This window comes from Haliotis cracherodii, unplaced genomic scaffold (assembly GCF_022045235.1).
Source record: "Haliotis cracherodii isolate W230 unplaced genomic scaffold, xgHalCrac1.p SCAF_6, whole genome shotgun sequence".
NCBI lineage: Eukaryota > Metazoa > Mollusca > Gastropoda > Lepetellida > Haliotidae > Haliotis > Haliotis cracherodii.
This window is the reverse complement of record NW_027266319.1, coordinates 13,401,235-13,891,673: the sequence shown is the minus strand read 5'-3', so window position 1 is coordinate 13,891,673 and position 490,439 is coordinate 13,401,235. Positions and strand designations below refer to the sequence as shown.

Sequence of the window (490,439 nt, the reverse complement as noted above, 5' to 3'; positions counted from 1 at the left end):
TAACATCAACACCAGAGAATAACCAGTCTCAATTATGCAATGAAACAGATTTTATTGGGTTTAAATCGCAAAATAGAGGTTAAGCAAAACCTGGTTAATCTGAACATTACTATGAGTGAAATCATTCAGATTCACCTATGACCAGATTAATGAACCATTATTATGGAGTTATGTTGTTTATACAAAGGTTTTGTTTGTTTGTAGTTTAGTGCCACAATATTCTAGCTATATTCATGCTATATAGGTCTGTAAATTATCAAGCCTTGACCAGACAATCATTTGTTTTTGTTTGTTTGTTTGTTGTTTAATGCCGCACTCAGCAATATTCCAGCTATATGATAGCGGTCTGTAAAATAATCGCGTCTGGGCCAGACAATCCAGAGATTGACATCATGAGCATCGATCCACGCAATTGGGATCGATGACATGTATCAACCAAGTCAGAGAGCCCAACCACCCGATCCCGTTAGTCGCCTTTTACGACAAGCATATTCGTTTTTTACAGCAAGTATGGGTTGCTGAAGACCTATTCTACCACTGAATCTTCACAGGTCTCAAGTGATTGCCAGATGAGTATCGATCTACGCAGTTGGGACACAATAAGTTTGTGAGTTTGTCAGTGAGTTTGACATATGTAGCCATCCCAACAGTTACCATCTGGAAAGCTGGATTTCCACACAAACAGTTTTTAGGTGTGTAAAACCACACTCAGGTATATTCAAGCTATATGATTTCCTGGCCTGTAAATAACCAAGTCTGTTCCAGACAAACAAGTGATTGATATTATGAGCAATGTCCCATGCTGTCTGGGTACTCTGACACGCAATCAACCAAGTCACAGATTCTGACCACCTGTTCCATGACTCACCGAGCCTGACCACCTGTTCCGTGACTCACCGAGCCTGACCACCTGTTCCAATGAGTCACCTCGAAAACAAGCAATGGCTGCCAGGAATCTATTCTAACCTGGTATACCCACACGATTCCACACAAACAGTTTCACAGTACATGGGACATCCCCTTCTCCAAACAGAAGATCTTGTTGAAAGATACAACAATATATTAATGTACTGTAACACAACTCTCAAGTTTGAACCGATCACACAGCCAATACTCTCTTATTGAAAAAAATCTGAATTGATCTGTTTCCTACAAAATGCATCACAGTTCCTGACAACGGATCAAGCTGCATGTGAAGTATTCCATGTCACGTCTAAACGGTGATTGAGCCACACATAATAACATGAATATATTGGTCACCACCTCTGAATGGGTCCGACGCCAGCTGCACGGCTTGCGACACACCCTGTTGAATAAAATGCATTCAACAGTAGCATTGAGGGCATTAAGCAGACAAAATATTAAGCAATCACTTACACATTGGTCATGAAGCCCTTGAAGTTTTCAGCTCTTGTATGTTGTAGCTTAATTCTAGAATTCTACATCTTTTGTTTTTAATATTATGAATTACAAGGACTCTTTGACTACACAAGCATGCAACTTGTTCCCCATGGCTTCTCACAATATATGGGGGCATGAGCGGCCCAGTCATCTAAGGCGCCACAATTTGCTTTGCAGAGATGCATCACATGTGCAGGCGAGAAACTTATATGTTCGCGAGTTCAAATCATGGTTCAGTGACTATGTTTCTAGGTTTGTCAGCACCATACCCATGCTCGTGGGTTTCACCGAAGTGGTTAACGTCTGAGACCTGCATCACTTCTGGCTTTCCTCCCACATTAAGCGGATACGCCGTGATATAACAGGAATACTGTTCAAAGTGGTGTTGAACTCAACCCACTCACTCACTCACAATATACACAGAGAGTGAGTGAGTGAGCTTTTGAACAGCATATCAATCATTTAACACTAGCAGGGTGCTGACAAAGTAAGTTAATCTAAGATTCAAACCCTTGGTCATAAGGATTCTGGCATACTCGAATGAAGCACCTGTCACCCATGCCTCCCCATCTATGGATCTATAACAGTGATGAATTGGCATTGAATTAAAAGTTTCAAGGATGGATCCAGGAATTTAATAAAATGGCAGGATAATACTTTTTAAGTGTCCCCAACCTGACCCATCACCACCATCCCTGACCCGTGAAGATACAGACTCGAATAGGTCTTCAGCAACCCATGCCTGCTGGAAAGGGCGACTATGCTTGTGGTAAGAGGCAACTAGTGGGATCAGGTGGTCAAGCTCGCTGACTTGGTTGATGCATGTCATCGATTCCCAATTGCATGGATCAATGCTCATGATATCAGTCACTGGATTATCTGGTCCAGACTCGATTATTTACAGACCGCCGTCATATAGCTGGAATATTGCTGAGTGCAGCATAAAACAACAAACAAACAAACAAACAAACCCATCATCCCTAATTCTCAACCCCTCCCTTCCACCACAGTACCCCACCTCTACCTACAACCCCATGATATTGCTGGAGTAATGCTAAAGATGATGTAAAACCCTACTTTCATGAAGAAAAAAGGGTGGTGATTTATTACTTTTGGTGGAACATTCACTGACTGGTGTACATGCAGTTTTCATAAGCGTCCCCTGTGAGTTAGGGTAGTGGTGAAGCAGAAATAAGTCAGTTCAATACTAACATATTCATGGCCTGTGTAGCTTGACACATTCCAACCATAATACAATGTTTGATGTGAGGCAACCTAAGTGTTTTAACAAACTTTACAGACAACGCCAGAGGCAAGGTCTCCCTAAACTCAGTTTGACCAAAGTCATACCATCTGGAATTGGGCAAATGTCAGTGACGTCCACGTGTCGTATAAATGTCCATTTGCCTCAACCAATCAGAGCCATTGAAACACCCTCATGGGTCTAATTTCTTTCCCGGAGCTTGTACAGTCGACAGACTAGCCTCTCGAGGAGAGTAAAAGCCACAAGAAGGGTGAAAATGTGATTAGAATTTAGGCCTGAATCACACTGAAGAGGACACATGGTCCTCTAACAAGATATTTGCTATAATTGATTGTGACCAATCGGCTTTGTAAAGACCACTGGGATGATTGGTCAAAGATAGTCACACAGTCTGAATGCACGACATCTTCAAGTAATGTCACAGCAATAGTTTTTCATTCGCATTCAGCAAGGCCAATTATTGGCACTAACATTTGAGATGGTACTAGCCAGGGAATAATTGTGACAGTAATGTCTCTCTGGACTATTTTTTCAACTTCATATGGAAATATTGACCTACTCTAGGGTCGGACAACAACATTAATAGACTACCTTTTTTAACAAAGGAAATAAGATGTCGTCAATTTAACCGAACAGACTAAATAATGGGAATGTTCCAGTGATACTATTGACTGATCATTTCATTTAGAGGAAGACACAAATGATGCTAATGTGTGAGTGAGCAGGTTAGAGATTAAATCGCGGTTGAATATTGTTCCCATGTGGAGAAAAACCTGGGTTTTGGCAAGACGCTTTTACTATTTGGCATAGTGAATTGAAGTGAAGTGAAATTGTGTTTAACCTTCGTCTAAGATTATTGCACATTGTGTCTGTGTCTGCTTGTACTAGTCCGGACTGATGCCGATTTATAGTGCTAGCCCACTGAGATACCATGCCGCAGTCTAACATGAATACCCTACTCAGACACAGTATACTAACTCCGAGCCGACCAGTCCTTGCTTTAACCCCTTAAGGCCGAGCGCCAGACAGGGTAACAACAAGTACCATCTTTTAAAGTCTTTTGGTATGACACAGCAGGGGATCGGACCCCGGACCTTCCACTCTCTGGGCGGACGCTCTACATCTAGGCCACGGAGGCGGTCCCATTTGGCATAACTGCATGTCAAACCACATGATGGCCAATCACAAAGTGACAAAATAAAACCCGCCTTCATAAAAGTGATAGATATTTTTCAGGTCAACATGTAAGAAAATATTTTGTTTATCAATTATATTTTGGGTACTATGCAATAACCCATCATGTTTAGATCTGAAACCTTGGAGCAATTAAAAACCATGAAAGGTGGAATAAAAAATAACTGAATATTTTTAGTAATGTATTCTGTGACTATACACAGAATGGGCGATATGGGACATGCATGTAAAAAACATCCATATCTCCACAAATGTTGCATGTGAGGCTATAACATGCATGCAGTTTTCATGACAGGTCATACGGATATCAAATTCACCCCTTTTTGAGGGGACGTGGTCTACTCCATTCTGGTGATAGGTTAATTACATTGAAGAAAATAAAGGAATTGATGGTGATGATCGAGCGTTTTTGATGGTAATGAGAACAACGATAATGAGAGGTAATTAACATAATCGACAATAAAGATAATAAGGACAACACTTTATACAGCAAGATTTATTGACAGTTTGATCAATCTGAAATAATACAAATGCATCTCTGATTATATTAAACTTTCATTTCACATTACCCCCAGTGCCTTACAACCACTTCGAAGATTGTCAGTCACATTTTCTGAATCATTTATCCAAAGTAAACTCTGGCGCTAGGGGTATCACAAACCAATATTCTCCTCCCTGAAACTCGACTGCTGTCAACGCAAGACGCCACATGTCAGTAACACATGGACAATCTGGCTGCTCTCTCGGGCCTCTTCATATGCCTAGTTCAATATCTGGCATCAATTACATACTCTATTACACATACATAGTTCTGTATCTTCCATCAATTACAAAATCTGTCGCACATATTGTTAAATATCTTTTATCAATTACATATCTAAGGCTTATCTATTTCAATATCTTGCATCAATTGCAGAGTCTATTTCAGATACTTATATAGATGTTATCACACGAGTGTGTTTGGGGATGGTAAATATCCTGTATCAGGAATAAACATTGTATTTTGTGAGCCTTGGCTAGCTAAATACAAAGTGTTTATTCCTAATACAGTATATTTACCATCCCCAAACACACTCGCGTGATAACCTCTTTCTCATATAATGTCATTCTTCAATTCTGTGCTCGAAGATCTCTTTCCATCCAATTGTTTTTACTTGCGTTTTGCAGCAATCCATCGGTCTGTCCGCTAGAGTAACTGCCCTTTATCAAAGGGTAGCTCTAACAGTAGTCTATGACACATCACGACCAGTCAGACGATGTTGACAATCGGCCTGTCCTGTCAACGTTACTAAGTCCAGTCAGTTGTACACACAGTGACAAAAGGAAACAAGATAACATATTTCGACCAAATCCAACTGTTTTAATTTGTGGGAAAGGTTCCAAGATGCAGAGGTCTACAAGCACAGATATGGAAAGTGATCAAGCTTGGCTAGTGCTCTCGCAAAATTGTTTTACAACTTATATCACCAAAGTTTCCAAAACTTGTAAAATGCCTCAGCTATGTTACCGTTAGACACTGATTTTGGTATCTTAGCCTATTCTTTTGATAATGATAGCAATTATCTCTGTAGTTTATCCAGATTCCTGATGGTTAATTCTGACTCAGTTGCCGAATGACAAAGGCGGCGTCAGGTTTGTTTGTAAACACTGAAAGTAGTCCCTATTTGACCTTTGATATTTGGATTTCTATCCGCATATGACCCCAACAGATATTGTTTTTATCCTTTGGCTTTACCCTACCCATTATATGATAAATACATGTATATATTTCAGTATCTTGCATCAGTTAAATAATCCATCTCATACATATTTTTACACAAACTAATTTAAAGTTATTTCAATATCTTCCATCAATTACATAATCTATTTTTTGTATCTATTTCAATATCTTGCATCAATTACATCATCTACCGGAAAGTCAACGTAAAGCCACTGCAACCATGCATATTCCATCTTATCTCATGTATTTTGAAATGACCACAGGGTGCCAGTAGTTTTATTCCAACCAAAATCTGTGTTTCAAGTCCTCTTAATGCAGACATATTCAAATTATTCTGCATATAGATTAAATCAACATTCAAAAGGATAAAAAGGCGAGTGAAAAACTAAAATTGGTTTGGCCCACTGGAAGGGACAATGATCCTTAGTTTTCCATGGGAGTCCTGTTCATTTCAAATGAATGTGTAATGTCTTCAGGTGGTGATATTGATCCCCACTGATTAATTCACATGCTAAAAGTGACGAGGCATCTCAGAAAATGGGTTTAATCAAGGGAAAGTTTTGAAAACGGTCTCGGAAATAAAGATCAGATTATCTAGGAATCCTACAAGCTGTCAATCATTAGAATCAGCTTGAGTTGAAGTATTCTCCACAACAATAATGACCCATTTCCTTTTTGATATTGTCATACAAAAAGGCACACATGATTTAATCTTTTGTCTTTAAAGATGGTGAATTCTGATCAATAACATCAAAAGACAGCATCCATTAGGGTCCATGTGTCATCAACTGCAAGAGTTGAGCCATGGAATCACTGGCATTTATTATTTGAAAAATACACTGTAGCTCACCATGCTATGTGAGTGGATGAGTGAGTGAGTGAGTGAGTGAGTGAGTGAGTGAGTGAGTGGCTGGATAGGTGGGCATTTGGGTGGGTGAGTGAGAGTGAGTGAGTCAGTGAGTGCAAGCGACAGATTTACACCACTAATAACAATATTCCAGCAATATTATGGTTGGGAACACTTCAGGATCTACAGCGTGGTGAGTAGTTACTTTAACCACAAGGCTACTCCATCGCCCCCATGCCACTTGAAAGTTGTATCAATGTGCTTTTAGAAAGCAATTTATGACTTAATTTTTTTTTAATCAAATATCTAGTTTTATTCACATATACTACTAAATATATGTCATTGATCACCCTATTCTTTCAAATGACAATAGTTAATCTGTCATACCATGTCAGATTAACTATGGTAATATGAAAGAATTGGGTGATGCTTAACATTTCTTAGCAGTATATAATTGATCATGACGACAGTAACACACATTTTATGTTGAATACTCTATACATTATGGTTGCAGATTTTAACAATAATACAGTGTGTGTTTATTAATGCCACGCTCACTTTCAGAGGACCAGACTGGCAGAATAACACTTAAAAAAATATATAATAAAACATATTGACTTCGAGAGTTTTAACATTCCAAAATGCAAGAACCTACACATGAACGTATGGCATTGTTATTATGCTGTATTGGTTGTGAAATGGTTGATGTAGTGGTTTTAAAAAAATGAAAAAAGTGGGGTGACTACAAGATGGAAAACAAGAGTCATCAGAAAGAAGACATATCCCTCTTGCAGCTGTCTGTAAAGTAACCACTACTAAATGTGCAATTCTGTATGTAATGAGTCGAGAGTTGAATGTTCTTGAAGGAGCTTACATTGTTTACCCACTAGAGATCCACCATGGTCGCATCCCTATGAAATGGGAAGTAAAACAAGTGTGTTTCTGTGGATTTTTTTTATGCAAACAAATGACATATTACAAGAAACAAATACTAAACAAGTGTAAAGTCAACAAAGTAATCTATATCCCCCACCCACTTTAACACGTTATGGTCCCAAAACAGGTAACTGACCCAACATTTCTATATATTAAAACTTAAATCAAACTTGTTGCCATGGAAACGTAAAAAATAAAGATTTATGAAATTCCTAAATAGCAAAAGGCACAAGTTCAGCATGAGTCTGATAGACATGCAAAGTTTTGTTAAAAAGTTTTGAATGGGTTTTGAGTTATGCTTCGGAAATGAACTCTACCCTATAGAACCTATGTCCAACTTGTTGCCATGGAAACGTAAAAAAAATATATATAAATAAAATTCCTAAATAGCAAAAGGCACCAGATCAGCATGTGCCTGGTAGACATGCAAAGTTTTGTTAGAAAGTATTTAACATTTTTTGAGTTACTCTCCGGAAATGAACACCACCCTTATAGAACCTAAGTCCAACTTGTTGCCATGGAAACATAAAAAATAAAAATTAATAAAATTCCTAAATAGCAAAAGGCACCAGTTCAGTATGTGCCTGGTAGACAGGCAAAGTTTTGTAAGGAAGTATTTAACGTTTTTTGAGTTACACTCCGGAAATGAACACCACCCTTGTAAAACTTAAGTCCAACTTGTTGCCATGGAAACATAAAAAATAAAAATTTCTTAAATTCCTAAATAGCAAAAGGCACAACTTCAGTATGTGACTGATAGATTTGCCAAGTTTCAATCAAATACACTGAATTGTTTTCGAGTTCTGCCCTGGAAAAGGAAATGATTACGGACGGACGGACGGATGGACGGACGGACGGACAGAGTGGCTGGCTGGCTGATCGCTGTATCCCCAAACATTATATGCCAGGGAAAAATTGCTTCAGTTGCATGGCAATATGGGATACTACTTGTATGACACCAATCACACACTCAGGTCCCACACTCAGAATATCCCTTGTAAGCGATTTCCCCGTGTGCCTCTATTGTAGTGTAGAAAATTTGAACTACAGTTAACAAATTCCTCTCTTCTTTTTCCATTTGGACACTGAGCTTGCAAAAAAACATCAAGGGCTGTAACTGTGCATGCTCAAATTCTAAAAACAAGTAGCAAGAGAAGTAACTCACGAAAAAAATAATTAATGTGACCAATTTTTGAACAGTCTTGAAAAGCATCTCACAGATAAGCGTGCAAAGTTTCTTTCATGTAATGTGGGTAGTTTCTGAGAAAACATTTCCCAATTGCAGCCACCATGCACAAAGTTGAAAAGCATGGAGCAAGGGCCATAACTCTGTAAAAAAAAATAATTACCAGCACCAATTTTCAAACTCAGTCTAGACAAGAATCTCTAAGATAAGCAAGTAAACTTTCATTCAAGTAACATCAGTAGTTTCTGAGAAAACTTGACCCCATTGCAGACACAATGCACAAAGTTGAAAAGCATGGAGCAAGGGCCATAACTCTGTGAAAACATAATTTACAGAACCAATTTCCAACTCATTTAAGATCATGACCAGTAATATCAGTGTGTAAAATTTCATTTCTCTAACTTAAATAGTTTTGGGGGAAATTTGTCCCAGTAGACAACCTTAAGCCTAATGATTATTGTAAGACATTGTCCGTCTATCAGGGTTGTTTGTACGATTAGAGTTGTAAGATCACTTTCTGAAAGTGCCCCCAGGTGAGCTCTCAAGCCGATTATGTCTTGTTCTTGTGACCACCTGGGAAATTATGTATTCATAACCAGGCTTAATATCTAATCAGACAGTCCACTCAATGAAATTAACTTTTGCAATCAAGCATTTTAGCATCACTACACAAGAGAGAACTAGAAACATATATGGAATCTTTGGGGTTCCTATCTATTGAGCCTTTCATCTGCATCAGCTGTAAGACTAATGTTTGGCCACACTAGTTACATTTCATGGATTAAATGTATTTGGTAACCAATTAGCTTTGGTAGAAATAAAAACAAAATAAGTTTGTGTCGCTCAATTGATTTTGGATTTTATTTTAGAGTTGATTACGTAGGCTGGTTTTACAAAAAATAATCAAATGCTAATGCTGTATAAATGTGCAGATATGATCAGTAACTGTATAGGCCTTATATTCTGTCAAGGAAGATTTTGTCATTTTCATAAGGCACTTTCAGTGACTAGAGGTAAAACAAATTGCAATGTTAGTTTTTTATGCTTGGTGTCTCATTGGTATATTTTTTTAATAAATAAAAGTTAGACCAGTTTAACAAATATTTTTATTTTTATATTATTTTTATTTTATTTCTCAGTGTGACTTCAGTCCGTTGAACCCATAAATATTTTAAGTGTTGGCTTAGTTCATAAGTGAAATGTCTCACTGATATATAAACTTTCAACATTTTCAGTTCAATACTGCATGGCTTGTATATATTCCATTTTTTATATCAGGCTTCGATAAATAACAGACAAGTTTAAGTAAAAAACACTCATATTTTAATTTTTGTGTGTAAATATTCAATTCTAGTGACCTCAAATAACGAATTCAATTCATGACGGGATACATTTCGTTTCATCGAATACGCAAGTGGATCATGACAGCCCTAGTTTATACCCAACTATTATCTTTTGAACCATTTTAAAATAGCATAGAGATCATACAGGCATTTTCAGAAATGATTTTCACAATCCCCACATATTGATTACCATGATACCATGACAACACTGGTCAACTGGTCCTAGTCTATTAAAATTTCTCATGGACAAGAGGAACTAATAAAAAGGTGACTCCAACAACCTAGTGTCATTTTGCGGACACTGTCGATTTAATCTGATTGGATATGGAAATTTAATTTGATGCAAATTCTGAAGCTCAATCAGAAACCTTAACAACCTGGAGTGGTCTTTAATTTTCCTTTTATATTTATCATCAATTAACTCTTTTGACCACAAAAGGACCAGTAGATTTTGACATATGCTGGTCCTTAGGATCACAGGCAAATTCTGGGAGGTAAAAAAACTGAAAACTATGTTTATGATAAACATGCTTATAACGAAATGACGGATATAACGAACTGTTTTTTTAGTCCAGGGCGTTTGCTGTATATTTTATCATATAAAGTTGATGGATATAATACACACGCTTATAACAAAATAATTGATACAGCGAACTCACTTTGTGGTACTGTGTGTAGTCTGTCAACAAAATGTTTATGTTTATAATGAACTGGTATTCTCTGAGCTGTTCTACCAAAATATCTGCGGCCATGCACAGCTGTTCAAGTGGCAATAAAAGTCAAAGGGAAGTGATTAACTGGATTAGTGGTGACACTCCTGAATTTACACCCTCACTTAACAATAGCAGACAGTGACGAGGCTATAGTCTTTCAAGTGGATATATTCTGTCTTTAAAAATGTGACTTCTAGAGTGGGGATAAAATTACGGCAGACACTCTTCGCAAGCAGAAGGTTTTTGTGTCTGTATGGCAATAAAGCTGTATGAAAAATATATTTGTTACATGTATTTACTCGTGTTATGTCTTTTATGTCATTTTTGAGATGAAAAAAACATTGTAAAATTACAGCGTACACTTTTGTCATTTATCAAGTAACATGATGTGGTCACGTGAATTGATCCAAGATGTCTGACAGTCAAAATGCTTATAATGAACTATGGTTTTAAAAATATAAAATTAGTCGTACCTTTGAGTTTGTTATAACTATAGTTTACTGCACCTCCCGCTGAGGAGGTGAAATGGGGTTAAATGTCCAAGATTATTGCACTTATATAGCGACATGCATGCACGTGTGTGTGTGTGTGTGTGTTTGTGTGTGGCTGTTTGTACTAGTCTGAACTGATGCCAATTTATAATGTGAACACACTGAGATACCATGCCGAAGTTTAACTTGAATAGTACTGACTCCGAGCCAGTCCTTGTTTTAGCCCCTTAATGCCGAGCGCCAGACAGGGTAACAACAAGTACCATCTCTTAACATCTTTTGTTATGACGTGACCGGGGATTGAACCCCGAACCTTCCGCTCTCCAGGCGGACACTCTACCACTAGACCACGGAGGCGGTCTACTGCACCTGTGACATATCTGAGCTGTACTGTAATAAATGTCAGCATAAGAGCTTCACTTGACACTGCTACCGTAATAGGTATAATTTAACTTATCCTATAATGGATAGTGTCATCGATGTGATAAACCCAAGCTATAAGCTTGGTATCATGATCCAATAAATATGCAAATGAGGTCACCTAGCAGGAACTACTTTTAATCTCCATACATTGATTCAATGTCTGCTTTCTCAATAAACTACATTCCCAATAAGTTTAGGTTGGGGTCTGCTGATTATGGTGAGGTGAGGTAAAATTGGGTTTAACGTCGCGTCCAAGATTATTGCACTTATATAGCGACGTGCATGCACATGTGTCTGTGTGCGTGTGTGGCTGCTTGTACTAGACCGGACTGATGCCGATCTATAGTGCTAGCCCACTGAGATACCATGCCGCAGTCTAACATGAATACCCCACTCAGACACAATATACTGACTCCAACTCAACCAGTCCTTGCTTTATCCCCTTAATGCCGGGCGCCAGACAGGGTAACAACAAGTACCATCTTTAAACGTCTTTTGGTATGACGCGGCTGGGGATCGAACCCCGTACCTTCCATTCTCCAGACGGACGCTCTAACACTAGACCACAGAGGCGGTACTTCTGATTATGGGATTATGTATGACAAACATGACTACAAATCACTTAGCACTAAAAACACTGTCTTCACAGTACCAAAAATTTACTTCACTGAGTGAAATTACATCTTAAACTTCCGATTATTTTAAGAATGACATTACATGATAGAGAGATTATTACCCTTGTGTAATTAAATATTAGGAAAAGAATATGTATTCTGCTCACCAAAAACTTGCATAATACAATTTTTATTCCTAATCTATGATACAGATACACACTCTGCTAATAATCTCTATGTATGGGAGGCATGGGCGGATACAGCTTTTTTGAAAAGGGGGGGTGCACAATTAAGATCTATTTATTGTCTTTGGTGGTAATTTATACAGAAATAAAGATTTTTTTCGAAATAAAAAGGGGGGTGCGCACCCCCGCACCCCCCTCTGTATCCGCCCATTGGAGGTAATAGTCTTAGCTCTAGAGCTGCCTTGGAGAACTAGGCCCTGGGAGGAAAAATTTCTTGATTCTTGTATTGCACTGACAACACAAGAATGTGTTTCAACGAACACATTGGTAACGAACTCTCCTCAAGAATTAACTTATCCAATAATCGGGCCATCTCTTATGTGTCCTTGACGCGATCGCCTTGCTTGTAACAAAAGAGGAATATGTAGGGTCATAGCGGGAGTAAACCCTTGAAACACCGCACTTACCATAAGTACATGCATTCTGTTTCCTGTTTGTTAGTTGTTTAACGCCGCACTCAGCAATATTCCAGCTATATGACAACGGTCTGTAAATAATCGAGTCTGGACCAGACAATCCAGTGATTGACATCATGACATCATGAGCATCAATCCACGCAATTGGGATATAATGACATGCATCGACCAAGTCAGCGAGCCTGACCACCTGGTCCCGTTAGTCGCCTTTTACGACAAGCATAGTCGCCTTCAATGGCAAGCATGGGTATCTAAAGACCTATTCTACCCCGGACCTTCACTCGTCTGACATGCATTCAGAGCCTGTTCCACAAAGTGATTTCAACACTTACAGTCTCAGAAATTTGTCTTATTTTATAAGTCCTCAGAGTTTGTAACAAGACCTGCTTGAAAAAGACGCAAACATTTACTATGTTTATGTTTTCCGTCAGTTTTATTCAGTGCCAATTTGTAGCAAAATTGAAGCAACGAGAACTGGTTCAGAATTGAAGTAAGACGAGTTCTACGGATGAACAACTTCTTTATTACAATTAGTGCGACGTTTCGGTGTAGATCCTAACACCTTTATCAAGCAAGTGATGATCATCCATAGAACTCGTCTTACTTCATCACAACAACTTCTAAATGCCACTCAAAGAAGTTGGATCAGAATTGCAACCCTTAACATCTACTCGTCTACTCTAACTACCATCATTGGACGTTTACTTGTCCTCATCACAATAATGGCTTATGGATCTGCCGACATGAAAAATAGCAAAATGAAAATAAATTTCAATTGACTATTCTGATAATTTCTAATCCTGCGGACTCTCGTAGTGTACAAAATATTTTTTTTAGTTAACATGAAATATCTCTGCAATTAGTTTGTGTTGAAGAGAGGATTCATTGTGAAATACGAAATTCAAAGCAAAGTGTTCACCGCAAAGTTTGAAGTGACATAGACTGGTAAGAGTTACGACATATCGGTTGAGCAGTCATTTAGTCGCGAAAATTGCAACATTCATATGCTTCCTGAGTGTAGTCAAGCGGCATGAATTCAGGAAATTCAGGAAATTCAGAAACTTAATTTGTTAAAACTTAATTTCGACCACTGACATGTTCATGTGAAGTCAATTCTTTTCTTGACCACCGAGATCATAAGAAAAAAACAAAATTCCGTAAATCAACCTTAAAAAATTAATCGCCTAATCACATAAGTAATTCTCCAATGTTGGGTAAAATCGGTATGACACACATGTGAGTGCAATCATTTCTTTATTATCCATTATTTGAAATCCTTTTGAACTCCCCTTTAGAAAAATGCACTGATCGTTGACCGCCGTCTTAGACAACTACCACACCTGTCTAATGACGTCAACGATCTTCAGCTATGACCTCATCTCTAGTGTGATGTCATTCTGATCTTACGTCACAATGTGAATCAAGACATTAACAAGGCCATCCTGAATGACGCAAACAATATAATGGTGTGGGTGAAGTGATATTTGCACTAGTGCACATACAATTTTTATAAACTTAGTTATTTCTAACCCTATGGACGAAAAATATATGAATGTGTTTTACATACTGGCACTGTATAGTCGAAATGAATTACGAACAATCAACATCTGTGATTCTTCCCACCATGTCTATCACAAGCCCAAAAAAGTGATTATTAATTGTTTCTTAACAGGTTTATCTGGGACAGATCAACAACTTATCTAAAATATCTGTCATGTATTCGGCCCTATTTCATAATATATTTCACTTGCCCCGTTAACCAAATTGACAGAAATTAAGGTCCATATACATGGTGGAAGGGACATAACTCTGTCATACAAGAAAGGTTTCAAAGACTTAATATTAGATTGTGGGTAAGACTGGTTCTCTTCCTAGGCCACTGATTGAAAGTCATCCAAATGTCCAAAAGATTGTTTTTCATATTTGGTAATGATATAGAACAATGTCCAAACAAAAGTTGCTAATAGCATGAAAATATCCTATTTCCCAATGTCTCCAGCAAAATCACTGTGTGATAACAAACAGTCTCATCATCAGTGAGTTTTGAAATAAAAATTCTACAGTAATTTATGTTATCGAATGTTTGTTTGTTTGTTTTAAATTCTTTTTTGAAATATCACTTCGGGGCCATCTCTTACGTATCCTTGACACGATCGCCTTGCTTGTAACAAATGTGGGGACATAGCGGGAGTAAACCCTTGAAACACCACACTTACCATAAGTACATGCAATCTGTTTCCTGTTTCTGTTTGTTAGCTATTTAATGCCGCACTCAGCAATATTCCAGCTGTATGACGGCGGTCTGTAAATAATCGAGTCTGGACCAGACAATCCAAAGAGCAAGCGATCTACCAAATTGGGATACGATGACATGCATCAACCAAGCCAGCAAGCTTGACAATCTGATCCTGTCAGAATGTCCTACAGACTGTCCAGATTTCAAGAATCTGCCTTTGATGTTCATCAACATTTTGAAGAACCTCCCACGACAGTGGTGTTAAATCAGCAAAGACTTATAAACATATTGTAAGTATGCATTTAAAGTTGATTTCGTCAGGTTAAAGAGCAACAGTTTTTTGGCATGAAAATTCTGTGAAATGAATCCACCCTGCAACCTCACATATCATGTTCAGTATTGTAACACATTGTTTTCCGAGTGAGCCACCTTAGCAAAGCGATGAAAGGGTGTTTAGTCTAACATGTCGTGACTTCAGTTGTCTGCATGCTGCACATGGTCATTCTCTTGCATGCTGGCATCAAATTCATGCTATACAACGACTGCTGTATTAAGTGATTGACAACATCTGAAGGTTGAAATGGTTCATCAGTGTACAACCACCACATTAAACTCAATATAAAGTCAGCTCGTTAGTCTGATTTGTTTGTTTGTTGTTTAACGCCACACACAGCAATATTCCAGCGGTCTGTAAACAATCGAGCCTGGATGGGACATGACCTGAGCATCGATCCATGCCATTGGGATACAATGACATGCATCACCAAGTCAGCGTGCCTGACCATCCGATTCCGTTAGTCGCCTCTTACGACAAGTATAGTCGTCTTTTACGGTAAACATGGGTTGCTGAAGACCTATTCTAACCAGGATCTTCAGGGATTTAGTAGTCAGTCTGATCATGTATTGGTGTTGCTTTAACATAAAATCATCATAAAGTCTATTTTTAACAATGTGAAATGGGAATTTTTCGAGCCTCAAAAACATCCACATGCATGCTCAAAGAATACATACAAAACTAAATGGGAAATATACACATACAGTACAGCTGTGATGACTGGTGATCGTGGTTTGCTCTGAACTCTGATTGTGGTTCGACATACAGTCACTGTTTAAACCCATGCCATGATTTGCTGTGCAGAGTTGCGTCCCTTGGGCATGCCAGAAACCAATGGTTGTGGGTTCGAATCCCGGCTCGCCCCGATTATGTTTCTAGGTTTGTCAGCACCATACCCGTGCTCGTGGGTTTCACCAAAGTGGTAAATGTCTGAGACCTGCATCATTTCGGGCTTTCCTCCCACATTAAGCTGACATGCCGTGATATAACTGGAATACTGTTAAAAGCGACAATAAGCCCAACTCACTCACTCACTCACTCACTCACTCATTAATTAGCAGTCACATGATCCTCTCACATGCTCATTGATCAGCAGTCACGTGATCTTGCAATGTGTTTACAAATTGTGTTAGGCGAATTCAGGTGGTGTTGTGACTGCAGTATTTAGTAGCATCGTAAGTTGGTGTTTGAAAGTAGTAGGGCTGGGACGGGTAACTCGGGTACTCGGGTCGGGTGGATACTGAGGAGGACCCGGGTACCCACAGGAATACCCGGACCCGTGGTTAGTCATGGGATATATTGTTTAATGACAAAAAGTATCTAAAACTCTATGTTTAAACTACAAGTCACTTATGTGTGCAGTTCTTCCTGAGTACTACGCCCATTCCTCCTGACTTTTAAATGTTTGAATAAAAATATAACTTCAGTTAACTTCAGTGTACACACCAGATCGTTTCTAAACACATTTTACCAGAGCTACGGTCAAACTTTTCCAAATCGGACAGTTTGTACCTACCTCTTGAGACCTACAGCGGGTATCCGGGTAAGGTCAGGTAATACTGGGGTGGGTACCTGGATAGTAAGTTTGGACTCGTCCCAGCCCTAGAAAGTATTAGTATGGGTAGTAACATGGCTGAACAATCTAGTAGAGATGCTTTCTGTTGTCTGATGACTAGTTTAAAACAGTAATACGTTGGATGCGTTGAACTCTGTCCAGAGCTCCAGATAAGCTGCGTATCTGCGTAAAATACGCGTCAGAAATGCAGAAATACGCTGTAAAATAACATCCAAGTGTATCAATAATGCAACGAACATTACAGATACGCTACAAAAATAAAACGTGTGCGTATCATCAAAATATTGTGAAGTAACCCTGCATATTTGATTAGCAAATCAGCAACTTATTTTGAAATTATAGATGGGCATTCCGTCAACCTTGCCAAACTCCACGATGACAGTTACATCATGATCATTTGCCATCACACTTTCTCTTGGAAGTGTCGTGGTATGTTTGAGCTCTCTAACCCACACGACACCAGTTTGCAGGGACTAGATGAACAGTGTTTTTAAATATTTAACTTAAATACCCACATGTGTAAAAACTAGTGGGTAACAGAAATTTGAACACCCAGATAGAATTACAGATACCCAATGATTTTGAAATGCATGGGTAAAATACCCACAACACCAAAAGCTTATCTGGAGCTCTGTCCAGCAAAGTCAAACTGGTTCCAAGGAATTCAAGACAACATGGTACAACTGTACTTGTCATCTAATGTTGGTCTTGACATCAACATGTATACATGAAGTTTAGCACACATAGTGGAGATCCAGGATTGGTACCTGTACTCACACTATTGGACCCCCCGCTGCCACCCCGACCCCAGATGTGGTTAGCTATGTTACACACCGGGTCATGTAGTGTTCATGTCACAACTTTAAGCTGCCTTTGACAATGTCTACATGTATACATGTATATCAAATCAAGTCTCTAACATATTTCAAAATATTCTTTCTTATTACTACTATGAGTAATGAATGGCATAACAGACTTGTAACAGTTAGTGAGTATGGATTACGCCGCTTTTAGCAATATTCCAGCAATATCACGGCAGGGGACACCAGAAATGGGCTTCACACATTGTACCCTTGTCGGGAATCAAACCCGGGTCTTTGGCGTGACGACCGAACGCTTTAACCTCTAGGCTACACCACCGCCCCCAGACTTGTAACAAAGGATCACAGATTACCTGTTCCTTGTGAATGAAAAATCCCTCACCATGCATGAAACTAAACAAATTCACTGATTCACAAATTTACATCAATTTATAAGATTCTCACCTGCAGAACTCTAAAAGCACATGGTTCTCCCTCAAAACTACTGCACAGGGTCAATGAGCTCCACACCTTTACTGCATTGCTGGAACAGTCAAAGGGAAATAACTCTGAGCACACAAGGCGAGCTGCATATGACATGTGGTAAAAGCTGACCAATATCAATGCGGGTCATGCTTAACATCCATCACTGAACATGCGTGTTGTGTTTCTATTATCTATGGCCCACCTTTTCTTATTTTCACAAGTTTCACAAGTTTCGAGAAGGAGAGGTGAGGTGAAATTGGGTTTAAGATTGCGTCCAAGATTATTGCACTTATATAGTGACGTATATGAATGTGTGTGTGTGGCTGCTTGTACTAGTCTGGACTGATGCCGATTTATAGTACTAGCTCACTGAGATACCATACTGCAGTTTAACATGAATACCCCACTCAGACACAGTATACTGACTCTGAGCCGACCAGTCCGTATTTTAGCCCCTTGATGCCGAGCACCAGACAGGGTAACAACAGCCATCTTTTAACGTCTTTTGGTATGACGCAGCCAGGGATTGAACCCCGGACCTGAAGGTCTACCACTAGACCATGGCGGCAGTCTCAAGTTTCGAGGAAGAACAAGAGAAAGGTACACAGATATGAACATATGGGAATGATTAATGACGTTTGTGTGAGTTTGACATTTTGAAAAGTATACTGAGGGGGAAATTGTTGTTATTAACAAATATTTTTGATGTCAACTTTTGATATTATTTATATTCTCTTCTGATATTTGTTTTCATAACTCACCTGTGGGTCACTCTGAGAATTGCTGAACAATCTTTGGGTGAATACTTCAACACATCTGAGGTCAGGCTACAGCCGACCTGCAAAATATACACAAACACATGAACTGCCCTCGGGGACAACACTCCACTGTGTGGAGTTGCATCTCTTAGCTGTGTCAGGATCTGCTGGCAGTTGGTTCAATCCAATATTCCTCAATATACAACCCTTTATCTATTTGCAACACATCTGTGCCAGTGGCTTTTATCGTAGCAACATATGAGAACTGTGAATTTGGACTTCTTTTCACCTGAAGATGAGACACCATGCTACAGCTGAAGTGGTGTTCAACGCCGCGTAACGCCGTGTAACGCCGCGATATAACTGGAATACTGTTAAAAGCGGCGTTCAACCCAACTCACTCACTCACTCAACGCCATGTAAAACCCAAATTATTCAAGTGGGTTCAACAGTGTCACATTTCTCCAGTTTAGCCTCATCATATTATATATCCCATGTCTCCTTTCTCCGGGGATATCAAGCCAAAGAAGCCAACTCTTAATCAGCATATCCATGTGAGAATAACAATAAAATCTCCAATAATAAAACATATTTCGAACATATCTGATATTCAGAAATAAAACTTTACCATTCGTTTCATGGTTATTTACTGAAAAGAGTGACAGTGAGATTGTGCTCCTTCACTTTTCATAGATTTTAGATTTTTTTATAAGACTTTCTAAAAATGAATTTTGTAATGTGTTTGAAATGATATTTTACTGCAAAAACTACATGAAAGACATTTTTGTATTTCAGTGAGTTGTAGTTATGCAGGAAATATCCAGTATGCCATGGTAGCTGAAACATTAACTCTATCTTTACCTCTCCGTAGACTTCCCTGACCATGCTACTGATGAGAGCCTTAAATTGTGACTCTCCCACATCTCGAGGCTGTCCGTCTTCAAATTCTCTAAAATTTGAGATCAAAACATTAAAAGAAAATGATTATGAAAGTATTTTGAATAACAGGAATCCAACAATTTTATACAAAATAATGCCTTTATGATTTTAATAATGTCTTTGCAAACTGTCAAAACCCCTCTATCTATATAAATGACATAAAAGCACCAGAAATAAAATATGGTCACAAGTATGCATCCTACTTGTCATATTTCAATGAGAAAATCAATTCAACTGGGAATAGTTCATTATTGTAATCAGATCTGAGAATTCTTCAGGTTTAATTTCATACTGAACACAACCACTGCCATGCACCACCAAACAAAGTTGTCATAGTTATGTGTGTACACAGAAGCACCTCACAGAGATATTTTGTTTTCTACTAGTACCTTAACATATGTATCACCCACTGTTTTCAACATGTTCAAGACCTCATATCGACATAGGTTCCTGGCTATTTTTGCATTGTGTCCTCTGTGTGATACATATAGAACTGACGTCACTAACAGAATCGGGTGGTCAGACTCGCTTAAGTAGACTTTTAGTTGTTAAAAGTAGTTATTCACTGCGGTTTTACTAGTATATGTATTGTGGTACTACATGTATTCTCACTACGTTTGTTAATATAAGTTTATTTACCAGGATTGTAGTCTGAATAGAGAGCAAGCTGACACTGGTATTGCGAATCAATGGTCCAGCCCAAGAAAGGAGAGTTACGGTGAGTTGCTACAGAGTTAATCACCCTTGCTAACCTTAAAAAGCAACTATGCTTGTCATAAGATGTGGGATCAGGTGGTCGGGCTCGCTGACTCTGTTGATGCATGTCATCGTATCCCAACTGCGTGGATCGATGATCATGATTTCAATCACTTGATTGTCTGGTCCAGAGTCTATTATTTACAGACAGCATTATAGCTGTAATATTGCTGAGTGCAGCATAAACAACAAACAAACAAACATATATGCCTGTCATATAAAAATTTATCTATTTTGTGAGCCCCCTTTAGATTAATACTAGGTTTGTACAGTTCAGGATATGAAAGTGGCTTATTAAGGGAGTTGAACCCAGATAAAATTAAAATAATTGATCGTCCCTGTCTTCATTTTTAATCAATGCTGATGTCATGTCACAGTACTACAATCCATGCTCAGGTACATGAATCGTGTTTCTTTCTGAAATTTATTTTGTAACAAGGCTTATAAAATTCATGTGGAGAACAGTTAGCAAGTTTTTACATCAAGGACTGACACTGTACAACATGTACAAATAAATCCATAAACATGATTAATTCTCTCATCCCTATATTTTCCTTTTCACTATCAGCATGATTATCTGAGTAAATTCAAATTCTGGAACCATGGGAACTGTTTATTGTTTTCATCTTTCAAGGCTATTTTTACTGCACCTTTAGAACTGAATGCCATAACTCCTTGTGAGAACAATGTCATGAAGACTAGAAACAGATGTTAACTTGCAACTCACAGATTGTTAGCCTGATTAAGCTACATCGACACTGTCATTTGTTTGTTTGTTCTTTAACGCTGTACTCAGCAATATTCTAGCCATATGACGGCAGCCTGAAAAATAATTGAGCCTGGACCAGACAATCCAGTGATTGTCATCATGATAGAATGACATGCATCAACCAAGTCAGCGAGCCTGACCCCCCGATCCCGTTAGTCGCCTCTTACGACAAACATAGTCGCCTTTTATAGCAAGCATGGGTTGCTGAAGACCGGGGGTGCGTTGCAAAGCGCCAATCGCTTGCAAGCGATGTACAGCGATTCGCCTTACAACAGTGCGCTAACTTTCAGCCGCTTGCAAGCGAAACAATCGCTGGCTGAGGTCGCTTCGTTCTCAAACCAAAATGGCGGCTTACTTTGACAGCGGAACAAGAATTTCTTGACTGGATCAAAGAGGAAATCAGCAAAGGCAGCGAAGACACCATCATCCTCAGCCTGCTCTACATATTCAAAGTATTCATAAATTCCATCAGCTCGTCATCGAGTTTCTTCTATTACGTTCTTCATTACGTCAAGGCAACCAAGCGCTAGTTGCGCCGCCATTTTGGAAGAGTGGGCAAGCGCTTCGAACTGTTGCAGACACCAGGATGAGCGATTAATTTACTTTCTCTGAGCGATTCGTGGCTTGCAACGCGCCCCTATTCTTCCCCGGATCTTCACGGGTCTCCACACTGTTATACTGAGAGCACATTTACCTAGGACACTTAGAGAGTAGTCATGGAGTAGTAAACAAATATTGAAAACTCTCAACACTAAGTTTTTTTCAATGATATAGTGTAGAGATGATAGACCGCAGTCAGGAGCTCATTCACACTGGGTGACCCCAGTTGCTTGACTGACGTCACGAGTGTATCTTGCAACACATTTTGCAAATTATATCATTGGGTACTGTCACATGTTTGTGGTGCGGAATTCTAAAGTTTGTCTGAGATAACACCTACAGTTTGACTTTAATGTATTGGAATGGCAGCGGCCCCTTGCTGACAACCCGTTGGTACTGAGCATCTTTCTCTCCTGTTGCCTCTGTCATGACAGCCGTTTCCTGTACATGACATCAAAATAGTTCTTATTATCCTTTGACAGAATTAATTGGTTGAATGTGTCAATAAGATAATTGATGGAATAATATTATCCAACAAGCACAGAGGAAGTATGAATTATCTGCCTTTCACGAGGGACTAGGTAAATTTATTCGTGAGCAACATAATTCATTTTAGATATGGAGTATGCTATTCTATATATTACAAATGTTTAGAAAGAAGAAGTATTTGAAACGTCAATAACCTGCAGTGAAAAACATTCACTGAAGCCAACCTATTGTTCATTTGACGTAATACATTTGTTCAACGTAACAATGAATGACGGCATAGTCTATTGTTCTCATTATCTGACCTCCTCATGTTTCACTTGACCAATCAGCCTTGAGTCGCTGACATGCACGTGCTAACACGTGATTGTAAACAAACCGGTCTCGACTACCATTTAGTGTTATTTTCAGTAAAATTGATAAACTCTTTAACAGGTTCAAAACTTCGTCAGTACACTCATTCACAGATTGAAATACTTAAATAACACAGCCCCACCAACTGTCAAACGGTACAAATGCAGGTTGAGCACCCGTTGTTACATATCATGCACGGTGATGGGCGCTGACATTTTCCCTCTTCCGATGACGTAGTACACATTGAAGTGTAGTAACTCCTGTGACTAAATATACGTACCGCTAACAAGAAGCGCCACTGACAGCGAAACAATAAGCTTACAGTTACTGCAATACAGTGCGTACTACGAAATCACGAGAATATATCTTAAAATGAATCTGAATTCTAAACACAATTGATGTGACACACGAAAGTATGAAAACGTTTGTTGGTTTATAGAGAATAAAAATGAATCTGAAATCTGACTTGGTATTAAATCCTCTGCATGCCTGTAATAAACAGTGTCTCTATTTACTTTGAAGTTTATCATTTTCTAGATAGTTTGCAATCTGCTGGAAGGGTGTGTCATGACAAAATGACACACTTCTACTTTTTCAAATTAGAAAATGATATAAATTTGTACGTTATTTAAAAAAAAATGTTAATTGTTCCAATCTCACTCTTACAATGTTGGCGACAACTCATTTTAATAATATGAAGTGGGGTGTCTCACCTGGGCTTGAAATATTAGAGACAACTCATTAAAGGAAATGGCGCGTGTAAACTCGAGCTACACATCAGACACCAAGTCTTTATAATAGAAGATGGCGTGATTTAACTGGAGCTAAACAACGTTAGAGACCAAATCATTATAACAGGAGACGGGAGTCTCAAATTGATACCAACTTATTTCAATAACAGGAAGTGGCGCGTCGCACCTGGAGCTGAAACATTAGAGACAACGCATTAAAGGAAGTGGCGCGTCTAAACTGGAGATATATATTATTAAATGAAGTTGCGCGTTTTGACTAGAGCCGTAACATTAAAAGACCAACTCATTATAATAGTAGGCTGCGTGTCTGAATATAGAGTCTTAATTTTGTTCTCGCAATAATTCTTTGGTATTGATACGCAGATCGTCATAAACCTCTACACCCTTAATTCCTGGAACCAGTATGCACAAGGCAGGTCCACAAATCGAAATATTTGCACTGACTACTGTGCTAAATTGATAGTCAATTCGCAATAGCTTATCTGGCCTTTTATAACTGTAGCTTATAGAACTATTCAGTATCTACCAAAGTAGTTAAGTACTGCGGTATAGAACCCCCTCAGGATTATGGAACCACTCAGGATTATGGAACCAAGATGGCGGCACATCCTCTGTGACGTCACTTCCGGTCACGTGACCTGCGCAGTGCATGATGGGACTCTGCGCGTGCGCCTCCAAGATGGCGTCGCTTCCGTTTCCGGTGGCGTGCGCCTCCAAGAGGGCGTCGCTTCCGTGTCCGGTGGCGTGCGCCTCCAAGAGGGCGTCGCTTCCGTGTCCGGAGTCGCGCGCCTCCAAGAGGGGCGTCGCTTCCGTGTCCGGAGGCGCGCGCCTCCACGAGGGTGGCGCTTCCGTGTCCGGTGGCGCGCGCCTCCAGGGGGTGGCGGTGTTGGAGGGAGGGAGGGAGGGAGGGAGGGAGGGTGGTGGTGGTGAAGGGAGGGAGGGAGGAAAGGAGGAGGAGGAGGAGACGGGTTCATGGTGTGGGTGGGTGGGTGGGAGGGTCGTCAAAGCAAAGGAGGAAAGTTGTCTTTCGGGAGAGATGGGTGGCCCTGAAAAGGGCCGTTGGAAAACAAACTGGAAACTGGAAACTGGAAACGACAGGAAACGTCAGGAACACTGGAACACTGGAACACTGGAAAAACTGCAAACGATGGGACACTGGTAAAAAACAGTGGGGTAGCATGACCCCATGCGTTAGTCACTTTGTTCAGATGATCTCTCTTCTTCATCCTCTACTTCCATCTCATCCTCGGACTGAAGGTGTCGTCGGCGCTTTGAAGCGTGCTTTCTTGAGAGGCTTCTGGCCCGTTTTCTTTTCTCTACAAGAGGTGTGATGTCCGCCCGGAGTTGTGCGAGGCATTCTTTTAGGTCGAGGACATCGACGTGCACGTCTTCGATGAGATGAACCACTTGTGTCACGGGTGTCACGGGTGCCACGGGTGTCACGGGTGTCGACGTGGACGGTGTTGCTGACGTTTTCTTTCGACTGGGTTCTGGGCAATCTGCAGCGAAATGACCCAGGGCTTGACAGTTGTAACAGTGGTCCAGGCGATGGGAAGTCTTCTTTCGACTGGGTTCTGGGCAATCTGCAGCGAAATGACCCATGGCTTCACAGTTGTAACAGGGACCCAGGTTCCGATTCTCCTGCTTCTCTTGACTGTTCATCTTCGGACAGACATAGTGACGGTGACCTTGAGTGCCACACTCGAGGCATGTCACTTCAGGGCAGTACAGGTAACTGTGACTGTCGGTCTGGCACTTCATACAATTGTATCGAGGTGGCATGATGGGTTTCACAGAATGTAGTGTGTGAGTGGCTTCGCTCTTGTTTGGTTTTTTATAGGAGAGTCACTGACACCCTGCTTCCTGATTGGTTCCCCAGGCCGCGCCGCCGATTGGTTCGTTCCGGTGCCTGGTCTGCACCTCGGTCTTCAAAAACGGACCGACCCCTGTGTTTCTTTTCCATAGGAAATGGATTTTACCATGGGAGAGAAAGCACAACCCCGGTTCGACCAATCAGAGCCCCGCATGACCCGAGCGCGGTCTCTGATTGGTCGACAACCCAGGCTTCGGATTGGTCCAATTTCGATCCGGTTTTTTTTTATCGGGGTGTGCATTTCGATCCTGTTTTGTTTTTCTTCATCCTACAGACCACAGAACACGACTATGAGTTTTTAAAAAAAATTTAATCCCCTCGCTCACATGAACCAACACCGCAAAACAAAAAGTCACAGGATGAGGGGGGACCGTCCCTGTGACTTTTGTGAACACTGGGGGTATGAACGTCTGTACACTTTGAAAAAAGAAACGTTGTCACTTGGGGTGAACAAGACACTCGACTCTTCTCTTCCGTGCTTCTTGGGACACCAAACGTCTGTATTTTTCGTTCACTTCTCCATCAGGACAAAACACACACAAGTATTCGCAGGGCACTTTGGCGTGCTTCAGATGTTCTTTCCAGGGTTGGTCTGTGGCTTCCCATTGGCGGAGTGCCACACCGCAGCAATAACAGGTCACACAATCACCTTGTCCTGGATAGAAATAGCCAGCCATGGCCATGTCATACGGGGTCTGGGTCATCTGTTGAGGCCACGTTTTAAAAGATCTCAGACGTTCTTGAAATGAATCATAGTGAGGATGAGAAGGATGACACAGGGTGTAAGAAGGAAAAGGTCCCTCCAGAATGTCACTGAGTCGCCACGTGTCGTCCCTAAAGAGGGAACGTTTTCTCGCTTCTTGTTCTCTCGCCTTTTCAGACACCCACTCGGAATCGGTGACGACATCTCGGGAGGATGACATGGCATTCATAGAACGTCTTTGCTCCATGATGACGGTGACTTCACTGAAAGAAGGTCTGAGGGTTCGCCTGCTTTTATGAAACTCTCCACCCTACTCCCTTCCACGGAAGGTCATGACCTTAGCTTCCACCTCCTTCACCTCATCACGTGACGTCATCCTGTGTTTGGGTTGACGGACACACGGCATGATTCGTGACACGATCCATGACATGACATGGTACACGGGGAGGGGGTGTGGGGATCGATGCGTACTGGAATGACCGACACCAGGCAGCTGATCTTTCAAGCATGGCCTTTCTCTTTTATCTATTTTTTATTTTAATTTTACACTTGGGTGTGCACTGACATGACAGATGCACAGACAGACAGACGGACAGACAACGTCAACGACATCTCAACTCAACCTCTACCCTCGGTTCGGCACTCTATTGGAGTTGAGATCAATCAAGACACAAAGAGTCAGTTCAATCAATCACTGTTTAATCATGAAAAAAAAACCAATCACAACCAGATACAATGGAAATACGAAAAGTCAATGGAGGAGGGAGTGCTTTGCATGTCCCTACAACAACCACAACCACAACAACAATAACGCGACAACGTTTTCCTCTTCCATCTTCAAGCCCATAAGAGGTGGTCCTCCCTCAACCCTGTGAGAGGTCCATCCGTTCAACACGTACAGTCTATGGTCTCCCTGAAACAGACATGACACATCACTTGATCACGGTTGCAGCTTACGTGTTGACAAGTTCTTCGAGTGAAGAGGAGGATCACCATAAGATGTGATCCTCAGCAGATGTGATAGGCATGTCATCATGTGTCATTATGCGGTCATAGGTCAACATACTACAAGTACAGTCTATGAGCTCCAGACCACAGGTATGACACATCACTTGCCCGCTGTTGCAACTGATGTATCTTAACATGTTGTTGTGTCGGCAAATACGACATCCGCGTTGTAGGGGAGTGAGTTGAGCTTCTCCATAAGGATCCAGGCCAACGTCGTTGTCATCTTCATTATCATCGCAAACCAGGGGCGTACCTGAGGAGTAGACATGAACATCTTCCGGGGATGTTGGTGACCAAGAAGCCTCAAGCAGGGGGAGCGTGTCCAGATCCATGGAAGGGAGAGTGGCCAGCTTGAGCGCTTCATGATCCTCACGGTCACCCGTCGCCATCGTCACAGCAGGGGCATTCGGTGAATAGGTGGGCTCCCGAGGGGTTTGTTCCCACCACTGTTCTAGCACGCCCTGGACTGAACTGACATCAGGGGTCCTGTCAATCATAGGACAGAGTCCATTTATCATAGGAATAGGTCATGAATATGAATCACATCAAGAATGACTGAGACAAAGAAGAGCAAGGGTACTTACAGCTGTTCTTGAGGAGAGATCTTCAGAGATAATTTCTTCCGTGATCGTCTTTTTGCAGGCGTTGCAGGTTTCAAAAAGGATGTCCCCATCGTTTCGATGTCTGTAGTCGCTGCAGCCGTTGTTGCTGTTGCTGCTGTGGTGGTGGTGGTGGTGGTGGTGGTGGGTGTTGCTGCTGCTGTGGGGACCACAACGACTGTGGGCTTGCTTGTCTTTTTCTTCTGGATCTTCTTTATCGTCTTCTTCGATGTGCCTTTCTCGGGTTCAGTCAGCTTCCTCATCTTTGAACGTATCTGTTCGCACATCAGGTTGTCGCCCTTCGCACGTAACTTGGCGTACGCGTCGTCGGTCTTCATCTTTAAACACAGCAAGTCGTACACTTCACCCCACAGTTCAGCAGTCATGTCACCGTTCCCATCTCCACTGCTTCCTTGGCCACTCATGTCGCTTCGTGTCTTGTCATTCAATCGTTTCGACATGATGTTGTCCGGATGTTCTGTTCGTTGTTGTTTCTTTCCAAGTCTTCACGGAGGTGTGTCAACACTTGATGGTACTCTCTCCAAACACGTGTTTCTTCCAGATAAAACGCCAACAACCAACACAACGTGAGGAACATCAATCAGAGGGGGGCGATGTGGTTGCTTGGTCCGTTCAGTGAAAAGTGATGACCGGAGAGCATCGGGCGTATTAAAAGCCACGGAGGTCCTGCTTTCTGATTGGTCCGTTCCGGTGTCTGGTCTGAGTCTCCATTTTTCCAAACTGGACCGACCCTTGTGTTTCTTTTCCATAGGGTTAGGCTTGTAGCGTGAGAGAGAAAGCACAACCTCGGTTCGACCAATCAGAGCCCACCATGGCTCGAGCACGGTCTCTGATTGGTCGACAACCCTGGCTTCGGATTGGTCCGATTTCGATCCGTTTTTTTTTTTTTTTCTGTAAGGGGTTCATGTCGATTCAGTTTCGATCCCCTTGTCATGCAAAAAAATTATAGAAAGTCGTCTCTGTACCCAAAGGGGCGCGTGTCTACAGGTAGGCCTGTGGTTTCGTCGTAGACGACACGTCGCTTGTCGTACACGGTACGATAGTCTTTTCGGGTGGGACGGGTCACGAGTGCGTTTTCGTGCCGAGGTCCTTTTCGAATGATCTGATGAGGGTAATCCAAACTGATTTTCTCTTCCTCCTCTTTCCCAGACCGTTGTCCCAGTATCAGTCCTTTCATGGTGTCAAAGTTGAGATGGCGTTGGTTTCGGTAATTCAAAGTGAACCCTCGCACTTTGCAGGTCGTGCGCGTTCCATCGGGTCTGGGGTTCATTAACTCATAGCCATAGTTTTTGGGACCTCCTGACACAAACGTCTTGATGGTGTTTCCGTCCAGTTCATCCGTAAACTCACCCAACGAATGACCCAGCTCTGGATTCGCGTCGTGGGGTCGATGAATGTAAATGACGCTGTCCGTGTCAAAGTACAAGACCCTGCGGCCCACCAGGGCAAGGGTCTCGTACAGCTTGAGACGTGCTTGGGCGGTGACCCAAGCAGCGATGGCGACATTGAAATGAGAATGAGGGGTTTGGAATTCTTTCCGCTGGGTATAGGTCGCATCCACCATGTGTTCGTTGACAACGGTCACATCCTCGATGGTATTGCGGTCATCCCTCCACAAGGCAAAGTACTGTGCAGGATCGTTCATATAGACGTTCTGACTGTAGTCTACCCGTTGCCCAAACTTGCCCCAGAGCGAATTCAGTTGCATCTTGGCAATCGTGCGGCGTCCTGGATTTTTTTCGATGCGGTCCTTGTCCAACCGAATGCCTTCTTTGTCGTAGATCTCCTGGATGTAAGCGTCGTGATCCGTACATCCTTCGGGGTATCCGCTGGCTTCGAGCTTCTCCTTGAAATGTCGATCGATGTAAGTGTCAAAGAGTCCCACTTGCTGGGTGTCGGGGTCATGCTGTGCAAAGGTGTCAAAATGCCAAACGTCGTAGATCTGAAGCACCCGGTAGTCATACTTCTTCACGGCTTCCTGGAGTTCTACGGTGGCGTACGTCCCCACCCATGACCTCTCTTCGTCCGTGTGCTCGCAGGGGGAGTCTGACCGGGTATCGGCACACGTACGGCACAAAGGACAGAGCAGTTTGCCGCCCGATCTGTAAGGCAGTAGCGGATGGTAGAGTCGTTTCGGGGGTAGGACACGGCATTGGATCAGGCCTTTCAGTTCAAACAACGTGTCCACAGGGGGTTGATGGAGAAGGGTCGGGTGTCCCGTGGGAAACGCTCCGGTCTTACAAATGTAGGGATAAAGGGAACAAATATCGATGTACTTGATGGTTTCACCTTCTTGGGCTTCGTAGCATAATCGCGTGGCATTGGTGCGTCCTCCATAGAAGGCGTCGCGAGGGTTGAGCGGCCCGGGGACGTGACGACAGTGGGGTCCCTGCAAGAAAGCACGTAGAGCGGAGTCCTCCCGTTGCATTTTCGTAAATTCGTGCTCCCACAGGGCGACGACCCGTTTCACCTCAGGGTGTTGACTCAAGAGACTCAAGCGGTAGTGGGTGTCGGTGTAACGGGCTCCCAACGACGTGCCCAGGACGGGATGCGGTTCTCCACGTCGGGTCTTGTGACAGGTCTTGCACCCATGCCAGAAACAGCCCAGGAATTCGTAGACGGTGCCTGTCGCTGGATCGTACCCATCCACGCTGTACCGATGTTGGCCCTCTCCACAGGTGAACTCTTTTTCACCGCCATTCCTGGCGTGCTGGAGGTGCAGATGGGGGTCCCTTTCCATCAGAGAGTGGAGCCAGTGCATACAGGCCTGGGAATAGTTTCTCTTGGGTTGGTAGCCTTGAGGTGGAAGAATGGCGATGGTATTGGGTTTCAGGTCGTGTTTTCGGAAGGATTTCATGGTGAACGCAGCAGCTGTCATCACTTCCACAAAGGGATCCATGCCCACCGAGTGGATGGCGTTCTGTCGGAAGTCGGCGCATCCCCGTCTCAAAATGTCCACATCGCTCTGGCAGTAAGCTAAAAGTTCTTCTTGTAAGTCGAACAAGGCTCCTTCTTGCACTTTTTGGGTATGCCACTGGAGGAAGGCTGAGCGTTCCGCGGGAGACATGCCATCGGGATCGTACGTGACGGCTGGTGGATAGGGACCTCTGTAGGTCTGGTTGACTCTCGTATTGAAAAAGTGTGGAAAGTACCCTTTCTTCATTTCTTTCAACCCAAAGCTCTTGGGAAAGGCTTTCAGGGGGTAAGGGATGAAATTTAAGCTGTCTTCGAAACACAGCCGTCCCAGGGTCATCTGTAAAATTTGTTGGCCATGTCGAATCTTGGTGGGGAGCGTCACCAGGAGGGGGGACAGGCCCTTCAGGATTAAGTGTAAATCATAGGATCGTGCATTGTGGGCCATCACATAAATGCGATCCTCCTTCGGGACTGTATGGCAGGAGGTGTTCTTGTTCTTTGGCTTCTTTGTTTTCTCCACTTCCATGACCTCTTCCACCTCCTCCACCTCTTCCGTCTCCTCCGCCTCCTGCTGGGGTGATGCATGCCGTTGACGTTTGGCAGCGTCCTTTCTTGAGGGGGTGCCATCCCGTTTTCTTTTTTTCCCCAGGGGGGCTGTTGTCCCCTTGCGTGTGCTGCCCTCCTCTTCCTCCGGGTTGGGCTTCTTCTTGGGTATTTCACACAACGTGGTCAACCACACACACACATCATGTCACGTGGTGGGCCCTCGAAACACGATCTCACGGCTGGGACCATACCCTTCTTCTCTCCATGGGCAGTGTTCGCACAAGTTCTTACTCACTTCACTGATGCATCGTCCACATCCTAGTTGCACCACGCACAAATTTGGAATGTGTTCCCCCGTGTCTTGCATGCATTCAAAATCGTAGAAGACGTATTGGACGTCGTCTCGTACGTGATGTTGTTCCTCTTCCCCCTCCTTCTCCGTTTCCTCTCCCCCCTCCCCCTCCTCCTCCCCCTCCTCGTTTTCTTCACGGAGAGGCGTCATGTAACAGCGATGGTCTGGGGTCATGGGTTCTCGGCACACCAAGCAGGGATGGTCTTCGTCGAAGCACTCGTGGTGAACCATGGGGGTCTCCAAGACGCGGACCAGCTGAAAACAGTTCGGGCACCTGTGAATCGATTGACAGGCGCTGGGTTTTCCCTCTGACGGTGACTGGAGATGTCGGGTGTAACACGTTGGATTGGGGAACCAACCTTGACATGTCAAGCAAGGGATCCCGAGCTCTTCCTGGGGTCCGCAATAGCTAGAGTAGAAGCAGCGGTGACAGCGGTATTCCTTGGTGCAGGGATGTTTTTCGGGATGGTCGTAACGTTTGTCGCAGCGTTCGCAGTAATGGTCAGACCCGTAAAAAGCGGACATGGAAGTGATGACATCGTAGTGCTGATCATGATGGTATAAATGCAGCACCCTGGCGTGAGGTGGAGCCTCATCACACTTGTACAACAGTCTCTGACCCACCTCTTGACTGTAGACTTTCAGTTGATAATGCAGGAGGGTCAAGGCCCGTCCCACGCGTGCGAGGTCGTCCAGCCCCCGACAGGGACCTTCAGGCAGGCCAAGGCGTCGAAACAAGGCCCGTGCCCGTAGGCCTTGAACGTCGACGCGATTCGTTCTCGTCAGTCTCACTAACTGGGCTTTCCATGCTGGGGTCAGAGGGTGAGGCTTGTGGGCATAATGCTGTGCCACCACCAGGGCCCGTGCCAAACAGGATTGATCTTCGTTCTTGATCCGTACGATGCACCTTTTGCGTGTTAAAAAAGCTTCGAGTCCAATCACGTTTTTCACCCGGGGAGCACCACTGCCCGATCCTAACCTGTCGGGATCTGCGACGTGTACTAAAGTCACATCCATGGTGGCATCGATGTTCAGGTCTTTGTTGGACTGTTGGACTTTTTCCACGGCCTGCAAAATATCTGGCCCATGGAGATCTTCAAAACGTCGAAAGGGAATCCGTATGGGGGTGTTCAAAGCGGGATGATCGATACCTAGACCAATACGATCTCCCTTCTGACCTGACATCTGTTCATAAAAGTCATCGATCACCCTGTCAAATAAAGCTGGCAGTTCCAGGGGGACGCGTTCCGGTGGTACGGTGTCCAAGTAGTCTGGGTTGAAAGTCAAACGATAGGTCTGATTAGCAGTTCTTAACCGTCTGGAGCGGGTGGTATCTTTCCTCTCCAAACGATAGGGCGTACTTTGGTTGCTCGTCATGATAGCGATGTGTGTCTGATGAACGTCTGTACTCTAAGAGGGTCTGAACGTCTGATGGATGGACAACTCTTCCCCAAAACAGGATCGAAATCGGACCAATCCGAAGCCTGGATTGTCGACCAATCAGAAGACAGCCTCGACCAATCAGAACACAGCACCCGACCCGAGTTGTGCTTTCTCTCCCATGGTAAAATCCATTTCCTATGGAAAAGAAACACAGGGGTCGGGTCGTTTTGGAAAACCGAGGTGCAGGCCAGGCCCCGAAACGAACCAATCGGTGCGTTGCGTTTTGGACCAACCAGGAAGCTACCCATTTCGATCCGGTTCTTCCCCCATAAAACAAGAGTGGATTCGAATGGGTTAGTGTCACTTGTAAAATTGATGTGATAAAATCAAGAATGGCTGAAACAAAGAAGAGTGGTACGACGACGACGACGACGCGTGGCGAAGATGTGGGAATGGAGGGTACAGATACTCGTGGATGTTGGAGTAAGAGTCATGCCGAGGAGGCGGTGTCACTGCTCAGTCAAACGCCATCGCACTATTATCTGCGCTTTGAAAGAAGGCTCGCTTCGTTTGAGACGTGGCCCACGCAAATGTATCAGACTGCTGAAGAGATGGCTCATGCGGGCTTTGTCTACACTCAGGGTGCCGATGGTGTGTGCTGTTTCCAATGTGGTGTGCGGCTGAGACAATGGGCACCCCACGACAATCCTTGGGCGGCACATCACAAGTGGTCCCCAGACTGCGATTACCTCAAGCTAACCGGGCTGGTGAAACACCAGAAGCAACTACAACTACACTATCTCTGCGAAGAGAAACAGAGGTACACGAATGACGTAGCAGAGCCGGCTGCCTAGGAGGACGACGTTTCCCGTGTCCTGCGTTCCCGTTCAAGTTCCCGTTCAAGTTCCTGTTCATACGGCCCTTTTCAGGGCCACCCATCTCACCCAAAAGACAACTTTCTACCTTTGCTTTGCCAACCCCAACCCCAATTTGAAAACACACACACACACACACACACACACACACAGGGCACGACGTTTGCATGGCAACACACAAAGTACATGACGTTCACATCGTGACACGAAGTCCATGACGTGTGCAAACTTAACGTCACGTAGGTGTATCGATCTTTCTCTATTCATCTCAATACGACACTACTCAATACACACACACACACAGGACACCACGTTTTGCCTGACATTCCGATTGGCATGGGAGTGACACACACGTACATCACGTAGGCATTCCCACGTTCATGTCTACCGATGAAGGTCCACCTTCCTTTAGCATTCAGACGACCGTCTACCTCAAAAAAATACCAAGGCTACCCAAGAAGAAAAAAAACCGGATCGAAATCGGACCAATCCGAAGCCTGGGTTATCGACCAATCAGAAGCGGCGCTCGGGCCATGGCGGGCTCTGATTGGCCGAACCGGGGTTGTGCTTTCTCTCCCATGGTAAAATCCATTTCCTATGGAAAAGAAACACAGGGGTCGGTCCGTTTTGGAAAACCGAGGTGCTGACCAGGCCCCGGAACGAACCAATCGGAGCTGCGGCCTGGCGAACCAACCAGGAGGGAGGATGTCAGTACCTCTCCTATAAAACAACAGTGGATTCGAGTGGGTCAGTGTCACTTGTAAAATTGATTTAAAAAGAAAGCATCATCATGAGCAACAGCAACAACAACAGCAACAACATCAAGTCTGAAAACTGGGATTTAGAAATCGCCACAGTGAAACAACCTGTGCCCCTGTGGAAAGAAGCATCACCACCACCACCATGGTCTCCAGCATGGCAATGCGACAGATGCCAAGGGGGCCTGCCTGTGTACGCCCTTGGTACAAGGGCACGGGATGGGACTTTCGAATGTGTGTACTGCGGCACTGTGCTGAAGGACACCTACGTGCGTCGGTTAACGCACACCGGTAGGTGTCCTGTCAGACGTCAAATGAAAGTCCACCCGTGCCTTTGCACGTTGGCGTGCACATGCATGTAAACATCAAAACGGCCCTTTTCAGGGCCACCCATCTCTCCCGAAAGACAACTTTCCTCCTTTGCTTTGACGATCCTCCCACCCACCCACCCACCCACACCATGAACCCGTCTCCTCCTCCTTTCCTTCCTCCCTCCCTCCCTCCCTTCACCACCACCACCACCCTCCCTCCCTCCCTCCCTCCCTCCCTCCACCACCGCCACCCCCTGGAGGCGCGCGCCACCGGACACGGAAGCGCCACCCCTCGTGGAGGCGCGCGCCTCCGGACACGGAAGCGACGCCCGTCTTGGAGGCGCGCGACTCCGGACACGGAAGCGACGCCCCTCTTGGAGGCGCACGCCACCGGACACGGAAGCCACGCCCTCTTGGAGGCGCACGCCACCGGACACGGAAGCGACGCCATCTTGGAGGCGCACGCGCAGAGTCCCATCATGCACTGCGCAGGTCACGTGACCGGAAGTGACGTCACAGAGGATGTGCCGCCATCTTGGTTCCATAATCCTGAGTGGTTCCATAATCCTGAGGCGGTTCCACACCCCAGTACACAACTACTTACCAATACATGATGAACAAACGAGAGCAGACTTCGAGACGACCTCAGCTGACACTACAACTGCCTTTCTACGGTAACTGGGGTATCATTGGGTGTGGACAGCACCCGCAACTCATTCTTACACTTCACCATGAATGCGGAAGGTTATACTTTCCCCGCTACTCGGAACATTCTGACCAGCAAAATACACCCCTATATCTACTGATCACATTCTTCACAGGGAAAGTCCAGCATGTCATAGCTTTCTCAGAATGGAGCCCACGTGACCACGGACAGTTGTAATGTGTAACCCATGTCCAGGCACCTTGGTCGTCTAAAACCTGCATATATGGTCGGACATGTTTAAAGTCCATCAACGTGACCGTGACTATCGAAACTATATCGAGTTGAGGTAGTGCCGTGTTTCAACCATAATATTGATAACTATTTTGTCTAGATGATAAATCTGCATAGTCTCAACAGGAGATAAAACATGAAAAGACCCATTCATTATAAAAACAAGGGATGCATCTTAACTTGGAGCTAAAAACATTAGAGACCAATTCCTTATAAGAGCAAGTGACGAGTCTAAACAGGAGCTGAAACATTAGATACAACTAATTATATGAAGTGGCGCATCTCAACTGGAGCTAAGCATCAAAATACGTTATAACAGCAAGTGACGCGTCTCAAAACGGAGCTAAAACACGAGAGACCAACTCATTCAAATGAGAGGCACGTCTCAACTGGAGCTTAAACTTTAGAGACAGTTCATTATAATAGGAAATGGTGCGTCAAAACTGGAGCTGAAGATGAGAGACAAGATCATGATATTCGATGATGGATTGTTTCAACTGGAGCCACACCATTACAAACCAAATTCTTTATAATACGAAATGGCCCATCGTAACTGGAGCTGAAACATTAGAGACAACTCATTATAATATGAAGTGCTGAAATCTCAACTAGGAGCCAAAACGTTGGAGACCAACTCATTAAAATGGCAAGTGGCAGGTGTCAACTGAAACTAAAACATTACAAGACCAATTCATTATATGACCAAGTGGTGCGTCTCAACTTGGCGCTAAAGCATGAGAGACCAACTCATTATCATAAGAAGTGACACGTCTCCAATGGACTTGTAACACTAAGAAACCAATTCTTTATAAGAGCGAGTGGTTCGTCTCAACTTGGAGCTGAAACATTAGACCAATTCATTATAAAAGGAAATGGTGTGTTATAAGAGTAAGTGGTGTGTCAGCTTGGTGGCGACATGACTGACAGAGGTCGTCTTCACTGATGAAAGCCGGTTCTGTCATGATGGAAGGGTGTACTGCTAACAGGTTCAGTAGCAGAACCATGAGTGATGTCATTTGCTTGTGACGTCATGGTAACAATATTTGGATGATAATGATTTGAAATTCTATGAACCCCGATAGGTTTGCCCTTGTAGGTAATAAACATTGTGGGGTTTTGAATTATGTTTCGATAATGTAAATTATGTCTAAAAACACAAATAATCATTTTTAAAATTGATATTTGCCTGAAAAGGTAAATTACAAAAAATTGTAGAAAAAAACCATATGAACATTATTAATATTAAAACGCTGAATTTATATCACTGCAGTTATACTTTTGAGTAGGAGTACGCGGTAATGGTAGATGCCTCTGAGAAGAAAGCTACGTGAGGTCAGAATGACGTAACACTAGACACTATTATTGGTTTCACGTATTGGCTATCACTCAAACCTGCTATTAAGCGTTTTTTGGTTATCACAGAGTACTTACATTTTACTCGACCCGTGAAGATCCGGGGTAGAATAGGTCTTCAGCAACCAATGCTTGCAAAAAAGGCGACTAGACTTGTCGTAAGGGGCGAACTAGAGGGATCGGGTGGTCGGGTTCGCTGACTTGGTTGATGCATGTGATCGTATTCCCATTGCCTGGATCGATGCTCATGATGTCAATCACTGGATTGTCTGGTTTAGACTCGATTATTTACAGACCGCCGTCATATAGCTAGAATATTGCTAAGTGCAGCGTTAAACAAACAAAGAAACATTTTACACCGGGCCTGGCGTTCTTTGTCAGTGCTCGCCATGTCATGACATGTCACTGTCATGACGTCACATATGTCTGAATGAGGTCACATTATTTTCAAGTGGCTTAAAGTGAATACACAAAGGCAACGATAACAAACAAATCTTGAAGAAGCAATATTTACTTGTAAAATTAGTTTTTTATTAGTGAGTAATTGCATTGAAAGAGTGCGCCGAATTTGATTAGTACCGTATTTAAGGCCAAGTCAAAGAAAACATGGTGTGTCTTGATTTGTTTTACACATAAAACAATATGGCAACGGTTCCAACCATGCTATCTAGGTACCCAATTATAGGAATTTTAACTTGAGTATCCGAATATGTTTACATCTGTATGGGGGCGGTCGGGTAGCCAAGTGGTTAAAGCGTTCGCCCGTCACGCCAAAGACCCGGGTTTGATTCCCGACATGGGTACAATGTGTGAAGCCCATTTCTGATGTCCCCCGCCGTGATATTGCTGGAATATTGCTAAAAGCGGCGTAAAATCAAACTCACTCACATCTGTATGGAATCATAGAATGTACAATGTCGCGACAACGTGTTATAATAACATAATATTATCACACGATGTCCAGCCAATCAGATAGCTGGATTTTATTACGAGTAATGATAATGGTTACATGTGTTAGAACCTTGTCTGTGGGACAGGGGAAAAATGTGCCATCCATGTAAGGTACCATCTTCCCGAGGCAAGGAAGTTAACTGACTGGACTTCTATAGTCGGTTAACTCCCTTGCCTCGGGAAGATGGTAAGGTTTCAGTGGACTGGAAAGCACACTGAGTTCACATCTTGCAGTCTGGGGATGTCGTGGCTCCAGTGTATATAGAAGGCACTTTCAAACCTTGGAAAGGCAGGGCACGATGCTGCCAGATTTTGGATCATATCTAACGATTTCATTGTTTTAGGAGGGTGGCGAACTCTGAATGCTGCACTGGGTGCCATGAAATGTTCATCTAGTGCGTGTATATCAGTTAGTGAGTGAGTTTAATTTCAAAGTCACATCGGCAATATTGCAGCTATATCGTGATTTTTCGTCCTTTTGTCTTGCAAAAAGTGACAAATCGATAAAATATTTAGCCCTAAGGCTATAAGCACGCATGGTAATGCAATCTATATGGAAATGCCAATCTTTATCATATGTTCCAGCTGTGTGCACTGATATGATTCAAGAGTTCATCGGATGTCCTATATAAAATGGACGTCCAACAAACGTGTGTTAGCTCTTCCTTTCAAAGAAGGAAATATCATTTTTTGAACCATCAGAAAAGTACCCGATCACAAACAAAACCACGAGAATTCCAATCTGATATAAACATGGTTGTAATGACAGCCATACTGAATTTGTAATTTACATCAGCAAACAAGCACAACCAAACCCTGTTATCTATAAATCTTGAAATAGGAAATTCACCATTCACAAATGATGGGTACCTGTGAAATCCAGAAAACATTCCTGGAAATACTTTCACTCTGGCAACAATCGTATAAATGACGTCAACAGTGTACATACGTTCATACAAATCTTTACACATTTACCCCTTCCAAAGGCAAGGGAGTTAACTGACTATAAAACTCCAGTTTCCATTGGACTTATATAATCAGTTATAACTCCTTTGCCTCGGGAAGATGCACATTTATTACTGTGACATTTTTGCATTACCGCCACAAAAGCACATATAGCTGAAGCGGCCCATGGCTCTTCGGGCTAGAATAGGTCCCCAGCAACCCACGCTGGATGTAAGAGGCGATCGAATGGATCAGGTGGTCAGGCTCGCTTCTTGCATGTCTTCAAAACACCAACGGCATGGATCGTTGCTCATAACAGCGATCACTGCATTGTCAAGTCTCAGCGGAAGGTTTACATCACCTAACATACTGTAAGTGGTGTGAGTGAGTTACATTTAACGCCGCTTTTAACAATATCCCAGTTATATCACGGCGTGTCAGTTTAATGTGGGAGGAAAGCCCGAGGTGATGCAGGTCTCAGACGTTTACCACTTCGGTGAAACCCACGAGCACGGGTATCGTGCTGACAAAACTAGAAACATAATCGGGGCGAACCGGGATTCGTACCCACAATCATAGGTTTCTGAAACCAACGAGCACGGGTATGTTGTTGACAAACCTAGAAACATAATCGGGGCGAACCGGGATTCGAACCTACGACCATACACCTGGAATATTGCTAAGCGCGGTGTTGAACAACCAACAAGCAAACAAAGAAATTGATGTATATAGCTAACAATGCTGTTATCTGGTGTATTGCTCAATAAGAGGGGCGGTCGGGTAGCCTTGTGGTAAGAGCGGGTTCGCCAAATACCAGGGTTCGATACCCGACATGGGTACAATGTGTAAAGCCCATTTCTAGTGTCCCCGCCGTGTTGTTGCAGGAATATTGCTAAAAGCGGCGTAACCCCATCCTCACTCACTCACTCAATAAAGATTTAACGATTAAAGACAGTTACTTATGGTACTACATTTGGTTTTCAAGAGGGGAGGTGGTTTATATCTCGATTCTAGTATGATTAATACCCTGGACGAAATATTGATATACACTCACTAGATGAACATTTCATGGCACCCAGCGTACTGTTCTGCAGCAGAGTATAATATTGTTCGAATTATCATCAGTGCGTGAGTGAGTTTGGGTTTCTATCGCGTTTAACCATATTGTTACAGAATGAAAGGTAGTCCAAAATGCTTAAGCTTAAAATTTAGATCATTTTAAACTTAAAAGATCTAAAAAATCTTTAAACCTTTCATTTGAAAAACAACGAAATTTGAAATACAATACATACAATTTATCATTTGGAGGATAATCGCAACTAACAAATATAATTAATGTTATTGTATCAGAAATTTAAACAGCGATTGTTTGGCTCCAGCATCCATGCATAAGCGGTACATTTAAATGTCCAATGAAACCTCGAGCTCAAGGTTCACAGATATATTGAACATAGCTCATAAACAATTTACGTAAAGGGGTGATATGATAATAGTAAAAGAACTTATTTTCAGAGTAAAATAGTCAGTGATAATATGCGGTATCTGGTATCGGACCAACATGCAAGAAGACTCCTCAAAGCCTCATACGGTTTTGTATCGAATACAAGTATAACATCAGGATATACTTTCACTGTGAATCTCTGAATCGTTACTGACAAAGCGGCGTTAAACACTATTTGTTTGTTATGTTTGTTTGCTGTTTAACGCCGCACTCAGCAAAATTCCAGCTATATGACGGCGGTCTGTAAATAATCGAGTATAGACCAGACAATCCAGGGATTGACATCATGAGCATCGATCCACGCATTTGGGATACGATGACATGCATCAACCAAGTCAGCCAGCCTGACCACCCGATCCGAATAGTCGCCTCTTATGACAAGCGTGGTCGCCTTTTACGGCAGGCATGGGTTGCTGAAGACCTATTCTACACTAAATTAATTCACTTTCACTTTGAACGTTACAGTTGTAGAATTTGTGAATATCTTATATGTATGTACACCGACAGGTAGTTTAATTACATATCCCAGCACTTACCTTATCATTTGTTCAACGTTCCGTTTCAACTAAAATTACGGCCGAGCAAAAAATCACGTTGGTAATGGTTTCTTCGTTTCTTCATACGCAATCATTGTCATAATGCTCATCGCATACGGAAATTTAAAAAGCAGCGTTCACCGTTGCGCGTACATACTACAAACATAAGAAAATCGGAGACTAAGCTCAATCTAATATCGAACTGAAATGAATTCTAAAATGCTTGTTGGAATTAATTTGACATGCACTGGTGCATTTGAAAAAATTAGTCACGTCTGCTTCCATCCGTTGAGTCTGGATTACGCGCACCAAAAACTCGTGCAGCGGAAGTGTGTCCCGATTGGCTGACCATGACACGTGACAACTCACGTGACAACTCTGGCGAACACCGGCGTGAAATATACAACACGTCCGACCTGATTTGACATTTGTTTATATAAATAATCTTAACCGACGAAGCCATGGCGTTGAAGTGGTCAAACGGGGTTAAAGCTTTTACTTATCGATTCATGTCGATTCACCACACGGGTACCGCGTATGTGAAGCCTATTTTTGACGCAACTCTCCCTTACATGTCTTAGTTTTTGTTAGTTTCAAATTTCGCACATGAATTTTAAACAAATGAAATGTATCGCTAATTGCTGTGGGAGCCAAACCAATAATTTGTAAGTTGGACACATTCTCTGTTTAAATTTCTAATACAATAACATTAATTATATTTGTTATTTGCAATTATCCTCCAAATGATAAATTGTATGTATTGTATTTCAAATTTCGTTGATTTACAAATGAAATGTTTAAAGATATTCAGATCTTTTAACTATGAAATGATCTAAGTTTAAGCATTTACCTTTCATTCTGTAACAAAATAGTTAAACGCGATAGAAACCCAAACTCACTCACGCACTGGTGATAATTCGAACAATATTACACAGGTTGTTATCGCTAAATAGGCAATGACCCATTGAAAACGTACGTTGAAACAGCACACCATTTATTATTCATATATAATTTGAAATTTATACGATATACGGCTTCTCCAGAGAGGTAGGTCACGTGATCGCGAACCTGAAGTTCATAAGTGTATGAACGACACAATTCGATGTTTAAACGTATTTCACGAGACTTTATTCTTGAAATGATGTAAACACTGACGGACTACTTCCACATTCCTGGGGAAACCCAAGGGAAATCCCCAGCGCTACACACAGAATAGTTGTTTCTTATCATTTGGAACCTTTAATCTTCGACTCAGTAGACATTGAGAAAGATCAGAGGGGTTTGAATGCATTTTCGTTCACGAATATCCTCGCTACGACCCATCCCAGTGAACGAAAAAATACATTCACATCCAAACTATTGTAGTATCGACTCGATCCGTGTCTTACCAATTACGACTGCACTAAAGATTTTCGATAGCATGGCTCTGCCCGAACTTCCTGGGCAACTAAAATAAAAAATATCTTTGTCCAGGTTGGCTTTGCCTGCGCATTTTTATGCAAGATGTTGGGAATGTTTATCTTTTTATATCTCAGTTTGAGCAACGTGTATCCGATTACAACATCCAATGATGGCATTCATCGATATTCATCAAATCCAAAGTTTATGACATATTCAACCTATAAATCAGTTTTACAGACCGAAGATAGATAGATAGATTGTCTTTATTTCTTCCAGTACTGAAGATACATTATATAAGATACATTGTAGATACATGAATTAGATTAAAACTAAACAAAGTAGTTACATGTCATAGTGAAGGGGGTATGAGCAAGTGTTGCCACTTGTTAACATAATGAGAGACTAGTAACATAGTTTCGCCCCATATCTCAAGCTCAGGGTCTTTCATGCAATCAGGCAGTCCGCCTAAGAGGAAAGACATGATAACAGTATCATCATTCGACCAAAGGTCAACAAAGGAATTCGCATCTGTGATATCAAAGATATTTCCGAACATTTCATTTCTTTCTTGCATATTTACAGTACATGACATAAAAATGTGTTTGACGATGTCATGAGACACTCTCGTGATTCAATCTTAGAGCATCCCATTTTGACCATATTAGACAGAACATAAAACTTTGAAGGATATCGTAAAGAAAGTTGCCAAACCCTGTGTTGACCTTCTGACCTGATACCAGTATATCTTAACAGGTCCTGTCGGTCGCACATTTGTTTCAAAAGCCTTACTGAATCTACATTTCTTACCTTTTCATTCACAAGACTAGTCCATTTACATTTACTGGAAACATTACAATTAGCTATGTAATCATAGAAAAGATCGTATTTATGTACAAGACGCAGCATGTTAAAACGGGGAGATTTATATCTTACGAAAGTCGACTACACTACTGAAACACGCGCAATGGCATCGATCCAGAATGTCGCTTGTTTAGATATTGTCTTCGATTAAATATTAGTCTAGTGGATAATGAATATCATTTTGCACATGCCCTGCTTTTAATGATTTAAGATCTCGATACATTGATCCTAAATACTTTGTAAATCCGTCACTGGAATCCTTTCTTCGCCTGATGTCTTCTATTCATAAACCTACTATTGTACAGTTATCAAAATTCAATGTAGACCGCCTCCGTGGTCTAAAGGTAGAGCGTACGCCCGGAGAGCGGAAGGTCCGGGTTTCGATCCCCGACCGCGTCATACCAAAAGACATTAAAGGATGGTACTTGTTGTTACCCTGTCTGGCGCTTGGCATAAAGGGGCTAAAACAAGGACTGGTCGGCTCAGAGTCAGTATACTGTGTCTGAGTGGGGTATTCATGTTAAACTGCGGCATGGTATCTCAGTGAGCTAGCACTATAAATCGGCATCAGTCCGGACTAGTACAAGCAGCCACTCACACACATACAAGTGCAATAATTTTGGACGCGACGTTCAACCCCATTTCACCTCACCACATATTGAATGCAATGAAATTGAATCAGTCACTTTATCAGTATTCGTATTCCTGTAATGTTATGCTCAATGGGCTTGTGGCCTCTAACTTGAAATAAAGGTGTTGAACCGTGTCCTGGCATACAGATACAATCTACAGCAATCTATAAATTTACCTTAGTATTTAGTTCGTATAATAGGTCTTCAGCAACCCATGCTTGCCGTAAAAGGCGACTATACTTGTCGTGAGAGGCGACTAACGGGATCGAGTGGTCAGGCTCGCTAACTTGGTTGATGCATGTCATCGTATCCCAATTGTGGGGATTGATGGTCATGATATCAATCACTGGCTTGTCTGGTCCAGACTCAATTATTTACAAACCGCGGTCATATAGCTGTTATATTGCTGAGTGAGGCGTTAAACAACCAACAAACATAGTATTTAGTTAACACATCTTTACAATCACCTTTCAATTATTGGCCAATTGATCAATGATGACCACCACTAACTTCGGAAATCTTTCCCGTTACGTTTATCGTGTCAGCCATTTGACGTCTTGGTGTAAATAACTTGTAGTACGACCCGCTGTCGTTGTGACTGACTTACTGAGGTAGTTCTTAACAGACTCAAGATAATCGTACTTCCTTCGACCAGCGGGTGGCCCAGTCGTCTAAGGCGCCGCGATTCGCTGTGCAGAGTTGCGTCCCTTGGGCATGCCAGAAACCTATGATTGTGGGTTCAATCCCGGTTCGCCCCGATTATGTTTCTAGGTTTGTCAGCACCATACCCGTGCTCGTGGGTTTCACCGAAGTGGTAAACGTCTGAGACCCGCATAACTTCGGGCTTTCCTCCCACATTAAAATGGCACGCCGCGATATAAGTGGAATACTGTTAAAAGCGGCGTTAAATCCAACTCACTCACTCCTTCGATCAGAGCCCATAAACCAAGGGCTTGGCATGTGGTCTCTGCTTCGACCTTTGATCTCGTATAGTACCGTCATTTCAGGTCGACTAAAGACTAAACAAACGTGTGTTCAAAACCCATAGAAATGTGTAGGAGCTGTCTGTTTTGCACACTAAAACTATTGACTGGGTCGAGGACAGGTCGACAATGTATTCAGAAAACAACGCGTAAGCAGCACCCTGCTACACCCTGCTAGTTTGTTTGTTTGTTGATTAACGCCGCATCAGCAATATTTCAGCTGTATAACGGCGGTCCGTAAATAATCGAGTCTGGACCTGACAATCCAGTCATTTACATCACGAGCATCGACCTACGCAATTGGTATTTGGTTTGGTTTGTTGTTTAACGCCGCACTCAGCAATACTACAGCTCTGTGACGACGGTCTGTAAATAATCGAGTCTGAAGCAGACAATCCAGGGATTGACATCATGAGCATCGATCCACGCAATTGGGATACGATGACATGCATCAACCAAGTCAGCGAGCCTGACCACCCGATCCTGTTAGTTGCCTACTTACGACAAGTATATTCGCCTTTCACAGCAAGCATTGGTTGCTGGAAACCTTTTCTACCCCGGATCTTCACAGGTCCTTTGCAATTGGGACAAGATGACATGCATCAACCATGTCAGCGAGCCTGACCACCCGATCCTGTTAGTCGCCTCTAAGGGCTAGCATGGTTGCTGAAGACCAATTCTCCACCCGGATCTTCACGGGTTACATCCCGCTAGTGGTTGGTTGGTTGGTTGGTTGGTCTGTTGTTTAACGCCGCACTCAGCAATATTCCAGCTATATGACAGCGGTCTGTAAATAATCGAGTCTGGACCAGACAATCCAGTGATAAATATCATGAACATCGATCCACGCAATTGGGATCAATGACATGCATCAACCAAGTCAGCGAGCCTGACTACCCGATCCCGTTAGTCGCCTTTTACGACAAGCACAGTCATCTTTTACGGCAAGCATGGGTTGCTGAAGACCTATTCTACCCTGGAAACTTCACGGGTCCATCCCGCTAGTGACACATATGACATCATACTATGTACTTATGCCCGATCGTCGGCCAAGAGAATCTTGCCCTAATGAACTTCCAATGAATTAACAGATATGATCAGAGGTCGTTAAGTACGCACAATAAATAACCATTACAGTCATAAGTTTGAGTTGCTTGTTGGTGGCCATTTTTCCATGGGTCCATTTTCTCTTTTACCCTTGCTTTTGTACAAATACTCATGAAAATATTCAACGCCCGATGGTATATAACGACACTGTGCGTTATTATCCAATGTACCCTTTTCTGATAACGTACCTGTATGTCGTCACAGATCTTTATTTACTGACCGAATACACCTGAACTCTACTTCATATATATATCACCGCCGTCATATAGCTGGAATATTGCTGAGTGCGGCGTTTAACTACAAACCAACCAATCATATATATCACTAATATTATCAGTGAATAATGCATTTCGTCCCGGTTATTGTATTGTCTGCGGTTAGCTTGTGCAATATGTGACACACGTGGGTACCATATGGACAGACGCAAATCAACAATTCAACGATGTGTTTTCAGAATGATGTTTATTAAAGGTTTAAAAAATGCCCAATAAAATGGACCCAAGGGATTAAAAATATATTCATTTGAATTCCCTTAGAAAAATATCAATTACCTAATGTGAATGATAACGTGAGTCAAAACTCAATGAAAACAAAATAGCTGGAGTCCTGTACAATCATAGAAGCCATTGCATCGGGTCAGTTAAGGTAATTATGAACTACTAAATGGATATGCACACTGTGCATATTGATCTAACACAGTAATCGACAAACAGTATTGCTGGTATTGCCAAGCTCCACCATATTCTTGATATTTCAACAGCTGTTTCAAAAATGATATGTATATTGTTCCTTCCTGTCAATATGATATTTCTGTCACAACGCTGCGAATAACACATATTAGATGGCATTGACATTTTAAAACGTTTCTTGTGACTATTTGGCGAATATTTTGACACAAGTTATTAGAGTTATCTGCCGTTATTTGTATACAGAGGGCGCGTTTTCCAATATGGCAGCTTCCTTACGAGAGTAAATCTGGAAGACGTGTAACATTTGCATTTTGATGTCACAACTATTATTAGTGGCAGTAGGATAGCACGCTGCCCAGCAATTTTATCGAATTGATTTTAAGTGTCTGTGTGGGAAAATACCTGTGACAATTAATGGTTGTTTGGGAAAAAAAGTGTTTCCATAATTGACAGCTTGACAAACTACGCCTTCCTGTGTTGTCTGCTAGAGAACGTGTGACCGGTGTTTTGGAAGTTCAACAAGTTGTTACACCTCGTGGAGATAAATATTCTGTCTGTAACTACATGTGAGGCTAAGTTACCTTACCGCTGTCATAAAGCAATTTGATAAGTTGGATCAATATGGCAAGTCGAGCAAAAAGCGACCCAGCAGTGGCCAAAAAATTGCTGGAAAATCTGCAGAATGACTTACGAACTTTGTCTTCAGAGAGTAAGAGGAGACACCCGGAGGTGAAAGAGGTACGCTATTAAAAACATCATGTGGGAAAGCGTGCAACTGCTCTTAATCAGTAACCAGACAAAATGACTTTTCAGTATGGCAAATGGTGCTTCTCAGCATGGCTAACCTAAACATGAAAATGTCCTTGGTGTGATTTTACAGTCAGTTCGCCACCCAATCGTATAATAAAAACTACATATCACTCAGGAAAAATATTAAGAATTGCAAAATAATTATTTACGCATCTCGCTTTGATCCTTATCATGCTTATGGTTAGTTGTGTTAGGGCAGGTTACCCCCGACTCTATCCTCTGAATTGTTGAATTTAGGGCTGGGATGGGTAACACAGGTACCCGGGTCGGGTGGGTACTGAGTAGGACCCGGGTACCCACAGGACTACCCGGACCCGTGGTTAGTCATGTGATATATTGTTTAATGACCAAAATTATCTAGAACTCTATGGTTTCGCTACTGTTTTTCATATGGTTGAATAAAGATATAACTTAATTCAACTTCAGTGTATAAATGACCAGATTGTTTAATACATGTATCTTAATACGTTTTGCCAGGGCTATGCTAAAAATGTTCCCATTCAGACATTTTGAGACATCTCCTGAGACCTACAGTGGGTACCCGGGTAGGGTCGGGTAATAGGGGGGTGGGTACCCGGGTAGTAAATTTGGACTCGCCCCAGCCCTAGTTGAATTACGCCCAGATCAACAGTGCTATTTCACACAATTTGTAATGTTGCTGTATAATTGTTTAGAGTCCACTGACATGAGTCCATGAGTTACATAGAACCCTACTGAAGATTGTCCTTTAGACATGCTAGAAATGTACTAGTAGTGCTCCAGAGTCAGGTTCCAACTTTTCAGACCATATCTAGATGTGTCAGTAATTAATGTAAAACTGAGACACTGTTTCTGTGCAGAGTGATCATTAACTGCTGTTTTGGTAAAACTTAAAGAAGCTGTGTCTCACTTATTCAGGGAACCTACTGTTTCTCAGTTACTGATTATCATATAGATAATTGGGTATTAGTTGAGTGAATACTTGTACCCAGTAGTTTGTAATGGATGGAATAAAATGAATTGTAAATCATCATTTCTAGTGATGTTTTATCATAAATTTCATGTTTTCATTGACCAAATTTGGAAACGGCAAAACAAGAACACAAACTCCTATTGCCACCATGACCATAACACAAGAGGGGCAGTCGAGTAGCCTAGTGGTTAAAGCGTTCGCTCGTCACGCCGAAGACCCGGGTTCGATTCCCGACATGGGTACAATGTGTGAAGCCCATTTCTGGTGTCCCCCGCCGTGATATTGCTGGAATATTCCTAAAAGCGGCGTAAAACCATACTCACTCATAACACAAGATGTGCAGTAACGCAGTGTGCATGTAAAGAGAAGTACCTGCACTCTCTATTGGATCACATTTTTTTTAAATATTGTAGCATTTCACTGCCAGGGTCGTGTGAGATGCAGAATATTTAAGGATTTGTTTACAATAGAAATGAAAATATATATAACGTGCAGCAGACCTTATGATGATGCGGGTGGTGCCTAAGAACCAAGACTATTGTATTTTTAGCCTTGTTGACTAATTGTGTAATTAAAAATACTTCAAAGTAAGGTGATATATGACACATGTTGGGAGCGAATGATCCTTTTGATTTTTCAAAAAGACTTTATCATCTTCTTTTTAGAAGATCGATTAAACATGTCAACAAAATAAGTTTATTTATGTTTCCGAAAATTTGTAACACATATGACTAGAAAAAAGATCTTGTCATCCATCAACTTCTAAGTAATGCCTCTCAAACAAGAAAAAAGATACTATCAAAATGTCTAATCCAACATGTGATAATGGTACATAAAATGTTTTGCATCACAGTACCAGGGTTGAGATATATATCCTGATTGTGCTGTACTTTTTGTCCAGTTATCGTTTATTTTCCCATCTGTATGAGAAATGGTAAACTCACTTAATTTGTTTCAACAAAATATTATTACTATTAAGCTTGACCGTTTTTAAGAGGTTTCTTTGAATATGAGACTTGAACCAACCTGAAAGTTTCTCCTTCTTGTCCCAGATGTATTTGTGTATGTATGGTCTCATACTGTAATATTTCCTTTTCAAATTTCAGGCTGCTGAAACCATTCAGTTGAAGTTAAGGACGATTGTATCCAAGAATGAAAACCTAATTACAGGTTGGTAATTTCACTATATTTCAGCTTTGATGTTAGGGATGCCACAATTCATTGATGCATCTTGAATTATTTCCACCTGATGCAACTACATGTATTTATATTTAAATTCTGTGTTGATTTGCCGAAAACTAAATATTTTTCAAAGTTTTGCAAGATTCTCTTTTACCTGTCATTCCAAAAAAAAATGCTAGATCTGATTGTATAAAGCTATTACAACGAGCCTGTACTGAACCATCATGCAAAAATCACACTAACTAGTTGATGGGCACAACTTAATGTTTGTTTGGGGGGCACTGGTGGCCCAGTCGTCTAAGGCGCCGCGATTTGCTGTGCAGAGTTGCGTCCCTTGGGCATGCCAGAAACCTATTATTGTGGGTTCAATCCTGGTTCGCCCCGATTATGTTTCTAGGTTTGTCAGCACCATACCCGTGCTCGTGGGTTTCACCGAAGTGGTAAACGTCTGAGACCCGCATCACTTCGGGCTTTCCTCCCACATTAAGCTGACACGCCACGATATAAGTGGAATACTGTTAAAAGCGGCGTTAAACCCAACTCACTCACTGATGTTTGCTTGTTGTTTAACACTGCACTCAGCAATATTCCAGCTATTTGAAGGCGGCCTGTAAATAATCGAGTCTAGACCAGCCAATTCAGTGATTGATATAATGAGCATCGAAGCCACGAATTGGGATACAATGACGCATCAACAAAGCCAGCGACCTGACCACCCGATCCCGTTAGTTGCCTCTTATGACAAGCATAGTCGCCTTTTACGGCAAGCATGGGTTGCCGAAGACCTACTGAACCCCGGATCTTCACTGGTCCACAACTTAATGAAACATGTCACACAAACAGTGCAGATAAAGTAACATGACTTTGATAAATGTTTAGTGTTTTTCTCCAGTTGCACAACAGGTTTGCCAACATCCTGGTATTGTCTGTATCATGCCACAAACATAAATTTATTGAACGCCACTAAAAACTACAGACCAACCTGTCTACCCTATTTTTGGATGAACTGAATTAGGAAATGCACATAATCTTTCAGTTTCATATCAAGTGGTTTCATGCACTTGAAAACCCTGATGTTGGTTTTAGGAATTGTTTAAAGTGTGAAGGTTGATCGTCAGTTTGAACAACGTTGAAAAACCAATTGATCATTGATCAAACATGCATGATAATAAAAAAATCATTCATTGAGAGCAATGAACCTTAACATCTGACATAAAAACGATAAATAGAAAAGAAAAACTCTTAAATGGTCATTCGCTTGACTTTGCAACACAAACACGTCTAGTAGGAAACAGTCACATTCCGCCATCTTTTTGCTTGAATGTTGCTGAGTGTGGTGTTAAACAACAAAGAAAGAAAGAAACAAACAAACTAGAAAACAGAAGCAACAAGCCATGAAACGTTTGGCTTTTATGATTTTTAACATGTCAGACTCAATTTAATTCACTACAGGAAAGACCCGTGAAGATCCGGGGTAGAATAAGTCTTCAGAAATCCATGCTTATCGTAAGATGCAACTAACGGGATCAGTTTGTATGCTCGCTGATTAGGTTGATGCATGTAATCGCATCCCAATTGCATGGATCGATGCTCATGATGTCAATCACTGAATTGTCTGGTCCCGACTCGATTATTTACAGACCGCCGTCATATAGCTGTAATATTGTTGAGTGTGGTGTTAAACAACAAACAAACAAACAAACACTATAGTAAACTAATGTGGTTTGAAAATAATTGATTACAAATATCGTGTAGATCCCTTGGTTGGAAACCATTAAATCATTGATGAAATCAATTAATTGGAACCAAACACTCTCTGACATTTAACCAATTGACCATGTTGTTTCAGTTGTTAATATTGTTATATTTTAGGCCTGATTCCAGCAAGTTCAGACATTGTGCATCCGTTTGTCCTGGGCTGTGAGACGAAGAGCCCCAAGCTGGTGCACCAGGGTCTGGTTGCCGTGCAGCGACTTATATCTCATGAGGCCATATCTACAGTAAGTGGAGCATTGGCATCAATAATTCAGTTTAAGTATGCAGCCTTAGGAAGTCGATCTAAAGACTAGTCCAGAGGTACACAGCTTCTCGAGGCAAGCATGTCCACTAGCCTACATCAAAGCCTAGTTTCTACCCTTGCCAAATCAAGGCCACTTTTCTTGGCTCGACCCTGGCGCCACTTCGCATAAATCGTTGTGCCCCTTGTAATGAAAATGCTATATCCAATCAGATTGTTGTTCTTTTTTCGAATATCTTCACATATATGGTGATAATGAAAACATTCACGATTTCATCCCTGACACAAAAACAAAGGCAAACATTGGCAGGTTTAAAGATGAAGAAGACGTATTCGTGTCATCAAAGACAAGCAGTGGTAAATCAATTTCATACGACGGTGCACCAGTCATGGATTTTGATTTTGTGAAACGTTCTCTGATTGGACTATCGATGTATGTGATAGTCCAATCATATTTTGCACAGGAAAGTGGGCTTTGATAAAAAGGCTAGTGGACGCTCTCAGGAAGATGCGAGGAACAGTGTAAACCTTATCTCACAGGTCTTCAGGGTGGTCGGGTAGCCTAGTGGTTAAAGCGTTCGCTCGTCACGCCGTAGACCCGGGTTCGATTCCCGACATGGGTACAATGTGTGAAGCCCATATCTGGTGTCCCCCGCCGTGATATTGCTGGAATATTGCTACAAGCGGCGTAAAACTATACTCACTCACTCACTCACTCACTCACTCACTCACTCACTCACTCACAGGTCTTCAGAGTTTGTAGTTAATACTGCTAAAGGAGACAAACGTGTTTACTACGTTTACATTAGCTGTCAGTTTTATTCTGTTTCAATGTGTAGCAAAATTTAACCATTTAGAACTGGTTCAGAATTATAGCCCTCAAATGCTACTAGTCAATGAGGACCACCATCATTGGAATTTTACTTGTCCTCACTGTGTTTTTAATTTGGAGGTTTTGAACGTACATTTGATACCTGCAAATTGCATTCAGAATCGAACACAATGGCGCAAGGTTTCAAATTTGAAAGATTTACAGGTTTCAAATTAATCTTTGAATGACGTTCAGAAGTGATACACATAAGAGAGAGAATTTATGGATTCAACTTCTTTATTATGAGAAACATGTTTCAGAGTATATGCGACCCGTTAAGATCGGGGATAGAACAGGTCTTCAGCAACCCATGCTTGCTGTAAAAGGCGACTATGCTTGTTGTAAGAGTCAACTGGCGGGATCGGGTGGTCAGGCTCGCTGACTTGGTTGATGCATGACATCATATCTCAATTGTGTGGATCTATGCTCATGATGTCAATCACTGGATTGTCTGGTGGTTATTTACAGACCGCCGTCATATAACTGGAATATTGCTGAGTGCGGCGTTAAACAACAAACAAACAAACAAACAAACTAACAGATTATATGCTTACTCCTTCATCACCTGATGAAACGTTGTGTTCCTCGTAATAAAGAAGTTGAATCCGTAAATTCTGTCTCTTATCAAAGTAAAGTTCGAACCTCTACCTGAAAACATACTGTCTATCTCCATTTTAACATGAAAAATCACAAAACAAACACGATTTATCTGGTTATAGTGGAATGATAATTGATGTGGTATTGGTTAAACCGATATTTACTGAAGGTTGAAAAGGGGAACACAGGGATCAGTGAAGATTGGTTTTTGCCTTTATATGCCTAACCCATAATTTTCACCTTAATACTTGAACCTCAATAATGGGGTAGACATGACGTAGTACATGATGGAGAAGCATCAAAAGTAAAGCTGTGTTGATGTTGCTGAATTATTTTCAGTGCTGTAGCCAGCCGTGGGACTCCCCCCTAGATTTTTTATAAAAAACATTTTTCCTTGTGTAAGTTAACTTGAATAAGAAATGAATAATCATATTTGCCCCCCCTGTCAAAAAAAGTTAACTACGGCCTTGATATTAATTACTTGTATTTGTTCATATTGCCACACTTGCAGTAAATATTGTACGAACCACAACATGCTATTAGTAAAGGTGTGAGGTATTGCCGGCATATTGAAGTACATTCATTCCACGATACGTATCACAATATCATTTTTTTCCCCAAGATGGCTGCGTATTTATTGAATGGGTAAACATTATGTTGTACTAGCATCTTGTTTTGTTCCATTTATGAACTTCAGTTTATACCTTAATGTATCAGATTGCTTCTGAATTCAAAATTTAGAATTATCCAATATATCATGATATGTATGGCAATACAGCCTTGTGCATTGCAAAATATCATGATACTCTTATACCTCCAATACCCATCCCCAGCTATTAGCAATGTTAATGAAGTAAGATCAGCATTTGAAATTGCAAACTGTGGCAGGTTTGCATAAGAAGTACGTCTGCATAATTATTTACTTTTGCGGTAGTGCGGTCACAAGCAAAGTCATGGTCTAACATTTGCTATGATACTGAAGGCAGACCAGACCAATCAGAATGCAGAATTCTAAAGGTACTTGTTATTAAGAATGTCCGTTGTTTAACCGTGTAGGCTGCAGCAGACAGAATCATCACCATGCTGTGGATGTTGATGGAGGGAGGGCTGGAGGAACTGAAGCTACTGCAGACCGCCATCTTGTTGATCACTACCAACTCTGTGGTTCAGCATGATGCACTGGCTAAGGTAGGTCGTCCAGAGATTGCATCCTCAGTCTGTGTCAGTAATTGGACTGCCTCCAGTGGATAGAACATCTGGAAAACGGAAACTTGATGTTTCGATCACCAGCTACCTCCTACCAAAAGTCATCAAATGATGGTACTTGTTGTTAACCTGCCTGACATTGGGCGTTAAGAAGATAAAACAAGGTCTGTTTGGAGTCAGTATCCTGTGTCTGAGTGGGGTGTTCATGTTAAACCCTGGCATGGAATCTCAGTGGGCTAACAATATGAAACCAGCTTTAGTCCAGACTAGTACAAGCAGACACAAACACACAAGTGCATGCACGGGGGGCATGGGTGGCCCAGTTGTCTAAGGCGCCGTGATTCCCTGTGCAGAGTTGCGTCCCTTGGGCACGTTGAAAACCTATGATTGTGGGTTCGAATCCAATTTCGCCCCGATTATGTTTCTAGGTTCGTCAACACTATACCCATGCTCGTGGGTTTCACCGAAGTGGTAAATGTCTGAGACCTGCATCACTTCAGGCTTTCCTCCCACATTAAGCTGACACGCCGGGATATAACTGGAATACTGTTAAAAGCGGCGTTACACCCAACTCACTCACTCTCTCCAGTGCATGTACATTGCTGTTTTAGTGCAATAATCTTTTTTACCTTGAAAGGACATAAAACCTCATTTCACCTCATCTCACTGTGCTCAAATTAGTTTGTAAAATCAACAATTACTTTTATAAGATTGATGAATATAATTGTTCTTATTTTCAACTTACTGCATACTGCGTGAAATGGGGACAAGTTTCCTCAGAAACTATACTAAAGTTATTTGAATCAAAGTTAGCATGCCTATATAGGAGATACTTGTCAAGACTGAGTTCGAATATTGGTCCTGACAATTATTTGTTTACAGAGTTATGGCCCTTGCTCCATCTTTTTTAACTTTGTGCGTACTGTGTGAAATGGGGACAAGTTTTCTCAGAAACTACTGAAGTTACTTGAATGAAAGTTAGCATACCTATCTAGGAGGTTTTCTAAAAAAAACTACTGAAATTAGCTTATCTAACAAATACTTATCAAGACTAATTATTTTTTTCCAGCGAAGGAGGGGCCTTTTGTGTTTATGAATTCCACATTTAATCATTTTTTCTGATGACATAAAGCGGCCCAAGTACCAATCTCTTCTTTAGGCTGTAAAGTCTTTTTTTATAGTTTATATTCACTACTTTATGAACCAACAAAATTCTAATGTGCCCCATGGCGGGGATAGTGATAACTCTGTTTTCTTGTCTTAAAGTTCACTGATGGAAATAGGTCAATCGTTTAATGTGTACAACTGATAATTGTTTCCTTACAATCAACATCACATCCTCATGTTTCTGTATTCACACACGATTCTCATGACGTCAATCACTGGATTTTCTGGTCAAGACTCGATAATTTACAGACCGCAGTCATATAGAGTCAAGTCCTGTTAATCCGACATTGTTGGTTGCATATGATTATGTCATATTAACGAGTATGTCGGATAAACAAAATTAGGTATTATCAACGTTCGTGATCGAAAATTGGACAACTACACGATAGATAAAGATTCAAACATGTTGTAACAAAAAAAGGAAAAAGGAAATATTCATATTGTTGTGTTACATTGTTCGGAGAATATGTTTTCTAATCATGCAACCTCTAAAGTTTAACACAAAAGGCAAAGTTTATCTCTGCAGCCGTTTAAATATGCAGCTACTCGCTGACTCCTCTCGCATCAAAACACAGGGCTGTGTACTCGCGGGCAGATGACCACGGAGTACGCTGATCGCCGTGTCGGATTAACCAGACTGATTAATGAGTGATTTCAGCAAATCGTTGCAAATTAGGTGTGTCGGAGTCGGAGTATGAGACTGTCGGATTAACAGGTCTAAACAGTACTGATTTAATCGGTTCCCATCATTTGTGTCGGATAAAGCCGATTGTCGGATTAAAGAGTGTCGGATAAACGAGACTTGACTGTAGCTGGAATATTGTTAAACAACACCAACAGTGTTAAACAACAAACAAACGAACAAACAAATCATGGCATGATCTGACCATGTTTCCTGTTTCCTTGCTAGGCCCTTGTCTTGTGTTTCCGGCTGCATTTCACCAAGGACAGCACCACCATCAACACAGCAGCTGCCACCATCAAGCAGCTGGTCAGCATCGTCTTTGACAGAGTTGTTGCTGAGGACAGGATACAAACAAATGGTAAGCAAGAAAGTTCAGGATGATTTGTCATAACAAATATCCTGATATAATTTTGTTCAAACACATTTCAAGGACAGCTTGCTACGTTTATAACGAATATGCATATAACGAACTAACAGTTATAACAAATGTTTTTTATGGTCCTGGCCATTTGCTATGTATATGCAGTATATATGCTTATAACAAACTACGGTTATAACAAACTAAAATTAGTGATCCCTTTGACTTCATTTTAACTGTAGTTTACTGTTTATCTTCTTAATAGAAATATGCTTTATAGATAAAGGGAATATTAGATACAAGACTCAGTCTCTAAATTTCAATTTGACTGTCATTGGCCATCTTGACACTGGAAAAGATAACTAATTTTGACGATAATTGCCCTTGTGCTATAAATTTACAAAAGATACACACATATTCAAATGCTGTATTTAAGTTTTCATTTTCAGAATCGATTTTGATATCAAATAAGATTTTGAACATTAGAAACATGTAATAGTTTTAATATAAGTGCGTAGAAGCCATTTTGCAAAGAGTTTAAATGTTAAGAGCTTGCAGAGAAATTTTTCATTATTGAAAGCAGGTCGTATACATTTATGACCAATCTGTTGCAGAGCCACTAGAACCAATAAATACTGACGAGCTGAAGGCAGGCAGCAGAACACCTCCCAGGTCACTCAGACCTTGTGCTGGGGACGCATATCTCTTATTCCAGGTTGGATATAAATGAGTCACTAAATAATAGGGGTTCCGTATGGTCCAGCGAACATGTGGTTGTTGTTAGCGACCAGTCTGTGTTTAACTCATTCATTCCTGACCAACTCGTGTTATTCCAGGACAAGCCGAATAGCAACTCGTGCCCCTTTCGTGGCCATTTTTGTGACCGGGTTCCGTCTTAGCGCAAACGGGCATACCTAAAACAATTGTCAACTCGTTGCGTAATGGTTCACATATATTTACCCATATATTACATATAATTCAGGTGCAATATAAAGCACATTTGGACATGTGGAATTATACAGTATGATTGAACACATTTAACTGTGTCTTGGGTATATTTTTAGATGCAAGACATATGTAAAATCAAAAATTATTTCTGAGGGTTTCTTTGACGAAGAACTTGAAATCTGATTGGTTTGTCATATTTTTCGCACATAACATTCATCGATAGGGGGACGAGTCTTCTTGCAGGTTACGGAAAGGGGCGAGTGGTGACAAATGTAACTCATTTTGTGGTGGCACCTGGTCCTCTGTACAGTGCACAGGTCACAAATCAGGGGAAGTTACCAGGGATGAGAATCTTCCACGGATCCGTGGATCTGCTAATTTCCTCCAATTTTAGTGACAACAAATTTGTTAAAATCTGATGGCTTTCCCAATAAACACACCCAAATAATGGACCATGCTCCATTGCAAAGATGTTTCAGCTGAAAAGGAAAACATCAAATCTCATCCCTGAGTTACGTAACCGCGGAGAGTAGGTGGATGGTGCCATATTTGGCAGCTTGACTCCTGAGTTTCTAGGACTTCGGTCCTGCCCCACACTGAAGCACATGTAGCACAAATAATGTCTCCTTAGGCATTTGACTTTGTTCAAAATATACCTCTGTTCACCCAGCTGTAAATGGGTACCAGGTAGGATTAGATTGTATTGTGACTGTAAACCTTCTAGCGCCTCACAGGTAGCTTGGTTTGTCTACTCCCCAGGGAGCTGAGAATGAAACTTGAGAGCACACTGATCCGTGGACTGGGGTAATAATGATGTGGCACTTTGAGCATGCTCTGTGTGGTGGGGAAATATAGTGCATAGCCTTGCTATTATTATGCCATCAGGTATTATTAGTTTTCGTGATCAGCGGTAATACCAGCCCAAGTATATCAGGTAGTGTTATTGTGAAACTTAGTAAAAATGACTAATTATTACTTATTAGAATCAAAGCAGGAATTGATACATGGGTAGGTGTATCAGTATCAACGGATGTCATCACTGAATCATGATGCCACTTCTAAATGTCATCCTAACATGCTGAATAGATAAATCACTTAATAATATTTTGTCAAAAGGAATAAAACACAGAAAAAACTGTCATTATAGTTATGAACACACAATGCCGTTTAGAAAGTGGTCAACATGGTCAAATGTAACAAATTTTATAATTTGGGATAACATTTTCTTTGTAAAGTACAGGTCCTTGAATTTTTTTTGGTCTCATCCGGGATTCGAACCCACACTGCCAGAGTGAGGCACCTAATCGCCAGCACACAAAGTCAGCGGTCTTACCCACTCAGCCACCAAGGCTTCAACAAAATCTGTTGCAGTGTGGGTTCGAATCCCGGATGGGAGCTAACCCAAAAAAGTACTAGGATCTGTACTTTACAAAGAAAGTGTTATTCAAAATATAACATTTGTTACAGTCCTTATAGTCCTTATAGTGCAACACATCAGTTTTACATCAAATACACACAAGTTTTCTTCTACTCAAGTCTCAGCCTCTAAAGCACAGGCGCCTAACGAGTCTCCCTGCTGTAATGAAGCCCGTGAATCAGTCCGGCGCTTACGGAGTAGTGACATCGGTACACAGGGTGTTCAGAGTCCTTTAATGTATGCTTCAGCGACTCTGCGCAAGTGCATGAGAAAGCAGGGTTCTGTATTTGGATTTGTCTGACTGTTAGGCTTAAAAAAATAAAAGAATTAGTTCTCAGGTAATAGTAGGAAAATATAGTGCGTGTGGGCAGTATTTTGGGGGATGGGGGGTTGTAAATAATCAGTTGTAAACAAACAACCTAGGAAAAGGCCCCCCTATATAAATGTATTCCATGATGAGTAAAATACTGGAATACTGTATTTGACTAGCGTTGGACTTGGAATATTTAAAGATTTTTGTGGGGTTTTTTAAAAATAGAAATGGCCAACTTTATGATGATGTGGGCGGTGCCCGAGAAACAAGACTATTATGTTTTTTTGCCTTATATGTGACTAAAAGATATAAATGTACGGATTTCTAACTTATTCTTATATGTTTGCTCAGGACCTTTGTCAGCTGGTGAATGCTGACCAGCCCTATTGGCTGATGGGCATGACGGAGATGACGCGCACATTTGGCCTGGAGCTCTTAGAGTCTGTTCTCACCAGCTACACATCAGTATTCTCAAAGGTACTGTGTTCACACAGCAGGGAGGATTGGCAAATTTTCTAACGAAAAAAGTCTTGACTTTGAAGATCTGACATGATTCCTCGTAACTTTTGCTTGTAAGATGCATCTTACTGGAGCAGGAGGTCGAGCCGGGTGAGCCGGTTAATTCTGTGTTATCATACCCTTATGGTGTGGGATGTTGCTAATAACATCATCTTACTTGTGAAGATACAGGGTAGAATAGGTCTTCAGCAACCCATAATTGCCATAAAAGGTGACTTTGCTTGTTGCAAGAGGCGACTAATGGGATCGGGTGTTCAGGCTCGGCGACTTGGTTGATGCATGTCATCTTATCCCAAATGCATAGATCGATGTCATGATGTCAATCACTGTATTGTCCAGTCCAGACTCGATTATTTACTCGAATATTACTGTTAAATAAAAATAAAACAAAAAATAACATCTATCCGGGGCACAGGTGGCCCAGTTGTCTAGAAAACACAATTCACTCTGCGTCAGTTGGCATGCCAGAAACCTTGGATCATGGGGAGGAATCCCTGGTCACCCCGGTTATGCTTCTTGGTCACAGCAGTGTTAAAATCAACTCACTCTCTCATTTATTTACATGCTGCTTATACTGAACACTTCTGAGTGTGACATTAAAAAACAAACATAGAAAGATTGAGAATATATTTGTTATTTTCGAAATTCAGGAAAAAAAGTCTAAAGTTCAGAAGGAAGTATGTTTTATGTTCTATTAGAGTCATCAAATATTAACTTGCACATGTAACATGTTACAGTTGACCCGTGAAGATCCAGTGTAGAATAGGTCTTCAGCAACCCATGCTTGCCGTAATAGGCAACTAACAGGATAGAGTGGTCAGACTAGCTGATTTAGTTGATGCATGTGATTGTATCCCAATTGCATGAATCGATGCTCATGATGTCAATCACTGGACTGTCTGGTCCAGACTCGATTATTTACAGACCACCGTCATATAGCTGGAATATTGCTGAGTGCGGCATTAAACAAAAAATAAAACAAACAAAGCATGTTGGCCTGCATCATCACTCTTCATGTGTTGACTGATTCTACTCTCTGTTTGCCAGCACCCGGAGTTCAGCTTCATGTTGAAGGAGAAGGTGTGCCCTCTAGTGATCAAACTGTTCTCCCCGAGTCTCAAATATCGCCAGGGCCTCCCGCCAGCCCCCTCACCTGCACCTGTAGAAAAACCATTCTTCCCCATTGTCATGAGGCTTCTCAGGATTGTGTCAATACTCATCAGGGGATACTATCAGTTACTGGTGAGTTGTACTACTACCTCTGTCATACGGCTACTATCAGTTACTGGTGCGTTGTACTACTACCTCTGTCATACGGCTACTATAAGTTACTGGTGAGTTGTACTACTACCTCTGTCATACGGCTACTATCAGTTACTGGTGCGTTGTACTACTACCTCTGTCATACGGCTACTATCATTTACTGGTGAGTTGTACTACTACCTCTGTCATACGGCTACTATCATTTACTGGTGAGTTGTACAACTACCTCTGTCATACGGCTACTACCTGTTACTGGTGAGTTGTACTACTATCTCTGTCATACGACTACTATCAGTTACTGGTGCGTTGTACTACTACCTCTGTCATATTGCTACTACCTGTTACTGGTGAGTTGTACTACTATCTCTGTCATATGGCTACTACCTGTTACTGGTGAGCTGTACTAATACCTCTGTCATACGGCTACTACCTGTTACTGGTGAGTTGTACTACTACCTCCGTCATACGGCTACTATCAGTTACTGGTGAGTTGTACTACTATCTCTGTCATATGGCTACTACCTGTTACTGGTGAGTTGTACTACTACCTCTGTCATACGGCTACTACCTGTTACTGGTGAGTTGTACTACTACCTCCGTCATACGGCTACTATCAGTTACTGGTGAGCTGTACTAATACCTCTGTCATACGGCTACTATCATTTACTGGTGAGTTGTACAACTACCTCTGTCATACGGCTACTACCTGTTACTGGTGAGTTGTACTACTATCTCTGTCATACGACTACTATCAGTTACTGGTGCGTTGTACTACTACCTCTGTCATATTGCTACTACCTGTTACTGGTGAGTTGTACTACTATCTCTGTCATACGACTACTATCAGTTACTGGTGCGTTGTACTACTACCTCTGTCATATTGCTACTACCTGTTACTGGTGAGTTGTACTACTATCTCTGTCATATGGCTACTACCTGTTACTGGTGAGCTGTACTAATACCTCTGTCATACGGCTACTATCATTTACTGGTGAGTTGTACAACTACCTCTGTCATACGGCTACTACCTGTTACTGGTGAGTTGTACTACTATCTCTGTCATACGACTACTATCAGTTACTGGTGAGTTGTACTACTATCTCTGTCATATGGCTACTACCTGTTACTGGTGAGTTGTACTACTACCTCTGTCATATTGCTACTACCTGTTACTGGTGAGTTGTACTACTATCTCTATCATATGGCTACTACCTGTTACTGGTGAGTTGTACTACTATCTCTGTCATATGGCTACTACCTGTTACTGGTGAGTTGTACTACTACCTCTGTCATACAGCTACTATCAGTTACTGGTGAGCTGTACTAATACCTCTGTCATACGGGTACTACCTGTTACTGGTGAGTTGTACTACTACCTCCGTCATACGATTACTATCAGTTACTGGTGAGTTGTACTACTACCTCCGTCATACGGCTACTATCAGTTACTGGTGAGCTGTACTAATACCTCTGTCATACGGCTACTACCTGTTACTGGTGAGTTGTACTACTGCCTCTGTCATAAGGCTACTACCTGTTACTGGTGAGTTGTACTACTACCTCCGTCATACGATTACTATCAGTTACTGGTGAGTTGTACTACTATCTCCATCATACGGTTACTATCAGTTACTGGTGAGTTGTACTACTACCTCTGTCATACGGCTACTATCAGTTACTGGTGAGTTGTACTACTACCTCTGTCATACGGCTACTATCAGTTACTGGTGAGTTGTGCTACTACCTCTGTCATACGGCTACTATCAGTTACTGGTGAGTTGTTCAAGTAGCTGTGTCATGAGGCTAATATCGGTTACTAGCTGTGTCAAAAGGCTACTAGCTGTTAATAATGAGTTGTACTACTAGCTGTGTCACGAGGCTTCTATCTGTTAATGGTGAGTTGTACTACTAGCTGTGTCACGAGGCTACTATCCGTTAATGTAAAGTTGTACTACTAGCTGTGTCATGAGGCTACTATCCGCTAATGATTAGTTGTACTACAACCTGTGTCATGAGGCTACTATCTGCTAATGGTGAGTTGTACTACTAGTTGTGTCATGAGGCTACTATCGGTTACTAGCTGTGTCAAAAGGCTACTATCCGATAATGATTAGTTGTACTACTAGCTGAGTCACAAGGCTACTATCCGCTAATGATTAGTTGTACTACTAGCTGTGTCACGAGGCTACTATCCGTTAATGATTAGTTGTACTACTAGCTGTGTCATGAGGCTACTATCGGCTAATGATTAGTTGTACTACTAGCTGTGTCATGAGGCTACTATCCGTTAATGATTAGTTGTACTACTAGCTGTGTCACGAGGCTACAATCCGCTAATGTAAAGTTGTACTACTAGCTGTGTCATGAGGCTACTATCCAGTAATGGTGAGTTGTACTAGCTGTGTCATGAGGCTACTATCGGTTACTAGCTGTGTCAAAAGGCTACTATCCGCTAATGATTAGTTGTACTACTAGCTGAGTCACAAGGCTACAATCCGCTAATGTAAAGTTGTACTACTAGCTGTGTCATAATGCTACTATCCAGTAATGGTGAGTTGTAGTAGCTGTGTCATGAGGCTACTATCCAGTGATGGTGAGTTTTACTACAAGCTGTGTCATGAGGCTACTATCCAGTAATGGTGAGTTGTACTAGCTGTGCCATGAGGCTACTATCAAGTAATGGTGAGTTGTACTAGCTGTGTCATGAGGCTACTATCCAGTAATGGTGAGTTGTACTAGCTGTGTCATGAGGCTACTATCCAGTAATGGTGAGTTGTACTAGCTGTGTAATGAGGCTACTATCCAGTAATTGTGAGTTGTACTAGCTGTGTAATGAGGCTACTATCCAGTAATGGTGAGTTGTACTAGCTGTGTAATGAGGCTACTATCGTGTAATGGTGAGTTGTACTACTAGCTGAGTCATAAAGCTTCCTACTTTTTGATTCTGGTGAGTTATGCTTTGTCATAATTGTCCATGTGTTGTCATTGTTATACTATCAGGTTCAATGTTTCTCTTCTCGTCCAGGTGACAGAGTGTGAGATTTTCCTGTCGCTTCTCGTGAAGTTCCTGGAACCAGAGAAACCAATATGGCAGCGCAGCCTTGCTCTGGAGGTGCTACACAAGCTCTGTACACAACATGTTCTCATCAAGTAAGTCACCAAGCCCCAAGGGTAATAGGTACAAATGAGTGAGAATGGTTTTACGCCGCTTTTAGCAATATTCCAGCAATTTCACGGCGGGGGACACCAGAAATGGGTATACCCATATTGTAGCCATGTGGGGAATCGAACCTGAGTCTTCGGCGTGACGATCAAACACTTTAACAACTAGGCTACCCCACTGCCCCTGTAATAGGAACTAGGTAAGGGTGTCATCTGACACATTAATATTGTTCAGCCACATATAGTCACAGGAATGTTGTCACTCAGATATTTTTTCAGGGTATAGGGGAGATAACTCATACAAGATTATCTCCCAATGAAGTTGTTGCGTTTGTGGTAGTTTTAACATAAATACACAAATACTGATGCCATTCAATCACTCCAAAAGTTGTATATTGAGGACTAAGTTTTTAATGTGAAGAGTACACGATATACAGCTTTTCCAATGGATGAGAGGTCGGTCACCTTCACTCTATGAAGGTTTATACTCCAATGGACTCACACAAAGTGAAAGTCAATTCTTAATTATATTTTTAATTACAAAGAAAGTGAGGTATAAGTTTAGATGGAATTTATCAGTTTGAGTCTTGTTAATTTCTTTTGCAGATGTTTTTGTGAATCTTATGACATGAAACCACATTCCACAAAGATTTTCCGAGACATCGTCAATGCTGTGGGGGCCTTCATTCAGTCCCAGTTCATGAGCAGTCCGGGTGGCCCTGCAGCCCAGAGCAGTAAGTCAGTCTCTCACTAACACATCATTACGGGAAGGGGCTTTTCCTGAGACATTGACCCTGTCTCACTCCCATGTGAGACGGAGCTCCCAGCATGAGCCCCCAGTACCTCATAAGGACCGAAATATGTTATCAGCTGTGACCTGTTTTATTACTGGAATATTACTCGAATATGACTGGAATATTACTAGAATATTGCTGGAATATCACTGGAATATAAATGGAATATCAAGGTTCACTCCAGGTATTTTGGGCCCTTTATCTCAAAATTTCAAACATTCTAGAGGTACACTTTCCCATACAGCACAGTGTTAAAATGCCCCATTGACTTTGAAAATGTGGGCCTTTTTTCAAATTTAGGGGCTAAAAGCACAAAGCCCCACCCTAGAATTATCCCTGGAATATAAATGGAATTTTGCTGGAATATTGCTGGAATATTACTGGAATATCACTGGAATATTGCTGGAATATCACTGAAATATTATTGGAATACAGCTGACTGCAGTATAAAATGGCCTTCACTCACTCTGTTCAATCATTCACTCACTCAGATTTTTCTGTGTTCAGTTTGAAGTGTAAAGTGGCATCACTGAGGATCCAGTGTTTGAATCCCATATTTGCCCTGATTATTGCATCATACCCATGGGTTTTACCAAAATAGTAAACGTCTAAGACCTGCATTGCTGAGGGCTTTCCCCCTTCATCAAGCTTAAAGGGGAAGTGTACACGCAAAAATCACTTTCTTTCTTTTTCTAAACAAAACGCAATTTTAGAATTAGTTAGTATCTGTGTTTGAAAATATACACTCATTTTTTTCACAGTGAAAGTAGGAAGCTCACAATAGTGTGAAAGTGATATGCCGTTATGAGGCCTTCGTTTTACGAGCGAAATAGGCCTGAGTTATCCCCCTTAGATTATGACGTAATTGGTGCCAATTCAACTGGTTCACTGTCTATTCTCAACGCAAAAGATATCAAGGACCAGTTTGCGGTAAAACAATATGGTCTACGACACACTCCGGCGCAGGGTGACTCAGCATAACACAATTCTGGCTGGCATCTGAGATGCTAGAATCACAAAACTGTACCTACACCACGTGAAGCGGCTCTAACAAAGCATGATGACGTCATAATGTTTATCAATTGGCACCAATGACGTCATATTGCAAGGGGCATAAGCCATGGTGTTTTTTTATGGAAATAGAACACTTGCTAAATGTGAAAAATATAAATCGTTTTAGTGCAAAAAATATGTTTATTAAATATGATGTTTTTATATTTTTGTCTATGACACTTCTATGTGAACACTTTTAATGTGGAAAAAGTACAAGAAAAAATGGTTCATTTCCGTGTGAACTTGCCCTTTAAATGATAAGATACACAAGTATCTGAAATACTATTCAACATGGTTTTAACCAACTACCTCACTATGTATAAATGGCATCTGGTCTATTTTGAAACAGTTTTAGCAATTACTTGGAAAGCTCTGTCTTTCAATATAAACTTTTGTTCCTCCAGGTAACAAAGTGCCTGACACCCAGGGGACCCCCCCTGCCCTCGTGGCGGGGCTGCCTGTAGGGGGAGGGGTCAGCCCCCAGCCGGCCTTCATGTACAGGGGAGTATGGATTCCTCTGGTGGTCTCTATCCCATCTGTGCAGTCAAAACCTGTGTAGTGAGTTACTTCTTGATTATTGTAGACATTGCAGAGTTGTGTCCCTTGGGTACGCCAGAAACCTATGATTGTTGCGTCAGAGCATATGCTTACTCCTTCATCAGGTGAAAATAATAAGATAACAAAAGGTGGAAACTGACAACTAACAGATAATTGCCGCTGACAGGTGATTAGCAAAAGACAATGGAAGCCAACACTTAACAGTAATTAGCGCTGAGGGTTATGGACAACTGTTGGCCTCCCTTGTCAGTTTCCACCTTTTGTTATCTTTTGTTGTCCTTACATGTACATTATTTACTACATATATATGCTCTCTGCCTCATGGCATTCATTCACCCAATGAAGGAGTAAGCATATAAATACATAACAATAATAAATCCATTGGTCACTGGCACTTGAACATAGGATAAAGCTTATAAGGTTTTCATGGGAATAGGAACAAAATGTCCCGTTGCGTCCCTTGGGTGCGCCAGAAACCTATGATTGTTGGTTGGAATCCCGGTTCGCCCTGATTATGTTTCTAGGTTTGTCAGCACCATACTCGTGCTCGTGGGTTTCACTGAAGTGGTAAACGTCTAAAACCTGTCTCACTTCGGGCTTTCCGCCCACATTAAGTTGACACGCCGTGATATAACTGGAATACTGTTAAAGCGGTGTTAAACCCAACTCACTCGCTCACTGTTGTAGACATTGTAGTTCCAGGGGTCCAATCAAACATGTTATGTAAGAGGTGACTAATGGGATCAGGTGGTCAGGCTCGCTGACTTGGTTGATTCATGCCTTCGTATCCCAATTGCGTGGATCGATGCTCATGATGTCAATCACTGGATTGTCTGGTCCAGACTCGATTATTTACAGACCACCGTCATATAGCTGGAATATTGCTGAGTGCAGTGTTTAACAACAAACAAAACAAACAAAATCAAACAAAATCAAACATGTTAATGCCATAGCACCCAATGGCATTTCCAGGTTTGAATTGGTCCCCAGCAACCTAGAGTCGTCGTCAATGAGGATTGTAAATGTGTAGTGATACTTATCTTATTTATTTTTAGAGTAAGGAGTGTAAATAGTTGAGTACTTCACTATTTGTTTATGTTAAAGTATGGGAGTTTGATAAACTTAGTGCCACACTTAGCATATTATATAGTAGACTGTTATATAGTAGTGACATTCTTTCATTATGGGACTTAGTTAACAGTAGTTGACATGGCATTCATTCTTCTGCAGCCTTCTTGATCTTCCCAACACACCTTATGTCTGCCTAAAAGTTGTAACACTTTGTACACTGTAGTTCCGTAGGTTTGACTGAAACATTAATTTCCGATCTTCTGCATCCTTCTTGATCTTCCCAACACACCTTATGTCTGCCTAAAAGTTGTAACACTTTGTACACTGTAGTTCCGTAGGTTTGACTGAAACTGCAATTTCCGATCTTTTGCATCCTTCTTGATCTTGCCAACACACCTTATGTCTGCCTATAAGTTGTAACACTTTGTACACTGTATCAATCTCAATAAAATCAGATCTTAGTTCTTGCTATCGCTAAACAAAGATCTGAGGAAATCCTATTATGGGTCACGTCAGAACAACCCTTCATCCAACCAATCAGAGCCTCTCTTACCAAGATGATGAAAGTGACAGTCGGAATGTGTTTCCTAATCATGCAACCTCAAATATTTAACAGTGGGTTTAATGATTATATCCATACAATCAAGGCCATCTCTGAGCCATTCCAGAATGTTCTTTTGATCAGTTTTAAAATTTTTACTCAAGAATACGTCAAAATATGTTTCGATGACTAGTTTGAAACTAGTGTCGTAAAGCTCGAGAAAGCTGCCTTCTGACTGACTAATGTCTATTTCTTGTCTATCATTTCATTGGTCAGTCAAAGTTCACGACAGGTCGTTCTGACTTGACCCGTAATAGGATGTCCTCATCTTTGTTTAGCGGTAGTGGGAACTAAGATCTGATTTTAATGAGATTGGACACTGTAGTTCCGTAGGTTTGACTGAAACCATATTTTCCAATGTTCCGCAGCCTGGAGATGTTGGACAAGATAGATCCTCCGGTTATACCCGATGGGTATGGAGTGTCTCTGGCCTTCTACTGCCTGCTGTCCGTAGTGAAGAGCGTCAAGCTCCTCATTGAAGGGGAAGGCGACGAATCCACCAAGGACGTTGACAAACCTCACAGTCCGAAACCTGCAGTCAAGGCGCCAGAAAAAAGTAATAGCCCTTGTACAGATTATTATGATTGAAGATGGTCCATGGGTTGAACAAATGTTCAGGACCCGGATGGGCTATTGGCGTGTCATTAAACCTCCATGAACTAATGTGCCATTAAATTAGGCTGTGTCAAACGTTAAATAACACCATTCGCACAGGCCATTGATTGAATGGAGGTTTGGGCGTACCATTAACCTGTTATTAAACATGATGGATTAAACATGCATGATACTATGCATTAATATGGTGATAAAATGCAATGTGTTTTGCATTTTTACCTTTAAAATATATGCCTTTAAGTTCATCACAAAGTGAACTTTCAGAAGAGGTGCATTTGGCTTTTATGACTTACCAAATTTACTACGCATGCCGGTGGGCAGATGACAGAAGGTAGGAAATGGCTTGGTTGCTGAAACAGAATTGTTGGAATTATAGGTGAATACCGTCATTTATTGACATGTACTATGTATGGTATATTACATTTAAGTTATCATCAGTAACTTATAGTTCAATGTTATTGTACAACCCATTTGGATGATGGAGGGCCAAGAGGGTGTTACGTTGAATTGATGGATTAGGTTACATAGCAGAGGGTGTTACATGGAATTGATGGTTTATGTTACAGCTGAGGTGTTACATTGAAAAACTATGGCTTGTGTTACAGTTTAGAGGGTGCAACATGGAATTGATGGTTTATGTTACAGCTGAGAAGGTGTTAGTTGAATTGATGGTTTATGTTACATATCAGTGGGTGTTACATTGTATTGATGGTTTATGTTAAAGCTGAAGTGTTACATTGAAAATCGATGGCTTGTGTTACAGTAGAAAGGGGGTTACATTGAATGGATGGTTTATGTCACAACAGAAAGTGTGTTACCTAGAATTGATGGTTTATGTTACAGCAGAGAGTGTTACCTAGAATTGATGGTTTATGTTACAGCAGAGAGTGTTACATAGAATTGATGGTTTATGTTACAGCGAGAGTGTTACATAGAATCGATGGTTTATGTTACAGCAGAGAATGTGTTACATAGAATTGATGGTTTATTTTACAGCGGAGAGTGTTACATAGAATTGATGGTTTATGTTACAGTTAGAGTGTTACCTAGAATTGATGGTTAATGTTACAGCAGAGAGTGTTACATAGAATTGATGGTTTATGTTACAGCGAGAGTGTTACATAGAATTGATGGTTTATGTTACAGCAGAGAATGTGTTACATAGAATTGATGGTTTATGTTACAGCAGAGAGTGTTACATAGAATTAATGGTTTATGTTACAGCAGAGAGTGTTACATAGAATTGATGGTTTATGTTACAGCGAGAGTGTTACATAGAATTGATGGTTTATGTTACAGCAGAGAATGTGTTACATAGAATTGATGGTTTATGTTACAGCAGAGAGTGTTACATAGAATTAATGGTTTATGTTACAGCAGAGAGTGTAACATAGAATTGATGGTTTATGTTACAGCAGAGAGTGTAACATAGAATTGATGGTTTATGTTACAGTAGAAAGGGGGTTACATTGAATGGATGGTTTATGTCACAACAGAGAGTGTTACATAGAATTGATGGTTTATGTTACAGCGGAATGTGTTACATAGAATTGATGGTTTATGTTACAGCAGAGAGTGTTACATAGAATTGATGGTTTATGTTACAGCGGAGAGTGTTACATAGAATTGATGGTTTATGTTACAGCAGAGAGTGTTACATAGAATTGATGGTTTATGTTACAGCGGAGACTGAGCGGGTGTTACATGAGGAACTGATCAACTCCTCATGGTGTGGGATGCTGGCTGCACTGTCTCTCCTCCTTGATGCTAGGTATGTCAATCAGTAATGCTGACAGTTTATCAGGAACGATGTACTAAATATATGCTTTCCGATCATGAATTATTACAGTTGAGAAGGAGGCTTATTGTGAGTTCTTATGGATTTGTGGCTACACTGTGTGCAGAGGTGGGGGGTAGAGCATTGTGGTTAAAGTATTGGCTTGTGACTCAGAAGACCTGGTTTCATTCCCCACAGCAATACAATATGTGTCAAGCCCATTTCTGGTGTCCAGCCATGATATGACTGGTATATTATAACACTAAAAGCGGCTTAAAACCATGCTCGCTCACTCACTCACTCACTCACTCACTCACTCACTCACTCACTCACTCACTCACCTTAGTATTTTGTCTTGGAAACGCTGATGATACAGGAATTATTGATATAAGATGTCATATTCTAATAAGCTTTGCTTTCATGTCCAAACACGAGTTCCCCCGATGCCTATGTGCCACTAATGGCTGTGCAGAGTAGTGTCCCTTGGGCATGCCAGAACCATACTGTGGGTTGAACCCTGTTTCGCCCTGATTATTTTTCTAGGTTTGTCGGGGGCACGGGTGGCCCAGTCGTCTAAGGCGCCGCAATTCGCTGTGCAGAGTTGCGCCCCTTGGGCACGCCAGAAACCTATGATTGTGGGTTCAAATCCCGATTCGCCCCGATTATGTCTCTAGGTTTGTCAGCAACATACCCCTGCTCGTTGGTTTCACCGAAGTGGTAAACGTCTGAGACCTTCATCACATCAGCTTTCCAGCAACTGACATGCCGTGTTATAATCAGTTTTGTTCTTCCTCCTTTTCCAGTACTGATGAAAGTGCCACCGAGGCAGTCCTCAACTCCCAGCAGGCGTACGCCAGTCTGTGTGGCCATCTCGGCATGAACACCCCGAGGGACGCGTTCATCACGGCGCTGTGTAAAGCTTCCCTGCCCCCCCACTACACGCTCACCATCCTACACTCGGGTGCTTCAAGTCCTAAAGGTGAGCACAGTCAATGTTAATACAGTGGTCCCTCGCTACAAAGCTAACAATGGGGTCCACATAATTGGTGGGCGTTATAGACGACTTTCATTGTGAAAGTAGTCAACTTACATGAAAATAGGTCCCCAGCAATACATGCTAGGCATAAGATGTGACTTTACTGGATGAGGTGGTCAGACGTGGTCTCTTGCATGTTATCTCTTAGTATCAATCACTGGATTGTCAGAGCCCCATACCACAATCTTAGTACCAAGGTGATCAAAAGTCAAAAGATTTTAACCTTACACCTTTGTTTTTTTCTCGAAAAAAATTAACCAACGTTTAAAAAACGGAAGTTGGTCTGACCCTACCTTAACTCACTATATGTATTTATTCAATGTATTTAGTTTAATAAAAGTTTTTTATTCTATCTTATGTATTTGTTTTGTTTTCTATTAGTTTGAAACTAGTATTTCTAATCCTATATAATTGTTTCATGAATAAACTGTTTTAGGACACAATTCAGTCAATGTAATCCTTCAGTTGAAGTTAATACAAAAAAGCAGTCACATGGTAGGTGAATACTTCAAATGCAAAAATAACAGAAATGGAGGATATTTGTAGTTTCTCGCCAATAACATGTTTGTTTGTTTGTTGTTTAACGCTTACCTTTACAATATTCCAGTTGTTAGACAGTATGTAAATAATCAAGCCTGACCAGACAATCCAGTGATTGTCATCCAGGGATTGAATTGTCTGGTCCAGACTCGTTTATTTACAGCCCATCGTCATATAGCTGGAATACTGCTGAGAGTGGCATTAACAAACAAACAAATTCGCAAGGTTTCAGCATTGTATTTAGTGACGTGCATGGAAGTAAGACATTATGTGAGTGAGTGAGTGAGTGAGTGAGTGAGTGAGTGGGTGAGTGGGTGAGCGATGGATGGGTGGGTGGGTGGGTCTGTGGCTGATTGGGTTTTTGGATGGATGGATAGATGAATGGATGGGTGGATGGATCGATGGATGGATGGATGGATGATGGATGGGTGGGTGGGTGGGTCTGTGGCTGATTAGGTTTTTGGATGGATGGATAGATGAATGGTTGGATGGATGGATCAATGGGTGGATGGATAGATGGATGGATGGATCGATGGGTGGGTGGGTGGGTGGATGGATAGATGGATGGTTGGATGGATGGATCGATGGGTGGGTGGATGGATGGATGGTGGATGGATGGATGGGTGGGTGGGTGGGTCTGTGGCTGATTGGGTTTTTGGATGGATGGATAGATGAATGGATGGATGGATCGATGGATGGATGGGTGGGTGGATGGATAGATTGGTGGGTGGATGGATAGATTGGTGGGTGGATGGATAGATGAATGGATGGGTGGATGGATGGATGGATGGATGGATGGATGGATGGATGGATGATGGGTGGGTGGGTGGGTGGGTCTGTGGCTGATTGGGTTTTTGGATGGATGGGTGGGTGGATGGATGGATCGATGGGTGGGTGGGTGGGTTGGTGGATGGATGGATGGACAGAACTAGGCATGAATATCAAGGTGTCCTTGGCATAACCCTGATGGTAAGTGTTGAATACTAAGAGATCCCTAATACAGCAGCAAACCAGAAGGACCTCAGGACCATCTATAATTGCCAACACTGCAACATAAAAACTAAGTGATGCATGAAACAGGTAGGTTTTGAATGACTTGACTGCTAAATGAATGAGCAATGTCTCCCCCATATATGAGCATAAAATATGACGGTATGTGTTATCTATTTCAGCACCAACATTTGGTCGTACTCCAAGTCAGGAGGCTCAGGTTGGTGGGATGGAAGCCATTGAGAGGAGTCAAGTCGTGGCTGTCGGGTCTCCCCTGCCCACAGCCTCGCTCCCGGTCGGGGCTCATCAGGGACCGGTCATGGTAAGCTTGAGGTGTGGGAATCCCGGTTAGAATAGGTCCCCGGCAACCAGGTCAGACAAGGTTAATAAATCAGGTGGTCAGACTCAGTGACTTTGTAGATAGCATGGTACCACGATGAGATGGATCAGTGCTCATAATATCAATCACTGATTTGTCTGATCCAGACTTGAATGTTTCCAGGAAACGATCACGTGGCTGCTATGTCTCTAAGTGCAGTGGTAAACAGTGAATGGACATGGTATGCTTGCAATGATCTTTGTTCATGTTTTCAGTCACTGCCTGGTCCGTATTTGATTTGTTTACAAGCCTGAAACTTAAATCAACATTCACTCACTTGTTGGAATGTACTGACCCATGGTTTGTGTTCCAGCTGACCGCGAAGAACATCCAGTGTATGAGGGCTCTACTGAGTGTGGCCCACTGTCATGGAGGGATCCTGGGCACCGCCTGGCACCTGGTGCTTACAACGCTACAGGTGAGGCACTAACACTCATCGTTAAGTGAGTGAGTGAGTATGGTTTTACGCCGCTTTTAGCAATATTCCAGCAATATCACGGCGGGGGACACCAGAAATGGGCTTCACACATTGTACCCATGTCGGGGATCGAACCCGGGACTTCGGCGTGATGAGCGAACGCTTTAACCACCAGGCTACCCAAACGTCCCCCATCGTTAAGAAATACTAACGGGGTCGGGTGGTCAGGCTCACTGACTTGGTTGATGCATGTCATCATATCCAAATTGCGTGGATCACTGCTCATAATGCCAATCACTGGATTGTCTGGTCCAGAATCAATTATTTACAGACTGTGTCATATAGCGGGAATATTGTTGAGTGCGACACTAAACAACAAGCAAACGTTAGGAAATACAGTCTTATAATCAGAAGAGAGCATTATATATTTTCAGATTTTTTGTGTTATGGAGTATTTGAAGACTTGAAATTTCATTTGGACTTGACAGCATTATCTGGAGGTTTCAAATATTAACATTTCAGGGGTGTTAGATGGAGATTTCAAATGTAAAACCTTATTTGGCACTGAGTTTGACAGAGGTGTCAGATATGAGATTTCATTTGGAACTGATGGTTTCGCCACCACCACCGTGTGGCGACCAGATGGAGCTGTTGATCAGGCTCAGAAACTTGTTTGACTGTGTCTTACCTATAGTATGTTGTTCACTATATCTTTTCCAGGGCCCCGTTCCACAAAGCGATCGTAGCGCTAAGTTGATCGTAACTCCCATACTTTAACATAGACTTACGACAGACTTAGCGCTAAGATCGCTTTGTGGAAAGGGGCCCAGGATTGTATGGTCCCAGCTTTGATTATTCACAGGCCGCAGTCATACAGCTGAAATACTGCTGGAAGTTAAACAACAAACGAATAAAAAATCTCACACCATAACCCACCTCTGTTGTGTCCCCAGCACCTGGTGTGGATCCTGGGTCTGAAGCCGTCGTCTAACGGCAGCTTGAAGGCGGGGCAGCAGATCAGTGACTCCTCCACTAGCGTCATAACAACTGCCGTCATGGCCGACCTGCCGGTTCTCTCTGCCATGTTGTCACGACTCTTCGAAAGTTCACAGTAAGTGTCCATTCATTTTGTTATAACAAGTGAAACATGTTTTTCCAGAAATCCATGTCCATGCTTGAGTGAGTGAGTGAGTGAGTTGGGTTTAATGCCACTTTTAACAGTATTCCAGTTATATCACGGCGTGTCAGCTTAATGTGGGAGGAAAGCCCGAAGTGATGCAGGTCTCAGACGTTTACCATTTCGGTGAAACCCACGAGCACGGGTATGGTGCTGACTAACCTAGAAACATAATCGGGGCAAACCGGGATTCGAACCCACAATCATAGGTTTCTGGCGCACCCAAGGGACGCAACGGGACATTTTGTTCCTATTCCCATAAAACCCTATAAGCTTTATCCTATGTTCAAGAGCCAGTGACCAATGGATTTATTATTGTTATGTATTTATATGCTTACTCCTTCATCGGGTGAATGAATGCCATGAGGCAGAGAGCGTATATATGTAGTAAATAATGTACATGTAAGGACAACAAAAGATAACAAAAGGTGAAAACTAACAAGGGAGGCCAACAGTTGTCCATAACCATCAGCGCTAATTACTGTTAAGTGTTGGCTTCCATTGTCTTTTGCTAATCACCTGTCAGCGGCAATTATCTGTTAGTTGTCAGTTTCCACCTTTTGTTATCTTATTATTTTCACCTGATGAAGGAGTAAGCATATGCTCCGAAACGTTGTTTCCTCATAATAAAGAGGGGTCACGGGTGGCCCAGTCGTCTAAGGCGCCGCGATTCGCTGTGCAGAGTTGCGTCCCTTGGGCACGCCAGAAACCTATGATTGTGGGTTCGAATCCAGGTTCGCCCCAATTATGTTTCTAGGTTTGTCAGCACCATACCCGTGCTCGTTGGTTTCACCGAAGTGGTAAACGTCTGAGACCTGCATCACTTCGGGCTTTCCTCCCACATTAAGCTGACACGCCGTGATATAACTGGAATACTGTTAAAAGCGGCGTTAAAGCCAACTCACTCACTCACTCATAATAAAGAAGTTGACATCCATAAATTCTCTTCCTTTTGTGTATCACTTCTAAATGCCATTCAAAGACTTCACAATATTGATATTTTAAATGTTATTTTTCTCTCTGAAAAGCTTTAAGAACTTTGATGTAACAACAAAAATCTCTGACGTGTCATTATTGTCATTTTTCTCCTGCAGATACCTGGACGATGTGGCCCTCCACCATCTGATTGATGCTCTGTGCAAGTTATCTACCGAGTCCATGGACCTGGCTTATTCCAACAAGGTATGTAGAGTTATCTCCCTTACACCACGCCTGCATTGCTGCATGTACATGGCATGGTCGGGTCAGTGATGATTCCTGTGTTGTTTAGTCCCACTGTCTGTGGTGTAATGGCTCATGAATGGCCTTGGAATGATATGTATGTGCTGTGTTATCAATCGTGGGGTTAGACATTTAGTCCGGTGATGTGGATGAGGAAAATACTGCATGGTTTCAGTAAACTGATTTTGTATCGTTTGGTCTCAAGTACATCTACATATACATAGTTAGGTGTGGAAAATACAACACAATATCCTGTTTTGCTGCGGCAGAGCGGGGTGTCATGATACGCAGATGATATCCTTACCATGTCAGCCTGGTTACAAGGTTATCCTCTGTCCCCCCCCATCATCTGCCCCTCCCTACTGATGTCCCCCGATCATCTGCCCCTCCCTACTGATGCCCCCTCCATCATCTGCCCCTCCCTACTGATGTCCCCCCCATCATCTGCCCCTCCCTACTGATGTCCCCTCCATCATCTGCACCTCCCTACTGATGCCCCCTCCATCATCTGCCCCTCCCTACTGATGTCCTCCCATCATCTGTCCCTCCCTACTGATGTCCCCCGATCATCTGCCCCTCCCTACTGATGCCCCCTCCATCATCTGCCCCTCCCTACTGATGTCCCCCCCATCATCTGCCCCTCCCTACTGATGTCCCCTCCATCATCTGCACCTCCCTACTGATGCCCCCTCCATCATCTGCCCCTCCCTACTGATGTCCCCCGATCATCTGCCCTGCCCTACTGCCCATAATCTGCCCCTCCCTACTGCTGCCCCTCCCTACTGCTGCCCCCTTCATCATCTGCCCCTCCCTCCTGATGTCCCCTTCATCATCTGCCCTGCCCTACTGATGTCCCTCCATCATCTGCCCTTCCCTACTGATGTCCTTCCATCATCTGCCCTGCCCTACTGATGTCCCCCGATCATCTGCCCCTCCCTATTGATGTCCCCTGATCATCTGCCCCTCCCTACTGATGCCCCCTCCATCATCTGCCCTGCCCTACTGATGCCCCCTCCATCATCTGCCCCTCCCTACTGATGTCCCCTGATCGTCTGCCCCTCCCTACTGATGCCCCCTCCATCATCTGCCCTGCCCTACTCATGCCCCCTCCATCATCTGCCCCTCCCTACTGATGTCCCATCCATCATCTGCCCCTCCCTACTGATGTCCCCCCCATCATCTGCCCTGCCCTACTGATGCCCCCTCCATCATCTGCCCTGCCCTACTGATGCCCCCTCCATCATCTGCCCCTCCCTCCTGATGTCCCCTTCATCATCTGCCCTGCCCTACTGATGTCCCTCCATCATCTGCCCCTCCCTACTGAAGTCCCCTCCATCATCTGCCCCCCCCTCCTGATGTCCCCTCCATCATCTGCCCTGCCCTACTCATGCCCCCTCCATCATCTGCCCCTCCCTCCTGATGTCCCCTTCATCATCTGCCCTGCCCTACTGATGTCCCTCCATCATCTGCCCCTCCCTACTGATGTCCCCTCCATCATCTGCCCCTCCCTACTGATGTCCCCTGATCATCTGCACCTCCCTACTGATGTCCCTCCATCATCTGCCCTGCCCTACTCATGCCCCCTCCCATCATCTGCCCCTCCCGACTGATGTCCCCCCATCATCTGCACCTCCCTACTGATGTCCCTCCATCATCTGCCCTGCCCTACTCATGCCCCCTCCATCATCTGCCCCTCCCTCCTGATGTCCCCTCCATCATTTGCCCTGCCCTACTCATGCCCCCCCCCATCATCTGCACCTCCCTACTGATGTCCCCCCATCATCTGCACCTCCCTACTGATGTCCCCTCCATCATCTGCCCCTCCCTACTGATGTCCCCTCCATCATCTGCCCCTCCCTACTGATGTCCCCCCATCATCTGCCCCTCCCTCCTGATGTCCCCTTCATCATCTGCCCTGCCCTACTGATGTCCCTCCATCATCTGCCCCTCCCTACTGATGTCCTTCCATCATCTGCCCTGCCCTACTGATGTCCCCCGATCATCTGCCCCTCCCTATTGATGTCCCCTGATCATCTGCCCCTCCCTACTGATGCCCCCTCCATCATCTGCCCCTCCCTACTGATGCCCCCTCCATCATCTGCCCCTCCCTACTGATGTCCCCCCATCATCTGCCCCTCCCTACTGATGCCCCCTCCATCATCTGCCCCTCCCTCCTGATGTCCCCTTCATCATCTGCCCTGCCCTACTGATGTCCCTCCATCATCTGCCCCTCCCTACTGATGTCCCCTCCATCATCTGCCCCCCCCCTCCTGATGTCCCCTCCATCATCTGCCCTGCCCTACTCATGCCCCCTCCATCATCTGCCCCTCCCTCCTGATGTCCCCCCATCATCTGCCCTGCCCTACTCATGCCCCCTCCATCATCTGCCCTGCCCTACTCATGCCCCCTCCATCATCTGCCCCTCCCTCCTGATGTCCCCCCATCATCTGCCCTGCCCTACTCATGCCCCCTCCATCATCTGCCCTGCCCTACTCATGCCCCCTCCATCATCTGCCTCTCCCCACTGATGTCCCTCCATCAGCTGCCCCTCCCTACTGATGTCCCCCCATCATCTGCACCTCCCTACTGATGTCCCTCCATCATCTGCCCTGCCCTACTCATGCCCCCTCCATCATCTGCCCCTCCCTACTGATGTCCCCTCTATCATCTGCCCCTCCCTACTGATGTCCCTCCATCATCTGCCCTGCCCTACTCATGTCCCCTCCATCATCTGCCCCTCCCTACTCATGCCCCCTCCATCATCTGCCCCTCCCTACTGATGTACCTCCATCATCTGCCCCTCCCTACTGATGTCCCTCCATCATCTGCCCCTCCCTACTGATGTCCCCTCCATCATCTGCCCCTCCCTACTGATGTCCCCCCATCATCTGCACCTCCCTACTGATGTCCCCCCATCATCTGCACCTCCCTACTGATGTCCCCTCCATCATCTGCCCCTCCCTACTGATGTCCCCTCCATCATCTGCCCCTCCCTACTGATGTCCCCCCATCATCTGCCCCTCCCTCCTGATGTCCCCTTCATCATCTGCCCTGCCCTACTGATGTCCCTCCATCATCTGCCCCTCCCTACTGATGTCCTTCCATCATCTGCCCTGCCCTACTGATGTCCCCCGATCATCTGCCCCTCCCTATTGATGTCCCCTGATCATCTGCCCCTCCCTACTGATGCCCCCTCCATCATCTGCCCTACTGATGCCCCCTCCATCATCTGCCCCTCCCTACTGATGTCCCCTGATCATCTGCCCCTCCCTACTGATGCCCCCTCCATCATCTGCCCTGCCCTACTCATGCCCCCTCCATCATCTGCCCCTCCCTACTGATGTCCCCTCCATCATCTGCCCCTCCCTACTGATGTCCCCCCCATCATCTGCCCTGCCCTACTGATGCCCCCTCCATCATCTGCCCTGCCCTACTGATGCCCCCTCCATCATCTGCCCCTCCCTCCTGATGTCCCCTTCATCATCTGCCCTGCCCTACTGATGTCCCTCCATCATCTGCCCCTCCCTACTGATATCCCTCCATCATCTGCCCTGCCCTACTGATGTCCTTCCATCATCTGCCCCTTCCTACTGATGTCCCCTCCATCATCTGCCCCTCCCTACTGATGCCCCCTCCATCATCTGCCCCTGCCCTACTGATGCCCCCTCCATCATCTGCCCCTCCCTCCTGATGTCCCCTTCATCATTTGCCCTGCCCTACTGATGTCCCTCCATCATCTGCCCCTCCCTACTGATATCCCTCCATCATCTGCCCTGCCCTACTGATGTCCTTCCATCATCTGCCCCTTCCTACTGATGTCCCCTCCATCATCTGCCCCTCCCTACTGATGCCCCCTCCATCATCTGCCCCTCCCTACTGATGTCCCCTCCATCATCTGCCCCTCCCTACTGATGCCCCCTCCATCATCTGCCCCTCCCTCCTGATGTCCCCTTCATCATCTGCCCTGCCCTACTGATGTCCCTCCATCATCTGCCCCTCCCTACTGATGTCCCCTCCATCATCTGCCCCTCCCTACTGATGTCCCCTCCATCATCTGCACCTCCCTACTGATGTCCCTCCATCATCTGCCCTGCCCTACTCATGCCCCCTCCCATCATCTGCCCCTCCCGACTGATGTCCCCCCATCATCTGCACCTCCCTACTGATGTCCCTCCATCATCTGCCCTGCCCTACTCATGCCCCCTCCATCATCTGCCCCTCCCTCCTGATGTCCCCTCCATCATCTGCCCTGCCCTACTCATGCCCCCTCCATCATCTGCCCCTCCCTACTGATGTCCCCCCCATCATCTGCCCTGCCCTACTCATGCCCCCTCCATCATCTGCCCTGCCCTACTCATGCCCCCTCCATCATCTGCCCCTCCCTACTGATGTCCCTCCATCATCTGCCCCTCCCTACTGATGTCCCCCCATCATCTGCACCTCCCTACTGATGTCCCTCCATCATCTGCCCTGCCCTACTGATGCCCCCTCCATCATCTGCCCCTCCCTACTGATGTCCCCTCCATCATCTGCCCCTCCCTACTGATGTCCCTCCATCATCTGCCCTGCCCTACTCATGTCCCCTCCATCATCTGCCCCTCCCTACTCATGCCCCCTCCATCATCTGCCCTGCCCTACTCATGCCCCCTCCATCATCTGCCCCTCCCTACTGATGTCCCCTCCATCATCTGCCCCTCCCTACTGATGTCCCCCCCATCATCTGCCCTGCCCTACTGATGCCCCCTCCATCATCTGCCCTGCCCTACTGATGTCCCTCCATCATCTGCCCCTCCCTACTGATGTCCCCTCCATCATCTGCCCCTCCCTACTGATGTCCCCTCCATCATCTGCCCCTCCCTCCTGATGTCCCCTTCATCATCTGCCCTGCCCTACTGATGTCCCTCCATCATCTGCCCCTCCCTACTGATGTCCCTCCATCATCTGCCCTGCCCTAATGATGTCCTTCCATCATCTGCCCCTTCCTACTGATGTCCCCTCCATCATCTGCCCCTCCCTACTGATGCCCCCTCCATCATCTGCCCCTCCCTACTGATGTCCCCCCATCATCTGCCCCTCCCTACTGATGCCCCCTCCATCATCTGCCCCTCCCTCCTGATGTCCCCTTCATCATCTGCCCTGCCCTACTGATGTCCCTCCATCATCTGCCCCTCCCTACTGATGTCCCCTCCATCATCTGCCCCCCCCCCTCCTGATGTCCCCTCCATCATCTGCCCTGCCCTACTCATGCCCCCTCCATCATCTGCCCCTCCCTACTGATGTCCCCCCATCATCTGCCCTGCCCTACTCATGCCCCCTCCATCATCTGCCCTGCCCTACTCATGCCCCCTCCATCATCTGCCTCTCCCTACTGATGTCCCTCCATCATCTGCCCCTCCCTACTGATGTCCCCCCATCATCTGCACCTCCCTACTGATGTCCCTCCATCATCTGCCCTGCCCTACTCATGCCCCCTCCATCATCTGCCCCTCCCTACTGATGTCCCCCCATCATCTGCCCCTCCCTCCTGATGTCCCCCCATCATCTGCACCTCCCTACTGATGTCCCCCCATCATCTGCCCCTCCCTACTGATGTCCCCCCATCATCTGCACCTCCCTACTGATGTCCCCCCATCATCTGCACCTCCCTACTGATGTTCCCCCATCATCTGCACCTCCCTACTGATGTCCCCCCATCATCTGCCCCTCCCTACTGATGTCCCCCCATCATCTGCACCTCCCTACTGATGTCCCCCCATCATCTGCCCCTCCCTACTGATGTCCCCCCATCATCTGCACCTCCCTACTGATGTCCCCTCCATCATCTGCCCCTCCCTACTGATGTCCCCCCATCATCTGCACCTCCCTACTGATGTCCCCCCATCATCTGCACCTCCCTCCTGATGTCCCCTCCATCATCTGCCCCTCCCTACTGATGTCCCCTCCATCATCTGCCCCTCCCTACTGATGTCCCCCGATCATCTGCCCCTCCCTACAAATGTCCCCTCCCATGATCTGCCCCTCCCTACTGATGTCCCCTCCATCATCTGCCCCTCCCTACTGATGTCCCCTCCATCATCTGCCCCTGCCTACTGATGTCCCTCCATTATCTGCCCCTCCCTACTGATGCCCCCTCCATCATCTGCCCTCCCAACTAATGTCCCCTCCAATGATCTGCCCTGCCCTACTGCCCATCATCTGCCCCTCCCATCATTTATCCCAAATTTCTAACACCATAATTAATTTCAACAGCCTTAACATTAAATTGAACAGCTCTCTACCCCTTGCGTATGCCCTGAATTACACAGCCCAGCTGGAGGGGAAGGGAGAACACAAACATTGCATATACATGTAGTGGAATGTTGACCTGGGTAAGCCATTCCCCATGTGTCTTGTCATGCAGAAGGGAGGTAGAGAGACTAATTACTGTTACTCACATCCTGTTTCGATCCCTCTACATCGAGGTAAAGAGTCGGGGCTTGACAGGACATCCGGGTCTTCCAACATGGAAATTACACGAGTATCATAATAATTAGGTTTGGATGGTCATGACGGCCGCTGACCTATATTTAGTTTTAGGACTTCTTGAAAAAAAGATCTCGCAAGATTGTGAGAGGCAATTAAAAAAAGTAAGCCAGCAATGTTGTACCAGGTTTATAACATTGTAAATGTCTTGCTATGAATGGGGACGGATTTATAGGTTGTGTATTTTGTCGAGAGTACTATCAGTTCAAACTTACTGGGACTTCCTGTATTTAAGCCTTGGACCTAATTATGGAAAATAATGCTTTCTCATTTAAGATGTGTTATCAAGAATTTAGTCCAGGGCTTATGCTTTCTTACCTAAATAGGGGATGCCCTTTGCTGAAAAAAATCAGAAACTTTTAATTTTTGTAAATGAGAAAATATAAAACATGAATTTTAACTTTAAACAGGAAGTAACTTCATGGTATCCAAACCTTGAACTCTCGTGTAGTGCATTGCCATGTATTAACTTTCAAAGGGAGTAAGTTATTAATTTAAGGAAGTTCACTCCAAAATAAATATCTGAATTTGAGCACATAGGTCTAACTACAGAATTATTTATTCATATTCATTTCCTTGAGCGTAAATAACATTGTTGGTAATACTTCATTCATTTCTATTCCATTGATTTATATAATTATCAAACCTTAAAGTTGGTTTAATACTGTATTATCAATTTAGGGATTATAGCCCCAATAGTCATCCTTATAAGATTATATTTGTTAGTTTTAATAACTTGAGACCAATCCGAGGTCTAGGCAGTCAGGTGACTTTGCGCGACTGTGTTTAGTACAGTGTAAAGCGTATGCACATTGCCACCACGAACTAAAAGAGTGAGTGAGTGAGTATGGTTTTATGCCGCCTTTAGCAATATTCCAGCAATATCACGGCATTGGACACCAGAAATGGGCTTCACACATTGTACCCATGTCGGGAATCGAACCCGGATCTTCAGCGTGAGGAGTGACCGCTTTAACCACTAGGCAACTCAACCTCTCTGAACTGAAAGAAAAGCGCTGCAGATGTACTTTAAGCATGATATACCAAGGTCACAGCTTACTGAAGGTGCAAGGGAGATGTGTGAAAAGTTAATCGGGATTTAAGAGAGTCAATAACATGATAAAATGGGCCTTCGTCCTGTTTTCTCCGTCTGTAATACAGATGTTAGCTTTTGATGGTAAATTTAGTCCAGTATTGACAGAGATCTGGATTAATCTGAGTCTGGTTTATACAGATTCCAATGTAGACTCTTTTGAACAATTTATGGGGATTTCAATTCTGCCTCCATTACTTGCAGAGCTCTGTGTTGGATTTTTAATAATTCACACAATATGTTAACTAAATTTAACCAAGAAATGTTAGGGTAGCTTAGTGGTTAAAGGCCTGGCTCACCTGGTCAGTAACATAGGGTTCAATTCCCAGTCTTCGATTCCTGATAATTTCACAATGTTAGAGGTGTAAAATAATACTCACACTCACTCCCATCACCCCAGTTTCTGTAGAATCTGAAAAAGCTTGAAAAGTCATTTTAATTTTCATATTTCTTGAACATTTATTTGCATGCTTTTCGAATAAACCATTTAAGGATTGAAGTTGTATTTGTTGACGTTCATCAGCTGATGAAGACAGTGCCTCACGTGAACAAATTCCGTGATGTGCGAAGCCTGAATCCATGTCAACAGTTTTCCCTAATGATTTTTAATGTTATTTTTAGACACTGAGGAATTCCTGTAAAGTAGTTCTGTATGTCTCCGCTCGGTTGACAACGTAATCATGTGACATACTGACGTTCATCAGGAAATGAACGACAGCTTGGTAGTGTTCATCTAGGCGAGGTCACCCGCCACTGTCAATATGGTGATTTGAAGCATATACCACAGATGATGTGTTTCACGGAAGTGGCCAAAGATATGGACCTACTCTTCAAGCGTTCTTCCCACATGAAACCACTGCGCCGTGATGTAACTGAAATATTATTAAAAGCAGTGTTAAGCCCAATTCACTCACTACAGACCTCTGCCATACGACAGCAATATGGCTGATTGCAGCTTGAAATACCATTCACTCAACTCACTTGATCACCAGTGAGACCTTAGGTAGCAGGGCTTTGTCCTACTGGTATGCTGATTCGCCAAGCAAAGTTTGTAAACTTTTTTTTCTTTTTTTTTGTTCACCACTGATAACGTGGGTGCCACCATTTTGTTTGAAGCAAATGCAGGTGATAAGAGAGGTAGAATCTGATTGGTCAATAGGAGGGACATAGAAGGGACATAACTCATAATAGCAATAAAGTAGCATGATTGATTCTAAAGTATTTATGTCAACAGTCTAGGGTTTAATTTTCCTGACGCATATCAGACTAAGTATATAATCTCAATACCAAGCTAGGTATGTTAATTGTAATGCTTATATTCATGATTGAATCAACAAGTGAAATCATTTGGCTTTATGAAGATGTCCCTTGGAGGCCGCTAACCAGAGTCCTGCCTCAAAGGTTCACTGGGGTCGACCAAAGTATGACGGAAATAAGTTGACATGCGCTAACATTGGTCAACCAAGGTTAACTTTGGTTACGTCTTTGTCAGTATGGGTTTACCTTTGAAATTGAACGCATGCAGTGATTGCATGCATGATATAGTACCCATCGACACCGATCCTGCTGAATTGACTGTCCATGACTTGGTGATTCACGGGCCACAGTGACGTCTGTGGTCTAGTGGACAGAGTGGTCTAGTGGACAGAGTGGTCTAGTGGATAGAGCAGTGGTTTGACCCCGGTCTCATCAGAACAAAACATGCTAAAAGATCATTGTTGTTTCCTTGCCTGGCTATGCATTATGGGGATAAAACAATGACTGGTTGGCGGTATGATGTGTCAGAATGAGGTGACCATGTTTTACAGTGGCATGGTATCTCAGTGGGCAAGCACTATGAAACCTTGGTTAGTACAAGAATATACACACATCCAACCCCCCATCCCCACCACCCCAACACACACACCACCACCACCACACACACACACACACACCATCACTATAAAAGTGCGACCCATGAAGATCACTGTTAGAACAAGTCTTCAGTAACCCATGTTTGACGTAAAAAGCGACTATGCTTGTCATAAGAGGCGACTAACAGGATCGGGTGGTCAGGCTCGCATGTCATCGTATCCCAGCTGCGTGGATCAATGCTCATGATGTCAATCACTGAATTGTCTGGTCCAGGCTCAATTATTTACAGACCGCCTTCATATAGCGGGAATATTCCTGAATGCGGTGTTAAACAACAAACAAACTATAAAAGTGCAATCCCATTTCACCTCACCTACAGGTCACAGAGATGTAGATGAAATATTCCTGACTGCCATATATAGCAGCACAAACATTAAACTCAAGAGAAAGATTTGCCGAAGTGGGGCAACAATCCAATGACAAGTCATGTGAATACAACAGATTTATGTAATGGGCTACAAGTTTGTAGCTCAAATTCAAGTTAACAAATGTTTTTGTATTCTGACCTTTGAAATGTTTACCTGCCATGTTTAATGACTGAAATTGATGGATTGATTTCTTTGTATTTCTAGGGAGTCTATTACTGGGAGGCAGTAGGTGTTTGGTTTTGTCCTCCGTTAAATCACTGTCGCTTCAGTAACTTTACCACCAGTGTTGCATGTGTGCTATGTATTTTTCGAATGCCATAGTTGTGTTGTGAACCCTATCTGTGCTATTACTTTTGCCAAGAAGAAAAATTAATCAGATATTTTTTAGTTTCGAAAGAAACTATCTGACAGGCAAACATGTGTTATGGGCTGATGATGTGATGACGTTTTATGACGTCGACAAGTCAAATGTTGTTATTCTTGTCCATTGTTTATTTCAGCCAAATAATATTTCTTTGTTTTGGGCGGTATGGTTAAAGCAATTGCTCGTCACTTTGGAGGCCCGGGTGCAAAATCAGAACTTATTTGATAATAATGCAGAACGTGGAAACTTACTACTGTACAAAATGTTTCCACCCCATGGGGACTCCGGGTTAGAATTGCTCCCCAGGAACCTATGCTTGTTCTAAGAGGCAATTTAATGGATCAGGTGGTCAGACTCAATGACTTGGTCGATGGTGTGTCATCATACCCCAGGGGAGGTCGGGTAGCCTAGTGGTTACAGCGTTCGCTCGTCACGCCAAAGACCCAGGTTCCATTCCCGACATGGGTACAATGTGTGAAGCCAAATTTCTGGTGTCCCCCGCTGTGGTATTGCTAGAATATTGCTAAAAGTGGCGTAAAACCATATTCACTCACTCACTCACTCACTCACTCATCATACCCCAGTGGTGTGGATAGTTGCTCACAATATCAATCACTGGATTATCTTGTCCAACCTCGATTCTTTGCAAGCTGCCGTCATAGAGCTGAAATATTGCTGAATGCAGAATTAAACAACAAACGAAAAACGACCTAAAGTTTCCAGATTTTCATCTTTGGCATTGCACTTCGCCGTGTTTCTCAATCTCAGGTTTGCCGAGTCCTAGGTTCGAATCCCAGATTCACCCTTCTGTTCGAAATTAAGGGGTCTTCATGTTAAAAAGGAAATATTGACCTGGCCCTAGATTCATATACATAGGTGCAAACCTCAAGACCCCTGGACTCCCCTTAATACCGAACACTGCCCATGTTCAAGGGTTTCACCAGTGATGTATGTCTAAGACCTGGCTTCTGGCTTTCCTTCCACATAAAGCTGACACACCATGATAAAACTAACAGCAATGCTGTTCAAAACAGTGTTAAACTCACACGTTTCCATTGTTTGTCAGGATTTATCACATTGCAGATTAGATATATCCTGACAAACACTTTCAAATCCTACATGAACTACCAATGTTTCCGGCCCGTGAAGACCCGGGGTAGAATAGGTCTTCAGCAACCCATGCTCTCCGTAAAAGGTGGCTATGCTTGTCGTAAGAGGCAACTAACGGGATCGGGTGGTCAGGCTCTCTGACTTGGTTGATGCATGTCATCGATCCCAATTGCATGGATTGATGCTCATGATATCAATCACTGGATTGTCTGGTCCAGACTTGATTATTTACAGACCTCCATCATATAGCTGGAATATTGCTGTGTGCAGCGTTAAACAACAAACCAACCAACAACGTTGAAAATAAGTATGAAAATACAAAGTAATTTAAAACCTTTGTAACAGCAAAATTTGGCTTTCTTGCTGGTTGTAATTATCACTGCATTTCTTGGAATGTACATGGAAAACAACAGTGCTTTTATTGTTGTTGCATTTGAAAGCTTTATTGGTCTGTTTGAAAGGCTTTCATTCACTGTATTGTTGTCATGAACAGTTTGCATTGCACATTGTGGCCTGTAGAGAGTTTGCCATTGGAATTGTTGTCCTGTTCTAACTGAATCCTAATTCATGCCATCTTTCTTTATCAACAAAACGTGGACAACAAAAATGACTTGACCTCATTTCCACAATGGCCTGGGGGCACAGGTGGCCCAGCTGTCTAAGGCACAGTGATTCGCTATGCAGTCGCATCCCTTGGGCACGCCAGAAACCTATGATTGTGGGTTCGAATCCCGGTTCGCCCTGATTATGTTTCTAGGTTTGTCAGCACCATACCAGTGCTCGTGGGTTTCACCGAAGTGGTAAACATCTGAGACCTGCATCACTTCGGTCTTTCCTCCCACATTAAGCTGACATGTTGTGATATAACTGGAATACTGTTAAAAGCGGCATTAAACCCAACTCACTCACTCCACAATGGCCAGGTGGAAGAACAGGTCCACTGATGTCAGGACAGATGTTTTTTTCAGGAACATTCGGTATCATCACTGTTTATAGGTGATTCCGAAACACATGCTCATGATATTGTTGGAGTCGTACAATGGACTCTGCTTTCAGTGGAGATTTCTCATGATAATAGAAATGTGTTTTGTTGTTTTTATTTATTGGGTGGTTAGAATGTGTGATCTCCCTGATTGTTTATCATTACTCTTTATAGAATCTGGCTGTCTGATTGGCCCATTGTCGTCATAATGTTTAATGTGATGTCACTTGCTTGTCACGCCACAATTATGTTGTTTGCATTTCAAATTGATGGTCTCAACATTGATATAATATAACAAATATTTCACCCAAAGTGAACTAGTGAACTAGTCTGTCTCACAGTCCCTGAACCATATTATTTTGCCTTCTGCAAAGGCTCTTGTTGTAAGGTTCTAGCCCTTACTGAAGCAAGTCTAGATTTTACACAGGGTTTAAGTGTGGCTCCTTTTCAATTAACATTTTCAAGCTGCTTGTTTCTATTAAAATTAGGGGGCACGGGTGTCCCAGTCGTCTAAGGCGCCGCGATTCGCTGTGCAGAATTGCCTCCCTTGGGCACGCCAGAAACCTATGATTGTGTGTTCGATTCCCGGTTCGCCCCGATTATGTTTCTAGGTTTGTCAGCACCATACCCGTGCTCGTAGGTTTCACCGAAAGTGGTAAACGTCTGAGACCTGCATCACTTCGGGCTTTCCTTCGACATTAAGCTGACACGCTGTGATATAACTGGAATACTGTTAAAAGTGGCGTTAAACCTAACCCACTCACTCACTCACTCACTCACTTTCAAAATTATATATTTCCAGAGACTATGCTACTGGTTAACCTAGGATAAATTTGTTACTTGTGTCAGCGAATGTCTGGAGTTTTTCAAGCTGAATGTTTGTGTACACGCCTTCACCTTTACTTGTGTGGTGTACATGCACATTCGTTTTTCTGCAATGATTCGATGTCAGGTTGTAAGTTGACCCTACTGTATATACTGTCAGGAAATGTAGATTATTTACAGAAAAAAACAAATCAATATAAGACAAAGGTTACCTTATTTTTGTAACTCTAAAATAACAGATGAGGACAACTGACAAACTGTTAGTTTATCAGAGAAATAAATGTTTGTAAACACAATATTTTTTCTGATCAAGTTTCAAAGAGCCGTCTATATGATGACCCTGTCTATAAAGTGACCCCGTCTATAAGAAAAAGCCTTCAAAATTGAAAAAAAACGTGTTTGTCTTCCACAGATAAAAATTACATGTTATCCCTTCAGCGAATACAAGATTGCTCAATACAAATTTGAGATAAAACATCACAAGATGTTTAAGTGGTATTTCCTGTTCACTTGGCATTGTTTTAAATGCAGAGATTAAGATTACCGTGTGTATTGTCTTGGAAACTAAGCCAGAAACAGCAATCAGCTGTATACACATTTTCTCCCAATCTACCGGTGATTTGTTTAAAAATTACCTAATAATATCATCTTAAAGAATTTAAACACATTGATCGGAAGATTTTTTTCTGAAACTATTAGTTTATGAAGAATGATTTACTCCAATATCATGTTATTTTAGTTGCAGCTTTACTGTTTATGTTTGAAATAAATTAATAACTATAAGCGTAGCATTTTGGTTCAGCTGATCGCTTTTGCTGGATGTTTTTTTACATTGGGAACAGTTTGACTGGCCTTCCTCGACCATCAGCTGAGGGTTGGCCAATGTCGCCTTCAGGGGATATCACGGTTCGACCTGAAGACGTGTCCCGTCAAGTTCTCCCTTCACCCACACCGGCTCACGGACCCATGAAGATTCCGGGGTAGAATAGGTCTTCAGCAACCTATGCTTGCCGTAAAAGGCGACTATGCTTGTCGTAAAAGGCGACTAACGGGATCGGGTGGTCAGGCTCGCTGACTTGGTTGATGCATGTCATCGATCTCAATTGCGCGAATCGATGCTCATGATATCAATCACTGGATTATCTGGTCCAGACTCGATTATTTACAGACCGCTGTCATATAGCTGGAATGTTGCTGAGTGTGGCGTTAAACAACAAAAAAATAAACACACCGGCTCACGTCCCAAATGATACCTGGTATCTCAATGTACCGGCCCATATTCACATTGTTTCTGTCGCACGTGTTTGTACGATCATTCGGCTACATTGTCAAGTCATACCTTCAAGACGCCTTCCTGCATGTACCCATCCATCAGGTACTCTTCCATTACCTCTAATTTCTTTTCCAAGGTCTTCATTACCAGCTCACATTGACCAGGACGTCCTTAACAAACATTTTGACTTCACACAGAGATTACTTCATCAACTTGGATGGCTTGTTGACACAGAGAAATCGGAGACCACTTGTCAACTGCAGTTCATTGGAGCTGTCTTTGATACCAACCTGGGCAAGATGTAAGTCCCTCCGGACAGATGCTTGAAGATACAACGCTTCTTGCTATGGCACACACTCCTACGACCGTGGATGCAGCTTCTTGGCCTTTTGACGTCCGCCAAGCTAGAGGTGCCAACTACAACATTGTCCGCTTCAGTGTTCCCTGAAGCCCTATCTTCATCTACAGGACAAAAACTGCTGGATCCTCATTCCCATCCTGCTGTCACTGCACCATCATCTGGAGTGGTGGCTGTCAAAGGCAAACGTCTGCAACAGGGTCTCTTTGAAGCCATTTGTCCCGACTCAACATCTGTTTGTGGATGCATGGGCCATGGGTTGAGGAGCTCACCTTCAGAATCTTCAGGTAGCAGGGTGCTGGTCCACAGTCAATTAACCCTCCACATCAGCATCCTCGAGTTCAAGGAGGTCATTCTGGCAGTTTCTCATTGGGCTGCAGTTCTCCGGACATCGCATCTCATGATCCAGTCAGACAACATCTCAATAGTTTAATATGTCAACAGGATGTGCTCTTCACCAAGTCATCTCTGGCAATGGAATTCTTATAGCTGGAATTTAAGTCTGAGGAAGACACATTCTGGAGATCAACAACGTTATAGCGCACTCCTTGTTTCATCCTAATCGACCATCCGCAACAGAGTGGTGTCTACATCTATTGATTTTCAATAGAATTTGCCGCCTTTAAACTTGCAGAGATGTCAATCTCTTTCCCACTCTACTCAGTTTCCCAGGTTTGTCTCCCCCATCCCTGATCTGTAGGCTTGGGAGCACAATGCTCTGGCCATTTCGTGGGCGAATCTCAATGCCTACGCATTTCCCCCGACAAGCCTTCTACCCTTGGTATTTCACCTCACCTAACACTGCTTCACCGCAACAAGTTGCTGAACACCTCCGGTCTACCAGTAAGCTCAACGGCTCTGCTTTAGCAAAGTATCTGTTTATGCAGTCATTGCTACCACGACTGGCATGAAGATTCTACAGTTGCAGAACTCCAGGCCCTCATCCACTCTTACAAACTTGCTGATTAATCGTCTAGATTTTGTGCACCTACCTGGGACCTTAAGGTCATTCTCCGCCACTTGACATCGGCTAACTTTGAGCCGTTGAACGAAAAGGTTTTAAAACACGTCACCCTGAAGACTGTCTTCCTCCTGGCTTTAGCAACAGCTGCTAGGGTCTGCGAGAGTTCGTTTTGAAAGGCGTTGTCATGGCAAGGTTCATCACTGGGATTCACAAAGAATCAGCTTCCAGGTCAACCAGACAGATTGTTCTCGTTGTGCCCAGTCAGAGCTCTCCGCATCTGCCTTCCAGCTTCATCTACACTTTGCTGATCATGGAAGAGGCTTTTCATTCCAATTCAGAGTTCTCCCATACCATGGACTCCTTCTGGTTACAATCTTCCGCGCCTCCACAGAAGATTTGACGGTGTCACAAACACATACCTGCTCACCTCAGCTTTGAGTATGTGATGTCTCAGTACTGGTTTGATAATCCACATGTTGTGGAATGTTCCCTCTTCTCGGTCAATCCCTAAGGTGTGATTACTAGATACGACAAAGCATGAAAAGAGATGCCAAGCTGATCCTTAGAACTAATTGCCTGGAGACTCCTTCCGAATTGGTTATCAGTCTTGGTGGAATAGTATCCCTACTTCAAAGCTATGTGGTCATTCTTGAAACAGTGTCTGGTGCAAAAGTCACACGATGAATGTTATACCCGATTTCCTGACGTTGTGTCCTAGTAGTGTTAATGGGTCTTCACACTTGTATAGTCTTTCAGACACAATCATGCCAATTTTGTGATTGAAGCATGCTGAGCACTAGCTTCCTCATGTATACCTCACAGTTGTAGTTTTGTTTGTTTGGTTGTTGTTTAACACCGCACTCAGCAATATTCCAGCTATATGACAACGGTCTGTAAATAATCGAGTCTGGACCAGACAATCGAGTCATTGACATCATGAACATCGATCCATGCATTTGGATACGATGACATGCATCAACCAAGTCAGCAACCCGACCAGCTGATCCCGTTAGTCACCTCTTACCACAAGGCCTTTTGTGGCAAGCATGGGTTGCTGAAAACCTATTCTACCCCGGGTCTTCACAGGTCCACAGTTGAATGACACTATAGACTAGAGAATCTGTGACCCACTGTCCAACTGTGGGATAAATGATAGGATAAGTTTAAATATTTGTATTTTTTTTTATTTAATTGTATATTTATATACTTATCCCTTCTCACACGTTATATGTCCGTCCGACCATTCCCACATCACAGTTACACTAGCCTATCAGCTCTGAGAAAGAAAATGGTGTCAGGTGATCAAACCGCTTACGGTGCTCGGGATTGTAGTGCATGACCCTTTTTTGCTGGGGTGGTGACTGTTGATGCGAGAAATGTTCGAGCGAAATGGATTTTACAGGCTGGAAACTTTGTTTTAGGATGTTTCTACACAAGAATCGAAAGAAGGAAGAAGTGTGAGATAGGATAAGTGTACAATTTAATGTAAAAATCAATTTCATAGAATTCCAGTCTGAATCCAAGACTGATATGGCAGCCATTTTAAAATGTTATTTTATGATTGCCAAATAACTATTATGGAATTTTTTTTGTTTGAACTGTTTTTTCACTATTGTTGATCTTTCCCTTCCTTGTCAATTTTGTAAGTACCAGGCCACTTATTACAGCAAAGACCGGGGTTTGATTCCCTACATGGGTACAATGTGTAAAGCCCATTTCTGTCCCCCGCCGTGATATTGCTGGAATATTGCTAAAAGCGGCGTAAAACCATACTCACTCACTCATTCAGTCACTCACTCACTCACTCACTCACTGTGTTAAAGAATCCAGATGAAAGAGTATTATGCTCCTGCAGATGGTACCGTGGTACCCAGAATTAATTGCTTTTGGCGACGGTTTCTTTCAGTACAGGTGATTATATTGTATTGAAACATGTCCATGGATCAGATTCGATCAAATGGAAGAACTTTTGTCATGTTAGAAGGTGACATTGAAGCTTTTCAGTATGACATTTACTTCAAACAGTTGACATTTTCTTTGAACAGTTGACAATTACTTTTAGTCCATATCTTTGCACTCTTATCTTAACCTATCAGATCTTAAGCCATTTTGAATTTGTGAAGTGACTTTTATTTTTATTGTCAAATTCAAAGGACGTAATCGTGATCAAAAAAGTTCAGTATCACGCCTTAAATTATTCTTATGCTGACCTTTTAAAATTGATAGAAATTTATTGATATTCCCTTTTGAATAACATCTTCCTTTTGTATCTCACGTTTTAACATTGTAGGTCATATGGAAAAGGTTGTTGTGTAAGCAAGTTTTTGTTCCCACTTTGATTTGTTCTGATGAAAGAACAAATGTTGTGACAGTAAGGTCAAAAAGTAATGAAAAATGTTCCAGGTATAAGACTTAAGAGAAGAGTTCGCTTGGAGCAACAAAATAGGTTGTAGTTATGAGAACAATTGTAATCAGCCCACAAACCAGTAAGGTAACACTGGTTATAAAAGAGGGGAGATGGGTGGCCCAATCATCTAAGGTGCCATGATTCGCTGTGCAGATTTGTGTCCCTTGGGAATGCCAGAACCCCATGACTGTGGGTTTGAATCCCGGTTCACCCCGATTATGTTTCTAGGTTTGTCAGCACCATACCCATGCTCTGGGGTTTCACCAAAGTGATAAACGTCTGAGACCTGCATCACTTTGGGCTTTCCTCCCACATTAAGCTGACACACTGTGATATAACTGGAATACTGTTAAAAGCGGCGTTAAACCCAACTCACTCACTCACTGTTTATAAAATTATGAAGAAATATAGAGGATTTATTATTATAAAATAATATGTCACAGGCGTAAATATTTTCAATTTAGATTTACAAAAATCCGCTCCTCATAGGAAGTCTGTGACTTTAGCCACTAGTCCAAAGCCTTAGTCAAATAGAATTCTGTTGGTCAAGTAGAATTCTGTTGGTCAAGTAAGTCCCGCTGATCCACATAATAACACTAAAATCTATTAAATATGTTGCTATGAGCCAAGCTGGGGAAAGTAGATGCTGTAGGTTTGTGAAAAATTACTTGAATTGTGATGGCCTTCCCTAACTATGTGGATCATTTGTGTAAGACGTGTCTGTATAGGATGTATATACATGTCAGATTTACAAGCACAATCAAATATTATACATTCAACAAACTCGTAAGACTTGCAAGGACAATCAAATCTTAAACACTAAACATTCATGTTAGAGATGCAAGAACAGTTAAATATGAATATTAATCATACACCGCCTCCGTGGTCTAGTTGCAGAGCATCCGCCCGGAGAGCGGAAGGTCCAGGGTTCGATCGCCGACCGCGTCATACCAAAAGACGTTAAAAGATGGTACTTGTTGTTACCCTGTCTGGTGCTCGGCATTAAGGGGCTAAAACAAGGACTGGTCGGCTCGGAGTCAGTATACTGTGTCTGGGTGGGGTATTCATGTTTAACTGCGGCATGGTATCTCAGTGGGCTACCACTATAAATCGGCATCAGTCCGGACTAGTACAAGCAGCCACACAAACACACACACATACATGTACGTCGCTATATAAGTGCAATAATCTTGGACACGACGTTAAACCCCATTTCACCTATTAATCATACATTCTAGACTTTCAAGGACAGTCAAATCTGAAAGATTCAACAAACATATCAAATTTGCTTGGACAATCAAATATTAAACACTAAACATATATGTAGTCTAGTGGATAGATCATCTGCCCGGAGAGAGGACGGTCCGGGGTTCGAGACCTGCTTCACAACAAAAGACATAAAAAGATGGTACTTGTTGTTACCCTGCCTGATGCATTAAGGGGATAAAACCAGGACTGGTCAGCTCAGAGTCACTATACCGTGTCTGAATTAGGTATCTTCTTAACCCGGGGCATGGTATCTCAGTGGCCTAGCTCTATAGAACTGGCATAAATCTTAACTAGTACAAGCAGTCACACATTGACATAAACACACATGTGCATGCAAATTGCTATCAAAGTGCATTAATCTTGCAATAAACACCATTTCACCTTACCTCATATATGGACAGTCAAATATGAAATATTCAAGATGCATGTAGGCTCGCTGACCTGGTTGGTGCATGTCATTGTATCCCAATTGTGTGGATCTATGCTCATGATGTCGATCACTGGATTGTCTAGTCCAGACTCGATTATTTACAGACTGCTGTCATATAGCTTGAATATTGTTGAGAGTGGCATTAAACAACAAACAAACAAACAAACTAACTTGCAAGGATGATCAAATATGAAATATTGAACATGCATGTTAAACTTGCAAGGACGAGCAAATATTCAACATGCTTGTTAAGCTTGCAAAGATGATCAAATATGAAATATTGAACATACATGTTAAACTTGCAAGGACGATCAAATATTCAACATGCTTGTTAAACTTGCAAGGACGAGCAAATATTCAACATGCTTGTTAAGCTTGCAAGGATGATCAAATATGAAATATTCAACACACATGTTAAACTAGCAAGGACGATCAAATATTCAACATGCTTGTTAAGCTTGCAAGGATGATCAAATATTCAACATGCTTGTTAAGCTTGCAAGGATGATCAAATATGAAATATTCAACACACATGTTAAACTTGCAAGGACGATCAAATATTCAACATGCTTGTTAAGCTTGCAAAGATGATCAAATATGAAATATTGAACATACATGTTAAACTTGCAAGGACGAGCAAATATTCAACTTGTTGTTAAGCTTGCAAAGATGATCAAATATGAAATATTGAACATACATGTTAAACTTGCAAGGACGATCAAATATTCAACATGCTTGTTAAACTTGCAAGGATGATCAAATATTCAACATGCTTGTAAAGCTTGCAAGGATGATCAAATATGAAATATTCAACACACATGTTAAACTAGCAAGGACGATCAAATATTCAACATGCTTGTTAAGCTTGCAAGGATGATCAAATATTCAACATGCTTGTTAAGCTTGCAAGGATGATCAAATATGAAATATTCAACACACATGTTAAACTTGCAAGGACGATCAAATATTCAACATGCTTGTTAAGCTTGCAAGGATGATCAAATATGAAATATTCAACACACATGTTAAACTTGCAAGGACGATCAAATATTCAACATGCTTGTTAAGCTTGCAAAGATGATCAAATATGAAATATTGAACATACATGTTAAACTTGCAAGGACGATCAAATATTCAACATGCTTGTTAAACTTGCAAGGATGATCAAATATTCAACATGCTTGTTAAGCTTGCAAGGATGATCAAATATGAAATATTCAACACACATGTTAAACTTGCAAGGACGATCAAATATTCAACATGCTTGTTAAGCTTGCAAGGATGATCAAATATTCAACATGCTTGTTAAGCTTGCAAGGATGATCAAATATGAAATATTCAACACACATGTTAAACTTGCAAGGACGATCAAATATTCAACATGCTTGTTAAGCTTGCAAAGATGATCAAATATGAAATATTGAACATACATGTTAAACTTGCAAGGACGAGCAAATATTCAACATGCTTGTTAAGCTTGCAAAGATGATCAAATATGAAATATTGAACATACATGTTAAACTTGCAAGGACGATCAAATATTCAACATGCTTGTTAAACTTGCAAGGATGATCAAATATTCAACATGCTTGTTAAGCTTGCAAGGATGATCAAATATGAAATATTCAACACACATGTTAAACTAGCAAGGACGATCAAATATTCAACATGCGTGTTAAGCTTGCAAGGATGATCAAATATTCAACACGCTTGTTTAGCTTGCAAGGATGATCAAATATGAAATATTCAACACACATGTTAAACTTGCAAGGACGATCAAATATTCAACATGCTTGTTAAGCTTGCAAAGATGATCAAATATGAAATATTGAACATACATGTTAAACTTGCAAGGACGAGCAAATATTCAACATGCTTGTTAAGCTTGCAAAGATGATCAAATATGAAATATTGAACATACATGTTAAACTTGCAAGGACGATCAAATATTCAACATGCTTGTTAAACTTGCAAGGATGATCAAATATTCAACATGCTTGTTAAGCTTGCAAGGATGATCAAATATGAAATATTCAACACACATGTTAAACTTGCAAGGACGATCAAATATTCAACATGCTTGTTAAGCTTGCAAAGATGATCAAATATGAAATATTGAACATACATGTTAAACTTGCAAGGACGAGCAAATATTCAACATGCTTGTTAAGCTTGCAAAGATGATCAAATATGAAATATTGAACATACATGTTAAACTTGCTAGGACGATCAAATATTCAACATGCTTGTTAAACTTGCAAGGATGATCAAATATTCAACATGCTTGTTAAGCTTGCAAGGATGATCAAATATGAAATATTCAACACACTTGTTAAACTAGCAAGGACGATCAAATATTCAACATGCTTGTTAAGCTTGCAAGGATGATCAAATATTCAACATGCTTGTTAAACTTGCAAGGATGATCAAATATGAAATATTCAACACACATGTTAAACTAGCAAGGACGATCAAATATTCAACATGCTTGTTAAACTTGCAAGGATGATCAAATATGAGACTTTCAACATCCACAGTATAAGGCCAATCAATGATACGAGAAAACATGCAAGGAAGAAGAAACATTCACTGTTAACATGCAAGGTTAAGAGAATTTATTTTTTTAATTGGAAGTTTACACGATTTTTTCCAATGGATGAGAGGTCCCTCACATGACCACGAAATTGTCGTTCATAAGTGTATGAACAACACAATTTGATGTTCCTCCGTTTTTCACGATACTATGTTCTTGACATGACGTAAACGCTGATAGACTACTTCCACATTCCTGGGGGAACCCATGGGAATTCAGACGCATTCTTTCTGATCATTTAGACACCTTTAAATCAGCATTTCAGTATGCATTGAGAAAGGTCAGAAAGTTTGACTACATGATTGTTCGCGAATATCCTCTCTGCGACCCAACCCAATGAACAAAACGAAGAAATGCACATCCAAACTATTGTAGTCTCGACTTGATCCAATTTAGTCAATGATGACTAAAACATATAACCGCCACAGATTCATTAAAACAACCTCCGAAATCTCTCCCATCACGTTTATCGTGTCGGCCATTTTGACATCTTGTACTTGATGTGAATGTATTATAATGCACCGTCACTGTGACTTACTTACTGAGGTAGTTCTGAACAGAGCTTTTTCATCTAATGAGGATATTATTTGAGTACATTTGTTTATAGAAACTACAAAAGTTGTCCCTGTTGAGCATGTTGAGCATACGTAAGCTTAGGTCACTTCTTGTTTTGAGGGGCGGTCCGGTAGCCTAGTGGTTAAAGTGTTCGCTCGTCACGCCGAAGACCCGGGTTTGAATCCCGACATGGGTACAATGTGTGAAGCCCATTTCTGGTGTCCCCTGCCGTGATATTGCTGGAATATTGCTAAAAGTGGCGTAAAACCAAACTCACTCACTTACTGACTTACTCACTCTTGTTTTGAGGAACTATTTTATTCCGCGATACAGGTGGTTGCTGTATGGCTGTCAGGGTAAACATGAAGTCACACGTACTAAATATAACTGTGTATAGATCAAGGTCGACATCCTTTGAGGTAAAAATAGTGATATAAAAAATTATAAGAATTGACTTTCATTTTGTGTTAGGTCATTGGAGTATGAACCTTCATAGAGTGAGGGCCAAACATGAACGTGCTTCTGCACGCTACGAAGGTTCATACTCCAATGAACTCAAACAAAGTGAAAGTCAATTCTTAGTAAACTTTTGTTGAGTTTGTAAACATAAAAACTGTTTCCTTGAAAACTATTTATGGTTCAAAGTAATCAGGTAGTAACACAATGTCTCAAACATAATGGACATTTCTAAAATATGGAGATGCCATCTTTAAATGCGGTGTCTTCATTAAAGACAAAACTTATATCAGATAATGAATATAAACCATATGGATTCATTTTGAGATATGAAACAATGTTACAACGTTACACTCCTAATTCATAACCCCACCATCTTCCATCTTGATTTATGCCATCTCTTAATCTCCGCTGAAGTCTCATTAGCTGATGTCAGAGTAAGACCACATACATAACGCACCAGTCTACCAAGACAAATGGGGTAGAAAGCCATATATGAGTCGTAAAGACTCTACTGTGCCTACTAACAGTGAATTGTCAATTTCTAGCATTGACTGCACTGTGGATTCAGTGATCACAATCTCCCCAAATCAGCCAGACAGCTGGTAATAAAGGCCCTCCAGACTAGCTGTTGGTTGTAAAATCTACTGCAAAGTCTGATTGATGGTCTTTTCACTGGTTGATAGGACCAACAAAGGGTACCATTGTTCCAGAGGCATTTTTCTTGGCAAGTTTTTATGTGAGGCTTGTTATTTGGGAGGTGCGTTAAATCATCTGAAATGTTCCGTGGTCATTTTCTCTCTGTTCACATACATCTGCATGTGAATGGGCACTGTGGTCTGATTCATTGGCCAGCTGAGTTGGTCATAGTAATGGCTGCCAAAGGTATTTGATCAGAGTTGCATGAAAAATTAGGAATTAAAGGTTACGTTTAGGAATTTTATGTAACGTGGGGCCATTCAAAGAGCAGAATTGGCGGTATACTAAAGATGTTCTTTGTGGGTGTATCAGTCTGCTGAGCTTATAATGATATATGGTGGTAGAATTTGTGAAATTATTGGATTCTGGGATAAGTACAGTATTTAGGGTGAGGAATTGAGATGTATTTCTTCATTATCTGCTTTGTGGTTGGGTGTTTATGATCATTATCAAATACATGTGGTTAGTCTTCTGTTGAAATCTTCCAGTTAGGTTCAAGGTGACTGATCTTTGACAGGCTGATTTGGATGAATCATATTCGGGTATTGCTCAGTAAATTGGATTGTACGATGCTTTGTTTGTCTGACCACCTGATCCTTTAAGTCGATCCTTAAGACTGGCGTAGGTTGCTGGGGACCTATTCTAAACTGGCATCCCCATCAGAGAAATTGTCTGGAAATATACCTTTCGACTTTTGACACATGAACACATGCTGATGATATAATTGGGATCGTTCAATGGACTCTTATGATTATGGTAAATCTTTTAGTCGCTTTTATTGTAATTCTAAATATATATTTATCTGTAGATGTCTCGTCAGTCCCATTTGTCCACTACATGAACTACCAATGTTTCCGGCCCGTGAAGAGCTGGGGTAGAATAGGTCTTCAGCAACCCATGCTTGCTGTAAAAGGCGACTATGCTTGTTGTAAGAGGCATCTAATGGGATCGGGTGGTCAGGCTCGCTGACTTGGTTGATGCATGTCATCGATCCCAATTACATGGATCGATGCTCATGATATTAATCACTGGATTGTCTGGTCCAGACTCAATTATTTACAGACCGCTGTCATATAGCTGGAATATTAGAGTGCAGCTTTAAGCAACAATCCAACCAACAAACCAACAAACCAACAAACCAATGTTTCCAGCTGAGGACAATTTCATTCCCTACAATGAAAATTCCCTTTAATGAAAGTCAAGTAAACTTATGTTGTGGTGCATCGTCCATTGCCCACTGCTTGTCCGTTGTACAATTTATGTTTTGGACATCTCCTTTGAAACCACAAAATGTATATGGAGCAGAAAATTCGCATAAATGAGCCCATGTAAGTTGTCTCTAGAATGTGTTCACAGAATTTTGATCTGGTTCTAAACATGTCTATCCTATGCTGCTCTATTGCAGACAATTGTGTCCCTTTGATCGAAAATGTTTTGATGGACACCAAGGTATGAATTCGTTTCTTGTGAAATGACTCATTTAAGAAATGTTCCGACAAAACACAAACTTAAAACTGTATTGTGAGACCTTAGGTAGTGCATGCTATCTGGTACCCAGTTACTGATGGATGGACACATCCACTTGTAACACATCAAGAATGTAACCATGTAACCATGGCAACAGTGACACGCAATTTTATAAGAAATGTGGTCATGGTTGTTTCAAGTTAAGTCTAATAATCGTTAAATCTGATTATGAGATAGGTGGAATTATTGAAATTAAATATAGTTATCTTCACCTCCAAGCTATTTCAGTGACCCAGATCCATCAATTTCTAAGACTTCTAAGTCAAGTTTCCAGTACTGGTTCCCAAGATAATGTTCTGGATATTTTTGCCCTTGTTAACCAGAATGTTTTTGCTTCTCTGAAGTGATGTTTTTTAAAGATATTTTTTAACAAATTCAGACAAGAAATGTAGTCACAAAACTATTTCAATTCATTTTAATGTCAATTGAATGATGTCTCTCCAGACAGTGCTTTTTAGGGGAGGAGCGCTAATTTTCTTTCAGCTGGGAAATAAATAGATTAATGTATCAAATGATTTTTTATTTTGTCTCATGGTAATGATTGTTTCACTGTTGGGATATAAAACTTTCTTTTAAATTCTGTTTTCAGTTTTAGAATCACCAATTTTGTTACAGTATCTGTTATCTGTGGGGGATACCATTGTTATCCAGCACTGTAACTTGGTTGGAATCTGATTCAAGTAAAGAAGTGACAGGTACAAGTATGTCTTGTCAGCCTTGCCCCCCCCCCCCCCCCCTCGAACTTTAAGATGATAAAAAAAGATCCTGTACTTTACGATTTATATTTTAATCTAGTTGCAAAATATTCCACTATCAAATTGTTTTAAGGGATAAAAGGTCTGGCCTTGTCAAACAAATCATTTACTTCCTGCGAAGACAAAGCTTTCATAGTCTCGGGGTGGCACAAAATAACATTCACTCACTCACTAAACTGCAATAAGCTTACTTGGACCCATTGACATTTCTGAATCCTTGACATATTTGTCAGAAAATTACAGTTCCAGCATCAATTTCCAAAGTTAGGCCCATTTGTGCACCACTTATTTTCAGTGACCTACCTATTGTTGAGAAAAGTAATCTAGGGTTATTTGCGTAATGTAAACATCCTTCTTGCTTCAATCATCTGGAATAGAGAGCTCAGTGATGTCATACCAGAACTTAATGGCCATCATATCACATCCATGACTTAAATCTGCAGCTAATAACATGAATAAGTTGCAATTTATGATGAAGTTGGATGAAAAAGTGAAGCGAATTAGGAGCTAGAAATAGTACCACTGTTGATGTTTTTTGTCTCGGCTAGCATGGCGATTGGAGGTTGTAGGTTATGTGACCGGTAGAAAGAGGATATGGTTTGATCTTATTTTCTTGTGACCCCAGAAACCTTACAGTTGTAGTGGAAAAAGTATGCTGAGGCAGAATTAGAAAGCTAAGTCAATAATTTTAATCAGTCCGTATCAAACATGCAACCTATTTATTCTGCTGAAATTGTCTGAAATTTGGGATGTAAACATCTATTTTGAGACTTATAGTGAATGGGTATGGTTTCAAATATTTGGCACTTTTGGCTTTATTATGTTTCTGGAAAATTTGGAATTGTGCAAAAGTAGAATACAAGGTGAAACTTGTTTCTATCAAAAGCTAGCAGTCATCTAAGGCGCAGCAATTCGCTGTTCAATTGCGTCCCCTGACAAGTCAGTAACTTATGAATTCGGGTTTGAATCCCAGATGTGCCCCGAATATGTTTCTAGGTTTGTCAGCGCCCATCTTCCCTAGGCAAGTGAGTTAACTGACTATAAAAGTCTAGACTGGTATCATGGAGTTACACTTTGGCTGGGCTAACGAGTCTTTACATAGTCCAATCAAAATCGCGCACAAAAATCGAAATCCTGTTCGTAAAGTTTCATGCAGATTTCGGTCGACTGCAGGATTTGCAAAGCATGTGCACCGCTAACTCGTTGTCAACAGATATTTTCTAAATCTTTTCATGTTTTTAATCAAGGTGCTCACGTGATTTGATGCACTTCGCGATGTAAGAATCGTTATATCACAATATAGATCTTGATTATCGATCAGATTGTCTTGCAAGTGATACGAGAGGTTGAATCTGATTGGTCAATAGGAGAGGCATAGAAAGGACATAACTCGTAATAGCCACTTTTGGCGCTTCGATTGAGTCCAGGAATTCCAGCCTAGTTCGGCAAGGGTGGAAACTGGACTTTTAAAGTTAGTTAACTCTCTTGCCTCGGGAAGATGGTCAGCGCCATACCCGTGCTAATTATTTTCACTAAAGTTGTTAATATCTGAGACCTGCATCACATTGGGCTTCCCTCGCACATTAAGCTGACATGCCGTGATATAACTGGAATACTGTTAAACGCTGCATTACACCCAATAAACTCGCTCCATAATTTGCGCTTAGTTAACTGATGTCAATATTTCTATTTATTTTGTACGCTTGTAGAATTGGGTTACAATGATGTGGAATTAATTTAGTTGTAGATTTGATGTCAATTTGTCTGTGGTTAGTGATGCGACATCAATGAATGTATTCTTTGATATTTATTTTTTATCTTTTGTTCTTTGTGTATTCTTCAAACATTTACTACAGAAACATTTTGGTTTTAAATGTCAAGTCCAATCTTTTGCCTTGTCATTTATTGAACTAGTAATTTGACATTTGTAAGGAAAATGTGATTATTCTCCTTTGAGTTTTCCAAGTCAAAAGACCTACTTGCCAGTGCCAGGTTTCAAACTGGGATGTTAAATCATAGATTTACTTGTTGGACCTTGAACCAGAAATTAGTTTTCATCAGGGGTTCGGAAAATTTAAAATCCCAATCAGACATTTGCATTTAGGCCACGCTCCCTTCAAATAGCGTATTTTAGTACGACTTTTCACACACATTACAATTTGTTACATTCAGTGTTCCCACGTTTTTATGCGCTTCAATATAGCGCTAACTCGGTTATAAGTAAGGATAAGAATTTATGGATGAACAGCTTCTTTATTACAATTAAGAGCGATGTTTCTGTGTAGGATCTAAACACTGTTATGAAGCATGTGATGACGGTGTTAGAAAGATGTTAATAAAGAAGTTGTTCATCCATAATCCATAAGTTCTTATCCTTATTTCGCCCTCTAACTTCTAAATGCCTATCAAAGAAGTAAGTCGGTTATAGCACGTGATAAAGCATGGCTCCCAAAATTTACTTACACTTTTAATAAATTCAAGTTTTCCAATGACACAATATTTTCCCCATTCTCAGAAAATATTATCAGCTGATCACCGCGATCACGTACCACCGGAAATACCAGTCAATAATCCGAAATGAAGTACGCAATTTAATCCTTTTATTATAATATCTGGTAATAAAAAATTTGTTCATTGTTTATCTGGTCTAATGTTTGCAATATATTTTGTTATTCATATTCAAAATTTCATTCAATAATTATAATAATGTTTACAATAATTTCGGCAAAATCGTATGCGAAGTGATCTGTAGATCGCACAACTCACCCTTATTTACAGATATCATGGTCAGATTATCGCCATTGATGCCTGGAAACAAACTTTAGTTGCAACAGCATGGATACACATATCATAAATGCCGTACCATGACTTGCTCAAAGTCATATTTGAGGCAGTTTGGCTATTAATACATGTAGCGCGGGAAGTCCCTACGGTTACTGGTCAAAATCGTTCCATACGTCAAAAAAATATCCTCCATACCATCTGTACGAAAGTGCTACGCTTGGTGGAAGCTGCAACTAAAATAACAGGATAATGGAATATATTATTTCTGATAAAATAATAATTTCAGATACAATTTCTTCCCACAATTGCATCAAAATTCTTTGAAGTTGTATCACTGGGTACGTTTTATCTGAATCACCGGTAGATTGGGAGGAAACGTGTGCACAGCTGATTGCTATTTCTGGCTTTGTTTACGAGAAAATACACACGGTAATCTTAATCTCTGCATATAAAACAATGCCTTGGAGAGCAGGAAATACAATTTAAATGGTAAATCATCATGTCTAGTGATGTTTTATATCAAATTTCATACTTTTATTGACCAGGTTTCTTATTCCTGCTTATTCACCTGAATTCACTGAAGGGATAAGATAACGCTCATCAATTATTTGGACCCCATTTTTTTTTTTAAATGTCCGGACAGAAAAATTTAAATGTCCTGTAAGCAATATTTCATACCGGACATATGAGATTCCCAATCAGACATGTTTGGTGCATATGACCGTTTCCGGACCACTGGTTTTCATGCACTACAGGGGCGGTCGGGTAGCCTAGTGGTTAAAGCGTTCGCTCGTCACGCCGAAGACCCGGGTTCGATTCCTGACGTGGGTACAATGTGTGAAGCCCATTTCTGGTGTCCCCCGCAGTGATATTGCTGGAATATTGCTAAAAGCGGTGTAAAACCATACTCACTCACTCACTCACACACTCATGCACTACAACATTTCTTGACGACCTTCTTACTATGAGTTAATGAGTAAGTTGGGTTCAACACCGTTTTTAACAGTATTCCAGTTATATCGTGGCATGTCAGCTTAATGTGGGAGGAAAGCCGGAAGTGATGCAGGTCTGGTGCAACAAGATGGACTTAGGTTTTTTTGCTATTGAGAAATTTTAGAAATATTTATTTTTTACGTTTCCATGGCAACAAGATGGACTTAGGTTCCAAACTCATCTTTTTTTTACAATTTCCATGACAAGTTCCACCTCGGTTAAAAAAGGTTAGGGTTTGTTTAGATTTCATAATGTCATAAATTCTGCAACAAGGGCGGGGGGGATATAGCCACGTTAGTGGCAAACTCTTGTTTTTGTCTCATTCTTGACAATGGTTTCATTGTTTGCGAATTCCGCATAGCGATGAGACATTTTAACACAATGTTGGAAAATATTTGACATCCATAGTCCTTGACGTCACAAACGGTTTTATGTGACATCTTTTCATCAACAGATTGATGTAACTAATGTCTCCACTTGAGATCAGAAGACACCCACATTTCTTTGCATGTTCGTGCACAATATTCATATCATAATTAATATGCAATGGTAATAGGTTGACCTGCAGGAGAGACCATTGCAATTGCAATACAGCAAGGGAATTGTATTAAGATAGAGTTTTTACTTACATGATACAATACACTGAAAAAAGTTAAGCTTGGTACATATTTTCATGTAAAATATGCATTTCTTGAAATCATGTCCTCTATTATTTTCTGACATAACTTATTTCTTTTTGTTTGCAAGGTGACATAGACATATTGAAATGGAGGACCTAATGGCATGTTTTGTAGGTGTTCCATGTCAGTGGCTTTTTGATAAATGACATGACTTCTTTCTTACAAGCATCTGGAGAAGCAACTACTCAGATTTGTTAGTCTGTTGTTTAACACCGCACTCAGCAATATACCCGCTATATTATGGCGGGCTTTAAATAATTAAGTCTTGACCAGCCAATCCAGTGGTTGACATCATGAGCATCAATCCACTCACTTTGGATACGATGACATGAATCAACCAAGTCAGCGAGCCTGACCACCGGATCTGTTAGTCGCCTCTTACGGCAAGCATGGTTTGCTGAAGACCTATTCTACCCCAGATCTTCACAGGTCCATAATAATAATGAGCTAGATTTGTAGCCCTAAAATTAGCCCAAACAATCCAGTGATTGACGTTATGAGCATCAATCTATTCAACCCTGGATCTTCACGGGTCCCAACTTCTCAGAATGTATTAGTGGTATCTTATTGATGTGGTGGCATGTGGTCCAGTGAACATCGCACAGGTTACAAATTAGACGAAGTTAAGCAGCGATGAAGCTTCAGAGTAGATGGTTTGGCCAGTTTCTAGGTGTTAGTACTGACCCACATTGAAGCACATGTTACATGAAATGTCTCCTAAGGCAAGTGATTTTGTTTGAAATAGGCCTATGAATGAATGATATAGCAGTGAATGGGTCCCCGGAAGGATGAAATTGTGATGTGACTGTTAATTCCCTTGGGACACTAGACCAATAAATTCCCATTCAGATTACAGTAGAACACGGATATAACGAACACGGATATAGGAAACAAACGGAATGTTGTAAATGGATATCAATTGAATGATCACTGCTAATACAAATCAATGCTGCAGTTACGTGTGTATTGTGTTTTGTCTTATCCAAGATGGCGGACGTTTCCGAGCGAAAACGTGTATAACGAACTGATTTCTCTGGTCCCTAGTAGTTCGTTATATCCGTGTTCTACTGTACAATGCTTAAGCATGAGGATGTTCACACCTGAAGTAGCCATAAAATCATCCGCAATTCCCCAAGGTGCTGCTAACAGTGGGAGCCTCATCATCAGCATGTACTGAAAGACTCATTCTTTTACTAGAAGCCAAATGTTTCATGCTATATGCAGTGTTCAAAATTAAGCTTGAACGTCAAAGGCCATTGTTATAATTCTAACCTTAAGAGGTAAATATATGGGGGTTCCTAGATTCAATACTATTGCACCAAACCTCATGGAACACTGTGAGGACTCTCCTTAATTGTGAACACTGTATATGTTTGAAAATTCAGAATGGATAACCATAATTTGTATTACGAGTTCCCATGGTGATTCTGGTTTAGATCCTATGCTGGTGGTAGGAGGAGGCTGAATGGATTTGGGTGTCAGACTCATGACGTAGTTGGTTGATCTGAAGGGGGACCGCCTCCGTGGTCTAGTGGTATTGTGTCCAACCAGAGAGCGGAAGGTCTGGGGTTCGATCCCTGGCCCTAACTTACCAAAAGAAGTTAAAAGATGGTACTTGTTGTTACCCTGTCTGGCACTCGGCATCAAGAGGCTAAAACAAGGACTGGTCGGCTTGGTGTCGGTATACTGTGTCTGAGTGGGGTATTCATGTTAAACAGCAGCATGGTATCTCAGTGAGCTAGCACTATAAATCGGCATCAGTCCGGACTAGTACAAGCAGCCACACAAACACACACACGTACATGTACATCGCTATATAAGTGCAATAATCTTGAGACGTGACGTTAAACCCCATTTCACCTCACCTGACCAGAAGGTGTGAATCTTCGCTCACAATTTTAATAACTGGATTGTCTGGTCCAGACTTGGTTATTGACAGACCCGCCATCATATAGCTAGAATATTTCCGAGTGCAGCTTCAAACAACAAACAAGAACGATATATCGAGTCCTACTTTTGGGAAACACTGGGTTTTTGGAGAATTTTGTATGATTTTGTGCTGAGTTTAATGTGCGATAAAATAGGTCTCCCAAATTACATGCTTGTCTATTGCATGGTGACACTTAGCCCTTAAAGAACTCAGAGCTTTGATGGCCCTGTAGAATAAGGCACTTCATTTGGTTTTGCAGAATTGTCCCCCTTAGCCGTGTTAGGATCCAGTGGTTCGAATTTCAAATTAAGAGTGGTTCTGTCTGCTTGGAAAATAATGTTGTCTTTCATCAAGCTCATCTTAACAATTGGTGCTGATTTAAAAAAAAATTATAGTCTGAAATTGTATTTGAGTGTTTGCCTTTTGGGGAATTAGCAGTGAAAAGGTTTTGACTTTTTACATACAGACCTGCATAGGAATTTATGGTTTAAACAGCTTCTCTCTCAGAACATTTCAGGATGGGATCTTGGCTATGGGGATGGTGAAGGATGAGGAGTGATGGGGGTTCTTTCTGGCCAACTTGAAATGTCAGAACTTAATGTAACTAACATAAAATTGATGTTAGGTACGAGTGAAAAAGGCTGATATTGTGAGCAAGCATGTGATCAAACATCTTCAAGTTATACCAGTTTGGATCAAAGACTTGTTCGTGTACAAATGTTAGAAAAATAAAATGCTTCTTTTTGACTTGAATCATCCTTCCCTCTTTAATTTTATTCTTTTAAGAGTCCAAGATAAGCAACTATCGAAAAGATGTAGTCATATAATCCTACATATGGACCCATCTATAACTTGCATAAAGATTTCTATTTCTTAAATAACGGCAATTCCCATGAGTCAAAAAGAGATGAAAGTCGTTGGCGAACACTTTGTTGATATGGGTACCAGCCCCCAATCCACAAAGCAAACTTATGCTATGACAATCCCAACTCCATACTTTAAAATAGATGACTTACAATAATTGTAGTGCTAATAACACTATGTGGAACAAAGTATAAGCCTAGGACTTATTATGGTTGTTAATATACCGTATATCGCTGTGTATAAGGCGAGTTTTTCGTACCTAAAATGAGGGGGCTCAGAAGGGGGGTCGTCTTATACACGGAGTCGAAGATCTCACATTTTTTTCCACTGGCGATGTCAACCGGCGTCCGATAGCCAGCCCAGCATTTGACAATAAAACTTCGCATTGCGTCCTAAATAACTGTTCAAATAACTATTTCCATACATAAACATGATTTGTATCTCTTTTCCTTGAATAAAGTTTAATAATTTCTGCAAATAAAGTTGAAATGACCCTCTCCTCGATGCAGATTGTCAAACCAGCTGACACGTTAAAACAATCAACATCCGTGAGTAGAGAGCCGGAAGTACCGGTAAGCATTTGCATATTGCACATGTGACCTAACATGTGATAACCGGTGAAGCTGAAATCAATTCCCGCTGTTTTTACAGTTGTATTAACAAGTGTTGGAGACGGTGTGTACAAGTGATTGTGGAATAGACACGCTGAATGTGAAGCAAACATAAGCCTAGTTAGTTACAACATAGTTAATTGGCGATTAAATTACTCACCATTGTCTCTTATATGTTATTACTTCATAAATGAATTTTATTTTACGGGCACCAATTTGGTGTCGTACCGTGTTACACACGCGACCTATCATTGTAGAAAAAAAACAACGCAAGATAAACATATTTTTATTGCATATATAAGGTTTGTGTGCGCACTTGTGATGTGTGTGAAATACGCATCAGTCGGAAAGCGCACATTAAATCTCCAAAGTAACTAACTAACTAATTTGTGATGTCCCTGTGCGAAATACGCTACAGTCGCCAAGAGCGCGTTAAATCTTCTACCGGTATATCAGTCAGACTTGTGATGTGTTTCATTCCAGGTCGCCTTATACACGGAGTTTAGGATTTTGGGTTGATTTTTAAGGCGTGTACAGGGGGGTCGTCTTATATGTGGGGTCGCCTTATACACAGCGATATACGGTAGTAGTGTCAGTGTACCCTGAGGTTGTTGTTAGAGTCCTGTAGCTTGATATAGCTGTCAAATGACACTCATTAATCAAGTAGATCGTAATATACCTTTGAAACCACTTTGTTTTCAGGTGTTATAGATGCTGCGTAGCACCGATGTACTCGTTAATACCTTAAAAAGGAGAAAATGAAAGAAATGTACATGTTTGTCTCTCATTTGAAACAGGACTTTAACCATTCAAGTCTGCCTGCCCTGAGCCAGTCACATCTTATACCATGTGTTGACAATAACAGTCCCAAGCTGTTATCCAACTTGTTCAAATCATCTCTAAAATTCTATTCTTTTCTCTCCCTACCACAACAAAAACCATTTCCCAATATCAACTCCGTATGGATCTTTTGCATCTTGCATCCTTTGAAGAACAAATTACTGTGGCTGCCACGGTAATTAAGCATCCCTGGAAGGCATTCTTTACACTCGACAGCAGGAATACAATGAGCCATCATTACTTATTAAACTTCCATGCTTCTTTTTCTTTTTCTGATGTTTGGTCGGCTTTTATCTCACGCTGACCATTGACGCTCTGGTTGATAATCAAATTGTGCCTCAGACCTGCGAGTGACCAGCTAAATGTAATCAAACGTGATAATATCTTTGATTTGCTTTATGCCAGTGTGTTCTGTTCCTATCTTGGGCAAATAAGCCTTAAGCCAGGACACATTGTAACTCAAGGGAGCACTGCTAGTGCCGTGGTGGCAGGCCCAACATATGTAGGCATTTATTAGCTCACACAAATTTAATTTGGTGATAAGATGAAAAGAGAACTGGACAAAAGTATTTGGTACAAATGTAGAGATGTAGGCAGTTAGTTGCATACAAAGTTTTGCAAATTCCATCACTCGTAGCTTTTCTTTGGGATGTTTTGACAGGAGATGGTTCATTAGCTTTTGATCAAGAGTCTTTTGAAATGTGCACGTTCTGCCTCAAAGTTCGGGATGAACCTTTTTAGTTCTTTGTCGTTTCTTGATTTGAAATGACAGTCTGGGTTGAAACGTTCTTAATCATAAGCAGGCTTGCATCGTATTTGACAGCTTATTAGGGGCTGTTTTATTCAATTTGTGACTGTTTACGATTCTTGATATATTTAGATTAATGATATATTAAGATTATACAGATTGGCTTTCTGGTTCATCTCAGTCTGGTTTTGAGTAGAGAGACATTCCTTTGGTGAAAAAAGTATCAGAACTTGTGAATGAATTTATTTAAGAATTGACTTTCACTTTGTGTGAGTTCATTGGAGTATGAACCTTCATAGCGTGAGGGCCAAGCTGTATGAACATCATGAAAAACATATCAACGTCAAAATGTATCATTCATACACTTATGAATGTCAGTTTTGCAGTCATGTGACCAACCTCTTGTCCAATGTAAAAGCTATAATTCGTGTAAACTTCATCTAAAAAATATTTTGTTTTATCAATCGGGATTTGAGGCTGAAGAGCATTTCCGGTATCACATGATTGAAAAAGAAAAATTACATGTGGATTGGTCAGGCGCAAGGGATGCTCAGTGTTGCACTAACTTAACTGTCAGGAGTATGTTGAGCAGCCCAGTTGATATGGTTTTTGCTCATCATGGGTTTGATTCTCACATGGTGGGATGAGTGAGTTTTGTTATATGCTGCTTTCAGTAAAATCCGAGGGTGACGACTTGATGTTTGAGAAAACCTGTGAAGATCCGGGTTAGAATAGGTCTTCAGCAACCCATGCTTGTCTCCTCCCGTGAAGATCCGGGTTAGAATAGGTCTTCAGCAACCCATGCTTGTCTCCTCCCGTGAAGATCTGGGTTAGAATAGGTCTTCAGCAACCCATGCTTGTCTCCTCCCGTGAAGATCTGGGTTAGAATAGGTCTTCAGCACCCCATGCTTGTCTCCTCCTGTGAAGATCCGGGTTAGAATAGGTCTTCAGCAACCCATGCTTGTCTCCTCCCGTGAAGATCCGGGTTAGAATAGGTCTTCAGCACCCCATGCTTGTCGTAAGAGCCGACTAACAGTGTTTGGTGGTCAGGCTCAGTGACTTGGTTGATGCATGTCATCTCATATCCAGGTGCAAAGATTGATGCTCCTTGAATATTTACAGACCACCATCATATAGCTGGAATATTGCCAACTGTGGCGTTAAACAAACAAAATGGTGTATGAGAAAAGACAGAAGTTATGTAGGTTTTAGACAAATACCACTTTGGTGAAACCCACAAGCATGGGTGTGGTGCTGACAAACCTAGAAACATAATCACGGTGGATCTGGGATTCAAATTCAGAATCATAGGTTCCTGGTATGCCTAAGGGATGTAACCCTGCACAATGAATCGAAGAGCTTTAGACTACTGGGCTCCAGGTGTCCCCTTATGATATGGGACTTCCTTAATATCTTCAATATTTTGAAATTTTGAAAGTCACATCCTATCTTTTAAAGCTTAGCCTTCTGAAGGCCTTACAATGAATGTGACACTTCTTATAAGTTAAAAAAAATTGTTGGTTATTATCCCCCGCCCAACAAAGTTGGCGGGGTATATAGAAACGGGCTCCGTCCGTCCGTCCGTCCGTCCGTCACGTTCCCGGAGCATAACTCAGAAACCATTCAATATTTTTTCATGAAACTTTGCAGGTCTGTCAAGTACATGCTGAACTGATGCCTTTTGCTATTTAGAAATTTTAGAATTTTTTTATGTTTCCATGGCAACAAGATGGACTTAGGTTCTGTGAGGGTTGGGTTCGTTTCCAGAGCATAACTCATAAACCGTTCAATATTTTTTCATGGATCTTTGCAGGTTTGTCAGGTACATGCTGAACTGGTGCCTTTTGCTATTGAGAAATTTTAGAAATTTGTATTTTTTACGTTTCCATGGCAACAAGATGGACTTAGGTTCCACCTCAGTTAGGGTTAAAAAGTTAGGGTTTGTTTAGATTTAATTACGTCATAAATTCTGCAACAGGGGCGGGGGATATAGCCACATTAGTGGCCAACTCTTGTTGAACATGTTTGGCAGAAAAGTCTCGAGTGCTGCCCATGGCTTACGTGCACTTAACAGAATGGGTTTGGTAAAATGTATGCAATTGGCAGGGCAGCTCTAATTTTGGAAAGTGATGAACTTGACAGATTTGAGTGTAGGTGTCTTTCTACTGATGAAACAGGCACTTATTTAGGCCTGCGCTGGGAAAATGTTCCTTTGACAATTACCCAAACACATGGCTAAAAGAGTTAATAATCATGTACAATGTTAATGGTATACCTTGTTCATTACCGCTTCTATTTAAGTTGCCATTATGAAGGCATTTCCCCGGCACCGTGACCCCTTATGTTAACAAAATACAAGTTTATGACAGATATACCCACTGCAACATTCTGTGCTGAAAAGTACATGCACCACGAAGTACGTTCACCGAGATCTAGGCGCCAGACTTTGGCTTGTGTTTGTGATCATGATGTCTTAATTGTCGACATGCAGTTTGTTGGCATTCGGCTTGCTGTAAGTAGCATTGGCACAGCATGCTGCTGCTGATGTGTTAACCAGCATCCCCAGTTGATGCTACAGAAGTCGTGTTCTCAAAGACTCCTGGGAATGCAGAAACAAACTATGAGATGACCGATTAGGAGCTGATGGTTACAATGTGTGACCTGTCTTATTGTGTGTCATTGTGCCCTAATGGCATGTTGCTCATGCTATCAACCACTGGTTGGCCTGGATTATTGTACAGTGGTAAATACCATTTACTCACTCATCCGTAGAGATCTGGTGTAGAACCGGTCTTCAGCAACCCGTGCTTGCCATAAAAGGCAAGTTTGCTTGCTGCAAGAGGCAACTAACGGGTGGTCGGGCTCGCTGACTTGGTTGATGCATGTCATTGTATCCCAATTGTGCGGATCAATGCTCATGACATCAATCACTGGATTGTCTGGTCCAGACTCGATTATTTCAGACCGCCATCATATAGCAGGATTATTGCTCAGTGCTAAGTTAAAAAACCAAAAAAAAAACCGCTCACTCATCATATTACCAAGTGTCAGCTGGCTGACCATGAGGTTACTGTTTCTCAACTTTATTATTTTCCATGACATAACAGGAATATGCTACCTCAGGCATAAAACCACATTCACTCACTTTTCAATTTAACTTTCGTATTACCTAGTTTCTGCTTCCCGACTCAGTCACGGGCTCACATCATTGCTGACTGTGGTGTAAAGCAACATTTCCAAATAGGTTGAAAAACGTCTTGTGTTGTAAAGGTTTTCCATCTTCCCGAGGCAAAGGAGTTAACTGACTGTAAAAATCTAGTTTCCACCCTTGCTGAACTAGGCTGGAATTTTGTGGCTCGATCGTAGTGCCACCAGTGGCTTTTATGAGTTATGTCCCTTCTATGTCCCTTCCTTTTTTTACCGATAAGATTCCACCCCTCGTATCACTGGCATTTGTTTCCAACGAAATAGTGGCGCTCAATCAAGACGATGTGATCGATAATCAAGATCTTTGTTGCAAGAAAACAGATCATACCTCCCAAAGTACATTAAATCACTTGAGCACCTTGATTAAAAACATGAAAAGATTTGGAAATATCTGTCAATTGGACTACGCATATTGGACTCCATAGTCCAGCCAAAATATAGCTCCATAATTCAAGACTAGTTCGGCAAGGGTGTAAACTAGATTTTTATAGTCAGTTAACTCCCTTGCCTGGGGAAGATGGAGTTTCTTCAGTTTGGATCTCGTGGGCACAGATCTGGTATTGCATGAAGTCGTCCAACACTTGTCTGTTTTGTTAGTGTGATGCCTCATTGTAGAAGTGTGTGCCACACTATGTTCAAACAGGGAAATAAACATTCAGTATTTAACAGTTAAAGGTTGTTCACCTATGAAAAGCCCATTAAATTATTTTCTAATGTAATCTTTGAATGTTTATCATATGGGTTAACTGGAATGTGTTTTGTAACCCATGGAGGACCCCTTTAAAGCCTTCTAGATGTGATGATAGGTAACTGTTTCAGGATGCATCTCGACCTGGTTTGAATCTTTGAATGTTTATCACATGGGTTAACTGGAATGTGTTTTGTAACCCATGGAAGACCCCTTTAAAGCCTTCTAGATGTGATGATAGGTAACTGTTTCAGGATGCAGTTTGTGTCAAAACTTGAGCCTGGTTTTAGAAAATGACTGTTTATTGCTACTTGTTACCCCAGTGTCAATCAAGCAGCTCTCTCTGACACACTTGTGTTGCTGTGCTGATGATGTGAAGTCATCTGGCGTTGTACTGCCCTCCGACATTCCAAGAGAACCAGTCACAACGGGGGAAACATACCATTCGTCAAGCGAGAACATACACTTCCACCAGCATTTGCTCATGTGTTCTCACAATGACCACTCAGGGAGCAGCAAAGAGGTCTTCATCACTTGAACCTCCATCTCATTTGCTGCCTGTGTTTCTGCTTGTCTTTTTAAGGCTTATGGAGAAATGGTGTTCCTCAAGTGCTCAAAAAATCATCTTTCCCTTTTGGACCAGAGCGCACCCACTGCACTTGATATCTTCCACCTGTGGAATTTCATCCTGGGGAAAACAGTATTGATATGATGGAAGTCTTGAAAGTGACCTTAACTTGTTAAAAGCCTTGTGTTACTTACAAATGGCAGACAGAATGCTAAACAGTTAACCCATCTCCTGAAGTATATTTTCCTAGACATGTGAACCAGCGTCCCAGGTTGTAGGGTATTTTCATTCGTGTTCAGGTGCTTTCTGATAGGGTGGGTGAAGAATTTTCTTCAGCGCATTAAATTTTGCTTCTTAGAAGTTGAGAGTTTTGTTGGGTTTGATGGATGGTTACTTCGTTTGTTTCTTCTTCTGTTGCATAAATATCATTTAATTTTTTAAGGTTTTCATGTCAGCTGAGTTTGTAAGAGGCAGCTCAGCTAAGGTTTGTTTTAGCTTGTATGGATGACCAAAGGTTAAGACCTACTCCTGGATGTGACCTGTCTGGACTTGTAGGGCAAAAACCACAGGTTGGGACCTGCTCTTGTAGGAATGATCACCAGGACACACCCACTCTCAGGTGTGACCTATCTGTACAGGTGACGATCTGGGAGGACCTACTTTCAGGTGTGACCTATGTGTACAGGTGACATCAAGGAAGATCTACTTTCAGGTGTGACCTATCTGTACAGGTGACATCAAGGAAGACCTACTCTCAGGTGTGACCTATCTCTACAGGTGATATCAAGGAAGACCTACTCTCAGGTGTGACCTATCTGTACAGGTGACATCAAGGAAGACCTACTCTCAGGTGTGACCTATCTGTACAGGTGACATCAAGGAAGACCTACTTTCAGGTGTGACCTATCTGTACAGGTGACATCATGGAAGACCTACTTTCAGGTGTGACCTATCTGTACAGGTGAGCACCAGGACACTCCCACTCTCAGGTGTGACCTATCTGTACAGATGATCATCTGGGAAGACCTACTCTAAGGTGTGACCTATCTGTACAGGTGACATCAAGGAAGACCTACTTTCAGGTGTGACCTATCTGTACAGGTGACATCAAGGAAGACCTACTTTCAGGTGTGACCTATCTGTACAGGTGAGCACCAGGACACACCCACTCTCAGGTGTGACCTATCTGTACAGATGATCATCTGGGAAGACCTACTCTAAGGTGTGACCTATCTGTACAGATGACATCAAGGAAGACCTACTCTCAGGTGTGACCTATCTGTACAGGTGAGCACCAGGAAACACCCACTCTAAGGTCTGACCTATCTGTACAGATGATCATCTGGGAAGACCTACTCGAAGGTGTGACCTATCTGTACAGGTGACATCAAGGAAGACCTACTTTCAGGTGTGACCTATCTGTACAGGTGACCATCAGGTGTGACCTGTCTACTTGTAAGATAATGACATTTATCATACCTCCATGTCAGAATGATGATATCTGATTGGTTCACATGATCTTAATAAAATACTGTGTAACCCGCCTTTGAGGGTAAGAAGTTCCTGAGCAGGGGAATAAATCTCTTATACCCCAGTTCCAAGCAAAAATCCACACTCTTTTTCAGAATCAATTAATACATGTCTGGCTCGTGTTATAAAACCTAACGCACGACCCATAAAACCCCATGTACCCATAGTGATCCTGCTTCCTTTATATCTGAGAAACTTCGAATTTTGCCTTTTAGATTACCTGTGATGTGATCTGTACATGTTATATAAATTTTATGGAAAGTACTTACTCCCCTATTGACATTCAATGGCCTTGTGTCCTGCTTATCTGCCTTATCAAGGAACTGATTAGGTAGTGTTTCAACCACTGGTGTATCTCCTCCTAGTCTAGATGTTCTTGCACGCTGATGAGAACAAGCGCTGAAACTGAACTGAAACAGCTGCTGCCTGTAATGTTGATATCTTAAACAGCCAAGAAATAATGGTTTGTTTGTTGTTTAATGCCTCACTCAGCAATATTCCAGCTATATGTTAATAACCAAGTCTGTACCAGACAATCCAATGATGGATATCGTGAGCATCGATCCACGTAATTGGGATCGATAACATGCATCAACCAAGTCAGCAAGCCTGACCACCTTATCCCGTTAGTTGCCTCTTACGACAAGCATAGTCCCCTTTTACGACAAGAATGGGTTGCTGATGACAAATTCTTCCCCGGATCTTCACGGGTCCAAGAAATAATGATATGTCTAGGGATGACTTTATGAAATGACTCAATCAGCATCAAATTTGAGTGATTTGGAATTCCATGTAAAAGATTATCTCTGTTATGACAACATATCAAGTGTGATTGGCTCACCTTTGAAGATAGAGACAATGCTTCATGAATTTTAAACATTTGTAAAGTTAATTTAATTCAGTTTGACAGCTTTGTTTTACAGAAGTCTGAGCCTTCTGCTTTTGAAAATGTATAATATAAGGAATTACCCATGCATCTATGAATATATTTTGTCCTATTTCATAATTTCCTAAAGATTTATGGTAAAACTTTGATTAATTTCTCTTCCAATGTATCTGATTTTGACCACTATGAAACTTTCCATTGCAAATGAAATCTAGATTTTGAATTAACTCTCAGTCCTTTGCTTTGTGTAATATCGTGAATTTCTTTCAGTTTTATGTTAAGCCAGGAACCTGAGGCCTCATTGTTAATTGTTTTTTTCAGGGAGCCACTTTGCTCCTAAAGTGTTTTTTTAAGGAGCAATATAGTATTTTAAGGAGCCAAGAAAATATGTTGGGAGCCAACTGTACAATTGGTAAATGAAATGAAGTCATGCTTCACCAAACACAACACAAACGTTTGCTGACACAAAATCAATTCTATTGATAAACTCCTATCAACTTGTGGTGCTACTCTGTATTTCCGATAAAGTAGTTATGAAGTAAGATTTTGTTCGTGTCAAACACTGGAGTGGTAATCAATTACGAGACGAATGACTTTCTAGATTAGGTAAGTTAATTAACAGTGAACTACAAGTTGATGGCTTTAATCAAACGTCTCACGGTGACAAGAAATGTTATGAGAGTATTTCACTGATCATTAGAAAGACTATTAATCAATCAGGAATAAAATTTCAAACCAAACGTACTTGCGATCTTGAAGTTCACTTAAAACTCAGTTCAGTAGTACCAGCAGTGAAACAAGTTTAAGTGAGCAGACATTCAGAACTAGCAGATGATTATTCACTTATGTTCTCGGCAAAACCATCGTTTCCGCTTCGAGTCATGGTTTCACAGACTATCCGTTATTGAGGTGGCCAATCTGATTCTTTATCCTAACCCCTGTGCCGCTTTGTTGTTGTTTTAAGCTTAGCAAATTTGGAAAAAAACTTTCCCTGTTTCGGATGATCGGCCGTCATGTTTTATTAACCTTTCCGGAAGCAGTGATTAATAACCTATAAGCGCTTCCTTCGATCAATGTGTGGACCCCGTTTTACTGGATGAGTTCGTGGTGCCAATGCTGGTGCCAATGCTGGTGCCAATGCTGGTGCTGTGTTGCCCACTGAAGACGGTCCCGGCGATGACGTGGTGTCAGAATGGGTCATCGGTGTGGCCTGTGACAGTGGAGGTGTCTGCTCGTCAATTTGTCGACGCCTGGTGACCACACGAATGTGTCACTGGTGTGTCCCCATGGTCTGTGGAGCAGTTTCCACAGCAACATCAAGGCGATCTTGAAGATGCTGTTGCACAATCTGACGATCCGGACATCGGGTGGTGATCCTTGGTCTTCCACTACATGGTCGGTCATCTGTAGTGTTGGTGGTCTGGTACCGTTGCTGGAGCCTGTATTTGGTCCTTACGTGGACTTGAAATACATTGGCTACTTGCTGGGAGGTTTTTCGAGCTTGCAATTTCAATTTGCACGGAACTCACATGCATCTTGTTACCATGGCCGTTGCCGTAATGCGTTTGGGCGATCGGTTTTTTTGTCATCTGCTTTGTTTTTTGTCATCAAGTTTCATTTTTCTGGACAAGGTAATGTTAAATTTTAGAAAAAAATGTTGAAAAAACTTTCCCTGCATTGGCTGATCGGCTGTCATGTTTTATTAACCTTTCCGAAAGATCAGTACAGCACATGCCCAAACATAAACTTCCTACAGCTGTGTGAACACTTAACACTACTAGCGCAGTGATTAATAACCTATAAGCGCTTCCTTCGATCAATGTGTGGAGCCCGTTTTACCAGACGAGTTTGTTTACCGATATAGATTTTTTGTACTGTTGCTTCCATCACATTGTCAATTTTATCACCAAACCTATTTTAGTCGCAAAACTCAAGTTACGACCAGGCTCAAGCTGGTGACTGACATGAAAAAAATGATCGCAAAATACGAAAATGGATTACAATGGTGACCAAATTAGGTGCAAATTTAAGGGCTGCTTAAGGGGATAAAACAAGGACTGGCTGACTTTGAGACAGATACACATGCACGCTCGCAAGCACACTCATGATAATATGTCTAAAAAGTGCAATAATCTTGAACATGACCTTAAACTCCATTTTACCTCACCCAACCACCTACTGTTTTGATTATTAATGTTAATTTAATATTATTGTTTGTGCAGCGATATCATGTCTAGCCTTCATCATATTATTCTACCCAATTTTCACATATAGCATTCAGGGACACGGGTGGCCAAGTCGTGTAAGGCGCTGCGATTCGCTGTGCAGAGTTGCGTCCCTTGGGCACGCCAGAAACCTATGATTGTGGGTTCGAATCCCGGTTCGCCCTGACTATGTTTCTAGGTTTGTCAGCACCATACCCATGCTCGTGGGTTTCACCGAAGTGGTAAACATCTGAGACCTGCATCACTTCAGACTTTCCTCCCACATGAAGCTGACATGGCGTGATAAAACTGGAACACTGTTAAAAGCGGCGTTAAACCCAACTCACTCACACTCACTCACATATAGCATTCATGTATATTTTATTCTATTCCTTGTCACGTATACCTCACACGTTTCAATTATCAAGAATTCATTTTTAAATTTCTAATCCATATCTACTTCATCATTTTCTACCTCATCTTGCACCATAATATTTATTTTTCTTCTCGTTACCTATCTCCTCCTAAAACTTTAAATTCCCTCCATCGACCTGATCATTCGTAATTTGTATCTTATCCAGCTTCCTGTTTTAACCATTCAGTTTCGTATTTTCCTTCCCATAAATTCCTACTCAATAACGTGTGTCTTTTAACATTACCATTTTTCTTGTACATCTAAATAAGGCTATTTCCTTAGTGTTTTATTAGCAATAATTTCTATTATTGTAAATATCATTTCCCAGCATCCTTTTTGTTTACATAACTGGCACATGGGCAGTTAATCCTCCCTGTAACCCTTACTGTTTATGCGTTGTCGCCATTTCAAAGCCAGTCAGCCCTCATTTTCCAAATATTGATAAATTTGTATTTTATCATGCTACTTGTTCTGTGGTAGTTGCCCAAATACCAAACTGGTTCTCACTGGACAAATGGTAGCATAATCACACGGAATACTGTGTGGAAATTTTAGAAAATGTGAGTGAAAAAGTCCACAGCATTTGATTACCATATTCATCGTAATAAGCACCCCGCTCTAATAAGCGCCCATGGCGATATTTGCTAATTTATTGGCAAGTGAACAATCCCAATTAGCACCCTTTCCAATTGATCAATGTACACGAGACTTATTTGTTCGTGTATAATAAGCACTCGTGCGTTATATGCACCCTTAAATATGGGCAATTAAATTCTCGAAAATATATCTATCGTGTATAATACACACAGATTCTTCTTTTATATAATTTCAGGCTGTCAGCATAAACCACAAAATTTACAATCTTTCAACTCTGTTTTTTTTCTCACCAAAATTATATTCTAATAAGAGCCCCCTATTTCTAATTTTGAGAGCGCCCTGGGAGCTTATTACGTCGAATACGGTAATACAGTTTCACCTGTGTTGGAAGTTAACAAAGTCGTATGTTAGATAAAGAAATGCCTAAAGAAAGAATTACCAAAACTACTTAGAAATGGCCCTTGAAATAAACAAAACAATGAGAAAGAATTGGGATGTGACAGGCATGTTGAATCTTTTAACACTTAGGTTAGAGTTAAACCTCATTCGGTTACCATGACCTGCCCTGGTGAAATGGGACATGTCTTTGTGGCTGAGATCAGGTGATGTACAATGGGGTTTAACGGGTCGATGAATAGTGACATTGATTGATTGGTTGGAGTGGATTTCACATTAATGAGGGGCGTGTGGGTAGCCTAGTGGTTAAAACGTTAATCGTCACGCCGAAGACCCGGGTTCGATTCCCGACATGGGTACAAGGTGTGAAGCCCATTTCTGATGTCCCCTGCCGTGATATTGCGGGAATGCTAAAAGCGGTGTAAAACCATACTCACTCACTCACATTAATGAAGGCATGATATCTTGTGTTGTTCATCAAAACTCCATCTTCTGTCTGGCTTTCTAAGCAAGGCTTTATTCAGACAGCAAATAGCCACAGGTTTCTGGAATTGTTGGTGCCAGTTCATTGATATATACGAAAGGCAGAATTTTTCGAAGATTTCATCATTTGTGGACCAATTCTGTTTCAATGAAACACACAAGTTAAATAACTGTTTATCAATGGCTTCTGGGCCCACTTGCACAAAGCGATCTTAGCGCTTAGATGATCGTAACTCCCATACTTCAGCATAGGCTTACAACAGTCTTAGCGCTAAGATCGCTTTGTGCAAGTGGACCCTTGTCTGATATGAGAGGATTTTCTTTCTTTGTTTGTGTGTTGTTTACTGCTGCTCTCAGCAATATTCTAGCTGTATGATGGCGACCTGTACCAAATCCAGTGATTGATATCATGAGTGATGATCCACATCGTCTGGTACCATGACACCCGATCCATTCAGTCATCTCTTACAACCAGTGTAGATTACTGGGTGTCAGGTCCAACACAGAATATTACTGGAATAATAATTTCTTTCTCAGCTCCCTAGGGAGTGTACAAACCAAGCTGCCTATGACACCCTAAAAGGTTAAGTCACGTAACCATCTCATCCTACCGGGTACCCATTCACTGCTTGGTGAACAGAGGCACATTTCGAACATAGTCACTTGCCTAAGGAGACACCACATGTGGTACATGTGCTTCAGTGTGGGGCAGGACTGAAGCCTTAGAAACTCTCAGGAGTCAAGCTGCCGAAACATGGCATATTGCTGAGTCTGTCACTGAATAGCAAACAAACTTAAAACATTTTTAAAACAGTCCCGATACTCTGTACAGTTCGAGTTGTGCAGTGAAAAAAATACTTAAAAAAACACAGACCTCCAGATATGCTGCATATTTGTGTAAAATAAGCAAAAAAATCATCTTTACCCACTTTATTTTGAGTTGCTTGCATACATATATGCCTGACAAATTTCTAAACACTATAGTATGACAACACTGCCTAATTAGCTAGTATAGCCTTTTCAGCTTGCGTACCTGTATTTGTGAACAGATCTTTATTTACTGAAGGAAGGCAGCATTAATGCACGTATCAGAATTTGAAGCAGAAATATTTTTTAATTGTTATCAGGTTATTATTGATTTAAGAATGCCCAATGTATTGACCCTGTGGAGTAATACTCAGAGAAAGGTATCAATACCCAATGTTCATGATAGTGTGTGAGTCATTTCCGTGGGTAATAATAATAATAATAATAATAATAATCTATAAAACCTATAATAATTAACTATTAGGGCTAAAACAGTAAGTTATAATTACTATTGGGGCACAGGTGGCCCAGTCATCTAAGGCGCCACAGTTCGCTGTGCATTCACTCTTAGTAATTATTAACTATAGTTTAGTTGGGGGAAAAGTACTAATAAGCTTTAAAACACATACTGTTTGGATTTAAAGAGAAGAATAACAATTCACTCAATGCAGTAATTATGGTAACAAAATCTATGCTGTACACATTTAACAGAAAAAAGTCGAACCAATCCTTTTACAAATTCAAAAAGAAATACTTCGATATTATGAAATTACAAAATGTATTGCATATTCAAATTGTTATTATGCAAGTTTCCCTGCCTTCTGGTCTTCTCTACATGTATTTTTTAGAAACTCTGTATAACTGAAAAATGATCTGTCCATGCTACAAACATGCCAATAATGTCACAATAAATCCATGCACACTCTATGTATGATATTGAAATATATAATATGATGGAAAATGAAAAAGATAATTAAAAATGAATAAATAAATAAAACCTATAATGATTAACCATAAGGACTATAACAATAAGCTATAATTATTATAGGGGTCACAGGTGGCCCAGTCATCTAAGGCGCGGCAGTTCGCTATGCATTCACTCATAGTAATCATTGACCGCCTCCGTGGTCTAGTGGTAGAGCATCCGCCCGGAGAGCGGAAGGTCTGGGGTTCGATCCCCGACCGCGTCATACCAAAAGATGTTAAAAGATGGTACTTGTTGTTACCCTGTCTGGCGCTTGGTATTAAGGGGCTAAAACAAGGACTGGTCGGCTCAGAGTCAGTATGCTGTGTCTGAGTGGGGTATTCATCTTAAACTGCGGCATGGTATCTCAGTGAGCTAGCACTATAAATCGGCATCAGTCTGGACTAGTACAAGCAGCCACACATACACGTACATGCACATCGCTATATAAGTGCAATAATCTTGCGACGCGACGTTAAACCCCATTTCACCTCACATAGTAATCATTATTAACTATAGTTTAGTTTGGGGGAAAATACTAATAAGCTATATATAGGTTAGTTGGTCATTTCCTCGATAATGATGTCTCCATTCTATTAATTTCGAGTCCAGTTTAAATGACACACAAGGCTAAAATAGACACTCCGAATTATGTTCATGATTAATGAAACAAACTACTGCAGTAGCATCATCAGTTGAGTTTTTAATTCCATTTTTTGTTTAATGTCAAATGTGTCCAAAAGGTTGATAGTATAGACTTTTTCGGGAAGCATTTTTCTAATTTCTAATTTAAGTTTTTCATGACGTAATATTCTTCAGTGATTGATGTAGAGCAGTTCAAACATTCAGAGAAAGTTTCATCTTTTGTCCCGAACTTGTCCATGGTTAGATTTTATATGGAAATTTGAAAAGGCTGCATTTTCCCTCATTGTGGACATTCTTCAGTAATTGATCATCTTATTACCACAAACATGAAAGAAAGAAAAAATACCAATCGTAAATCATATGGACATGTCCAGATAATTTTAATGACAATATTTCATAATTTCTAACCAAAATGCCCAATCGCGTCTTCTTGTCACTGAATCCTGTGGGATCAGGAAGGTGAAAAAAAGGCAAAGATGAAAATTTGTATGGATGATGTAGATGATTGATGGGACTAACCCAAGAGAACATTGAATACAATAAACTGTAAACAGGAACTGATTCCACATCCGACCTGGAACCATTAATTTCACGAAAAATAAGGAAAAATTCAAAATGAATCTCGTGGACGCCCAAGGACCTAAGTTAATGTAGAACTTCTTCTAAAGGGGTATTCAGTCGGTGGGCTTTCTTTACAGGTTGAGAACGTATCACTTTTACACAGTGAAGGAAGTGGGAAAATGAAGAATGGGGTGTTTTGTTCCTTGGAAGCTAGAAAGAAGAAGTTTGGCTCCAATTTTCTTCAAATTTAACCAAAAATAAATGGAAAAGGAAGTAGGCGGCATAATCTGAATAAATCTCAAAATTAGTTTGAAGGAGTATTAATGTCGGAAGGAGATTTTACAGTCTAGTTTAAAAATGTTAATTGGTATTTTGATATATTCAAGTTTGTGGAATGAATATTTTGTGGTGAACAAGTTTGAAATGCAAGTAGCTATTTGAAATAATTTGATTTAACAGTAATTTGGCCCACATTTTGATTTATGAAAACTAAATGTTTAACCCTCTGTGCCTTTGTAATTAAATACCATATTCTCATGTCATAAGGAACAAGATATAGATGTTTACATTGAACAATATTGCAATTTACCAGTAAGAGCTTCCTATAGTTTGTGTTTTGACATGTGTCTGTTTATAATTAATAATTGTATATAATTAATGTGTATTGTTGTAGTATTTGCAAGTTTTAATCCCCCAAGTGGGGAGGCAGGGTAGCCAAGTTGTTAAAGCATTCGCTCATGACGCTGAACACCTGAGTTTGATCCCCACATAGGTGCAATGTGTGAAGCCCATTTCTGGTGTCCCTGCTGTGATATTGCTCGAATATTGCTAAAGCGGCGTAAAAACATACTCACTCACTCACTATGCACCCAGTTTGAAAACACACACAAACGTCGTGATAAAAGTGCAACAATCTTGAACTCGGCGTTAAACTCCTTTTCAACTCACTTCACCTCTGGTCTAAGATCAATGATTTATCCTTGTTACATCGTAAAACTACATTCACTCATCACCTCAGTGTTGATCAAGAAATAATATCTACCTTTGTACTCTTAAGCTTTAGAATCCAGAAACACAGACACATGAGTCTTTCAGCAAACAGATAATTGTTTAAGAACTGGATGAACTTACTAACCCACTTTTTCGATCTTATCACTTGTGTCAAAATGCTTCAAATTTCTGACGCTTAATTACTTGAAACTTACCCAAGGCAAGTACGAAAAAACAAGATGATTAGCGCGTTTAAATTTGGGAGGTACCATCAAGAGAAAACATCCATCTCTCAACTGATGGTTTTTAAGGTATATTTGTACTGGAAAACCAATAACTGGCATTGACCTAGCTCCCCAGTGAGTCTGACATACATTGTTTCATGTTGTGTGCCTGTGGGAGTCCCTCACTCCCCAGCAATAGGAGACGGCACGAGATAGGTTTTCCAGTATCTGTACATGTTAACTTTATTTCATGGATGCATGCAACACTTCATGTGTCTGTAGTAGCGGAAATAATGATGGATTGCCGAAGGGGTTAATTGGAAGATGATAAACGACATCTGAATTGGTTTTTTTAGCCATTGGTCCATTTTTTTTATGTAAGATCGTTTATAACGCAGCCTCTTGTACCCTGGCTCGTGTTGGTGATGTCATGTATCATTTCAATATCTCATTTCATGTTCCAGGTTTTGCCATTTGTTGACAGAAAAGCAAAGAGTGACTTAGTAATTGATATTATTTGGAAAATAATTTGGGCTCTATTGGATTTTTTCTTTTTATTCATCGGTTCAATGGAACTTTTTCTCTACATGTTTTCTTTCATATGTGTACATGTATTTCTTGGCAAAATATTTTTTTCTTTTTTTTTCTATTCTTTTCTCTCCTAAATCTTTAAGTTGGATATAATATATCTAATGAGTTAGTTACTAATTACAGATTAAAAGATATATATGATCCTAGAAACATGTCTGGAGAGACTCATGTGACAGCCTTCGTTTAAAGTATTCATTTATCAAACTTGCTGTCATCTTTATTTGCATTTGGAGGTTACTGGGTATGAAATAATGTTGATATCCAATATGTGCAGATTTAGTGAATGAAAGGATATTTTGGTATAAATTTTAAATGTCAGTGCAGTTTAATATTTCAGAAGTAAGGAAGAGGATATATGGATGTCAACTTCTTTATAATAATACAAGTCATAATAAAGAAGTCGACATATATATATTCTCTTCCTTATGTGTATCACTTCTAAAGGCCTTTCAAAGACCTGATTTCAGAAGTATTTTTTTGTTTTTGTCTCATTCCAATTTTGATTTATTTTGGCTTCTCTTTGGCTTTGTGGTGTAGCCACTAGTAGTGTATTGAGTTATGTTGGGGAAAGGTTCTAAGCATTACAGCTTGTTGTGTAGTTGTGTGTTCCCTCAGTCTGACAGAAACATATGAACATGGGTTAGAATTCCACTTCACCCTGATCACGTTTCTAGGTTTGTCAGCATCATATCCGTGCTTGTGGGTTTCACTAAATTGGTAAAAGTCTGACTCCTTAGAAGATTCAGGGTACAATAGGTCTTCAGCAACCTATGTTTGCGTAAGAGGCAACTATGCTTGTCGTAAGAGGCGACTAACAGGATCAGGTGGTCAGACTTGGTTGATGCATGTCATCGTATGCCAGTTGTATGGATCAATGCTCATGATGTCAATCACTGGATTTCTGGTCCAGACTCGATTATTTACAGACCGCCGTCATATAGCTGGAATATTGCTGAGTGCGGCGTTAAACAACAAAGAAAGAAAACGTTTTTGTCTCTGGGCTCTCCTCTTACTTCAAGCTGACACGCTGTAATAGAACTGAAATACTGTTCAAAGCAGTGTTAAACCCAACTCAAGATCACTGACTCACTCAACATTGTGTTATGCCTATTTGCATCAAGTATTGTGATGCTGATGTTGTTTTGTATGTTTCTCATGATCCTTACATCTCAGGATGCAGCTGTGAAGTTAATTTTGACAAAAATGAACATGAATTGTCAATGAGTGTGAAAGTGTTGTTTTATTGTTTGTCAGTGTTACTATAACAAGGAAACCAGAATGCATAAATAAGGAAAATTGAGATCATATTAAGTCCTGTTCTAATTTATGAATTTTCAAAAGTCAACTTCTGTTGCCATGGTAATGAAAAAAATAAGAATATCATATGTGTATTATGTGTTTGTAAAGAAATGCCTAGATGTCATGATTGAAGTGTTATGCTCATCGGTTTGTGTATTTAACACAGTCATTTGAAATTACCAACTAGTGTTTAGCTTTTAGCTCACCTGACTGAAAGTCAAGTGAGCTGATGTCATGGCCTGTGTCTATGCCATCCGTCGTAAACATCTCCATTAAAACCATTGGACCAATGAAACATCTTGTTCTTACCAATGTCGCCCCAAATTTTTGGGGAAGAGGTTCAAATTTGAATCATGCCTGCCATGGCAGCCATGTTGACAAACCTAGTTACTGCCCGTTCGACACCACTCGTCCCTTTTTCGTAACCTGCAAGAAGACTCGTCCCCCTATCGATGAATGTTATGTGTGAAAATATGCCAAGCAAATCAGGAAGCGTGTATGACTTCGGTCAAAGAACACCTCAAGGAATAATTTTTCATTTTACACCTGTCTTGCTTCTAACATATACCCTTAGATACATTTTCAATTATGCTGTGTAAATACTTTAAGTCTCCATGTGTTTAAATAGCATCTGGAGAATATATGATGTGGGGGAAATCTACGTGAATTATTACGCAAGGAGTTGACAATTCTTTTAACTATGCCCATTTGCGCTTAAACGAAACCCAGTCGCAAATATGGCCACGAGAGGGTCACAAGTCGCTATGTGGCTTATCCCGGAATAACACGAGTTGGTCACGAATAATTTACTGCCATATTATATGGCCATTTTTTTTCAAAATGTCATGAAATTCGGTACATGTGAATAGTGGGGCTTAACATATATGTTCCGTTTTCTGCGATATTTTCAAATTTGATTTGACCTTTGACCACACTGAGAGCTGAAGCATCTTCACACAGCCATTTTATGTTAGAATTTGATGAAATTGTACATCATCTCCCTAGAAACCACTTGACCAATAAAGCTGAAATTTCACAGCCATGTTCCCATCAATGATGACACACTAATTTGTTCATGACTTTCAAATCAGATTGTTATTATGGTGCACTTTTGTTTTTCAAGGGGGCACAGGTGGCCCAGTCGCGATTCGCTGTGCAAACTTGCGTCCCTTGGGCATGCCAGAAACTTATGATTGTGGGTTCGAATCCCGGTTCGCCCCGATTATGTTTCTAGGTTTGTCAGCACCATTCCCGTGCTCGTGGGTTTCACCAAAGTGGTAAGCGTCTAAGACCTGCATCACTTCGGGCTTTCCTCCCACATTAAGCTGACACTCCATGATATGACTGGAATAATGTTAAAAGCGGCGTTAAACCCAACTCACTCACTCACTCTGTTTTTCCATGTTGGTGTTTATTCAGCTACTTGTTATTTCCAGGAGCCTTCCCTGTTTGCTGTTGCCAAGCTTCTGGAGACGGGTCTGGTGAACCTGTCGCGTGTCGAAGTGTTGTGGAGACCGGTCACAGCACACCTGCTGGAGGTATGTGGCATTAAGTTGAATAATAATCTCGATTTTCCTCTCCAGATGCCTGTTGCCATGGAGAGTTGATGGCTTTAATTGTTTTCGTTTCTGTCAGTTTTTAGGTATTGATAAGGATGTTGTGATCGAGTGACATGACTAGAAGACTTTTTTGTTTGTATGATCTCTCACGTTTCTTTGTAGTTTTATGTTCACTTATGACACAAACTCGAACACAGTTACAAAGACACATCAGCTTTCTGACCAGCCTGAAACCCATTTTGTTGAAACCATGAGTTCATCATGTTTCAATGGTGTTGTTGAAACAATCGGTTTGGGCTGATGTCTCAGAAGTTGAAGCATGTCACACTTATGAAAAATACAACAAAACATGGATGCACTTCAACACAACATGGATGGACCTCAAAGACCTCAACACAACACGGTAGGACCTCGGAGACCTCAACACAACATGGTTGGGCCTCGGAGACCTCAACACAACATGGGTAGACCTCAAAGACCTCAACACAACATTGGTGGACAACAAAGACCTCAACACAACATGGGTGGACCTCAAAACAACATGGATTTGACCTCAACACAATAGATGTTACCTCAGCACAACATGGATTTGATCTCAACACAATAGATGTGACCTCAGCACAATATGGCCATTACCCAAGCAGAAAATGGATGTGACTGAATTCAACATCGATGCCCATGATGGCCAAGCGTTGGCTGTCTGATGGTGCCTGTCTTCTACAATGTCCCACAAAGGTACGCTTTTACACATCTGATTCATGACGATCCGTAAATGTGATTGTTCAATCCACGTTTCATACTTTGTACTTGTTTCCTACTTCTTACATCAACATCTTAACATCAACATCAGTAAAATGCATCCATGTGAAATATTTTATTTCTGCTTTTAGATATGAAAAGGTGTTAGTGCTTTATGGGACCTGTGAAGATCCGGGGTAGAATAGGTCCTCAGCAACACATGCCTGCCGTGAGAGGCGACTATGCTTGCCGTAAGAGGCAACTAATGGAATCGGGTGGTCAGGCTTGCTGATTGGTTGATGCATGTCATGGTATCCTAATTGCGTAGATGAGCATGCTATCAATCACTGTATTGTCTGGTCCACACACGATTATTTGCAGACCGCTGTCATATAGCTGGAATATTGTTGAGTGCGGCGTTAAACAACAAACTAGGCAAACAAAGCTTTATGGAGCAAAACAACATTCACTCCCACAAATTTCAGATGATCAAGATTCTCAAATTTCTTTGTTACCAGATGTAAACTCAAATGGACATGGGTATTGTTATTATGATGCGATTCTGTTTTTTCAGTGTCGGTGTTTATTCAAATTCTCTTTGTTATTTCCAGAAGCTTCCCTGATTGCTGATGCCAAGTTCTGGAGACAGAGGACTTGTTGCAGGATGAAAGCGATACCAGCCCAGCTGTGTTTGAGGTATGTGGATTTAAGTTAAAGATGATTCCATTAATAACTAGATTATATTGGACCAATTTTATATCTTGTTTTATACATTCTTTTATTGACCATGATGCTGGATGCAAATAGAAAAAAAACATTTTTTCTTCTTTTTATTTATATTTTGACAAAATAACGATCTCTTTACATTTCTTGCTTTTTTTACAAGGACAGACATCTAACATTTTTTCTTCTTTTTATTTATATTTTGACAAAACAACGATCTCTTTACGTTTCTTGCTTTTTTTCAAGGACAAACATCTAACATTTTTTCTTCTTTTTATTTATATTTTGACAAAACAACAATCTCTTTACATTTCTTGCTTTTTTTACAAGGACAAACATCTGAGGCTCATGACACGGAGACAGTTTTCAAGGTTTCTGTTGTGTAATCCCCTATTTCCAACGAGACGGCTATTCCTGTCTCGTATGTCCTCCTCCATCACCTCCGAGTTAGATTTACACAATCTAATCAAAAATCACTATTTTTATATCATAATAGATATCCTGTTCTTGTGAATGGATCTCCTATGCATATTAGCAGAGTCTATATCATAAATATATTTCTCAGTTGTTCTGATTTGAAAATAATCCCTGCAAAGAATCTTTTGTCCAGAAAACAAATTTGATTTGTGGACTACTACCTTGATTGTCTTTTCTTTGTCAACAAATGTAGGGGTCTTTACGAGACAGTGAATGGAGGCAATGAATGGCGATGTATTCATTCTTGTGCATCAGGATTACTGTGGTTCTAGGAAGTGATAGATTTTCCCGGTTCTCATCACAGGTTGTCCAGAAATTTGGGACGTATGGATTTGGGGTGATCATTCTTATTGTGAAATACAGACAGAACAAATATCATGTCGAAAGAAAGGTTTGAGATTAGAACTGAAATGTTGACTTGTAAGAGACATGGGAATGAGAGCTGGATGATGGAAAATGTCTAGATTCTGATGATATACTTCATCAGTGCTTCTTAGCTCACCTGGACCATTGTGCCTCAGGCTTAATTTGGCTTTGTCCTTTTGTCCCTCTTCCATCATATTGTGTTTTACTCTGTTCGTTAATTTGTCTTCTTCTGTAAAAGGGGCGGTGGGGTAGCCAGGTAGTTTGCTTGTCACGCTGAAGACCCGGGTTCAATTCCTCATATGGCAGAATGTGTGAAGCCCATTTCTGGTGTCCCCCGCCGTGATATTACTGTAATATTGCGGCATCAAACAATACTCACTCATTCACTCTTATGTAAAATGGTTTAAGCAATAAGCTGAAAAATTGGGAGGATGTCAAGAGGCATAATTTAACTATGGTATTAAAATAAAACAAATAATGTTATTATTTTATAGGATTGCAAGGCATTACTGCTGTACTTGTTTATTGCAATATGAGTTTCAAATGATAGATCTTGCAATATTTTTTCTTTGTTCTCTTATATTGGGTAAAAATACAGAAAAAGTTTCATTATTATTTTAATCATTTAACCTAAAATCTACACTGAAATTCATTCACAAATGATGTGTTCCTTTGTAATTGATTGACGAAACGCGGAAGAGATATTTCTCTCACGTTGTTATCTTCCCTGTAAACATTCAATATGGTGGCACCTGACCATGTTGACTTGGACAAAGGATACGTATTGCAATATGTTTTCTGGTCCGGTAAATTGGGTAAAAATAATATATAACACATTTTGTCATTATTTGTATCATATTTGCCTAAAATTTACGCACAAATTCATTCACAAATGATGTGTCCCTTCATTATTGATTGACAAAATGATGGAAGCATGGAAATGATGTTTTTCTCACATTATTATCCCTGTATCCATGACTACAAAATGGAGGCGACTGACCATGATGACTTTGACACTGATATTTATTTCAGTATGTCGAAAATAGGATCTGCATGTACTGTCAGTATTGATCTCTGTCAAACACTTTAGCTCCCAATATATCACAATACAGATACCTGATTCCCAATACATTGCAGTACAAATATTTTGCCACTACACAACGCTATTATTTCATGACAATTGATATCCTGAATCGTCACAGCATAATAGAATAAAAGAAGTTGTCATCCATATATTTTCTTGTCTTTACTGTTACTTACCAACTTCTAAAAATGCCAATCAAACAGGGGTGGTTGGGTAGCCTAGTGGTTAAAGCGTTCGATCGTCACACCGAAGACCCGGGTTCGATTCCTGACATGGGTACAATGTGTGAAGCCCATTTCTGGTGTCCCCCGCCATGATATTGCTGGAACATTGCTAAAAGCGGCGTAAAACCATACTCACTCACTCACTCACCAAACAGTTTAGCTGTTCTAGTACTATAGATACTGATCAGTACAATAATCATGATATATCAAGCATGAATTGTTTGATAGGCATTACTTAGAAGTTGGTGGATGAAAGGTAGATTTGTGGATAACAACTTCTTTAATTACTGTAAAGGTGACGTTGTAAAGATCCTTAGACCGTTGTCAAGTATCTACACCGAAACGTCACCTTTACAGTAACTAAAGAAGTTGGTGTCCATAAATTGTGTCTACTTATATTAAACATGGTGGTAATAACTTCTTTAACATACCAAGTATATTTACCAAGCTGATGGGTAACAGCTCAATAGTTCTCTATGACAACTAAAGTTTAAACAAATCAAAGTTTTCGAAAAGATGTGAGCTCCAGAGATCTTAGATCAGTTTCCCTCGGGATGTTTTCTGTCTTCACACTGATTAGAAATGCCAGAGACATGCACTCCCACGCTCTTCTTTGAGATCTGATATTCTGTAATATCGTTGTATCCAGGAACAAAATACTTGATTCCATCAAATTACGAACCTGCTTCATCTCGTATCTAAGCTTATATGTATTGATATTGTTGCATGATCAGAAATATTTTTAACACCAAAGGGATAACTGTGAATTTCAACAAACCTGTGCTACATAACCCCTTATTGAAGAATGCCAGTAGCATCATCCGATCAGGAGGTGCACAGATCAGGAACTCTTACTTTAGGCAAGTATCTTGCTTGAGGGACCCCAGTTTGTATCAGCATTGATATACTCTTAATCTGCTCCATTCAATATTGGAGTCATATCAACTCAACATGGTGCCTCGTGGGGACTGGCTGCTGGCGTCAGGTCCAAACAAGAGGAAGTTTTATGGGTAATAGTGTCTGCAGACGACACGGTCTGACAGGCTTGTCTCGGAGGTGTTTTTTCATTGTGTGTCTGTCAGTCTGCTGCTATTTTGGCACCCTCTAAGACGCATGGGTTCCCTGAAGTTTGGTTCAATGTCTGTGGCCTCGTTCCTTGGAGTTCTGTTCAAGTTTCGATGTACATGGTTCTTTGCATTCACTGGGCATGTCGCCATCTACTTTCATGCTCATACTTTAGCAGATAAGGCATTTAACGGAAATAACTTACCATATTTCCTCTATCAGATGCGGCTGTTAATTCATGCAAGTGTCTTCTGTTTAATGCAGGCACAGAGGCAACTCACTACCAACCAATTACCAAATTCTACGGTCATGCAATGGGTAAATTTTCAGGGAAGGGTCATTATGAATCACCAACACATCACAGTTATAGTAGCTCGGCATCTAATAAACTTGCTATACAGATCAGTCTAGGGGTGAACTGGTGCCTTTTGATGATTTGGGAATTTTTTTTGATAATTTTTTTATATTTTTCATAACAAGTTGGCCTTCTACTGGAAACAAGGGACTTGCTCGTTTCCTGAGCAGAACTCCAAAACCGTTGAATATTTCTTGGTGAAACTTGCTATACAGATCAGTCTAGTGGTGAACTGGTGCCTTTTGATGATTTGGGATTTTGAAAAATACTGAACAGCAATATTGTTTTCTTCACTGAACTGAGCGTATTCTATGGCAAGGAACCAAAAGTGTGGTACTGGTAGCTAAATTCCATTCCCGAGTTGCACCAGAGTTGGGGGGATATGTCAACTCGTGATGATTCTTGTTTCACACTGTTCTGGATTTGTTGATGATTAATTACCATAACCTCTTTTTTCTGTAACATTGGACATTGGAGAGAGTGAGTGAATTTGGTCTAACGCTGCTTTTAACAGCATTCCAGTTATATCACGGCGTGCCAGCTTAATGTGGGAGGAAAGCCCAAAGTGATGCAGGTCTCAGACGTTTACCACTTTCGGTGAAACCCATGAGCACGGGTATGGTGCTAACAAACCTAGAAACATAATTGGGGCGAACCGGGATTCGAACCCACAATCATAGGTTTCTGGCGTGCCCAAGGGATGCAACTCTGCACATCGAAATCGCGACGACTCTGCCACCCGTGCCCCCAGTTGTGTAAAGCGTGGAGAATATTATTCAAAATAGTCACGGTTACCCACAAAACCCAGCCATGGCGTTGGTTTCAGTGTCTATGGTTACATATGACTCAAACTACAATGTATGGTACAGTCAGTGTAAAATCAGTCAATGTGAAAAACGACTGACTTTTCACTCAGGCAATTTAAAACACCAAAATATTTAACAATTATTTGTCCATTTACTTTATTATGATAACAAATTCCCAAATGAAAAAAAATTATGATCATCACCCAGTGACAAAAATGATAGGATTAAATGAAAACGAAAATCAATGTATGTTTTTTTAATTTTAGTTCTAATCCAAAAATGATTTGTCTTTTGTTATGTTTTTAATATTTTTGTACTTTTTATAACTTTTAGTCAGTCTAAGGGAATTTATTTTGTAAAATGACTGAAATATTTTGCATTTTGTAAATTGCCCAAGTGAAAGTTTCATTTTCATTTTTCTCATTGATTGATTTCACTCATTGACTGTGTAAGAGTACCTTTGTGTCAGTACTTGAGTGCATAGTTTACAGCTTGAGATACTGAATGTCTTTTTTCTGTCACACGAAACATGCTGTCGTCAATTTAACATCTGTCTTATTTTTGGCTGGGATTGAAACCAGATGTCTTGATTGACTTTTAAATGCCATGGTCACCGTTGGAATTGTGAAACATGTAACTTGAGATGTGTGTTTTTTCTTTGCTGAATTGGCAAGTTCCATGGAACGTTTGATCATGTTAAAATTATGATTAAAGCCTTTTTTGCAAAGTTCATAGGCATTTTACTGTGAACAGGTGTTTCGTCTGAACTTTACCAACTCCATTTATTGGTACATGAATGGTCTGTGCTTGATTATTTATTTAATAAAATTTTGATCCTTTATGATATCTGATCCGTGAAGACCCGGGGTAGAATAGATCTTCAACAACCCATGCTTGCCGTAAAAGGCGACTATGCTTGTTGTAACGGGATTGGGTGGTCAGGCTCGCTGACTTGGTTGATGCATGTCATCGATCCCAATTGTGTGGATCAATACTCATGATGTTGATCTCTCGATAGTCTGGTCCAGTCTTGATTTATTTCATCAAATCTCAATTGTGTGGATCGATGATCATGATGTCAATCTCTGGACTGTCTGGTCCAGATTCGATTATTTACAGAACGCCATCATATAGCTGGAATATTGCTGAGTGCAGTGTTAAACAACAAACAAGGTCTTTCTGTTTGTTCGTGAGACCTCAATGTGGACATTTTCTCTCAGACATCACCATTTTGAATGTATCATCAAGGGATGAGTGTGCTGATCGAATGCCAAAGCCATCAATAAAACGTACATTTTATATTTTCTTGATGTGTATGTTAGTTTGGGTCTTTAAGGTCAATTTTAGACATTGTGTTCTTGACCGGTATTGTTGTTCTCTCTCTAACACCAGATTGAATTCATGATGTCTACATCTGAGGGGAAGAGACACAATTTACACTCTCTAAAGAAAGTTCTGAGATTTGAAACTTACATCTTGTGATGATAATGCAGTTAAAAATTCACAAGACATTTTGCCAGGAAATTAACAGCTTAACTAGTCATGTATCTGACAAAGGAATAATGAGAAATAACTAATAATAGAAATGTAACGATAAATTTACTTTTGGCAGTAAATTTAGAAAGTTTGGGTTTTGGCCATTTGGCACTTCCAGCAGGTGTGATTCAAGTGATTTAAAACTTGCCTTTTTCTTCTACTCACTTAACTTTCGTGGTGTATTAAGGATTAAACTAACTACCCACAGACTCGAAATCATACATAGCACTGATTACAATGTCTGGACATAGCTTTGAAACAGCCATGTAGCAAACAGGAAGTTGTGGGGATTCTGGGTAAGAATATTTCACCATCAACCAATGCTTGTCATGTGACCCAACTAAACCGAGGAGCAAGAGAAACTATTCCTCTCAGTTGATGATTTTGTCATATGTATGATTGCCAGTCAAAAATATCTTAAGTTGGCGATATTATGTCCAAAAAATAAACTTTACTTACACTTAGTCAGCACTCCAAAGACTATTTCTTCATGGTTATATTTTGAAACATGATTTGGTTTTAAAAAATTAAGATTAAAAAGAAAAATTTGCATATTATACAACTTCTGATGGGTATCTTATCTTTGAAAATGAATAATTTGTTTTTTTGCATAAATTTACAATTCAAACATGGTAGGGGTCTTGTGTTTGCGAATTCTTTTCTCACCCAGTCTTCTTTAAACTAATCTATTTTTACACTCTATTACCTGCTGCAGGAAGGAGTGAAGGTTAAATAGACAAAATCAAATTTAACAACAGCTCTTTCAATTTCCAGTTACATAAAGTTGGTTGGTTGGTTGGTTTATTGTTTAACGCCGCACTCAGCAATATTCCAGCTGTATGACGGCGGTCTGTAAATAATCGAGTCTGGACCAGACAATCCAGTGATTAATATCATGATCATCGATCCACACAATTGGGATCAATGACATGCATCAACCAAGTCAGCGAGCCTGAGGGTTGATCCCGTTTGTCGCCTTTTACAACAAGCATAGTTGCCTTTTACGGCAAGCATGGGTTGCTGAAGACCAATTCTACCCCGGAATCTTCACGGGTCAGATCGGATGATCTACCCATATTGTCAGTCATTGGGTTATCTGGTCCAGACACGATTTATGTACATTCCTCCATCATATTAACTGGAGGGGCGGTAGGGTAGCCTAGTGGTTAAAGCGTTCCCTCGTCACGCCGAAGACTCGGGTTCGATTCCCGACATGGGTACAATGTGTGAAGCCCATTTCTGGTGTCCCCCGCTGTGATATTGCTGGAATATTGCTAAAAGCGGCGTAAAACCATACTCACTCACTCACTCACTCACTCATATTAACTGGAATATTACAGCCTCAAACACCAAACAAAAAAACTAACAGTGTTCATGTTTGTTTTTCTTACTGATGATTAAAATTGGTGTAAGAATTAGGTATAAAGATTTCAAAAACTATTTCAGCCAAGATGCCTCAAACACCAAACAAACAAACAAACAAACAGGGCTCATGTTTGTTTTTCTTAATGATGATTAAAATTGGTGTACCTTTTGATCAATCACCAGCTAAACTGAAAATAGTCAGTCGATATCCAATATTATGTTACAAATCAAGAACACCTGATGCAAGCATTAGGGCTATTTAGGATTCAGTCTGATCTTCACGAAGGGTTTGGTGTATCTACTTACTGGATTTGTGATTTGTAGCTCACCTGAACTTTTTGTGGCGTGGTCTGTTGTCCATCTGTGCATCAATCTGTCTGGCATGAAGTTGTTTCAGCATCACTTCTGAAGCTGCAAACCCTCAGAGGTAAGATTAAAGGGGTTTAGTATCGTGTTCAAGATTATTGCACTTAAATAGTGTGTGTCTGTTTGTACTAGTCTGGACTCATACCGGTTTGATAATGTTAACCTACTGAGATATCATGTCACAGTTGAACATGGATACATGTATACCCCAGAGTGAGTGAGTTGGGTTTAAGACCGCTTTTAACAGTATTCCAGTTATATCACGGCGTATCAGCTTAATGTGGGAGGAAAGCCAGAAGTGATGCAGGTCTCAGACGTTTACCACTTCGTCGAAACCCACGAGTAGGGTATGGTGCTGACAAACCTAGAAACATAATCGGGGTGAACCTGGACTCGAATCCACAATCATAGGTTTCTGGCGTGCCCAAGGGACGCAACTCTGCACAGCGAATCGTGGCGCCTTAGACGACTGGGCCACCCGTGCCCATGTATACCCCAGAGGCAATACACACTCACTCACTCACCCACTCAGCAGGAACGACTCGGTTGTTTCTTTTAATGCCGATGCCACAAGATCTCCGAGGAGATTCTGGCTTCAAATTGGTCCCCAGCAACCTATGCTTGTCAGGGTTGGAACTAAACTCAAAAAGTTCACAAGATCAGGGAAAGTTAAAATGCCCTTGTTAAGTTAAGACAGTGGGTTGGTTGGTTGGTTTGTTGTCTAACGCCACACTCAACAATATTCCAGCTGTATGATGGCGGTCTGTAAATAATCTGGACCAGACAATCCAGTGACTAATATCATGAGCATCTGGCTGGAATATTGCAGCGTCAAGTAACAAACAAACAAAATCAACAAATGTGAGAACTATCTGTAGGAGCTGAGAGAACGATCTTATATCTGTGAGAAGTATCTGATACCTGTGTGAAATATTCCTGCTGAGTTTCTGTCACAGGAGGGGCGGTAGGGTAGCCTGGTGGTTAATGCGTTCGCTCATCACGCCGAAGACCCAGGTTCAATTCCCGACATGGGTACAATGTGTGAAGCCCATTTCTGGTGTCCCCCGCCGTGATATTGCTGGAATATTGCTAAGAGTGGCGTAAAACCTCACTCACTCACTCAACCACTCACTCAACCATTCACTCAACCACTCACTCAACCACTCACTCAACCACTCACTCAACCACTCACTCAACCACTCACTCAACCATTCACTCAACCACTCAACCACTCACTCAACCACTCACTCAACCACTCACTCAACCACTCAACCACTCACTCAACCACTCACTCAACCACTCACTCAACCACTCACTCAACCACTCACTCAACCACTCACTCAACCATTCACTCAACCACTCACTCAACCACTCACTCAACCATTCACTCAACCACTCAACCACTCACTCAACCACTCACTCAACCATTCACTCAACCACTCACTCAACCACTCACTCAACCACTCACTCAACCACTCACTCAACCACTCACTCAACCACTCACTCAACCACTCACTCAACCACTCACTCAACCACTCACTCAACCACTCACTCAACCATTCACTCAACCACTCAACCACTCACTCAACCACTCACTCAACCATTCACTCAACCATTCACTCAACCATTCACTCAACCACTCACTCAATCACTCACTCAACCACTCACTCAACCACTCACTCAACCACTCACTCAACCATTCACTCAACCACTCAACCACTCACTCAACCACTCACTCAACCACTCAACCACTCACTCATGTATGCAAGAATCTGATTGTTTTTCACATCGTGCCCATTCCAGTTTGATGAAGGTGAGCTTCAGAACCTAAGTTTTCCCAGTTCTGTGAAGGAGATTTGATAGGATTTGAGGGATCAAAGCTGGCCTTGCTATCAAGGGATAGACAGGTGCATTAATAATCCACACAAACAGGTCTCCATTATTTCTTCTTCTTTTCTGTTGCATCTTCTTGATAACTTAATTGATATGAAGTCAAGAATTCCAACTGAAGACATTCATCATGTTCTCTTTTCACAGAAAATAAAATGGTTGCAGAATGCACGCTGCTGTGCAGCTATGGTAAATTGGTGCCAGTTGTCCGCGCAGTCATGAAATTCTAGTAGTCCAGCGCCATTTAAGGGAAAATACCTCAGTCATGACGCCAAGTGTCTTAGGCAGCTTAGAAATCAGAACATGTTCCCAAGGCAATGATAGACTTGATAATGACAGTTGTAGGACAGTGCAAGTTGTTTGTCTGAAATGTCTTGTGTGCATTATAGATCTTCACAATAGCAATCATATCAGAATTATTACACCTTGCCTGAATTGATGTATATCCTAATACCGCTTCTTCCCTGTTATCACCAAAAGTTGATTTGGATGAAATTCTGTTATAATTTCCTGGTGATATCACGAAAATTAGCATGTGGAGCAGTCAGAAAATATGTAACCCGTATCCATAGTGTCTTATGGCCTGCCTTTGGATTGTTGAAATACAAACATTTCTTTATGGCTGTCACATTATGGCCGTTAGTCTCATGTAATTATTATCTGTGTCCAATTGTTCCCAGTTGGGAAGATGAAATAGTACCTATATAGAAATAATATTCTAGGACACAGAGCCAAGATTCTTGGCTCTGATCTGTCCATGTTGATCAGTGCAGAAAGAAACAAAATCAGTTGCTGTTTAATTTGTTAGTTGAAATAAGGGAATTCGGATATTCATCAACCAAAGAAACAAATATCTGTGAGAAGTATCTTTGATAACTGTGAGAAGTATCTGTTATATCTGTGAGAAGTATCTGTGATATCTGTGAGAAGTATCTGTGATATCTGTGAGAAGTATCTGTGATATCTGTGAGAAGTATCTGTGATATCTTTAAGAAGTATCTGTGATATCTGTGAGAAGAATCTGTGATATCTGTGAGAAGTATCTGTGATATCTTTAAGAAGTATCTGTGATAACTGCAAGAAGTATCTGTGATATCTGTGAGAAGTATCTGTGATATCTGTGAGAAGTATATGTGATATCTGTGAGAAGTATCTGTGACATCTGTGAGAAGTATCTGTGATATCTTCAAGAAGTATCTGTGATAACTGCAAGAAGTATATGTGATATCTGTGAGAAGTATCTGTGATATCTGTGAGAAGTATCTGTGACATCTGTGAGAAGTATCTGTGATATCTGTGAGAAGTATCTGTGACATCTGTGAGAAGTATCTGTGATATCTGTGAGAAGTATCTGTGACATCTGTGAGAAGTATCTGTGATATCTGTGAGAAGTATCTGTGACATCTGTGACATCTGTGAGAAGTATCTGTGATATCTGTGAGAAGTATCTGTGACATCTGTGAGAAGTATTTGTGATATCTTCAAGAAGTATCTGTGATATCTGTGAGAAATGTATCTGTGATAACTGTGAGAAGTATCTGTGATATCTGTGAGAAGTATCTGTGACATCTGTGAGAAGTATATGTGATATCTGTGAGAAGTATCTGTGACATCTGTGAGAAGTATCTGTGATATCTTCAAGAAGTATCTGTGATAACTGCAAGAAGTATATGTGATATCTGTGAGAAGTATCTGTGATATCTGTGAGAAGTATCTGTGACATCTGTGAGAAGTATCTGTGATATCTGTGAGAAGTATCTGTGACATCTGTGAGAAGTATCTGTGATATCTGTGAGAAGTATCTGTGACATCTGTGAGAAGTATCTGTGATATCTGTGAGAAGTATCTGTGACATCTGTGAGAAGTATCTGTGACATCTGTGAGAAGTATCTGTGACATCTGTGAGAAGTATCTGTGATAACTGTGAGAAGTATCTGTGACATCTGTGAGAAGTATCTGTGATAACTGTGAGAAGTATCTGTGATATCTGTGAGAAGTATCTGTGATATCTGTGAGAAGTATCTGTGACATCTGTGAGAAGTATCTGTGATATCTGTGAGAAGTATCTGTGATATCTGTGAGAAGTATCTGTGATATCTGTGAAAGTATCTGTGAGAAGTTTCTGTGATATCTGTGAGAAGTATCTGTGATAGCTGTGAGAAGTATCTGTGAAATCTGTGAGAAGTATCTATGATATCTGTGAGAAGTATACTCGGAGACAAAAGTTATTGTGACACGGAATTGTTTCATTGGTAATCTATTGATAGAGATAGAGTTTGTTAAAATGGTCGAAGAAATGCAACCAAGGGGTTGTTCACATTGCAAGAAATTTGGAAGCAGTATGACATTTTCATGTAAAATGGCCAGCAATGTTCACTTTAAAAGGCAAACAACCAGAGGCTTATCATTTCCACTCAATGCAGGCTTAAGAAGTGCAGAAGTCAGAAAAAAGCCTCTATTCATCGTCCTCGAACAATTGCCACGCCTTTTGGATAATGACAGATGGAAAGCCTTAGGTATGCTTCAGTACGCTTCAGTGTCTGGTAAAGGCGACTATGCTTGCCGTAAAAGGCGACTATGCTTGTCATAAGAGGCGACTAACGGGATCGGGTGGTCAGGCTCGCTGACTTGGTTGATGCATGTCATCGTATCCCAATTGCGTGGATCGATGCTCATGAGTTCAATCACTGGATTGTCTGGTCCGGACACGAATATTTACAGACTGACGTCATATAGCTGGAATATTGCTGAGTGCTGCGTTTAACAACAACCAAACAAACAAACGAAGCAGTGTCTGGTACCTTTGCAGAGAACTAACTGACATCTGTGAGAAGTATGTGGGATACCTGTTCGAAATATTCTTGATATTTCCTGAAGTCATCAGGACACGTACACCTGCATTAATCAAAGAGTAAACGTCATGATCCAGACTTATTCGATATTTTTGTTGTTGTGACGTAAAATAAACAACACTGGTTACTGGTTCAAGCAGCACCATCGATGTTTATCTTGTGTTCAGCAGCAAGTAATCAAAAACCTTGGCACTGATTCATTATCTTACAGGTATTAAATTACGAAAGAAATCAGCAATGTTGTCCAAACTTAGACTATGGAGTCAGTAATTTGTAATGTTTTTCGGAGAATGTGAGAACAGTGAGATATCAACAAAGCACAGTTTGCGATAAGGCTTTGATGACAGTGATGAGAGTGATGACACTGATTTATGTACATGTGATTAGGATCCCTGGGTTTGCTCGGTAGTTGTTTATTCAAAGTTACAACATTCAAGGCCTCAGTAAAGCTTTCAAAAAGGTTTTATGGTAGGTAAATGTGTGGAGGACAACATTCAAGGCCTCAGTAAATGTGCTCCCAAGTATGATGTGCTCCCAAGTATAGTGTGCTCCCAAGTATAATGTGCTCCCAAGTATAATGTGCTCCCAAGTATAATGTGCTCCCAAGTATAGTGTGCACCCAAGTATAATGTGCTCCCAAGTATAATGTGCTCCCAAGTATAATGTGCTCCCAAGTATAATGTGCTCCCAAGTATAATGTGCTCCCAAGTATAGTGTGCTCCCAAGTATAATGTGCTCCCAAGTATAATGTGCTCCCAAGTATAATGTGCACCCAAGTATAATGTGCACCCAAGTATAATGTGCACCCAAGTATAGCGTGCTCCCAAGTATAATGTGCTCCCAAGTATAATGTGCTCCCAAGTATAATGTGCTCCCAAGTATAATGTGCACCCAAGTATAATGTGCACCCAAGTATAATGTGCACCCAAGTATAATGTGCTCCCAAGTATAGTGTGCACCCAAGTATAATGTGCACCCAAGTATAGTGTGCACCCAAGTATAATGTGCACCCAAGTATAATGTGCTCCCAAGTATAGTGTGCACCCAAGAGTATAATGTGCACCCAAGTATAATGTGCTCCCAAGTATAGTGTGCACCCAAGTATAATGTGCACCCAAGTATAGTGTGCACCCAAGTATAATGTGCACCCAAGTATAATGTGCTCCCAAGTATAGTGTGCACCCAAGTATAATGTGCACCCAAGTATAGTGTGCACCCAAGTATAGTGTACACCCATGTATAATGTGCTAGGGGATTCAGTATTTTGGAAAAAATAAATTCGAATATTATGCGCAGAAAAAATTACACCTACCCTTTCAGAGAATTCCGGTAAATGAACGGTTGATGATAAACTTGGTCAGTACAAACTTGAAATTAGCGATAAAGAAAACCCAAGACATGTTGATTTACCGTTTAAATTGTATTTTAATTGTATTTTAATTGTATTTTCTGCCAGGCATTGTTTTACATCCAGGGGGTAAGATTACCTTGTGTATTTTCATGTAAACTAAGCCGGAAACAACAATCAGCTGTACACACGTTTTCTTGGAATCTACCGGTGATTCGGTGAACTGATATAACTTTATAGGATTTTTAATGCAAGGATCGGCAAAAATTGTATCTGAAACTATTTTTTTTATCAGGAATAACATATTCCAATATCTTGTTACTTTAGTTGCAGCTTTTACTAAATATGTTTAGAATAATTATAACCCTAAGCGAGGGTTTTGAGGTCGAGGTGAAATCAGTGAGACTTTGACCAAGTTTGGTTTATGGGTAGTTTGTTAGGAAATAGAGGTGAAATTCGATAGCTTGCATCATTAGTTAATTTTATATACATCAACTCAGATATCTCATGTCCTTTCCAGATTCGCCTTTCGTGTGGGTTTCCAAACACCAGCTTTGACATCTCTTAAAGGAGTTTATATACTGATCTTGTTTGATAGCCAGCTGAATTAGTCTATGTTAATGAGGTGAATTGTGATCATTTTGGACAGTTCAGTGGTTTCCTGTACAAGAGGAAATGTATACAGTCCCATGAAGTACACCACATTACTCCATCACCTACTAATACTTGTGGATGCATTGCAGTGTTGTCGCTATTTAAAACCAACAAATCGGGGCGGTCGGGTAGCCTAGTGGTTTAAGCGTTCGCTCATCACGCCGAAGACCTGGGTTCGATTCCCGACATTGGTACAATGTGTGAAGCCCATTTCTGGTGTCCCCTGCCCTGATATTGCTGGAATATTGCTAAAAGCGGTGTAAAACCATACTCCCTCACTCACTCACTATAACCAACAAATCGAGGTGCAGTCTGGTTTCAGCGAGTGTTCTGACCAATGAGCACTCAGAAATCATTGCACAAACAGGAGTCTCCCTGTCTCCATACACTCTACACTCTGCTCCAGTATCGGGCAACGGTCTGGTTCAAACCATATTCATGCTCGGAATGACTTCCGTCAATCCTACATGTCCCCATTCTGTTACTTGACTTATAACAGACCCATGTCACCACTACACCACCTATCAGATGTACAGTAAACTATGGTGGTAACCAACTCAAAGGGACCTCGCATTTTTTATCCTCATAACCGTAGTTCATTATAACCGTGTTTACTGAATGTATGAACGGTGATTGACGAACATAATCTATTGACAAACATGTGGAGTATTTACGATGAAAGGTGTGAGGTCACAAATGTTTCATTCAACAATTTTTTTATTAATCAGTTACTTTACATTTTGTAAAAAAAAGGGGAAATTTGTGCAGTGACAACAAAACAATTGAGTACGATCAAATGTTTATTATATACAATACTTGGCATAAGAATCGGGGGCTGACTCGGTGTTGGAAAGGTAACTTACGCTGCGGGTAAGTAGTATAAAAAGGCAGCCCTGCGGGTTGCATAAGTAAATTTGAAATATATATGAAAATGATTTAGAACCCTGTGGGTAGATCTAAAAAGATCAAATGAAAATATGTAGAAAGGCTGATACCCTGCGGGTATGAGTGAAAATGAAAATACTTTGGGGGCCGCAAGCCATATAATGATAGTTTACAGAATGATTGACTTGCAAAGCCCAAAACGAGGTAAAAAAACGAGAGCCCCCTTTACGATGGAAGGTGTGAGGTCACAAATGTTTCATTCAACAAAGATTTTATTAATCAGTTACTTTAAGTTTTGTAAAAAAAAAGAGGAAATTTATTGTGAACCAACGTCATCATTTTGTCACTTAAACCAATATATATCTGGGGTCGGCGGGTGTGAGTTACTTCTGTGGAAATAACTTTTTTATTTACATTTCACTCAACAGTAAACATGATAAGAAACATATAAATGAAAAAGGCATTTTAATCAAGCCCCAAACCACTTTAACTTTGAACTTTTTTTCGAAAGTTTGAAATAGGGTTTCAGATAATCAATGATTCCAGTGTATTCTGTTTTTTGTGAACCAGTAATCACATATAGAGGATGTATTTCTACCTTGGGAATTCAGTAGTCTTTGCAGTAGATAGAGCACTGTACTCCAGTCTTGAGCTTGTAGCTGTGGTGATTGGATATTCAGCTGTGGTGATTGGTCCTCCAGATGTGGTGATTGGTCCTTCGACTGTGGTGGCTGGTCCTCCAGCTGTAGTGATTGGTCCTTTAGCTGTGGTGATTGGTCCTTTAGCTGTGGTGATTGGTCCTCTATCTGTGGTGATTGGTCCTCTAGCTGTGGTGATTGGTCCTTCCACTCATTTAGCGACATGCAGTATATTATAACTGCGACCTTTTATGTCGTGGATATTTAGTTATACCAAGGTTCCGTCCCTCCGTCCGTCTGAAAACTTTGTCCGCGCAATTTCTCTTAAACTATTCGATGGATTCATCTCAAACTTAGTACATATAATCTGTGTCATATGGAGGGGTGCAGTCAAAAGTTTTGATTATTTTTCCATCGTTTTATGAATTTTTCAAACCCTAACCCTATCCATTATTCAATATTGAAACTACTGGCATGTTCTTTACATACATGATAGAGAAGTTTCTGTTTAGTCTTACAGTTAAAGATGACCGTGAAGATCCGGGGTAGAATAGGTCTTCAGATGCTTGTCGTAAAAGGTGACCATGTCGTAAGAGGTGACTAACAGGATCGGGTGGTCAGGCTCTCTGACCTGGTTGGTACATGTCATCCATCCCAATTGCATGGATCGATGCTCATGATATTAAGCACTGTACTGTCTGTCCGTAAAAGGCGACTATGCTTGTTGTAACGGGATTGGGTGGTCAGGCTCGCTGACTTGGTTGATGCATGTCATCCATCCCAACTGCGTGGATCGATGCTCATGATATTAAGCACTGTATTGTCTGTCCAGACTTGATTATTTACAGACCGCCGTCATATTGCTGGAATATTGCTGAGTGCGGCGTTAAACAACAAACATGATAGTGAAGTATCTGTTTAAGTCTTACTCACACTCACAGATGAACAACAGTTTGAAAGATTAAGAAAGTTTGAAGTGAGAATTTCTATTGACCTAAATACACATTAAACCACATGAAACATCCCAGGTCTGTCTCAACTTGTTCGTAGTGTACACACAGGCTAAAAGTAGATGGGAGGATAAGAATATCCAAGAAGCAGAATCATTTGTATTAGGATCAGCTACATCAGAAGAACACTTTAAAGCCATATTGACCCTCAATAGAAGAAATTAAGGTTTCAACATAACCATTTAATGGTATTAACACTGGGATGTATTGACCCTTATATGCTAACAAAAGGAATTCAGCAGGTTCCAAATCCACGACACTGATCACGATTCAGTTTGCATGTACATGTCGCTTCAATTGGAAATAAAAATCATTTTCACCTCAAGGAGCCTCTGTAAATGTTCCTGTCATGTAGGTGAAAGACATCGCGAGAAGGTCATCAATTTCACAGGCCTCTCATCCCTCTGTGTCACTTCTTTCATGTCTTTTACCTTTGAGATATAAAGACAGGGGTAATTAAACTTTAAAGATGGATGAAGCTAGATGACTATTTTAGTTGTGTATGATTGCGTTTTTCAGTCGTGTCTGCACGAAAAGCAAACACCTGTTTTCATTTTCATTTTTCACCGAGCCTGTTTTGATACGAAAATGAAAAGGGAAGATTATTGAGTTTGTTCCCTATCTTCCATATTCCCGTAATCAATGCCATCTGATTTCTGACTACAGTCGTGAAATTGGTTTCGATGGATTTTGTTGTGTTCTTTCCGAGATCTTGTCTCTGTAATTGATTCAGGAGTCATCTTTGGCATTTCTTTTCGCTAGAATGAGGTATGTTTCGGATTTGAGAAATTGAGAGAGATTCCTCTTTGGACTGAAACCAATTCATAATCTTTCAATTACTGGTAAAGAGAATCAGAATAAAGCTGTGATAGATTTTTGTGTATATCTAGGCATCACTGCAAGGAAGTAAATTGGAAAAGCAAGATGTTTGTATTTTAGATCAAGGATATGTATGTTTGCAAATCTACACATTATCAATAGAACAAAACAGTGTGTTGGAAATATCTGCTTGAAATTTGCACAGCACTGTAGATTTTTTTGAGGATTTTTTTGCATGAAATTTTTAACACATTGAGTCAAAATGGTTGGCATTTCGGCTGCTTTAAATTGTATTTTTCAGTTACATTACTGTATGTGGGCTTAATTGTGAGGAAAGCCGGTAGTGATGCAGGTCTCAGATATTTATCACTTTGATGAAACTCGGCACGAGTATGGTGAATTTAATCACCAACCAGGGATCATAATCTGAGAAAATCTTGGAGGGTTTGTGTCTATGATATGGAATCCTGGCATGCCTAAGGGATGCCACTCTACAAACAAAGGCAGCTTAGACAGTACGCCCATCCATTCATATTTGTGTGTCCTTGGCAGAGTTTATCTTCTTTGCTCCATTAACCATTAATAATTTGTTTAACAACTGGTTATACATGTACTGAAATGAATGATTGAGTGAGTAACTTGGGTTTAACGCTGCTTTTAACAGAATTCCAGTTATATCACGGCGTGTCAGTTAGCTTAATGTGGGAGGAAAGCCCGAAGTGATGCAGGTCTCAGACGTTTTACCACATCGGTGAAACCCACGAGCACGGGTATGGTGCTGACAAACCTAGAAACATAATCGGGGCAAACTGGGATTCGAACCCACAAGGGACGCAATTCTGCACTGCGAATCGCGGCGCCTTAGACGACTGGGCCATCTGTGCCCCGACCCTCTACTGAAATTAATACTTGAAGTCCTCAGTTAGCTCCTTTTCCAAATATATAAATCGATGTCCACTGCTTCTTAAGTCGAATGTAAATCTGTTTATTAAAAACTGACTGTCTCATGACACTGTGAATAAGAATAAAACAAAGAAACAAGAATATATTTTTTTGTTAATTTTGTCCTGGATATTTTTGGAATCAATTAACTGGTCAGTAAGTGGTTTGGGGGATGTCACCACTTCTCTTTTCTTTGTAAATTGCTTCCACAGTTGGAAATTACTTAATTTTTTAACTGCCGCTTCTGTAAGTAGAGCAATGATTCTTACTGTACATGTTTTAGAGGATTAGTCCAGCAAAAAGTCTTCAAAAAGGTTTTAAAAAATATGATGTTATCAATTGTTTGCTTTTTACTTTATTTCTGGTGAGATGAAGGTTTTCTATGTCCTTTTGATTCTTGCCATCTCTGCACGTATTGGAGTAGATTTATTTCAGTCATTTCGTTTCTGAAAGGTGCAGAACATTGGTATGAGTGGGCCCACCGATAGACTCATCATCAATGTTTTTAGTATGGTCGACTGCCTCCGTGGTCTAGTGGTAGAGCGTCCGCCTGGAGAGCGGAAGGTCCGGGGTTCAATCCCCGGCTGCGTCATACCAAAAGACGTTAAATGATTGTACTTGTTGTTACCCTCTCTGGTGCTCGGCATTAAGGGGCTAGTCAAGAACTGGTCGGCTTGGAGTCAGTATACTGTGTCTGAGTGGGGTATTCATGTTAAACTACGGCATGGTATCTCAGTGTGCTAGCACTATAAATCGGCATCAGTGCGGACTAGTACAAGCAGCCACACACACACGTACATGCATGTCACTATATAAGTGCAATAATCTTGGACGCGACATTAAACCCTATTTTGCAGACCATTGTGACGTCACTGGTTACCAGACATCACAATCAAATGACATCACTAATGGCTCTGCTACTGAAGCTGTTTGCAGTACTTTTTACACTGAAGACACTGCTAATTACTGTCTACGAATTGAAAAAGTTGAAAGAATGATGTTGTATGATAAATAATATCTCACCCGAGTGTCTTTTGATATCAAATATATCAACACTTGTTGATAAAAGTGGCAAAAGTCCTAGGCAAGCCTCGGAATTTTTCCACTTTTATCAGCTCGTGTTGATATGTTTGATATCAAAAGACACTCGGGTGAGATTCTCTATTTAACGCCGCTTTTAACAGTATTCCAGTTATATCACGGCGTGTCAGCTTAATGTGGGAAGAAAACTAGAAGTGATGCAGGTGTCAGACGTTTACCACTTCGATGAAACCCACGAGCTCGGGTATGGTGCTGACAAACCTAGAAACATAATTTTGGCGAACTGGGATTTGAACCCACAATCATAGGTTTCTTTAATTTAATTTTAATTTCTTTCAATTCATTTTCATTCATTTCAATTCAATTTATTTTTCTGATGGTGTGGGTCATTGGTCATAAATCCAATCACTAGTTTGCATTTAACAGGCTCAGTTAAATGCAGTCCGACATCATATAGCTTGAATATTGTTGAGTGCTGCATTAATTTAAGGACAGATCCAATGCACTTGGTTGATGTACGTCAACGATCCCAATTGCGTGGATCGATGCTCATGATATCAATCACTGGATTGTCTGGTCCAGATTATTTACACAGACCGCTGTCATAGAGCTGGAATATTGCTGAGTGCGGTTTAATCAACAAACAAACAAACAGAGTTTTGATGAAATAAGAATTGATTTAATTGACACGTTTAACTATGCTGGTCCTCTGCCAAACTGATTAAAGCTCACCTTAATATTTAAAATGATAGAAAAGGAAAATGCTATCTGTGTTTTGATGTTCACTGTTAGGCTCACAGAGAGTCATTGAAATGTTATACTACATAATACACTTCTCTTCTCTCTAAAATTAAACAACTAATTTTCCTGATGCTGATTTCATATGTGGAATAGAGCTAGCTAGAGCCAGTTTGAGCTGGCTAGACTTGCTTTTGTATATATGTATAGATTGTTAGTTTTCCATAAAATAAATATTTTCTACAGTCATAGTGCAGGACTGATTGGCAATATAACTGGACTATTCCTAAATTACCTCCCTTTGTAAACAAAAATCAGATCATCACCTTCACACATCACACTTTCAAGAATAGTCAACAAAAATAATTTCTAGCAGTTTGTATTTAGAAGTCTTTAAACAAGATTAATTCTTGTTAAATAGATTAAGTTTTTAAAGTGTCTTTATAGAAACAGCAAGAAATTATTTTTGTTATCATTCTAGAAATACATTGTATATATAAAAATACAAAATGAAATTATCAGGCTTGACATAATGACACTATGACCCCCAAAAGGCTGGCCCAGTAATTAATCTAAAGTGCTTCAATTTGCCGTGCAGAGTTGTGTCCCTTAGGTGTGCCTTCTGACAATGATCTATTATCAAAGCCGTGTTAAACACTACACACTCTTTCAAAATGTGAGCTTTAGGAACATAAATATACTATCATCATTAAAGCATTTGGTGTTCTTTATGCAAACGGAATGCATAGTGGTATGCGAGACAACAGTTGGCTGTGTTGAGTTGTCTCCCTTAGCCCTTATTATTGTGGATTCAAAACCCATACATCCCAATTTTCATCAGGCTTCCCTCCCACATTAAGCCAACAAGATATGACTTAAATACTGTTCAACACTATTATAAACCCAACTCACTCACTCACTCACTCACTCACTCACTCTTTGATTTGAAAAAACTCTGAACACAATTCAAACGAAGACAAAAGCATATACAAAGGCTGAATAAAAACTAAATATGTGTGCAAAGCTTTCTCAGGATAAACTCAGAGATTACTTATGTAGTGAACAATGTTTCATCTACGCTTCTCAGTTGTGTTTGTTTTTTAGTATAACCATAAGTTACAAAAGCATCGATATCTTGAGTAACAAGTTTATCATTGACCCATGAAGATCCGGGTTAGAACAGGTCTTCAGCAACCCATTCTTGTCGTAAGACGCAACCAATTGAATTGGGAGGTAACTGACTTGGTTGATCCATGTCATTGTATCCCAATTGTGTGAATGGATGCTCATGATGTCAATCACTGGATTATCTGGTCCAGACTTGATTATTTACAGACTGTCCTCATATAGCTGGAATAATGCCGAGTGTTTCGTTTAACAACAAACAAACAAACAAACAGTTTACTACGTTGTAACTGGTATCAAATCTATTTCAGTAAAGGGGGCACGGGTGGCCCAGTCGTCTTAGGCGCCGCGATTCGCTGTGCAGAGATGCGTCCCTTAGGCACACCAGAAACCTATGGTTGTGGGTTCGAATCCCGGTTCACCCTGATTATGTTTCTAGGTTTGTCAGCACCATACCCGTGCTTGTGGGTTTCACCGAAGTGGTAGACCTGCATCACTTCGGGCTTTCCTCCCACATTAAGCTGACACGCCGCGATATAACTGGAATAATGTTAAAATCGGCGTTAAACCCAACTCACTCACTCACTATTTTAGTAAAGGTTGAAAAATACTACCCCACTTTTGATAGAGATATTTTGTATCTTTCCATGATACACTGGTTCTCAAAATACATCAAGTGTATATTAAAATGGAATGACATACAGTAAAAAACGGTTATAACAAACTCAAATGGACCACTAATTTTAGTTCGTTATAACTGTAGTTCATTATAAACATTATATAACTGTATCTGATTATCCTTGTCTAAGGTTGAGTAGTATATACTACTTACTATTTTGGTGTGATTTATTTTTCTTTGCAACAGATGGAAGACGAGTGAGGTTATCTTATTAGGATAAAAAGGTGAAAGTCAAGCCCTTCTGTTCTCACAACTCTTCCATTTTATCTTGATCAAGTAGTGTGAGAATCCTCTATTAGACTGTCTTAGAGCTGCGCCAAATTCTCCAGTTCCATGGACAGCGTATCAGCGTATAATGTGAACATCTCTTGCAAATGCCACTTTTTCACTTTCCACTTAAGGCCCATTAACCCCCGGCCCAGGTGTCTGTGTAATTCCCGATGTACGTGCAGCTGAGGCAGTAGTGACGTGTCAGGTCGGAGGACATCATCAGGATGTAATTGAACTACTGTTGACCCAAATGAAGAATGCCCATTTAATCAAAGCCTTTAGATGAGTCGGAGTATGTTTTAGTCAGTATCTGTGTCGGTATCGGTATCGGTGTCGGAGAAAAGGTTTGAGACAATGGGGTTCGAGATAATGAGGTTTGACTTTAGGTTGTGTACTCCTCGGGAAGTTGAGAATGAAAACTTGATATCACACCGATCCATTGACCGGGGTACTTGCTTTGCGCGAGCACGAGTCTGTAGTTATGCTATATAACAAGCTATATTGGTATATCCATTGCGGAGATGAGTTGTGATTATCCCACCCCATACTGATCATAATGGGACAAATGTGGATCTGATGGTTACAATGGCCGACTTGACTGGATTGGTGTAGAAAACAACAGCCTCTCACTTCACTGTCTCTTCTTTCATAAATTTGTTCAACTATTAGTCAGTTTTGTATTGAAAAAGTTGCAGGTTTGAGGGTACACTCATGGCAGTTACAACGTCAATAAATGTCTCTGTGACGATCTGGGTTAAAATTGGTTGTCGTCGGAGGGACTGATGGGACCATGTGGTCAGACTCGCTGTTTATGCATGTCATCTTATCCAAACTGCATAGATCGATGCTCATTGTATCAGTCACTGGTATGCCCCAAATGAACTTATAATAATAGGCTTGAATTCCGGTTTGTCCTGATTATGTGTCAATGTTTGTCAACACCATACCCATGGTCATGGGTTTCATCAATGGGAAACTTCTTAGACCTGCATCACTTAAGGCTTTCCTCCCACATCAAGCTGACATGGCATGATATAACTTGGAATACCGGTTCAAGCGGTGTTACACCCGACTCACTCACTCACTCACTCACTCACTCACTCACTCACTCACATTAAGACCTGCATCACTTCAGACATTCCTCCCACATCACTATTGACACGGCACGATGTAACTGTAATACTGTTCAAAGCGGTGCTGACACCAACTCACTTTCACTCCCTCACTATCACTTCCAACTTTACTTCCACATCAAGCTGGCAACTGAAATACTGTTCAAAGTGGCTTGAAACAAAATTCTCACTCACTCACTCACTCACTCACTCACTCACTATGACCTGCATCACTTTAAACTTTACTTCCAAATCAAGCTGACAACTGAAATACTGATCAAAGTGGCTTTAGACCTCACTCACTCACTCACTCACTCACTCACTCACTTCAGACATTCCTCCCACATCAATATGACACGGCACGATGTAACTGGAATACTGTTCGAAGCGGTGCTGACACCAACTCACTTTCACTCCCTCACTATCACTTCCAACTTTACTTCCACATCAAGCTGACAACTGAAATACTGTTCAAAGTGGCTTTAGACCTCACTCACTCACTCACTCACTCACTCACTCACTTACTCACTTAATCAATCACTCATGAGAAGTATATTCCTTCTGAGAATCCAAACACAACAAGAAGTCATGGTGGTTAATGTAATTTGAAATGAGGTTTCGAAACTTAAAGCATTTTTCTCCTAGATTCCTATAATACGTTTTAAAATTGAGTTTACATGTACACAGCTTTGGGAGCCATTAATAGTCTGCTGTTTTGGGCTTTGGGAGCCATAAATAGCAGCAGGTTGGCAGAATAGTGAAAACTCGGAAGTTGGAAAGTTAAACTAAAATATAACCCATTTTCAGTTTAAGTCTTAGGAGACACATTATTTCATTATTCATACTCAGTAAAATAACGGAATTGTGCAGTACATACATCAGATGTGTAATGCCAATTGAAAAGAACCAGGCTGCCATATGCATTCAGGAAACATTTAATAGCCCTATTAACGTATGCTGACAGTTGAAGGATTGCAGTGTTAACACCATCTGCCTTTACTGTGTTAAACATCTAGAGCATCTTATTACATAGTCGGGATAACATGTGAAAACCTTTTAGGCTGAAATATGAAAAGTAGGGGTTGTGTATGTTCAGGGAGAAAGGATGTGACGGAGTGACGATCAGTTGTGGCTCTGGAATGCTTGGCTTAATTTTCGTTTGTCTCACTTTACATTTTATGGGTATACTTCCCGGAGACAAGGTCCGTGTGTAGGGACCCTGTGAAGATTCGGGGTAGAATAGATCTTCAGCAACCCATGCTTGCCGTAACAGGCGACTATGCTTGTCGTAAAGGGCAACTAACGGGATCGGGTTGTCTGGCTCGCTGACTTGGTTGAAGCATGTCATCGATCCCAATTGCCTGGATCTATGCTTATGATATCAATCATTGCATTTCTGGTCCAGACTCGATTACTTACAGACCACCGTCATATAGCTGGAATATTGCTGGTGCAGCTTTAAACAACAACCAACCAACCAATCTATGAAGTGTATTTGGGAAGACAGGGCCATCATCATCCGTCACATAGTTATCTGACTTTTTGTTTTGCGATACGCAGCGAACCAAGATTAATAATGGCGGAGCGGAGACATAGACGAGCCAGAAGTCAGCGCAATCGGGTTAATGTTCTCGACTCCGCACAGCCTGAAGAAAATCCGGATAGCCTCGAACCCCGCGCCATTGCTGCCAGTGCCAGCCGTACTACAGGGACAATCAGCAGTCAACCGTATCTGACCGTGGCCCAGCTACGCAAACAACTGGCAGAGCGAGGCGTGAGGGTTCCAAATAATTGGCCTAGGAAAAGCTTGTTGCAGCTGTTCCAAGAAAACCAACAACAACGGCCAGCAGCAGCGACGGTGACCTCGTCGGACAGCTACGACCCGAGTGCCATTTTGTCTCCGGCGGCCACACGGCCGGGGGTGGTCGAAGCCAGCATACAGCACAGGAACCCAGATGCCCTCGTTAGCGGGACCACGCTACCTTACAGCGTTGTTTCGGACTTCAGGGACGATGTTACCAATTCCGTGTCACCTGTTAGTGTTGCCAGTCTACAACGCGAACTTGCAGAGCTGAAACACATGATAGCCAACATGACCAGCCATAACGCAGTGACCACCGAGTACGCAGCTACAAGCCTACCGGATCAACTCAGCCATGATGTGCCGTCAGACTCGTTGCCCCACATCCACACAGTCGCGCCGGCGCTCAAGAAGAAGATTAAAGACGGCAAGTACTGTAACCTGGCCTTGCTATTGATACCTAATCAAGACACGCTAGACGCTAGAATGGCCGAGTACGATGGCAATGTGTATCATTTAAAGGAGGATGCTAGGCTAAATCGCACTCTTACACTAGCAGAATTTATACAGGCCTTTGGCATTTACAAGGACATTCTGTGTGACATCAATAACGCCAAACGGAAACAATTGGATGGACACGAGCAAACTGTCATCGAACTGGCTACGTTGTATGGGGGCTCTGCGCACTACGACTACCACAAGTTATTTGCTGCCAGAGTGGCGTCCTACGCAGAACAAGGTTGCAGCATTCGCTGGGATATGAGGGACACACGTCTGTACGGGCTGTGTTCTTCGGGGCGCCGTTCCAGATCGTGTGCAATTTGCCACAGCATCACCCATGGTACAGACTTGTGTCCTGAGCGACGTACTGATACAGTTAGGCCTACCCCGTTCTCGGACCGAAGTGGCAGCTCCGACAGGATGGGGGCGACGGACAAAAACGACACCAGGGGACGACCTAGAGTTAGGTCAAACGGAAGGGAGGTCTGCAATAATTTCAATCACCAGGGCTGTGTGAGAGTGAACTGTGCATACCTTCATGTATGTCTCAATTGTCATGCCCCAAACCACGGACAGGCAACTTGCGCCAAGGCTCCCAAATCGAGACGGGACAACCAAGTTTGACTAACTTTCCCGGATATAACCGGAGAAGAGGACGCAGGCACCTTAACAGTACAACTCACTCCCATCAACGTTCAGGCTATACAGGCAGAACTCGCCTCTCATCCCCATCCTCCATTTGCTACATATCTCGTCAACGGCTTGCAACATGGATTCGACCCCTTAATGTCGGAGGTTCCACAGTCAACAACGGAATGTAACAACAATCGTAGTGCTACATTGGATCCCATAGTTGTGACTAAGGCAGTGCAAACAGAAGTTGTTAAAGGATACGTTATCGGACCTTTCCAGCGGGCTCCATACCCTGTGTACAGAATTAACCCCTTAGGAGTTGCCACGGGCAAGTACTCGGGCAAGAAGAGGCTAATCCTTGATCTGTCAGCCCCTCATAACTTGGAACACACCGCAAGTATCAATGATCTCATTAGTAAAGAATCTGCTTCACTCTCGTATGTGACCATAGACTATGCTATTTCGGTTATTAAGCAACTGGGACATGGTGCACAAATGTGTAAGGTGGACATTACCGACGCATTCAAACAGATTCCGCTGCACCCCAGGTACTGGCCGTTCTTTGGTTTCCGATGGGACGATAGGTACTACTTCTACACTAGATTGGCGTTCGGGTGCAGATCCAGTCCAAAGATTTTCGATACCCTATCACAAGCAGTTTGCTGGATATTGCAATACAACTACGGCGTTAAAAACATTCTGCATCTGTTAGATGATTTCCTGACTATTGATCCTCCCGGTTATGAAGCTAGCACAACGATGGATGCCATCTTAACCTTGTTCGACAAACTACAAATTCCACTCGCTGTTCACAAGACTGAAGGACCGGTAACTTGTTTAGAATACCTGGGCATTATCTTGGACTCAGTCTCGATGACGGCGCGGTTGCCAGAGAACAAGTTGACAAGGATAGCGGATATGTTAACATCATTTTCTACTCGGACGAAGTGTACGAAGAGAGATTTGCTGTCTTTGTTAGGGCATTTAAACTATGCTTGTCGAGTGGTGGTACCAGGCAGATCATTCCTATCTTACCTGATTCGACTGTCGACCACTGTGGTCAAGTTGCATCATCATATCAGAATATCTAAGCAATGTCGGATAGAGATGCACATGTGGAGAAAATTTCTGAACCAGTGGAATGGCATCTCGTTTTTCCATGACGACCATATCACATCAGCTCCGGATCTCAATCTGTATACGGATGCAGCGGGAAGTGTAGGACACGGGGGATATTTTGATGGGGCATGGTTCGCCCAGGCGTGGCCTAAGGACGTTATAAACAGTCAAGACTCAGCACAATCAATTGCTTGGTTGGAACTTTATCCTATTGTGGTGTCGGCCATTCTCTGGGGACGACATTGGACACGGAAGAGAGTACTGTTTCATTGTGACAATATAGCTACTGTGGGTATTATCAAAAAGGGTAGATCAAAATGTATGGACATTATGGCTCTGATGCGGACCCTTACATGGCAAGCAGCTGTAAATAACTTTATTGTGTTAGCTGAACATGTTCCAGGCGTACAAAATAACATTGCTGATGCACTTTCCCGTTTGCAGTTCAGGAAATTCCGAGCCCTGGCGCCCCACGCAGACCTCCATCCAACGCCTTGCCCACCCAGCTCACAAGTGATGTGGACCTGAATCGTCACCTGGACACCCTGTGGTCAGCTGCGATCAGTCGACAAACAAGAACAGCATATTCTACAGGATTTCAGTGCTACCTAAAGTTCATGTTAAAGTTCAGTTTGTTCACCACACTGGGTGCCAGCAGCGGCCTGCCACCAGTTAACGACGCCTACCTGCAGTACTTTCTTGCACATTGTTTCGGCTTCCTCAAACTCTCACATGACACCGTGAAGACCTATCTGGCGGGAATCAGATTTACGTACCTACAAGCGGGCATCAGGACACTGTTTGACGATGTCTCCACCGGCGCCCTAAATCGGATTCAAACTCTACTCAGAGGATACAAACGGGCCCACACACCAGAGCGGAGGAAGAGACTCCCCATCACTTACCATGTGCTACGTAACATCATCAAGCGGCTCAGGGATGGCGTGTTCGGTCCTTTCAACGATTTGGTAATGGAATGTATGTGTCTTGCAGCGTTCTTCGGATTCTTGAGATGCGGTGAACTCACATGTTCAGCCAACTTTGATGCCAGTAGGAACATAACTATGAGCGACATTAGTTTTGTACACCATAAAAGAACATGCGTTATAACCTTAAAAGTGTCTAAGACTGATCCCTTCCGACTAGGCGTTCGCATTGCCTTATTCGCTACTGACACTATGACATGTCCCTACTCGGCCTTGTCAAAACTGTATTCCATTAGAACGCAGTGCAGGGCTGCATACCAGGATCCGCTGTTCGTCAGTCGGGACTATCTACCAATATCCAGGACTGTGTTTTTGTCATGGTTAGATAGGGTCCTCACGTTGACTGGCTACAACTCCGCCGACTACTCCGGGCACTCATTCCGGATAGGAGCAGCTACCACGGCGGCCACCGTGCACATCGAGGATCACCTCATTAAGACTATGGGCAGGTGGACGTCGGACTGTTACGCCAAGTATATCAGAACGTCCGACTCCACCTTAGGGCAAGCCCACAAGGCTATGTGTCACCATCACTAAGTACCATATTCATGTTATTTACCTATATTAATTCTTTGGGGGCTCTCGGTTGCTAACCTCGTTTGGGCGTCATAAGCCACTCCATACTCAGAGCATGGAAGGCTTGTGGCCCCCAAAGAACTTACGCTATTTCGGTACTGTCCGGTCAGCACGACCAGTACTAGCTTAACTCTAGGGATCGTCCGGGTCATCGGACCCCAGGACCGGCATATCCCTCTCACAGCTACACAGTCCGGGTCCATAATACCCCAGGACATTGTTATCTTACCCGGGTCTCCACGACCCCAGGGTGTCAACCCGGGTCACTTCGACCCCAGGGTCTCTTAGGCAACCGAGGCAGCCCCCATGTTGTGCCAAATGTTTATGTAAATATCTGTATATAATAAAACTTCCTGCTATGTAATACATTTCATGTGGTTTGTGGCACAAATTTGAAATGAGGTTTCGAAACTTAAAGCATTTTTCTCCTAGATTCCTATAATACGTTTTAAAATTGAGTTTACATGTACACAGCTTTGGGAGCCATTAATAGTCTGCTGTTTTGGGCTTTGGGAGCCATAAATAGCAGCAGGTTGGCAGAATAGTGAAAACTCGGAAGTTGGAAAGTTAAACTAAAATATAACCCATTTTCAGTTTAAGTCTTAGGAGACACATTATTTCATTATTCATACTCAGTAAAATAACGGAATTGTGCAGTACATACATCAGATGTGTAATGCCAATTGAAAAGAACCAGGCTGCCATATGCATTCAGGAAACATTTAATAGCCCTATTAACGTATGCTGACAGTTGAAGGATTGCAGTGTTAACACCATCTGCCTTTACTGTGTTAAACATCTAGAGCATCTTATTACATAGTCGGGATAACATGTGAAAACCTTTTAGGCTGAAATATGAAAAGTAGGGGTTGTGTATGTTCAGGGAGAAAGGATGTGACGGAGTGACGATCAGTTGTGGCTCTGGAATGCTTGGCTTAATTTTCGTTTGTCTCACTTTACATTTTATGGGTATACTTCCCGGAGACAAGGTCCGTGTGTAGGGACCCTGTGAAGATTCGGGGTAGAATAGATCTTCAGCAACCCATGCTTGCCGTAACAGGCGACTATGCTTGTCGTAAAGGGCAACTAACGGGATCGGGTTGTCTGGCTCGCTGACTTGGTTGAAGCATGTCATCGATCCCAATTGCCTGGATCTATGCTTATGATATCAATCATTGCATTTCTGGTCCAGACTCGATTACTTACAGACCACCGTCATATAGCTGGAATATTGCTGGTGCAGCTTTAAACAACAACCAACCAACCAATCTATGAAGTGTATTTGGGAAGACAGGGCCATCATCATCCGTCACATAGTTATCTGACTTTTTGCAGTAGTTCTGTTGATAAGCTCACTGCTACAGCTTGTTGTCTTTACCTGACTGACTGGCCCAACAACTCAAGTGATGCTAGCAGGCTGTTAACATTGGTACCATAGGCTCAGTACTTAAAAGCAGGGCTCCAGTTTCATAGTTAAGATACATCCTGTGTGTTCCATAACTGGAATGCTTATTTGGGTGATTCAGGTAATTATCTCCACCTCATCAAGGCTCTGGGTTTGCATGTTGGAATGTGCAGGTTCTGTTGTTTGTTTACATAGAAGCTCTTGATCCTCCTGGAGTTGTTTATGGACTGGTTTTGTAGTGTTGATTCATGTGAGTGTGTTGATGACATTTTCTTTGTAGAATTCAGCATAGGGGTGTCGCATTCAAGTTACCTGGCAAGAGACTACTGGTTAATGTCTTGAAGGGATGATTATCAGCTCAGTGATCCTGACTTTGTGAAGATGGTGTGTTGCAGTAAAATGTGCTTGGACATAAATACATGACTTTTTTTTTATGGATTGCAGCTTCTTTTATTCTTTGTCACAATGAGGGGCGAGGTTTAAGCGTTCACTCGTCACGCAGAACACTCGGGTTCGATTCCCGAGTGTGGGTACAATGTGTGAAGCCCATTTCTGGTGTCCCCTGCCGTGATATTGCTGGAATATTGTTAAAAGCGGCGTAAAACCATACTCACTCACTCACTCACTGACTTTGTCACAATGTTTCAGAGCTACTTCTTGTTCCTTCATCAGGTGAATCCTGAGAAAGTGATAGAGTTAATATATATATGTATATAGAATGGTATGTCTACATAACACAGGGTGGGATTAACGTGCAAGGTATATACAGTTCTTAATATGAACTTTCTGACATTTCGACTTAGACTTTGCTGATAGTAGTTTGTTCTTCAATTAGTAAGATATTTTCTTACAGTGGATGGATCTTCAAATTTCAATCCCTGTGTCTTTTGATGTTTGTATCCTTTTTTTGTTTTTTAAATTCTTGTAATATATACTTGTGACATTAAGATTGTAAGAATGAAATTATATGATGTTTCTCTACTCTTGCAGGTTTAAAGTAATGCTATTGTATGAAAGAAATATTGAATGTTATGCAAAGCATTTTTGCTTACTTGTGCCAGAGTGTACGTCTCTCTCCTCCACATAGTTCTCCTCCACATGGTACTCCTCAACATGGTTCTCCTCATAGACGTCCACCACATGGTTCTCCTCATAGTCCTCCACATAGTTCTCCCCCACATGGTACTCCTCAACATGGCTCTCCTCATAGACGTCCACCACATGGTTCTCCTCATAGTCCTCCACATAGTTCTCCTCGTGATTCTCCTCATAGTCCTCCACATAGTTCTCCTCCAAACGGTTCTCATAGTCCTCCACATAGTTCTCCTCCAAACGGTTCTCATAGTCCTCCACATAGTTCTCCTCCTCATGGTTCTCCTCATAGTCCTCAACATAGTCCACCACATAGTTCTCCTCATGGTCCTCCACATAGTTCTCCTCATAGTTCTCATAGTCCTCCACATAGTTCTCCTCCTCATGGTTCTCCTCATAGTCCTCCACATAGTTCTCATGGTTCTCACTGTCCACCACATGGTTCTCCTCATAGTCCTCCATATTGTTCTCCTCCACATGGTTCTCCTCATAGTCCACCACATAGTTCTCCTCGTGGTTCTCCTCATAGTCCTCCATATAGTTCTCCTCCACATGGTTCTCCTCATATTCCTCCACATAGTTCTCCTTGTGGTTCTCCTCATAGTCCTCCACATAGTTCTCCTCAACATGGTTCTCCTCTTAGTCCACCACATAGTTCTCCTCCTCGTGGTTCTCCTCATAGTCCACCACATAGTTCTCCTTGTGGTTCTCATAGTCCTCCACATAGTTCTCCTCCTCATAGTCCTCGACATAATTCTCTCCTCATGGTTCTCCTCATTGTCCACCACATGGTTCTCCTCACTGTCCACAACATTGTTCTCCTCATTGTCCTCCACATAGTTCTCCTCCACATGGTTCTCCTCATAGTCATCCACATAGTTCTCATGGTTCTCCTCATAGTCCTCCACATAGTTCTCCTCCACATGGTTCTCCTCATAGTCATCCACATAGTTCTCATAGTTCTCATTGTCCTCCACATAGTTCTCCTCCTCATGGTTCTCCTCATAGTCCTCCTCCACATGGTTCTCATAGTCGTCCTCCTTATGGTTCCCCTCCTCATGGTTCTCCTCATTGTCCTCCACATAGTTCTCCTCCTCATGGTTCTCCTCATAGTCCTCCACATAGTTCTCCTCCTCATGGTTCTCCTCATGGTTCTCCTCAGTTCTCCTCATGGTTCTCCTCATTGTCTACCACATAGTTCTCCTCATAGTCCTCCACATTGTTCTCCTCATGGTTCTCCTCCTAGTCCTCCACATAGTTCTCCTCATGGTTCTCATAGTCCTCCACATAGTTCTCCTCATGGTTCTCCTCATTGTCCACCACATAGTTCTCCTCATAGTCCTCCACATAGTTCTCCTCATGGTTCTCCTCATAGTCCTCCACATAGTTCTCCTCATGGTTCTCCTCTTAGTCCTCCACATAGTTCTCATGGTTCTCCTCATAGTCCTCCACATAGTTCTCATAGTTCTCCTCATTGTCCTCCACATAGTTCTCCTCCTCATGGTTCTCCTCATAGTCCTCCTCCACATGGTTCTCATAGTCGTCCTTATGGTTCCCCTCCTCATGGTTCTCCTCATTGTCCTCCACATAGTTCTCCTCCTCATGGTTCTCCTCATAGTCCTCCACATAGTTCTCCTCCTCATGGTTCTCCTCATAGTCCTCCACATAGTTCTCCTCATGGTTCTCCTCATGGTCCTCCACATAGTTCTCATGGTTCTCCTCATTGTCCTCCACATAGTTCTCCTCCTTACGGTTCTCATAGTCCTCCTCCACATGGTTCTCATAGTCGTCCTCCTTATGGTTCCCCTCCTCATGGTTCTCCTCATTGTCCACCACATAGTCCCCCCCCACATAGTCCTCCACATAGTTCTCCTCTTTATGGTTCTCCTCATAGTCCTCCTCCTCATGGTCCCCCATCTCAGTCCTCCTTATTGTTCTCATAGTTCTCCATGTCCTTCTCTACATAGACCTCCATATTTGAAGAGTAAATAACTGGTTTGATTTGAAAGGTATGAATAACTTTCAGTTTACTCAGCCATTGCGAAGTCTGTGTTGTTGCTGATGTGCTTGGACTTTTTGACAGTGGTTGAAATCTGAAACTTGGAAACATCGTATAATTCTCTTGATGAGTGGAGCTTTTTTTAGAAAAAAAGGGTAAAGAAAACAAAGACCTCATGAGGCAAGTTAATGCCGATTAACTTAAGGAAACATCTTTTAAAAATTAGGAAGTCTTTCAGTGTCAGTTCTGTGCAATGACTCACCAATCATTGAGACACATGGTGAGAACAGACAGAAGAGAGTCTCTTCTTTTGTAGGGAAAGTGTTTTGCCATATTTGACAATTCCTTGGGTTAAAGACCACCCTGTGGAAATCTTTATCTTGGAATATTCGTTGTTGAAGTATGCTCCCCATCTCAGACAAACAGAGACAGAAGGTAGTGTCTGCCACATTGTGTCTTAAAAATGCCAAATGCTTTTTAAAGTAAACACTGCACAGATATGTAAACATGTTTTTATTCTAATATCAACATCCTTCACTTTCATGACTGGTTACCAAACTTTGTATGTTGTGAAATGTATGTGGTCATAAACAGAAGTTTATTAAAAAAATGAGAAATTGTTTTGTTTTTTATTTTAATTAAACTCCAAAGTAATAAGAATATGTGATGCTGTGATTTCCTGTTTTTGCTTTTTAAATTTCTGTTTAACCCATTTATCGATATATGATTTTGCAATATGGTGCCATGTGTTGTTATTTCTTCCCATCTTTACAACTTCGGTGTAAGCATGATCAGATCAATTATACGTGTATCTAGATAGTTTTTGCCAGGGCTGTGGTAAAACAATTCCCACTTGGACATTCTGTACCCAACTCTTGAGACCTACAGCGGGTACCTGGATAGGTTAGGGTAATAGGGTTGCCAGGGCTGTGGTAAAACAATTCCCACTTGGACATTCTGTACCCAACTCTTGAGACCTACAGCGGGTACCTGGATAGGTAAGGGGAATAGGGTTGCCAGGGCTGTGGTAAAACAATTCCCACTTGGACATTCTGTACCCAACTCTTGAGATCTATAGCGGGTACCTGGATAGGTTAGGGTAATAGGGTTGCCAGGGCTGTGGTAAAACAATTCCCACTTGGACATTCTGTACCCAACTCTTGAGACCTACAGCGGGTACCTGGATAGGTGAGGGTAATAGGGGGTCAGGAACCCCTGGTAGTTAATTTGAACTATCCCCAGCCCTAGATGAAATGCATCATCCAAGTAAGGAGCCTGACCACCCAACGCCCTCAGTTGCCTTTATACAACAAGCATGGGTTACTGAAGACCAATTCTGTCCAAGATCTTCCACTGAACCATAACATATAGTGGTGGTTTTAATACAGTGCATGAGTAATTTAAACAAGATATAAGTATATTGCATTTAGATATTTTAGAAAACACTTTAGTAAGACTGCCTGGGTTTTGTTTTCACTAGATGAGTGCAATAATTTTGATTGTGACGTTGAACTCACCATGGTCTTGTGAGTCTTGTGTATTTGGAATGTAGTGACGAATGTAATGTGTATGTGATTAAGCTGCCTGTCTGCTAGCTTTATTCCATGGCTCCATCATTATTCTTGGATGTTTGTAGCCTTTATCAATCGTTACTGAGAAACTCATTATGTCTGTCATACTACACCCTATACCCTCACACACCACACACCATACCCCATACCCCACACACCACACACCACACACCATATTCCACACACCACACACAATACACCATACACCACACACAATACACCATACACCACACACCACACACCATACCCCACACACCATACCCCACACACCATACCCCACACACCACACACAATACACCACACACCATACACCACACACCATACCCCAAACACCACACACCACACACCATACCCCACACACCACACACCATACCCCACACACCATACACCATACTCCACACACCACACACCATACCCCACACACCACACACCATACCCCACACACCATACACCATACTCCACACACCACACACAATACCCCACACACCATACACCATACCCCACACACAACACACCACACACCATACCCCACACACCATACCCCACACACCACACACCACACACCATACCCCACACACCACACACCATACCCCACACACCACACACCATACCCCACACACCACACACCATACCCCACACACCACACACCACACACCACACACCACAAACCATACACCACACACCATACACCACACACCATACCCCACACACCACACACAACACACCACACACCACAAACCATACACCACACACCACACACCACACACCATACCCCACACACCACACACCACACACCATACACCACACACCATACCCCACACACCACACATCACACACCATACACCACACACCATACCCCACACACCACACACCATCCCCCACACACCACACACCATACCCCACACACCATACACCACACACCATACCCCACACACCACACACCATACCCCACACACCATACACCACACACCATACACCACACACCATACACCACACACCACACACCACACACCATACCCCACACACCATACCCAAAACACCACACACCATACACCATACACCACACACCACACACCATACACCATACACCATACACCACACACCATACACCACACACCATACACCACACACAATACACCATACCCCACACACCACACACCATACACCACACACCATACCCCAAACACCACACACCACACGCCATACCCCACACACCACACACCATACCCCACACACCATACACCATACTCCACACACCACACACCATAACCCACACACCACACACCATACCCCACACACCATACACCATACTCCACACACCACACACAATACCCCACACACCATACACCATACACCATACACCACACACCACACACCACACACCATACCCCACACACCATACACCATACCCCACACACCACACACCATACCCCACACACCACACACCACACACCACACCCAATACCCCACACACCATACACCATACCCCACACACCACACACCATACCCCACACACCATACCCCACACACCACACACCACACACCATACACCACACACCACACACCATACACCATACACCACACACCATACCCCACACACCACACACCACACACCATACACCACACACCATACCCCACACACCACACACCATGCACCACACACCACACACCATACCCCACACACCATACCCCATACCCCACACACCACACACCATACACCACACACCATACCCCACACACCACACACAGTACACCACACACCATACACCATACACCACACACCATACCCCACACACCACACACCACACACCATACACCACACACCATACACCACACACCACACACCACACACAATACACCATACCCCACACACCACACACCATACACCACACACCATACCCCAAACACCACACACCACACACCATACCCCACACACCACACACCATACCCCACACACCATACACCATACTCCACACACCACACACCATACCCCACACACCACACACCATACCCCACACACCATACACCATACTCCACACACCACACACAATACCCCACACACCATACACCATACCCCACACACAACACACCACACACCATACCCCACACACCATACCCCACACACCACACACCACACACCATACCCCACACACCACACACCATACCCCACACACCACACACCATACCCCACACACCACACACCATACACCACACACCACACACCACACACAATACACCCCACACCACACACCACACACAATACACACCACACCACACACCACACACCACACTCCACATGCGCACACCTGACACTCAACACCTGACGCCCAACCTCCATGAGTAGTCCTTACATTTACTGGATTAGAAGCAGATGAGTGATATATTTCAGTCTATTTGTCCTTGACGATGTCAAGTTTCGTAACAAGAAAAGTTTGCAGGGTAAGGTGACACCTGGTTGTCTGGTATTTGGAAGCAAGATGATCTATACAAGAAAAAAACTTGTTCCATCAGATAGACACCTGAATAACAGATGTCAAAAGGTGGGAGTTCTTTATGCCAAATATGTTATCTGTAATTTGAGTCTGGACCAGACAATCCAGAAATCATGAGCATCGATCCACGCGATTTGGATCGATGACATGCATCAACCAAGTCAGCGAGCCTGATCCGTTAGTCGCCTCTTGCCACGAGCAATGTCGCCTTTTATGGCAAGCATGGGTTGCTGAGGACCTTTTCTACCTTCACAGGTCCTACGTCATAAGAGATTTATTTTAAGTGAGTGTGAGTGAGTATGGATTTACGCCGCTTTTAGCAATATTCCAGCAATATCACAATGGGGGACACCGGAAATGGGCTTCACACATTGTACCCATGTCGGGAATCGAACCCGGGTCTTCGGCATGACGAGCGAGCGCTTTAACAACCAGGCTACCCCACTGCCCCTTATGTAATTTGAACATGGCTTGTAACATGATAATCCTGGAGAAGTCACCTAGCCAATGTTGCTTCAGATCACCAGCAGTGTATTTTTATTGTTCTTTTTGTAAATTTTGTTATCACATCGGATTGCTTATATGTCAGTACCAAACAAATTCTTTTTTCTATTTGTAAAAACTTGATGTGAGAAACAATATCTCTTGGACAATTATCTTAAAGTACATGAAAATGTTGTTTGTTCAAAGACTAGTATTACACATATAATAGTGGCAGACACCTGTGCTAGACGATTATGAAACACTGGACTACAAATAACCACGGCTGAAGCATATCCAGTGCTCTGATTGGTGAATGGTAGTTCAGAGGAGGAAGTTGATGATGCTGCAGCCTCTGTTGGAGAGACACTAGAATCTTGTGTGTGGCACCTGCAAGTCAAAGTACATGCCTCTTATGACACATGGACCGACACTTTGCTCTTGTCATTTTGATGGCAGATAGTCTGTTAGAGTTTAACTTCAGACAAGGTGAAAACAAAAACCTCTAAGAAATGCCAATTACCTATTACAGTGTTCTGCCGAGAATAATTTATTGATTGGTGCATAATATTTTCGCTCAGTGGGACATCGGGCGCATTCATGTAGATGGGTTTATTTTTTAAATTATGGGAGTCCTGTTTGTCTCAAAACTATTTTACATCACTCTGCCAGCTGCTTCAATTATTGAATGTAAACTTCCTCCTTGGCGCTGCCTTTATCATCCCACTTTACTATCAGTCTGTCATAAGCTGGGGGGCACAGCTGGCCCAGTCGTCTAAGGCGCCACGATTCGCTGTGCAGAGTTGCGTCCCTTGGGCACGCCAGAAACCTATGATTGTGGGTTCGAATCCCGGTTCGCCCCAATTATGTTTCTAGGTTTGTCAGCACCATACCCGTGCTCGTGGGTTTCACCGAAGTGGTAAACGTCTGAGACCTGCATCACTTCGGGCTTTCCTCCCACATTAAGCTGACACGCCGTGATATAACTGGAATAATGTTAAAAGAGGCGTTAAACCCAACTCACTCACTCACTCACTGTCATAAGAGGCGACTATGCTTGTCGTAAGAGGAGACTATGCTTGTCGTAATAGGAGACTATGCTTGTCGTAAGAGGAGACTATGCTTGTCGTAAGAGGCGACTAAAAGGGTCGGGTGGTCAGGCTCGCTGACTTGGTTGATGCATGTCATCGATCCCAATTGCTTGGATCGATGCTCATGATGTCAATCACTAGATTGTCTGGTCCAGACTCGATTATTTACAGACTGCCGTCATATAGCTGGAATATTGCTGAGTAAAGAGTTAAACAACAAACCAAACAAACAACCTTGAAGAGACATGCTAACGGCAGTGATCACAAACAAGCTTGCTGCTGTAATACATTATAGTACATCTGACAAAGATGCCATGTGAAACATCCGGGGTATTGCTGACGTTATTTGGGGACGGTGATTCTGCATCAATGACCTGCATATTGGGTTGTAAGTTTTATAGGATCTCTCAGAGTGTGGACCCATGCGGTTTGAAAATGACCCCATGTATTTATGCTGAAGTGGTCCCTGTCCACTCTTGTTCAGAACCCTGCTTGATTTCTTTTAGCCAGAAAAGGTTTTTGTCTTGCTTTAAGGTTGAGCCCACCCTAATGCTTGCAGAAGTAACATATAAGATATACTGTTTAAAAATGCTCATTTTTACCCCTTTGGAAGAAGCAATAGTTTTTGGAAGGGGTATGGAAATATGAAATTGTGAACTTGTCCCTGGACAAATCCCTGGAATTGAAATCACTTGTCTGCTTATTGAGCTGAAATGGATTTTTTTCAAAGAATCGTTTTTCTGCCCTTTCTTTACTCAGGCCCTGAAAGAAAATCTTTCCTAAGGTTTCTTGGTTGACTTGTGGAAGACATTTCCAAATTTAATGTCATCAGTGACATAATGATGTCCGATGCAGGACCCTATTTTATCCCACTTACCGAGGCAAGCGTGTCCACTAGCCTATTTCAAAGCCTAGTTTCTACCCTTGCCACGTCAAGGCCACTTTTCCCGGCCCGACTCTGGCGCCACCTTGCGTAGATCACGAGTTGTGCCCCTTGTAATGAAAATGCAATATCCAATCAGATTGCTGTTCTTGTCTCACATAGCTTCACAAAGATGGTGACTACCATAAGTGAGGATCTAGTTGATAAGATAATGAAAACATTCGTGATTTTATCCCTGACACAAAAACATAGGCAATCGTTTCGGGGTTTAATAGATAAAAAAGACATATTCCTGTCAACAAGGACAGGCAGTGGTAAATCACTTTCATACGAAGGTGCACCAGCCGTGGATGTTGATTTTGTGAAACATTCTCTGATTGGACTATCGATATGTGCGAAAGTCCAATCATATTTAGCACAGGGAGGGGCTTGGTGTGTCAAAGGTGGAAACAAGACTTTGTTAAAAAAGCTATTGGTGCTCTTGCCTCAGGAAGATGTATTTTATTGTGCACTCTATGTTCCCATATTTCTCCAGGTGAACAATTGACTTGCCTTTGCATGTGTTTGTGACCAGTGCCACCAGTGATGCAGCATGCACACACTTTTTTGTGAACACCTTGTACCATCACTATCTGATAGTGATTAATGAACACTTGCTTGTGATTTTGGAATCTTACAAGGTACTCGCGGATATTTCTTATAATTGTGGAAAGTGTTTAATCGCTTTTATTACACCAAGTCAAAACCTGGACGAAGACCTCTGTAAGAGGTTTTCGTGTATTTGGTAAAAATATTTTGCTCAGTTGTGTATGTATTTAGTTCACCTTTAAATGAAAATGACAACTTTGAATGCATAATTCTGATTACCACAAAAATTTCTGCAATAAGATAATACCAAGGTGACGATGAGTTGTTGGTTTTTGTGAAATGTAATATATTTCTTGCGCCAGAACTTTCCTGCTAGTAGGCAGGTTTTTTTCTTTGGAATAAAAGGAAGATAGATGGGTTTTATCTGAAGTGAAGTGTCGTGTTGGTTTTTGTTCCGAAAAAAATATAATGGTTTCACGTTTTTGGGTTCGAAGCAGTTAAATACTTTGTCATTGATCAATTCAACACAGAACCTTTCTTTAGATAAAACGTAGTGGTCCTGTCCACATCTAGAACTGTAATCCATTTTTTCTTTATAACTAACAACTGATAATTATAACGATGTATTGAAATGTCAATAGGTTTTCCCCTTTACATTTTCCAGACCTGGATCTGAATCATTCTTTAATCTGTCTGACCTTATATTTCGTTCTTTACAAGAATCCCATTTGGTACTTTTCTATAATAGATGTCCTTGGAAATTATTTGTTATTGTTTGTTTAATGCCACACTCAGCAATACCCCATCTATATGTAAATGGTCAATTCTGGACCATGCAGACAAGGGGCAGTCACGTAGCCTAGTGGTTAAAGCGTTCGCTCGTCACGCCGAAGAACCGGGTTCAATTCCCGACATGGGTTCAATGTGTGAAACCCATTTCTGTGTCCCCTGCTGTGATATTGCTGGAATATTGCTAAAAGCAGCGTAAAACCATACTCATTCACTCACTCCAAATTAATCTCTTATGACGTAGGACCTGTGTAGGTAGAGAAGGTCCTCAGCAACCCCTGCTTGCCATAAAAGGCGACTTTGCTTGTGGCAAGAGGCGACGAACGGGTCAGGCTCGCTGACTTGGTTGATGCATGTCATCGATCCCAATTGCGTGGATCGATGCTCATGATTTCAATCACTGGATTGTCTGGTCCAGACTTGATTATTTGGAGACCGCTGTCATATAGCTGGAATATTGCTAAGTGCGGCATCAAACAACAAATAAACAAACAAATCTAAAATGTAAGCTAAAACCAAAAGGTCATGTACAAATTATTCTCATTATAAAAATCTAAAATTTCCCATAGAGCACCAGTTCACCAATTAATTATTGTCTAATACTTTTCATGTCAAAACATCAGACAGATATATATTGCTTTTAGTCTGGGCAATGAATGGCTTTATCCCCCAGCAATAACCTAGGGAGATAAAAACAAAAATAACCATCAAAATATTTGTTTGAACAAGCTATATTTATGTATTTTATTCATACAGATCAAATTAAATAGAATACATTATATGAATTTGTCCATTTGTAAGATGAAAATATTTTTATTCAAAATGAACTTAAAAATATCACAGACTTCTTAATAAACAACGCAAAATATGCAAAATATGTCCCACCAGCGAGTGTAAAACTATCTAGAAGAATTTCCCACAGCAAGGGCGGTTGAAATCTTTGAAAATTGGGAAGGGAATATGGTTTCCTCCATAGATAATTGAATCTTTAGTCTGCATTACATAAAAACTTGATGACATCAGACTACTCAGAACAATAATAGGAAAACAGTTCAGTAAACAATCATAGGTATCCATATTGAATATGTTTCGAAAACTACTTTATTCAATTCATTCTAAAGAATAGAAGACTCAATTAGTACAGAGACATAAAAGGCGACTTTGCTTGTGGCAAGAGGCGACTAACGGGTCAGGCTCGCTGACTTGGTTAATGCATGTCATCGATCCCAATTGCGTGGATCGATGCTTATGATGTCAATCACTGGATTGTCTGGTCCAGACTTGATTATTTACAGACCGCTGTCATATAGCTGGAATATTGCTGAGTGCGGCGTTAAACAACAAACAAACAAACTTATGACATAGAGAGAACATAGCCTTCCGTCTTTAAATACAAGTACACATTGATGTAAAGAAACCGGATATCTTGCACTGAAAGCTGTATTAGCATCATTTTTTCCCCACTAACCATCCCAAACATCTCTATGCCAAACTCATTTTAAAAATATTTGGCTACACAAACCTATTGTTGACTGACGAAAGGACTATAAAACTACAAACCATAAATGTGTGGTCTCAAAAATGAAGTAAAAAATTATATTCCTGTTAGACAATTAAAGGTTTAATGATGTTATTCAGCAGAGTGCAAGTCATTTAGACATGCCATGTGATTGTCTTTTATTCAGAACAAACAATAATTTTGTTTTTCTGTTTTTCATTTGGTACTGATATTTAGTTCTATGACTAATATTGTCTGGATTTTATTTGAAGAGTTATCTTTCCTTTCCAAAACAATGCTGCAATGGTTGCTATCAGTCTTCTGTGTGTTGAATTGGCCCATTACTACATGTATCGTTATGAAAGAATAGTAAACTACGGTTATAACGAACTCAAAGGGACCACTAATTTTAGTTTGTAATAACCGTAGTTCGTTATAAGCATATATACAGCATATATACATCAAATGGCCGGGACTAAAAATAAGTTCGCTATATCCGTCAGTTCGTTATAAGCGTGTTCGTTATAAACCTAGTCTACTGTAATATGGTTTTGAATCATATCAAAACTTTTGATATGATGTTAAACATGACCACCACGTACAACATCCATATTTTGAACCTATTAATGGCTATTACATAGCCGTCTTTTTTATTCGTTTTGTTGTGATATGTTGAATATTTTGAATTTTGAATCGACCTCTGTACTGCATAACAACACAATACACTGAAAGGCAAAAAGACGAGCGCCATGTGCATTATTTGATAAAGTTTAAAGATGTTTTGATTGTGAAAATGCATTTTGGTGACCTGCAATCTGTAAATAATCGAGTCTGGACCAGGCAATCCCGTGATTAATATCATGCGCATCGATCTACACAATTGGGATAGATGACATGCATCAACCAAGTCAACGAGTCTGACCACCCGATCCCGTTAGTCACCTCTTACGACAAGCATTGTCGCCTTTTACGACAAGCATGGGTTGTTGAAGACCTATTCTACCCCGGAATATGCTACTATGTAATATGCTGAACGAGATGATGAGCATGGATCTTCTCAATTAGGATACAATGTCATGCATCTACCAAGTCAGCAAGTCTGACCACCTGATACCATTGGTTTGCCTCTTAGGGCAAGCATGGATTGCTGAAGACGAGTTCTACCCCGGATCTTCAGGGGGTCCCCTGCAGCTAAAACCTCAGAAGAGCAGCACTTGTTCTTTTCAAGCAATCATGATATTCTAGAATATAGGGCCTGACGTTTGACACCATTCAGCCTCTCACTTAGACTAATGCAGTCTTTGAAAATGTACGATTTTTGACAGAAACAACTCAATTTATTTTGAAGAGGCTGGGATGGGATTTTGAGATGAGATTCACCATTGAATGTGTGGAAAATATAGACTTGTTTCATTTGGAGCTATAGCATTGCATTAAGGGCTGGGCAGGAGGGATAAAAGCATGGTTCAGGGACTGTGAAACAGCTACCAAATGTTGGGTGTTAAATGTTCCGACTGGTCGAACTGATCAGGATTGAACCATGAGGCCTTTAATGAGAGGTAGCATGTCAGCACCATTCCCGTGATGGCAGGTCCAGCATGGGGCTATTTCAGGCACTCCATGCCTAACATTTGACTAATGCTTTTTAAAGAGGCTGAAATGGCTGACATTTGGGCACTGAATGTCCGCAATGAAGGGCTCAGATACGTAATTTGAGCGAGGGATTGATAGCCTGTCAATACCTAGATATCCTATGGTTACTAGCTTATAACAATGAAATTTGAATTAGCTGCTTGCCAAGGGGATTTGGGGTCTTCGTTTGGCACCATGATGTCTGTTTGCAGAGTCTGTGGCAATTGCTTTCTGGGAATCCCATTCTCAGACAATGCCGTCCAAGTCATTGTAATTATCGTACTATGCATAATAATGCTAATTAAGCAATAAGGAGATTTTGACAGGCAGTGACCGAGTTCCCTTGTTGCAGTGGACAGTATAGACTTGATGTGGCTTTTCAAAATATTGGGCCTGTTTAACAGGATTATATTTTATGCAAATTATGTGATCGGCGAGTGCTTTAGGGCCAGGGCGTTCTTACCCTTTCCGGAATCACCAGGGCCCACTTGCACAAAGTGATATTAGCGCTAAGATGATCGTAACTCCCATACTCTAGCATGGCTTAAGATAGTCTTAGCGCTAAGATTGTTCTGTGCAAGTGGGCCCTGGTGTCATCACTGGAACCCCTCTTTCTGTACAAAATATTTAGGAATAATTTTTATTTGTGCTATGATAGGCCCAGTGATAGCAGTGATAGCAGTGTGTCTGTCTCTAAGTATAAAAAGTGGAAAATTCTGTTTTCTATCATTCCCGACAGATCTCGGTAAGTCTCTGATCCGGGATAATAGTGCCTCTAGAGCCATGAGCAGTCTTACCGTAATTCCTCTATTAGACGCCCGGGCTTCTATTTATTTTGGACAAGCCTTTCACCCGGCGTTTATTGGAGGCCCGGCTTCTATTAATACCTCCAATACCAATGACTTCTGTAAATATAAAAACCTCTTACCGAACTTTCAAATGTTAAGTCAAAGCCACCCACTTGTGACATATCGGATCGAGGACCGTTTTCCGACACACGTAGAGCTACTGGAAGAGAAAGGGAATCCTCAATATGTAATTTAAGGTTCCAAAATGGGATAATTAATTGTATCAATTGATCAACCCGGCTTCTATTAGAGGCCTGCGTCTATTAGAGGAAATACGGTATTCTTATACTGTCTGATTGTACTGCATTCTTTATTGATTGTATGGTACCGTAACTATAAAGTTTAGTGTTATGTGAAAAATGACCTAGATCATCTCTCTAAATTACCATCAATCTGCGTATTCATTAAAATGAATAATTAGATAAGTTGCCACCTGACAATTACTATCAAAGTACATTAATGTTAACCATTGATAGATGATTTTGAATCATTCATTCTATCTGTCCTCAGGGCAGGGGATATGGATGACTTTGTCTTCTCATTATGAGCTTTTTGGTGAAATGTGTTCAGTAATCAGTTTGTATTTATATATCTTTTATATCCCATATACAAATATACACACTGAAAAAAGCTGGGATGCAAAAAAAACAACCTTCATCCGTCCCTTTAGGCCTAAGTTGTGTCCCCTGGACACGCCAGTAACCTATGGTTGTGGGTTCGAATCCCGGTTCGCCCCGATTATGTTTCTAGGTTTGTCAGCACCATACCCGTGCTCGTGGGTTTCACCGAAGTGGTAAACGTCTAAGACCTGCATCACTTCAGGCTTTCCTCCCACTTTAAGCTGACATGCCCTGATATGACTCGAATGATGTTAAAAGCGGCGTTAAACCCAACTCACTCACTCACCCTTTAGGCTGACCCATTTTCCAATTTGTAACAAGTTTACTGTAGGCATAACTTGTTTTGTTTTGTTCCTCTTATCTCCCAAAATCCATGTGATACACACAAAAAAACACACTTAAAGATTTAAACCAGACACTTTATTAATGCACAGAATGGCTTAAAAAACAGCATTTCAGGTCTACATTTTTAAAAATTTCTGGGACGGGGAGGGGGTGTTGGACGTGCACCCAAACCCCACTAGGTAGCCTAGCACCTAAGGCACTCGCGGCTAACGCGTCCAAGGACCCCCTTATTGTGGTGACCAATGCAAACACTGGTAACGTCATGCTGACCAGGAAGGGAATAACAATTGAGTTGTATGTATTTATATATTAGGCAAAACTGTAAAACAATAAGACAGTTTATAATTGTATGGCTTGGCAGAAAATAGACAAATATGGCCTGTTGTTGTGCTTGTACTAATTGAGTCTTCTATTCTTTAGAATGACTTGAATAAAGTAGTTTTCGAAACATATTCAATATGGATACCTATGATTGTTAACTGAATTGTTTTCCTATTATTGTCCTGAGTAGTCTGATGTCATCAAGTTTTTATGTAACGCAGACAAAAGATTCAATTATCTATGGAGGAAACCATATTCCCTTCCCAATTTTCAAAGATTTCAACCGCCCTTGCTGTGGGAAATTCTTCTAGATAGTTTTACACTGATGGGACATATTTTGCATATTTTGCGTTGTTTATTAAGAAGTCTGTGATATTTTTAAGTTCATTTTAAATAATAATATTTTCATCTTACAAATGGACAAATTCATATAATGTATTCTATTTAATTTGATCTGTATGAATAAAATACATATATATAGCTTGTTCAAACAAATATTTTGACGGTTATTTTTGTTTTTATCTCCCTAGGTAATTGCTGGGGGATAAAGCCATTCATTGCCCAGACTAAAAGCAATATATATCTGTCTGATGTTTTGACATGAAAAGTATTAGACAATAATTAATTGGTGAACTGGTGCTCTATGGAAAATTTTTAGATTTTTATAATAATCAAATCTGGACCAGACAATCCAGTGATTGACATCATGAGCATCGATTCACCCAATTGGGATATGATGACAGGTATAAACTAAGTGAGTGATCCTGACCACCCGATCCTTTTTACGACAAGCATAGTCAGTCACCTTTTGCAGCAAGCATGGGTTGTTGAAGACCATTTCTACCCCGGATCTTTACAGGTCTATATCAGTATGCATTTATAGAGTTAAGGGGGCACGGGTGGCCCAGTCGTCTAAGGCTCCGTGATTCGCTGTGCAGAGTTGCTGTCCCTTGGGCACGCCAGACACCTATGATTGTGGGTTCGAATCCCGGTTCGCCCCGATTATGTTTCTAGGTTTGTCAGCACCATACCCGTGCTCGTGGGTTTCACCGAAGTGGTCAACGTCTGAGACCTGCATAACTTGGGGCTTTCCTCCCACATTAAGCTGACACGCCTTGATATGACTGGAATACTGTTAAAAGCGGCGTTAAACCCGTGCCCCCCCTCTGGGATGAGTGTGCACATGGTGTTAGAATGCACTCTGTTTGGGTACGAAAGAGACTGGAAGCTATCGTGGGATAATGCTAGGAAAGGATATACAGTCAAGTCTGTTAATCCGACACTAGTTAATCTGACAATCGCTTTATCCGACACGAATGAAGGGAACCGATTAAATCAGTGCTATTTAGACTGTTAATCCAACAGTCTCGCACTCCGATTCCGGCCCCCCCTATATGCAACAAATTACCAAAATCACGCATTAATCAGTCTCGTTAATCCAACACAGTGATCAGCATACTCCCGGGGTATCTGGCCATGAGTACACAGCCTGTGTTTTGATGTGAGACGAGTGAGTTAGTAGCTGCATATTACAAAGCTGCAGAGATAAACTTTGCTTAACAATAAACAATTAATGCTTCAAATAAAGAAAACAGGATTAATCACATGCTTAGATTATCTCGATCTTATTAAAATCAGATACAAGTTCTGCGCGTACACATCTATATTTGGATGCGAGACAAGTTGGCAGGTACCTGCACATTGACATTGACAGAGATAAACTTGCTTAACAATAAACAATTAATGCTTTAAATAAACAAAACTCATTAAAATCACTACCACTGAAGACACCCCATTACAGGTCACATCAGAATGACCTTTTTGCAATCTTTGACCGACCTATGCATAGTTAGAAAAAATATTTGATAACAATGTAACTTAACAGTATAAATATTTCACTTTTTATTACGTGTTTGTATCATTATCTATCGTGTAGTTGCCCGATTTTCGATCACAAAAGTTAATACTAATTACGGGTAGTTTTGTTAATCTGACATTATCATTAATCTGACATTATCATATGTAGCAACCATTAATCAAGATAATCGAGCCTTAGTAAACAAGATGGCAACCCCATGGTGATTCTGGGTTGGAATTGAACCCCGGCAAGCTATGATTTGTTTGTTGTTTAACGCTGCACTCAGCAATATTCCAGCTATTGACGGCAGCCTGTAAATAATCGAGTCTGTACTAGACAATCCAGTGATTGACATCATGAGAATTGATCCACACAATTGGGATACGATGACATGGATTAACCAAGTCAGCGAGCCTGACCACCCGATACCGATAGTTGCCTATCACAACAAGCAAAGTAGCCTTTTTTGACAAGTATGGGTTGCTGAAGACCTTTGGAACAAATGGTCAAGATTGGTGATGTTTGTTTGTGATATTAGTCACTGGTTTGTCTGGTCCAGAATCGATAATTTACAGACCACCATGATATAGTTGGAATATTGCTGAGTGTGGTATTAAACAACAAACAAAATTTGATCTGTTTCATGTTTTCCTAATGTCAGGCGAACTTCTGTGCCTCTTAGATCTCTCCATTTTAAACGTGTCCTTGTAGAATTGGAGCAAGGCTATGAAGTTAATGATCCTATCAGGAGATTTGGTCTCTTTCAAGCTGGCTAAATAGTAACAATGTCATTTATCCCCTCAGGACCTACCAATTTGATCCCTTCTCAGACAATGCAGTAAACAGGATTAACCTCACATCTCATTGTGCTTTCACTTGGGGCATTAATCAGGTCAAATGGATGTTTGCTTTTAGTAGATATTTGTTGTGCTTGTTACCAATTAACTAATGTTTTTTTTTAGGATCTGGCGTTCACCCTGTTCATGTATTATAGATGCAGGCTTACAATTGTTCGAACACATTTAGCTTACCTCTATCAGCAATATTCCAGATACTGTATTTTCTTGAGAAAAGTGCGCACCCCCCTCTAGCGGATTCAGTATTTTTGAAAAAGAATTTTTTTAATATTATGCGCAGAAAAAATTTCCACCGTACCCCTTCAGCGAATACCAGTAAACAAACGGGTGGTAAGAAACTCAGTACAAATTTAAAATTTGAGATAAAAAATCACCATAATGTTGATTTACCATTCAAATTGTATTTTTTGTTTTGCGAGGCATTGTTTTACATCCAGGAATTAAGATTACCTTGTGTATTTTCTTGTAAACTAAGCCGGAAACAGCAATCAGGTGTACACACGTTTTCTTGAAATCTACTGGTGATTCGGTTGAAACTTACTCAATGATATAACTTCAAAGGATTTGAAAAATTGTATCTGAAACTATTTTTTTATCAGGAATAATATATTCCAATATCTTGTTATTTAAGTTGGAGATTTTACTAAATATATTTAAAATAATAATAAGCTTAAGCGAAGCAGCTGATCGCTATTGCCTGTTATTTTTTTTTCACATGGAACAATTTGACAAATCAACGTTGATGCTCCCGCGCATGTGATCGCGAGAACAACATATTGACATAGAATCGTCAAACTACAACAAAAATGACATTTAATAAGTCAAAGTATGGCATTTATGATATATGTATCCATTCTCTGTCAACTAAAAGTTTGTTTCAAGGCGTCAATAGCGGTAATCTGACCGTGGTTGCTGTTAATAACGGTGAGTTGTGCAATCTTCCAATGGCTTCACACATGATTTCGCCGAAATTAATTAAAAAACAATATTAAAAGGAATTTTGAATAAAATGAATGAAATAAGTTACAAACATAAGTCCAGATATACAAAGAAGACATTTTATAGCCAGACTGTGTAATTACATGATTAATTTGCGTACTTCAGTATGGATTTGTTGACATGGTATTTCCTGTGTAATGTGAACACGGTAATGTCTTTCTGTTGGGGGAAAAAACACCAAAACTCTTCGTGGCGTGTATAATGCGCACCCCTTTCTACACAGCTGTGTTTTTTTGGGAAAAAATTGCACTATGCTCAAGAAAATATTGTATGTATCGGCGGATAATAAAAATCAAGTCTTGACTAGGCAATCCAGTGATTGACATCATGAGCATTGATCTATTCATTTGGGATAGGATGACATGCATAAATGAAGTCAGCAGACCAATGCTATTTGTCACCACTTTCTTCTCCTTTGACATTGGCAGACCGGGGGAGCTGAACTTTGGTATAGATGTCTCTCCTAACGATACCATCATATTTTGCCCCAGTTAAGATTTTACTGTTAGTTTTTAGTACTTTAGCAGCATATCAACGTTTGTTCAGTGTCTTTCTTTGTTTTAAATGATGTTGACTACATATCCTTGACATACAGTGATTTTTGTACAAGAGTGAATGAGTGAGTGAGTGAGTTGGGTTTAACGCCGCTTTTAACAGTGTATCAGCTATATCACGGCGTGTCAGCTTAATGTGGGAGGAAAGCCCTGAGTGATGCAGGTCTCAGACGTATACCACTTTGGTGAAACCCATGAGCACGGGTATGGTGCTGACAAACCTAGAAACAATCAGGGCGAACCAGGATTCGAACCCACAACCATAGGTTTCTGGCATGTTCAAGGGACGCAACTCTGCACAGCTAATCGTTGCGACATGGGATCGGATGGTCAGGCTTGCTGATGTGGTTGATGCATGTCATCAAATGTCAATTGTGTGGATCGATGATCATGATGTCAATCACTGGACTGGACCCGATTATTTACAGACCGCCATCATATAGCTGGAATATTGCTGAGTGCAGCGTTAAACAACAAACAAACAACTACAGAAGTTAATCTAAAGTTTGGCTTGCTTGACTTGGCTTGCTTGATGACGGTACAAGCATCTGTATCGAAACATCCCACTAAAAGCATAAAGAAGTTAGCTCCAGCTGCAGCAAACAGAGATGGATGTGCTCCTCTCGGTTTGAGGATAGGTATAGCTGGCAGCTCGTTAGCTGGCAGATTCCAGAGGCACGAGGTTGGTATCCTTATTGGCCCAATAAAACTAAATGAATGTGATGTAATAAGTGAGTCAAATGCGGTTGGTTGTCAGGTGCTTGCCGATGAAAGCTTTGTGTTCAGAGCGGTGTGCATTCAGTAACAAACTTCTGAGCCAACTTGCACAAAGCGATCTTAGGGCTAAGATGATCTTAACTCCCATGCTTTAACATAGGGTCACAATAGTCTTAGCGCTAAGATCGTTTTGTGCAAGTGGGCCCAGGACGGTTTCTGTTTAATTAATCAACTTAATTTAATTTGATGCTAATTAAAAGTGAGTTTGAAGCTTAATGCTTTTGTCAGCTCACTCACGGAGAAACATTTATGTATCTTTCACATGATTCACACTTACATTGCAAGAGAATTTGTTCAGCTATTCATTTTGATAACAAAGTTCACTGTCGTTTGAGAGAGTCTAAAGCATTCTGGGAAGTTTTGTGATACCATTTTCTTTTTTCAGTGTTTGTTTGTTTGTTTGTTGTTTTACGCCGCACTCAGCAATATTCCAGCTATATGACAGCGGTCTGTAAATAATCGAGTCTGGACGTGGTTGATGCTTGTCATCGTATTCTGATTGCGTGGATCGATGCTCTTGATGTCAATCACTGGATTGTCTGGCCCAGACTCAATTATTTACAGTCCGCCGTCATATAGCTGGAATATTGCTGAGTGCGGCATTAAACAACAAACAAACAAACAAAAACTGTCATAGCATGACTGATTAGCTTAAGTAATATTAAACAATAAGGTGTTGTCCAAGTTCCTTTGAGTCTTATATATGAATAAATATATACAATTTGTAACTTATAATACTATGTTTTTTGAAAAAAGAAATAGATTAATCTTTTCAACACATACACACCTCTATCACCTCATACTCATCCACTTGCCTCCCTGACACCTGAAAACATGACTGAGAATGAATAATTAATCCTTACTGACTATTACCATGACAGTATTTTTGTAGGAAAAAGAGCAAAAGAACAAAGAATAAAAACCTTTGATCAATTCAGGAGTCAAGTCTCAGTACGGAAGCTCTTCAAGTCTGGTATTGTTCAATCCTATATATACAGACACCAGAACGTTTAATCAGGCTTAAATGGACCAAAATGGTGGATTTTAACTCTCTGAATTCTGCACTTAACAATAGTTTTGAATATTCATAGCACTATTACATTGTTTGACCTTGCTCACAGGGAATGTTGGGCACATTGGGGCAGATAGAGGCCGGTATTTAATTCTAGGACTATAGATAGCAGACTGAGGATAAAATATTTATAGTAGGCGTCAGTGCTGTTCATTAAGTGACCAGAGAGACCTGTGTTTGATCTTACTCAGCTGATGTGTGGTGGAAACACCTCGTGCCAATAGTCTTTATCTTGTGGGGGGGGGGGGGTGCACAGGTTGTCTGTGGCCCAGTCGTCTAAGGCGCTGCGATTCGCTGTACGGATTTGCGTCCCTTGGGCACGCCAGACACCTATGATTGTGTGTTCGAATCTCGGTTGCCCCAATTATGTTTCTAGGTTTGTCAGCACCATACCCGTGCTCATGTGTTTCACCGAAGTGGTAAACGTCGGAGACATGCATCACTTCAGGCTTTCCTCCCACATTAAGCTGACACGCCGCGATATAGCTTGAATACTGTTAAAAGCGGCAAAACCCAACTCACTCACTCGCTCACTCATGCCAAAGTGCCCAGAACAACTCAATTTGATTTTTGTTGCTATTTTGCCAAATACGTCATGTAGTACAAAAAACTGAATATGCATTTTCAAAGTGTGTCAGTATTTAATAAAATGCAACACAAATAGTATTTCAGTTACCTTTGCTTGTGAGGTACTTCTGACATTCCACCAGTCATCAACAGGGACATTTTATACTGGTTCCGTTTTCCTGATTAAAGTGGGACAAGATTTCCCTGGTTACAAAGTGTATGATATACAGCAATTTAAAGTAAAAAATAATAATTTTGGAGTAAGTTTTCAATGGATTTCATGTTTTTGATTGATATACAATAATTCCCTGGAGGAAAGTTCATGATTCAATTTAATGTCCCCCGGAAAAATATACCCATTTTCAGCCTGTGGGTATTAAAATATTCATTGCTTTACTGAATATTAGTTTTCCAGTGCAACGTTTTCCATGTGATTGATGAGAAATGTTATATTTTGAAGTAATAAATTTTCAAAAGTATTAATTCTTTTTAATCTGTAATTCACTTGCAAATTGCAAGAAAGTTCTGGAAACGTATTCAACTCCCCAGAAACCCATCTTTATCAGCAGCCGTGAAATAATATGTGAAGTAATGAACTTAGATATATCACTGTGCTAAGATGTGCAAAAGTAGTCCCCCTGTTTATCATCTGTGTAGTCCCCCTGTTTATCATCTGTGTAGTCCCCCTGTTTATCATCTGTGTAGTCCCCCTGTTTATCATCTGTGTGGTCCCCCTGTTTATCATCTGTGTAGTCCCCCTGTTTATCATCTATGTATTCCCCCTGTTTATCATCTGTGTAGTCCCCCTGCTTATCATCTGTGTGGTCCCACTGTTTATCATCTGTGTGGTTCCCCTGTTAATCATCTATGTATTCCCCCTGTTAATCATCTGTGTGGTTCCCCTGTTAATCATCTGTGTGGTCCCCCTGTTTATCATCTGTGTAGTCCCCCTGTTTATCATCTGTGTAGTCCCCCTGTTTATCATCTGTGTGGTCCCCCTGTTTATCATCTGTGTGGTCCCCCTGTTAATCATCTGTGTAGTCCCCCTGTTTATCATCTGTGTAGTCCCCCTGTTTATCATCTGTGTGGTCCCCCTGTTTATCATCTGTGTAGTCCCCCTGTTTATCATCTGTGTAGTCCCCCTGTTTATCATCTGTGTAGTCCCCCTGTTTATCATCTGTGTGGTCCCCCTGTTTATCATCTGTGTGATCCCCCTGTTAATCATCTGTGTAGTCCCCCTGTTAATCGTCTGTGTGGTCCCCCTGTTAATCATCTGTGTAGTCCCCCTGTTAATCATCTGTGTGGTCCCCCTGTTAATCATCTGTGTAGTCCCCCTGTTTATCATCTGTGTAGTCCCCCTGTTTATCACCTGTGTGGTCCCCCTGTTAATCATCTGTGTAGTCCCCCTGTTAATCACCTGTGTAGTCCAACTGTTTATCATCTGTGTAGTCCAACTGTTTATCATCTGTGTGGTCCTACTGTTTATCATCTGTGTAGTCCCCCTGTTAATCATCTGTGTGGTCCCCCTGTTAATCATCTGTGTGGTCCTACTGTTAATCATCTGTGTGGTCCCCCTGTTTATCATCTGTGTAGTCCCCCTGTTAATCATCTGTGTGGTCCCCCTGTTAATCATCTGTGTGGTCCTACTTTTAATCATCTGTGTGGTCCCCTGTTAATCATCTGTGTAGTCCGCCTGTTTATCATCTGTGTAGTCCCCTTGTTAATCATCTGTGTAGTCCCCCTGTTTATCACCTGTGTGGTCCCCCTGTTAATCATCTGTGTGGTCCCCCTGTTTATCATCTGTGTGGTCCCCCTGTTTATCATCTGTGTAGTCCCCCTGTTAATCATCTGTGTAGTCCCCCTGTTTATCATCTGTGTAGTCCGCCTGTTTATCATCTGTGTAGTCCCCCTGTTTATCATCTGTGTAGTCCGCCTGTTTATCATCTGTGTAGTCCCCCTGTTAATCATCTGTGTGGTCCCCCTGTTTATCATCTGTGTAGTCCCCCTGTTTATCATCTGTGTAGTCCCCCTGTTTATCATCTGTGTAGTCCCCCTGTTTATCATCTGTGTAGTCCCCCTGTTTATCATCTGTGTAGTCCCCCTGTTAATCATCTGTGTGGTCCCGGGCGGTCGGGTAGCCTAGTGGTTAAAGCGTTCGCTCGTCACGCCGAAGACCCGGGTTCGATTCCCGACATGGGTACATTGTGTGAAGCCCATTTCTGGTGTCCCCCGCCGTGATATTGCTGGAATATTGCTAAAAGCGGCGTAAAACCATACTCACTCACTCACTCACTCACTGTGTGGTCCCCCTGTTAATCATCTGTGTAGTCCCCCTGTTAATCATCTGTGTGGTCCCCCTGTTTATCATCTGTGTGATCCCCCTGTTAATCATCTGTGTAGTCCCCCTGTTAATCATCTGTGTAGTCCCCCTGTTAATCATCTGTGTAGTCCCCCTGTTTATCATCTGTGTGGTCCCATTGTAGTTCCCCCATGGTTCCTAAGGAAGGTTCACCGATCTCTTTGCACAGTGAAATGTTTAGAACCAGTTGTACCAAGGGTCTTTACACATCATTTACTCACCACTGAATATGAAAAAAAACTTCCTCAGTAGTCATATACTGTAAAGGACATGGTGGCCGGTCTGAGGCACTGCAGTTGGCTGTGCAGTGTTGCATACCTCCGGTGTAATATATCAGAACATATACTCCCATTAGCATACTCGTTAGGGTGAAACATATTTGGCACAATTTAGCTGTGGGTGGTTGTTTGGATACTCCTCTGTGAATTCTCTTGTTAACTTGAAAGTACCATGATCAAAAGGGGTATCATGAGACCCACATATAACAGCTTTCCATAGCAGGATATTGTTACTGGCAGGAGCATCTCTCACACCAGCTGGGGGTCCTCTTGTAATCTTTTGAAATAACACATTTGTCATCTTCTGGCTGGAGTGGACATGTCAGTGCTGACACGCTGTGATATAAACTGACTGACTGACTGACTGACTGACTGACTCACTGACTCACTTACTCACTCACCCACCCACCCACCCACCCACCCACTCACTCACTCACTCACTCACTCACTCACTCACTCACTCACTCACTCACCCACCCACTCACTCACTCACTCACTCACTCACTCACTCACCCACTCACTCCATTGTACCCTGATTCAATGGGTCACAGGTCACATTGTACCCTGATTCAATGGATCACTGGTCACATTGTACCCTGATTCAGTGGATCACTGGTCACATTGTACCCTGATTCAGTGGATCACTGGTCACATTGTACCCTGATTCAATGGGTCACTGGTCACATTGTGGCCTGATTCAGTTGATCACTGGTCACATTGTACCCTGATTCAGTGGATCACTGGTCACATTGTACCCTGATTCAGTGGATCACTGGTCACATTGTACCCTGATTCAGTGGATCACTGGTCACATTGTACCCTGATTCAGTGGATCACAGGTCACATTGTACCCTGATTCAATGGCTCACAGGTCACATTGTACCCTGATTCAATGGCTCACAGGTCACATTGTACCCTGATTCAATGGCTCACAGGTCACATTGTACCCTGATTCAGTGGATCACTGGTCACATTGTACCCTGATTCAGTGGATCACTGGTCACATTGTACCCTGATTCAGTGGGTCACTGGTCACATTGTACCCTGATTCAGTGGATCACTGGTCACATTGTACCCTGATTCAGTGGATCACTGGTCACATTGTACCCTGATTCAGTGGATCACTGGTCACATTGTACCCTGATTCAATGGGTCACTGGTCACATTGTACCCTGATTCAGTGGATCACTGGTCACATTGTACCCTGATTCAGTGGATCACTGGTCACATTGTACCCTGATTCAGTGGATCACTGGTCACATTGTACCCTGATTCAGTGGATCACAGGTCACATTGTACCCTGATTCAATGGCTCACAGGTCACATTGTACCCTGATTCAATGGCTCACAGGTCACATTGTACCCTGATTCAATGGCTCACAGGTCACATTGTACCCTGATTCAGTGGATCACTGGTCACATTGTACCCTGATTCAATGGCTCACAGGTCACATTGTACCCTGATTCAGTGGATCACTGGTGCGGGAGTTTCATTAGAAATTAAATGTGCTTGTTATAACTTATGCTGGTTGTAAGACTCAATGGATTGAATGGTCAGATTCGGTGACTTGGTAAATTGCATGTCATCATACTGTAACAGCATGGATCGTTGTTCGGTCACTGTATTGTCTGGTTCAGACTTGATTATTTTCAGGCCGCTGCAGGGATTTTGAAACACAAAAAATGTATATAGGCTATATTGGACCCAAGAAATATAATAAGTCAATGGCAAAAGTCTCTAAGTAAAAAAAACAAAACACAAAATTCTGCTTGTGCCATGTGCTCACAATTCAACAAGATTAGCGGATGAACCCTAAGAAATAACAACACTTATCGTGATTGGATAAATATATACATCCTGGCCAATGAATGTTGCGATAAGAAAAGTGCTTGACTAAGTCACTATAGCTCCTAACAGCATTTCCCCATTACAGAAAGTATGAACCAAAGACTTTCACTGCTCGGAATTTCAGTTCCAATTTTGATGGCTGTGCATTGTTTTATTAAATTCATGCTTCGTGTTGGCCTTTCTTTACTATTTATGTTTTAGTGATATCATGAAATGTCTGATGCCTTGCTGAGCATTTCAATTGGTCAAAACTCTACTACTTAAACAAACCATCTGTCAAACGAAAATTTGACCAGTGACCAACAGCTATTTGAAACTCTGTATCATATGCAGGGTATTGCTGAATGTTGCATTCAACAACAGGCACACAAGAGTCTAAACAGCAGTGTTTCTTCCATGATGGACTGACTGTGGAATATGTTCTCGGGGAAGGTTTTTATCACTAGTTCATGTGTTCTTTCTCTTCAATTCCTCAGCATTTCATTTCCTACAGGTCCATTTTTTTACAAAAAAAACTAAAAATGTAATTCTAAAATGTAGCACTTTTCTTGTCAGATGCTGTTAGGCAGAAGGTGCAATATCTGATATACCATTTCAGTGTCTTTCAATGTTCGTAAAAAATGAAGCAGGCTCACCCAAACGGATTGTGAAATCCTCAAGGAGTCTAAAAAATGAATTTTGAAACCAGGAATAAGTTCCAATTTTTTGACGGCACAAAAACTGCCCAGCGTTCAAGTACATGTAATTAGTTCAAGAATTTATCTCATCCATTTTTGTCTCCAACGTGATGAATAAGTGGTGCTCGAATATACTTACCAATTGAGTTTGGGTGGGCGGAGTAAGGATATAAAAATGCTCAAGCGCTTTTTAGTCTTTGTTCTCGTGGGTGACTCTAAGTGTTAAGGCAGACCTTTAAGCAAATAGCGTGCGATCCATCCTATTCTAATGAAGTACAAAAAAGCCACTTACACGTGCTAGGTAGAGAGGCTGATGAGGCTAATTTCATGTAGAAGAATTTCACTTGTCCTTATTTCAGCTGTGATCAATCACCGACTATCTTGGTAATGGATGAGCAGGTTGAGTCAGGGGCAGCCAATTCATCTACAGGCAGTGGAAATTGATAGGGAGATTTTACTGCTGCCTCGGCCATTCAGTGTCCGTGCTGAATATGTCCTAGGGCTCAGGACTTTTACATACACGGAGAGCCTGGAAGATTAAATTGGTGTTTGAGTTTTTGAGGAGAATTACTTTGGGGATATTACTGGCAGTTCTGAAGGTTGAAAAAAAGGATTTGTGTGTTAACTCATGAATGACACACAGGTGTATGAATTAGGTAGGCATTGGTAGGCATTGGAACATGTCGGGATGTGTTGGTTGGTATTGGTAGGAATTTTAACATGTCTGGTGGTGTTGGTGGTAGTTATTAATCAGATGTTTGTAGTGTTGGGTAGTTCTGGGGATGTTTGGTGGTGGGGTAGGCGATGGTAGGCATTGGAACATGTCAGGATGTGTTGGTTGGTATTGGTAGGAATTTTAACATGTCTGGTGAGGTTGGTGGTAGTAGTTATTAATCAGTTGTTTGTAGTGTTGGGTGGCTCTGGTGATGTTTGGTGGTGGGGTAGGCGTTGGTAGGCATTTGAACATGTCGGGATGTGTTGGTTGGTATTGGTAGGAATTTTAACATGTCTGGTGAGGGTGGTGGTAGTAGTTATTAATCAGATGTTTGTAGTGTTGGGTAGTTCTGGGGATGTTTGGTGGTGGGGTAGGCATTGGTAGGCATTGGAACATGTCGGGATGTGTTGGTTGGTATTGGTAGGAATTTTAACATGTCTGGTGGTGGTGGTAGTTATTAACCAGTTGTTTGTTGTGTTGGATGGTTCTGGTGATGTTTGGTAGTGTTGGTAGGTATTGGTAGGTATGTATTACTGGTATTGGTAGTGTTGGGAACAAGGTCTTTAGTAGGTGTTTGATGCTGTTGGTTGAAAATTTAGCCAGTGACAACGACAATTGATTTATGAAAATCTGGATCAGACGGAGGTGTAGAGTTAATTTGGGTCCACCGTCTAAGGCTCCCATTTCTGCTACCTTGCAGGTGGTTTCTTCCGATAGTTTACTGCACAGACATATGTTTCTCCAGGAAAACAGACAAGGTGATCAGTTTTTCCATTGAGTTATGCCCAAACCATTACCTACATAGATAAGACCTCCGTGGTCAGTGGATAGAATGTCTGCCCGGAGAGCGGAATGTTGGTGGTTTGATACTTCTTTGAGAGGCTCTTAGAAGTTGGAGCATAAAGGAAGGATAAGATATGTGGATGAACAACTTCTTTAAAACGATTAGGAGCGACGTTTCGGTGTAGTTCTAACACCGTTATCAAGCAATTGGTGTGTAGAGTATGGTTGACAAGTATATGTACTGGTAGGAGGCAATGTTTATACAGTTGAGGAGATGTAGTTTCGCAGCCTCAAGCCTGTATTTATGCTTGTCAACCATACTCTGTACATCACTTGTTTGATAACGGTGTCAGAACCTACACTGAAACATCAATCCTGACTGTAATAAAGAAGTTGTTCACACATGTACAGTCAAGTCTTGTTAATATGACAATCAGCTTTATCTGACACAAATGTTGGGAACCGATTAAATCTGTGCTATTTAGACCTGTTAATCCAACAGTCTCGCACTCCGACTCACATCTAATTTGCAATGAATTACCGAAATGACTCATAATGCAGTCTTGTTAATGAAACACACTGATCAGCGTACTCCGTGGTCATCTGCCCTCGAGTACACAGACTCTTCTTTTTATAGCTGCATATTACAACGGCTACAGAGATAAACTTGCTTAACAATAAACAATTAATGCTTTAAACAAACAAAACAGGATTAAATAATCACATGCTTAGATTACAGTGTTCCCTCGTTATTGCTCCCTTCAATATAGCGCGGTAATGCATGGCTCCCAAAATTTAGTAACATTTTCAATTAACTCAAGTTTTTCAATGACACGATGTTTTCCCCCATCTAAGAAAACATTATCAGCTGATCACTACGATCACGTAACACCGGAAATACCAGTCAACAAATCCGAACTGAAGTACACAATTTGATCCTATTATAATACTATCTGGCAATAAAAAAAATTGTTCATTGTTTATCTGGACTAATGTTTGCAATGTATTTTGTTAATTATATTCAAAATTTAATTCAATAATTATAATAATGTTTACAATAATTTCGGCGAAATCGTATGCAAAATGATCGGTAGATCGCACGACTCACCATTATTAACAGCAACCACGGTCAGATTATTGCTATTGACCCCTTGAAACGAACCTCAGTTGCAAGAGAATGGTTACACATATCATAAATGCCATACATATCTTAAATACAATTTCTTCCGATCAAATTTCTTTAAAGTGGTATCACTGGGTACGTTTTAACTGAATCACCGGTAGATTGGGAGGAAACGTGTGCACAGCTGATTGCTATTTCCGGCTTAGTTTACGAGAAAATACACACTGTGAAGATCTGGGGTAGAATAGGTCTTCAGCAACCCATTCTTGCCGTAAAAGGCATCTATGCTTGTTGTAAGAGGCAACTAACAGGATCGGGTGGTCAGGCTCGCTGACTTGGTTGATGCATGTCATTGTATCCCAATTGTGTTAATCGATGCTCATGATGTCAATCACTGGATTGTCTGGTCCAGGCTCAATTATTTACAGACCGCCTGGAATATTGCTGAGTGCGGCTTTAAACAACAAATAAAGAAAGAAAGAATTATAAGAATTATGATATTACTAACTGCGAAAAGTAAATGTGTGAATCACATAATATTACTTACTTTATGCCAAATAATAAAACTGTTTGAAGTACCAGATGTTTAGTATATTCACGGAAACATGCTTTGTTCTCATCATAAGAGGTTTAACCCCATTTTACCTCAATTACCCAGATAAATTAATTCTGCACCCATTGCCTGCTGCTCATATAATAAAACATGTTCAGGAGCCAAGAAATGTCTACATGAAATGGAAAAACGTCATTTTACAAATAAGTGGAATTCTGAACCTCACAGATGTTGGCTTTGTGTAAATAAATCTTTGATTATACAAAGGAGCAGCTGGGTTACAGCAAGATCCTTTTAGTTTCATTTCTAGGCAGGTGCTGAAATGTCATCATTTTTTATGTTTTCACAGTGTTGGCCCCATGAAGATCTGGTTAGAATAGGTCTCCACAACCCTTGCTTGTGAGATAGGTCTTCAGCAACCCATTCTTGCCGTGAAAGGCGTCTTTGCTTGTCGTAAGAGGCAACTAACGGGATCGGGTGGTCAGGCTCGCTGACTTGGTCGATGCATGTCATCGTATCCCAAGTGTGTAGATCAGTGCTTGTGATGTCAATCACTGGATTGTCCGGTCCAGACTTGATTATTTACAGACAGCTGGAAAATTGAGTGCGGCGTTAAGCAACTAACAAACAAACAATTCATAGTGTTCAAAATGAAATGAATCTTTGAGGTTTAGTATTTGAAGCATGAAGCCGGGTGGCCCAGTCGTCAAAGGCGTAGCGATTCGCTGTGCAGAGTTGCATCCCTTGGGCACACCAGAAACCTATGATTGTGGGTTCGAATCCCAGTTCGCCCCGATTATGTTTCTAGGTTTGTCAGCACCATACCCGTGCTCGTGGGTTTCACCGAAGTGGTAAATGTCTGAGACCTGCATCACTTCGGGCTTTCCTCCCACATTAAGCTGACACGCCGTGATATAACTGGAATACTGTTAAAAGCGACGTTAAACCCAACTCACTCACTAAAGGATGGTCCTGTTGTAGATGTTTGCTAAAGTGAAAAAATAGATTGATTAAAATATGAATATTTTGAACCTGAGTTTTTTCTTTTTACTTTTCTTTTTAAGCAAATCAAACAGCTGTGATACTTTGCCTCCTGCATATTGACATATAAACAAGGAAATGTCTAAAACAAGAGAATAATTCTGCCAATAAAGATAAATAGAATGATAAAATAGAGAAACAACCAACACTATGACAGTATCTGTTCATGTAATGTCTCCCACATACGCAAAATTGACCACCAGCTTACCACATTGATCAGAAAGTGTGTCATAAAATAAATCCTCATATCCAAACCACTTTTGGTTAAAGACTGACATAGAATTAAATTCCGATCAGCAGGGATTATGGAAGGTAGTGTCAGAATTTAAGACCAACTAAACTCTTCGTGATGCCTTTCAGGATAAGATTCAATGAATGGTATGAAAATAACATGTTTTGCGTCTCATGCTCAAAGTTGTTTGATCAGTGTTACAACGTTCAAGGCCATGCTCAAAGTTGTTTGATCAGTGTTACAACGTTCAAGGCCATGCTCAAAGTTGTTTGATCAGTGTTACAACGTTCAAGGCCTAAGCTAAGATTTCATCAAGTTTTGTGGTAGACATGTGGAGGACATTTCAAAGTTTGACGCATCAGTGACAAAAATGATGTCCGATGTAATTCCCTATTTTGACTTTTGCAATATGTTCCCACGTTTTTTCAGGTGAAAAATTGCCTTGCCTTTGCATGTGTTTGTGATGGGTGCTACCAGCGGGGCAGGATATTGTCACCTTTTTGCAAACACCTGGTATCATCACTTGATGATAGTGATTCATAAAGACATGCTGATGGTATAGCAGGAATCGTACAATGTACACTGCTTTTAGCTTTTTCCCGATTTTTAGCGACTGGAAATGGGTTTTGTCGCTTTTACTTATAGTAATTTCCCTTGAAAAAAATGACCCTATAATATAATGTGTGTTTTGACTGATGAAGTACTCATCTGTGTTTCAGACTGTCACCCTTCTGCAGGAGTACCAGGATTCAGTCATTCAGGATTCAGTAATTCAGGATTCAGTCCCCCAGATGCCGGCAATGACACGAGACTGAGCCAGGTCGGTAACTGTAAATTCCATGACAAGCTTTTGATTTTTTTGTGTGTTTGGATGGTTATAAAATAATTATTGTAATAGGTTTGTTTAGCTTTGAGGAATAACTGCTAATGTGAAGACGCTCTTGGGAAATCTGACATCCAGGAAGTGTCGGGGAATATTACGTAATTGACACCTGTAAATTGACAACTGTAAATTGGCAATCTTGAGAGGGAGTCAGGAGACATTTAAGAAATTATCAATGTATTTGGCCCCACTGCTGAGAGAAGTCAGTCAGTGTCAGCATCACAGGTGTCACTTCGTGTCAAGGCCAAGTGGAATTGTTTCTTATTGGGCGAACCTCTGATATGACAGCTAAAATTCAGTCCCTCAGGTTCTCCAACTGAAATTCCTGATTTCATTGGAAGTGGTTTGTCTTTTTTGCTGAAATGGTGTTTGATTGGTCTTGAAGATGGGCTTCGTGAGCTTCTTTGAGATTTTTACAATTTCAAGAATTCAAATTGAAATTTAGTTAGTCAGATTCTTCAATATTGGTGTTTGGTGTCATTATGGTTATATTTATTCATGTTTTAAATTCCCGTTAGAGATCTTTAAAAAATTGAAGGATTTATTTCCAGGAAATAATTGGTCCCCAGGACACATACTAGTCATAAGTGAGTGAGTGAGTGAGTGAGTGAGTGAGTATGGTTTTGCCCCGCTTTTAGCAGTATTCCAGCAATATCACGGCGGGGGACACCAGATATGGGCCTCACACATTGTACCCAAGTCGGGAATCGAACCCGGGTTTGGGCATTATCAGCGAACACTTTAACCACCAGGCTACTCAGAAATCTTCACTGACATGAAGGAATAAATGTCTGTTATTTATTATTAGTTCATAAATCTAGGAGTCTTGTTAAGTTTCTATAAAGATATGAAACAGAAAAACTAATATTGTGCAGATCGAGGAGAAAATATGCTTTCAATTATATATTACTTTTTATATAGATATTGAGATATTTTAGGTTGTTATTGTTTGTTGTTTAATGCCGCACTCAGCAATATTGAGTCTACCGTGTATGTCCGCATATAATATATTTCGATTCTGTAAAAAGGGGTCGGCTTATCCATGGGATACACTTTCATGATAGTAATTTTCAGATCGTGATCTGTTTTGACTGGTTTGTTAAATCTTTATTAGAAATTATGCTGACTTTTTCAATATAATTTCAAAGTTTTTCATTTTAAGTTATTGAATATCTGCAAGTACCGATACAGTCTTGCAGTCCGAGTTCACGGTGTGTCGTTGCCTTCTACTTCCTGGTTTGGCTTATCTACGGGTCGTATCATATTCTTTCAAATTTCCATGGTCAAGTTAATACCTCGGCTTATCTACAGGGTCGGCTTATCTGCGGTCATGTACGGTACCTGACAGCGACCTGTAAATAATCATGAGCATTGATCCATGCCATCAGAGTACAATGACATTCTTTCAACTAAGTCAATGATCCATTACATCATCTCTGATGACCAAGGGCGTTCGGGTAGCCTAGTGGTTAAAGCGTTCGCTCGTCACGCCGAAGACCCAGGTTCGATTCCCGACATGGGTACAATGTGTGAAGCCCATTTCTGGTGTCCCCTGCCGTGATATTGCTTGAATATTGCTAAAAGCGGCGTAAAACTCACTCACTCACTCACTCACTCACTCACTCACTCACTCACTCACTCACTCACTCACTCACTCACTCACCCACTCACCCACTCACTCACTCACTCACTCAGATGACCAGCACATGTTCCTGGAGACATACCCAAACCTGGACTCCCCACACGGCTTCAAGCTTCATACACATATTTCAAGTTATGGGTTCGTTTGTCGTGAAATGACAGGACAATCAGTATCAACAGTTGATCAGTAGATCATCAGTAAGTTCCGTTCACAATGTAATAACAACCACTTCAAGAAACATTAGGTCAACAAAGTACCAAGGGAATATGTTGGCTTTGATGGAGGCAAAATCCATAGAATGTCTTCACAGAGACTTTGCCTGACAAGAACACATGGTGATCTGTTCATCCAATCTCTGTGTTCTGAGCTGTGTCAATGTTTGCCTATGTCTAAACAAGCTGAACAACTGGATCCAAGCAAGGTTGACTGATTTGTGCTTTAGGGAGGAAGATAAATGCTGCTCCCGTGACCCCAGACGCCCACTTTCCACAGTCCTCTTGTTGATCATGTTGTGCATTCAAGCAACCCTCTAGGTGGATTCTGGCTCAGGATAGGTCCCCTGCTCTCTCTTTTCTTTTGAGGCAACCGACTGGATTGTAAGAGGTAACCAACAGGATCGTAAGAGGCAACTTAGGGGATCGTATGAGGCAACTTACGGGATCATATGAGGCAATCAACGAGATCGTAAGAGGTGACTAACGGGATTGTGAGAGGTAACCAACAGGATCGTAAGAGGCGACTAACAGGATCATATGAGGCACTCAACGGGATTGCAAGAGGCGACTAACGGGATTGTATGAGGCAACCAGCAGGATCATTAGAGGCGACTAACGGGATCGTATGAGGTATGCAACAGGATCATAAGAGGCGACTAACAGGATTTATGAGGCAACCAACATGATCATAAGAGGCGACTAACGGGATTTATGAGGCAACCAACAGAATCATTAGAGGCGACTAACGGGATTTATGAGGCAACCAACAGGATCATAAGAGGCGACTAACGGGATTTATGAGGCAACCAACAGGATCATTAGAGGCGATTAACGGGATCATAAGAGGCAATCAACAGGATCATAAGAAGCAATCAACAGGATTTATGAGGCAACCAACAGAATCATTAGAGGCGACTAACGGGATCATATGAGGCAACCAACAGGATCATGAGAGGCGACTAACGGGATTGTAAGAGGCAACTAACAGGATCAGGTGGTCAGGCTCGCTGACTTTGTTGATGTATGTCATCGTACACGATTATGTGTTTTGTTTGTCACAAAGTCAAACACTGGATTGTCTGGTCCAGACTCGATTATTTAGAGGGTGCCATCACATAGCTGGAATATTGCTGAGTGTGGCATTAAGCAACAAACAAAACAAATGGTCAAGCAAACAGCATCCATAACTTTAGTTTAACAATTTGGTTTTCCAATTGCATCTGGGGCGGTCGGGTAGCCTAGTGGTTAAAGCGTTCACTCGTCACGCCAAAGACCTGGGTTCGATTCCCGACATGGGTACAATGTGTGAAGCCCATTTCTGGTGTCCCCTGCCGTGATATTGCTGGAATATTGCTAAAAGCGGCGTAAAATCAAACACACTCACTCCAATTGCATCTAAACTACCTTAAAAAGTAATAACATATTAAATTCTGTGGAACATATCTGTCTCAATTGTCAATGTTCAGACACTAGATGTCAGCTTCTTTTCTGTTTTCAAATAGTCATATTTAGGTTTGGAGTTGGCATAACTAGTTTTGGCTTGAGTGTGTTTTGTAATTCAGATGGTTTTACCAATATTGACATAAATGGGTCTTTAAGTTGGAATTGAATAACCAAAAAGAAACATTGGAATTTGCTTACTCTTTTAGTGCAGCACAGCTGATATACAATACAGCTGTTGTTTACTCAACACATACATTGTTGACTCATTCTCAGCCCATCAAATAGTTTTAGTGACTAAAAGTTGGCAAATAGCAGAGACATTTCTGTGTTTTTGAACAGACGTTTTTTTTCTTTGGTAGACCTGTATTTGTGACTCAATAAACATGCAGGCAAGATAAGCAGGCATACTGCTTTAAGATCTTGCCAGAATTTGAGTGATGGCAGAAAACAGAGTAATGCTTATTGTGAATGAAAGTGTGAACATGTTATCTTATAACTGTATAAACCTTTCATCATGACCTTCTGTTACTACTTCATCACTCAGGATGCTGGAGGTCTTTATCCTTGATGATCCCTGCTTTGATGGGAGAGCTTTAATTTGTTTTTCTATTCAAAGAGCATGAAGAATTTGATGTATTATCATGCTCTCTACCTTTAAGAAAAAGACCGCCTCTTCTTTGTGGTGTAGAAGGTATTCATTGCAAGTGAAATGCTCAGAAGACATTGATGGTCTTACTTAACAACTGGAATATTCATCTATTACTTACGATCTTCTAAGGAGAACCAATTACCAACTGTAATGTTACTGGTCATATGCGCTCAATGAACAGGTCGTATGTATCGGCTTCGGGATGCATTTGGATGAAGCAAGTCTGGTGTATCGTTTGTGTTCATTGTACGACTTCGTGTTTCTGAAGTGCAGTGGGGCGGTTGGGTAGCCTAGTGGTTAAAGCGTTCGCTCGCCATCCGAAGACTCGAGTTCGATTCCCGACATGGGTACAATGTGTGAAGCCCATTTCTGGTGTACCCCGCGGTGATATTGCTGGAATATTGCTAAAATGGCATAGCATCAAACATACTCACTCCAATTGCATCTAAACTACCATAAATAGTAATAACTTATTAAATTCTATGGGACATAATTTCTGTCTCCTTTGTCAATGTTCAGACACAAGGTGTCAGCTTCTTTTCTTTTTTCAAATAGTAAATATTTAGGTTTGGAGTTGGCATAACTAGTTTTGGCTTGAGTGTGTTTTGTAATTCAGATGGTTTTACCAATATTGACATAAATGGGTCTTTAAGTCACTCACTCACTGACTCACTGTGAAGTGGAGTTACACAATGTTAATAATCAACTAATAGCAATATGAAGTGAAGTAATCGATAATCATAGATTAAAAGTGAAATTGTCCAACAATTTGGTGTTTTATGTTAAATGACAAGTGAGGTAGAACTACATTTTACTTCTCTTGCAGCCCCAGTCATCTTAGGCACGGCAGTTTGAAGGTGCTGAGATGTGCAGAGTTGAATGATTTAGGCAAACCAGAAACCCTGTGACCGTGGGTTCAAATCCCAGATTTGATCTGATTATGTTTCTAGGTTTGTCAGCACCAGTTCATGGCTGTCACCAAAGTTGTAAACATTTGACACCTGCATCACTTCGGGTTTTCCTCCTTTTCCTTAAGCTGACATGCTGTGATATAACTCACTCACTCACTCACTCACTCACTCACTCACTCACTCACTCACTCACTCACTCACTCACTCACTCACTCACTCACTCACTTGGTCTAGTGGTAGAGCGTCCGCCTGGAGAGCAGAAGGTCCGGGGTTCGATCCCAGACCGCGTCATACCAAAAGATGTTAAAAGATGGTACTTCTTGTTACTCTGTCTGGCGCTCGGCATTAAGGGGCTAAAACAAGGACTCAGTCAGTGTACTGTGTCTGAGTGGGGTATTCACTCACTCATCTCTCACTCGTTTCTCACCCACTCACTCACTCACTCACTCGTCTCTCACTCACTCACTCACTCACTCAACCAAACGCCACCCTACCAAACTCACCCACTCCCTCACTCATGCACACACACACACGCAGGCAGGCACACACGCACGCACGCACGCACGCACGCACAGAAGGTTGTTTCTAGTTATTACATTTTTGTCATTTTTTCTTTTGAGCAACACTGATTTATATGCCGCAAAAACTGCTGATCATGAATTTTCAACTTCAGTTTCCGTCTGCCTTGGAGGTATTAATGTTGATTGTCACGAGACCTGAGACACAGTATCCTTACCACCGACACTGCATGTGTGTTCTGTCTGGGACCATGTGCTGCTGGTATGCTGAACATGTTATTATTAGACAGTCATCAAAGGATGATTAATCATTTAAAGACTTTAAATTAGATAACGCGATAGCCAACAAGATCACAGGTGTTCTGTAGCATGTGCTCATGGATTATAAAGCGTGGGAGTGAAGGTCACTGTTGCATTGGGTTGTGAAGTATCGGATAGGGAGACAGTGTTACAGTTAATTAGCTCACCTGACTAAGTAATTTTCTTTTATTATGGACTGGTTGTCTGTCGTCCTTTGATGTTGACAGACAACAAAAATCATTTTCTTACAAGCCGGTGGACCAATAAAGCCATGATGACACATAAATTTATAAGAGGTTGGAATTTGAATTTGAAATATGGCTGCCATAGCAGCCATTGAAGATAATCTAATTTCTGATTATACAGACAAATATACATTCGCTTATTGGATTATTAATATACAATATTTTTAGGGTCAAAAGTCTTCTTTTTCTTTCTTTGTAATGTCAGAGTTTTATTTGAAGGTCATGTAAACCAACTAAAGATAGATTTATAATGCCATATGTAGAAGATATTTAGACATCATCAGTGGTAGAAACTGTTGTTTGCGGTATCGGCTGTCTTGGAAGAAATTTTGGTAGGCCATGTGTCCAGGTGAGCTACTAAGTCGTCACACTGTTTTTGTTATGAAATCAGAAAATTAATTGGTGATTGAGTGAACTGATATGCACTTTGAATAATTCACCTTTAAAACAACAGGACAAAGATTTTGCTGTGTTGTGTGGTGACAAGCAGATTTACCATTAGTGTACACTACTGGACACTTTTTTGTTGAAAAAGAACCCCAATTAATTTGTTCTGGAAAATAGGTATGGAAAATGATGTTGCCTCAGGTTTTAAAAAATGGTGTTATTAATAGTGGACAGGATGGATGTCGTGGAAGAAAAAAACATGTTGTGAAGAAAACAAGCTCTTTGGCTCCTAAAAATAATTGCATGTGTTGAAGCAGTGCACTAAAAACATATTCTGTTTCGAACAAAAATCCTACTTTAAATGAGTCACTATTTTAGCCATCATCACAAGGGAAGACTTAAAATAAGCATCAAAAGGTCTGGTATAATTGCTTTCATCAGTTTCTCAAGCACTTCATGGACTTCATGAACTTCAGTTTACGTTTCAAGAGTACAAGTGCATTTGAGGGCTGCTGAAATATCAAAATAATCTTGAAATCATACCCATAACCTTATCAACCACAGCTGAATCTTCAGCAGCAGAAGGAACTCTCAGGAAGATTGGTATGATATGATTGGAAAATAATAAACCATCAACATCAAACCATCTGATCTTTCCCCTAGAGGGAAACAACAGCAGGAATAGGATCGTTTCTTTCATTTTCATTTCATCAGGGTCCTGATCGAGGGTGTCACAAGCTGGTAGTCAGTCAAATTTGGGGCCTTTAGTTGGGTTTTTGGGATCAGTAAATACCACATGCGAATCATGGACAAGCTGTTAAGTAACATCTTAAACGCGAAATCATTCAATTGTGGATCATTCTGTTTGTAGGGAAACATGTGAACAGCCAAGTTCTGCTTTCGTTGTGTTACGTCAGTTTGTGTTTTGCAAACGCCAAATGCTGACTGGTTTTGTTAGATCATTAGATCTAGTTAATAACAACTTTTAAATTTTAGCATAGTTATGTTAAACAAGTTTTAATTTACTCTAAACAGATCTTTTTTGACACTTTACATTTATCATTTACCATAAAAATAGTGATCATTTTTTGTTTACGACAGTTTTTGTTGTTGTTTTACACAAAACAGAAGCACCCCATCAGGACCCTCTTACATCAATGGATGATGTTGTCCGATCACGACTAAGACTGTCAGACCAGGTCTGGGGTGACATTGGTTATTTACACAGCAGCGAAGACTTTAATTCACTGGGGTGCACTAATAGTGAAATCAAGCACAGCATAACCTTGTGTTAGGAGTCCTTGTTTGACGTTTCATATTGTTTTAGAGGCTGACTTTAGTGCCCGCAATGGGGTTTGGGAAGCAGAATGTTTATCGGGACAAGTACTTCGCAGCAGGAGAAAAGTGTTTTGTAAACAGGGTGATATTTTAAGTGATACTCAAACCCTGCAATAGGAGGATGTTAGCTAACATAGGATCATTTCACACAGCTAGAAGCTTGAAATTAAGCTTTTTTTCCTTGCTAATGTATCTTAGCGATCAATAAGCTATCGCTTCGAACCTATTTTTCAACAAGTATAGGGACGCTTTGACTGCGGTAGAAAGCCCTGGTGTTTTGGTTGATGTTGGAGAGGTGTTGGCGTAAGTGGTGCACTCTCCGTGAAGTTTGGTATTTGTGCTGATATCATATGAAGCACTAAAGCGTGAAAGTGCCATAAGCACTGGGGACTTGTTTCTGCAAGTTGTCGAGTCTGTTTGTAGGGACTGTAGTGTGTTATCAAGGACAGAAATATGTGTGTAGGGATTTGGTGTGGTATGAGTAAGTACAGGTTCCTGCAAGTCGTCGAGTCTGTTTGTAGGGACTGTGTGTTATCTAGGACAGAAATATGTGTGTAGGGATTTGGTGTGGTATGAGTAAGTTCAGGTTCCTGCAAGTTGTCGAGTCTGTTTGTAGGGAGTGTGTGTTATCTAGGACAGAAATATGTGTGTAGGGATTTGGTATGGTATGAGTAAGTACGGGTTCCTGCAAGTTGTCAAGTCTGTTTGTAGGGAGTATGTGTTATCTAGGACAGAAATATGTGTGTAGGGATTTGGTATGGTATGAGTAAATACAGGTTTCTGCAAGTTGTCGAGTCTATTTGTTTGGATAGTGTTGTCAAGGATGGAAATATGTGTGTAGGGATTTATGGCTTGATTTATGTATATAAAATATTCACAAGTGCCACCTATTATTGAAAAATGCAATCTAATATTGATGTCAACATCTATTTATGTAACAAATTGTGTCTGACTACCTCTTAACCGCTCACACAAAATCATTCTTTGAACACACTCAATACCTCGAAAGTTTAATTACCATACTACATCACTAATCCCTATAATTACATGTAATTTGTCATGCTTTCTTTGGGTGACATCATCAAACTGAGGGTACTTCAAGATTATGTGCCATGTTCCTGTTATGTTTTGTGGCAGAAGTAGATCTTTCAACTTTGATAGATTTATGGGACCAGGGAGCAACGTGGTTTTGTTTGGTGCAACTTGGTTTTATTTGGTGCAACTTGGTTTTATTTGGTGCAACTTGGTTTTATTTGGTGCAACTTGGTCGTGTTTGGTGCAACTTGGTTTATTTGGTGCAACTTGGTTTTGTTTGGTGCAACTTGGTTTTGTTTGGTGCAACTTGGTTTTGTTTGGTGCAAGTTGGTTTTGTTTGGTGCAAGTTGGTTTTATTTGGTGCAACTTGGTTTTGTTTGGTGCAACTTGGTTTTATTTGGTGCAACTTGGTTTTTTTTGGTGCAAGTTGGTTTTATTTGGTGCAACTTGGTTTTGTTTGGTGCAACTTGGTTTACTTGGTGCAACTTGGTTTTGTTTGGTGCAACTTGGTTGTCATGTCAACATGTACCTGGTGCAAGTTAAATCAAGTTCCTCAAATCGAGCCTGGGTTTTAGGCCAAGATAACCAAATTATTAGGACATTTTTATATGTGCTGTGTAGTGTAAACAACCTCGTCCATAAAACATAGGTTTGATACCTCTGGATTCTTTGCCTGTCGGACCGTTCTTACCTCTGCTCGTAGGATTCATTAAAACGGTAAGCATTAATGACTTTTATCACTTTGGGTGTTCCTCCTGCAGAAAGCTGACATGCTGTGGGATAACTGAAATATGTTTTACAGTGATAGTAAATGCAACCATCTTATCGCATGTCTCTTGGATATATTATCCTGGATGCCACCTATTGAGACACACACTCATGCATATTGAGTTGGTTGGTTGGTTGGTTGGTTGGTTGGTTGGTTGGTTGTTTTATGCCGCACTCAGCAATATTCCAGCTATATGACGGTGGTCTGTAAATAATCAAGTCTGGACCAGACAATCCAGTGATTAATATCATGAGCATTGATCCACACAATTAGAATCGATGACATGCATCAAGTCAGCGAGCCTGACCACCCGATCCTGTTAGTAGCCTCTTACAACAAACATAGTCACCTTTTACGGCAAGCATGGGTTGCTGAAGAACTATTCTACCCCAGAATCTTCACGGGTTCATACATATTGAGAATGGATTCAAATAAGTGATATTGTCCTGGGGGGGATGGTAAAAAGTATGACGGTTTGAGTCGTTAAAACTAAACAAAATTGTTGATTGCGTGTTATATACAACAGACATCTGACATTTGAGTTTATTTCTTACAAAAATATTTTTAAAAGCCTGAAGTTTCTATTTTTATCAAATGTCAGATCTAACATAAATAATCTAACAATGAAATCCTCATAGGAGTCTGTGCAGTAATATGGCATTGTCACTGCATCTGTAAAACAAATTGGAAGCATACGATCACCCTGGGACTGCCAATGATCATGCCTCAGATTAGATGTTATTATTGAGAGTCCCTTGGTCTTGAAATACACAGTAGATAGACCCAGGGACATTCCTGCATTGTACCTGTGAGGTACATGGTCCTGTGTACAGTGCACAGGTCGCAATGAGGCCAAGTTCAGCATCATCAGTCACAGAGAGAAGGTGGATGAGTGCTGGTTTTGAGATGGGTGCTGTATCCCACAGCTTGATTCCTGAGAGTTTCTAGGGCTCCGGTCCTGCCCAAACTGAAACATAGTTTACAAATGTTGTACCCTTAGGAAAGCGACTTTGTTCGAAATATGCCTCTTTTCACCAAGCAGTGTATGGGTACCCGGTAGTATGAGAATGGTCATATGACCTAAGACCTTTTGGCTCCTCATACGGCAGCTGAGCTAAGAGCTAAGGGTGCAGTTTTAGTACACACTGAACCACTGACAGAGGATATAATAACTTGTACCATGAGCATTCACTTGATGAATAGAATGGGGGGTTATGAATTATATGATGTCGTACAATTTGTACCACATTCTACGTGGGAATGGAGAGAAAGGAAGGTGAGCGGGAGTGATCCTGTTACCAGAAGATACAATTTTGGCCACCTTTCGTGTTACAAGTTAATTTTCAGATATTCCTGGTGATTTAGGACTAAATGCTATTGTAAACCTTACTTTGTACCATCACTGTAAGATACCAGAGCCTACGGTCCCAGTATTGTGACCAGACTATTGCGTGGCAGTGGTTGTGTTTCAAAACCGCTTTCAATTTCCAATAATAATGTATTTAAGAGGAATCTCAGCACACATGTGCTAATTGACATGCCACAATGTCTCACATAGACATTTGACAAGTCAAACACGTGTAACTAATAAACAAAATGGCCGCTCTTCACAGAGCACTCTGGGTCCATTTATACAATTCACATCATGAATGCGACACACAGACCTTCGACAATGCTCGCCGACCGCGTGGAAAAGAAAACAAATGGTCACTCTTCACAGGGAGCTTGTCAAACCATTTATACAATTCACACCATAAATGTGACAAATACACCTGATTTCTCTCACCAGTGGGACCCGTGAAGATCTGGGGTAGAACAGGTCTTCAGCAACCCAAGTTGTAAGAGGCGACTAACGGGATCAGATGGTCAGGCTCACTGACTTGGTTGTTGCACATCATCGTATCCCAACTGCGTGGATTGATTCTCATGATATCAATCACTGGATTGTCTGGTCCAGACTCGATTATTTACAGAGCGCCGCCATATAACTGGAATATCACCGAATGCTGCATTAAACAACAAACCAACCAACCAATGTCATCGGTGGCTGTGTGTCCAAGTACCTGCAACTCAATGAGCTGTGTACGTAGTTATCAAACGTAGTGCCATCAATGAGTCACAAGCATTTACAGCCCGGGTGAGCAACCACGCGGGCTCAGAATTTGCCACACACAAAGTTACCAATATCTCTTCCCTCCCCTGACAAAGGGAGAAAAGTAGTGAGACCGACTTACACCATAATAACCTTACTGTTAAATATGCCTGGTGTGTTAAATCGTGTGTGACCTCATGCCAAAAACTTCTGAGCATGACTGTCATAACCAAAGTGCTCTACAACTTATATCATCGCCAAGGGAGGCAACTCCAAATCATCCGGAAACTACTGTCCGTTTGCTGCAATATCGTACCAATGAAATGCAACAACTTCTGAACAACTTCTGAGCATGACTGTCATAACCAAAGTGCTCTACAACTTATATCGTCGCCAAGGGAAGCAACTCCAAATCAGCCGGAAACTACTGTCCGTTTGCTGCAATATCGTACCAATGAAATGCAACAACTTCTGAGCAACTTCTGAGCATGACAGTCATAACCCAAGTGCTCTACAACTTATATCGTCGCCAAGGGAGGCAACTCCAAATCATCCGGAAACTACTGTCCGTTTGCTGCAATATCGTACCAATGAAATGCAACAACTTCTGAGCAACTTCTGAGCATGACAGTCATAACCCAAGTGCTCTACAACTTATATCGTCGCCAAGGGAGGCAACTCCAAATCATCCGGAAACTACTGTCCGTTTGCTGCAATATCGGACCAATGAAATGCAACAATTCATTTTAAATGGCATGAAAGTTGTTTATTTGTCCATACCAACTCGTCATTATAATTTCAGATATTGTCATGAAGTAGAGAAAATGTTGTTCAACAAACTCTCTTGTAATTGTTGGTGTTTTAATGCCTGTTGTTACAAGGGGGTCTGCACTATAAACATAACAGCCGAAGGGCATCGTGAAACACAGGCGTAGTCTCAAAACTTCTATTGCATTTCATCGGAACGATATTGCAGCAAACAGACTCTAAATGTGTGCAGCAACACGTTCCTAAACCAAATCAGCAACCACCTTTCTGCCCCCTTGGGAAGAGACTGGGCTGAATGAAGGACCAAGGTTGTAGTACGGCCAAGCCTCACCACTCGGATTTCATTACCCTTTCTCAAACTGAAAACAAAAACAGTCAGATGAGATTGACGACAGTTTCTAAGAAGCAATGATCTTAAAATCAGTGCATTTGACATTGCAGAACAACACAGTTGCATTTAATGGAAAATGTTAGCAACAAAATTAGCTCCAAACACCACCTCAGTTAGGTGAAGTGAGGTGAGGTGAAATGGGTTTAACGTTGCGTCCAAGATTATTGCATGTACATGATCGTGTGCGTGCGTGTGTGCATGCGTGCGTGCCTTCTGTCCGTCCGTCCGTCCATCCATCTGTCTGTCTGTCTATCTGCTTGCACTACTCCCGACAGATGCCAATTTATAGTGCTAGCACACTGAGATACCATGCCACAGTTTAACATGAATAACTCACTCAGACGCAGTATACTGACTCCAAGCCGACCAGTCCTTGTAACAACAAGTTATCATCTTTTAAAATCTTTTGGTATGACGCGGTCGGGGATCAAACGCCGGACCTTTTCCTCTTCGGGCGGACGCTTTACCACTAGACCACTGAGGCCGTTCACCCCAGTTATTGTTTACCAAGAACAAACAGTGTATTCCAGACTGCAATATACAATTGATGAGCTCTTTGCAAAAGATGTTCCAGATAAGTGGAGATGCTCTATTGATGATAGTTTTATCCTTTGCCTTTCAACTTTCAAGAAGATACAGTCTTTCCATGAAATTCTAAGTTCACAACACCCATCAATAAAATTCAGCATGGAAACTGACAAAACAAGAAATTGCGTTTTCAAATACGAGGGTTAACAATGTCGGTACTTCAATTAGGACAGACATGTTTTTCAAGTCTACAGACACTCATCAGTATCTACAGTTTCAATCTTCTCATCCTCGCCACGAAAAGATTCTCTGTTGTAGGGGCAGGAAGAATATTGCATTGTGTCAGAAACAGAAACATGTGTCTCACGACTGGCAGAACTAACATCCTACTTCAATCTTCAAGGCTAGATAATAATAGATGCCGTTAATAAATCGAAAGGAATACCAAGGCCAGATTTGATGAAAACTATTCTGTTAGTGATTTCCTATCACTCTAGAATTAGCCACCTAATGCCTGTTGTGCACTCCAGTGCTAGAGCAGAAAGATGAAAGGTTGTTTTAAAAAGTTTAAATGTATTCAAAGCACAAGACAGCCAAACGACCTGAAAAAGTTGTTGTGTCCATCAAATAATGATTCTGTTCAGCTAGAAAGAACTGTTACCAGGCCTGGGGTACCATGTTGCGGAGCATGTCCTTTCATGATTGAAAACTGTAAGTTTCTGTTCCAAAATAGAAAAATATTTAAGGTTAAAAGCAGTTTGACTTGCTGCAGCATGATCTTTATTGGATGTGCCGGATGTGGTGCCAAATACATTGGCGAAGCTGGAATGGACACTGTTACTGTCTAGCGCACAGAGCACTTATGCACAGTGAATGCTGCGCTATACAAATGCATAAATTATTATTATCATCATCATCATCATCATCATTATTATTACTGTATATGAACAACAGAAAAGAGCTCGGAAAGTACAGTGCTTCAAAATGGGTGGACACAAACGTATCGGAATACCCATGCCCACTGCAAAAAAGTTAAGAAGGAAATGTTTTAAGATTTTAATTTTTTGGGTATGTCGTTGGTATGTCTACATTATGGGATAAAAGGACTGGTCGGCTTGGAGTCACTGTACTGAGTCTGGGGGTATCCATCTTAAACTGCGGTGTGGTATCTCCTTGGGCTAGTACTGTAAAACCTGCATTTACAAGCAGCTACGTTCACAAACATGTGCATGCACATCACTGTATTAGTGCTATGATCTTGAACATGGCGTTGTGGCGGTTGGGTAGCTTAGTGGTTAAAGCATTCCCTCGTCACGCCGAAGACCCGGGTTCGATTCCCGACATGGGTACAATGTGTGAAGCCCATTTCTGGTGTCCCCTGCTGTGATATTGCTTGAATATTGCTAAAAGCTGCGTAAAACCATACTCACTCACTCCCCCCACTTGAACATGGCTTTAAACCATATTTCACCTCACCTCTAAAATGACTTGTAACTTCACTCATATTGTATTTTTATGTCCTAGCCGATGTGGAAGCACTTAAATTTAATTTATTTTATAAGCTGCCTTAATTTTTTGCAATCATTTAAAACCATTAATCTCAAATTGATAGGTCGAAATGTTTGCTTGGTGAGGTTTGATGATGTCTGTTAGGATATTAGGATTTCATTGGACTCTTATTGGAATGAATTTCATAAACAAAAATTGATGCATTAAATTTCTGTTGAAATAAAACTGTTTGCCTTAATTCCATTAATGGCTACAAGAAAGCTTTTGAACCAAATGAGTAACCAGTATCAACTCAGGCTGGGATCTCAGATATTGAATTCAGCCGTGGAAATCCTGACTTAATAATTCCAAGCAGGTTAACAATAGCATAGTTGATTCCTCAAGGGAACAAGTTGGCATGTCTGTTATACTCTGATTGTCTTGAATCGTGGCTACATCACTCTCACCAGAATCATGAATTGCCCTACATGGTGTATTCTTACGTTCATCATAAGGTGTTTTTCCTTTCATAATGATGACAGATTTAGGTATGTTTCATAACCTGGGCTTATTGGTGTTGTTTGTTTGTTTGCTTGCTGTTTAACGCTGCACTCAGCAATATTCCAGCTATATGACGGCGGTCTGTAAATATTCAAGTCTGGACCAGACAATTCAGTCATTCATATCATGAGCATCGACCCATGCAGTAGGGATCGATGACATGCATCAACCAAGTCAGCGACCTGACCATCCGATCACGTTAGTTGCGTCCTATGACAAGCTCTTCTTTTCGCTGGCATAGCTATTAGATCGATCTGTCAACGATACCCCGTGAAGCGGTTGTGCGGTATGATTGAAGGAAGAGAGAAAAGCGGAAAGTGATGTCACCATGAGATACGTGACTTCCGAGGACTTGCTTGTGCAATGATGCAACAGGAAGTAGGTAAAATTGTAAACATAAGATGATATACCTGCAATAAAAATGTTTAGTCGCTAGTACTAAATGTAAATATTGCCGAGTGTGGCGATAAACAACAATCAAACAAACAGTTACATTGGACATGAGTAAAGAACATAATTTTTACAGTCTAGCCAACTTTTATCCTGTAAGGTTGTTCCAGTCCAACATGATTTTCACTTTTTTTCGAAAGATAATTAAGAAGAAAAAGTTGGTATCTGGGGGTTATGCCATTTTTTATCCACTGTTAAAATTTGATATATCTACGCGACATAGAAACGGTTATAGACTTTAAATGATGAACTTTGGAACAGAGAATTACTTTGATGTCGGTGTTTTGGAAATTAGATGAGACAGGTAAGAAAAACAGGCGGGATGGACATTTTAATCCCATAACTGTCACATTAAGACTTATCCTAATCAATCTTACTGTGTTACTTTCCGGACTTGGTTCCACTTAACTGAACAAGAATTCAATTTCAAATTGCTGTTTTTGTTTTAACAACTTGAAAAGACGCATCGAAACCGTGATAACATTTTCCATGTTTTTTTCCCTCATTTCACACATTGTGATTATTTTTTTGAGAGTTCAACTGCACTTGTTGGAAAGTTTTGTAAAGTTGTCCGCTATTGATGACATACGTTGGTATTCTTTCTTTGACTCTTCCACAGCCACACAGCACTGAGGAAGTTTTCTGCTTCTTAATGTTGAGATGGGGAGTGAGAGGTTGGTTTACTCTGCTTTGAACAATACGTCAGTTCTATCACAGTGTGTCAGCTTGATGCAGGTGTGACACGCGTAGTGCTGAGAAACCAAGAAACATCATCGGGGTGTACTGGGATTCAAACCCACGATCGTAGGATTCTGGCATGTCTAAAATTCATAACATTTTATATCAGACATTGGAGTCCACTATTGCACTCCATGAGTTTATAGCAATGATAAACAGCACATGATTTTCATATGGATTGATTCATGGATTACAGTTTCTATTCATTGGAAATACACATGAAAGTAAAATCTAATCTCATCATCAAAGCAGTCGGGGTTACGGCCTAGATCGAACATCATATCGTCGCCAAAAACATTTGATTTCAAACTACCATATTTCCTCTATTCAGAAGATGCTAGCCGCCTTTTAAGTTTGCGAGAGCCGTTGACCTGGCATGTATCAGAGACCTGGCTTGTATTAGAGACCCAGCGTGTTATAGAGGAAACATCAATACTTTTTACAGTTCCTATGGGTGATTGATCAGCAGCCATTTTTTAATGAACTGATATATAGGCTATGGATGTATACTTGCGGACATTTTTCGTGTGAAAAGGCTTAATATATATAAAAGGGGTTTCGGTAGCAAAAAGGAAATCTCTTTTTAACCAATCAAAATCAAGCATTCTTCAATGTCATGGTAGAATGTAAAGTGAACTAACCTATTTCACTCTACAAATCTTCATTATTCTAACAGTACTCTTCAGACTGCATCTAACCAGTTCATGGTACAATGGAGGATTAACCATAGCTGTGCACAGACCGTGCCTTAATTGGCTGGTTATGGTTTTATTTCCCGCCGAAGCAAAAAAGAGCTTCATTGGCATTTCCCACTTTGCGTTGATTGATTGAAACTTTTTGATTTTTTGTTTTGTTTGTTATTAAACCTGCACTCAGCAATATTCCAGCTTTATTATGGTGGTCTGTAAGTAATCGAATCTGAACCAGACAATCCAGTGATTGACATCATGAGCATCGATCCACGCACTTGGGATACAATGACATGCATCAACCAAGTCAGCGAGCCTGACCACCCGATTCTGTTAGTCGCCTCCTATGACAAGCATACCAGGAGTCGCCTTTAACAACCAGTAAGAAACCATGTAAGAATTTGGAAAAGACAGAAGTCTGACGAGGGAAAGATTTCTACATGATAGTATAAAGTGGCCGTCCCAGGAAAACACAGTTTTGTCGGACTAGATAGGATGTCGGTTCGGACAGATGTTGGATTTGTCAGTCTACTGTCCTAAGATATTTATGTAGACATTCGGAGTTTCAGTTTTGTGTGTGTTATGGGATTCCCAGTTGAAACATGAAGGTTAACCGAACTAAGGGAGGTAACTCCAAACGACAAACTGTCAAGGTCACTACCAAAGCTGGATATTTTACAAGTGCTGGGTCTTCAGCAACCCCTGCTTGCCGTATGAGGCGACTAACGGGATCGGGTGGTCAGGCTCGCTGACTTGGTTGATGCATGTCATTGATCCCAATTGCATGGATCGATGCTGATGATATCAATCACTGGATTGTCTGGTCCAGACTGGATTATTTACAGACTGTCGTCATATAGCTGGAATATTGCTGAGTGCGGCGTTAAACAACAAACCAAATTATACACTGCCACGAGGAAATCAGGCTACACATGGATATCTGAGAGACAGAATATATCTGTTATATCCCGCTTCAAAGCAAAAAGCTGCACAATGTAAGTCATGTGACATAGCAAGCTAACTTCAGTTCAGTCAAACAGGTGTTTGCTATCAATGTTGAATTTGTTTGAATTCTTTTACAAGGTCATATTAAAACTTGTCGGTAAGATAACTTTGTTGCAACAGGATCACTCGGGGTACATGGGGTTTTATGCGTCCCTCATTAGATTTTTAAACCACTCGCCTCTGGCTTGTGGTATAAAACCTAACATGGGACACATAAAACCACACGTACCCCGAGTGATCCTGCTACAACTTATAGAAATTGTCAAATATGATATTTGGCATCTCGATATGAAATCTTCAGGGTGATGTTCTGCAGAGGGTTGGTTGGTTGGTTTGTTGTTTAACGCCGCACTCGGCAATATTCTAGCTATATGATGGTGGTCTGTAAATAATCGAGTCTGGACCAGACAATCCAGTGATTGATATCATGAGCATCCGATCCGTTAGTCGCCTTTTAGGACAAGCATAGTCGCCTTTTACGGCAAGCATGGGTTGCTGAAGACCTATTCTACCCTAGAATCTTTACGGGGCTTCTGCAGAGGGTCCACAGGTATGGCATAAGACTGGCTGAAGCTTTTCCATCATACATACTGTACATATAACGTTAAAAATGAGAAGATTAAGCCGAGGTAACATTCGGGAAGGATCTGACAGTATCCCTTATTCTGTCCCTTGTGAATAAATACTCAAAGTTATAATATTTGCAAGTTTTGGGTATGATATGTATGATGTATATTACCCATATTGTTTTTTTTTGAGAAAGTTTGAAAACATTTAGGTTTCCTGATCACAAGTTGAGACATGAGCTCAGTCACTCTGGCGTTTTTGTTTTAACGATGACACATTACATCTTGTCAGTATATATCGATCTTCTCTCAGTTTTATTTCCCTCTTAAAAGGGCTTTTTAAGTTTAAAAACTTAAGTGAATTGAACAAATGAATATGAGAACTTGAATGACCCTTGCACACTCTTCCTGAATTGCTGCCTGGACGTACCACCATTTTTTCCATTCGGTTAAATAATGAGTTATTGACTGAAGTCTACAATATTGAATTCACAATGCCAGCTTAAAAATGTGCAGATGTTATTTTTTTAGTACTCCCAGTATTACTGGAAATGCTCAAAAAATGAGTTCGGAACATGAAATATGGATTAAAAGCCCTTGCTGAATTGTTTTCTCTTGCAGCAAGACTCTATAAAGATATCATAGTTGGCCTAGGAAGACTCGGCAGAAGTATATTGAGCTTCAGTTATGCTTAGTGAAATGGCTTGTTCCTATTCAAAATGTCTCCTTATTAGTTTCAATCTGCAAAGAGTATCCCAAATGGGTCTTATTGTTGTGTAAATAACAATCCAACAATGTTTTGTCATCATGTGGGGAATAACTCTGTCTGCAGCTCTTGTCGATTAACGTGAAGGTATTGTTTTCGGATGGTTCTTTTATATGCTAATTCCCTGAAGAATGGTTTTACATAGTCCTGTCAGACATTGTATTGAATTACGTACCAGTGGTTTTACTGGGATAATGTTCTCTAATAGTTTGTTGTCAGGGAATCAGACAATATGTTTGTTGATGGAGATCGAGACTCGTTACCATTAGCTCACCTTGTGAACACAGTTATAGTTTCACCGGATTATTATCCTTGGTTTAAGATTAGAAAAGATAAGGTAAGACTTTATTATCCCAAAGGAAATTCATTTTGCACAGTTGATAAGCTCTAAGATATGGCAAAAAAAGAAGAAATACATGTCCATGAAATTATGCATATAAGAAAAAAAGGCACTTACTAATATAACAACGATTAAAAGCATGTAGAAAATTAAACACTAGTAAAATGAACACTATCACAGTGACGACAAGGAATGGTATTTTAAAGTATGTGTATTTATATCACAACAAGAGTAAACTTTAATAAAAGGGATAATTACAGGATAAGACTTGTGTACAGCAAACTGTTAAAAAGTATGAAACAGGTTATCATTGAAAAGACTAATACTGGCTGGTATGAATAATTTCCGAGCCCTGTTGAATCATTTCCGAGCCCTGTTGAATGATTTCCGAGCCTGTTGAATGATTTCCAAGACCTGTTGAATGATTTCTGAGCGCTGTTGAATGATTTCTGAGCCCTGTTGAATGATTTCCGAGCCCTGTTGAATTATTTCCGAGCCTGTTGAATGATTTCTGAGCCGCGTTGAATGATTTCCGAGCCCTGTTGAATGATTTCTGAGCCGCGTTGAATGATTTCCGAGCCCTGTTTGTTTTCAGCACCAACATGCGCAGTTGGAAGCCAGAAGGTAGAAACCGATATTTGGAATGCTGTTATTTACTATCTTACGTGCACTTTTGACAATTTGCTGCTCATAGATTTTCGCGGGGCAGTCGGGTAGCCTAGTGGTTGAAGCGTTCGCTCGTCACGCCGAAGACCCGGGTTCGATTCCAGACATGGGTACAATGTGTGAAGCCCATTTCTGGTGTCCCCTGCTGTGATATTGCTGGAATATTGCTAAAAGCGGTGTAAAACCATACTTACTCACTCACTCATAGGTTTTCGCCAATGTGTTAAAATTGGGTACTGAGATTTTGCTTCTGTATTTAAAATTGTATGTGTTTTAGATATATTTTGAACAGACAGGCTCCCATATCAGCAGTTAACATTAACAACTAAAATGCTTTGAATAAATGAGAGAGAGAATATTGTATTGTCAAGTTTAAAATACCCCAGTGGCCAAAAGAAATGCAGTACATTGTACATGCTCTCTGTTAGCATTCCAAGTGAGTTTTGAATCAATAATGTACCAAGATACTTATATTGTTCAACCAAATCAATATTTTTGATATCAATAACACCAGGCAGAACTTCAGTCTTCTGAAATCTATTAAATCATTTCATTTGTCTTTTTAACATCTAGAGTAAGAAAATTAATCTTGCACCATTGGACAGATTTAAAATTTGGGAGCAATAATCAATTTCAGATTTCTTTATGAATCTGGCCAGCACTGCGTCATCGGCAACTTAACGGTTAAGTTATTGTTAAATGTACTGATACAGTCATTTTGTGTATAAAATTAATAAAACAGGAGAAAGCACACAACCTTGGGGCACACCTATAGATCACAGATGATTTCATATCATTTACTGTCACAAACTATGGTCTGTTTGCAAGAAAAGATTCTATCCATTTAATAATTATTGAATGAACAGACATGTTAGATTATTTTTGCATATGCAGATAAAGCTGCGTGGTATAAAAAGCAGAGGAGAAGTCAACAAATGATGATGTTGTACAAATGAATTGTTTGATCGGCATTATTTAGAAGTTGACGGATGACAAAACAGGCAAGGTTTATGGATAACCACTTCTTTATTTTATTGTAAAGGCAACATTTCGGTTTAGATCCTTATACTGTTGGCAAGCAGGGCTGACAATCTGTACCAAAACGTTTTGGTAGTTAAAGAAGTTGTTATCCATAAATTGTGCCTACTTTGTCGTTATAATGAATTGGAAGATCTTTATATATATTGTTTAACAGTGTTAGATGGCATCCTCTTCTCCTCTCCCAAACTAAAACGGGTTAAATAAATGAACTGTCTGTCTAAAAAGTTCCAGGCATTTCATAGGTATATATGGATGTTACAGCAACAGGTCTGTGATCATTATTAACAGACGGATTTAGAATTTTTGGAACAGGGATAACATTAGATGTCCTAACAGCGGTAGAAACTAACAGTTTTTGTCCACTAGTCCTTATAATGATAACATATAGCAAAACCCTTAAAAAGGACAAATTTCTACTAGTCCTTATGATACCTTTACCATTGGGCAGTTTGGCAAGGACTATAGGACTAGTGCCAATTTCCAATGCTGCCTAAGTAAAGGAGTAACATTAGTATTGATAGAAGTTTGGAATATCTTTTTGAAAATATGACAGAGTTGATCACGACATTCCTTCAACACTATACTGCATAGATTATCAGGACCTGTAGCTTTGCGGACATCTATTTTAGAAAATGATTGTGGCATCACAGGTAGTTACTTCTAGCGTTTCACAATCCGATAAAGCATTTCTGAACATATCTCTTTCTTTACTGAAGTCTGTAGTGTCAAAGCGAGTGTAGAACGTATTCAAGTCACTGGCAAACTGCAAGTTATCTACAAAACTTATTTCTGCTCGTTTCTTATCCGTCCCAATTATTGTCCTAACGCCCTTCCAAGCCCGCCTAATATCACAATCAGCAAACTGTCTTTCTATTTTTTTACTTGTATTGAAGTTTACATGCTCATGTCATGTCCATGCTCATTTGGTGTCATGAAAGTGGTAAGGGTATTCAGCCTGTTCAGTCTGTGTAATATTTGGAAATTCCTTGTATTTTGGTGCCAATATGAGCATTAACTTCATAATGGCACGGTTTAAATATGTTCCTGGTGCCTGGGGGACACACTTAAAAATGTTATTTTTTGGCAACAGCACCATGTGGCAGTGTCTAAAACCACATGATAAAGGATGAACATGATGATGCTCAGTGGACAGAGATGTACAAAATAGTTGTGGGTACTCGGAAAGGAAACAAGGTATCATCTGTCACTCAATGAAAAGGAATGGGACAAACTTTTAAAATTGCTGCTTATTTACTAGTTTTGGTGACCCGTGAAGATCCGGGATAGAACAGGTCTTCAGCAACCCATGCTTGCCGTAAAAGGCGACTGACGGGATCGGGTGGTCAGGCTCGCTGACTTGGTTGATGCATGTCATTGTCCCCCGCCGCGCGAAAGCGCGAAGCGGTGGATATAGTATTCACGACCGTCCGTAGGTCCCACCTGTTTGTTGCCACGATATCTCAAGAAGTAAACACTGGATTGTCTTCATATTTGGAAATATGGTGTATATACAGACTCCGCAGACACCAGTCGGTTTTGGTGACCTTGACCCCATTTTCAAGGTCACAGCCGGCAAATCTGCCTTTGGAGTTGGAAAACGGTGTTGCCGCGATATCTCAAGAACTAATCGCTGGATTGTCTTCATATTTGGAACTATGGTGTATATACAGACACCGCAGACATCAGTCGGTTTTGGTGACCTTGACCCCATTTTCAAGGTCACAGCCGGCAAATCTGCCTTTGGAGTTGGAAAACGGTGTTGCCGCGATATCTCAAGAACTAATCGCTGGATTGTCTTCATATTTGGTACTATGGTGTATATACAGGCGGGGGACATTTCGTCGCTTTGTGACAAATACTTGTTGATCCCAATTGTGTGGATCAGTGCTCATGATGTCAATCACTGGATTGTCTGGTCCAGACTAGATTATTTACAGACAGTCGTCATATAGCTGGAATATTGCTGAGTGAAGCGTTAAACAACAAAAAAAACAACTTTTAGTGGTACATGTGTTTACCAATCTACTGGAGCTTTTCATTGGAAAATAAATGTGTGTGTGTGCTGCAATCTGATTGGTTGAAAAATGTTAAATGGGATAGGATCCTGGACATGTTTCCAACTTTTCACTGCATGAGATTATTTTCTACATATCACAACTGGTATAAGTCTGCTTTAGTTGGCAGCAAGTAGAACTCCTTTGTCCTTTAGAACTCCTTCTCTTATTTGCACCTGTGGGGCAGTCGGGTAGCCAAGTGGTTAAAGCGTTTGCTCGGTACGCCGAAGACCCAGGTTCGATTTCCAACTTGGGTACAATGTATGAAGCCCATTTCTGGTGTCCCCCAACGTGATGTTGCTGGAATATTGCTAAAAGCGGCGTAAAACCTCACTCAATCACTCACTTTTTGCACCCGTAATGCGATGTCCTCAGATCTTTTTTTAGTGGTAACGAGAACCAATATCTGATTGTGTCCCTTTGGCAGGACAGGATCTTATGATCATAGGTTCGTATCGACATTCGCCTGGAATAGGTTCATTGGTTTGTTAGCACCATACACAGGCTCCTTGATTTCACCAAAGTGCAAAATGTCCAAGACCTGCATCAGTTCGACTTCCTCTCACATTAAGCTGACAAGCAGTGATATAACTGAAACTTTTCAAAGCAGCGTTCTAACCTAGTGTCATTTATGAAGTGCGTCGAGCCATAGACAATTACTATGCACTCCTCAATCATTATATATACCCCTATCAGTTACTTATTGAAGTCTATTCCCTTGTCTCAAGGTTTGACAATAGGCTCAAATTGGCTCCAGAAGTTTGACAACTGATGATTTTTTCTTATCTTTTAACTGTATGTCTGTACTTGACTTTGTCATTAAACCAAAACTTTCCAGAGTTGAAAAGGAAAAGAATGAGCTGTCAGTCATGAAGACACTTTAATTAACTTTAGTAACAAATTTTCTTTAACTTTCAACTTTGGTAATTCAAGTATGGGAAAAGGCCCTCCTTTCATGTGACATTGTCTTACATATGATGTTCAAAGTATGTGTACCCATGATAGAGCCAACTGCTGAATCTTTATTTCCCAAAAGGCTGATTTATATTTTTTCCTTTTTTTTAGACATAGTTTTCAATGAACTTTTAGGAAAAAAATTATTTAAAATGAATACTTCTTCGTTACCCCAATGTTAAAACATATCGATTCATATATTTCTGATATTGAAATGCACATTTAAATTTCCAGTTATTCTAGGCATTGATTGTCTTCAACTTTCGCAACACTCATTTATTCACATTTCGATCCGGGGGGTCGGGTAGCCTAGTGGTTAAAGCGTTCGCTTGTCACGCCGAAGACCCGGGTTCGATTCCCGACATGGGTACATTGTGTGAAGCCGATTTCTGGTGTCCCCCGCCGTGATATTGCTGGGATATTGCTAAAAGCGGCGTAAAACCATACTCACTCCTTCACTCACTCACATTTCGTTTTCGTTTGTGCTAGAAATGTAGCCAAACAAAGAAAAACAAACTGAAGTAATTTTAATTTGTAATATCGTTATTAAATGTTGAAGCACTTTGGCAGAAAACTGATTTTTATTTAAATATTCATACACAGATGCTATTTTGCAAAATGAATGTGGGAAGGTGAGGATGACTTTGGGATGAGGCTGCACAGACATTTCTTCTGACATAACAAATATTACAGAAAAGTTACAAACAAAATTATTTCCCGAAATGTTCCGACAATCACCGAAGAGAAACACATGCTGCTGACATTATTGTTTTGGATACTCGTGTACTTGGGCAGTCACCACTATTGGCCACAAGAGCCGAGCTCCATCTTCCAACTTTCGCATTCATGTGCATGATCATTATTGAACATTCTACCATAAATTTGGAATTACTTGGTCTGATTGATCAATCAGAGGTTATCAAATCACAATAAACTCCCCCTGATTGAAACAGCCGGTTTGATGGACGCATCACCACGGATGCTAATATTTCAAATTGTTCTTTTTTGGTCTTTATAGTCAGGCATTTTTAAGTAATTGTATGTGCAATTATAGGTTATTAAATGCCAAGTTACAGTTACTTCAATATTATAAAGTTTTGTGGCGCTACATTTTGTTCAGAAACCACGATAATAATCTACAAGAATGTATTTCAAGCTTTGGCGCTTTTCTATGTACGTCTATGAGTCATCTTTTGACCCGTGAAGGTCTGGGGTAGAATAGTAAGCCATGCTTGCTGTAAAAGGCGACTGTGCTTGTTGTAAGAGGAGACTAACGGGATCGGGAGGTCTGGCTAGCTGACTTGGTTGATGCATGTCATCGATCCCAATTGCATGGCTTGATACTCATGATATCAATCACTGGATTGTCTGGTCCAGACTTGATTATTTACAGATCGCTGTCATATAGCTGGAATATTGCTGAGTGCGGTGTTAAACAACCAACCAACCAACCAACCAACCACAATGACTGATGTGACATCATAATAGTGACATGCAGTGGAGAATAAAACCTTACAAGGCTTGCTGAGCTTTCTCTAGGGGTGCCCACTTCATGTTAGCTTACGAAGTTGCTATGCTGCATGCTTTCAATGCCTGTCATGTTCAAGTGAAGTAATTGGCGGTTGGCCATGGGTAGCCTAGTTGTTAAAGTGTTCGCTCGTTATGCCGAAGACCCGGGTTCGATTCCCGACATGGGTACAATGTGTGAAGCCCATTTCTGGTGTCCTCTGCCGTGATATTGCTGGAATATGGTTAAACCATACTGACTCAAGTGAAGTATTACTGTGCAAACAGAGCATATATGTGGCTATATTTTGTTTGAAAGGTGTTTGTCTGTTTCCGTAATTAAGATTGACGGCGCACTCAAAACTTTGGACGCAACCCATGCAGCATCACTCAGTGTATTTCCTGACACCAAAGAGTTGCTTTTTTATTTCTTCATGGTAGAATGGAGATAAACATTCTGTGTTTGCCATGTAGAGCTAGGTTGCCTTCAGATTTAACTGCGCTAAATTTAATATTTCAAACCTGTGTCTGCGGTAAAATCTTATGAAAAAGACATTATCAGCCATTTGATGAAGTGGGCCGGATACGTGACGAAGATCCATGCCTTCTTTGAGCGTGGGTCAAGGTCAGGTGGGTCAAGGTCAAGTACAACCAGTTAATGCAAAGGTAAAGGTGGTTACAACTTCATGTGCACACATGCAGCTTTGATCATTGTGATATTTTTTTGGATTTTTTGTTTGTTTCTTGTTTAATGGTGGACTCAGCAATATTCCAGTTATAAGCCGGCTGTCTTTAAATAAATGAGTCTGGACCAGGCAATCCAGTGGTTAATATCATGAGCATCGATCCCCCAATTGGGATACAATGACATGCATCAACCAAGTTAGTGAGTCTGACCACCCGATACCGTTAGTTGCCTCTTACGACAAGCATAGTCGCCTTTTACGGCAAGCATGGGTTGCTGAAGACCTATTTTACCCCGGATCTTCATGGGTCTGCTAATTATGATGTGTAATGTAAACATTAATGTAATGTTCATTGTATTGTTCATTATTTTCATTCTTATAGTCATCTATGAACCCATTCTTGTAAATGGAAACTAGACCCTCGTGGCAATCTCGGACATGCAACACTACTTCCTCGTGACAGGATGCTTTCAGCTTTTGCTCTAAAAAATAGACAGGAATGTGTATCTGTCGTAATCATTCAGATACCATTGCACATATCGGTCTCTGGTAATTTAGAAAACAATAAAAGGGTAACGCTATTTTTCAGGGCATTATCATTTGCAGAAGCCCGAGGTCTTCCATTAACTGCACGATGAAGGAGGGCTGTTGAAAAAACCGAGGGCTTCTGCAAATGATAATGTCCTGAAAAATAGCGTTACCGTTATTGTAGCTAAAATGGATAGAATTTGTAATCAAATAAAAATAAACAATATCGGTTTTGAAACATTTACTGTAATCAACATGAATGCCACTGACCCACTTTTACAAATATGGAAACATCATAGAACAAACCAGATGACGTCACTATTGAACGTGACGTCACCTTTCCTATCCTATGACGTCACCCAACAATGGGCGTGATAATGGCCCATCGTCAAGCCATATGAGGAGGGCATTATCAAGTTACAGTGGCCCGCTCATTTCTGATAACATGCGGGCAGTTTAATGATAATTCTATCCATTTTAGCTATAATATTTTTATAACACACTTCAAATAATAATACTTAATAGTCCAAAGTATGACTTCAAAATATTTTCACTCCTTTTTTAAGGCCCCAGTGGCCAAGGTGGTAGTGAGTTGAGAATCATTAGCAAAATGTCATGCGAGGTGTGAGGATTATAATCCCAGCAGTTGGAACCATTTTTAGAACAGTTAATGAGAAGGGGTTACATAAAATATTACATCTCAGGGATTTTATGTAACATCTTCGGGATGTTATATATGACCTCTGGAATTTCAAAAGATGTCTTGGGAATTTCATGTTCGGGTGATCTCTATGAAGAATTACCCGTTCGGAGAAGAAAGGCACGTCGCTGAAGGTTTACAAACATCATGTACAATATTAATAATCTGCTTGAGACGTGTTGACAAAACAGGAGCATGCAAGAATGCCTGTGGATTGTCCTATTTCTGGATGAAGAATGCACTACAGGCGATGCCATGGGGTTCTGACTGTGATGAATCTTTCTTTGTCTTTATCAATCATTAATTTTTTTCGGCAACAATAGAGGCTGCCTTCAGCCTGTCTGGGGAAAGATCTTCACACAGAACGGAATGGTATCAGAGTAAAACATTTCATTTTATTGAGATCAGTTTTACTAGGAAGATTTTTATTTATTTCATTACTGACAAACTAAAGATGCAGATTTATGTGTTAACTCAATATACAGACTCACTTAGATCGTGACCCGTGAAGATCCGGTTAGAATAGGTCTTCAGCAACCCATGCTTGCCGTAAAAGGCGACTGTGCTTGTCGTAAGAAGAGACTAAGGGGATCGGGGGGTCAGGCTCTTCGACTTGGTTGATGCATGTCATTGTGTCCCACAAAATATGAGTAGTTTCAGTTATAGCTTTTTAGAAAGATGCGCTCCCATTACCTTAGGCTAGCATCTATCTAAAAAGCTATAACTGAAACTACTGATATTTTGTATATGCATTTTACCTGATGATAAGTATTACTTGCTAAACTATAATTATATGAAATGATGTATAAATATTACACCATGATAACTCATAAAAGCACTTGATGTGGATCTAATTATTATAGGATAACTTAGTATAAATGTTATACCATGATAACTCTATACCAGCCACAGCTTGTCTTATCTGTATCTAGGACTGAACTATGGTTCTTGAAAGAACAGTGAAACTTTGTTAGTCTGGCCCCTGTTAATCCGGAAACCCTGCATTCTGGCTACTGAGATGACTGTGATGTAAAAAGGGATACTTTGTAGCCATGATTCAAATGTTGTTAACGGTTGCACTGTATTGACATTCATAGTATATTTCAGCATTTTGTAACATCATTATGGTTGTTGTGCCCTTTTAGCATCAAAGCTTGGGTGTGAGTCTGAATGGCACCGCCTCGGGTGCAGATCTTGGTGGTAGTAGCAAATATTCAGAGGGAAAGTATTTGCCTCTTTCCTCTATCCAAGTGACAGTGGTCTCTATGTCTGCCTCTTTCCTCTATCCAGGTGACAGTGGTCTCTATGTCTGCCTCTTTCCTCTATCCAAGTGACAGTGGTCTCTATGTCTCCTAGTATTTGCCTCTTTCCTCTATCCAAGTGACAGTGGTCTCTATGTCTGCCTCTTGCCTCTATCCAAGTGACAGTGGTCTCTATGTCTGCCTCTTGCCTCTATCCAAGTGACAGTGGTCTCTATGTCTGCCTCTTTCCTCTATCCAAGTGACAGTGGTCTCTATGTCTGCATCTTTCCTCCAACAAGGTGACAGTGGTCTCTATGTCTGCCTCTTTCCTCTAACCAGGTGACAGTGGTCTCTATGTCTGCCTCTTTCCTCTAACGAGGTGACAGTGGTCTCTATATCTGCCTCTTTCCTCTAACCAGGTGACAGTGGTCTCTATGTGCCTCTTTCCTCTATCCAAGTGACAGTGGTCTCCATGTGTCATAGTATTTGCCTCTTTCCTGCAGCCATGTAATAGCAGTTTCTGTGCATCCGCCGTTTGTTTGAGTTTGGTGATGGCAGCCCTCTGTCTTCCGCTCTGTAGGCCCCAGTGCCCCTTGGTTGTTGTAAGAGTCGACTGAAAGTGATCTTGGAAGATTGCGTGTCATCCTGCCCCGAGGTGTATCTGTGTGGTGTATTCAAGCTGTCAATACACACCTAGTCCAGGCATGTGGGCTTTGTGTACCCAGTGTTGTCAGTGATTGATATGCCAGACTAGATAGGGAAGAACTAACGACTCAGCACTGGGAAGTCATCATATTTGACTTAACACATACTCTGTTCCCTGATGGGGATATCTGGCTCAGGATCCATACCCTTGCAAGTCCATAATGCAGGTTCATTATTCTAATCAAACAAGCCACAGACTTTCAACATCAGAAAGTTCTTGATGATTAGCGGTATCAATAACCATGTCTAGCCTGTTGATCAGTGATGGACGGTGTAACACGTCGACTTTTTGTCGGATTTCTAATTTCAGAATGAACAAAAAGAAGAAGCCTCTCCTTTGCGATTGATTAATTTTCTTGTGAGCACCTCATTGGGAATATGAGCGCTGTGTATTTTGTGGCTGAATGCTGTAATTTCTTACCTCTTGAACACAATATAGTGGTTAGTATACTTCAAGGCTGATGAGAACTGGATGTCTGTTTGTTCTGGAAATGGTCGTGTATTGGACTTGTTGGATGAGTGCTGTGAAAGTACTTGAAAAAGATGAAAATAACCAAAATAGTTTTGATGGGATATTGGCTGAAAAACAGACAAGGAAAATGGAGCATAATTATTTTTTAAGTATGCTCTGGGTCATTTAAGCATGTTTATGTAGTTAAGATTTTTGTGGCTGGAAAACCATGCTCAAGAATGCTCAATACCAGTTTCTGGCTTTTTGGTAAAGGCTTTTCACAAGCTCCTTCCATAAATTTCCATATTTTTGGCTTTTGGTGCCTTGCTAAAATAACAATGGCTTAAATTAAATGCTTTCTTAAGTTAATGTCATTTTTAATTTCCAAAGTTCATACAAAATACAACGTGTTTGTTGAAATGTGGCCCTGATGGATGTGGCTGATGAAGTTGTTGCACGTCATTATGGAACTTGTATTTTTGAGTAATAAACTCCAGCTGATTGGCTATTCACCTTGCCGGCCTGTATGGGCATCATGATGTCGTATGTTTGATGTGATGTCACGTGCTTGACACATCATAACCGACCTTGTTACTTTTGAGTTACCATGGGGATCACACTGGCTGTCTCAGGGAAGATCGACCACCTCCGTGGTCTTGTGGTAGAGCATCCACCTGGAGAGCAGAAGGTGTGGGGTTCGATCCCTGGGTGCGTCATACCAAAAGACGTTAAAAGATGGTACTTGTTGTTACCCTGTCTGGTGCTTAGCATTTAGCGGTTAAAACAAGGACTGGTTGGCCCTGATTATGTTTCTAGGTTTGTCAGCACCATACCCGTGCTGGTGGGTTTCACCGAAGTGGTAAACGTCTGAGACCTGCATCACTTCGGGCTTTCCTCCCACATTAAGCTGACACGCCGCGATATAACTGGAATACTGTTGAAAGCAGCGTGAAACCCAACTCACTCACTCACACAACTTACAGCCACATGCATCATACTCTGACCATCTCTCATCACTACAAGAGTTTTTACTTATACTCATTGGGTGATTCACTGTGCAGAGTCGCATCCCTTTGACACACCAGAAACCTATGATTGTGGGTTCGAATCCTGGTTCGCCTCGATTGTGTTTCTAGGTTTGTCAGCACCATACCGTGCTCGTGGGTTTCACCAAAGTGGTAAACATCTGAGACCTGCATCACTTCGAACATTCCTCCCACATTAAGCTGATACACAGCGATATAACTGGAATACTGTTAAAAGCAGCATTAAACACAACTCACTCACTCGCTCGCTCATACTTATTTGGCTCACAGGACAGGTCTCAGCATCTCTTCCTGGAGTACGAGTAGAATAAATTGTCATGTTGTCAGAAGTACTTAGCATGGAGTGAGTATTGGTGGGTGAGGGGACACAAGGAATGGTCTTTACACATTCTTCCCAGGTGGAAAGTCTGACCAAGGCCAACACTTCACCCACAAGGATGTCACCTGGTCAGGACAAGCATCAAGAAATACCAGGGTGAAGTTGTACAAAGCGATCTTGTGGCTAAGGTGATCGTAACCTACGATGGCACCCTGGGGTTCCAAACTTTGGCCGGCTAATTCAGTGTATACTCCCCAGGGAGCTGAGAGTTAGGTTTGACACCACATTATACAGTATTACAGATAATCCCAGCATTGCAGCTTGGGAAGAAAGCCAGAAGTGCAGTGGTTTTATTTACCTTGAAACCCATGAGCATGGGCAGACCAAGGGTCACATAATAGGAAAAAGGTATGGAATTCAAACTTATGATCACAGGATCCTGCTCAGGTAAGGAAAGTCACTCCGTACATCAAAGTACAGAACCTTCAACCATTGGGACACCTATGTCCCACTTTGCATGGCTATCATTTGTGATCAGATTAAAACTCCCAGGAAAGGATTCCAAAGACGTGATGATGATGATGATGATGATGATGATGATGATGATGATGATGATGATGACGATGATGATGATCCCCTCACAACTAAGGAATGGCACTCTGTTCAGCAAAGTACAAAACCTTCCACCTTTTGGCCATCCATGTCCCAATTAGCATGGTGATCAATTCTGATCAGATTTAAACTTCCAGGAAAGGATTCCAAAGACGTGATGATGATGATGATGATGATGATGATGATGATGATGATGATGATGATGACGATGATGATGATCCCCTCACAACTAAGGAATGGCACTCTGTTCAGCAAAGTACAAAACCTTCCACCTTTTGGCCATCCATGTCCCACTTAGCATGGCGATCAATTCTGATCAGATTTAAACTTCCAGGAAAGGATTCCAAAGATGTGATGATGATGATGATGATGATGATGATGATGATGATGATCCCCTCACAACTAAGGGATGGCACTCTGTTCAGCAAAGTACAAAACCTTCCACCTTTTGGCCATCCATGTCCCAATTAGCATGGTGATCAATTCTGATCAGATTTAAACTTTCAGGAAAGGATTCCAAAGACGTGATGCCACCCCATGTAGATAGTAAACTTGCTTTTATGTTAAACCAGTCTGTTTACCAATTAACTATAATCGGTTTAAGTCAGGGGTAAGGGCAACTTCAGAGAGTCTGTTCCTGACCAAGCAGACAAGAGAAACCAGGTTTTTTTCCTGATCTTCCACAGACACACAACCTTCCCTTGTAATTCCACTCCTGGGATGAAAAGAACATGTGCTGTAACCTGAGACTTGAAACTGCTGTTGATCATGTCGCGTCCATGTGATGTGGGGTGGGCATGGTGTGTTTTTACATGATTGTCATCCAGACAGTGCGGGATACCGCCAGCCCACAAAATGATCTCATGAAAGCAGGTACAACAGCCTTAGTGCTTAAAGATCGTCCTGTTCCGCAGAGTGATCTGGGGGCACAAGTATCACAATGGTCAAAGACACCACAACACGCGGTGAAGAGTTGTCTCCCATTGTTGTGGCAGGATGCTCTGATCATGGTTTCAAATCCTAGATTTGCCGTGATGTTGATCATTGGTTGTTCCTACATGTACGAACCAGCGTCCCCTTAATATCGAACACAGCCAGCCATCAGGAATGCAGCCCTGATCCTAGGGCAACAATAGTAACAACTGCTATACTTTGACATGACCAGTTTGTCCTGTGCTGTCTCAGCTTACTGATGCCAACACCAGCTGCTGTTGGTTTATCTGATCCTGTAGGTACCTGGAGCAAGCTAGAGGACGGTATCTCTCTGATCTGTGTGAAGAGGTCAGATCTTTAACCCTGAAGCATCGGCTGCACAGTTGACAAATTAGTCTGGCATACAGTGGCAGCCAGTTTGATGATGTTAGAATCGGGAGGAGTGCCATAACTTCGGTTTGTAAGTGTCGCATATTCACATTACAGCTGGTTACAGGGTCTTGTAGGAAGTGGAGTGGGTTGACTTGGGCAAGTCCAGGAGACATCCGAGCTCTATTTCACATCACATTCCCACATCACACTCCATCAGCAATCAGGCTCACATCAAAGTTTGTCTGTATGGTGTTCCAGAGTTGTTGGTTGTCGTCGTACCCAGACGGCATTGATTGATGTTCATCATGTGCAAATGTATTTCGGGGTTGTCTGTTCCGGTTGTGAGGAAGCGTGTGTTAATGTATGCTTTGGATTTGATTGTTATTACATTAAATCACTTTCAGCACTGTTTCTGGTGTCCCTGATCATGATATTGCTGAAATACTGTTAACGCTCGCTCACTCACTCACTCACTCACTCAGCCACCAACCCACTAACTCCCTCCCTCCCTCACTCACTCAGCCACCAACCCACTCCCTCCCTCACTCACTCACTCACCCACTTACCCAAACACCCACTCACCCACTCCCTCCCTCACTCACCCAACCACCCATCCGCCCACCCGCTCGCTCGCTCGCTCTCTTACTCACTCACTCACTCACTTACTCACCCACCACCCTCTCACTCACACACTCACTCACTCACTCACTCACTTACTCACTCACCAACTCACCCACCAACTCACTCACTCACTCACCCATTTTGATTCCCCAACCATGTAAGACAATGTAATTTGGTGTACATAGTTTGTAATCCTTGTCTTGTAAAAAACACACCATGCTCGCGTGTTCCACATCGATGGAAATGTAGAAAACCTGCATCATAATAATCTGGCATGCTGTGATGTCTTTTATCCTGATACTCTCCATTCTAAGGTGATGCAATATTTTGGCAAAAAATATTTAATTATTAGCTCGACTGGTTCATGTGTTCCACATCCTGTTTTTGAATTTATTCATCCTCTCTGCCCATGTTATATAAGTAACATCGTATAGCAAATTGATGAAATGATAAAATTAATTAAAAGTTGATGATAATAAGTCCATTTATAATGCAGCAGATTCCATTCAACAAATGAATGCTTACAGCTCTACACTACTAGTACCATGGTCATTGGATCAGTGTGCACTCAAATTTCCGTTCTCAGCTTCCTGGGGAGTATACACTTTTTGCTTGTGGCAAGAGGCGACAAACGGAATCGGGTGGTCAAGCTCTCTGACTTGGTTGATGCATGTCATCGTATACATTTCAAGCTGTTTCGGAAGTGCCTGCTTAATAGTCACATTACCATCTCATTCTACCGGGTACCCATTGTGGTTAGATACATCTCTCAAAGGTCACTTACCCGAAGAGACACCTCATGTATTTCAGTGTAGGGCAAGACCAAAGCCCGAGAAACTCTCATGAGTCAAGCTCACTGAACATTGTCACCCATCCACCTACTCTCCATGACCAGTTTGTCTGATCTGTCACTTCAATGCTGTACAGCGCGGCCACCATATTAATCCATTGTCATTTGATCGTTGAAAACTTCACTGAATGCAATTTCCAACATCTTCAATACAAATTCAATTTAATATTTCATTAAAATGTCCATGACCATTTCGAATCTTTTTCCAAAATTGGTCCTTTTGGCAATTTCAATTTCAGTTAAGAACTACATTCAAAAGAAAATCTACTCCAAACAAGTGGCAATTGACAAATGCCCTTACGATATAGACAGCTATGAAATATCATAAGTATAGTGTTCTTCTCAATAAAACAAGTATGTAATGACAGGAGCGGAAAATAATGAGCCTGTCAGAAACACCTGAAGGTTATGGCGTCAAGAGAGCTACTTGGTTCCGATGATTGGAAACGGAAACAAGGCTTGCAAATAAGGTGTCAAAACCAGACGAGATTATTTGCTTCTGGCACCGTCTACTCCCTGCAGCTGTTGAGCAGAAATATGTACAGACATGAGGTCAATGAAAAAAGAATAGGTCAAACTGAGGTCATTTATCTAGGTCATTTGTCTTTAATTATGTATTATGTTTGAGGGGCGGTCGGGTAGCCTAGTGGTTAAAGCGATCGCTCGTCATGCCGAAGACCCGGGTTCGATTCCCGACATGGGTACAATAGGTCTTCAGTTACCCATGATTGCCATAAAAAGTGACTTATAATGCTTGTGGCAAGAGGCGACAAACGGGATCGGGTGGTCAGGCTCTCTGGCTTGGTTGATGCATGTTATCATATTTCAATTGTGTGGATCGGTGCTCATGATGTCAATCACTGGATTGTCTGGTCCCGACTCCATTAATTACTGACTGCCATCATATGGCTGGAATATTGCTGAGTAGGTCATTATACAAAAAACAACAAAAAACAAAAACAAACCTTTAGGACTGTCTAGTATTACCAGTACACTACAATATAATTTTCAAAAGAAATGTATTGCAGTATATTTTCTGGGTTCTGGATTTGTTGGTAAAAAAGATACAGCAAGTTTTGTTTTTATTTCTTGTTTAACCTGAAATCTACACAATTAATTGAAAAAATGGCGGAATTTTCTCTCATGTTATTATTTCCCCTATAACCATGACAACAAAATGGTGGTGACTCAATTATGCTGTAATATTTATTGGAGTAAGCAAAAAATAGGATCTGTACGTACAATTAGTGTCAATCACTGTCAAATACTTTTGCTCACAATATTTAATACACATATCTCCATACAGGTACCGACCCGTGAAGATCCGGGGTAGACAAGGTCTTCAGCAACCCATGCTTGCCGTAAAAGGCGACTATGCTTGTTGTAGGAGGCGACTATCACAATCGGGTAGATGCATGGCATCGTATCCCAATTGCATGGATCGATGCTCATGATGTCAATCACTGGATTGTCTGGTCCAGACTCGATTATTTACAGACCGCCGTCACATAGCTGGAATATTGCTGAGTGCGTTAAACAACAAACCCACACAGGTACCTGTATCGCAATTAATTGCCAAAATAATGTTTTCGCCAAAACACAGCCCTACTTAATACTTCGGATGTAGGGGCACAGGTGGCCCTGTGGTCAAAGGCACCTCTGTTTGTCAGCACCATACTCGTGCTCGTGGGTTTCACCGAAGTGGTAAACGTCTAAGACCTGCATCACTTCGGGCTTTCATCCCACATTAACCTGACACGCCGTGATATAACTGGAATACTGTTAAAAGCAGCGTTAAACCCTACTCACTCTCTCACTCACTCACTCACTCACTCACTCAAAGACACCGCTATTTGCTGTGCAGAGTTGCATCCCTTGGGCATGCCGGAAACCTTCCCTCCCAAAAAACAATTTGCTGTAACATGGACATGAACAGGAACACACATATACTGACATGGTTAGTTTCTGTGAAGCATGCTGGAATTGGTCTTTCCTTCTTGTTTCTGGGGCACATGGGGAACACTCATCTCAGGTGTCTCAATTCTTCCCTTTATTGTGCCAGTAACGTATGGACGTGGATTGAAATTCCACATTCGACCTGACTATCGGTTTCACGGAAGAAGTATACATCAAAGTCCTGCATCACTTGGGGCTTTTCCGCTCGTCACGCCGAAGACCAGGGTTCGATTCCCGACATGGGTACAATGTGTGAAGCCCATTTCTGGTGTCCCCGCCGTGATATTGCTGGAATATTGCTAAAAGCGGCGTTAAACCATACTCACTCACTCACTCACTTGGGGCTTTCCACCCACATCAAGTTGACACGCTATGATGTAACTGAAATGTGGTTCAAAGCAGAGTTACACCTCACTCACTCACTCACTCACTCACTCACTCACTCACTCACTCACTCACTCGATGTTGCAAGAATCTGAATGTTTTTCACCTCATGCCCATTCCAGTTGGATGAAGGTGAGCTTCAGAAACTAAGTTTTCCCAGTTGTGTGAAGGAGATTTGATAGGATTTGAGGGATCAAAGCTGGCCTTGCTATCAAGGGATAGATAGGTGCATTAATAATCCACACAAACAGGTCTCCATTATTTCTTCTTCTTTTCTGTTGCATCTTCTTGATCACTCAACAAACCACTCAATTAAACTCACTCAACCACTCACTCAACCACTCACTCAACCACTCACTCACTCAACCACTCACTCAACCATTCACTCAACCATTCAACCACTAACTCAACCACTCACTCAACCATTCACTCAACCAAACAATCACTCAACCAAACAACCACTCACTCAACCATTCAACCACTAACTCAACCACTCACTCAACCACTCACTCAACCACTCACTCACTCAACCACTCACTCAACCACTCACTCAACCAAACAACCACTCACTCAACCACTCACTCAACCATTCAACCACTAACTCAACCACTCACTCAACCATTCACTCAACCAAACAACCACTCACTCAACCAAACAACCACTCACTCAACCACTCACTCAACCAAACAACCACTCACTCAACCACTCACTCAACCATTCAACCACTCACTCAACCATTCAACCACTAACTCAACCACTCACTCAACCATTCACTCAACCAAACAACCACTCAGTCAACCTTAAAGCTTAAGCTAAAGGACTTAAAGCATTCCTTCACACAGGACAGATGCACCTAATTCCTCATACCACTTCCATTCTTCTCACAGTAATAATATCCTTTCTGAGTGTATTTGTGTAAAGAGAAAATGTTGACTCAGCCATCTTTCTGCTTAATGTCAGCGTTGAGAATGTGTACCATCCAAGCCTCGGGATACATGGAATCTCGAAACAGGAGCCCTTCAGGAATATTTCAAATATTATGAGCAAGATAATCCAGTTACCTTTTAAATCTCGGAACTGTAGAACTGAAATATGTGGAAAATAATGAGTTGTAGTTGTTGTATTTTCAAACTGTCTTTCAATCTCACCCTCTTCAAAACTCTCACAAACTGCTCACCATTAATGCTTGTGGGTGTATACATGATCATTTGGACCCGTGAAGATCCGGATAGAATAGGTCTTCAGCAACCAATGCTTGCTGTAAAAAGCGACTCTGCTTGTTGAAGAGGCAACAAACGGGATTGAGTGGTCAGGCTCGCTGACTTGGTTGATGCATGTCATCGATCCCAACTGTGTGGATCGATGCTCATGATGTCAATCACTGGATTGTCTCGTCCAGACTCAATTATTTACAGACTGCCGTCATATACTTTAATATTGCTGAGTCAGCATTAAACAAGAAACAAACAAACAAACAAACAAAACATGATCATTTGCCATGGGGATTGGCAACCATGTTCCACATTGATTCCACTAAAAATTCATCGCATGATGGATCTTTAATTACATAAATGTCCTTATATCAATCGTCTTTTGCAAAGTACCAGGGGCCGTGGTTTCTTACGTGGCTGCGTCACACAGAAAGACGTTAAAAGATGGTACTTGTTGTTACCCTGTCTGGTGCTCGGCATTAAGGGGCTAAAACAAGGACTGGTGTCAGTATACCATGACACTGAGTGGGGTATTCTTGTTAAACTGTGGCATGGTATCTCAGTAGGCGAGCACTTTAAAACCGGCTACAGTCGAAACTAGTACAAGCAGACAGCGAGACTTATGCATGCACGTTGCAATATAAGTGAAATAATCTTGATAATAACAATAAGGTCCATGTCACCTCACTTCAAATCACTGTTTTATATCATGAGACCAAAATAACGTCCCGGCTTAAATTGATGCTCATTGTTTGTTTATTTGTTTGTTGTTTAACACTGCCCTCATCAATGTTCTAACAGGGGTAGTCGATTCCCGACATGGGTACAATGTGTGAAGCCCATTTCTGGTGTCCCCCGCCGTGATATTGCTGGAATATTGCTAAAAGCGGCGTAAAACTATACTCACTCACTCACTCACTCTACCTTTATGATGGCGGTCTGTAAATAATCAAGTCTGGACGAGACAATCCAGTAATATTGACATCATGAGCATCAATCCTTGGTGCTACGATGACATGCATCAACCAAACCAGCAAGCCTGACCACCCAATATCCCGTTGGTTGCTGAATTCAAATTCTAACCAGGGGGTGGGCCAGTCGTCTAAGGCGCCGCGATTCGCAGTGCAGAGTTGCATCCCTTGGGCACGCCAGAAACCTATGATTATGGGTTCGAATCCCGGTTCGCCCCAATTATGTTTCTAGGTTTGTCAGCACCATACCGTGCTCGTGGGTTTCTCAGTGGTTAACGTCTGAGACCTTCATCACTTCGGGCTTTCCTCACACATTAAGCTGACACGCCGTGATATAACTGGAATAATGTTAAAAGCGGCGTAAAACCCCAATTCACTCACTCACTCCAATTCTAACCCGGATGTTCACAGGGGAAATTGATACTCGCTAATGTACTCCTAACTAACCTTCCCTTCTCACAGTCTCTGGCTCTTGTTCATCTTCTGTCTTCATCTTCTTCATTAGAAGCGGCACTGATGGCTAATTGGTCTCCGAGCCATAGCTCCATTCGCAGAGTTGTGTCCCTTAGCTGTCATACATGGAGCGGGGTTCAGGTTTCCAGTAAATATCTACGACCTGCATTACTTTGGGGCTTCCTCCAAATGAAGCTGACAGGCTGTTGTATGACTGAAATACTGTTCAAAGCAGCATTAAACCCCACGTCACTCATTCTTAATCAAGGACATCAATAGTATTCTCAACAAGCTCCCATAGGAAATCTAGATCGCAATAGGCACGCTTGTTTGTTGCATGAGGAACTCATGAGGTGAGGTGAAATTGGTTTTAAAGTCGCGTCCAAGATTATTGCACTTATATAGCGATGTGCATGCATGTGTATGTTTGTGTGGCTGCTTGTACTAGTCCGGACTGAAGCCGATTTATAGTGCTAGCTCACTGAGATACCATGCCACAGTTTTTAACATGAATACCCCACTCAGACACAGTATACTGACTCCTAGCCGACCAGTCCTTGTTTTAGCCCCTTAATGCCGAGCGCCAGACAGGGTAACAACAAGTACCATCTTTAAACGTCTTTTGGTATGACGCGGCCTGGGATCAAACCCTGGACCTTGCGCTCTCCGGGCGGACGCTCTACCACTAGACCACGGAGACCTCATGAAGGTGATACCGACGCCAGTGGATACAGTGGATCACAAGATGTACTTGGATGTGACATGGAAAGACAGTTGTTTAGATGCATGGATGTTTAACTTTTACTGGTATGGCTAATTGTAATTGCACAGAACCCGTGAAGATACAGGGTAGAATAGATCTTCAGCAACCCATACTTGCCCTCAAGGCGGCCATGCTTGGCATAAGAAAATTGCCAAACCTTCGCTTCAGTTAGTTCTTCATTGCTTGATCACGCATTGATCTGTATCTAACCCTGACTTGTCAAATTGTTGCATACATAAAAATGGATTTTTGTTTTGGACATATATTGCAAAAAGACCTGTGAAGATCTGGGTTAGAGACAGGTCTTCAGCAACCCATGGATGCCGTAAAAGATGACTATGTTTGTCGTAAAAGGCGACTAACAGGATCAGGTGGTCAGGCTCACTGACTTGGTTGATGCATGTCATCGATCCCGATTGCATGGATCGATGCTCATGATATCAATCACTGGATTGTCTAGTCTGAAATGATTATTTACAGACCGCTGTCATATAACTGGAATATTCCTGAGTGCGGCATTAAACAACAAACAAACAAATATAATTGCATAGCAGCTCATGACCACCGTTATTATCTTGTCAACAACTTGATTTATACTGACAGAGACCTGTGAGGTTACCCAATCTAATGACTTATCAGAAAATGAAATACAAATATCTATTTTGTCCTGGCTGTGCAATTTTGTAATGAGAAAAAGAAAAAGGTATTTTACAAAAAAATGTTTGGTCAATAAAATAGAAAACATTTTGAGCTTCACAACATATTTGTGTTCATATTTTGACCTATGGATGAATGTTGGTGCACCTTAATTTAAGTGTGGTTTTAGTGACAGCTTGTTGTTTGAAGACTGGTATTTAGTTCCGTGATTCTTGGTGTCCCCTGTGACATTGCTGGATAAATGCTTCAGCCCACATAAGACTTTTACTGGTTTGTCGTTAAAAATTTTGTTTACTTGTTCTCTCATTCAGTTGCCATGGTATTGCTTGAATATTGCTAAAAACAGTGTAGCACCCTGCAGACTCACTTAGTCTGCGACCCGTGAAGTTTCCGGGCTAGAATAGGTCTTCAGCAACCCATGTTTGTCGTAAAAGGCGACTAATGGGATCGAGTAGTCAGGCTCGCTGATCCCAATTGAGTGGATCGATGATCATGATATCAATCACTGGATTGTCTGATCCAGACTTGATTATTTACAGACCACCGTCATATAGCTGGAATATTGCTGAGTGCGGCGTTAAACAACAAACCAACCAACCAACCAACTTAGTCTGCAGTTAATCAGTGGGTGATTGCGTTTGATATTACTACTTTGAAAAGTATTTCAGTTAGGGCTGGGTTGAGTCCAAATTTGCTACCTGAGTACGCAACCCCCTATTACCCGACCCTACCCGGGTACCTGCTGTAGGTCTCAAGAGAAAGGTACAAAATGTCCGATTGGGAATAGTTTGACCGTAGCCCTGGCAAAATGTATTTAGATACACGTATAAAACAATCTGGTCATGCGTACACTGAAGTTTACTGCATGAAGTTTTATCTTTATTCAGACATATGAAAGTCAGAAGGAATGGATGTATTGTCAGAAAGAACAACGAACATTGGTGACTTGTAGTGTATCCATAGAGTTCTAGATAATTTTTGTCATTAAACAATATATCACGTGACTAACCACGGGTCCGGGTAGTCCTGTGGGTATCTGGGTCCTACTCAGTACCCACCCGACATAAGTACCCAAGTTACCCAGCCCAGCCCTAGTCAAAGGTTGTCCTGTGGGTAGCCGGGTCCTACTCAGTACGCACCCGACATGAGTACCCGAGTTACCCAGCCAAGCCCTAATTCCAGTTATATCACCACAAGCTTGATGTGGGAGGAATTTAACCCCAATGTAATGCAGGTCTTAGATGTTTACCACTTCGGTGAAATCCTACCAGCAACATAGAAACACGCTCAGGACGATTCTAGTATTTGAACCCACGATCATAGGTTTCTTCCACGCCTAGGGGATGCAACATTACACAGCAAATTGCAGCACCTAGTCCAGCACCTGTTCCGGCACCTGGACGACTAGTCTACCCTGCAGTTTACCGTACTCAGTAAATTTATTCAAATTGAAGCCATTGATGTGTCCCTTGACAAATGAAGTTTTTTTGTTTGCTTATTTATTTGTTGTTTAATGCTGCACTCAGCAATATTCCAGCTATATATGACGGCAGTCTATAAATAATCAAGACTGGACCAGACAATCCAGTGATTGGCATCATGAGCATCCATCCACGCAATTGAGATCGATGACATGCATCAACCAAGTCAGCGAGCCTGACTACCCGATCCCGTTAGTCGCCTCTTACGACAAAGAGTCGCCTTTTACGACAAGTATAGGTTGCAGAAGACCTATTCTATCCCAGGTCTTCACGGGTCTTAGGGTGAAGTGTTTGTCTGGGTCAGATTTCCCACATTATTCATTCCCTGCTTGGTGAACCTAGGCACATTTGAACTTTGTGACACTTAGGTTCTCGATCTCGTTAGTCGCCTCTTACGACGAGCATAGTGCCTTTTACGGCAAGCATGGCTTTGCCGAAGACCTATTCTACCCCGGATCTTCACAATAAAGGTTTAAATATTTGACTCAGCATATTTATTCCTGAAATATCCATCAACAGTGAAATATTCAAACATCTTGATATTTTTGGAAGTTCTTTACATGGAGAAGTAAGAACATGATGACCAGTTAGACGAAGGATCTCGACAAATCATTTTTCCAGAAGCAATTTCCCCCCAACAACCAACAATGATAACTTCCCATCCCTAAGGACGTATCAGGCTTCATACTTTCCTCCAATTTGTGGTGTCTAAACAGTGATTATAGTGTCTGAAGAAATCAAATTGAGCATGCTGTGACAAGCTGATATTACACATTTAAGTGCTATCGTGTCTAGATGAAATACCCTTGAGATTAAATAGATTAGCCTGTTATGGCTCCCATGGAAGATTTGACTGCCGTTAATATTGCATGCGAGACAGAAATACAATCATTCTGTAGATAATAGTCAATTAATATTTTCGTTCTGTTTGGCCTGAAATGTTGCCTGTCCTGCGATATTGCCATGAAACTCCCACATCTAGTTGTAATCATATTTACATGATACACAGGATGGGTGTATTATGATGTTGTTTGGGAATGCAGACCTTTGTCGTAAGGTGAAATGAGGTCAAGGTCAATGTCAAGGTTACACACATCTGCATACATGTGAATGTGACTGGTTGTTCTCATGGACGTGCGTTAGTTTTATGATGCTGGCCCACTGGGACACCATCCTGCAGTTTAACATGGATACTCCATCCAGACAGTCCTTGCTTTACATCCTTAAAGGGAAAGGAAGTCAACTATTTTGAAGCTTTGTAAACAATAGTCGATGCTTGCCTAATTCCATTCCTGTCCAGTGACCACATCATGAGTGTAGGCTTATCACGTGACCCGTCTTTTCTCTTGTTTGTAAACAAACGCACCTATTCTGAATTGAGGCCTAATGCCTAATTATTAAGATATACTACTACAACTGCGACAGTGAGGTGCATGACAATATAGTTTTACGCGTCAAAATGACCGTGTAGCGCTAGCTCTACATGTCTTCGATAAGAGGCGAATAACGGGATCGGGTGGTCAGGCTCACCGACTTGGTCAAAGCATGTCATTGATCCCAATTGCATGGACCAATGCTCATGATATCAATCACTGGATTGCCTGGTCCAGACTCGAATATTTACAGACCGCATCATACAGCTGGAATATTGCTGAGTGTGGCGTAAAACAACAAAGCAACCATGTCTTCGATTACAGCACATGGAGTATACATATGCAAACAGAAATATGTTTTCACGTTTTTGATATTTTCTCAATGAATGTTAAATATTTCATGACACATGTTCATCTCAATGTGTAGACTTCTCTTAAGTGAAATAATCAATGTACTGTCACTTTAACGCTGAGCACCTACAGGGTACCAGTAAGTACCTAAGGTTAACGTCTTTTGGAAGCGTCCGGGGATCAAACCACTGTCCTCCCGCTCTCCAAGCTGTGTTCTACAAGGCCAACATTTCCATGACGATCCAGATTAGAATTGATCTTCAGCAACCCAGGCCTGCCATAAGTGGCCACTAACAGGATCGGGTGGTCAGACTTGCCGACTTGGTTGATGCATGTCATCGTATCCCAGTTGCGTGAATCGATGCTCATGATGTCAATCGCTATATTGTCTGGTCCAGATTCGATTATTTACAGACCGCCGTCACATAGCTGTCATTGATGTCATGAGCATCGATCCACGCAATTGGGATAAGATGACATGCATCAACCAAGTCAGTGAGCCTTCCCTCCTGATCCTGTTAGTCGCCTCTTACGACAAGCATAGTCGCCTTTTACGACAAGCATAGTCGCCTCTTACGACAAGCATAGTCGCCTTTTACGACAAGCATAGTCGCCTCTTACGACAAGCAGTCGCCTCTTACGACAAGCATAGTCGCGTCTTACGACAAGCATAGTCGCCTTTTACGGCAAGAATGGGTTGCTGAAGACCCATTCTACCCCGGATCTTCACGGTCTCAATCAATATCCACATGCAGTAATACAGTTAATCATTCAGTTACTATCCACCAAGAACATTGATCGGTGTCTGTGGGAAGACCTCCTGTCTGTGAAAGTCCACAGTGACGGTACACTGCAGGAGCTACAACCCCAGGTAGCAGTGAGACTCGGAACAAGATGTGACACATGTCAAGACCGTATGGTCCCTGAATTCCTCATCCTTGTGTCCTCTCTCACCTCATTCGAGACTATTAAGACTGCATCGGGTGTGCTTTGATAGTATGATGTAGTACGCTAGTAATTGTTGTGCCACTTACGGGCTGATCCGACCTTCTTCCATGTTAAATACCCCAGCCAATTTCATCTGTTGTGTCATCAGTCATGAAACACTGAGATATATTGGGCTGCACTTTTAGCGCTTTTGGTTTGGAACAGCAAATTGATAGCATCCTTGTTGGGAATCAATACTGCCTTTCTCTCTGGCTAACCATTTTTAGCTAACCTGACTGAAAGTCAAACGAGCTCATGTCATTGTCTGTTGGTAACTTTTCAGCGGGGCACGGGTGGCCCAGTTGTCTTAGGTGCTGCGATTCGCTGTGCAGAGTTGCGTCCCATGGACACACCAGAAAACCTATGATTGTGGGTTCGAATTCCGGTTCGCCCCAATTATGTTTCTAGGTTTGTCAGCACCATACCCGTGCTCGTGGGCTTCACCGAAGTGGTAAACATCCGAGACCTGCATCACTTCGGCTCACTCACTCACTCACTCACTCACTCACTCACTCACTCACTCACTTACTCACTCACTGGTAACTTTTCAACTTCTCTGATCTGGTTAAAGCATTGAGTATGAAACTGTAGGAGGATGGACAGCATCATAACAGGAATCAGATTTACCAATTCTTAATTCTTGGAGTGAGTGAGTGAGTAAGGTTTTACGCCGCTTTTAGCAATATTCCAGCAATATCACGGCGGGGGACACCAGAATTAATTCTTGGAAACCATCAGGCTCAGACAGCTGCTGCTTTGGTTGTAGCGTAGCTCTCTATTTAAGATTTAACCTGGGCTTTTGAATGAGTTGCAGGAGTCACTGGTAGGGAAGGACATGCTTACCTTTTTCACCAACACCTGGTGTCGGTCATTACTGATTTTGCCAGGAGAGCGGAAGGTCCGGGGTTTGATCCCCGGCCGCGTCATACAAAAAGACGTTAAAAGATAGTGCTTGTTGTTACCCTGTCTGGCGCTCGGCATTAAGGGGCTAAAACAAGGACTGGTCGGCTCGGAGTGAGTATACTGTGTCTGAGTGGGGTATTCATGTTAAACTGCGGCATGGTATCTCAGTGTGCTAGCACTATAAATCAGCATCAGTCCGGACTAGTACAAGCAGCCAAACACACACACGTGCATGCACGTCACTATATAAGTGCAATAATCTTGGACGCGACGTTAAACCCAATTTCATCTCACATTTCCATATGACAAAAGAGGTTAGCCCTGCTATCAAACTGACAAAGTGGCGATGTCATCTGTGGGATATCTCCACTCACTGCTACATTCCTGTCAGGAGGAGATTCATCCCAGGCTACAAAGAAGGGGGGCTGAAACCTAGTGTGCTCCAATTTAATACTAACATGTCCGTTTGAGAGGCTAAAATCACACACCTGTATCCACACCAGGTGAAACAGGTCTAATTTAGTCTGATGACGTCATTCCTTTGTCAATTGGCACCAATGACGTCATATTGCAAGGGATGTAAGCAATGGTGTGTTTATTATGGAAATAGAACTCTTGGTGAATGTGAAAAATATGAATTGATTATATGAAAAATATAAATTAGTTACTTGTTATATTTGTATTGTTTTGGCTATGAATCTTCTAGGGAAATACTTTTCATGATGAAAAAGTTAAAGAAAAATAGGTTCATTTTCATGTGAACTTGCTCTTAAATGAACATGCCTAATGTAGCTGCCAACAGTTTCTGAGTCCCACGATGGGATCTTCTGATCTAGAGGGGGTGGTCGGGTAGCCTAGTGGTTAAAGCGTTGGCTCTTCACGCCAAAGACCCAGGTTCGATTCCCGACATGGGTACAATGAGTGAAGCCCATTTCTGGTGTCCCCGTCGTGATATTGCTGGAATATTGCTGGAATATTGCTAAAAGCGGCATAAAACCATACTCACTCTGATCTAAAGTCAGGCACCTCATCCACATGACCAAAGTGGTTATCCTCATCAACAAGCTGACAGACAAGGATGTCATCTTTGTGCTGACTCCACGCCCTGCTACTAAGGTCCTTACTGGACTGAACAAAATAATTGGATGTCAGTTGCTTTTCTGTGTGTCTAGTCTTGCTTTAGCTCACACGACATATCGGTAGAAATCACCTGTCACAAGAAATAGCACCAGTGTTGATTGTCCCACCTCACATCATTGTCTGCTGGGTATTATGCTCCTTGACAACCGTTAAGTTTGGTTTGGTTTGGTTTGTTGTTGTTTAACGCCGCACTCAGCAATATTCTAGCTATATGACGGCGGTCTGTAAATAATCGAGTTGGGATCAGACAACCCAGTGATTGACAACATGAGCATCGATCCACGCAATTGGGATCGATGACATGCATCAACCAAGTCAGCGAGCCTGACCACCCATTCCCGTTAGTCGCGTCTTACGACAAGCATAGTCTCCTTTTACGGAAAGCATGGGTTGCTGAAGACCTATTCTACCCCGGAATGACAACCTTTAAGAATCAGGTCTGACACAGTGACACGTTGATAACAGTTGCAGTCTGCAACCTTGTTTACAACTGTTCACCAAAACATGGGTAGGAAACCAGTTTTGGAAAGAGTTCTCTTTGTGTTTGTTCGTGGCATTTCAGGCGAACAATTGTCTTGCCTTTGCATGTGTTTGTAATGGGTTCAACCAGTGGGGCAGGATACGCTCCGATTTTCACAAACACCTGGTGTCATCACTATTTGATTGTGATTCATAAACACATGCTGATGATATAGTCGTCTTTGTGAAATCGACTGCTTTAAGCAGAGATTTCTATTGGATATGGAGAGGGTTTTGTCGCTTTATTTCAAAGCAAGTGACCAAGGAGATCCAACTTGTCCAGAGAACAAGAGATCAAACTGGTCTTTCTTGTGTCTTCCGGAAGAAGATATTTTTATTATTTTTTGCCTCCCCTGTCCCCCAATCTTTTCGCAGAGATATCTTGTCACTATCGAAGGGATTTTGTCCTTGATATTTATGTATCAGGATGTATTGGATGCTACTTCCATCCCAAACATAAAGCATTCCTATATATGATAATAAGAAAAAATTGAAACTTACCATAAACAGGGTTCAACATTGTTTGCAGGTTGCCAATAGGACCTATGCTTCAGAAAGATCAGTTCAAGAAAATGTTCAAGACAACTATGAAACGTCAAAGGTATGTTTTTCTCAATATCCTGACCTTTCTTTCTGGTTTACCAAAATGAGACTGAAATCAGCACTTTCCACCAACCAGTTAGACGGTGGGCATGTTTGTATGTGTAAGAGGCTTCCTGTTTGTTCAAGGTTTTGATCAGGTGAGATACTGTAAAATTCTGTGGCTCGATTTTGAAATGACTGGCCCTTGGTATTAATTACTGGTATTAGTCTAGTGGACCAGCATTATACTTGTCAAGCCCTGCCTAATGTTTATGGCCTCAACAAAGGATTTGTGTGTTACGTGATGTCAAACACCAACATAAGTAGCCGAAAAGCCACAATGAAATGCTTTGATACAAAGGTGTCCTATGTTGTGTGATGACCAGAGGACCAACAATTCATTCATACTAAGCCCAATACTAATTTCATTAAGCTAGTGATTTGTTAATCGGTAAAACGTTGAACCACTGTCTTCCATGGCTTAATTGTCCTTCTCGTTTCTGTCTCCATCTTATACTTTTCATGAGACCTCTTCTTGCACAGAACCGTATAAAATATTTATGTCGTTTCAAAATGTCTAAACTGACAAGTCACAAGTCATCATAGACTTTGAAAAATCTAAAAATCTGGCAGAAATGAGAAGACCAAAACAGCCCCAAATTACACTAAACTAACTTTATAACGAACAAGCTTATAACGAACTGATGGATATAACGAACATGTTTTTGGTCCCGGCCTGCTGAATACATGCTTATAAGGAACTTCGGTTATATCGAACTAAAATCAGTGGTCCCTTTGAGTTTGTTATGAGGTAGTTTACTGTATTCTAAGTCAAACTGATAGACTGATCACAAGATTCTTATTTATAAGGGAAGGCCTTTTGGTCTCTGGCATAGCAATTCTCTGGAGTTGCTTGTCTTGACTGTGCCAGGATATGCTGATTAAGAATGGGTAATTATGATCCTTGGTTTGTCCGTTTGTCTGTGGATGCCCCCCCAAGGGGACAAGTTCATGACCTGTGTTTTCCTCCCACATTAAGCTGACAATACTCGCTCAGTTGCTCGACAAAGAAGCTTGTCTTTTTTTAATGACATTTGTTGACATAATATATACATATTCCACAGCTTCCAGCCGTCATACTTCATCTTGGTCCAAAAAGACACAATGATGTGCAGTTAGATGCTTTGGTCTTACATATGATATTGGTGAGAATATATGTTTAAAGTTTTCCCTAAGAATATTCTAAGGAATTTGCTTTGGTGTTTTGTTAGCATACAAATCTGACAGAATAAGAGTTAATAAAAAAGTACAAGAGCAGTAGAAACTCAAGGGGACCACTGATTTTAGTTCGATATAACCGAAGTTCCTTATAAGCATGTATTCAGCAAATGGCCAGGACCAAAAATATGTTCGTTATATCCGTCAGTTCGTTATAAGCGTGTTCGTTATAAAGTGAGTTTAGTGTAATTTGGGGTTGTTTTGGTATTCTCATTTCTGCCAGATTTTTAGACTTTTCAAAGTCTATGTTGACTTGTGACTTGTCAGTTTAGACATGTTTAAATGACATCAATATTTTATACGGCTCTGTGCAAGAAGAGGTCTCATGGAAAGTGTTCAGGGCCAGTGTCTTTAAGAGGTGAAAAGTTTATTCAGAAATATTAATGGTATAGTCATACTCACAAATGTGACAAACATACTTTGATGGCAAATAAATGAATCTTTACAATTCAGAACAAATTGCACATGATTATAGAGTGTGACTTGAAATGCTGTTTTAAAAGGATAACATTATTTGATCAAAATGATTCTGCACCAGGCTTAGAATTGCTGGCTTAAGAACCATCCATGGATTTGAGTCCAAACGATTTTCAACCATTTGATATCGACGACGACTGGAACTCTGGTTTCCGTTATGACAGCCTAGTAAATCGAGTATCATTGCATGTTGAAATGCTGTCAGATATCAAACTAAAACTTTTCACTTTTGATAGTTGAAACCTGATTAAATTGCTTCATGGACAATGTATTTGCAGCCCGTAAGACCTGTCTTTGACTTACGACGTGAAGAATCCTCCTCGGCAGAGTCATGATATGATCGTACGCATTGACCGAGCGCCGAGCAGCTCTCAGATCTGGCGAAAGGGCGTTATAAAGATGGATTATGGTCTGAAAGACTCCACAAACCTGCAGTATTTAGTTAAGCTTGTCTGTTTGAAGTTGTGTATATTGTGTGGAGATTGATAAAGGGTTCCTGCTATGAGACAAAACAGATTGCCGATTTGAAGTTCATCGTCTTCATTAATGGCGCCGCTATATGATGTCTAATTAAATCATTGTAATCATTTTGTCTGCAGGTTTTTACCAAATCCCATCGCCGCTCATTTATCCTTCACCAAGTGATGCCTGAAGGCTGCTGATAAGATATCTAATACAACCTGCGATTACTAGGACCACTTAAACGTAATGAGAATTTGTCTCGTACTCATCACTTTCAGTGTTTTATTGGGAATTTGCCTGTAACAATTATGACATGATCAACAACTATGCCATAAACTGATGTAGTGAATGTTAATCGTTGCGAGAGCTCTTTTTTGTTGTTGTGGTGACTATAATTTATATTTTGTTCGTATATGTGATCAGTAATGAATTTGATCATACTTGTATTTTGTGTGTTTTATATAAGATTACTTGCTAGTAGGCAGACATTTTATAAGCAGCTGTTGTGTAAAAAAGTCTAAACATTTATATTTATGGTTGAGTTTCTTTCATGTAGGTTATCAATGCTGTATTTCTGTAAAGTGGATTTGAATTTGCAGAAAATAAAAAATGACGCTGGAACAGCGCTTAGAGTGGGGTGATGTGCTTGCAAAATGGCTGGTGACTGGGTGACGGAATTAATGGATTCTGTGCAACATTTGTAAGTGAATCTGGGGTAAATAAATAAATAAATAAATAAATAAATAAATAAATAAATAAATAAATAAATAAATAAATAAATAAATAAATAAATAAATAAATAATAGGTTAGGTAAGTGAAATGGGGTTTAACATCGCATTCAGATTTTTTTTTCTCACTTTTATTGCAAGGTGTGTGTATGTGTGTGCATGTGTGTGAATGTGTGTGAATGTGTGTTTAGCTGCTTGTGAAAGTCTGAACTACCAGACCAATTCGGACAATCAAACACAGTATACTGACTCCAGACCGACCAGTCTGTCTCTAATCCCTTAATGCCCATTGCCAGGCAAGGTAACATCAAGTACCATCTTTTCTTCAGGGTATCAATGTAAATACATATAGCAGGTTACTTTGAAGCTCAATGCTCTATACAACATACGCATGGTCAAAGCATGGGATGTTATTGTCTCAGTCGGTGGATCAGTGAGCATTCCAATTGAATTCGAGCGGTCGGGTAGCCTAGTGGTTAAAGCGTTGGCTCGTCACGCTGAAGACCCGGGTTCGATTCCCTACATGGGTACAATGTGTGAAGCCCATTTCTGGTGTTCCCTGCCGTGATATTGCTGGAATATTGCTAAAAGCAGTGTAAAACCATACTCATTCACTCACTCACTCCAATTGAATTCTCAGCTCCCTGGGGGGCACAGAGGGCCCAGTTGTTTGTCACACACAATTTGCTGTGCATTTAGTTGAGTCAGTCATTCCAGTTTCCTATGATCATGGGTTTGAATCCTTCATCCTTGGTTTGCAGCACCCGACCCTGTGCAAAGGTTTCACTCCAAAGTGGATCTAAGCCATGCATCACTTTGATCTTTGTTATCAGTAATTCTAATATTGATTATAGCAGTGTTAATCCCGACCTGGTCAGCCATTAGTGGAAGGTTCTGTACTGTGCCGTACAGAGTGCCATCCCTTAGTTGTGCTGGATCCTGTGATCACTAGTTTGAATTCCAGATTTTTTCCTATTATGTGACCCTTGGTCTGCCCATGCTCATGGGTTTCAAGGTAATTATAAACTTATTCATTGGGATCTCTATTAAGTTAGAGAGTTCTTTCTATATAGGCATTAAAACCTATTGTGAGGTTTTACTTTCAAAGTAAAACCTATTAAGAGGTTTTACTTTCAAAGTAAAACGTAAAAGTGAGGTTTTATTTTCGTTCGGGAGGTTTTACTTTGAATGTTAAACCTCAAATCCCAAGTAACTGAAAAAATGACAACAAGTAGCAATTCAAAATTTTAATTAAATTAAAATTTAATGTCTTGTGTACAGCTCCGTGTGGACATTTAAAAGCAACTTCACTTCAGAGTATCTGGTGAAAGGACAGCAAGGTTTCAAAACACATGCTTTTAAACAAGTGCTTATAAATGCGGCACAATTTGCACGTGCAGTAACTGCTAGCCGTTACATCACAACTACCTCTATGTAATAGTTGGACTGTTTAAAGTCGAAAATCTTGTAAAAAAAAAAACTTTGCGAATTTTTGTTTTGAAAAGTTTAAAAGAAGTGGAATATTGCAACACAAACGTTTAGAAACCGAAGATTTCACTTTCATTTAAAATAAGTATTTTAGTTGTGTTTTGTTGTTGACACATCCAAGTGCTCTTGAACGTCCGGCAAGTCAGTGAATTTCACGTGCAAGTTATGATATCAAGTCTTCAAGGAAGCGTTATAATGAAGCACCTCATTTATAGATGCTCGTTATAACATTTAATCAATTTAGACGGTTTATAAGAATGGAAAAACACTTTCCCTCGGTTTTGGTAGACAGAGCATGCACTGGGGGTCGGAAAAAACTGCGGGGGCTTTTCCCCCTTGGATTTCCCCCCTTGGATTTTCTCTCACCCCAGGGCATGCTCTGTCTACCAAAACCTTGTAAGCGTGTTTTCTCCAATATATGAAACCACTACACTTCTGGCTTTCTACCCAAGCTGCAATGCTGGGACTAACTGCAATACTGTACAAAGCGGTGTCAAACCTTACTCTCAGCTCCCTGGGGAGTATACAACACTGATTTAGCCAGGCAAAGTTTAGATCCCCAGTTGTTTCTTTATGCTTATTCTGACCAGGGGAGGGGTGACAGCCTTGAGGCTGAAGTTGTTGTATTTTCAATATTTCAGCTATATGACGGCGGCCTGTAAATAATCAAATCTGGACCAGACAATCCAGTGATTGATATCATGAGCATCGATCCACACAAATGGGATACGATGACATGTCATCACGCCTGACCACCCGATCCCGTTTGTCGCCTCTTACGACAAAGAGTCGCCTTTTTACGGCAAGTATGGGTTGCTGAAGACCTATTCTACCCCGGTTCTTCACGGGTCTTTAGGGTGAAGAGTTTGTCTTGGTCAGATTTCCCACATTATACAGGGTGTATGTACTGTACACTAGGGGTAGTGACAACACCGTTAAGACCTGTAAACATTGTTGGTCCATAGGCTGAATAACAACCTGGTCATTAACAGGAGTGAGTGAGTGAGTGAGTTGGGTTTAACGCCGCTTTGAACATTATTCCAGTTATATCACGACGTGTCAGCTTAATGTGGAAGGAAAGCCCGAAGTGTTGCAGCTCTCCGACATTTACCACTTCGGCGAAACCCACGAGCACGGGTATGGTGCTGACAAACCTAGAAACATAATCGCGGCACCATAGACGACTGGGCCACCCGTGCCCCCGTCATTAACAGGACACGATCTCAGCACCTGACATTTGCCAGCCTGGCTGAATAACAACATGGGTGCCATTGTACAAAACTACCTTGGCCCCATGACTGTCGTAAGTCTATGTTAAGGTATGGCAGTTATGATCACCTTAGTGCTAAGATCGCTTGTACAACAGCACCCTGGTCACTAGCGGAATAGGGCAGTCAGGTAGCCTAGTGGTTAAAGCGTTCGCTCGTCACGCTGAAGACCCGGGTTCGATTCCCGACATGGGTACAATGTGTGAAGCCCTTTTCTGGTGTCCCCCGCCGTAATATTGCTGGAATATTGCTAAAAGCGGCGTAAAACCAAACTCACTCACTCACTCACTCACTAGCGGAATACAATCTCAGCACCTGACACTTGCCAGCCTGGTGCTTTAGACCGCTTGCCCACTCTGCCCCACTGTGGTATTGTTGGAGTATTGCTAATGACTGAAAATGCAGATATCAAATCACTCACCTCTACTATCAACACATAGAATACATTTGAATATGTCCACAGCAACCTATTCTGTTCTTTAGGATCAGACTTTGATACTTTTTTCCCACCTACTTGTCATGTTAGATATCAGAATACGCAAGGCGGAGATTCTCTATGTGTTTGAAGTAGGAACACTCCTCAAACAGTGTTCCCGTTTACCGGTAATTACAAGGTTTTTTACCGGTAAAATTAGGCTTGGACCGGTAATTCATGTGACTGCCAGTGTACTAGCAAATAAAGTACCTCATAAATCTTTGTTGTTGAACAAAACATTGGTCATATTCATATAAATACATTTTTGGAACAAAGTCAGCTTGTCTGTTACCATCAGGATTTCCCCTTGTCCTTTTCAATGTTAAATAACCATTTGTAGCAACTTCGTCCTGAAATATTAAAAAAGAGAGAGAAAATTGTGCCTGAATTGTGTGAATGACGTATAGATCTAACGAAATTACTTCAGTGATGACATCATTGCATTGAACATGATGTTGAAAGAATTAAAACCAAATAATTTTCATACGTTTTATATTTGTTGAAAGTTGGGACTGGCAAAATTTAGGGAGGGACTGGTAATTTTTAGAGTGGCCAGTCCATTAGGACTGGCGTTTTCAAAAGCCAACGGAAACGCTCACTGCCTTCACTGCACTGTTAAGAACTGACCATTCCGAATGGAACCGAGGGATGAGGAAAGAGCACATCTGTTCAATAGTCTCCCACTAGAATTATGTGGCAGCTGTTATCTAAACGGAATTCTTCAAGACACCTGAAGCCACATGATCAATGCTTCTTTCCTAATGATGGCTCTCACTCACATGGTCTGTTACAGATCTCAAGAATTTCTCACTGATACTGTCATCCTGACAACATCTTACATCCTTACAAACTGTAACAAACGGGAACTGCTCACATTTTTTGTTTGTTTCGTATGTCTGCAATTTTCCCCGTTTGACACAGTTGTTTGGTTGGCACAGCTGTGTTTGAGAAAGAAATTTTTATCAGGTTAAAGATCCTGATTAAGCCAAATAGCTAACTATAGATTCATTAGAGCTGTTGTACCTTCCTTCAACCTTGCATTCAGGTTTGTAGGCCATGTCTTGCAGATCTTACTTGTCAAAAGTCTGTGCCTGTTAAGCCAAATTTGGGTTGTTGCATTCTGAATTAGGTGTCCTCTCAAGGAAAAACTTCTTTTAAAAGCTTTGTTTATGATGAAATTAGGTGTTAGTAAAAGTGTCAAAACCATTTCCAATGTTTTACGAAATCTCTGCGAAAGGCAGTCCATTGTATTGTTCCAACTATATCCTTAGCATGTATCTATGAATCACTATGAAGGAGAGCACAGGCAAATAATTTCTTATAATGGATGGTCACTTTTGTGGTCAGGTGGTGTACATTTATTTAAGAAATAAACGACAAGTGGGACCATCGTTCTTCTATGAGATATCAACATTATGTAAAGCCTCTTTTAGGATGTTGATAAAATGTACTAGCCTTAAAGATATTATCCCAAATTTTTAAAATGATGACTCCCTGAAAAGAATCCAGCCTCGGATATGTCGGACAAGTTCATTTTATGAACAGATGGGTTATGTTTGGTATTTCCTGCATTCACACTATCCTCACGTTGTTTATCTGTACCTTTTCTCCTTATACCGATTGTCATATTTCTCCCACTTTTGGATGCGATTGTTCGGCCACTGCATTTATCTGTGTATTCCAGCAATATCTATGGGAAACAACTTTCTATACACTTCCCTCTCAAAAATAACGTTGTCCATTAAATTTTGTCATCAAGTTATGAGCGCATATTCAAATCTCCAGAAATGACGTCATGATAGAACAATGTTTTATCGTGAAATAAACCAAGCTGCGTTCTTCATTGTTCTTTTACCATTTATCGTGTAGCTATCTTATATATACGCTGGTAAAGTACTGTAAGGTATATGGTTTATAATGGACGCGTGAAACTCTCGTGTTTTGTGAAATATTTCAGCATGACAGGCAAGAACGGTACAGTTTATATAAAACTGTGTGATCTGCTTTGAATGTGATTGGTGGAGTTTGTGCCATCTGCAGTGTAGAGTTTGTGGAACCTGAGTATTTACCTGTGTTCTAAGCAGGGGTCCGAAAAAATTTAAAATCCCAATCGGACATTTGTATTTAGGCCACGCCCCCTTCAAATGGCGTATTTTTGTATGACTTTTCACACACATTACAAGTTGTTACGTACAGTGTTCCCTCGTTATTGCGCGCGGTAAAGCATAGCTCCCAAAATTTACTAACATTTTTAATAAACTCAAGTTCTCAGAAAACATTATCAGCTGATCGCCGCGATTACGAAACACAGGAAATACCAGTCAACAAATCCGAACTGAAGTATGCAAATTAAAATTCTAAAACAGATAGAAAATAAGTGCCAGTGCTTCAGAGGGATATAAGCTTACAGTCACATGAACAACGGGGTTTATATCTCGATGAAGTACGAGCTGGCAAATCATCCTCTATCGGTTACATTGGCTCGTCACGCCGAAGACCCGGGTTCGATTCCCGACATGGGTACAATGTGTGAAGCCCATTTCCGTTGTCCCCCGCCATGATATTGCTTGAATATTGCTAAGAGCGGCGTAAAACCATACTCACTCACTCACTCACTCACTCACTCACTCACTCACTCACTCACTCACTCACTCACTCACTATCTGTTACACAGTGATGGAATAAACCAGGTGTTTGTGAAAGCGTCTCCATTGATATTGTAACATTACTTTTTCCAACCTCACAACACACAAAGTGGTGAAAACAGTTTGTTAATTTGGAATGTGTTTTCCATTCTCCATTTCGGGAGCACGGGTGGCCCAGTCGTCTAAAGCGCCACGATTCGCTGTGCAGATTTGCGTCCCTTGGGCACGCCAGAAACCTATGATTGTGGGTTCGAATCCCGGTTCACCCCGATTATGTTTCTAGGTTTGTCAGCACCATACCCATGCTCATGGGTTTCACCGAAGTGGTAAACACTGAGATCTGCATCATTTCGGGCTTTCCTCCCACATTAAGCTGACACGCCGTGATATGACTGGAATACTGTTAAAAGCGGCTTTAAACCCAACCCACTCACTCACTCATTCTCCATTTCATTATTTTCGTTACAGATTATAACACGTGTCTCCATAGACAAGTTAGTTTGGTGGAAATTTGCTTTCGTTCACCCAGAAGCAAATGGATACCGATCAGGCTGAAATATGACCTGAAAACAATCTTCTTGCACCGAACAGGCAGCTTTTGTTGCATACTCCCCTGGGAGCTGAGAATGCACTTGGAACGCACCCTGATTCTCTTGATCTTGGTAATAATGTCAAGGACTGAAAGCATATCGCCTGTGATAGGGAGCATTGTAAGTCCTCTATCACTGACCCCTGAAACTAATGTGATTTATGAGTTAGAGATTAAAAAATGTGTACCCCCCCCCGGTATATATTGACAGCATTCTTAGTAGTATCTGGCAATGGTCAAGAGTTCATGTGACTAGCTTTCCAGCAAGTGACTGTTATTATGATTTTGCTCAGCAGCTGTCGCTCAATGCTGTATTTCAAAAACAGGATTTTGAATAATCTTGCAAAGGATGGCACCAACAATGGCAACCATGCCTGACTGAAGCCAAATAGATACATCAGGGGTTTTATTGAGTAACGAAGTGCCCTTGGCAGGCAAATTTGGAAAAAATAATTATTTTGTTCACCACTGCAAAGCGATAATATTTGTTAAAACTTTATTTACTTGACATGGGACGTTTTTAATTCCAATTGCTGAATGTTCGCAAATATTTGTTGAAGACTTGGGGCTGAGTATGACAGTTTTTGTTGGTTTGTTCACACCACCATCAGCAATATTCCAGCTATATGGTGATCTGTAAATAATCAAGTCAGTACCAGACAATCCAGTGATTGACAGCATGAGCATCCATCTACAGCATCTGAGCAGGTCTACATACATCCCTGAACAGAATATCAAAGGCTTCAGTTTAAGAAACAACAAATTTGTGACTTGACCGTATTATATTGTTATGTTAATTATATCTCTTTCTCTCTCTCTCCCCCTTTTCAACATATTTCAATGAAATATGGCATATACATTGCTCATTAGCTTAACTGGTGCCTTTTGCTATTTTCAAATCTTTCTGAAATATATTTTCTTATTGTTGTATTGAAACATAGTCTCAAACATGGGAGGGGTTGTTTCCAGGCCATAACTTGAAAACAATCAACATATTTCAACAAAACTTGACATATACATTGCTTATCAGCTTAACTGGTGCCTTTTGCTATTTCTAAATTTTTCTACATTATATTTTATGTTTCGATTTTGAATTAGTCTCAAATGAGGGTAGGGTTTGTTTCCAAGCCATAACTTGAAAACCTTTCAACGTATTTCAATGAAACTTGGTGTATGCATTGCTCATCAAGTTAACTGGTGCCTTTTGCTATTTTTGCTAAATTCTATTTTGTTATGGATCCATGGAAACAATTTGGACATAGTCAACAACTCTTGGCTTTGTTTCCGAGCCATAACTCTCAAACTAATGAATATTTTTACACGAAATTATACATGTACAATGATCAACTATTGCTCTTTCATTTTGGAATTTTGGATATTCTTAAGAGTCTTTCTTAACTGTTCATGATGGGTACATCTACTTGCACAATACAATCTATCATCCAAACTACTGTTACAAGTTCAATAGTACCCAATAAGATCCAGGGTAGAATAGGTCTTCAGCAACCCATGCTTGCCGTGAAAGGTGACTATGCTTGTCGTAAGAGGCAACTAACGGGATTGGGTGGTCAGACTTGCTGACTTGGTTGATGCATGTCATCTTATCCCAATTCCATGGATCGATGCTCATGATGTTAATCACTGGATTATTTACAGACTGCCGTCATATAGCTGGAATATTGCTGAATGGGGCGTTAAAAAACAAATGAATAAACAAACAAACGAGTTCAATTGCGTTATCTGCCATAAAAAGTAAACAGCTACTGTAATGCTACTTCATTAATGCATTAATCAGATTCTGAACTAGTATTTCTTTTGCTTTTATTATTGTTTGGATATGCAGACACATTTGTAGTTACATCTTGAACTAAAAGAGAAATGTATGAAAAAAATGAGGGGAGACCTTTGTCTTTATGAGTAAAACACATTTCTGCAGCCATATATATCAAGACATTTTATATCCTTGCAATTGTTTTCAGTGTGTATCACAGATAATAAAAAATGTTGTTATCCTTAAAAGATGACTCGAGGAACTATTGGACTCAGTGCACATAGTTTGAAGAAGGCGATCTGTTTGTTCCAGGTCTATTTCTATCCCTACACGTAGTTCTTATTGCAGGTGAGAGATTTATGTTGACCTTTATAAGGGGAGATTAAAATGTGAATTCTTCTTAAGTACAAAAGTGCCAAGGCATCTTTGTTTCTGTTTCTTATCAAAGAGACCTGTTTTTTTCCAAATGTAATAAATATTGCCATGATCCAGGTCGCTAGTTGTAATCCAGCGCACTTCACCTTGTAAGATTAATGCTGGCCCTTCAGTCAGCTTCCTGCTGGGAGTCCCAGCTAGCTTCTTGTTGCAATACAGGGCTCTGATACATAGTGTAATACAGGGCTCTGATACATAGTGCAATACAGGGCTCTGATACATAGTGCAATACAGGGGCTCTGATACATATTGCAATACAGGGCTCTGATACATAGTGCAATACAGGGCTCTGATACATATTGCAATACAGGGCTCTGATACATAGTGTAATACAGGGGCTCTGATACATATTGCAATACAGGGCTCTGATACATACAGCAATACAGGGGCTCTGATACATATTGCAATACAGGGGCTCTGATACATACAGCAATACAGGGGCTCTGATACATATTGTAATACAGGGGCTCTGATACATAGTGTAATACAGGGGCTCTGATACATAGTGCAATACAGGGCTCTGATACATATTGCAATACAGGGCTCTGATACATACAGCAATACAGGGGCTCTGATACATAGTGCAATACAGGGGCTCTGATACATAGTGCAATACAGGGCTCTGATACATATTGCAATACAGGGGCTCTGATACATAGTGCAATACAGGGGCTCTGATACATAGTGCAATACAGGGCTCTGATACATATTGCAATACAGGGGCTCTGATACATATTGCAATACAGGGCTCTGAACAATATTGCAATACAGGGGCTCTGATACATATTGCAATACAGGGCTCTGATACATAGTGTAATACAGGGGCTCTGATACATATTGCAATACAGGGGCTCTGATACATACAGCAATACAGGGGCTCTGATACATATTGCAATACAGGGCTCTGATACATACAGCAATACAGGGGCTCTGATACATATTGTAATACAGGGGCTCTGATACATAGTGCAATACAGGGCTCTGATACATACAGCAATACAGGGCTCTGATACATATTGCAATACAGGGGCTCTGATACAGTTTGCAATACAGGGGCTCTGATACATATTGCAATACAAGGGCTCTGATACATATTGCAATACAGGGCTCTGATACATATTGCAATACAGGGGCTCTGATACAGTTTGCAATACAGGGGCTCTGATACATATTGAAATACAGGGCTCTGATACATATTGCAATACAGGGCTCTGATACAGTTTGCAATACAGGGGCTCTGATACAGTTTGCAATACAGGGCTCTGATACAGTTTGCAATACAGGGGCTCTGATACATATTGCAATACAGGGGCTCTGATACATAGTGCAATACAGGGGCTCTGATACATAGTGCAATACAGGGGCTCTGATACATAGTGCAATACAGGGCTCTGATACATAGTGCAGTACAGGGGCTCTGATACGTAGTGCAATACAGGGCTCTGATACATAGTGTAATACAGGGCTCTGATACATATTGCAATACAGGGGCTCTGATACATAGTGCAATACAGGGGCTCTGATACATAGTGTAATACAGGGCTCTGATACATAGTGTAATACAGGGGCTCTGATACATACAGCAATACAGGGGCTCTGATACATAGTGTAATACAGGGCTCTGATACATAGTGCAATACAGGGCTCTGATACATAGTGCAGTACAGGGCTCTGATACGTAGTGCAATACAGGGCTCTGATACATAGTGTAATACAGGGCTCTGATACATATTGCAATACAGGGGCTCTGATACAGTTTGCAATACAGGGGCTCTGATACATATTGCAATACAGGGGCTCTGATACATATTGCAATACAAGGGCTCTGATACAGTTTGCAATACAGGGCTCTGATACATATTGCAATACAAGGGCTCTGATACATATTGCAATACAGGGGCTCTGATATATTTTGCAATACAGGGGTACTGATACATATTGCAATACTGGGGCTCTGATACATATTGTAATACTAGTGTTCTTATGCATTTGCAATGCAAGGAATTGATACATATTTGTAATACAAGTGTTCTGATACATATTGCAATACAAGTTCTGATACATATTGTAATACAAGTTCTGATACATATTGCAATACAAGGGTACTGTTACAACCTCGAAATATTTAACAGAGGGTATTCCAAATCTAGGCCATCTATAAGCCCTTCCAGAATGTTCTTTTGATCAGTTTTAACATTTATATTCGAGAATATGTCAGAATTTGTTTCGAAGCGTAGTCGCCAGTTTGAAACTTGTGTCGTAAAGCTTGAGAAAGCTACCTTCTGATTGACTAATGTCGATTTCTTGTCAGTCATTTCATTGGTCACGAAAGGTCGTTCTGATATCTGGGATATCCTGAGATCTTTGTTTAGCGGTAGCGAAATCTAAGATCTTATTTTAATGAGATTGTGATATATTAAACTAACCATATTTGCATCAGAATTGACTATTGATCCTTTCTGTGCAAAATGTTGATCAACATGATGCCATTGTTTGTGGACTGCCTCCATCCTGTAGTGGATAGAGCGTCGATTGAAGGTTCATGGTTCGATCCCAGGCCGCAATATATCAAAAGGCTTTGAAAGATGGTAGTTATTGTGACCACCTGGCACTGGGAATGAAGGGTTAAAACAAGGAGTGGTCGGTATACGCTGTCTGAATAAGGTACCGATGTTAAACTGAGGCATGGAATATGTCAGAGGACATTACTGTACTAGCACTTTATATTAAAAGAAACAGCATTTGTCTTCTCTAGTATAGGCAGGCACACACAGAGACAACCACACAAACGGCAGTTGTGAGAATCCTGTTCCATCTTGCGCAAGGAACAGCACGTACCACTTCATTACGCCACAGCCTCTTGTTTCCCAGGCTCTGCATTCATTGAAACATATCATGGATAAGTGGATGCATTTATTGTCTCCATGGTAATTCCTTCTTCATTCTGATAACTAGAATCATTTGAGTAGACATATCTGATACCAGATACATTTTCATGGCTCCATTGATCACTTAACTTTGACAATTCGATTGTTTAAGTAGACAAGGAATTGTCGGAGGAACAAGCTGTGGATCTCCGGCTGCAGAAAAGTTATTTTCTTTTTTTTATCACAGCAACTGTCTAGCACCATTGTATGCTTTGGGTGTGGATTAAGAAAATATAAATATGCTTTTGTTTTATTTATTTTCACATTGTTTGATCTGTGACATTGTTTGCCTGTATCTTCTTTTTCTTTTCTTTTTTTTTTGTATTTCAGTTTATTACCCAGAGCCATACCCGTGCTCGTAGGTTTCACCTAAGTGGTAAAGGTCTGCAACCTGCATCACTTCGGGCTTTCCTCCCAAATTAAGCTGACACGCCGCGATATAACTGGAATACTGTTAAAAGCGGCGTTAAACCCTACTCACTCACTCACTATTACCCACAGGGTTAGAAATAACCAAGTTCATACAAATCATGTAAGCACTAGTACAATCTCTATGAGTGTTGTCATGTATTTTGAGTCAATACGTTATGTACCACAAAAAAGTGTTCCCATCCCTCATCCCTCATCCCATCCCTCATCCCATCCCCCCCAAATGTAAATGTTTACTGAACAAAACATGCAGTTCTTCACATTCATTAGTGCCAATCTGACTTCAAGTACACGTTTGCACATTCGAATGAGTGAGGCACATTGTACCATTGACAGAAGCTTGACTGATGTTTGATAAGCTTGACTGATGTTTGATAAGTTTTAAGTTCTGTACACAAACATTCAGGAGCTATTGGGAAAAAGTTGCTTGTAATCATCAATATACATTGTTTAATCCCATAAAAGTGGCATCAGCAGTGATAAGAATCTTATTTGTGTTGTTTCACACAAAAGCTCTAATTGTGCAGAGCAATCCGAAAATTGCAAAAGAGAAAGCAATTTCAACAGTATTTTAGCTCCTCAAACATGCCCTGGCAGCTGTATAATAGTCTTTCAGAAATGTTTTCCAAATCACTGTTCTTATCATGTTATTTCATCTTTTTCTGTTTATTTCCTGCTATTTTCTATTTATTTTACCATCACAATTCTTCATAAGTAGACATACGCAGTGAGTTATTCATGAATTACTGTTTATTTACTCTGGAAAAAATGAAGGTTATCACTGTGTGGCGGGATATAGACTGCCGTTAATCGCAGAGGCTATTGGACAAATATTGTTCAACTCTATTCAGTCAGTTGTCAGATTGTTCTGTAAATATTTGTTTGGATGAAATGACTGCAATTTTGATAATTTATTGTCCATATTTCTGAAAAAAGATAACAATATGGAAATAGATGCTGCACCTTGTGCTCTCCATCGCTGTCAGTGTTGGGATGTTAAACAAGTTTCTAACTGATCTGTAATAGATCCCTGCTGTTAAGGAATTGTTGGTTTACACAGAACTCTGGGTTATGTTAGCTGCAAGTTTAGTCAACATTGAATACTTTTGTTTGTTTGTTGTTTAACACGCACTCAGCAATACTATATGACAGTGGGCTGTAAATAATCTAGCCTGACCAAACAATCCAGTGATTGATATCATGAGCATCGATACACACAATTGGGATACGATGACATGCATCAACCAAGTCAGCAGGCCTGACCTCCCGATCCTGTTAGTCGCCTCTTGCGACAAGCGTAATCGCCTTTTGCGGTCAGCATGGGTTGCTGAAGACCTATTCTAGGATCTTCATGGGTCAAGCTTTCAAGAACTTGCAATGTGCCATCTTTCAGCTTCAGAGGGAAGAGGTAGATGAAAAATAATAAAGAGGTTTTTTTAAAAAAAAAAAGTGACATGCCATGATATGAAGAGTTACTTCCCTTTTTCAAAATATCTTTCTGATAACAAATACGGTATTGTGTTTTTCTAATGAAACTGGAAATTCAGGGTGTTGTTTCAGAGTGTATTATATTCAGATGGACAAGTGGTAAAAGTAGATTCCATTTTGTTTAACAATTTTTCAGCTGGATGATAATTTTGGACTTGCGGTGGTGAGGAACTTGAAAACAGTCTTACAAATTTGATTGTCTTGTTTTCTGATTGTTTGGAAGAATAATGTTGGAGAACTAAGAAAACAGAACCTTGGTGCCATTCTGATGATGTACTGTTACATCAACTTGTAACAGAGTCAGTTTGACTATGAATTATTAATGAAGGTGAATGATTATCGCATGTGGAATTTACATGGCAAATAACTGTTTTTCATTTTTGTGAAATTGTGGTACAATCAGTTCGCAAATTACGTCCGTTTCATATGACGGTAAAACATTTTTCAAGGTTCAGATTGTGTTTTGATGACAAAATGATGGAAACGGTTTTCATGGATGGTCGTCACAGTTCTGGAAGCAATGATGTTAATGAAGCATTGTCCCTCCTCAGACTGATGGATTCTGCAGCGGTAATTCCAATACAGAATTCTTAAGCTTTGCCAAATTTCAGCATTTGAGAATATTCTTTGTTTCCATGCATATTCACCAGCCGAATGATGCTTTGCGCATCTGCTTTCGGATGTAATTCTAATCTGCTTGAGAATTTTGTGAGGCGATATTTGAACTTTGAAGCCTTTGTTTTGTATTGAAATGCTGATGATAGAGACTTTTCACCACACAAGAAGTGTTTTTGCAGCAATTAGCGACAAGAATTGTGTTTCTAATGTACCAGATAAATACATGTGTAAATAACTCTCGTTTGCATTCAGCACTTTTTTCTTGCTTATTCAAGAATTCCATGTGTTTCAGTAGAAACAGTGGTTATCTATGATGAAAAAGTATGTTGAGACTCTGAAACAGATTTATTGATTTGAACATGTTTTGTTTTGTTTGAAATTAGATAAGCAGGCCATAATATAATGGCTTATTTTGGCGCTGTAATGATTTTCAGAGTATACAAATAGCTTATCACAAAAGTGTGTTTTGGGCTAGTAAATATCCTGTACATGGATTAGGAATGAGCACTGTTTTTAGCTTGCCGAATGACCTAAATACATAGAGTTTATTCTTAATAGAAGACATTCACCCTCCCCGAACTCACAAGTGTGATAACTTTTTTATCATATAATGTCAATCTTTAGTTCTGTCGTTGACAAACCTATTCTCCTCTCTCATAAGTTTTCCTGGAATGAGTGTATTGAAAAATATATCATCCTAAGGACACTTATTTGACAGTGACAACGGTTGATATATATTTTTATTAACATTGGTTTCATTACACGCAAAATAACAATTGCCTAAACATATTTTTCCTAGTGGTCTTCAACGGCAATCCATCAGACAGCCTGTTAGAGTAACTGCCCTTTATTAAAGAAAGACTCGAGTCTATGAGGCATCATTTTGGCATAGTCTTCCTGGCCTGTCAAAACATTAGGGACATCTTCCCGAGGCAAGTGAGTTACCGTATTCGACGTAATAAGCGCCCAGGGCACTCTCAAAATTAAAAATGGTGGGCTCTTATTAGAATATTATTTTGGTGAAAATGAGAGAGTTAAAAGATAAATTTCGTGGTTTATGCTGACAGCCTGAAATGTTTATATACGAGATATACATTTTTCCAGAATTTAATTGTCCATAATTAAGAGTGCATATAACACATGAATGTGTATAATACGCGAATAAATAAGTGTTGTGTACATTGATCTATCGGAAGGGGTGCTAATTGGTATTGTTCACAAGCCAATATATTAGCAAATATCGCCGTGGGCGCTTATTAGAGCGGGGCGCTTATTACGTCGAATACGGTAACTGAGTTTAGTTAACTTTACTTGTCTAACTTCACTGGAATTTCGTGGCTTGGTTGTAGCACCACCACTGGCTATTACAACTTGTGTCCCTTCTATGTCCCTCCTATTGACCAATCAGATTCCACTTTTCAGATTACTAGCATTAGCTTCAAACAAAATAGCGGCACCCAGTCAAAAGGATCTAATCGATAATCAAGGTCTATATTGTAATAAAATGGGTCTTACCTTGCAAAATGCAGTAAATTACTTAAGCACCTTGATTAAAGATAAGAAAAGATTTGGAAAATACCTGTCGATGCCGAATTGATGGTACACATGCTTTGCAAATCCTGCAATCGACCAAAATATACACGGCAGTTTACGAACCAGTTATCGATTCCTTACGCAATTTTGATTTTTGATTTTGATGTATAGATTCATTAGTCCAGCCAAGACTCAAGAGTTCAAGCCATGTTCAGCAAGGGTGGAAACTAGACTTTTAAAGTCTGTAAACTCCCTTGCCTCCGGAAGATGCATTAGGAAATGCAGTCAGATATCCACACAGTGTCGAAATGATACGAGGTAACATTTGGACATATGTAGCGGCCATAAAATTTCCGATTCCCGTAATGGGATTCGAACCACGGACCTTCTGATCAGAGGTCGGATGCCTTGTGCACATGACCAAAGAGGTTAACCCCGTCAGCAAGCTGACAAGGTAAGGATGTCATCTGTGGGACGACTCCACGCCCTGCTGCACTGACAAGGTAAGGGTGTCATCTGTGGGATGACTCCACGCCCTGCTACACTGACAAGGTAAGGGTGTCATGTGTGGGATGACTCCACGCCCTGCTACACTGACAAGGTAAGGGTGTCATCTGTGGGATGACTCCACGCCCTGCTACACTGACAAGGTAAGGGTGTCATCTGTGGGATGACTCCACGCCCTGCTACACTGACAAGGTAAGGATGTCATCTGTGGGATGACTCCACGCCCTGCTACACTGACAAGGTAAGGGTGTCATCTGTGGGATGACTCCACGCCCTGCTACACTGACAAGGTAAGGATGTCATCTGTGGGATGACTCCACGCCCTGCTACACTGACAGGGTAAGGGTGTCATCTGTGGGATGACTCCACGCCCTGCTACACTGACAAGGTAAGGGTGTCATCTGTGGGATGACTCCACGCCCTGCTACACTGACAAGGTAAGGGTGTCATCTGTGGGATGACTCCACGCCCTGCTATACAGACAAGGTAAGGATGTCATCTGTGGGATGACTCCACGCCCTGCTACACTGACAAGGTAAGGATGTCATCTGTGGGATGACTCCACGCCCTGCTACACTGACAAGGTAAGGATGTCATCTGTGGGATGACTCAACGCCCTGCTACACTGACAAGGTAAGGGTGTCATCTGTGGGATGACTCCACGCCCTGCTACACTGACAAGGTAAGGATGTCATCTGTGGGATGACTCCACGCCCTGCTACACTGACAAGGTAAGGATGTCATCTGTGGGATGACTCCAAGCCCTGCTACTCTGACAAGGTAAGGATGTCATCTGTGGGATGACTCCACGCCCTGCTACTCTGACAAGGTAAGGGTGTCATCTGTGGGATGAATCCACGCCCTGCAACACATATTTCAGTCAAATCCAACTGTCATAAATTATCGAAAAGACCCTTAGGCACAGAAGGCTACAAACACAGATACAGAAACTGATGCCGCTAGTGTCCTCACTAATTTTTTGCACAAACTCATAAAATGCCTCGGCTACGTCCCTGTTAGACACTGATCTGCGGTATTTTAGGCTATTATTTTAATACTGTTAACAAATTTCCCTGTAATTTGTCTAGATGGTTAATTCTGACTTGATCACTGGTGTGGTGCCATGTTTGCTTGTAACCACTAAAGGGGGCCACGGGTGGCCCAGTCGTCTAAGGCGCCGCGATTCGCTGTGCAGAGTTGTGTCCCCTGGGGACGCCAGAAACCTATGATTGTGGTTCGAATCCCAGTTCGCCTCGATTATGTTTTAGGTTTGTCAGCACCATACCCGTGCTCGTGGGTTTCACTGAAGTGGTAAAAGTCTTGCGACCTGCATTACTTCGGGCTTTCCTCCCACATTAAGCTGACACTGCGCGATGTAACTGGATTACTGTTAAAAGCGTTGTTAAATCTAACTCACTCAAATTGTTACCACTAAAAGTAGTTTTCCAGACCTTTTATTCAGTATTTGCATGTATATCTGCATATGACCCCAATGAATACAATTTTTGTCTTTTTTATTTCTTGTCGAGAGAACTACCCAAAAATGAATTCTGTGTCATTTGCTTAATCACAGAGCCCAGCATTTCTACACAAGACTTCTTAGAGTCAGAAGTCAGTAGAGTTGGAGGAGGTAAGTTTTCAATCTAGATTTAAAAGCAGAAAAAGAGGAAGGAGTTTTTAGGGTCATCAGAGAGAATTCCACAGAGATGCATCAGATGAGCTAAAAGATTTCGATCCAAATGGTTTAGTTTATAGGCAAGAACATTCAGGAGTTGAATGAAGTTGTCTTGTCGGATCATATTTTGAAGTCAGTTCTTGAAGATATGCAGGAGCAATCTTAGTTTCTGACTGAGATGTGAGGGACAGAATTCTGAAGTCTATCCATTCATTGCAGAGAATGGGTTAAATGGGACATTTGTTTTTAGTCTTTGAAACAATGCATGATTTTGAATTTTGTGGAGCCTCAGTTGAGCGAGCCGTTAATGTCGACCAAAAGCGAAAACACATATGTTCTCACAAGAGTGGCAAAGGCATCTTTAGTCAGAAGAATGTGGATTGAACCCATGTTACGAAAATGGAAATAGTGTGTTTTGCAGAAGTAGTTCGCATGACTTTTCATGGTAAGACCAAAGTTAAGACAGAAACCAATATTTGTCACGGTTGGAGAGAAAGATGTGGTCAACTGACAGCATGGTGTTCACTACATTTTGAATCCTGGAAGATTGCATGAGCAACATGGCTTCAGTTTTGCAATCGTTAAGAACCAACATATTAGTTATTGATGTCAGGGTTCAAGTATGCCTAATGATGTACCTGTCATATTCTTTCTGTCAACTTAAGGGCCAGCCATTTGATATAGTCTAGGTGGATGGAGTCTGGAAAAGTAATCTTTTCCCGAAAATGCAAGTAAAAATACTTTGTCCACAGGTTAAAAAAAGAGAGCATCGTTCACTTGCTATGCTGGATGTTGTAATACCTATAATTAAAACACATCTGTGACGTCATTCTATTGTTTGAGCGCTCCATTATGTTTAGGGATCGGAGAGTTGATTTGTGTTCTCTGCGGCTGTTGCACGTCCTCCGTCGCGAGCTGATCTTTCAACTGCGTGTTTTATCGCTCTTTTTAATGTTTTGTCAAAGTGTAAGAGTTGAGATGTGTTTTAAGTAGGTGAATCTCCTTGTAACTCTCCATCTTTTAAAAATAATGGGCCTCTGCTCTGTTATTTTTTAAGGAATGGAGAGTTATGAGGACATTCCCTTCTACATAAGAGACGAAAATTGTTTGTCTTGAAATGCTGACCTCAACATGACCAATCAACACTTTGCTGCCATTTGGCCACTTGATTCCAATTTTGTATGACCAGTTAAAAGGGAAACATGAGGTAACGTGTAAGATCGATCAAGGGAAGGACGACTGACATTGATTATTGACATTGATGATTGATGATTTACATTATTGATTAATGATGATGATGATGAATAAACCAAGAAATATACATCTGGCTTGTTATGTTCCAACATGTCTAATTGTAGCACAAGCTTTCACTACGGAAGTTCCATCAATCTCCGTCAGGTGATGAACAGACTCAGCTTTCGATTATCAGTGGACTTTATAACCTTTATGAAACAATGACATTAATCAACCCTGTCAACATCTGCAGGGTTGTCTGTGTGATGCATAGGCACTTTCATTCCATGTCAGGGAGCATGGGTGGCCCAGTCGTCTAAGGCACCGCGATTCGCCGTGCAGAGTTGCGTCCCTTGGGCACGCCAGAAACCTATGATTGTGGGTTCGAATCCCGGTTCGCCCTGATTATGTTTCTAGGTTTGTCAGCACCATACCTGTGCTCGTAGGTTTCACTGAAGTGGTAAACGTCTGAGACCTGCATCACTTCGGGCTTTCCTCCCACATTAAGCTGACACACTGCGATATAACTGGAATACTGTTAAAAGCGGCGTTAAACACAACTCACTTGCTACTTTATTCCATGTCAAGAAACAGAATGAGTGAGTGAGTTGTGTTTGACGCGGCATTTAACATTATTCAGTTACTTCATGGTGTGTCACCTTGAAGAAAGTCATCACCGCTTTGGTGAAACCCACAAGTAAAGGTGAAGTGAGGTTGAGTGGGGTTTAATGTTGCGTCCAAGAGTTTTGCACTTATGTAGCGACTTGTGTTCGTGCATGCATGCAGACTAATGCTAATTTTATACAACAGTATGTTCGTTAGTGCATCAAAGCTTTCTGATATCTCATGAATATGAATAAGTCTTCATTTATTAACTAATGGTATTTGCATTTCTTTTGTCAGTGAGTACAGGATGGTGGGATAGCTTTGAGGTTAAAGTGAGTGAGTTGGGTTTAATGCCGCTTTTAACAGTATTCCAGGTATATCACGGCGTGTTAGCTTAATGTGGGGGGAAAACCCAAAGTGATGCAGATCTCGTACGTAATTTACCGCTTTGGTGAAACCCACAAGTACAGGTGAAGTGAGGTTGAGTGGGGTTTAATATTGCGTTCAAGATTTTTGCACTTATGTAGAGACTTGTGTTTGTGCATGCAGACTAATGCTAATTTGATATGCCAGCCCACTGAAATACCATACTCAGACACGGTATATTGACTTTGAGCCGACCAGTCCTAGTTTTAGCCCCTTAATTAATACCTAATGCCAGGCAGGGTAACAACAAGTACCATCTTTTAACGTGTTTTGGTACAAGTACAGGTATGGTTCTGACAAACCTATAAACAAAATTGGGATTCGAACCCACAAACATAGGTTTCTGTTGTGCACAGCTAATTGCGGCACCTTTAACAGAATGACTCTTGATAGCAGTTGTCTATAGTTCAAAGGACAAGGTATGATAAAGACGCAGCCATGGGGACTTTTACACACAAAATTCCTAACGTCGCAATAAATAACTGTGCCCAAATGGAGCAGCTTAATATAGAAAAACTCATATTCGTTTTCGATAGTACCTTCGACTTTTTACTTTAATTCAACACTTTGTTTTATTGATCTTTCTCAAAATTGGAAGTAAATTTGTCTTAGCGATTGGAATACATTAATCACATAACGTAACACAACCCATACTTGCTGTAAAAGGTAACAATGCTTGTCATAAGAGGTGACTAGTGGGATCGGGTGGTCAGGCTCGCTGATTTGGTTTATGCAAATCCCAATTGTGTGGGTCGATGCTCATGATATCAATCACTGGATTGTATGGTCCAGACTCGATTATTTACAGGCCGCTGTCATATAGCTGGAATACTGCTGAGTGTGTTGGAAAACAACAAACCAACCAAACCAACTATAAAGTGACACTGACAAGTTTCATTCCTGATGGACAGTAAAAATGGTAACATTCTCTTAGTATTATGGGGGTAGCCTAGTGGTTAAAGCGTTCGCTCTTCATGCCGAAGACCTGGGTTCGATTCCCGACATGGGTACAATGTGTGAAGCCCATTTATGGTGTCCCCCGCCGTGATATTGCTGGAATATTGCCAAAAGCGGCGTAACACCATACACACACTCACTATTGCAATCATTGCAGTAGTTCAAAAGTGTACTCACTTAGTATTATGTCTTTATTTCAAAATGTTTGTGTGACCCCTGATTTCATCAAATGTCCCCAATTCTTAAAAAGCTACGGGTCATTACCCCACTTTTCCAGTTCCTGAAATGAACAGTACACAAGATATGCATTATTATAGAAATGAGGTAAACCTTCACAAGTTATTATGGCAAGTATCAGTTGTGTGAATGAATGAGAATTACTCATTGTTCTTTTGGATAAATGTCTGTTTGTGATTTAAGACATTAGAAGCGTAGGAATGAAATGTGTCAAAGTTCCTTATATTAGGGGGTTTCAAGAAGTGTTGTTATTTTTAAACTTGAAGGTGACCAAGACTTTGACAAAAATTAAATTTCTCAGCAGATGTAGATGAAAACAGTACACACATATGTGAAAAAAATATCTTGGATCACAGATTTTCTCCAACTTTTTTCACTCCTTTTAACCATTCCTATATATTTGATGAAAGCATGCACATGTTATAGAGAATAAAGGCTAGTTGTCAGCCATATGAACATGTCCGATCATTTTCATACAACTAGTTCAAAGGTTTCCACATCTTTGAAATTTGACATTTGCAGTGGTCTCTATAGGGCCCTTATCCGACCTCTTACTTGAGGATTTATCTCATTGATTAGATGAATGACACTTAGAAATGAATGTCATATAAATAGGCTTCATGCCCTAAAGTATGCAGCTTCTATTTTGTGTTCTGCAGCCTTTTCAATAAGCACTGCCTCCTGATGATTCAACTCCATGTGCGTCAATCAGTGTTTGGGTTCTGTTTCATAAAAGACAGTTTTACTGGTGACTCGTTCCATGTCGTCAATGCAGCTGTTCCATTTCTTAAAGTCCTGTGAAGATCCGGGGTAGAACAGGTCTTCAGCAACCCATGCTTGCAGTAAAAGGCGACTATGCTTGCCGTAAGAGGCTGGTCAGGCTTGCTGACTTGGTTGATGCATGTCACCGTATCCCAATTGCGCGGATCGATGCTCATGATGTCAATCACTGGATTGTCAGGTCCAGACTTGATTATTTACAGACCTCTGTCATACATTTGAATATTGCTGAGTGCGGCGTTAAACACCAAACCAACCAACCAACCATTTCTTAAATATACTCACCGCCAACAGGAACACGAACCATAGAAATGTATAGAGAAGTAAGACTGTTAAGAAGAAATGTTTCCAATGTGTAACACTTAATGACAAAACTAACAATCAGTCAGGTGTTACAACATGGTATCTTTATTCTTATCACGATATACTCCACATGATTTCCAAACTTAAACATGCTAATCCTGCACGAGACGAATGTTGCATCTGAAGTCATGGATCTTTGACATCACATGTGATGTGTTCATGAGTATCGGTTCACACGACACAACAGCATGTTTGTGCATCAAACCTTTCTGATATCTCATGAATATGAATAAGTCTTCATTTATTAACTAATGGTATTTGCATTTCTTTTGTCAGTGAGTACAGGATGGTGGGATAGCTTTGAGGTTAAAGTGAGTGAGTTGGGTTTAACGCCGCTTTTAACAGTATTCCAGGTATATCACGGCGTGTAAGCTTAATGTGGGAGGAAAGCCCGAAGTGATGCAGGTCTCAGACATTTACCACTTCGGTGAAACCCACGAGCACGGGTATGGTTCTGACAAACCTAGAAACATAATGGGGGCGAACAGGGATTCGAACCCACAATCATCGGTTTCTGGCGTGCCCAAGGGACGCAACTCTGCACAGCGAATTGCAGCGCCTCAGGCGACTGGGCCACCTGTGCCCCCTGAGGTTGAAGCATTTGCTTGTCACACTCAGGACCAATGTTCAGTTTGATACATGGGAACATTGTGTGCAGCCAATACCCCCACTGTAATATGTTTGGTAAAAGCAACACAAGACGTGAAGATTCCGGGTTAAAATAGGTCTTCAGCAACCCATACTTTAAAAGGCGACTATGCTTGTCGTAAAAGGCGACTAACGGGATCGGGTGGTCAGGCTCGCAGACTTGGTTGATACATGTCATCTTATCTCAATTGCGTGGATCGATGCTCATGATATAAATCACTGGATTGTCTGGTCCAGACTAGATTATTTACAGACCGCCGTCATATAGCTGGAATATTGCTGAGTGCGGTGTTGAGCAACAAACAAACAAACTTCCTAACATGACATGCTTTTATACATGCAAAATCTTATCAGTAACGGGTGTAGAATAGTCATTTTGACCAGTGGTAAATAAGTTATATAGCCATTTCTGATTGTTGTCGCGCCCCTTTTTTAATAATTTCACAAGTTCAGAAACAAGACCAGGGTTCTCACAAAGTATATAGAGCTGACTGACTTATAATGACAACTGACTGCATTTCTAAATGATGATCCCTTGAAGATCAGGGATAGAATTAAGTCTTCAGCAACCCATTCTTGTCGTAAGAGGATAACAGAGTCGACAACTTGGTTGATGCATGTCATCATATCTCAGTTGCGTCGATCCATATTCATGATGTCAATCACTGGATTGTTTGGTCTTGACTCGATTATTAACAGACCACCATCCTATACCTGGAATATGGCTGAGTGCAGCATTAAAAACATGCACTCTACATAACAAATGAAGTCTTGTTTTATTATAAGTAAAGACTATTAAAGGAAAGAGCACGTTTTAGTAGGGTATACAAAATTACTGCCAATTACATGATGTGATGGTGTTGGGTAGATAATTATTTTATAATGGCCGTGTGTTCCTGTAATCATGTCGTTCATACTCTTTATGACATTGAAAAAACACATTCATAAATATGATGAATCATTGTAAAATTTACCAACAAATTAAGATTCAATTGTTTATGTGGGAGCTTGTCCCAAAGCTGGCAGCACAATTCGTAGTGTGTTTAAAGGCCACGGTACTCAGAAATGTTCCACAACTTGTAGCATTTACAGTATAAGACACCATTTTATTTTTTTTTCCATTTATTGACGTAACCTCGATTTTAAAGAGAGGTGTGGCATTTGAATTTTTTTTATCCACCATCCACAAAAGAACTCTATATGTTTTCATGGTATTAACATTTCATGATCGTCCTTTTTATTACAAGGAAAAGTACATGACCTTTTTTAATGCAAATGGCATTTATGTAAGCCGAGATGAAATGTTTGGAGGATTATAAGTAGCACAGCACTTGGCTGACCAAGACTTTAAAACACATGTTGAGTTTTTGTTTTTGTTAGAATTGAAAAAAAAATTCTACAAGCAACTTCAACCAGCTTGCTGCAAATGATAGTCTGTAAATAATCGAGTCTGGACCAGACAATCCAATGATTGACATCATGACCATCGATCCACACAATTGGGATTGATGACATGCATCAACCAAGTCAGAGAGCCTGACCACCCGATAAGTTGCCTTTTGCGATCAAAACTTGCCACTTAGTGACAGCTATGTTTCACTGTAAGTGTTTTAGTTTAAAATTATATCAACTTAATTTCTGATGACACGATATAGTTATACATCTATCTTCAGAGGTTCAGGGCAATTTGTCAAAGTGAAAGCAAATGCTATCTGAAGTGTACTGAGAAAACAAAATGAGAGATGCTGGACTTTCTCATTGATAACATCCATGAGCAATTTTGGGGTAAAACATTTAGGCAAGAAGCATAGGCATCACCAAGGGCACCAACTGCGCTCCCCTTCTTGCTGATCTGTTTCTTTATGCTTATGAATCAGAATTTCTGCTCGGATTGGCAATGTCAAAACAAGGTCATTTGGCCAAGAACTTAAGCTTCAGGTATAGCGATGATATCTGATATTGTACCATCAATAACCATCAAATAGCAGACCTGTCAACCCTCCCACATTTTTCGTGAGACTCCTGGATAAGAGGCTATTTCCCCACAAAACAGAATTTTTCATTAATTTCAAATTTCGCCTCCATTGTCCTATGAGTATAAACTAAGAACAGGAAGTTCACAATTACGGAAATCTATAAGAATCAGATTAAATCTGTATGCATGTGATACCTGATCTGTCCTAGAGGCGCCCAGATTAGCGACCCTCATCATGGTCACCTGCCCGGATTGCCCTGGATGGGCCTTTGTCTAGTAATCAACTGGTCATTAAATCAATATGGTGAACGATTTAACAATTTGAACTTTAACGAAAACTCGGCTAGTCTTAACACTTGTCTGAAGTTGAAATGAATAATAAGCCAAGTACGTGTCACTTCCGACCCGTGAAGATCCGGGGTAGAATAGGTCTTCAGCAACCCATGCCTGCCGTAAAAGGCGACTATGCTTGTTGTAAAAGGCGACTCATGGGATCGCGTGGTCAGACTCGCTGACTTGGTTGATGCATGTCATCGATCCCAATTGCGTGGATCAATGCTCAAGATAAGAATCTCTGGATTGTCTGGTCCAGACTCGATTAATTACAATACGCCGTCATATAGCTGGAATATTGCTGAGTGCGGCGTTAAAAAAACAACCAACCAACCAACTTATCACTTCCTGAAATGAATTACCCACCTTAACGAGAAATAAAGGAGACCAGTGAGACCGCCTCACCTGTGTCATATTTAGATCTGACCCGTGAAGATCTGGGGTAGAATAGGTCTTCAGCAACCCATGCTTGCCGTAAAATGCGACTATGCTTGTTGTAAGCAGTGACTAATGGGATTGTGTGGTCAGACTCGCTGACTTGGTTGATGGATGTCATCATATCCCAATTGCGTGGATCAATGTTCATGATGTCAATGAGTTGATTGTTTGGTCCAGACTCAATTAATTACAAACCACCTGATTTTATGCCGCTTTTAGCAATATTCCAGCAATATCATGGCGGGGGACACCAGAAATGGGCTTCACACATTGTACCCATGTCAGAAATCGAACCCAGATCTTTGGCATGACAAGCCAACGCTTTAACCACTAGGCTACCGACCGCCCCTCCAGTCGGGTTAAATCTCATAAACAGGGATGTTACGATAAAACCCAGGATTTTATTTAATATCCTGGGGATATTTGCTATGTGATATGTTATGCAAGATAGCTATGCGATAAATCGCAAAGGACAATGATGAATGAAGACTGGTTTATTTCACAATAAAACATTGTTGTATCATGACGTCATTTCTGGAGATTCGGACATGTGCTCGCAACTTGATGACATCATAAAGTGGATGATGTTATTTTTTAGAGGGGAGTGTCTAGTAAGTTGTTCCCCGTAGATGTAGTTGGGCAACATAGATAAACGCAATTGCCGAACGATGGCATCAAAAGGGAGAGAGAGACATGACAAGGTATAGGCAGAAAATGTACAGGTAGTTGATGTGAATATTTTGAGAATATGCAGGAAATACCAACCTGTGCATAAAATGGATTTGTCTGATATTTCCGAAGTCGGATTCTATTGAGGGAGTCATCATTGTTAAAATATGGTTAAATATCTCAAAGCATGTACATTTTATCATCATCCTTAAATGTTGATAAGAAATACACGACAAGTGGGAGTTGTTTACTTTTTAAAATAATATCCTTGGGATTCTATTAATACAACTTCCATTTATGTTGTAATATGTGCATGTATAATAGAAATTTATTTGACATTGAACACAGTGGAGTAAAATAGAAAATCAATTGACAAATGTTTTCTGTAATTTTCCTGCAGACATGCAACCATCATATCTGTCGCCCAGTGAGTGTACCAGTAGGCTGCAGAGGCGCTGATAGATCACAATGCTTTTGAGAATGTTGTTTTTAAGTAACCGTACGCAGCAACAGATAATTTACGCCCATTTCCTAAGGTTCATGGAAAGTGTGTTTGAAACATAAAAATGTTGATAAATGTTGGTTTAAGTTTCTTTTTTCAGTTTATAAGTTAAACAAAACACTTACCACCGGTTTTTATGAGATTTCGACCCACATCCTCAGGATAAATCCTCAAGGCTGACGCCCCTTGGTTTCGGGTTTTAAGTCTCATAAATCCCCTCTTGACATGTTTTATCCTACACATAAAGATTCAGAGTGACAACACACTCTCCACAAGAGTATTCAACTTTCCAATAGTCAACTTTTTGTGCAGTGACAACAAAAACATTTGAGGACGAGCAAATGTTTATTATATACAAGACATGGCATAAGATTCGGGGAGCTGTTGGAAAGGTAACTTACCCTGCGGGTATGTAGTATAATAAGGCAGCCCTGTGGGTTGCATAAGTAAATTTGAAATATATATGAAAATGATTTAGAACCCTGTGGGTAGATCTAAAAAGGTTATACCAGATAAGAAAGGTTGCCCTGCGGGTAATGTAATTAAGAGACCCTGCGGGTCAGTAGAAAGGGTGATACCCTGCGGGTATGAGTGAAAATGAAAATATGTAGAAAGGGTGATACCCTGCGAGTATGAGTGAAAATGAAAATATGTTGAAAGGGTGATACCCTGCGGGTATGAGTGAAAATGACAATATGTTGAAAGGGTGATACCCTGCGGGTATGAGTGAAAATGAAAATATGTAGAAAATGAAAATATGTAGGAAGGGTGATACCCTGCGGGTATGAGTGAAAATGACAATATGTTGAAAGGGTGACACCCTGCGGTTTTGAGTGAAAATGAAAATATGTAGGAAGGGTGATACCCTGCGGGTAGGAGTGAAATGAAAATATGTAGAAAGGGTGACACCCTGCGGTTATGAGTGAAAATGAAAATATGTAGGAAGGGTGATACCCTGTGGGTATGAGTGAAAATGAAAATATGTAGAAAGGGTGATACCCTGTGGGTAGGAGTGAAATGAAAATATGTAGAAAGGGTGACACCCTGCGGTTATGAGTGAAAATGAAAATATGTAGGAAGAGTGATACCCTGCGGGTATGAGTGAAAATGAAAATATGTAGAAAGGGTGATACCCTGCGGGTATGAGTGAAAATGAAAATATGTAGAAAGGGTGATACCCTGCGGGTATGAGTGAAAATGAAAATATGTAGAAAGGGTGATACCTGCGGGCATGAGTGAAATGAAAATATGTAGAAAGGGTGATACCTGCGGGTATGAGTGAAAATGAAAATATGTAGAAAGGGTGATACCTGCGGGTATGAGTGAAAATGAAAATATGTAGAAAGGGTGATACCCTGCGGGTATGAGTGAAAATGAAAATACGTAGAAAGGGTGATACCCTGCGGGTATGAGTGAAAATGACAATATGTTGAAAGGGTGATACCCTGCGGGTATGAGTGAAAATGAAAATATGTAGAAAATGAAAATATGTAGAAAGGGTGATACCCTGCGGGTATGAGTGAAAATGAAAATATGTAGAAAGGGTGATACCCTGCGGGTATGAGTGAAAATGAAAATATGTAGAAAATGAAAATGTGTAGGAAGGGTGATACCCTGCGGGTATGAGTGAAAATGAAAATATGTTGAAAGGGTGATACCCTGCGGGTATGAGTGAAAATGACAATATGTTGAAAGGGTGATACCCTGCGGGTATGAGTGAAAATGAAAATATGTAGAAAGGGTGATACCCTGCGTGTATGAGTGAAAATGAAAATATGTAGAAAGGGTGATACCCTGCGGGTATGAGTGAAAATGAAAATATGTAGAAAGGGTGATACCCTGCGGGTATGAGTGAAAATGAAAATATGTAGAAAATGAAAATATGTAGGAAGGGTGATACCCTGCGGGTATGAGTGAAAATGACAATATGTAGAAAGGGTGATACCCTGCAGGTATGAATGAAAATGAAAATACTTTGGGGGCCGCAAGCCATATAATGATAGTTTACAGAATGATTGACTTGCAAAGCCCAAAGCGATTTTATATTTTTGTTTGTGCAGTGATCAACATAGCCTTTCACCTATTATTTACATTGATGTCTACACAACAGATGTATATATTTGTCACCTACGTAAGGTTTTTCCCTTTATTTCCATTTATCATTTATCATTCAGATAACCACATTTCTTCTCTGTATCAGGCTGACGGCCCTTGGTTTTGGGGTTTTAAGTCTCATAAATCCCCACTGATGTGGTTTATACCACACGTAAAAATTCAGATTGACAACACACTCTCCACAAGACTGTCATCAACTTTCCCTTTATGTTAAGCTATATTCTGGCAGCCCCAGTCCTTGGTGTCCACATTTCACTACCTTTGAGGTACAATTCGAGCAAGGTCTTTCTAACAAGATTTGGAAGAGCATCATTCAACTCTTGCTCAGAGGTTGTTTGATCAAGGTTACAACATTCAAGACCTCAGTAAAGCTTTCAAAGTTTTATAGTAGACATGTGGAGGACATTTCCAAATCTAACGCATCAGTGTCAAAATGGACATTTGACTTGCCTTTGCATGTGTTTGTAATGAGTGACACTGGAAGAACAGGGTACGTTTACTTCTTCACGAATACCTGGTATCATCACTATTTTAACTTGTACCATATGATCCTGTGTTTTTTCAGGTGGACATTTGACTTGCCTTTGCATGTGTTTGTGATGAGTGACACTGGAAGAGCTGGATATGCTTACTTCTTCACAAATACCTGGTAACATCACTATTTGATAGTGATTCATAAACACATGATGTATTAGGAATAAACACTTCTTCACGAATACCTGGTATCATCACTATTTGATAGTGATTCATAAACACATGATGTATTAGGAATAAACACTTCTTCAGGAATACCTGGTATCATCACTATTTGATAGTGATTCATAAACACATGATGTATTAGGAATAAACACTTCTTCACGAATACCTGGTATCATCACTATTTGATAGTGATTCATAAACACATGATGTATTAGGAATAAATACTTCTTCACGAATACCTGGTATCATCACTATTTGATAGTGTTTCATAAACACATGATGTATTAGGAATAACCACTTCTTCAGGAATACCTGGTATCATCACTATTTGATAGTGATTCATAAACACATGATGTATTAGGAATAAACACTTCTTCACGAATACCTGGTATCATCACTATTTGATACTGATTCATAAACACATGATGTATTAGGAATAAACACTATGTATTCCTGATGCAGGATATTTACCATCCCCAAACACGCTCGCGTGATAACCTCGATGTCCTCCAACATTAAGCAGGCCACTTGATATTAAAATACCCACAACAACCAGATGTCTCATGCTCCATGGAAGGAAATATCCCTTTAAAACATCCTCCTATCACGGCACGTGTCTGTACCTTTTTAGTCTTTATATACCTTGTGAGCAATAAGCTTGGCATCTATTTCTGCTTCTCTTTTAATGGAATGTCTATTTTGGTACATATTGGTGTTTTGATCCAAACCCAAGCATTCATTTGAAATCCAAAAGAGTCAAGCAGCACAAAGGACAGCAGTGAGCAGAGCACATCTAGACATGACCAGTGGGTAATAATTTTATTTTGATAGGAACAAATATTTTAAATCCATTGATTGCACTGAATTAGCAAAATAATTTCATGAAATGTTTTTGCTGTCATCAGCTTTGGACATTATTTTTATAACTCATCTGTGTCATGAGTGTTCTATATGCTGACTGTGGCATGCATGGAGGCTAATGTTTTATGAATTATTGTTATTATTGTCATTTTCTATGACGTCCTCCACATATTCTGGGTCATACTCTGGATGGACCTCTGTGTCAAAACCACAAGCATTGCGAAGATGGTAATAAAATGATCGAGCAACTCCATCATGTCGCTTAAGATACCGTGGTATCTTACAATGTGTTGGACAGTATCATTAAATTCATTGTATAATCTACATTTCATATTTACACTTTCATGCAAAATCACACATTGACGGTTACGAGTGTGAAGTGACTGGTCCTGAGCAGCAAACAGAAAGCCTTCTGTTTCACATTTCAGGCCAGACGACTTCATCCAAGCAAAGATCTCTGCAGGGTTGTGATACTCCGCAACACACTGCACATAAACTTGATGCAGAGTCGTTCATGTTACCTCTCCCCCCAAAACTGAGTCTGGGCCGATTTGATATGGCACTTCGCTTGGTTGACACTCATTCTGTACTGTCATATTACCTCTCCCCCCAAAACTGAGTCTGGGCTGATTTGATGTGGCACTTCGCTTGGTTGATACTCATTCTGTACTGTCATATTACCTCTACCCCCAAAACTGAGTCTGGGCCGATTTGATGTGGCACTTGGATTTAATGTGCAAATAGTCTTAAGATACATTTGTATCAAGAAACATATAATTTGCAAAGCAAGAATTAAATGGCTTAGATGCCATTTCCCATGTTTTACCAACAAAAACTTGATTCAGTCGTCTTGTATGGACAGATCTGACGGACACCGACGAAAGCTAACATTACTGTATCTGGTAATTGTAGACTTGGTACAATTTTCCGCCTTACCTGTTCATCATTTCAGCAAGATAAACGTACAAGTTCAACTATCTGCATAAAGTAAAACGGATACATAGCTGCTAAGCATCACCATATAGATTATATAGCAGGTAGATGTTGTACCCAAGTCTACATATCAGCCAATGAAAACATATATCATGCACCTTTGTGTTAGTAGCTTTAGGCCTTGCCCCCAAACAGATCTGTTTTGGAAGCCAATTATGAAGCATGTGATTTCAGCACTTTCATTTGGACATTTAAATACTTTTTACAAATGTTATGAATTGTTTTCTCTCAGAAATTGACTTTACGTATCCACGAAAACTGATCTTTGCAACAAAATCGCAATCAACTTTTTCACTATGGTTCCCTTTGAAGGCATGCAGTGCAATCTCTCTGAACTGGACTTGCACGTGGGGTTTAGACAGTAGTCTGGATTAAACAGGTCTGATGATGCCTTGATGGTTGTAATTCGGATTGTGTTATTGTAGGTAAGATCTTCATTACCTGCGACATTACTCAGACTCTTTGATCACGGGTGGCCCAGTCGGCTATGGTGCCGCGATTTGTTGTACAGAGTTGCGTCCCTTGGGCACGCCAGGAACCTATGATTGTGGGTTCGAATCCCGGTTCGCCCCGATTATGTTTCTAGGTTTGTCAGCACCATACCCGTGATTGTGGGTTTCACCGAAGTGGTAAACGTCTGAGACCTGCATCACTTCGGGCTTTCCTCCCACATTTAGCTGACACGCCATGATATAACTGGAATACTGTTAAAAGCGGTGTTAAACACAACTCACTCACTCACTCACTCACTCACTCACTCACTCACTCACTCACTCACTCACACTCTTCGACCAAGTTGATTCCGGTCAGGGCAATTTCAGGATTTAATGGAAGGGGGATTCCACTTGGGCCTTTTGTGACTTGAGTTTGGAGGAGGGTCTGCCATTATAACAATGACTGGACTTCATATATTTTCTTAGATCGCCTCCTTGTTTTTCTGGATAAAGCATCTGCCCAGAGGTCATCTGTTCAATTCCCTGCCTCATAATACCTTAAGACGTTATTAGATATTAATTATTGTTTCCCTGCCTGGCATAAAGGGGCTAAAAGTAGGACTGGTTGGCTTGGAGTCAGTATACTGTGTCTGAGTGGGGTATCCATGTTAAACTGCGGCATGGTATCTCGTAGGGCTGTTACGATTCACTCACGTATTCGGTGAATCAAACAGTATCCATTCATGAATTGAATTCGTTATTCGTGGCAACCAGAATCAAATATTTATGAATATGCAATCATGTTCGTTTACATACCCTGTACCTAAAAATATCCTTAAAAACATATCATATGATATGCATAGATTTCTTTCAAAGACAGCACTCTGATAATATTTAATTTGACAGTATTGTGGTCACTGGTCATTGTCGCTTTTGAGCAGATTCTAGTACCTGGATAAGTGCAATATATAAATGTTTAATATATTAATGATGAACAAACCATGTCAAATAATTTATGTTGTTATTGTTTCACTGAATGTAACAAATAATACATCAACTGCTGACTTGTTATTGTATTCGTGAATTAATATTCGTATTCGTTACCCTATATTCATGATACGAATCGTATTCGCCTCATAGTGTATTTGTTGCATCCCTAGTATCTGAGTGGGCTTGCACTTTAAAACTGGTGTTGGTCAGACTAGTACAAGCAGCCACACCAACAATTGCATGCATGTTACTTTTTGAGTGCAGTAATCTTCAATTGCAATTTTTGTAAACCCCACTACACCTCACCTCACATCATGAGCCCCATTTCACCCCACCTCACCTTAAAAAACCCATTTCACCCCACCTCACCTTAAAAAACCCATTTCACCTCACCTCACCTCACCTTAAATACCCATTTCACCTCACCTCACATCAATCATAAGCCCCATTTCACCTAAGCTCACATCATAAACCCCATTTGACCTTATCTCACCTTAAAAACCCATTTCACCTCTTCTTACATCAATCATAAGCCCCATTTCACCTAAGCTCACATCATAAACCCCATTTCACCCCACCTCACCTTAAAAAAAACATTTCACCTCACCTCACATCAATCATAAACCCCATTTCACTTAGCTCACATCATAAACCCCATTTCACCTTACCTCACCTTAAAAACCCATTTCACCTTACCTTCCATCAATCATAAGTCCCATTTCACCTAAGCTCACATCATAAACCCCATTTCACCCCATCTCACCTTAAAAAAACCATTTCACCTCACCTCACATCAATCATAAGCCCCATTTCACCTAAGCTCACATCATAAACCCCATTTCACCTTACCTCACCTTAAAAACCAATTTCACCTCACCTTCCATCAATCAGAAGTCCCATTTCACCTTAGCTCACATCATAAACCCCATTTCAGCCCACCTCACCTTAAAAACCCATTTCACCTCACATTTCATCAATCATAAGCCCCATTTCACCTAAGCTCATATCATAAACACCATTTCACCTCACCTCACCTTAAAAACCCATTTCTCCTAACCTCATCTCATAACTCCATATCACCCTACTTCACCTCATCTCATAACCCCATTTCACCTCACCTTACCTCATAATCCCCATTTCACTTCACCTCAATAACCCCATTTCACCTCACCTCATAACCCCATTTAACCTGACCTCACCTTACCTCTTTTACTCCATTTCACTTCACCTCATAATCCCCATTTCACTTCACCTCAATAACCCCATTTCACCTAACCTCATGAACCCCATTTCACCTTACCTCATGAACCCCATTTCACCTTACCTCATAATCCCCATATCACCTCACTTCACAACCCCATTTCACCTAACCTTACCTCATAATCCCCCTTTCACCTCACCTCATAAACCCTATTTCACCTAACCTATTACATTTTGACATAACTGATTATATATTATGTCGACAGTGCCATGTCCGACTCGGCAGTAACCACAGACACATGTGTCAATTCTGCCGTCGCAGCTATAGGCTACTGCTGAGCCAAGGACACTCTCGGCATTTACACTGTAAACACATTGTGTGTTAATGAGAACAGCTTACCCACATGGCAGTGAGAGGGGTGAAAGCTAATCTGGCTTTAAACATGTCAATTACATGATACATTGGGACCTGTGAAGATTCTGGGGTAGAATAGGTCTTCAGCAACCCATGCTTGCAGTAAAAGGCGACTCTGCTTGTTGTACAAGGCGACTAACGGGATCGGGTTGTCAGGATCGTTGGTTTGGTTGATGCATGTCATCGATCTCAATTGCGTGGATCAATGCTCATCATATAAATCACTTGATTGTCTGGTCCAGACTTGATTATTTACAGACCGCCGTCATATAGCTGGAATATTGCTGAGTGCGGCGTTAAACAACAAACCAACCAACCATAATACATTCGTCCTTTGTCCAACACTGTAGGCAGGAATCCAGAGTGAAGAAAAGTCTGGAGTGGACAGATTTTACTTTGTTGAATGAACAAAGTAAATTCAGGACCATCAGTTTGGTCTGGTACTGACAGGGAGCCAGAATAGGGAACATCTGGTTTTGACAGATCCAATGAACATTTATTTCATTTGATTCTAAATACAGGAATTTGTCAACATCGAGGTGTATATCTGGCTGAAAGTCTTTAGTATTTCACCACAAAAGTTTTCCCGATCATTACAAATCTTCCGCGACTTTGGTCGTGTAGCTCAACAAAAACTGCAGTAGTTTGGTCACAAATTCTTGAATTCGTTGCACTGTATTCAGTGTAGGACTTTCACATAGTGGTAAGGAACAGACTCTTCCAGCAGAAGCAACACATCACAGCTCTCAAGAATTTAGCAGACAATAGATCTCCGACAACAAGAAGCAAAAACTCGACTTTCACTGAGCAGCTTCAGCAGTGGATGTCAAGAAACTGAGGATGTAAATGAAAATTAAGAGTTTCTTCAGATTACAGGAGAGTCAGTTAAGGGAGCTGTGAGGTGCTTTTACTGTGTCTCAGCCTGGTCTGATAGTGAGAAGTTACAAAAATGTAGAAATTCATTCCGTTGTTTCCATTTGCTGGGGGGGCGGTCGGGTAGCCTAGTGGTTAAAGCGTTCGCTTGTCACGCCGAAGACCTGGATTCGATTCCCGACATGGGTACAATGTGTGAAGCCCATTTCTGCTGTCCCCCGCTGTGATATTGCTGGAATATTGCTAAAAGCGGCGTAAAACCATACTCACTCACTCACCCATTTGCTGGGTAACATACGATAGCCAATTTTCCTTGGCATCTGTGTTTGTGGGTGTGAAGTTGGGGAAATCCATGCATAATATATTTTGTGTTTCTGATGCACAGCTTTAGATGGAGTGGCCATTTAGAAGATCAATTATAAATTCAAAACTACTTTTGATAAGTTGTCTGTTATTTATTGAGAGGGGGCACGGGTGACCCCAATCGTCTAAGGCACCATGATTTGCTGTGCAGAGTTGCGTCCCTTGGGCATGCCAGAAAACTATGATTGTGGGTTCGAAACCCGGTTCGCCCCGATTATGTTTCTAGGTTTGTCAGCACCATACCCGTGCTCGTGGGTTTCACTGAAGTGGTAAACATCTCAGACCTGCATTGGAACCCACAATCATAGGTTTCTGGTGTGTCCAAGGGACTTAACTCAGCACAGAGAATCGCGTTGTGTAAACTACGAGAAGGAGTGCTAATGATCTGGTAATGGAGGTCATGTACACCACTACTTTCTTTGGTTTTCTACGATGTGCCGAGTTCACATGTTCTAGTGACTTTGATGCAAGTACCAGCTTAAGCCTATCTGATGTCACAGTAGAGCATATTACAGGGATGTGGACATGTTTTCAAAGCTTCAAAAACAGACATTTTTAGACAGGGTGTGACCATTTTCTTGTTTGCTAACCACACTACCATTTGCCCCTTTGCCAATCTGAACCGCTTGAAACAAGTAAGACTATCTCATGGCGCCTGGGACGGTGATCCTCTGTTTGTTGACTGTGTTGGGAAAGCCATTTCCTGTACTGTGTTCCTGCAGTGGCCTAATATGACTGATCCATGCACGTCTCAAGGCAGCTAAATACTGTGAAAATTTCTTTTTTGGGGTTGGGACTTCTTATGTTACTGTACGCGTGGAAGACCATTTCATTGAGACACTGGGCAGATGGCAGTCAGACTGTTTTCCAAGATACATTCGAACCCCAGAGGTGGTTATTAAAAATGCTCAGTAGTCTTTAGTTACATGTCCACAAGACACCATGTCATGGTGAAGACTCTGACTAGCTGTGTTGAATCAGTTGTTTTAGGGTTTGATTCCATTGCATTATGGGGGTACGGGTGGCCCAGTCGTCTAAGGCACCGCGATTCGCTGTGCAGAGTTGCGTCCCTTGGACACGCCAGAAACCTATGATTGTGGGTTCGAATCTTGGTTCGCCCCGATTATGTTTCTAGGTTTGTCAGCACCATACATGTGCTCGTTGGTTTCACCGAAGTGGTAAACGTCTGAGACCTGCATCACTTCGGGCTTTCCTCCCACATTAAGTTGACACGCCGTGATATGACTGGAATATTGTTAAAAGCGGCTTCAAACACAACTCACCCACTCACCCCATTGCATTATGTTGATGTGTCTTATGATTCCACAGTTCATTTGTTGCCATTTGCCATGTTGGACATACTTTAGGTATACTACTTACTTTACTTGCCACAACCTGCACAACCTTGGGGATCCCATTCTTGTAAGGGGTGTATCCATCCAATCTCTTGCTTTGGGCATTACCCACTCGTCTGTCGAAGCTCCAGGTTTGAAGACCATTGTCCGAGTTGCTGCAGTGGCAACCAGGACCATCGCCTAGATCGTGGTCATTTCCCTCCTTGTGATTAAGTATCAGTCAACTCTTTATTTTGTATGTTGTTTTATCATGTGTAGTAAATATTTTGTATTCATTCTCATTGCTTGTTGTGTTGCTGCAGTAGCTCAGGACCATCGCCTAGATCGGGGTCATTTCCCTCTTTGTGATCAAATATCGCCCGAGCTCATGTCAAAGCCCCTGTTTGCAGACCATTGTCCGAGTTGCTGCAGTAGCCCAGGACTATCGCCTATATCGTGGTCATTTCCCTCTTTGTGATCAAATATCGTCTGAGCTCATGTCTAAGCCCAGTTTGCAGACCATTGTCCGAGTTGCTGCAGTAGCCCAGGACCATCGCCTAGATCAGGGTCATTTCCCTCTTTGTGATCAAATATCGCCCAAGCTCATGTTGAAGTCCCAGTTTGCAGACCATTGTCCGAGTTGCTGCAGTAGCCCAGGACTATTGCCTAGATCGGGGTCATTTCCCTCTTTGTGATCAAATATCGACCGAGCTCATGTCGAAGCCCCGGTTTGTAGACCACTGTCCGAGTTGCTGCAGTAGCCCAGGACCATCACCTAGATCGGGGTCATTTCCCTCGTTGTGATCAAATATCGCCCAAACTCATGTCGAAGCCCCAGTTTGCAGACCATTGTCTGAGTTGCTGCAGTAGCCCAGGACCATTGCCTAGATCGGGGTCGTTTCCCTCTTTGTGATCAAATATTGCCCGAACTCATGTCGAAGCCCCTGTTTGTAGACCACTGTCCGAGTTGCTGCAGTAGCCCAGGACCATCGCCTAGCTCTCGGTCATTTCCCTCCTTGTGATTAAGTATCAGTCAACTCTTTATTTTGTATGTTGTTTTATCATGTGTAGTAAATATTTTGTATTCATTCTCATTGCTTGTTGTGTTGCTGCAGTAGCCCAGGACCATCGCCTAGATCGGGGTCATTTCCCTCTTTGTGATCAAATATCGCCCGAGCTCATGTCAAAGCGCCTGTTTGCAGATCATTGTCCGAGTTGCTGCAGTAGCTGCTTGTTGTGTTTGCACAAACCTAGTGATGGACCCTTTTTTACATTTTTGAATAGAGCAGTACTTCAGGTCTGACACGAGAAGAGAAACACAAATTATCACAGATTGCTAAACTCTTGAGTAAAGACTACAAGATTGAGCTTTCTCGCTCCATGAGAGGGAAACCTTGATGGCGTGTATGGCTCTGTGTTGCACTGGGCGGACTATCAATGCTGCATCACACTGGCAAGCAGCTATGCCTTTAAAGAAGTTTATATATGTGCCACCATAAGCATCCTGACATAATCTATTGACTGGGTCTTTGGTTACTGTGTGCAATACGTTCCCATGTCAAGATACAAGCTGTCTTATCGTTTCAAAGGAAAATGTGTTGTTATAAATCAACTTGGTATCCATGTTTGAAATCTTGACTTAAATATTTTGTTATCTTGATTATAACATTCTAGACCCTGCCCACTTGGCACCCCAACTTAGTTTGATCATTCACAATCTTCTGTCTGTCTGCCAACTCACCGTCTATTTTTGTTTACAAATCAAGCAATTAACTCTTTGCCTCATTACACGAAAATATTGTCATAGTTTTTCTATGCTTGTCGTAAGAGGCGACTAACGGGATCGGGTGGTCAGGCTTGCTGACTTGGTTGATGCGTGTCATCGGTCCTAATTGCGTGGATCTATGCTCATGATGTCAGTCACTGGATTGTCTGGTCCAGACTCGATTATTTACAGACCGCAGTCATATTGCTGGAATATCGTTGAGTGCAGCCTTAAACAACAAACAAATACATGAAAGAACCCATTCCGTAATCATTAGAAATCTGTGTTAAAAGCAGAGTCAATTTTACTATTCTGACTGCATAATAAGCATGTGATTTTGAATAACTGTCAAATAGTGATGATAACTGGTGTTTTGGAATAGGTGAGCGTATCCTGCTCCATTTGTGAAACTCATCTCAAATACATGCAAAGGCAAGTCAATTTTCACCTCAGCATATGGTACAAGTTAATATAGGGTGAGTGAGTGAGTGAGTTGGGTTTAACGCCGCTTTTAACTGTATTCCAGTTATATCACGGCATGTCAGCTTAATGTGGGAGGAAAGCCCAAAGTGATGCAAGTCTCACATGTTTACCACTTTGGTGAAACCCACGAGCGCGGGTATGGTGCTGACGAACCTAGAAACATAATTGGGGCGAACCAAGATTCGAATTATAGGTTTCTGGCGTGCCCAAGGCATGCAACTCTGCACAGCGAATCGCGGCGCTTTAGATGACAGGGCCACCTGTGCCCCCTGAAATAGGGAATTGCATCAGACATCGTTTTGTGTGTCATGTCGATTGTATGATTCCGACTATATCAAAAGCATGTGTTTATGAATCACTATCAAACAGTGATGACACCAGGTGTTCGCAGAAGGTGAGTGTGTCCTCCCCCACCGGTGTCACTGGTCACAGACTGATGAGGCGGTTTCACTGGCCTCTTATAGTTGGATGAATAAGTGGAAGGGAATTATGTCTCCCCCAGAATGGAGGGAGACATATTGTTTTTGGCACGGTTCCCGTCGGCGTCGGCGTCGGCGTCGGCGTTCCCACCGTTTCCGGACCATAACTCAGAAACCGTTTAATATTTTTTCGCGAAACTTGGTATACACATTAACCCAGCACTGAAGTGGTGCCTTTTGCTATTTAGAGATTTTTGACATTTTTATTTTTTCTGGTTTCCATGGAGATAACTTGAACATAGACTCTGAATGAGGGTAAGCTTTGTTTCCGGACCATAACTCGGAAACCGTTTAATATTTTTTCGCGAAACTTGGTATACACATTAACCCAGCACTGAAGTGGTGCCTTTTGCTATTTAGAGATTTTTGACATTTTTATTTTTTCTCGTTTCCATGGAGATAACTTGAACATAGACTCTGAATGAGGGTAAGCTTTGTTTCCTGACCATAACTCAGAAACCGTTTAATATTTTTTCGCGAAACTTTGTGTACACATTAACCCAGCACTGAAGTTGTGCCTTTTGCTATTTAGAGATTTTTGACATTTTTATTTTTTCTGGTTTCCATGGAGATAACTTGAACATAGACTCTGAATGGGGGTAAGCTTTGTTTCCTGACCATAACTCAGAAACTGTTTAATATTTTTTCGCGAAACTTTGCATACACATTAACCCAGCACTGAAGTGGTGCCTTTTGCTATTTAGAGATTTTTGACATTTTTATTTTTTCTCGTTTCCATGGAGATAACTTGAACATAGACTCTGAATGAGGGTAAGCTTGGTTTCCTGACCATAACTCAGAAACCGTTTAATATTTTTTCGCGAAACTTTGTATACACATTAACCCAGCACTGAAGTGGTGCCTTTTGCTATTTAGAGATTTTTGACATTTTTATTTTTTCTGGTTTCCATGGAGATAAGTTGAACATAGGCTCTGAATGGGGGTAAGCTTTGTTTCCTGACCATAACTCAGAAACCGTTTAATATTTTTTCGCGAAACTTTGCATACACATTAACCCAGCACTGAAGTGGTGCCTTTTGCTATTTAGAGATTTTTGACATTTTTATTTTTTCTCGTTTCCATGGAGATAACTTGAACATAGACTCTGAATGAGGGTAAGCTTGGTTTCCTGACCATAACTTGGAAACCGTTTAATATTTTTTCGCGAAACTTTGTATGCACATTAACCCAGCACTGAAGTGGTGCCTTTTGCTATTTAGAGATTTTTGACATTTTTATTTTTTCTCGTTTCCATGGAGATAAGTTGAACATAGGCTCTGAATGGGGGTAAGCTTTGTTTCCTGACCATAACTCAGAAACCGTTTAATATTTTTTCGCGAAACTTTGTATACACATTAACCCAGCACTGAAGTGGTGCCCATTAGTTGTTTGAAATTTCTAGGAGTTCTATTTTTATCTCTGTTATTTAGTAATGGAGGGTGGGAATGAAGAGATGGGGTTTAACGTGAAGTAAACGAATGAATGGGGGTTAGGGGAGTGGGGGGAGACATATGTTTTTACGGGTAAAATTACTTTCTAGTTAGCTATTTGACCATTATAACATCTTGACCTATACTGTAATTGGGCACTTCATAGCTAAGTGACTCTTTATTAGTGAACTGATTATTTTGTGTGATGTGTGTGATAGACATGTCTTGTTGATGAAGGTCATATGAACAATGGTTCCAGGTTTCCGAGCTGGTTATTTTTATCATTTTGTCGGACAACAGTGGAGGAATATGTCTATTTATCTTGTATCTGAGGTCGTGTATCAGCAGAATCTTCCCCTATTTTATGTAGCACTGTGAGCATTTATCTAGGTATGGAGTTAAGCGCATAACAAATGTACTTCTTCTCCTTCTTCTTCTTCTCCTCCTTCTTCTACTTCTACTTTGTTCTTCCTTCTACTCTTTTTCTACTTCTCCTTTCCCCATTCTTCTTCTTCTGTTACTCCTCCTATTCTACTTCTTCACCTTTTCCTTCTGCTTCTTCTTCTACTACTTCTCTTCCTTCTACTCTTTTTCTACTTCTCCTTTCCCCTTCTTCTCCTTCTGTTACTCCTCCTATTCTACTTCTTCACCTTTTCCTTCTACTTCTTCTACTACTGCTCCTCTTCCTTCTCCTTTTCCTTCTTCTACTCCCCTCTTCTCCTACTCCCCTCTTCCTTCTTCTACTCCTCCCTACTCTTCCTCCTACCTCTTCTCTCCTCTTCTACTCCTCATCCTATTCCTTCTTCTACTCCTGCTTCTAATTCTTCTACTCTTCCTTCTTCCCCTCCTTTTACACCTACTTTCTCACTCCTTCTCCCCCTTCTTGTTTTTTTCTTCTCCTTATAATATACACCAAATGACAGTCTTATTAACCACTGCACCCAACTGCATGTTGCAACCTGTCTGTCTTGTTCATGATGTTAAAGATGGATGAAGATCATGTTGATGATGTGTTGAGAGATGGATGAAGATCATGTTGTGACAAGCCCCTTCTATACCTCTTCTTCCTTCTTCTTCTCCTTCTTCTACTACTCTTCTTCCTTCTCCTTTTTACCGCCTCCGTGGTCTAGTGGTAGAGCGTCCGCCCGGAGAGCGGAAGGTCCGGGGTTCGATCCCCGACCGCGTCATACCAAAAGACGTTAAAAGATGGTACTTGTTGTTACCCTGTCTGGCGCTCGACATGAAGGGGCTAAAACAAGGACTGGTCGGCTCGGAGTCAGTATACTGTGTCTGAGTGGGGTATTCATGTTAAACTGCGGCATGGTATCTCAGTGTGCTAGCACTATAAATCGGCATCAGTCCGGACTAGTACAAGCAGCCACACAAACACAGACACGTACATGCACGTCGCTATATAAGTGCAATAATCTTGGACGCGACGTTAAACCCCATTTCACCTCACCTCACCTTCTCCTTTTTCTATTCCTCCTCTTCTTCCTACTTCTCTTCAATCGCCTCCTTCTACTACTCCTCTTCTTCATCCTACTTCTCTCCTATTATTTTCCTACTTCTCTTCATCCTCACCCTTCTCCTCCTTCTTTTCTTCCTTCTAATTCTACTCTTCCTCTTCCTTCCCCTTCTTCTACTCCTCTTCCTTCCCCTTCTTCTTCTCCTACTTCCTCCCTCCTCCTCCTCCTTCTTTTTCTTCTTCTTTCTTCTACTTGTTGAGAGATGCATGAAGATCATGTTGATGATGTGTTGAGAGATGGATGAAGATCATGTTGATGATGTGTTGAGAGATGGATGAAGATCATGTTGATGATGAGTTGAGAGATGGATGAAGATCATGTTGATGATGTGTTGAGAGATGGATGAAGATCATGTTGTTGAAGTGTTGAGAGATGGATGAAGATCATGTTGATGATGTGTTGAGAGATGGATGAAGATCATGTTGATGATGTGTTGAGAGATGGATCTAGATCATGTTGATGATGTGTTGAGAGATGGATGAAGATCATGTTGATGATGTGTTGAGAGATGGATGAAGATCATGTTGATGATGTGTTGAGAGATGGATGAAGATCATGTTGATGATGTGTTGAGAGATGGATGAAGATCATGTTGATGATGTGTTGAGAGATGGATGAAGATCATGTTGATGATGTGTTGAGAGATGGATGAAGATCATGTTGATGTGTTGAGAGATGTATGAAGATCATGTTGATGATGTGTTGAGAGATGGATGAAGATCATGTTGATGATGTGTTGAGAGATGGATGAAGATCATGTTGATGATGTGTTGAGAGATGGATGAAGATCATGTTGATGATGTGTTGAGAGATGGATGAAGATCATGTTGATGATGTGTTGAGAGATGGATGAAGATCATGTTGATGATGTGTTGAGAGATGGATGAAGATCATGTTGATGATGTGTTGAGAGATGGATCTAGATCATGTTGATGATGTGTTGAGAGTTGGATGAAGATCATGTTGATGATGTGTTGAGAGATGGATGAAGATCATGTTGATGATGTGTTAAGAGATGGATGAAGATCATGTTGATGATGTGTTGAGAGATGGATGAAGATCATGTTGATGATGTGTTGAGAGATGGATGAAGATCATGTTGATGATGTGTTGAGAGATGGATGAAGATCATGTTGATGATGTGTTAAGAGATGGATGAAGATCATGTTGATGATGTGTTGAGAGATGGATCTAGATCATGTTGATGTGTTGAGAGATGGATGAAGATCATGTTGATGATGTGTTGAGAGATGGATGAAGATCATGTTGATGATGTGTTGAGAGATGGATGAAGATCATGTTGATGATGTGTTGAGAGATGCATGAAGATCATGTTGATGATGTGTTGAGAGATGGAAGTGATGTTGTGACAGTCGAGTGTTCTTTCCCTATCAGGAAGGGAAAAAACTAGCAGTTTACTGTTTCCTCATTGGCTGATAATTGGGTGGACAGGACTTGGGTTTCATTACTATGCTGAGCGATTTCACTGTCTTTGTATTGTTATCTACATTTCTGTGTTACTGGTTAAGTTAGCAGTCTGTGAAGTGTTATTGACTCATATATTTATAAGAATTTACTTAACTACAGTAGGGGCACGGGTGGCCCAGTCATCTAAAGCACCGCGATTCGCTGTGCAGAAACCTATGATCGTGGGTTCGAATCTCGGTTCTAGCACCATACCCGTGCTCGTGGGTTTCACCGAAGTGGTAAACGTTTGAGACCTGCATCACTTCAGGCTTTCTCCCACATTAAGCTGACACGCAGCGAGATAACTGGAATACTGTTAAAATCGGAATTACACCCAACTCACTCACTCTTAATTTGATAACTGAAATTAGGATATAATTTCCATAATGGGGGTAACAATATCAGATCTGATAAAGTCCGTTAAGTGCCATGATTACATAAGGCCCGTACCATAAACATGGATAGTGTAGCACTTTGTGAAAATACGTCTTGATAATTGAACTGCCAAACTTGATTGACAATTAATTATGATTTGATTTTTGGATCCCTGTTACATGATGGGTTGGTGATTTTCATTTGATCCTTGCCTGTGGAAATGTTGAAGAGAAACTGTACTGAGACTGCAACTTATGACAAAGCAGACATATCCTGGGTCTATTGACTGCGAGGGAGAGACTCCCTGATTGACAACTCAATTGATCACTGGAACCCTTGGCAACGGGATAATTATTTCCCTTCAAGATCTGAGGTACAATCTTATGAATTTCAATAGGTTTTGTGTGGATTCCCCTTCCCACTCTCATCCTCCTTCTATTGAGGAAATAGAAATTAATTCACAATTTACAACTGCATTGCCACAGAGATGGCGGAGATCTTGGAGTGGCGTTGAGGGACAAGGAGAAGTCTTGACATGTTTTTCTTGATTTGGCCTGTGTTGGAATGCGTGTCGCTCCTGTAGATTGCACATGGTTGTCAGGTTATATTTATGATTATTTTCATATTGAGCAGAACATGGATAGAACAAACAGATACAAAAAACATCGATTTATTTTATATATATTTTCATATGTCATATATGCCATGTGAAGATTCGGGTAGAGAATAGGTCTTCAGCAACACATGCTTGCGGTAAGAGACGACAATGCTTGTCGTAAGATGCCACGAAGTGGTTGGGTGGTTGATGCATGTCATTGTATCCCAATTGCGTAGATCGAAGCTCATGATGTCAATCACTGGATTGTCTGGTCCAGATGCAATTATTCACAAACCATCATCATATAGCTGGAATATTGCTGAGTGCGGCGTTAAACACCAAACAAACAAATAAACAAACAAATCATTCATGTTTTATTGGGATACAATGACCAAGTCAGCAAGTCTGACCACTTGAACCCATTAGTCGCCTCTTACAACAAGCATAGGCGCCTCTTACGGCAAGCATGGATTGCTGAAGACCTATTCTACCCCGGATCTTCATGCCATGAATACACATGCTGCATATGAATGGAAAATTTAATGAATATGTCGTTGTTTTACCTATATTAATTCCCAGTACACATGTGGAAGTGATGGGGCATCCATGCGTGAAGCCAATTTCTGGTGTCCCCCGCCGTGAGATTGCTGGAATATTGCTAAAAGCAGCGTAAAACTGAACTCACTTCCTCACTCCTTTTGGTTGTGGTAGCCAGCACAATGACTTAGAAGATGTATAAAAGCAACAAAACCCTTTCCATATTCATAAGAAATCTCTTGTAAAAGCTATGTTCATTGTACCATTCTGACAATATCATGAGCATGTGTTTATGAATCACTATGAAATAGGAATGCACAAAAAGGTGCGCATATGTTGCTCAACCGGTCACTCCATCAACAAACACATGCAAAGGCAAGTCAATTGCACATGCAAATATCAAGTTTGTATGTCACTAATGTTTGTTTGTTTGTTTGTTTGTTTGTTTGTTTGTTGATAAACACCACACTCAGCAGTAATTCAGTTGCATGATGGTTATAGGTCAGAAAATAATTGTGTCTGGACCAGACAAGCCAGTGATTGACATGAGAATCGATCTACATGCATGATTACATGGACCAAATCAGGGTTAGTGACCTCTTAAGACCAAAATGGGTTGCTGAAGACCAATAGGAACATGGATCTTCAGGGATAGTGAATGAGTGAGTGAGTGAGTGAGTGAGTGACAGTGAGTATGGTTTTACGCCGCTTTTAGCAATATTCCAGCAATATCACGATGATGATGTCACGGGTTTGGGGCATAACGAGCGAACGCTTTAACCACTAGGTTACCCGACCGCCCCTTCAGGGGTAGTAGGTTATGTTCTCAAATTGTATATAAAAGTGTCAAAACAATTTACACAATCATAAGAAACCTGTCCATTGTACGATTCCGACTACAGTGATCGCTCGCTATAACGCTACCAATGGGGTCCAAATAATTGGTGGGCGTTATAGACGATGAGCCGTTTAACCGAGGCCGAGGCGCGCGCTCGGAAAATCTCAAATCATCAATATGTGTTTATCTCACGTCACATCAAAATAGTATATATTTTTATGGACCTAGATCTACCTGTAATATCATTCATTTATTAAATCTGTCACATTTCACAATGTCTGAAATACGTATTCCATTTCAATTTATCATTTTTAATCGATAAATTAAAAATTATTCACTATTTCCCGCGATGTTATTGAAAATAAAATTCTCGGACACACATTTCGACAACGGGTCCACATCAAAGAGCAAAATAAAGACGTTTTAAACAAATCTTTAAATATATTATACAAAGTGATAAATAAAATCAACAAAAATATATCTAAAAGTAATCAAACTTACATCTAAGTTATTATTTCCATCGTTTCGTTCGATCGCGTGTAATGTTAGTCAAATGACATCTCGGCTTTCGTCGCCTTGAATTCTCGGCTCGGACACAATGTTTAATGCAAAAATATATGCATGAAAAATCTTTGTCACAGCTCGTAACCTAGCACGATACATTCGCGAAGTTCCATATTTTTAATATATATCGTGATTTCCTGCTTAAAACGTTCACATTAACAGGATTTAACAAAAAATCTTTCGCCAACTTCTGAAATTTATCAAACACGAGCTTGGTATCACAGCTATAATTTGATTGGCTGCCTGAGGTCACGTGCTCAAAATTGATCAATCACGAAACGTGTAGTAGATTTCGGCAAGAAAGCGTCATTAGAAACAAATTTTAATCCAATGAAATCGCTTGTTATAACTACGGAAAAAACCAGGCGATGTTACGAAAGCGCGATTACGAAATGAATGACCGCCGTGTTGTGACAGCAACTACATGTGTGTGACAGTGTCGCCTCAAATTGGATTGCCCACTAATTAAGAATATAAACTTCGCTTGTGGTTCTCTTTTATTGCATGCATGCGCTTCTAAGATCAAAGGTCGATAGTGTGAAAAGTTAACTAGTTGAACAATCGTATTTCCGGGACTTGCCGCAGATGTTTTCAAACAGATTATTAGAACTCCATTCAGCGATAAACGGTTGATTATGCAATGAGAAGCGTTATGTGCAAATGAACAACGAACAACAATACAATTATGTCTGTGTAAAACTATCAGTAATAAAAGTGTACATAAATTTTGGGAGCCATGCGTTACCGCGCGTAGTAACTGAAGTAGCGCTTTATCGAAGAGCGCAATAGCGAGCGATCACTGTATATCATAAGCATGTGATTTTGAATCACTGTCAAATAGTGATGATAACTGGTGTTCAGGAATAGGTCAGCATATCCTGCCCCATCAGTAAAACACGTCACAAGTACATGCAAAGGCAAGTCAATTGTTCACCTGAACATATGGTGGAATGGAAATCATTTTGTGTGTCTTGTCTCATTCATGACTTTCTTCTGATATTTTCTCAGTTAAGAACCCCCAGGAAACCAGCAAAAATCATAGTCTGTTGACAAAAAATGATAGAATCAATATTTGATGTTGTCAAGCAATAAGTCTTACTTGTGTAAGAATATGAAGGTAAAATCGAGGAAATTTTATCAAAATCATGATTTGGCATTCCCCAAAGTTTGGTCAATTGTCATGGTTGATAATGGTAAAATTAATTTGTCTGAAACAACTAACAATTAAGGTGAGCTACAGTGCCCTATGATATTTTTTGTGAAGATAATCTGTTAATTGGAGACATGTTTATAACACTTATTGAAGCACACACTTCAGATATTTCCTTTAATTGTGATTGTTTGAAAAAGGAAGTCCATAAAATATTGTTGAAAATCGTGTCTTGCAAGTGATAAATTCCTCCAATCAAAGAAGACCCATTAGTTAGAGCACCATTAGAGGTTTTACAAGAAAATCAGTTTTACAAGATGTGAAAACCCTGAAAACCTTCCAAATTGAATATCTGACAAATTATATAAAACCCACAAGTTTAATTTTCGCATTTCACATGTTTTCTTCTGACATGAAGTGCGCACTCCTATCATGTGGCGACTTGAAATAATTCCTCAATAATTTCTGTAATTTGACAAAAAGCCTCGCTTTGAAACAGGGCTTAGATTTGCGGAGAAATCAGGCAATGTTGAAATTTCTTCTCGAGCAAATGTCTGAAGCACTGTATCAAGTTAAAGATCTAAGCCGCTGCTAAGGGAAAGAGCAAGTCCATTGACATATGCTTATCAAAGGTTTTCCTGTCATTGACTTTTGATGTAAGAACACTACAAAACTTCTAATCTGATGAAAAGCGTGTGGCCCATGTAATTTGGAAATCTGTAATGGAGTCACTTTCAGAGAGACTGTTGTCATTTACGAGGTTTCCCTTGATTTCTATTGGAACACGGCTTGAGTCATTTGGCTTCACAGAATAGTCAGAATTGGAGAAAATGCTTTGGCCAGGGAAGCTGTTGTTTGTTAAAAAGACGTGACGTTTGGCACTGAGAAGGAATCTTGAATCAATCTGGCCATGCGTTACCATCTGTAAGGTGTTTTGATCTGTTTTGTTGACGGATGTGTGGTTGTTATTTCGTTCCTCCTGTTCCAAGTAGTTGCTGTACCATTAAACCTCCAATGGTTTCGTCAGGGTCTTTTGCTGATCTAATGCGCGTTTGGGATGAAGTGAATGGGCCTATTGAGAGGGAACTATGTCAATTGGCAGTCCTTGCAAGTTGGGTTGGTTAATCAGTCATTAAGAACTGGCTTTGATATTCTTAACTTAAATTTTATGATGCAGATTAATTTAGCAGTTCATGGTGATCCACAAATGTCTTCTTTCACAAATGGAAGGGGATGGCCCAGTTGTCTAAGGTGCCATAATGTGCTATGAAGTCTTGCTTCACCTGGGAGTGCCAGAAAATGGTTCCAGGCTTGTCAGCACCATACTCGTGCTTGTGGGTCTTCTTGAAGTGAGCGTCCGCCCGGAGAGCGGAAGCGCCGGGTTCGATCCCCAGCCGCGTCATACCAAAAGACATTAAAAGATGGTACTTGTTGTTACCCTGTCTGGCACTCGTCATTAAGGGGCTAAAACAAGGACTGGTCGGCTCGGAGTCAGTATATTGTGTCTGAGTGAGGAATTCATGTTAAAACTGCGGCATGGTATCTCAGTGAGCTAGCATCATACATCGGCATCAGTCCGGACTAGTACAAGCAGCCACACACACACACATACACGTGCATGCACGTCGCTATATAAGTGCAATAATCTTGGATCGACGTAAAACCCCATTTCACCTCACCTGTTAAACTGCATGTTCAGAATGGCCTGTGAATATCTGGTTTTGGAATCAACTGCCACAACGATATCATCATAATGGTTCACGTAATGGAGAAAACACTTGAATGAAAAAGTTCGAGATTTCTCTGACTTAAACCATGTTATGGTTGATGTATAATTTCTCTCTAGTTTTGCATAAAGACCTCCAGTTGTGTCAGTTTGGCTGAAATACATGTTTAGAATGGCCAGTAATCAACTGCAAGAACAATAGCATGACGTCATTAGAATTGTTTCCATCTGAGGAAGGCAGAGTGAACTTATGGTGGAATTTGTGTGGGAAATATGGTACATGTACGATGTCCAAAGTCCATGCATAACAAATGGTCCCGTGAAGATCCGGGGTAGAATAGGTCTTCAGCAACCCATTCTAGCCATAAAAGGCGACTATGCTTGACCTAAGAGGCAACTAAATTGTATCGGATGGTCAGGCTCTCGCACTTGGTTGATGCATGTCATTGTATTCCATTTGTGTGGATTGATGCTCATGATGTCAATCACTGGATTGACTGGTCCAGACTGGATTATTTACAGACTGTCGTCATATAGCTGGAATATTGCTGAGTGCTGTGACAAATGCAAACAGGCTGTGGCTAAATTTTCATTGACCCTTGTTGTCATCGTCACATCGCACTTTCTATTGTCCAAGGTGTCATAATTTGCTCTGCAGGGTTGCATCCCTTGCGCACGACAGAAATTTCTGATTGTGGGTTCAAATCCCTGTTCTCGCAATTATATTCCTAGGTTTGTCAGCACCATACCCGTGGTTTTCACCAAAGTGGTAAACGTCTGAGACCTGCATCAATTCGGGCTTTCCCCCCACATGAAGCAAATGCACCGTGATATAACTGGAATACAGTTAAAAGAATTTATCTTTCTATATGACTACAGGAACCTGTGACAATACACTATTGGAGCAGCTTCCTGTAGCCATTAAACCAACACTGCGCTAAAGTCTTTCCTCATCATGAAGCAAACAGATTTCTCCATCAACACAAAAACTCTTGCTAGGAATAGGTGTAGGACAATTTGAACAAATTCTTAGGCCATACAATTCTTAGGTCCTTGTATGACCAGTTTCAAGATGAAGTGAGCGACAAGTTTCATTGGCGAGAAGCACTGCCTGATGACAGAGGAGTGTAAACTCAGATTGCATTAAGATGCTTGGTTTTATTGCTTCTTAGGAGGCTACTGGTAGTTTGGGCACTGAAGCTGAGCACCAACAACAACTGGACGGGAGAGAAAAGCCAGGTGTGCTTAGACTGCTTAACCCTCGACACAGTTGTGTCAACAAGATGCTCAACTATTTAAAATATTTTCACTTCTGCCAAAATAAGGATTGCATGTGCCTATGATGGCATGTGCCTATTCTCGAGTGGCAACTCTTCATAACAAGATACATTATTCATGGTATTTTTCAGGAGCGTCATAGAAGCCATGTCATGTCGTCTACCGTTTAGGAAATCTGTGGCCATATTCTGTCCAATTTCTGCCAATAATTGATATAGGCGTTAATATCCATACCTTATGAAAGAACTCAAGTACTTCTAATAAAAATGTTATTCTGAGGAGAACCATAAAATATATCACTAAAATGATTGACGTTATATTTACTAAATGAAAATAAAATTACCGGATTGTGAACAGATATATTCATATCAGCAACCTCATATGTTTTTTTGTTTTTTTCTCTTTAATGCCAGCTATGAACGTTTACCATTCAGCTGGGATAATTCTTGTGAGAATATAGAATCCCACTGACCTTCGTCTTCCCAAGGCAAGTGTGTCCACTAACTTATATCAAAGCCTAGTGTCTACCATCAAGGGCACTTTTCTTGGCTCGACCCTGTGCCACCTTGTGTAGATCACAAGTTGTGCCCCTTATAATGAAAACACGATATCCAATCAGATCACTGTTCTTATCTCGTATAGCTTCACAAAGATTGTGACTACCATAGGCAATGATCTAGTCGATAAGATAATGAAAACATTTGCGATTTCATCCCTGACACAAAAACATAGGCAATCATTTGGGGTTTTAAAAGATAAAAAAAAACATATTTGTGTCAACAGGCAATGGTAAATCTCTTTCATACGAAGGTGTACAGTTGCGGATGTTGGTCGTTGATTTTGTGAAACCTTCTCTAATTGGACTATCAATATATGTGCTAGTCCAATCATATTTAACACAGGAAAGTGGGCTTGATTTGGCAAGGGTGGCAACAAGACTTTGATAAAAAGGCTAGTGGACGCTCTTCCCTCGGGAAGATTGCCCTTGGCTCAAATCTATCCCAGTGAAACATTTCCAGAAGTCATCCCTTCTCCGTAGTGGTTTGGTAGCCTCATAGTTAAAGCATTCACATGTGACACCGAAGGCCTAGGTTTGATTCCCTACATAGGTAAAATTTTGAAGCTGATTGTGGTGTCCCCAAACAATGATGATGCTGGAATATTGCTCAAAATGGTCTTTACTAAACTCACTGTCCTTCAGATGCTCATAATAATTATTTCTGAGATAACGTTCTTCTGAAATTCCACACAGACTTGCATTCCACAGATTGTATTCATAGTTGTACAATAATTCCAGATTTTATTATACACTCCAGAGGAGGAACAGCTTCAAAAGCAAGTAACACCCACTACTGAAGGAACAAGAACAAAAATGTAAAATATTCTCTTTAAGTATTTGCAGTGTGTCTCCATAATGAGACAGCATTTCTACATTAGGCTTTCACCTATACTTGTTGAGATTGTGTCAGAAAACACAACAGTTACATGTCAGACTTGTGTGAAGGAAATTAAGGTCAAATAGGCTCGATGACCAAGCTCCTAACTCAAGCGTTTCTCAAGAAGGATATATCGAAGCAGAAGAGGGCTGATTTTAGAGTCATCAGCTGCCTCGAGATTCTACTTCTGCACATCGTCCTTAGATTGAATTGCTTCTTGTAAAGGATTCTTTGATGCTTAAAGTTAGCTGTTGGCATGAAATTGTTATAATGGCATATTTTATGAATTTCTATTTTACTTGTGTTTACAATTTGCTGGAGTTTGATAGGGTTTCTATGGTTAACCAAACAACCAACTTTTTACTTGATGATGGTCAAATAGTATTTTGTAAAAGTTTGTACAGGTGCACTAAGATTATCACTTGGTATGATGGGTAAAGGTTGGTACAGATGTAGTAAGATTATCACTTGGTATGATAGGTAAAGGTTGGTACAGGTGTAGTAAGATTATCACTTGGTATGATGGGTAAAGGTTGGTACAGGTGTAGTAAGATTATCACTTGGTATGATGGGTAAAGGTTGGTACAGGTGTAGTAAGATTATCACTTGGTATGATGAGTAAAGGTTGGTACAGGTGTAGTAAGATTATCACTTGGTATGATGGGTAAAGGTTGGTACAGGTGTAGTAAGATTATCACTTGGTATGATGGGTAAAGGTTGGTACAGGTGTAGTAAGATTATCACTTGGTATGATGGGTAAAGGTTGGTACAGGTGTAGTAAGATTATCACTTGGTATGATGAGTAAAGGTTAGTACAGGTGTAGTAAGATTATCACTTGGTATGATGAGTAAAGGTTTGTACAGGTGCACTAAGATTATCACTTGGTATGATGGGTAAAGGTTGGTACAGGTGTAGTAAGATTATCACTTGGTATGATGGGTACATCTTGTTTGTTGTTTAATGCTGCACTCAGCTATGATGGGTACATGTTAGTACAGTTCTAGTAAGATTATCACTTGGAATGATGGGTAAAGGTTGGTACAGGTGTAGTAAGATTATCACTTGGTATGATGGGTAAAGGTTGGTACAGGTGTAGTAAGATTATCACTTGGTATGATGAGTAAAGGTTAGTACAGGTGTAGTAAGATTATGACTTGGTATGATGGGTAAAGGTTGGTACAGGTGTAGTAAGATTATCACTTGGTATGATGGGTAAAGGTTGGTATAGGTGTAGTAAGATTATCACTTGGTATGATGGGTAAAGGTTGGTACAGGTGTAGTAAGATTATGACTTGGTATGATGGGTAAAGGTTGGTACAGGTGTAGTAAGATTATCACTTGGTATGATGGGTAAAGGTTGGTACAGGTGTAGTAAGATTATCACTTGGTATGATGGGTAAAAGTTTGTACAGGTGCACTAAGATTATCACTTGGTATGATGGGTAAAGGTTGGTACAGGTGTAGTAAGATTATCACTTGGTATGATGGGTAAAAGTTTGTACAGGTGCACTAAGATTATCACTTGGTATGATGGGTAAAGGTTGGTACAGGTGTAGTAAGATTATCACTTGGTATGATGGGTAAAGGTTGGTACAGGTGTAGTAAGATTATCACTTGGTATGATGGGTAAAAGTTTGTACAGATGTAGTAAGATTATCACTTGGTATGATAGGTAAAGGTTGGTACAGGTGTAGTAAGATTATCACTTGGTATGATGGGTAAAGGTTGGTACAGGTGTAGTAAGATTATCACTTGGTATGATGGGTAAAGGTTGGTACAGGTGTAGTAAGATTATCACTTGGTATGATGGGTAAAGGTTGGTACAGGTGTAGTAAGATTATCACTTGGTATGATGGGTAAAGGTTGGTACAGGTGTAGTAAGATTATCACTTGGTATGATGGGTAAAGGTTGGTACAGGTGTAGTAAGATTATCACTTGGTATGATGAGTAAAGGTTTGTACAGGTGCACTAAGATTATCACTTGGTATGATGGGTAAAGGTTGGTACAGGTGTAGTAAGATTATCACTTGGTATGATGGGTACATCTTGTTTGTTGTTTAATGCCGCACTCAGCTATGATGGGTACATGTTAGTACAGTTCTAGTAAGATTATCACTTGGAATGATGGGTAAAGGTTGGTACAGGTGTAGTAAGATTATCACTTGGTATGATGGGTAAAGGTTGGTACAGGTGTAGTAAGATTATCACTTGGTATGATGAGTAAAGGTTAGTACAGGTGTAGTAAGATTATGACTTGGTATGATGGGTAAAGGTTGGTACAGGTGTAGTAAGATTATCACTTGGTATGATGGGTAAAGGTTGGTATAGGTGTAGTAAGATTATCACTTGGTATGATGGGTAAAGGTTGGTACAGGTGTAGTAAGATTATCACTTGGTATGATGGGTAAAGGTTGGTACAGGTGTAGTAAGATTATCACTTGGTATGATGGGTAAAGGTTGGTACAGGTGTAGTAAGATTATCACTTGGTATGATGGGTAAAAGTTTGTACAGGTGCACTAAGATTATCACTTGGTATGATGGGTAAAGGTTGGTACAGGTGTAGTAAGATTATCACTTGGTATGATGGGTAAAAGTTTGTACAGGTGCACTAAGATTATCACTTGGTATGATGGGTAAAGGTTGGTACAGGTGTAATAAGATTATCACTTGGTATGATGGGTAAAGGTTGGTACAGGTGTAGTAAGATTATCACTTGGTATGATGGGTAAAAGTTTGTACAGGTGCACTAAGATTATGACTTGGTATGATGGGTAAAGGTTAGTACAGGTGTAGTAAGATTATGACTTGGTATGATGGGTAAAGGTTGGTACAGGTGTAGTAAGATTATCACTTGGTATGATGGGTAAAGGTTGGTACAGGTGTAGTAAGATTATCACTTGGTATGATGGGTAAAGGTTAGTACAGGTGTACTAAGATTATGACTTGGTATGATGGGTGAAAATAAGATTATCATTTGTTTTTCAGAATATTTTCTGTAATGACAGTAATTTAAACTGTCAGCTACGATTGTGTATCACCGTACCCAAACAGTGTTGAATGTTGCTCATAATATCAGTCACTGGATTGCCTCGTCCAGACTCAATTATTTACAGGCTGCTGTCATGATGCTGGAATTCTGCTGAGGGTGCCATTAAGAAACAGGCACAGACTTTTGTTTAACTGAATTTTTTTGTAGAAAAGTTGGTTCACATTTGATGACCTATTTATCATAGCATTAACCAGCTAGACATAAGACCCCACCAAATCTGACATTAACAAGACACAGTGTGTTATATTAGCTGGTTAAAATCCCATCTCACAACCTTTGATATTCAGCCAGCAAGACCTATGGCCTTAAATAAGGAAGATAAGACTATTTGTTCAATGAACTATGCATGATGTATTTGATGTTACTCATAGATGTATAGCCTTAAACCTTTCCAAGCAGCTAATCACTCAAACATCCCGGAAAATATCGAAACATACGGTTTACAACCATTTTAGGCTGACATCTAAGCCAAGATTAAGAGAACTTCATCGTCTGGCGGAGATCATATGATGTCACAATGACACATTAATGGTTGTTAATGATGTAGTTTAGTTCTTCTTTGATCTTTGTGCTCTCCTCTTTTCTCTCTTTTTTAACACAGGATGTAAACATATTCTTCCATTTCTGTACAAGATTACATAATGTTTGGTACGTAGGGAATGATCACTGATAGTTTAAATTACTTTCATGACAGACAATATCCTGGAAAAAAAATCTTATTTTGACCCATCATACCAAGTGATAATCTTATTAGAACTGTACTAACATGTACCCATCATAGCTGAGTGCAGGGGCACGGGTGGCCCAGTCGTCTGAGGCGCCGCGATTCGCTGTGCAGAGTTGCGTCCCTTGGGCACCCCAGAAACCTATGATTGTGGGTTCGAATCCCGGTTGCCCCAATTATGTTTCTAGGTTTGTCAGCACCATACCCGTGCTCGTGGGTTTTACCGAAGTGGTAAACGTCTGAGACCTGCATCACTTTGGGCTTTCCTCCCACATTAAGCTGACACGCCATGATATAACTGGAATACTGTTAAAAGCGTTAAACCTCATTCACTCACTCACCATAGCTGAGTGCGGCATTAAACAACAAACAAAATGTACCCATCATTCCAAGTGATAATCTTACTACACCTGTACTAACCTTTACCCATCATACCAGACCCATGAAGATCCGGGTAGAATAGGTCTTCAGCAACCCATGCTTGCCGTAAAAGGCGACTATGCTTGTCGTAAGAGGCGACGAACAGGATCGGGTGGTCAGACTCGCTGACTTGGTTTAAGCATGTCATTGATCCCATCGATCGATGCTCATGATATCAAACACCGGATTAATTGGTCCATACTTGATTATTTACAGACTGCCATCCTATGGCTGGAATATTGCTGAGTGTGGTGTTAACCAAACCAAACCAAACCAAACAATCATACCAAGTGATAATCTTAGTACACCTGTGGGGGCAAGGACGGCCTAGTCATCTAAGGTGCCATGTGCAGAGTTGTGTCCCTTGGGCACGCCAGAAAACCAAATCCCGGTTCGCCCCAATTATGTTTCTAGGTTTGTCAGCACCATACCCAGGCTCGTGAGTTTCACCGTAGTGGTAAACGTCTGAGACCTGCATCACTTCTGGCTTTCCTCCTACATTAAGCTGACAATCCGTGATATAACTGGAATGCTGTTAAAAGCGGCGTTAAACCCAACTCACTCACTACTACAACTGTACTATGTTTTAGTGCTTAATATCTTTGACCTGAGGTTGTGACTCTTGGTACTCCTGCCACTCTAAGTTAGGATACAGAAATACTGGCTGCAACAGCATTAAACCCAACCCACTCACTCACCCACTCCAACACATCAAGTTATGGTCCAGCCCTTGAAGCATTCAAACACTCATTTACTTTTCGTACCATGCCAGACAACTCATTCCATTATCTTAAGCATGCCATCTCATAAAAAAGGTATTACTATCCCAAACCTGCATCTATTGCCCCACCATCATACTAGTTCGTCTTCCACTTCTGTGATTATGAATATTTTTCAGTGCCCATGTCTGTGACATACAAGCAAAAACCATTACCATAAACTTATATTTTGTTCACTTGATTTCAGTATAACAGCGTGGGCTGGTGTCAGCTGTCAGATCTAAGGGACGGCAGCCTCTCCCTCGTCATTAGAACCTCATCTTGAAGCTGCTTAACTATCGGTTGCAGCATTTCTGGCACGTCATTAAAGATCTACAAAGCAATCCAAGTAGGCGATACAATATATACATTTTTTTAAGTCAGTCACTTTACCAAGGAAATGACCGTGTTTAAAGGGTTTGAAATGCTTTGTTTTGCTCTATCTGTGTCAGCGTACACAACTTTGGAAGTCACTCCAACCGAAGGAGTCTCTTCACTGGTCCAATTCTTGACCACTTGGACGCAGTCATGTTGGCAATTTCTATGATTAGGACTAATTTTATTGCCTCCAGCAAGTAATTGCTTTGAACCAATTTTCTAGCATACCTATCGTTTCTACATTGCAAGTACTTCCGTCTAACGTCAGTGCGGAGGTATATCAATTAGGAGGTAAAAACACAACAACTTGATGACCAGCTCTATACAGAGGATCATTCCACAGGATGTTCGGATGACAGCCCTGAGTTGTCATTGTCTTCAGTGGTTCCTTTGTTCCTTGCTTGGGTCCATCATTGTCAGTGAGGATGGAGTTTGAAGGGTTTGTGTGCTAGTTTGTGGTCTCGGAGGAACGTAGTCAGGTGATCCTGGACTGGGAAATGGAAAAAAGATGAAAAAAAGGAATAAAATGTCTTTTACGTTTTATTGCTTCCAAGCCAATAACAAATCACTGTTGGGTTTTAAGAAAAACTTTTTAGACTTTGTTGTCACTTGAAGTCTTGCTTTGTATTGTATGGTGTTTAAAGTATGAAAAATACAAGAATTTTGAAGTAGTTATGAAGAGAAATAAGTGTTGTTATTTTTTTATGTGTGTTTGTTGTTCAAGACATAACAATACTTTTTTTATAGATAGAAATTATCTAAAATACGAGGAAGAATGATTCTGTGGTAATGCTTCTATTCACAGTATTAAATAGTATAGGTATCTATGTTAAAGACATTTATATTAATAATATTTTTGAATGCATACTCTAAGACCTAAAAAGTTAACCTTTCATTAAAATAATGTGATTTATCATGAATGCAATGGGCCATTTAATTTAATTTAAATCTTCTTTTTTTTTAAATTTATCTTGAGTCAAAGAGTATAATTTACATTTTCATGGTTTGTATTGGAATCAGTTGCAGTGATGAAGCAATTTTGAACTTTGAAAATAAAAACTTAACAATTTTGACCCTTACAAATTCAATGTTAAGTTTATGATATGAAAATGAAGGATAGTAGTTTAAAGTTTTATTTCTCTTAAGTGAAAAAAAGTTCAAAGTGTCCCTGGAGGTGAATTTTAATCCTGCACCATACAGTCAGTGAAGACTATGTGTCTATGAGCAGTGATGTGTGTCAAATGACATCATCCTGGTTTTATTGAAACATGGAACTAGACAGCTTACACCGAGGCTTACACGCACAGAGTGAAGCCTCTTGGCTTCAGCTGCAAGATTGTTGATGTAAATGTAGATGTCATCAACGTCTTCATGATAGTGGGGGGCAGGGGTGGCCCGTCGTCTGAGGCGCCGCGGTTCACTGTGCAGAGTTGCGTTCCTTGGGCACGCCTGAAACCTATGATTGTGGGTTCGAATCCCCAGTATGTTTCTAGGTTTGTCAGCATCATACCCGTGCTCGTAGGTTTCACCAAAGTGGTAAACGTCTGAGACCTGCATCACTTCGGGCTTTTCTCCCACATTAAGCTGACACGCCGTGATATAACTGGAATACTGTTAAAAGCGGCGTTAAACCCAACTCACTCACTCACTCACTCACTCTTCTTGATAGTCTCAGGGACTCCACAATCTTTACCAACTTCCAGTATTATGTACAATATATGTTAAAATTTCTGTATTTCTGGTCATTGTTGACTTTGAGAAGGAATATTCGCGATTATAGATCGTTTAGCAGATGTGTTTACTACGATCAGCTGTTCATTTCGTTCACATGAAGGAGATGACAATCTGTCATTATCAGATTTCTAGGTCTTCGATAATGTGAGTTTAGATCAGAATTGAGTATTTTCAAAGTGATCAGACATGAAATAATGACAGTTTAAAATGGTTTTACAGTCTGCTGGCAAAAAAAAAAGAAAGAAAAAAAGATATTATGTACATTCAAAAATGATATTTTATAAACATGGTGCTTTTGTCAATTGTGCTGTCTATTTCTGCCTGTATTGTGTACCATATTGAAAGAAATACTGTTAATTGTCATTTAATTAGAAGTGACATTTCATCATATGTTCGAGGTAGTCGGGTAGCCTAGTGGTTAAAGCGTTCACTCATCATGCTGAAGACCCGGGTTCCATTCCCCACATGGGTACAATGTGTGAAGCCCATTTCTGGTGTCCCCCGCTATAATATTGCTGGAATATTGCTAAAAGCAGGGGTAAAACCTTACCCACTCACTCATGATGTTGTTTTTTCTTAAAAGGTCAGTGTCACCAGAATGCCAATCAAAGTTTTAAATACTTCTTATACAAAAGGTATGTGTGTTTTTGAATGATTGAAGGTTGCAAATTGGTATTTAAGTTATACAGAAGTTTCGTACACAAGGAAGAGTCAGAAAGGCTAGGGTTCACTTCCTACCAGGACTTGGTCAGTAATATTTTCACACTCAGATCTCTCAGTCTGTTTAAATATCCCATCATTAGTATCAAATGTTCCAACAATGAGAACTAACAAATATCAAGACAGCTCACTGCATCATCTATGACAAGCCTCCGTGGTCTAGTGGTAGAGTGTCTGCCCGGATTGCGGAAGGTGTGGGGTGCGATCCCCAGCCGCGTCATACCAAAAGACATTCAAAGATGGTACTTGTTGTTACCCTGTCTGGCGCTCGGCATTAAGGGGCTGAAACAAGGACTGGTTGGCTCGGAGTCAGTATACTGTGTCTGAGTGGGGTATTCATGTTAAACTGCAGCATGGTATCTCAGTGAGCTAGCACTATAAATCAGCATTAGTCTGACCTAGTACAAGCATGCACGCGCGCACGCACCTACACACGCACACATGCATGCACACACATGCAAGTTCATCGCTGTATAAAAGCAATAATCTTGGAAGTGACGTTAAATCTAATTTCCCCTCACCTCACAGCATTAAATCAAAGTATAGTAGGGATGTTACCCAAATGAGGTTGTTCAACACCATATCACACTCGATCAAGTTTAATATCACCTAATGAAGTTGAGCTTCTGTAGCTGGTTCTTCTCAGCATCCCAATATGGTAACCATGATGTTTATTAATTTGTAATACCTATAGGTACTCCAGGCAAGTTGTTTTTCATTAATGTTTACCTCACGTTTATGTTCCAAGACAGCGCAGTTGTTATTAAAAGGGTAACGTTATTTTTCAGGGCATTATCATTTGCAGAAGTCCGAGGTCTTCCATTAACTGCCTGATGAAGGAGGGCGGTTGAAAAGACCATTGAAAAGACCATTAAAGACCATTATAGCTAAAATGGATGGACTTTGTTATCAAATAGAAAGAAACAACAATATCGGTTTTGAAACATTTACTGCAATCAACACGAATGTCACTGAACCATGTTTACAAATATGGAAACGTCATAGGACAAACCCGATAACGTCACTATTGAACGTGACATCACCTATCCCTATCCTATGACGTCACCTAACAATGGGCGTGATATTGGCCCGTCTTCAAGCAATATGAGGGCATTATCAAGTTACAGTGGCCCGCTCATTTCTGATAACATGCGGGCGGTTTTATGATAATTCTATCCATTTTAGCTATAATGCTTAATAATGAAATACTTGATTGAGTCCCACTGCAGCCCTTGTTTGCATGACTCTAGGTCGGGGATTCGGTTGGAACATTGATTCCAGATCATCCCAAAAGTCATTAACACCCCTCTGATCCATTGAGATGTTTGCAACTCCATGTTTAAAGGGATGTCGTGTAAATGAAGCAGATATTTGTTAGAAACACAAAACACTCTGGAGTTCATTATTGTGATATCTATTGATCTATCCGATCTCATTTTTCATGGCAGATTGGTTTTCCTTTCATGTTACTACTTGTATGCAGATGAAGAGGTGTCATTACCATATTTTATTGCATTGACCTTGTGATGAAGGTTATAACATTCAAGGCCTCAAAAAAGCTTTCATAAAAAATAAAAGTGACTAAACCCTGTGATGCATACGTGATGTCCAATGCAATTTCCTGTTTTGGCTTGTACCAATTGTTCCCATGTTTTGTTCTGGTGAATAATTGATTTGCCAGTGCATGTGTTTGTGATGGGTTCACCAGTGGAGCAGGATACGTTCACCTTTTCGCGAACACCTTGTATCATCACTATTTAATAGTGATTCATAAGACCCGTGAAGATCTGGGGTAGAATAGGTCTTCAGCAACCCATGCTTGAGTAAAAGGCGACTATGCTTGTCTTAAGAGGCGACCAACGGGATCTGACTTGGTTGATGCATGTCATCAATCCCAATTGCTTTGATCGATGCTCATGATATCAATCACTGGATTGTCTGGTCCAGACTCCATTATTTACAGACCTCCATCATACAGCTGGAATATTGCTGAGTGCGGCGTTAAACAACAAACAAACCAAAACCAACTAGTGATTCATAAACACATGCTTGTCACCTAGTTGAAATCGTACAATCAACTTTGCTTTTGGCAGAGATTTCTTAAGAACAAGGAAATTGTTTGGTTGCTTTTAGGCGACATTTTTTTTATTTCTTGGTTTACGGATTTCAAACTCATTTCAAAAGTGAGGCAGGCCAATTAAAAAAAAAAGAAAAAAAAAGCCTCTCACATTTTTTATCTGAATTTTGTCTTAAAAAGTTAGGTAGGTATGAAAAAAAATATCCTGGCGTAATAAAAGTAAAATAACTAAATTTTTCAAGAACATTTTATTATATCCCTTGCACTCAGCTTGTGCAGGGATGACAACATAACAATATTCATGTCATGGGTGGAAATGCGTGAAAGACGCTGCTATTTTGGCAGCAAATGCATGGGCAACGTTTAACTCTTTCAACACCAGCCAACCAGAAGATTACTGCTGTGACACCAAGTTCCCAGAGACTGTTGTGTGATAAATGAAACCAACATTTATCAATGAATTATCTGCTGAAATTAACATCTTTGCTACTACATGTTTGGCCATACACTATTTGAAAGGTCTAATTAATCCTATTGTTTATAAATATGAAAGTTCTGTGTATTTCATTATTTAAATAATTCATGAACAACTAAATAAAGTTCGTTTTAAATAAATAATAATGTAAGCTAAAACATTCATAACGTCCAAATTTAGAGCAAATCTAACGATTTTTTCGGCAAATATAAGAATTCATAAAATCCACTTACCTATTTCTTTTTAATTTTCATTTGTTTACGTTGAACATTATTTTAAAAAGAATTACAAATAATATCTGTCATCACCCATTTCCCGATGATAGTGGCTGTCCGCTCACTAACATGAGGAAATACCTCGGTTTTCAAAGCTTCGTATGAATAACACATACGTCCTGCCATGTCAGTATACATTTAAAAAACTTATATTGTTTCACGGACAAAATCTGCTACAAGGTTCGTGATTAGTCAAATTTAAGCACGTGACCTAAGGCAGCTAATCAAATTACAGCAAAGATAATTTTCAGACTTTGGCGAAAGGTTTGTGTTAAATCATGTTATTCTGAACGTTTTAGCATGAAATCGCGATCTATATTAAAAATATGGAACTTTATGGATGCATAGAGCTAGGTTACGAGCTGTGACAAAGATTTCTTATGCATATATTTTGGCATTAAGACATCGTGTCCGAGCCGAGAAATCCAGGCGACGAAAGCCGAGATGTCATTTGACTTACGATATGCGATCGCACGAAAAGTTGGAAATAATAACTAAGATGTCAGTTTGGCCACTTTTATAGATACATTTTTGATAATGTGTCCGAGAATTTTATTTTCAATAACATTGCGGGAAATAGTGTCAAGTGAATATATTTATAATCTATAGATAAAAAATGATAAAATCAAATGGAATAGGTATTTCAGACATTGTGAAATGTGATAGATTTAATAAATGAATGATGTGACAAGTAGGTTAAAAATATAATTATAAACTATTTTGACGTGGCTTGGACGGTTTACCGTGCGGTGTGACTTGTGGCTTTGAACGGCCAACAGTGTTGAAATAGTTAAACTGGTCACCACTGCGCTTTGCGTTGACATGCTTTGATGGTATAAAGAAGGATCCCAGCAAGAAATATCAGAGTGACTTCCCTTTGCTTTACGCTCGACGAGGAAAAGAAATCTTTTTTTGTTTGAACTTTTTGTCGAAAAGATCGGCGGTAATAAAAAAAAGGGTAATTTTCATTTTTATTTTTTTTTAACATTTGGACTTTGAAAGAGCGGCGCATCCGTAAACCAACAAATAAAAAAAATGTCGCCTTATGTCAATGGGAGTCTCTTTGGTACAATAGATGCACATTAAACCCGAGGTTCATGAATATATGGAATCTAGTGAACGGTAAAATTTGTCCTTTCTTGTAGTTCGAAAATTAGTGGGAAATTCAATTCTGTTCAAGATATTGGGTTCCTGATGTGATCTTGTACAGATAATTTGCCAAAGGAAATTGATACCAGAGTCAATATGCTAAGGTAAATAAGTACCCCCATGTTTGCTTATAATCAGCAGTCCTGTTGAAGTGCATGTTATATTGGCTAAGCTGATTCTTATTGACTTTGTGGCTAACTTACCAATAATGATAAATAAATATATTGCAAGTGATTCCATGACATAAGATTGGCTAGCCACGCCATTTTTTTTAGTGTTTCTGTTTCCATGAACTGAAAATAATTTGGGCCAATGGCACAAGCAGACTCTCTTTTCCTGATCGGCTGAAAATAGATTGGATAGGGTTTGTGTCACATGATTGTACTGAACGAGGTCACTGACCCATGAAGATCCGGGTTAGAACATGTCTTCAGCAACCCATGCTTGCCATAAAAGGCGACTATGCTTGTTGTAAGAGGCGACTAGTGGGATCGGGTGGTCAGGCTCGCTGACTTGGTTGATGTATGTGATCGATCCCAATTGCATGGATCGATGTTCATGATGTCAATCACAAGATTGTCTGGTCCAGACTCGATTATTTACAGACCGCCGTCATATAGCTCAAATATTGCTGAGAGCGGCGTTAAGCAACAAACAAACAAACGAAACAAAACTGGTCTACATTTTTTTGTGTCTGTCAAGTTATTCATGTGGACATATTCATTTATAAGATATGCTCACCTTTTGTTAACACCAATTACTATTTGATAGAACGCCTCTATGGTCTAGTGGTAGAACATCGCCCGGAGAGCGGAAGGTCCGGGGTTCGATCCACGGCCGGATCATACCAAAAGACGTTAAAAGATGGTACTTGTTGTTACCCTGTCTGGCACTCGGCATTTAGGGGCTAAAACAAGGACTGGTCGGCTCGGAGTCAGTAAAGGTGTCTGAGTGGGGTATTCATGTTAAACTGCAGCATGGTGTCTCAGTGGGCTAGCACTATAAATTTGTGTCAGTCCGGACTATTACAAGCAGCCACACATGCATGCTATATAAGTACAATAATCTTGGACGATGTTAATCCCAATTTCACCTCACCTCACTATTTGATAGTGACTGATATGCACATTCGTATGATATGACATGATATGATATGGACTGTTATGATTTCTTTTGATTATGGAGTTGTTTTCATATACCGTATTCAACATAATAAACGCCCAGGGTGCTCTCAAAATTAGAAAGAGGGGGCTGTTATTAGAATAAGATTTTGGTGAAAGATCGTAAATTTTGTGGTTTATGCTGACAGTCTGAAATGATACAAAAGAAAAGTCTATGCGTATTACACACGACATATATATTTTTTCCAGAATTTAATTGCCCATACTTAAGGGTGCATATAACACACAAGTCTTGTGAACATTGATCAATCGGAAGGGGTGCTAATTTGGATTGTTCACTAGCCAATATATTAGCAAATATCGCCGAGGGCGCTTATTAGAGCAGGGCGCTTATTACGTCGAATACGGTATATACAGTTTGGTAGGTATTATTTTACATTGTGTTTTGCATTGATTTAGCAATAGCCCAAAAGGAAACGCCAAATAAGTGCTTCACACATTTTCCATGTTGGGAATTGAACTTTGATCACTAAGCTACCCTACCACCCGGAAATTGGTATAATGTTGATATATGTTTAGATAGGTGGGTACACAGATGGTGGATGTCAGTGGATGGATATGAAGGTAGCTGGGTGAATGCAGAAATCTGTGACATAGATGGTGGATGTTTAGAGTGAGTGAGTGAGTTGGGTTTAACGCCACTATTTAACAGTATTCCAGTCATATCACGGCGTGTTAGCTTAATGTGGGAGGAAAGCCTGAAGTGATGCAGGTCTCAGACGTTTACCACTTCGGTGAAACACATGAGCATGGGTATGGTGCTGACAAACCTAGAAACATTCGAACCCACAATCATAGGTTTCTGGCGTGCCTAAGGGACGCAACTCTGCACAGCGAATCGCGGCACCTTAGACGACTGGGCCACCTGTGCCCCCGGTGGATGTTTAGATGAAAGGACAGACAGGTGTACTCAGGTGTAGACTCATGGGGAGAGAAATGTACTTTGGTATGTGGGTGGATTGGTGATTAGATAAATGGGTGGATTGGTATTTAGATAAATGGGAATATGGGTGGATTGGTGTTAAGCTACAATAATTGCCCACCCCGTCTTCACCGACTTAGGTCGGTGAACATGGGGTGGTCAATTATTGTAGTGAATCTTGTAGTCCTTCTAACTTTGGGAGAGGAATGGAGAGAGAGAAAGGGCTTATGGGTAAATAGGCTCTAGTGTATGCAAGATGTGTGCGCATGCGCAGAGGTGGAGTTTTGAAACCTTACAAGGGATAGTTGTAGGGGTAAAATAAACATATACGTGTAAATGAATCTTAATACACTGGACATGCATGTAGTGAGGAGAAACAAAATACATTGAATCTGCACAAACCACAATATATAATTATCACATCATATTGTGTTTTGGACCTCATTTTCACCCCAGTAATTCTTTGATAACATTTGTAATTTTTGGATCAAATCCTATTTTCAAGTGTATACTTTCTTTTGCCCCGCAGTTTATTACTAAGTATCATGAGTGAATTGACAAATAAGTGTACATTAGGAAATGGAAGAGAATGTTTGAAAGATGTTGATGTAGACAGGTCAGGAAATGAATAAATGTGAACAAAATTGTGAAGGTGGACACACATGTGATTTTGTGAAGTTTACGTATTTACAAATTGTGTAGACAGGGCTGTGAAGTGGCGACTCCTACGGGAAACATATAAAACAGTGAATATCAAACCAACACTTAATGAATCAATATGTCACAATCTACTCTTGGTTCTGAAGCATTCGATCATGATCTGGATATTTTAGAACATGAAAAGCGGAAGTGTATCCGTCTTTCCTGTAGCTGTTCCTGTATGTCAGTCAAAAATGGACTTCGAAGCCGGGCAAGTCCTGAGTCCATCCAACAGGAAATTATAACTGTTTTGCAATTGACAATCGGAGTAGTGGTCAAAACGACATGATGCCAGAACTGGATGAGGCCTGAAAGTTGTAATCAGCTTTGGCCAGGTTTATAGGGACATGAAATTGACGATCATATGTTTGAAATAGACGCCACTTCTCTCAAAAGGATGGATAATGGACCCATGTTTCTGTCTCTGTAAGTGGTAGATCTTACAAGTGCTTGTCTGGCTGAATACTTAGCATAGAAAGAGTCATCATAACTTGAATTGTACTGACATAGATAAAAAAATATCTGCATGTCAGATTCCATTTAGAGAAAACATAAAGTGAATTGGAGGCATTTTTCTTGGAATATTCTAGCTACGGGCTTGTCTTGTGGTGCCGCTTTCAAAGATAGCCTGGATGTCAGATTGGGCAACGTCATTGAAGTCTTTAACGTCATGGGGATTATATATTCCAAGTGTTAAAAAGTGTTGTCATTTTTTGTTTTGGAATGGTAGATTTGTTCAGAATTATGGTGTTGTTTTTTGCTAAAATGGGTTCTGAGCCTCTGAAATTGGTGATTTCATGTTTATTAATATGTTTTTTTGGCTACATTTTCTTACCTTTACTTTCGAGATAGAGGTGAAAGCCTATCACCCATGTATATCGTTATAGGTGAGATTTTTTGCTTTCAAACATTTACCAGGCTAGAAATGATGCCTTTTTTAAGGTTCATTAAAGATCATCTAACACTTTTCATTTGCCTTTGACTTGATGCAAATTTGAAATAAACATGGAATTGACATAATGAAATTTGCATGTTGAGAAAGAAGCACCGTGTGCGTACATGGAAGAGGTGAAGAACAGGAGAAATTATTAAAGAATTATTCGGCTTGTAAAGAAGCGAAAGACAGATGTCAGCTTACAAGTGACCTTGTGGTTGAGAACATCGCGTTTTGTGTGATCCTTGCATCTAGGGAATGTTTCAAGTGCGAATGTGAAAAGGTATGACCTCAATGCTATGATCTGTGATCGAATGGAAAATCTTATTAAGGTATAAAGAAAATGACACGAACTTAGTTGAAAGAAATGCAACGAGATGGTTGTAATTATGAAAAGCTTTTTTTTAATATTCAAAAGAATTATTTACTTGATATGGGCAACTTTTGTTGTCATAAAATTATTGATGGAGTGTTGGAAAATATTGGAGCCATGAAACATGCAGTTGAAAAGGATATGAAATTATGTGAAAATGATTTTAAGGCTTTATTGAGGTATGGAAAGGATGGATGAAGGAGAGGATGAGAGGATGGCATAGGTTAAGAATTGCTAGGGTGTAAACTAATTGTGGGATGTGGAAGAAGGATGTTTGTTTGTTGGTGGATTCCGCACTCAATAATATTCCAGCTGTATGATTGAGCCTATGAATAATCAAGTTTGGACCAGACAGTCCAGTGATTGATATCATGAGCACCAATCTAAGCAATTGGGATACAATGTACGATGACATGCATCAACTAAGTTAGCAAGCCTGACCACCCGATCCATTTTGTTTCCTCATGATCCGTGAAGATTCCGGGGTAGAATAGGTCTTCAGTGACCTTTGCTTGCCGTAAAGGGCGAGTATGCTTGTCGTAATAGGCGATTAATCGGATAGGCGATTAATCGGATAGGGTCTTCAGGCTCGCTATCATTAAATACAATGTAGTTGTCATGTGTGCTGTCTCAGCTGACCAATGATACTTGACACCTATGAAACACCGGAAACAAACTTTTGTGATCAGTTGAGAAAGGAATATGAGCTATTATATCCCAAAAGGCTCTACATCTTAAAATATTAGTTTTTTACAAAGACACATGACATTGAACAAGTTTCTTTGTTCAGCTGCAGATATATGGGATATTGTTCCTTTATGTGGGTATTGACGGGTACATTCAGATTGACTTAAAATTATTAAGATGTTTAAAAGGACTTAAAAACATCACAATACTTTAATTATGTTAGGATTTGAATCCAAAAAATATAGAAATGTACGACTTTTGTTTTCTTTTAATTCTATCATTTTCAGTCACTGTGTGAAGAAATTAAACAACGAAGTGTTTGGAGTTCGTTATCGCAATAAATAAATGGACAGATTTTCAATCAATTTGTAACATAACTGAATATTTAGGAATTCAATAAATTGACAAAGTGAAAATTTAAGTCAATTTACACATTGACTGTAACATATATGCACAATCAAATTTGATTTATCAGAACTTTGTAACCATTACCGATGCCACCCCCAAAAATACCTACATCTCCTTATTATTTCCAGGGGTGGTCGGGTAGCCTAGTGCTTAAAGCATTCGATTGTAACGCCGAAGACCCGGGTTCAATTCCCGACATGGGTACAATATGTGAAGCCCATTTCTGGTGTCCCCCGCCGTGATAATGCTGTAATATTGCTAAAAGTGGCGTAAAACCCTACTCACTCAATCACTCATTATTATTTCAAGACAAAACTGTATTTCATATTGTTGATCAGGGTGACGATACGCCCTTATACTATCATTAAAAGTGACAAATGCACTTACGGTTGTGCAGCACAGGTCGCAACTAGTCAAGATTTCTTAGATATAGTTGTGGTATCCCTGGGGAAAAAAACAATAACAAAGGCAAAAAACAGTCCTGGTGAATTGTCAGATATCAGTGCCCCTTTGACCCCTCTTTGAACATTTGAATATTATTTAAGTAATATTAAGTCAGTCTTTGAAATTAATGGCTATCCAAGCCCATTAAGTTTGTTCCTAAAGAATGTAAATGTTTGACCCTTATGACAAGGACCCCTTGGGTCAACAGCTTCATCCCGAACACTGTTACACTGTTACAGCTTCAAGAAGAAGGGTGCGGGTGTTTGTTTGTTTGTTTGTTTGTTTGTTTGTTTGTTTGTTGTTTAACACCGAACTCAGCAATATTCCAGCTATATGAACGCAGTCTGCAAATAATCAAGTCTGGACCAGACAGCCCAGTGATTGACATCATGAGCATCGATCCACGCAATTGGGATACGATGACATGCATCAGCCAAGTCAGCGAACCTGACCACCCGATCCCGTTAGTCACCTCTTACGACAAGCATAGTCGCCTTTTATGGCAAGCATGGGTTGCTAAAGACCTATTCTACCCCGTTCTTCACGGGTCTGCTGCAGGTATTAAACGTTGACCATAAGCAAAGATATGGTGCTGGCAAGTCTCGAACAAGATCAGGGCAAACTGGGAATCGAACCAAAGGTTGAATCATAGGTTTCTGGCTCCTCTGAAGTGACACATTTCAACACATGGACATGCAGCCCCTTTCAATGAATGCATTCAGAACCTGTATGCTACCGTAGTCGGCGTTACAAGCACCCAGGGTGCTCTCAAAATTAGAAATAGTGGACTCTTTTTAGAATATTATTTTGGTTGAAAGAAAAATTTCGTGGTTTATGTGGACAGACTGAAATGTTAATAAATGACAGATTCATTTTTCCAGAATTTAATTGCCCATAATTAAGGTTGCATATAACACTCAAGCGTGTATTATACGCGAATAAATAAGTCTTGTGTCCATTGATCAATCGAAAGGGTGCTAATTGGGATTGTTCACGAGTCAATATATTTGCAAATATCGGGGCGCTTGGTACGTCAAATACGGTAACTGTTATTGCAGAAGAAGAACTTTATTGTCATTTAAGTCTGTGGTTACTGATGAGATCACTGATGATCTTTGAAGGATTAAATCTTACCTTCTCATGCGTGGAATCACAATGAAACGTCTGAAGCAGTAATCATGCTGGCTTGTTTATTTCCAAGCAATTTCAAATTAAATACATTGTAAACCCATTAACCAATGGATTGAAGGGAAGTGGTTACTTTTCATTCAAATTCACAGACAGGTTTCCTCTTTCGGGACAAAGATGAAAAAAGATGTCTTAAAATAAACGATGCACAGACTATGTTTTGTTCCAACCCTTAATTTGTGGGTAGGTTTTTGGCTATTGTGATGTTTAATTGATGACTTTTTAACCACACAAATTACCCAGTCTTTTACCATGATCTACGTTCAACCTAGCCATGTAATTTAAAGTTGTTTTGAAGTCCAGATACCATGCTCAGACATCAGATCCTGTTCTGTTTTGTCTTCAGCCTCGCATCTGAGATAGAGTCAAATAAACACCCAGGGATGAGGAATGATATCGCATGGTTTCGTTCAAACAATTTTTCAAACAATTCTTACGAGATATATATTATTGTTAAGTTGGATGTATCAAATCTAATGTTTCTTTGGTTTTATTTGGTCGGAGCAAATTTCTAGCAATTACTGACGCAGTGTTGTATTTTTATGGTGTTCCATGTTAGGTTCACACGTGTTATAAATACTTACAGAGCCATGCCACTGGAATATGTTCAGAGTTACCTGCCCTTGTTCAAAATAGACCGGAATTGTTGTTTGTAGCTTTAAGAATGTTTATTAGTTATTAAACAATATTCAAACCATCCTAACTTAGCAAAGATACAATTTCTCTCAAACATTGTGATAACTTAATGCAGTATATTCATGAAGTAAATTTTTAGCAAAGATAGAAACTGAGACAATGTTCACATGTGATATAAATGATAGGTCTTCAAGAACCCATGCTTGCCATAAAAGGCGACTATGCTTGTTGTAAGAGGCGATGGACGGGATGAACAACCCTTCTTTTCAACTCTTCTGGCATGGGGAGGCTCTCTGTGTTCTTCAAGCAAAGATAGAAATTGAGACAATGTTCACATGTGATATAAATGATAAGTCTTCAACAACCCATGCTTGCCATAAAAGGCGACTATGCTTGTTGTAAGAGAGACGAACGGGATGAACAACCCTTCTTTTCAACCCTTCTTTTCAACTCTTCTGGCATGGGGAGGCTCTCTGTGTTCTTCAAGCAAAGATAGAAATTGAGACAATGTTCACATGTGATATAAATAATAAGTCTTCAACAACCCATGCTTGCCATAAAAGGCGACTATGCTTGTTGTAAGAGAGACGAACGGGATGAACAACCCTTCTTTTCAACCCTTCTGGCATCGGGAGGCTCTCTGTGTTCTTCAAGCTAAGCTGAAGATAACACATTTGGTAAAGTTTTTGACCCTATCTTCCATGAGATGCAAGGTGCCAGCTTTAAAGCTTCATTAAGATGTATCGGAACCTCTTGGAATCTAGCATGTCATTATGATGAGATGCACCTTAGACAAGATAATACAAGAGTGTACACCTGAAAGGACATATGAATCACTTGCAATATCCTTATCATGATGGGCAAGCAATTACACAGAGACCTGTGAAAATCCGGGGAAGAATTATAGGTCTTCAGCAACCCATGCTTGCCCTTCAAGGTGACTATGCTTGTCGTAGCAGGCAACTAACGGGATCGGGTGGTCAGGCTCACTGACTTGGTTGATGCATGTCATCGATCCCAATTGCGTGGATCGATGCTCATGATATCAATCACTGGATTGTCTGGTCCAGACTCGATTATTTACAGACCGTCGTCATATAGCTGGAATATTGCTGAGTAATAACAAACAAACAAACAAACAAACAAACACTCACTCACAAACACTGATATGTCTGCATGTTCTTTGCATGTGTTTGTGACGGGTGCCACCGGGAAGAATACGCTGACCTTTTCGCGAAAAACCTGGTATCATTACGATTTGATAGTGATTCATAAACACATGCTCATGATACAGTCGGAATCGTACAATCGACTCTCCTTTATGCAGAGATTTCTTTTGGATACGGAAAGGGTTCTGTCGCTTTATTTTATATATTATCAATACTCCTGAAAAGTGCTGAGTCTGCATTTTATTTTAGAAATACATTTCCGTTTATGTCTGTCAGGGGATGATGGGTTGGACACATTCACTTTCACACAACTTCATGCAAGCATTTAGAGCAACATTAGGCTCTGGATATTCTTGTAAGCATTGATGGGGAGGTAATTTTAAGTAAGGTAATCGGATCCGATGTAGCCGGGCAATAACACTCTTTATTTGAAACAGTGTTCCGCGACAGGATTTTATTGGGACGAGATTGCATTCAATGTGGAGACTATGAATTTTACTTAAATATTCTTTGTCAACAGAAAGGCGATAGCATTATGTGATCAGTGTTTTTCTGCTCAACCAAATCACTCTATTAAACACCCACAAGGCATAATTTCAATGGTGCCATTGTCAGTGTGACAATCCAAGGCGAGTGAATATCAGCTTTGTTGACTGAAGAATATTTTTGCAGACAAATTGTGTTTTCTGAGCAAATATTATGAGCCAACTGCACTGTTTGACTAGTTAATAATAGGTTGTCAGCTTGGGCTTGGCCTGCTCATAATGCATTTGGATTGAAAAAAACTTTCATTCAGATCAAACGTGGGGAAAAACAATTAATTCATGGTTCTCAGGTTTTATTGGATTTAGATCTGAAGACTGCTTCAAGTCTAAGTGTATAGCACTCTGTTGTAATTAGCTTTGATTTCTTTTGCAAATTGCCAATTGCATAATGATGACTAAAGCATAAAAATTATTGCTTATATAAAATCTGATTTTCATGCTGCAAATTGGAAGTGATTTATGGTAATGTATAATTGTTTTGGCTTTGTCTACGGATCCACTGAACTTAAAAATTGTTAAATTCAGGAAGGTCGGAAAAAGTCGAAGTGACAAGTTTTTTCAATTCTGTTGCCGACAAAGATCATTTTGACAATAAAAATAATCCAAGGGATTTTTGAATCATTAAAACAGAAACTTTTCTCATCAATAAACAATAAATCATCATTTTGTATCCCCTTACAATCCAAATTAAAGATGATTTTATGAATCATGTACAATGCATTTTTTATATATACTTTTTCCAACCAAATTTGTCACAGTGAAAATCTAAACTATAAAAAAGAATGTCTGGACATTTTGGAATAAGTGTTAGTAATAATGTGTAAGAATTCCAATGCCACGTTTCACTTTGTAAGTCTGAGTAGCCATGTGTAAGAATTTCAATGCCACGTTTCACTGTGTAAGTTTGTTTTGTTTTTTGTTGTTTAACGCCGCACTCAGCAATATTCCAGCTATATGACAGCGTTCTGTGAGTAATCGAATCTGGACCAGACAGTCCAGTGATTGACATCATCAGCATCGATCTACGCAATTGGGATACGATGGCATACACCAACAAGTCAGCGAGCCTGACCACCCGATCCCGTTCGTCGCCTTTTACGACAAGCATAGTCACCTTTTACGGCAAGCATGGGTTGCTGAAGACCTATTCTTCCCCGGATTTTCACAGGTCTCTGTGTAATTGCTTGCCCATCATGATAAGGATATTGCAAGTGATTCATATGTCCTTTCAGGTGTACACTCTTGTATTATCTTGTCTAAGGTGCATCTCATAGTAATGACATGCTAGATTCCAAGAGGTTCCGATACATCTTAATGAAGCTTTAAAGCTGGCACCTTGCATCTCATGGAAGATAGGGTCAAAAACTTTACCAAATGTTTTATCTTCAGCTTAAATTAGCTTGAAGAATAGATTGGCTCAACGTGCCGGAAGGGTTGCAAACAGCTGCAATTAAGTTCAAATAGTATGAAAAAATATTCAAGCCAACCGTACAATTTTCTGGCTAACATTATGATGACTTACAGCCGTAAAATTATCAACTAATATAAAGCGTCAATGCCATAGAGAATAATCAATCTTGAATATCAGCCAAAACAAGAAATTATTTGATGCATGATATTTTGAACAGGGATGTCATCAAAAGATAGAACTTGAGCCATGTTTGTTGTTTCCACGCAATGTGTACTTTCAATCTTTCAACACCGTAGGCCGGTACACCGGCCAAGAAGCCTGGAGTCCCCAGACACCGTAGACCGGCCAAGAAGCCTCAACTCCCCAGACACAATAGGCTGGTAAACCGGCCAAGAAGCCTTGAGTCCCCAGACACCATAGGATGGTAGACTGGGCCAAGAAGCCTGGAGTCCCCAGACACCATAGGCCGGTAGACCGGCCAAGAAGCCTGGAGTCCCCAGACACCGTAGTCCGGTAAACCGGCCAAGAAGCCTGGAGTCCCCAGACACCGTAGTCCGGTAGACCGGCCAAGAAGCCTGGAGTCCCCAGACACCATAGGCTGGTAAACCGGCCAAGAAGCCTGGAGTCCCCAGACACCATAGACCGGTAAACCGGCCAAGAAGCCTGGAGTCCCCAGACACCGTAGTCCGGTAAACCGGCCAAGAAGCCTGGAGTCCCCAGACACAGTAGTCCGGTAAACCGGCCAAGAAGCCTGGAGTCCCCAGACACCATAGGCCGGTAGACCGGCCAAGAAGCCTGGAGTCCCCAGACACAGTAGTCCGGTAGACCGGCCAAGAAGCCTGGAGTCTCCAGACACCGTAGTCCAGTAGACCGGCCAAGAAGCCTGGAGTCCCCAGACACCGTAGTCCAGTAGACCGGCCAAGAAGCCTGGAGTCCCCAGACACCGTAGTCCAGTAGACCGGCCAAGAAGCCTGGAGTCTCCAGACACCATAGACCGGTAGACCGGCCAAGAAGCCTGGAGTCCCCAGACACCATAGGCTGGTAAACCGGCCAAGAAACCTGGAGTCTCCAGACACCGCAGGCCGGTAGAGCGGCCAAGCCGTAGTCACGTCAAAATAGTATATAATTTTATTAACCTACCTGTCATATCATTTATTTATTAAATTTATCACATTTCACAATGTCTGAAATATGTGTTCCATTTCAATTTAACTTTTTCTATCTCAAAATATTAAAATATTATTCACTATTTCCTGCAATGTTATTGAAAATATAATTCTCGGACACACACACATAAATGCAAGTTATAAAAACAGAGGGAGAGAGAGAGAGAAATTGTTTATTTATATGTCACGTATTACATAAGCCGTGTATATAAAACAAATTGGACATATAATCTAAAAGTAAAGCCCAGCCATAAGGCTTATGAGACCCAATAAACAATATTACATATATAATACAACATTAGAGTGATACTATTCATTTCCTGTACAAAACAGTGTTGTACATGGTAATATTCATAGTTTACATAGTGTTTAAAAAGTGTGTGTCTTAAATCTCCATCACTTTATGATATTAAAAAAAACAAAAAATTAAGATAAAACAAAAAACGCAAACAAACCATATGCCCAGGATATATGGCGGTATTATACAAATTAGGTTACATAAATATCAATAGAAATATCTTCATAAAACGTTCTGGCACTAATCTGGGATATATTTTATTCCTACAGTAATGGAAGAACACCTGCACACTGCTTATTGTGAATTCATTGTCATGAAAAAAATTTGCTTTGTCCTTCCAACATTTATAGTGGCATCATATAGACGCATGACGATGCAGATTGGAATCAATCTTCAGCAACTTTTGTTTCTTGTAAGAGGCTAACGGGTCCGTACCGTCTGGCTCAGTGACTTGGTTGATGCATGTCATCGTGTCCCAATTGCGTGGGTCGATGCTGTCAATCTTTCCAGCTTGATAACTGTGTAAGAATCTACATCGAAACATGGCACATGCAATAAACAAGAAGCTGTTATCCACACGGTTAAACATTATTATTAATCACTGGATTGTCTGGTCCAAACTCAATTATTTACAGACCAACATCATACAGCTGGAATAAAAAACGGGGGTAAAGTTATCGTTGTTATAACAGAGGACGGCTACCGATATTCTTCTGTTGCTGGGGGGCTAGAGATAAACTGTTACTTACGTTTTACTGGTGAACATCTCCTCATTAACCGACTACAAAAGATTCTTGACCGTATGTAAAAAACAGGTGAGTAAATCTTACTTGGGCATCCGGGAAAAGGGGGTGGGGGCGCTTATTGGGGCATGGGCGCTTAATGGGTCGAATATGGTAATACAAAACTGGCATCATGTCACAGATATATTTAACTGTAGATTGAAGGAAAACCTGGGACACCTCACTCAGCCATGACCCACACCACCCCGACCAACACCACCTCACCTCATCTCCCTCCCCTCTCCACTCCTCTCCTCGCCTCGCCATGCCCCGCCTCACCTCACCTCACCCAGCCCTGACCCACACCACCCCGACCAACACCACCTCACCTCATCTCCCTCCCCTCTCCACTCCTCGCCTTGCCCCGGCCCACCTCACCCAGCCCTGACCCACACCACCCGGACCAACACCACCTCACCTCATCTCCCTCCCCTCTCCACTCCTCGCCCCGCCCCGGCCCACCCCAACCCGCCCTGACCCACACCACCCTGACCCACACCTCACCTGATCTCCATCCCCTCTCCACTCCTCGCCTCGCCCCGGCCCACCCCAACCCGCCCTGACCCACACCACCCTGACCCACACCTCACCTCATCTTCCTCACCTCGCCTTGCCTTGCCTTGCCTTGCCTCGCCACGCAGTGCCTTGCCATGTCCCGCCCTGCCCCACCCGACCCCACCCCACTGTTCATAAAGCTGTCACCTCCCTCAATGCCACACAGGACCTGCCTTCCATCAGTGGCCAATGCTCCCTGTGCCAGTAGCTCGGCCACACAATTCTAATCATGTTATTATGACATACATCCATGGAGAGATTACAAAGTGCATTTCATATTTTTAATATATTTCGTTGTACAACATATCATCTATCTCTCATCTCAGGTAAGCATGTGTTCCAGTTTATCAAGTTTGAATCTCATTAGTTTTAATTAAATCAAAGCTCCTGTGAATGTAAAATGACTATCTAATCAGTTGTTGTTTTAGATCCTTTTTAACTTTTCCTGGTAATTTGAATGGGGTAAAACTGAACTGTTGGCATCTTTCAATCTGTAAGGATAAGAATTTATGGATGAACAACTTCTTTATTATATTTAAGAGCGAAGTTTCGGTGAAGGTTCACAGTCAGTGTTTGTCAAAATCTAGATTACAATAAAACTTTGCCTCGGTTGTATGAAGCATGAAAAATATCCTACAACGTCAAAAACTATTTCCATTTGCGTATTTCTCATCCACATCCCGTCATCAGAAAGCTACTAATACGGTCACTTTGATGTGTAAAGCTATATTGTCATGCACCTCACTGTGGCAGAGTTAGTGAGTGAGTGAGTGAGTTGGGTTTAACGCCGCTTTTAACAGTATTCCAGTTATATCACGGCGTGTCAGCTTAATGTGGGAGGAAAGCCCGAAGTGATGCAGGTCTCAGACGTTTAACACTTCGGTGAAACACACGATCACGGGTATGGTGCTGACAAACCTAGAAACATAATCGAGGTGAACCGGGATTCGAACCCACAATCATAGGTTTCTGGCGTGTCCAGGGGACGCAACTCTGCACAGCGAATCGCGGCGCCTTAGACGACTGGGCCACCTGTGCCCCCCACTGTTGCAAATGTAGAAGTACATCTATATAATTATGCAAAACAAATGTACAGCACAGCAAAAGGCTTGCATTAGGCCCGTCTGATAAGTAGGCCTACATGGGTGTGATCACTGAAGCAGAAAGGGAATAAGGCGAGCAGAGCTAAGTAAGCTCAGGGGAAATTGGCTATTGTTTACAAACAAAGCTTCAGAACGGTTGAGGGGGCACGGGTGGCCCAGTCGTCTAAGGCGCCGCGATTCGCTGTGCAGAGTTGCGTCCCTATGATTGTGGGTTCGAATCCCGGTTCGCCCCGATTATGTTTCTAGGTTTGTCAGCACCATACACGTGCTCGTGTGTTTCACCGAAGTGGTAAACGTCTGAGACCTGCATCATTTCGGGCTTTCCTCCCACATTAAGCTGATACGCCGTGATATAACTGGAATACTGTTAAAAGCGGCATTAACCCAACTCACTCACTCACTCACTCAGAACGGTTGACGTATGGGCCCTTTAACTGGTCCTTTCATTTGGAACTGATGGTGTTAGCCGTCTTTGTATTGTTCCGATTTGTAAAACTGATGAGTGATAGATGACGTTTAAGAAATTTCATATGTGAGTTTCTTGTAATATTTCTAGCACTATCTTCCTATGTGAACTTTCATATTTGTGAAACAGACGTGATGAACGTCCCTCTGCAATGCTATCACATTATGACACAATGGATGTCATCAAAATAATTCTGTGCCATCTGAAACTGCCAGTTTACCTGAATGTGGATAAAAAGAACACGAAATATAAGTTGCTGTGAAAATATATTCAATTATATGAATTTAATGGTGGGTCCATTTCACCAAGCCGAATTGAATTATATTTTTTCAAATTTGGGATTTAGTGAAAAAGATACTTATCAGAAAAAGTATTCAAGATCAGGGAAGAGTCCAGGATGTTTTCATTTTTCAAAGAATTTTTGTTATTTGCCACATTCTGCAATATTCCAGTGAGACGGTGGTCTTTAAATAATCAAGCAGGATTGTCTTCATATTAGTGTCGGATTAGTACACATGTAAGAAGTGCATCACTTCAGGCTTAATGAAGCACACACTCGTGTTCACTTAACAATTAAATTCATGACCATCCCTTCCATTGCAGCAATACCCCAATAAAATAGAAGAAAGAAAAATTGAATACCATTACACATGAACCTCTGCTGTGATAATGATGCAAGGTGTTAATTATTACAACTTTACCTTTTAATCATGTGTTGAAGGGGATCCTCTTTCTGTTGTTTTGTCCACAGCATGAGCTCTGTGAGCACATTGGGATAAATTGGAGGATAATGGGTCTAACCGTTGCAATGATATTAGACAGGAAGAGCAGCTCTAGCCTGCTGGGCTCTCATTGGAGGCTTAGGCGTCAATCTGCACTGATTCCTTTGCTCATTGGACACTACTGGACACATCTGTTGCTCTCTGATGGTGTGTGTCCTTCTTGAGACTGGAGGCTGAGGTGTCAATCTGCACTGATTCCTTTGCTCATTGGACACTACTGGGCAGATCTGTTGGTCTCTGATGGTGTGTGTCCTTGTTGAGACTGGGGGCTGAAGTGTCAATCTGCACTGATTCCTTTGCTCATTGGACACTACTGGACAGATCTGTTGGTCTCTGATGGTGTGTGTCCTTGTTGAGACTGGAGGCTGTGGTGTCAATCTGCACTGATTCCTTTGCTCATTGGACACTACTGGACAGATCTGTTGGGCTCTGATGGTGTGTGTCCTTGTTGAGACTGGAAGCTGAGGTGTCAATCTGCACTGATTCCTTTGCTCATTGGACACTACTGGACAGATCTGTTGGTCTCTGATGGTGTGTGTCCTTGTTGAGACGAGGCTGAGGTGTCAATCTGCACTGATTCCTTTGCTCATTGGACACTACTGGACAGATCTGTTGCTCTCTGATGGTGTGTGTCCTTGTTGAGACTGGAGGCTGAGGTGTCAATCTGCACTGATTCCTTTGCTCATTGGACACTACTGGACAGATCTGTTGGTCTCTGATGGTGTGTGTCCTTTTTCAGACTGATTGCTTCATTGTCATTGCTCATGAATGGGATCTGTTTTCCTCGGACGGTTTATTGTGAGTGGGGTTTTTGAGGGGCTATATAGGTCCTGTGTTATGTTTATATTGTTGGGTAAAGGACACATCTGGCTGTCAGAAGACTGACAGATCCTTAATTATGGTTGTCAGATTTGATCAGTGGGGTTTGTGTATTAGGTGGTCTCAGTGAGGTATTTGATGTGTAAAATCAGGCCTTTATACTTGTGTCATATTACAATATGTATAATTCATTGAATACCTTAACTCTATTACATCATAGCCATTGGCACATATTTTGGCTATGTATAAACCTGACCACCTCTGTGGTCTAGTGGTAGAGTGTCCACCTGGAAATCGGAATGTCCTGGGTTCAATCCCCTAGCGCTTCATGCCAAAAGACGCTACATGTTACCCTGTCTGGTGCTCAGCATTGAGGTGCTATAACAAGGACTGGTTGGTTCAGAGTCATTACACTGTGTCTGAGTGGGGTATTCATGTAAAACTGCGGCATGGTATCTCAGTGGGCTAGCACTATATATCAACATCCGTCCGGACTAGTACAAGCACCAACACACACACACACACACACACACACACACACACACACACACACACACACACACACACACACACACACACACACACACACACACACACACACACACATGCATGCACCTCACGTAATAAGTTCAATAATCTTAGACGCAACATTAAAGCCAATTTCACCTTACCGCACCTCTATAAAATCTAGAGATATTTAATAGATGACCACTTCACTGTCAGTTATTCATAATATGTCTTTTGGGAAACCCTATCTCATGACGAATGCTTTTGCACATGTATGGGGCAGGAAAACCTCATGTTACAATATGTACTTCAGTACTTAATTTGTACAATTTTTGCATGAACATGCACCGTAGTCAGTGTGGCTTGGCAAACAAGAGATGATTTTCACACCTTTACACACAAGAGATCTGTACACTGCTTGGTGCTATCACAACAACTAGTGATGTATAGTTGTCAGTGAAGAGGATTTCTGTTGAAACTTCGAAAATTTTATTATTGTGTGGTTGCAGCCAATAAACAGGATTTAGGGCAATGATGTAATTGGGGTAGAGGATTTGTAAGAATTATTAACAACGATAACTATTGTGTTGATGTTTCAGTGGTAACATTCTGATATCATGCTGTGGAAGTAGTTTTGTTTTTTTGTCATAGTGCATTGTCTGTTGTCAGTCCACCCATTGCAAAGATGACATCTCTGAAATCTTGAGGCCTAAAATCAGATTGAAGCCTTTCTTATATACGGACAGGATATGTATGGACTTTCTTAGAGATGTGGATAAACACAGCCCAAACATATAATACAAAACTCATGCTCCGGACTTGTTCATGCTAAGATTTTCTCTCACAGTTTTAAAAATCAGCCTCTATTTTGCCATTCTTATGTCATGCCAGAAGTCCAAAACATACACATGTTCAAAATAATGATTAAAAATATTTTCATCCATTTGAACATCCATGATAAATTTTCAAACCAATATTTCAAAGTTTTAACTTGAAAATTTGACATTCCCAGTGAGACAAAAAGGGCCTGTGGCTCACCTCATCCCTCCATACTGTAAATTCCTCTTTACCCTTATATTGTGACATATATGTCGCATCTAATGTTGCAAATATTCCTTAAAAGTTAAGGTGAGTTACAGACTTTATGTCATTTTATGTCTTTTGAAAATGACATCTGACTCATCTTGCCCAAGTTAGCCAGTTTGTCTTCAGTTTGTATCCTTTTCTTTATGAGCTTTTCTAAAACCACACAGGCAGTTTTGATTATGCTTGATTTGTGGCAGTTCCTAAATGGTGTAAAACAAGTGTATGTATTGCAGGGGTTTTAAGTCTCATTTGCAAAAATGTTGCAGAAAAATATCAAATGTCAAACTGTCAGTTGTCCTGTGTTGTTTATTTGAAGAATCTCTATGTCTTTGTCATAGATGGGGCTAAAATGACCTTTTATCAGTTCTTCGAAAGTTGCTTAATTCAGAGACGTTCTTGTTGTTCATATGGTGACAGAACCGGAGATCGGGGGATCCTAGGATCCGGGGTAGAATAGGTCTTCAGGAACCCTGCTTGTGTAAAAGGCGACTGTGCTTGTCGTAAGAGGCGACTAACAGGATCGGATGGTCAGGCTTGCTGACTTGGTTGATGCATGTCATTGTATCCCAATTGCCTGGATTGATGTTCATGATGTCAATCACTGGTCTGGTCCACACTCAATTATTTACAGACCGCTGGAATATGGCTGGAATATTGGAATGTGGCATCAAAGAAACAAACAAGCAAATAAATGTTATAAAGCTGGAATTTTGCTAAGTATGGCATTGAACAACAAACAAACAAAATATGTTCCCAAAGGCTCAGGTGAGCTGCAGAACATGCTTGTGAGTTGGTTGCCAAGATAATACAATAAGAACTCTCTTCCTGCGTCATTAGTGTGTTTATCTAAATTTCATAATATGTTACTTACTGGAAGGCAAACATGGAACTAATGTGTGTATACATGATGGATGTTGACAATTACTCCGTGATAAGTTGCCTCCAGCCTTGAAAAGCTCTCACCAAGAACATCTGCATGTCTATAGACACGCAACTTTGGCCTCCATACGTCAGAAGCTGTGTAAAAGACATGCTATATGGGGTATTGCATATACAACTTCATTTGCTGTTGTTAGGGTCCAAATTGGATCAAGCCAAAAGTGTACGGCATTTAATAAGCTTCCAGACGGTATCCTTCGTACACAGACTTTCCATAAAAGTATTTCTGCACTTTTTTTCATCTTCTTTTTTACTGTCATTTGAGGGTTATCTTTTAACATGCACAGTGCTCTCGTAGTCATAGTCTTGGATATTGCTATTAAAAGGTACAAGATGTTTCCAGGGGATTTGGATGTTCATGATGAAATTAATGTAGAAATGGCATCAACCACTTTGAAGTTTAACTGCTTTGAACAGTATTTCAGTTATATGACAGCATCTGAGTTTGAATTTGGGGGAAAGCCTGAAGTGATAGAGAAGTTTTACCACTCTATGGGTATGGTGCAGGCATAGTAATGTTCATGGCCTGGGCAAAGCTGGCATTCAAACCCATCACAAGTGTATCCTGGCACAGCTAAGAACTGTAACTCATGTACATCACCTATGTATACCACTGGGCCACCTATGTATACCACTGGACCACCTATGTATACCACTGGGCCACCTATGTATACCGCTGGGCCACCTATGTATACCACTGGACCACCTATGTATACCACTGGGCCACCTATGTATACCGCTGGGCCACCTATGTATACCACTGGACCACCTATGTATACCACTGGGCCACCTATGTATACCGCTGGGCCACTTCTGTATACCTCTGAACCTCACATGTATACTGTTGAACCACACATGCAAACCTCTGGACCACCTATGTACACCACAGGACCACCTGTGTATGCCACTGGACCAACTATGTTTACAACTGGACCATCGAAGTTTACCCTTGGGCCATCCATATATACCACTCGGGATCCATGTCTTCCATTGGACCTGCGAAGTATAACATTGGACCGTCAGTGTATACCACAGAGTCATACATGTATACGCCCATGTATGCCACAGGTCAATGCTGTATACCACTGGACCACTGGACCACTCATGCTCTCTTTGTTTGGGCTAGGTTAAAACCATACTCCACTCACTCACTCACTCACTCACTCACTCACTCACTCACTCACCCACCCAATCTCCCACTCACTCACTCACTCACTCACTCACCCACCCAATCTCCCACTCACTCACTCACTCACTCACTCACTCACTCACTCACTCACTCACTCACACACTCACTCACTCACTCACCCACCCAATCTCCCACTCACTCACTCACTCACTCACTCACCCACCCACCCAATCTCCCAACCACTCGCTCGCTTGCTCGCTCACTCACTCACTCACACACACACTCACTCACTCACTCACTCACTCACTCACCCACCCAATCTCCCAACCACTCACTCACTCACTCACTCACTCACTCACTCACTCACTCACTCACTCACTCACTCACTCACTCATGATCTGTGCAATGCATTGTTCCTGAAAACAAAAGAAACAATTCGAACAACTTTAAGATATCAAGATACTAAAATGAGTGGGTGTTGTGAACTGTTCAATACTTTTCCAGCAGATCTTCCCTTAACCCTAATCCCTCAATTCTTTTCAACTATATCTTCATCGATGACTAACTTTTGCCATGTCATCCTAACCCAATAGCCCTTAAGGGAGCTTCAATCTGTGAATGAGACCCAGCAAATTTGTTTTGACATGTTCGCGAAACAGACATCACAGAATTTGACTCATATAGAGGATATACTTGTGCTCATTTGATGTCGTGAAATTAGATTTCTTTGTACAGCAATATTGTTCAGTGACAATGGTAATGATATTATTTCAGTGATGAACTGGGATGAATGGCTGCCTGTTGTTTGAAGGCCCCAGAGAGTGGCTCACAGTGTCATTGATGTTTGTTGGTGTGTCAGAACTATAATAACATTGTTTCTGTGGGTCTCTTGTGACTGGAGTAACTAACTCACTTACCTCCCACATGAATGATAAAGGGGAGTAGTACTTGATGAAAAAAAAGGTTTGGATGAATGAATGTGTGACCGATAACTTGATGATAGACAAATTGGTAGATGGTCGGATGGTCAGACCTATTAAAATGAGATGTATTACCCTAATATGATACTTCTCTGTGTGAAGGAGGTTTTGTCAGGTGAACCCTGAACGGACTTTTACCACCCAGTCTAAAGAAGGATGCCAATGTTCATCAGCCAGTGAGATGTCAGCTTTCTAGAACAAGTCGGTTACAATTCTTTCCCACCTCAATTCGGAGGTGAGGAGAGGTGGAATGGGGTTTCACGTCGCGTCCAAGATCATTGCACTTATATAGCGACGTGCATGCACGTGTGTGTGTTTGTGTGGCTGCTTGTACTAGTCCGGACTGATGCTGATTTTTTAGTGCTAGCTCACTGAGATACAATGATGTTTATGATGAATACCCCACTCAGACACGGTGTACTGACTCTAAGCCGAACAGTCCTTGTTTTAGCCCCTTAATGCCGAGCACAAGACAGGATAACAACAAGTACCATCTTTTAACGTCTTTTGGTATGATGCCGCTGGTGATCGAACCCCGGACCTTCCGCTCTCCAGGCAGATGCACTACCACTAGACCACGGAGGCTGTCACTTCAGTTCAGAAAATTGAGACTTTACAAAAGAAAACCCACAGAGAACATAGGTAGTTTCTCAACTGGCACTCCCTTTTAGGTTTGGATGCGCTCAGGATGACAGTGTGGATAAAATAATCACAACATAATTAGAGAGGCCTTTATTATTTTCATTCGGAATTGCCTATGAGTGTTCATTTTTGAGAAACAGAAATAAGATGTACACCTCTGAAGGCTTGTACCAAGAATTTGGAAACCTTGACACTGATTGACTGATAACAACGTTCACCTTATGTGACCTCCATGTCTTCACTCAGAGAGGCAGGGAAACAGAGTAGCAGATAGGATTTAACTGAAAGTGTTTAGATGACTCAAGTCTATCAAAGCAGATATATTTTTAACTTGCAAAAAGGTATCCCTGTCTGGCTGTCCTCTCTGAAAAAAAAAGTACCAGTGTTTAATGACTGTATTAAATTACATGTTTAGATATGAACTTGAAATTTCTGCGAAATTCCATATCGACTTTTCGAAGTGTATGGGCCCTGTTTGTAAGAATTGTGTCATTGTCATTGGTTCAAATCCTGGATTGTGCCTGATCATGTTCCTGAGTCTGCCTGCACCATACCTCTAATCATCACGGTAACCAAAGTGATTATTTTACCGTATTCGCCTTATTATGCGCCTTGTACCTAAAGGCGCCCCCTGACCAACTTCTAAATCAATCTGTAAGTCATGTTTCCTAGCAACCCGGGAGCACGGGGGGGGGGGGAGGCCAGTCGTCTTAGGCGCCGCGATTCGCTGTGCAGAGGTGCGTCCTTTGGGAAACCTATGATTGTGGGTTCGAATCCTGTTTCGCCCCGATTATGTTTCTAGGTTTGTCTGCACCATACCTGTGCTCGTGGGTTTCACCGAAGCACTAAACGTCTGAGACCCGCATCACTTCGGGCTTTCCTCCCACATTAAGCTGACACGCCATGATATAACTGGAATAATGTTAAAAGCTGTGCTAAACCCAACTCACTCACTCACTCTTAGCCACCCTGTATATCACTGAAAATTTACAATCCATATTTTCTTGTGTATGTTACAGATTTTTACAGAAAACAGCAGCACAGAAGGGGTGTTTATTTGACTCGTAAGTATTATAAAAAAGGGTTTTGTTGCATTGAGTTTGTTTGTTCACTACCACCTAATATCTGACAACAAATTGAACTTTGGTTTTAACAAGCAACCTATGTGTCATTTTTCTTAGTGTCCAGAGCCCTTATTGCAGTGAATACCAGACAATTAATTATATGTTTCCTCACATGGCTTTAATATGCCTGAAGGTCTGTTCAAAGTAGTGTTAAACTCACTGCTTCTTGGATTAATTGTTATCACAAATCCAGTGAGCTGCAGTAAGTTAAACTTAGTGCTTCAGCTTAAACCAGTGCTTCTGTCCTGAATGTCGCACCTGTTTGGAGTAGATCCCCAGCAATCTATGCTGGTCCACCCTGAGGGGATTCTAGGTTTGAATAGGTCCCCAGCAATCTATGCTGGTCCACCCAATGGGGATTCCGTGTTAGATTAGACCCCCAGCACCCAACCTTTGTGCTAAAGGGTGACTTACTGGATCAGGTGATCAGCTTAGTGATTTGCTTGATTGCGTGTCATCGTATCCAGGCGGCGTGAATCATTGCTTACAATATCACTCACTCAACTGTCTGGTTGAGATTCAGTCGTTTACTGACCACTGTCATTCAGCTGGAATACTGCTGAATACAGCACTGAACAACAAACTTGAAAGCCCAGTCACTTGATTGTTTGATCCAGACTCGATTATTTCGATGGCCGCATCATGTAGCTAGAACTTTGCTGAGCGCAGCGTTAAACAGTAAACTTGATTACCCCCACTGGCATCGCAGATGAAAAACTTTTTAAGGATTTTTTTATTTGGTCGTAATCCAGCATCAGTGCAATGCATCCCTTTGGGATAAATGTATTTCCTCAAAAGATTATGAAAATTGCTTATTTCCAAAAATAAACTTTGGAATAGCTATGCCGAATAACATTTTATGGAAAAAAAATATCAAGAGTGGTTGCAATGATATTTAAAACAGTTTGAAAGCAGAAAAACCTCCCAAACTAAATGATCCAAACTCATGAATTTAGAGGGTCATTTGGAGAATATCAGCTGTGAAGAATTATTGAATTCACAGAATGAATGATGTGATTTGTCCAAGTCGAATGTTTGTATCCATAGCCATTACTGTATTTCACACTCAGGTGAGGCCGGATGGCCCGAGGTACTACTTTGATACATGGCGTGTTTTGTTAATTGCTTTGCATTTGGCATGTGCTGAGTGAATTAGCTTCAGCCCTGTAAATCATTCAACAGACATTTCTATTGTAATCAGAAAGTTTCAAGCCACTGTATTTTCTTTTACATAAAATCACTTAATACTTTGGCTTCTTGCTAGCAACCACTTTTGTTTGATGTTTTGAAATACATTTTTTCGAAAATTGCAACAATGAGATGATGTTCCTGAAATATCCAAAGACATGCTAGATTTAGCCAAGTATTGTCGGCAAGGGTCTCAGAGCCAAAGGGTTCAAATTAAGATTGAGAAGAACTTGTTAGCTCTGTGAACTTATTCATTCTTTGGAAAAAAGATTTATTGCCCCCAAAAGGTATCTCATCAGTGATCATATTGTGTGTAAATTGTGCTTTGTGAGGTACTAATTTGGTGGCTGCTCTACCCTGTAAAGATACCCTGTGGGGATGCTGATTCCAGGTTAGAGCAGGTCCCCAGTAACCTATGGTGGTCCACCCTGCCTGGTTAGAACAGATCCCCAGTAACCTATGGTGGTCCTCCCCATGGGGATTCCTGGTTAGAACAGATCCCCTGTAACCTATGGTGGTCCACCCTGCCTGGTTAGAACAGATCCCCAGCAACATATGCTGGTCCACCCTGCCTGGTTAGAACAGATCACACAGTAACCTATGGTGGTCCACCCTGCCTGGTTAGAACAGATCCCCAGTAACCTATGGTGGTACACCCTGCCTGGTTAGAACAGATCCCCTGTAACCTATGGTGGTCCACCCTGCCTGGTTAGAACAGATCACACAGTAACCTATGGTGGTCCACCCTGCCTGGTTAGAACAGATCCCCAGTAACCTATGGTGGTCCACCCTGCCTGGTTAGAACAGATCCCCAGTAACCTATGCTGGTCCACCCTGCCTGGTTAGAACAGATCCCCAGTAACCTATGGTGGTCCACCCTGCCTGGTTAGAACAGATCCCCTGTAACCTATGGTGGTCCACCCTGCCTGGTTAGAACAGATCCCCAGCAACATATGCTGGTCCACCCTGCCTGGTTAGAACAGATCACACAGTAACCTATGGTGGTCCACCCTGCCTGGTTAGAACAGATCCCCTGTAACCTATGGTGGTCCACCCTGCCTGGTTAGAACAGATCCCCAGCAACATATGCTGGTCCACCCTGCCTGGTTAGAACAGATCACACAGTAACCTATGGTGGTCCACCCTGCCTTGTTAGAACAGATCCCCAGTAACCTATGGTGGTCCACCCTGCCTGGTTAGAACAGATCCCCTGTAACCTATGGTGGTCCACCCTGCCTGGTTAGAACAGATCCCCTGTAACCTATGCTGGTCCACCCTGCCTGGTTAGAACAGATCCCCAGTAACCTATGCTGGTTCACCCTGCCTGGTTAGAACAGATCCCCAGCAACATATGGTGGTCCTCCCCATGGGGATTCCTGGTTAGAAAAGGTCTCCAGTAACCCATGCTGGTCCTCCCTGTTGGGATTCCAGGTTAGAAAAGGTCCCCAGTAACCTATGCTGGTCCTCCCCATGGGGATTCAGGTTAGAAAAGGTCCCCAGTAACCTATACTGGTCCTCCCCATGGGGATTCCTGATTAGAAAAGGTCCCCAGTAACCTATGCTGGTCCTCCCCATGGGGATTCCTGGTTTGAAAAGGTCCCCAGTAACCTATGCTGGTCCTCCCTTTGGGGATTCCAGGTTAGAACAGATCCCCAGTAACCTATGCTGGTCCTCCCCATGGGGATTCCTGTTTAGAAAAGGTTAGAAAAGTCACCAGTAACCTGTGCTGGTCCACCCTGTGAGGATTCAAGTTTAGAAAAGGTCCCAAGTAACCTTTGCTGGTCCTCCCTGTGAGGATTCAAGTTTAGAAAAGGTCCCCAGTAACCTATGCTGGTCCTCCCCATGGGGATTCAGGTTAGAAAAGGTCCCCAGTAACCTATACTGGTCCTCCCCATGGGGATTCCTGATTAGAAAAGGTCCCCAGTAACCTATGCTGGTCCTCCCCATGGGGATTCCTGGTTTGAAAAGGTCCCCAGTAACCTATGCTGGTCCTCCCTTTGGGGATTCCAGGTTAGAACAGATCCCCAGTAACCTATGCTGGTCCTCCCCATGGGGATTCCTGGTTAGAAAAGGTTAGAAAAGTTACCAGTAACCTGTGCTGGTCCACCCTGTGAGGATTCAAGTTTAGAAAAGGTCCCCAGTAACCTTTGCTGGTCCTCCCTGTGAGGATTCAAGTTTAGAAAAGGTCCCCAGTAACCTGTGCTGGTCCTCCCTGTGAGGATTCCAGGTTAGAAAAGGTCCCAAGTAACTTGTGCTGGTCCACCCTGTGGGGATTCCAGGTTAGGAAAGGTCACAAGTAACCTATGCTGGTCCTTCCTTTGGGGATTACAGGTCAGAAAAGGTCCCCAATAACCCATGCTGGTCCTCCCCATGGGGATTCCAGGTTAGAACAGGTCACAAGTAACCTATGCTGGTCCTTCCTTTGGGGATTCCAGGTCAGAAAAGGTCCCCAATAACCCATGCTGGTCCTCCCCGTGGGGATTCCAGGTTAGAACAGGTCCTCAGTAACCCATGCTGGTCCTCCCCATGGCGATTCCAGGTTAGAACAGGTCCTCAGTAACCCATGCTGGTCCTCCCCATGGGGATTCCAGGTTAGAAAAGGTTCCCAGTAACCTGTGCTGGTCCTCCCCATGGGGATTCCAGGTTAGAACAGATCCCCAGTAACCTGTGCTGGTCCACCCTGTGGGGATTCCAGGTTAGAACAGGTCCCCAGTAACCTGTGCTGGTCCTCCCCGTGGGGATTCCGGGTTAGAACAGATCCCTAGCAACCTTCGGTGGGCCACCCTGCCTGGTTAGAAAAGATCCCCAGCAACCTGTGCTGGTCCACCCTACTTGGTTAGAATAGATCCCCAGCAACCTATGCGGGTCCACCCTTCTTGGTAAGAATAGATCCCCAACAACCTTTGCTGGTCCACCCTACTTGGTTAGAATAGATCCCCAGCAACCTTTGCTGGTCCACCCTGCCTGGTTAGAATAGATCCCCAACAACCTATGCTGGTCCACCCCTTGGGGAAACCGGTTTAGAATAGATCCCCAGAATTGTGTAAAGCAATAGTTGGCGTGTGACACATATCAGTCTTTCAGAGTTAGTATTCCATACATATCATAAGACCTGACTTACCATGGGGATTACGGGTAAGAATATAGGTTTTCTAGTAACCTATGCCAAAGTACCTATCAAACTATTCCCAGTCACCTATGCTTGTCACAAGAGGCTAATGAGTGGAGTGGGTGGCTCAATGATTGGTTGATCATATGTCATTGTATCCCAGTCATGTGGATAAATGCAATCAATTTGTTTTTATGGTGCAAATTATACTTATCAATCACACAATCATAAAATCAAAAATAAAATTCTTATCCACATATTTATTCCCTGAAGTTTCATTTTATAATAGATATATGTTCATGAACTCTTGATAGCAGATGTCTGTCTAGCTCAACATATGCTGAATTGGTTGAGATCCTGTGACTTGGATGGCAATGCTAGTATTTTTTATTTTTTATTTTTTATTATTTAAACTACACATTGATATACCGCAGGTATCCAGGTACTGGTATCTGCTCAAATGTGGTTTTATTCGTTCCCCAACCAGTGGATCCGTTTGCATTCCAGTTATCATTCTCAGCTCCCTGGGGAGTATACAACCCAAGCTGCCCAGAGGCGCTAGAAGGTTTTTTCATCCACCTCACATACCGGGTACCCATTCCCTGCTGGGTAAACAGAGGCACATTTGAACTAAGTCACTTGCCCAGGGTGACATCACACGTGTTTACACTTGTGTTTCGGGTGTTTGTACGTATTCGTGTTTCTACCATCTGGTCATCTACCATCGGGCGAGTGGGTTCTATGAGTGCACAGGGTAGGGTGAATGTACTGTACACTTGGGGTAGTGACAACACTAGTATGTGCATGTCCAGAGCTGCCAAGAAATTCAGTAAAGGCTCATGCTGTGTTAATTGGGATGAGCATTGTCATGCTGCAAAACGTTGCTTTGGCAAAATGGTGCCTGGTGTTTGGCAAAATGGCACCTGGTGTTTGGCAAAATGGTGCCTGGTGTTTGGCAAAATGGCGCCTGGTGTTTGGCAAAATGGCACCTGGTGTTTGGCAAAATGGCGCCTGGTGTTTTGCAAAATGGCACCTAGTGTTTGGCAAAATGGCGCCTAGTGTTTGGCAAAATGGCACCTGGTGTTTGGCAAAATGGCGCCTGGTGTTTGCAAAGTCACGACAACATGAGGACGTAAGATCTTGTTGTGACAATGCACACCTGTTAAGTTGTTGTCAACATGAACAAAAGATCTGTTCTCCCATAAGCATGAGAACTGGTTCCCCACATTGTGATACTTCCTCCACCGAAACTGTCAACTTCTTGTATGCAACATCTGGCGCCATGACACTCACTCCATTGCTGATGCACGCTGATCCTCGCATCTTTCCTTTGAAGTAGGAAACAGGATTCATCACTTAACCAAACACTTCGCCAATGTTGGTGAAGCCGCCGATGATGTAATGGACACCACTGCAGCTGCTAAAGTTGATTCCATTATAAAGGTCAAACAACTCAACATAGCGCCTTTTTGCCTGGATTCCTGCAGCCTGTGAACAGTAAAGGACACACTGCACATGTCGGACATGAACCAGGAATTTGTGTTGCAGTGTAGTTACAGTGTAGGTTGCAGTGTAGGTTGCACTGAGTGTCCTGTCTCGGAGATGAAGGACCCGGATATAGTGATCCTCGGATGTGTGGACTCTTGTGATCTTAGACATTTCCAGTGGTACCTTGTCTGATATTGAAATGCTTTGCCCCTGAAGCTGTGATTCTCCATCTTCAAGTCCACCAAAATAGTGTTATTTCTTGGATTATTATTGAGACTTGGCATGACAATTTTTATATTCACTTCATTTACTAAATTATTTGTGAAATGGGTATGAGTCAGAAACTTGTCAAAGAAACCCATGACAAATTTGATGACTTGCAGTCGAAAACTGCTTTTCAGCTCCAAGAAAAAGAATCATACAAATGCGAAAGGTCATTGGTATTAATTCTATCAAAAATTGTATTGTGAAACTTTATGAGTAAAACATAATATGTAAAGACTTTATTTCATGTAGCAATGCGAAAAATACTGATGAAAATATTGTTACCACCTCTGCTTTTCGTATTTTGGAAAGTTTATCTTCTCTCTCTGGTCCAGTCTGTTAAATAAAAGTCTAAACAAATCAATTTGATGAAAGAAAAGCATCTTTTTCTTTTCTTGAAAGGTTTCACACAAAGTGCTGAGATAATTCAGCCAGAAATGGAAAAACATGAAAACAAGATCATGAACTTCTGAGAACTTGTCATTGTCCATAACTTATTGATCGATTGAGGATGTCAATGTTCCAAATTTAGACCTCGATTCACAACAATAATGTAAAGCGGCCCTTTACAGGAAAGTTTAGGTCGTGTGTACTTCATGCCAGTCATGAGGGTTGTCTAAACGGTTGATGATTGAGTGGTCACAATGGGTATCAGTTATTGATCAATGGCCAGTGTTGAAAATCGAACGCAAATTTAGATGTCGATTCACAACATTAATGTAAAGAGCCCCTTTGACAGAGGAGTAAAGGTCCCGAGGACCTCATGCTTGTCATAAGGGCTATCTGTAATGGATAATGTGTCACATTGGCTCCTGGCTGTAAATTCCTTATTGAGGGGCGACCTCTAATACTCCCCTCATACTTTTCATGGTGGCCTGTCTGTGGTCATCATTGTCCCGTTGTTGATTCATTTTGCAGAGTGTGGCCGACCCGTGAGATCCGGGTAGGAGTTGGTCTCCAGAAACCCAGAGGCAAGTCTGACCAGACAATCCAGTGATTAATATCATGAGCATCGATCCACACAATTTGAATCGATGACATGCATAAGCCAAGTCAGCAAGCCTGATCACCCGATCCCGTTAGTCGCCTTTTATGGCAAGCATGGGATGCTGAAGACCTATTCTACCCCGGGTCTTCACGGGTCATCAACAGCAGTAATGTGACCATGGTTGCTGTGAGTTGGGGCAATCAGACGATCAGTTCACACACGATTTCTCTGAAATTAATGTAAAGAATATTGAATGAAATTTTGAATAAAATTTTGTCCAATATATTACAAACATGGTACAATATACAATTAACATGTTTTTATAGCCAGAAAGTGTAATAATAGGATTATATTGCATATTTAAATTGCGATTTGTTGACTGGTATAACTTCCGGTGTTACGTCCTCAAAGTGATCAGCTGGTAGGTATATTTTTTTTGCGCTGGGGAAAAACAATGTGTCAGTGAAAATCTGGAGTTTATTAAAAATGTACATACATTTGTTTATACATGTGTATACCCTTTACCCGAGTTAGCGGTATATTGACTAAGGGCGTTATAGCAAGGGAACACTGTGTGTTTAAAAATGTTCACTCATTTTTTGTTTTCAATGAAGGTAGTTTGAAGGTTTGGTTTCTGTCATGTTGTTTGAATTTGTAACTGAATAATTTTATCAAAGAACTGTTTCTGCAATCTAAACCCTTGGCTTTAGGCGGTTGGCACCAATTACAGCTTGTCCTGTTAGATCTAAGTTTTCATGGATTTCATTGTATTGTAGATTTAAATTGATTAGTCCAGTGATGTACAAAATCCATGTTCAATTTCTTGTAAAAGCTTTGACAATTCCTTTGTACAAATCATTTTTGTCTTTGAAATTGGATTATTTTTGCAAAAGGCATAAAATGGAGTGTCCTTGTGAGAAAACGCTAAATTGCAAATCTTGCAAATCTAAAAGTTGCTCCTGTGGAATTTCATAATTGATACATGAATACGCATGCGTTCCATTTTCCCTTGATCCTGTTTGATTTCAAAACATGTACATCTTTCTTGTCACTCGGATAACATACAATTAGATTAGGTGACAGTCCTTTATTGACGAACTGAAGAAAGCTTTGTGAATCCTGAAGCCCCGTCATCCATTTTTGATGTTCGGGTTATGGACCAAACTACAACTCTGCCCGGATCAAAGGATCCTGTCATGAAAAAGATTGAACCGAATAAAATGTTCCATTTATCACGAAATATTCCTAAATATCCAGCTGTTTAGTCCTGATGGATAAAGAGCTTCACTGATATGACAGAAGTTTCTTTTTTCTGTGATAGCCTTATTTCACTTACCACTCTCTGGAGAAGAACCCACTTCATTAGATCCTGCCTTGTTTTCACAAATGGGGGGATAATTTCTGAAAAGGTTTGTGATTCTTTTGTTGCAGACACAAATCAGTAGGCTGTTCCAAGCTTGGAAAGACTAGACAAATTCCCTTAATCATCAATACTTGCCCAGTCTGACCCCTATATGGCTCACGGACATTTTCTACATACCCAGAAGCCTGCATAGAACAAATTATACCAGCTAGAACATATATATATTTATATCTGTTAGTTCACATGACCTTTCAGTGACTTTTTGTCCTTGCAGGGATGAAGCATGCGTTTAAGTCTTCACTGGTGTCCACCAGAAATGTATTTGTTGGAGAGGGTTGAAATGCCATTGACTCAAATTCCAGATATAGAGAATTGCCATCGTGACTAAGGCTTGTTAGAGAATGGAAAGCATTTGTATACTGTCTCCCTGTTAGAAGGAAGACAATGTACTTTAGATCTGTCCAGTAATACCATTAAAAGTGATCCACGGAACCTTCTCATGCCATCTTTGCGAGGAGCGTGTTAAAATGGGCAACAAGAGTGCTGTATTTACCTGTGATTGTGTAATGTTGGATTTGGATGCTGGATCGCATGTTCATCAGAGATAAATCGTCTGCTTTTCTTCAGAATCCTCGGAGAGGCTACATGCATTAAGTTTGTGTATAGCCTGACAAAGTTTTTGCAGAAATGAAAAATAACATGTAGGTGTTTGGGTTTTTTGACCTTTGCGTTAGAGTATTCCTTTTGAACATCATGCTTTAGACAAGCCCATTTAAAGTGATTTAAGCTTTAGAAGACAAAAGGATTGGTGGAAAAAAATGGTTAAACCATGCATTTTCTTGTACAAAAAAGGAAATTTAATAAACATAAATCGGAAAACATTCAGTCTAAATTGTTTTTACCATGAGAGTGCAGACAGAGAGAGAGCTTCTTTGTGTTCACCAGTACTTAACAATGTGAAATATGATGGCTATTGCTCTTAATAGGGATCAGGGTCTCTTTCCTTATTATTTGATTATTTCCTTATCATCAGAAATGTATTTAGAATGTAATTGTTCCTGAAATTGAAGTTGATGGTGCATGGATGGTAAACAATATGTTAAAGTCAATGACTCGGTTCCAAAGGTGAAAAAATGAGATTGTTGTGTACGAAGTCAAAAGAATCTGTTGGTACTAATGTAGTAATTAGTTGCAGTAAATGTTCAACTTGGCGCCTAAAATTTACTGTAAGTGTGGTAAATGAAGAATTTCAAGACAACAGGCAAATGAAAGGTTTCTTCTTGAAATGTTTGTCTTGTGATCTCGTCAGTGCTTTATTACATTTCAAATGTGTGGGACTGAACGGTTGTTTAGAGGCGAGATAAGAGTGCTGGTTGGTTGTGAAGGAGGTTGAAGGTAGGGTTGGGGTCACATCAATCTGTGTGATGTCTCTTTGGCCATTGCTTGAACACTTCTTACATCGTGTCACAACTCAGTGAACACAATGCTTGAGATAACCATCTTTCATTATGTTTAGCGCCATTATTATGTGCAGTTTAAAAAGCATTTGTCTCATGTGAACAAGGAAAACGGACATTTCATTTTGTTTATGCGCCATTTTATGTGCAGTTTTAAATGCATTTGTCTCAAGTGAACTATCATGGACTCTTATGGGTGAACAAAACCGTCCAAATGGCGTGCTAGATTTCTTGGGGGAATTAGTCAGCAAAGAGCATGAGTAACAGGAGACTAATCACAATTTTATTTACAAGAATAATTAAAAATGAACAATTTACAATTACTAGCTGAGGGTGCCACAGAGAGTCGGTACAATCCTCTGGGCTGTGAGAGAGAGATCTGCTTGGTCTGAGCATCAAACCGCTTCTCTGCCTCAACATTTGGTTTCTGTATGTATTTAACAAAAATTAGAACAATAAAATGAAATTTGATTGGTTGATACACGATGGGCTGTGCCTTATGGTTAATGTATGGCTGGACAGAGGGCAATACTTAATCCTGTTAATCCTGTTGGACTGGCACTAATCTTGTTGACATATTTACTGGGTGCTTTTGAAAGAAATTATGGTGTCTCTATAGACGAGCTTGTATTGGGGCTAATCCTTGATGCACTATAGACGAGCTTGTATGGGGGCTAATCCTTAATGAGTCTAAATTGAAGTAATTGCTGAATGTTATTCTAATATAGGTGATGACAGATTTACTTAAATAAAATAATTCAAGGTAATCTATAAGACTATGTAGACATATCTTTTGTCTGGGCGATGGGATCTTGATACCTTAGGCTAGCATTTATCTAAAAGCTTCACTATGTTGACATAACTCTTGTCTTATTGAATAGTATGTCTAGGAGATGCACTCCCATTACCTTAGGCTAGCATCTATCTAAAAAGCTATAACTGAAACTACTGATATTTTAAATATGCATTTTACCTGATGATAAGTATTACTTGCTAAACTATAATTATATGAAATGATGTATAAATATTACACCATGATAACTCATAAAAGCACTTGATGTGGATCTAATTATTATAGGATAACTTAGTATAAATGTTACCGTATTCGATGTAATAAGCGCCCCGCTCTAATAAGCGCCCACAGCGATATTTGCTCATATATTGGCTCGTGAACAATCCCAATTGGCACCCCTTCCGAAATGATCAATGTACACAAGACTTATTTTTTCGCGAAAAATACGCACTTGTGTGTTATATTCACCCTTAATTATGGGCATTTAAATTCTGGAAAAATATATCTGTCGTACATAAACATTTCAGGCTGTCAGCATAAACCACAAAATTTATCTCTCAACTCTGTTTTTTTTCACCAAAATAATATTCTAATAAGAGCCCCCTATTTTTAATTTTGAGATCGCCCTAGGCGCTTATTACGTCGAATACGGTACTGCTTGTTTTGAGTCGCCTTAACAGTAGACCTGTGATATAACGAACTACAAGGGACTGAAGAAATCTGTTTGTTATATACGTTGTTGGTTAAATACGTTTACCCTCGGGAATGTTTGCCATCTTTGATAAAACAAAACTCAGTACACATAATTGCAGCATTGACGTGTATTAGCAGTGATAACCTCATAGCATTCAATTGATAACATTTCTTAACATTCATTTAATAACATAAAATTCATAACATTTTTTGAACATTGTTTATCAAATACATGCACATATGTATTTAGCATTGCCCGGACAACGAAGCAGAATGTTTTCGCTTCTCACAGCTTAAAACCACTTGAAGAGGGCGTCTTCTACGTCTTGTTTGTTTTGCAGACAAGATTCGACCAATTACATGTACAGGTAAGATTAACATAATGCGAGTTTAACAAGGTTGAATCGTCACCACTGATTGTGTTGATTCGCCACAGTTAATTGCCAGTGACACTTGACACTGAGTGAGATTTCTCAGTTCGCTATACACGTCACAAATTAGTGGAATTTGGGCCTGTCGGGGATCTGATATCAATTTGCTGTAGAGAGTTTGTTATATCTTTATGTGATAATATATAGGAGATAAATCGGGGATTTTATTACAGTTAGTTGTATCCATGTTCGTTATATCCGTGTTCTACTGTAGGTTCGCCTGCTGGATGACTTCAGTTGTTGGTGGACAAATAGAGAAATATTAGGTTGGTTGGTTGGTTGGTTTGTTGTTTAACGCCGCACTCAGCAATATTCCAGCTATGTGATGGCAGTCTGTAAATTATTGAGTCTGGACCAGACAATCCAGTGATTGATATCATGAGCATCGATTCACGCAATTGGGATCGATGACATGTATTAACCAAGTCAGCGAGCCTGACCACCCGATCCTGTTAGTCACCTTTTGCGACAAGCAGGGTCGCCTTTTACGGCAAGCATGGGTCACTGAAGACCTATTCTACCCCGGATCTTCACGGGTAGAAATATTAGGAAACATCTCATAAATGTCCTTGCAATTCACCTCGGGCCAAATTTAATAATAATTACATTGGTTTACAAATTTCCCTGACCTTAAAATAATCAAAAGTAGGAGGAAAGACAAATGTAAAAGCATATTTCTTATTCCTCCGAATGTGTTATGTGTTCGAATCCAAGATTTGCTCGTAGTTATTGTATCAAGGTTTGTCAGCACTGTGGTCATGGGTTCACTAACGTTTAAGACCTTCATCATTTTGGGATGACACATGATGATGTAGCTGCAATTCTGTTCAAAGAAGCGTTAAACTCACTCACTCACTCACTCACTCACTCTTGTAAGGTAGATGTTAGGTTTCTGCAATCATGGTAACTGAAGAACTCACGAAGATGTCCAACCCCATACATCTGTCCTTTTCTCAGAATTTCTTAAAGGACAAGTATCGTGAACATTGCAACTGTGTAGATTTCAGTCGGATTTTATCTTTCAAACGGAAATAGAGTAAAACAAATAATATAAAACACAGGTTAAATCATCACCAAAACGAAGAAATCTGACTCTTTTAAATGTCCTCCCATTGTCACATCGTGCTGTGCTATTTTAATGATCACTCGAACCTGTCCATTTCCGCCTCTGATTATTTTAATCGGATTACGTTTTTTTTCTGTCTGCTCGCCCATTTGATTACTGTGTCCATAGCTTATGCCAAGAATTACTAACAACTTAGAAAATGCCATCAGAGGTCTACTCAGGGGATTAATCCCTGACAGGCATTCATTGTGGAACAAGACCGAGGGCAGCAGGTGCTTTAGGCATGCAAACTTGATGTTACACTCAACAATGTATGCAATGTTGTTATTTTAGTAGGATTTACAAAGATGGCCACGCTTTTTTAGATTTGCTCTTGACTCTTGTTTGTGTTGGAGCTGACACTTCCTGACATATCTGTTCATTATTGGGGTGGTCGGGTAGCCTAGTGGTTAAAGCGTTCGCTCGTCTCGCCGAAGACCCGGGTTCGATTCCCGACATGGGTACAATGTGTGAAGCCCATTTGTGGTGTCCCCTCCGTGATATTGCTTGAATATTGCTAAAAGCGGCGTAAAACCTCACTCACTGTCCATTATTGTTGTTGTTGCTTTAAGTGTTTAAGACGTCGCCTTCTGCCTTAGCAATTTCGGCTGACCCGTCCCTCTTTGGGACTCGTGTGTGTGAGTAGGGTACACATATCTATTGTGAGTTTGGTATTCACAGAATTTCTGTTTTTGTATTGATATGATTTCTTTTTTCATGTATTGATATATTTTCATTTTTATCTTTGGCTGCTGTCATGGTGACTGATTTACGACACCCATTGTCTGGAGAACATTTGATTGCAAAGGCTCATTACCCTGGAGCCATGACATCTATATGCCTTGAAACGCTTTTGGTGGGTCTTGGGTTCAGCTATTCAGCATGACAAGGAGTGAGTGAGTGAGTTGGGTTTACACCGCTTTTAACAGTATTCCAGTTATATCGCGGCGTGTCAGGTTAATGTGGGAGGAAAGCCCGAAGTGATGCAGGTCTCAGACGTTTACCACTTCAGTGAAACCCACGAGCACGGGTATGGTGCTGATAAACCTAGAAACATAATCAGGGCGAACCGGGATTCGAACCCACAATCATAGGTTTCTGACGTGCCCAAGGGACGCAACTCTGCACAGCAAATTGCGGCGCCTTAGACGACTAGGCCAACCGTGCCCCCGCATGACAAGGAAGAATGTATAGTAGATGGACTCTGCAACCTATACATATATAAGTATACATATCAGCCAATGGAAACATTTGTCTCTCACACACACCGCCTCCGTGATCTAGTGGTAGAGCGTCCGCCCGGAGAGCGGAAGGTCCGGGGTTCGATCCCCGACCGCGGCATACCAAAAGATGTTAAAAGATGGTACTTGTTGTTACCCTGTCTGGCGCTCAGGGGCTAAAACAAGGACTGATGGGCTCGGAGTCAGTATACTGTGTCTGAGTGGGGTATTCATGTTTAACTGCAGCATGATATCTCAGTGAGCTAGCGCCATAAATCGGCATCAGTCCAGACTAGTACAAGCAGCCACACAAACACACACACGTACATGCATGTCGCTATATAAGTGCAATAATCTTGGACACAACGTTAAACCCCATTTCACCTCACCTCACCGCTGTACTCGTAGCTTCAGGCCACGCCCCCAAACAGGTTCGTTTATTAAGCTGATTAAGGATCATGTGATTTCAGCACTTTCACTTCGACCTTTAAATACTTACTTCTCTAGGATATTGATTTCAGGTATCTAGGATATTTATATTCCCCAGCAATATTTTCACTGTACTTGTCCTCAAGTCTTATGAGGGGGCACGGGGCCCAGTCGTCTAAGGCGCCGCCATTCGCTGTGCAGAGTTACGTCCCTTGGGCACGCCAGAAACCTATGATTGTGGGTTCGAATCCCAGTTCGCCCCGATTATGTTTCTAGGTTTGTCAGCACCATACCCGTGCTTGTGGGTTTCACCGAAGTTGTAAACGTCTGAGACCTGCATCACTTCGGGCTTTCCTCCCACATTAAGCTGACACGCCGTGATATAACTGGAATACTGTTAAAAACGGCATTAAACCCAACTCACTCGCTCACTCACTAAAGTCTTATGAACCAGCAAAGTTTTGATGGGCAATGAGCAGACATAAGGAATTTTTCCTCTCAGAATGATGCAAATTGCCTTTATTTTAGTCCTTGTATTTTCAATTTTCTTTGGGGGGGAGATGGGTTATGCCCCCAAGCCCCCCTGGATTCGTGATGTTCCTCCAAAAAACAGTTTTGCTGTTCTCATGTCTGAATGAGGCTGCCACAATGGCGATGATATGATGGTGTCTATGTGCTACCTTTAAATAGTTGTGATGATGAAACAGTTGTGAACACACAATGCCATTTAGAAAGGGCTCAAGTGGAACAAATGTTATATTTGAGGTAACACTTTCTTTGTAGATTACAGATTCTAGTACTTTTTCAAGAAAGTGCTATCCTACGCATAACATTTGTTACATTTGACCACTTTCTAAATGTCATTGTGTGTTCATAGCTTTCGGCAGAGACCATATAATATAATTGTCTATTATAAGGTCTCTGCTTTCGGCTATGAGGACTGTGCCAATTTACACTTGTTAGAGGGGTATGCAAAGTATGTGATCTAGACTACCAGTTGTCAGACTTTCATTTTTGTGGAAGCCTCGTGGCTGAGTGGGTAAGATTGCTGACTTTGTGTGCTGGTGATTAGGTGCCTCACTCTGGCAGTGTGGGCTCGCTGACTTGGTTGATGCATGTCGTCGTATCCCAGTTGCATAGATGGGGATGCTCATGATATCAATCATTGGATTGTCCGGTCCAGACTTGATTATTTACAGAACGCCATCATATAGCTGGAATATTACCGAGTGTGGCATAAACAAACAAACAAACAAAGAATCCATATGATATCACCAAAATGTACAAGAAATAATACCAGGAGTTTGGGCTCATTAACTCAAAAAAGTATTTGATCCAGTCTCCTTCAGCATGATTATTATGCTTAAAAAAAACATTGTTCCCACCCTTGCATGCACTTTATATGTTTGCTGTAGGTTTTCTGACCCAAGAATGTTATATCAGCAGTGAATGAGTGAGTGAGTTGGGTTTTAACGCCGCTTTTAACAGTATTCCAGTTATATCGCGGCGTGTCAGCTTAATGTGGGAGGAAAGCCTGAAGTGATGCAGGTCTCAGACGTTAACCACTTTGGTGAAACCCACGAGCACGGGTATGGTGCTGACAAACCTAGAAACATAATCGGGGCAAACCGGGATTCGAACCCACAATCATAGGTTTCTGGCATGCCCAATGGATGCAACTCTGCACAGTGAATCACGGCGCCTTAGACGACTGGGCCACCCGTGCCCCCTTAAATCAGCAGAATATTGTTGACTGTGCTGTAAATCACTTATTAGATGAAACCACCACGTATTACCAACAGGTATGGGGAGATAGGTAAAACTATTTTCAGTAGCTTTCTTTGAGGATTATTATTTCTGCTTCATTCCAAATGGACATTGTTTGCGAAAAGGTCCCTGTGCAAGGTGATGTCATGACAAATGTCAAATACTTGACGATGAGATCATCCATTGTTCGTGACAAAAGTGATTTAGAGTGCTGTAGACTAGCTGCGATTTTGTCTCCACTTGAGACACACACAAAAGCATCATGTTTTGTATTTGTTCTCAGATAAATAGACTTTGGGTCATGGAAAGAATAACCTAGTCACAAATGACATTTACAGATTATTGCCACAGATCATCTTTTATTCTTTGAAACAGTGGGTTATTATCAAAGTCTGTCTTGCTGTGCTTGAAAATCATTTTGTGGGCAGTTGAGTCCAGTAAGGTAAAGCAAGATGAGTGAGTAGGCTTTTACGCCGCTTAATGCAATATTCCAGCAATATCACGGCGGGGGACACCAGAACACCAGAAATTGGCTTCACACATTGTCCCCATGTCGGGAATTGAACCCGGGTCTTTGGCGTGACGGGCGAACGCTTTAACCACTAGGCTACCTGACCACCCTAAGCAAAATAAAAATTGTTTCAACATCACAACACTTAATTAACACCCAGATCAGACAGGGGAGAGGTCAGTCTTTCATGTGATGAGCAGTGCAGAGCAGACAGGAGCAGTGCTCCATTCTGATCAATCAGACAGGTCTTTTTTGTGAGACTGTAAGCAAATATGAAGAATTTGCAGTGTTCTCAAGAAAGAGCCCCCTTTTCTGACCCAAACATCCAGAGCAGCTTCTTCAAATAGTGAGTGAGTGAGTTAGTTGGGTTTAACGCCGCTTTTAACAGTATTCCAGTTATATCGCGGCGTGTCAGCTTAATATGTGAGGAAAGCCCGAAGTGATGCATGTCTCAGACGTTTACCACTTCGGTGAAACAAACGAGCTCGGGGATGGTGCTGACAAACCTAGAAACATAATCGAGGTGAACAGGGATTCGAATCCACAATCATAGGTTTCTGGCATGCCCAATGGATGCAACTCTGCACAGCGAATCGCAGCGCCTTAGACGACTGGGCCACCCGTGCCCCCGCTTCTTCAAATAAGTGAGTGAGTTTGGTTCAGTGATGTCACAGGGAACCTATGGGCATTCCTGGTAAGAATATAGTTCTCCAGCAACTTAAGCTTGTAAGGGAAAACCAAATGGATCGGACGGGCTTGGTGACTTGATTGATAACACGCCATTATTTTCCAATTGGGTGGATCGATGCGCATTATCAGCAAATATCGCCGTGGGCGCTTATTAGAGCGGGGCGCTTATTACGTCGAATACAGTATGTCAATCATGGGCTTGTTTCTCAGTTTACGTAAATCAAATATAACAATTAGAAACACAGGAGCCTAGTTTTACAATCTTTGACCTAATTATTATGATTTTAATCGAAAAATTACGGAATTGTGATGATAAAGTCAACTAATTTGGAAAAATATGAAAATGAATTTGTTCAAGTATCAGTACCTTTAGTAGTTTACCCGTCGCACTGTGTGTAATTTGCTTTTAGATTAACGTGGAATCCTGTCCAGAGGTACGCTGTAGAGAGCTCGTAATTAATATATTACAATATAAAATAGCTACGTGATAAATAGCAAAGAACAATGGTTTATTTCTCGATAAAACATTGTTCTATCCTGACATCATTTCTTGAGATTCAAACTTGCGCTCGCAAATTGATGACGATGTTACGTTTGAGAGGGAAGTGTCTGATGAGTTGTTCCCTGTAGATGTAGGTGTCAACGTGGATAAATGCAATGGCCGAACTGTATTGGGCTGAGGGATTGGTTGACAACGAATTTTATCTCACCACCATTCATTCATACAGACCCAGAATATATGTCCGAAGTTTCACCAAGTAAAACGCTTTGATTCAGCCATTTTAACAGCAAGCAGATGACGCAAACCAAATTACTTCACTTTACCCAATGCATTCGGATAACATTGGTTCATTTCAGCTCAATGATACCTATGCAAGATAGGCAAGTTAACTAAGGTGTGTTCTGATTGATTATTTTTGTCAGTGGGTATGTGCGCAGGCTACGTGGGGTTTACATGGAAAATAATTGCCCGCTCCAATCAGAAGCTAGTATTGTAAGGGGAGATAAGTCTGTATGCATGGTGTGCAAGCATGTTTAATGTGTGCATTTAATACTTGTTATATTGTAATACTTGTATGTGTGTAAGTGTGTATGTGGGGGGTGGATGTGTATTTATGTATCAGGGTTCTCTTACTGTGGGTGTGAATGCTGGAGGGTATTAGGGCTGGGACGGGGAACTCGGGTACCCGGGTCAGGTGGTTCCTGAGTAGGATCCAGGTACCCACAGGACAACCCGGACCCGTGGTTAGGCACGTGATATATTGTTTTATGATAAAAACTCACTATAGCTCAGTGGTTACACTTCAAGTCGCTAAAGTTCACATTTCTTTCTGACGATGCTCACATTCCTTTTGGCTTGTATATGTGTGAGTAGAGATGACGCTTCAGTCAACTTCCGTGTACGCATGATCTGATCGTTTTATACATGTATCTAAATAATTTTTGCCAGGGCTGCGGTAAAACAATTCCCAATAAGACATTTCATTCCTAACTCTGAGACCTTCAGTTCATACCAAGGTAGGGTCGGGTACGCGGTTATAAATTTAGACTCATCCAAGTCGTTCTGGGTATACAGTATGTATTGTACGAAATATCATTTTGACCTGTATGTTAGATATAGTCTGTGTATGTTTGACTGATTTTATGTCATTTAAATATGTGAATGGAATATACATGTGTGATTGTATTGATATCTCATAGACCTGTGAAGATCTGGCGTAGAATTGGTCTTCAGCAACTCATGCTTGTCTGAAGAGGCGACTAACGGGATCGGGTGGTCAGGCTCTCTGACTTGGTTGATGCATGTCATCGTATCCCAATTGCGTGGATCGATGTTCATGATGTCAATCACTGGATTGTCTGGTCCAGACTTGATTATTTACAGACCGCTGTCATATAGCTGGAAACAAACAAACAAACAAACAAAACAAACAAACCTTAGGCCCATGAGGCCAGCTGCTGTCCGCCCACCATATTTCTTCTTCTTCTTCTTCTTCTTCTTCTTCTTCTTCTTTCAAATTTATTCAAGGCATCATGATGAGATAGGTTTCTTCTGAAACAAGATTTTACATGGATGTTTGCTTTGTTAAACACCTGAGGGGAATATTTTCAGAATTTTTTTACCTATCAATACAAACAAAACCCATTCAATGTGATTGATGTGGAATTGGAACGATTCTTTTTGGATTGTGGCTTTAAAATCCATCTATGCTGTAACACAGACAACTTTAATTTCAGACTGGACTTTATAACAACCTGAAATTGAGTAGAGAGTGTTTGCAAAATAAGCCTTTTCCCAAAGCTTCAGATGTTGGAGGAACTAACGAGTTTTTTATTTCAATTTTCTTTTATCGGTTTACATTTAATTGCCTTGCACCTAATTTGCCTTTTGCCCAGCTTTCAAGACCGAAAGGTCATGATAATTAATTATACATGCATCTACCCCTTAGCAGACGATGAAGCATAGCCTTGTTAGACTGTTTGCATGTAAATGAATGTCAATTAATTGTGCTAAACATATTTACGTGACCAAAATTCCCTGTGAACAAAACTTGCAGCATTTTTATCTAGGGAAAGAGTACAAGATTTTTGAGAATACGAGATTGATTGTATAATTTTTTCGGCAAAGTTCACTTTTATTATTGACGTAGCACCATCCCAAATGTCAATTTTTCTGTACCTACACTTTGCTTAGTCATAGTTCTTGTCAGTCGTAGATGTTACCTCTTCGACTTGCCTCAATTAGTAGTCATCACATCAGGTTTGTGTCCCCACAGGGGGCAGCGATTTATAAAAGATCAGATATGTTTGTCATACGGGTCAGGTTGATCGATAATGACTCTTCTAGGAACTCGTTAGAAGAGATAATTTGAACGGAGCCTCCAGTTAGAACGATAGCCCCCGTGATCAAATGTTCATCTCTTTGCTGCCGATGTGCCGGTGGCTTGGAGGGCTCCGACTTTTTGCAAAAATAATGGGAGAGATGTGGGGTGTTTGTCTTCCCATTGGGTCGACTTTGTGAAAATTAGGTCAGTATTGTCGTATAGAATTCGCAGAAGCATTATCATTGCTGTGAAATAATTCTGTTAAATTGTGCTTCATGATCAGCTAAACGAATGAGACTTCTTTCAAAAGACTACCATCTTGGAGCATTGTTTGTGTCATTTGTTTACAACCTTCAGCCCCGATTGCTTTAAAACACTGACATTTAGTATGGGTATTTGATTATGTGAAAGTCTAGAAATATCATTCTAGATCCTGTTTTTCAGTATGGAAATGTGTGTATGATTTTCTAAATAATCACACACCATTGGCTAGGAGTGAGAGAGTGAGTTTGGTTTTGCACCGCTTTTAGCAATATTCTCTCAATATCACAGCGGGGGACATCAGACACACATTGTACCCATGTCGGGATTCGAACCCGGATCTTCGGCGTGACGAGCAAACGCTTTAACCACTAGGCTACCCGACTGCCCTCCATTGGCTAGGAATGGGGATTTAGGTATTTGGAGGGTGGGGTTGGGAGTGGGGTCATGTAAGGGGTATGTGTTGGGGGTCGGGAGTTGGTATATGGTATAATGTGTTGTGGTTTAGGGTGGAGTGGGGTGCCCCAAACCATGTATTGCAATTCTGTGGCATGTGGCTAACCTTTGCTACAGCATTGCCTCGTTACACTGAAGACCTGGGTCTGATTCCCCTCATGGGTACAATGTGTGAGGCTGTTTCTGGTGTCTCCCTATTGGAATATTGCTTAAAGGCTGTGTGCTCGCTCGCTCGCTCGCTCGCTCACTCACTCACTCACTCACTCACTCACTCACTCACTCACTCACTCACTCACTCACTCACCCACTCACCCACTCACCCACCCACCCACCCACCCACCCACCTGTGGGGATCCAGGTTAGAATTGGTCCCTAGCAACCTATGCTTGTTGTGAAAGGCAACTAATTGGATCGGGCAGTCAGACTGGGTTGATGCACCTCACCGTAGCCAATTTGTGCACATCAATCCTTACATTGTCATCATTATTTGCAGTCATGTAGCTGGAATATTGCTGAGTGCAGTATTAAACAACAAACAAACACAACTGATTCAGTACGTTTCCTTAAATTGTCCCAGAAATACCCAGAGATACCCAGAGAGCCAGAGTGACCCAAAGTGACCGAGAGTCACCCGGATGAGCCAAGGAACATTGACATACAACCGCTATAAGATGTTCTGTTCTCCGTTCTAAGCAATTAACACTGCCAGCGAGACAATGCCACGACATTGCAGTGTGGGGACTTGTTTCGACACCACGAGAGCCTGTTGATGTGTTTCTTCAATTTCTTGTTATCTCATTCAAATATCAAATTAGTACATTCAATGACATAAGATAACACTTTGTGACGGCTTGTTAACGCATTTGTGAACAAGTTGGGCAAGGTTTGCCCCTTGAAAAAACTCAAAACCTCCATGTTACCTAATGTGTTGCATTATCTGAGTAAAAGTGTGTGAAACAAATATAAAATCACTTCAAAGATACACGATAAAACCCTATCAGGTTACAAGAATGGAAATGTCAAAGCACCATCAGCATTGAGATGCTGTGCTGTCTTACTGAAAGTGTTGTGTTCTGTTACAGTTTCTACTCTCCTCAAAAGTTTCGTCATCCTTGAAAAAGTATTTTCTTGCTTCTAGAAGGCCGCTGGGGAAGTTTTACAGTGATTGTGTGGTTGCTTGTGTGAGTGACAGTGATTGCTTGTGTGAGTGACGGAGTGAATGCTTGTGTGGGTGACGGAGTGAGTGCTTGTGTGAGTAGTAGAATAATGCTCATGTGAGTGAGATAGAATGCTTGTGTGAGTGACGGAGTGAATGCTTGTGTGAGTGACGGAGTGAATGCTTGTATGAGTAGTAGAATAATGCTCATGTGAGTGAGATAGAATGCTTGTGTGAGTGACAGTGATTGCTTGTGTGAGTGACGGAGTGAGTGCTTGTGTGGGTGACGGAGTGAGTGCTTGTGTGAGTAGTAGAATAATGCTCATGTGAGTGAGATAGAATGCTTGTGTGAGTGACGGAGTGAGTGCTTGTGTGGGTGACGGAGTGAATGCTTGTGTGAGTAGTAGAATAATGCTCATGTGAGTGCTCGAGTCAATTATTGTCTGAATACGATACAATGAGTGAGACTTGTGTGAGTGACGGAGTGAATGCTTGTGTGAGTGAGATTGAATGCTTGTGTGAATGATATTGAATGCTTGTGTGAATGACAGTGAATGCTTGTGTGAGTCACAGTGAATGCTTGTGTGAGTGACAGTGAATGATTGTGTGAGTGAGATAGAATGTTTGTGTGAGTGACAGATTGAATGCTTGTGTGAGTGACAAAGTGAATGCTTGTGTGAGTGACAAAGTGAATGCTTGTGTAGGTGACAAAGTGAATGCTTGTGTGAGTGTCAGATTGAATGATTTTGTCAGTGACAGATTGAATGCTTGTGTGAGTGACAGATTGAATGCTTGTGTGAGTGACAAAGTGAATGCTTGTGTAGGTGACAAAGTGAATGCTTGTGTGAGTGTCAGATTGAATGATTTTGTCAGTGACAGATTGAATGCTTGTGTGAGTGACAAAGTGAATGCTTGTGTGAGTGTCAAAGTGAATGCTTGTGTGAGTGTCAGATTGAATGCTTGTGTGAGTGTCAGATTGAATGCTTGTGTGAGTGTCAAAGTGAATGCTTGTGTGAGTGTCAGATTGAATGCTTGTGTGAGTGTCAAAGTGAATGCTTGTGTGAGTGTCAGATTGAATGCTTGTGTGAGTGACAAAGTGAATGCTTGTGTGAGTGTCAGATTGAATGCTTGTGTGAGTGTCAAAGTGAATGCTTGTGTGAGTGTCAGATTGAATGCTTGTGTGAGTGACAAAGTGAATGCTTGTGTGAGTGTCAGATTGAATGCTTGTGTGAGTGTCAAAGTGAATGCTTGTGTGAGTGTCAGATTGAATGCTTGTGTGAGTGTCAAAGTGAATGCTTGTGTGAGTGTCAGATTGAATGCTTGTGTGAGTGTCAAAGTGAATGCTTGTGTGAGTGTCAGATTGAATGCTTGTGTGAGTGACAAAGTGAATGCTTGTGTGAGTGTCAGATTGAACGCTTGTGTGAGTGACAGTGTATTACATATGGTTCAAGTCAAACTAGGGAATTGCATCAGACATCATTCGTGTCACTGATGTTTCAAATTTGGAAATGTACTCCACATATCTACTAGAAACCAAACTTCTGCTTTTTACAGCTAGAAGCTAATAGACCCATGAAGATCCGGGGTAGAATAGGTCTTCAGCAACCCATGCTTGCCCTCATGGGCGACTAGGCTTGTTGTAAGAGCTGACTAACAGGATCGGGTGGTCAGGCTCGCTGACTTGGTTGATGCATGTCATCGTATCCCAATTGCGTGGATCGATGCTCATGATGTCAATCTCTGGATTGTCTGGCCCAGACTCAATTATTTACAGACCACCGTCATATGGCTGGAGTGCGGCGTTAAACAACAAACAAACCATAAAACGTTTTGAAAGCTTTGGAGCTGCTGGAATATTGCTCAATATAAAGGGAAGGTTGACAACTAGGAACCCTCTTGTCATACAGTCTTGTGGAGAGTGTTTTGTCACTCTGTATTGTCAAGCACAGATCTAAATATGAAACAGATGAGGCGGTCTCACTGGTCTCCTTTATGTCCAGGTCAGGTGGGTAAATCAGTAAAAGGGAATTAGCTGTTTGTGGTTATTGAATGATATCAGATCATCGATATTAAGCACATATGAAGGGTGTTCATTAAAGATTTCCCCTGACCCACTTCCGATGGACCTAGTGGAATGAAACTTGGAATAGGTTATTAGTCTTTCTCCACATAGGAACCACCAAGAGTTACACACTTCTCCCATCGTTTAATGCAACTATGGAGACCTTGCTTGTAAAAGCCCTCATTTTGCATCTCAAACCAGGACTTAACTTCAGAAATCAGTGTTTCATCATCTGTGAAACGTTTTCCCTTCACAAATGACTTCATGGTTGGAAAGAGGTGTAAGTCAGATGGTGCAAGATTAGGAGAGTAAGGAGGATGTGGAAGGATTTCATAGCCACAGGACCGCGCTTCTGTCTGGGCAACATGAGAGTTGTGTACTGGAGCATTGTCTTGCAGGAGACGGACACCCTTGGTCAGCATGCAACGCCTCTTAAGCTTGATAGCGTCCCACAATTTCCGCAGCAGTGAAGCATAATAAGCTCCTGTAATTGTGGTACCCTTTGCCAAGAAATCCATCATCACTACTCCGTGCTGGTCCCAAAACACCATGAGCATGACCTTGCCTGCAGAGGGTTGGACACGTGCATTCTTTGGGGGTGGTGACTCCACATGCTTCCATTGCATCGACTGAACTTTAGTCTCAGGATCATAGTGATGGACCCGTGTTTCATCCTGTGTGATAAGTCTGTCAAAAAAGTTTGCCTGTTGTTTTTGGCACATGTCCAAAAGATCCTTTGAGCAATTGACTCGTTCCTGCTTTTGGAAAGGTGTGAGCAACCTGGGAATCCATCGTGCAGACACCTTATGCATGTTCAAATTGTCATGGATGATTTTTCCTCAGACCCTACACTGATCTTGACATCTTGTGCTAACTGGCGAACAGTTATACGTCGGTCTGCCAAAATGGCGGTCTCCACTTGATGGATAGTGTCCTCATCAATGGCTGAATGGGGGCGACCAGGAATGGCAGCTGTTTCCACAGATGTCCGACCACACTTGAACTGGCAATGCCAGTGTTTAACAACGTCATATGATGGGGTATCTTCCCCAAAAGTTGCTTTCATTTCATCGAAAGTTTCTTTAAGTGTGCGACCTTTCAAATATAAAAACCTAATCACTGCTTGGTATTCTACTGGCTCCATTGTCACACCCTACTCGATCATAACACCTGTAAAAGTGGTAAGATTAATAGTTCGGTGCTGCAAATTCAGACATAACCCATAGATACATGTATCATTACACATGTGAAATTTCAACCAAATTTGGTAACCCTAAGTGGTTTAGGGGAAATCTTTAATGAACACCCCTCGGAGATGCTCAGAAGTCTTATGATTGTGTAAGGGGAGAAACCTCACTTCTTTCCTGTGTGTGTCAGAAGAAACATCTATTTATATAATATGAGTTCTCCGGGATGTAGTTGTCATCTTCAGGTAATGTTTACATTTCTTATTACTCAATAGTTTTCCATTTTGAAGAAGTTGTAAATATTGGAACCTTCACTTCAGAAGTTGCCTACTGACTGTATGAGAGCATTAGAAAGTTGGTCTGTGCATTTAATGAACGATGCCAAACAATTTTAAAGCACAGTGACATTCATTTTCTGATTCATATTTGGTCTTTATCAGCAATGCTATGTCAGTGTATGGAGCTATTTGAACACACGTTATTGACATCTCAGACAATTTGATTGGCAGTTGTTTATTTGATATATATGCTCTTACCTTTTCATGGCCAGGTTGTTTCAACACCAGTAGTGGCCAAAAGATTGTCTTGTCTGGAGGCCAGATGTTTTGGGTTTTTTATTTATTGGTTTAGAGGTATTTGAAAACAGATATGGTATTTCAGACCACTGGTTTGTTCTTCAATTGGTTTTGTGAATGTGGTGCAGTGTTAGAAACTGGCACTAGTCCTGTAGTTCTTGCCAAACTGCCCAATAGTTAAGGTATCATAAGGACTAGTAGAAATTAGCCATTATTAAGGGTTTTGCTGAATTATATTATTATAAGGACTAGTGGACCAAAACTATTAGTTTCTAATGCTGTGGTGTCATGTAAATATAATACATGAATGCCAGATAATAACGGTTTGATTATCGGCCAAAACAGATTCTAATGGACGTAAAAGGCACAAAGAAGTGTCTTTGAAGACAGCTGGTGTTTGTGAAAATGGTACATATGTCTTTACCTACCAGTGGGAGGTCCTCAATCGTTCCTGCTATCCACTGTCCAAAGGGCCAGCAGAAATCAGCCCTGTGACATATGAAACACATACTTATCCAGAAATATCTGTATAACTTCAGAATTTATCTGGTTTTTGTGATGTTGTCAGACAAGACCATGGAATTCAAATGTATGCTTTCGATTGACCTATGGATGATTAAATGCAGATATTCAACAGTGTCTGTCTTTACAAAACATGTTTCTTCAACTCTTTGTCTTGAACTTCTAAACCGAAATGTCAAACTATTAAAATTTATTTTTCCTTAAAAACTACTGTGCAAAAAGTATCTACTTTGCCAGCTTCACGGATGCAAATATAATCTTATTAATGCATTGGAAAATAAAACTGCGCAGTGTTAAGTTTCTCATCTACTTAGGCTTGTTATTGTAGGGTAGAGTCAGTCGAGTGTGTCTTGAGGGGGTTCAAAACAAATAATGTAGGCTATAAAGTTCTTGAGGGCAGATTGAACATCTTCCTGCAGCTTTCATATCAGGCAGTCACCATGTCTCACAAGTTATTACATCGGAGAAAGTTCGTACAGGGGATGTTATGCAAATGTTTAGTTGTGGTTTTACACTGAATTAGGTGAGGTTCTTGAGATGAGGGGGCACGGGTGGCCCAGTCGTCTAAGGCGCCGCGATTCGCTGTGCAGAGTCGCGTCCCTTGGGCACGCCAGAAACCTATGATTGTGGGTTCGAATCCCGGTTCGCCCGGATTATGTTTGTAGGTTTGTCAGCACCATACCCGTGCTCGCGGGTTTCACCGAAGTGGTAAATGTCTGAGACCTGCATCAGTTCGGGCTTTCCTCCCACATTAAGCTGACACGCCGTGATATAACTGGAATACTGTTAAAAGCGGTGTTAAACCCAACTCACTCACTCACTCTTGAGATGAAATGGGGTTCAACAACACATTCCAGATTATTGCACTTCTGTGGCGATGTATGTGTCGGGTTGTGTGTTAGTCCGATTCCCGACATGGGTACAATGTGTGAAACCCATTTCTGGTGTCCCCTGCCGTGATATTGCTGGAATATTACTAAAAGCGGTGTAAAACCACACTCACTCTCTCACTCAGGGCAATAGGACACAATGATGATCCAGGGCAATAGGACATCATCGCGATCCAGAGCAATATGACACCCAATCATGATCCAGGGCAATATTGAAACAGAATCATGATCTAGGGCAATATGACACAATCATGATCCAGGGCAATAAGGAAACACAATCATGATCCAGGGCAATATGACACAATCATGATCCAGGGCAATATTGAAACAGAATCATGATCTAGGGCAATATGACACAATCATGATCCAGGGCAATAAGGAAACACAATCATGATCCAGGGCAATATGACACAATCATGATCCAGGGCAATAAGGAAACACAATCATGATCCAGGGCAATATGACAAACAATTATGATCCAGGGCAATATGGAAACACAATCATGATCTAGGGCAATATGATCATGATTGTGTGTCATATTGCTCTGGATCATGATTGTGTGTCAAATTGCCCTGGATCATGGTTGTGTCTTATTGCCCTGGATCATGGTTGTGTCTTATTGCCCAGGATCATCATTGTGTCCTATTGCCCTGGATCATGATTGTGTCATATTGCCCTCGATCAAGATTCTGTTATATTGCCCTGAATCACGATTCTGTCATATTGCCCTGGATCATGATTTTGTCATATTGCCCTGGATCAAGATTGTGTCCTATTGCCCTGGATCATCATTCTGTCCTATTGCCCTCGATCAAGATTGTGTTATATTGCTCTGAATCATGATTGTGTCATATTGCCCTAGATCATGATTGTGTTTCAATATTGCCCTGGATCAATATTGTGTCTTAAAACGCCCTGGATCATGATTGTGTCATATTGCCCTGATTTATGATTGTGTCATATTGCCCTCAATCATCATTGTGTCCTATTACCCTGGATCATGATTGTGTCATATTGCCCTGGATCATGATTGTGTCATATTGCCTGGATCATGATTGTGTGTCATATTGCCCTGGATCATGATTGTGTGTCATATTGCCCTGGATCAAGATTGTGTGTGTCATATTGCCCTGGATCATGATTGTGTGTCATAATGCCCTGGATCATGATTGTGTGTCATATTGCCCTGGATCATGATTGTGTTTCCTTATTGCCCTGGATCATGATTGTGTGTCATATTGCCCAGGATCATGATTGTGTTTTCATATTGCCCAGGATCATGATTGTGTGTCATATTGCCCTAGATCATGATTGTGTGTCATATTTCCCTGGATCATGATTGTGTCGTATTGCCCTAGATCATGATTGTGTCATATTGCCCTGGATCATGATTGTGTGTCATATTGCCCTGGATCATGATTGTGTGTCATATTGCCCTCGATCATATTTGTGTCCCGTTGCCCTCGATCAAGATTGTGTTATATTGCTCTGAATCACGATTGTGTCATATTGCCCTGGATCAATATTGTATCATATTGCCCTGGATCAAGATTGTGTCCAATTGCCCTGGATCAAGATTGTGTCATATTGCCCTGGATCATGATTGTGTGTCATATTGCCTGAATCATGATTGTGTCATGTTGCCCTGGATCATGATTGTGTGTCATATTGCCCTGGATCAAGATTGTGTCATATTGCCCTGGATCATAATTGTGTGTCATATTGCCGTGGATCATGATTGTGTCATATTGCCCTGGATCATGATTGTGTCCTATTGCCCTGGATCATGATTGTGTGTCATATTGCCCTGGATCAAGATTGTGTCTTATTGCCCTGAGTGAGTGTGGTTTTACACCGCTTTTAGTAATATACCAGCAATATCATGGCAGGGGACACCAGAAATGGGTTTCACACATTGTACCCATGTTGGGAATTGCACCCAGGTCTTCGGCATGACAAGTGAACGCTTTATCCACTAGGCTACCCGACCGCCCCCATCATAAATTGCCCTGAATCATGATTGTGTTTTCATATTGCCCTGGATCATGATTGTGTCATATTGCCCTGGATCATGATTGTGTGTCATATTGCCCTGAATCGTGATTGTGTCATATTGCCCTGGATCATGATTGTGTCATATTGCCCTGAATCATGATTATGTCCTATGCCCTGGATACGTGTTGTGAGAAATTGGATAATAATTGTGAGTCATATTACCCTGGACCATGATTGTGTCTACCTGTGAAGATCCGGGATAGAATAGGTCTTCACCAACCCATGTTTGCTGTAAAAGGCGACTTTGCTTGTTGTAAGAGGTGACTAACGGGATCAGGTTGTCAGGCTCGCTGACTTGGTTGATGCATGTCATCGTATCCCAATTGCTTAGATCGATGCTCATGATCTCAATCACAGGATTGTCTGGTCCAGTCTGTTTACAGACTGCCTGGAATATTGCAACAAACAAACAAACATGATTGTGTAATATTACCCTGGACCATTTTTGTGTGCAGAGATGTCAACCATTACGCTGTTGAGCGTAAAATTACGCTTTTTCGCTTATCTTCCCTAAATTTCGATTTTTGAAAAAAAAATCACAAAGTATTTGCATGTTAAATATAACACAGAGCAAACTGTTAATGCGCCGATCACGTGAAGCATTCTACAGGGAACCAATTGCTAATTTCTTTGGAATTTGAAACATCACATGGTTTTCTGCAATACTGTTAACATTTACACATGATGAATTTTATGAATGTGTGGAGCCTTGACCACAAGTTTCGGCATTGATGCAGTGTTTCCGACACCATTTTGTCGTTTGTCTTTGGCCCTGCACATCAAGAAATGCTTTTGTAAGTGATTTATGATCTATGATTACCAGTTATTCAAAATACAATGTGTTTGTTTGAAATGCGGCTCCAATGTATGTCACTGATGAGGTTGTCGCATGCTGTTATGGAACTTCTTTCTTCGGGTACTTTTTTATGTTGACGTCCATGATTTTCGATGTTTGGATTCACATCCAATTTCGAGGTTCAGTCATATTTAACTATACAAATACAAGTGGAGTAATTTTTTGTGCTTATTTTGAGCTTTATTGCCCTGTTTTTAGAATAGTGCGGCTTGTTTGTGCAGCTATATTACTGGTATTCACGTATATGTATAGGCCTAATGAAAAAGCCGAAACAAAAGCCAGCATCATGGCATGGTATCATGGTAACATTAGTCTTTTTCACATAAAATTGCGCTTTTTTTTTATCCAACCATGGTTGTGTTTTCATATTGCCCTGGATGATGGTTGTGTTTTCATATTGCCCTGGATGATGATTGTGTTTTCATATTGCCCGGATCATGATTGTGTGTCATATTGCCCTGGATCATGATTGTGTGTCATAATGCCATGGATCGTGATTGTGTGTCATATTGCACTGAATTATGATTGTGTTTCCTTATTGACCTGGATCATGTATGTGTCATATTGCCCTAGATCATGATTGTGTTTCCATATTGCCCTGGATCATGATTGTGTGTCATATTGCCCTGGATCATGATTGTGTTTTCATATTGCCCAGGATCATGATTGTGTGTCATATTGCCCTGGATCATGATTGTGTGTCATATTGCCCTGGATCATGATTGTGTCGTATTGCCCTAGATCATGATTGTGTTATATTGCTCTGAATCACGATTGTGTCATATTGCCCTGGATCAATATTGTATCATATTGCCCTGGATCAAGATTGTGTCCAATTGCCCTGGATCATGATTGTATGTCCTATTGCCCTGGATCTTGATTGTGTGTCATATTGCCCTTGATCATCTTTGTGTCCTATTGCCCTCGATCAAGATTGTGTTATATTTCTCTGAATCATGATTGTGTCATATTGCCCTGGATCAATATTGTATCATGTTGCCCTGGATCAAGATTGTGTCCTATTGCCCTGGATCAAAATTGTGTCATATTGCCCTGGATCGTCATTGTGTCCTATTGCCCTCGATCAAGATTGTGTTATACTGCTCTGAATCATGATTGTGTCATATTGCTCTGAATCACGATTGTGTCATATTGCCCTGAATCATCATTGTGTCATATTGCCCTGAATCATCATTGTGTCCTCTTGCCCTCGATCAAGATTGTGTTATATTGCTCTGAATCATGATTGTGTCATATTGCCCTCAATCATGATTGTGTCATATTGCCCTGGATCGTGATTGTGTGTCATATTGCACTGAATTATGATTGTGTTTCCTTATTGACCTGGATCATGTATGTGTCATATTGCCCTAGATCATGATTGTGTTTCCATATTGCCCTGGATCATGATTGTGTGTCATATTGCCCTGGATCATGATTGTGTTTTCATATTGCCCAGGATCATGATTGTGTGTCATATTGCCCTGGATCATGATTGTGTGTCATATTGCCCTGGATCATGATTGTGTCATATTGCCCTAGGTCATGATTGTGTCATATTGCCCTGGATCATGATTGTGTGTCATATTGCCCTGGATCATGATTGTGTCGTATAGCCCTAGATCATGATTGTGTGTCATATTGCCCTGGATCATGATTGTATGTCCTATTGCCCTGGATCTTGATTGTGTGTCATATTGCCCTTGATCATCTTTGTGTCCTATTGCCCTCGATCAAGATTGTGTTATATTTCTCTGAATCATGATTGTGTCATATTGCCCTGGATCAATATTGTATCATGTTGCCCTGGATCAAGATTGTGTCCTATTGCCCTGGATCAAAATTGTGTCCTATTGCCCTGGATCATCATTGTGTCCTATTGCCCTCGATCAAGATTGTGTTATACTGCTCTGAATCATGATTGTGTCATATTGCTCTGAATCACGATTGTGTCATATTGCCCTGAATCATCATTGTGTCATATTGCCTTAAATCATCATTGTGTCCTATTGCCCTCGATCAAGATTGTGTTATATTGCTCTGAATCATGATTGTGTCATATTGCCCTCAATCATGATTGTGTCATATTGCCCTGGATCACGATTGTGTCATATTGCCCTGCATCATGATTGTGTCATATTGCCCTGGATCAAGATTGTGTCCTATTGCCCTGAATCATGATTCTGTCATATTGCCCTGGATCATGATTGTGTGTAATTTTACCCTGGATCATGATTGTGTGTTATATTGCCCTAGATCATGATTGTGTGTAATATTGCCCTGGATCATGATTGTGTCATATTGCCCTGGATCATGATTGTGTCATATTGCCCTGGATCATGATTGTGTCATATTGCTCTGAATTGTGATTGTGTCATATTGCCCTGGATCATGATTGTATGTCATATTGCCCTGCATCATGATTGTGTCATATTGCCCTGGATCATGATTGTGTCATATTGCCCTGGATCATGATTGTGTCATATTGCCCTGGATCATGATTGTGTCATATTGCCCTGAATTGTGATTGTGTCATATTGCCCTGGATCATGATTGTATGTCATATTGCCCTGCATTATGATTGTGTCATATTGCCCTGGATCATGATTGTGCGTCATATTGCCCTGGACATGATTGTGTCATATTGCCCTGAATCGTGTTGTGTCATATTGCCCTGGATCATGATTGTGTGTCATATTGCCCTGGATCATGATTGTGTTTTCATATTGCCCTGGATCATGATTGTGTGTCATATTGCCCTGGATCATGAATGTGTCATATTGCCATGAATCCTGATTGTGTCATATTGCCCTAGATCATGATTGTGTGTCATATTGCCCTGGATCATGATTGTGTCATATTGCCCTGGATCATGAATGTGTCATATTGCCATGAATCCTGATTTTGTCATATTGCCCTGGATCATGATTGTGTCATATTGCCCTGGATCATGATTGTGCATCATATTGCCCTGAATCGTGATTGTGTCATATTGCCCTGAATCGTGATTGTGCATCATATTGCCCTGGATTGTTGTTCATGCTATTGCATTATAATTATCAAACACAAATACATGAAAATATCATGTACAGCCGCAAGGTTGATGTTGAAATTGAGTACTCATTCTGCTAAATATCAATACCCCAAATACAAAAAATCAGATAAATGTGTTTTTGTTGAAAAAATAGAATAAGAATTTTTTTTTTGCTTTGGCAGAATGAGATTTGTTAAAGCCTCGCAAGTATTTCTTGTATTAATTAATTAGTATAAAGGTACAAGAAATATGGGCAGAGACATACAGTCTGTATCAGAATAATTCATTTACAAACTCATATCATCGTTACGGAATTAAGTGTAGGGAGTTTCACCACTGAGCATGTCATTACGTTATCATGAACAGAAAAACGTGAAGAAATGTTCCAATTAATTGGCAAATTCTAAGAAAACAAATTTCCTGTCTTGCGTCATTTGCGCTGGGCAAAGGAAGGACTGTGTAGAAGTTGACAATTACTTCATACCAAGAAGCAAAATTGGCAAAAATGATTTTCTGAAACAGCAAGATCTTTGAACAGATAACAAGTCTCTTTAAACAGCCATATAACCAGAAGCGATTATAACCGGGCAGTTGTACTAAGCATATAGTAAAATCATCACAGCAGAAAATTTGAAAGGCCAACCTAGTTAGGCATTACATCAATACTAAGAGACAATTCATTATCCGATGTAATTGTTTGTGTCTTTTATCAATTACAAACCCTATACCCCATTTAACTTCTGTGTCAGTTTAGAACTTAAATCACTGATGGTTAGATTTAACATTTCAGTTTATGGGAAAAGGGATTGGTTTTTGTTCTTTGAACTGAGATGGCGACTTTGATTGAAGTCGTCGGGTGCTTGCTTTTTTAAAAGAGCCCGCAAAACTTGAAGTCTTCATCAGTGTATAAATTGATCTTAGTTGTGGGTAAAAATAACATCGTGTTGATACAGAAGTTCTCTGAGTTCATTTTCTGGGAGACTTTTGTTGTTTGCTTAAGAGCGTCTTCTTTGACAACACAACATGAGTATTTGTACTTAACTAAAGAAGCGTGATCCTTGATATAATATTTGTTGCATCTTCTTTCTTTGGGGAGGAGAGAGGTTTTCTTTTTCTTTCAGTGAGAATGAGAGAGGGAGAGGATTCTTTCTTTTGTTCTTTCTTTTTGTGGGAGGGAGGTTTCCTTCATTTTGTGGGAGGGAAGGTTCCTTCTCAGTGTAGGAGGGAGATTTCCTTCATTTTGTGGGAGGGAAGGTTCCTCCTCAGTGTGGGAGGGAGGTTTCCTTCTTTTTGTGGGAGGGAAAGTTCCTTCTCAGTGTGGGAGGGAGATTTCCTTCATTTTGTGGGAGGGAAAGTTCCTTCTTTTTGTGGGAGGGAAGGTTCCTCCTTCTTGTAGGAGAAACGTTTCCTTTGTTTTGTGAGAGAAGAGTTCCCTTTCGTTTTGTGGAAAGGTGATATCCTTCATTTTGTGTGAAAGAAGGTTCTTTCTTCTTGTGGGAGAAAAATTAACTTTATTTTGTGGGTGAAAAGTTTCCTTCATTTTGTGGGCGAAAAGTTTCCTTCATTTTGTGGAAGGGAGATTTCCTTCATTTTGTGGGAAAAAAGTTTCCTTCGTTTTGTGGCAGAAAAGTTTCCCTCTTGGTATAAAAGTTTCCTTCATTTGTGGGAGAAAGATTTCCTTCGTTTTGTGGGAGAGAGTTTACTTCGTTTTGTGGGAGAAAAGTGTCCTTTGTTTTGTGGGAGAAAAGTGTCCTTCGTTTTGTGGGAGAAAAGTGTCCTTTGTTTTGTGGGAGGGAAGTTCCCTTCTACAGTCCGTTTGACTCCAAATGAGAACGATGTATTGCAAAATAACTCGAAATCCAGAAAAGTGTATGAAACATCAATTCGGTACTTGACCATGAATACCCTGTACCCAACAAAATCTGAATTTTGTTTATTTTAAGACCCATGACGGATGAAGTTCTTTGAGAAACTATCATGTAATTTTGTATAGAAATGTGTACATGACACGTAGGGGGGACAAACCGTGGAAGGAACAGCGCAAGCACAGTCTGCACGTGCTACACAGTGACCGTGTTCATTCAATGACAAGATGCGCTACTCAGCAGATGTTAAACAGTTGATGTTGAATGTGTATGATTTCTTTAGAAGTGAAGCAGAAAGAGCTAAAGCCTTTTTATGCAATTAATAAATTCTTGAAACGAGCTTCAAAAGCTCTTGGTATGTCCCCTCAGAAACTTAAAAATGTTGTTAGTCGACGTGATACAAATAGTCAGGCCAATGAGGTAGGGAACATGTTAAAATCACACAAGGTTGATAAATTAGACAGTTTTCAGAGGGATCAAGTCAGACGTGCAATTGTTAAACTGCACTCAGAAAATAAATACCTGTCCCTAAGAATTTTGAAGAAACACCTTGAAACTGACCATGATTACATGTTACAAAGTACAAACTATGGCAGCTGTTGCATACATTTGGTTACAAATACAAAAAGATAACTGGAGAAAATAGGGCTGTGTTGTGTGAACGGTCTGACATTGTTCGTCTCCGAAATCATTACCTTCGTACCATCATGCAGAAACGTGAAGAAGGATATGAGCCCGTCTTCTTAGATGAGACATGGGTAAATGAGTCACACACAGCCAGCAGTCAGTGGGTACCAATGGGAAAGGGTGAAAGACTCATAGTTCTCCATGATGGTTCTGCTAGTCAGGGTTTTCACCCAGACTGTGACCTCGTCTTTAGAGCCAAGGCCAAAGACAACAGGGACTACCACACAGAAATGAACGGCAATGTATTTCTGGAGTGGGTGAAAGATAAATTAGTCCCTGCTTTGACTACCAAGTCTCTCATTGTCATGGACAATGCACCGTATCATAGTGTGCAGGATCCAGAAAGCAAGAAGACTCCAACCTCTAATAACTGTAAAGGACACATGGTTACTTGGCTGCAACGGAGGAACATTACCTTTCCTTCTCGAGCGACGAAACCACAGCTCTATGAAATCATCAAAACTATGAAACCTGACCCCGTGTATAAAGTTGACAGTTACATCAAGGGTCAGGGTCACGCTGTCTTACGACTGCCACCTTATCGCTGTGACCTGAATCCAATCGAGTTGGTATGGGGCATCGTCAAGGGTGACGTTTGACGATCGAACACAACGTTCAAATTACAAGATGTTGAACAACTTGCAAAGGAATCCCTTGGTCGGGTAACAGTAGAAACATGGAGGCGTTGTGTGGCCACAGTCCTTGACGAGATAAAGCCACGTTATTGGTCACGAGATGGACTACGGCCAGCAACAGTCCAACCTATAATAGTGGCAGTCGGTTCAGGCACCAGCAGTTCCGACGAAGAGATCTATGGCATGAGTGAGTCAGATTGCGACTGAAATTATCATGAGACGGCCCCTCTAACGCTCTGTCATTTCCCCTACCACAGAACGTGCAGTGCATGCGTGCTTGCGCTGTGCCTTCCGCGGTTTGTGCCCCCTACGTGTCATGTACACATTTCTATACAAAATTACATGATAGTTTCTCACAAAGAACTTCATCCGTCATGGGTTTAAAAATAAACAAAATTCAGATTTTGTTGGGTACAGGGTATTCATGGTCAAGTACCGTATTGATGTTTCATACACTTTTCTGGATTTCGAGTTATTTTGCAATTCATCGTTCTCATTTGGAGTCAAACGGACTGTACTTGTGGAAGGGAAATTTCCTTAATTTTGTGGGAGGGAAGGTTCCTTCGTTTTGTGGGAGAAAAGTTTTCCTTCATTTTGTGAGAGAAATGTTTCCTTCTTGTTATAAAAGTTTCCTTCATTTTCTGCTAGAAAAGATTCCCTCGTTTTGAGGGAAGGAAGTTTCCTTCATTTTGTGGGAGATACGTTTTCTTCATTTGGTGGGAGATAAGTTTCCTTTCATTTGGTGGGAGATAAGTTTCCTTTCATTTGGTGGGAGATAAGTTTCCTTTCATTTTGTGGGAGAAATGTTTCCTTCGTTTTGTGGGAGAAAAGTTGCCTTCATTTGGTGGGAGATACGTTTCCTTCATTTGGTGGGAGATAAGTTTCCTTTCATTTGGTGGGAGAAAAGTTTCCTTCATTTGGTGGGAGATAAGTTTCCTTTCATTTTGTGGGAGATAAGTTTCCTTTCATTTTGTGGGAGAAAAGTTTCCTTCATTTGGTTGGAGATACATTTCCTTCATTTGGTGGGAGATACGTTTCCTTCATTTGGAGATAAGTTTCCTTCATTTGGTGGGAGATAAGTTTCCTTCATTTGGTGGGAGTTAAGTTTCCTTCATTTTGTGCTGGAAAAGATTCCTTCATTTTGTGGGAAGGAAATTTCCTTCATTTTGTGGGAGGGAAGGTTCCTTCTTCTTGTGGGAGAAAAGATTCTTTCTTTTTGTGGGAGAAAAGTTTCCTTCTTTTTGTGGGAAAGAAGATTCCTTCTTTCGCTGAGTATTATATGAGAGAACATTTTACTGCTGAGTATATCCTTTATAAAATCATGGTCTACGTTTTCTAGTTATTGTAAATAATGTTCCACAAAGCAATCTTTGCACTACAACTGAAGGCCTATGTTAAAGGATAGGCATTACGATCACTTTTGTGCTTACATAGCTCTGTGGAGCGTGGCCCAGGTGGGTTCACATTTGACTTAACCCCAATATGACATTTCATTTGTATAATAATATATTTGTATGAAGGGAATGACATACATTCTCATGATCAGCAGGTTCTGGCCTTGACCTCCTCAAATAATCATATCATTTTTAAAAAATAATGTTTACTTTGAAGATGCTCAAAGCAAATAAGTAAAGACTCCTATTGATTTCATGGTTTTCTAATCATGCTTTGTATTAGATTGTAAATTCAATTTTATGAGATAATATGCAGACCTCAAGGCGCCACATCACTCTACGGAGTGCAATCATCTGATTGCACAATGACTGTAATTACAAAATATTGTATTTTCTTTGCCCTTGTTGTGGAAAATGTATTTGAGACCAACTCTGTCACAGGTTGACCCGAATCATTTTGACAAGGATAAAATTTGACAGTTTGGTTAATGATATTTGATAATCAATGTTAAACAAAGGAAGATAATCTTGGTAATGCGTGTCAACTCTAGGGAGTTTATATGTCAGGACAACTCATGTGGTGTCAGTCAGTGGGACATCGGTGCACATTGTTTCAAAAACCACTGCATCACCTTTGAATTTGTTCAAAAGCTTTCAATATGGCCATCACAGCAGCCCTTTTTGAAAAGATCATTTTTGGATTTTTTTTGGTCATTTTGTGTTTAAAAAATGAAGTGCATTTTACAAGGCATGCAGAGATTTAGATTATGACATATATTGTCATGTAAAATAAGCTGGAAATAACAATTAGCTGTACACATATTTTTTCTGGTGATTATCAGGTGATTTAGTTGAAAAATACCCAGTGAGCCCATTTCTGGTGTCCCCCGCCGTGATATTGCTGGAATATTGGTAAAAGCAGCATAAAACCTCACTCACTCACTCACTCACTCACTCACTCACTCACTCACTCACTCTAGTTGTAGAGCGGTTGCCTAGAGAGCTAAGAGAAGGTCTTGGTTCGATCCCAAAAGCTGTTAAATGATGGTACTTGTTTTTGCCCTGCATGGCACTTTTCATTAAGGGGCTAAAACAAGGACTAGTCGGCTCGGAGTCAGTGCACTCAGAATACTGACATTCAGGCGAAACCATTAAACTTGGTCAATACAAATTTGAAATTTGTGATTAAACATGACTAGACATGATGATCTATTATATAAAATGTAATTCCTGTTCAGCTCGGCATTGTTTTATATGAAGAGATTAAAGTTACGGTTTGTATTGTCTCATAAACTAAGCGGGAATCTACTGGTGATCCACAGGACACCATCCAGACAACACAAGACATTATTACAATTTTGATCCCATACAGCAGAATCTGTCATGATTGTAATCCAATTGGACAAAATCGGCTGATTTTCCCGAATGTTAGGGGATGCACCATACTGTTGGGAATGCTTGGCTGACCTCTCTGGACATTTCCTGATCCGAAGGATTCCGGGGTAGAATAGGTCTTCAGCAACCCATTCTTGCCGTAAAAGGTGACTATGCTTGTCGTAAAAGGCGACTAACGGGAAGGGTGGTGAGGCTCGCTGACTTGGTTGATGCATGTCATCGATTCCAATTGCGTGGATCGATGCTCATGATATCAATACCTGGATTGTCTGGTCCTGACTCGATTATTTGCAGACTGCCGTCATATAGCTGGAATATTGCTGAGTGCGGCGTTAAACAACAAACCAACCAACCAACCGATCCGAAGGACTCTGTTACGAATGTATACGACTGTGTTCAGACAATGATAGGACATTCCAGATCAGTGGAGATTTTTTCACTTTTTGTGTCATAGCGCTGTCTGATGTGAAACGGGAGCCATAATCGGCACTGTGTGAACCTAGCCTAACTACTTGTTTCAAATTGTGGTCTGACGAGTCTGTAGAGAAACAGGTGTGTTTGAAATCTACTCGCGATCTATTGACAAATCTATCGAATCAATTGAATCCAGCCCCGAAAGATTTCAATTCAAAGCCAATTGAAATCTTTCGGGGCTGGATTCAATTGGCTCCGATTTTAACAAAAGAATGAAATGTTATGTCGTGTGTTTTTTTGTGCCGCAAATCCATAATTTGCTAGAACAGATTTTGTGAAGGGCAGTTGTAAATTTAAACGAGAAACTATTGTCAAACATTCAAACATTCAGTGCCAGGCACACACTGTAGAGATGTAACTTTACTCCTAAGCGCCTAAGAAATCTTTGCTTAATGCTTTTGACGACCAGATGAGAAATAATTCAGAGAAAACAAATTCTGGTCTTAAAATCAAAATAAACACTGCACACACAATTGGCAAAGAGGAGTTGCCTTTCGCAAAGCTCAAACCATTACTGGCTTTACATCACTAAAATGGCCTTGACATTTCTTACACGTTATGTATTGACTTAAATTGTGCAGTGTTTGTTGGTGTGATTGCTGACATGATATTTTATCATACCTCCATTTCAGAGTGATGAGATTTGATTAGGCCATGTGATCTTGATAAAATACTGTGTAACCCGCCTTGAAAGGTAATAAATTTCTCAGCGGGGGAATAAATCTCTTATACCCCGCCATGAGCGAGACAGGCTGCACGTGGATTTCTGAGAGGTAAAATAAATCCTTTATACCCTGCTTCAAAGCAAAACAGCGGCACGCTTTTTCCGAGTCAATGGAAGTCACGTGACATAGCGCATGCTGACCTCAGCTCAATCGAACAGCTGTTTTCTATCAAGTTTGTATTTGTTTGAATTATTTTACAATGTCATTTAAAACATGTCAGTAAGATCAATTTACCGCCTGACGCATTATCATTTGCAGAAGCCCTCAGTCTTTTCAACTGCCCTCCTTCGTCGGGCAGTTAATGGAAGACCTCGAGCCTCTGCAAATGATAATGCCCTGAAAAATAGAGTTACCCTTATATTAGTCCAAGCCACCGCATGCACAATTTCATTCACGTTGCACGTTGCACGGTGCAACGATCTTCAATGCAACATTAAACCCATTTCTTGCCCCCTCAACCCATGGGGATTCCAGGTTAGAGTATAAGGGTGACGCTATTTCTCAGGGCATTATCATTTGCAGAAGCCCGAGATCTTCCATTATAAACCTATTCATTGAGATCGCCATTAAGTAAGAGACTTCTTTCTATAGGCATTAAAACCTATTGTGAGGTTTTACTTTCCAGTCGGGTTAAATCTCATAAACAGGGACTTTGTAATGTCCCTGGGATTTTATATAATATCCCAGGGATTTTATATAATATCCCAGGGATTTTATAGGATATTCAAGTCATATTTGCTATAATATCCCAGGGATTTTATATAATGTCCTTGGTATTTTATTAGTATAACTTCCGTTCCGATTGTAACATGTAATGAAATGTAAAATCAAATGACAAATGTTTTCTTTATATTCCCGAGATCGAACTCGCAACCTTCATATCTGTAGCCCAGTGAGTGTACCACGAGGCTACAGAGGTGTTGACAAGCCCTACTCTTTTTAAGAATGTCCTTTTCAAGATCCGTACGCCAGCAACAGATATTTTACGCGCGTTTCCTAAGGTTCATGGAAAGTATGTTCGAAACATAAAAATGTTGATAAATGTTGTTTTTAGTTTCTTTTTTCGGTTTATAAGTATCGAAAAACACTTTCCATCGGTTTTGGTAGATAGAGCATGCCCTAGGGAGAGGGAAAAACCAAGGGGGCGAAGCCCCCGCGGTTTTTCCTCGACCCCCAGGGCATGCTCTGTCTACCAAAATCTCGTAAGCGTGTTTTCTCAAATACTTAACTGCCCGACGAAGGTAGGCAGTTGAAAAGACCGAGGACTTCTGCAAATGATAATGCCCTGCAAAATAGTGTTACCGTTATTATAGTTAAAATGGATGGAATTTGTTAATAAAATAAAAAGAATCAACAAGAATCAATCAAACATTTACTGCAATCAACACGAATGTCACTGACCCACTTTTACAAATATGGAAACGTCATAGAACAAACCAGATGATGTCATTATTCCTATCCCTATGACGTCACCTAACAACGGGCGTGATAATGGCCCGTCGTCAAGCAATATGAGGGCATTATCAATTTTCTCTGATTTCTGATAACATGCGGGCGGTTTAATGATTATTCTTTCCATTTTAGCTATAATATAGAATAAAGCAACAGGTGCTTGTAGTATGAGGTCGGGTGGTCAGGCTTCATGACTTGTCATCGAATGCCAACTGTGTGGATTGATGCTCATGATGTCAATCACTACATTGTCTGGTCCAGATTTGATTATCCCCAAACCTCTGTCATATTGTTAGAACATTGTGATTTTAAACAAACAAACAAACAAACAACAAACTATTGCTTTGCTCTGAATTTCTGATAATCATTTCACTTGACAATATCTAAATATCTTGTTGATCCAACCAATCTGCTGTTAAGGTCTTTGTGCTCAGGACACAGATGGCTGAAAAATATTTCTTGCATCTGTGATGAAAATAAACCTTTGATATGTTATATCCTGAGTGTGTGGGTAAGTTATCGGTCATCAGTAGGGTATACTTGATCCGTTTGTCAAGTATGAACTTTATCTTGGATTAGAAACAGTATCTTTTCAAAACAGACTCTCAGACATGAAGATATTTATGTGGGCAAAAAATGGCTGTTATGAAATTTATTTTGTTGTAATACTGACACCTTTTTTTTTTGAGGGAATAAATAGCCTACTTCTGTAATATCAGATTGGATGTCATTTAATGGATTCGTACCACTCAAATACAGGAAACTTTAAAACAACAGCCATCATAGATGTGACCTTTACCGCTGACAAGACACTTAGAAACATCCTCCGTGCCTATTGTTACTTACTTACTTTGGGGATTTAACATGCGCTTTCCGACTGATGCGTATTTCGCACACGGGCCCGGCCAGGCCATTTAATGTGTTTCCGAAAGGGGCGAAAGTGGTGTGTGCAACCCAAGAGGGGGCTTTAGGGGCTGCTTATATCGAATTTGGGAATTTTAAGATTTGGAATAGATGCAAATAGTGCCAACTGTGAAGGTCCTAAGGGGATGAGTGAATGACACGGGAACCAAACACTGTAAATCGTGAAATTAATGCGTCTCCAAAAGAATGTGACCCCTGGACCCTAGCCAAAAATACGACTCAATATGAATGCGACACCCCCTCCTCTCAAGCATCGGGGCAGTCGGGTAGCCTAGTGGTTAAAGCGTTCGCTTGTCACGCCGAAGACCCGACATGGGTACAATGTGTGAAGCCCATTTCTGGTGTCCCCCGCCGTGATATTGCTGGAATATTGCTAAAAGCGGTGTAAAACCATACTCACTCACTCACTCACTCCTCTCTATCCTCAGTCAGGTTTAGAATCCTCACCTTAATCCAACCTTACATTAATCCAATCACACACCAAATAGCACCGCTTATTAGCGCTTAGTAAAGTACTTCCGCAAAAACAATACATGCGCGCTGGCTCGTGTCGGCCTTTGACACAGTCGCAAAGAACATAGGGTGGCGTCTGTCTGGACTTGCAGGTGTGATCAGTGATGACATAAGTGAATAAAACTCTTGTCTTGACCCTAGCAGTGACAATTAATTCACAGGATGTAATTAGTGTTGAGATGACATTGTTTATATTCTTTATATACAAGTGCTGCTCAATAAACAGTGGTGTGGAATACATCAGCGTATGTCTAAGTTGGTATTTTTGCTATAAAAAATGTCTTATTGTTGATATAAATGTGATGTTTAAAAATGAGAGCAAAGACCACATGCATTTTTCGAATTTAATTCATGCTCGCGTTAATTTCAAGATATACAGTAGTGTCATAACGTCTAAGGCTGTATGTATGCTCCAACAGTGAGGGGTACCTGGCCTGCAGACAGATCCTGGCCTTCTCCTCCCATCTCTCACTGACAGTCAGCAGCTCCTGCAGGTCGGCCATGGCCCGTTCTACAGCCGAGTGGGGGGCCAGGCTCACCCCAGACTCCATCAACTTCCTCATCACCTCCAGTGTAACGTTGGGCGGGTCCTTCAGTATATAGGCGAGACTTCACCCTAGCCACCAGAATGAGAGCACACAGGTGCTGATTATCTGCTGGTCCTTTGGACCGTGGCTTGTTGATATTATTGAAGAATATTATTGTAGAAGGTCAGTGGCCTAGTTGGCTTGTCAATCTGGCCGATAGTTACCCCCGGCCTTGTCATACCAAAGATGTTAAAAGATGGTACTTGTTGTTTCCTTGTCTGGCATTCGGCATTAAGGGGCTAAAACAGGACTGGTCGACTCGGAGTCAGTATACTGTGTCTGAGTGTGGTATTCATGTTAAACTGCGGCATGGTATCTCAGTGAGCTAGCACTATAAATCGGCATCAGTCCGGACTTGTACAAGCAGCCACACAAACACACGTACATGCACATCTCTATATGAGTGCAATGATCTTGGACGCGATGTTAAACCCCATTTCACCTCACCTCCCCATTTCTGTCGAGCAATGTGACAGCAGCTCCAGCCTTGGTGTCTTCACAATTTGATGCATCAGTGTATCATATCTTCTTCTGTACATAAGGTACACAATTGATTTGCCTTTGCATGTGTTTGGATGCCCCCAGCGGATTGTCACTTTTTCACAAACACCTGGTATCGTCACTATTTCAAAGTGATTCATAACACATCGTTATGATATAGTCGGATCATACAATGGACTCTGCATGGACACATGCACACACACACACATATAAGAGCAGTAATTTTGGACATAACATTTAACCCCATAAATTTGGACTATAAACATCCAAGATCTACCCCATTAGCCTCCGTGGGAGTATCACAAAAAGGTCAACGGAACACTTTACATTTTATGACAGGCTAATTTTTCTGCCATTCACATTCATCAGAAATAAACAACAAATATTGCCACATTGCAATGTGGAATTCAATTTCAGTATTCTTAAATACATAACGTTTTAAATTTCTTTTTGTCCTTCATCAAGTGATTCCACCATGATGAGGGACAAAGATCACTTTGGTGTGCATAAAGAATACGTACATTTTAATCCTCATTTTACGTCTTATCACTTTTACTCCTAGCCATCTCAGTTTTTAATGTTGGCCTCCCGGCCCTGTTAGTCGCCTCTTATGATTGAGATATAAGTTGACATGACAGTTCTGCCCTCAGCAATCACATTTGAATGTTTGATCATTTTGACAAGTATAAATGTTGGACTTGTATTTATATGTTTGTCTAACACCACACTCCTCAGTATAGAGCTACAGGAAGACAGCATGTAAATAATTGAATCTGGACTCGACAATCCAGTGATTGATATTGTCAGCATCTATCCACGTCAATATGACAATCTTCTCGGTTATTCAGTGTAACAAATACATACCAATGGACACAATATCATAAAGATAGACGCAGGACATGATTCTGAATTCAACACTATACCAGCTATATAATGGCAGTCTGTGAATAGTCTGATCTGGACCAGACAATCCAGAAATTGATATTAGGAGTAACGATCCGTGCCAACAGGGTATGATGACATGCATCAAACTGGTTACTGAGACTGGCCTTCCAATCAGTAGGGGGCACAGGTGGCCCAGTCGTCTAAGGCGCCGCGATTCGCTATGCAGAGTTGCGTCCCTTGGGCAAGCCAGACACCTATGATTGTGGGTTCGAATCCCAGTTCGCCCCGATTATGTTTCTAGGTTTGTCAGCACCATACCCGTGCTCGTGGGTTTCACCGAAGTGGTTAACGTCTGAGACCTGCATCACTTCGGAATTTCCTTCCACATTACGCTGACACGCGCGATATAACTGGAATACTGTTAAAAGCGGCATTAAACCCAACTCACTCACTCACTCCGATCAGTAAAGTGGCCCCTTATGACCAGTATAATTTGATTGCAAGGGACGTTCTCTTACCGGGAATCCCCATTGGGCTGACTACAAACACACTTGCTTGTAGTAATTAATATTCTACTCAAAAGATGTTAAAGCATGTAAAGTCACAAATGTTTGATCAAAATTAAATTTGACTACGAAAAACAGACAATGAAAGGTACATCTACTACTGAGGAGATTCTCCTTACTGGGGTGAAATCGGATTCCTGTAATTTGACGGGCTACTCAATTTCAACTATCATGAAGACGGGGCCGACGCCCAGTCTACCTGCTTCCGCCTCTGATTTTTTAATACATTACAGGGGCGGTCAGATAGCCTCAAGATTAAAGCGTTCGCTCGTCACACCGAAGACCCGTGTTCGATTCCTGAGATGGGTACAATATTTGAAGCCCATTTCTGGTGTTCCCTGCCGGGATATTGCTGGAATATTGCTAAAAGTGGGGTAAAACCTCACTCACTCGCTCACTCACTATCTACTTCTTTACCTTGTCAACAAGTTTTGTCACCATATGCCTTACGGTATTATTAATAACACTGAAGATGGATTCCGTTGTTTACTCAAAACGCCAGTTATCAATTATTAATTATTGTTTCTTTTATTCACAATCTCAAGAGGGTGCACGACTGGCCCAGTCGTCTGAGGTGCCGTGATTCGCTGTGCAGAGTTGCGTCCCTTGGGCACGCCAGAAACCTATGATTGTGGGTTCGAATCCCGGTTCGCCCCGATTATGTTTCTAGGTTTGTCAGCACCATACCCGTGCTCGTGGGTTTCACAAGTTGTTATTTTTGTAGGATTAACAGAAATAGCAGAAACAGTATGTTTAAGATGGTTAAGAAGCACAACATAGATAAATGTGGAAAACATGTCAGTTAATGAAAAACGGTTGTCAATGGGCTGGTAGCTTTAGGCGATGCCCCCAAATAGGTTTGTTTTGGAAGCCGATAAAAGAGTGTGGGATTTCAGTACTTTCACTGGGACAAATAAATACTTTCTGTGGATATTTTGAATGTTTCTCTCTCGTAAATTGACTACTGGTAAATGTATCTAGGAAAACTGATATTCTCAACAAAATAGCATTAATTTTTGTTCAGTGTACTTGCCCTTTAGGACCATTAACTGTAGTCTAGTGAATCTACCATGTCTTTTAAGTAGTATACTTGCAGTGGCTAGATTTGGAACACAGCTCATATATACATGGACAGACATGTAAACCATTACAGTTTGAGTATTGTGTGGGTCTGCAAGGAGAGTCATAGTACTGATGATGACAAAGAAGAGGTGTCACTAACATTGGGATGTTTGTTTGGTGCAGAAGTTTATATACTGAAAGCTGATCTGCCCTGGACTCATTGTACCCTGACTGACTGACTCACTCACTCACACACTGACTCACTCACTCACTCACCTACTCACGCACGGACGCACTCAGGCGCGCACTCACGCACGCACTCACGCACACACGCACACACGCACGCACGCACTCAATCACAGCGATATCATGGCAGGGGACACTTTGCATGGGCTTCACACATTGTACCCATGGAAGGAATCATATCCGGGTCTTCGGCCTGACGAGCAAACGCTGTAACTGCGAGGCTACCCCACCACCTCCTAACACAGAAGAAAGTGCTTGGAGCTCACTCACTCACTCACTCACTCACTCACTCACTCACTCATGCAATCACTCATGCACTCACTCACTCACTCTGAGTATTGTTTGACGCTGCTTTTTTTCAATATTCCAGCAATATCACGGCAGGGGACACTTTACATGGGCTTCACACATTGTACCCATGTAGGGAATCTAACCTGGGTCTTCCCCATGATGAGCAAACGCTGTAACTGCGAGGCTACCCCACCACCTCCTAACACAGAAGAAAGTACTTGCAGCTCACTCACTCACTCACTCACTCACTCACTCACTCGCTCACTCACTGAAGAAAGTGCTTGGAGCTCACTCACTCACTCACTGAAGAAAGTGCTTGGAGCTCACTCACTCACTCACTCACTCACTGAAGAAAGTGCTTGGAGCTCACTCACTCACTCACTGAAGAAAGTGCTTGGAGCTCACTCACTCACTCACTCACCATTCCTCACACACTGAAGAAAGTGCATGGAGCTCACTCACTCACTCACCATTCCTCACACACTGAAAAAAGTGCTTGGAGCTCACTCACTCACTCACTCACTCACTCACTCACTCACTCACTCACTCACTCACTCACCATTCCTAACACAGAAGAAATTGCTTGGAGCTCACTCAGTCACTCACTCACCATTCCTAACACAGAAGAAAGTGCTTGGAGCTCACTCACTCACTCACCATTCCTAACACAGAAGAAAGTGCTGAGAGCTCACTCACTAACTCACTCACTCACTGAAGAAAGTGCTTGGAGCTCACTCACTCACTCACCATTCCTAACACACTGAAGAAACTGCTTGGAGCTCGCTCACTAACTCACTCACTCACTGAAGAAAGTGCTTGGAGCAGCAACAAGTATTTTAGTTGACGTCAGCTATATATATATACTAACACTGGAACATTTGGATTTATCCCTTGAATAGTTACAAGGTATTACCTAAATATGCCATGCAGCACGATGTCCTGTTTGGCTCCACAGTGTTTCATAAGATCTACCAGAACCAGTAATTATGATTCCTGCCTTGGTCTCCATTACCAAGCCAATCAGGTCATCTCGTTTCGGTGATGCTCAAATTATTTTCTGAAATTAGTTGAGAATTTTGCGATAATGCATTGCCATAGCAACCAACAAGGCATTTCCGGTGAAGGGACTCAGGGAAAAACCTTGCCTTTTTAGGAACATTATGTTGCAAGCGTAATCGCCAGGCTGGCTGCAGGATGAAGTCCTGTGACCTTTCCTTGCATAGCTGAAATCCCAGGATGCACAAGAAAGGTTGGCAGAGTCTGAATAGACGTCCTAAGACTAGGCCTAGGAACTAAAGTGCAGAGCTTGTGCTTATTTATAAACCCAAATTCGCCAAATTAGCAGCCTGACAACTAATGCAGATAATGACCCAATGCCAACAGAACAAGTTGACAATATTCTGAGCAGAAAACTTCTACATTAGGACAAACCATTCAGACATTGTATCTGTGATTCCTTGTTTGACAACATCACATCAGCAAGATTGTGACCATCTCACCTGCAACCGCCACTACCACTGCCACCACCATTCCTACCACCCAGTCACTACCTCAACCCATCCCTCCATTCTAACCTCTACCCTCCTTCACTTTTCTGTCTCTTGACTCTCTTCCCAAATTCCCTGTGTTTCCAGTCACCCCCTACCCTTTCCTTCTGAGATTCCCTCCCAAATTCCCCATTTTGAACCCATCACATCATCAGGATTGAGCAACATCACCCCAGAAGCAACATTTACCCTCCCATCACATCTTACCCAACCATTTCCCTCCCAAATTCCCCATTTTGAACCCATCACATCAGCAGGATCAACATCACCCCAGAAGCAACAACTACCCTCCCATCACATCTTACCCAACCATTTCCCTCCCAAATACCCAATTTTCAACCCTTTACATTAAAAAGATCTCCCAAAATTCCCTGTTTTCAGCAAGATCAACAACCCACCCATCCCCACCTGAATAAGATCACCACACCACACCACACCACACCACACCACACCACACCACACCACACCCCAAGCAACAACCAGAATCCTGTACACCCCTCCCCCTCCACTCCCTTCTCTGTGATTCAACATGTGTTTTCAACCCCTCACAACAGCAGGATTGCCACCACCTCCCCACATTAACACACTCCCCAACACCTGACATCAGCTGTGCTCGACTCATTCCTGGAGGCCAATTGTCCAGCACTGAGGAGAGAGTAATAAATGTTTATGAGGTCGGCAGTGACCAGATGGGCAAGGCAAGGCAGATGTGAACCAAGTTACCCTGCCGATTCCGGTTCTTGTCCAGGCAACCAGAAGCAAATTAAAGGTTCATGGCTTGTTTAGGAGACAAGGAGATGATCTTGTTAGTAATACATCATAATTGCAATAACTTTATTGCTGGTTCACTCGATGTAACTTTCTGTAGAATTATGTTTGTATGGTGCTTCTGGTTGGGATTGCCAACAAATTTGAGGCAATAGGTTTTCAGACGAAGACGATAAGTTGAGCCCTACAAGGTCTAAGCCATTTGGATTTGTGTGAAGTAAAAGGTGCGCCAGTGTGCCGTTGGTAAATAGCTGATGGGGGTTTTCAGTGCTGATGCATGGCACCAGGGGAGGTTGTTATGCCCTGTGTGTTCCCTTTAAGCTTGTTTACTGCCCATGTATGTGATTATGACTTGCTCCTGGAAATTAGGATGCTGTAAAAGGAGATGCTGAAGATGGAATTATTGGAGTTGGTACGTTCAGCACTGCAGCAGGAGACTGCTTGAGTGTCATCATCAGTTGGCCAAAAAGTTCCGTGATTCTTGATGAGTGGCGTAAACGTGCAGTCCAAATTTGGAATTATTGAGCAAAGAGAATGATTAATAGATTAGTGATCTGTTTTCGTAATGGTTCCCCGGGATTATGAACTGCGGCATGGTATCTCAGTGGGACAACACAGTAGAACCAGCGTTAGTCCAGACTGGTACAAGCAGTCACACACGGCACGCAGTACAGTGATTGACATCATGAGCATCGATCCATGCAATTGGGATATGATGACATGTATCAACCAAGTCAGTAAGCCTGACCACCTGATCCCGTTAGTTGCCTCTCACGACAAGTATGGTCACCATGTATGGCAAGCATGGGTTAAATAAATACTGTCATGTTAATTTTATATCTTAGTAGGGGTACTTATATAGATTCCTTACAGATTGGGCTAGAATTTGGTTGGGGGGTGCTAAGAGCAGGGCCCTTGATATGGTGAATATGGTCTGTTATTTCTTTGGTCAGTTAATATGAAATAATGTAAATCATAATATGCTGAACTACTTCTTTTTTCTCTAATCCCAAACTGGAAGAATAAATGTGCAAATGAAATATATAAATTTTGTATCATTCAAAATTTTTTTTGATGTTGCGAGCAACGACAGGGTGAATTCATAAAAAATGTTCCACTTCAATCATTTATTGTGTAGGGTCAAAGGTGGTACTTGTCCGAGTTTTTTCTACTGTCAATTATTGATGAAGAGTATGTTATATGAAGTGACACAGAGTGACAGTTATTAAGCTACTTTTTCCACCCGACCTCTCATTACGTAGAACTAGTGTTTCGTCAGACCGGTTGTCATGTGTGATTTGGTTGAACTAAACAGAACCAATTAGCATGACAGATTGATTTCGGTAGGAAGCAAACACAAGACTCTTGAATTAAGTGGATACTTCAGTTTTCTTGAGAGAATTCCAAAATAGCTTAAGAGATCCTGGACAAGACTTCATAGCACATGTAAATGTTGGTCATTAAAGCTGGCGTTATGTTGGAAAAGATAGTGATGAAAGAATGTGGCTCCATGGGAATATTTGCATGAACGCTTTAGCAAAGGTTGCTCTCTGTTATTCAGTATAAGAGAAACTGGTTTCAGCCATGATACGTTTCCTCATATTGACAAACCATATTACTGTTAATGTGCTAGACCCACTCCATCTTGAATATAAGACTGTGATGTGTGTGCTCTTTTAAGTTATCAAATACTATATTAGTTCTTTAGAATCTATTTTGTCCAATTAGATTTGTTTTTCAAATCTGTCATCTACATATATTAACTCTTTCAACAGCAGTCAACCAGAAGCTTTTACTGCTGTGACACTGAGTTCCCAGGTGATAGATGAAGCCTACATTTATCAAAGAAATTATCTGCTTGTAAAACATCTTTTCTGTTACATGTCATACACCATTTGAAAGGCCTAATCTTACTGTTTATCCATCTAAAAGTTACGTTTATCATGTTATTTAATTCATGCATTTACAACTTAATATTCGTTTCAAATAGAAAAAGCCAGATAAAGGACCAAGGAAATAAAATTTGACGATTTTCAGCAAATATAAGATATCATAATATCCAATTACCTATTTCTATTTTATTTTCATTGTTTACATAATTGGAAAATTGTTTTTAAAGAATTTAAAATAATATCTGTCATCACCAATTTCCCGATAACAGTGGCTGTCCGCCCAGTAACATGAGGAAATACCCGGAAATACCTCCATTTTCGAAGCTTTGTTTGAATAACATGTGCATTGAGTTGTTCGATATTTGGCATAGTTAGAAAGCTTATGATTTCATTAATATGACAGTAACCTCCCATATGTTTTTTTTGTAGATGTAACATGCGATTTTATTGGATGGGATTGATTTCGAGCTATGCTCTCTTGCCGAAATCTGCTACGAGGTTCATGATGGGTCAAATTTCAGCATGTGACCTAAGGCAGTCAATCAAATTTCTGCAATGGCTACTGTCTTTGTGTATGATAAATTTCTGATTTAGATGAAAGGTTTTGGTTAAATCATGTTATTCTGAATGTTTTAAGCAATAAATTGCGACCTATATTAAAAATATGAAACTTCGTGGATGTATTGTGCAAGGTTACGAGCTGTGAGAAAGATTTCTCTTGCATATAGTCCTGCATTAACATGCTGACGAGGCGACGAAAGCTGAGATGTCATTTGACTTACATTACACACGATCGCATGAAAAGACGAAAATAATAATTTTGATGTAAGTTTGACAACTTTTAGATATATTTTTCGTAACCTTTTATAAATTATTTAAAGATTTGCTTGTAAAGGGGTTAATTTTTGCTTTTTGACATGTTCAATATGGACCTGTTGTCGAAGCATGTGTCCAAGAATTTTTTTTTAATACCAAATAAATTTTAATCTGTCAATAAAATAGGATAAGTTGAATTGAAATACATATTTCAGACATTGTAAAATGTGATAGATTTAATAAATGAATAGGTTGGTAATAACATTGTACACTATTTTCACTTGGCTACGGCAAGGAAGGTGTACTGGCCAGCGGTGTCTGGGGACTCATGACTTCCTTGCAGGTGTACCGGCCTGTGGTGTCTGGGGACTCGTGACTTCCTTGTGGGTGTACTGGCCTGTGGTGTCTGGGACTCGTGACTTCCTTGCAGGTGTACCGGCCTGTGGTGTCTGGGGACTCATGACTTCCTTACAGGTGTACAAGCCTGCGGTGTCTGGGACTCGTGACTTCCTTGTGGGTGTACTGGCCTGTGGTGTCTGGGACTCGTGACTTCCTTGCAGGTGTACCAGCCTGCGGTGTCTGGGACTCGTGACTTCCTTGCAGGTGTACCAGCCTGCGGTGTCTGGGACTCGTGACTTCCTTGCAGGTGTACCAGCCTGCGGTGTCTGGGACTCGTGACTTCCTTGCAGGTGTACCAGCCTGCGGTGTCTGGGACTCGTGACTTCCTTGCAGGTGTACCGGCCTGCGGTGTCTGGGACTCATGACTTCCTTGCAGGTGTACCGGCCTGTGGTGTCTGGGGACTCATGACTTCCTTGCAGGTGTACCGGCCTGCGGTGTCTGGGACTCGTGACTTCCTTGCGGGTGTACCGGCCTGCGGTGTCTGGGACTCATGACTTCCTTGCAGGTGTACCGGCCTGCGGTGTCTGGGGACTCGTGACTTCCTTGCAGGTGTACCAGCCTGTGGTGTCTGGGCCTCATGACTTCCTTGCAGGTGTACCAGCCTGCGGTGTCTGGGACTCATGACTTCCTTGCAGGTGTACCAGCCTGTGGTGTCTGGGACTCATGACTTCCTTGCAGGTGTACCAGCCTCTGGTGTCTGGGGACTCATGACTTCCTTGCAGGTGTACAAGCCTGCGGTGTCTGGGACTCATGACTTCCTTGCAGGTGTACCGGCCTGTGGTGTCTGGGACTCGTGACTTCCTTGCAGGTGTACCGGCCTGTGGTGTCTGGGGACTCATGACTTCCTTGCAGGTGTACCAGCCTGTGGTGTCTGGGACTCATGACTTCCTTGCAGGTGTACCGGCCTGCGGTGTCTGGGACTCATGACTTCCTTGCAGGTGTACCGGCCTGTGGTGTCTGGGGACTCGTGACTTCCTTGCAGGTGTACCAGCCTGTGGTGTCTGGGACTCATGACTTCCTTGCAGGTGTACCGGCCTGCGGTGTCTGGGACTCATGACTTCCTTGCAGGTGTACCGGCCTGCGGCGCTGAAAGAGTTAATTACCACTATCAAGTATATTTGTACTCAATCCCAGGGGATTCCGAGTTAGATTAAGTCCTCAGCAACTGATGCTTGTCTGTGACTTTGCTGATGACTTGGAGTGTTGCTCATTATATCAATCACTAGGTTCATTGGTCCAGATTTGATTATTGACAGACTGCTGTCATATAGCTGGGACATTGCCGAAAGGTGTAATATGTCCTGTGTTTATCTTTATGATATTGTCACAGTTCGATCTCTGGCCACATCACACAAAAAGACATTTAAAGATAGTACTTGTTGTTACCCTGCCTGGTGTTCATCATTAAGGGGCTAAACAAGGAATGGTCTGCTGGGGGTCAGTATACTGTGTCTTCGTGGGCTATCCACATTAAAACTGTGGCATGGTAGTTTTGTTGGCTAGCATTAAAAAAACCAACATTACCCTGGACTTGTACAAGCATCCACACACAAATGTGCATGGACATCGCTATGCAACTGAAATAATCTGGTACTTGATGGAGGACCCTACTTCACCTCACTTCACGACCAAATCCAGGATAGAATAGGTCTTCAGCAACCTATGCTTGCCGTGAAAGGCGACTAACGGGATCGGGTGGTCAGGTTCGCTGACTTGGTTGAAGCATGTATTCATGTTAAACTGCAGCATGGTATCTCAGTCAGCTAGCACTATATATCGGCATCAGTCCTGACTAGCACAAGCAGCCACACACACACATACACGTGCATGCACGCTGCTACATAAGTGCAATAATCTTGGACGCAACGTTAAACCCCATTTCACCTCACCATTGTTCTGAAATAAATCAAACAAGACCAATATCTCGCCTTCCGAGGTCAACTAAGATTGTCTCGTGAAATGCACACGAGGACTTGTTCCGTATCTTTCATAAGGGCACTCATCAAGTCCTTGATGAATTAGAGACTGTTCTTTGATTAGGTATTCTTGAGCTATAAGTCGTTTATTGCTGTCAATAAAGCATGCAATATACACTCTATTCCTAGAAGCAATGTATTCCACTTCATTCAAATATTCCATGATGGTTATCAATATAACCCTGACTTGCATGTGGCCCAAAAGACTTCCTGTAGGGAATGGTATAGTTAATTTGGGTGAGGAAGGGGGAGTGCGTATTGGAATTATTTTCTTGGTGCTACAGTGACGGATGTTGAAACGTGGAACGGGTTTACTTACATATGACATATACACTTTAAAGATGTGACAGTCTCCAGATTTGTATCAATGTGATTAAAAGTTATAGTTTTGAAACTATTTTCGAAAAATATCATCATCTGACAAAACTGCCATGATTTGTATTGAGATGAGATTTTAACTGATTTTTCTGGCAGGTTAATGCGAGTTTAGAGTTTCTAATTTACGGCAGACAGTTGATGGTTGTAATTGTTACGGCATATCCGTGTTTATAGCGGCAGAATGTGAATATGACTTGAGTTGGCGAAGGAAACACGAAACGTGGTCATTTCTCATTCCTCTAATCACAATGGTGTGAAATTTCAATTCATTTTGAGGAGTCATTTATTGGGCTGCAATGATGTTCACACTCTAATGACAATTTAGGAGAATTTTCAATTTGGTTTAAGGGAAATGGTGAGTGCCATGTTAGAGTTAGTGTCAAAATGTCAGGGTATTGGATCGTTGATTAACGAAAGTCAAATTTATATCCTCAATATCATCTTTCCACTGATCCCTTGTTTCTTGGTTATCTGTCTCTTTTGTTCTGTCCATCCATTATTCATTTCTTTCCTTGTCATTCTTCTCTTCCTTCTTTTTATCCTGACATTTTGGAGAGAAATGTCACACAGTCTCAGCCATTAGAAGACGAATCTGAGCTGGTGTGAAGATACATAATCCATTTGGAACACTTTCAAAAATGAAATTGGGACTTGGCCTGAAATTTATTGGGTGAACGGGACAAGGGCTCAAATTATAGAAATGGCAAAGAAACGGCACCGAATCTGATGGCCTAATTTGTAGTAATGGTGACACTAACAAATGGCGCCAAACTACACGGCAGCACATAAACTAAGTTTGGTTTCTTGTACATGGCCACAGCATATTCATGCACAGTAACTCATTTAAGTCCTATTATGTATTGGTTGATAGGATGGATTTGCAACATGGTCAAAACTTGATAAACGAAGACCTATTGCTTTTTAGGTCACAATTTGAATTTGAAAAAACCTTGATGGTGTCATTTAAACAAGGACCTATTGCTTTTAAATTCACAATTTGAATTTGAAAAAAACTTGCTTGTATCATATGAACGAAGACCTATTGCTTTTAACATCACAATTTGAATTTGAAAAAAACCTGATGGTGGCATATAAACAAAGAGTGAGTGAGTGAGTATGGTTTTATGCTACTTTAAGCAATATTCCAGCAATATCACGGCTGGGCTTCACACATTGTACCCTTGTCGGCAATCGAACCCGTGCCTACAGCATGACAAACGAACGCTTTAGCCGCTAGGCTACCTGACCGCCCCTATAAATAAAGACATTGCTTTTATCGTCAACTGGAATATGACATAAACTTGATGGTGGCATAAAAAAAGGCCTATGTTGCTTTTAAGGTCACAAATGGAATATGGCAAAAAACTATGTGACGCTATATAAATGAAGACCGAATGATTTTAAGGTCACTATTGGAATATGGCAAAAAACTATGTGACGCTATATAAACAAAGTCCGAATGATTTTAAGGTCACTATTGGAATATGGCAAAAGCTTGATGTGGTATAAAAAATAAGACCAATATTATGTTTCAGGTTGGAATGGAAACAAGGTAAAAATGTCATGGTAGCATATATTCTGATACCTAAGTTTGGTTTTGTAAAATTGCAAAAACTTGATGTTGGCACATAGACAGATAAAGAATACTAAACTTGCTCCCATGTAATACCAATTTCACTCGTCAGATACCACAACTATTCACGAGTTTCATAAAATTGGTTTTACACGGGAGCGAGTTTAGTATTTTATTTATTACTTGCCATTTATAACGTTTTTAGAATTATACTGTTGAGTGTGAATAGGCTGACACCTACACGATCCACGGCATAATCCAATTGAGTTTAACACAATAATACTTCAAACACGTCAAAAGTTGAAATGCATGAATTTAATACCATACAACGGTCCACCTTTAGAATTCAGGTGTCCGTTCCCCAAAATTATCTAGCGTTAAGGTTATCGCCACTCATAAACTTTAACTTTGACCAACGACTGTCATTGTGCTACAGTACGATCGCCTTGTGGAACGGGGCCTTGCACCTCAAAGTTAAAATCACGTCACAATACCCGATGACGTAATTTGTGGAAATTTGTTGCAAGATCCTACGGCGAAACAATGCCATGTGAAGTCAGCCTAGCAACAAGGTTGCTGGGGTCATCGAGTGTGCATAAGCTCCTCTCAGTGATCTGTCATCTCCACACGCAATGTCGTTGAATAAGCCAAGGGATGTTAAGAGCTTTCAATCTTTGTTCTAGAAATGTGTTCCGAGAGTACATAAGCACACGTTTTGGTATTACACAATGTGTAATACAGCTGTATGTTTATTAAACGGGTGATCTTTTCACGGGCAAGTAATAAATGGTCAATATCTACTCTCGATATCTGTGATTAATAATGATCAATTGTCCCTAAATGAATGTGGAGAAAGAAGCTGTTGATATCAAGAGGCAACGTTTCATTAGGACCTCTTTTTGACTCACTATATATACATAATTTAGTTATGCAAAGTTTGTCGTAAAAGGCGACTTACAGGATCGGGTGGTCAGGCTCGCTGACATGGTTGATGCATGTCATCAATCCCAATTGCGTGGATCGATGCTCATGATATTAATCACTGGACTGTCATTACTGTGATATCTATTGATCTATCCGATCTCATTTTTCATGGCAGATTGGTTTCCCTTTCATGTTACTACTTGTTCGCAGATGAAGGGGTGTCATTACCATATTTTATTACATTGACCTTGTGATCAAGCTGTTCAAGGTGATCAAGGTTATAACATTCAAGGCCCCCAAAAAGCTTTCATAAAAAATAAAAGCGACTAAACCCTGTGACACATCCGTGATGTCCAATGCAATTCCCTGAGCCATAGTTTTTTTCGGTGAATGATTGATTTGCCAGTGCATGTGTTTGTGATGGGTACACCGTTGGAGCAGGATATGTTCACCTTTTCGCGAACACCTTGCATCATCACTATTCAATAGTGATTCATAAGACCTGTGAAGATCTGGGGTAGGATAGGTCTTCAGCAACCCATGCTTGCCGTAAAAGGCGACTATGCTTGTTGTGAGGCGATAAACGGGATTAGGTGGTCCGATCGCTGACTTGGTTGATGCATGTCATCGATCCCAATTGCGTGGATCAATGCTCATGATATCAATCACTGGATAGTCTGGTCCAGACTCGATTATTTACAGACCGCCATCATATAGCTGGAATATTACTGAGGGCGGCGTTAAACAACAAACCAACCAACCAACTGTTCAAGTCATCATTCCAAGATTATTAGTTTTCATTCGACACATGAATCATGAACATAGAAGAAACCTCGAGATGCACTGAAAGTTGACAGTTAGCATAGGATGCCCCCATTACCAATACCTGTACTGATAACAACTCTTGTGAAGGAAGTATGCACTGCAAGCGACCTTGGCAGTGTAGAGGACAAGGTCAAGGTCAATCATCCCTATTTCCAAATCTTTCTCTGATTGCTTTCATCTTTTAAAAAGATTTTGAAGTATTTTTTTAAATAAGATGAATTGATTATAAATACCACCCTGATTTGATTAAGGTCTCTGACATCTCAGTGAAAGGTTGTCTCTTTGTATGAGACAAGAAGTTAGACGCGCATGTGTGAAAGGGTGTAGATTGACAGTGAGCAGCTAATATCCTTGCACAGCTCTTGTACCTGACACTGCCACTGACACGACACATTTTTTAAAAATCTATGCAAGAACACTAAACAGCGTTAGAAATGGGCACTGGTCCTATAGTTCTTGCCAAACTGCCCAATAGTTAAGGTATCATAAGGACTAGTAGAAATTTGCTCTTTATTTTGCTATATGCTATCATTATAAGGACTAGTGGTCTAAAACTGTTAGTTTCTAATGCTGGTAAACTTTGTTATATACTTTGTAACTGTTTTCCTTTGATAAATGCACAAAAATGTAAAATAATCCTCAAATAAACTTTTTTAGCAATCAAATCATTGTAGATAAAACTGACAAAACCTTTCCCATATTCCCAGTTGTCTAAGGCGCTGCGATTCGCTGTTCAGAGTTGCGGCCCTTGGGCACACCAGAAACCTATGATTGTAGGTTCAAATCCCTGTTCACCCCGATTATGTTTCTAGGTTTGTCAGCACCATACCTGTTCTCGTGGATTTCACCGAAGTGGTAAATGTCTGAGACCTGCATCACTTCGGGCTTTCCTCCCACATTAAGCTGACACGCTGTGATGTAACTGGAATACTGTTAAAAGCGGCATAAAACCCAACTCACTCACAAGAAATCTTGGCCAAAAGTCGATTGGTTAATTCCGATGATAATATGAGTATGTGTTTATGAATCACTATCACTATAGCGATGATACCAAGTGTTCATGGTAGGATGAGGTCCTCTGACGTACTATTTCGGGAAAAGTGAGAAGAAATTAATAGCCAATTATAATCAGTGATTGATTGTTTGGAACAAACGGATTACGACCAATGATCGATGATAAAATCCCAACTGATTGCCACCACTAGGGATGACACGCGACCTTGAACACGGCAATGAACATAAATATTATCTCACATCTGTCAGGTGACCAGATATGTGAAAACTGCGTGAACTGACACTGACAAATAGACAATCTGTGTGACAGCACCTTCAGTGTTTTTGTAGGAACTAGTACTGATTGAAAAACATATTTTGATTCAAACCTGACTTACAGAAAATATGTGTGGGAGTATTGTGCATAAAAATCATATCTAATACGCAGAATTCCTGCGTCATGTGAACGCCTGAATAATACTTTCAAAATCCCTGTATGTACCCCTCAATTTACTTCTTTAACGAAAAGTAGAAAAGCATTTGTCTCATTACTGGACTCCCAGATTATATAATTCCCACGTCTCAACACTGATTAGATTATTGTACTGTACAATGTTGCCCAGGCCTATCAAGGTGACATGTAAACCCCACTGTGGATGGCGCCAATGTGGATGGCGCCAATGTAAAAGAGATTTGGCTCCAGCTTGTAACTCCGGATGTAATATGCATTTTGAAAGTTTCAAGAGTCATGAAAAAGTTTGTCCGCTTGGGCCTTGGTCTGTTAAGTCTCATTTCTTTGTCCTAGGACCCAAAATTCTTTGTCCGAGGACCCTAATTTCATTGTGAAGTAGATCCATTACCAAAAAATGGTGCATCAATAACATTTTATATCTGTGAGAATGGATTCATTATTTTTGTAAAAAGAGTGTTAACCATCGTTCAAACCCATGGCATCAATATCAGCGGATATAAGTTTTCAAGTCATTGGAAAAACATGACTGTTCGTAGGTCTTCTTTATGGGCAAGGTGCTTATCAATTTAAGTCAAATAAGCCCTTCCTGGTAACATCCAATTGCAAACCAACACAAGCATGACTACGAACAATATAAACGAGTGGCAGCTTCATTTATCATGGTTTCCTGTGTCTCGGGAATTAGAAGAATGAGATTAAACAGTACCACAACAAGGTTGCATATCAGTTTATCAGTCTACGCTGGTCCCCAAGGGAGTCTTTGCCCATGCTTACAATCTCCGTAATTGGGTGTGTGAAAAACGGGTATTGTACCGTCAAATCTCTTAACAATGCGCAGATTTTGTATCTGCTTCTGCAGTGACAGTTTTGTATCATTTCTCCTGGCAGTTGGTTGTTAGGGTGATGCATCATCTGAGATGGAGTTATCAAAGAATACAGTGTAAATCTTGTCAGACTGCGTAATGGATTATGTTCCAAACATGACTTGCTGATAAAGAACTAATCAGAAAATTGAATCATTTCTCGCTGACTGACTTTATCCTGATTATACTGCTTGTTTTGTCACCTTGGAGACAGGTTTACTGTTAGCTTACCTCATCCTGAAAATTTTTGCCCTTTCCTTCAAGTTTTCAAAGTCAACTTTCCATTTCTGTCGAGACCGCCTCCGTGGTCTAGTGGTAGAGCATCCGCCCGGATAGGGGAAGGTCAGGTGTTCGATCCCCGACCGCGTCATACCAAAAGACGTGAAAAGATGGTACTTGTTCTTACCCTGTCTGGCGCTCGGCCTTAAGGGGCTAAAACAAGGACTGGTCGGCTCGGAGTCAGTATACTGTGTCTAAGTAGGGTATTCATGTTAAACTGCAGCATGGTATCTCAGTGAGCTAGCACTATTAATCGGCATCAGTCCGGACTAGTACAAGCAGCCACACAAACACACGTACATGCACATCTCTATATGAGTGCAATGATCTTGGACGCGATGTTAAACCCCATTTCACCTCACCTCCCCATTTCTGTCGAACAATGTGACAGCAGCTCCAGCCTTGGTGTCTTCACAATTTGATGCATCAGTGTATCATATTTTCCTCTGTACATAAGGTACACAATTGATTTGCCTTTGCATGTGTTTGGATGCCCCCAGCGGATTGTCACTTGTTCACAAACACCTGGTATCGTCACTATTTCAAAGTGATTCATAACACATCGTTATGATATAGTCGGATCATACAATGGACTCTGCTGATTTTTCAAGATTTGTTTCAGGGATTTGTTGCTTTTATTTTGTGCACACTTTTACAAGTTAATCATTTCTGCAGGTTCCTTTTGAACTTGACAATTTGATTAGTTCTGTGTTTTGGGGTTTTGTACTTTTGTGCAATTTCGTAAACAGATTACAGGTCTTGTGGGGATTCCAGGGCAAACCAGGTCACTGGGACACATGCATCACATCGTGTTTCATGAATTAATCATGGTTCTCTATGGAAATTTTGGGGTTGGAATAGCTCCCCTGCCCAATCTGTATTTGTTGAAAGGTGATTACATGGAAAAGATCATTATTCATGGTGACTTGCTGGATTGTGCAACTATGCAACTATCGTTGATCACACCTTTGTGGATTGATGCTCACACTGTTGACCACTGGTATGACTGGGTCATACTTGGAATTCCTTGGAGATCCGTGAAGATCCGGGGTAGAATAGGTCTTCAGCAACCCATGCTTGCTGTAAAAGGCGACTATGCTTGTCGTAACAGGGATTGGGTGGTCAGACTCACTGACTTGGTTGATGCATGTCATCATATACCAATTGTGTAGATGGATGTCAATCACTGGTTTGTCTGGCCCAGACTCGATTATTTACAGACAGCTGTCATATAGCTGGAATATTGCTGAGTCCGGTGTTAAACAACAAACAACCAAATCCAGGACAAACAACATGATTTGATGTGCTTCAAGGTCACAGTTTCTAGAAGGGCCTTATGAGGCCTCCTTCTACGACTTGACTTGTGACTTATCTTCTTGCCCAGTGTGGACGGGATACCTATCGGGGAAGACCAGTGAAGAATCCGGGGTAGAATAGGTCTTCAGCAACCCATGCTTGCCATAAAAGGTGACTATGCTTGTCGTAAAAGGCGACTAACGGGATCGGGTTGTCAGGCTCGCTGACTTGGTTGATGCATGTCATCGATCCCAATTGCGTGGATCGATGCTCATGATATTAATCACTGGATTGTCTGGTCCAGACTCGATTATTGACAGACCGCCGTCATATAGCTGGAATATTGCTGAGTGAGGCGTTAAACAACAAACCAACCAACCAACAACCTATCGGAAAACACTGACTTTTCAACTTGGAATCAACACGTAACAATATATCGTGTGTCTCACTGAACCACCAACTCTCTCATGGCGACATGGCTGTCCAAGACCTCATATATTAAGACCCTGAGACCTCACTCTGTTTGCTAATTTAACTGTGTGTGCAGGAGACTGGACATTTGACTTGAAGCAGTGTAGTGTTATTTCTAATAAAACTCAAAATTCCCCAAAGTGCACTTAATAAATATTTCGTAAAATTCAGGTGAGCTTTGGACCCCTTAATTATACTTTGATGTATGGTGTTTAAATGTTTAGGGATCTGTTTGGTGTGAAATTTAGAGATATTATCTCTCAACTTTTTCAGTTTTCTCATTAAAATAAATCCAGTGAGAGAAGGTTCCTCTCTATTAACTTGAAAATCTCATTAATCTGTATCCTGTCACACGTTTTTGACATATAGATGTGTCTGCGATAGGCTGGAGCTATTTAACTGATAACAGAACTGCATCCATCATCTCTACAAAACAAGTACATAGAATGAAAAATGCAGTGAAAATATGTCCTTATGCTACAAGATGGGACCCTTATTGGCCATGCTGTTGTCCTGGTCAGAAAGGGCAAGTATGCTTGCAGTAAAAGGCGACTATGCTTGTCGTTAGAGGCGACTACGCTTGTCGTAACAGGCAACTATGCCAGTCGTAAGAGGCGACCTTACAGGATCTGGAGATCATTATATAGCTGGTATAGTGTTGAATTCAGAATCATGTCCTGCGTCTATCTTTATGATATTGTGTCCCTTAGTATGTATTTGTTACACTGAATAACCAAGGAGATTGCCATATTGACGTGGATAGATGCTCACAATATCAATCACTGGATTGTCGAGTCCAGATTCAGTTATTTACATGCTGTCTTCCTGTAGCTCTATACTGAGGAGTGTAGTGTTAGACAAACATATAAATACAAGTCCAACATTTATACTTGTCAAAATGATCAAACATTCAAATGGGACACCAGAAATAGGTCTTGCAATTTCGTTTGTTCCAGTATGTTAACAGTAAATGAGATTGTTCCTTCATCATGGAAAGTACTCTGTTAAATCCAACTTATCTGTTTCCTTAAGTCGTCTTAATGTTTGCATGTTTGATAAATTTTTAGTTGAATTGATATTTGTTTTAAATAAACCTTTTTCAATAAATTTATTGTGTGTCTGTGTCTGTGTCTCTGTGTGTGCGTCTGTTTGTCTGTCTGTGTCTGTGTCTGTTTGTCTGTGTCTGTGTCTGTGTCCGTGTCTGTTTGTGTGTCCGTGTCTGTGTGTGTGTCCGTGTCTGTGTGTGTGTCCGTGTCCGTATCTTTATGTCTGTGTCCGTGTCTGTCTGTGTCCGTGTCTGTGTATCTGTGTCTGTGTGTGTGTCTGTGTCCGTGTCTCTGTGTGTCTCTGTGTGTGCATCTGTTTGTCAGTCTGTGTCTGTGTCCGTGTCTGTTTGTCTGTCTGTGTCCGTGTCTGTTTGTCTGTCTGTGTCTGTTTGTCTGTCTGTGTCTGTGTGTGTGTCTGTGTCTGTGTGTGTGTCTGTGTGTCCGTGTCTATCTGTGTCTGTGTCCGTGTCTGTGTGTCTGTATCCGTGTCTGTGTGTGGGTCTGTGTCTGTGTCCGTGTCTGTGTGTGGGTCTGTGTCTGTGTCCGTGTCTGTTTGTCTGTCTGTGTCCGTGTCTGTTTGTCTGTCTGTGTCTGTGTCCGTGTCTGTTTGTCTGTCTGTGTCTGTGTGTGTGTCTGTGTCTGTGTCTGTGTGTGTGTCTGTGTCCATGTCTGTGTCTGTGTGTCTGTATCCGTGTCTGTGTGTGGGTCTGTGTCCGTGTCTGTTTGTCTGTCTGTGTCTGTGTCCGTGTCTGTTTGTCTGTCTGTGTCTGTGTGTGTGTCTGTGTCAGTGTCTGTGTGTGCCTGTGTGTCTGTGTCCGTGTCTGTGTGTGCCTGTGTGTCTGTCCGTGTCTGTTTCCGTGTCTGTGTGTGTGTCTGTGTCCGTGTCTGTGTGTGCCTGTGTGTCTGTGTCCGTGTCTGTGTGTGCCTGTGTGTCTGTGTCCGTGTCTGTGTGTGCCTGTGTGTCTGTGTCCGCGTCTGTGTCTGTGTCTGTGTACACACACAATACTCATCCACTCTTCAATCTTTCACTGAGTCTCACTGACCAGAATATAGGACATATGAACACTTCTCTCAGACATACTTTCATTCCAATTGACATTTCAAATATATGGAGCTGTGATGTACTTTTCTGCAGGCTTGATGTTAAACGAAATCTAAGAACAAAACGCTGCAAGGATAGTTTGACAGTTACGATGGTATTACTTCCCCAATTCCAGGTCGTACAAAGAATAGCTGGAATCATTAGCATTATTTTCCACTCTACTGATCCTTTCTGTCTTCGTCATTGTCAGCGGAGAAACGGTTTAATATCAGCGCCATGATGAATACAGCATCGTCGATAGCTAATCAGTCTCTCAGTGGCTTTGGACAAAAGCTCGGACAAAACCTTGTCAGTCGCCAAAACAACAACTCATTTTAAAACTCCATGCACACAATGACAGTACCTTTTTTAATGGAACCAGGTTTAGAAACACAGCTGGAGAAATAGAAAAAATGGTCACATTTCAAAATTGTACATTTCATCAAAAAGCTGTTTTTCCAGTTCTTGATTTTGTTGTGACTGAGACCGGCTTTCACATACATATTTGCTCTCAAGAAGACCTGAGAGCTGAGAGCACATTTGTGGCCTTGTAAATAACTCCCAGCTTTGGAAGCATGGGAAAAAAGCTTATGATGCCGAGTCGCAACCCAGCATATTCTGATGTTATTTGGCCATTAGCTCCCAAGTCCTGAAAGATGCAGCACTCATTCTGTTATTTGAAAGATAACCTGGGCAAAACATATGGATTTATGTTTCATCATTCCTTTCATGTTGTGCACAGTGTCCTCGATAGATCACAATGGCTTGTGGTTTATTTGTTGTTAGTGTAATGAATTTGTGCCTGTTACTTCTCCAAACACAATCAGTACGTTGGGTGGAAATTTTATTGCACCTTACACAAAGTGAGGACTGTTATTTCATGCACTGTTTTGTCAAAGGAATCGGTGTTATTACCAGGATGAAACTCTGTGATGTCCCCTCCTTCGCCACATCCCCCCTACCCCTCCCTCTGTGATGTTCCCCTTTCTTCACATCCTCCCCTCCCTCTGTGATGTCCCCCCTTCTCCACATCCCCCCTACCCCTCCCTCTGTGATGTTCCCCTTTCTTCACATCCCCCCTCCCTCTGTGATGTTCCCTCCTTCTCCACATCCCCCCTACCCCTCCCTCTTTGATGTTCCCCCTTTCTTCACATCCCCCCCTCCCTCTGTGATGTCCCCCCTTCTCCACACACACCCTCCCCCTCCCTCTGTGATGTCCCCCTTCTCCACATCCCCCCTACCCCTCCCTCTGTGATGTTCCCCTTTCTTCACATCCTCCCTTCCCTCTGTGATGTCCCCCCCTTCTCCACATCCCCCCTCCCTCTGTGATGTCCCCCCTTTCTACACATCCCCCCTCCCTCTGTGATGTCCCCCCTTCTCCACATCCCCCCTACCCCTCCCTCTCTGATGTTCCCCTTTCTTCACATCCCCCCTCCCTCTGTGATGTTCCCCTTTCTACACATCCCCCCTACCCCTCCCTCTGTGATGTCCCCCCTTTCTACACATCCCCCCTCCCTCTGTGATGTCCCCCCTTCTCCACATCCCCCCTACCCCTCCCTCTGTGATGTTCCCCTTTCTTCACATCCCCCCTCCCTCTGTGATGTCCCCCCTTCTTCACACACACACCCTCCCCCTCCCTCTGTGATGTCCCCCCTTCTTCACACACACACACCCTCCCCCTCCCTCTGTGATGTTCCCCCTCTTCACACACACACCCTCCCCCTCCCTCTGTGATGTTCCCCCTTCTCCACATCCCCCCTACCCCTCCCTCTGTGATGTTCCCCCTTCTTTCCACCCCCCTCCCTTCACACACACACCCTCCCCCTCCCTCTGTGATGTTCCCCCTCTTCACACACACACCCTCCCCCTCCCTCTGTGATGTTCCCCCTCTTCACACACACACCCTCCCCCTCCCTCTGTGATGTTCCCCCTTTTCACACACACACCCTCCCCCTCCCTCTGTGATGTTCCCCCTCTTCACACACACACCCTCCCCCTCCCTCTGTGATGTTCCCCATCTTCACACACACACCCTCCCCCTCCCTCTGTGATGTTCCCCCTTTTCACACACACACCCTCCCCCTCCCTCTGTGATGTTCCCCATCTTCACACACACACCCTCCCCCTCCCTCTGTGATGTTCCCCCTCTTCACACACACACCCTCCCCCTCCCTCTGTGATGTTCCCCCTTCTCCACATCCCCCCTACCCCTCCCTCTGTGATGTTCCCCCTTCTTTCCACCCCCCTCCCTTCACACACACACCCTCCCCCTCCCTCTGTGATGTTCCCCCTCTTCACACACACACCCTCCCCCTCCCTCTGTGATGTTCCCCCTCTTCACACACACACCCTCCCCCTCCCTCTGTGATGTTCCCCCTCTTCACACACACACCCTCCCCCTCCCTCTGTGATGTTCCCCATCTTCACACACACACCCTCCCCCTCCCTCTGTGATGTTCCCCCTTTTCACACACACACCCTCCCCCTCCCTCTGTGATGTTCCCCATCTTCACACACACACCCTCCCCCTCCCTCTGTGATGTTCCCCCTCTTCACACACACACCCTCCCCCTCCCTCTGTGATGTTCCCCCTTCTTTCCACCCCCCTCCCTTCACACACACACCCTCCCCCTCCCTCTGTGATGTTCCCCCTCTTCACACACACACCCTCCCCCTCCCTCTGTGATGTTCCCCCTCTTCACACACACACCCTCCCCCTCCCTCTGTGATGTTCCCCCTCTTCACACACACACCCTCCCCCTCCCTCTGTGATGTTCCCCCTCTTCACACACACACGCACGCACGCACACTCCTCCCTGCACCCACCCACCCACAATTTCATGCACGTCACTATAAGCACAATAATCTTGGATGGGATGACGGACACTCCATTTCAACACCCACTGATGTTATATTTGATGTATCTCACTTTCTTATGATTCCCTATTTGTGATGTTTTATGATTCTAAGAACCTTTTTGTATTGTAATGAAATGTTTTATTTTCAGAACTGACCGTTAAAGGACAAGTTTCCACAAGGAGAATGTGTATGTATAAGCCAAGATGTTACTGTCAGTGGTCACTCTGTTTAACTGATACTGTCAGGGATGAAGTGTAGGATCCGTAGCTGTGCTGTCTGCTGACAGGTGTTCTTACAATACTTGCTAATGCAGCCATTTACTGGACATTGCTGGTGTGGCTATTAGCCGTATCATCAGTGTTTAGTAATTGTGCTCATGTCCTGATTTTTTTTTTTTGTTATCCCCCCTGGATATAATGCGGGGAGATATAACATCAGCCAGTCTGTCTGTCCATCCGTCTGTCTGTCCGTCTGTCCATCAATAATCATTTCCTTTTCCGGGGCAGAACTCGAAAATAATTCAGTGTATTTGATCGAAACTTGGCATATCTATCAGCCACATACTGAAGTTGTACCTTTTGCTATTTAGGAATTTTAGAAATTTTTATATTTTACGTTTCCATGATAACAAGTTGGACTTAGGTTCTATAAGGGTGGTGTTCGTTTCTGGAGCTTAACTCAAAAAACGTTAAATACTTTCTTACAAAACTTTGCGTGTCTACCAGGCACATACTAAACTGGTGCCTTTTGCTATTTAGGAATTTTTATTTTTTTATTTTTTATGTTTCCATGGCAACAAGTTGGATTTAAGTTTTCATATAGGGTGGATTAACTTATGGAGTATAACAAATAAACTGTTAAATATTTCCTTGCCAAACATTGCATGTCCATATATAAAGTACATACTGAACAGGTGCCATTTGATATTAAGGAGTTTTAGAAATGTTTATTTTAGAATTTCCATTGCAGCTATTTTGACATGGGCTAAGAGAAATGTTGGGTCAGTTACCTGTTTGGGACCATAACATGTTAAAATGGGCGGGGGATATAGATGACTTCCTTGACTATACGCTTGTTCCTTGTAATTTTTCATTTGTTTGCCAAAAAAAACCTGACAGAAACACAAGTTTTACTTTCCATTTCATATGGATGCGACCATGGTGGATCTTTTGTTGGTAAACAATGTATGCTTCTTAAAGAACATTCAACTCTTGACTCATAAACAGAATTGCACATTTACTTGTGGTTACTTTACAGACATCTGCCGGGGGGATATGTCATCTTTCTGATGACTCTTGTTTGTTTGTTTGTTTAACGCCGCACTCGGCAATAATACAGCTATGTGGCGGCAGGCTGTAAATAATCAAGGCTGGACCAGGCAATCAAGTGATTTATATCATGAGCATCGATTGACGCAGTTGGGATACGATGACATGCATCAACCAAGTCGGGGAGCCTGACCCCCTGATCTCGTAAATCGCCTCTTACGACAAGCATGGTCGCCTTTTACTGTCAGGATGGGTTGCTGAAGACCTATTCCACTCCAGATCTTCACGGGTCCTATGTTCTCGCATCAGCATTTGTCAGTAGTATAGCCATATCATCAGCATCAGCTGATGCCCAATAATGGCAAAGTCAATTTTTCATTGAACAATTTAAGATACAGTGGAATATTTTGCAACAGATTGCAGTCATGTCAGTGTTCGACATCAACTTTCACACACCCAACATGACAGTGACCTCAGGATGGGAGATTTAATGGTGACACCTTTCATGCAGTTATCAATTATAAACCTGTGATGTGAATTGTTTACTGACCATATGACCCTATTAGAGACATTTCCTCTGGCCTCATGAAGATGAATGTTTTGTGAGTGATTTCAGGGATTATTTTGTCATGACAGTTTGCCTGCAGTATTCAAATCTGATTTTACAAATGGTTGACAACGAAGCCATATTTGAGAATGCAGTTTTTGTGCATTTCTCCTCCATGGTGGAAGTATTGATGTATAATTGGGCACATCTAGAAACCAGCACCAGGTTGTCAGTCAGTCCTAGCCTAACATTCACAGTGGTCATGGAATTCATGAGACTTGTCAAAATACAGGCTCTCGTAAAGGGTTGGGGACCGTGTTCGTGGTCTAGTGGTAGGGCGTCCACCCGGAGAGCGGAAGGTCCAGAGTTTGATCCCTGATACAAATCATTGATACAAATGATGTTAAAATATGGTACTTGTTGTTACCCTGTCTGGCACTCGGTATTAAGGGGCTAAAACAAGGACTGGTCGGCTCAGAGTCGGTATACTGTGTCTGGGTGGGGTATTCATGTTAAACTGTGGCATGGTACACACACGCACACACACACACGAACACACACGAACACACACACACACACATGCACACACACATGCACACACACACACCACACACACACATCACTCTTGAATGAAATACTCTTGGACACGACATTAAACCCCATTTCACCTCACCTCATACGGGCCAGAAACAACAATATCTGAAAACACCCATCAAGTCTACATTTCTTCAGTTTCTGAAATTGAACAGATTCTCTAGGTTTAATTTTTTATAACAGTGAAATATTTATCATTTCAGAGACTAGATTTTTATCAAATAGAAATGGCTTTTCTTCATATGTACTTCTTAATAGAAATCGAATAGATATCCCCCGATTTTTTCATGTGACTCTAATTATCAGATTAACTGTAGTCATATGAAAATATAAGGTGTTTTTTTGTTCTTTTTAGTAGTATATCTCATGATTAAAAAAAGGACTTACTGTTACAAAAATGAGTTTCTACTAGTGACTTTGAATGCAATGACCATGTTTTCTTGTGCTCAATGCTCACTTATGTTTCTATGGATGTTTTTTGATGACTTAAATGATATAATCCATTTAATTATCCCAAACGAACCCCATTCCCAACTCCTCATGAAAATAGGCCCTGTGCATCCCATGTAGACTTGTACTAGTCTCAAAGCAAAGAATTGTTAGTTTAAATCATAATTTCTAGATTAGGCAAATAATAAGAACAAGTTGTCCCTATAATGACACTGGTATCCTTAGTACTGTCTGCTTGTCTAGACTTGCCTATTATTAGAATAGAATTTCTATACATCCATGGACGTATCATTCAGTACAGCCTTGAAGCAAGGCTACATCCCATGTGGTCCTCAGAGATGACTAAAGTGAGGATTGGATGATCACAGTGTCATACTTGGCTGATTACGTCCTGGTACCCATGTGGTCTGAGGTGTTGCTCATTCTATCAACCACTGGTTTGCCGATTGCTGACATGGTAAAGTCCACAAAATTATCAGTCCGCCAAATTCAACATTTGTTACACCAGAGGGGGGGCGGTCGGGTAGCCTAGTGGTTAAAGTGTTCGCTCGTCATGCCGAAGACCCGGGTTCGATTCCCAACATGGGTACAGTGTGTGAAGCCCATTTCTGGTGTTCCCCGCCGTGATATTGCTGGAATATTGCTAAAAGCGGCGTAAAACCATACTCACTCACTTACACCAGAGGGGATTCCGGGGCAGGATTGCTTCATAGCGACCGATGCTTATTATTGTTGTTTGTTTGTTTGTTGTTTAACGTTGCAATATTCCAGCTATATGATGGCAGTCTGTAAATAATCGAGACTGGACCAGACAATCCAGTGACTGATATCATGAGCATCGATCTATGCAATTTGGACATATATCAACCAAGTCAGCGAGCCTGACCACCCGATGCTGTTAGTCGCCTCTTACGACAAGCATAGGCGCTAGCTTATTATTGAAAGAGGCTTTGCTGACTTGGTTGATTATCTATCAATGTACCCTTACGACGCTGATCGTTGATTACAATGTCAATCACTGGATTGATCCAGACTCCCTTATTTACAGACCACCATCACATAGCTGGAATATTGCTGTGTGCGGTGTTAAACAACAAACAAACAAACAAAGTGCATCTCTCACAGTCGAGGGCATGGGTGGCCCATTCGTTTAAGGCGCTGAGATTGCTGTGCAGAGTTGCGTCCCTTGGGCACGCCAGAAACCTATGATTGTGGGTTCGAAACCCGGTTCGCCCCAATCATGTTTCTAGGTTTGTCGATCAGCACCATACCCGTGCTCGTGGGTTTCACTCAAGTGGTAAACGTCTAAGACTTGCATCATTTCGGGCTTTCCTCTCAAATTAAGCTGACACAGCATGATATAACTTGAAATACTGTTAAAAGCGGCGTTAACCCAACTCACTCACTCACTCACAGTCAGCTCAAGTTGAAGGAACTATTATATCATGAATTGGACTACAAAGGACATCTTTCACAAGTTATATGATATTTTAAACTTTTTTTACTTGATCTTTGATTTTTAACCTCATTTGACAATGATGGAGCTCTTTTCCTATCAGTTACTTTGATGATGGAACTATTTGAATATAAATATAGCTACAAGTCCCTTTCCATATCCAATAGAAATCTCATCTTAAAGTAGAATTGTACGATTCCGACTATATCATGAGCACGTGTTTAATCACTGTCATATAGTAATGATGCCAGGTGTTCGTGAAAATGTGAGCATATCCTGCCCTACCAGTGGCACCCATCACAAACACATGCAAAGACAAGTCAATTGCTCACTTGAAAAGCACAGGAACATATGGTACTAGTCAAATAGGGAATCGCATCGGAAATAATTTTTGTCACCGATGCGTCAAATTTGGAAATGTCCTGCAAATGTTTACCATAAAACATGTTACACTGAAAGCAAGTCTTCTGCAAAGGAGACATGGATAAATTCTGTGGAAAAATGACATATTTACTAACATACAGACTCATAGTTCATCCCTCTATGAATGAACATTTATGTGTTTTATTCCTTTTGTTATTCCATACAAAGTCTTTGTCATTCAGTATCTTTTCATCAAAGGCAGAGCTACAGATAAGCAACATATTTGCGTAAAATACCCTTCAAAAATATTCAAAACCAAATTACTTTTAATCAACTTGTGTACAGAAACGCATGCATTAAATGAAGAACTCAAATTATAAAAACAGCTCGCGTAAATACCCAATGAAGCTTTTTCGGCATGCGTACAAAGGAGCTAATTTCTGAAACACAATTACAAGCTAATTTGCTTTCCGAGGCAAGCCGATATATTTGGAAGTTATATACATCTAAAACATTAATTTTTTTTAATTCTTGAAATGTTCACTATTTTGGGGAAATAACCAATAGAGTGATGAATATATGAATGGAAAAATATTGGTTACCCAATGAAAAATCTAATAACCCAATTAAAATTCATGTAGAAAACCTTGAGTAAAAACTCATTTGCTCAAAAAGTTATCTGGAGCTCTGAAAGGACATAAACAGATACACAAAACAGTACTCTTTCTTAATCAGAGCTATGTTTTCTCAACAGAGGCCCATCAATATGGGTAAGTTATAATTAGGTGACAGATAAATGTGCTTGAGTTGATCCTGGTGGAATTGTATACTTGCCCTGGACATGAATTTCATAACCCAAAGAGTCACCAAAAATGAACAGGGAACACATGTTCCATGCATCGTGATGAGGCAACTCACACAGTGTTATTACAGTTGGGCATAGACCCAAGCAGAACCGGGTTAGAATTGGTCTTCAGCAGCCCATACTTGTCCCTGTGAAGAACCGGGTTAGAATTGGTCTTCAGCAATCCTTGCTTGTCCCTGTGAAGAATCGTGTTAGAATTGGTCTTCAGCAACCCTTGCTTGTCCCTGTGAAGAACCGTGTTAGAATTGGTCTTCAGCAGCCCATATTTGTCCCTGTGAAGAACCAGGCTAGAATTGGTCTTCAGCAATCCTTGCTTGTCCCCGTGAAGAACCGGGTTAGAATTGGTCTTCAGCAATCCTTGCTTGTCCCTGTGAAGAACCTTGCTAGAATTGGTCTTCAGCAATCCTTGCTTGTCCCCGTGAAGAACCGGGTTAGAATTGGTCTTCAGCAATCCTTGCTTGTCCCTGTGAAGAACCAGGCTAGAATTGGTCTTCAGCAATCCTTGCTTGTCCCCGTGAAGAACCGGGTTAGAATTGGTCTTCAGCAATCCTTGCTTGTCCCTGTGAAGAACCAGGCTAGAATTGGTCTTCAGCAATCCTTGCTTGTCCCCGTGAAGAACCGGGTTAGAATTGGTCTTCAGCAATCCTTGCTTGTCCCTGTGAAGAACCAGGCTAGAATTGGTCTTCAGCAATCCTTGCTTGTCCCCGTGAAGAACTGGGTTAGAATTGGTCTTCAGCAATCCTTGCTTGTCCCTGTGAAGAATCGTGTTAGAATTGGTCTTCAGCAACCCTTGCTTGTCCCTGTGAAGAACCGTGTTAGAATTGGTCTTCAGCAATCCTTGCTTGTCCCTGTGAAGAACCGTGTTAGAATTGGTCTTCAGCAATCCTTGCTTGTCCCTGTGAAGAATCGTGTTAGAATTGGTCTTCAGCAATCCTTGCTTGTCCCTGTGAAGAACCGTGTTAGAATTGGTCTTCAGCAATCCTTGCTTGTCCCTGTGAAGAACCTTGCTAGAATTGGTCTTCAGCAATCCTTGCTTGTCCCTGTGAAGAACCGTGTTAGAATTGGTCTTCAGCAATCCTTGCTTGTCCCTGTGAAGAACCTTGCTAGAATTGGTCTTCAGCAATCCTTGCTTGTCCCTGTGAAGAACCTTGCTAGAATTGGTCTTCAGCAATCCTTGCTTGTCCCTGTGAAGAACCTTGCTAGAATTGGTCTTCAGCAATCCTTGCTTGTCCCTGTGAAGAACCTTGCTAGAATTGGTCTTCAGCAATCCTTGCTTGTCCCTGTGAAGAACCTTGCTAGAATTGGTCTTCAGCAATCCTTGCTTGTCCCTGTGAAGAACCTTGCTAGAATTGGTCTTCAGCAGCCCATACTTATTGTAAGAGGTGACGGGAACGGGGGTTCAGGCATGCTGACTTGGTTCATGCATGTCATCGTATTCCCAATTTGTGGATCAATGCTCATGAAATCAATCACTGGATTGTCTGGTCCAGGCTCGATTATTTACAGACCGTCTCCATAAAACTGTAATATTGCTGAGTGCGGACGTTATCAAATTCCCCATTTCAACAACAGCACCACCTGATCTCATGTTATCTTCATTATTATTCATTTCACCATCATCAAATACCTTTATAGACTTCATCCTATTGTTTTTAGGTTTCTTCAAATAGTTGAAAAAGCACAAAGTCAGTCACTAGCATCCATAGTGGGGGCATTCCGGGGAATGTTCTGGACCTTCCGGGACCATGCCCTGGACATTCTAACTTAACTAAACAGTTAAAATGCATCTAATGTTGATTTTTGACTGGTTAAAAGTCACAATTTTCAAATGTCACTGACTTCAGTTGCTTGCATGCTGCACGTGGTCTTTCGCTTGCCCGCTGTCTTCATTGAAGTTATATACCTCGACTATTGTATTGTTTCTCTATAATGTATCCCAATGTTGTTGTTTTTCTATCTTGTATTTGGGCCAGTCAGGTTGCCTTGTGGTTAAAGCGTTCGCTCGTTACGCCGAAGACCCGGGTTTGATTCCCGACATGGGTACAATGTGTGAAGCCCATTTCTGGTGTTCCCCACCGTGATATTGCTGGAATATTGCTAAAAGCGGCGTAAAACTATACTCACTCACTCACTCACTATCTTGTATTTCTTCCATTTAGATTGTTCATAAGTTAGCTAAAACACTCTTCATCGGTTTTGGTTGAAAATATGAAGCCTTGAGGGCTTTTACTCAATCGCAATTTTACATTTTCAACCACAACTGAGAAGGACTGTTCTAACTATAACATAAACCGTTCACCTCGAGAAATCACCGTGTGCAAATCAGATAGCAAGGGCAATTTATCTTAAAAGCTCTGGATTTTGCCCATGTGCAGTTAAATTGTCAAACATGTCTGTTCAGATACCCCACTGTCATGTCAGGTTATGCTCGCTCTGAACCATCTGGGAGCTGTGGTTCCTTTGGAGACAGCATCTCACAAGTTGCCTGGATTTGCCGACTTTCGTAGACAGGTTATCTGATCATATGTGATCAAGATGTCTTTGTCTTGTCATCGGCAGCCTTTTGGGGGGTGTTATGGCTGTCTGTTATATGAATGTTGACACTGGCTCCTACATTATTAGACGGCCTTAGTGCCTGTTTAGTTTTATTTGTGAGTGTTGATGTTAAGCATGTTAGATGACAGTTTGACGTTATTGTAGATGAACTAATTTTGTGATTGTTCCTGTTTGTCGTGGGGGGCACTGGTGGCCCAGTCATCTAAGGCGCCGCGATTCGCTGTGCAGAGTTGCGTCCCTTGGGCACGCCAGAAACCTATGATTGTGGGTTTGAATCCCGGTTCGCCCCAATTATGTTTCTAGGTTTGTCAGCACCATACCCGGGCTCGTGGGTTTCACCGAAGTGGTAAACGTCTGAGACCTGCATCACTTCGGGCTTTCCTCCCACATTAAGCTGGCACGCCGTGATATAACTGGAATACTGTTAAAAGCGGCGTTAAACCCAACTCGCTCACACTGTTTGTCGTGATTTTCATCTCAGTGTGAGTTTCTTGTACAGCCAGTGTGATTTAATCCATTTTATGTCAATTATAATTGATATTTTTAGAATGAATTCCTTTATTACAATAGTAAGGAAGCGTAGTAGGGCCACGATGAATTTTTTGTTTGTCTAAGTATCTCCTATGTAGGACTTAGTATCTCCTACGTAGGACTTAATATCTCCTACCTAGGACTTAGTATCTTCTATGTAGGACTTAATGTCTCCTACGTAGGACTTAGTATCTCCTACGTAGGACTTAGTATCTCCTACGTAGGACTTAGTATCTCCTACGTAGGACTTAATATCTCCTACGTAGGACTTAGTATCTTCTATGTAGGACTTAGTTTCTCCTACGTAGGACTTAGTGTCTCCTACGTAGGACTTAGTATCTCCTACGTAGGACTTAATATCTCCTACGTAGGACTTAGTATCTCCTACGTAGGACTTAATATCTCCTACGTAGGACTTACTATCGCCTACGTAGGACTTAGTATCTCCTACGTAGGACTTACTATCGTCTACGTAGGACTTAGTATCTCCTACGTAGGACTTAGTATCTCCTACGTAGGACTTACTATCGCCTACGTAGGACTTAGTATCTCCTACGTAGGACTTACTCTCGCCTACGTAGGACTTAGTATCTCCTACGTAGGACTTACTATCGTCTACGTAGGACTTAATATCTCCTACGTAGGACTTAATATCGCCTACGTAGGACTTAATATCTCCTACGTAGGACTTACTATCGTCTACGTAGGACTTAGTATCTCCTACGTAGGACTTAGTATCTCCTACGTAGGACTTACTATCGCCTACGTAGGACTTAGTATCTCCTACGTAGGACTTACTATCGCCTACGTAGGACTTAGTACCTCCTATGTAGGACTTAGTATCTCTTTACAAGACTAAGGAACCGTCATCAGACACACGGAACAACAACTGACCTTCCCAGATCCGATCGACTACGTATCACTACTTGAGCGCAGGACAGATTCATACAGCTGAGTCACTTACATGAAAGAACCACCACGGCCACCTCTACAACCAGGATTGCATAGGTTATCAGCCCAGAACATGACTAACCGTTTACGAGATGAAAGTATTTGCGCAAGACGACTATTTTGACGTGTCATTTTGACTGACCTGCTTTGCCGCTGTGACGCCAATGGTGTCAAGGTCATTGAGTATATGGCCACAACTGAGATGGAGACAAGTTTGGTTTTGTGACGAGTCACATTCTTTTTTTCGCCGGTACATGTCGTGTTTACAGGGGTTGCGGAGAACGTTATGCACAAAACTGCATATAGGAAGTGGGCAGATTTGGTGGTGGTAGTGTGATGTGGGAAGCCGTCTCCTATACTGGTAGAACAGACTTGGTGCAAGTTCTAGTGAATTTAATGGCACAACGTTATGCAGATGAGATTCTTCTTCCCTTTCCATAATGCAACAAGCAAACGTCATTTTCCAACAAGACAACACCCGACCTCACTCACCAAGACTGACAGGAATCACGACATCCAGGTCCTGCCATGGCCCTCGATCCTGATCTCTAGATTTAAACCCAATTGCACATTTATGAGATGCACTGGATCAACGACTGCGAGCACGTCCGCAACAACCACAGAATCTCCGACAGTTGGCACAAGCACTGCAGGCAGAGTGGATGAACATTCCCCTGGCCACAATTCGGGATCTGTTTGCTTCCAAGGGACGACGGTGACAGTCAGTTTTGGACTACAATGGTGGCGAAACAAGTTAATGAGAACAGATGGCCTTCACCTTGAAAGTCTACTGTTCCATGTGTGCCATTTGGAGTGAGTGAGTGAGTATGGTTTTACGCCGCTTTTAGCAATATTCCAGCAATATCACGGCGGGGGACACCAAAAATGGGCTTCACACATTGTACCATGTCGGGAATCGAACCCGGATCTTCGGCGTGACGAGCGAACGCTTTAACCACTAGGCTACCCGACCGCCCCTGTGCCATTTGGAACCCTGGGTCATTGACAATGCTGTTTGCCAATTTTGAACAACCAATTACCATCTGTTACAAAAATTAAATTATTTGATACATAAAATATACAGCTAAAATCATTATTCGTTTCTTTTTTTGGCAGAGAATATACCACAAATTACAGAGGATTGATTTTAGATCAGATGAATTCAAATGTATCCCAAGCCTACCTTTTAATTGGGAGTGACATTTCTGTAACCATTCTATGTCATGTTATCTTCCCGAAAACTACACTGTACTGAAAGCCCGAAGTGATGCAGGTCTCAGATGTTTACCACTTCGGTGAAACTCACAAGCACGGGTATGGTGCTGACAAACCTAGAAACATAATCGGGGCAAACTGGGATTCGAACCCCCAGTCATAGATTTCTGGCGTGCCAAAGGGACGCAACTCTGCACAGTGAATCGCGGCGCCTTAGACGACTGGGCCACCCGTGCCCCCCCCCACCCATGCCCCCACTTTGGTTAGGTATTGGCAGTTGCAAGATGACTTTATACTGTTGCTGACTTTGTTTTCGTGTGTGGACAGAGCTTGATTTAGTATGTATGGTTCTAGCCACGATTTGGCCTGTCTTGATCGAGAAATTATTTTTCTACTTGTTCAACTTTTTTAGGGGTTGTTTAAGATCTTAAAGATGAGTATAATCTAACACTGATCACCCTCATCTACAATCATCTGCCTCCATCTAACCTCATCATATTCACATACCTACATCCCCTGACCTACCCTCATCTACCCTGACCTACCCTCATCTATCCTGACCTTCCCTCATCTACCCTGACCTTCCCTCATCTACCCTGACCTTCCCTCATCTACCCACATCTATCCTGACCTACATACATCCCATGAAGATACTGGGTAGAATAGGTCTTCAGCAACCCATGCTTGCTGTCAAAGGCGACTCTTCTTGTCGTAAGAGGCGACAAATGGGATCGAGTGTTCATGCTCGCTGACTTAGTTGATGCATGTCATCGTGTCCCAACTGCATTGATCGATGCTCATGATGTCAATCTCTGGACTGTCTGGTCCAGACTCGATTATTTACAAACCGCCTTCATATAGCTGGAATATTGCTGACTGAAGCGTTAAACAACAAACAAACAAACAAACAAAACATTTACCGTCATTTACCCTTAAATATATACATCTACCCTGACCTACCCTCACCTTCTTACATCTACCCTGACCTACTCTCACCTTTTTACATCTACCATGACCTACCCTCACCTTCTTACATCTACCCTGACCTACCCTCACCTTCTTACATCTACCCTGACCTACCCTCACCTTCTTACATCTACTCTGACCTACTCTCACCTTCTTACATCTACCCTGACCTACTCTCACCTTCTTACATCTACCATGACCTACCCTCACCTTCTTACATCTACCCTGACCTACTCTCACCTTCTTACATCTACCCTGACCTCCTCTCACCTTCTTACATCTACCCTGACCTACCCTCACCTTCTTACATCTACCATGACCTACCCTCACCTTCTTACATCTACCATGACCTACCCTCACCTTCTTACATCTACCATGACCTACTCTCACCTTCTTACATCTACCCTGACCTACCCTCACCTTCTTACATCTACCATGACCTACCCTCACCTTCTTACATCTACCCTGACCTACCCTCACCTTCTTACATCTACCATGACCTACTCTCACCTTCTTACATCTACCCTGACCTACCTTCACCTTCTTACATCTACCCTGACCTACTCTCACCTTCTTACATCTACCCTGACCTACCCACACCTTCTTACATCTACCCTGACCTACTCTCACCTTCTTACATCTACCTTGACCTACTCTCACCTTCTTACATCTACCCTGACCTACCCACACCTTCTCACATCTACCCTCATCCACACTGATCTACTGTCATCTACCCTGACCTACTCTGACCTAACCTTGCCAATTCACCTACCCTCATCTACCCTCACCTTCATACATCTACCTTGACCTACCCTCACCTTCTCACATCTACCGTCATCTACATTCATTTACCTCATCTATCCTAACCTACTCTGACCTACCCTTGCCAAGTTACCTACCTACATCTACCCTGACCTACCTACATTTACCATTATCTACCCTCTCTTGCCCACACTGACTTGCCAATCTTGGAGCAGTGGACACTGCTGAAGGTTCCTGTAAGCTTTTGGTGCTGCATAAAAAAAATCATTGTAAACATTGTCTTTCTCTGAAACAGCAGCCAAATAGGCTGAATCTTCTCATCAATGTATCGACCATGAGGCTTCATTTGCACGTTTTAAATGTTTTTTCTTCCAAACCACAACATCCAATAAGGTGAAATTTGGTAGGCAAGATAATGACTGTTATATTTAGTTCGTTTCAAGTGTTTACCTTGGCTTCACCAGTCTGCAATAAATGTGATAATCGGTCACTTTCACTTCGCTCCTCCCCAGGATTAATTGGAGCAGATTATATACTCTGCTGCAAACTCTATCTGCCAAAAATCTCTAGCATCAGGACTCCAGATAATCTTTAGAGCATTAACTCACAAATTATCATTCTCATGGCTTATTGAAAGTCTTTAATTTAGTTTTTAATGTAATTTTACTGCTTTTGGTCCAGTAAATTGGGTATTTTTACACCCATGAGTAAATATTTAAAAACAATTCTGAAAGTTTGTTTCAGGTGATTCTTTAGTTGTGTCTGTTCATGTGCTGCCTGCCCCAAGTGTGTAATGTGTCGCATAAATGACACAATTGTCATATGTCTAACTAACAATGAGTGAGACATGGCACCTGTTTTATGCATTATTCCCTGCAGTAGAGGTCATGTATGTGTGACGTGTGTATGTAATTCGGGTAATTCGGGTAATTCGGATAATTATGTCAGTTGTTGGGTTTAAGAAACTTTTCACGTGTATTTGTAAGCAAGCAGCTCAAAATGAATTGGACAATGGCAATTTTTATGCAAAAACACTACTTATCTGGTTTGTTTGTTTGGTGTTCAACGCCACACTCAGCAATATTCCAGCTATTGCAATATATAATAACGGAAAGTCTTTATGCAGTAATACATGCTGGAGTGTGTATATATACTACTCAAAAGAAGTTAAGGATCACCCGATTCTTCCATATTACAATAGTTAATCTCCCATGCCATGACAGATTAACATTACCAATATGAAAGAATCGGGTGATCCTGAACTTCTTTTGAGTAGTATAGTAACGGATAGTCTTTATTTAAGAAATAAACCACGAGTGGGAGTTGTTTATCGTATAAAGCACTGCAGGAAGAATAAACCCCTAGTGGTTTATTTTTCCTGCAGTGTTTTATTGTACTATAAACAACGGCCATGAGTCGTTTATTTCTTACGTGAGATATCAAAATTATGTACAGTCTCTATAAGGATGTTGATAAAATATACAAACTTAAAGAATGTTAACCCTATTTAAATAATGATGACTCCCTCAATAGTCAATTTTATGACAAACATATGAAAATATGTAGAACAATGTAGACAAGGCAATGATCTAATGCTAGCTCACTCACTTACTCAACCAGTCACTGAAACACTAACTCAAACACTCATTCAACCAGTCACTCACTCAAACACTCACTCAACCAATCAACCAGTCACTGAAATACTCAATCAAACACATGCTGAAATATTTTTTTTCCCAAAACACTCATTCAATCTGTAATAAACTTACTCATTCAAATACACAAGCAGTCTCTCAACCATTCGACCAGTCACTCACTCACTCACTCGATCATTCAAATACACAAGCAGTCTCTCAACCATTCACTCACTCGCTCGCTCGCTCACTCATTCACATGCTTGCTCTCCCGCTCTCCCACTCGCTCACTCACCCACGCACCTCACTCACTCACTCACTCAAATACACAAGCAGTCTCTCAACCATTCACTCACTCACTCGCTCACTCACTCACATGCTTGCTCTCCCGCCCGCTCCCTCACTCACTCACCCACTCACTCACTCACTCACCCACCCATCTCACTCACTCACTCACTCACTCACACAACCACTCCACACTCACTCACTCACTCACCCACCCATCCACCTCACTCACTCACTCACTCACTCACCCATCCACCCACCCACCTCACTGACTCACTCACTCACTCACTCACCTCCCTCCCTCACTCACCCATTCACTCACTCACTCACCCACTCACTCACTCACTCAGTCACTCACTCAACCACTCACCTCTCTCACTCACTCACTCACTCAATCACTCCCCCCACACACTTTTTACTCACTTATTTTCTCAGATTATCATCATGAACAAAATACTAAGTCAAGAGGAAATCCCACTCAAGATCTGCCATCTCTCTGTCAGTGAAAACTTCCTAAATAAACACATATGTCATCCCAAGTATCCCCTAAAACTCAAACATTCAAATTACATGCCTTGTCGAATAATGGGAAGATGACAAACTTACACATGGCAGCAACATGAGAAGCAAGTATTCTAGACTCTCTCCCTCCCCTGACAGACACTCGCATCACTCAATTGTCATCAAAACAAATATTGCAATCCTATTCCCAAAACGAGAAACAGGACCTGATGAAGCCAGTGATCTGTGGACAAGGCAGTTGGAGAGCTTGTCCCTGTTGGCTTGTCCAATTTATATACCTCCATTCCACGAGCACTCAGCATTGGAGGTGACACAGGAAGAGATGCTTCCAGGCCCAAACAATATTGACTTACCATTACGACTCTCACACAGTCCTGATGTTACGGAGCCAACACTTTGCAGGCTATTTGTAGACCTGCGACAAGTCGCGGATCTTCTTGACGGAATGTACAGCCAAGACAGTCATTAGTCGGAGATGTTGCAAAGCCAGCAAGATTGCAGTTCAAGATAATTTGCGTTTCCAGGTTTTTTTTAAGATGTGGAATGAAATTTGACTATTTTAACTTCTGGAAACGATTTAGGAGCAGGTGATATAGTTTTGTTCTTTGTTGATTCGAAGGAGTTGGATGTCGATCTTGATGATCGTCGGTGATGTTTTCGGGGGTTGTTTAATTCCTGGAATAGAACACGAGCACTGTGAAAGTTTTAATTGGTTGTTGATAAGGATATAATGGGATGGAGGGAGTTAAGGCAGGTGGCATATGGTTGCATTGATCGATTGTTGGTATCAGCTAATTGTCTTCTTGTGTTTATATTGTCTGTGTATTACTGTAAGAGTCTTCTTGTCTCGAAATGGTATTGCGCTAATTAGAAAAGACAAAACAATCCAGCAAATCCATGGGTGTCCTTCTTTGTGATATGTTACTCTAACTCTGCACAGTTCCCATTGCACTGGCTTGTACATATGTAATTCAAAAGCTGATTTGTTTGTCCCTGCAGGCTTGATATTTTGATTTTCATGCAGTCAAAATCAGTGAAGTAACTTACGGTTAGATCTTTATTGAGGAACCTGTGAAAATATTGTTTTATTCCAACTTAACATTGCTTATTATTATTATTGAAGAAAGCAAGACTTCATTGTTGTGCACCGTCCTTTCTGAAAACAGTCTTAAAATGTTATGTATGTATTTTAAATATTCCATAAATCACATTTCAACTTATGCATTATTTATGGACCTTGTTTTGAATCCTTTTCAGTTTGAATTTGATTTTACGGCAGCTAGTAAGAGACCGACCATTTGATATTCTGTGGCTGGGGGAGGGAGGGTTTGCAAAACCAAATATATGTTTTTGTTATAACCATGAGCCAAAAGTTTTTTTTTATTCGAACAAACACATTGCAACAATGTCATTTTATTTTTGTGACAGCTAATTCTATATGAAGGGTAATTAGTTTTTCAAATTCTCCCCCCCCTGCAGAATAATGATTGGTCGACAGTAAATAGTAATTGATATAATGACCAACATCAAACACCATCAGGATGTTTTGCCACACAATGAACCAAGTTTCTGAACCTACCCACCTGATCCATTTTGAGCACCCAAAGCAACAGAGCCAATAACTCTGCTAGAGTCCTCTGCCAACATCTGGGGATTCTGGGTCCCTTGCCAACCTCGCTCCATCCATCCATCCATCCATCCATCCTGCCTGCCTGCCTGCCTGCTTGCCTTCCATCCATCCATCCATCTCCATCCATCCATCCATCCTGCCTTCCATCCATTCATCTCCATCCATCCATCCATCCATCCATCCTTCCATCCATCCATCCTGCCTGCCTGCCTGCCTTCCATCCATCCATCCATCCATCCATCCATCCTGCCTGCATGCCTTCCATCCATCCATCTCCATCCATCCATCCATTCATCCATCCTGCCTGCCTTCCATCCATCCATCCATCAATCCATCCTGCCTGCCTGCCTGCCATCCATCTCCATCCATCCATTCATCCATCCTGCCTGCCATCCATCCATCCATCCATCCATCCATCCATCCTGCCTGCCTGCCTGCCTGCCTTCCATCCATCCATCTCCATCCATCCATCCATCCATCCTGCCTTCCATCCATCCATCCATCTCCATCACACCATCGGCATATGATGACACACTGATTCTAATCCTCATCTGTCCACATCCATCAGCCATTGTGACCACGAATTCCCCTCGAAATCTCTTTGACAAGCATTGGTTAATCAATGTGGTCGAGCTGTTCTGTGTGAAAATCCTTGGAGGGTAGTTTCAGCTGGACATTGCTTGAGCTTCAAACAGTGTCAATAACCCTGATCAGTCTCTCTGACTGAGAGTCATGTATCTCAATCTATAAAACAACATAAAACTTCACGCGGGAATTCCAAGAGAAACATTATTTCACATTTGATTTTATAGTTACTGCACCCCTGAGAATACCAGACACTACTGCTTTGTAAATAATAGATGTCTTGCTGTTGTGAGATTGACCATGTCTTAGTAGTGATGACATTTTTTTACTCAGGAGGGCAATAAGATGTAGAGAGGATTATCCTGTTTTTCCAAAGAAAAACATCTCCTTGCATTATTCTGTCACTTGTGTCTCTCTAACTCCCCCCTGTTTATGTGTGAAACTAAAAACTCAAACTTCTTGACCTGCTAACACATTCTTGAAACCTTTTTCTCCTTCTTTTTTTCTCCGTCTTCTTGACTTGGTTCTGCCTCGTTCTTGTCAACCTTCATCAACCCGTTTAATCTGCTGTCCTGGTTAACACTTCACTTTATTACCCACTTACTGCTTCACCAACTCACACTGTTGTTCATCTACTCACTCACTGGTACATCTAACCACTCACTGGTTCATCCACCCACTGGTTCACCCATCCACCCTCTGGTTCATCCATCCACTGGCTCATCCACCCACTGGCTCATCCACCCACTCACTGGTTCATCCACCAACTCACTGGTTCACCCATCCACTGGTTCACCCATCAACCCACTGGTTCACCCATCCACTCACTGGCTCATCCATCCACTCCCTGGTCCATCCATCCACTCACTGGTACATCTAACCACTCATTGGCTCATCCACCCACTGGTTCACCCATCCACTCACTGGCTCATCCACCCACTCACTGGTTCATCCACCCACTCACAAGTTCATCCACCCACTCACTGGTTCATCCAACCACTCACTGGTTCATCCACCCACTGGTTCACCCATCCACTCACTGGCTCATCCACCCACTCACTGGTTTACCCATCCACTCACTGGTTCATCCATCCACTCACTGGTTCATCCACCCACTGGTTCATCCATCCACTCACTAGTTCAGCCATCCACTCACTGGTTCATCCATCCACTCCCTGGTCCATCCATCCACTCACTGGTACATCCAACCACTCACTGGCTCATCCATCCACTCACTGGTTCATCCATCCACTCACTGGTTCATCCATCCACTCACTGGTTCATCCACCCACTGGTTCACCCATTCACTCACTGGTACATCCAACCACTCACTGGCTCATCCATCCACTCACTGGTTCATCCATCCACCCACTGGTTCACCCATCCACTCACTGGTTCATCCATCCACTGGTTCATCCATCCACCCACTGGTTCATCCATCCACTCACTGGCTCATCCACCCACTCACTGGTTCATCCACCCACTCACTGGCTCATCCATCCACTCACTGGTTCATCCACCCACTCACTGGCTCATCCATCCACTCACTGGTTCATCCATCCACTGGTTCATCCATCCACCCACTGGTTCATCCATCCACTCACTGGTTCATCCACCCACTCACTGGTTCATCCACCCACTGGTTCATCAATCCACTCACTGGTTCATCCACCCACTCACTGGTTCACCATCCACTCACTGGTTCATCCACCCACTGGTTCATCAATCCACCCACTGGTTCATCCACCCACTGGTTCGTCCATCCACTCACTGGTTCATCCATCCACTGGTTCAATCACCCACTCACTGGTTCATCCACCCACTGGTTCATCCACCCTCTCAATGGTTCACCATCCACTCACTGGTTCATCCATCCACTCACTGGCTCATCCACCCACTCACTGGTTCATCCAACCACTCACTGGTTCACCCATCCACTCACTGGCTCATCCACCCACTGGTTCATCCAACCACTCACTGGCTCATCCATCCACTCACTGGTTCATCCACCCACTGGTTCACCCATCCACTCACTGGTTCATCCACCCACTCACTGGTTTACCCATCCACTCACTGGCTCATCCAACCACTCACTGGTTCACCCATCCACTCACTGGTTCACCCATCCACTCACTGGCTCATCCAACCACTCACTGGTTCATCCACCCACTGGTTCACCCATCAACCCACTGGTTCAACCACCCACTGGTTCACCCATCCACCCACTGGTTCACCCATCCACTCACTGGTTCATCCACCCACTGGTTCCCCCATCCACTCACTGGTTCATCCACCCACTGGTTCATCCACCCACTCACTAGTTCATCCACCCACTCACTGGTTCATCCACCCACTCACTGGTTCATCCACCCACTCACTGGTTCATCCATCAACCCACTGGTTCATCCATTCACTCACCAGTTCACCCATCCACTCACTGGTTCATCCACCCACTGGTTCACCCATCAACCCACTGGTTCACCCATCCACTCACTGGTTCATCCACCCTCTCACTGGTTCACCATCCACTCACAGGTTCATCCATTCACTCACTGGTTCATCCATCCACCCACTGGTTCATCCTTCCACCCACTGGTTCATCCATCCACTCACTGGTTCATTCATCCACTCCCTGGTCCCTCCATCCACTCCCTGGTTCATCCATCCACTCCCTGGTTCATCCATCCACTCCCTGGCCCATCCACTCACTCACTTGTTCATCCACCCACTCACTGGTTCATCCACCCACTCCCTGGTCCCTCCACCCACTCTGGTTCATCCATCCACTCCATGGTACATCCATCCACTCCCTGGTTCATCCACCCACTGGTTCACCCATCAACCCACTGGTTCATCCATCCGCTCCCTGGTTCATCCACCAACTCCCTGGTCCCTCCACCCACTCCCTGGTTCATCCATCCACTCCATGGTACATCCATCCACTCCCTGGTTCATCCACCCACTGGTTCACCCATCAACCCACTGGTTCATCCATCCACTCCCTGGTCCCTCCAGCCACTCCCTGGTTCATCCAGCCACTCCCTGGTCCATCCACCCACTCCCTGGTTCATGCAGGCTCTCCCTTGTCCATCCACCCACTCACTGGTTCATGCAGGCTCTCCCTTGTCCATCCATCCACTCCCTGGTCCCTCCAGCCACTCCCTGGTTCATGCAGGCTCTCCCTTGTCCATCCACCCACTCACTGGTTCATGCAGGCTCTCCCTGGTCCATCCACCCACTCCCTGGTTCATGCAGGCTCTCCCTTGTCCATCCACCCACTCACTGGTTCATCCATCCACACACTGGTTCATCCATCCACTCCCTGGTCCCTCCATCCACTCCCTGGTTCACCCATCCACTCCCTGGCCCATCCACTCACTTACTTGTTCATCCACCCACTCACTGGTTCATCCACCCACTCCCTGGTCCCTCCACCCACTCTGGTTCATCCATCCACTCCCTGGTCCCTCCACCCACTCCCTGGTTCATCCATTCACTCACCTGTTCATCCACCCGCTCACTGGTCCATCCATCCACTCACTGGTTCATCCATCCACCTACTCAGTGGTTCATCCACCCACTCCCTGGTCCATCCATCCACTCCCTGGTCCCTCCACCCACTCCCTGGTTCATCCACCCACTCCCTGGTCCATCCACCCACTCACTGGTTCATCCACCCACTCCCTGGTCCATCCACCCACTCACTGGTTCATCCACCCACTCCATGGTACATCCACCCACTCCCTGGTCCATCCACCCACTCACTTGTTCATCCACCCACTCCCTGGTCCATCCATCCACTCCCTGGTCCATCCACCCACTCACTGGTTCATCAATCCACTCCCTGGCCCATCCACTCACTCACTTGTTCATCCACCCACTCACTGGTTCATCCACCCACATACTGGTTCATCCACCCACTCACCTGTTCATCCACCCACTCCCTTGTTCATCTATCTACATCTCTTGTTCCCTTTTCTCACACACTGGTTCACCTACCCATAAACAAACACTGTTAAAATAATTTATGGATCTGCTGTTTTTGATATTTTATTTCATTGCTCTATAAATAGAAACAAAAGCAAAGTGCAATCAGTCCACAGACCATATTCTCGCAAAAGTTTGCTAGTTATTGTCCACCTCTAATTATCAGTTTATGCTCGGCTAATGTAGAATTGCTGTATTTTCAAAATGTCTGTGTCAGTTTATTTAAAACTATGATGCGAAACAAAAGATCAAGCTGTGTTTCAGCTCTTTCAAGGAATCATCGACACAATGTTAAGCAATGTTTCAACGTCATTGTAAAGGGAAAAGAACAAGTTTCATGTTTGTCCTGAACACAAAAAAACAGCTGAGTCCTCTGTTTGGGTACATGCAACTGTGTAAATTTAATGTTAAATTTAGAAAAACAGGGCCATCCCAACATTCATTACTGCCAATTTTTCTGTTTAGTCATCCCATTTGCATGTCATGTGTCGATAAAAATAGCTGTTAACTATTGACATGGCTTTTATGTTTTTGATTCAAAGTGTTATGAACGCAAGGATTTTTCAATCAACATCAATTTCCTGAAAGTGAATATTTGACAAAGTCAGCAATTTTCCAGTGATGTAACATCAGTCAATTTATATTTTAGCTTCAGGTCAGATAAACCAGTGATCAATAGCATGAGTCAAAATTCATCTTGTTTGGCTATAAGGACACACACAAAAGCCAGATCATCCTCGGTGTCAGCTTCGGCCAAGTTCACACAGTGCCGACTACGGCCCCTGACAGCGCTACAACACGAAAAGTGAAAAAGTCGGATTGCTATCCTCAATGATCTGGAATGTTCTATCATTGTCTGAACACACAGATTGCATTCAGATCTTGCCGAATGCGAACCGTCTTTGCCGGTTCACTGTCTTGTCACTGTCTGATCTCTGTCTGATCGCATTCGGGATGCTGTCGGGACAGATTCGGTCATTTTTTACGATGCAGAAGATTCAAATCGGATCAGATTTGGATTGAGAATCGGGACGAATTTGGCTGGAAACGGCTGAATTGGGACGCTTCCTGCACAATATCTGATTGTGAATTTCCCGCCATAAATCACAGGATCTTGATCAGACTTTTGACAAATTTTAATCGGGAATGGCCCTCTCAATGTGTGACTGAGCCCTAAATACAGTGACCAACAGCACACTGGGAACCTATTCTGCCTTTTCATCCCGATGGGTAGGAAATTATTCAAAAATGTTTTTTTGAGATGAAAAATGATGCAATTCACTATTTTTGACTTTTTACGATAAGTTCCTGTGTTTTTTCAGGTGAACAATTGACCTGCCTTTGCACGCGTTTGTGATGGGTGCAACTGGTGGGGCAGAATAGCTCACCTTTTAGTATTTAGTGGTTAAAGTTAAAGTTTTGTTTCCAGAACTGAATCGAATTTGGGGCAGTGGTGTAGTGGTTAATGCGTATGCTCGTCACAGCGAAGACTCGGGTTCAATTCCCAGGATGTGTGAAGCCTATTGCTGGTGTCAACCACCATGATATTCCTGGAATATAGCTATTCATGGCTTCAAACCATACTCACTCACTCTTACTGAAACCGAATTAAAAATGTATCAATATCAAAATAATTAAAAGTGACAAAACTCTATTCCATATTCGTAAGCAATCTCTGCCAAATACGGATGGTACGATTGCGACTATATCTCAAACATGTGTTAATGAATGACTATCAAATAGTAATGATACCAGGTGTTTGTGAACTCCTTCTTTAAAACCACTGCACCCAATACAATGATAAGCTCTTTGTGAACTGTATAATGGTGGCTGTGAATCAGGTGAGGTGATTTATAAAGGGATTTAATGTCGCGTCCAAGATTATTGCACTTATATAGCGACATGCATGTACGTATGTGTGTGTTTGTGTGGCTGCTTGTACTAGTCCGGACTGATGCCGATTTATAGTGCTAGCTCACTGAGATACCATGCGGCAGTTTAACATGAATAGCCCACTCAAACACAGCATACTGACTCTGAGCCGACCAGTCCTTGTGTAGCCCCTTAATGCCGAGCGCCAGACAGGGTAACATAAAGCACCATCTTTTATCGTCTTTTGGTATGACGCGGCTTGGGATAGAACATCATACCTTCCGCACTCGGGGTGGATGCTCTACCACAAGACCACGGAGGTGGTCCTGGTTGTGAAGCTAGATGGTGTGGTTACTTCTCCCAAACCATGGAGTCAAACAAACTTCCTGTTTCTATCTGCTCTTGCCTTTTGAAAGACTACATTGTATACTGATTACCCGAAATCAGGTTAGATATCTGGGGATCAACCATTTGATATACCCTTGTTACAGAGAGACTTTGGGTGGATGGGTAGCCTAGTGGTTTAAGTGTTTGCTTGTCAGGCCGAAGACCCGGGTTCGATTCCTGACATGGGTACAAAGTGTGAAGCCCATTTCTGGTGTCCCCCGCCATGATATTGCTGGAATATTGCTAAAACCGGCGTAAAACCACACTCACTCACTCACTCACTACAGAGAGACTATGTTTTTGTCCACTGCTTCAAGGAAAAATGGTACATATTCTTCTCTAAAAGAGGACTAATTTTCCATTTTTTACATAACAAATTTTCAGAACATCAATTAAAACTTGAGCGAATTCTCTTCATATTTTTTAGTAAGATATTTTTTGATAAGTGATATAAGAGCCACCTCCCAACCAAGTAAATTTAACGAATTGTCCTTTACTCACGTGGTCCAATACCAGGACATGGTTCCTCGATGGTAAAGACATCATCAAAGTCATCATTGCCAAGATGCATCTGTTCAAGAATGCAGTATATTGGGCTTCATGTATTTCTCCCCTTTCTGAGCTTCAGTCATTGAAAACCTACAATTTAGGATTGCCAGACCAAGTAGTGGTTGTATGTCTGCTTGTTGAAGTCATTCAACTTTAAAATCATGTCTCAAAAGGTGCAATTTCTGAAATGGGTTTTCTGTGGTTGGTGCGGAGACGGTGTCATTCTTTCAGTTTTTCGATAGATATATATGGGGTTTAAAATTGGAAATGTCTGGAAAAGGAGAATTATGTAGGAATTGATGAATTTATTGTCAAATCAGTCATCTTGTTTTAAAACTTGAAGCTTTTATTCTGTTGCAAATTGGGAGGGTTTTTGAGTGTCTCGTGAAACTCATGAGGAACGTTTCCGCCTCGTGAAAGTAACTTTCTGATTCTTCTGAAGTTATTTGGTCAGGATCATTTGTTGTAAGCCATACATCATTTGCAGGGACTTGAAAAAGGGCACGACATGGCTACATTTACATCGATTCCAAAATGAAGGCTCACGGAGCCAATTGGTTGTTAAACATGTGTTTCTTTCTCAAGGAAAGCTGTTTAAAATACAGGGTAGAACTCATGCATATGTATTCTTTTTTTCTAAGAATGGCAGCTTCAAAAGTGTAATGTACAGCGCCACAAATTGGATCAGAAAGGTCTGTTCTGTGTGTCTTAGCGGATATTTCAAATTCCTGTAAATGCACCTCATATCGTTTTTTTAAAATCGCCAATAAACTTGAAACATTTAATAAACATTCTTCCCCACTTATCCTTTAAATTGCTATTCTTTAGGACATCTTGTCTTTGCCTGCCAATAGAAACCGGAAGATGGAATAAATCTCTGTTGAATGAACATTAATGCAAGTTGTGTGATCGGTGATGAATTCCACTATATTTTCAAATGTAAATATTTCAATGAACAAAGGGTCATGTACATCCAAAAACACTAATTGAAAAGACCAAAATTATTTCAACGCCAGCAATTATCTAACTGCCATATATCTGTCCAAAAGATACTATGTAAATTTGTTAACATTACAATTAAAATTGTTAGAACTCCAGGTTAACCTCCATATAATCGAGTCTGGACCAGACAATCCAGTGATTGACATCATGAGCATCAATCCACGCAAATGGGATACGATAACATGCATCAACCAAGGCAATGAGCCTGACCACCCGATCCAGTTAGTCGCCTTGTACAAAAGCATAGTCGCCTTTTACGGCAAGCATGGGTTGCTGAAGACCTATTCTACCCTGGATCTTCACGGATCTCATGTGACTGATTGAAGATATGGTGGTTATTTTCGAAGCATCATTTTGGCAGTTACTCTGCATGTGTGATTATGAATCTTATGCCGAATATAGAACAACATATGCAGAGGACATGATATGCATTTTGTATGAAAGATCCTTGCATTTGTGTTTCTGAAAAGTGCACACAGTATTCCAATCAAACTTGAAACATGGCCCCAATATTTCTTCATAATTCGAGTGGGGGCACCGGTTGCCCAGTCATCTAAGGTGCCGCGATTTGCTGTGCAGAGTTGCATCCCTTGGGCACGCCAGAAACCTATGATTGTGGGTTCGAATCCCGGTTTGCCCCAATTATGTTTCTAGGTATGTCAGCACCATACCCGTGCTTTTGGGTTTCACCGAAGTGGTAAACGTCTTGAGACCTGCATCACTTCGGGCTTTCCTCCGACATTAAGCTGACACGCCGCGATATAACTGGAATACTGTTAAAAGCGGCGTTAAACCCAACTCACTCACTCACTCAGGCATAATTTGAGCGAGCTAGAGAACCTTGAAATTCTACTATTGGGGATATATTATTTGTTTTAAGTTTTTAAATTTGTGTTAAAAGTATGTTTGAATTAGAAAACTTCACTTTTTGTCATTTCCAGTGATTTGCCTCGGATTCCTAACTTAAGTGCCCTTGGCAGGCAATTAGGGAAAAATGAGTTTGTGCGAAATTGGGGTTCCTTTTGAAGTTTTTTCTTTCCAAAATTCATAGGTCTAGTAACATTGAATTTAACATTGCATCCAATGCAATAATGTTAAATTAAGCATTAAAGCCTCTTCATCTATATTGGTCCCGTGAAATACAAGTCAGTGAAATACAAGTCAGCTTGACAAAACCACAACATTAGATGTAAGTACAATGCCATGAATTTGAAAATGTTTTTTCAAGTTTGGAAATTTTGACAGACATTTGCAGATCTGTTGCCAAATATCTGCCTCTACCCAGGTCTAGATAAATCCCTGGTTTCTGTGAAATATATTTTCTTTTAAGAAGGTCTGGCTTCAAACAAATTATTTTGGCAGGAGTGAATGGGGCTGTTTATTTCACTTTGAACAATATGTCTGTTTTATCACAGGATGTCAACTTAATGTGGGAAGAAATCCTGAAGTGACACAGATGTTCAAACCCTTGACCTGCTAATCCTGACACAGCTAAGGGGAGCAACTCTGCACAGCCTTAGATTACTGGTACACTCATGTGCCTTAGTTTCAAAGCATTCTCTAAAAATTCAATTGAGAAATTTAAATGTTTGAATTGATAAACTGGGATTCACTCTTTTCAAAACACTTCCTGAATTAAAAATGACTCCACTTGTCAGATTGGTTAACAGTTCAAACTTGTTAAATTTTCTTCAGTTATTTTCTTTCTTCCTAAATTTTCTTGACGCTATTTATTCTTAATAACATCTCAAGAAGTTGTCGAAATCTTGTAATGGGAGATCTAATTAATGTCAAAATCTTCTTACACAGCACAAAATGAACATTTTCGGTTGAGAATTTATGACAACAATTAGTCTGATTTGTTAACATTATATTGGGTCCAATATATCAACTATTTAACAGCAAAAGAGAGACCCAAATTCCTTTGAAGCTACACCTAATGATAATAGAATGTTGAAATAAACAATAAAGGCAAGTTTCGTTTTTCCAGTTTTCTTCATGTCTAAAGAATGACAAGCAAATTACCTCGGTGTAATTTGCTGTTGATACCACTTCAAAGGGCTCCAAGTTTACAGTTAATTTTCTGTTGATGTCAGTTTTAATTAATGTTTCTTACAATCTGGTAAATGAGGATAGCGAGCGCTGACAGTAACATGATTTGAACATGGCCAAGATGATGTATTGCTCTCCAGCATGGCAGCAGGGCAACTACAAGCAATTGTTTTTGACATCTGGCTATTGTGATTGTGTTTTTTATCGTGGAAGGAATGCATTGGTTTTGATTATTTTTTTTCAGATCTGACAACAGTGGTGTTGTTCCTTTCAAAAGAAAGACAACTGATAGGATAGGATTTTGTTAATCTCCTTGTCTTACAGCTTGTCATCTGCCCGTAGTGTTATAACAAGAACTGTCTTGAAAGTTTGTTTTTTTCTCTTTACTTTTTAGGCAAAAAAATATTCTTTTTGCTTCAAAGTGATTTGTTAGGCGAAGGGAGGGAATTCTGTGCATGAGCGAATGAAAGTGTTTCAAGGAGTGTGGCAAATGAACATGGGGAGTGAATGAGTGAGTTAGTGGTTGAGGTGGAGGAATGTTGAGGGGAGTGAATGAGTGAGTTAGTGGTTGAGGTGGAGGAATGTTGAGGGGAGTGAATGAGTGAGTTAGTGGTTGAGGTGGAGGAATGTTGAAGGGAATGAATGAGTGAGTTAGTGGTTGAGGTGGAGGAATGTTGAGGGGAGTGAATGAGTGAGTTACTGGTTGAGATGGAGGAATGTTGAAGGGAGTGAATGAGTGAGTTACTGGTTGAGATGGAGGAATGTTGAAGGGAGTGAATGAGTGAGTTAGTAGTTGAGGTGGAGGAATGAGCGAGTGAGGTAAATCAATGAGTGAGTGAGGTAAATCAATGACTGAGTGAGTGAGATAAATAAATGAGTGTGTGAGGTGAATCAATGAGTGAGTGAGATAAATAAATGAGTGTGTGAGGTGAATCAATGAGTGAGTGAGTGAGATAAATAAATGAGTGTGTGAGGTGAATCAATGAGTGAGTGAGATAAATAAATGAGTGTGTGAGGTGAATCAATGAGTGAGTGAGATAAATAAATGAGTGTGTGAGGTGAATCAATGAGTGAGTGAGTGAGATAAATAAATGAGTGTGTGAGGTGAATCAATGAGTGAGTGAGATAAATAAATGAGTGTGTGAGGTGAATCAATGAGTGAGTGAGGTGAATCAATGAGTGACTAGGTGAGGTGAATCAATGAGTGAGTGAGATAAATAAATGAGTGTGTGAGGTGAATCAATGAGTGAGTGAGATAAATAAATGAGTGTGTGAGGTGAATCAATGAGTGAGTGAGTGAGATAAATAAATGAGTGTGTGAGGTGAATCAATGAGTGAGTGAGATAAATAAATGAGTGTGTGAGGTGAATCAATGAGTGAGTGAGATAAATAAATGAGTGTGTGAGGTGAATCAATGAGTGAGTGAGTGAGATAAATAAATGAGTGTGTGAGGTGAATCAATGAGTGAGTGAGATAAATAAATGAGTGAGTGAGGTGAATCAATGAGTGACTGAGTGAGGTGAATCAATGAGTGAAGTGAATCAATGAGTGAGATGATTGAATGAGTGAGGTGACTTAATGGGTGAGGTGAGGTGAGGTGAAGTAATGAGTACGGTATACATATAAATAAGTACGATGAATGAGGTGAGTGAATGAATGAGGGGAGGAAATGAATAAATGAAACTGTCTTACATATTCCCCTGATTCACGAAGATGACATTTGTGACATAATAGTTGTGCATGTCCCACCTGTTCTCAGGCTCCACCCTATGCTAGTCTTATGAGGCAATCAGATGTCATACTCAGTCACTTGGTTGACTGCATCATACACACCATGTTGCTCACTATTTCAATCACTGGTTTGTCTGGCCCAGATTTGATTATTTACAGGCTACCATGATATAACTGGAATATAGCAGCATAAAACAACATATAGACAATACAAATCTCAAGCTCCTTTGTCATGGGTAACCTTGAGTTTCAGAAAGATTCAAAAGAACATCAATAAACTCATTCCAATTTAGTCGACAATGGTTGCCACTTAAAGCAATGCACCATCCCAGAAGTTCAAGAGCAACAAAACAATAGCACCAATTAGTTCCCATCGTCTAATTGCATGTGATGGCCGAATCACCAATTCAGGATATCGCCCATACAAAATGTAAGTGCCAATTTCCAGCTTAAAGTATGTCATCTGGAACAGATGTTGGACATATGTCCTCAATGAATAGCAAAATGACGAGTTCAGAAAGGGAATATTGTGACGACGCTTTATGGGACCCTGTTATCAATGATAGGGAGTGCTGATGCATTAGCTAGATGTTCTGGGAGGTGATTGAAGATTGGACCCGTGTATATTAGTGAAGACAATGGGAATTTCATGTACATAGTTTCTTTTTCGGGGTCATAGGAGCTGATTTAGAGATTTTATGTCGGTTATTACATGGCATCAGCTGCTTTTTGTGGTAACTGTCAATCAGCTTTTATGAATTGTTTGTTGCCAGATGTCGATTTGGGGTTATTTTTTCTTATGGATTTCATTGGACTTGTTGTCGTTTTTCTTTACGACAGTCAGAAATGTTAGGATATCCTTGAATGTTATAAGCTTCTTGTAATATGATGAGTACTGCAGAATGTTCTGAACATGTTGTGTGATGAGTGCTTCTTGGTTTGTATAACTTGTTGATACTTTAGTTGCCAGAGATTAAAGTGGTGACAACCAATGTACTATTTAAGTGTTGACAACTCCATATCTTAATGACTGCTTTAAAACACTAAATGCATGTCCTGTATACTTGTAGAACTCTTTGAACAATGTCAGACCCATGAGGATAACTCTTTGAACAATATCAGAACCATGAGGAGAACTCTTTGAACCATGTCAGAACCATGTGGAGAACTCTTTGAACCATGTCAAAACCATGACGAGAACTCTTTGAACCATATCAGAACCATGAGGATAACTCTTTGAACAATATCAGAACCATGAGGAGAACTCTTTTAACCATGTCAGAACCATGTGGAGAACTCTTTGAACCATGTCAAAACCATGACGAGAACTCTTTGAACCATATCAGAACCATGAGGAGAACTCTTTGAACCATGTCAGAACCATTTGGAGAACTCTTTGAACAATATCAGAACTAGCAATATCAGAAGCACGTGGAGAACTCTTTGAACAATGTCAGAACCATGAGGAGAACTCTTTGAACAATATCAGAAGCACATGGAGAACTCTTTGAACAATGTCAGAACCATGAGGAGAACTCTTTGAACCATGTCAGAACCATGACGAGAACTCTTTGAACCATATCAGAACCATGAGGAGAACTCTTTGAACCATGTCAGAACTAGCAATATCAGAAGCACGTGGAGAACTATTTGAACAATGTCAGAACCATGAGGAGAACTCTTTGAACAATATCAGAAGCACATGGAGAACTCTTTGAACAATGTCAGAACCATGTGGAGAACTCTTTGAACCATGTCAGAACCATGAGGAGAACTCTTTGAACCATATCAGAACCATGAGGAGAACTCTTTGAACCATGTCAGAACCATGTGGAGAACTCTTTGAACCATGTCAGAACCGTGTGGAGAACTCTTTGAACCATGTCAGAACCATGTGGAGAACTCTTTGAACAATATCAGAACCATGTGGAGAACTCTTTGAACCATATCAGAACCATGTGGAGAACTCTTTGAACAAAGTCAGAACCATGAGGAGAACTCTTTGAACAATATCAGAACTAGCAATATCAGAAGCATGTGGAGAACTCTTTGAACAATGTCAGAACCATGAGGAGAACTCTTTGAACAATATCAGAAGCACATGGAGAACTCTTTGAACAATGTCAGAACCATGAGGAGAACTCTTTGAACAATATCAGAACCATGAGGAGAACTCTTTGAACCATGTCAGAACCATGAGGAGAACTCTTTGAACAATATCAGAACCATGAGGAGAACTCTTTGAACAATGTCAGAATCATGAGGAGAACTCTTTGAACATGTCAGAACCATGAGGAGAACTCTTTGAACCATATCAGACCCATGAGGAGAACTCTTTGAACAATATCAGACCCATGAGGAAAACTCTTTGAACAATATCAGACCCATGAGGAGAACTCTTTGAACAATATCAGAACCATGAGGAGAACTCTTTGAACAATATCAGAACCATGAGGGGAACTCTTTGAACATGTCAGAACCATGAGGAGAACTCTTTGAACAATATCAGAACCATGAGGAGAACTCTTTGAACCATGTCAGAACCATGAGGAGAACTCTTTATAAAATATCAGAACCACATGGAGAACTCTTTGAACAATATCAGAACCACATGGAGAACTCTTTATACAATATCAGAACCATGAGGAGAACTCTTTATAAAATATCAGAACTACATGGAGAACTCTTTGAACAATGTCAGAACCACATGGAGAACTCTTTATACAATATCAGAACCATGAGGAGAACCCTCTTGTACACATGACAAACTGCTTTGAGAGTTTAAGCATTCCTATCATATACCATTACTTTGTTTGACAACTGAGCATTAATGTGTAATGATTCAGACAGAAAGAAATGAATTTCAAATGATTGATTACTCTTATCACAACTATTTGCAGATTATGAATATTGTTCCGATTGCTATTAAATATCACCTAGATCAAGTGCCTAAACAGCTAAAGTCCCATCTGTGAATGCTCTATGTATGCTTCCATGATTTCTAGTTTTCAACCAATGTTAGCCAGTCAAGGGGCCTCATCGTAATAGTTGTCAGATCAATGGAAAATGTGGTTGTCGTAAAACAGACTTTGTAAGGACTGTGTGAGAGGACTAAACATGCTTTGAGATGTATGTTTATGAAAGGAGTATTTTGGCCAAGTTCAATTTCCGCTTTCAGAATTTCACCTTTTTGGAATAAATGTGATGAGGCACATTCTTGTATGTAGAGTAGATAGGAAACTCAGATCATGGTGCTTTGTAAGTTATCACAGATGGAACCCACGAAGTCTCGTGATAATAAAGTGCTCTTTGTTGTTATTCTGCTCACAGAGAAAAATTAATGTCTGACAGACTGTTACTTTTTTCAACTTCTTTTTTGACATCCCACAAAAAATATTTGTATGTTAAAAAAAACCATGACACAAAATTACTGTATTTTCATATTTAACAAAAATGCATATGTTGTTTGCAAGAAGCAGATATTTGCAACTTTATCAGTTAACTGAATCAGTCCAATATACACTACACTATGGGGACAGGTTTATGGAAGTTACCAGTTTTTTGTTTGTTTGTTTGTTTCTTTGTTGTTTGACACCACACTTAGCCGTATTCCAGCTTTATGACGGCAGTCGGTAAATAATTGAGTCTGGACATGAGCACTGATCTACACAATTGGGATGCGATGACATCCATCCAAAAAGTCAGCGAGCCTGACCACCGGATCCCGTTAGTTGTCTCTTATGACAAGCATGGGTTGCTGAAGACCTATACTAACTCGGATGTTAACGTGTCTCCCCTGTATCCAATGCTTGTTACTAAAGCCATCTAAAACATATGAGGGGGCGGTGGGGTAGCCTGGTGGTTAAAGCGTTCGCTCGTCACGCCGAAGACCCGGGTTCGATTCCCGACATGGGTACAATGTGTGAAGCCCATTTCTGGTGTCCCCCGCCGTGATATTGGTGGAATATTGCTAAAAGCGGGGTAAAACCATACTCACTCACTCACTCACTAAAACATATCAGGTGGTCAGATGATGTCCTGTCATCTATGCCTCTCTTCACCCAGCAGTGAATGGATACCAGGGAGGATGTTAATATCACTGTTGATCTTCTTGTGCCTCACAGGTAGCTTGGGTTGTATGCTTCCCAGGGAGATGAGGACGAAAATCGAGTGCACACTGATCCATTGAGCACGAAATTAATAATGTAGCATTTTGAGCGTTCACTTGATAAGAATGGCGTATTACAAATGGAATTATTGTTGTTGTTGTTATCATTATCATTATTATTATTATTTACAGATTAAAATAAAAAATACAGCAAAGAGGGTTTGGGTGATCCTGGCACAGTTAGGTTTGTTAGGCTCATCATCAGCTCAGGGCCCTTGTCCCCTCTACACGCAGCCCAGACAGCGAATGGGACTTCTCCCAGGAAGCGCTGCCTCGTCAAACCCACCCTGAACTTTTCAAAAAATGTGAAGACTCCCCAACACTGCTGCCTTCGGCATTACCCCGATTGTCAGAAGGGCTGTATTCCTGGTAGCAAACCCGGGTACTCTCCCAATGTCAGTCAACAGATTGGGAGGTAACAAACCTGAGACACCAAGAACAATGGGGAATCAGACAACTTGGTACTTGGGATGCAAGCGTGACATTTCGAAAGCATATCTTCGAAAGGTCTGCATATTGGCCATGTTTTTCCCAAATCTTATCGATCACATTTGTGTCAAAAGTGACAGAAAATTTGATTAAAATATAAATGATTGCATTGGATTTATTAAAAAGGACAAGATCAGGTTTGTTGGCCTGGATATGTCTGAGGCTGTATACGGGCCTATGCCAAAGAAATTTGGTATTTTTCATTTTCCATAACGCCCTCCACATATTCTGGGTCGTACCATGGATGGACCTCTGCGTTAAAACCTGAAGCATTGCGAAGATGACAGAGCCACTCCATCATGTCACTTAAGATACTGTGTTTGTGCCAAAGCTGGGCATCCACTCACAATGTGTTGGACAGTCTCATTAAATTTATTACATAATAGACATTTCATATTTACATTTTGATACAAAATCACAAATTGATGGTTTCGAGTTAGAAGTGACTGGTCCTGAGCAGCAAACAGAAAGATCTTCTCAACACACTGTACATAAACTCGATGCAGTGGTCATTCAGATAGCCTTCAAAAAGTATTATCATCATCATCATCATCATCATCATCTTCATTGTTGTTGTTGTTATCAGTTTGCAACATGGTGGATCATTGCATGTGCTGTTAGTGATTAGTTTGTCTGATCTGAATATTTTCAGGTTGTCATGATATATTTGAATAACGCTGACTGTGGCACAAAACAGTATTCAATCACTCACCCAAAATGCCACTCCACGGATTTGTACCGTTAAATTGGTTTCAGGATTTAAATCTTAAATTACTTCTTCAGAGGAAGACGCAATAAAGATTAATTTTAAAAAGTTGTTGATTGGTTGCCTGAACATAAATACATGAATTGCCACAAACCATCATCAGTTTCGGGATCAGGGAAACATGTAAAGAACAGCTAGATCATGGAATCACGTCTTCCGAATTTTGTGTTATTGTCCAAGTGATTGAAATATCTAGTCTTCCATGAATTTCCTGTCACTGAAGATTGCATGAGTGTCGCTATAAATCATTGTCTAACGCTTGTGTCCTGCACATTGTCGTAAGGTTTGGTCAGAGGCCATACTCTACTGGGCTTTTTAGTGGCCATTTATGATGCCAGCATTGATTCTTTCACAGAATGAATATTGATCAATAGGTCATGAATATGGCTGGAAAACACCGAGAGATCCTTTCTGAAATTATAGGTCCTCTCAGCAAAGGTTAGCAATTGTTGAAGGTACACGGTTACTCCCATCATCCAGTGTCAGGATATTAAAGCTGATAGTGAGTGTGTGCGGTTTTATCGTTGGCAGCACTTTTCGGCTTTATCTTGGCACGATGTGACGTGTTTAAGGAAATTGTAAACCGGATTGGAGAGCTTCTTGACGACCCACAAAATTTGATCTGGTACACCTAATGTCATTGAATTCTTTTTTTTTCTCATTTGTGTGAAAGTTTATTCAAACACAGCTCAGTTTATGAAGCCTTTTGACAGAGGTGGGGTGAACAGTAATGTGGTTTGACATCGTGTTAGAGATTATTGCCCTCATATAACAATGTGCATGCATGTGTGTGTTGTTGCTTGTACTAGTCTGGACTTATGCCAGTTTAATGGTGCTAGCCTACTGTCACACCATACAGACTCCGAACCACCAGTCCTTGTTTATCTAATGTCGAGCACGAGGCAGAGTATCATGTACCATCTTTTACCAATTGTTGCTCACATTTTTTACCTCTAGGGCTCACATCTTTTACCTCTGGGGCTCACACTTTCAATATCTGGTGCTCACACTTTCGACCTCTGGTGCTCGCACTAACGACCTCTGGTGCTCGCACTAACGACCTCTGGTGCTCACGTTTTCAACCTCTGATGCTCACACTTTCAACTTCTGGGGCTCAAACTTTGAAACTCAGGGGCACACACTTTCGACCTCTGGTGCTCACACTTTCAATATCTGGTGCTCATACTTTCGACCTCTGGTGCTCACACTTTCAACCTCTGGGGCTCAAACTTTTGACCTCGAGGGCACAAACTTTCCACCTCTGGTGCTCACACTTTCGACCTCTGGTGCTTACACTTTCGACAACCTCTGGTGCTCACACTTTCAACCTCTGGTGCTCACACTTTCGACCTCTGGTGCTCACACCTTCGACCTCTGGTGCTCACACTTTCAACCTCTGGTGCTCACACTTTTAATATCTGGGGCTTACACTTTCAACCTCTGGGGCTTACACTTTCGACCTCAAGGGCTCACACTTTCGACCTCTGGTGCTCACACTTTCAACCTCTGGTGCTCACACTTTCAACCTCTGGTGCTCACACTTTTGACCTCTGGTGCTCACACTTTCAATATCTTGGGCTTACACTTTCAACCTCTGGGGCTTACACTTTCGAGCTCAAGGGCTCCCACTTTCAACCACTGATGCTCACTCTTTCAACCTCTGGTGCTCACACTTTCAACCTCTGGTGCTCACACTTTCAACATCTGGTGCTCACACTTTCAACATCTGGTGCTCCCACTTTCAACATCTGGTGCTCACACTTTCAACCTCTGGTGCTCACACTTTCAACCACTGGTGCTCACACTTTCAACCTCTGGTGCTCACACTGTCAACCACTGGTGCTCACACTTTCAACCTGTGGTGCTCACACTTTCAACCTCAAGGGCTCAAACTTTCGAACTCTGGTGCTCACACTTTCAACCTCTGGTGCTCACACTTTCAACCACTGGTGCTCACACTTTCATCCTCTGGTGCTAACACTTTCAACCTCTGGGGCTTACACTTTCAACCTCAGGGGCTCACACTTTCAACCACTGGTGCTCACACTTTCATCCTCTGGTGCTCACACTTTCAACCTCTGGGGCTAACACTTTCAACCTCTGGTGCTCACACTTTCAACCACTGGTGCTCACACTTTCATCCTCTGGTGCTCACACTTTCAACCTCTGGGGCTTACACTTTTAGACTCTGGTGCTCACACTTTCAACCTCTGGTGCTCACACTTTCAACCACTGGTGCTCACACTTTCAACCACTGGTGCTCACACTTTCATCCTCTGGTGCTCACACTTTCAACCTCAAGGGCTCACTCTTTTGACCTCTGGTGCTCAAACTTTCAACCACTGGGGCTCACACTTTCATCCTCTGGGGCTCACACTTTCAACCTCAAGGGCTCACTCTTTTGACCTCTGGTGCTCACACTTTTAACCTGTGGTGCTCACACTTTCAACCTCTGGTGCTCACACTTTAAACCTCTGGTGCTCACACTTTCAACCTCTGGTGCTCACACTTTCAACCACTAGTGCTCACACTTTCATCCTCTGGTGCTCACACTTTCAACCCCTGTGCTCATACTTTCAATATCTGGTGTTCACACTTTCGAACTCTGGTGCTCACACTTTCATCCTCTGGTGCTCACACTTTTGACCTCTGGTGATCACACTTTCAACAACTGGTGCTCCCACTTTCGAACTCTGGTGCTCACACTTTTGACCTCTGGGGCTTACACTTTCAACCTCTGGTGCTCCCACTTTCGAACTCTGGTGCTCACACTTTCATCCTCTGGTGCTCACACTTTCAGTAACTGGTGCTCACACTTTCAACCTCTGGTGCTCACACTTTCAATATCTGGTGCTCACACTTTCAACCTCTGGTGCTCACATTTTTACCTCTGGTGCTCACACTTTCAACCTCTGGGTATTACACCTTCGACCTCTGGTGCTCACACTTTCAACCTCTGGGTATTACACTTTCGAACTCTGGTGCTCACACTTTCGACCTCTGGTGCTCACACCTTCGACCTCTGGTGCTCACACTTTCAACCTCTGGTGCTCAAACTTTCATCCTCTGGTGCTCACACTTTCGACCTCAGGGGTTCACACTTTCAACCTTTGGGGCTTACACTTTCGACCTCTGGTGCTCAAACTTTCATCCTCTCATGCTCATACTTTCGACCTCTGGTGCTCACACTTTCGCAATGGTGCGAAATCTGCACGTGTGTCTCGCAATGGCACGAAATCTGCACGAAATCTGCACGAAATCTGCACGTGCGTCTCGTAGGCTGTTTGTAGTTTTTGTTCTATCAAGGGTTTACAATCATTGTAAGCCCTCCTGCGAGGTGTTACAATCGTTGTAAGCCCTCCTGCGAGGTGTTACAATCGTTGTAAGCCCTCCTGCAAGGTGTTACCACAATTTCATATCAAGTTACACAAACAGCCAGTAGGTTTATAAAACTGGAATACTGTTCACTGAAACACCACTAACTTACTGACTTACTGTATGTGACTTGTTAAGGATTTCAAGCAGTCTTGCACTCTGTTGCTCTCTTCACCTCCAATGCCGACAGTGTTAAATGGGAATATCGTTCGTAACCCTACAGGCACAGGCTCGTGTTGAGTTCGACACAGTTTTTCTGACAAGTCCTGGTTTTATAAGTTGAAGAGATCTGGCTGTCAGAAAACTCCAAGTGACTTTGGGCTGACCTGGGTGTAGGTTTTGACATGAAGATGTTTTTTAATTATGTGTAGGGTAATTTGTTTTGTCAGAAAGCGTTAGTTTCAGATGTTGAAAATCTTAGGTTACCATGTTTTTGAAAGTGATTGATATCAGCTCTTGGGATATATAGCTTCTCTGGGAAAAGGTTAGAGTATGTGTTTTATTGAAACGGTTTTCTTGTGTTGCATTATTTACCTGACTTGGAGAGCAGGTCAGTGGTTCCATCATACCAAAAGACATTAAAAGATGGCTAAAACAAGGACTGGTTGGCTCGGAGTCAGTATGCTGTGTCTGAGTGGGGTGTTCATGTTAAACTGCCGCATGGTATCTCAGTGAGCTAGCACTATAAAATTAGCAATAGTCTGGACTAGTACAAGCAGGCACACACACGTGCATGTATGTTGCTATATAAATGCAATAATCTTGGACGGGACGTTAAACACAATTTCTCCTCACCCACTCACCTAACTAGTCTCAAATGAACTGTGGACTAGTTTAACACATTGAGACTTCCAGTCATCACAACTTACCAATCGTCTAAGACACCCTAAATTGTGTCCCTTAGGAATGATAGTGGATTCAAATCTCATACTGATTTTTTGTCTAGGTTTGTCAGTACCAAACCCGTGCTTATGGGTTTCACCCAAGGGACAAGGGGCATGAGTAGCCCAGTTGTCTAAGGCACCGAGATTCTCTATGCAGAGTTGCGTCCCTTGGGCACGCCAGAAACCTATGATTGTGGGTTCAAATCCTGGTTCACCCGATTATGTTTCTAGGTTTGTCAGCATCATACCCATGCTCGTGGGTTTCACGGAAGTGGTAAACGTCTGAGACCTTCATCATTTCGGGCTTTCCTCCCACATTAAGCTTACACACCATGATATAACTGGAATACTGTTAAAAGCGGCGTAAAACCCAACTCACTCACTCACTTGTTACCAGGCCTGGTGTTCAGGATTAAGGTGATAAAACAAAGTCGCTCTGGGTCAGTATACTGTGTCTGAGTTGGGTACCCATGTTAAACTGCGATGGGCTAGCACCATAAAACTTGCATCAGTCTGGTCTAGTAAAAGCAGCCACACAAACACATGCATGCACATCACTGTATCAGTGCAAAAATCTTGAGCTTGATGTTAAACCCCATTTCACCTCACCTCACTATGAACATTGTATTTTTCAGCTTTTGATCCATCCAGTGATTCAGTGATCTTGGGCGCCGGAATTTGCTGTGCAGATTTGCATCCTCAAGATGCCGAATCCGTTGAATCATTCGTTGAAATCCCAGTTTCATCTTCGTCACGATTGGTTTGTTTGTAGCAGGTATGTAACACTTAGGTTAATGGTGACAAAATCGTTGCGGAGGAATTTTTGTCTTTCTTATAATTGCGATTTATAACATCTGCTAATTGCATCTTCCCATCACAGCTGCTCTTTTATTTCAGGAAAGTATTTCCTTTATTTAAGAAATCAAACATATCAGCCTCTTTTTCCAATTGGAATATATTGTTATTTTGTATCAACTACGTCCACCAATTATGTATTGTTTCCATTATGCAGGGAGTACATACAAGACTTGTTAATTAGTTAAAAACAATATTTTCCATTTCCAGTCTTGTTGCCATGGTTTTGTAAGATGAACAGATGGAAAATGTAGTTTTATTCTCAACAGGGCCACTGAAACACCAATACAATCTTGAACATATCTTTTTCCTTCGTGTATCTATTTTCACATTAATGCTCAAGTATAATGGAAGTGTGGTGGGTATGGTCGTGGATTGTGTAAGACGAGGCAGCCCGCTGTGAAGCTTTGCATCCCTTATAGCTGCTGGTTGTGAGTTTAAATGCCACATTTACCTCGATTACGATCCCTGGTTTATGGATGCACTATACCCATTGATATGTAGAGTTGCACCCCTTTGTGTGTCAGGATCCTATGGTTGTGAGTTTGATTCCCAGATTCTCCCTGATTATGACTGTTGGTTTGTCAGCATAAGTTAAACCGGTGGGGATTTAGGGGAAGAATGTAGGTCTCCAGCAATCTATGCCTGTCATAAGAGGGGTCAAAATGGATCAGGTGGTCAGGCTTGCTGACTTGGTTGATGCATGTCATCATATCCCAATAGTGTACATTGATGCTCATGATTTCAACCACTGGATTGTCTGGTCCAGACTAGATTATTTACAGACCCCCATCCTATGGCAGGAATATTGCTGAGTGTGGTGTTAAACAACAAACAAACAAACAAACCCTAAATGTTACACAGAATCTAGAATGCAGTTCAAAGCCATTTGAACCAAATTCATTCACTCACTCAATCTTTTAATCAGTATGGGACATATAAATGCATCTCATGTGTGTCCTTCCTAGAATTTGGTAAGAAATGTGAAATAATTTCTGCAGCTTCATAGAAATCAATACCATCACTAGTCTTAAATCCTCATATTTCTGAGGGGGGCGGTTGGGTAGCCTAGTGGTTAAAGCGTTTGCTAGTCACGCCGAAGACCATGGTTCGATTCCTGACATGGGTACAATGTGTGAAGCCCATTTCTGGTGTACTCCGCCGTGTTATTGCTGGAATATTGCTAAAAGCAACGTAAAGCCATACTCACTCACTCATTCATCCTTTCTGTGATCATCCTTTTTATCTATATAATCATCTAGGATATTTGATCGACACAAACATTCAATTCTGTTCAATTCAGTTTATTTCGTAAGTGTAGGCCATCAGCCCATGGTTACATTTGTATTACAATTGACATTATGTACACAGATCTTGATAGATATAAACACAAACATGCAAGTTGTCCATTTTAATTTCGTTTTAAGTGAAAGTAGAATCATTGTGACAGCGTTGACATTAAGGCGATTTTGTTTTCGTAAGAGGAGACTAAAGGGATCGGGTGGTCAGTCTCGCTGACCTGGTTGATGCATGTCATTGTATCCCAATCGCGTGGATCGATGTTCATGATGTCAATCTCTGTATTGTCTGGTCCAGACTGGATTATTTGCAGATTGCCATCATATAGCTGGAATATTGCTGAGTGTGGGGTTAAACAACAAACCAACCAACCAACCTTGACATTGTGTACACGAATGATAGCATTTCTTGTGATGTATTCATTTTTATCCCCCAGGCATATAATGCAGGGGGGTCTGAAGTTAGTTGTAATTCGACTTCTGTTTTCTAGCATTATTTCAGATTGTGACCTTTGTGTTTGGACCATGTCCTTAAATTCTCTAAAAATGAAAATTTGCCTGTGCCCTACTTTCTTCTGAAATTGCTGGACTATTTGTATCTTTTACCTTTTGATGAGTTCATATTTTGTTCAATTCATTAGATTTTAATGTCAAAACTCTGTATTTATGCAGAAAATATTTGAATATCAAATGCTGTCTGTAACTTTTTACATCGGTTGTGTATTTTACCATTTATTGTTGAGTACAAATCCAGGTGAGCTACAGTGCCTTTGCACTATTTTCATAACACTTGGTTCTTGTGTAAGTTTTGGCTTGAGGCACTGGGCTATATTCTTGTACTTCAAAAGTAGAAGACAATCATGACAATCACATAAGACAGTAGTGAACAGGGTTGTCACGTCAATTCATTAGCTGACCAAGACAAATTGCAGAGGACAGGGTTAGGACCAAGAGAGACCTACTTGGGATGACAGTGGCGGCATTATTCATTATTTCCCAGAAATATCCCCAGATTACTGGTTTCATAACCTTCTCAGGGTTGGGAGCAAGGGAATGGTGTTAATGGCACAGCCAGCAATATTTCAGCTGTATCACAGCCGACTAAATGATGAAGTCTAGGCATGATGGGAACACCGGCCCTGTTGCCCGGCTCCTCTCGCCCAACTACTCTCACACATATTCAATTTCAATAAAGGCCATTATCATACCTCCATATCAGAATGATGAGATCAGATTGGTCTTGATAAAATGCTGTGTAACCCGCCTTGGTGGGTAATAAATTTCTCAGGGGGGGAAATAAATCTCTTATACCCCTCCATGAACAAGTCAGGCTGCACGTGGATTTCTGAGAGGCAGAATAAATCCCTTATACCCCACTTCGAAGCAAAAAGCTGCATGCTTTTTCCGAGTCAATGAAAGTCACCTGACATAGCACAAGTAAACCTCGGCTCAATCGAACAGATGTTTTCTATGAATTTTGAATTTGTGTTAATTTTTTTACAATGTCATATTATAGCATGTCAGTGACATAAGTTTGTTGTAGCAGGATCACTCGAGGTGCATGGGGTTTTATGAGTCCCACATGCATATAACCCCATGTACCCCTAGCGATCCTGCGACAACTTGAATTACAACAAAGGCCAGTACATGATAATAGCGTAAGTTGAACAAGACTGTTCCCACTTTGTTGCCATTTATTGACCTTGACCCTGTGTAATGTTACCGAAGTCTGTATTACGTTATGACCTGATTGATAGTGCTACATAAACAGAGTCGATTGTGTGATTCTGACTACATCATGAGTATGTGTTAATGAATCACTATCAGCATATCTTGTCCCGCTGGTGGCACCCATCACAAACACATGCAAAGGCAAGTCAATTTTTCACCTGAAAAGACACAGGAACATAGTCACGGATGCATTTTGAAATGAACCCTGCTCTTAGCACAGATGTCTTATGATTATGCAAATATTCTTTTGTTTCTATTTATTCTATATTTCTTATTGCTCTACATTCAGAGATATTTTCGTTTGTATTTGATCATTGCATCCAGTGTAATGATAAAATGATTTCTTATGATTATGGTGGACACAGGTGGCATAGTTGTCTAAGGTGCCGCGATTCGCTGTGCAGAGTTGCGTCCCTTGGGCACGCCGGAAACCTATGATTGTGGGTTTGAATCCCAGTTCGCCCCGATTATGTTTCTAGGTTTGTCAGCACCATACCCGTGGTCGTGGGTTTCACCGAAGTGGTAAACGTCTTGAGACCTGCATCACTTCAGGCTTTCCTCCCACATTAAGCTGACATGTCATGATATAACTGGAATATTGTTAAAAAGCGGTGTTAAACCCAACTCACTCACTCACTCACTGATGATTATGGAATGGATTTGTAACTTTTATGTGCAGTTATACATAGACCTCAGACACACTGCTCATATCTTACAGGATGTCTAGCAGATGTACATATATAGAGATATATGACCATGCATTGAACAAGTTGTTTCCAGAACAATAACTGACACATGTGGAGTTATGTGATCTGCTATGGAATTATTGAAACGTGTGTGATTCCTCCTTGGCTGGACTCCAAGCCATTTCAAGGAGCTGTGGAGTATTCACGATCAGTTTATGAAGGCAGAGAGCTATAGATTATTGACTTTTTGGAGCTGGCTGTATTTTGTAAAGAAACTGTTGTATAAGAACGTTGTTATTGTAAAGTTGTCAGGCCAATGAAGTGTTAAAGCCATGCCTGAAATACGAAAACCTATTAATTTGAAATTACGAACAGACAGACTCCAGCGAAACCATGATTGTCAGTAAATATAGTTACAACTTCCAAGTGGAAACCTCCAATCACTACCAGTCTGATAATAATCACAACTACCAGACCATAAATACCTGATACCCAGACTAAAAATACTTTGTCCACAAAGTGGCATAAATCCTTCACACGGACGCAAACAGACCCAATTCCTATCACCTCCTGGTTGCACCAAAGGCCATTAAAGCTCAAACTATAGGTAATAGCTCACCTTGAGTTAATTACAATCCTTCCAAAGACTCGCTCTTTTGTTTCAGATTACAATGAGACAGACATGGTTCTAGGTTCTGCCCCGGACCACATGGCTGTTAAACTATCGTGGGACATAAATTTCTTTTAACTACTGTCTACCCTGACAGGACTATGACTGAGAAGCAGACATAAATCAGCCATAATAATTTACACTTTTATTGACTTCCCCTGTGACATTAGCCATGGAGAAATAAAAGTTATATTATATGGCCCGGCCCTGTTGTATTAGAAATATAAAATGACATAATGATTATAGATGTCCACAAGAATGCCAAGGGGTTTATGGGTGTGTTGGAGATGCTGGCATCATCGAAGGGATTGTTATGTTGACAGAAAGGAGGACGAAGAAGCTCCTTGATGCTTTGCTGAAAGGACATGCCTGATGAATGTGCAAGCACTGTGGATGCTGACATGGGCATTCATCAACTGGCGTGGCTTTAGGATATTGTGCCATTGGAAGGCATTTTATGGCTGCATGTTTCCAAGAGAGTGTCAGGAGTATTATAAATGCTAAATTGGGCAGGATCTGTTGGATGGTTGACTGAGGAATTGTGCATGGTTCAGCGAGCAAGTAGGGTGTGTTGGAGTTTATTTGTGTCACTGATTGAAAGATCTGAGGAGGATCTATAGTGGAGGTTCAGAGTTGTATGTGGGGCCAGGGTACTCGGACTCTTGAGACTGAAATGTGTAAGGTTCTTGTCCTAATTGGTTGTTTTGTCTGTTGTATGGAAGGTTAGGAAGACTTTTCTGGCTGTAAGAGGAAATTGAAACTGGTACAAGGATGTAATATTTCAAGGACATTATTTGGCATTTGGTACCTGAAGGATTGAAGGACAGGTTTTGGGCAATTTAGATCAATATTTAATTCTGCAGTCAGCCTTTTTTGCCAGTGATCTGTTAATATAAAACATCCATTCTACAGAATAATTCTCCTTTTTCAAAAGAAACAGATTTCTCTGGGCATAAAAGGCAAAATTGCAGGGAAAATTATATGAATGGATCATTGAAAATCATTGATGACACCGGGTGTTCTAGAGTGTGTGAGTGGGTGAGTATGGCTTTACGCCGCTTTTAGCAATATTCCAGCAATATCACAGTGGGGGACACCAGAAATGTGTTTCACACATTGTACCCTTTTCGGGAATCGAACCTGGGTCTTCGGCATGACGAGCGAACGCTTTAACCACTAGGCTACCCAACCCCCACAGGTGTTCTTGGAGTAATCAGACCTGAGCCAGACAACACAGTGACTTCCACAGGTGCTATAGGTGCTATCTTCAGTGTGATTTCAACTATCTGGGTAAAATAAAATACAAATAGCCAGGTCACACCTTTGTGCACAGCCAGTTCTCAATTTTGTTTACTCTATTGGCAAGCATGCTGAATGTGGCATTGAACAACATACCAAAAAATCTGAAAAAGAGTTGCTCAATTAATTGTTTAGAGGATCATCTTGAAAACATCAGCTGGGAACCAGGTAGCTCCACTTAACTTTGTATCCTTGTATCCTTGTATCCTGATGGCACAATCAGTGCTTGTAGACCTCGTGTCAAAATGAAACCGCCTCGGTGGTCTACTGGTAGAGCGTCCGCCCGGAGAGCGGAAGGTCAGGGGTTCGATCCCCAGCCACGTCATACCAAAAGACGTTAAAAGATGGTACTTGTTGTTACGAAGTCTGGCGCTCAGGATTAAGGGGCTAAAACAAGGACTGGTCGACTCGGAGTCAGTATACTGTGACTGAGTGGGGTATTCATGTTAAACTGCGGCATGGTATCTCAGTGGGCTAGCACTGGTACAAGCAGCCACGCACGTCGCTACATAAGTGCAATAATCTTGGACGCGATGTTAAACCCAATTTCACTTCATCTATATCTGCTCCAATGCTAAAGATGCTGACACAGTGAATTATGTTTATAATGAACTGATGGATATAACAAACTGTTCGTTTGGTCACAGCCATTTGCTTTGTATTTTATCATATAAAATTTATCCCTGAGCTGAGCTGTTCACATGTCACCACATACCGAAGACCCGGGTTCGATTCCCGACATGAGTACAATGTATGGTGTCCCCCATCATGGTATTGCTGGAATATTGCTAAAAGCGGCGTAAAACCACACTCACTCACTCACGTGTCCCCAGTCTGCCTTTCAAAACATCCACGGCGAAAAAGCGACAATAAACAATTAAAGGCACTTGTCTCTTAAGTAATGACACTTTGTCCTAAAATTACACACTTTTGTCATTTATCGAGTAACATGATATGGTCACATGACTTGATCCAAGATGTCTGACAGTTGAAATGTTAATAACGAACTACGGATTTTACGAACTGAAACTAGTAGTTCCTTTGAGTTCATTATAACTGTAGTTTACTGTATATGAAGGCTGATAAGACAATCTGCAGTGTACCATAATTCTCTGTAATGACGTTTCAGTACAGATTGTTGAACTTGTAGTGATTGTCAGTGACAGAAAATGATTGAAGCCTTGAATCAAACTCTTTACACTCACATATAGGTACAGACAGCCTTCTAGAAACTGTCCAAAAACTTCTCGAACGACCAAGCCTGTCATGTTCATTGGCCGATCTCCTCACAGCGATAGCCGGTTCACGGAGCTCTCTATACCATCGCTGCCACCAGTCAAAACTCTCCACTGTGATAGGTGGCCACAACCATGCTTGGAGTTGAACTCGCAACCGATGGCAGCAATGTTACCGAGAGTATAACGAAGATGTCACATGCTGGGAAGGAGCTTGTTTCATTGGCACACAAAGGCAGATAACTCTAAAGTACTCTCACTGCTGCAGACCACTGAAAAGTGACCACTACAGCACTCTATTTTACTAATGCCTCAATGATTTGCTTCCACTGACAATCACTACAGATATATTTACAACAATCTCTATTGCCACATAACACTATGTGGATGGCAAACCGAGATATATGACTTAAAAACTGATACAAATATATGATGACAATTGTATTTTGCAATTATCTGTCAACTAAAGAATGTGACATATATAGAATACTACACTTACTCCTTTGTGATATGAAATGAGTGAATGGTTCTGCTATCTGATCAGTGTAAGCAAGTCAAGATACCAAAACTATTCACAAGTTTCATTAAATCATACGGGTGTGAGTTTAGTATTTTATTTATTACTTGCCGTTTAGAACTTTTTTGGAAACTTCACTGTTGTGTGTGAATATACAGACATCCACAGCATACCGTATTCGACGTAATAAACGCCCAGCTATAATAAGCGCCCATGGCAATACAGTAGAACACGGATATAACGAACTACAAGGGACCAGAGAAATCAGTTCATTATATCCGTTGTTCGTTATACACGTTTTCGCTTGCAAACGTCCGCCATCTTGGATAAGACAAAACACAATACACACGTAACTGCAGCATTGATTTGTATGAGCAGTGATCATTCAACTGATATCAATTTATAACATTCATTTAATAACATTAAATTCATAACATTTTTTGAAGATTGTCATCAAATACATGTACAAAATTTAAACATATTTATCATTTTTCGATTTACATACGAGATGTGTAGTCTGTGATTTTTCTTTGGCTTCGTTTCGCTGACTGCATTCTTGAAACGGCATCGTTCAGATCCGCCAAACTGCTTTTTGCGTATTCAAGAAGAGCTTTAGTGTTTCAAGCGCCTCATTTGCATCGGCAAAGGAGGGTGGGGCTGGTTCCACGAAGTCAATCCAGTCTTGCATTTCCCCATCGTCAGAATCCATTCGACTAGTGCCATCGTGCTTGTCAACAATTGACTGGATAATTAGTGATAAATGGGCTTGTCGGTGATCAGATATCGCTGTATCCGTTAGTTCGCTGTAGAGAGTTCGTTATATACGTAAATTTTATATGATATAATATAGGAGATAAATCCAAGATTTTTTAACAGTTCGTTGTATCTGTTTGTTCGCTATATCCGTGTTCGTTATATCCGTGTTCTACTGTATTTGCTTATATATTGGCTAATGATCAATCCCTATTAGCACCCTTCCGATTGATCAATGTACACAAAACTTATTTATTTGTGTATAATACACACTTGTGTGTTATATGCACCCTTAATTACAGGCAATTAAATTCAGGAAAAATATATTTGTCGTGTATAGTACGCACAGACTTTTCTTTTGAATCATTTTAGGCTGTCAGCATAAACCACAAAATTTACGATCTTTCAACTCTTTCACCAAAATTAAATTCTAATAAGAGCCCCCTATTTCTAATTTTGAGAGTGCCATGGGTGCTTATTATGTTGAATACGGTAATCCAACTTTAAGTTTAAGGGAATAATACTTCAAAAATGTCAAAAGTTTACACATATTAATTTAATACCATACAGCAAGCCCCTTTTTGAATTCAGGGGTGGGTTCCACAAAACTACCGTACCGCTAATAAGCGCCCAAGGTGCTCTCAAAATTAGAAATAGGGGGCTCTTATTAGAATATTTTTTTGGTGAAAAAAACAGAGTTGAAAGATAAATTTCGTGGTTTATGCTGACAGCCTGAAATGTTTATATACGATAGATATATTTTTCCAGAATTTAATTGCCCATAATTGAGGGTGCATATTACACACGAGTGCGTATTATACATGAATAAATAGGTCTTGTGTACATTGATCAATCAGAAGGGGTGCTAATTGGGATTGTCCACTTGCCAATATATTAGCAAATATTGCCGTGGGCGCTTATTACGTCGAATACGGTATTATAACTCCCATACTGTTACATAGGCTTCGGCTGTCGTTGCTCCATGTTCGCCTTGTGGAATGAGGCCATGCACCATAAAGCTGTCAATCACATCACAATATCCCGTGACGTAATTTGTGGAATTTTGTTGCAAGATCCACTGGCAAAACAATGTCTTGCCCAGCAACAGAGTTGCCGGGGTCATCGGTAGTGCATAAGCTCCTCTCAGTGATCGATCATCTCTTCACGAAATGTTGTTGAATAAGCCCAGGGATGTTAGGAGGTTTCAATATGTGTTAGTGAAACTTGTTCCCGCAGTCCATAAGCACGTGACTAACGGGATCAGGTGGTCAGGCTCCCTAACTAGGTTGATGCATATCATCATATCCAAATTGCGTGGATCGATGCTCATGATGTCAATCACTGGATTGTCTGGTCAAGACTCAATTATTTACAGACTGCCGACATATAGCTGGATTATTGCTGAATGCGGCGTTAAACGAAAAATAAAAACACAATCAAACATAAGCACACGCTTTGGTATGACACAATGTGTAACACAGCTGTATGTTTTTTAAACAGGTGATCTCTTCACGGGCGAGTAATAAGTAAAATATGTCACTATCTGAAGACGCAACTGCAAATTCAGAAGAATATGTCTCTAAAAGAGATTAAGTTGATTTTGTGTTTAGAGCACCGATGCAAATTCAGAAGAAGAGTTCTACCATAGAAATTAACATGGTACCATGTACAGAGATAAATCTAAACAACCTGAAACAACATGACTTCTACTTTGCAGCTGTAAATAAAGTGACAAAAGCTTTTTCATATCCAATAAAAGTCTCCTCGGGAAGCCGAGTCAATAGCATGATTCCAACTATATCATGAGCATGTGTTTATGAATCACTATCAAATATATTGAGTCAAATTTAAAACTTCCCATTTTTAAAAGTAATCTGATATATGATATAGAACAGACAAATGTATCAGAGAAGGTAATTTTTAATCATCAATGTCCAAAGAAGGATTTTAATTAACGTTGGTAACCATAATTTGTTCCAAGCACCTACGGTTTAAATCATAAGTCCCAAGCACAAGAATCTGATGGCACACAAGTTCAGTAGCGTGTATGGCCACCATGTGCGTTGACAACTGCCACACAACACCTGCGCATGGACCTTTTGATGCTCGTGAACACATGATTGGGAAGACGATGCCATTGTTGCTGCAAAATGGTGCCAAGATCTTGCAAATTCTGTGGTTGGTTCTGGAGAGTGCGCAGACTTCTACCAAGATCATCCCAGACGTGTTGAATGGGATTGAGGTCGGGAGACCTTGACGGCCAGTCCATGATGTTGATGCCCGCATTCTGAAGGAAATTCCTTGTCAAAATTGCTGTGTGGGGTCTGGCATTGTCGTTTTGGAAGATCAAACCAGGGCCATGTGCTGCCATCAAAGGCAGAAGTTCTGGTGCCAGTACCTTGTCGTGGTAAGCAGCAGCGTTGAGGTTGCCACGGATGACAAGAAGCCAGGAACGTGCATTGCCACAGAAAGCACCCCACACCATGACACTTCCGCCTCGAAATCTGTCAACTTCCTGTACACAACACTGGGTGTAACATTCATGATGGCGCCTCCACACCCTCGCCCTACCATCAGCAAATCGAAGATTAAATCGAGATTCATCACTGAAGACGACTTGATTCCAATTCTTTTGAGTCCATCGTAAGTGTTGCTGTGACGTCTGTGTAATTGAGTCAGAATCGGCCTGCAGTATGGCCGTCATGCTTGAAGGTGAGCAGTTCTCAGACGGTTTTGAACAGTTTGCGCACTCAGTCTACCCTTAAACAGTTCATTTCTGGTTGATGTAGCCATCAAAAATCAGTTACGGAGGTGATGTAAGACAATCTGACGAGGGCAATCAGCAGGGGTACTCATTTGCTGTAGACGCGTCTGTAAATCATAAACAGTCCATCGACTACAACCCATCGTCCTTGCAACTTCAGCTACTGACGTTCCCGTCTGCAACATGCCGATCACATGTTCATGTTGCACATGTGAAAGGCGTGGCATGACAAATGGCCATAAAGACTTTTGTTTTCTTGTGTTTTCTTTTTTTGTTAATGACTGCTAACAAGTATGGCTGAAAACGTGCGGTATTATGGCCACGTGACCAGTTGTACGTGAAAAAACACCTGTGCCACTATAGTGCTGTTCACATGATTTTGATCGATTCACCTGCACAAAAACAGGTGTTATCTGAAGACAATATATGGCCATCACTGTTTAAATACACAATAAGGGCCCATAATGATAACCGGTCAAAATGTAAAAATTTTAGGATTGTGAAGTTTTTAATTTGGTTCAGTATAGTAATGACACCAGGTGTTTGCGAAAAGGTGAGCGTATCCTGCCCGACCAGTGGCACTAATCACAAACACATGCAAAGGCAAGTCAATTGTTCACCTGAAAAAAACATGGGAACATATGGTACAAGTCAAAATAGGGAATTGCATCGGAAATCATTTTTGCCACTGATGCGTCAAATTTGGAAACGTCCTCCACATGTCTACCACGATAAATTTTCAGTTAATGCTTGTCCACCCAAGTCGTGACATTCTACAGTTGTTCGATTTGACTGTACATAGAAGGTTGTCGACTTGGTGGAGTTTCTTTGTCTGATGCTGTAGCCATGCAGTGACACATGCTTGAGATGTCCTTGTCCCTGATGCCTAGTTTAGCTGGGGATAATTGTCTGAACGCTTTCTGTCTGCCTCCAGTCTCCAGAGGGCACTATCAAACATTTGTATTAGATTAACTTTAGTTAAGTAATTGATGTCACTGGGAGAGATGGACCCTCTTTCTAGGCCTGGCCTTTAACACAGGTTTGCCTTGAATCAAGATGTGACAGGCTTGAGACAGGTAACCATTAAAAGACATTCAAAAGAAACTCCAGATGCAGGACTGGTTGTTTATATAATGACTTCCTGCATGAAATTACTGCTTGTATAGCTTAAATGGGCTCGTTAGGATCACAAGTTATTGGCCCGAAAACATGCTGCAGCTTCTTGAGAAGGATGCATGCAGAAATGCAATTATATGCCAGTTGGTCCTTGATAGGAATCATTTTAGTTAATGTGGATTTCGGGGGGCATGGGTGGCCCAGTATTCTAAGGCACTGCAATTCGCTGTGCAGAGTTGCGTCCCTCAGGCACGCCAGAAACCTATGATTGTGGGTTCGAATCCCAGTTTGCCCCGATTATGTTTCTAGGTTTGCATGTTCATGGGTTTCACCGAAGTGGTAAACGTCTGCATCACTTCGGGCTTTCCTCCCACATTAAGCTGACACGCCGCTATATAACTGGAATACTGTTAAAAGCGGCGTAAAACACAACTCATTCACTCGCTAATGTGGATTTCAATCCAGGGTAGAATAGGTCTTCAGCAACCCAAGCTTGCCGTAAAAGGCAACTCTGCTTGTTGTAAAAGGCGACTAACGGGATTGGTTGGTCAGACTCGCTGACTTGGTTGATGCATGTCATCATATCCCAATTGTGTGGATCTGTGCTCATGATATTAATCACTGGATTGTCTGGTCCAGACTCGATTATTTACAGACTGCTGTCATATAGCTGGAATACTGCTGAGTGCGGCGTAAATCAACAAACAAACAAACAAACAAACAAACAAAATCTTACAAGGTGCGTGGGTTGCTGAAGACACTCTAACCCAGATCATATCCCAATTGAGTGGATCGTTGCTCATGATGTCAATCACTGGCCCAGACTCGATTATTGACAAACCACTGTCATATAGCTGGAATATTGCTAAGTATGGCCTAAAACAACAAACAAACAAATATAGAAACAAACAAAAGCAATACCAATTTATTGACAAACCACTGTCATAAAGCTGGAATATTGCTGAGTGTGGCCGGAAACAACAAACATACAAACAAACAAACAAACAAACAAACAAACAAACAAACAAAAGCTGTGTGGAACCAACCTGTGGAACAGACATCAAGGGTGTTGACAGTTTGCTGCTTTTGTTTGTTACAATATTTTTGGAGAATATTATCAGTTATTACTTACTTTTAGTCTTCAAGTAAATGAAGGTATATATAACTACTCAAAAACAGTAAATGTTCACCCAATTGTTTCATATTACTAATTTATCTATAAAGTTAATCTGTTTGTATTGGGGGGGGCACAGGTGGCCCAGTCGTCAAAGGCGCCGCGATTCGCTAAGCAGAGTTGTGTCCCTTGGGCATGCCAGAACCTATGATTGTGGGTTCGAATCCCGGTTCGCCCCGATTATGTTTCTAGGTTTGTCAGCACCATGCATACACGTGCTCGTGGGTTTCACGGAAGTGGTAAACGTGTGAGACCTGGATTACTTCGGGGGAATACTGTTAAAAGCAGCGTTAAACCCAACTCACTCACTCACTGTTTGTAATTGTTGCATTTCAGATAAGTTTTAGTAATATGAAAGAATCATGTGGTCCTTCACTTACATTTAGGCGTACATATTGTAGCTGTCAGAATGAGAATATTGCAGATTTGATGAAAGATCAACACAGGTTTATCCGAGATAATTTGAATCCTCGTCCCTCCAAATTGCTGGTCCAAGGCCTTGAAGCATTGTAGGAAATGTTATGCCTGTGTGTTTATGTTCTGGTTTTGAGCTGAGATTGTATTGTGGAACAGATGCCAGCTGAGAATTGGTTAATGTTCTACATGGATGGTAATGTGTGCTCCAGGTGCTCAATGTTATACGGTTTTGTCCGTTCCTACAGTCGTTATATACGTGGATGTAATGATAGAGCTCTCTATCTGTAGAATTCGTGTCCAAGATGTAACTGTGTTATCAAGTAAATGATCATGTTGGCAGATGCATCAGTTACAGGATGAATACAATATCTAACACTTAGCTCTATGTTTAATCCACAAAGTGCATGATCATCTGTCCAGAAAACTTTTAGGGATTACAACTTCTTTATTGTTTTGAACACAATTTTCAGGACTATTTCTTGTCCTCCATCTGGTGAATGTGAAGAAGTATCCCTTTATTAAATGTTGTTTCAAACAATTAAGACATTGCTTCCTTAAAAGTTTCATTCTTCATATTCTTCCAGCTTTTAGATGCCTTTCAAAGATTTGATGATCTGTATTATGTGTTGAAACATTGGTAATAAATGGGATTATTTCAGCTCTGGAATGCATGATCATTTGTCCAGAGACATAAGTTATCATTCAGACAATGTTACAAGTTGTAACCATGGCACCAATATCATGCATTGTGATCCCACAGGAGACAGTTCTTGCATTAGTTATTATTCAGACAATGTTACAAGTTGTCACCATGGCACCAATATCATGCATTGTGATCCCACAAGAGACAGTTCTTTCATAAGTTATTATTCAGACAATGTTACAAGTTGTCACCATGGCACCAAAATCATGCATTGTGATCCGACAAGAGACAGTTCTTACATAAGTTATTATTCAGACAATGTTACAAGTTGTCACCATGGCACCAATATCATGCATTGTGATCCGACAAGAGACAGTTCTTACATAAGTTATTATTCAGACAATGTTACAAGTTGTCACCATGGCACCAATATCATGCATTGTGATCCAACAAGAGACAGTTCTTACATTAGTTATTATTCAGATAGATCAGGGGTCTAAGATCTGTACAGTTAGACCATGATATGCATTAGTCAGCTGATACATTATGCATTAGTCTTAGTCTTTACATCATGCTTTAGTCAGCTGATACATTATGTGTTAGTCAGGTGATACATCATGCATTAGTCTTAGTCTTTACATCATGCATTAGTCAGCTGATACATTATGCATTAGTCAGCTGATACATCATGCATCAGTCTTAGTCTTTACATCATGCAGTAGTCTTAGTCTTTACATCATGCATTAGTCAGCTGATACATTATGCATTAGTCAGGTGATACATCATGCATTAGTCAGCTGATACATCATGCGTTAGTCAGGTGATACATCATGCATTAATCTTAGTCTTTACATCATGCATTAGTCAGCTGATACATTATGCGTTAGTCAGGTGATACATCATGCATCAGTCTTAGTCTTTACATCATGCATTAGTCAGGTGATACATTATGCGTTAGTCAGGTGATACATCATGCATTAGTCTTAGTCTTTACATCATGCATTAGTCTTAGTCTTTACATCATGCATTAGTCAGCTGATACATCATGCATTAGTCGGTTAATACATCATGCATTAGTCAGTTCATACATCATGCATTAATCAGTTCATACATCATGCATTAGTCGGTTAATACATCATGTATTAGTCGGTTGATACATCATGCATTAATCAGTTAATACATCATGCATTAGTCAGCTGATACATCATGCATTAATCAGTTGATACATCCTGCAAATTTATTTTGATCAAATCAGCAAGGATAATTCTAAAACATCCCCAGTCATGTACATAACATATATTTCACACTCAACTGTGATGCTTTCACATTCTGCAGCAATACATACATCTCTGAATTCCTCAAACATTTTAGCATCAGGTGATAAATTGTTTTTGTCACTGATACAAATCGTGTAGAGGAAATCAAGCGTAATCTATCACACGCAAAAGTGAACACTCTGCTTGGAAAACTGAACTTGTTAGAAATGAGAACAAAGCAAAATTCAGATTTAAAAACTGTGTAGCATTTTCTCCCATTTGAGAGATCTATCCATTTGTTGTACACCTTGGATCACATGTTTTAGAATAAGCGTGGGAAGATTATTGTTGCAGGAATTAGGGAATTAAACACAGATACATTGCAATGATATGGTAAACTCAACCGAAATTGTAGTAGTTTCTGTTCTGTGTGGCGCCACGAGTGACACAAAATCACGCACAATGGCAATGGCATTTATCTACATTATCTACTCGTTTCCTTGGTTACAATAGATAACGACATGTAGATTGTCAATTCTTTATGATTGTTTTCATGACACAGTTATATATTTGTGATCCCAGAATCAATGAAAGTCCTCTGAAAATCCTGTATACTTCGGTGAACACGCCATTTTACAAAATCGGTCACTGGTAGTGATGTCATATGTCAACATTGTAGAACATATTTGGTGTTTTCTTTGAGGTGAAGGTTGAGTTAATATAAGTACAGCTTTTAGTTTCAAACATGATGAAGAATTTATATATATGGAATCTCACCCGAGTGTCTTTTGGTAATATATCAACACTATAAAAGTGGAAAAATTCCGAGGCTTGCCAACGATCAACGAGTGTTGATATGTTTGATATCAAAAGACACGAGGGTGAGATTTTATTTATCATCCAACATCATTCTTCAAACTTTTTCAATTTGTAGACAGTAATTAGCAGTGTCTAAGTGTAATAAGTACTGCTAACAGCTTCAGTAGCAGAGCCATTAGTGATGTCATTTGATTGTGATGTCATGGTAACCAGTGACATCACAATGGTCTGCAAAGCATTGTGATGTAATTTCATTGCAGCGATATCTACAGTGTAGATATCGCTTAATCTCATCCAAGCCATAACTCCTGTAGGGGCCAGTTTTGGATGATAAATCTATTTCCTATCTTTTTATATCATTGTTACACCAAACTGTATGTGTCCTTGCCCCCCCTGTATCAGCACGAATGATCCCACCCATAGCATCTCTAAAATCTGCTCACAGATTATGATTACCGTATTCGACGTAATAAGCGCCCCGCTCTAATAAGCGCCCATGGCGATACTTGCTAATATATTGGCTAGTGAGCAATCCCAATTAGCACCCCTTCCAATTGATCAATATACAGAAGACTTATTTATTTGCGTATAATACACACTCGTGTTTTATATGCACCCTTAATTATGGGGAATTAAATTCTGGAAAAATATATCTGTCGTACATAAACATTTCAGGCTGTCAGCATAAGCCACGAAATTTATCTTTCAACTCTGTTTTTTCACCAAAATAATATTCTAATAAGAGCCCTCTATTCCTAATTTTGAGAGCACCCTGGGCGCTTATTACGTCGAATACGGTATTATGATTATAAACATTGCTGCAATAGTAGGCATGTTGAAAGGATCATTTCTTACCATTATTCAGCCATTTCCATATGCATCATTATGAAAATTGATCTGCAGGAGGTATATGGTTTTCTGAATAACATGTGTTTTGGCATTTTGTAATTATTTTTTTATATTTCATTGTCCTCAACAATGTTGTAGAAATACTATATTTATCACAGAATTTTTTGCACCAATTTTTCTTTGGATCTGCAGAAGGTATAAAGTTTCTGAATAACATGTGTTTTGGCATTTTTTAATTATTTTTTTATATTTCATTGTCCTCGACAATGTTGTAGAAATACTATTTTTATCACAGAACTATTTGCACCAATTTTTCTTTAAATCACCAAAGATTTGGGTACCAAAATAAGGATGAAGTGTCATAAAATTATCATATAAGTTAAATGAGTCTTGTGGCTCTCTTTTTAAATTTCGACCATCATTCAAGTTTTTTAATTAAAAAAACATCTGTAAACAAACCAGTAAAAAGGCCTAAGTAATAATTAAATGTTTATCGATTGCGTAAATATAGGTGATCTTCGAAGAGATACAGTGGTACAGTATTGGGTTGAACTGTAATAAGTAAGTTGGGTTTAAGGCCGATTTTAACAGTATTCCAGTTATATCGCGGCGTGTCAGCTTAATGTCGGAGGAAAGCCCGAAGTGATGCAGGTCTCAGACGTTTATCACTTAGGTGAAACCCACGAGCACGGGTATGGTGCTGACAAACCTAGAAACATAATCGGGGCGAACCGGGATTCGAACCCACAATCATAGGTTTCTGGCATGCAAGGGACGGAACTCTGCACAGCTAATCATAACGCCTTAGACGACTGGACCACCTGTACCCCTGCTGAAGCTCTAAGGTAGACATAAAAACTACTTTAAGTAATAATTCAGACAGACGCTCTGATGAAGATGGAACCATAATACGTATTTAATGCATCGGGATCTGCCCATTGTGGTTTGACACAAACAATGGTGTGTTGTTCTCGTCAGTTGTCTGAAGTGCAAGTCAAATGAATTAAATGCTGATCCTGCAGTCTGCACACTATACCTACATCACAAAGTGAATCTCATGATAGGTTTGCATGTACGGAATAATTATTTCAGGGGTTTGTAATCACAATGTTCCTCGATCACCCATAAATACAGAAGGCTGATAGGTCAGGCCCTGTATAACTAATGGAATTACTGGAAGTTTGTGTGAAGAGTACTGTTTGTCTGATGTTATAGCAATGGGTAGAATAGATGGTTGCAAGACTTGTGCATGTTGTTTTTTTAGATGTAGTTTGTTGTTGTTTGTTGGTTTGTTGTTTAACACTGCACTCTGCAATATTCCAGCTATATGACAGCGGTCTGTAAAATAATCGAGTCTGGACCAGACAATCCAGTGATTGACATCATGAGCATCGATCCACATAATTGGGATCGATGACGTGCATCAACCAAGTCAGCGAGACAGACCACCCGATCCCGTCAGTCGCCTTTTATGGTAAGCATTGGTTGCTGAAGCCCTATTCTACCCTGGAATCTTCGAGGTACGATGTAGTCTCTCATTGCTCTGAACAGTCACTACTTTCCCTTTCATTGGAAGCAGGCTATGTTTTGATTGGTTGGTTAAAAATAGCATATACTCGAAGCATCAATATGTATTGATGGAAGAGGTGAGGTGAAATGGGGTTACATGTCGCGTCCAAGATTATTGCACTTATATCCCTAAGTGCATGCACATGTGTGTGTGTGGCTGCTTGTACTAGTCCGGACTGATGCCGATTTATAGTGCTAGCCCACCGAGATACCATGCCGCAGTTTAACATGAATACCCCACTCAGACACAGTATACTGACTCCGAGCCGACCATTCCTTGTTTTAGCCCCTAAATACCGAGTGCCAGACAGGGTAACTACAATTACCATTTTTTAACGTCTTTTGCTATGACGCGGCCGGGAATCGAACCCCGGACCTTCCACTCTCCAGGCGGACGCTCTACTGCTAGACCACGGAGGTGATCTCATTTTGACAGGGTAACAACAAGTACCATCTATTGACATCTTTTGGTACGCTATTGATGGGTGATGAAGGAACGCAGTGGATGCAAGATCATCTCTCCACTGGTGTGTATGACAAGAGGGATGAATTCAACTTTACAATAGTTAACTAACCAGTTAGATTGAGCAATATTCCAGCAGCTCCAACCCTTGGTGTCTACATTTCACCACTTTTGAGGTACAATTGCGTAAGCTGTCTGTGAACATTTCAAATAGCTTCATACAAATCTTGGGGCGGACGGGTAGCCTAGTGGTTAAAGCGTTAGCTCGTCACGCCGAAGACCCGGGTTCGATTCCCGACATGGGTACAATGTGTGAAGCCCATTTCTGGTGTCCCCCGCCGCGATATTCACTCACTCACTCATACAAATCTTGCTCAAAGGTTGTTTTATCAAGATTAAAACATTCAAGGCCTGAGCAAAGCTTCCAAAATCTTTTATGGTAGACATGCGGAGATTCCAAATGTGACGGGGGCACGGGTGGCCCAGTCGTCTAAGGCGCTACAATTCCCTGTGCAGATTTACATCCCTTTACGCCAGAAACCTATGATTGTGGGTTCGAATCCCGGTTCGCCCCGATTATGTTTCTAGGTTTGTCAGCACCATACCCGTGCTTGTGGGTTTCATCGAAGTGGTCAACGTCTGAGACCTGCATCAGTTCGAGCTTTCCTCCCACATTAAGCTGACACGCCGTGATATAACTGGAATACTGTTAAAAGCGGCGTTAAACCAAACTCACTCACTCACTGACTCACTCACCCCAAATATGACATTCAGTGACAATAATGACTTCATGTCCAAATCCCTATTTTGACTTGTACCATATATTCCTGTGTTTGTTCAAGTGACATGTTGACTTACCTTTGCATGTGTTTGTGATGGATGCACACCTTTTCGCAAATACCTGGTATTATCACTATTTCCCAGTGAGTCATAAACACATGCTTATAATATTGTCAGAATTACGCGTACAATGGGCTCTACTATTAGAAGAAACTTTTGCGTGATTATGCAAAAAAATGTTTGCTTTAATTTTTTTAACAAAACTGTGAAATATTGATGATGCACCCCTCTGGATCTGACAGTGAGCTGATAGATGGTGAAGAATTGTGCACATCACTGGTTCTGACAGTGATCACTGATCAAAGCCACATGGGACTCCAGCAGCCAATCCCTTTCTAAACAACCAATCCTTCCACTCTCTTTCTTGTGGACCAATCGATTGCTGGTGACAGCTCGAATGCAATTTTGATACAGTTTATTTGGTATCTCTGTTTGATTTTCTATTGATGTATCAGTTTGAAAAGTTCAAAGAATCTTAGATATATCAGATTAACAGACACCTAAAATGTCTTTAATCTCCATAAACTTTGTTTAAATTTTACAAATTATTCTTACATCTAAAAGTAGTTTTTATGTCTTACCTTAGAGCTTCAGTGGGGACATGGGTGGCCCTGTCGTCTAAGGTGCCGCGATTCGCTGTGCAGAGTTGCGTCCCTTGGGCACGCCAGAAACCTATGATTGTGGGTTCGAATCCCGGTTCGCCCTGATTATGTTTCTAGGTTTGTCAGCACCATACCCATGCTCGTGGGTTTCATTGGGGTGGTAAACGTCTGAGACCTGCATCAGTTCGAGCTTTCCTCCCACATTAAGCTGACACGCCGTGATATAACTGGAATACTGTTAAAAGCGGCGTTAAACTCAACTCACTCACTTAGAGCTTCAGCCCTTACCTTAAATGTACCAGTGCTGATTTCTGTTCAGTTGGTATACTGTGTAATTTTTTGAAGGAATGAGTGCATTTTATGCCCTTTTAGCAATATTTCAGCAATATAGTGGGGACACCAGAAATGGGCTTCACACATTCTGACATGGAACCTGGTCTTCGGCAAACACTTTAACCACTAGGCTACCTTATCGCCCTTATCCGAAAGGGAATCGAAGGATATTCGTAGAGCACTTTATTAATTCATGTCAGGTTTGAGAGTGAGTGAGATCGATGAATATTCACAACGTTGAAGTCATGGTAACGACCTACACTGAGCCATCTTTGTGGAACTAGATGGACATGTTGATGACATTTAACCAAATTAAATATGTAAACTCAGCTAAGGTGATAATCTTGCACGCAGCCATATTAGTCAGTTTCAATAAAGTCAAAGGTCGTATAACGACCTTGACTTCATGGCTTCTGGTTGACAAAAAGAGATGGCTGTCTAGCAAGTTCAATTTTTGACTGCAATATTTTTAACTGTCATGACACGGCAGCATTTTGGATTTTGATGGAGGAGCCATTACCCCTGTAATTAAAAAAATATATATGATGAAAAAAAACACTGGAGCACTTGGATCAGAGTCAGTATTCTGTGCCTGAGGACCCATGAAGATTCCGGGGTAGAAAAGGTCTTCAGCAACCCATGCTTCCTGTAAAAGGCGACTATGCTTGTCGTAAGAGGCGACTAACGGGATCGGGTGGTCAGGTTCGCTGACTTAGTTGATGCATGTCATCGATCCCAATTGCGTGGATCGATGCTCATGATATCAATCACTGGATTGTCTGGTCCAGGCTCGATTATTTACAGACCGCCGTCATATAGCTTGAATATTGCAGAGTGCAGCGTAAAACAACAAACCAACCAAACCAACTGTGCCTGACTAGGGTATTCATATCAAACTGTGGTATGGTAAAATCGGCGTAAATCCAAAAGAGCACAAATAGCCACAGCACCCGCACACAAGCTTGTATGTTGCTGTGCCTCTCCCCGAAGTTAACATTTAAAGTCCATCACCTTGGCTTGGGACTCGGGACATGTGATCCTCAATTCTTCAAGTACCATTAGTTATTCTGTAGTTATTTCCCTGAATGGTTCTATGATACGCGACCAGGGTTCAGTTCTGTTCCTCTTTCTAAATCAATAGCCTATAGCTATGTACCTGGTACAAGAATCTGCCTGTTTGTGTCAATCTGCAAGTTGCGCGGCCTTATTTATGTAATGTCTCCTGCAAGGCATCATCATTAGGTTTCTGGCAAGTGCAGCAGTATCATTATGCCGGATGAGAGATGTAATGTTTTGAAGGATATAACATCACGACAGATTTAACATTATGATAGGTTTGTTTGTTTGTTGTCACACTCAGCAATATTCAAGCTATACGACAGCGGGTTGTTAATAATCAAGTCTGAAGCTGACTATCCAGTGTCTGACATCATGAGCATTGCTCTTCGCAACTGGGATATGATAACAGGTGACAGGTGTGACATGGCAGATGATTGATGTAACATCATGACAGATGACAGATAGAACATTATGACAGATGTAACATTATGACAGATGTAACATTATGACAGATGTAACATTTGACTGATGTAACATTATGACAATTGTAACATTATGACAGATGTAACATTATGACAATTGTAACATTATGACAGATGTAACATTATGACAGATGTAACATTTGACTGATGTAACATTATGACAATTGTAACATTATGACAGATGTAACATTATGACAATTGTAACATTATGACAGATGTAACATTATGACAGATGTAACATTATGACAGATGTAACATTATGACAGATGACGGATGTAACATTATGACAGATGTTACATGACAGATGTAACATGACAGAAGTTACATTATGACAGATGTAACATTATGACAGATGTTACATTATGACAGATGTAACATTATGACAATTGTAACATTATGACAGATGTAACATTATGACAATTGTAACATTATGACAGATGTAACATTATGACAGATGTAACATTATGACAGATGTAACATTATGACAGATGTAACATTATGACAGATGACGGATGTAACATTATGACAGATGTTACATGACAGATGTAACATGACAGAAGTTACATTATGACAGATGTAACATTATGACAGATGTAACATTATGACAGATGTAACATTATGACAGATGTAACATTATGACAGATGACGGATGTAACATTATGACAGATGTTACATGACAGATGTAACATGACAGAAGTTACATTATGACAGATGTAACATTATGACAGATGTAACATTTGACTGATGTAACATTATGACAATTGTAACATTATGACAGATGTAACATTATGACAATTGTAACATTATGACAGATGTAACATTATGACAGATGTAACATTATGACAGATGTAACATTATGACAGATGTAACATTATGACAGATGACGGATGTAACATTATGACAGATGTTACATGACAGATGTAACATGACAGAAGTTACATTATGACAGATGTAACATTATGACAGATGTTACATTATGACAGATGTAACATTATGACAGATGTAACATTACGACAGATGTAACATTATGACAGATGTAACACTATGACAGATGACAGATGTAAAATTTATGACAGATGTTACATTATGAAAGATGTACTATTTGACTGATGTAACATTATGACAGATGTAACACTATGACATGTGTAACATTATGACAGATGTAACACTATGACGGATGACAGATGTAACATGTATGACAGATGTTACATTATGAAAGATGTAACATTATGACAAATGTTAAATTATGACAGATGTAACATTAGGACAGATGTAACATTTTGACAGATGTAACACTATGACAGATGACAGATGTAACATTTATGACAGATGTTACATTATGAAAGATGTAACATTATGACATGTTACATTATGACAGATGTAACATTATGACAGATGTAACACTATGACAGATGTAACATTTGACAGATGTAACATCATGACAGATATAACATTATGACAGATGTTACATTATGACAGATGTAACATTATGACAGATGTAACATTATGACAGATGTAACATTATGACAGATGTATCATTTGACAGATGTAACATGACAGATGTAACATTTAACAGATGTAACATTATGACAAATGTAAAATTATTACAGATGTACAATTATGACAAATGTAGCATTATGACAGATGTAACATTTGACCGATGGTAGATGTAACATTACAACAGATGTAACATTATGACAATGTAACAATATAACAGATGTAACATTTGACAGATGTAACATCATGACAGATATAACTTTATGACAGATGTTACATTATGACAGATGTAACATTATGACAGATGTAACATTATGACAGATGTAACATTTGACAGATGTAACATCATGACAGATGTAACATTATGACAGATGTAACATTTGACAGATGTAACATGACAGATGTAACATCATGACAGATGTAACATTTAACAGATGTAACATCATGACAGATGTAAAATTATAACAGATGTACAATTATGACAAATGTAGCATTATGACAGATGTAACATTATGACAGATGTAACATTTGACCGATGGTAGATGTAACATTACAACAGATGTAACATTATGACAAATGTAACAATATAACAGATGTATCATTTGACAGATGTAACATCATGACAGATGTAACATTATGACAAATGTTAAATTATGACAGATGTAACATTAGGACAGATGTAACATTTTGACAGATGTAACACTATGACAGATGACAGATGTAACATTTATGACAGATGTTACATTATGAAAGATGTAACATTATGACATGTTACATTATGACAGATGTAACATTATGACAGATGTAACACTATGACAGATGTAACATTTGACAGATGTAACATCATGACAGATATAACATTATGACAGATGTTACATTATGACAGATGTAACATTATGACAGATGTAACATTATGACAGATGTAACATTATGACAGATGTATCATTTGACAGATGTAACATGACAGATGTAACATTTAACAGATGTAACATTATGACAAATGTAAAATTATTACAGATGTACAATTATGACAAATGTAGCATTATGACAGATGTAACATTTGACCGATGGTAGATGTAACATTACAACAGATGTAACATTATGACAATGTAACAATATAACAGATGTAACATTTGACAGATGTAACATCATGACAGATATAACTTTATGACAGATGTTACATTATGACAGATGTAACATTATGACAGATGTAACATTATGACAGATGTAACATTTGACAGATGTAACATCATGACAGATGTAACATTATGACAGATGTAACATTTGACAGATGTAACATGACAGATGTAACATCATGACAGATGTAACATTTAACAGATGTAACATCATGACAGATGTAAAATTATAACAGATGTACAATTATGACAAATGTAGCATTATGACAGATGTAACATTATGACAGATGTAACATTTGACCGATGGTAGATGTAACATTACAACAGATGTAACATTATGACAAATGTAACAATATAACAGATGTATCATTTGACAGATGTAACATCATGACAGATATAACATTATGACAGATGTTACATTATGACAGATGTAACATTATGACAGATGTAACATTATGACAGATGTTACATTATGACAGATATAACATTATGACAGATGTTACATTATGACAGATGTAACATTATGACAGATGTAACATTATGACAGATGTAACACTGACAGATGTAACATCATGACAGATGTAACATTATGACAGATGTCACATTTGACAGATGTAACATGACAGATGTAACATCATGACAGATGTAACATTTAACAGATGTAACATCATGACAGATGTAAAATTATAACAGATGTACAATTATGACAAATGTAGCATTATGACAGATTTAACATTATGACAAATGTAACATTTGACTGATGGTAGATGTAACATTACAACAGATGTAACATTATGACAAATGTAACAATATAACAGATGTAACATTTGACAGATGTAACATCATGAAAGATTTAACATTATGACAGATGCAACATTATGACAGATGTAACATTATGACAGATGTAACACTATGACAAATGTAACAATATAACAGATGTAACATTTGACAGATGTAACATCATGAAAGATTTAACATTATGACAGATGCAACATTATGACAGATGTAACATTATGACAGATGTAACATTTGACAGATGTAACAATATAACAGATGTAACATTTGACTGATGGTAGATGTAACATTACAACAGATGTAACATTATGACAAATGTAACAATATAACAGATGTAACATTTGACAGATGTAACATCATGAAAGATTTAACATTATGACAGATGCAACATTATGGAGAAAGTCTTTTCACCATAGATATTGAATAACCCTGGTGAAGATGCTGTGTCCATACTGGTCACTGCTGAAGGCAAGTTATAGATGAAAGGTCTATATTGGTGTCAGAGGTATCCTCAAATATCCAGGGTATTATCACAATACAAGCGAGCCCTCGGTACATTTAAGACTAATTATCTTTCAGCTGGAAAAACTGAGACCAGGAGAAGGAGGTCTCTATGTTATCAGGCTACCCAGGGAGTTGTGTACAGAAGTGCACATAAACTTTGTTACTAGGGTGGCTACTTCACCTCTGGACTTTGTTTCAAGCTGTTTTGCATTTGGCAAGAGTGTTTTTTATCCAAAATGGAAGAGCTGCCAATAAACCGGGATAACTCACAGTATTTGGGTCCCCTCTTAGGCGGTTTTCTTTTGGGAAAGTGAAGACGTATTCTCATGGTGTCGACAGCGTGTTGTTTATGGACGGGACATTAATAGCGTAAGGTGACGTGTCTTTTGGTTGGTTGGTTGTTTTATGCCGCACTCAGCAATATTCCAGCTATATGACGGTGGTCTGTAAATAATCGAGACAAGATGATCCAATGACTGATATCATGAGCATTGACCCACGCAATTGGGATTGACGGCATGCTTCAACCAAGTCAGCAAGCCTGACCACCTGATCCCGTTAGTCGCCTCTTAGAACAAGCATAGTCGCCTTTTACAGGAAGCATGGGTTGCTGAAGACCTTTTCTACCCCGGGTCTTAACGGGTCTGATGATGTGTCTGATCATATGACATTCCTCATATGGATTCATTTCTTTGAACGTCACTTCGATCATACTGTAGAATTTGTAAATTCAGACATGGCGACTAACAGGATCGGGTGGTCAGCCTCGCTGACTTGGTTGAAGCATGTCATCGATCCCAATTGTATGGATCGATGCTCATGATGTCAATCTCTGGATTGTCTGGTCCAGACTCAATTATTTACAGACCGCCATCATATAGCTGGAATATTGCTGAGCGTGGCATTCAACAACAAACAAACAAAAACAAATATTGTTTTTAACTCTTTTTCTCCGCACCCAAACAGAGCTGTATTCTTTTGTCTCTGAAAACATTGTTACACATCAAGAAGCCTGGTGTATGTTTTGGATGAATCTGGAAGGGTTGTGTGATTCCCAACAGAAGTAATCTCTGAAGGGCAGGCATCTTAAAAATGGCGCCTACTTCAGTCATTTATGTCCAAATAAATTTACAGCTTGTTTGTTGCATGACCAGAAGTTAAGCATGGCTTTGCTCTGAAACTCTAGTTCTTAGTCAAGATAATCAAATGTTTCTTTATCAAATACCCAAGATGAAGAAATAATTATTTGGGTAACAATCACGATATGACGGTTGTGGAACATTCTCTTGAAAAAAAGTAGTCGCTGTCCTCACTTACCCATAATGGACAGACGATATGCAATGGTTAGTCACTGAGGACGAAGATGTTGATGATATGTCCTTGTGTGACAGAAAGACATGATCCAGACAAACGTGGTAGGACTTTACCGAGGTTGAATATTGAATGTTAGATAATACAACATCATTAACTATGATGAGATTAGCACATTTGTGTGTGTTTGAACAAGCAAGGGATGTGTTTTTGTTCCATTCAGTCTGGGCTTATAATGAATTAGTTCATTGATTCCATATATTGATCGTGTCCTACTTCATTTCGGTGCCTGCAGATGGCTAAATGTCACAGGTCATGAAGGTACTTTTTCCGTTTTGTGGGAAAGGATCTCAAATGTATTTTCTTCTGGTCTGTCCAATAAAAAGATTTATGATCATTTCATAACTTCATCAGCTTACCTCAATGTATTGGTTTCAAATTTTATTGGAGCCATGGAATGGCCAAGTGGTTTATGCATTCATTATCTTGTCAAATTGTAGACCTTGATGCCAATAGATTCAAATAACATGTGAAGTCCCTTCTTGTTGGCTCCAGCTTTGATGTTACTGGAAAAAGGCTAAAACGGATGAAAAACCCATTTTTATTACACAGATGTATATAAACAATGCAGCAAAGAGGGTTTGGGTGATCCTGGCACAGTCAGTCTGGCTAGGCGCGTCATCAGCTCAGGACCCTTGCCCCCTCTACACGCAGCCTAGACAGCGAATGGGACTTCTCCAGGAAGCAATGCCACCAAGAACTTTTTGGAGAATGTGAAGACACTGCAGCCTTCTGCATTACACAGATTGTCAGTAGGGCTGTATTCCTGGTAGCAAACCCGGGTACTCTCCCAGTGTCAGTCAACAGATTGGGAGGTACCAAACCTAAGGCACCGAGAACAATGGGAAGTTGGGACAACTTGGTTCTTGGGATGCAAGCGTGACGTTTCGAAAGTGAGGCATATTTGCCATGTTTTTCCTGAATCTTGTCGATTACATTAGTGTCAAAAGGGGCAGAAAATTCAATGATATAAATGATTTCATTGGATTTATCAAAAAGAACAAGATCAGATTTGTTGGCCTGAAAAGGTCTGAGGCTGTATTCGGGCCTATTCAAAAGAATTTTATATTTTTCATTTTCCGTGACCGCCTCCACATATTCTGGGTCTTACCATGGATGGACATCTGTGTCAAAACCACAAGCATGGCAAAGGATAAAAAGATTGAGCCACTCCATCATGCTGATAAAAATACTGTGTTTGTGCCAAAGCTTGTCATCCACTGACATTGTGTTGGACAGTCTCATTAAGTTCATTGCATATTCTACATTTCATTCTTACATTTTGGTGCAAAATCACGTATGGCTCTGAGCAGCAAACAGAAAGCCTTCTCTTTCACTTTTCAGGCCAGCCAACTTCATCCAAGGACTTTGCAGGGTTGCTGATCTTCTCAACACAATGCACATAAACTTGATTTGCAGTGGTCGTTCAGAGAGCCCTCCCTTATGCCGATTTGAAGTGGCCATTCACTTGGTTGACACTCATTTCTGTGTTGTCCAACAGTTCAGAACCATCAACAAAATCAACACTGACATTGAGATTATATCCTACATCCTTGGCTCGTTTAAGGAAACTGTGGAATGCCTTCTTTTCTTCATGTGTCTTGACATGCTTCACAAGAGGATCATCAGACAAATAAATGTCTGCAAAAGTGCACAATACAATTCTATCATGAAGAGCCTCCGGGTTCAGCATAAGTTCAGCTCTAAATTGAGAGGTTATGGTGGTAAGTTAGTTATAGCCTCTTTACAATCTCATTGAAATCAGATCTTACTTCTCGCTGCTGCTAAACAAAGATCTGAGGACATCCAATTATGGGTCACGTCAGACCGACCTTTCGCAAACTCTGACCGACCAATGGAATTACTGACAAGAAGTCGACATTAGCCAACCCAAAGGCAGCTTTCTCGTGCTTTACGGCACTAATTTCAAATTGGCGACTACGCTTTGAAACATATTTTGACAAATTCTCGCTTAAAAATTTGAAACCTGAACTAAAGAACGTTCTAGAATTGCCAATATATGGTCTAGATTGTATAGATTCAGTCGTTAAGCCCGTAACTATCGTTCGGAATACCCCGTTTTAACGTTTTAGAGGCTGCATGATTAGAAATCACATTCCGATTGTCACTTTCATGATCTGGTAAGCGATGCTCTGATTGGTCAGATGAAAGGTCGTTCTGATGTGACCCCTAATGGGATGTCCTCAGATCTTTGTTTAGCGGTAGCGAGAACTAAGATCTGATTTTAATGAGATTGAGCCTCTTTAAGGATAATTATTTAATGAATATTTGATCCTTGCAACCCCAACATCCCTTTTAGCTCCTTTCTGCTGCATTTTATTGTTATTATCATCATTTTTAAATCATTTTTTTAAATATTATTAATATTATTTTTTAAAATTATTTTCATTTGGACATACTGGGCACCTATAACCTTACCTGGTATCTCCTAAGGAGATTTTATTTATTATCTGTTTTTGGATTCTGTTTAGGATTGGTCCTCAGCAAATATTCTTGTCTAAGAGGCAACTTAAAGGATTCTGTGGAAGGCTCAATGATTGTACTGACATTGTGGATCAGTGCTCATGATTTCAAGCACTGGTTTTGTCTGGTCCAGATTCAATTAACATGTCATCATCACATAACTTAAATATTGCCGTGAGCAGCGTTAAACAAAGAACAAAAGAAATATGTTTTTTCTTTTTCTCAATATTTTCAGAAACGCACTTATTGTTGTTGATTTTCATCTGCATTCTGCTGACTTCAAAGCATTTCTGAATGATGTTTTATGTCTGACTGACTAAGAGCTGAAGGTCTGGGGTTCTCTCCCAGGCGGCCTGATACCAAAAGACGTCAAAAGATGGAACTTGTTATTACCCTGCCTGGCGGGCGGCAGTCGGCTCAGAGTCAGGGTACTGTGTCTGATTGGGGTATTCATGTTAAACTGTGTCATGGTATCTCAGTGGGCTAGCACTATAAATCAGTATTCTTCAGACCAGCACAAGCAGCCACACACACACACACACACACACACACACACACACACACACCATTTCACTTGACCTCACCTGACAACACATTGAAAGAATTACATGAATTTTTATCATTTGTTCATTGCATGTGCAGAAAACTTATTTATGTCATGTATTTAGGGGTCAAGTTTTAGTCAACCCGAACAGATATATCCTTTTGGCCTTCGAAAACATTGCTACACCTCGAGATCTTCTGTGTATATTTTAGATGATTTTGACATGGTAGCGTGGCCGATATACTGAAAATGTTGCCCCTTCAAGCAACTTTAACAAAATAAATTCAATGCTTTGTGCATGACTATTACTCTTATATTCTACTTTAAATCCAAGATAATCAAATTTTTCTTTATGAAATATCCAAGATGAAGAAAACATTTCTAGGGGAAAAATTATAATGTGACAATTCTGGAATATAGCGTCTTAACCATGGCCAGTTCTTTGGATCTTCACATGACAAGGAGCAAATCACATAGCATGCACATCAAATGCAGGGACGAACGTGATTTAACAAGAAGAAAAGATCTAATTGTGCCTCCCAGTTCGAGATAAAACCTTTCTTTTCTCACTGGACCCAAAATACACCCCCTTGTGTCAGCAAATCACATCACTTCTTGCCATCGTTTTAATTCTTTTCATGTGCTTTTCATGAAACTCCTGACTTTTTCTCTGTCTGGGGAACTAATGAATGGCCTTGATTTCCAATGCGATCCTCATGTCGAGAACAACTAATTTTCAAAGGTTTTAGCCTCATTTTAAAGTGCAGCTGATTTTTCATGGAGGATAAAACAGCCTGACGTGGTAATTGATGGAAGTTTGATTTCATGTTGGTTGTAGCATTCATCAAACGTGTTTGAAGGCAATATTCCCTATCAAACATGATTGATTAAACAAGGGCTTGCCTGTGATTGGATAAAAGATTAAAACTTGTGTGTGGTCAGAGGGCAAACGTTACAGTTTAGTTAGTCTTGAATATTACTGATCTTATAGCAATATGTGTTTGTTATTAATCAGAAAATTACATTGGATGAATCAGTTCAAAGAGATGGTCATTTGGGTCAGAATTTTTGAAAAGATGATATTAAATTATGATTTTAATGAAATTTTAACTTTTTAACCCGTAATGTTTTATATGAGCTGGTAGATTTGTTTATTGATTGTGCCAGTCGTTTCATTGTTTTTAATGTTTGTTGTTTTTTGCTGCTGTCAGCAATATTCCAATTATTTCATGGCAGGCTGTAAATAATCAATTGATGTTTTCACTCGGAAATCCCATGGGATCCTTTATTACTATAAGTCCCAGTGGGGATTCTGGGTTACAATCATCTTCCTGAGGCAAGGGCGTTAACTGACTTTAAAAGTCCAGTTTTCACCCTTCCCGAACATGGCCGGAATTTCTGGGTTCGTATGTAGCGCCACCAGTGGCTATTACGAGTTATGTCCCTTCTATATCTCTCCTATTGACCAATCAGATTCCGCCTCTGATATCTCTTGCATTTGCTTCAAACAAAATGGCGGTGCCCAGTCAGGACGATCTGATCAATAATCAAAATCTATATTGTTATAGTATGGGTCTTACTTGGTAAAGTGGATCAAATCACGTGAGCACCTTGATTAAAAACATGAAAAGATTTGGAAAATATCTGTTGGAAAATATGAGTTGGCGGTAAACATGCTTTGCAAATCCTGCAATCGACCGAAATCTGCATGGCAGATGATGTCAATTTTGTTTCACGATTTTGATTAAACTATGCATAGACTTGTTAGTCCAGCCAAAATATAACTCAATAATTCCAGCCAAGTTCAGCAAATATCAAAACTGGACTTTCATAGCCAGTTAACTCCCTTGCCTCAGGAAGATGGGTTACAATAGGTCTCCATCTATCTATGCTGGTCGTAAGAGGCAACCAAATGGATCAGTAGTCAGACTTAGTGACTTGGTTGATTTCATGTCATTGTTTCCCGAAAGTGTGGAATCACTGAACTGTCTGGTCCAGTCTTGATTATTTACAAGCCACCATCATATAGCTGGAGTGCGACATTTAACAACAATCAAAACAAATCAGACAAAGAATTATAAGAGGGAAATACAGAGGTTTTGAATGGATAACAGAGGATCACAGGTGGCTTGGTTTAGTGTGTCTACTCCTCAGGGAGCTGAGAATGAAAAACGAGTTCACGCTCACCCATTGACCTGGGTAATAATAATGTAGTGCCATGAGTTCACTCACTCACTCACTCACTCACTCACTCACTCACTCACTCACTCACTCACCCACCGACCCACCCTCACTCACTTACTCACTCACTCACTCACTCTACTCCCCAGGGAGCTGAGAATGAAAAATGATTGATCTGGGTAATAATAATGTAGTACCATGAGCTCACTCACTCACTCACTCACTCACTCTACTCTCCAGGGAGCTGAGAATGAAAAACGAGTGCACGCTCACCCATTGACCTGGGTAATAATAATGTAGTGCTCGCTCTCTCGCTCGCTGACTCACTCACTCACTCACTCACTCACTCACTCACTCTACTCCCCAGGGAACTGAGAATGAAAAACGAGTGCACGCTCACCCATTGACCTGGGTAATAATAATGTAGTGCTCGCTCCCTCACTCACTTACTCACTCACTCACTCACTCTACTCCCCAGGGAGCTGAGAATGAAAAACGAGTGCACGCTCACCCATTGACCTGGGTAATAATAATGTAGTGCTCGCTCACTCACTCACTTACTCACTCACTCACTCACTCTACTCCCCAGGGAGCTGAGAATGAAAAACGAGTGCACGCTCACCCATTGACCTGGGTAATAATAATGTAGTGCTCGCTCCCTCACTCACTCACTCACTCACTCACTCACTCACTCACTCACTCCTAGGTTTCACACTGATTGAAATCTGTATCCCTGACCTCCGCCTTCTAAATGCCATCCTAGAACTTCTTCAGGGCAAATATGGCTTAGTTCCAAATTAGCAATTCTTTGTCTATCATCTTTTGTGTGCAAGGCTCGGAGCAATGTGTATTATGGTTGTCTGTAGATTGGCAAGTTTGAAGATCAATATACAGTGCATGGGAATAAAAGCGACCAAAACCCTTTCAAAAACTGTAAGAAATCTCTGCTCAAAGTAGAGTCCATTATACGGTTCCATCTATCAAATGGTAATGATACCAGTGTTTGTGAAAGGGTGAGTGTATCGTGCCCCACCGGTGCACCCATTTCAAACACCCATCAACTACCGTGGTTCAATCCCCAGTCACACCACACCAAAAGGGGCGGTCGGGTAGCCTAGTGGTTCAGGCGTTCGCTCGTCACGCCGAAGACCCGGGTTCGATTCCCGACATGTGTGAAGCCCATTTCTGGTGTTCCCTGCTGTGATATTGCTGGAATATTGCTAAAAGCGGCGTAAAACCATACTTACTCACTCACTCACCATACCAAAAGATGTTGTACTTGTTGTTACCCTGCTTGGTGCTCAGCGTTCAGAAGACGAAACAAGGACTGATGGCTCGGAGTCAGCATACTACTCACACGCACACCCACACACTGCTACGTCAGTGCAATAGTCTTTAACTTTCACACCTCCACCTTCTGGCAGATTGGAATACAAACCGTTAAAGACACCATTATTTTCTGTTTTACAAAAGTTCTAGTTGACTGATTGGAAACCTGGGATTTATAGCTTTGAGGACACAGATGGTGGTGAAAGAAAGACCTAATTGGTAGCATTTAAAAACTTCAATCCATTTAGAGTAATTGTTTTTCGTATTACTTTCAGTTTCTGTGACTAACACCATTTGATGTACGCAACTTTGCTGTAAAAACATCTGTTCGTATGGCCATGTTTGGAAACCTCATTCACCTCTAAATTATCAACATGTGTGCTGAGACTAACGCAAGGTCTCAGAGAAATTATGGTTGACACGCAAAAACAAATAACTGTAGAAGATCCAGTAAGCTTATTGGGTGGTCCTCCGTTAGTTTGACTTCTCTGAACTCAAAGAAGGATAAACCTGAAACTCAGGGAAAACCGGATCTTAGATTTGTCATGGCGTTAAAATTTGAAAATTTTATGTTGTACTTGTTAAAACAAATTTAATTTCTCACACACTACAAGGCCTAAGGGCACGTGTGGCCCAGTCGTCTAAGGCGCCGTGATTTGCTGTGCAGAGTTGCGCCCCTTGGTCACGCCCGAAACGTTTCGAATCCCGGTTTGCCCCGATTATGTTTCTAGGTTTGTCAGCACCATGCATACCCATGCTCGTGGGTTACACCGAATTGGTAAACGTCGGAGACTTGCATCACTTTGGGCTTTCCTCCCACATTAAGCTGACCTGCTGCGATTTAATGGAATACTGTTAAAAGCGGTGTTAAACCCAACTCAGACACTACAAGGCTTAAGAATCTGGAACATTATTATGACACAGGACCACATGCCACCACATCATTAACACACCACTGATACATTCTGAGAAGTTGGGACCCATGAAGACCCGGGGTTGAATAGATTGATGCTCATGACGTCAATCACTGGATTGTTTGGGCCAGACTCGATTAATTACAGACTGCTGTCATATATCTGGAATATTGCTGAGTGCAGCGTTAATAACCCAAAAAAACAAACAATGTTATGATGTGAGGCAATAATTTTGGACTCTTGCCATTGAAAAAGATGATATACTGCCTGTCCTCCTGAATTGGTAATTAGGACACAGAGAGCTGAAACTTTGATAGGACGTGTAGGTACCTCTTCAATGGGACACATAATGTTGGACCCGTGAAGATCCCGGTTGAACAGGTCTTCAACAAGCCATGCTTGCCGTAAAAGGTGACTATGCTTGTCATAAGAGGTGATTAATGGGATCGGGTGGTCAGACTTGGTTGATGCATGTCATCGTATCCCAATTGGGTGGATCGATGTTCATGATGTCAAATAACTGGATTGTCTGGTCCAGACTCTATTATTTACAGACAGCATTAAACAACAACAACAACAAAAAAGTACATGATCACAATGATGCTAACTTAATTATCACCTCTTTTGAAACGTGGCAACAATATTGATAGTGACAGCTTGGGTCATAACAGCCATGTATGCAAAGGTCATATGTAATTTGAAAAGTCAAATAAACCCTTTGTCGTATTTACAAGTATTTGTGTCATTGTTAGTTCAGTATAATCATATCATAGTGTTCCGACCTTGTCATGCAACCATTTGTTGATAATATACAGATGATGTCAGCTTTGAAACAGCAGGATCTCTTTCTCAGGAGACAAATATCACATATGTGAGCCAGTTACCTAGTAATGGTGTCATTAAGTCTGTCCTTCAGGCGCACAAGATTTCAATACCATTTATTTGAACTCATGGCATTATTTTGCTATATTTTTCCATTGCAAATGAGCCTATGCGTCTAGACATTTGAATAAGTAATAATTTTGTCCTGTGAAGACACATATCTAAGGACCCCATCGCAAAAAACATTATCAGCTGATCACCCGAGCACATAACGCCAGAAATACCTGTCAGCAAATCCGAACAAGTATGCAATTTAATCCTGTTATTATTATACTATCTGGTTATAAAAACATGTTCATTGTATATCTGGGTATTGGCGAAATCATGTGTGAAGTGATTGGTAGATTGCACAACTCACCGTTATTTACAGCAACCATGGTCAGATTACCACTATTGACGCCTTGAAACGAACTTCAGTTGCCAAAGAATGGATACATATATCATAAATGCCATACTTTGACCCATTAAAAGTCATATTTGTGGCAATGTGACTATTATGTGTCAACATTACGTTTTCGCGATCGAAATACATATAGCGCAGGAAGTTCCATTGTTCTGCTGACGGCAAAGATCGCTTTGATAATAAAAAAATCCAAGATATTTTCATACTTTATAATTTGTTCCAAAGTTAAATCATCATCAAAATATATTTTTTATCACCTTACTTATCCAAATCAGACTTTAAGATGATAAATAATTGCCTTTTTCTTTCACTTATTTTTTTTACCTACCAACCAAAATTTTCGCAATCAAACTCTGTCAAAATAAAAAATAAAAATAAAAACTTATGGCCTAAGTGACAACATATTGACTTGACAGATGGCTTGAGTAGATGTCAGTGTGACTGGCAATTTGAAGTTTGCAAAAAAACAGCAGTAAATCGTCCAAAACAGAAGCCTGGCACCATGCTTCGGCCTAGTTTTGTCCATGGCATTCCAAAATTGTTTTAATTTGCTTGGTCTGTCTATGCATTTCATCAACAGTGCCTATCGCCTACAGTGTAAAACATGTTCAGTGCGCTTTGCCTACGTTGTGTTCTTAACATCTCTTTCACATTTATATGGGAAATTTGGTGATAAGACCTTTGGGCAAGAAGTAGGCATCCCATGGACCCCAATTGTGCTCCCCTGTGCTGATGATATTTTTTGTGCATATCAATCAGAATTTCTGCTTGGATTTGCAAAATCAAAACGCAAAAATTTGGCCAAGAAGTTGAACTTTAGCTTCACGACTATGTCAATAATCTGATATCGTTCAATAATGGTCAAATAGCCAATTCCCTTCCACTTAATTACCCACCAGATCTAGAAATAAAGGAGACCAGTGAGACCGCCTCATCTGTGTCATATTTATATTTATCGCTAAAAAAAACTATCGACAAGATTGTCGGGTGAGAGGGAAAACCCTAGTTGCCAACCTTCCCTTTATGTGCAGAAGGGGTGGTCGGGTAGCCTCATGGTTAAAGCGTTCACTTGTCACGCCAAAGACCCGGGTTCGGTTCCCGACATGGGTACAATGTGTGAAGCCAATTTCTGGTGTCCCCCGCCGTGATATTGCTGGAATATTGCTAAATGCGACGTAAAACCATACTCACTCACTCACAATTATGTGGAGAAATATTCCAGCAGCTCCAACCTTTGGTGTCTACATTTCACAACTTTTGAGGTACAATCAGGCATGCTCTTTGTATGATGTTTGTTTGTTTGTTTGTTTGTTGTTAAACGCCGCACTCAGCAATATTCCAGCTATATGGGGGTGGTCGGGTAGCCTAGAGGTTAAAGCATTCGAAGACCCAGGTTCGATTCTCGACATGGGTACAATGTGTGAAGCCCATGTAAAGTGTCCCCTGCTGTGATGTTGCTGGAATATTGCTAAAAGCGGCATAAAACCATACTCATTCACTCACTCACTCCAGCTATATGACGGCGGTCTGTAAGCAATTGAGTCTGGACCAGACAATCCAGTGATTGATATCATGAACATCAATCTATGCAATTGGGATACGATGACATGCATCAACCAAGTCAACAAACCTGACCATTGATCCCATTAGTCTCCTCTTACCACAAGCTTAGTTGCCTTTTACGACAAGCATGGGTTGCTGAAGACCTATTCTACTCCGGATCTTCATGGGTCCTCTTCATATGAAGATTTTAAATAGCTTCATATGATAAAAGTTTAATCAATGATATAACATTCAAGGTCTTAGCGTAGCTTTCAAACAGTTTATGGTAGAAATCTTGAGGACAGTTACAAATTTGAAGCACCAGTGACAAAACTGATGTCCCACTGGGATGTGCAAAATTGAAGAAATGCTTGAATCTTCAAGACGTTTAATTGATATACAAGAAATAACATATGAAGACTTATATTTTGTTCTTTTCATGTTTTGGACTAAGAACAACACCAAATAAGGAGGTAAGGTTAAAATTGCTTTGGGGAAGTAGACTTTTGAGGTTATGAGAAAACATTTTTCAAATATTTTGAAGATGTGCAAGTCTTTGACCCAAGGTCATTTTATTAGTTGTTGAGGCAGAAATTTCATTTAGAGACAGTCATTGTTTGATTCTATTGAAGTTTGATATACTTACCTCTTTGTTCTTTTTGCCATTCTTTGGTACTTGATCATGTCACAAGTCCAAAACTTTGAAGTTTCATGGACATAATGTTGGACCCGTGAAGATCCCGTGTAGAATAGATCTTCAGCAACCCATGCTTGCCGTAAAAGGCGACTATGCATGTCATAAGAGGCGACTAACAGGATCGGGTGGTCAGGCTCGCTGACTCGGTTGATGCATGTCATGGTATCCCACATGCGTGGATCGATGCTCATGATGTCAATCACTGGTTTGTCTGGTCGAGAGTTGATTATTTCCTGGCTGCCCTCATATAGCTGTAATATTGCTGAGTGAGGTGTTAAACAACAAATAAACGAAAACAAACAAACCCAAATTTTACAATTTTACATTTCCGGTGGGCAGAAGCAGATTTTGGAGGTTAGCTTAATTAAATGCATATAAAGCTTCATCTTGCTGCTAAAAGCTTCATTTGTTTGCATACTCTTTGGCCCTCACAAATGAGTACATCTGAAGTATCAAGTAAGTGAGTGAGAGGGTTTGACACTATTTTGAGCTGAACACTTAAATCTTGGATATGCAGTTGGTGCGAAAAAACAATTTTGAAAAGTATAGCTGAAGTTTCCCTTTCTGGATTTTTAAACAAATCCTACATTTTTACCAATAAATCCTCTATGATTTCCCCGGATACGAGTTCCCAGACAAATAATGGACGAGGCTGGGGATTTGTCCAGTTGATGGAAGGGGCAATATGATTAAGAAAAGACCAAGTAACACTGTTTGTCATTCCTTGAGATTAATTCTGCAGATATTTCGCACATCTGGATGAAAAAAGTGCAAAAGTTTGGGAATGATATGGTGTTCCTCAAGACCACTAAAGCAGCATAAAATCCAACTCACTCCAATAAACATGCTTCATTTGCGTGCTCTTGAAATAGTTTTTTCGCCTTGACGTGTGCACTCTACTCACAGGTTGAGCAGAAAAACTTTTCATACAAGATGGACATGGAATTCTTGCCTCCATCATATTATGTTTTATGGGAATAAAATATATTGAATCCGAAAGTTTCCTGTAGACTTTTTCCCCTGTTTTGTGATATTAGAAATAATATTTAAAATATAACCCTGACATTATTTGCAAAAGTGAGTTATATAATCATTTAATTGCTTTTTTTCTCCATTCCTTATTACTTTATTTTTATGAAATTTGACAGTGATGTAAATATTATACCACAAATGAGATTGTGTTCAGTTCTCAAGTTTTATTAAACCATTATTTAACAGAATAAAACAGAATAGAATTACCTTTCCAGGCAAGACACATGGAGAATCTCACCCTTGTGTCTTTTGATATCAAATATATCAACGATTGTTGATATGTATATTTGACATCAAACGACACCAGGGTGAGATTTTATTTATTATCCAACATCATTCTTCCAACTTTTTCAGTTTGTAGACCGTAATAAGCAGTGTCTTCAGTGTAAAAAGTACTATTATTACTTGCCTGTGAAGAGATCACCCGTTTAATAAACATACAGCTGTATTACACATTGTGCAATACCAAAACGCGTGCTTATGTACTCTTGGAACATGTTTCACGAGCAAACAATGGGACAGGTTAGCTCTTTGTGGTAATGCGTGTTGTTCGGAGACATTGGGAGAGTACTCGGGTTTGCTACCAGGAATACAGCCCTTCTGACAATCTGTGTAATGCAGAAGGCTGCAGTGTTGGGGAGTCTTCACATTCTCCTAAAAGTTCTGGGTGGGTTTGACTAGGCAGCACTTCCTGGGAGAAGTCCCATTCGCTGTCTGGGCTGCGTGTAGAGGGGGACGAGGGAACTCCCAGGAGTGACCCGTCCTTCTACTCCCAATGACCAATACAAAAGTTGAAATTAGTTTGTCTTGGGTCCCTGTGAACTACTGCATTGTAAATGACTGTCAATAACCTGAAAAGGAACATAGGCTTCACACGTTTGGGAAGCAAACCCTTTTCTTCTGCATGACAAACGATCACTTTATCCAGGAAGCTACCCTACTGCCCCTAAATGGAAAACAGATGAGACTTCATATGGCTGTATATCAAAAGAGTTTGACATTTATCTCCCCAATATGCATTGATTACCTCTTCAGGGGATTTGTCTGGACCATTTTGAAACCCATGTCACCAAACTCTGGCTAACTGGGCAGTCAAGGCGTCATTCAGGCTGTTGCCAGGACCCAAATTTGGCTTTGTGAATTTGAGCAGTTAGTAAGTGACTGTTGGGGATACGGCTCAGACAAAGGATGAAGGATTCACTGGATACATAATCTTGGCTTTTGGACATTAAAAGACAAACTGTCAAGTGCAGTTGGCAGCTCTGCTAGTTTTATTAATTATTAAATGTCTAAGATAGGTTTTCAGCTTCCTGAGGGACTGGTGATTATTTATTTGGATTGCGTAGGGCAGTGACATTTTATTCATGGGATATTAATTTAATGTGGGAGGAAAGCCCGAAGTGATGCAGGTCTCGGACCTTCACCACTTAGGTGAAACCCACGAGCACTGGTATGGTGCTGACAAACCTAGAAACATAATCGGGGCAAACCGGCATGCCCAAGGGATGCAACTCTGCACAGCAAATCGCGTCGCCTTAGACGACTGGGCCACATGTGACCCTGTAGTCACTCAAGTTTGATAATGGTGTAAGGAGCTTCTTTGAAAAGTCGCTTTTGCAATAAACCAGTGGTTGGTATCCATAAAGATTTACGTTTTCTTATTCACTCACCAACTTCTAGAACGCCAATTAAATAGTTTAACAGTGGGAGGAAAGCCCGAAGTGATGCAGGTCTCAGAGGTTTACCACTTTGGTAAAACGCATGAGCACGGGTATGGCAGTGACGAACGTGGAAACATAATCGTGTCGAACCAGGATTTGAACATACAATATATTTCTGGTGTGGCAAATGATGCGACTCTGCATGGTGATTCATTGTAGCAATGACCTGTGAAGATCCAGGGTTGAATAGGTCTTCAGCAACCCATGCTTGCTGTAAAAGGCGACTAACGGGATCAGGTGGTCAGGTTGCTGACTTGGTTGATGCATGTCATCGTATCCCAACTGCATGGATTGATGCTCATGATGTCAATCACTGTATTGTCTGGTCCAGATTTGATTATTTACAGACCGCTGTTTTGCAGTATACTGTACACTGGTAGTACCATGCAGTCCTATTGCAAAGGGGGCGGTAGCCAAGTGGTTAAAGCGTTGGCTCGTCACGCCGAAGAACTTGGTTCACTTCCCAACATGGGTACAATGTGTGAAGCCCATTTCTGGTGTCTCCTGCTGTGATATTGCTGGAATATTGCTGAAAGTGGCATAAAACCATACTCACTCACTCCTATTGCAAAGGGTCGGTGTAAGTTCCTGTTGTGTTCAGGTTTGCTTTAAACAGGTTGATGTTTACAAGAGTGAGTGAGTGAGTATGGTTTTACGCCGGTTTTAGCAATATTCCAGCAATATCACGGCGGGGGACACCAGAAATGGGCTTCACACATTGTACCCATGCCGGGAATCGAACCCGGGTCTTCGGCGTGACGAGCAAACGCTTTAACCACTAGGCTACCCGACCGCCCCTGATGTTTACAAGAAGCACAATGGGACAGGTTAGCTCTTTGTGGTAGTGCGTGTTGTGTTCAGGCCCCAGAGCACCCAGCCTTACCGTAGCTGGACTGACGTCTCTTCATCTTTCGACCGACACCCTCCGTGGTCTGAGGGTAGGGTGTCCGCCGGAGAGCGCAAGGTCTGGGGTTCGATTCCTGGCTGTGTCATACTGACGTTAAAAGATGATACTTGTTGTTACCCTGCCTTGTGCTCGGTTTAAGGAGTTAAAACAAGGATGGTCAGCTCGGAGTCAGTATACTGTGTCTGTGTGGGTCTGCAATGGGACATGCGTCTTTCAATCTATGCTAGTTGACATATACATGTCATGGCAACATGTTAATAAACCCTTGGAATTAACTGGGTAGCTATTACAGAAAGTCTGAGGTAGAATAGGCCTGTGGTACCCCATGCTAATTGTTATTTGAGAATTACCGTAATTAACATCCAGGGCACTCTCAAAATTAGAAATAGGGGGCTTTTATAAGAAAGTTGAAAGATAAATTTTGTGGTTTATGCTGACAGCCTGAAATGTTTATGTACGACAGATATGATTTTCCAGAATTTAATTGCCCAAGATTAAGGGTGCATATAACACGCGAGTACGTATTATACGCAAATAAATAAGTCTTGTGTACATTGATCAGTCGGAAGGGGTGCTAATTGGGATTGTTCACTAGACAATATATTAGCAAATATCGCCATGGGCGCTTATTGTCAAATATGGTATACTTTGTTGTTTAATGCTGTATTCAGCATTATTCCTGCAATATGATGGCGGTTTGTAAATAATTGAGTCTGGACCAGACTATCCAATGAATGACATCATGATCATCAATCTAAACATTTGGGATACAATGCATGTATCAAGCAAGTCAGTGAACCTGACTTCAATTCATGTTTAATTGTTGTCTCTTACAAGGTGTAACCCGTGAAAATTCCGGGTTAGTATAGGTCTTCAGCAACCCATGCTTGCCGTAAAAGGTGACTATGCTTGTTGTAAAAGGCGACTATGATCGGGGGGTCAGGCTCGCTGACTTGGTTGAATCATGCCATCGATCCCAATTGCGTGGATCGATGCTCATTCCAGACTTGATTATTTGCAGACCGCCATCATATAGCTGGAATACTGCTGAGTGCGGCGTAAAACAACAAACAAACAAACAAACAAACAAAATCTTACAAGGTGCGTGGGTTGCTGAAGACAAGTTCTAACCCAGATCTTCAAGGGGTGAGGACTAGATGGTGTAGTGTGTTTTGGGTTTGATTGTGTGCCTAAACAATTTCAGCTGGCCTCAGGGCGGTCGAGTAGCCCGACATGGTTACAATGTGTGAAGCCCATTTCTGGTGTCCCCCCACCATGATATTGCTGGAATATTGCAAAAAGTGGCGTAAAACCATACTCACTCACTCACTCAGCTGTCCTCATACTCGTGTTGGAATGTTTCAGTGCTAGGTATATCCACATACTCATGGCGCTCCCGTTAACAGATACATTAAGTAGTTTCTTTTGACTGAGAGTCACACAAATGGTAACAGATCAAAATCTCATTAAAATCAGGTCTTAGTTCTCGCTACAGCTAAACAAAAATCTGAGGAGATTACTGGTCACGTCAGACCGACCTTGTGCGAACTTTGATTTACTATTGGAATGACCAATCAGAAAGCAGCTTTCTCATGCTCTACGGCACTAATTTCAAATTGATGACCACACTTCGAAACATATTTTGACAAATTCTCGATTATGAATTTGAAATCTGAACAAAAGAACATTCTGGAATGGCTAATAGATGGTCTAGATTATATGGATTCAGTCGTTAAACCCGTAACTATCGTTCGGAGTTAAAGTTTTCGAGGTTGCATGATTAGAAATCACAATCCGACTGTCACTTTCATAATCTGGTAAGCAACACTCTGATTGGTCGGATGACAGGTCATTCTGACGTGACCCCTAATGGGATGTCCTCAGATCTTAAACCCAAGCAAATAAGGCACGGGATATAACAAATAGGCATCATGGGCATCATCTGGCATCATCTGACTCACTCACTCACTCACACAACCACTCCACACTCACTCACTCACTCACTCACTCACTCACTCACTCACTCACTCCACACTCACTCACTCACTCACACTCACTCACTCACTCACTCACTCACTCACTCACACCACCACACTAACTCACTCACTCACTCACTCAACCACTCCACACTAACTCACTCACTCACTGGTTTGCCAATTGGGGTGAAATGATACAGCAAGGTCATGATACAATACTCATCATGATACAGAAAAAAATGTATGATGCACCAGTACACCGATGTATTGTTTCACCCCAATTTGCCAGACAGTTGCAACATGCAATAGAAAACAAGTGTTCCTCTTCAATACTAATCATGTAGCGAGGAAGATTTCCATTTTGTAGTCACCCCAATCAGGATCTGCTTGTGTGTGGTTTGTGTGTGACAGAAACAAGATAATCCAATGTCTATTAAATATCTGGTTTGTTTTGCCAGATTCTAGCAATCAAATTACTGTATTGGTAGTCATAGCACTGGTGTTTTGTCCAAATAAGGAATTCCATTGTGGCATATTTAAGTCATAGGATACCAGGGATCAGGACGCCAGTCTGTGTAGTTGTGACTGCAAAATGTCCTGATTTGAAAAAGTGCAAACCTGACATTTTAAAATTTGCCTACCAGATATTTTTGAGATCGTACTTGCCGGACTGAGACCAGATATCCTAACAAAGGATAAAAAACAAAGAGGTGCAGCCAGACTGAGAAAGAATACATGTTCAAATATCAGACCCTGTGTGGATTCCAGATGAGATTAGAATATGTTGGTCGTAAGAAGCGATCAAATGAATCTGGTGTTCAGACTCGTCGACTTGGTTGATCGTGTGTTGTAACGAACAGTGTGGATCGTGAATATTAATCACTGGATTGTCTGGTCCAGGATCAATTATGTACAGGCACCCGTCATACAGCTGGAAATAGCAAACATATACACATAACCCACAGGATTCATATAATTCTGCAACCAGATTGTAACTAAATCTTCAGATTTTCAACAGAAGTCCTCTTCACTGTCAACTACACACAACTAGTTGTTCCCGCAATAGCACCAGTAGTCTAAATGTTTTTTTCCCACGTGTTAAGGCAAGAAAACCTCAATTCTTTCATGTGTGTGCTGGAGACAATTCCTATGGTTTTGTTTACTCTAGCGCTTGGTTATGTAGCCTCTATGTTTAAGTAGTATCCTATCAGTACTTTTTATTAGCATTAAAGTAAAGTTTCTTGTTACTGGCTGGTTACATGAGTATTTCTGGGGTTGGTAATTAGTGTTTTTTGGTCTGTTATGGCACCATCTGTCCCTGCCTCTACATGTAAAAAATTTGTGGTCACTGGGGACCCGCATTAATACAGAGTTGAATTATGTATGGAGGAGTCCCGTTGCAAACTTTTGCATTCCCGGCCTCTCCAAGATGACTTTCTCGAAGCTAGATATACCTCCTTCACTAAAGCCAAGCCTTAGAAGGCGGCTAAGAAGAAAGTCAAAGCCATCATGTCTTTGTCTGACGCAGCTTGGGAAAATCATTGAGGTCCGTCAAGATACGACTGAATGTTTTCAAGTCTCCACGATAACTGGCGGTTAAGGCCTGCAGCATGTCGTTTCCTCCTGAACAGTCTCATGATCCGTCCAGGGATTAAACTGTGTACTAGCTTGGGAGAGTTCTTTCACACCCTTTGTCAACTTGACCATTCCCAGGCACCCAGTTTTTGCATCTCTCACATGCCAAACATTGTGGATCAGGACGAAGAAGCTTCAAGTTCGGGGGTCAACCTCAAATGACTCTACCTCCGCTCCTTCATCTGTCGCAGATCCGTTCAACCTGGCTTTGTCTACAGACTTAGATACACGCATACTGCTTTTCGGGGCGGTCGGGTAGCCTAGTGGTTTAAGTGTTACAGGAACAACTGGTTGTGTTTAGTTGACAGTGGAGTGGACTTCTGTTCATAATCTGAAGAGGTTGTATGATAGAATTATGAAAATTATTAATAATAAGAACTTTTGTTCTGATTTTTAATTTAAATTTAAAATCCAGATTATCAGATGAAACAGATTCTATTGGGTGTAAATGGCAAAATACCTGTGCAAAAAAAGCACCTGCCTTCATGTGTTGTTCTGCTTTAATAGTTCTGACATCACACTGTGTTCACCAGGATTATTGAGCGAGTGAGTTTAGTTATAGCATGTCAGCCTTATGTTGGCAGGATGCCCAAAATAATGCGGACATTTTCCCCTTTGGTGAACCAGGGCTGACAAACCTAGAGCATAATCAGGCTGAACTGGGATTCAAACCCACAACCATACGTTTCTCGAGTCCCTAAGGGACATAACTCTGCACAGCTAATTGCAGTGCCTTACACAATGGGCCTGGTACCCCGTGTTTAAGGTCCCCAGCTCTCCAAAAGCATTAGAGGTGATTTGTTTGGATGGTCAGATTTGATAAATGGCTTGATTGCATATC

General features: G+C 41.1%; 4 protein-coding genes and 1 pseudogene across 7 annotated transcripts in view; 3 read left to right on the top strand and 2 right to left on the bottom strand.

Moving 5' to 3' along the window:
• The window catches only part of LOC139445164 (ribonuclease P protein subunit p14-like), a 46,896-nt gene extending 23,782 nt beyond the window's left edge, over positions 1-23,114 (bottom strand). Inside the window, exons 1-5 of one of the 3 annotated variants that reach the window (XM_071226277.1) lie at positions 23,030-23,114; positions 22,388-22,488; positions 19,845-19,932; positions 18,987-19,063; positions 18,205-18,283 (exon numbers count right to left, since the gene is read on the bottom strand). In XM_071226277.1, the coding sequence (XP_071082378.1) occupies positions 18,205-18,283; positions 18,987-19,063; positions 19,845-19,932; positions 22,388-22,476 (333 nt within the window). In that variant the 5' untranslated portion in view covers positions 22,477-22,488; positions 23,030-23,114. The other 2 variants (XM_071226279.1, XM_071226278.1) reach the window with 2 other exon arrangements.
• A 3,847-nt stretch (positions 23,115-26,961) lies between these two features.
• Positions 26,962-28,602, bottom strand: LOC139445838 (uncharacterized). 2 transcript variants are annotated; one of them, XM_071227066.1, is made up of 3 exons: positions 27,808-28,602; positions 27,477-27,709; positions 26,962-27,128 (listed from the first exon to the last, which is right to left on the bottom strand). In XM_071227066.1, the coding sequence occupies exons 1-3, from the start codon at positions 28,281-28,283 to the stop codon at positions 27,118-27,120; spliced, it is 720 nt and encodes a 239-aa protein (XP_071083167.1). In that variant the 5' UTR covers positions 28,284-28,602; the 3' UTR covers positions 26,962-27,117. The 2 variants fall into 2 exon arrangements, with proteins under 2 accessions (XP_071083167.1, XP_071083166.1); XM_071227065.1 differs by having other exon boundaries at positions 26,962-27,709.
• An 18,543-nt stretch (positions 28,603-47,145) lies between these two features.
• On the top strand, positions 47,146-131,153 carry LOC139446261 (protein MON2 homolog). The gene is made up of 19 exons (XM_071227613.1): positions 47,146-47,618; positions 49,749-49,812; positions 51,697-51,824; positions 54,366-54,497; positions 56,593-56,725; positions 57,340-57,440; positions 59,755-59,880; positions 60,970-61,164; positions 64,211-64,335; positions 64,954-65,081; positions 66,599-66,752; positions 68,793-68,980; positions 70,723-70,810; positions 71,620-71,795; positions 73,565-73,704; positions 74,075-74,179; positions 75,133-75,290; positions 76,451-76,538; positions 130,983-131,153. The coding sequence occupies exons 1-19, from the start codon at positions 47,502-47,504 to the stop codon at positions 131,151-131,153; spliced, it is 2,517 nt and encodes an 838-aa protein (XP_071083714.1). The 5' UTR covers positions 47,146-47,501.
• Positions 131,154-131,722: 569 nt separating this feature from the next.
• On the top strand, positions 131,723-306,643 carry LOC139444812 (uncharacterized; annotated as a pseudogene).
• Positions 159,302-161,790, top strand: LOC139445237 (uncharacterized). Its single transcript, XM_071226377.1, has 2 exons — positions 159,302-159,732; positions 160,698-161,790. Exons 1-2 carry the CDS (start codon positions 159,302-159,304, stop codon positions 161,788-161,790), a joined length of 1,524 nt encoding a protein of 507 aa, XP_071082478.1.
• Positions 306,644-490,439: the final 183,796 nt, after the last annotated feature.

Bases quoted from the DNA above. Each gene is read 5' to 3' on its own strand.
- LOC139445237 (XM_071226377.1), top strand. From the start codon at position 159,302: ATGTCGGAGGTTCCACAGTCAACAACGGAATGTAACAACAATCGTAGT. The intron at 159,733-160,697 runs GTACTACTTCTA...TTGCTGATGCAC, and splicing joins GGTTTCCGATGGGACGATAG to TTTCCCGTTTGCAGTTCAGG.
- LOC139446261 (XM_071227613.1), top strand. From the start codon at position 47,502: ATGGCAAGTCGAGCAAAAAGCGACCCAGCAGTGGCCAAAAAATTGCTG. The intron at 64,336-64,953 runs GTAAGTCACCAA...TTTCTTTTGCAG, and splicing joins ACACAACATGTTCTCATCAA to ATGTTTTTGTGAATCTTATG. The intron at 66,753-68,792 runs GTGAGTTACTTC...AATGTTCCGCAG, and splicing joins GTGCAGTCAAAACCTGTGTA to CCTGGAGATGTTGGACAAGA.
- LOC139445838 (XM_071227065.1), bottom strand. From the start codon at position 28,283: ATGTCGAAACGATTGAATGACAAGACACGAAGCGACATGAGTGGCCAA. The intron at 27,710-27,807 runs GTAAGTACCCTT...TATGATTGACAG, and splicing joins ATCTCTCCTCAAGAACAGCT to GACCCCTGATGTCAGTTCAG.